The 553,493-nt window shown below is 42.3% G+C and overlaps 14 protein-coding genes, 1 long non-coding RNA gene and 2 pseudogenes across 69 annotated transcripts; 7 read left to right on the forward strand and 10 right to left on the reverse strand.

Moving 5' to 3' along the window:
- The first annotated feature begins 9,064 nt into the window (after window positions 1-9,064).
- LOC124022290 (chemokine-like protein TAFA-1) lies at window positions 9,065-53,274 on the forward strand. 7 transcript variants are annotated; one of them, XR_006836362.1, is made up of 7 exons: window positions 9,425-9,876; window positions 11,800-11,947; window positions 44,159-44,299; window positions 49,651-49,775; window positions 49,943-50,001; window positions 50,146-50,552; window positions 52,724-53,274. XR_006836362.1 is itself a non-coding variant. In XM_046337223.1 (6 exons), exons 2-5 carry the CDS (start codon window positions 11,800-11,802, stop codon window positions 49,976-49,978), a joined length of 450 nt encoding a protein of 149 aa, XP_046193179.1. In that variant the 5' UTR covers window positions 9,065-9,198; the 3' UTR covers window positions 49,979-50,001; window positions 50,146-52,024. The 7 variants fall into 7 exon arrangements, 6 of the variants coding, with proteins under 6 accessions (XP_046193179.1, XP_046193191.1, XP_046193184.1 ...); XM_046337223.1 differs by lacking the exons at window positions 9,425-9,876; window positions 52,724-53,274 and adding an exon at window positions 9,065-9,198 and having other exon boundaries at window positions 50,146-52,024; XM_046337235.1 differs by lacking the exons at window positions 9,425-9,876; window positions 52,724-53,274 and adding an exon at window positions 9,083-9,180 and having other exon boundaries at window positions 50,146-52,024.
- A 3,695-nt stretch (window positions 53,275-56,969) lies between these two features.
- LOC124022334 lies at window positions 56,970-64,808 on the reverse strand. 2 transcript variants are annotated; one of them, XR_006836363.1, is made up of 5 exons: window positions 62,932-64,808; window positions 59,689-59,818; window positions 58,870-59,014; window positions 58,536-58,661; window positions 56,970-57,274 (listed from the first exon to the last, which is right to left on the reverse strand). It is a non-coding gene; the product is annotated as an uncharacterized LOC124022334 (long non-coding RNA). The 2 variants fall into 2 exon arrangements; XR_006836365.1 differs by lacking the exon at window positions 56,970-57,274 and adding an exon at window positions 57,767-58,192.
- Window positions 64,809-65,841: 1,033 nt separating this feature from the next.
- Window positions 65,842-76,685, reverse strand: LOC124032034 (NEDD8-activating enzyme E1 catalytic subunit-like). 9 transcript variants are annotated; one of them, XM_046344010.1, is made up of 15 exons: window positions 75,530-75,845; window positions 74,773-74,855; window positions 74,491-74,606; window positions 74,346-74,347; window positions 72,806-72,870; window positions 70,829-70,984; window positions 70,537-70,639; window positions 68,072-68,122; window positions 67,833-67,946; window positions 67,540-67,593; window positions 67,412-67,448; window positions 67,240-67,321; window positions 66,964-67,064; window positions 66,706-66,824; window positions 65,842-66,613 (listed from the first exon to the last, which is right to left on the reverse strand). In XM_046344010.1, the coding sequence occupies exons 5-15, from the start codon at window positions 72,818-72,820 to the stop codon at window positions 66,525-66,527; spliced, it is 921 nt and encodes a 306-aa protein (XP_046199966.1). In that variant the 5' UTR covers window positions 72,821-72,870; window positions 74,346-74,347; window positions 74,491-74,606; window positions 74,773-74,855; window positions 75,530-75,845; the 3' UTR covers window positions 65,842-66,524. The 9 variants fall into 9 exon arrangements, with proteins under 9 accessions (XP_046199966.1, XP_046199962.1, XP_046199968.1 ...); XM_046344006.1 differs by having other exon boundaries at window positions 74,526-74,606; window positions 75,530-75,843; XM_046344012.1 differs by lacking the exons at window positions 74,773-74,855; window positions 75,530-75,845 and adding an exon at window positions 76,540-76,685 and having other exon boundaries at window positions 74,526-74,606.
- Window positions 76,686-76,741: 56 nt separating this feature from the next.
- On the forward strand, window positions 76,742-82,113 carry LOC124032036 (PRA1 family protein 3-like). Its single transcript, XM_046344015.1, has 3 exons — window positions 76,742-76,980; window positions 77,882-78,099; window positions 79,937-82,113. The coding sequence occupies exons 1-3, from the start codon at window positions 76,802-76,804 to the stop codon at window positions 80,113-80,115; spliced, it is 576 nt and encodes a 191-aa protein (XP_046199971.1). The 5' UTR covers window positions 76,742-76,801; the 3' UTR covers window positions 80,116-82,113.
- Window positions 82,114-85,177: 3,064 nt separating this feature from the next.
- LOC124022342 lies at window positions 85,178-87,036 on the reverse strand (annotated as a pseudogene).
- Window positions 87,037-87,536: 500 nt separating this feature from the next.
- LOC124032037 (FERM domain-containing protein 4B-like) lies at window positions 87,537-123,602 on the reverse strand. 3 transcript variants are annotated; one of them, XM_046344019.1, is made up of 23 exons: window positions 123,395-123,602; window positions 102,937-103,002; window positions 102,700-102,794; window positions 100,565-100,660; window positions 100,279-100,363; window positions 99,931-99,987; window positions 99,815-99,837; window positions 98,657-98,740; window positions 98,388-98,453; window positions 97,873-97,930; window positions 97,644-97,730; window positions 95,856-95,932; window positions 95,619-95,757; window positions 95,302-95,443; window positions 94,990-95,123; window positions 94,539-94,655; window positions 93,317-93,545; window positions 93,150-93,206; window positions 92,777-93,047; window positions 90,821-91,590; window positions 90,438-90,576; window positions 89,311-89,435; window positions 87,537-88,267 (listed from the first exon to the last, which is right to left on the reverse strand). In XM_046344019.1, the coding sequence occupies exons 2-22, from the start codon at window positions 103,000-103,002 to the stop codon at window positions 89,333-89,335; spliced, it is 2,895 nt and encodes a 964-aa protein (XP_046199975.1). In that variant the 5' UTR covers window positions 123,395-123,602; the 3' UTR covers window positions 87,537-88,267; window positions 89,311-89,332. The 3 variants fall into 3 exon arrangements, with proteins under 3 accessions (XP_046199975.1, XP_046199973.1, XP_046199974.1); XM_046344017.1 differs by lacking the exon at window positions 123,395-123,602 and adding an exon at window positions 105,781-105,974; XM_046344018.1 differs by lacking the exons at window positions 89,311-89,435; window positions 123,395-123,602 and adding an exon at window positions 105,781-105,972.
- Window positions 123,603-130,308: 6,706 nt separating this feature from the next.
- Window positions 130,309-169,008, forward strand: LOC124032038 (microphthalmia-associated transcription factor-like). Of its 7 annotated transcripts, none has more exons than XM_046344020.1 (10): window positions 130,309-130,544; window positions 145,351-145,615; window positions 161,914-162,117; window positions 162,392-162,487; window positions 162,862-162,976; window positions 163,178-163,270; window positions 163,740-163,796; window positions 163,940-164,015; window positions 165,690-165,837; window positions 166,052-169,008. In XM_046344020.1, the coding sequence occupies exons 1-10, from the start codon at window positions 130,438-130,440 to the stop codon at window positions 166,472-166,474; spliced, it is 1,584 nt and encodes a 527-aa protein (XP_046199976.1). In that variant the 5' UTR covers window positions 130,309-130,437; the 3' UTR covers window positions 166,475-169,008. The 7 variants fall into 7 exon arrangements, with proteins under 7 accessions (XP_046199976.1, XP_046199977.1, XP_046199979.1 ...); XM_046344021.1 differs by having other exon boundaries at window positions 163,743-163,796; XM_046344022.1 differs by lacking the exon at window positions 130,309-130,544 and adding an exon at window positions 142,963-143,114.
- Window positions 169,009-178,036: 9,028 nt separating this feature from the next.
- Window positions 178,037-183,299, reverse strand: LOC124017680 (annotated as a pseudogene).
- Window positions 183,300-183,703: 404 nt separating this feature from the next.
- Window positions 183,704-200,230, reverse strand: LOC124032039 (forkhead box protein P1-B-like). 6 transcript variants are annotated; one of them, XM_046344030.1, is made up of 17 exons: window positions 200,159-200,230; window positions 193,750-193,910; window positions 193,406-193,432; window positions 189,957-190,082; window positions 189,643-189,732; window positions 189,379-189,505; window positions 189,052-189,193; window positions 188,847-188,954; window positions 188,623-188,710; window positions 188,426-188,509; window positions 188,035-188,254; window positions 187,843-187,901; window positions 187,629-187,730; window positions 187,349-187,476; window positions 187,092-187,149; window positions 184,666-184,748; window positions 183,704-184,566 (listed from the first exon to the last, which is right to left on the reverse strand). In XM_046344030.1, exons 2-17 carry the CDS (start codon window positions 193,894-193,896, stop codon window positions 184,410-184,412), a joined length of 1,746 nt encoding a protein of 581 aa, XP_046199986.1. In that variant the 5' UTR covers window positions 193,897-193,910; window positions 200,159-200,230; the 3' UTR covers window positions 183,704-184,409. The 6 variants fall into 6 exon arrangements, with proteins under 6 accessions (XP_046199986.1, XP_046199987.1, XP_046199988.1 ...); XM_046344031.1 differs by having other exon boundaries at window positions 189,379-189,502; window positions 200,072-200,208; XM_046344032.1 differs by having other exon boundaries at window positions 184,666-184,745; window positions 200,072-200,208.
- Window positions 200,231-200,274: 44 nt separating this feature from the next.
- LOC124032041 (eukaryotic translation initiation factor 4E type 3-like) lies at window positions 200,275-209,384 on the reverse strand. Of its 2 annotated transcripts, none has more exons than XM_046344035.1 (7): window positions 209,218-209,384; window positions 206,265-206,337; window positions 206,000-206,094; window positions 205,862-205,922; window positions 205,674-205,740; window positions 201,758-201,913; window positions 200,275-201,612 (listed from the first exon to the last, which is right to left on the reverse strand). In XM_046344035.1, the coding sequence occupies exons 1-7, from the start codon at window positions 209,241-209,243 to the stop codon at window positions 201,566-201,568; spliced, it is 525 nt and encodes a 174-aa protein (XP_046199991.1). In that variant the 5' UTR covers window positions 209,244-209,384; the 3' UTR covers window positions 200,275-201,565. The 2 variants fall into 2 exon arrangements, with proteins under 2 accessions (XP_046199991.1, XP_046199990.1); XM_046344034.1 differs by lacking the exon at window positions 209,218-209,384 and adding an exon at window positions 208,018-208,321.
- A 3,661-nt stretch (window positions 209,385-213,045) lies between these two features.
- Window positions 213,046-220,881, forward strand: LOC124032042 (serine/threonine-protein phosphatase 4 regulatory subunit 2-A-like). Of its 2 annotated transcripts, none has more exons than XM_046344038.1 (9): window positions 213,046-213,301; window positions 213,711-213,820; window positions 214,101-214,271; window positions 214,416-214,509; window positions 214,726-214,763; window positions 216,505-216,579; window positions 216,897-217,037; window positions 217,173-217,438; window positions 217,588-220,881. In XM_046344038.1, the coding sequence occupies exons 2-9, from the start codon at window positions 213,723-213,725 to the stop codon at window positions 217,917-217,919; spliced, it is 1,215 nt and encodes a 404-aa protein (XP_046199994.1). In that variant the 5' UTR covers window positions 213,046-213,301; window positions 213,711-213,722; the 3' UTR covers window positions 217,920-220,881. The 2 variants fall into 2 exon arrangements, with proteins under 2 accessions (XP_046199994.1, XP_046199993.1); XM_046344037.1 differs by having other exon boundaries at window positions 213,048-213,301; window positions 213,739-213,820.
- Window positions 220,882-223,843: 2,962 nt separating this feature from the next.
- LOC124017689 (guanylyl cyclase-activating protein 2-like) lies at window positions 223,844-224,955 on the forward strand (the record flags this gene model as incomplete). The annotated part of the gene is made up of 5 exons (XM_046332961.1): window positions 223,844-223,861; window positions 224,020-224,086; window positions 224,256-224,338; window positions 224,443-224,557; window positions 224,813-224,955. Coding segments are annotated over 5 exons (426 nt in total), but the record flags the coding sequence as incomplete, so codon positions are not given.
- A 2,828-nt stretch (window positions 224,956-227,783) lies between these two features.
- On the forward strand, window positions 227,784-229,853 carry LOC124022349 (ADP-ribose glycohydrolase OARD1-like). Of its 4 annotated transcripts, none has more exons than XM_046337284.1 (6): window positions 227,784-228,035; window positions 228,296-228,359; window positions 228,599-228,764; window positions 228,938-228,996; window positions 229,089-229,201; window positions 229,310-229,853. In XM_046337284.1, the coding sequence occupies exons 2-6, from the start codon at window positions 228,312-228,314 to the stop codon at window positions 229,488-229,490; spliced, it is 567 nt and encodes a 188-aa protein (XP_046193240.1). In that variant the 5' UTR covers window positions 227,784-228,035; window positions 228,296-228,311; the 3' UTR covers window positions 229,491-229,853. The 4 variants fall into 4 exon arrangements, with proteins under 4 accessions (XP_046193240.1, XP_046193233.1, XP_046193247.1 ...); XM_046337291.1 differs by having other exon boundaries at window positions 227,788-227,859; XM_046337300.1 differs by having other exon boundaries at window positions 227,796-227,814.
- A 1,472-nt stretch (window positions 229,854-231,325) lies between these two features.
- On the forward strand, window positions 231,326-339,206 carry LOC124032043 (synaptotagmin-2-like). Of its 5 annotated transcripts, XM_046344040.1 has the most exons (11): window positions 231,326-231,474; window positions 231,605-231,660; window positions 317,408-317,508; window positions 320,413-320,630; window positions 321,955-322,115; window positions 325,723-325,860; window positions 326,739-326,906; window positions 328,243-328,410; window positions 330,940-331,057; window positions 331,713-331,846; window positions 333,226-339,206. In XM_046344040.1, exons 4-11 carry the CDS (start codon window positions 320,441-320,443, stop codon window positions 333,439-333,441), a joined length of 1,293 nt encoding a protein of 430 aa, XP_046199996.1. In that variant the 5' UTR covers window positions 231,326-231,474; window positions 231,605-231,660; window positions 317,408-317,508; window positions 320,413-320,440; the 3' UTR covers window positions 333,442-339,206. The 5 variants fall into 5 exon arrangements, with proteins under 5 accessions (XP_046199996.1, XP_046199995.1, XP_046199999.1 ...); XM_046344039.1 differs by lacking the exons at window positions 231,326-231,474; window positions 231,605-231,660 and adding an exon at window positions 288,761-288,969; XM_046344043.1 differs by lacking the exons at window positions 231,326-231,474; window positions 231,605-231,660 and adding an exon at window positions 288,761-288,969 and having other exon boundaries at window positions 325,729-325,860.
- Window positions 339,207-339,436: 230 nt separating this feature from the next.
- LOC124032044 (protein phosphatase 1 regulatory subunit 12B) lies at window positions 339,437-378,218 on the reverse strand. Its single transcript, XM_046344044.1, has 12 exons — window positions 378,054-378,218; window positions 375,010-375,100; window positions 374,594-374,812; window positions 374,305-374,401; window positions 373,859-373,983; window positions 366,374-366,484; window positions 350,787-350,803; window positions 350,180-350,309; window positions 347,479-347,583; window positions 347,113-347,163; window positions 346,750-346,800; window positions 339,437-340,780 (listed from the first exon to the last, which is right to left on the reverse strand). Exons 1-12 carry the CDS (start codon window positions 378,071-378,073, stop codon window positions 340,694-340,696), a joined length of 1,104 nt encoding a protein of 367 aa, XP_046200000.1. The 5' UTR covers window positions 378,074-378,218; the 3' UTR covers window positions 339,437-340,693.
- A 4,768-nt stretch (window positions 378,219-382,986) lies between these two features.
- Window positions 382,987-389,707, reverse strand: LOC124022372 (neurofilament light polypeptide-like). Of its 3 annotated transcripts, XM_046337312.1 has the most exons (6): window positions 388,952-389,707; window positions 388,738-388,761; window positions 385,786-386,252; window positions 385,522-385,681; window positions 384,455-384,767; window positions 382,987-383,852 (listed from the first exon to the last, which is right to left on the reverse strand). In XM_046337312.1, exons 1-6 carry the CDS (start codon window positions 389,228-389,230, stop codon window positions 383,848-383,850), a joined length of 1,248 nt encoding a protein of 415 aa, XP_046193268.1. In that variant the 5' UTR covers window positions 389,231-389,707; the 3' UTR covers window positions 382,987-383,847. The 3 variants fall into 3 exon arrangements, with proteins under 3 accessions (XP_046193268.1, XP_046193284.1, XP_046193277.1); XM_046337328.1 differs by lacking the exon at window positions 388,738-388,761 and having other exon boundaries at window positions 385,786-386,249; window positions 388,952-389,705; XM_046337321.1 differs by lacking the exon at window positions 388,738-388,761 and having other exon boundaries at window positions 388,952-389,701.
- Window positions 389,708-393,427: 3,720 nt separating this feature from the next.
- Window positions 393,428-438,711, reverse strand: LOC124032046 (immunoglobulin-like and fibronectin type III domain-containing protein 1). Of its 16 annotated transcripts, XM_046344045.1 has the most exons (33): window positions 438,546-438,711; window positions 433,821-433,919; window positions 430,231-430,266; window positions 426,127-426,249; window positions 425,551-425,690; window positions 425,367-425,466; window positions 425,227-425,271; window positions 424,699-424,758; window positions 420,785-420,827; window positions 419,589-419,778; window positions 419,162-419,275; window positions 418,559-418,721; window positions 418,178-418,450; window positions 417,505-417,909; window positions 417,201-417,305; window positions 416,526-416,588; window positions 416,193-416,297; window positions 411,753-411,857; window positions 410,516-410,623; window positions 406,885-406,992; window positions 402,395-402,502; window positions 398,147-398,271; window positions 397,910-398,051; window positions 397,402-397,695; window positions 396,897-397,193; window positions 396,528-396,707; window positions 396,292-396,420; window positions 395,822-396,130; window positions 395,584-395,669; window positions 395,276-395,468; window positions 394,745-395,041; window positions 394,151-394,477; window positions 393,428-394,031 (listed from the first exon to the last, which is right to left on the reverse strand). In XM_046344045.1, exons 2-33 carry the CDS (start codon window positions 433,867-433,869, stop codon window positions 394,027-394,029), a joined length of 4,827 nt encoding a protein of 1,608 aa, XP_046200001.1. In that variant the 5' UTR covers window positions 433,870-433,919; window positions 438,546-438,711; the 3' UTR covers window positions 393,428-394,026. The 16 variants fall into 16 exon arrangements, with proteins under 16 accessions (XP_046200001.1, XP_046200002.1, XP_046200003.1 ...); XM_046344046.1 differs by lacking the exon at window positions 430,231-430,266; XM_046344047.1 differs by lacking the exon at window positions 424,699-424,758.
- Between the last annotated feature and the right edge of the window lie 114,782 nt (window positions 438,712-553,493).

The following is a 553,493-nucleotide window of genomic DNA, read 5'->3' on the forward strand; positions in this document are numbered from 1 at the left end:
ACTTTGTCCCTGACCTGTTTGGAGAGCTTCTTGGTCTTCATGGTGCTGCTTGCATGGTGGTGCCCCTTTCTTAGTGGTGCTGCAGACTCTGGGGCCTTTCAGAACAGGTGTATATATATATACTGAGATCATGTGACACTTAGATGTCACATACAGTGGGGCAAAAAAGTATTTAGTCAGCCACCAATTGTGCAAGTTCTCCCACTTTAAAAGATGAGAGGCCTGTCATTTTCATCATAGGTACACTTCAACTATGACAGACAAAATTAGGGAAAACAATCCAGAAAATCACATTATTTTCCACCATAATTTGCATGTAAATTCATTAAAAATCCTTCAATGTGATTTCCTCATTTTGTCTGTCATAGTTGAAGTGTACATATGATGAAAATTACAGGCCTCTCTCATCTTTTAAAGTGGGAGAACTTGCACAATTGGTGGCTGACTAAATACTTTTTAGCCCCACTCTAGGTGGAATTTATTTAAATAATTATGTGAATTCTGAAGGTAATTGGTTTCACTGGATCTTATTTAGGGGCTTCATAGCAAAGGCGGTGAATACATATGCACGCACCACTTTTTCATTGAATATTTATTTTATTTCCCTTCACCAATTTGGACTATTTTGTGTATGTCCATTACATGAAATCCAAATAAAAATCCATTCAGATTACAGGTTGTAATGCAACAAAATAGGAAGAAAGCCCAGGGGGATGAATACTTTTGCAAGGCACTGTACCATATTATACATTTCACACATATTATCCAGATACTCACTGTTAGCACTTGGTGGTCTATAGCAGCTTCGGTCAAGAATGGCCTTTAGGTGTGGCAAGTGAACCTGTTGCCATATTACAGCATTTGACAGAGGAAGACATGACAGTGATATTTATGTTCGAGCTGACAGTGCAGGGTGAGCTGCACTCAGTGGACTTCCTAGTAGGGCCAACTGCCCAGTGGAACAGCCACTTTACAATAGTGCATCTAAATCTTTTAAGGGGGGGGGTGAGAAGGATTACTTTATCCTATCCTAGGTATTCCTTAAAGAGGTGAGGTTTCAGGTGTCTCCGGAAGGTGGTGATTGACTCCGCTGTCCTGGCATCGTGAGGGAGTTTGTTCCACCATTGGGGGGCCAGAGCAGCGAACAGTTTTGACTGGGCTGAGCGGGAACTGTACTTCCTCAGTGGTAGGGAGGCGAGCAGGCCAGAGGTGGATGAACGCAGTGCCCTTGTTTGGGTGTAGGGCCTGATCAGAGCCTGGAGGTACTGAGGTGCCGTTCCCCTCACAGCTCCGTAGGCAAGCACCATGGTCTTGTAGCGGATGCGAGCTTCAACTGGAAGCCAGTGGAGAGAGCGGAGGAGCGGGGTGACGTGAGAGAACTTGGGAAGGTTGAACAGCAGACGGGCTGCGGCGTTCTGGATGAGTTGTAGGGGTTTAATGGCACAGGCAGGGAGCCCAGCCAACAGCGAGTTGCAGTAATCCAGACGGGAGATGACAAGTGCCTGGATTAGGACCTGCGCCGCTTCCTGTGTGACGCAGGGTCGTACTCTGCGGATGTTGTAGAGCATGAACCTACAGGAACCTCTACCCCCCTCCAGGTGTCGCTCATTTGCCCCATTATCCCCTATGTATTTATACCTGTGTTCTCTGTTTGTTGCTAGTTCGTCTTGTCTCGTCTATCAGTGTTTTTCCCATACTCCTGTTTTTTTTGTCTAGTCCCTGTTTCCCCAGTTTTGATCATTCTGCCTGCACTGAGCTTTCCTACCGTTCTGTACCTTGTGACACTGCCCTGGATTATTGACCTCTGCCTGTCCTGAGTCTGCCTACCGTTCTGTACCATTCGGACTTTGCTTTGGATTACTGACCTTGATCTGTCATTTGCCTGCCCCCTGTTTTGTAATACATGTTTGTTACCTCGAACTGTCTGCATCTGGGTCTTATCCTGAGGTCTGATACATGCAATAGCTGTAGGATCGACAGAGGCAGTTAGAGGGACATAAATTAGGTTACTTACATTGTGACTGCCAACGCCCCTAGGGCAATGTACATTTGCAGCAGCACTACGACAACTCAGCAACACAATGGTAGAGATTTACTGAGCAGGGCTTGGGTCACTGATAAGCCATTGTCTCAATGCAGCCTTGAAATGCAGGACATGGTCCAGGAGTCAAGATGATTTTGATGTACTTTGCATTCCTGTAGAGCATCTTCTGTTTATTAAAGGTGTCAAAGTTATCTATAAAAAAATTAGGCCAACAAAGCTACTGTTAAAAGCAAGAAAATAATATACTGTATAATTGAATATTTTCCGCACCTGGTTGCAGGAAGAGAATAATAGAGAGTTGTTATAGCAGATCTGGGGAGATGCAGAGGCACTTACTGAGATGGAACGTTGAGGCCCTGGGCCAGAAGGCAAAGCATCTGCTCTCCCAAGAGACTGTCATCAGCAGTTTGGGATAAAAGAATGGTGAGTTATGAACAAATGCATCTGTATGTCCTTTATTTTCTGCCTAAGATTGCACTACTGTATTAATCCCTTTCAAAATTGCATGTGCATGCATTGATGTAACTACTTAGGTGTAAAAGGGTAAAGGTGTAAAAATGGGGGATATTGACCCGCAATGATCTCAAAAAGATGACTTATACAGAGAGGCTTTGCATATTGCTCAGTCTTTTTATAGACCTGGGCCCTACTAGAAACCAAAAACCAGAGCGTATATTATGTAAACATCTTAAAGAGCGACTCCCCCTATAAAACAACTAATCCCTTTGAAAATGGCATCGATATGAGTCAGAAACATTTAAGATGAGGGAATACGTTATTTATAAGGATTGCCTGCTGCAGTTGTTTGAGAGATGTCCAGTTTGCAGCCAAACATGCAACATAGAGAAGACCAGCAAGAAGACCCTCTGCATCACACAGACATGCCCTCGCTGTGAGCAGTCCTATATATTGAGCAGGGAGGACACTTTAATCAGGTTGGTGACATTTAACCTAGTCAAAGATCAAAAAAGTTTTGACTTTTGTCCCAATTCACCTTCATAACCTAGCCTGGAGGAACCAGCCTGATTTCTGCGTTTACCATTTTATTTCACTTCACATATCACGATATCTGAACTGAACTAGAAAGGTGAATACAGCGATCAGATTGGTTCCACCATGCTAATCATAACCATCATTGATAATGTAATCAGTGCTCTGTGTGTGTGATCTACCAGTATCTTTGATGAGGGGCCATGAGCTGATCTATGCTGTCCTGCCCATAAATGGGGCACTGGCAAAGACCTTACCTTCAGCCTCACCTCTTGCCTTCTCACCAAGGTCGTCGATAGGGAGACCGGAATTAGGTAGGTTTAGTCTGACTTGTTCAAACTTAAACCTAGTATATGATTGTTTGTCAGATATCACCTATCCTAACTTCCATTGGTAATTAAACATTGACTGTGTATGTGTTCACAGATGCATCTATGGAGCCAGCATTTGGAGACTTGCAAGATGCTGTGATGAACTCCAGACTGACAGGCTTGACATTGATATCTCTAAATGTGTGAGCGACCTAGCACGTGGCATTCCAATTTTACTTGACAGAACTTTTACTTAAATTGTATTTTTTTATTATTGAATTCAATGGTGCCAGTCAATATGGGGAGTGGGAAACCCTGTGTATTCTGCACCAGAATCAGGGAACTCCTTCCTACTACACAGGAAGGTATGACCACTCTAACATGTTTGCCAGTGTAGCCCCATTACCACCAGACAAAATATTGATATGCACAGTATCTGTATCGGCTAGGAATGACAATGAATGGTGAAAGGTGCACATTGTTACATTAGCAGAACACTGATGCTATGGTATTATGTAAAGGGTTGTTTATTCTACATGTGTCACGCCCTGACCTTAGAGAGCTTTTTATGTCTCTATTTTGGTTTGGTCAGGGTGTGATTTGGGTGGGCATTCTACGTTCATTTTTCTACATTTTGTATTTCTTTGTTTTGGCCGGGTGTGGTTCTCAATCAGGGACAGCTGTCTATCGTTGTCTCTGATTGGGAACCATACTTACGTAGCCTTTTCCCACTGTTGTTTTCTGGTGTGTGTCTCCACCAGGCAGAACTGTTTTGTTTTGTTCAACTTTGTTATTTTTGTTCTAGTGTTCAGATTTTAATAAACATCATGAACACATACCACGCTGCGCTTTGGTCCACTCCTTCTTCATTCAACAGCCGTTACAATAAGGATCTGTTACTACATTTGACATTTATCAAAACACTTAGTTTCGAATATCTAAATAAATTCAGCAATCTCATATTACTCTGTAGGCTACTGACCTATTCAAAGCTTCCTCCGGCATCTCACCATACATCTATCTGCCTGTAGCGATTGAACTCAACCTGCAGGAGGTTTGTTTGTTGTGATTGAGTGCGGAAAAACAGCTGCGGGCAAAGTTCTGACAGATGGGTGTGTCTTGCTGGTGGCAAGGACACACCCAAGAAACACCCACATCATATCACCTCCAAGCCAACTCACGTTTGGTTTCTGTCATGGCCACGAGCATTTCTTGAGGAGCAAGCCAAAAAAACAAGGCCAAATCAGCAGGTGTAGTTCCCCTTTAAACTTCTGTGTCTCAGTTTTCAACTGAAATCACGTCGGGGTAAGAATAGTGAAGTTTGTGCCTGGTAAGTTAATGAAGTGTTTGCTGGGGGAAAGATTACATCTGTGTCTCACTGTCATCCATAACAAAAATCTATTAAATGTTAAGATCATCAGGTGTAAAATGTGGCCACACTCAATTTCCATTAAACACGAGAAGGCAATACAATTAAAAATACCCAGCTTCCTCAGATCGAGACCAACATTATTCTAATAGTGGTTTGATGGGATCCTACCCAACATTAGCACACCACAATATAAGATACAAGGCCTTGGCTTTCAGACTAGGTCTCCCTTTAAAGATAATCATATTTCTTACTTGGCTGAACCCGCAAGAGGGCTCATGTAGATGGACCAGCCCCTAACTGTTTGCCATTGACCTAAGAAACAAGCCACGATTGCTGCTTAAAACAGAATCACTCAATGAAAATGCTAATGATTGGAAGTTGAAAAGAATCACTCATCGTCTCATGCTATCTTGTGGTTTATTGGCACTGGTGATTGATATGCCTCTGAGAAAATGCATTTAGATCAAACAATAAAGGAAAGGCTTTTCCCCCTCTTTAAAAAGTATTGTGTTTTCTCAACATTAAAACAGCTTTTAAATGATACTCTTTATTAATGTCAGTTGAGGAAATGATAATTAGATTATGAATAGCAGAGCCTGGTAAGGTGGCCGGCACATTCACAGCTCAAGACTGCAAACATGTCTGTGTCTGTCTCGGTGTCTGTCACCATCTCTGTTTTCATCTCTGAATCCGTATCTGTCTGTCTCCATGGGCAGATTTGATTATGCTAAGCCGCGGGGAACCGGCCTATGGCCCGTTACATCATCGGGCGAAAGCAGGGAGGGTGGAGCTCCCTTCTCAAATGGAACAGCAATCTGACATTTTGTCTACAAGGCAGTATGGTGCATCGTCCAGAAACATCTCTTTTCCATAAAATAAATGTTAAAATGTTCTAACTATATTTTACATTGGGAAGGCAGAGCATTTTGCATGGGAAAACATTGAATCCTAACCGTACTTAATTGCATCATTTCTGTTTTGAGCGGACTTCACCTTGGGCACCTGTTTCACACACGGGAGCCAGCCCGGTTCCAAATCGAATGCAATCAACTTTCAGCTGATGCAAACGCGCCTACACGGGTACCCGGGGCAGGGTTAATCGAACCCCCTCCATCTGTCTTGGGAAAGACAGAGAAATGAATGCCCATTCCTGTTGCAAAAACAAAACACACACCATGAGGTTGGGAAAAGTTGGGTGTGCCCGAATACACAGGTGACAATGAGTAAAGCACACAGCCAAGACTAAAAAAAACAAGTTCACAGAGCCCTCAGGCAAGTGGTGGTTGAAGATCCTACCCGTTTGGCTTGCCTTACTAAGGCAGCGTCTTGGCTTCTCCGGAAGTGTTAAAATAAGTTATCCTTCTGAGGAACCTACAGAGAGGGACCTAAAACACAATTAGTGGTTCTGCTGTGGTTGTGTCCTTCCAACTGCACCACTGGTGTGGAACATTCATGCCACTGTGTTGATTAGAGAATGCCTTGCAGGTGTGTTGATTATTAATGCTATACAGGTATGTTGAGTGACAAAGCCCTGTCCTTTGCCAGCATGGTGCTGTAGTGATTGGGGCTGTAGCTGTCCAGGTTGCTGAAATTGGGTTTCTTCACTGTGATGCAGTGAACAGAGCTGTCCATGGAACTAAACTAGAGCATCTTGATAATGCTGTAGTGAGTAGACCTGTCTATGGTGCTGAAACTGGAGCTGTTCAGTCACGGCTATACCCCTCACTGAGCTACACATGTGGAATAGCAATACATTTAATGGTGAGAAGATTTGCAATCGTGAAAGTGTTTATTTCAGTGTGAAGATATCAAGCTTTCCTACTATGAACTCTTTGTAGCAGGTTCGACAGGTTGTATTGTTCTGAATGAACAACAATACTGGTATAATTAAGAATTTTGACACACTCCATGAAGTCTTTAAACAATGAGCCTTCAGGAGTAAATGTCAATGTCAGCATTAATATAATTTCTAAATGTCATGTGCGGTTTTTGGAACACCAAAACCTTTGAGAATTTTGGTCACTCACGACAGCAGTAGACATTCCTGCAGCTCACAATTGCATCACTGTATATGCACTGTTCACTTTAGACCCACGTGCATTACTGCCACCATCTCATGGAGAGGTTTTGAGATAGAGGTAACTGCCAAAATAATGGAAACACTTGAGTAAATGAGGGACACAAAGTATAATTAAAGCAGGTGCTTCCACACAGGTGTGGTTCCTGAGTTAATTAAGCAATAACATCCCATAATGCTTAAGGGCATGTATAAAAATGTCCAGTTTCACATTATTTTGGCTATCATGGCTAGAAGAAGAGATCTCAGTGACTTTGCAAGAGGGGTCTCATAGGCGCATAGGGGTTTAAAATGTGTGTGTGTGTGTCTCAGTCACCAGATCTCAACCCAATTCAACACTTATGAGAAATTCTGCAGTGGCGCCTGAGACTGTTTACCACCCCCAAATTATGGAAGAGGGGTGTCACATCCCTCCAATAGAGTTCCAGACCCTTGTCAAATCTATGCCAAGATGCATTTAAGCTGTTCTGGCATTTTATGTTGGTGTTTCCTTTATTTTGGAAGTTACCTGTGTGTCATAAAGATATAGTCATATAAGTCATATAGTCACAATAAAGAAAAATAATAGCCCCTCGGAGACTAGAGAATTTACTAGCCTGGAGACTGAGCATTCAGATCTGCAGAAACTTAACGTGTGCTTGGTTGATGCCAGGACTTATTGTTTTTCAATGAGATCCTTGCATTTTGCACTGCTTTGACAAAGTATCTTAATCCAACGGAGCTTTGAAGCATATCGCTCGCTCCTAACGCTGTCAAAGACAAATCTCATTCATTCAATGTTAAAACAGCCCTGTTGTGGGCTGCATGCTGAAGATGTCTGAGGCTGGGAATGATTGTCTAACTCTGATTCTGCTCCAAGATATTTAAGTTGTCTCTGTTTGTTTCTCTGTTATCCTCTTCTTCACATCGTGTCTCCTCCATCCCCATCAGAGTGTTGATTATTACATAGCCTCGCAGCAGAGACGCTCATTCAAAGTGACATTATGCCCATAACCCCTGAGAGGAGTGTGTCACACTTTCTCCTCTTGCTCCATGTTTTTATTCACTCCTTGGCCTCCATGGGAATGAACCTCACCTTTCCAATCAAGCCGAAAATGTTTTCACCACTTTTAGAGCAGTGTGATTTCAGGGCCGGGGGCGTGTTCTGTATACCAGTGATAAAGATTCGAAACAATGCAGTGGAGGAGTGGAGCTGGCTTTCAGTCATACCGTGGGTATAGAGGAGGGAGGACAGGCTCTCTCAGCCTTATTGTCTTCCACACATACTGATCAGGGCTGAATTACTCCTTGTAATGGCACTTACCTCTCCCTTATTTCCTATGGTAGCCATTAAACCATCACTTGACTGATGAACTTGACTATTTGAATATCCCTCTCCGCCGTCCAGTTTATGAACAGCCTAGGGTGAATGATCCTTCACCAGAAGGTTGATTTCAGCTCTCTTCTTTAAACCTCTTGTTACTAATGAGTGGCGATTTGGTTATGAATATATATTATCTGCAGTCACCATGAAGAGGATCAAGCGTATGAAATGTACAGGGCAATTAGATGGTAACAGAGTGATACTGAGATTTAGATTTTTCACAAAATGAATGCTAAACAAAAACCAATGATTACAAAGTTAAACAAAACAGCCAACTATGCAGATGCAAAGTTTGGTGACAAATTAACGGCACAACAACAGCACAACCTTGCATCTGCACCGTTCTTCAAGTAAATGTGTTTTGGTAAAATATTCAGTGGAAATGGTCAAAAGTAGCACATGTGCATAGAGTTTTATTGTTTGTTTAACTTTTCAATCATTGTTTTACTTTTTTTTTAACATACATTTTAAAGTGAACATCTGAGTCTCAGCAACACTCTCTTTGCATGGAATTGCCCTACATGAAATGTAGCCTGGTTTGTTTGCACCCACTTGCGTGTCATATTACCATGTTATTGTAATGAACTTCGTCTGTAGTTTGGAGAGTCAGACCGAAATGCAGCGTGTAGGTTACTCATGACTTTTAATGAAGAAAATACGGTACATGAAATAACTGAAAATACGAAAACAACAAACGAGTGAAACTAATTACAGCCTATCTGGTGACTAACACAGAGACAGGTACAATCACCCACGAAATACAACGCGCACTCAGGCTGCCTAAATACGGTTCCCAATCCGAGACAACGAGAATCAGCTGACTCCAATAAAGGAATCGCCTCAGGCAGCCAAGCCTAACTAGACACACCCCTAATATACACACTCCCAATTAATACAACCCCAATACGAAATACAACATATAAACCCATGTCACACCCTGGCCTACCCAAACATACAACAAAACACAAGATACAATGACCAAGGCGTGACAGTTATGCTGTGGGGAGAAGTGCTTCAAAAAATGTGTGTAAGATGTACTAGGTAAATATAATCTATGTAAGTGTCTATAGGTGTTCTTAAGTGGATGTTCCTATGTGAGACCACCTGTGTTGATTTCCAATGGTAAGAGGCTGATAATCAGGACTGACCATAAGGTACCTTGCCGTTTCAGTGTGATACTGGGGAAATCTTGCTTTAAGACCTGATAGTCTTTACACTCAGGCAGGCTGTAGAGGAACAGTCATTACTTAGTGCTCGCTGAGGGGGACAGAGCTAGAACGTGTGCTCAGAGACTGCCTGTCAATGGGAGGAGGACGCAGACGGACAGAGCGAGAGAGAAAGCGAAAGAGAGAAAGAGAGAGTGAGAGGGGAGATTCTACAGCAGTTAATTAAGGATCACTCTGTATGTGCCTGTAAACGCAAAGAGGCAAATCTATTCTGTGTCAGTGCCAGGGTCTCCTCGAGGGAATACAGTGATATTTCAAAGGAGGAAATGGCAAGGCTCTAAATCTGTTTCAGTCTCTGTGCTCATTGTTGGTCGTCCTCAGACAAAGTGAAGGAGGGCAAGCCGTGAAGTGTCAGAGGAGTTTGGGAGTCTCGACACCTAAATCAAGGATAAAGTTGTGGGGGGGATTCACATCAGCTTCGGGATGGATGGATTTAAGATAATGTGATAGAATAATAATTTACTCTACCAGGATTACGAGGATCTTTACTCAGGTAGGAGATTTACTGTATAAAGGAGGAGAGATGTTTAGTGTTTCGATGGAAGTATAAATAAAACTGTACCCAAGGGACTTTACATGAACAAATATGGAGACCGTTTCATAAAATCTGCATCACTTAGATTTAAGTGAGTTTGTACGTAGTTATGCATTAAGAAAATTCCTTAAAAGTACTGTGCTCTGTTTTTATGACATACATTTGCTTGCAATTTGTAGTAACATTACTTTTACAATATTTACTGTTTGCATAATCTTGTGGATTTCATGTTCCTCTTTTATTCCAAGGCTGATTTATTCCAAAGGTTACATCCAGTCTGTTGAAATACATAATGTTTGAATTATCAAATGTACTGACAGTTTTTGGAAATGTTCTGGGCCAATTATGTTATCTACAGTACTTTACTGTACATGAACACATATGAGAAGATCGATAGTGCATTAGAAAGAAAATACATGTCATGTGTTTTGCAGACTATGCCACCTTTTTACAGATGTAAGGTCCTTTAAACAGGGAAAACAGAGACTTTAATATCTAGGCTGAACTACGATTGGATCTTAATGTGATCACCCTGTTGTTTCTCCTGCAATGTAAGGAAATGTAACACTTGTAATGTATTTAAGCTTTAAAAAGGCTTATGAAGTTTTTTATTTGGATTTAGACATTTCAGTCAGTTGATTTTCACTTACGGAAAATGTATCAACCCCAACAAAAATGTTAATTAATTATAATCCACATAATAATTCAATTTCCTGTTACTGCTGGAAGGTTTTATTGCTGTAGCAAACTGGCTCAAATGAAGATCCTATATCTATACTGTAGGATATGTGGAATGAATAGCAAAAGGCCAGCAACATTTTTTTCTCTGAAGCACTATCATTGAAAGCCAATCCAAGGCGGAAGCACAGACACAGTAGGCTACATTCAAAATAATATCTAAAACCTAATCCAATACAAAATCTCATTACCTATTAAAGACACCTGCATAAAAGCAGATTTTACTTTGATATGCTCCCCGAAAAAAAATCTCATTTTGTAATGTGTTGAACCGAAACACTGCTTGCAGGCAACACCTCTAGTTTGTTGATGTAAAGATATGTTGACAGTGGTAATTATTTAGATTATAACTGAGAAAAAAAACAACACTGAAACTGAATCTAATAAAAAATCGTACTACATGACAAAGGCACCTGCCCAAAAGCTATTTTCTCTTTCACAAGCTTCACTAAAAATGAACATTTTTGTAATCTGTTGAATACAATCACAATGTAATGCTATCACCACGTTTGTTGATGCCAATATCTTTTTAGAGGCAATTATTTACAAAGTTGAATCATTCTCAACCCAACCCTAACCTTAACCCGGGATCTGTATGTGTCTTGAAGACCCCTTATCTAAACAGCTTTGTGAGATACATTACATGACTGTTGATTCCCATTATGGTTCTATCACTTTCACAGCCTTGTGACATCCAAAAGACACCCATAGAAAAGAGATGGCAGCTAACTGCCTGCGAACCAGGAGAGAAATCTTCTTTTTTATTTCAAATTTTGGTTTAAAGGCAAGCAAGAAGAGATAGTCAGGTTGAAGAGGGGGATTCAGCCTGTCAGGGGAAATCTCAGCTGCATGGAATAAGTCTCCAGGGACCATTCCACATTTGCTGCTGCACTGTGGCTCAGGGACAAAATAGGGCAGGAATAAAAAGATCACAAACGAGCAGTTGATTATCACGTTGAATGATACACTGTTTATTATGAGGTTTATGTGGAAGTTCATTGGGTCAATGTGCCAGGACATGGTTTTGTGTGCTTCTGTGTGTGTGCATGCGCACGTGTGTGCTTTCATTTGGTCATGAAGGCATCTGTGCTTGCGTGTGTGACATGATGACCTTTGACTGTGCCCCCCCCCCTGCTATAGCAGATGTGTGCTGTCATGTCCTGGCTGCTTTGCCTGGTCCTCTGGGTCAGTGGGACAGCCATCCAGCTCTGCCAGGCCACCTTCTATGAGACCATACAGCTACAGCCGCACCATGTGACACGGCCTGGAAGGACTTCCATTCACATGATTGGTGAGTCATCAACAACACCCTCCTCCACTTCTACCTCTGCTTTGTTCCACTTTTGAGTTGTTTAAATGTAGGTCCAATGGAACATTGCAAAAGGTTTTGTCCCTTTTTATAGCCTTTGTATGGATAATTGCGGTACAGAGTAATGGTTGTTTACTGGAACAAAACAAGATAGGGAGGAGGGCGTGGTTCATATACGTATATTCTACGTAGAACTTTGTTCTTTGTAAATAGTCACTGAAAAAATGACCAACTTTCCCTAACCTCTTGCAGGTTAATGTATTTCAGGTTAATGTAATCTTGTTCTAGAGGCAGCTCTTGTAATGCCCGGAGTGGAGTGGAGGAAGAAGTCAGGCGCAGGAAACAGAGAATTCAGTGTAGCAGTACTTTTAATTCACTACAAAGGTGAAACCGACGCCAACCCAAACAAATGCCCCAAAACACGGGGAACTAAACAGTCCAGAAAATAACACATCCACGGACAACCGTGACCTACAGTCGTGCACAATAGTACACAGAGAATAATCCCGCACACCCAGCAGGCGGGCCGGCTGGATAATAAAGCCCCACCAATAAACCTAATTAAACACAGGTGTAACTAATAAACAGACAAGGAGGAAAAAAGGATCAGTGGCAGCTAGTAGGCCGGTGACGGCGACTGCCGAGCTCCACCCGAACAGGAGGGGGAGCCACCTTTGGTAGGAGTCGTGACAGCTCTGCAGAGTGGTCACTCGCTAGCATAGGCACTAAGTCATACAATCTGATTTTAAACCTAACTTTAACCCTAACCTTAACCCTAACCTTAAACACATTGCTAATACCTAACCCTGACCTTAAATTAAGGTCAAAAAGTGAACTTCTGTTGTCATACATTCTTACAATTTAGCCAATTTTCACTTTGCAGCTGGCCCATCTAGCTGAAGTCGCTAAGTTCTGCCTCCAGGACAAGACATCCCAATAAACTTCAACCTGTTAACCACTTTAGAAAAGGTGTGTTGTGTGTGGTGTCACAGGGGGCTTCTTTTGACAAAGCCATTATTTTCTAATGGATGACAGGCTAATTAGCTAGGACTAATCACCCATTAGCTATCTAGCATACACATTGCACTGTGTTACATTTGTCTTTTGTGTACAGAGGGTTTGCTTCAAAATTCCAAACCAACATGGCAAGACTGTGTTTATTCATTTTGAGCTACAGTTTGCAGGATCTGGCGGAAATATTTACTCTTGGGTCCACCTCAGCCACAATAACTCTCATGCTGATATATGAGTTAATTTACCAACAAACGATTCTCCTCCTTTTGGTTCGGGTGATTACAATCTCTATGAAATTGTGCTGAATTGAAATTGGACCAGCGGTACTTTTGTTTTCAGGAAGCCTAAGTTATGGATATTGTGAATGGAAGTATACATAGGAGAGAATCATTCAAAAGCTGCATAGTGAATCTTGTCAAGGCTTTGCAAAGAGAGCTGTGCCAGTGCTTTTAACTGAGCGTGCAGCACTCCTCAGTGGCTGTTCTATTTCCAACGCCTGAGTAGTGGTAAAGCAGGTCAACTGCTTCTTGTATTCAACATTTCATGTCAGTGTCAGGACAGTAATTCTCGCTACAGCACCTTTGTTTCATCGCTCAGTCACACGCGAGTATAATATAGTATGTGCTATCATATTTGGACAACTGCAGCCCAACCAAAACCCAGGGTATAATAACATGTGGACAAATGCAGCCCATCCAAATGCCAGGGTATAATAACATGTGGACAAATGCAGTCCAACCAAAACCCAGGGTATAATAACATGTGGACAAATGCAGTCCAACCAAAACCCAGGGAATAATAACATGTGGACAAATGCAGCCCAACCAAAACCCAGGGTATAATAACATGTGGACAAATGCAGCCCAACCAAATGCCAGGGTATAATAACATGTGGACAAATGCAGCCCAACCAAATGGGCCAGGGTATAATAACATGTGGACAAATGCAGCCCAACCAAATGCCAGGGCCTTATAACATGTGGACAAATGCAGCCCAACCAAATGCCAGGGTATAATAACATGTGGACAAATGCAGCCCAACCAAATGCCAGGGCCTTATAACATGTGGACAAATGCAGCCTAACCAAATGCCAGGGTATTATAACATGTGGACAAATGCAGCCCAACCAAATGCCAGGGCGGCCTTATAACATGTGGACAAATGCAGCCCAACCAAATGCCAGGGCCTTATAACATGTGGACAAATGCAGCCCAACCAAATGCCAGGGTATTATAACATGTGGACAAATGCAGCCCAACCAAATGCCAGGGTATTATAACATGTGGACAAATGCAGCCCAACCAAATGCCAGGGCCTTATAACATGTGGACAAATGCAGCCCAACCAAAACCCAGGGTATAATAACATGTGGACAAATGCAGCCCAACCAAATGCCAGGGTATAATAACATGTGGACAAATGCAGCCCAACCAAATGCCAGGGCCTTATAACATGTGGACAAATGCAGCCCAACCAAATGCCAGGGTATTATAACATGTGGACAAATGCAGCCCAACCAAATGCCAGGGTATAATAACATGTGGACAAATGCAGCCCAACCAAATGCCAGGGCCTTATAACATGTGGACAAATGCAGCCCAACCAAATGCCAGGGTATTATAACATGTGGACAAATGCAGCCCAACCAAATGCCAGGGCGGCCTTATAACATGTGGACAAATGCAGCCCAACCAAATGCCAGGGCCTTATAACATGTGGACAAATGCAGCCCAACCAAATGCCAGGGTATTATAACATGTGGACAAATGCAGCCCAACCAAATGCCAGGGTATTATAACATGTGGACAAATGCAGCCCAACCAAATGCCAGGGTATTATAACATGTGGACAAATGCAGCCCAACCAAATGCCAGGGTATTATAACATGTGGACAAATGCAGCCCAACCAAATGCCAGGGTATTATAACATGTGGACAAATGCAGCCCAACCAAAACCCAGGGTATAATAACATGTGGACAAATGCAGCCCAACCAAATGCCAGGGTATAATAACATGTGGACAAATGCAGCCCAACCAAATGCCAGGGTATAATAACATGTGGACAAATGCAGCCCAACCAAATGCCAGGGTATAATAACATGTGGACAAATGCAGCCCAACCAAATGCCAGGGTATAATAACATGTGGACAAATGCAGCCCAACCAAATGCCAGGGTATAATAACATGTGGACAAATGCAGCCCAACCAAATGCCAGGGTATAATAACATGTGGACAAATGCAGCCCAACCAAATGCCAGGGTATTATAACATGTGGACAAATGCAGCCCAACCAAATGCCAGGGTATAATAACATGCGGACAAATGCAGCCCAACCAAATGCCAGGGTATAATAACATGCGGACAAATGCAGCCCAACCAAATGCCAGGGTATAATAACATGCGGACAAATGCAGCCCAACCAAATGCCAGGGTATAATAACATGCGGACAAATGCAGCCCAACCAAATGCCAGGGTATAATAACATGTGGACAAATGCAGCCCAACCAAATGCCAGGGTATAATAACATGCGGACAAATGCAGCCCAACCAAATGCCAGGGTATAATAACATGTGGACAAATGCAGCCCAACCAAATGCCAGGGTATAATAACATGTGGACAAATGCAGCCCAACCAAATGCCAGGGTATAATAACATGTGGACAAATGCAGCCCAACCAAATGCCAGGGTATAATAACATGCGGACAAATGCAGCCCAACCAAATGCCAGGGTATAATAACATGTGGACAAATGCAGCCCAACCAAATGCCAGGGTATAATAACATGTGGACAAATGCAGCCCAACCAAAACCCAGGGTATAATAACATGTGGACAAATGCAGCCCAACCAAATGCCAGGGTATAATAACATGTGGACAAATGCAGCCCAACCAAAACCCAGGGTATAATAACATGCGGACAAATGCAGCCCAACCAAATGCCAGGGTATAATAACATGTGGACAAATGCAGCCCAACCAAATGCCAGGGTATAATAACATGTGGACAAATGCAGCCCAACCAAATGCCAGGGCCTTATAACATGTGGACAAATGCAGTCCAACCAAATGCCAGGGTATTATAACATGTGGACAAATGCAGCCCAACCAAATGCCAGGGTATAATAACATGTGGACAAATGCAGCCCAACCAAATGCCAGGGCCTTATAACATGTGGACAAATGCAGCCCAACCAAATGCCAGGGTATAATAACATGTGGACAAATGCAGCCCAACCAAATGCCAGGGTATTATAACATGTGGACAAATGCAGCCCAACCAAATGCCAGGGTATAATAACATGTGGACAAATGCAGCCCAACCAAATGCCAGGGTATTATAACATGTGGACAAATGCAGCCCAACCAAATGCCAGGGCCTTATAACATGTGGACAAATGCAGCCCAACCAAATGCCAGGGTATTAGAAGATTCCATGTTTGTGTCCTGATGTCTACAGAGGCTATTGAGGCAGCAATAATGACAGGTTCAAAAAACACTGTCACAATATAGCCTCGAATGCACAATTTCAAAGGTTTTATACAGTACATCCTCCTACTGTATATTTAGACTACTAAAAGTACATTTTGTGTGTTAATTATATGTTTTTCTTTGGTGAATGAAATGTCAGCACAACATACAGTAGACTAAATGCTTATTGGGTTCTGTTCTTTTCCATGTCAAATCTCCACTTTAGTGAGATTTATTTGGAGAAAGCTGTGAGCCTGATTGGAGTTACTGCTCTCTCGTGAGTCTTTGTTGTTTAGACGTCCCTGATCATAGGCTTTCCTGAAAAGATTGATTGCACCGGTACTGAAAGCAGCTAACTGGCCTAGCTGGTCCAATCATAAAGCAATGACGGAGGAGTAACCCAACATGGATGTCATGTTAGTACAGTTGCTTGCGAAGGTATTCATCCCCTTTGGTATTTTTCCTAATTTGTTGCCTTACAACCTGGAATTAAAATGCATTTTTTGGAGGTTTGTATCATTTGATTTACACAACATGCCTACCACTTTGAAGATGCAAAATATTTTTTCTTGTGAAACAAGCAAGAAATAAGACAAAAAAACTGAAAACTTGAATGTGCATAACTATTCACCACTCCAAAGTCAATACTTTGTCGAGCTGTCTTTTGCAGCAATTACAGCTGCAAGTCTCTTGGGGTATGTCTCTATAAGCTTGGCACATCCAGCCACTGGGATTTTTGCCCATTCTTCAAGGCAAAACTGCTCCAGCTCCTTCTAGTTGGATGGGTTCCGCTGGTGTACAGCAATCTTTAAGTCATACCACAGATTCTTAATTGGATTACGGTCTGGGCTTTGACTAGGCCATTACAAGACATTTAAATGTTTCCCCTTAAACCACTCGAGTGTTGCTTTAGCAGTATGCTTAGGGTCATTGTCCTGCTGGAAGGTGAACCTCCGTCCCAGTCTCAAATCTCTGGAAGACTCAATTCTGACCAGTTTCCCAGTCCCTGCTGATGAGAAACATCCCCACAGCATGATGCTGCCACCACCATGCTTCACTGTGGGGATGGTGTTCTCGTGTTGATGGGTGGTGTTGGGTTTGCGCCAGTGTTTTCCTTGACGGCCAAAAAGTGAAATTTTAATCTCATCTGACCAGAGTACCTTCTTCCATACGTTTGGGGAGTCTCCCACATGCCTTTTGGCTAACACCAAACGTGTTTGCTTATTTTTTCTCTAATCAATGTTTTTTTCTGGCCACTCTTCCGTAAAGTCTAGCCCTGTGGAGTGTACTGCTTAAAACGGTCCTATGGACAGATACTCAAATCTCCGCTACGGAGCTTTGCAGCGCCTTCAGGATTATCTTTGGTCTCTTTGTTGCCTCTCTGATTAATGCCCTCCTTGCCTGGTCCATGAGTTTTGGTGGCTGGCCCTCTCTTGGGAGGTTTGTTGTGGTGCCATATTCTTTCGATTATTTTATAATGGATTTAATGGTGCTCCATAGGATGTTCAAAGTTCCTGATCTTTTTTATAACCCAACCCTGATCTGTAACTCTCTACAACTTTGTCCCTGACCTGTTTGGAGAGCTCCTTGGTCTTCATGGTGCCGCTTGCTTGATGGTGCCCCTTGCTTAGTGGTGTTGCAGATTCTGGGGCCTTTCAGAACAGGGGGTGAATACATATGCACGCACCACTTTTCAGCTTTTAATTTTTTTTTTTTTAAGTTATTGTTTTTCATTTCACTTCACCAATTTTGACTATTTTGTGTATGTCCATTACATGCAATCCAAATAAAAATCCATTTAAATTACAGGTTGTAATGCAACAAAATAGGAAGAACGCCAAGGGGGATGAATACTTTTGCAAGGCACTGTAGCTCTAGTCCTTGAGAGTAAAAACTAAACAGAACGCCACTTAAAACTACACAGGGTGCCATATAAAACTAATCACTGCACCATTTAAAACAAATACAGAGCACCATTTAAACCTACACAGAGCACCATTTAAACCTACACAGAGCGCCATTTAAACCTACACAGAGCGCCATTTAAACCTACACAGAGCACCATTTAAAACTACACAGAGTGCCATTTAAAACTAAACACGGCACCATTTAAAACTACACCGAGCACCATTTAAAACTAAACATGGCACCATTTAAAACTACACCGAGCACCATTTAAAACTAAACAGGGCATCATTAAAAACTACACAGAGCACCATTTAAAACTAAACAGGGCACCATTTAAACCTACACAGAGCGCCATTTAAACCTACACAGAGCACCATTTAAACCTACACAGAGCACCATTTAGACCTACACAGAGTGCCATTTAGACCTACACAGAGTGCCATTTAGACCTACACAGAGTGCCATTTAGACCTACACAGAGTGCCATTTAAAACTAAACAGGGCACCATTAAAAACTACACAGAGCACCATTTAAAACTAAACAGGGCACCATTTAAACCTACACAGGGCACCATTTAAAACTAAACAGGGCACCATTAAAAACTATACAGAAGCCATTTAAAACTACAGAGTGTTATTTAAAACTACACAAACCCCAATTTAATGTGATGGCCTTGTACACAGATACACAATGCATATACTTCTTTTTCTACTGTATTATTGACTGTATGTTTGTTTTACTCCATGTGTAACTCTGTGTTGTTGTATGTGTCGAACTGCTTTGCTTTATCTTGGCCAGGTCGCAATTGTAAATGAGAACTTGTTCTCAACTTGCCTACCTGGTTAAATAAAGGTGAAATAAGAAATTGTTTAAAAATAGATACACACATTAGATGGGACTAATATAGGACTGTAATGCTGAATGTTTCAGTTGTGTGTCTGTCCCATAAACATTTCTAAACAACAATGAAGGGGAACATGTTTTCTGAGCTTGAGATTCCCAGCTATCGAGTAATGGCCTTATGAAATCTCCTCTGAGACATCAGTGCTGCTGTTCTATGAGCTTTGTGATGGTACAGACCATAATTACATTCTCCCTCTGAAGAATCAATCACTTGGGATGTTGGCATACAGCTGTAAAGACAATACACTCGACAAACACACATTTCCGACAAGGATTTGAGAGAGATTTCAAATTCAACCAAAAATATGAATAGTGGTTAGTTAATCTTGTAGGAAGCATACCATCATTAATTTTCTGGATCAGGGGAAAGAGTAAAAACCTTGTTATTCCTGAATACCATAATTTGTCTTGTCCTCATGCCAGGATAAATGGGATGCCAGTGTTATGAGAGCAGAATGGGATGCCTGGATTGACAGTGACATCAGGGCATTTGTTCTGCGTTGTGTGTTGTGTGGCTGTTGGATTGGTAGCAGTATTGGGGTTGACGGGTCATGAATTGGTGGCAGGAAGGACATTGGCTGTGGACCGTTGGGCCAATCATTGAAGCCGGTGACATGTCTTAAATTCTCAGTGACTGGTACTACCACAGGAAATTGAGATCACAAGGGGCTGGAGATAATTTTTTTCCTTGCCAATGATAAGTGTTGGGCTGTAGAGGTAAACAGGTTCTCTAAGCAGGATAAATGGTAGGCATAGTGCAATGAAAGGTTTTAATATGCTGATTACGGCTAAATGCAACTCACATGGTCCAATATGAACACGAACAACGCCTTATTCCAAACAACAGACATTGATTTTGAAAGCCTTGAACAAAGGTAGGTCTATGTGTATAATTGCCTTGAGCCAATTTGAAATGTATTGCAAAAACAACACAAAGCATCCCAAGGGTTCCAGTGTCCCAGGCCCAGCACGCACTAACTCTAGCTGGAGGTAGGATTCCTGAATAGATGATTATTTATGTCCAGTGAATCAGGAGGAGGTAGTGTACTCCTCTCCACCCTTCAGCTGTACTTATAGGATGCAGCAGCAGCCGGAGCTTCACTCTCAGACGTGCGAGCCACGGGTTGCATGATTCACAAGGTGCCGTATTTATTCCGTGCAATGAGCGTGAACAGCAGCAGGAACAGATTGTGGTTGTCGTGCATGCAAAAGGGGCGTCGGCTTTGTTTTTAGGGTCCTGAGTTGACATGCCACCATCCACCCCCAACAGGGATCACAGGAAACACACTAGAGCACTCAAACGTAAAGCACTCTTGCCACTGTTACAAAGTTGTATTGTGTTTTTCTGATCACACATTATCTCTAGAACTCATACACTTTAACTCATACATAAGGCTTTGTCCCATGGTTTGAACTTACTTTACAAACTGAACCATATTGCTCAAAACAAACAAGCAATGCCACCTACAATTAATCTGTAGTGATATGGTTATATAAATGATAAGGTTATATAGTATTTAAGTGTATGAAAGGGGTGTGTTGACAGGGACTTTTAAATGCTTAATGCTATCTGTTAGACAGTCCATTTTCCCATGTGGTGTGTGTGTGCACTTAAGAGTAATGTATATAGAGAAGAGGGAAACATAATGCTATCTTAAAAGAATCTGCAGTGATTTTATTGTAATGTTGTACTATCTTCAAATAGGAGGAAATAAGTGTTTTTAAATGGTAAGAATTCTATTGAGTGGTTGGCCTGAATCTCAGTTCCATCTGAAGGTGTCAACAGAGCTGCCTCTTCCTATAAGCAGACTAGGCGCTGCGTGTAGGGCCCCACACACTCTAAGGGGGCCCAACCCCCCACACAAAAAAAAACAACTCAGTCAAGGTCTCAACTTACTGTTGAGAGTTAGAAAAGTAGAATACACGAGGTGAAATTTCGAAATTTGGTAGTGCATCAGCAGTTTTCCACTTGTTATGTCAGTCCCTCAATTAGCCCATGGCAGCTACATTTTGTGGGGATTGCTAGGTAATTGCTAGCCCCGGCCAAATCTCGCTTGGGGCCCCCAAAAGGCTTGAAGCGGCACTGGGTGTCCACAGAGAGACAACAAATAAGAATTAGGAGGACACAGAAGCCTGAGGTGGTCTCACTCATCTAGTCCCTCTCATCTAATGTATGCACACATGACTGTAAGTCGCTTTGGATAAAAGCGTCTGCTAAATGGCATTTATTATTATTATTATTATCTACACTACGACTGGCAGGGTTTGAACTCAGACAATACTGGATTGAACTTCACTCGGCTGAATGTTTTTTTCCCAATTGCCCTGAAAAAACATCAACATTGGGTTTGTGTTCTCGACTCCCAGTATGTTCATTTGAATTCTCAGTGCAAATAAGTACTTAAATTGACAGACACCCAAACATTACACCCCAAATGATATAGAAATCAGACAGACACAATATATAGGTAAGGGGCAGTGGTTATACGTAGGCTATTCCATTTTAATGTTGCTTGCAAGCTACATGTTTTTCATTGTGTATCTTTCTGTAAAAGAGAGCGAGAGAAAAAAAGGAGCAAAAACATTTCCCCATGCTCTCTAACAAAGGAGAGACATAGTACAGTGCTACTTCCTCGCCAGAAACAAACATGAAAAATTGATTTTCAGCGGTCGCAAACAAAGGTTGCATCCTTCTAGACAGTGACAGTTTAATAGCCTTATATAATGCCTCTTGCAGGCACATTCTTTTGACTTACATGTCGCTCACCCTCCCCTCAGACCTCCTCTAAAGGAGGCTTGGGTTCAAATACTATTTGAAATCTGTCATATACTTTGAGCGTTTGATTCAGTCTGCATGGAGCGCCAGGTGTTATAGGTTTGCACTTTTGAGACTGTGCATTCCAACAGGAAAGGTTAATCAAGCACAGGTACAATATTTGAAAAAGAAAATCCAATATTTTTGAACCCAGGTCTGCCTCTGAGCCAGGAAGCCATGCCTTCACTAGGTCTCATCCCAGCCTACCTGCAGTGTCTATGGGAAGTGGCATGCAGGCTGAGCCTACTACATCTGGTGCCTGCCAGGCCCACTTTGTCCCAATATTCTCCATACATGCCAGTGTGACCCCAGGGGACCAACACTCCATACAATTCCATTATGCAGTGGTGGAAAAAGTACTCAATTGTCATACTGGAGTAAAATTAAAGATATCTTCATAGAAAATGACTGAAGTCAATCAATCAATAAATCAATCAAATGTATTTATAGCCTGGTTCCTCTCTAGGTTTCTTCCTAGGTTTTGGCCTTTCTAGGGAGTTTTTCATAGCCACCGTGCTTCTACACCTGCATTGCTTGCTGTTTGGGGTTTTAGGCTGGGTTTCTGTACAGCACTTTGAGATATCAACTGATGTACGAAGAGCTATATAAATACATTTGATTTGATTGGATATTTATAAAGCCCTTTTGTACATCAGCCGATGTCACAAAGTGCTATACAGAAACCCAGCCTAAAACCCCAAACAGCAAGCAATGCAGATGTAGAAGCACGGTGGCTAGGAAAAACTCCCTAGAAAGTCAGGAACCTAGGAAGAAACCTAGAGAGGAACCAGGCTCTGAGGGGTGGAGATTATAACAGTACATTGCCAAGATGTTCAAACGTTCATAGATGACCAGCAGGGTCAAAAAATAATAATCACAGTGGTTGTAGAGGGTGCAACAGGTCAGCATGTCAGGAGTAAATGTCAGTTGGCTTTTCATAGCCGATCATTCAGAGTTAGAGACAGCAGGTGCGGTAGAGAGAGAGAGTCGAAAGTAGCAGGTCGGGGACAAGGTAACACGTCCGGTGAACAGGTCAGGGTTCCATATCCGCAGGCAGAACAGTTGAAACTGGAGCAGCAGCATGACCAGGTGGACTGGGGACAGCAAGGAGACTTCAGGCCAGGTAGTCCTGAGGCATGGTCCTAGGACTCAGGTCCTCCGAGAGAAGAAAGAGAAAAAGAGAGAATTAGAGGGAGCATACAGACATCAGATAAGACAGGAGAAATACTCCAGATATAACAGCCCCACGACACATAAACTATTGCAGCATAAATACTGGAGGCTGAGAAAAGTGAAAGTCACCCAGTAAAATACTACTTGAGTAAAAGTATTTGGTTTTAAATATACTTAAGTATCAAACGTAAATCAAAGGGAGGCTTGGGCAAGTTGCTGTGGGGGGTACAGGGCTGTTGACCGGGGTAGGGGTACCCAGCTGGAAAGCATGGCCAGCCATAGAAAATGCTTATTGAAATTCTCAATTATCACGGATTTATCGGTGGTGACAGTGTTTCCTAGACTCAGTGCAGTGGGCAGCTGGGAGGAGGTGCTAATATTCTCCATGGACTTTACAGTGTCCCATAACTTTTTGGAGTTTGTGCTACAGGATGCAAATTTCTGTTTGAAAAAGCTGGCCTTTGCTTTCCTAACTGCCTGTGTATATTGGTTCTTAACTTCCCTGAAAAGTTGCATATCGCGGGGGCTATTCGATGCTAATGCAGTACGCCACAGGATGTTTTTGTGCTGGTCAAGGGCAGTCAGGTCTGGAGTGAACCAAGGGCTATATCTGTTCCTGGTTCTAAATGTTTTTAATGGGGCATGCTCATTTAACATGGTGAGGAAAGCACTTTTAAAGAATAATGGGTTTCTGACAAGACATCGAGGTCTCTTTCAGGGGAGAACTAATGTGCCAGTTTTGGATTTTGGATCTGGGCCACATTTTGTCAGTTATTTTGTGTGAGCAGTAATCATATTTTGATACAACACCTTGCACATGCCTGATTATGTTCAGAATTGGTGTGATATTGGATTTTGCAACACGACATACTACATGTTCTCTCTTGGACTCCATTGATAATTCCATTCACGAGACCCACATGTACTTAGTGCTTGTAGATATTGGTTTATACAGCATGTTTATAGAAAACGTACATGCAGCAGCATTGTGCAATGGGCTATGGTTTTGTGTGTGCAAAATGAAGGAGGCCTAAAGCTGAATTAATTACACAGCACTGACTCTCCTCTGACTCTGCCAGCTGTTATCAGCCTTAGATACTCTGTATTAGGATCCTCGTGCATTAATAACCATGCTACATCACTCCCACCAGGCTCAGTGGCTGCTGGCACAGGGGTTCTCCAAGAACATACACACACACTTGCACACATACACAATCACACACATACATTCACAAACACACACATAAATAGTGTAGAGTGGAGGGGAATTGTTTTGTTTTGCATGTTGGAGTCAAGGCCACCAGCCGCAGAGAATAGCAATCCATCAACAATGTGTCAAACAGCCCCCACATTCAATTTGATCATTTTCTATTCACTTTTCACAATTTCTTCTCCACAACATACTGTGAGGATGTCGGGCAGAAGAATACTGTTCATCCTAACCTTGGATAAGATCTGATTCTGAAACAGAGTAAAGTGATAATCCTTCCGTTGAATTGATCATGCCTCAATGACTGATCCATTAGCCACAACATCCACATGACATGTCAACAACAACAACAAGCTATAGCAAATTCAGTACACAGTGGTTGATGTGATTGGATAAAAAAGAATGCAGCCCTTGCACCAACAAAAAAATCACAAAAAAACACATGTGACCTTATATCAAACATATTTACATTTTCACAAGTCAGATGTGGTTTTCAGACACGTGTGAAGTTTCACGTTATATCATTTTTTACGTTTTTCCCTTCACATGTTTTTCCCTCACTTCCAGCTACATCTAGTCTCCCATCCAGGGATTGACCAGGGCCAACCATGCACTCAGGCTCCTGAGTGGCGCAGCGGTCTAAGGCACTGCATCTCAGTGCTAGACGTGTCACTACAGAGACCCTGGTTCGAATACAGGCTGTATTACATTTACATTTAAGTCATTTAGCAGACGCTCTTATCAGAGCGACTTACAAATTGGTGCATTCACCTTATGACATCAGTGTTCGAATACAGGCTGTATCACAACCGCCCGTGATTGGAAGTCCCATAGGGTGGCGCACAATTGGCCCAGTGTGATCTGGGTTTGGCCGGTGTAGGCCATCATTGTAAATAACATTTAGTTCTTAACTGACATCCCTAGTTAAATAAATGTTCAATTAAAAATAAATAAAATGGAGGCAATCCAGCAGAAGAACTGTAAACTCCTATGTTTCTCAGAGGCGGAACAAGAACATGGATAACATACATCTAGGTGTTTTTTCTATGCATTGGCAGAACAGAACGTCTGCGTTGGGTAATCTCAAGGGGGAGGTGTGTGTCTCTTGTTAACAACAGCTGTTGTGCGATCTCTGATATTAAGGAAGTCTTGGGTTTCTGCTCGCCTGAGTTAGAATACCTAATGATAAGCTATAGACCAAACTATTTTACAAAGAGACTTTTCAGCTATATTTTTTTTTTATAGTTGTCTATTTACCATCACAAACCGATACTAGCACTAAGACAGCACTCAATGAGCTGTATAGGGCCATAAGCAGACAAGAAAATGAAATGCTCATGCAGAGGCGTCACTCCTAGTTGTAGGTGATTTTAATGCAGGGAAATTCAAATCAGTTTGCCTCATTTCTACCAGCATGTCTCCTGTGCAACTAGAGGCGAAAATATCACATTTACTCCACACACAGAAGGGCATATAAAGCTCTCCCTTGTCCTCCATTTGGGAAATCTGACTACAACTCTATCCTCCTGATTCCAGTACCAGTGACGCGCTCAATATGGAAGTAGTCCAATGAAGCAGATGCTAAAAGCTACAGGACTGTTTCGCTAGAACAGACTGAAATATGCTCTGGGATTCATCCGATAGCATTGAGGAGTCACTGGCTCCAAGTGCATCGATGACGTTGTCACCACATTGACCGTACGTCCGTACATATCCAAACCAGAAGCCATGGATTACAGGCAACAATCGTACTGAGTTAAAGGCTTAAGCTGCCGCTTTCAAGGATGAGACACTAATCCGAACGCGTATAAGAAATCTCGCTACGCCCTCCGACGAACCATCAAACGGACAAAGCGTCAATACAGGACTAAGATCGACTCCTACTAAACCGGCTCCATTGGGAGAAAAACCTTTAAACAGGTTAACATTCACAAGGACACAGGGCCAGATGGATTACCAAGACGCATACTCGGAAAATATGTTGACCAGCTGACATTTTCAACCTCTCCCTGACCCAGTCTGTAATACCTTCATGTACATGTTTCAAGCAGACCACCATAGTCCCTGTATCCAAGAACACCAAGGTTACCTGTCTAAATGACTATTTCCCCATAGCACTCACATCTGTAGCCATGAAAGGCTGGTCATGGCTCACATCAACACCATCATCCCAGACACCCTGGACTCACTCCAACTCGCACACCGCCCCAACAGATTCACAGATGACGTACTCTCAATTGGACTCCACACTGCCCTCTCCCACCTGGACAAGAGGGACACCTACAGTAAGCTCCAAAAGTATTGGTACTGAGGCACATTTGGTTTAGGTTAAAGTGCAGATTATCCATATCGGATGAACCGTTTAGAAATTACAGCACTTTTTGTACTTAGTCACCCCTATTTTAAGGGACCAAGAGTATTAGGACAAATTCATTTATTTGTTTTAAATTAGTCATAAGTTTAGTATTTGGTCCCATATTCCTAGCACACAATGATTAGATCAAGCTTGTTACTCTACAAACTTGGTTGATGCATTTGCTGTTTGTTTTTGGTTGTGTTTGAGATTATTTTGTGCCCAATAGAACTTCATGGAAAATAACGTATTGTGTCATTTGAGTCACTTTTATTGTAAATAAGAATAGAATGTGTTTGTAAAGAGTTCTACATTAATGTGGATGTTATCATGATTACGGATAATCCTGAATGAATCGTGTATAATGATGATAGAGAAAGTTACAGAAGTATAAATACATTACCCCAAAACAAATGCTAACCTCCCCCATTTCTATAATGGTGAGAGGTTAGCATGTCTGTAACATTTGTGTGTCTGTCACCTTCTCACCATGGAAAGGCGAGACTCTCACGAACACCATGGTGTTCTCCATTTTGCTCGATGGCCCCCACAAGAGACGAGTCCCATGACACAAGTAACCCATACAAATGAATGGAAGTATATAGGTAGTTTTTTGCCAACAAAAATAAGGGAACATGGACAAGTGCAAACAGTCCAGCTATATCCTCCATAAGGCAATCAAACAGGCAAAACGTAAGTACAGAAACAAAGCCGCAATTCAACGGCTCAGACACTAGACGTATGTGGCAGGGACTCCAGACAATCACGGATTACAGAGGGAAAACCAGCCACGTCACAGACACCGATGCTTTGCTCCCGGACAAGTTTAAAACCTTCTTTGCCTGCTTCAAGGAAAACAGTGCCTTCCGATGCGGTTCGCTGCCACTCACAAGGATTCTGAGCTCTTGTTTTCCATGGCCGCTATGAGTATGACATTTAAGCGTATTAACCCTCGCAAGGCTGCTGGACCAGACATCCCTAGGCATCCCTTATTTTCAATGACGGGCGGTGTTGTGTCTCTGACTTATCATTAAATGTGAAGACTGTTATTTTATCAAATCAAATATCTGTAATTATTATTACGTGATAAACTAATCATGTAAATTGAATTAGCTAGAATACATAATAACATTATACAGTAAATACCATCCGTAGTAGACTAAACAAAAACAGCTTTGTTATAACACTATAGATTCAGAGAGAAGAGAAAGGGGTTTTGGAAGGAAGACTAAGGAACATGGGTCTCTATTGGACCTGGGAAGCTATTCTCACGTAAATACATATGCCACTAACGATCGCTCATTCAGAAAATAATGTATCGTATTTACGTGACGCTGGCTTCAATAGTTGAGCTGGGGATGTGAGGCGCTGGTTTGCCCAGTCGATGTCGCCATTTTCCTTTGTAGATTCTTCCGCGTTGTCATGTGAGAGCATGAGCTCTGCAGCTCGAAGATGAGGGAGCATTGGGAGAGAAACGCCAGGCAGGTTCCTGGATCTCCAACGTAGCGTTCCGGAGGAGTTAAGCAGGGTTCTCTGGAAGCGGGGGTAGGCTAGGGAGAAGCGCCGCAGGTAGCAAGATTACTGAGAGTCTGGGGGGTTACCGTAGTGACTTGCTGCCTATTAGATAATCTGCGGAATTGCTCCAGCAATGTATTGAATGTGTGATCTTGGCATTCCGCCAAGGTCTGGAGTCCTATCATAAGGTTTTGAAGTAGCCCCTCATGTCTTCCAATGCTGGCTCATTGGGAGTTATGAAGCTGGTCTAAGTCTGCTGGGTCTGTCATGGCCAGTTTGTTTAATCACACCCCAGGATAATACTCAGATGCAGACACAAGAGGTGGATAGTTTGATTCTCAGAATATTTAAAATAACAAAAGTGGCAGGAAGAATGGTTATAACCAGGAAGACTAGAAAACAAAAAAATGAGAACAGGAGAAACAGGAAACATGCCGGTCGATTTCTCAGCCAAACGTGAAGAACAAACAGAGCTATTTCGCCTACAAAAATAATATTTTTGGGAAAAAAGGAACATTTGCTATCTAACTGGGAGCCTCATGAGTGAAAACATCTGAAGCTCATCAAAGGTAAATGATTTAATTTGATTGCTTTTCTGATTTTCGTGACCAAGTTACCTGCTGCTAGCTGGACATAATGCTATGCTAGGCTATCGATAAACTTACACAAATGCTTGTCTTGCTTTGGCTGTAAAGCATATTTTGAAAATCTGAGATGACAGGGTGATTAACAAAAGGCTAACCTGTGTTTCAATATATTTCACTTGCGATTTTTATGAATAGGAATATTTTCTAGTAATATTTATGTCCGTTGCGTTATGCTAATTAGTGTCAGTCAATGATTACGCTCCCGGATCCGGGATGGGTAGTATCGGATCCGTCCCTTTTTTCAATTTTCACCTAAATGTCATATGTCATACCCAAATCTAACTGCCTGTAGCTCAGGACCTGAAGCAAGGATATGCATATTCTTGATACCAATTGAAAGGAAACACTTTGAAGTTTGTGGAAATGGTAAATTAATGTAGGATAATATAACACATTAAATCTAAAAAAGATAATACAAAGAAAAAAACATGCGTTTAAAAAAGATTGTACCATCATCTTTGAAATGCAAAAGAAAGGCCCTAATGTATTATGCCAAGTTCATAACTGTGCACTCTCCTCAAACAATAGCATGGTATTATTTTACTGTAATAGCTACTGTAAAGTGGACAGTGCAGTTTGATTAACAAGAATTTCAGCTTTCTGCCAATATCAGATATGTCTATGTCCTGAAATCTTTTTTTGTTACTTACAACCTCATGCTAATCACATTAGCTCAACCGTCCCGTTAGCTAACGTAGCTATCAAGTCTCTGTCCACCATTTTTTCCCACATGGAAAAGGAGGTCATTAGTTGGCTATATCTCTTCAGTTTTGGCAAATGGTCCTTTACGACATCCAAACAAAGTTGTCCTGTGGCTGTTGTATTTTGGAGTTTGTGAGGAGTATATCTTCTGATGTGATCAAAGCCACAATATTGTTTCTTATTGAGGTAATTTACAATTGAAGTGTCATTGCTGCATATCAGTTCAAAATAGAGATGAATCCAGGGGGTACTGTATTGTAACGACCTCTGCACCAATGGGGGGCTTCAAAGACCTCTGCATTTGGGTGGGAGAGGCTGTGAAACTCTCCTGCCATTGTTGGGCTCAAGGGCTTTGACATCTCTCACTTCACACCTCAGTGCTAATCAAAGTTGCAGCCAGATCTGTCCTGTCCTTAACTTAGCATTCTGTCCTTATCAAGTAATATATATATCATTGCTATTTTTTCTTCTTGACTTTAAAACTAGCTTCAGACTAACATTACTCACTCAGTTCTAGGTTGGATGGTATTTTCAGGGTTCTTGTGCTTCTTTTAGTGGTTGTTTGTTTGCCGGAGCATTTGCTGTATAGACCTTGGAAATAAGAATCTTTGGTAGTAGGAATCCTTCAAAGTAATTTTGTCCAAAATCAGGTTGTGGGTTTAGAGGTTTGATTTGGAGTGAAGGTTATGTTGTACCCTAACCCTAGCTTCATGTCCACATCCTGGTTCAACCCTAACCCTAGAAATATATATTTTTATTTATTTAACCAGGCAAGTCAGTTAAGGACAAATTGTAATTTACAATGAAGGCCTACCCCGGCCAAACCCGGATGGCGCTGGGCCACTTGGGCGCCCAATAACACTAACCCGTACATAAAAAGGAATGACTTGTCAATAAGGGAAACTATATGTCCAGTACACCTACAGTATTTCTGCAGGATGATCCCTTACCGAGTTGTTACCCTTCATTCTTACTCATTTCAAATGCCAGACAGGGATTTTCAATTCATTATCATGACTTAAACCTCATTAGCTATTAAAATAGCATCTTGAATTCCTAATTGGGTCCAAGGGGGAGAGTTGGTATTATAAATAAGCAAGGTAATTAATACTGTGAGTATCAGGCTCTATTGCAGATTTCAGCTTCTTATGCCTCTAATACCTCCTTGGTTTGCCACAAATCACTTTGCATATTTAAACAACAGATCCAATTACAGCAGGTTCAGAGTTGGTGTTAAGCATGCAGCATGCCGATGTCATGACGTTGGCCTCTTTGGGTATAGCAACCCCCCCCCCTTTCGTCCTTCAACTAGGCTGCTGTGGTCAGAGGTCGTAAATTCCTGAGAAGACCCTGCCTCATAGTAGAGAGAGGGTAAACTTTCATAGAGGACAAAGAACTTGAGGTACGAACAAATTTCATGTTCCAGAGAAAGTGTAAAAGATCGTTGAAGAATCCAGCTACGAACTGGTCCGTTTGTCACAACTTGGGAAGCTCATGGGAGACGGTGTGGCCACATTACCATAACGCTGTTTATATAATAGCACCAGATATAAGGTTTACATCTAATTGTTGTATAAGATGAATGAGTGAGTATGATACTGTTTACACAATTTTACAATGTGATTTTGGACTGTTTAATGAAGGAAAAGTCAAAAAGGGAATTGGATTTGAACTAAATCAGAGGACCGCCCCTGAGCCCAGTGAGGGTCAGACATCCTGGGACAGCCCTTTTCTGCAATTCTGAATAAAACCCAATTTTGAGAAATTATCACCAGACCATGTTTCTCTCAATCACGGGAGTACAAAGGTTGTAGACCATTGCTGAATATTTTAACCATACCACGTGGTTAAACTCGTAGACTATCAATACCGACAGAATGAGAACAAGTCTTTGATATGAATTACTAGTCTGCAGCTAGGAATTCGGTATCATTGAACGCGAAGAACGACAACCACCGAAACATCCATTCTATAACGAATGTTTACTCTGAACAATCCCCTCCAACCACAACATTTACATTACATTTACATTTAAGTCATTTAGCAGACGCTCTTATCCAGAGCGACTTACAAATTGGTGCATTCACCTTATGACATCCAGTGGAACAGTCACTTTACAATAGTGCATCTAAATCTTAAAGGGGGGGGGATACTTATCCTATCCTAGGTATTCCTTAAAGAGGTGGGGTTTCAGGTGTCTCCGGAAGGTGGTGATTGACTCCGCTGTCCTGGCGTCGTGAGGGAGTTTGTTCCACCATTGGGGGGCCAGAGCAGCGAACAGTTTTGACTGGGCTGAGCGGGAGCTGTACTTCCTCAGTGGTAGGGAGGCGAGCAGGCCAGAGGTGGATGAACACAGTGCCCTTGTTTGGGTGTAGGGCCTGATCAAGAGCCTGGAGGTACTGAGGTGCAGTTCCCCTCACAGCTCCGTAGGCAAGCACCATGGTCTTGTAGCGGATGCGAGCTTCAACTGGAAGCCAGTGGAGAGAACGGAGGAGCGGGGTGACGTGAGAGAACTTGGGAAGGTTGAACACCAGACGGGCTGCGGCGTTCTGGATGAGTTGAAGGGGTTTAATGGCACAGGCAGGGAGCCCAGCCAACAGCGAGTTGCAGTAATCCAGACGGGAGATGACAAGTGCCTGGATTAGGACCTGCGCCGCTTCCTGTGTGAGGCAGGGTCGTACTCTGCGGATGTTGTAGAGCATGAACCTACAGGAACGGGCCACCGCCTTGATGTTGGTTGAGAACGACAGGGTGTTGTCCAGGATCACACCAAGGTTCTTAGCGCTCTGGGAGGAGGACACAATGGAGTTGTCAACCGTGATGGCGAGATCATGGAACGGGCAGTCCTTCCCCGGAAGGAAGAGCAGCTCCGTCTTGCCGAGGTTCAGCTTGAGGTGGTGATCCGTCATCCACACTGATATGTCTGCCAGACATGCAGAGATGCGATTCGCCACCTGGTCATCAGAAGGGGGAAAGGAGAAGATTAGTTGTGTGTCGTCTGCATAGCAATGATAGGAGAGACCATGTGAGGTTATGACAGAGCCAAGTGACTTGGTGTATAGCGAGAATAGGAGAGGGCCTAGAACAGAGCCCTGGGGACACCAGTGGTGAGAGCGCGTGGTGAGGAGACAGATTCTCGCCACGCCACCTGGTAGGAGCGACCTGTCAGGTAGGACGCAATCCAAGCGTGGGCCGCGCCGGAGATGCCCAACTCGGAGAGGGTGGAGAGGAGGATCTGATGGTTCACAGTATCGAAGGCAGCCGATAGATCTAGAAGGATGAGAGCAGAGGAGAGAGAGTTAGCTTTAGCAGTGCGGAGCGCCTCCGTGATACAGAGGAGAGCAGTCTCAGTTGAATGACTAGTCTTGAAACCTGACTGATTTGGATCAAGAAGGTCATTCAGAGAGAGATAGCGGGAGAGCTGGCCAAGGACGGCACGTTCAAGAGTTTTGGAGAGAAAAGAACGAAGGGATACTGGTCTGTAATTGTTGACATCGGAGGGATCGAGTGTAGGTTTTTTCAGAAGGGGTGCAACTCTCGCTCTCTTGAAGATGGAAGGGACGTAGCCAGCGGTCAGTGATGAGTTGATGAGCGAGGTGAGGTAAGGGAGAAGGTCTCCGGAAATGGTCTGGAGAAGAGGGGAGGGGATAGGGTCAAGCGGGCAGGTTGTTGGGCGGCCGGCCGTCACAAGACGCGAGATTTCATCTGGAGAGAGAGGGGAGAAAGAGGTCAGAGCACAGGGTAGGGCAGTGTGAGCAGAACCAGCGGTGTCGTTTGACTTAGCAAACGAGGATCGGATGTCGTCGACCTTCTTTTCAAAATGGTTGACGAAGTCGTCTGCAGAGAGGGAGGAGGGAGGGGGAGGAGGATTCAGGAGGGAGGAGAAGGTGGCAAAGAGCTTCCTAGGGTTAGAGGCAGATGCTTGGAATTTAGCGTGGTAGAAAGTGGCTTTAGCAGCAGAGACAGAGGAGGAAAATGTAGAGAGGAGGGAGTGAAAGGATGCCAGGTCCGCAGGGAGGCGAGTTTTCCTCCATTTCCGCTCGGCTGCCCAGAGCCCTGTTCTGTGAGCTCGCAATGAGTCATCGAGCCACGGAGCGGGAGGGGAGGACCGAGCCGGCCTGGAGGATAGGGGACATAGAGAGTCAAAGGATGCAGAGAGGGAGGAGAGGAGGGTTGAGGAGGCAGAATCAGGAGATAGGTTGGAGAAGGTTTGAGCGGAGGGAAGAGATGATAGGATGGAAGAGGAGAGAGTAGCGGGGGAGAGAGAGCGAAGGTTGGGACGGCGCGATACCATCCGAGTAGGGGCAGTGTGGGAGGTGTTGGATGAGAGCGAGAGGGAAAAGGATACAAGGTAGTGGTCGGAGACTTGGAGGGGAGTTGAAAGGAGGTTAGTGGAAGAACAGCATCTAGTAAAAATGAGGTCGAGCGTATTGCCTGCCTTGTGAGTAGGGGGGAAGGTGAGAGGGTGAGGTCAAAAGAGGAGAGGAGTGGAAAGAAGGGGGCAGAGAGGAATGAGTCAAAGGTAGACGTGGGGAGGTTAAAGTCGTCCAGAACTGTGAGAGGTGAGCCGTCCTCAGGAAAGGAGCTTATCAAGGCATCAAGCTCATTGATGAACTCTCCGAGGGAACCTGGAGGGCGATAAATGATAAGGATGTTAAGCTTGAAAGGGCTGGTAACTGTGACAGCATGGAATTCAAAGGAGGCGATAGACAGATGGGTAAGGGGAGAAAGAGAGAATGACCACTTGGGAGAGATGAGGATCCCGGTGCCACCACCCCGCTGACCAGAAGCTCTCGGGGTGTGCGAGAACACGTGGGCGGACAAAGAGAGAGCAGTAGGAGTAGCAGTGTTGTCTGTGGTGATCCATGTTTCCGTTAGTGCCAAGAAGTCGAGGGACTGGAGGGAGGCATAGGCTGAGATGAACTCTGCCTTGTTGACCGCAGATCGGCAATTCCAGAGGCTACCGGAGACCTGGAACTCCACGTGGGTCGTGCACACTGGGACCACCAGATTAGGGTGGCCGCGGCCACGTGGTGTGGAGCGTTTGTATGGTCTGTGCAGAGAGGAGAGAACAGGGATAAACAGACACATAGTTAACAGGCTACAGAAGAGGCTACGCTAATGCAAAGGAGATTGGAATGACAAGTGGACTACACGTCTCGAATGTTCAGAAAGTTAAGCTACGTAGCAAGAATCTTATTGACTAAAATGATTAAGATGATACAGTACTGCTGAAGTAGGCTAGCTGGCAGTGGGTGCGTTGTTGACACTACACTAATCAAGTCGTTCCGTTGAGTGTAATAGTTTCTACAGTGCTGCTATTCGGGGGCTAGCTGGCTAGCTAGTAGTGTTGTTTACGTTACGTTGCGTTAAAAGAACGACAATAGCTGGCTAGCTAACCTAGAAAATCGCTCTAGACTACACAATTATCTTTGATACAAAGACGGCTATGTAGCTAGCTATGTAGCTAGCTGCGATCAAACAAATCAAACCGTTGTACTGTAATGAAATGAAATGAAAATGTGATACTACCTGTGAATGCGACCGGGTTGTTGAGTTCTATTCAGAAGACGTTGGCTAGCTGTTGGCTAGCTAGCAGAGTCTCCTACGTTAAGGACGACAAATAGCTGGCTAGCTAACCTCGGTAAATTAAGATAATCACTCTAAGACTACACACTCTAAACCTAAACAACACAATTATCTTGAACGAAGATACGAAGACAGCAAAGACAGCTATGTAGCTAGCTAACACTACACTAATCAAGTCGTTCAGTTGAGTGTAATAGTTTTCCCAGTGCAGCTAATCAGTGGACGTTAGCTAGCTGGCTAGTGAAGACTACGTTAGGACGGCGAAATACGATAATTACGCAATTATCTTTGATACAAAGACTGCTATGTAGCTAGCTGAGAAGAAATTGCTAAGATTAGACAAATCAAACCGTTGTGCTATAATGAAATATAATGAAATGTAAAAAGTTATACTACCTGCGGGAGCGAAGCGCCGATGCGACCACAGACTTTTGAATGGTTATATATTTCAACACTTTGATGGCTTTGTTTATGTGCATGGCTCAGTTCAAAATTGCATTAACACACTCATCCCTCTCTCCCCACTCTCCCAGAGAGAGAGAGAGGGAGAGAGACGGACAATTGTACAAAAGACACTAACATTTCACCAGCGATCAAGACGACACACTGAGCGTAAATATATATATTGATTGCAATTGTTCCAGAATGAGTGAGCGTTCATGTGTAAAGGATTAGCATTTCAATTGTTATAATTATTAACTCTGTAGTGACTTCTTAGTTGACCCCCACTCCCCTTTTGTCTAACAAGCCGCCATGCCGGTTTAGCCCACTAGAGCACATCCTCCTATCACCACATTTACCTTGTTTGTTTGTTTGTTTATGCATTTCTGTGAATTACTTAGTTGGTAATAAATACATTATTTAAGACAATTGATGTATGGATGACTCATAGTGAAGACTGGGTTCGTGCAGATAACCAACCATTTACGACATTTGGAATGAGACTAACATGAGGTAAAGTAAATAATTCATTAATTCGAAGACGAATTGATCAAATAAAATATCTGAAAAGTTATTTTAGGAAATGATAACTTTATAATCTGAATATTTTTCCTTGGTGCCCTGACTTCCTAGTTAATTAGCTACGTGATTAATCAGTTGATCGCATAGTAACTAATTACAGATAATCTTTGATAAAAACTACCAGCCTTCAGTTAATGACAGTAAAGACACGACACCGAGGTAGAGTGGTGTGGTATGATAGAAATGACTGCTCTGTTGCAATAATGAGAACCCTCCCATAGGATGAGTGATGGAGTTAGGCTGGAGAGCATCAATTGGGGCAGAGAATGAGTAGTGTGTGTTGTTCTTACATGGGACATGTGATAAGAAAACACCTACACAATGTTAATAAAGATGATAACTGCTGTACTGTCCCCTCACAGTAACCAAGTGGTATACTAATAGCAAGCATAAAGAGTGCAATTATTGTACTTTCATACAATAGGCTGCATACGTCACCAACACCCACACATCTAGTCTATTCAAAATGCACAATAAAGATAATTGAAAGTGATTATTACCTAAGACATCTCTGCACAACACCAGCATATTGGATTAGTAATTAACCATGTCCTTCAACTCCCATTACCAGCCCTGTCACCCTGCAAAACTTAGGTAAATCCTTACTACCCAACCCAGGAGAGTACATGTCTTATTGTATGACAGGTCATTTAAGCATTCTATTGTGCTGTACATTATTTATACAGAGCAAATGTTGCAGAAGAGTGCATTTACAGGGCAGCCAGACACACTCGTACCCTGTACCAGACTACTGCAGCGTCCGTCCGTTCAACCCTGAGAGGAGAGGACCGACACTCAAACTAGAAAAGTGATATCTAGAACCTAAAATGGTTCTTTGACTGTGCCTATATGAGAACCCTTTGAAGAACTTGTTTGCGTTCAATGTAGAACCCTTTCCATAGAGGGTTCTACATGGAACCCAAAAGGATTTCCCTGCAACCAAAAAGGGGAACAGAAGAAGAACCCTTTTGGGACCTTTTTTTCTAAGATTGTAGCCACAGATACAAGCTCAGCAGCTTTCCACTGACAACTCTTTGAATAGTGCCCACCTTTCATCTTCCCTCTTTTTTTAAATGTCTTTTTTTAAATGCAGACTGGAAGTGTTTCATCTGGGAAGGCTATATACTGATATTGAATACCTGGAAATGGAGAAGGCAGCGAGAGCTAGGGAAAGATGGATAGATAGGCAGACAAAGCATTGACATTACATTTTTGGAAAAAGAATCAAGAAGAATAGAGACTCATGTTCCATGTTTTTTTGTCCTATTTTGACCAAATGGAACGTTTTTTGTTTCATTGCATGATTTCTGCTGTAGTTTGTTGTCACACCCAACAACACATATAGTATATCCATAGCAAAATGAAATCACCATGGGCATTTTGTCACATAAGGATCCTCCTCCTCAAGACTGAGAATATGATTTTATGCCCTTGATCAATACCAGTTTTACAGCAGCCTTTGCGTCCCTGTGTGACAGCTGTGGAGACAGGTTTTGAGGCTCTCTCTCTGGTTCCTCTCCTCCCTTTCTCTCTTTGGTTCCCCTCCTCACTTCCTCTCTGGTTCCTCTCCTCCCTTTCTCTCTCTGGTTCCTCTCCTCCCTTTCTCTATCTGGTTCCTCTCCTCCCTTTCTCTCTCTGGTTCCTCTCCTCCCTTTCTCTCCCTGGTTCCTCTCCTCCCTTCCTCTCTGGTTCCCCTCCTCCCTTCCTCTCTGGTTCCTCTCCTCCATTTCTCGCTGGTTCCCCCTCCTCCCTTCCTCTCATCCCTTCCTCTCTGGTTCCTCACCTCCCTTTCTCTCTGGTTCCTCTCCACCCTTTCTCTCCGGTTCCTCTCCTCCCTTTCTCTCCGGTTCCTCTCCTCCCTTTCTCTCCGGTTCCTCTCCCTTCCCTTTCTCTCTCCCTTCCTCTCTGGTTCCTCTCCTCCTGGTTCCTTCCCATCTCTCCTGGTTCCTCTTCTCCCTTCCTCTCCGGTTCCTCTTCTCCCTTCCTCTCCGGTTCCTCTTCTCCCTTCCTCTCTGGTTCCACTCCTCCCTTTTTCTCTGGTTCCTATACTCCCTTTCTCTGGTTCCTCCCCTCCCATTCTCTCTCTGGTTCCTCTCCTTCCTTCCTTTCTGGTTCCTCTCCTCCATTTCTCCCTGGTTCCTCTCCTCCCTTCCTCTCCAGTTCCTCTTCTCCCTTCCTCTCCGGTTCCTCTTCTCCCTTCCTCTCTGGTTCCACTCCTCCCTTTTTCTCTGGTTCCTATCCTCCCTTTCTCTGGTTCCTCTCCTCCCATTCTCTCGCTAGTTCCTCTCCTTCCTTCCTTTCTGGTTCCTCTCCTTCATTTCTCCCTGGTTCCTCTTCTCCCTTCCTATCTGGTTCCTCTCCTCCCTACCTCTCTGGTTCCTCTCCTCCCTACCTCTCTGGTTCCTCTCCTCCCTACCTCTCTGGTTCCACTCCTCCCTTCCTCTCTGGTTCCACTCCTCCCTTCCTCTCTGGTTCCACTCCTCCCTTCCTCTCTGGTTCCACTCCTCCCTTCCTTCCTATCTGGTTCCTCTCCTCCCTTTCTCTCTGGTTCTTCTCCTCCCTTCCTCTCTGGTTCCTCTCCTCCCGTCTACTCTGGTTCCTCTCCTGCCTTCCTCTCTGGTTCCTCTCCTGCCTTCCTCTCTGGTTCCTCTCCTCCCTTCCTCTCTAGTTCCTCTCCTCCCTTCCTTCCTTTCTGGTTCATCTCCTCCATTTCTCTCTGGTTCTTCTCCTCCCTTCCTCTCTGGTTCTTCTCCTCCCTTCCTCTCTGGTGCCTCTCCTCCCTACCTCACTGGTTCCTCTGTTCCATGCATCTTTAACACATTGGGGTTAAAGATATGGTCAGGTGCAACGGGCCTCTGAGAATGGACAATACTTTATTGAAATGCAAAATAACTACTAAGAGGAGGGAGATGCTACTGCTGTTAAGTGACAGTGCTGCCAGTCATATATTTCATAAATGTCCTGGCTTATATTAATTTTCTCATGGGCCGTACTTTTTCTGAGTAGCAATTTATTTTTTTCTACAGCCATGTGTAAATTGTGCTTGCTATGAAAAAGTACTTTGCTGAATCCAATTCAGAGGGGGAGAGTAATTATTTCTGGTCTGGGAGGGTAAATGTAAACACACACACACACATGCACTTACACACCACACACACTCAAGAAGGGACTGTCAAATCCCGATTTAGCTTTCTTGATCAGTGCATTATTAGGACTTCTTAGTGCTTTTCAAAGCCATGTTATTTGCTCTAAGAGAGAAAAGAAAACATTGATCTTACATTGTTCATAACATTCAGCTATTCCGTTTTTGTTTTCTCTCCCATGACTCAATTCATCTAGATGTAATTTTGTCTTTTGAATTGCAAAAGACAAACTTATGATTGGCATCATATCATGTTATCATCCGTTTTTCTTTTTTGCAGAAACAAATTTGTCATGATTGGCACACAATTTATCATGCAATAGTTCTCTCCATGATTTTCCCAAGCATTTGAGACCAGAATAACAACGGCCCTGCAAGGACTTTACTGTGTGGGAAAACCTAGTCTTTCAATTTGACACCATGCCGGCTTGTGTTTTGTGACTCTCACTGTTTTCCATCTGCATTAATTTGACATTCTCTAATCTGGTTGTCTCATTTCCTGCCAGTGACAGGGCTGTGATAGCCTGCTGGCATGGACACAGAGAATGAACTGTGAGCGCGGCCTATTACAGGTCACCTTGAGCGAATCTTCTATTTAATGGTGAGAGGCTGGCTACTTCCATTCCAAACATGGGCTATGATTTGCCAGAACTTGTGGAGATGTGTGTGTATATGGGAAAGAACCATTCACAACGTAGTATGTGTGCATCCACAGAACCTCGGAAAAGAGCCATGTTACCTGTTAAATTGAGCGTCTAAGGCTTTCCAAGTGGATGGCAGTGTGAAACACAGCAAAGAGAACACAGTACATTCAATTGCAGTTTCATATTTTGTTTTAGACTAGCACAGCGCACGCACACACACATTGCTTGAGAGGGAAAGAGTGTACCCACTACCCATTGAGATAGAATACATGCGGTCAGATCCTCTGGAGACTACTTCACACGTGTTTATTACAGTAGACAGCAAGTCTTGGCATGCTTACGGCACATTTCTAGTGAGATGTAGAGAACATTTGCGTCTGAGCAATAGCAGCTTCATCACTGGTGAATAGCCATTTATTGGTCCCATATGGCCCCTGTTCACATCCATTAGGCACAGAGAATCTTAGATCCATGCAATTGTAGAATGTCAATGTTGTGTGTAATTGTCATACATGGGTTGACACTACAGTAGGAACCTCTATTGCGGGGGTAATAAGTCCTAATTCCTCATTTCTCCTGGCTTTCATCGCTTTCCAGACTCCAAAGAAACTGATTTACTCCTCTGTTACTCCTCAGAAACTGATTTACTCCTCTGTTACCCCTCAGAAACTGATTTACTCCTCTGTTACCCCTCAGAAACTGATTTACTCCTCTGTTACCCCTCAGAAACTGATTTACTCCTCTGTTACCCCTCAGAAACTGACTTACTCCTCTGTTACCCCTCAGAAACTGACTTACTCCTCTGTTACCCCTCAGAAACTGATTTACTCCTCTGTTACCCCTCAGAAACTGATTTACTCCTCTGTTACCCCTCAGAAACTGATTTACTCCTCTGTTACCCCTCAGAAACTGATTTACTCCTCTGTTACCCCTCAGAAACTGATTTACTCCTCTGTTACCCCTCAGAAACGGATTTACTCCTCTGTTACACCTCAGAAACGGATTTACTCCTCTGTTACCCCTCAGAAACTGATTTACTCCTGTTACCCCTCAGAAACTGATTTACTCCTCTTTTACTCCTTAGAAACCGATTTATTGTGGACACCAGGTGTTGTGACCTGTCCAAATCATGAGTTCCTAAAATATTAAGAGCTCACACAAATGTCTTTCTCTGCAGGCCCCACGAACCAGGCCTCCCAAGCACGTTTTACTCTGGTTTGAAGTGTTACAACCATCTCCCCTGAATACCACAGAAAGTACATTGTCAAATATCAGGACAGTACCTTATCTTTCCTCAAAATGCAATGAAAAATAGTTTATAACCTCAGCAAACTTGCAGGCGCTTTCAAAAGGTCAATGTCTCTAGCTAAATAAATAAATGTGACCCAGACCTATCGGGTTGCAGGTTGTGTGGCACCTGTGTTCTGACAAACCCAATGTTTAGATTACTGTACAAGACAGGAAGAGGGCACTGGCAGAAACATGGCATGGTATGGCAACTAAAATAGTGCGTTACTAACAGAGCCCCTCCTGTTCCTGCCTGCATTACCCCTCTACCCCCTGGAACGACTGTCTCAGCAGGATTCCTGTTCTCTGCCAGTCAACACAATAGTGGGAGAAACAATAAAGAAAGAGATCAGGAACTGGCTCATGACCTGCTTAACATAATGTGCTTTTCAGGGAGAGATGGGATATTTTGTGCTTTTCAGAAAGCACACCATCCCACCCAACATTTATACAATATCACAGCTTCCATGAGACACATAACTACACAAACACGCACACACAAGTTCTGAAGCCATTTGTCATTAGGGCAGCTGACTTTGTTCTCAGTGATTGATAATGGAAGAGGGAATGGAAATACAGAAAACAATTATATCCTGGCATGGCTCCAGCAGCCATCACCTGATGAGACACTATTCATCTCCAGCCATGTTATTCTCCATCTCCCCCTGATATATTCATGATGCAGAGATGTGGTCTCTGAGCATGCAGCGTGTGTGCGTAGAGATGGAGTCTCGGAGCATTATGAGTGTGGCAGTCACAAACTGAGCCACACCGACTGAGCTTAAAGATCGCTCATCAGTTTCACATTACTTTTGTTTAAAGCCACCGAAAACACCTACCAGCTGGAAATAAACAAGCCTATTTGCATTTTTATTTGATTTTAATATATTCTTCAGAGGTGACGATTTCCAAATATAGAGTATATCCAGACTCAAACTTCTCCTGTTCACGTTGCTGCTCCTCTCAACAAGCAACGTAAGCAACGAACAAAGTGGATTCTGTTGAGTAGTGTGGTTTTTAATGGATCAAAGGATTAATCTGGGTCTTGTCTTACGCAATTAAGAAGATGCATTAAAGAGAACAAACCCCTGTGGGCTGTTGTTGTTTTAGCTGATGGCCTACTGCTTCCACTGCTAAATAAAATCAGGATTATCATTGTGCAAACATGCCCCGTTGTCATACAGGTTCAGAGATAAAGTTTATGTCTCTCCTCAACTCCTGCCAAAGGCTGTTCTCAACCACCAGCCTTGAGTCACGAAAATCCCACTGAAACCACACGGTATTATTGAGAAATCTGGTCAGACAGAGAGATTTGGAAAGCGAAGGTCTTTCATTTGTTTCCTCCCATTCAATTAAACTTAGTCAATTACCATTGTTTAATTATTCTATTACAATTATTTCTGCCAATTAAACCTCTAGGCTGTCTCCAACGGAGCTTCCAATCTCTATTGCTGTTATTTGCAGTCACTTCTCAGTCAAGCTAGGCTGAAACAACACTTCAGATAGCTGACAGGGTGATGTACAATGCACACTCTGAAAAACACAATGTTATGCAAAAAGGCTGTGTGTGGGTGAAGTATATGAAACATCCTAATTAAAACCTAACACATAATGGTAACATTTGGCAGTCTCCACAATTCTTTCCATGTTGTATTGAAAATGTTTAAACTAAATCCTCTTGCTATTGAGATGAGGTGGTGGAATGATTGAGTCAGTCATTGGTAGAGGAGAATGGGCTGTGTGGTCTCCTTTCAATCAGGGGTCAGGAGGTCATCCAGGGTTCAGGAGAGGTCGTGTTAGATCATCTCTCCAGGCTTTAACATGATCGCTGAATTATAGCATGAAGCTGACACCGACCTGTTCTCCAACCTGAATTTAAACTCTTTTAAATGTCTATCTGGGTTTTGCCTCTGAATATGGGTCTCACTTGAAATCTTATATGTTAGAAGACAAATCTACATTTCTATCTAGTTGGGAAAAAGTCCATTGGCTGCATTTGACTAATCTTCGGATATTGCACAGGGTAAGGTGATAGCAGTATTATTCAACCCAGTCTCATGGGTTATCTGTTCCATGGTATTACTTTCATCAGCTGGTGATATCCCCTGCTGCTCTGCAATTACATTCTCTAGTCGTAACACATTTTGAAAACGTAATGGCATATACATTTCTCTCTAAAAACACCACCAAATGGGGAACATTTCATATTTGCCTCCTGATTCACATATAAACCTTCCTTGTCTTTGGTCGACAGACAGACCTAATTATTGGATTGGTCATACTTGTTGTGTTGTTATTGTTAGTTGTAGGGGGGGGGCATCCTGATAGGGAGAAGTTCCGTAGGCAGAATAAGACAGCCAGCCTGATGAGGGGGATGGCGGGGGACGGTGTCCTGTAGGCAAAGTGAACCAACCTCCTGATAATTACTTGAAAGGACATTATTCAGACTAAGACGGAGGAGGGCCCCTGGAGGCCTTCTCATCCTGATGATGTCTTTATCTAGTCTCTCACACAAGCTAGGGACCTCTGGGGCCTCACTCAATCAATGCAAAACGCCCGACAGACATTACTCACATGTAATACACTTGTGATATCTTGCATAAAGAGATACCATCTACAGTATGTTGAGATAAAGCCTAGAACATACACAGGAATTTAACAGGCCAACAACGGGCCTACCAACATACAGTAGCTACATAAATCATTGTTGATTGTGCCAACTTTGCCATTGACTAACCTAAGAAGTTATTTTGAACAGTTTTTACTTGTTTGCTTTTGTTGATCTTTTCCTAGAAGGAGGAACGTGTGAAGTGATTGCGGCTCACAGATGTTGTAATAAGAACAAGATTGAGGAGCGGTCCCAGACGGTCAAGTGTTCCTGCCTACCAGGGAAGGTGGCAGGGACCACCAGGAACAGACCCTCCTGTGTTGATGGTGAGTAGAGTAAGACTAGCATCCCAACCCCCATTGGTATTGCAGGTGCAAGGGAAGTGTGTGCCCTATCACTGATTGGACTCACACACACACACACAGATGCTTCTTATAGAACCAGTTCTTGAATAATTTATCAGGGTTGCATTAAAGCAGTACAATATACAACTCGGATGGTATATAATGCTTCAGCCTTTCCCAATAGATCTGGGATGGCATTTCTCACAGCAGGTGGCCAGTAGAGACGGAGACGCACCATCCCTTTCTTTTGATTAGCTCACTGCAGAAGTATTAACCTGAGAAAATGTCTAGAATGTATATAGAACACACGCATTCATCAATGGCATACAGTACATTCCCTAGAGAAGTTGCAATGGTTCTTTGTGTATTATGCATCCTGTATTGATTCGTGCCAGGTCTAAGACAGAGCAGCCTAAGGAGTTGTTGTTTAATAGATGCACCATAAACTTGGTTCGATCAGACTCTTGGCAAAAAACCACGGTGAAACTTTTCACCGTAAGGAACAGGTCCAAGTGGAAAACCACTGAGACTAGGACAGCCAAGAACACTCAGACAACTTTTACTGAAGTTGTGGTCATACTCAACTACCTAATTTTGTACTGTGGAAATGTACTGTTGCTTTATGAATTGTATGTATTGTTTTTTTGACATGAGACACAATTTTAGCATCTCTAGTAAAGATCCAATAGAAGACAGTAGTAGCCTATATTACTGCCTATATACTGTATTTTTTCCTATGCTGTGGGGCAGAGAGAAAATGCAAAATTGTATACTCATTTTGCCATGTAGTGAAGCTAGATTTTTGCAGTTTTAAAGCTAATCTCCTGCAATTCTGCACATTTTGCAATGACTTATACCATGTTAATGATCTCTGAGTGAAAGTGACTAACAAAATAGTACCCAGTCGGTTACCGGCTGTAATTACTATAGTTAAGTGATAACGCCCGAGAAGCCGGTTTTGGAGGATATATTGGCAGGGGTGTTGTTTCATGTCAGGCTGGCAAACAATGCCAATATATCCTCCAAACACCACCTTCAAGGGCATTATCACTTTTATACAACAGGTTACCAACATATTCAAATAATGATTGACATATTTTAATTAAAAACGTTATTTGGATACCATTTCAGATATAGTCCCGACACAAATCTAAGGTTTCTACCCAGATTCTTCACACTCAACAGTTTCCCATGTGTATCAAGAATTGTCCACCGCCTAAGGGACATGTAGCCAATTTGACACAACTGTGGGAAGCATTTGGGGTCAACATGGGCCAGCATTCCTGCGGAAAACTTTAGACACCTTGTAGACTCCATGCCCCAACATAGAGTCTGTTCCGAGTGCAAAGGAGGGGGGGGGGGCAAGTCAATATTAGGAAGGTGTCCTTAATGTTTTGACCACTGTTTTACATTTTTTGGGGTCACATATGTCGCATATGCCTGGGGCCGGGCCTGACAGCAAGCATCACTTCTCACCTGCTTCTTTAGATTCTAACCATTAGGAAATGTTTCCACAATTACCGAGCAGAGGGAATTTGAGGTCTCTTTTGTCTGTCAGGACTGACAGGGTATTTTTCTCTGTCAGACGTCCAAGATGTGTTGGACATTTACCCTGTATTTAAGGCAATTTTCTCTTTCCAGAGCAAGAATATGTCCTGCATTAGTTACAGCTATGCCCCCTCTTTCAATTAACATGTCTAGACGTCTGGCTTTCTCTTTGATTTGAAATGCATGTAAGAAATGCTTTACAGTGCCTTGCAAAAGTATTCATCCCCCTTGGCGTTTTTCCTATTTTGTTGCATTACAACCTGTAATTTAAATGGATTTCATGTAATGGACATACACAAAATAGTCCAAATTGGTGAAGTGAAATGAAAAGAAAAAAGTGAAACGGAAAAGTGGTTTGTACATACAGTGCCTTGCGAAAGTATTTGGCCCCCTTGAACTTTGCGACCTTTTGCCACATTTCAGGCTTCAAACATAAAGATATAAAACTGTATATTTTGTGAAGAATCAACAACAAGTGGGACACAATCGTGAAGTGGAACGACATTTATTGGATATTTCAAACTTTTTTAAACAAATCAAAAGCTGAAAAATTGGGCGTGCAAAATTATTCAGCCCCTTTACTTTCAGTGCAGCAAACTCTCTCCAGAAGTTCAGTGAGGATCTCTGAATGATCCAATGTTGACCTAAATGACTAATGATAAATACAATCCACCTGTGTGTAATCAAGTCTCTGAAAATCTACCAAGACCTGGCCGTCCCTCTAAACTTTCAGCTCATACAAGGAGAAGACTGATCAGAGATGCAGCCAAGAGGCCCATGATCACTCTGGATGAACTGCAGAGATCTACAGCTGAGGTGGGAGACTCTGTCCATAGGACAAGAATCAGTCGTATGCTGCACAAATCTGGCCTTTATGGAAGAGTGGCAAGAAAAAAGCCATTTCTTAAAGATATCCATAAAAAGTGTTGTTTAAAGTCTGCCACAAGCCACCTGGGAGACACACCAAACATGTGGAAGAAGGTGCTCTGGTCAGATGAAACCAAAATTGAACTTTTTGGCAACAATGCAAAATGTTATGTTTGGCGTAAAAGCAACATAGCTCATCACCCTGAACACCCCATCCCCACTGTCAAACATGGTGGTGGCAGCATCATGGTTTGGGCCTGCTTTTCTTCAGCAGGGACAGGGAAGATGGTTCAAATTGATGGGAAGATGGATGGAGCCAAATACAGGACCATTCTGGAAGAAAACCTGATGGAGTCTGCAAAAGACCTGAGACTGGGACGGAGATTTGTCTTCCAACAAGACAATGATCCAAAACATAAAGCAAAATCTACAATGGAACGGTTCAAAAATAAACATATCCAGGTGTTAGAATGGCCAAGTCAAAGTCCAGACCTGAATCCAATCGAGAATCTGTGGAAAGAACTGAAAACTGCTGTTCACAAATGCTCTCCATCCAACCTCAATGAGCTCGAGCTGTTTTGCAAGGAGGAATGGGGAAAAATGTCAGTCTCTCGATGTGCAAAACTGATAGAGACATACCCCAAGCGACTTACAGCTGTAATCGCAGCAAAAGGTGGCGCTACAAAGTATTAACTTAAGGGGGCTGAATAATTTTGCACGCCCAATTTCTCAGTTTTTGATTTGTTAAAAAAGTTTGAAATATCCAATAAATGTCATTCCACTTCATGATTGTGTCCCACTTGTTGTTGATTCTTCACAAAAAAACAGTTTTATATCTTTATGTTTGAACCCTGAAATGTGGCAAAAGGTCGCAAAGTTCAAGGGGGCCGAATACTTTCGCAAGGCACTGTATGTATTCACCCCCTTTGCTATGAAGCCCCTAAATAAGATCTGGTGCAGCCAATTACCTTATAAAGTCACATAATTAGTTAAATAAAGGCCACCTGTGTGCAATCTAAGTGTCACATGATCTGACACATAATCTCAGTATATATATATATATATACACATACACATACACATACACATACACATACACATACACATACACATACACATACACATACACACACACACACCTGTTCTGAAAGGCCCCAGAGTCTGCAACATAACTAAGCAAGGGGCACCACCAAACAAGCGTCACCATGAAGACCAAGGAGCCCGCCAAACAGGTCCGGGACAAAGTTGTGGAGAAATACAGCTCAGGTTTGGGTTATAAGAAAATATCAGAAACCTTGAACATCCCACAGAGCACCATTAAATCCATTATTTAAAAAATTGAAAGAATATGGCACCACAACAAACCTGCCAAGAGAGGGCCACCCACCAAAACTCACAGACCAGGCAAAAAGAGCATTAATCGGAGAGGCAACAGAGACCAACGATAACCCTGAAGGAGCTAAAAAGCTCCACAGCAGAGATTGTAGTATCTGTCCATAGGACCACTTTAAGCCGTACACTCCACAGAGCTGCGCTTTACGGAAGAGTGGACAGAAAAAAAGCCCATGCTTAAAGAAAATAATAAGCAAAAATGTTTGGTGTTCGCCAAAAGGCATGTGGGAGACTCCCCAAACATATGGAAAAAGGTACTCTGGGCAGATGAGACTAAAATTGAGCTTTTTGGCCATCAAGAAAAACGAAATGTCTGGCGCAAACCCAACACCTCTCATCACCCTGAGAACACCAACCAGCATGGTGGTGGCAGCATCATGCTGTGGGGATGTTTTTCATCGGCAGGGACTGGAAACTGGTCAGAATTGAAGGAATGATGGATGGCACTAAATACAGGGAACTTCTTGAGGGAAACCTGTTTCAGTCTTCCAGAGATTTGAGACTGGGATGGAGGTTTACCTTCCAGCAGAGCAATGACCCTAAGCATAGGGCAATGACCCTGCTAAAGCAACACTTGAGTGGTTTAAGGGGAAACATTTAAATGTCTTGGAATGGCCTAGTCAAAGCCCAGATCTCAATCCAATTGAGAATCTGTGGTGACTTAAAGATTGCTGTACACCAGCGGGACACATCCAACTTGAAGAGGCTGGAGAAGTTTTGCCTTGAAGAATGGGCAAAAATCCCAGTGGCTAGATGTGCCAAGCTTATAGAGACATACCACAAGAGACTTACAGCTGTAATTGCTTGTCATGATCGTCGTTGGAAGCATACTCGGACCAAAGCGCAGCGGGATCTGGGTTCCACATGTTTATTGACGTGAAACTTTGAACAAGACCAAATAAAGAAACAACGAAACGTCATGTCAAATGAAGTGCTCAAAGGCAACAACACAAAAACAAGATCCCACAAAACACAGTGGGGAAAAGGCTGCCTAAATATGATCCCCAATCAGAGACAACGATAAACAGCTGCCTCTGATTGGAAACCATACCAGGCCAACACAGAAATAAAACAACCTAGATTATCCACCCTAGTCACACCTCGACCTAACCAAAATAGAGAATAAAAAGGCTCTCTGTGGTCAGGGTGTGACATTGCGGCAAAAGGTGGCTCTATAAAGTATTGACTTTGCAGGGGTGAATAGTTATGCATGCTCAAGTTCCTTTTATTGTCTTTTTTTGTGTGTTTACAAAAATATTTTGCATCTTCAAAGTGGTAGGCATGTTGTGTAAATCAATTGATACAACCCCCCCCAAAAATATTTTTTTATTCCAGGTTGTAAGGCAATAAAATAGGAAAAATGCCAAAGGGGGGTGAATACTTTCGCAAGTCACTGTAAATACACCTAAGGTTGCTTCAGTGCTAGCCACCAATCCATCTTCAAGTCATATACTGCTCTCTCATATTGCCTCCGTTTCCACTGGGTAAGACATACTCAGGTCACCTTATGGTTTTGTTGCCTGCAGCATCCATAGTGATTGGTAAGTGGTGGTGCGAGATGGAGCCCTGCCTGGAGGATGAAGAGTGCAAGACGCTGCCTGACAACTCAGGCTGGATGTGTTACACTGGGAACAAGATCAAAACCACCCGGGTAAGATAACCTCTCATTACAATTTGAATCAGAGTTATATTGGAGGAGGGATAGGTACAGTCATGGGAGATTTGTACCAACAGACCAATACAGAGTTTTATATTGACAGACAAAGGCACAAGGTATTGACTCAAGAATATGAGAAAATGGTCTCTTTTCTTTTTTAGAACACCCAACAACCTGCAAGCAAAGAATTCCTCTAACTTTAGATGGGCCAACTGCAAAGGTCAGCTTTGACATGTTCCATCTTCCATGGAGCTGTTAATGTATACCATCTTACCATAAACCATCTAATAATCAATACAATTATATCTGCACTGTAATACACTGTATCACAATATCTGAGTGCACTCCCTTTTGTTTGTTTCAGATCAATCCAAGGACCCAGACATTCAGCTTACCTTACAGTTATACGTGTGAACATCCCTGTATAGAAAGGTGTGAATTCTCAAAGAAACTGCTGCTCAAGGGCACTGAGGAATGATGCAGCTAAAGCATAGCAATGGGGAACCCAGTGATTTCACAATGTTGTTTGATGGAACACTGCATTTGGATGTACAGCACATCTGAACTGTGTCTGATATTCGTCTGAGTATCTACTGCCGCCACTGTCCCAGCTCTTCGTTCTCTGGTATCAGCAAACTCAGGCAGACTCGGCGAAAGAGAGACATTTCTGGGTTACTTTGAGGAAAACTTGCCGTGGGGCCTCAGGATTCTGTATATACCATGTTTCAGTATCTTCATGTGAACAAGAACATTGTCTACAGTATGATGGTGGTAAGATGTAAATGATTCCAAACTCTGATCTGTTCTTGTCCATGTGTTCCAGATTCCAGACCACAGCCAAAGGTCTAGTGTTTCTTAAACATACAATAACCTATAGGTGTAGATCATGTGAGGATGCAACTGTACATTGGAATCATTTGGCCAATAACAAGACGTTTCTTTTATCAAAACCGTTTTTGTACTTGAATTCCTTAGGTCATCTCTGTTGCTTCCTTTTATAGTTCATTTATCCATCAAACGTTTACCAAAAAACACAGTAGGCCTATTTTGTTGTTTTTTTACTTCTTTAGATGCCTTGTGTGTCAAATTCTTCAACAACATATTAAAAGTCTACCATTGCTTTGTGCATAAATATTAAATTAAACTATGGTGTGTTATGAAATTAAATATCTATTTAGCATTGGCTGCTTGAAGTATCAACAAAATCAGCTTATCATAAGTGATGAAATCTGGATAATAATTGCCTCCACAGTGCACAGATGTCAGAAATCACAACGATCACAATCAACTAGCCTGCTAATTGGGTTAAGTAAGTATAGGAAATCACATGACCAGAATGCCAATGTTTAATTTGTACATTCAGACGTGAAAGTATATTTATTTTCTTACCGCCCAAGTAGCAGTAAAATAAATGACACCACCTATACTTTCAATGCATTTTTCTGCAAAAGGTGGGTAAACTGTCCAGCCCCCTAAAAATGTGGGTAAGCTGCATTGTTTATCCTCCACTACACCACTGTGGTAATGTTAAATAATGGTTTAATAGCCTATAGTTTTATTGGCATTTTGTGTAAATTATTGTGATAGACTCAAGTTTTACCGGTATAGTGTACCCCCATCATTTATTTTGCCGGAACGCTTTAATGGACCGTACCGGCCTACTTTCACCTGTGTACATGCATCTTTTTTATTGGGTAGCCTACTTGACCAGTTGAATCCATAAAACAGTAGCTACAGAACTGCAGCACTCTGGGAATTCTACCCTAACAGACTGGGGTTTTGAAGTGTTCTGCTCACATTGTAAAGAAGAAATTAACTTGACGAATAAGGACAGTCAATAAAAAACAGATTTACTCTGAAGTCTTCCGCTCAACAAAGGATGCCCAATGGAGCACGAAGCGGATTATAGAAAATATTTTTATATTACAAAGCACCAGCAACCAAGCAGTCAGCAGGCAGATGTAAAACTACCAGACACCCTGAAGGGATCTTCTGAGTGTTGCTCTCTGGCACATGTTGTCTGGAATCTCCATCTGTGCTTGTGGGTCAAACGCAGCATATAAACACACAGTGAAATCACATCGCACCAGTGGCAGGCAAGGCTAGTGATAGCAGAAAGCAACATGCAAGTAAAGGCACTGTATCCTAACTGTATTCTGAAATGTGTTCTAAAGTGTATTCCAATCTGAACAACTATTGATGAACTGCTAGTGGGCATACAGTACCAGTGTAAGCACACAGCCTAAGAAAGCAAATTAGTGACTAAAACACTGTTTAATGGAGGTGGTGCTTCCTTTAAAGGCTCCCTTTACAATCATGCTGCAGATGAAATGATTAAGCTGGTGGGACTGGGCTACTGGGATTCTGTGAAAAATATAAATGAGACAGAGGTGAACAGTAGTTGAAGGTGAAACCACAGTATGCAGCATTGTGCCTCATGGAGGGAATCGTCGGCTAAATTGAAGCACTCTGAAAAGTTATCATCTTCAATTATCTGTGGAGGAGCTGTTGAAACTGAGGTCTTGACTCAGTGGTCGTTAAAAATCTTGTGGCTAGAACAGGGGTGATAACCTCGGTGCCCTGGCCTGGATAGATTCCCAACATGGCTGCTCATCCTACCAATGGCTACTCAACCGCAGCTTGCAATTGTCTCATTCAGCTCTCCTCTCCCTCTTACCCAGAATCTGACATTCAGCCATATTCTGTTTCTAACTAAAGTCGTTTGTTTGACAGTAAAACAGATCCTCCATCACACTACCAAACACTATGACACTAATGATAATTTAATGTTAGCTAACTGCAGGAGATTCTGAAGAAGCACCAGCTCCATAAAATCAGACACACTCCAGGCTGCTCCCGCGGGGCCTGATGGCTCACATTGTGGTGCAGAACTGTGACAAATACGTGACAACTGACGTTGATCCACCTTGACTTTCTTTCAGGACGTAAGTGAGGCATCAGGGGACAACAGTGAGGTACCCATAGGACCCCTTCTCTGCTGGATCCCAAGGGGCCAGGGTTCTGGTCTGGAAGCAGTTTTGACTACTCCTACAGTTTTGCTTCGGTACTGCAGTTTAACTGATGCCCGCCCCAGAAAGACAATTTCCATAAACAGCCACATAGAAAAGTCAGATTTGAAAATTCCTAATAAGACACTTCAGTCATCACCTTCGTGCACAAATGCAGATTTTTTTTCACATCACTCACAGCCAATGATATTAACAAATTATATTCATCCAATGTCTGCCTTGTTTTTGGATGATGTGATGATGTCGTCGCTACTCACGCTGCTCCATGTGCGCTAGTGCACATGTGATGTTGGTCGGTATAAACCGGATGCAACCCGGATGTAGACGGTCCATGAATCGACGTCGACGAGCGTGAGTAGATTACCTTGAAAACAATAGTTCAACATCTTGGATGCAGTCACCAGTTCTTATTACACCTCAGTGCTGGATCCCCATGGGATATTCTAGATATAAACATATTCAAACTGGGTGGCACTGACAGTGCTCACACTCAACACCTGCACCAACCCATTTACACATTTTGTAAGTCAGTCAAACTCAATATCATGATGAGTAGTGTCAGATATTAAGTCAATGATTGTACCAAGATCGAGTCAATTAATAAGTGTGTACCACCACTTCAGCCACCACTACATTGGGTGGTTGTGCAATGTACAGTAGTTTATATGGACAACTGGCAAGAAAATTAAGCATGGACCCGTACATAGCCTACAGTAGAGTAAAACAAACTGCTCTAGTGTTTGCCATTCTCCCCAAGTACAACAGGCAGCAGCCAGCCACCAAGATATTACCAAGTCTAATCACATCCTCTCAAACCAGGCACTGTCTCCCTGTGGGATGCAGGGATTTCAAAGTCAAGGTAATGCGGACCAAACTCGATTCTAATTAAAGTTGACATCAGGTTCCTCTCCAGGCTCCTCCAGCGTTCATCTAAATCATTCATGCTGAGAACGCCGGTGCCGCCAAACCATTTGGGCTCCATCAATGATTAAAGACTTGATCAGGCAAACAAAAACAATAACACATTTACAAACAGTGATAAATCTACAGGGTTAGTAGTGTGTCAGTGGTGACCTGCTTTGACATGTGTTGAAACTGACTGACTATAACCTCATTTATACCTAGTTCTAACATGAGTCATTTGTCCTGATCTTATCCACATTCTGATTGTACCCACATTGTAGCTGTTGCATCTACACATGGTATTAAAATGTGTCTCTTGGCCTCCCGAGTGACACAGTGGTCTATGGCACTGCATCGCAGTGTTGCGGCATCACTACAGCCTGAGGTTCGATCCCAGGCTATGTCACAATTGGCCCAGCGTCGTCCGGACTAGGGGAGGGTTTGGCCGGGGGGCTTTACATTGCTCATCACGCTTTAGTGACTCCTTGTGGCAGGCCAGGCACCTGCAGGCTGACTTCGGTCATCAATCAAACAGTGTTTCCTCTGACACATTGGTGCAGCTGGCTTCCGGGTTAAGCGAGTGGGTGTTAAGAAACGCCGCTTGGCGAGTCATGTTTCAGGGGATGCATGACTCGACCTTCATCTCCCTAGCCCGTTGGGGAGTTGCAGCAATGAGACAAGATCGTAATCACGAAAAAGGGGTTAAAAGATATCATTTAAAAAATGGTCTCTTATCCGTCCACTGTATCCGCATTTTGACCAGATTTCCTGGGGCCACACTGTATGCAGATTATTTAACACATATCCTTCCAAAATAATATGCATTTATTTACTTTAAGACAATTATTGATGCCATAAGTCAATGGTGCTACCTGTCAAAGATTTTAGAGACCAGTATACAGTAATTATTTTAAATGGTTAGATCATCCAGATCTGTTTAAAATGGATTGATATCCAGATACAAATGGTCCCTGACAACCTCTGGAGGTGGTCGTCTACACTTGTCTAAAAATGTGGGCACATTCAGAATGTGGATAAAATCAAGACAAAGGATGCATGTTAGATCCAGGTATTAACGGGGCTAATATGTTGTGGGCCTGTCTTATTTACCTTGTAAACTCAGTATACTTTACATCAACATTACCCCGCTGATGTTCAGGAGGTAAAACGTTTAAACGCACAGTTTTCCCCTTGTAAAGTAAACCCACAGAAGACAAAGGTTAATAATTGATTAACTGTAAAATGCATGTTGAGGGATTTTCTGGAGAAGATACATTTTTCTGTGGATAGCATGCTCATGTTTAGGACATAACAACGTTACACCAACATTACTCATGAAAACAGGCAGTGCCTGAGTCTTTGTGTGCTCACCATATCTGTTGTGTCTTGCTGTGAGGTTATTTTATTTCCTCTGTTGTGAGCTCAACATGTTTACTTTAAAAGAGTGTGACAGTAAATTACAATATTCCACATGCAAGATACTTTGAAAATAGTTCAGGAAATTAGGCTGTACTAATAGGACGGTTGCTATATAAGTCCAAGTGTATTTTACATCATGCATTTTAAATATTAAATCATTTATACCCTTGTTAACTGCAGAGAATGTCATAGTTAACATATGATACCATTAACATCACAGCACAATGAAAACAAGGAGATACTAAACTATGGTTTCATGTATTTGATTACAAGTAGCTACAGTATGCATCAATCTGCCTACAGTACAACTATGACACATGGCTATGCACGCACTATATATTAATTAAATACAGGCAGATGAACCAACATTGTTATTCCAATTAATATTATATTCATTAATATAATTGTTCAACTCTCTAATTCTGTTAAATGCAATTTCAATTCTAGACATCAAGCACATGAAGACACATGGAACATATCTTTGAGCCATAACCAAATTACACTCAGTCTATCGCACTGAGTAAGTTGAAGGCATTTTAAAACCAGTTGGATTTTAATTCTTGTCTCCCCAGGCAAAACACGCACACCCATATGCATGCACACACACAGCTTAATAATTGTTTGTATTTATCATGTTCACACTTTATTAATTAGCTGTGTCCTCTCTAGGTCATTAAGAGAAACTTGTGCTGAATAAATTAGGAAGATAAATATTTGTGTTGAGTAAAACTGTAGGTTAGGCATCATGTGCACTAGCATTACTTATGTCATAAACACAACATTACATCTGATCCTTTGTGACAGCTCAGAAGATATAATTGCCAAATCATTTTACAGGGTAATAATTTTGCCGGAGGTGAGCAAACACCTCTTATGTTAGGTTTGACAAGCTGAATTTGAATGGCTGTTTGGCATGTTCTGATGGGATGTTGTTTTGGGAATAAGTAGGTTTTTATCAGTGAAGATCTGTAACATTTCTGCATTGTCATGTTAAACTGTAAAAACTCTTCTGCTTTCTCAAACTACTTTAAAAGAATGAACAAAAGAATGGCAATTATTATGAGTAAGCATAGATGTACAAAATGTGTTGAGAGGACAGAAACTGAGGAAAGTAAATGACAGTAGAGTGAATGTTCTATTTTGCTTGTAGCCACAATTTGCTTGAAGGCACGGGCAATTCTGCACCATTTCACATCATTACTATAACAGAAGTCCTCTCAACAGGAGACAGCAGTTAGAAAGACAAACAAATGCGTGATGTAAATACTGTCGCCATTGAAGAAGCCCCTTTTCTCTCTCCTCCTCTCCTAGTGATTAGCATTTCAAACAGCCGTTGTTTTGCATCCGAGTTCCATGTTCATTTCCATGCCATCACATCCTTGCATGTGTGTGTGTGTGTGTGTGTGTGTGTGTGTGTGTGTGTGTGTGTGTGTGTGTGTGTGTGTGTGTGTGTGTGTGTGTGTGTGTGTGTGTGTGTGTGGCTGAATCTGGAGTAGCTCGAGGAATAGCCCAGGTATATCCAACCCTTTCCTCCAAAACGCTGGACAGGACAAATCAAATGACAGTGTCTCTACACAAAAAGTATCGATAAGAATGCCCAAATTAAAATGTGCTTCCATTCATCAATAGCAGGGTACATTGCTTCACTGAGACTTTCAAGACAAGAGCCTCTGTTCATACAGTCATTGGTCCAAGTTCACAATCTATTTCAAATGTCCAGTTGTCTCTCTGGGTGTGACTCATCCAAACAGACAATACATACAGCAAACACCAGCTCAGCATTTATCTCTCACTGAAAGACAATGTCCCTCTGACAGAACACAATATGGAATCCAACTGAGAGATGTGCGAAGCAATATTTATTTTTTTATCTGCCCCCCCCCATCTCTGTCTCTCAGAGTAGGGATACATAGTTTATTGCACAGGCTCCTTGAATTCCTCGAGTTCTCCTTTTCATTCACACCAGTCACTTTATTTATCTGGTAGAGCTGCTCATTTCCATGTGTATTCCTAATTGTATCCCAGGAACTGAACAAGATCTTCACTTTGTTCAAAGAAAAAAACTAGTGAGATTTACTGTAGGCCAGGGCACATTCAGGGTCTCAGTCGATTGGCTGAGATGGGTTTTTGCTACCGTGCTACCTGGAAAAGGTAGAAGTAGTACAGATGTAGAATCTTAATTAGAGCCAGTTTGCTACAGCATGAAAATAATCCTGCAGCAACAGGAAAAGTTAATTGTGTGGATTGTAATTAGTGGACATTTTTGCAAGGGTTGATACATTTTTCATAAGAAAAATTAAAGACTTACATTTTTAATTGGAATTTACAAACTGCAGAAGCCTTTTTAAACCTCAAATACACTTAAAGCAACAACAACAACACATCCTGCAACAGGGTGCAATCCAAGAACTTCTGAAAGGTCTATTAAATGCTGGGTGACCCTGTACCAACAGCCTTCACTAGAAATCATTATTTCTACTGCCTGATCCAAATCTTAGACATACTGACAGGGAAATGGCAGAACAGAGTTTCTTCCTGAGGCAACTATAACAGATGGGTATAGTATACCTATCCAGAAAGATTCATGTTGGAATGTTTATTTCGGTTTTTATTAATTAATTACTTTATGCAGTATATGTTCAGCTGTTATTCTATTCTCTTCAAGTTGACTCATGATAGGTTTCCCTACTGCATATATATTTCAAGCTGATAAAAGGCAAGACATCATAGATTTGCACATTCCTAAAGGCAGCAGTTTGTCCACTGGCATGAAAGGCTGTCAGATTGAATTACATCCCATTTAGATCTCTGTATCAGCTGGTTTACATGTATAAAAAGGTCTCATTTCATGTTTGTCCTTTTGGCCCCATCTTCCACAGAATTACCAAATGAAGCTTGCTTAGCCCTCTGTGACTGACTGGGAGCAGTAATCATGTCAGATTGTGGGATATTTTATAATTAAAGCAAGGCTTATTGCAAGTACTGTAAACACGTGTGATGATTCTGCACAAATGCGGTCATTCAAACTTTGCATTAGCTAGATGTGCAAACATAATTAAGCTTCATGGGGAGGGGTGAGGGGGAGAGAGAGAGAGAGAGAGAGAGAGAGAGAGAGAGAGAGAGAGAGAGAGAGAGCTTAGATTCCTTCTTACTTTTATCAAAACAATCAATCATTTCATTAGGTTATTTATCATCATCTTTACACAGGGACCACTTTGAAGCATGTATCATTGGTGCCATTTCCTTGATGTAATACTAGTTGAAACAGATGTATCGTCTGCTTGTCATTTAATGATTGTTTTCTGAATAGGTTGGTTTCATTGCCTTCCAACTGTACTGTAATAATGCATGAATTCAAGGTCCTTAATTTAATTTCCTTTGCTGTCCCTTCACATAAACTCACCTTGGTGGTCTTGACTTTGTTTCCAGAGCTACAGGACCAGCCATTGAGATCCGGCAGTACTTTACACTCCTCTCCCTTTAAGACAGGTCTGCATCTGGTACCACCACTTCTGAAGCATGATGGATGCTGAAAAGAACAGGAGAGAACACAGCACAGTGGGCAGTCAGTCACTTGAAATGAGATGAGTTGCAGCGTGTTGTTTGGAGAGCACTTCAATAAACACTGATTTCCGCCTGGAAAAAACGGGCGAGATAACTGTAACATTGACAATATGTTGGTGTAATAAAAACCCTTGAAGTACTGAAACGCTACCATCTTATATGAAGCATCCTACCTTCAACACAAGAGGGCATTGCTCTTGTTTTCCCAGTGACCTGGCCAGGGAAGCAGGAACACTTGACAGTTTGAGAGCGCTCCTCAATCTTGTTCTTATTGCAGCAGTGATGGGCATCCACCACTTCACAGGTACCTGTCTTTACCTGTGAGGAACATGAGACAAAGGGTTTCGGAAAGGTGGTAACCTGACTAGCATGCATAGACATGGATGAAAAAAATGAAATCTGCCAAAAAGAGGTGAAGTTTTTTTGTGCACATCCCTGCCTTCACATACAGATGTAGGATCTTCATTTGATCACTCTTTTGTCGTTGAGCATTTTCTTGTAGTGTATTTGAACTCTTGGTCATTAAAGGGAAGATAATAAATTACTGACAATGACCTGTTTGTTATTTATGAATGTGTAGCTGATTATTGTAGTATTTTGAAGTCTTTTCCCACAGTCGCTGTATGAGAACCATGAGTTTTGGCCTTTCTAGGGAGTTTTTCCTAGCCACCGTGCTTCCACACCTGCATTGCTTGCTGTTTGGGGTTTTAGGCTGGGTTTCTGTACAGCACTTTGAGATATCAGCTGATGTACGAAGGGCTATATAAATACATTTGATTTGATGAGTCTGGCAAGAGACTACATTAATTGTAGCATCAGCATATGCTGTGTTCAAATTCTACCATGCAGACCAGACCAAACACCTCTTTTCACCTCATTAGTATTGGCCGTGCTCAGTTCCCAGTAGAGCTAGGCATACTGGTGGCTAGGAGCCATAATGAGTCTTTTGGGGGCCAGGGGAGGGGCTGTTGTGGGCTGGCTCTGGTACATACCCGACTGCCCCAAGGGGCTGTGGTTGCCGGTGGACACTGGTTGGCAGTAGAGGATCACTATGCAGAGCAGGAGGCCGCTCCAGTGTACCGGCCACGCCATCTCCCAGCTAATAACCTTCATCCCGTCAGCCTAGCAACAACAGAGAAATACGTAGTTAGTGGGAAGATATGATACATCAGCCATCGCACAGTATGGGGGATGAGGTCTGAAACCTCTGTTAGAATATTCAGTATTAGTTCAAATACTTTGCGTACAGCTACTTCAAATATGTAATTTCTTAAAATAGAAAAATGTGGGTTTAACACTTTTATATCTACATATTGTGTCTACATTCCATCATGAAGTTTTATGAAAGCTTGATGAAAGACATACAATACGACATACAATTACTGCCACCCAGTGGTTAAAAAAACATTTCTTGGGACAAAAGTTGAGAAGGGCTAAACTCATGAGGGGCATGGACCAAACATTTGTATTCAATCAACAGTTAGCCTGTGGATGAAAATGGTGTCATACCCTCCTACTATCTGACTACACCCATGAGTGGTGTTAGACCCAGCTTGCTGAGACCACCAACGGTCAGACTGAGCCACCAATTGGTATAGTGTTTACAGTGCTGCCATAGTATAGGCCCATTCGGCGCTGCAGGTCCTTGAACTTTTGATGTCTGATGGCCTGCTCTGTAGCCAATTCCGTTGTCTCTCTCGTTGATATATAGGGTATTTTAAAGTGATTCCACATTCAAACACCCTATGTTACACAAGTTTTAAACTTTAATATATATCTCTATACAGTATGTAAGGATTTCCTGACCCAATAACCTAGGCCATACCACCCTTTCACAACTCTCTGAGAACGTTTACCTCACAAAACCCCTCACCCAGTCCACAACAATACCCCAGATGACCGCAAGTATTCCAACACAACCAAGTCGTCCCAGAAAAACTAGGACAAGGATTTCTTCTTTTACATTTAATTACAGTGATAAATAATGCAGACCATTGGGAGAAAAACGTACCGCTGTTGCTCAGAGATTCTCCCAGAAGAAGGATATCAGGAGTATTAACTACTGTATTTTTAACCAGCAACTGTTCTTCAACAAGGTCTTAAACCCATCACTGTGTCTGTATGCAGTAGGTAGCCTACCTCAATGATGCAAACTACTAAGGTGATCACATTCTGTAAAAACACCACAGTGATCAGGCAGGTTATCACATTACCACTCTGTGACCAGATGGACAAGACTAGTATTAGATAGACAAGAATGTGTTTGAATTCATGTGGATTAATGGCAACCAAAACAAATAATTATTTCCCCCTTGGTCCATAGTGTATCTGCTACCGTTGTATAAAAAAACAGTCTCGGCCACCTGTCAAACTCAATATTAAAGAGAAAATCTGCTTTGATATTAGGCCTACAGAATCTAAAAGAGTGTGTTCTTCAACACTGGTGGAAATAGAGTTATGCTACATGACCAAAAGTATGTGGACATATTCTCATCAAACATCTGATTCCAAAATCATGGGCATTAATATGGAGTTGGAAGGGGAAGGCTTTCCCCTAGATGTTGGAACATTGCTGCTGGGACCTGCTTCCATTCAGCCACAAAAGCATTAGTGAGGTTGAGCACTAATGTTGGCGGATTAGGCCTGGTTCGCAGTCGGCATTCCAATTCATCCCAAAAGTGTCCAATGGGGTTGAGGTCAGGGCTTTGTGTAGGCCCGTCAAGTTCTTCCACATCAATCTTGACAAATCATTTCTATTTGGACTTTGCTTTGTGCACGGGGACATTGTCATTACGAAACAGGAAAGGGCCTTCCCCAAACTGTTGCCACAAAGTTGGACGCACAGAATCATATAGAATTTCAATCTTTCCGATTGTTTGGGGCATCCGGAAAAAAGCTTGTCCGGAGAAGACAAGGTGAGCCCTACCATCAGTCCTGTGTCATGCCAACAGTAAAGCATCCTGAGACCATTCATGTGTGGGTTGCTTCTCAGCCAAAGGAGTGGGCTCACTCACAATTTTGCCTAAGAACATAGCCATGAATAAAGAATGGTACCAACACATCCTCCGAGAGCAACTTCTCCCAACCATCCAGGAACAGTTTGGTGACGAACAATTCATTTTCCAGCATGATGGAGCACCTTGCCATAAGGCAAAAGTGATAACTATGTGGCCCGGGGAACAAAACATCGATATTTTGGGTCCATGGCCAGGAAACTCCCCAGACCTTAATCCCATTGAGAATTTGTGCTCAATCCTCAAGAGGCTCTGACAAACTCCAAGCATTGATTATGCAAGAATGGGCTGCCATCAGTCAGGATGTGGCACAGAAGTTAATTGACAGCATGCCAGGGCGTATTGCAGAGGTCTTGAAAAAGAAGGGTCAACACTTCAAATATTGACTCTTTGCATCAACTTCATGTAATAGTCAATAAAATCCTTTGACACTTGTTATTATACTTCAGTATTCCATAGTAACATGTGACAAAAAAATCTAAAGACACTGAGGCAGCAGAATGTGAAAATTAATATTTGTGTCATTCTCAAACTTTTGGCCACGACTGTAGATATCCCTGTCACACCCTGACCTTAGAGATCCTTATTATTCTCTATGTTTGGTTTAGTTAGGTCAGGGTGTGACAATCTATGTTCTCTATTTCTTTGTTTTGGCCGAGTGTGTTCCCAATCAGAGGCAGCTGTCTATCGCTGTTTCTGAATGGGGATCACATATAAGTTGTTATTTTCCTTTTGGGTTTTGTGGGATCTTGTTTTCTGTTTCGTGTCTGTACCTGACAGAACTGTGCGCGTTCGTTTTCACTTTGGTTATTTTGAAAATAAAAATCATGAACACTTTCCACGCTGCGCTTTGGTCCACTCCTTTCGTCTAGAGCCGTTATAATTCCATTACAAATCTGCCGTTTCCAGCTACAATAGTAATTTCTAACATTAACAATGTCTACACTGTATTTCTGAACAATCTGATCTTTTTTAATGGACAAAAAAAAAACATTTTCTTTCAAAAACAAGGACATTTCTAAGTGACCCCAAACTTTTGAACTGTAGGGTGTATAAAACCATATACTTTCCAAGGTGTTTAGAATTTAATGAACAATGCTGCAGCTTCAGATGATTTGACTGACACTTGTTTGCAGATAAAGCAGTCTGTCATTTTCTGATCATGATAGTATTTAATCACATTCATGAAACAATAGATTCAATTTAGATATACTCACTTACCTATAGAGCCATATATCATTGTGGTGACAGCTAGCACCTAGGCTACTTTCCTGATTGTTTCTTGAAGTTGCCGTCCATCAACCAGACAGTTTATCGGTCCAAGAATGCACTCACTATTGAGAGGAAAACATTCTCATGCATGATAAAGTATGCCTACACTTCACTCTGTTCGTATCTTTATCTGCCTTTTACGGAGCTAATTTCGTATTAACTCCTAAAAACCGTGGTTCCTACGTGAAAAAATGTTGTCCACACCAATGCGCAATCGGCTAGAAATAATGCTGGAAAATAATGGTTGAAACAGTCCCCTCCTCAATAATGATTGATTTCCTTGAGTTTGTTTGTTCAGTAGCCGCCTCACATTTGATCTGAAAACTGAGACGGAACCGCGTGATAAATCACTCCAATTCAGATTATTAACGTTGAACAAGATACAGTCCGAGGCAGAAAAATATAAGGGTTAGAGAGAAATATCTCTCACAGCTGTTGAAATATATTCTGGCCCATGCTTCAGAGCTATCCTCTCATCATTGATGGACTAATTTGGAAACTTACAGGTATCATATCTTCATGCAGTCGCTACTGGGGCAAAACGTGTGAATGGGTATGATGTACTTCCCCAGAGCTAAATGACTACATGAGGGCACAACACACCAGTTTTCACATGAGAATACTGACTGTTTAGCATGCCATGAGGCTTTCTCATCATTAAATAATTTTATCAAGAAAACCAAATGTCTCCATACCACACCAAACCTCATTCAATAAGATAGTACGGACTAAGGAGCTTATGCTGATTGAACACAGTGATAGTGTGTGGGTACATTTGATCAGCTCACTCACTGCAGGGTATGAATCCTGTACCAGGGCTGCATTCAGTAATTGAACGGAAATGGTGCTGTCCTGAAAGACAAGTTGAAAACGGGGATGGGTTGGGGAATGACCACATGACCACTGTCCTTTAAATACATCACTCATTGCTTCAAGCCAACCCACACCATCAAATGGGAGCAAACCAGTGGCGGTCAGTGCATTTAAGATAGGGGAGGATGATATTTTTCATGAACATGGCCTTATTTCTATTACAGCATATTGGAAGACTGTCATTCATATTCCATTCACCTAGCTCAAAGTAACAGTGATAGGTTTAGGCTACTACCTGATACTAAAATCATAGCAGCCACATACACAGCAGGATCCCTTTGATCGTTGGATAATTCTTTCTCGCATCTACGCACTCTACGCACACTCAACGTCAACAAAACTAAGGAGATGATTGTGGACTTCAGGAAACAGCAGAGGGAACACCCCCCTATCCACACAGTACCATGGTCTGCACATGAGGTTAGTGGCTGTAAAATACTTCAATGGTGCATTCAGGTTTGCTACATACAGAGTTTGGTTCCCAAGTTTCTAAATCATACTAAACTATCTTTGGTATAGTGTCACCATAATATTTGAATTGAGGAAGTGTGATATTTCATGTCCTAAATGTCCGCATTCTTCAGATGTAAGATAAATGGTTATACTTGAGAACAGTGGGTTAAGTGCCTTGTTCAGGGGCAGAACGACAGGTTTTTGCCTTGTCAGCTAGGGGATTCGATCTTGCAACCTTTCCGTTATTAGTCCAACGTTCTAACCACTAGGTGGTTAGATTAAATCGGCACAATATGTTTTACTGATACATTTCACAATATTAAATTAATTCGCACAAAACATATGAACAAAAGTATTCACTGTGAAAGTTGCTACATGTAGAGATTCTTCAAAGTAGCCACCCTTTGCCTTGATGAAATCTTTGCACACTCTTGGCATTCTCTCAACCAGCTTCATGAGGTAGTCATCTGGAATGCATTTCAATTAACAGGTGTGCCTTGTTAAATGTTAATTTGTGTAATTTCTTTCCTTCTTGATGTGTTTGAGGCAATCAGTTGTGTTGTGACAAGGTAGGGGTGATATACAGAAGACAGCCCTATTTGGTAAAAGACCAAGTCCATATTATGGCAAGAACAGCTCAAATGAGCAAAGAGAAATGACAGTCCATCATTAGATTAAGACATGTAGGTCAGTGATCTGAAAAATGTCAAGAACTTTAAAAGTTTCTTCAAGTACAGATGAAACTGGCTCTCATGAGGACCACCACAGGAATGGAAGACCCAGTTACCTCTGCTGCAGAGGATAAGTTTATTAGAGTTACCAGCCTCAGAAATTGCAGCCCAAATAAATGCTTCAGAGTTCACACATCTCAACATCAACTGTTAAAAGGAGACTGTGTGAATCCGGCCTTCATGGTCAAATTGCTGCAAAGAATCCACTACTAAAGGACACCAATAAGAAGAGACTAGCTTGGGCCAAGAAACCAGCAAGGCTAGCAAGGCTACCAAAGCATTCTACAGCGATACACCATCCCATCTGGTTTGCGCTTAGTCAGACTATCATTTGTTTTTCAACAGGACAATGACCCAAACACACTTTGACCAAGAAGGAAAGTGATGGGGTGCTGCATCAGATGACATAGCCTCCACAATCACCCAACCTCAACCCAACAGATGGTTTGTGATGAGTTGGACCGCAGCATGAAGGAAAAGCAGCCAACAAGGGCTCAGCATATGTTGGAACTCCTTCAAGACTGTTGGAAAAGCATTCCAGGTGAAGCTGGTTGCAAAACTGTCATCAAGGCAAAGGGTGGCTACTTTGAAGAACCTAAAATATATTTTGATGTGTTTAACACTTTTTTGGTTATTACATGATTCCATGTGTATTATTTCATAGTTTTGATGTATTCACTGTTATTCTACAATGAAGAAAAGAAAGAGGAAAAAAAACCTGGAATGAATAGGTGTGTCCAAACTTTTGACTGGTACCCTATATAAACTACTGCTCTTTTGAGTGAGGGAAAGAAGACAGACGTTTGGAGCAAACATTTAGCAGTAAAACATGAAGAAACAATTTCACAGACTGATTCCACATATAGTGATATAGAAGGTTGATGGCCATCAGCTACCTCCCACAATGGGCCAATACGACAGAGAAAATGATCTTATATACATTATCAGACTAAAATATATTAAAACCATGCCACCCTGTATCACTTGCTACTTTCTCCCCAAAGGTTGTCAAATGTCGACAGATTCTGCATTTTTTTAAAAGGTCCAATGCAGTTGTGTTTTATCTCAATATCAAATTATTTCTGGGTAACAATTAAATTCAATTAAGTACCTTACTGTGATTTTAATTGAAAACAATGGTAAAAAAAAAGAAACAAAAATAGCTTCATTTCATTAGGACTGTCTCGGAGTGGTAGCTAATTGGAGAAGATTAATGGAAGGGATATGTAACCTGAAAACTAGCTGTTATTGGCAGAAGTTTGGAACTCTCTGTTATTGGTCTATTAACACCGCCCGGTAATGTCGCCAGGCAGGCCAAAACTCCACCCATGCAAAATTACCTGAATTTTCAGGCGTTCTTTTCAAACAACGCTTACACTAAAAGGGTATTATCATCATTTTCACAATTTCACAGAATTATTCCAAACTCAGTGTGGAAAAATAGATAAAACATAAGAAAATCACATTTATGACTGCACTAGCCCTTTAAGAGGTGAGTTTCAACTTGAAGAGGACAGTCTGAGGTGTGGTGACATCCGCCACTGCTAGTTCCTGTCCATCGGACAATCCCAGTTCTGCAACAACACAACATTACATTTACAAGATGGCAGAAAAAAACACATAGCTTCATATGATCTACCACACACACGCAATGCACGCATCTTACCTTTCAAGGTTTTGCAAAGGTTTGGTCTAGTTCTTTCTTCAATTGAAGCTATAGTCTGTAAATACAGTGTCTTATTTTTCCCGTCCAGGGTTGCTGTGATGGCTGGGGACTTCATTTGTCTGGAAAACAATAACTTTCTAAAGTTAACAATGACAACTTCAAATTTACACTTCAGTAACCATAAAAAACAGCCTCTTCTGTGTGAAGACATGGCAGACATCAATATCAGTCGATCTGGTTACTAGGAGATGTACTCACAGGGAGGCGTTCTCTGTCAAGTACTCCAGGACCTCCTGTCGCTTGGCAGAGGGTGGGAACTGTAGATCCTGGGGCACCTGGCTACAAGCTGAGCAGTTCTCCTGTCAGACCAAACAAGAGCATGAAGGCACAAGTAGCCTGAAACCACGCCACACCCTTATAGCCTTGTGTGTCAATAGCACAGTCAGTTACATTAATACAGTTCTCCTAAATAAAAATGGGCAAATATATATCCATTAAGGACACTCATCTGGTTACATCAAAAACAGTACTAACCTTTCGCTCTGCCTCAAAGGTGTAGGTGTACAGTCCGTCCACAATATTAAATACCAGATAATTATTCAGTGGAATATAAGTGCTGCAAAGTCAAAGAAAGGTAATATTAATGATACCTAGTATGGAATTGACCTACTCTCCAGTGTGTCCATCATGTGACAAAGGTACTAACCTTGAAGCTATTTTAAAAACTTCAGTGGAGCAGGCAGCTACAAAGCAACACAAATGTTGAAATATGTTACACTTTACTTTAGGATTCTTCAAGATAAAACCCAATGACAGTCATTAAAGGTTTCCTACCAGCTATTACAGCATTAGTTGACGCCACAGCAGGGATGATCCTTTTCACGACACCTGAGGCAAAACAATGTCAAAATAAATCTTTAACTCCACTGTTCAGATTTCAGCAACCAATACTTGTAAGCAGGGGAGTTGGTGTCAATACAACTTCAATTTTTTAAAAATTACAAATTCTAATTGAAAATGGAATTGATAGCAAATTGTTTGTCCTATACAGAATGTATGGCTGAAAGCTGGTAAACCATGAGTTTTATCATCTCCAGGACAGGGTGTTACAGTATGGTTCTCCTCACCTTGTGTGAGTCTGTATGTGACTCCTGTGATGCTGTAGTCAACAGCTCTCTCCTGGGCCCTCTGAAACACCCAATGGATGTGCTCAGGGTTATCCCCATCCAAACCAACACCATCTGAGGGACAGACAAGAGCCGGACTGTCATTAGCTGCCATTATCTGTTATAAATGGGTATTATGTTGATCTTTATGATAGTGTTATAAAGGAATTATGACCACCAGATGGCACATTGTGCAATACCAGTTTGGGGAGGGGTGGGTGGGAGAGGTTGAGGGTAGCTGAAGGCTGGGACTAAAAACAAACAAAAATATAACTCATGTAAAACATACTGTCCAGCAAACGTACATAGCATGTATAAGCTGTATTGTTGTCCATTAATTTACTCTAATTAGGGGAGGGTGGTAGGTTTACGGGAAAATAACAATATAACAAATATATATTTAGTTTACTCCAATGAGGTAGGGTTATAGATATATACACACACACACAAAAGTCACTTAGAAATGTCCTTGTTTTTGAAAGAAAAGCAAATTTTTGTTGTCTATTTAAATAACATTAAATTGATCAGAAATACAGTGTAGACATTGTTAATGTTGTGAATGACTGTAGCTGGAAACGGCTGTTTTTTTAATGGAACATCTACATAGGCCCATTATCAGCTTCATTAAATAGTACCCTCAAAACACCAGTCTCAACGTCAACAGTGAAGAGAAGACTCCGGGATGCTGGCCTTCTAGGCAGTTCCTCTGTCCAGTGTCTGTGTTCTTTTGCCCATCTTAATTTTTTATTGGCCAGTCTGAAATATGGCTTCTTGTTTTTGCAACTCTGCCTAGAAGGCCAGAATCGCAGAGTCGCCTCTTCACTGTTGACATTGAGACTGATGTTTTACGGGTGGGTGGGTGTGAGACTGATGTTTTACGGATGGGTGGGTGGGTGTGTATGTGTATGTTTACACACACAAAATATAATTATAAATTGTGTAATTTGAGCCCTGAATGCTGATTCGCTGACAGCCGTGGTATATCAGTATACCACGGGTATGACAAAACATGTATTTCTACTGCTCTAATTATGTTGGTAACCAGGTTATATTAGCAATAAGGCACCTCAGGTGTTTGTGGTATATGGCCAACATACCATGGCTAAGGGCTGTATCCAGGCACACTGCGTTGCGCACATGAACAGAGCCATGGTATATTGGCCATATACCACACCTCCTTGTGCCTTATTACTTAAACGCAACATGCAACAATTAACGATTTTACTGAGTTACAGTTCATATAAGGAAATCAGTCAATTAAAACACATGAATTAGGACCTAATCTATGGTTAAGGGCCTAAGGGGACATAGGTCCACCCACTTGGGAGCCAGGACCACCCACTAGGGAGCCAGGACCACCCAATCAGAATGAGTGTTTCCCCACATAAGGGCTTTATTACAGAAGTAAATACTCCTCAGTTTCATCAGCTATCTGGGTGGCTGGTCTCAGACAATCCCGCAGGTGAAGAAGCCAGATGAGGTCATGGAATGGTTACACGTGGTCAGTGGTTGTGAGAAATGAACAAGAAATTCTCTGGCAACAGCTCTGGTGGACATTCCTGCAGTCAGCATGCCAATTGCACACTCCCTCAACTTGAGACATGTGGCATTGTGTCGTGTGACAAAACTGAACATTTTAAAGTGGCCTTTTATTGTCCCCCAGCACAAGGTACACCTGTGTAATGATCATGCTGTTTAAATCAGCTTCTTGAGATATTATCTTGGCAAAGGAGAAATGCTCACGAACAGGGATGTAACTAAATTTGTGCACAGAATTTGAGAGAAATAAGCTTTTTGTGCATATGGATAATTTCTGGGATCTTTTATTTGTTTAGTATATATGGGGGATTGGAAATGATGCAGATAATTACATTGGTAGAAGCCACAATATATCTGCCATATTAAAGCTGATCTACTCCCTTGGGAAAAAAATATAATTCCTGGCTGTTACTGCTCTTTCCTAATGCAATCAGCAAGGGCAGAAACGGCCAAAAAACAATGCTGTATTGCAAACTGTACCGTCAGATAGTCATATTACAGGGTCTCTCGAGTGGCACAGTGGTCTAAGGCACTGCATCGCAGTGCTAGCAGTGCCACTACAGATTCTGGGATCGAGTCCAGCCGGCCATGACGTCGCAGACGGCCGTGACCGGGAGACCCATAAGGCGGAGCACAATTGGCCCAGCATCGTCCGGGTTAGGGGAGTGTTTGGCCGGCAGGGATGTCCTTGTCACATCGCGCAGTAGCGACTCCTGTGGCGGGTTGGGCGCAGTGCACGCTGACACAATCACCAGGTGTATGGTGTTTCTTCCAACACATTGGTGCGGCTGGCTTCTGGGTTAACTGGGCATTGTGTCAAGAGGCTGGGTTGTGTTTCGGAAGATGCACGGCTCTCAGCCTTCGCCTCTCCCGAGTTCGTACGGGAGTTGCAGCGATGAGACAGGACTGTAACTACCAATTGGACACCACGAAATTGGGGTGATAAAAGGGTCAAAAAAGAAAAAAGATTATACCAGCTGTGGAGGTATTATGACTATGACAATCTTTATGATAGTGTTATGGAGGTTTTATATTGGGCGATACAGCATAATTATTTTCTGACCTTTTTGATTGCAATCAAGAGGTGATGTGACAATGAATAGAGTAGTGTTATTCGTGGTTGTACCTCCAAAAGGCTTGTCTTTGGGCCACTGTAGCATTCTGACATATTCAACACAGTGCTCTGGCAACCGCGGCATAGACGCAATGGTGCACATGGGGAAATTAATCTATGGACCAAAAGAATACATCAAATTAGGCTATACAACACACATACAATTTAACACACACAAGTTAATTTTGCATCACTGATAACACAAAATGGCTGCAGAAGACAAATCAAAGTCCAACTTAACATAGAAGTGGGCTACTAAAGTAGTACACAAAAAAATTGGCAGGTCTGAGAGAACTTGGAGCACCTGTGGTGGGTAGAGCTCCAGGCTGCAGTCGATGCATGCGGTCATGCCAGGCAGAATGACCCGAGCATTGTCTTTGAAACCCTCCGTCCCTCCGTCATTGAGGGGGATGATGGAACTGGGGTCCAGAACACCATACTCATAGTTCAGGAGAGATATCTGTAAATGGGGTCTTCAATTAGTTAGAACTGACATTTTACATACAGGGATTTTTCTGCCATTGAAATCCTTGGGCGGACTGCCTAAGCGTTTTTTCGGGACGTCTAAATCCAAACAGTTTTTAAAATTAATATATTAAAATCTGGATGGAAAAACACTGAACTTAAATGAATAAAACCAGATAAATCGGGTCTAAAAGATAAATGGACCTACAGTAGCGGTCGACCGATTAGGATTTTTCAACGCCGATACCGATTATTGGAGGACCAAAAAAGCCAATACCGATTAATCTGACTATTTTTTTAATGTATTTGTAATAATCACAATTACAAAATACTGAATGAACACTTATTTTAACTTAATATAATACATCAATAAAATCAATTTAGCCTCAAATAATGAAACATGTTCAATTTGGTTTAAATAATGTAAAAACAAAGTGTTGGAGAAAGTAAAAGTGCAATATTTGCCATGTAAGAAAGCTAACGTTTAAGTTCTTTGCTCAGAACATGAGAACATATGAAAGCTGGTGGTTCCTTTTAACATGAGTCTTCAATATTCCCAGGTAAGAAGTTTTAGGTTGTAGTTATTATAGGAATTATAGGGCTATTTCTCTCTATACCATTTGTATTATATTAACCTTTGACTATTGGATGTTCTTATAGGCACTTTAGTATTGACAGTGTAACAGTATAGCTTCCGTCCCTCTCCTCGCTCCTCCCTGGGCTTGAACCAGGAACACATCGACAACAGCCACCCTCGAAGCAGCGTTACCCATGCAGAGCAAGGGAAACAACCACGCCAAGGCTCAGAGCGAGTGATTGACATTTGAAACATAATTAGCGCGTTATAACTTGCCAGCCATTTCACTTCGTTTACACCAGCCTCATCTCGGGAGTTGATATGCTTGAAGTCGCAATGATTGACGCACAACGAAGAGCTGCTGGCAAAACGCACAAAAGTGCTGTTTGAATGAATGTTTACGCGCCTGCTTCTGCCTACCACCACTCAGTCAGATACTTAAATACTTGTATGCTCAGTCAGATGATACAAAATACGTTTAATGCTAGCTAGCAATTTACCTTGGCTTACTGCGTTTGCGTAATAGGTGGTCTCCCTGTGGAGTGCAACGAGAGAGGCAGGTCGTTATTGCGTTGGACTAGTTAACTGTAAGGTTGCGAGATTGGATCCCCCGAGCTGACAAGGTGAAAATCTGTCGTTCTGCCCCTGAACGAGGCAGTTAACCCACCGTTTCTAGGCCGTCATTGAAAATAAGAATGTGTTCTTAACTGACTTGCCTAGTTAAATAAAAGATTCACAAAGGTGTAAAAACAAATAATAATAATAAAATTAAAATCGGTGTCCAAAAATACCGATTCCGGATTGTTATGAAAACTTGAAATTGGCCCTAATTAAATCGGCCATTCCGATTAATTGGTCGACCTCTAACCTACAGTATATATATTCTGTTATCACCAAAATAAAATCTTGACAGTCAGCAAAATATGTAGAATTGCAGAAATTTGCCTTAAAACAATTTCTCCCAGCTCCATGGAGAAATTTGAAGAATTGCGGGAAATGTGCTTACACCGCAAAGCTGGGGGCCTCTAACAAATGTCTCAAATCCAGCTGTGCCGACCGTGCCCAATTCCACGCCACCTGCCATGCATTTACATTTACATTTACATTTAAGTCATTTAGCAGACGCTCTTATCCAGAGCGACTTACAAATTGGCCACCCCCTAAACCCCTTTTAAATCCAGAAAAAACCCTGACATATACACACAGTCCAAATAGCATATCGTTTATATTAAGACATACCAGCATGCCATTCATCCAACGCCTGGCGATGATGGAATCTAATCCACAAACAATAATATGGAATTCTACAAATAAGAGAAGAAAATGTGTGTCAGAACAATTATTTTACAGTGTCTTCAGAAAGCATTCAGACCCCTTGACTTTTTCCACATTTTGTTATGTTACAACCTTATTCTAAAATGGATTAAATGTTTGTTTTTTCATTAATCTACACACAATACCACATAATGACAAAGCAAAAACAATGTCATTTTTGCTAAGTTATTCAAAATAAAAAGCAGAAATATCACAATAACATAAGTATTCAGACCCATTACTCAGTACCTTTGCCAGCGATTACAGCCTCAAGTCTTATTGGGTATGACGTTACAAGCTTGGCACAACTGTATTTGAGGAGTTTCTCCCATTCTTCGCTGCAGATCCTCTCAAGCTCTGTCATGTTGGGTGGGGAGCGTCGCTGCACAGCCATTTTCAGGTCTCTCCGGAGATGTTTGATCAAAGTCCAGGCTGGGCCACTCAAGAACATTCAGAGACTTGTCCCGAAGCAACTCCTACGTTAACTTGGCTGTGTGCTTAGTATCATTGTCCTGTTGGAAGGTAAACCTTCGCCCCAATCAGAAGTCTTGAGGGCTCTCAAAAAGGTTTTGGTTTCATCAGACCAGAGAATCTTGTTTATTCTGGTCTGAGAGTCTTTAGGTGCCTTTTGGCAAACTCTAAGCGGGCTGTCATGTGCCTTTTACTGAGGAGTGGCATCCATCTGGCTACTATACCAGAAAAAGCCTGATTGGTGGAGTGCTGCAGAGATGGTTGTCCTTCTGGAAGATTATCCCATCTCCACAGAGGAATTCTGGAGCTCCTTCAGAGTGACCATCGGGTTCTTGGTCACCTTCCTGAGCAAGGCCCTTCTCCCCCAATTGCTCAGTTTGGCCAGGAAGCCAGCTCTAGGACAGGTCTTGGTGGTTCCAAACTTCTTCCATTTAAGAATGAATGCACTGTGTTCTTTGGGACCTTCAATCCTGTAGACATGTTTTTGTGTCCTTCCCCATATCTGTGCCTTGACACAATCCTATCGCGGAGCACTACAGACAAGTCCTTTGACCTCATGGCTTGGTTTTTACTCTGACATGCAATGTTAAGTGCGGGAGCTTACATAGACAGGTGTGTGCCTTTTCAAATCATGTCCAATCAATTGAATTTACCACAGTTGTACCCCAATCAAGTTGTAGAAACATCTACATCTCAAGGATGATCAATGGCAACAGGATGTAGCTGAGCTCAATTCCGAGTCTCATAGCAAAGCGTCTGAATACTATTTAAACAAGGTATTTCCGTTTACTAATTTTGCAAACATTTCTAAAAAACAGTTTTCACTTTGTCATTATGAAGTATTGTGTGTAGATTGAGGGAAAGTATTTATTGAATCAATTTTAGAATAGGGCTGTAAAGTAACAAAATGTGGAAACTGAATACTTTCCGAATGCACCGTAGGTACAAAAGATTTTTTTGAAAACTCCATAATGTACACAAAGCTTGCACTTACATCTGTAGAAAGAATCAAAGTTTTGGATTTTGTTGAAATGTATGAGCAGGATACTATTTAAGAAAAATAAATCATAGAAGATACTTCTACAAATGTTCACATGCTCAAGCTTAGTAATGCAATCATTTGTATGGGGTAATCCTACATGCCGGTATTCATCACGTCAGTTGCAAAGGATACGGGACGACTTGACATCCAGGGATGCGACCATTGACAAAGTCAGCAGCCACATCTGCTTTTGGCCGCCCAACATCTTTGGTCCTAAACAGGGTATAAAGATGAGATGTGTGTGTTTAACAGTAAACTCTTAAGACTCTTTCATTCAGTAGATTTTTTTCTATCAACCGTGAACACACTAAGGTTGGTATCCATCATAAAGTAATAGATTAATGGACATAGGAGAAGGTGGGAAAATGGCAAGCCAAACCGGAAAAGGAACTGCCTGTTGAGATTGGAGATATCAATGGTATCCATGTCAACAACATGAATGTGACGAAAACCTGACAGGGCCTAGAACAAGGCAAAACCAAACATTAAAGTGGAACTGACAGCATTTAGCAACCTGAAATTGTATACATATACACCCCCAGGAATAATATGAGGCCTTTTACTTTTTTCTGACAAGCTATGATTTTTTCATAAGTGCATAGAATGTTTGGGAATGACGTATAGTAAGGGACATGTGAGAATTCAATAGCAATATAGAGTGGGAAAGCCACCATGCTTTCGGGACAATTAATAGACACGGCAGTCAATAAAACCTAATAAAATCATGTCTTGTCCAGACCAGTGCGCCATAGCCAATCAGAGCTACTGTAGGTCTATTTTCAAATATGCCATTTGCCACATGGGCCTGCCATTATTCACTTTGAACTGGACTGTGTGTTAACAGGCAGTAGGTCATTAGAAAGCATTCGCCAAAAATCCATCTGAATGGATTTCTGCAAATACGTAAAAACCACAGGAGTCCTCTTAACATTTGAGAACTTGACAGTCCTATTGATCAAATAACCATGAAACGGTAGACTCCCTCAGTTGCCTATGCACATCAACAACTAATGCTAGCCAGGGCGAGGAATATTAACGTTAGATAAACACTCTCAAACTTTTCCAGCAATTTGCCAGTCAAAATTGCACTGATAAACGATGGGGAATAGTAGCCTGCTCGTCCTTCTGCAGCTTACCTGCTAATGCATGCTTGTCACAACCCATGTTTTGCAAACTGAATAGGAACTTCCCTGCCTACCCGCCCATTTGATCAATGCCAAATACATTTGATCACAACTAAGAGATATTAACAGTCGTTCAAGTTCAGCATAGCGAGCTAGCAAAGCAATTCACATTTCTTGCTAGCTAACCAAATGACAGCTGCATCTCTAGCTGTAGCCACAGAAAAACGACCAGGGGAAAAAGTCGGTCACTGACACACTCGTTCAATGACATGATATCCTCCTAGCAGCTAGCTCGCTAAACTAACGATGGGCCCTGTGTTTTTAGCTTGCTAAATAAATACGGTAGCCCAAGGGTGTCAAACTCAATCAGTGCACGGGACATATTGAAATAAACTACGAATTTGCGGGTCAGATATAGCCTACTTATTTTTACAACACATTTTTTTAAACGTTAAACTGGGACGCAAACTGGCCATTGTTTTATCAGGAAAAAATGTCCCTTTATAAAATGTCCACTTATGTACATATAATTCTGTATACAGAATTGTTACATATTAAAACAAAAAAATATAAATCATATTTGTACAGCCTTTGCTGCTATGCATAATATGCTGCGACCCTAATCAAAAAAGTACTTAACTCTAAATAACAAAAACGTAGCAATAAATTGTAACATTTAAACTTAAAACATGTTTTTGTTTTTTGCACTGCATGGATCACGGGTGCAGTTGAATACAGCATTGCTGTATGTTGACATACACATGTATTGTAGTCTGTAGCCAACCTAGCCTACTGCGATTATTGTGGATAGTCACGGCAATATAATAGTTTGTTTAAAAGTTGACATGCTTTGCAAGAAGAATGATTTCCCTAATTATCCTTTTTACATGGACACATCTGAAATCAAGCTACTGAAGGAACTTTCGATAAATACAGAAATCCGCAAATAAAAAAGTAACGTTCTACCACAGTGACAATGTTATTTATGCGAATACTTCTTGATTCTGATTTTGAACATATACCTTTTGTATGTAAAAACTATTTCGTTTTTACCGAGTTCGTTAATGCTTGGAAGTCGGAGATTTCTGAGTTCCCATTTGTTTTAAACGCGGCATAAGGTGAAGCCATAGACTGTTTAAAAAAATAGGGTGAAACGCAACCTAATTTTGATTCACGTCAACATTACTGCGCGTGTCCTACTCTCGCGAGAAGCTGAACTGCTAAGAACGAGAACTGATTTGATTAGCTGATCAGTCAAAATACTCGCGCAGTGAAACTCAAGAGATGGCGAGTATGGAGCTTGCACCACTTAGACCATGGGATGACTTCTTTCCAGGAGCTGATCGATTTGCAAAACCCGACTTCGGAGATTTAGCTAAATGGAACAACAGGGTGATCAGCAACTTGTTATACTATCAGACCAATTATTTCGCCGTGGCCATAGTGGTTTTCCTGATCGTGGGGTAAGTCATCATAACAGCGCGAGCTTCCTAGCATTATCTACCCAGCTGCTATAGCTAGCTAGATAGATAACTAGTTTCTTTGATTAGCCTGCCATCCGATCCACGCGCCAGTCGTGGGCATTTATTCATAGCAATGCGCAGTCCCTATATACCTTTTCATAATACTGCAACGACAAAATAAGAGATCCAGTCATGTCATGGAATTGGAATGGAGTCTGGCATTAGCTACTTTAGTTGGCCTGCTAAAACAAATGTAATTGCACCACTTTTCCCGAATCAGCTGCCAGCAACTGTGTGACATTTTTTTAAATCATGGGAGCCATGATGAACATAGTAATTACAAGGTAGTGTAGGCCTTAGGCTAATAGTAACCAATTTCTCTATAGTCTAATTTGAGTACTTGAGTACCTTTTTTCTCTTTTGAAATTAACATATGGTACTCAAAATATAAAAAGGTACTCAAGTACGAAACTGAACTCTGTCAAATTTGACAGAGATGAGTTTCCTGTCACATTTCTTTTCTATTAATAGTCTCTTGAGTCGACCTGACAATGACAACACGTGGATGCTGCAAGTTGTCCCAGCTGTTGGGTCCTTATCTCAGCCACACACTGGTCCATGTCAAAGTATGCTATTAATACAATTGATAAGATACCTGAGGAACAGATTTGTATGCGTCCTAATTACTAAATAGTAGCTTGAAAGTTATATTATTTTAGAAAATGACTCAGATAAAAACAAATAAATCATGTAAAGGTGTTAATCTTATTCCAGCCACCAGGTTGTGCTCATCATTACATGTATTGTGTTTTAGAGCCCCAATTGTTGTTTCGCATTGCCATGTATAGCATTTGAGTGGATTTAGAGGTTGTGTAATCTGTGTTTCCCTTCTGTTGTGTAGGTTTCTGAACCCTCTTGGCATGTTTCTGGGCGGTGCGGTGGTCTCTCTGGTCTTCATGTGCTCGGTGTGGGCAGGAGAGAACAAGAATTTCATCAAGAACTTCAAGAAGAAGAACCCCACTTTGTTTGTCATCGCTGTTATGGGAACGAGCTACTTCCTGCTGTCACTGTGTGGTGGAGTGATGGTCTTCATTTTCGGAATTACTTTTCCCTTGCTGTGTGAGTCTCAAATTCTACACTCATAGGGCCAGCTTTTTGGACACAGATTAAGATCTTTGTACAAGACTAGGCTTTATCTGTGTCTGGGAATTCAGCCCATAGGGTCAGAATCCTGATAATCACACAATGCACAAGTATGCACACAGTAACTAGCATGCAGATTTATCCTAGCTTCCAGGCCTTTTCCAATGGTAACTCAATTGGAATATGGTGCAAACTAGCTACATATTGTATGCAAGATAATGTGATATAACCAAAGATTTTTGGTGTCCATTACTGGCTGTTACAGGAAAGCCCCATACAAACTGCCACCATAGATTTTTCAACTAACCTGTCCTTGATGATACTTTCTTAATTTTCGATTTGGTGTAAGAAGTATCTTAGACATGTCAGTTCCCAGTTGCAGGTGGTTCTACAAAAATCAACGGAACCCCCTCAAAAATATGAAATCCATGTTTTGTTCCTCACCATCTTAGCTGCCGCACATCTAGCACTTCCCAGCATCTTTGCAGGAACTATTCATTTCAATGCAACACGCCCACACAGATGCAAGAGGCATATCTCATACAAAACATGGAGTTAATATACACTGGACAAAAATATGAATGCAACAAGCATACTCATCAGATATGTCAACCATTGAGCATGCTTGGGATGCTCTGGATCCAAGTGTACGATAGCGTTTTCCAGTTCCCATCAATATTCAGCAACTTCGCACAGCCATTGAAAAGAAGTGGGACAACATTCCACAGTCCACAATCAACAGCCTGATCAACTCTATGAGAAGGAAATGTGTCGCGCTGCATGAGGCAAATGGTCGCACCAGATCCACGCCCCTACCTTTTTGTTTGTTTTTGTGTAGTAATTTAACCATTTTTTTTTTTTGTAAGAAATGTTCTGGCTGATATGAAAGATGCGTGTTAATGTTTAGAGCAAGACTCTGGGCTCTTAACATAAGTCCCCTGGTCACTAGATACTATCGTCAATAGAGTCTAAAGCAGTTAGCGTCTATGAATGGGGTAGGTGCAAACATGGGGGATGAGTCCCAGAAGATGGAGCAAACAGATTGTATTTTTTTTTTTTTTATTGAACCTTTATTTAACTACACTCTCTAATTGTATGGGTTTAATATGGAGAATGCTTGTGCCACTGTTTTGAAAAGAAATAGCCTAAACCAGTGTTTCCCAATTCCAGTCCTCGAGTACCCCAAACAGTACACATTTTATTTGTAGCCCTGGAGGAGCACACCTTATTCAACTTATCAACTAATCATCAAGACCTTGTTAAGTTGAATCAGGTGAGTTTGTCCAGAGCTACAACAAAAGTGTATGGTGTTGGAGTAGACTGGAGATGTGAAGTGCTGGCCTAGACAAACTGCTACATTCTGAAATACACATTACAGAACACAATGTTTAGGGCAATTGGTGGTTCTGAGAAAATTACAGGCAACAACTGTAACATTGTGGTGGAAAAACAGGAGGCAGTCAGTATGTAACACAGGCTAACCCAAGAGGGCTGTCATGTGGCTGCCGACGTGGTTGCTCTGTACTGTCTGTACTATAGACTCCACTACATTTACTGGCTTACATCATGCAGACAGCATCTGGCGAGGGAAGTAAAGATGCCTCTCCTTAACCCGTTAGTCAATTGTTTTTCATAACATACCTGGAAAATAATGAACCTTCTCAGTTGAAGCTGCATAAGAGTAAGGCACACGTGTGCACTTTTACAACATGTTTCCAGCTGACAGAATGGGAACATGTTACCATGGGAATCTCCATTGAGGATAGCATATCCTGAATGGGTAGGAAACTAATCCTGCCTTTCTTCCCTATAGTGATCCTGGTTCATGCGTCTCTGAGGCTGCGCAACATGAAGAACAGACTGGAGAATAAGATGGAGGGAGTGGGCATGAAAAAGTCCCCGATGGGCATCATCCTGGATCTGTTAGACCAACAGGAGGAGAAGATCAACAAGATCCAGGACTTCCTGGAGTCAAAGCTAAACAAGGATTGAGGGGAGAGAGCCAAAATGGCACCCGCAACCTCATTCTGATTAAATTCAACATGGTTTGCTTTTTGCTTTAACACAAAAATCAAGTGTGTTGATTTGTACCCCATATAATATCAGTGTTGTCACATTCCCCCTATTTATCATTCTCACTCCATTTGTTTTGTTATATTGAAACACCTTTGTACATTTTGTGTCACACAGTCCCTGATTTTCTTTGGAGCATTTCAGAAAGATTTGTACTGTCGTGTATGGATCAGATGTTGGGGGGAAGGCACTTGGCACAATGAAATGAGGCATGAGCATTCCTGTGTATGTTGTGTGCACATTCAAATAAACAAACAATACACATGTCGTTATGTAATTGCAATATGTATCCAGGCACATTTGACTTTTGAGCGTGCGTGTACAATGTCAACAAAAAAAGCTGCATGCCAGAATGCAACTATTGCATGTTAAACCAATTGTGTTCAGTAGCGTAGCATTTTTAATTATCTTTTTTCATTTTTTAGATCAAAGAATTTAATCAATCAGAACCAATTTATTTGCTACCTCAGAAGAATAGTCATCGCTGTATTTTCTCTTAAGCTGAACTGGTGTCACTGGGCTCCCCCTTATATTCACTGGACCAGTGACTGCTTATTGACAAGTAGCAATAATGTCCCTCTTGTTACTTCAGACCCTGTGGGTTGGGCTTGAGATGAACATTATCAGATCATAGTTATGCAATATGGGAAAATGAATGGCAAATGCAGCTTTATTAATTGAAGTCATGTTGTATATGTTAAAGTTGTGCTTTCATGTATCGCCAAATCTTCTGTACTTGTGTATTCAGCATAAAGCATGCAGAACACAAATGTTTGCATTACAAAAAGGACAGGGTATGGCACCAAAGTATTGATAGAAAAAAATATTAGTGCAAGAATGTTACCTCTGTACTATTAAATATTACACACATTATGAATGTTTGGTGTATTTCTGTTGTGTATTTGAAAATAGGGATTCTGATTGTATTTCCCTGTATTTCCCAGATGTTTGGATATTTTTTTAGTCATATTAAAATGCCAATCCAATTTATCCAATTCCAGGGATCACCATTGGTAATTCATATAAAACGATTAACGATTTAAGACGCTGTTCAGATCCCAGAATGAAAGGCCCAGTGCAGTTAAAAACATGATTTCCTGTGTTTTATACATAACCTCAGCAAAAAAAGAAACGTCCTCTCACTGTCAACTATGTTTATTTTCAGCAAACTTAACGTGTGTAAATATGTGTGTTTCAGGGATGCCCTCATGCCCCTCCCCCCAACTGTTGCTTTCAGATCTCGCTATGCGTTTTGGATGGGATTCAGATCTGTACTCTTAGCTGGCCACTCCAGAACAGTCCAGCATCTCTTATTGAATCATTCCTGGGTGCTTTTTGACGTGTGTTTGGGGTTGTTGTCCTGCTGTGGGGTTGCTTTGCTGCCTCCTGTACTGGGGGCCTTGAATGTGTGCAAGACATCATGAAATCACCAGGCTATCAAAGTGTTTTGTAGTCCAATGTTCAACCCAGTGTCCAAAAACTGTTTCTGTTGAAGGTTGTGGGTCTTCCAGAAAAACAACGACCCAAAACACACATCAAAAGAGTGGTTTAAGAAGAAACACTGGACTGTTCTGGGGTGGCCAGCGAAGAGACTAGATCTGAATCACATCCATAACCAATGGCAAGATCTGAAAACAGCCGTTGGTGGAGGGAACCCGTCTAACATTGAAGAATTAGAACAGTTTGCTGCTGAAGAGTGGGACAAATTGCCAGTAGAAAGGTGCAGCAAGCTCATCGATGGCTACAAGATGCATTTGTTGGCAGTTATCTTGGCCAAAGGCGGTGCAACCAAGTACTAGCTCTGGGTTGCCAATAAATGTGTCCATGCCATTTGTCTTTATTTTTTGAATTAAAATTTTTTTTTTAAAAACATTTTACAAAAATAAAATTGGTTCTGAAATGTTGAAAATCCAATAACAAGGTGTGGAGAGTTATTTTCTATTTCAACTTAGAAGAAATAGGGAATGACACAACCCGAAGATCATACAAATGTATGTTAATGAAGGAAAGATTGACATCTGAAACATTTTGTATGTACACAGATTTTTTATGTCAATACAGTTATTATTCCAGTCCCTGAACGACTGATCCACAGTGTTTTACACAGTAAAGGACTGGCTGGATTCAATCCGTATCGCTAAAGTATCACGGAAGATCCACATTATAGCTCATTGAAATTTAGGGGTTGATTCAATCTGTATTGCTAAAGCGTTACAGATTGCGCAATCAAAATGTTAAGGTAATTTACTATTGAGCTGACACATGCAGCGTTTACCGTGAATGCAGTCTCTGCTAACGCGGGAACATTGCCTTTAAATTTCAATCATGCTGTAATGCTGAACTTCAGCAATACAGATTGAGGAGAGCCCAGAAAGGCAATGTTCTTGTGAGACTGCATTCACAATGAAGGCTGCATATGTCGGCTCAATCGGAAATTACCTTAACATTTTGACGTAGATCTTTTGTAATACAGATTGAATCCATGGTGCGTATCCGTATACTGTATATTCTGTATATGGTGTTCAGCTGTATCTATATTGAAAAGTTGGCAGTTAAGACACCATAGTGGTTTTAAAAACCCATATATGAAAGATCCAAGTCATCAGTAGAGGATGTACTATGGTTTTGGGGCTGTACAAAGTCATGGAATTTTACACAAACAAATATAATAATTTTTTTCTTAGACAGTCTTCATTGAGTCTACTTATACCTATGATGCACATTCTATGGTGCATTTTCCAGCTGTAGACTCATATCCAAATACCATAAAAGTTCTTCCAAACCTCAAAGAACAAAACTTGTTCTGCCTGACCATGAGAACTGAGGCGGACTATTGTTACAAGTGGAAGACATTAAACACATCATGTTGAACAAACACAGCCTGATGTTGTAAATTCCTCAGAGATTGAAGAGACAGGTTTCTCTTGATTCCAATTCTTTGGGGAGCGGCACCTGTAGGAGTAATACATTACGCAAAGAAACAGCTGTGAGAAAGCTTTGATTGACAGTGGAGGATACACAGATATATCACATCATTTGAATTTCACACTATAAATCTGGTGTACATATTTGCTAGCGTGTGTCTAATATGGGTTAAAGCTAACAAGTTTGATTGGACTAAGTTTCTCCAGTTCAAGAGTGTTCCACAATACATAAACTCAGTAAAAAAATAAACATCCTCTCACTGTCAACTGTGTTTAGTTTCAGCAAACGTAACGTGTAAATATTTGTATGAACATAAGATTCAACAGCTGAGACATAAACTGAACAAGTTCCACAGACATGTGATGAACAGAAATGGAATAATGTGTCCCTGAACAAAGGGTGTGTCAAAATCAAAAGCGACAGTCAGTATCTGGTGTGGCCACCAGCTGCATTAAGTACTGCAGTGCATCTCCTCCTCATGGACTGCACCAGATTTGCCAATTCTTGCTGTGAGATGTTACCCCACTCTTCCACCAAGGCACCTGCAAGATCCCAGACATTTCTGTGGGGAATGGCCATAGCCCTCACCCTCTGATCCAACAGGTCCCAGACGTGCTCAATGGGATTGAGATCCGGGCTCTTTGCTGGCCATGGCAGAACTCTGACATTCCTGTCTTGCAGGAAATAACCCACAGAACGAGCAGTGTGGCTGGTGCCATTGTCATGCTGGAGGGTCATGTCAGGATGAGCCTGCAGGAAGGGTACCACATGAGGGAGGAGGATGTCTTCCCTGTAAAGCACAGCATTGAGATTGCCTGCAATGACAACAAGCTCAGTCCGATGATATCACACCGCCCCCAGACCATGACGGACCCTCCACCTCAAAATCGATCCCGCTCCAGAGTACAGGCCTCGGTGTAACGCTCATTCCTTCGACGATAAACGCGAATCCGACCATCACCCCGGTGATACAAAACCACGACTCATCAGTGAAGAGCACTGTGATGTCTGGTGAGGATCTGCCTTACAACAGGCCTACAAGCCCTCAGTCCAGCCTCTCTCAGCCTACTGCGGACAGTCTGAGCACTGATGGAGGGATTGTGCGTTCCTGGTGTAACAAGGGCAGTTGGTGTTGCCATCCTGTACCTATCCCGCAGGTGTGATGTTCGGATGTACCGATCCTGTGCAGGTGTTGTTACACTTGGTCTGCCACTGAGAGGACGATCAGCTGTCCGTCCTGTCTCCCTGTAGCGCTGTCTTAGGCATCTCACAGTACGGACATTGCAATTTATTGATTTTTTTAAACGAATTATCTTTGAAATACAGGGTCCTGAAAAAGGGACGTTTCTTTTTTTGCTGAGTTTATATTACAAAAAAATGTTTTAAGCAGTAATCAGACAACTTCTGACGTCTGACTAAACACTGTGAAGGCTGGGCAGATCAAGTTCGATAACAATGTGTCTGTTAGTGACCCTGTGCTAATCTGAGAATCATCAGTTGAACTCACGGCTTTGAGATAGGTCACATTGCTCTTTTTGATCTCGTTAAGCAGTTCATCGCGGGGTGTCACATCCACCTTGAGTGGCTGCCGCCTTCGAGGAACAGGCTTTAATGTCTTCATCACATCTTCTGGAGTGGCCTTCAGTTCTACCATCTCATCAACGCTGGTACCCCTCTGTTTTCCTGTTGTCTTCCTGAGCTGGACATTCAGCCTCTCTGCTCTCCTGTCGTCCCTTGGGTCCAGATCCAGAAAAGGGTCAAGCTTTTTGGGGGTCCTCTTCAGCTGGATGTCTCTTAGAGATTTACCAGACGAGTCCATGCTGGGGGGTTGTTGTGGAATGGGGTTGCGCTGTGGAGTGTGGTAAATCTGCTTGTGTTGATACTGTGGAGAAGTGTTGGACTGCTTGACTCGGGAGGAGGGCTCTGGTTTGGGTACTATGGGACCCTGTGGACCCTTGGGCAGCTGCGGCATGAGGGCGGGATTTCGGGAGGGACGTAGCCAAGCATCGCCAGCAGCCCTGGGGGCAGGTTCAGAGTCCGTTCATACATTTACATTTACATTTAAGTCATTTAGCAGACGTTCTTATCCAGAGCGACTTCTCAAACACCTCCTTATGCTCCTGCTTCTGCTGCTTGCTCTGCTCCCCGTTCCTCTGTTTTCTCTGGCGGTCCAGGTTCCTGGTCAGTAGGTTAGTCACCACCATCCTAGGCCCTGCCTGCTCAAAGTGGTAGCCCATCTTCAGGCGCATTGTTGGCCTTGAGCAGGCGCGACACCTCCATCTCCGCGTGGTGGCCCAGCATGTGTCTCTGGTTGTGGAAGCGGAGCTCAGTGAGCGTCTGTTGAACTGTAGGCAGCGGATAATGGCGATGATGCCCTTCCCTGTTACGAAGTTAGACTATGTTCAGTGTGGTGATGAAACGGTTCTCTCTCAGCATGTTGGCAGGGTGAAGGCAATGTTTTCGTCTGCACCGGTGTTGGCTATGCTAAAGGTTTTTACGTGTTTGTTCTTCTTCAAGGCATTGACGTATTCTATAAGCATTTCTTTGGGAATGTTTTCTATGTTGTTCAGGTTTACATCTGTGATAGTGGGGTTGTTGTTGCAGATCTTACCCAAGGTGGTGTCCAGGTTTGTCTCATTCCTTGAGGGTCTTGATGTCTTCTTGGCCCCATCAAGATCACCTAGGCCCTCGCCAAGGGCCAGCGATGGAATTTTTTGCTTGTTTATTACTCTCACCTCTTTCTCCAGCACAAAACAGGCCCTCTTCTCCTCTGGAGTCATCTCTGTTACTTCAGGAGTCTGTGGTGTTCATTTCTACTTTCTCAGATATTTGTGATGTGCTCTTTTTTTGCTCTCTGCTCTCAGTCTCTTTCTCCTCTTTCTTGTTGGTGAACTCTGGAGGGGTCTGCAAGGGACTGGTAGTGTATACAGGGTTTGTGCTATTGTCATCCAATGACTCATTTAAATGTTTATTCACTGGATGTTCATGTTTTCCTATGACCCTTTCATAGTTTATGTCCTTTTTATCCTCATCCTCTTCCTCCACTATAATTTCCTCTCCTTCAACACCATCTGTGGCTTCCACCTCAATGACTTCTTCTTGCACCTCATACACAATTTCCATGTGTTCGGCATTTTCTTTCTTTTCAGCATCCTCTTCCATGGTTTTCTGATGAAGACAAGTAGTACAATCATTTAATAAACTTAGCCTTGTAGAACATACAGTCAGTCAGTTAATTGTTTGTTTATAATGTTATAATAATTAAAGCGGTATACAGTATGATATATTAAGATGTTTCACCAGATAGGTGCAGTGAAATGTATTGTTTTACAGGGTCAGCCATAGTAGTACGGCACCCCTGAAGCAAATTAGGTTTAAGTGCCTTGCTCAAGGGCACATCAACAGATTCTTCACCTTGTCGACTCAGATATTCAAACCAGCAATCTTTTGATTTCTGGCCCAATGCTCTAACCACTAGGCTACCAGCCACCCTACTTGAAGGCTATATCTACGGTATATTGACCATTGATTATGTAGTCCCTTACCTTATTGGGCAGTAGTGACGGGGATCCTCTCCTCCTCCCGCATGCGTTTGGACTCCATCTCCCAGTACAGATAATCTACCAGGCCACTGTGGTCAAACGAACCTTCTCTGTCTGGCTTTTCTGCCTCTGACCCACAGGTACCCTCTCATCTGGGGCTATAACGTCCACCTCTTTCTGGAGCTCTTTCAGCTCCTCAGGAGACAAGCTAGCCAGGATATCGTCTTCATCAATGTCTTCCTCATTTATGTCCTCCATGTCCCAGGTCCCTTCGGTTGGACATATCCATCTAGAAGTCGTTTGACAAAATAATCTGTTTGTCAATCAACCTAAAGGGTAAAAAGTATATCCACAATGACTGAACAGTTCTAGAGCTGAGTGGACAGTGCTACTGGCTCTAGCTGGTAAATGGCCTGCTCACGCCTCAGACAAAGTCTATAATTAACACATAGGATCACATGGAAAATATGTTTGGTGCAAGAGGGTCAGGGGTCATACTAACATATTCCTTTTTCAGCAGCTTGAGTCAACAGACTTCATGATCATGCAGCATGGCAGTTGATTGTGAGACAGGAAGAGGGGGAGATAGACAGTAACAGGTGGATTGTTTTTTTACAAGCCTGGGGAGGAATCCTAGGGTCCACTGCGTAGAGGGCTCCGCCCAATCCCCCAGAGTTCCCTGAAAAATGTAATAAGATCTCCCTAAAGTGATGCACAACAATGAACAGCTGATATAAATGAGAATATCTGATATGTAGTGGGTTGCTATACTCAATGGGAATGTCCTGTTATCAGTATGACACCCTGTAGCATGTAATTGAGAAAGTCTTGTTTATCACACACAGGGCTAAAGAAGTCACACTACAAATCAAGTCTCACACTGTTTTTTATTAATGTCCCAAATCCAAATGGGAGATATTCACTCAGAGTATGAGAAGACAAACAATACATGGACAATGTAGAAATATGTAGAGAAACAAATAAAGGAATATTATTTGAGGGTTATCCAGTCATATCTTTTTACATCATACAAAAAACCTACTTATCAAAAGTTTATGTTCTCCACATGCAAGCAATTTACATCACAATAACACAGTCACAAATAATAATAATCTATAAACATGTACATTCAGATTCATACTTGGGAGAGGAGAGAATGTCAGTCCATGGACTGACAACCTGGGACTAAAGAAGGGTTAGTTTATTATTTTGTTATCACATTTTGTGAATAATAACTCCAAAATGTTTTACAAAGATATTAAAGTTGATTTACAATATGTATAATGGCATAATACAATTGGTTCAATATATTTGGGTCAAAGATATCCCAAGGTTTGAAATTCACAATGATGAAGCTGCTTTTCCAGATCAGCAAAACTTTTGTGCCATCACCACATCCATGTCTTCCTGAATAATATCGATCTCCATCCAATCCAAGGCACATGGGAGAGTCATTCTCAAGCTTCATAGTATGTATACAGATTGGATAGTTGGCATCCATCCAGAGGTCTGTGCTTCTAGTGTCAGGGTCATTGTGACAGATTTCCTTCCAGTCCTCTTACCTTCAGTGGATTCTCATGTAATTTCCAGCCATGAATATTCTCCTGTAATAAAGAGATGAAAACATACACATTTGAGTCAAGGTCACTACTAAAGACTCCCATACTTTAGGATAGCATATTACTGCATGAAACCTCCTGCATGCTGCAACAGCTGAGATTATAATCTACTGTACAGGCATGGAAATGGAACAGAACAAACCAGGGATAAACACCATGAAAAAATATGTTATTAGAAAGAAGGATGTTTAACAAAAGCAAATGACCTACTGTCTTGTCAAGCACGCCATGCAATAATATAAGGAATGTAAAATTAGAATTTTCCACTTAATATAGATCACAATTTACACTAATGAGAGGCAAGCAAAAGTAGGTACATTCTACTACTGGTGCTATGAGGTACAGTATGTGCAGGATGTGGTGTGTAAACTGTGCATGTGAAGGTAGACAATGTGAAAGTGGGGTTTCTAGCTACAGGATGTAATGTACCATTTGCTTCACATTTCACTGGGCACAGACGTCGTTAGTTCAACGTCTAGTTTTGATTTAAATTGTTGAGTTGTCCACTAATGTGAATTCAATGTGAAATCAACAAACCATTTCATCATGTCATTGGATTTAGGTTAAAAGTTGGGTTAAAAATGCTAAATTCCCTTACATTGATGACATTTTGAAAATCCAATCAGTTTTCCATGATGATTCAACATCATCACATTTAATTATTTTGTTGAAATGACATAGAAAGAACGTTGATTCAAACTGTTTTATCCCAGTGGGATGCAGCCATACTGAATTTGTGAGCCTGCTAATAGACCAAGATAATTTGCCAAAATCTTTGATCGAGTGGGTAAGGCATGGTCATCCAAGAGATAGAAGTATCTGGATTGGGCCGTGGCAGAATGTGTTACCACTGCTCTGGCTGTACATTTAATGGATGGTCTACATATTGATTTCACCTTGATTTTCACGGCACTAAATGAGCTACACTATATTGATCAATATGGCAAATGATGAGACGCAGATGGAAACTGAAAACAGTGGCACTGATGGAAATGGATTAGCACTACCACAGCCTATTTGCATCTCACCCTTGTGTGTTTGAATGGCTGCCTAATGGTCTTCCTCAGCGCTATTGGCCACAGCACCAAACATCTTTACTGAATCTACCGGCATCGTATCAGACCTCTTCAACACATTGCATTCTGGGGGAAATCTATGTACATGAGGATTGAGGATGGACAGATTGTGAAAGGAGAGAAAGAAAGGAAGAAAGTGAAAAGATCACCAGTTCACAAAGAACACACCCACACTCATTAGAGACTGCTTCGTTATTGGGGTTTACTTTCACACCAACAGGCCAAACACACTGATGTCACTTACTATCAAAGACTGTTCATAGATAAGGATAACATTTTAAAGTCTATCTGACAGCCAAAATGACCTGTCCAATCATGAGGAACGGGATGAAGGTGGAGAAGAGGAGAGGATGCAGGAGTATTAAGAGCAGGTGGAAGGATAGCAGTAAGTGGTGACAACGAACGCTAGGATGGTCCTGAGGTTCAATGTCATTACAGGCAAACACAGAGAGTCAACAGAGATGACATCCACAAGAATACCTGCTATTGTGCATAGGGAGGAGAAAAATATGAGCATGTTTTTACCTGGTAAGTTGACTGAGAACACATTCTCATTTACAGCTTCAATCTTGGGCATAGTTATAGGGGAGATGAATGAGTCAATTGGAAACTGGGGATGATTAGGTGGCCATGATGGTATGAGGACCAGATTGGGAATTTATCCAAGACACCCCTACTCTTATGATAGGTGCCATGAGATCTTTAGGGACCACAGAGAGTCAGGAACCCTGTTTAACATCCCACCCCTACACAGGGCAATGTCTCCAATCACTGCCCTTGGGAATTGAGATGTTTTATTTTGACCAGGGGAAAGAGTGCCTCCTACGGGCACTCTAACACCACTTCCAGCAGCATCTGGTCTCCTATCCAGGGACCAACCCTGCTTAGCTTTATATTTAAGCCAGCAGTGGCTGCAAGATGGTATGCTACTGGCTAAATAACCCTCATAAGACTGGTCTTGATTGAAACAATTTATTTCCCTTAGTTTAGGTCACACGATTAATGCTACTATTTCCTCTAAAATCATGTGGGATATATAGTTGACTACATGTAGGTGTGGGGCTGTGGTAGGTACTCACCTGATATGGGTGGGGCTCCGGTTGTAGGTGCCATGGGCTCCTGGGTGATGGTGCTGTGGTGACTCTGCCATGTTATCATTGTCTGTAAGACCCACAGTTAGCTGGCTGCGCCTGTTTCCTGTGCTGGTGGATGAGGAAACTAGAAAGAGAACACTTTTTAGTTGCACTAAAGAGACAGAAAAATAAAGGTGAGTCTCATTGAATGACACCCTAATCCTAACAATTAATACAGAATAATATTTTCCTACAGTATGTTAGGAATGTATGAATTGTATTAATAAAAAATAAAAACATGTCCCTCTGTGTTACTGAGGGTGAACAGACAGAGTATGGTTTCTGAGGTGACCTGTTCCAGTATGATGAGAAGCAGGATCAACTACTACCTGAGGAGTAGGAGGTGGTTCGGCTGGAGTGGCTGAAGGGGGCTGGCATGGTCTGGTATCCAAGGCTGAGCTGAGAGCCGTTATCGTAGTCATACCCAGCCAGACCTCTACCTGCCTCTATGTGGCCCCCGCTGCGGTGGTACCAGCCTCTCAGGTGCTCAGCCACCATGGCCTTTTGCATGTTCTTCTCTAAGGGCTCATTGCGGGGCCCATGTCTGGTCCGGGGCAATCTCATGGTAGCGTAGGGGTTCTGAGCAAGACTGTCCGCCCGATCACTACTGTAGGTCCTGTATCGCTCGTGTCCGTAATTGTGGACTTGGTAGGAGGGGTTGACATTGTAGTGGCCCTCCATCTCGTTCTCATAGACGTAAGCACCGTTGGAGTAGGGCTCCATGTCTGGACAGGGGTAGCCTGCCACGTAGTAAGCAGTTGGCGCGTAGTGTGCCTGGGGCTCGTAAGTATCACTAAAGCCGATATGGTTCTGGACCAAATTGGGCATACTGCCTGTATTACCGTAGACCTCCACCCTCCTGTGCAGCTGATGGTTGCGGGTCCGAGAGTCCAGGGTGCAGTAGTGGGGGTTGCCTGCGTAGTCCAAGCTGGACTGGCTGGTGTAGGAGCAGCAATCCTCCAGGGCTTCTGTGCTGTTGTTCCTGCGGGCAGGGGACTGGGTAAACACTGGCTTCTCTGAGTCAGTATCCTTTAATAGCCGTTGCTGTGACTCCAGACTCCCACTGCGGTGCCTGAAGGACTGAGAGTTCCCATCCGACCTGCAAAAGTCACACACACAAAAGAAGCAAATAGTATGGTTAAGAAATCCAGATGTACAGCACACTAAATTACAATTGTTTTCTGCATCCTGCATTCCACCCTGCCTTGCTTCTGAAGCTAAGCAGGGTTGGTCCTGGTTGGTCCCTGGATAGGAGACCAGATGCTGCTGGAAGTGGTTGGAGGGCCAGTAGGACGCATTCTTTCCTCTGGTCTAAAAAAATTTTTATTCCAATGCCCCAGGGCAGTGATTGGGGACACTGCTCTGTGTAGGGTGCTGTCTTTCGGATGGGACGTTAAACGGGTGTCCTGACTCTCTGAGGTCATTAAAGATCCCATGGCACTTATCGTAAGAGTAATGTTGTTAACCCCGGTGTCCTGGCTAAATTCCCAAGCTGTCCCGCTTACCATCATGGTCACCTAATCATCCCCAGCTTAGAATTAGCTCATTCATCCCCCTGTAACTATTCCCCAGGTCGTTGCTGTAAATGAGAATGTGTTCTCAGTTAACTTACCTGGTAAAATAACGGCAAAATAAAATAAACAATTGTTTTCTGTTAAACGGTGGGATGCTGTCATGTTTTGTCTTAGATTGTCTTGTCATTTTGCTTTTCCCTCTGTTCGTTTTCCCCCTGCTGGTCTTTTTAGGTTCGTTCCCCTTTTTCTCTCTCCCTTCCTCTCTCTCTTCTCTCTATCGTTCCGTTCCTGCTCCCAGCTGTTCCTATTCCCCTAATCAATCATTTAGTCTTCCCACACCTGTTCCCTATCTTTTTCCCTGATTAGAGTCCCTATTTCTCCCCTTGTTTTCCGTTTCTGCCCTGTCGGATCCTTGTCTATTGTTCACCGTGCTGTGTCTGTGTATCGCCCTGTCGTGTCGTGTTTCCCTCAGATGCTGCGTGGTGAGCAGGTGTCTGAGTCTGCTACGTTCAAGTGCCTTCCCGAGGCAACCTGCAGTTCATGATCGAGTCTCCAGTCTGTTCTCGTCATTACGAGTGGAATTATGCTTTATGATTGTAGATTTACTTTACTGGATTAAAGACTCTGTTTTCGCCAAGTCGCTTTTGGGTCCTCATTCACCTGCATAACAGATGCAGGTAAGGTAGGAGAGTATAGGATAAATGTTCAGGGTCGTGGTGAGAGGGTAAGAGTTTGGTTAGGCATGGTCTGAGGGGTGGTGGAGGGTCTCACCTGAGCTGGCTGCTGCTGTAGGCGTTGCGGGTCATAACGGGGGTGGAGGGCATGCTGCGTGCGTCCCGTGAAGGTCTGGGTAAGGTTTTGTAGGGGCTGCTGTGTGCGGATGACACCTCTCTGGAGTGGTAGTGGTGTGAAGCATCCTGGCCGTCAAACGCTAACCTGTTGAGACTCTTGTTGTTGTGGTGATCTAGGGAGTGCGCGGGGCTGAGCTGAGGGGAGCACTGGACAGACCGTGACAGGGGCCTCTGAGCACGATCAGAGTCATCTGGACCAAAATACAAAACTAATGATCAGATGGGATTGGTAAAGCAGCTGTGCGACAAAGGTCAGGGAGCTACTGTATGACTGAAATCTGTGTCCCACTCACCGTCATCCAGAATCTGACTATCTGACAGGGAGCTGGTCTCTAAACGGATAAATTCATCTGGGGAAGAAGAAGGAAAGTATATTATAGGCTACAGATTAAAGTACAAATGTATAAAGTCATATTGTGGAATGTGAGTGCATGTGTTTGTCGATCTTTATCCCCAGTACCTGTGATAATCACAGAGGCTCTTTGGGTAGGCTTCTTGCCTTTCTTGATTCTGTACTGGTTCATCTCGTCTTCAACGTGCTGCAGTTTCCTCATGGCATCCTGACAGTTCCTCCTCCTCTTCCTCTTCACAGTCTTACAGAGCTCTGCCTCTGAGGCCAGCTTCTTAGCTGCTTCTACGATCTTCTGCTGCAGAGCAAACATGCTCTCCAGGTTCCTCAGATAAGGGTCCTAAAGATCAGAGTACAGACATTATTATAGACATTATTACATCAGAGAATGGCAGATCCATTTCAATATCCACTGAGCACTTTAAATGCAATATCCAATTGTAAATTACAGTAGAATGTAGTCATATCAACAACATAATATTTTGCAGTTTGTGCCTGTATTGGGAAAAGCATCAGGCAACTCATCAACACGTGATCCATATGAAACAGGACAGGACATGATCCTAACTTCATCACATTCCATTCATGACACAATTTTTTTATTTTCTTCAGTGTACAGTATATGTGTTTCTCTGCTTACAGTAATATCCTAAAACCCCAAGTTCAAATCCCTGAGGAATTCATGTTATGTCATATTCTGCAAAATATTAGTCCTGTTACAAACTTAACAAGGCCAACATGTACAACGGACATCACACTGCTTGCTTAGCAGGTACAGCTTCCTGATTGGGCTCCTACAAAGACTGGAACACAGGACCTCTGCCTTGCAAGCACGCATGACCGCCCTCCTGAAGCGTATATTACCAGTTCGGCACCACCGAAAAGTTAATAATTTGGCAGCGCAAATGACGGCACTTCAGGCTGAGGAGTAAATTTCACACATCCTGTCATGACTTCCGCCGAAGTCGGTCCCTCTCCTTATTCGGGCGGTGTTCGACGGTCGGCGATCTACCTTTCATTTTCCATTTGTTTTGTCTTGACCCTCTGTTTCCCCCCATGTCCTTGTCCGGAATTGTTCATTGTGAGTGCTTGTGCACGTTATGTCTGGGGGTTTTGTCCCATTGTATATATTGTTTTGTCACAGTGATTTTTATCATTAAACTGCGCCGTTGTAACACAGTCTTTGCTCTCCTGTGCCTGACTTCTCTACCGCCAGTACGCACGGCTTAAACATCCCCATGTGCTACACATGAACGTGAGATTTGGTTCTGGGTTCCTAGATTAGTTAGCTAAATATATGTCATATACTGAACAGTGCAGTTTCAATACAGACCTCATTGTATGGGAAGAGGTCATCCAGTTTGAAGGTCGTTCCAACGCGTCGTCTGACATGAGGAGGTCTCTCGCCTGCAAACAAGGGATACTCTTTTGGCAGTTTGCCCGTGAGCTCCTGGAAACACATAACAAAATATCCAGGTCAGTTAGCTTTACAGAAAACAATGTGAGAAAACACGAAACAGACACTCTCTGTGGCACACTGGCTCGTACAGTTACATTTACATTTACATTTAAGTCATTTAGCAGACGCTCTTATCCAGAGCGACTTTACACAGTGTTTCACTCCAATAGTCTCAACTGCCCAAACTAAAGCAATTTGTACAGTAGCTTGACTGATTTTTCACTGACTGACCCTGCCTGACTGAAATTAATTGCTGAAGTGTATCAGCCTAGCACCTCCAAAAATCAATGTAAGTAATTGTCCAAGAGAAAAATGGGCCTTTCACCGCCTCCAGCAAGCAGATTTTCTTCAGCTCCTTTGTTTTCTGGGTCAAGACGTCTTGGATCTCTTGTTCCTTCTTCTTTAGGTCAGAGATCTTCTCCTTTCTCTGCTCTTCGTCCAGTGCTGAATCGGCAGACCCTGTAGTGGTGACATTGTTTACACTATAAATGTACCGTAGGCCTATGTGTTAGTTTTGGTTGTACTTTTTCTAACACAGTGCATACAAATAAGGGTATATTTATTCCTAGCCCTTTATACAGGTATTTTAAAACACTTAGCTAAATATAGACTTTCAGCAACCAGAATGCTGACCTACCTGTTGACGCCAGGCTACCAGTGCTAGCCATAATGAGGTTGTGCTTTAGGTTATCTCCTAGTCTGGTTATCTTGGTTCCTCCTCCATGCTCTGTTAGATCGACGGCAATATCACCCAGACTTTTCGCTGCAGTTATTTTACCCTGTTGGATTAGGGTATTATGGGGTGAATACATACTACAAACCTACACTGTCTACATGTAAATATCAGCATTTAATCCAACATGAATACATGTATTAATTTAGGGACACGTGAAGGTACAGAACACAGGTACACTGATTAGGTCAGGACTAAAAAGAGATAATATGACATGGTACCTTGCTTTGCTTCCTGTCCAAGTAAAACTGGTGCTGACTGATGGCCATGACCCAGATGGTTTTGATCAGTGAATGGCTGGCGTACCATGTGTGGATGACCAAGCTGGTCTGGCCGAATGTACGCTTGGTCACTGCCCGCCTGTTTAGAGGAAATACATTAGGCTCAGGAAGAAGAGCTTCTTTAGCTGTCTAGGAAATGTAGTTGTGATAAATATTTATAGTTTGACTTGCCCTCACCTGTGAGGGTCATTCACCTCAACAGCAAATTTCTTCTCCCGAAAATACAAGTTCTCCAGTTGCTTCCACTGATACAGCTATGGAGGTAAACACAGAGAAACAACTGATTAATGATTGGTGAAACATTTACTTGAACTTTAACTCTCAAATCCTGCATATGACACCTTTATATGTACCCATATAAAGTATATGATTAAATAATAAGCATCTGTAATGATGAATCACAACAGATATATTACAATGACCTTATACTGACCTGGCTATGTCATAACACATGCCCACATAGTCAATCCCATGATCTAATAACTAGCAAACCGCAACCTTTAATCAAGTAAGTTAAATCACAACTATAACTTCAACTGCCATGAAACAGGCAAGGGCTGTCAGGTCTATGATCGCATTATATCATTATACAGGTGCTAGTCCAGAGTAAATAGCATTTTGCTACAAAGGGGCATACCACAAAGACAAATAACAATGTGTAACAGCTTCCATGGCTCATCGCATTGCTCAGTAACCCCTCCAGGTGCTGACTGTTTACAGTAAGATATGAAGAATCCACAGAGGTGCATGACTCATCACCATGTCTAGGTTCGCCACACGAGGCAGGCATTTACAGCCTTGTTACAGACCCAAAATAATGGTTGGATTTTATAATCCACCCCTCTCTCTCCTATTATAGCTAGTTCTGTAGCGTATCTGTAACATTTACCAACACTATTGTACCTATTACATAATATCAGGGACAGAAAAAAAACAATAACCCAAATTGTGCTACCATCAAAAATCACATCATAAAAAAGCATGATATCATCATATATGTAGTTGTTTTTCATTTAACAAAATGTTATTGTCAACATCCAATATGTAAAACTGTTGCTTTATCTCTTACCAGTAGAGGTCCAGTAATCCTGTTTCTATAGTAATGCTGTCTCTAATCCTTTTTTGTCAAGCTCAAACAACTCCTTTTCTCTGCTTCCAACATGTCTCCTCAGGTACTCTCAGCACTCTGAAGGGTAACGCCCAGTGCCCTGCCTTCCTGTCTTTGACATCACATACACACCCTCCTCCCAACACTAAATATGTCTGCCCAACCAGATCTCCTTCTCTCTCCGTGTTCAAATTCATACAGACATAGATCATTAACTTAACACCGTGATCATGTAGAGGCAGACCACAAAGCTTGGTGTTTGTCCAGGAGAACAGCAAGCTATAAAACATCCACTGAACCAGAAGAGTGGGTTACACACTTGACACTTTATGTAGGACTCTCAGAATGATGAATATATCTACATGTATCAACTGATCTGGTAGAAGTTGAGCAGGCATACCTCTGTTATAAGTGATAGACATAAATATTATAAATACAGGCCTCCAAAGTAATGTTTACCTTAAAGGGATTGACCACAGAGTTGTTATAAACTACATATTCAAGTCTGGCCTCCTTCAGCTGTATTGAGGGCCTAACCCCGATCAGATGAATAGGTGATGAATGTGTGTGAGAGGTTAGTGAATCATGATAGTGCTACGTGCTGGAGGTATCTTTATCACTGACATTTTCATCTTTCCTCAAACAGCCTGCTGATGCTCCTAGAGCTGTCAGGTATAATGCCACAGTAGCAGGCAGACATCTTATCTGCAAAATGAATCTCCTATTCACCTGTAAAGGCTATACTGCAAAACAACCACTGTATGCTGCCAATAAAATATCTCATGCAAAACTAATCCTGTACTCCTCCATACTGTAAGCAGAGAAGAACACAAATGGGAACAAACAAATAAATGTACCTTCCTTGGTTTCAATTTATCCTGCAAATCATATTGGCCAATTCCTTTGTAACTGATCCCAAGCCACCATGGGATACCTTGCTTGTCCTGTAATGCAAAAGCATAGTTTCATGACTGAACTGCATACATACATTCCCTTACAGAAATCTGATTTATAATTGTATTTATTAGGATGTATAAGTACAATGCACAGCTGTTGTGTGCATAATGCAATATACTGTATTATTACCTTTACTTCATAATAATGAACACCATACGTGGGTAAGGATTCCACTAGAGTCAAATACCTGAAATAAAATCATTTTCTTTTACAGTAACATCCCAGAATCACTCTTTAACTTCCAAAAGGTGGTTTCCAGGGATATTATAGATGGTACAGGACAATGAGAGCATGATATGTTAAAGGTGCCTACAGTGAATCACAATGATTCACTGGCCAGACAGTAACTGAACTGGGTTATTGATTTTTATCAGACCTTGGCTGCGAGAAAGGAGAGTGTGAGAAAGAGAGAGAGAGAGAGAGAGAGTAAGGGAGAGAAGAAAAAGAGAGGGAGAAGAGAGAGAAGAGAGTAACGAGTGAGTATTTGAGAGAGAAAACAGAGAGCAAGAAAGGGAGTAAGAGATAGAAAGAGAAAAAGAGAGAGGACTGAGAGATAGCCAGGGCCTGATGTTTTCAATCTTATGACTTGTGGTAAACAGGAGTGTGTGAGGGGAATGAGGGATCATTGTTTTTCCAATACTCACTGCACTATGGCATGTCCGCGGGAGACTCCTTTCAGCTGTTTGTAGTACTCTATCACTCGATCCTCACTATAATAAACATTGTAAAAATGCATGATGATGACACCTTCAACTTCGAAGTTATGGGCTGCATCCCTCCTCCCTCTCAGGAATGCATCATACATCCTAAATCATTGTCTGCTACAACATTTCTTTTGCAACAATTTTTATTTAGCAGTTTTGTAAACTAAAACGTTACTAAGGATGCACATTATATTCAAGGTTTATTTTACCAGTATGTAAGTGATGGGTGCTCCTTTAGCACCTTGTTGGGAAGAGTTGGGAGCTTCTTCAGATCCATTCTGGTGGTTTCATCACTGATAATAATGATAAAACAGAATGTGGATAGTGAAATACAATATACTGTCGGCCCAATGCAGCCGTTTTTATCTCAATATCAAATAGTATCTGTGTAACAGTTAAGTACCTTACTGTGATTGTTTTCCTAATTTTGTCTCTCCATAAGAGACAAAAATAGCCTCATAGCAAAGAACATTTCTCAAGCAAGACTTTTACTAGGACTGCCTGGGAGTGGTCTGTGGGGAGGGGAACACTGAAAACTAGCTTTCTAATGTATCACCTGGTGATTTCACCAGGTAGGCCAAAACTCCATCCCACCAAAATATCATAGTGTGGAAATGTATATAAAACACAGGATAATCACGTTTTTGCCTGCACCAGGCCTTTAAATAATATTCTGTACATAACAGTAAGCAAATTACCATACAGAAATGATGTAGAGAAACCAGTGCAATACGGTCTTCTAAAGTACAAACAACTTGGAATGAGCTGCTAAAGGATATCACCCCTATTTAGTCAGGCTGTCTGACCTGACCAACAGGTGCAGAAACCTCATTGGCAGACATGTTCCAGGTGCACGGTCACATGCAGAGGAAGGTTCTTCATAATGAACTAACTGAAGCTCCATTCTCTGGCCATCTAACCCCTGTAATTTATGTTCATTTGGAATGAGACAGGTTTGAATGCAGACAAAGATCCACAGTGTTCCATAATTCTCTGTCTACAGTATGGTTCCAACTGAATGGTCCCTGACAGTAAAGAGGATGCTGCTCCTGCAATAGACGCTTTATTAAAAGTGGTAGAGCTTTGATGTTAGAATGCAGCCCTGCAGACTGTAGTAGCCTTGGCCGAGCTGTCAGTGGTATGATACTCATTTGAAGGCCTGTGTGAGGTTTCAACACATCGTGGCAGGCCTCACAATACACAACATCTCTGCCTTCCCTCTTATAACTGCCTTCACTGTCATCGATTTTACTGTTTTGTCTGGAAAACCAGCTCCAATATATTTAAAGTCTTTGCTAAATGTGTGATGTTGTCTTGTTGCTTAGGTAGCTGTTGTGTTCGATACTCATTGGAATATATGTCCTTACCTTGAGTAATTCCCCTTTGCTTCCTGAATTGATATAAAAACAGCATGTCAGAAGATGTATGCTTTAGAGTGGCCAATTAATATACAGTACAAATTCCAAGCAAATAAGAAACTAACCTGCAAGGCGTTTGCTGCTAATTTGAATACATTCTCACTTTCCACCTCTATATCCCCCTGTAAGAAATAAAGCATCATCATAAATGTGTTAATGTACTTATGGGCTGCTGAGACTCTTTGCAGATGTCTGTGTCTGAGCTCTGTTCCTATGACTAACACATATTCATCAAAATAGAATTATTTTCGACTAAACAGCAATCTACTCTTTCTGACTGTCTCATCTCATTCCAACAAAACAGTGTCTCACGGCCACAGTCAGACTGAGGTTTGGTGGTTTATAAAGAGGGACAATGAGACGGTGAATCACCATTTATCTCAACACACAACAGAATAAGATAAGTAGCTTACATTGTAGACGGCAACTTTTGCATTTAGGAAGAATAATTCCACCGTTGTGTTGTCTTTCAGCAGTGTTATACTCTCGATGTAAAACCTGCAGGGATACGTACAAAGAAGTTTCAAAGACTATTTGTTCAATTTGATTCTAAAGTACATATTCCATTCATAATCAGTAAGACATCTCATCACCCACTACTAGATATTCCCTAATGTAATAAAACTACTGCCGTCATTATCATCTTAAACCAATAACAGGATATATGTGGTACAGATATGGACCTGGTGCAATAACTACCTGACCAGGAAGTTGAGGGCAATAGGCCCAGTAGCCCTCTTAGAAAAGTCATGTTCTAGAACTCTTCGGTCCAACTGCAAGTATTTACACTGGCCACTACAAGAGACAATGAAGAAAATTGTTAAGTAAACAAACAGCACTGGTAAGAAGCATACAAGCATACATTTATCAGTGGAGGATCCTCATGGGAGGAAGGGGAGGACCATCCTACTCAGTGAATTTCCCCAAAATGTAAATAGATAAAACATATACTAAATATATTCTCGGCAATATATTAACGTGTGATTAAAACACACTGTTTTTAATTAAAACACACTGTTTTTAATGAAGGTTACAGTAGCCTCAACAGCACTCTCTGGGGTAGCACAATGGTGTAGCCGGAGGACAGCTATTTTCTGTGTGCATTGACTTCAATACAAAACCTATGAGGCTCATAGTTCTCACCCCCTTCCACAGACTTGCACAATAATTATGACGACTTCCGGAGGTCATCCTCCAACCTATCAGAGCTCTTGCAGCATGAACTGACGTGTTTTCCACCCAATCAAAGATTCAGAGAATTAATCTAGTAATGAAAGCATAATCTACAGCTAGCTAGCACTGCAATGCTAAAATGTGGTTAGTAGTTGACGCAAAGAGAGAGAAAGACAATAGTTGAACTGTTTTTAACTAATTTATTTCTTTAAAAATTCAGGAGAAGCACCAGAGAGAGAGAGTGAGAGATTTCATTGTATTTTTAAAAACTTTTACTTTCACTTACTTAGCTAGCTAATGCAGCTAGCTAATTTAGCCTACTCAAACACCAGGCTCAAACAGAGAGGAATGCCATTTATTTTTGTTAGCTAGCTAAGGCTATCCAACAATAGAACTCAAGGTCAAGGTAAGCTCGGTTTTATTAATTGTATTAATTTATTGCCACCGGGGCCCGCCGGTGTAACTGCTAAACTGCTTGCTGTACACAGTACTGTGTGATCGTAATGAGTTAACTTAATGCTCTAGCTCTAGTGATCAGGGGTGTATTCATTCCACCGATTCATTCCATCGAAAAACTTTTCTTAAAAGGAAGCACACAGAACGAAACGGGGATAAACCTACCTGAATTTGTCCAATAGAAACTCTCGTTTGCAACTGTTGGTGTCACACCCTGGTCAGTTTCAGCTGTCTTTGTGCTTGTCTCCACCCCCCTCCAGGTGACGCCCATCTTCCCCATTATCCCCTGTGCATTTATACCTGTGTTCTATGTTTGTCTGTTGCCAGTTCGTCTTGTCAAGCCTACCAGGGTGTTTTTCTTACTCATTTTTTTTTTTAAGTAGTACCCTAGAGTAGTACCCTAGTTTCCTCGGGACGTTTTTATCGTTTTCTTACTCCTGTTTCCTTGAGCCCGTTTTCTAGTTTTCCATTTTTTATCATTCTGCCTGCCCTTACCGAGTCTGCCTGCCGCTCTTTACCTTTTGGACTCTGCCCTGGACTACCGAACCCTGCCTGCCCTTAACCTGTCCTTTGCCTGCCCCCTGTTTAAATAATAAATGTCCGTTATTCGAACACTCTGCAACTGGGTCTTTTCCTGAGCCGTGATAGTTGGACTAATGATTACACTCTAGATCAGCTAGATGACGGTATTTGGTGTGTCACTGTCTGTCACCTTGATTACTCAAATTTGTCTCTCGACCTGTGCACCTACGTTATAAACTTTCATTCATAGGCTAGTTTGTAGCAACCTCATGATGTGTATAGGGAAAATACGGTATCATGTAGTAGCCTAAACCTATCAATGTTACATTGTGAATGGAATATGAATGACAGTCATCCAATATGCTGTACTAGAAATATGCTCATAAAATATTTAATTGTCCTCCCTAATCTTAATAGGCTAGTTTGTAGCAACCTAAGTTATAAACAACCTCATGATGTGTATAGGGAAAATACCAAGACCACCACTGAGCGCTCGCACACACACACACACACACACACACACACACACACACACACACACACACACACACACACACACACACACACACACACACACACACACACACACACACACACACACACACACACACACACACACACACACACACACACACACAGTATGTTCTAACACCCATATACTTACAAAATAAGCAGTGTCTTACCTGTCATCAACAAATGTTAGGCCGAAATATTCCTTCTCTTTGAGGTTAAAATGGGAGGACACCAGATCTAGCAGTTCACGGGACAACAGCTTGGGCTGTGGAATAGGAAATTGTTTGAAGAGGGCATTAGGCCTATCTATTTGAGGGCATTATCATTTTTGGTCCAAATTATTTGAAATTCAATGGAAACTAAAGTACTGTTACAATAATCTCATAAAATGATTTAAGATATTGTACCTGAACCAGCAGATCAAGTTTCCTGTCGTCAAGGAGATGAACCTGGCAGAGTCTCCCCTCCGTCATCTACAATGGAGTACAGGAAGTAAATGCTGAGTATTGGATTTGTTCATACTGTCAATCAACACCAACCCTGCTTAGATGCAAATGCAATTAATGCCAATTGTAGGACATTTCAGTTGTGTAGAAATCTTGTCTCAGTCAATACAAATTGACCATAATCAAACATCAGCCAAGGCTTTCTTTCTTTTTGTAAAACCTTATATTTACCCCTTTTCTCCCCAATTTCATGATATCCAATTGGTAGTTACAGTCTTGTCCCATCGCTGCAACTCCCGTACGGACTCGGGAGAGGCGAAGGTTGAGAGCCATGCGTCCTCCGAAACATGACCCTGCCTAGCTGCACTCTTTCTTGACACACTGTTCACTTAACCCAGAAGCCAGCCGCACCAATGTGCGGCTACAAAGAAATTGGCCACAGTGCAGCTACAAAGGAATTGACCACAGTGCAGCTACAAAGCAATTGGCCACAGTGCATCTACAAAGGAATTGGCCACAGCTGGCAACTGAAGTCAGCGTGCGTGCACCCTGCCTGCCACAAGGAGTCTCTAGAGTGTGATGGGACAAGGACATCCCGGTCAGCCAAACCCTCCCCTAACCCGGACAGCGCTGGGCCAATTGTACGCCCCGCTTCATGGGTCTCCCAGTCGCGGCCACCTGCCAGTCGCGGCCAGCTGCCAGTCGTGGCCAGCTGCCAGTCGCGGCCAGCTGCGACACTGCCTGGGATCGAACATGGGTCTGTAGTGACGCCTCACGCACTGCGGTGCAATGCCTTAGACTGCTGCACCACTCAGGAGGCACAGGGCTTTCTTTTTAACAAAGTCAATGCACAGGATAGAGCTTAATCACGTTCAGGAAATAATAACTGATGTTGTTTTTAATTACAAGGACTCCATTGTCTCATGGATTTAGCACTAAAGTAATCCAAAGAGGATTTGTTGTTCTGAAGGTTTTTAAGTAATTCTGTAGGGGAGAGTGGGGTAAGTTGAGATGTTTTACATTCAGCATCACTCCATCAAGGGAAACATAGTATTCCTTCCAACAAAGATATGTACATGTATTTCAATATGTTGTGTATCCCTAAAACTAATCAGAATTCATGTACATTTCAGTTTTGAAAACATAGCTTATCTAAAAAAAGTGGTCTCTTGGCACAAATTACACCGGGTATTGGGTAAGTTGAGCCACAGGTCAAGGTAAGTTAAAACCTCTAGAGGATTGGTGGCTCCCCTGCGGAACGGTTGAGCTAACCTAGGCTGATGAGATTAGCATGAGGTTGTAATTAACAATAACATTTCCAAGGACATAGACATTTTTGATATTGGCAGAAAGCTTGAATTCTTGTTAATCTAACTTCACTATCCAATTTACAGTAGCTATTACAGTGAAATAATACCATGCCATTGTTTGAGGAGAGTGCACAGTTATGAACTTGAAAATGTATTAATAAACCAATTAGGCACATTTGGGCAGTCTTGGTATAAAATGTTGAACAGAAATACAATGGTTCATTGGATCAGTCTAAAATGTTGCACATACACTGCTGCTATCTAGTGGTCAAAATATAAATTGCGCCTGGGCTGAAATAATACATTATGGCCTTTCTGTTGCATTTCAAAGATGATGGTACAAAAATATGTTTGTATTATCTTTTACTCGATCTAATGTGTTATATTCTCCTACATTAATTTAACATTTCCAGAAACGTCAAAGTGTTTCCTTTCAAATGATATCAAGAATACCATATCCTTGCTTCAGGTCCTGAGCTATAGGCAGTTAGATTTGGGTATGTCATTTTAGGTGAAAATTGAAAAAAAGGGACGGATCCTTAAGCAGATTTCAGTACTGAATTAAATATTAGCACTACCTTTTAAAAAACATGTCTATCTTTATTTCCAAAACACAATTAAACTAAATCACTAAATCATCACTTTTTTGTCTTTTAATCATTTGAAGCATCTTTTAACATAGGCTTAACAACTATCAAACACTCTGTACTTTTTTTTACATAGGCCAGGCCCTGTTGTTGCCTCATATCCAATCGAAAAATGCCTTGCATTACACCTGTGAAGAAAACACACTCAACTTGCCATGGGCTCAACCGTTGGCTTAACTTACCCCATGGCTATTGTCTCAATTTATCCCTAAACGTTTTGACTATATTAGGCCACACAGCTACAAGGATGCACTTTCATGCTAGGTTTAGAACTTCATACTGAAGCTTATAGAAACCCCAACTGAGGTTTACAGCCATTTTAAAATGATCTACTTTGGTTTAGATATGAACCCTCTAACACAATAAATTCATTTGACTTGGTGAAAATCTATTTTTTGGACCTAACTTTCTACCACTTTTTTTCATGTGATTTCTTCCTTCACAGACTCCATGAAATGATGACATCTACCTAAATATTGAGCAAATTATACATTTTTTTGTATGGTTTCATAGAAATAAGGGTGGCTCAACTTACCCCTTTGGCTCACCTTACCCCACTCTTCCCCCAAAAGCCTTTTGTAGCACTTAAAAATGTAAAATACATACACATACTCCAAAAACAATCAACACCACACCTGACTCTAATCTGTGTCCAGCAAATTATGGCATGAAGTGCTAAAATATAAAATATACAACCTGCAATGGCTCACAAAACATTCTCAATATCACATATTACAGGTAACACTAAAGCAGGCAAAGACACACACCTCCACCAGCCCTGTCCTCTTAACAGCCCTATACTGTAAATGACAGATGAAGTCCTACTGATCTATAAAGTGCTGCTGTACCTGGTAGAGTTCCCCTGGGAGGACACACGTCTGAACACATCCCTGTCCAGAGCTCATCATCCCTAGCATGTAGCCCTTCTTCCTCAAGATCCACACACTGACAACCAGCACAAAGCGAGCACCTCTGACCAACAGCTTGTCCATACTGCACGCTAGCTAACAGCCAGCTGGGCTTTGGCTTGGCTGTCCCTGCTCTGCAACGCCTGATACCTACCAAACCCAAGTCTGGCTGGGTTGGTTTGCGTAACAATATCATTGATATGTGCTGCTAACCCATTGAGCTAAGGCACGTCTGGGTCAGATGCTAGACTACAGACTTTTCTTTCAGAGCACTGCTTCTGCTAAGCCTGAGGGAAAATGGGTCAGCCAGGAGACGTGGTGCAGGTGACTCCTATTGTAGCCAAATCATTTATGCTCTAGGAAACATAGAGCATGTGGAAACCAAGGTGTTGGATACCAGACAGTAATACCGCCTCTGTCTCAGACAAATCTAATAATACATTTTGTATAGCGCTTTTCATTACATAAAATAATCTCAAAGAGCCTAAAAAGCTAAACCAACAACCAACTAATTTAAATTGAGATGGTAGAGATGGAGATTGAATGTCTCTATTTGGCTTTGGACAAAAGGCTGGGAGTTGAAGCAGTTCGGATAGGAAAGTCATAATGAACAAATCACCCTCTGTTAATTATGTTAATTAACAATCATTCAATTAAGGGGTCTGATTTAAAGGCCCTGTAACACTGACAATGTGATCAATTAAAAAAATATGATATAATGTTCAATATCCACATTCAATGGATCCAATTAATTCTGCATGACAGCATGTCTCTCACAGAGACCTACAGTATTTGTCACAGTGCACTGACATTGTTATGCCAGTATTATAGCAGCAGGATGTCTAGAGTATTTGTGATGACAATGCCATCATGCTTTAATGTGTGCAGATTGCAGAACCAGCTGCCAGGAGCCGGACAGTTGTAGCTATTCCATCTAATTCTGAAAATGTGTCATGGTGATTTGTCACTACAGTGAGTATTCTATGTGGGGCAGAAAATGTCAAGAAAATGTTTCTTACTTAAGGCCCTCATGTGCATGAACATGTGAGGATTCATTTCCAATGTGTTCTTAGAGTATCAGCCAATTTAATTGAATGAGCGTTTTGTGATTGGTATTCCCACATTTAACATTTGGACAGTGGGAAATGTCAAATCCTCTCAACATGATCTATTTTTCTAAACTTCTAAATTCTATTTCACTTCTATTTCACTTTTCTTTAAGGATGTTTATAGCCAACCCATCCTCATATCAAGTCCCGTTGAGATTCAGCCTGTACATACTGTAGCAATAATATTTGCACGTATAACCACATAAAGTCCATTTATGCTAATGCATGAGATGATAATGATATTGATTTATTGACTGGAATACTGATTCCAGTTTTCCAGTGTTGTGTTTATCCAAGACCACTGACACTGCTTAGTCATCCAAACACATTACATTCAACAGCTCTCAAGAAAACACCACTTGCCTTCAGACATGCAATTAATCCCACGTGGCAGAGATGTAGCGGGACATGATGAAAGAAGTGTAAAGGCTTTCTGTGTGTTTTTGGACTGCTGTCTGAGAAGTGGGCCACAGGCAATGAGCATGGGACTATACGGAATAGGGCCTAGAGGCCTGGGTGATATGGAGAGCTTGTCATGGATGGCCTGTTACGGATTGGCACTGGCCCTCTGCACTAATACCAACTGTGTTAAGTGGATCTAAACATTACCCTCTTATAATGCTTGACTTGCATATATGTCATCATAAATGTCTTGCTTCACATAACGTTATCAACGATGGCACTTTCACATGGCAGTTTGTAATGATTATAGACTATGTGACAATGATGATGAGGTTTAATGACAGGCTAAGTATTCAGGCATATTGTTGCATGAACCAGTATCTGGGCAAAAGTGACGATGACTATGACGAGATCTCCTCTCTGCCCAGAAAGCTTCCATTCATCTTCCCATTAGACAGCTCTGCAAGCGTTATAATGTTAAAATAAGTTCTTTACACACCAAATATGCCTGCCCTGCCTGCAACTATTCTCATTTACTGCCGTCACACCCAGCATGTACTTCCAAGAAAGGTCTAAATAAAAATGTACAAGCAACCCCCCAAAAAAGGTATGGATTGTTTTTGACCGGAAGAGGTGTGTCTTCCAGTCAAAAACAATCCATTCATATTTTTCCGGTTGCTTGTACATTTTGATTTAGACCTGTTTTAGAAGTACATACCAGGTGTGACGGCAGTAAATCACATGAAACGGCTGGTTTTGTCATCGTGGCCTGGCTGCACCTCCTCTTATCTTGGTTTCTTGGCTTCATGCATTATTGATGAAACCTGGTCTCGCACGCCAGCCCACGTCTGCTCTTTAGACTTATATACTTGTCCTCTGCACATGGTTTAGACATGTACTGTGACGCAGGGCTAAATGATCTCTTGATTCCTTTATACACATTTCCATGATCAGGTTGACATTTCCTGGAGTCATACTGCAAAGCAATCTATAAGTCTTAGTCTATGTTTTTGTGGTAATTTGCCTTGATGTGTCAAGGGTGGATTTGACAACTTTAGTTCAGTAAAAACTCATTAGAAACTTTTTTTCCGGTTCCGGTTGGAGCGAGTGGTCGCATCTGCACTTCGCTCCCGCGGGTAGTATAACTTTTTCATTATATTTCATTATAGCACAACGGTTTGATTTGTCTAATCTTAGCAATTTCTTCTCAGCTAGCTACATAGCCGTCTTTGTATCAAAGATAATTGCGTAATTATCGTATTTCGCCGTCCTAACGTAGTCTTCACTAGCCAGCTAGCTAACGTCCACTGATTAGCTGCACTGGAGAAACTATTACACTCAACTGAACGACTTGATTAGTGTAGTGTTAGCTAGCTACATAGCTGTCTTTGCTGTCTTCGTATCATCGTATCCAAGATAATTGTGTTGTTTAGGTTTAGAGTGTGTAGTCTTAGAGTGATTATCTTAATTTACCGAGGTTAGCTAGCCAGCTATTTGTCGTCCTTAACGTAGGTGACTCTGCTAGCTAGCCAACAGCTAGCCAACGCTAGCCAACGTCTTCTGTATAGAACTCAACAACCCGGTCGCATTCATAGGTAGTATCACATTTTCACTTCATTTCATTACAGTACAACGGTTTGATTTGTTTGATCGTAGCTAGCTACATAGCTAGCTACATAGCCGTCTTTGTATCAAAGATAATTGTGTAGTCTAGAGCGATTTTCTAGGTTCGCTAGCCAGCTATTGTCGTTCTTTTAACGCAACGTAACGTAAACAACACTGCTAGCTAGCCAGCTAGCCCCCGAATAGCAACACTGCAGAAACTATTACACTCAACGGAACGACTTGATTAGTGTAGTGTCAACAACGCACCCACTGCCAGCTGGCCTACTTCAGCAGTACTGTATCATTTTAATCATTTTAGTCAATAAGATTCTTGCTACGTAGCTTAACTTTCTGAACATTCGAGACGTGTAGTCCACTTGTCATTCCAATCTCCTTTGCATTAGCGTAGCCTCTTCTGTAGCCTGTCAACTATGTGTCTGTTTATCCCTGTTCTCTCCTCTCTGCACAGACCATACAAACGCTCCACACCGCGTGGCCGCGGCCACCCTACTCTGGTGGTCCCAGCGCGCACGACCCACGTGGAGTTCCAGGTCTCCGGTAGCCTCTGGAACTGCCAATCTGCGGTCAACAAGGCAGAGTTCATCTCAGCCTATGCCTCCCTCCAGTCCCTCGACTTCTTGGCACTGACGGAAACATGGATCACCACAGACAACACTGCTACTCCTACTGCTCTCTCTTCGTCCGCCCACGTGTTCTCGCACACCCCGAGAACGTCTGGTCAGCGGGGTGGTGGCACCGGGATCCTCATCTCTCCCAAGTGGTCATTCTCTCTTTCTCCCCTTACCCATCTGTCTATCGCCTCCTTTGAATTCCATGCTGTCACAGTTACTAGCCCTTTCAAGCTTAACATCCTTATCATTTATCGCCCTCCAGGTTCCCTCGGAGAGTTCATCAATGAGCTTGATGCCTTGATAAGCTCCTTTCCTGAGGACGGCTCACCTCTCACAGTTCTGGGCGACTTTAACCTCCCCACGTCTACCTTTGACTCTTTCCTCTCTGCCTCCTTCTTTCCACTCCTCTCCTCTTTTGACCTCACCCTCTCACCTTCCCCCCCTACTCACAAGGCAGGCAATACGCTCAACCTCATCTTTACTAGATGCTGTTCTTCCACTAACCTCATTGCAACTCCCCTCCAAGTCTCCGACCACTGCCTTGTATCCTTTTCCCTCTCGCTCTCATCCAACACCTCCCACACTGCCCCTACTCGGATGGTATCGCGCCGTCCCAACCTTCGCTCTCTCTCCCCCGCTACTCTCTCCTCTTCCATCCTATCATCTCTTCCCTCCACTCAAACCTTCTCCCACCTATCTCCTGAAACTGCCTCCTCAACCCTCCTCTCCTCCCTCTCTGCATCCCTTGACTCTCTATGTCCCCTATCCTCCAGGCCGGCTCGGTCCTCCCCTCCCGCTCCGTGGCTCGATGACTCATTGCGAGCTCACAGAACAGGGCTCCGGGCAGCCGAGCGGAAATGGAGGAAAACTCGCCTCCCTGCGGACCTGGCATCCTTTCACTCCCTCCTCTCTACATTTTCCTCCTCTGTCTCTGCTGCTAAAGCCACTTTCTACCACGCTAAATTCCAAGCATCTGCCTCTAACCCTAGGAAGCTCTTTGCCACCTTCTCCTCTCTCCTGAATCCTCCTCCCCCTCCCCCTCCTCCCTCTCTCTGAATCCTCCTCCTCCTCCCCCTCCCCCCTCCTCCCTCTCTCGCGTCTTGTGACGGCCGGCCGCCCAACAACCTGCCCGCTTGACCCTATCCCCTCCTCTCTTCTCCAGACCATTTCCGGAGACCTTCTCCCTTACCTCACCTCGCTCATCAACTCATCCCTGACCGCTGGCTACGTCCCTTCCGTCTTCAAGAGAGCGAGAGTTGCACCCCTTCTGAAAAAACCTACACTCGATCCCTCCGATGTCAACAATTACAGACCAGTATCCCTTCTTTCTTTTCTCTCCAAAACTCTTGAACGTGCCGTCCTTGGCCAGCTCTCCCGCTATCTCTCTCTGAATGACCTTCTTGATTCAAATCAGTCAGGTTTCAAGACTAGTCATTCAACTGAGACTGCTCTCCTCTGTATCACGGAGGCGCTCCGCACTGCTAAAGCTAACTCTCTCTCCTCTGCTCTCATCCTTCTAGATCTATCGGCTGCCTTCGATACTGTGAACCATCAGATCCTCCTCTCCACCCTCTCCGAGTTGGGCATCTCCGGCGCGGCCCACGCTTGGATTGCGTCCTACCTGACAGGTCGCTCCTACCAGGTGGCGTGGCGAGAATCTGTCTCCTCACCACGCGCTCTCACCACTGGTGTCCCCCAGGGCTCTGTTCTTGGCCCTCTCCTATTCTCGCTATACACCAAGTCACTTGGCTCTGTCATAACCTCACATGGTCTCTCTTATCATTGCTATGCAGACGACACACAATTAATCTTCTCCTTTCCCCCTTCTGATGACCAGGTGGCGAATCGCATCTCTGCATGTCTGGCAGACATATCAGTGTGGATGACGGATCACCACCTCAAGCTGAACCTCGGCAAGACGGAGCTGCTCTTCCTCCCGGGGAAGGACTGCCCGTTCCATGATCTCGCCATCACGGTTGACAACTCCATTGTGTCCTCCTCCCAGAGCGCCAAGAACCTTGGCGTGATCCTGGACAACACCCTGTCGTTCTCAACCAACATCAAGGCGGTGGCCCGTTCCTGTAGGTTCATGCTCTACAACATCCGCAGAGTACGACCCTGCCTCACACAGGAAGCGGCGCAGGTCCTAATCCAGGCACTTGTCATCTCCCGTCTGGATTACTGCAACTCGCTGTTGGCTGGGCTCCCTGCCTGTGCCATTAAACCCCTTCAACTCATCCAGAACGCCGCAGCCCGTCTGGTGTTCAACCTTCCCAAGTTCTCTCACGTCACCCCGCTCCTCCGTTCTCTCCACTGGCTTCCAGTTGAAGCTCGCATCCGCTACAAGACCATGGTGCTTGCCTACGGAGCTGTGAGGGGAACGGCACCTCAGTACCTCCAGGCTCTGATCAGGCCCTACACCCAAACAAGGGCACTGCGTTCATCCACCTCTGGCCTGCTCGCCTCCCTACCACTGAGGAAGTACAGCTCCCGCTCAGCCCAGTCAAAACTGTTCGCTGCCCTGGCCCCCCAATGGTGGAACAAACTCCCTCACGACGCCAGGACAGCGGAGTCAATCACCACCTTCCGGAGACACCTGAAACCCCACCTCTTTAAGGAATACCTAGGATAGGATAAGTAATCCCTCTCACCCCCCCCTTAAGTTTTAGATGCACTATTGTAAAGTGACTGTTCCACTGGATGTCATAAGGTGAATGCACCAATTTGTAAGTCGCTCTGGATAAGAGCGTCTGCTAAATGACTTAAATGTAAATGTAAATGTGAACGGGTTAACATCAGGGTTCCCACTCCAAAAGAAAACCAAACACTCTTAAGCAGCCAAAACAATGTCTTCCTGTGATTTCAGGTGTCTGTAAACAGCCTACTAAACAGGATACCCAGCTCCAATTCTATCAAGCCAGGGTGACCTCAATGTAATCAAGTAGTTTTCCATTCAGTCACAACACTCTTGTCAGCTAGGGCACCACAAAACCTCTCCGGTGTTGTGACAAGAGACCACTTGTTGGTTGCTTGGGAAGGAAATTACCCAAAAGCAACTTGTAACTTGCATCTTTGACTTCTGCTGATGACTGGTCATGACCTCCAGCACCATAGCTAACCTCTAGGTAAGGCTACACAGAGCAGCAGTATTTGAGGGGAGGCTGGGACACCTGTTCCCCCAGGCTTAGCGCCTTCTGGGATCCTGAGGCAGTGAGTTGATAGGAGTGGTGTTTGGAATTCTACCATCATTCTACTATCTGATTTCTCCAAATTTAGTCATTGGTAAAATATAATGAACATGGCCTTCATCTAGCTGGAAACTGCTGATTTTTTAAATGAAATATCTACATAGGAGTTCAGAGGCCCATTATCAGCAACCATCACTCCTGTGTTCCAATGGCACATTGTGTTAACTAATCCAAGTTAATAATTTTAAAAGGCTAATTGATCATTAGAAAACCCTTTTGCAATTATGTTAGCGCAGCTGAAAATGTTGTACTGATTAAAGAAGCAATAAAACTGGCCTTCTTTAGTCTAGTTGAGTATCTGGAGCATCAGCATTTGTGGGTTTGATTACAGTTTCACAATCGTCATAAGAAGCGGACTGGCGGCTCTGGCGGATCCTGGCTGAATGGCGGCTCTGGAGGATCCTGGCTGACTGTCGGCTCTGGAGGATCCTGGCTGAATGGCAGAGACAACGACTAACACCTGCCTCTGATTGAGAACCATATCAGGCCAAACACAGAAAAGACAAACTAGACATCCAACATAGAATGCCCACCCAGCTCACATCCTGACCAACACTAAAATAAGGAAAACACAAAAGAACTATGGTCAGAACGTGACATACAAGCTCAAAATGGCTAGAAACATAGCACTTTCTTCTGAAACTCTGCAAAGGGACCAAAATGGCTATTTACAGATGGGCTATGTACAGGCAGTGGCTCGGGTGGTTGCTGTCCTTGATGATCTTTATGGCCTTCCTGTGACATCGGGTGGTGTAGGTGTCCCGGAGGGCAGGTAGTTTGCCCCCGGTGATGCGTTTTGCAGACCTCACTACCCTCTGGAGAGCCTTACTGTTGTGGGCGGAGCAGTTGCCATACCAGGAGGTGATACAGCCCGACAGGATGCTCTCGATTGTGCATCTATAGAAGTTTGTGAGTGCTTTTGGTGACAAGCCAAATTTCTTCAGCCTCCTGAGGTTGAAGAGGCGCTGCTGCGCCTTCTTCACGATGCTGTCTGTGTGGGTGGACCAATTCAGTTTGTCTGTGATGTGTACGCCGAGGAACTTAAAACTTACTACCCTCTCCACTACTGTTCCATCGATGTGGATAGGGAGGTGTTCCCTCTGTTGTTTCCTGAAGTCCACAATCATCTCCTTAGTTTTGTTGACGTTGAGTGTGAGGTTATTTTCCTGACACCACACTCCGAGGGCCCTCACCTCCTCCCTGTAGGCCGTCTCGTCGTCTCGTCGTTGTTGGTAATCAAGCCTACCACTGTTGTGTCGTCCACAAACTTGATGATTGAGTTGGAGGCGTAATTACAATTTAGCAATTAAACACTGGAGTGATAGATGTGCAGAAGATGCATGTGAAAGTAGAGATACTGGGGTGCAAAGAAGCAAAATATAAATAACAATATGGGGATGAGGTAGTTGGATGGGCTATTTACAGATGGGCTATGTACAGATGCAGTGGTCTGTGAGCTGCTCTGACAGCTTAAAGTTAGTGAGGGAGATATGAGTCTCCAGCTTCGGTGATTTTTGCAGTTCGTTCCAGTCATTGTCAGTAGAGACCTGGAAGGAAAGGCGGCCAAAGGAGGAATAGGCTTTGGGGGTGACCAGTGAAATACAGTGGGGCAAAAAAGTATGTAGTCAGCCACCAATTGTGCAAGTTCTCCCACTTAAAAAGATGAGAGAGGCCTGTAATTTTCATCATAGGTAGACTTCAACTATGACAGACAAAATGAGAAAAACAATCCAGAAAATCACATTGTATGATTTTTAGTGAATTTATTTGCAAATTATGGTGGAAAATAAGTATTTGGTCAAAAACAAAAGTTTATCTCAATACTTTGTCATATACCCTTTGTTAGCAATGACAGAGGTCAAACGTTTTCTGTAAGTCTTCACAAGGTTTTCACACACTGTTGCTGGTATTTGGGCCCAATCCTCCATGCAAATCTCCTCTAGAGCAGTGATGTTTTGGGGCTGTTGCTGGGCAACACGGACTTTCAACTCCCTCCAAAGATTTTCTATGGGGTTGAGATCTGGAGACTGGCTAGGTCACTCCAGGACCTTGAAATGCTTTGTCCGGGCGGGTGTTTGGGATCATTGTCATGCTGAAAGACAGCCACGTTTCATCTTCAATGCCCTTGCTGATGGAAGGAGGTTTTCACTCAAAATCCCACGATACATGGCCCCATTCATTCTTTCCTTTACACAAATCAGTCGTCCTGGTCCCTTTGCAGAAAAACAGCCCCAAAGCATGATGTTTCCACCCCCATGCTTCACAGTAGGTATGGTGTTCTTTGGATGCAACTCAGCATTCTTTGTCCTCCAAACACGACAAGTTGAGTTTTTACCAAAAAGTTATATTTTGGTTTCATCTGACCATATGACATTCTCCCAATCTTCTTCTGGATCATCCAAATGCTCTCTAGCAAACTTCAGACGGGCCTGGACATGTACTGACTTAAGCAGGGGGACACGTCTGGCACTGCAGGATTTGAGTCCCCGGCGGCGTAGTGTGTTACTGATGGTAGGCTTTATTACTTCGGTCCCAGCTCTCTGCAGGTCATTCACTAGGTCCCCCCGTGTGGTTCTGGGATTTTTGCTCACTGTTCTTGTGATCATTTTGACCCCACGGGGTGAGATCTTGCATGGAGCCCCAGATCGAGGGAGATTATCAGTGGTCTTGTATGTCTTCCATTTCCTAATAATTGCTCCCCCAGTTGATTTCTTCAAACCAAGCTGCTTACCTATTGCAGATTCAGTCTTCCCAGCCTGGTGCAGGTCTACAATTTTGTTTCTGGTGTCCTTTGACAGCTCTTTGGTCTTGGCCATAGTGAAGTTTGGAGTGTGACTGTTTGAGGTTGTGGACAGGTGTCTTTTATATTTATAACAAGTTCAAACAGGTGCCATTAATATAGGTAACGAGTGAAGGACAGAGGAGCCTCTTAAAGAAGAAGTTACAGGTCTGTGAGAGCCAGAAATCTTGCATGTTTGTAGGTGACCAAATACTTATTTTCCACGATAATTTGCAAATAAACTCTTTAAAAATCCTTCAATGTGATTTTCTGGATTTTTTTCCCCTCATTTTGTCTGTCATAGTTGAAGTGTACATATGATGAAAATTACAGGCCTCTCCCATCTTTTTAAGTGGGAGAACTTGCACAATTGGTGGCTGACTAAATACTTTTTTGCCCCACTGTTTACCTGTGGGAGCACGTGCTACGAGTGGGTGCTGCTATAGTGACCAGTGAGCTGAGATAAGGCGGCACTTTACTTAGCAAAGACTTATAGATGACCTGGAGCCAATGGGTTTGGCAACGAATATGAAGTGAGGGCCAGCCAACGAGAGCATACAAGTCGCAGTGGTGGGTAGTATATGGGGCTTTGGTGACAAAACGGATGGCACTGTGATAGACTGCATCCAATTTGCTGTGTAGAGTGCTGGATGCTATTTTATAAATGACATCGCCGATGTCAAGGATCGGTAGGATAGTCAGTTTTACGAGGGTATGTTTGGCAGCATGAGTGAAGGATGCTTTTTTGCGAAATAGGAAGCCGATTCTAGATTTGATTTTGGATTGGAGATTCTTAATGTGAGTCTGGAAGTAGAGTTTACAGTCTAACCAGACACCTAGGCATTTGTAATTGTCCACAAATTATGTCAGAACCATCCAGAGTAGTGATGCTGGACGGGCAGGCAGGTGTGGGCAGCGATCGGTTGAAGAGCATGCATTTAGTTTTACTTGTATTTAAGAGCAGTTGGAGGCCACTGAATGAGAGTTGTATGACATTGAAGCTTGTCTGGAGGTTAGTTCACACAGTGTCCAAAGAAGGGCCATAAGTATACAGAATGGTGTCGTCTGCGTAGAGGTGGATCAGAGAATCACCAGCAGCAAAAGCAACATCATTGATGTATACAGAGAAAAGAGTCGGCCTGAGAATTTAACCCTGTGGTACCCCCATACAGACTGTCAGAGGTCCTGACAACAGGCCCTCCGATTTGACACACTGATCTCTGTCTGAGAAGTAGTTGGTGAACCAGGCGAGGCAGTCGTTTGAGAAACGAAGGCTGTTGAGTCTGCCGATAAGAATGTGGTGATTGACAGAGTCGAAAACGGCCAGAGCCGCGGCCACCCTAATCTGGTGGTCCCAGCGAGCACGACCCACGTGGAGTTCCAGGTCTCCGGTAGCCTCTGGAACTGCCGATCTGCGGTCAACAAGGCAGAGTTCATCTCAGCCTATGCCTCCCTCCAGTCCCTCGACTTCTTGGCACTGACGGAAACATGGATCACCACAGACAACACTGCTACTCCTACTGCTCTCTCTTCGTCCGCCCACGTGTTCTCGCACACCCCGAGAGCTTCTTGTCAGCGGGGTGGTGGCACCGGGATTCTCATCTCTCCCAAGTGGTCATTCTCTCTTTCTCCCCTTACCCATCTGTCTATCGCCTCCTTTGAATTCCATGCTGTCACAGTTACCAGCCCTTTCAAGCTTAACATCCTTATAATTTATCGCCCTCCAGGTTCCCTCGGAGAGTTCATCAATGAGCTTGATGCCTTGATAAGCTCCTTTCCTGAGGACGGCTCACCTATCACAGTTCTGGGCGACTTTAACCTCTCCACGTCTACCTTTGACTCATTCCTCTCTGCCTCCTTCTTTCCACTCCTCTCCTCTTTTGACCTCACCCTCTCACCTTCCCCCCCCCTACTCACAAGGCAGGCAATACGCTCAACCTCATCTTTACTAGATGCTGTTCTTCCACTAACCTCATTGCAACTCCCCTCCAAGTCTCCGACCACTACCTTGTATCCTTTTCCCTCTCGCTCTCATCCAACACCTCCCACACTGCCCCTACTCGGATGGTATCGCGCCGTCCCAACCTTCGCTCTCTCTCCCCCGCTACTCTCTCCTCTTCCATCCTATCATCTCTTCCCTCCGCTCAAACCTTCTCCAACCTATCTCCTGATTCTGCCTCCTCAACCCTCCTCTCCTCCCTCTCTGCATCCTTTGACTCTCTATGTCCCCTATCCTCCAGGCCGGCTCGGTCCTCCCCCTCCCGCTCCGTGGCTCGATGACTCATTGCGAGCTCACAGAACAGGGCTCCGGGCAGCCGAGCGGAAATGGAGGAAAACTTAATGGTTGTACAGTCGTCTCAAATAAAACTGTGAAGGACCTCGGCGTTACTCTGGACCCTGATCTCTCTTTTGAAGAACATATCAAGACCATTTCGAGGACAGCTTTTTTCCATCTACGTAACATTGCAAAAATCAGAAACTTTCTGTCCAAAAATGATGCAGAAAAATTAATCCATGCTTTTGTCACTTCTAGGTTAGACTACTGCAATGCTCTATTTTCCGGCTACCCGGATAAAGCACTAAATAAACTTCAGTTAGTGCTAAATACGGCTGCTAGAATCCTGACTAGAACCAAAAAATTTGATCATATTACTCCAGTGCTAGCCTCTCTACACTGGCTTCCTGTCAAAGCAAGGGCTGATTTCAAGGTTTTACTGCTAACCTACAAAGCATTACATGGGCTTGCTCCTACCTACCTCTCTGATTTGGTCCTGCCGTACATACCTACACGTACGCTACGGTCACAAGACGCAGGCCTCCTAATTGTCCCTAGAATTTCTAAGCAAACAGCTGGAGGCAGGGCTTTCTCCTATAGAGCTCCATTTTTATGGAACGGTCTGCCAACCCATGTCAGAGACGCAAACTCGGTCTCAACCTTTAAGTCTTTACTGAAGACTCATCTCTTCAGTGGGTCATATGATTGAGTGTAGTCTGGCCCAGGAGTGGGAAGGTGAACGGAAAGGCTCTGGAGCAACGAACCGCCCTTGCTGTCTCTGCCTGGCCGGTTCCCCTCTTTTCACTGGGATTCTTTGCCTCTAACCCTGTTACGGGGGCTGAGTCACTGGCTTGCTGGGGCTCTCTCGTGCCGTCCCTGGGGGGGGGTGCGTCACCTGGGTGGGTTGATTCACTGTTGTGGTCGGCCTGTCTGGGTTCCCCCCCCTGGGTTGTACCGTGTCGGAGATCTTTGTGGGCTATACTCGGCCTTGTCTCAGGATGGTAAGTTGGTGGTTGAAGATTTCCCTCTAGTGGTGTGGGGGCTGTGCTTTGGCAAAGTGGGTGGGGTTATATCCTTCCTGTTTGGCCCTGTCCGGGGGCCACAGTGTGTCTCCTCTCAGGATGGGGCCACAGTTTGTTTATCTGGAGTCTCCCTGACCCTCCTGTCTCAGCCTCCAGTATTTATGCTGCAGTAGTTTATGTGTCGGGGGGCTAGGGTCAGTTTGTTTATCTGGAGTACTTCTCCTGTCCTATTCAGTTGTCCTGTGTGAATCTAAGTGTGCTGTTCTCAATTCTCTCCTTCTCTCTTTCTTTCTCTCTCTCTCGGAGGACCTGAGCCCTAGGACCATGTGCCTCCTTGCTGTCCCCAGGACTACCTGACATGATGACATGCTCCTTGCTGTCCCCAGTCCACCTGACTGTGCTGTTCTGCTCTATTATTCAGCTTTCATTTGAACATCTTGTTCTGCCTGGCCACCCCACATATTCTCTCTAATTCTCTCTTTCTTTCTCTCTCTCGGAGGACCTGAGCCCTTGAGGACTACCTGATGATGGCTGGTCCCCAGTCCACCTGACTGTGCTGCTGCTCCAGTTTCAACTGTTCTGCCTTATTAACCATGCTGGTCATTTATGAACATTTGAACATCTTGGTCATGTTCTGTTATAATATCTACCCGGCACAGCCAGAAGAGGACTGGCCACCCCACATAGCCCGGTTCCTCTCTAGGTTTCTTCCTAGGTTTTGGCCTTTCTAGGGAGTTTTTCCTAGCCACCGTGCTTTTACACCTGCATTGTTTGCTGTTTGGGGTTTTAGGCTGGGTTTCTGTACAGCACTTTGAGATATCAGCTGATGTACGAAGGGCTATATAAATAAATTTGATTTGATTTGATTTGATTAGTGTCTGTGTTCTTTTGCACATCTTAATATTTTATTTTTATTGGCCAGTCTGAGATTTGGCTTTTTCTTTGCAACTCTGCCTAGAATGCCAGCATTCCAGAGTCGCCTCTTCACTGTTGACGTGGTGTTTTGCAACTACTGCAATTAAAGAGCACTCAGCACTGCACACTAACCATGCTGTCTATGTTGTCTAATCAGGACAGCTGTAGTAGCAGTATTTTCAGAAGTAGTGGAAGTATTAGCACTAAGTAGTGGTTAAGGTAGCAGTAGAGGTAGTAGGCTAGTAGGAGTAGAAGTAAAGTAGTAGCAGCAGTAGTAGCAGTAGTAGTAGTAGTAGTAGTAGTAGTGGTAGTAGTAGTAGTAGTAGTAGTAGTAGTAGTAGTAGTAGTAGTAGTAGTAGTAGTAGGAGCGGTAGAAGCAGTAGTAGTAGGAGTGGTAGTAGTAATAGAAGTAATACTATTGGTATTAGTAGTTGTAGTGGTAGTAGTAGTTGTAGTATAAACAGTAGTAGTAGTAGTAATAGTAGTAGCAGTAGTAGCAGCAGTAGTAGCAGTTGTAGTAGTAGTAGAGGTGGTAGTGGTAGGAGTAGTTGTATTATAAGTAGTAGTGGTAGTAGTAGTAGTAGCAGTAGTAGTAGTGGTAGTAACAGTAGTAGCAGCAGTAGTAGCAGTAGTAGGAGTGGGAGTGGTATTAGTAGTAGTAGTGGTAGTGGTAGTAGTAGTTGTAGTAGTAGTAGTGGAAGTAGTAGTTGTAGTATAAGTACTAGTAGTAGTAATAGTAGTAGCAGTAATAGTTGTAGTACTAGTTGGAATTGTTGGAGTAACAGTAGTAGTGTCGTATTAGTAGTAGTAGTAGTGGTAGTAATAGTAGTAGTAGCAGTAGTAGTGGTAGTAGTAGTAGTAGTAGTAGTAGTAGTAGTAGTAGTAGTAGTGGTAGTAGTTAGTAGTAGTAGTAGTAGGTGGTAGTAATAGTAGTAGTAGTAGTAGTAGTAGTAGTAGTAGTAGTAGTAGTAGTAGTAGTAGTAGTAGTAGTAGTATTAGTAGTGGTAGTGTAGTATTAGTAGTGGTAGTAGTAGTAGTAGTGGTAGTAATAGTAGCAGCAGTAGTAGTAGTAGTAGTAGTAGTAGTTGTGGTACTAGTTGGGGTTGTTGGAGTAATAGTAGTAGTGTAGTATTAGTAGTAGAGTATTAGTAGTACCCGTAACTGTTGCTATCCCTTTACTACAGCTGTTTGTCTTTAGGGTGTCAGAAGCAGGTGCTGTAGTGAGGGGTGTGCATGCCTACTGAAAGGGACTGCAACGTTGTATTATCTGGAGCTGTTGTGACTTTCTGCAGAGCCCTGGGGAAGGAGCGAGGCACTCAGTCACTGAGGAGCAGAGTAGAGATTGGGATATTAATGATGTTGCAACGCTTGATGTGGGTAACAGAACTACGAATCACAAAGATTTTATAGATGCTATCATCAAAAGATAACATTGGCTGTCAAAACAATATTATCGTAACATGTAGCACTATTAATTTTATTGAAAATTAGCATTTACTATCATCAGTTATAATAGGTACTTGCAAGAGCCGATAATCTGGAGTATGTAGAGTTATGGAGTTGAACAGGTGTGTGATTACCAATGACTGCTTGAGGATGAAGACTGACATAATAACACTTATGCAGTTTCATAGAATGTGTATACTTCCCTACCTATGGACTTGTAACAGTATTTATGTAACGTAACAATATTTAATTCTTCCAGGTTATGAATAAATGCAGAATAACCAGCCTTTCCAAAAAGAATCCTCTCTTTAGACAGTGTTTCATGTAAATCCTCAGGAGACGTCAAGGTTCCTGAAAGGAAAACTGCCAACTGAGTGTCGTGGTGTGTTGCTCATCACCAGCATCAAACAGCCTCACAAACCATCTCTCATGTACTGAGGTACACTCACAAGAGGAAAATATGTAGAGGCAGTAAACTAGCAGAAGTATATGACTACATGGTGTATGTTTACTGTTAAAGGTACAATGTATTATTTCCGTTTACTGTATATTTAGTTACCCACTTAAACAACACTTGTTTGTTATAAACCCTGTTGCTTGTTTCAAGGGGTCAGTCATTGCTTTATGTCGTGGGTTTTAAACAATGACCCCCATCTCCAGTGGTGCTGCTTTGCATTAGTCACCATACTGTTTTCAACAGGATATCCTGACCAACAACGGCAGGGGCCATCACAACGGGATAAGTCTCAGGATAGTAAAGTTCACCCACTTCTATTTCTTAAAAAAAAAACAGCCATCAAACTAGAAATTCCTGTTTACCATGCAGGCTGCCTAAAACTACGTCAAAAGCCTTTCTTTTCCTGAATCTCACAGAGAACACGACAAATAGTGACAACTTGTAGACAAATAGTGACAACACTATCATCACTATCAGTGATGGTTTTGCTCTTCTTTCTTTGTTCTATTCACTGCAAGATCTGTACAGTGTAACAAAAAAAAGTTTTGAGAATTGAGTTTACTTTTTCAAATAGTTTTAACGAATTCACTACGTAGTCAATCGGTAACATCAGGCCAGAGCTGGCACTGCCACCTGTACCAGGACATTATACTGTATGCTGCTGTTTGCTTTGGCTGCTACTACACAGGTGACATGTTTCTCGTGAAAATTATGGAGTGAGCCTGCTAGCTGCCTTAGAGCAGTCACTGACAACATACAATGCAAAATAAAGGATGCAAATAATCCACAACTCTTTATGACTATCCACATGTAGCCTAAGTAGGCATACACAGCATGGACATACACCGCATGAACAAAAACAGATCGGTAAAACGGATAGAAAGTATACTTGCAGAGTAAAATTATGTTGCTAATTAATCAACTGGACTTCGTTGCTGATGCTTATATGTGAATTGAAATCGCTTACCGCTTACTGCCTAATCCTAAAGATATACTTTATGTAGATAAATAAAGCTACATAATCATTGCGTTAATATTAATGTACCCAATCCAATTTCTGTAAGGAAGCCTTCTTTCTGCACTGTATCCTTCCTCACTGACCAAACCCCGGTCCACATCGGTCCCTAACCGGTCCCTTCTATACACTGCTGTTTGGTGCAGACTAGACTGGATAGCAAGGTGTGTCAGGCAGAATGCAAATGTATTATGTGTCTTATCTCATCATCAAAAACATATTTTAGTTTATTCCAGAAAATGATTTACCAATTGTATACAGTAGGCTAATGACCCATTAAAACGTTGTATGCTAACAGGAACACGTATTTCACAATGGGGTAGGAACAATGACTAGGTTACTACTTACTGTACATTGGTGGTTATTTTCAGTCAAATGAGTCCCTGATTACAGAAAAAGCTAAATAAAAGTATATGAATTGGCATGATTCTTTTGTTGAAAGAAAAAACTCTGATGCCAATATTGATAATACAATTACAATAGGATAGCCAAGCCTACAGTGATATGATAAAGCCGGTTAATTAATTGATCCTTCGAGTGGGATCCCATTCCGATGCATGAATGACCTGGTATACTTTGTTCCCTGCACAGTTCAGAGAATACTTTCCCCATTATCGTTTATTGTCACGTTGTAATGGGACAATCTTACCTTCGTTTTGGGCGTTTCCTTTAATTTCAGCTGGTTGGTTTCTTGAATCTAACATAGGTCTCCCCCAGCATATTGGAAACGCATTCAATGCATCCCTGTTACGTTTTCAGCAAAAGGAGGAGAGAGTCAGTGAACTGTATCGCTGTCAACTATTAGTAGCCTTCTCTCGTAGGGCTACTCGCGCACGCTTTGCTTTCTTCCACGCTCACCACGCCTTCACCCCGCAGTTATTTACGTGAAAGGAGATTTTAGCGCTCGCTGTCCTCAGCTACGGCGGCTGTACTGAACTGTACACAATGGGTCACAATATGCTCATTGCTGGTAATAAAGGTTAATGTTTTAGAATTAGACATGATGCAGACCCATGCGGAATACCATTGTTTTCTACCCATGTATTATCGCAAACCTATCTACATGCCTATCAGGGTTTTAAAATAAGTATTATTATTGTAGCCAATTTTGGCCATTGTATAAATGAATGCAGGTCCAAAATACTGTGTGTTGGCTGTGACAAACCCTACCCATCCATTGCCTTCAAAAAAATCTATTCATCAACAATTAATAGGATTGAACTAAAGTGACATAAACTGCTCTATATTTCAGAAAATCTCAAATGTAAATCTCATGAAAGCAACCTGAGGCAATGTGTGGTTTATAACATGCTGCCAAGAAGAACCAGATCAAATAATCTCATTGTCGGGAGTGATCAGCCAATGATCATTGTCATCTTTTTGGGTTGCCTATGGTTTGTATCCAAAGACTAAAGATAATATCCAGGAGCCAAGACCAATATTTCTACCAGGACATTGGTCCCAAGATCCAGACACAGTGAGTTGAGACCATGACACTTTAAAAACCAAATGAATATGGTCTTGAGTGGTCTCAAGACCAAGACCATTAGGGACCCAGGGACCCTCCATTATATGTTAGCAAAAAAAGAAATCACATATTGTCATCACGTGAATGATAATGAGAGGCAAAGGGTTTCAACATTTTAAAATGAATATGTTTGCTCGACAGTTTCAATATATATACACTACCGTTCAAAAGTTTGGGGTCACTTAGAAATGTTCTGGTTTTTGAAAGACATCAAATTGATCAGAAATACAGTATAGACATTGTTAATGTTGTAAATGACTATTAATATCTACATAGGTGTACAGAGGCCCATCATTAGCAACCATCACTCCTGTGTTCTACTGGCACGTTGTGTTAGCTAACCCAAGTTTATCATTAGAAAAGGCTAACTGATCCTTAGAAAACCCTTTTGCAATTATGTTAGCACAGCTGAAAACTTTTGTTCAGATTAAAGAAGCAATAAAACTGGCCTTCTTTAGACTAGTTGAGTATCTGGAGCATCAGCATTTGTGGGTTCGATTACAGGTTCAAAATGGCCAGAAACATAGCACGTTCTTCGTAAACTCGTCAGTCTATTCTTGTTCTGAGAAATGAAGGCTATTCCATGCGAAAAATTGCCAAGAAACTGAAGATCTCATACAACGCTGTGTACTACTCCCTTCACAGAACAGCGCAAACTGCCTCTAACCAGAATAGAAAGAGGAGTGTGAGGCCCTGGTGCACAACTGAGCAAGAGGACAAGTACATTAGAGTGTCTAGTTTGAGAAACAGACACCATGCAAGTCCTCAACTGGCAGCTTCATTAAATAGCACCCGCATAACACCAGTCTCAACGTCAACAGTGAAGAGGCGACTCCGGGATGCTGGCCTTCTAGGCAGAGTTCCTCTGTCCAGTGTCTGTGTTCTTTTGCCCATCTTATTCTTTTCTTTTTATTGACCAGTCTGAGATATGGCTTTTTCTTTGCAACTCTGCCTCGAAGGCCAGCATCCTGGAGTAACCTCTTCACTGTTGACATTGAGACTAAGGTGTTTAGCAGAAGAAAAAAACTGTATTTAGTTGCAATGACTGTAATTTCCTCTATATTTAAGGGATAGTAAGAGATTTTGTCAATGAAGCCTTTTCTCTACTTCCCCAGATCCGGTTGAACAGGAACAGCTAGAACTGGTTATCATTGGCTTGTGAAACTACCTCTAACTTCTTTCATACTGGACACAGAGACATAAAAATGGTGGTATTATGTTGCAGCTAGCGATATTCATAAAATGTATATTTTTTCACATGACTAAATCCCATAAATATATTTTTTTAAATAGAGCACAATACAGTAGAGCACAGTACAGTAAAGTACAATACATTACAGTACTGTAGAGCACATTATAGACATTTATGTTTGGACCAAATAGATGTCAATGTTTGGGCTCTTGGAGGGTTGGAACCCCCCAGCTGGCTATGCATCTCTATACTCTACACTTTTTCCACGAAGTGTGGACTTGTCCACTACCCATATGGTGGTCCTCTGCAGCTCAGTTGGTAGAGCATGGCACGCATGCTACCAGTGGTGCCACAAACACCATAATGACACAGATACAAAGATGAGACCTCTATATAACTCTATGTAGTCAATTATTTTGGTTTTGACTATTGGTCAATTTGAACATATTTTGGACTTTAAAGAATCCCCATAGCTATCTTTCATTTTGACAGATGTACATCCCAGCAAACATATATTTTAGTCCCACAACCATACTTTACATATTTATGGATATATTAGATTGTTTGGTGGTGACACTTCTCAAAAATACATGATGACTTACCAACTTGCTCAGTCATTTTCTCCAAAATGTTTGCAGACCGGCTACTCACCATCTGGCCATGCTGGAGAGTGCATGTACAAAGGCTAAGGAGCATATGCACATCCAGGTACTTTCCATACTTTCCAGTTACCATGCTGGTGATATTTGTAGGGGTGTGGCTTAAAGTACATTCATTCTACAGTCTTTTAATGTGTGTGTTCAAGAGACCCTCCACAACCAGCACCACTCATTGTAGTAGGACAGAAAGTACCAGTGGTAACAAGTACCAAGTACTGTATCTTGGTTTTCATCGAGACTCTAAACTCAGTGGTGAAACCAGTCCAAATATCTCCGGGTCCTCATTGACTCTGGGGCCGATGAGAGCTTTTTGGACACCACACTGGCTTCCGAGCTGAACATCCCCACTCAGCCCATCTCCATTCCCATGGAGGTTAGAGCGCTGGACGGGCGCAAATCTGACCAACACCCCTTGTGAAACACAATCGTGACTCGTCAGTGAAGAGCACTTTTGGCCAGTCCTGTTTGGTCCAGCGACGGTGGGTTTGTGACTATAGGCAAATTTGTTGCCGGTGATGTCTGGTGAGGACCTGCCTTACAACAGGCCTACAAGCCCTCAGTCCAGCCTCTCTCAGCCTATTGCGGACAGTCTGAGCACTAATGGAGGGATTGTGCGTTCCTGGTGTAGCTCAGGCAGTTGTGTTGTCATCCTGTACCTGTCCCGCAGGTGTGTTGTTCTGATGTACCGATCTTGTGCAGATGTTGTTACACGTGGTCTGCCACTGCAAGGACAATCAGCTGTCCGTCCTGTCTCCCTATAGCGCTGTCTTTGGCGTCTCACAGTACGGGCATTGCAATTATTGCCCTGGCCACATTTGGAGTCCTCATGCCTCCTTGCAGCATGCCTAAGGCACGCTCACGCAGATGAGCAGGGACCCTGGGCTTTTTTCTTTTGGTGTTTTTCAGGGTCAGTAGAAAGGCCTTTTTAGTGTCCTAAGTTTTTATAACCGTGACCTTAATTGCCTCCAATCTGTAAACTGTTAGTGTCTTAACGACCGTTCCATAGGTGCTTGTTTATTAATTGTTTATGGTTCATTGAACAAGCATGGGAAGCAGTGTTTAATCCCTTTGCAATGAAGATCTGTGAAGTTATTTGGATTTTTACGAATTATCTTTGAAAGACAGGGTCCTGAAAAAGGGACATTTCTTTTTATGCTGAGTTTATATAGAACTTGTGAACATGTTGGCTGAGCAAACATTTAACAGAGGACAAAGTACTTATTTGTACTTTAATGCACTGTGCCTTTAAAGTATAGTGACTTCTGGGGCTCTACTTGGGGAGAGTTAAAAGACCGAAGTGAGATGAGTGAAGGCACCACACATACAGCACTTCAAGGAAGAGTCTGATGCCCTATCAGCCACCCCATCCCAATCCCTTGGAAAGAGCCCCTCTCCACTCTCGCCAATAACCACCATGGGATCTTACCTATAATGGCAGCAAACAAGGAATAATAATGACTCGACATCCTCTCCTAATCTTGCAAGAACTGTTATTCATTTTACAGCAGGTTTGCAAGTCACAAAAATAAATACAAGTATATTGTAACATAGATAAATCCTTCCTTCCCTCTCTCCCAAGCCAAACTTATCACTCTCCACCTTTCTGTTCCAGTTTCCTCCCCCTGTACCCCACCCAGCCCATGTACTATATACATTTAACAATATGTTTATAGCCATTCCATTGAATTAGAAAATATTATAATATAAATAAATGTCCTAAGATGGAGACTTAAACTTTTTTTTTAATTGTTTTTTTGGGGTGCAATTTGTACCACTTCTGTAGAAGCACCCATAAAGCGTTTTGGATTGAAACTCTTCAGTTGTCTTATTTTAAAAGGTTTAAAAGGTTAAAAACTAAATTTTCTGTAGCTGTCACACTCTGACCATTATTTGAGTTTTTTGTTTCTATGTTTTGTTTGGTCAGGGTGTGATATGAGTGGGCATTCTATGTTGCATGTCTAGTTAGTCTGTTTCTATGTGTTTTGGCCTGATATGGTTCTCAATCAGTGGCAGGTGTTTGTCGTTGTCTCTGATTGGGAACCATATTTAGGTAGCCTGTTGTGTATTGTGGTTTGTGGGTTATTGTCTATGTTATAGGTTAGCACAGTGTTTCTATAGCAGTCACGGTAGTTTGTTTGTTTAGTGTACTTTGTGTTTTTTTTTCATTCACACCACGCTGCGCTTTGGTCTACTCCATACGACGGTCGTGACAGTAGCCTATTAATTTGTCAAGCCTCCCAGCCTACTGTACACAATGTACCACCCCCTCATTCCCCCCATTCCAACCCCCCAACCCCCAGCTCGAGGGTTTCATCAGACATGAATGAATAAGGATCTCATTATGATTCCCCCAAACCATCTGTCCTCTGGATATCTCCTCCTCACAGCCAGGAACCAACCATCTGAGTGGTTTAGATATTTATGATGCATAAACTATACAACTGGATTGCTGTCATAATATTGTGTAAGTTAAATTGCTAACACGCAGTTTAGTTCAGGTTCTTTTTGGCATATCTGCTATGAACATTCTGTTAACATTGTGCACTGGTTTTATCCAGATAATTCCCTTCTTCAGTAACAATCTAGGCAAGACTACAGGAAAAATCAACACCATACTGTATTTACTTAAACCATTCCATCAATAGAGGTTGAATCAATAAAGGATGGGTACACTGAAATCATTGGAGCATGATGTTTTTATAGTAGCCTGCCACAGTCATTGAGAGCAGCTACTGCAAGTTGAAGAATGTTGTTGCCTTGACTGGTGTTCTCGGTGGATTCTTGCATTCCTAGAATTCATTTGCTTGTATGTTGATTTTTCACATGGTGAAATGTAGGTCTGTGAGCCAGTTGACCAGGATGACACAAACGCACATTTCGAACTTGCAAGTCTTGCATGCTCTGTCAAGGCAGGTTAATCAAATAGCTACCCGGAGTATCTGCATTGGCCCTTTTTACACAAACTTGTTTTGTCTCAACACATAAGCTGCTGCTACTGTTTATTATCGGTCACTCTATTCCTAGTTATATGTACATACAGTATCTACCTTACTTCATACCCCTGCAAATCAACTCAGTACTGTATATAACCAAGTTATCGTTACTCATTGTGTATTTATTATTACTTTTATTGTTATGTGTTTTACTTTTCGATTATTTATATATTTTCTTTCTGTATGCAATGTTGGGAAGGGCCCCTCAGTAAGCATGTCACTGTTCGTCTACACCTGTTGTTTATAAAGCATGTGACAAATAAAATAATATTTTATTTTATTTGTCACCTGCAGACTCAATGGTGATGATGATTGTCCGAGCTTTACACTGCCGCCCGGTGGAGAATAAGGGACATTTAAACGGGGACAGTGCAGATTGCAAGGCACAGGAGAGTCGCCTGTGGTGATCTGGCTTTTGCTTTTAACCTTTCCACGGTACAGCCTGTAATGTAATGTGAAACTATGCTATCGCAATACCTAACTGGTTGTAAATTAAACTTTATGTTCAGACTCCAGTACCATTGCTAGAGAGCAGTAGGGTACAAGCTCAGATAATAATAATAATAACCTACATTAATAAACATAATACATAACCTACCCACATTTTAAGATCACATTTTCTCAATGTTATTCTCCCATCATCAAAAAAAACATAAAACACGAGATTTCCTCAAATATTTTCAAACATAATCAATATTTGGGTCAATGCTATTAACACGGCTATGTAGTCTACGAAATGTAGAAATAGTCAACTCATCTGATGGTTTGCAATGTAACTTGTACATGGTAGTTGGATCGTAGTTACAATGTAATTACACTATAGGTATACAATGTTGCACAATAGGCTTATAGTTGTAGTTACACTGTAGCCTACCTTTCATAGAAAGAAAAGTAGGGTATGTGTGAAAATGAAGGAGATGTTAATAAGGTTATTCTTTTTAAGAACGAATACTGATATTTGTACATTGAAACAATGTATCCTGCTATTGTATTTTACCTCAGCAGATTTGAAGGTAAAATGTGGTAAAATCCCATCGGATGTTGCGACCAATGAAAAAGCTGCTGACATTGACCGATCAATACACCAAACGTGTGGCTTATGGTGCTTGTAGTTTTCCATACCACAAACTCCCATTTCTACGAGCGTCATTCCTTGTTCTACAGAACTTCATATGTTTTTGCGTTGTTTGCGCGCTGGGTCTTGGAGCAAGACGGGTTTGCGTTTTCAGTGGCTGTTACAGCGAGTGTTGTAGAGAGGTGGCCATAACATCGTTCGTTTCTTTATCATTTGAAATTGCCAAGAAGTTGACAGCCGCAAGTATGCAAGCGGAATCGGGTATAGTTCCCGACTTCGAGGTTGGAGAAGAGTTTCAAGAGGAACCAAAAACGTATTACGAATTGAAGAGTCAGCCCTTGAAAAAAAACAGGTCGGTGTTTTGACTGTGCACTGCTATTTTATGCCTTAAAGAGGAATTTGATATTCGAGGGATGTTTGCAAAAGTTTTAATTATTGTGGAAATGTTTTTGTGTGTGTGGGTATAATTATATTATTTCCAATGAAGGCGATTCCACAGGGATGTTATCCTATATCAAAATGTCCTATCCTATTGAGGACTTTCTAGGAGGGATTTGTTTGCTTCCCATTCCTTATGTCTCTTCTATATTGCACATTTAGTTATGCAACACTTGGGTGTTGTCTTGTTAACATGCAACCTCAAATATTAGCTTGTGAAGAATAGAGTTTGTTTGTGGATTTTGATCAGCCATACCAGGGAGTAAACTATGATGTCTTCTTCACTGTGATTACCATAGCGAGCTAAAATCTACTCCATGGTGAACGTCCTTCAGTTTATTCCGTTGCCATAGTTATTTTCCACATGTATAGTCTAAATGCAGTTTCTTTTGAAATAAATATATTTCATGCATTGTAAATGTCATTACAATGTCAAGAAACATTTCATGTTAAATGGTGTTGTAATGTATGTGTTCAATGTGATCAAATGTGTGTCACATTTCACTGGTGCATCAGTTTGTGCATCTGCTGTAGGGATATACCTAGTGCTCAGTGAATTCTTAATATTATTTATATCAATAGAGACCTAGTAAGAAAATGCGTTATACATTATAAAATTAAGTAAATAAATATTGTAGGAACCATGTTACTTTCCAAAATAGTTTATTTAACTACATAAAGGAAAATGTATAGATATTTTCCTAAACAGTTGACAAATGACTTAATAGAGAGCTATTTGCATCCATATTGTGTCCTCTGTCCCTAGTGCTGAATAAAGAGCAGGGAGCTGAGTCAGGTCTGTTCGCTGGACATGACCTTTTACCCCTCTGCCGCCTGGGGTCCAGGCCTCCCCTGAATTATTGTCACTTTGGTTATGTCTCTCTGTGTAAGATTAGAATGTACAAATAACTGGGACTTTTCTATTCTAAAGACTAATGCATCAGTGGGGGCTGCTGAGGGGAGGGCGGCTCATAATAATGTCTGGAATGGAGTCAATGGTGTGGTATCAAAAACATCAAAGATGGGCTTTCCATGTGTTTGATACCATTCCATTGACCATTCCAGTCATTATTATGAGCCGTCCTCCCCTCAGCAGCCTCCACTGTTATACATTTAAGTTATACCATAATATTGCCTTCTGTGTAATTGCGTATTTCATGGGGATGTCGACTGTGAAGCTTGATTGACTGGGACAAGCGTTACATTGAGCAATGGTCTAAAATGCCTGTCAATACTGTGTGCTTGGCTGCATGCCCATTGCCAGGAAGTAGTTCAAAGCAATATTGTCTCTTTTTGTCTGTTAATTATGTATGACTTCATTATTGTGCTTAGTGGTGGAGACATGTGACCTTTCTAAACATGACAGTGCTCTTCTGTGTCTAGATTTCCTATAGCATACTTGTGGTGGACCCAATCAGTCTTTCCTTTCTGGATCTTTTTTCCCTCTCTTTTTTTTAGGGGCTAGATCAGCTATGAAATGATCAGATAGAATTGAAGTATAACAAATAACATTACCTGCATCATTTCTAATCCCCTTTTTTAGTATATATATTTTATATACACTACCGTTCAAAAGTTTGGGGGCACTTAGAAATGTCCTTGTTTTTTTAAAGAAAAGCACATATTTTGTCCATTAAAATTACATCAAATTGATCAGAAATACAGTGTAGTCATTATTTATGTTGTAAATGACTATAGTAGCTGGAAATGGCTGATTTTTTAACTGAAGATAGGCGTACAGAGGCCCATCATCAGCATCCATCACACCTGTGTTCCAATGGCACGTTGTGTTAGCTAATCCAAGTATATAATTTTAAACGGATAATTGATTAGAAAACCCTTTTGCAATTATGTTAGTGTGGCCGATGTGAAATGGCTAGCTAGTTAGCGGTGGTGCGCTAATAGTGTTTCAGTCGGTGACGTCACTCTCTATGAGACCTAGAAGTAGTTGTTCCCCTTGCTCTGCAAGGGCTGCGGCTTTTGTGGCGCGATGGGTAACGATGCTTCATGAGTGACTGTGGCTGATGTGTGCAGAGGATCCCTGGTTCGAGCCCAGGTTGGGGCGAGGAGAGGGACAGAAGCTGTACTGTTACATTGGTGCCGTGACCCGGATCACTGGTTGCTGTGGAAAAGGAGGAGGTAAAAGGGGAAACTGAAGATCTCGTACAACGCTGTGTACTACTCCCTTTACAGAACAGCGCAAACTGGCTCTAACCAGAATAGAAATAGTACTTTATTAAATAGTACCCACAAAACACTCGTCTCAACGTCAACAATGAACCGGCGACTCCGGGATGCTGGCCTTCTAGGCAGAGTTGCATAGAGAAAGCCATATCTCAGACTGGCTAATAAAAAGAAAAAATTAAGATGGGCAAAAGAACACAGACACTGGACAGAGGATCGGTCCCATATATTGAGCATTCTTTTTGTGGCAAAAATGTTATATAATAGTTTAAATGGAAAAGAACGGATGGATCCATCAATTGTTATTTTGTGTATAGGTTCATTAATCCAATGCCATGTATTTCCTTTCCGGAACTTTGGATTTTGTCAGCAATTTGTTTTATATTTTTTGCAATGACACATTGCAGTTTCTTGCTTTTATTTTCCACAAAATTTCATCGAAATGTCAGAGAGAACGAGAAAGCAATCACCATCTTGTGCAGCCCTTTAACGTAATTCATCATTTAAAACGATTTTCTTCATTAGTACATTTCATTACATTGATACTAAATCAACACTATATGGGCTTGCTGTAGCAGATGCTTGAAGTTGTGATTTAATTACATTTTTTATTGTGACTTCTATGTGTCTCCAGAATTATCTGACATGCATGAATTAATACACTTTTCTGCTTTTCCTCTTGAACCTGAGAATGCCCTGCTAATAGCAGTGCATCCTAATGGCTTTGCAACCACGACAGAAAGCCAAACATTGAGTGCAGTCGTTTTAACCATGCTTATCCTTACATACCCTTGTGGTTATGACACTGTGGTTCATTTGTTTGATCAAAATAAAATAAAATTGTATTTTTTACATGCGCTGAATATAACAGGTGGAGTAGACCTTACAGTGAAATGCTTACTTAGAAGCGCTTAATCAACAATGCAGTTTTAAGAAAGAAAAAAAATAAGACAACATAATAAAAGTGTCAAATAATTCAAGAGCAGCAGTAAAATAACAATAGCGAAGCTATATACAGGGTGTACCGGTACCGAGTCAATGTGCGGGGGCACTGGTTCGTCGAGGTAATTGAGGTAATATGTACATGTAGGTAGCGTTATTAAAGTGACTATGCATAGATAATAACAGAGAGTAGCAGCAGCGTAAAAGAGGGGGGGTCAATACAAATAGTCTGGGTAGCCATTTGATTAAATGTTCAGGTGTCTTATTGCTTGGTGGTAGAAGCTGTTTAGAAGCCTCTTGGACGTAGACTTGATGCTCCGGTACCTCTTGCCGTGCGGTAGCAGAGAGAACAGTCTATGACTAGGGTGGCTGGAGTCTCTGACAATTTTTAGGGCATTCCTTTGACACCGCCTGGCATAGAGGTCTTGGATGTCAGGAAGCTTGGCCCCAGTGATGTACTGGGCCATATGCACTACCCTTTGTAGTGCCTTGCGGTCGGAGGCCAAGCAGTTGCCATACCAGGCAGTGATGCAACCTGTCAGGATGCTCTCGATGGTGCAGCTGTAAAACCTTTTGAGGATCTGAGGACCCATGACAAATCTTTTCAGTCTCCTAAAGGGGAATAGATTTTGTCGTGCCCTCTTCACGACTGTCTTGGTGTGCTTGGACCATGTTAGTTTGTTGTTGATGTGGACGCCAAGGAACTTGAAGCTCTCAACCTCAACCTCCACTACACCTCTGTCGATGAGAATGGGGGCGTTCTCGGCCCTCCTTTTCCTGTAGTCCACAATCATCTCCTTTGTCTTGATCACTTGTTGGCCTTGCACTGCACCACATGGTCAGGTTTCTGACCTCCTCTCTATAGACTGTCTCGTCGTTGTCAGTGATCAGGCCTACCACTGTTTTGTCATCTGCAAACTTAATGATGGTGTTGGAGTCGTGCCTGGCCGTGCAGTCATGAGTGAACAGGGAGTACAGGAGGGGACTGTGCACGCACCCCCGGGCTGAGGATCAGCGTGGCGGATGTGTTGTTACCTACCCTTACCACCTGGGGTGGCCCGTCAGGGAGTTCAGGATCCAGTTGCAGAAGGAGGTGTTTAGTCCCAGGGTCCTTAGCTTAGTGATGAGCTTTGAGGGCAATATGGTGTTGAACGCTGAGCTGTAGTCAATGAATAGCATTCTCACATTGTAACGGCCGTTGTTGGTGGAAGAAGGTGAGGACCAATGCGCAGCATGGTAAGTTTCCATATTTTTAATAAAGAAATTGAACACTGAGCAAAAAGAACAAAGTGAACGAACGAAACCGAAACAGTTCTGTCTGGTGCAGAATACAAACACTCAACAGAAAATAATCATCCACAACTCAAGGGTGAAAACAGGCTGCCTAAGTATGGTTCTCAATCAGGGACAACGATTGACAGCTGCCTCTGATTGAGAACCATACCAGGCTAAACACAGAAATACCAAATCATAGAAAAACAAACATAGACAACCCACCCGACTCACGCCCTGACCATACTAAAACAAAGACATAACAAAAGAACTAAGGTCAGAACGTCACACACATAAGTGTTCCTTTTGTCCAGGTGTGAAAGGGCAGTGTGGTGTGCAATAGAGATTGCATCATCTGTGGATCTGTTGGGGCGGTATGCAAATTGAGTGGGTCTTGGGTTTCTGCGATAATGGTGTTTATGTGAGCCATGACCAGCCTTTCAAAGCACTTCATGGTTCCGGACGTGAGTGTTACGGGTCGGTAGTTATTTAGGCAGGTTACCTTAGTCTTCATGGACACAGAGACTATGGTGGTCTGCTTGAAACATGTTGGTATTACAGACTCAGACAGGGTGAGATTGAAAATGTCAGTGAAGATACTTGCCAATTGGTCAGCGCATGCTCGGAGTACAAGTCCTGGTCATCCGTCTGGCCCTGCGGCCTTGTGAATGTTGACCTGTTTAAAGGTCTTACTCACATCGGCTGTGGAGAGCGTGATCATACAGTCGTCCAGAACAGCTGAGGCTCCCATGCATGTTTCAGGATGGCTTACCTAGAAGTGAGCATAGAAGTAATTTAGCTTGTCTGGTGGGCTTGTGTCACTGGGCAGCTCTCTGATGTGTTTCCCTTTGTACTCTGTAATAGTTTGCAAACCCTGCCATATAAGACGAGCGTCAGAACAGGTGTAGAATGATTCGATCTTAGTCCTGTATTGATGCTTTGCCTGTTTGATGGTTCTTATAAGCTTCTGGGTTAGAGTCCCGCTCGTTGAAAGTGACAGCTCTATCCTTTAGCTCAGTGCGGATGTTGCCTGTAATCCATGGCTTCTGGTTGGGGTATGCACATACAGTCACTGTGGGGACGACATCATCGATGCACTTATTGATGAAGCCAGTGACTGAAGTCCTCAATGCCATCAGAAGAATCATGGAACAGTCTGTGCTAGCAAAACAGTCCTGTAGCTTAGCATCTGCTCAGCATCTGCGTCTCTGTGTGTGGAGTAAAGGCGGTCTAGAGTTTTATCCTTCTGGTTGCACATTTAACATGCTGGTAGAAATGAGGTAAAATGGATGTAAGTTTTCCTTCATTAAAGTCCCCGGCCACTAGGAGCGCTACCTCTGAATAAACATTTTCCTGTTTGCTTATGGCCAGCATCGATTTGTGTTCTTAAATAGACAGCTACGAAGAATATAGATGAAAACTCTGTAGGTAGATAGTGTGGTCTACAGCTTATCAGCCGTTCTCTACAAATATACATAGATCATCACCCCTTGTCTTAGAAGCTGCTGTTCTATCCTGCCGATACAGTGTATAACCCGCCAGCTGTATGTTATTCATGTCGTTGTTCAGCCATGACTCGATAAAACATAAGATATTACAGTTTTTAATGTCCCGTTGGTAGGATATACATGCTTGTAGTTCGTCCACTTTATTATCAAGTGATTGTACGTTGGCCAATAGTACCGATGGCAAAGGCAGATTAGTCACTCATCACCGGATCCTCACAAGGCACCCCAATCTCCTTCCGCAAAACCTGTCTCTTTCTCCTGCGAATGACGAGGATGAGGGCCTGTTCGGGTGTCTGGAGTAAATCCTTCTCGTCCGACTCATTAAAGAAAAATGATTCTTCCAGCTCAAGCGGAGTAATTGCTGTTCTGATGTCCAGAAGCTCTTTTCGGTCATAAGAGACGGTATCAAGTTCCAAACAATGCAAAAAAACAAACAAATGCTACACACCTGGACTACTACAGTAACGCAAGGCCAAAGATAAGACATAGATTGACTAGCCTGATAGGTCTAAAATGCAGTTTTTCTTCATTTGAAATCATGATGTTGATAACATCATGAATTATCTTGTTTTTACTGATGGAGGTTACTTCGCTTTCGGGCTGTCTCAGAAAGCTTTTGGCACAGACAGCCGAACGAACCCCTGCAGAGTCAGAGCCTGAGCTGTGTGTTCTTAATATAGACGTGAGACAGACGGTGAAACTTGTCTTCTATGCGGTGTAAATTAGCTCTGTAAATTTAGCAATGGATATGTCACCTCCAATGCAAAGCAAGCCTGGCGTTGTTTGTTGCTGGGACTTTTTAGCAAGGTAACCCATGGAGTCAGCTTCACATTCTAATTAGACTGTCATTATTCTGCACGTCTCTTGACAGGATTTGTTCACGTCTCAGCTCATATATTTTACTTCTGGTAGGCCCAGAGTCTGGATTGGTCAAAATATGTGCTGCACCATTTGTAGGGCTACAGCACTAAATGGTGAAATTTACATGAAAATAGTGATGACATAGTTAAAAGCAAAAATGTAGATACAGTTTAGAGAGATATTCCATGTCATGACATTATGATTAAAAAAAGATGTAACGTCACTGCCCAATGGTCACATACCTGTCATACTGTATCTTTCATCTGTCACAGATGTGAATGAGAGGTGTCAATGTAGCATGAACCTTGTCAAAGCATGTGGCATGGGCTCCCGACTGGCGCTGCATCTCAGTGCTAGAGGCGTCACTACAGACACCCTGGTTCGAATCCAGGCTGTATCACAACCGGCCGTGTTTGTGAGTCCCATAGGGTGACCCACAATTGGCCCAGTGTCGTCCGAGTTTGGCCGGTGTAGGCCGTCATTGTAAATAATATTTTGTTCTTAATTGACTTTGCCTAGATAAATAAAGGTTAAATTAAAAAAATAACAAAGAAAATGTCTAAGTCAATGTTTGTTCCTTTTTCCACTATGGATCTTCCCGTTTATGTAATATGATGACTCATTGAGCGGTTAAGCATACACTATTCATGCAGTCAAACACTACGTAGAGTATGTGGCTATATGACGCTTTTAAGGAGCAGAGATGTCCCAGTTGTCCTCCAGTGACCATGCACTCCATGCCTCCGAACTGGTTTTATCGACTCCCTACAAGCCCCATTTGACCTAGAAGTTAAAGAATATCAAAGAGCAGAGGTTGTCTTTATTGTGTTCAATGCTCTTCCCAAGCCACATCTTGGCCTAGGCATTGAATTAGATATATGGTAAAAATGTATTCACAGAAAGTACATACTGCATTGCATTATGATATGTGTTTTTACATGAGCATCCAGTATCCAGTGCCGGTGTCAATGTGGCCTCTGTAAGGGACACTCAAAGTCTCAGGGAGCGCTCTGTCCTGTTCTGTTTCTGGGGGTCCATATCATATACCAAAGAGGGAGGTCAGGACCAGGGTGTTCCTCTCCCGATCCAGGATGGGGATCCGATGGGGTCTGAGTGACACATACAGGTGCTAGAGTTGAGTGAGACACTACACAACCCAATGGTTACGTAATCACTCTGACCGCATCCTTACTCCCACTTTGGCTCTAAACACATTCACTGGACAGTGGCCATGATGGTGTTCATTTCATTTCTCCATAATTCCAGTTAGATCTGACAGTCTGAGTAAACAGATGTGAGACTGACAAAGGATTTTCTTTATCAATCAATCAAATGTATTTATAAAGCCGTTTTTACTTTAGCCGATGTCACAAAGTGCTGTACAGAAACCCAGCCTAAAACCCCAAACAGCAAACAATGCTGGTGTTGAAGCACGGTGGCGAGGAAAAACTCCCTAGAAAGGCCAGAACCTAGGAAGAAACAACATTATGGTAGCCACTACATTACCAAGAGTATGTGGACACCTGCTTGTCGAACATCTCATTCCAAAATCATGGGTATTAATATGAAACTCCCTTTGCTGCTATAACAGCCTCCACTCATATAGGAAGGCTTTCTTCTAGATGTTGGAACATTGCTGTGGGGACTTGCTTCCATTCAGTAAAACTGTTGCCACAAAAATTGGAAGCACAGAATCGTCTAGAATGTCATTGTATGCTGTAGCGTTAAGATTTCCCTTCACTGAAAATAAGGGGTCTAGCCCAAACCATGAAAAACAGATCCAGACCATTATTCTTCTTCCATCTAACTCCACAGTTGTCCCTATGCACTGGGGCAGGTGGTGTTCTCCTGGCATCCGTCAAACCCAGATTCGTCCGTTCGACTGCCAGTTGGTAAAGTGTGATTCATCACTCCAGAGAACGCGTTTCCACTGCTTCAGAGTCAATGGCATCCAAGCTTTACACCACTCCAGCCGATGCTTGGCATTTTGCATGGTGATCTTAGGCTTGTGTGCGGCTGCTCGGCCATGGAAACCCATTTTATGAAGTTCCCGACAAACAGTTATTGTACTGACGATTACTTCCAGATGCAGTTTGGATCTCGGTAGTGGGTGTGGTGTGCTCAATTTGATACACCAGTCAGCAACGGCTGTGGCTGAAATAGTAGAATCCACTCATTTGAACGGGTGTCAACATACTTTTGTATATATAGTGTATTTTCAAATAGAGAACACGTTGATGCTGTCAATGATCATTTGAAGAGCATGCCTGTAGTAGGGCGCGACTTATCACACATTATAGCCACCCACCGTTCTGTATGCAGCAGCAGTAATATTACTGCAATACATTGATCATCTGTGTGGTTGTTTTTTGATGTGCTTCAGAGTGCTGTCCTAGTCATAGCATGCAGAGAGGGGAAGGCGAGCTGGACTGGAGTAGGCCATACTACTGTAAACAAGTGAAGAGACTCATGAAAGTCATAAAACCTAATTACAGAAATAGGACCCGGCAAGTTCAAATTATCCCAACCGGACCTTCTCTGCCCGTAACTACGACAACAAAGAACCCCATTATCTGTTATGGTAGTTGGCAACTTGCAGTTTTGTTTTCCTTGCATAACACACACTGAGTATACAAAACATTAAGAACACCTGCTCTTTCATGACATAGACTGACCAGTTGAATCCAGGTGAAAGATACGATCCCTTATTGACGCCACTTGTTAAATCCACTTCAATCAGTGTCGATTAAGGGTATGAGATAGGTTAAAGAAGCCTTGGGACAATTGAGACATGGATTGTGTCTGTGTGTCATTCAGTGGGTGAATGGGCAAGACAAAATATTTAAGTGCCTTTAAACAGGGTATGTTAGTAGGTGCCAGGTGCGCTGGTTTGTGTCACACTCAACAGTTTCCTGTGTGTATCAAGAATGGTCCACCACCCAAAGGACATCTAGCCAGCTTGACATAATTGTGGGAAGCATTGGTGTCAACATGGGCCAGCATCCCTGTGGATGCTTTCGATAACTTGTAGAGTCCATGCCCCAACGAATTGAGGCTGTTCTGAGGGAAAAAGGAGGGGTGCAACTCAATATTAGGAAGGTGTTCTTAATGTTTGGAGCACTCGGTGTATACATCAATTGTATTTATTTGTGACCATAGCGCTCTTAACTTGTCTTACTTAACCAGAGCACTGTATACAGAGCCATTCCTCACTATGAGTGTTCTTCACCGTTATGTCATGGTCTGTTTTATCTGTGTTAATGTGTCTCTTTCCTTACTGTAGTCAATGTTTTAGTTTACATGACCTTTTAACCAGTTTATACATTTGAACTGCTTGACCATAATGACCATTGTTATGTTTGCAGGAAAAAGGGGGAGACTTGCAAGCCATATAGGTGAACTTCACAAAATAGATGGCATCATGAGGATGGAAAATTAGGTGGATATATTGAAGCAACATCTCAAGGCATACAGTATGATGTCATGATGCCATCTATTTTGTGAAGTTCACCAGACCCACCTGCAGCAAAGCACCCCCAAAACATGATGCTGCCACGCCCGTGCTTCACGTTTGGGATGGAGTTCTTCGGCTTGCAAGTCTCCCCCTTTTTCCTGCAAACAAACAATGGTCATTATGGCCAAACAGTTCTATTTTTGTTTCATCAGACCAGAGGTCATTTCTCCAAAAAGTACGATCTTTGTCCCCATGTGCAGTTGCAAACTGTAGTCTGGCTTTTCTATGGCGGTTTTGAGCAGTGTCTTCTTCCTTGCTTAGTGGACTTTCAGGTTATGTCGATATAGGAATCATTTTACTGTGGATATAGATACTTGTTCACAAGGTCCTTTGCTGTTGTTCTGGGATTTATTTGCACTTTTCGCACCAAAGTACGTTCATCTCTAGGAGACCGAACGTGTCTCCTTCCTGAGCGGTATGACGGCTGTGTGGTCCCATAGTGTTTAAACTTGCGTACTATTGTTTGTACAGATGAATGTGGTACCTTCAGGCGTTTGGAAATTGCTCCCAAGGATGAACCATACTTGTGGAGGTCGACAATTCTTTTTCTGTCTTGGCTGATTTCTTTTGATTTTCCCATGATGTCAAGCAAAGAGGCGCTGAGTTTGAAGGTAGGCCTTGAAATACATCCACAGGTACACCTCCAATTGGGCTATCAGAAACTTGTAAAGCCATGACATCATTTTCTGGAATTTTACAAGAATTTTAGAGGCACAGTCAATTTAGTGTATGTAAACTTCCACTGGAATTGTGATACAGTGAATTATAAGTGAAATAATCTGTCTGTAAACAATTGTTGGAAAAATTATTTGTGTCATGCGCAAAGTAAATTTCTTGTTAACAAACTACAGGTTTGGCAAGTCGGTTAGACTTGCCAAAACTGTAGTTTGTTAACAAGAAATTTGTGGAGTGGTTGAAAAACAAGTTTTAATGACTCCAACCTAAGTACATTTCCGACTTCAACTGTATATGCTCTCGGCACCAGGCAGCAATGTTCTGAGCAGTGGGGGTTGGTTGTGTAGGTCAAGGTTCTGAGCAGAACAGATGCAGTTGTGCTGCTCAAACTCCACCTCCAGCAGGGAGACTGTGTAGTGCTGTCAGGAACACCTGATCCAACCAGGAACCAAGACACTTGCAAACTGCAGTCACTGGACTGGGCTCTGTGTGTCTCAGAAGGTGATTGTGAAGGTGAGCCCAGAGGAAGAAGTGTACCTTATGGTGGGGGAAAGGGGCGGGGCCAGGATAACTCCTTGTATTTACTTCTGTCCTTCTGCACACATGGCTACTCATTGTTTGACCAGGGTCAATCTTTCCGGTCTGAGGATCTTGATGTTGATGCAGTAAGGAATCTAAGTAGCTCAGTTAGTGTACAGCACCTCCTGTTTGATAGATCATGTCTTGAACAGACAACACAGCACTGCTCCCGTGCTCTAGCTTTCTCTCTCTCTCTCTCTCTCTCTCTCTCTCTCTCTCTCTCTCTCTCTCTCTCTCTCTCTCTCTCTCTCTCTCTCTCTCTCTCTCTCTCTCTCTCTCTCTCTCTCTCTCTCTCTCTCTCTCTCTCTCTCTCTCTCTCTCTCTCTCTCTCTCCCCCTCTCTCTATCTCTCTCTCTCTCTCTCTCTCTATCTCTCTCCCCCTCTCTCTATCTCTCTCTCTCTCTCTCTATCTCTCTCCCCTCTCTCTCTCTCTCTCTCACTCTCTATCTCTCTCTCTCTCTCTCTCTCTCTCTCTCTCTCCTCACCCCTCTCTATCTCTCTCTCTCTCTCTCTCTCTCTCTCTCTCTCTCTCTCTCTCTCTCTCTCTCTCTCTCTCTCTCTCTCTCCCCCTCTCTCTCTCTCTCTCTCTCTCTCTCTCTCTCTCTCTCTCTCTCTCTCTCTCTCTCTCTCTCTCTCTCTCTCTCTCTCTCTCTCTCTCTCTCTCTCTCTCTCTCTCTCTCTCTCTCTCTCTCTCTCGCTCTCTCTGTGTGTGGATTGGTGTTGACCGGACGGGGCTGTTCCTCCCTGGGTAGCTCTATGTAGGGATTGGAGTTCCCAAGTCTGGCCCTGGAGCCTCCCCCTTGTGACACACTTACAGGGCTGCATTGGCAACATGACTTTCACTGCTCTCCAAGGACAGCTGTCTGATGCACCTTCAGGAAAAACGAACAAACATGGAGGCCTTAGGAGCCCAAGTGCACAGACCCTGCTCCTTTTACACTAACCACATGTGAGTAGCTGCACCTCCATGCTGCTATGTGTGCATGCATGTGTGTTTATATTTGAGAGTTGAATGTGCGTGTGTTAGAAAGAGTGAGATAGAAGGTTTATGTGTGTGCAGAGTGAAACGTGCATTTGGACTATAAATACAATACATCTATATGGCTATTAATAGCACTCTCTCTAGGCAGTAAGTTTAGGTTGCAGTTTGTTTACTGCTCAGAGTTTTACTTGCCAATGCAGTGTTTTGATTTTGGACAGATAGGTCAGAAGCTTGTGCATTGGATTTCAAGAAATGTATGTGTAATTTGGTGCATTATCCTTTTGTCTGGAACTCATATGTAATTATACAGATATGTAGATGTTGAAATGTGAAAGAGATTCAGCCAAAATTAAGGAAAATTAAAAGTTGACTAGAGAAATACTTATTTAAATGTTTTGTCTAAAAGCATTGTTATTATGTTTGTAGACAGAATACAAAGCACATAGATATGATATAACATGTATTGTTTATTGTGTTGTCATTATCACTATTTGTTTTTTTATAGGTATTAGTATTGTTATTGAGCTGTTATTGTGCCATTGTTCATTGTGAAGCAAGATTGATGGCTCTCCCACTAGGCCAAGCCATTCTTTGTCCAGCAGGTCATTAAGGTGTGTGAGGGTGGGCTGCAGCCTCCTCTCCTAAGCCATTGAACCACCTTCAGTCCAGGAGCTCTCTCTCTACATTAAAAACCTCTCGGCCAGGGGGTGTGGCCATGCGAGACTGTGCAGCCATTGTGTTTCCTGATACATATGCACAGAGAGGAGGTGTGTGCACACACAATAGTGGAAAGTTGAACCAGACAAAAGGTCTTTTTATGGGTTTCAGTATTCTGCTTAGGAACAACTGGGCAAAAAGCCATCTGGCAGCCGGTCAATGTGTTAGTGAGGGCAGAACCTACACACACAGTGGTCAATGGTTGTAATCTTGAGTCTGCCTCAATACAGTTCTGCTTATTCTCCTATGTAAGATGATAAAGGTATACCATATACACAAGGGTATACTGGTTATGAAACTTTTTTCGGATGCATTTTGTAAATACCACAAGTGCAAGAGTTGAGAATCAACATTTGTGTCTCTTGAATGCATGTTGATGGAAGTCCTACAGATGAACTTAATGAAGGGCCACAGAAGCACGACAGATCGATATTATCTGGAGATTCCAAAATGTAAAGTGAAGATGAAAATGATTTTGGATCCACCACAGGAAGCATTTTGGTCTTGTGTAAGTCAGGTCTCCCAACCAATGTGTGTCAAAAGAGATGATTCACTTGCCCCAGACAAGCCATAATCAGTTTGCAAAAATGGGGAAAAGGCACCGACTGAATTTCGTCCATGTTCTAGACCTCAGAGATGTATATTAACCCCTCTCATTGTGGTTAAAGTGTGGAAAATGGCATTTGGTGTCAGGCTTCTTCAAGTTTATGAACATTTTTGGGCCTAAAATGTTGTGTTCGTATGATTACAATAAAAAACGTTACATAAAGTGTGTAGGTAGGCCTATCTTTAATGCATCTCAGTTGTCAGAAATGTGATGCGTAAGATCACTTTTTTATTTTATGAGAGGGTTGACATGAGCTTCTATAACATAAAGGGAAAGCTCAGTGCGGAGGGATGGCTGTAGACCAAGGTTGCGTTTGACCAGACTGGCTAATTAGTCCGATTACTGCACAGCTTGATTGGTAAGACGTTTTGCTGAGTTTTTTAAAATCAAATCACTCACTCAGGGAAGGCTTCATCTGCTCCAGCACACCCTGTATATTTTAGGCCTACAGCAGGATTCTGTCTGGGAAAACAGCAAGTGTCTACATTTGAGACCATAGGAAGAACTGAAACTGAGTGAAGAAAAGTTCCCCTATCTGAGTCATTGTTTTGATCCAAGTATGGGATGTTGGCTACATTTAAACACTATACAGACAAGACTAGAAGGAGATGTGTTAGGGTTAAGATTCCTCCTCAGTGATGGTGTTCAGTATTCTGCAGCAGACCAGCAGGAGACATTTAGAAGAAATCTTTAGGTTTTCTCACTGTGATGTGGCGTCTTCCTGATTCCAGTACTGTAGATCCTAATGCTCTAATGCCTCTCTCTTTTCCCTGACCTCTCGTTCACTCCTTAACGCTCACTCTCACCTCCCTAACCCCGCCCCCTCCCCTCCTCCTCTCTCCTGATGCCCTGCCTGGTGTTTGTCTCTCCGTTCTGCAGTAATCCGTTAGACCAGCAATGCTCGTCTTCCAAGCCCCCGTTGGGCTCTTCCGCCATGACATCACGAATCCTGCTGCGGCAGCAGTTGATGCGAGAGCAGCTCCAGGAGCAGGAGCGGCGGGAGCAGCAGAGACGTCAGGCCTCCTCCACCTCGCTGCACCACCAGACCACCGACGGCCACATCCACACCCAGACCCCGGCCATCAACGTCAGCGCGCCCCCCAGCCTCCCCCCCGCATCCCAGCTGCCAATGGAGGTGCTGAAGGTAGGCAATAAGTATTGTCCACAGTTCTCACACCTGATGACACAGGTGACACACCCCCTCTCTGGCTGCTTCACTGTGGTCTTCCAAACATGCCACTCCTCACACAATTCCAGAGGTCTCACTATCACCTCTAGATGCAGGCATTCGCACTCAGATGTTGTTTTAAGAAGTTACTGTGGGTTGGATGACTCTATATTGGCAACTTCTGGACAGTAGAGCAAGCACGGTTTACTATGATACGGTGTAAAACACGTGGAGGTGGGAAGTGTTTTAAAACGCCTACGAGAGAATTTCCTGAGAATTCCTCTGTAATGCATGCTGTGCTTCCATCCATTTGGATTTAGCCATCTTTAATCCTATTTGCTGAGCTACATTCATATCTTTTCATAGCTTTGATTCATTGTTAATCTGCTCTGGGTGACTAGAGACTGTTGCAAATTTTCTGAAAGCTAGGGGAGACAGATTGATAACTACCACAACACACTACTATACTATAGTACATCCAGAAAAACAAAGACCATTTGGTAAGTTTAAAAAAACTCCTTTACATTTGTTTGTCCTTTTTTAGAAAAAGTATAACTAAATATAAAAAATAATGTTTAAAAAAAGGTAAAGATTAAATGTTGAAGTGTATCCAAAACTTCATACAGTGAGGGAAAAAAGTATTTGATCCCCTGCTGATTTTGTACGTTTGCCCACTGACAAAAAAATTATCAGTCTATCATTTTAATGGTAGGTTTATTTGAACAGTGAGAGACAGAATAACAACAACAAAATCCAGAGAAACGCATGTCAAAAATGTTATAAATTGATTTACATTTTAATGAGGGAAATAAGTATTTGACCCCTCTGCAAAACAGGACTTAGTACTTGGTGGCAAAACCCTTGTTGGCATTCACAGAGGTCAGACGTTTCTTGTAGTTGGCCACCAGATTGCACACATCTTAGGAGGGATTTTGTCCCATTCCTCTTTTCAGATCTTCTCCAAGTCATTAAGGTTTTGAGGCTGACGTTTGGCAACTCGAACCTTCAGCTCCCTCCACAGATTTTCTATGGGATTAAGGTCTGGAGACTGGCTAGGTCATAACCATCCATGACCCATTTTCAATGCCCTGGCTGAGGGAAGGAAGTTCTCGCCCAAGATTTGACGGTACATGGCCCCGTCCATCATCCCTTTGATGCTGTGAAGTTGTCCTGTCCCCTTAGCAGAAAAACACTCCCAAAGCATAATGTTTCCACCTCCATGTTTGACAGTGCGGAGGGTGTTCTTGGGGTCATAGGCAGCATTCCTCCTCCTCCAAACACGGCGATATATCCAGGTGGCGTAGCGGGCAGCGGTGGTGAGTTGATGGGAGTAAATAAGTGGATCCAATGGGGTAGCGGAATCCACCGACGACCAGGCGGGAATGGGGTAAATGATCCTGGTGAGTAACTGAAGACAGAACAAACGGAGGTAAGTTTAAGGCAAGCAATACGTAAAAAACAACAAAACAAATTCTATCAAACTTGAGGCTGATACTATGGCACAACATACTGTTCATGGCTAACGATCCAGCAGGGAATGGATGTCAGGTCCGGGCTTATGAAGACGAGAGATGATGATCAGGACCAGGTGTGCAGATAGCTGATGGGATACAGGTGCGGGTAATCAGAACTCCCAACTGGCTACATTGCCCGGCAACCAGACAGGGTGCGTTCCAGGACGCCGGAAAAAAACACTCCAGGACAGAACACAGGCAAAAAACAGACTCAGGAAACGGGATTCGTGACACAGCTCCATTTTGGTCTCATCTGACAACAACACTTTCACCCAGTTGTCCTATGAATCATTCAGATGTTCATTGGCAAACTTCAGATGGGCATGTATATGTGCTTTCTTGAGCAGGGGGACCTTGCGGGCGCTGCAGGATTTCAGTGCTTCACGGCGTAGTGTGTTACCAATTGTTTTCTTGGTGACTATGGTCCCAGCTGCCTTGAGATCATTGACAAGATCCTCCCGTGTAGTTATGGGCTGATTCCTCACCGTTCTCATGATCATTGCAACTCCACAAGGTGAGATCGGCTCTTTTGTGTTTCTTCCATTTGCGAACAATAGCACCAACTGTTGTCACCTTTTCGCCAAGCTGCTTGGCGATGTTCTTGTAGCCCATGCCAGCCTTGTGTAGGTCTACAATCTTGTCCCTGACATCCTTGGAGAGCTCTTTGGTCTTGGCCATGGTGGAGAGTTTGGAATCTGATTGATTGATTGCTTTTAATCTCAGCTCATTACCTGTATAAAAGACACCTGGGAGCCAGAAATCTTTCTGATTGAGAGGGGGTCAAATACTTTACAAATCAAATACAAATCAATTGATAACATTTTTGACATGCGTTTTTCTGGATTTTTTTGTTGTTATTCTGTCTCTCACTGTTCAAATTAACCTACCATTACAATTATAGACTGATAATTTCTTTGTCAGTGGGCAAACGTACAAAATCAACAGGGGATCAAATACTTTTCCCCCCTCACTGTATCTAAAGCATGACTGGATAGATATTTCTCCTTTGCGTTTTCCTTTGAATAGGACAATTTTCCTGTTGTCTCCAACATTGTCACTGCAACATTCTAATTGATTGTTATCACTGGAAAAAAATGAATGTTTTCATTTCTTAAGAAAATTATGAGAATATGAATCATAACAATAAAGATAATAACACAATGATACCGTTTTCTGACACAATGATACAGGATGTGGTAGTTTCATAGCATGAACTGCCTGACAAGCATTTCTTAAGAGCATACTGCCACCCATTCAGAAAACAGCGAGGGTATGTTTTACAATGTATGCATTATTTTTTACATTTTCACACTTTTCTGGGGCACAACCTAATTTTAAGGAGATCAGGCGAGACTGAGTCATTTATAATTCTGATTATGACTGCTTTAGGACTTGTTTATTTCTGAACCCTCTGGACATATAGATTCACTGCAGATTTACTAGAAGTATTGTAGTAATTTAGCAGTAGAAAAGCCATAGTCCATGTTTTACTGCAATTTGTGTGATTGTTGTGATTGAAGTTTACGCTGGTAGGAATTTGCCATCTGGGTAGTCCAGATGGCAAAGTAGGTTGTATGTGTGCAAGTGTTCTATATCAATGTAATATTTCATTATAGCAAATATGTTTAATATTGTATTGATTGATAGCTTTTGTGGAAATATGACACAAATTATATATTTCCAGTGCATTCGGGAAATATTCAGACACCTTTACTTTTCCCACACTTTGATACAGTACATTACAGGCTTATTCTAAAAAAAACTTTGTTTTTAACCCCTTATCAATCTTATCCAATACCCCATAATGACAAAGCAAAAACACTTTTTTAGAAATTGTTGCAAATTTAATACAAATAATACACTGAAAATTTACATTTACATAAGTATAGAGACCCTTTACTCAGTACTTTATTGAAGCACCGTTGGCAGCGATGACAACCTCTAGTATTTTTGGGTATGAAGCTATAAGCTTGGCACACCTGTATTTGGGGAGTTTCTCCCATTTGTCTTTGCAGATCCTCTCAAGCTCTGTCAGGTGGATAGGGAGTATTGCTGCACAGCTATTTTCACGTCTCTCCAGAGATGTTCAATCGGCACACTCAAGGACATTAAGAGACTTGTCCCGAAGCCACTCCTGCATTCTCTCGGCTGTCTGCTTAGGGTCGTTGTCCTGTTGGAAGGCAAACCTTCGCCCCAGTCTGAGGTCCTGAGCGCTCTGGAGCAGGTTTTCATCAAGGATCTCTCTGTACTTTGCTCCATCATCTTTCCCTTGATCCTGACTAGTCTCCCAGTCCCTGCCACTGAAAATAATATAATCTCCACAGCATGATGAGGTTTCCTCCAGACGTGACGCTTGACATTCAGACCAAATAGTCTAATCTTGGTTTCATCAGACCAGAGAATCTTGTTTATCATGGTCTGAGAGTCTTTAGGTGCCTTTTGGCAAACTCCAAGCGGGCTGTCATGTGCCTTTTTCGGAGGAGTGGCTTCCGTCTGGCCACTCTACCAAAAAGGCCTGATTGGTGGAGTGTTGCAGAGATGGGATAAACTTCCAGAAGGACAACCATCTCCACAGAGGAACTCTGGAGCTCTGTCAGAGTGACCTTCGGGTTCATGGTCACCTTGCTGACCAAGGCCCTTCTCCCCCGATTGCTCAGTTTGGCGAGGCGGCCAGCTCTAGGAAAAGTCTTGGTGATTCCAAACTTCTTCCATTTAAGAATGATGGAGGCCACTGTGTTCTTGGGGACCTTCAATGCTGCAGAACATTTTTTATACCGTACCCCAGACCTGTGCCTTGACAAAATCCAGTCTCGGAGCTCTGTGGACAATTCCTTTGACCTCATGTCTTGGTTTTTGCTCTGACGTGCACTGTCAACTGTGGGACCTCATATAGACAGGTGTGTGCCTTTCCAAATCATGTCCAATCAATTAAATGTACCACAGGTGGACTTCAATCAAGTTGTAGAACCATCTCAAGGATAATTAATGGAAACAGGATGCACCTGTGCAAAAAAAAAATCATTATTGGTTATTGTGTGTAGATTCATGAGGAACATGTTTTATTTAATCAATTTTTGAATAAGGCTGTAACGTAACAAAATGTGGAAAAAATGTTTTAAGTTAAAGTCTTAATTACATTATGTAAAATTCCATTCCATGGTATAAAGTAGTAGGATAGTAGTATAAATAGTGCCCCCCTCTTGTCATCATACTGAACATGTGTGGCATGGGTCCAACCATTAAAACCATTGTCCTCCACATACAGCATAAACATTACTTATCCTATACTCTGTAAAATTGTTAGCTCTTTGAAAGGTTTAGGATAACCCCATAAAAGAGTACAATACGACAAGCTGGAAGACATTTCTGTGATTCAGGTTTGGAGCTTACGAGCATTCTTCATTGACTGAAATTCCCCCAAATGAAAGGCCTGTTCCTGTCTAGCACTAAGCACTGTAGAGCAGGGTTTACCTGCTAGCCTGTCTGTGACTAGATTAGCACAGTCCACACGCAAAGCTACACAAAATTAGCTTAGGGGTACCAGGCAGGGCTGCTGGACCTTAAAGGTGAAAACATTAAGCTCAGATGAGTTTGTCTAAAGACAGATTCTGTCCTTAATTAACCAAGTGACCACTGACCTTTGGAGGAATATGTACGGGATCAGTTTGGGGATCAGGACAAAGGCAAGCAGTCTTACCACACACCCTAACTCTAATTCAGCGAAGAATGCTCGTAATTAGCCCCACTGCTTTCATTCCATGGCATAAGGGGAAAACACTAGCTTTGAAATGTATTTAGGATCATTTCCTAAAAGGGTTCAACATGATTTCTAGATTTATTGAAAAGGAATTTAGCGTATTTGTCAGCGGTGGGTGTAGCTTGTGCATGGAAGTCAGGCGTAGGAGAGATGAATGGACAAAGTACTTTACTAAGGCAATAATAATACAGAACGCAACCGCGTCACAAAACAAATGCCCACAGAACAAGTGAGGCAGCAAAAGTACAGACCCAAGTGTAAAGTACCGGCTGCCACAAAGCACGGGTAAAACAAAACCCGGCGCAAACCAGCCGGAAGCGTGCCAACCCCGACAATAAACAATACCCCACACAGACATGGAGGGAACAGAGGGTTAAATACACATGTTAATTAGGAGGAGATGTGAACCAGGTGTGCTGGAAGACAAGACAAAACAAATGGAAAATGAAAGGTGGTTCGGCGATGGCTAGAAGACCGGCGACGTCGACCGCCGAACGCCGCCTGAACAAGGAGAGGAACCGACTTCGGCGGAAGTCGTGACAGTATTATGAGAAGAATAAAGCACTGTGCATAGTCATCAAAAAAAGGAGGACCAAGGCACTCTTCATATAATAGTGGAACACAAGTACGCCATATGGGTAGGTAATGAAGACTACCCCATGGCAAGGCACTACAAGTCCCTACACCATGGCAACCCTGCCTCCCTACAAGCTATGGGTATTGATCATATTACAGCCTCTATTAGAAAAGGGGACCATCTTAAACAGTTAAACCAAAGGGAAAGGTTTTGGATTTACAAACTACAGGCCACTAAATACCCTGGTTTAAATAAAGATATGGATTTCTCACTCTTCCTGTAGGGTCGTGATGGGTCCATTTGCTGTCATCTAGTGGACATTTTGCTCTCTTACCCTCAGCTATGTTTAGACTGTTGTTGTCCATGTTTTGCTGTGTTCTAGTGTACTATGGAATATTTAGCTTTCTTATTCTTGACACTTCTCCCAGTCATATTTAAGGTTAGAACTACCTTTTATTTATTTATTTATTTATTTATTTTATTTCACCTTTATTAGGTGGTAGGCAAGTTGAGAACAAGTTCTCATTTACAATTGCGACCTGGCCAAGATAAAGCAAAGCAGTTTGACACATACAACGACACAGAGTTACACATGGAGTAAAACAAACATACAGTCAATAATACAGTATAAACAAGTCTATATACGATGTGAGCAAATGAGGTGAGATAAGGGAGGTAAAGGCAAAAAAAGGCCATGGTGGCAAAGTAAATACAATATAGCAAGTAAAACACTAGAATGGTAGATTTGCAATGGAAGAATGTGGAAAGTAGAAATAAAAATAATGGGGTGCAAAGGAGCAAAATAAATCAATTAATTAAATACAGTAGGGAAAGGGGTAGTTGTTTGGGCTAAATTATAGGTGGGCTATGTACAGGTGCAGTAATATGTGAGCTGCTCTGACAGTTGGTGCTTAAAGCTAGTGAGGGAGATACATGTTTCCAGTTTCAGAGATTTTTGTAGTTCGTTCCAGTCATTGGCAGCAAAGAACTGGAAGGAGAGGCGGCCAAAGAAAGAATTGGTTTTGGGGGTGACTAGAGAGATATTGTCATGTTTTGTCATTGATTATCATGTCTTGTCCCTGTGCTTCCCCTTCTATTCGTTTCCCTCTGCTGGTCTTATTAGGTTCTTTCCCTCTTTCTATCCCTCTCTCTCCCCCTCCCTCTCTCACTCTCTCGCTCTCTCTTCTCTCTATCGTTCCGTTCCTGCTCCCAGCTGTTCCTATTCCCCTAATCAATCATTTAGTCTTCCCACACCTGTTCCCGATCCTTTTCCCTGATTAGAGTCCCTATTTCTCTCCTTGTTTTCCGTTCCTGCCCTGTCGGATCCTTATCTATTGTTCACCGTGCTGTGTCTATGTATTGCCCTGTCGTGTCGTGTTTCCCTCAGATGCTGCGTGGTGAGCAGGTGTCTGAGTCTGCTACGTTCAAGTGCCTTCCCGAGGCAACCTGCAGTTCTTGATCAAGTCTCCAGTCTGTTCTCGTCATTACGAGTAGTATTATGCCTTTTGTTTGTAAAGTAACTTTACTGGATTAAAAACTCTGTTTTCGCCAAGTCGCTTTTGGGTCCTCATTCACCTGCATAACAGAAGGATCCGACCAAGGAATGGACCCAGCGACTACAGATGCTCGTAACACTGCCGTCGAGATCCAAGGAGCCATGCTCGGCAGACACGAGCAGGAATTGTCTGCTGCTCGCCATGCCGTGGAGAACCTGGCCGCTCAGGTTTCCGACCTCTCTGGACAGTTCCAGAGTCTTCGTCTCGTGCCACCTGTTACTTCCTGGCCTGCCGAGCCTCCGGAACCTAGGGTTAATAACCCACCTTGCTACTCCGGGCAGCCCACGGAGTGCCGCTCCTTTCTCACCCAGTGTGATATTGTGTTCTCTCTCCAACCCAACACATACTCTAGCGAGAGAGCTCGGGTTGCTTACGTCATTTCACTCCTTACTGGCCAGGCTCGAGAGTGGGGCACAGCTATCTGGGAGGCAAGGGCTGATTGTTCTAACAATTACCAGAACTTTAAAGAGGAGATGATTCGGGTTTTTGACCGTTCAGTTTTTGGTAGGGAGGCTTTTAGGGCCCTGGCTTCCTTATGCCAAGGTGATCGATCCATAACGGATTACTCTATAGAGTTTCGCACTCTTGCTGCCTCTAGTGACTGGAACGAGCCGGCGCTGCTCGCTCGTTTTCTGGAGGGACTCCACGCAGTGGTCAAAGATGAGATTCTCTCTCGGGAGGTTCCTTCCAGTGTGGACTCTTTGATTGCTCTCGCCATCCGCATAGAACGACGGGTAGATCTTCGTCACCAAGCTCGTGGAAGAGAGCTCGCGTCAACGGTGTTTCCTGCTCCGCATCGCAACCATCTCCCTCCTCTGGCTCAGAGACTGAGCCCATGCAGCTGGGAGGTATTCGCATCTCGACCAAGGAGAGGGAACGGAGGATCACCAACCGCCTGTGCCTCTATTGCGGATTTGATGGACATTTTGTCAATTCATGTCCAGTAAAGGCCAGAGCTCATCAGTAAGCGGAGGGCTACTGGTGAGCGCTACTACTCAGGTCTCTTCATCTAGATCCTGTACTACTATGTCGGTCCATCTACGCTGGACCGGTTCGGGTGCTACATGCAGTGCCTTGATTGACTCTGGGGCTGAGGGTTGTTTCATGGACGAAGCATGGGCTCGGAAACATGACATTCCTTTCAGACAGTTAGACAAGCCTACGCCCATGTTTGCCTTAGATGGTAGTCATCTTCCCAGTATCAGATTTGAGACACTACCTTTAACTCTCACAGTATCTGGTAACCACAGTGAGACTATTTCTTTTTTGATTTTTCGTTCACCTTTTACACCTGTTGTTTTGGGTCATCCCTGGCTAGTATGTCATAATCCTTCTATTAATTGGTCTAGTAATTCTATCCTATCCTGGAACGTTTCTTGTCATGTGAAGTGTTTAATGTCTGCCATCCCTCCCATTTCTTCTGTCCCCACTTCTCAGGAGGAACCTGGCGATTTGACAGGAGTGCCGGAGGAATATCATGATCTGCGCACGGTCTTCAGTCGGTCCCGAGCCAACTCCCTTCCTCCTCACCGGTCGTATGATTGTAGTATTGATCTCCTTCCGGGGACCACTCCTCCTCGGGGTAGACTATACTCTCTGTCGGCTCCCGAACGTAAGGCTCTCGGGAATTATTTATCTGTGTCTCTTGACGCCGGTACCATAGTGCCTTCTTCCTCTCCGGCCGGGGCGGGGTTCTTTTTTGTTAAGAAGAAGGACGGTACTCTGCGCCCCTGCGTGGATTATCGAGGGCTGAATGACATAACGGTTAAGAATCGTTATCCGCTTCCCCTTATGTCATCAGCCTTCGAGATTCTGCAGGGAGCCAGGTGCTTTACTAAGTTGGACCATCGTAACGCTTACCATCTCGTGCGCATCAGAGAGGGGGACGAGTGGAAAACGGCGTTTAACACTTCGTTAGGGCATTTTGAGTACCGGGTTCTGCCGTTTGGTCTCGCCAATGCGCCAGCTGTTTTTCAGGCATTAGTTAATGATGTTCTGAGAGACATGCTGAACATCTTTGTTTTTGTCTATCTTGACGATATCCTGATTTTTTCACCGTCACTCGAGATTCATGTTCAGCACGTTCGACGTGTTCTACAGCGCCTTTTAGAGAATTGTCTCTACGTGAAGGCTGAGAAGTGCTCTTTTCATGTCTCCTCCGTTACTTTTCTCGGTTCCGTTATTTCCGCTGAAGGCATTCAGATGGATTCCGCTAAGGTCCAAGCTGTCAGTGATTGGCCCGTTCCAAGGTCACGTGTCGAGTTGCAGCGCTTTTTAGGTTTCGCTAATTTCTATCGGCGTTTCATTCGTAATTTCGGTCAAGTTGCTGCCCCTCTCACAGCTCTTACTTCTGTCAAGACGTGTTTTAAGTGGTCCGGTTCCGCCCAGGGAGCTTTTGATCTTCTAAAAGAACGTTTTACGTCCGCTCCTATCCTCGTTACTCCTGACGTCACTAGACAATTCATTGTCGAGGTTGACGCTTCAGAGGTAGGCGTGGGAGCCATTCTATCCCAGCGCTTCCAGTCTGACGATAAGGTTCATCCTTGCGCTTATTTTTCTCATCGCCTGTCGCCATCTGAGCGCAACTATGATGTGGGTAACCGCGAACTGCTCGCCATCCGCTTAGCCCTAGGCGAATGGCGACAGTGGTTGGAGGGGGCGACCGTTCCTTTTGTCGTTTGGACAGACCATAAGAACCTTGAGTACATCCGTTCTGCCAAACGACTTAATGCCCGTCAAGCTCGTTGGGCGTTGTTTTTCGCTCGTTTCGAGTTTGTGATTTCTTACCGTCCGGGTAGCAAAAACACCAAGCCTGATGCCTTATCCCGTCTGTTTAGTTCTTCTGTGGCTTCTACTGATCCCGAGGGGATTCTTCCTTATGGGCGTGTTGTCGGGTTGACAGTCTGGGGAATTGAAAGACAGGTTAAGCAAGCACTCACGCACACTGCGTCGCCGCGCTTGTCCTAGTAACCTCCTTTTTCGTTCCTGTTTCCACTCGTCTGGCTGTTCTTCAGTGGGCTCACTCTGCCAAGTTAGCTGGTCATCCCGGTGTTCGAGGCACTCTTGCGTCTATTCGCCAGCGCTTTTGGTGGCCGACTCAGGAGCGTGACACGCGCCGTTTCGTGGCTGCTTGTTCGGACTTCGCGCAGACTAAGTCGGGTAACTCTCCTCCTGCCGGTCGTCTCAGACCGCTCCCCATTCCTTCTCGACCATGGTCTCACATCGCCCTAGACTTCATTACCGGTCTGCCTTTGTCTGCGGGGAAGACTGTGATTCTTACGGTTGTCGATAGGTTCTCTAAGGCGGCACATTTCATTCCCCTCGCGAAACTTCCTTCCGCTAAGGAGACGGCACAAATCATCATCGAGAATGTGTTCAGAATTCATGGCCTCCCGTTAGACGCCGTTTCAGACAGAGGCCCGCAATTCACGTCACAGTTTTGGAGGGAGTTCTGTCGTTTGATTGGTGCGTCCGTCAGTCTCTCTTCCGGGTTTCATCCCCAGTCTAACGGTCAAGCAGAGAGGGCCAATCAGACGATTGGTCGCATACTACGCAGCCTTTCTTTCAGAAACCCTGCGTCTTGGGCAGAACAGCTCCCCTGGGCAGAATACGCTCACAACTCGCTTCCTTCGTCTGCTACCGGGTTATCTCCGTTTCAGAGTAGTCTGGGTTACCAGCCTCCTCTGTTCTCTTCCCAGCTTGCCGAGTCCAGCGTTCCCTCCGCTCAGCGTTTGTCCAACGTTGTGAGCGCACCTGGAGGAGGGTGAGGTCTGCACTTTGCCGTTACAGGGCACAGACTGTGAGAGCCGCCAATAAACGCAGGATTAAGAGTCCTAGGTATTGTTGCGGCCAGAGAGTGTGGCTTTCCACTCGCAACCTTCCTCTTACGACAGCTTCTCGTAAGTTGACTCCGCGGTTCATTGGTCCGTTCCGTGTCTCCCAGGTCGTCAATCCTGTCGCTGTGCGACTGCTTCTTCCGCGACATCTTCGTCGCGTCCATCCTGTCTTCCATGTCTCCTGTGTCAAGCCCTTTCTTCGCACCCCCGTTCGTCTTCCCTCCCCCTCCCGTCCTTGTCGAGAGCGCACCCATTTACAAGGTACGTAGGATCATGGACATGCGTTCTCGGGGACGGGGTCACCAATACTTAGTGGATTGGGAGGGTTACGGTCCTGAGGAGAGGAGTTGGGTTCCGTCTCGGGACGTGCTGGACCGTTCGCTTATTGATGATTTCCTCCGTTGCCGCCAGGGTTCCTCCTCGAGTGCGCCAGGAGGCGCTCGGTGAGTGGGGGGGTACTGTCATGTTTTGTCATTGATTATCATGTCTTGTCCCTGTGCTTCCCCTTCTATTCGTTTCCCTCTGCTGGTCTTATTAGGTTCTTTCCCTCTTTCTATCCCTCTCTCTCCCCCTCCCTCTCTCACTCTCTCGCTCTCTCTTCTCTCTATCGTTCCGTTCCTGCTCCCAGCTGTTCCTATTCCCCTAATCAATCATTTAGTCTTCCCACACCTGTTCCCGATCCTTTTCCCTGATTAGAGTCCCTATTTCTCTCCTTGTTTTCCGTTCCTGCCCTGTCGGATCCTTATCTATTGTTCACCGTGCTGTGTCTATGTATTGCCCTGTCGTGTCGTGTTTCCCTCAGATGCTGCGTGGTGAGCAGGTGTCTGAGTCTGCTACGTTCAAGTGCCTTCCCGAGGCAACCTGCAGTTCTTGATCAAGTCTCCAGTCTGTTCTCGTCATTACGAGTAGTATTATGCCTTTTGTTTGTAAAGTAACTTTACTGGATTAAAAACTCTGTTTTCGCCAAGTCGCTTTTGGGTCCTCATTCACCTGCATAACAGATATACCTGCTGGAGCGCGTGCTACAGTTGGGAGATGCTATGGTGACCAGCGAGCTGAGATAAGGGGGGACTTTACCTAGCAGGGTCTTGTAGATGACATGGAGCCAGTGGGTTTGGCGACGAGTATGAAGCGAGGGCCAGCCAACGAGAGCGTACAGGTCGCAATGGTGGGTAGTATATGGGGCTTTGGTGACAAAACGGATTGCACTGTGATAGACTGCATCCAATTTGTTGTGTAGTGTGTTGGAGGCTATTTTGTAAATGACATTGCCAAAGTCAAGGATTAGTGTTTAGTGTTCTGATACTTCTAATGGACATTTTTTGTAGGGATTGATACATTTTTCGTTAGGGCAAATCAAGTCTGACATTTTAAAGTGGAAACTACAAACTTTAGAAGCATTTTTAAACCTCAAACACAACAAGTTTGCATTTCCTGCTGTTCAGGAAAATGATCAGATACAAAGGAGTGATCAATTTAAGATCCTACATCTGTAATTATTCATGGGTGTCACATACTGTAATTTTCATATTTACTAGTTTACAGATGGTCGCTTTGGTTTAGCCACAAAGAAACAGTTTAGTTAAACTTGAGAAATTCATCAAATACAATTATTGAACCTTTGAGACATTAGACATTGTAAGATTTCATAATATATAATGAAATTAATAGATCAGGAAAAATTGCATTAGGTTTACTCTCATGGATTAGATCAGGGGTTCCCAAACTTTTTACTCAGCATTGGGTATTGTGTATCCATGTGATATTGGAGTGACTAAAACATTACAACAAAATCAATGGGCTAAAAAAACCTAGCTAAAACAATAGTAATTGACTTTATCAAGGAGGAGTTGCTTGTTGCCTCAGGACTGTGTTGGCCTGTCTTATTTTGGAAGTCAGATTATTTATAGTTTCAGCTAAGACTAAATTCAAGCCATGTATCTTCTGACTTCACACTAGTTACTTACGTTTCTCTCATGGAAGTTATAAACACCAAATGAGAACCGTAAGGCAAAGAACATGTAGTGTGGTTTGGAAGAACTTCTAGTTCAGTTACCAGAGGCATAAAGTTCAATCTGTATTGAGTGAAATCAATTCGACAAAGCCTGCATTCTGTATTCTGGCCAATTCTAATGCTTATTTTATATAATGTACAAGTAGTATAGATTTTTTGTGTGCTTCTTGGCTCACTATATTGAGTTAATCCAGTGTTATAATCCATGTTATTATTTCAATTTAAATGTCATTCAATCAATGTAAAAAATAACAAATAATTGCTGATCTTGTTCCGTTGTCTCAATAACACCCTGGTACATAGATGTCGCTATCGATTCAAAGCAATTCATCATAACAAAAGCAGTATTTACACACCTTCCATGTTCAATATTAGCAGAAGGAATTTGACCAGGTCAAGAAAATACTGAGGCAAATTGGCAGGAAGTATGCCTTGGTATTCACTGATGGAAATGGATGTCGGACTGGTGTGAGAAAGTAGACAGATGTACAACTCTGAAATATACAGAACGCATATTGTGTCAATGGATTCTAACTTGTGTTTTCAGCTTTGCAGCAACATTTGCCTTTCCACAGTACTGTACAATTATGAAATGTAGTATTACTGTCGGGGGTCGTGCATGTGGCCGTCATATTAGTAGTAATAGTAGCGTTAATTGCATATTAAGACGTTAAGAGACTTGTTATCAGATTGTTCAGCATGTGGCACTTTCTAAGAAAACATACAGGCTAATTATTTATATATATTTATGGATTGTTGGATGATTATTTGGTGTCCCATTTACAGCACATGAACACTATATAGATACAAATCAGGGATTGCTCACACCTCTCTGACATCTAGAAAATATTATTTGAACGGTTCGCTTTGTTTAGGATGCCTCTAATTCTACACAATTCCTCCACCTCTCATTGTTGACGAACAGTGCATGTAAAGGGCATTTAAAGCTGGCCCAGAGGGTTTTATTGCCTAATTGGTCAGGATGCATTCCCAACTTTGACCCCTTCAGTTATCACACATGCCTGAAATAACTTTCAACTCTCCCCAGGGGAATTCCCAAAATACCTCAGAGAGCTATTAATATACCTGCCAGTTAGGATACATTCCTTATGGAATGACTAGAAATAGGGAATGCCAATTTACATTGAGCAATACACATCTATTGAATTCCTTTTTAATTTTTGTTGCATAAAACAAATAGGCCTACCAGTAAATGCTTATTACCATGTTATAGTAGAACAGTGTATGATATTCTCTATTGATGCTAGTGTGGTGTCAGTTGTTACTGTAGATACTATTTGCAAGGTTAAATAACCTCAGCCAATAAGGGCCCGGGGGAGGGACCGTCTGGTTCTGTTGCTGCGTTGTTGAGCCAAGAGTTCAGGAGGTGAATGGGGTTGTGAGGAGCTCCATCTGCCTCAAGCCTTTCCAAATAACCAGACTCTGTCATCCACACTTGGTTATCCTGACCTCATTAACCACCTCACCAGTGAAATCAACTGTCATTCTGAGTTTGTCCAGGCTTGGCTACAGTCAATTTACACACGTGTTGGATAAACACATGCTTCAGTACAACCGATTCTAAACGGAATTCTCTCCCATTACTGGTTTATAATTGGTTATTTATCAGTTGGTTATCTTTGCTCTTGTTGGAACCCTTGAATGCAGTGATGTACTGTCCTGTTAGGATTCAGGAATAACTTCATATTAGAGATAATGTTACAGGTAGCTGAAATCTCATGTTTAGAAACATCTTACTACAATCTGCTTTCTCTCAGGTTTGAGTAAAGAATAAATAAAGTAGCCTCCCTTTAGCAACATAATCATTTTATGGATTTTTTGTTTCAATGAAGATGTTTAGACAAACAAAACAATACAGTATATATTTTACTATATTATGAAGCATGTAGTTTACAAGAATAGTTTTAGCTCAGTGAGCCTATCATCCAAAAATAGCAGAGTAACCAGCCAGTGTGCAACAGCCATGCATGTGGTTAAAGAGGAGATGAGAAGTTATCTGGCCTGGGGCAAGTGTCAGTAGACAGGGTGACCTGGTCTTGGTTGTAGAAAGAGCCTCTTTGTAAGACTCCCACTCTGACGTCAAACTAGCACCATAAAGGCATAAATTCATATTTTACATAAAGCATCACAATCTTTAAAAAGGTTCATTGTGTCTCACTTAGACTTATTAACATGTGTAACTAATGCCTTTTTTCTGCCTTTTATAAGCTGAACTAGAGGTGTTCCTCTCTGTATTATCAGTGTTGAAAGCAGCGGATGAAAGAGAGGAAGACAGCCTCTCTGGTCTTGCATAGACTTTGAAAGGGAATATAATTAGGTTTTAAGCATCTCATATTTGTAGTTGGAATATAAATTGTGCTGGAGATGTTGGAGATGCTTGAATACCACCATTATCAAGTAGGTCCAGGATTATGCTGATTGAAATATATTTTATTTTCCCCCCTTTTTCTTTTGGGGTATGGTAAGATAAACATAACATTTATTCAGATGGAACGTGTGACATGAATTGTGAATACATGTATTTATATCTAGGGATTATTTAGCTATCAAGAGATAGCACAGAAATAAATATAAATGAAAAGATAAGCTTACGGCGCACTGCTTTGGGATTTGCTAGTAATATCGATACTTTCTAACATTTCAATTCATACTTGACTTTCTCTGGTCAAGTCAAGGACTCTATCACTAGTTGAGCTGACGGGTATTTTATTTTCATATTAATTAGTAATCAGGTTCTCTTTATTATTATAAATGTATGGAAACATTTTCAAGGCTGTTTCTTGCTTATTTAGTGAGATTAATATTCAGTGAGATATGAGAGCTGTTGTTTGCTTATTTAGTGAGATTAATATTCAGTGAGATATGTGAGCTGTTTCTTGAGTGCACAGCACAATTACAACATGACCAATGATCATCAACCCATCATAACAGCGCTTGAGGATTCTGACTCTCACTTATGTCTCTCCCTCTTTCACTCCATCTCTCCCTACCTCCTCCAGGTGCAGACTCACCTGGAGAACCCCACCAAGTACCACATCCAGCAGGCCCAGCAGCAGCAGGTGAAGCGCTACCTGGGCAAGCTTGGCTCCCTGCCCTGCCCCAACCAGTCCTCTGACCACAAGGGCATGGTTCTGGGGCCGGGAAACAGTGCCCCCAACAGCCCCATGGCCTTACTCACCCTCAACATCAACTGTGAGAAAGAGGTAACGCAAAACGTAACATGGCCATAGATGCCGAGCTACAATGCAGTGTGTGTAAATTCAGTGTGCTTTTCACACCATAATATCTGCCAATTTTCGATTACTTATACTTCAAAGCAACGTGTATTTGAGTAATGAATGGTAGTAACACCATGGAGTTGGATAATACATATTAATTGATAAGGAAATGTGATCTTCTGTTGATTAACCCTCAACTGAATCACTGTCTGTTAGAAAATATGTTATCTCAAATTCAATTTTAGTTTTTTTATTATAGATGGATGATGTCATTGATGACATAATTAGTCTGGAATCGAGTTATAACGACGATATCCTTGGATTAATGGACCCAGGGCTTCAGATGGCCAATACGGTATGATTGCCTTAATTTACTGTCTGCTTGCATGAGGCCAGTAACAGAAAGGCTGCTGGTTTGAATACCTGAGCTGACAAGGGGAAATCTGTCTATGTGCCCTTGAGCAAGGCACTTAACCCTAATTTGCTCCAGGGGCACAGTACTACTATGGCTGACCCTGTAGAGCAACACATCTCACTGCACCTATCCGGTGGAGGCCTATGTGACAATTCATAGTAGATGTGTCTACGAATACAGCAAATGTTTGCTTCCAGATCATTGTGTAAACACATTTTTAAAGGGTTAACTACTCATGTGTCAAGCACCACATGTGCCAGGTATATTTGACCCTGCTAACATTACTATTGTCTGTGGTTATCTTTTCTCATCAGATCGCTGTCAACACTAACCTCTTGGACATTTATGGTAACCAGAGCATGCCCCATCCAGGCCTGGCCATCAACTCCTGCCCTGCCAACCTGCCCAACATCAAAAGGGAATACTCAGGTGAGCATGACCCCATTACATGGAAAACATCCAGATTCAAACATACTCTCCAGACCTTTGTGACTGAGCAATATGTTTGAAAGGTTCAGGGAAATGTTATGCATGTGCTTTGCATTGATATTGTTTTTGATTATTGTAAACTTTGTTATTTTGTCATTCAAAATAAAGTGAAATGCATTGAACATTTTATGTGCCAAATAGTTTCCCAATGTCCGGCCATCATGCACATGCTGGACAAGTCTGGGTCGTGTAGCAAGTTTGAGAACTATCACAGGCCTGAAGGGTTTCCTGTAGGTATGTCTGCATAGTCATATTTACTTTAGCTAACTGTGAGTTTGAGTTAGGTTACACGGGTGCATATTGCTTAGCCTATAATGTGCTCAGCACAGTTTCATTTATTTTCTTCCCGAAACTAACTAAACATTTCTGGCATAACTGTTTTGTTGTGTGTCAACATCAATGTTTTGCCATTGTCCTACAGATGAAGGATCTTAAACTGATCCAGTTTGAAAATAATCCTGCAGCAACAAGAAATGTGAATTATTATATGGATTATAATTAATGGGCGTTTTTGTAGGGGTTGATACATTTTTCGTAAGGTAAAATCAAATCTGAAATTTCAAAGTGGAAATGACACATTTTAAACCTCAAATACACTACAAGTTTTACATTTCCTGCATTGTTCTCCTGCAACAGGGTTATCAAATGAAGATCCCACATCTGTAGTCATTGTCCATTCCTAATGCTAACTGCTTTGTTTCAGAAGCAGAGGTCAGGGCAATGGCAAAGGAACGACAGAAGAAGGATAACCATAATTTGAGTGAGTTTTGCTATACGGTAATTATCAGCTATCTAGTAATATCATGTGGGTTGTTTAGATATGCAGTGATATTACCTTTTCATTATTACATTTTGCATGATTGATTGTTTCTTATTGTTCTCTTCTCGTCCTATTCCCTGTAGTTGAGAGAAGACGGAGGTTTAACATCAACGACCGGATCAAAGAATTGGGGACCATGATTCCAAAATCAAATGATCCGTAAGTTGCGTTATGTTTACTTGGATTGGAAGTCTTTCTACCAGATACAGCGCAGTCTGGAATTGTTGGATCCCATAATAAAGATGAGCAAAGAAATAACAGAAAATCAGTAATACAAATACTGAGCTATATTCTATACTCCAAAAATTAGAACATTTATATTATTTAATAATAGTACTATTGCTCAAAGACTGAGATTTTGTGTAACAAGTAATTAAAACAAATGTCAAAAAGATATGGGTCAAAATGATTGGATCCCCTGTTTTCAATCCTCCAGTTAAGGGAAAGGGATTCAGTTATACACCTGAATACATTCAACTGAAATGTGTCTTCCGCATTTAACCCAACCATTCTGAATCAGAGCTGTCATAATCGACATCCACGTCTTCAGTGACCGGAGAACAGTGGGTTAACTGCCTTGCTCAGGGGCAGAACAACAGATTTTTACCTTGTCAGCTCTGGGATTCAATCCAGCAACCTTTCGGTTAGTGGCTCTAACCACTAGGCTACCTGCCGACCCCTCCCCTTGTAAGGATATTGACAATGAGCCTTTTTCTAAAATGTTGTATGGGATTGGGGAACACATTAGGAGGGATCTTAGACCATTCCTCCATACAGAATCTTTCCAGATCCTTGATATATTTTGTCTGCGCTAATCGATTGCCCTCTTCAATTCAAACCACAGGTTTTCAATGCCCACTGAGATGGCCATTGCAAAATGTTGATTTTGTTTTTTTCTTTGTGGTTTTTGCTGGAATATTCACTTGCGGCCAAGTTTCAGCCTCCTGGCAGAGGCAACCAGGTTTTTGGCTAACATATCCTGGTACTTGACAAAGTTCATAATGCCGTTGACCTTAACACGGACCCCAAGACCAGTGGAAGCAAAATAGCCCCATAACATCATCAATCCACCACCATATTAAACAGTAGTGATGAGGTATTTTACTACATATGCATTGTTCTTTCTAAGGCCAAACCCACCGCTGGGTGGACCTCTATTTTTGTGTCATATGACTATAGCACTGGTTCCAAACCAAGTGCCAATGATGTTTAGCAAACTCCAGGCGGTGCTATCGTCAGATGACATGAAAATAGAGGTATTTGGTCACGGGTTTGACCTTCACCCATGGTGAAATGGTCTAAGATCTCTCCCAAAGTGTTCTCCAATCTCATAAAACATTTGATAAAAAGGCTCAGTATTGTTATCCTTCCAAAGGGAGGGTACTGGAGTATTGAAAACAGGGGATCCAATAATGCTGACCCCTATCTTTTAGCTTTTTTTTTATTACTTGTTAAATAATATCTCTTTCTCTGAGCAATTCTATTAGTATAAAATAATATAATTTTTCATTTTTTAAGCATACAACATAGCTCAGTATTTGTATTATTATTTGTATGTATTATTATTATTATTTTTTTTTTTTTACAGTCTTTTTTGCTCATCTTTAACAAAGGTTCCAATAATTCCGGACCCCACTGTATATATCATGGGTCAGACATTGACCCCAGGCTAGAGTTTACGATAATTATAGATCAATGGCTCAGGTTTTCTTTTCAGTGCATCCATACCCTTGAGAATTGTGTGAGTTAGAACGTTGTCAGTGTACTCTAGAATGCTACCAGTTCAGGCTGATAAAACCTTGCTGGCCTGCCGCGCCCCTCTCTGGTCCTCAGGGATATGCGATGGAACAAAGGCACCATTCTCAAGGCGTCGGTGGATTACATCAGGAAGCTACAGAGGGAGCAGCAGAGGGCCAAAGAGCTGGAGAACAGACAGAAGAAGCTGGAGCATGCCAATAGACACCTGATGCTGCGGATACAGGTACAGCATGGTAGGCCGTGGGGCACTGGGAGAGATAAGGAGCAACTAGCCATGCCTTCAAAATGTCACATACTGTATTAGCCAATCAAAGTAGGATTGAATTGAGATGAGGCTCTTCTATATTCTGGATGGTATCAGATATGCAGCATGCAGACAGACAATGTTGATAACACTCTCTTTCCTTTCTCTTTCTCCGTCCCTTGATGGGGTTCAGGAGTTGGAGATGCAAGCTCGTGCCCATGGTCTGACCACAGACACATCTGCCCTCTGCTCAGCTGAGCTCTCAGCCCGAGGCATCAAGCAGGAGCCAGCCCTGGGAGACTGCCACCAGGATCTGTACCATGTCCACCCCCGGCACCAACACCACCCAGCCTGCACTCCAGACCAGGTTCAGTACACCATCTTGGAGCTCAACGATGGAGCAGCTCCCTACACCAAGGGCCACAGGGGAGTCTCAGGTGACCAGGGGCCTTACGGCAGTCATCCTAAGGGGGCCTTGATGGACATCCTGATGGATGACAACTTGTCCCCTGTGGGAGGGGGAGACCCCCTGCTTTCCTCTGTCTCACCCGGAGCTTCTAAGGACAGCAGCTGCTCAGGCAGCAAAAGCATGGAAGAGAACGACCAGAGCTGTTAGCACTCACTGCTGCCCACTCCACTCACCTGCATTTTTATCTCCACCCCTTCAACCTGTTCTATGTTGTGTTGTGTTGAGGCCTCCTCAGACGTCTCCCGTCAGTAGCTAACTTCAGCCAACTGCTGGTTAGTTAGTTAGTTTGTTTTCAGGTGTTTACACATTTTACATTTTTCATTGTTTTTTGTTTGTTTTGTTTATTATATGGTATCATTGGGTTCTGAAAGCCGTCAAACTGAATTTAGTTCAGTTTCTCTTGTGTATTGATTATAAATTACTTTTTAATAGTTCGTTTTAATAGATCATGCTCTGATTTTATCAATACTTTTATGACAATGAGTCAGGGAGCGACATCTCACACATACTGTACCTGTGTAAGGTCATCATGGTATAGGGCAGGCTTATAAATAGTTATAGAATCCTGATTGATAAGGTGATTGCTTTAAATTTTAAAAAATGCAATTCCCTCGAAGTGAAAACTAAAAATTGTGGTTTAATATATTGTTGGTGTTACACAGTCACACTACTTCCTTTATAGCATGTCTATTCAGCGCAATATGACAGAAGCGATAATATATTATTTTGATTACTTTTGTTTGTGCATTACTTTTGTGCTTTTGAACTTGAATGAGATAACGTCTTAGTCAGGAGATTTGTAAACATTTCACATATAGCACAGAACATAATGTCAGTCTATCAATATTGGTAGAAATGCAACATTGATTTCCATACAGGCACATTTGGTTTATGAAGATATTTATGATAATAAGATTGAAATGTATTGCAGCAAATACTCACTAAGAAGTGGATCTCTAAGGAAGAAAAATACATTCTGTTTTTAACGTGTCCATTTTCTATTTTTATTTTATTTTTTGTACACTTATTAGGATTTGCCTGTCCATCCATTTCGTGTTTAAGAGATATTCAGGATATTTTTTGTCAATGATGTGAATGTTTATATTGCTAGGAATATAAGGAGATGTACGTGTAGAAAATTGTTTAAATACTGGAATGACGTCCATAAATTGATTTAAATATATATTTACTAACGATTATATTTAGGTTTTTCAAATGATTGATTGTAGTTAAAACTATAAGCTGTACTGTTAATGTATATTTCTACTGTTTAACAACTGTAGGAAAGTACTCAAATATGCCTTTGATAATAACTATCTACTGTACATTACACCACTGTATTGAGAACATGGTTACAGTGCACCCTCAAGTCTGTGGAACTATGCAATGATTACAGTTGTGCCTGTTTTACCCAGAAGACATTAGACACATTAGGCTGGTCATATAATATGTTGTAATGATTAGTAAGAAGCACCTAGCAGAATGATTTACATTGAAGTGCCTTACTGTTAGTTTTTTGTTTTCCACAGATCTCGGAGGACTACTAGACACTGGTTTGTTGTTGTTGTTTCTGGTGTTTGGTGCTTCATGTATGAAGTGTTGAGCTGCAAGGTCCCTACGGGAAGCAGTAGGGAAGGGCCTTTTGTCAGAGAGTAGAAAACCATGTTATGGGCCTCCAAATGTCTCTCTAGGCCATCCATTTTGTTTGGGATGTTTTTGATGCTAGAGTTCTGTTTTGAGGTCAGAATTCCACTCGGAGGGCAATAATCAAAACATTGCTTTTTACTGAATTCTCAGCTTCTTTTTTGAGACCAATTATTTTTCTGAATGTAATGTAAGTGTTGACTGCCAAAATGTGTTGCCAAAATCAAAGTGAAGTCTAAAATATGCAAAGAAGGAATTAACGTTGTTATTTTTTGATGTTGTACTTTTGTGTAAGGATGTTTCTTCTTTATTTCTAGAGCAATAATTTAAGAATAGGCTGCATGTAAAGCTTAAGCACAAAGTAGTCCATGTACTTAAAGGCGAATTCTCTGCAGTACAAATCCACTGCAGAATGGCCCTCATGGTCAAACTGCACCCAGGTCTGTCTGGTAATATCTAGACACAGGCCTGTCATTCACTCACTGTCCTTTGACTGAACCCAGATCAGCATATAATTTCCCTAGACGATGTCACCCTCTTGTGTTGATGAAACCACTATGCACCAAGATTGGTGTTTTCAACCATAGAACTAAAATGCATAGTACTAACATTTTCATTTAAAACAATGGTGACAGTTGATTGATGCCCATTATTTGTAAATAAACATATTAATCGATCCGCTTGTTACCATGGCACAGGTTGGGTATAATACCACTAACATTTCAAAGAGCCATGTTTGTTCACACATTGAACACCCCAGGCTGACAGGTCTATTAATTGTATTTACATGGTTTCAGATAGACGCCTCTGCCGAGATTGCCACTGTAATGTGATAATGACTCTGTTGCCAGGAGAGATGGAGGTAGTGATGGTCATACACTGGTTAGGGATGGATCAGTGATGTCAAGGCCATTCATTGGAACTGAGTGTGGAAAAGAGCTTTTGACAAACATTAAAGTCAATGAAATATTTTTACTTGTGTTATTGCAGGAGTATGTTTCGTTCTATGATTGATAAAAATAAAAGTATTTCACTAATTGTCTCTGAACACTAATGATGGGTAAATAATATGAGAATAGATCATGTTCAACAGACACTCCAATATAATGAATGATAATATTTTATTGGTAGACTTCCAGGGCTCTATTCAATCCGCATTGGGGAAGTTCAGCTGTACAGTGTGGTTGAAATTGAAAGGATATGTTCCCGCATTAGCAGAGACTGCATTCACAGTAAATGATGCATATGTCGGCTCAATCAAAAATGACCTTTACCTTTGTATCACAAGAATCTGTAACACTTCAGTTTAAAATATTAAATAAAGCCCCAAGTAAATGTGCGTTGACTGAAACATATTGAATATGAAACACAGCATTTCTTCTTCACCTGCTCATCAGGGCATGGATATTATCACCAGCCTTCAACAAGAACCAAGTTCATCACACAGACACCTACTAAAGCAGCACCGGCCTCTTAAGATTCTGAGCCTGCCTGGCAGGGTTGGTCCTGCAAAGTCAAAGCCCCCTGATGGGAGAGGATAATATGCAAGGAAATTCTCAAAGCTGCTAATTTGAACCTTGACAAACTTTTACCTAGCCGATGGGGATTCCGGTGGGGTGCCCCCACCCAGGTAGTGGCAGCGCTGGCATGAAGAGCTGCACTAACCCATGGGGAGGGGGCATATTATTGTGGCCCTGGTAGAACAAAATAATCAAAAGGTCTGACTGCACAGAGTTGCTTGGAAATTGGTCACAATGGGAGACCAGTGTGTGTGTGTGTTTCAGAGGAAGGGGGTGTATCTGATCTCCATGTGTATCTGATCTCCATCACCTAGGACTGAACAATAGTTAATGAAATCTCCTAATTTTTCAATTTTTTAGCTAAATGTTTCATGCCTTCTCAAACAGCTGCAACTGTATATGCATTCGTAAAACAAGTCCTTTCTTGAGTTGGGCTCAAGGATGGAACACCTGTTGAGCATCTGAGCTTATGGTAGTTTATGGGGAAAAGGGGTTCAGTGTGTGTGTATGAATGTGTGTGTGTATGTATGTATTCCACATCTGTTGCTAGGGGGTAATGATGTTAGGGATAATATAGGATGAATCACAATAAATGTGTGGTAAAATAATAATTGCTTACCAAAAATATAATTTTTGTAATGGCAATCCTGGTTATAGGTAATAATCATTTGCATGAACAGCCTACATTATTACGCATATTATTTGTTAATAATGGGAATTAAGATACACAGGATTTGTAATATGCAGTGCATTTTGGAAAGTATTCAGACCCCTTGACTTTTTCCACATTTTGTTACGTTACAGCCTTATTCAATTGCTTTGTTTCATCAAACAATACACAATACCCCATAATGACGAAGCAAAAACTCTTTAGACATTTTTGCAAATGTATAAAAAATCCAAAACTGAAATCTCACATTTGCATAAGTATTCAAACCCTTTACTCAGTACTTTGTTGAAGCACCGTTGGCAGTGATTAAAGCAAGTCTTTTTGGGTATGACGCTAAAAGCTTGGCACACTTGTATTTGGGTAGTTTCTCCCATTCTTCTCAAGTTCTGTCAGGTTAGATGGGGAGTGTCGCTGCACCACTATTTTCAGGCCTCTACAGAGATGTTCGACCGCATTCACGTCCGGGCTCTGGCTGGACCACTCAAGGGCATTCAGAGACTTGCTCTGAAGCCACTCCTGTGTTGTCTTGGCTGTGTGCTTAGGGTCGTTGTCCTATTGGAAGATAAACCTTCGCCCCAGTCTGAGGTCCTGAGCGCTCCAGAGCAGGTTTTCATCAAGGATCTCGATGTACTTTGCTCCGTTCATCTTTCCCCTCGATCCTGACTAGTCTCCCAGTCCCTGCCACTGAAAAACATCCCCACAGCATGATGCTGCCACCACCATGCTTTACCATAGGTATGGTGCCAGGTTTCCTCCAGACGTGACGCTTGGCATTCAGGCCAAAGAGTTTAATCTTGGTTTCATCAGACCAGATAATCTTGTTTCTCATGGTCTGAGAGTCCTTTAGATGCCTTTTGGCAAACTCCGAGCAGGCTGTCATGTGCCTTTTACTGAGGAGTGGCTTCCGTCTGGCCACTCTACGAAAAATAACTGATTGGTGGAGTGCTGCAGAGATGGTTGTCCTTCTGGAAGGTTCTCCCATCTCCACAGAGGAACTCCGCAGCTCTGTCAGAGTGACCATCAGGTTTTTGGTCAGCTCCCTGACCAAGGCCCTTCTCCCCCGATTGCTCAGTTTGGCCAGGCGGCCAGCTCTAGGAAGAGTCTTGGTGGTTCCAAACTTCTTCCATTTAAGATTTATGGAGGCCACATTGTTCTTGGAGACCTTCAATGCTGCAGACATTTTTTGATACCCTTCCCCAAATCTGTGCCTCGACACAATCCTGTCTCGGAGCTCTACGGACAATTCCTTTGACCTCATGTCTTGGTTTTTGCTCTGACATGCACTGTCAACTGTGGGACCTTATATAGACAGGCGTGTGCCTTTCCAAATCATGTCCAATCAATTTAATTTACCACAGGTGGACTCCAATCAAGTTCGAGTCTCATAGTGAAGGGTCTGTAAGCTTATGTAAATAAGGTATTTCTGTTTTTTACTTCTAATAAATTTGCTAACAATTCTACAAACCTGTTTTCGCTTTGTCATTATGGGGTGTTGTGTGTAGATTGATGAGGATTCTTTTTTTAAATCAATTTCAGAATAAGACTGTAACGTAACAAATTGTGGAAAAAGTCAAGGGTTCACAATACGTTTGAATCCACTGTATATACAGAACCAGTCAAAAGTTTGGACACACCTACTCATTCAAGGGTTTTACTTTATTTGTACTATTTTCTACAAATAATAGTGAAGACATCAAAACTATGAAATAACACATATGGAATCATGTAGTAACCCAAAAAAGTGTTAAACAAATCCAAATATATTTGAGATACTTCAACTTTGCACACGCTTGGCATTCACTCAACCAGCTTTATGAGGTATTCACCTGGAATGCATTTCAATTAACAGGTGTTCTTTGTTAAAAGTTCATTTGTGTTATTTATTTTTGTTTGAGCCAATCAGTTGTGTTGTGACAAGGTAGGGATGGTATACATAAGATGGCCCTATTTGGTAAAAAAACAGTTCATCATTACTTTAAGACATGAAGGTCAGACAATTAAGACATGAAGGTCAGACATTTTAAGAATTTCTTCAAGTGCAGCCACAAAAACAATCAAGCACTGAAACTGGCTGTCATGAGGACCACCACAGGAAAGGAAGACCCAGAATTACCTCTGCTGCAGAGAATAAGTTAATTAGAGTTACCAGCCTCAGAAAATGCAGCCCAAAGAAATGCTTCACAGAGACACATCTCGACATCAAATGTTCAGAAGAGAATGCGCGAATCAGGTCCTCATGGTCAAATTGCTGCAAAGAAACCATTACTAAAAGACACCAATAAGAAGAAGAGACTTGCTTGGGCAAAGAAACACGAGCAATGGACATTAGACCGGTGGAGATCTGTCCTTTGGTCTGATGAGTCCAAATTTGAGATTTTTGGTTCCAACCGCCGTGTCTTTGTGAGACACAGAGCAGGTGAACGGATGATCACCGCATGTGTGGTTCCTACCGTGAAGCATGGAAGAGGAGGTGTGATGGTGTGGGGTTGTGTTGCTGGTGACTCTGTCTGTGATTTATTTAGAATTCAAAAGCATTACATTTACATTTACATTTAAGTCATTTAGCAGACGCTCTTATCCAGAGCGACTTACAAATTGGTGCATTCACCTTATGACATCCAGTGGAACAGTCACTTTACAATAGTGCATCTAAATCTTAAAGGGGGGGGGTGAGAGGGATTACTTATCCTATCCTAGGTATTCCTTAAAGAGGTGGGGTTTCAGGTGTCTCCGGAAGGTGGTGATTGACTCCGCTGTCCTGGCGTCGTGAGGGAGTTTGTTCCACCATTGGGGGGCCAGAGCAGCGAACAGTTTTGACTGGGCTGAGCGGGAGCTGTACTTCCTCAGTGGTAGGGAGGCGAGCAGGCCAGAGGTGGATGAACGCAGTGCCCTTGTTTGGGTGTAGGGCCTGATCAGAGCCTGGAGGTACTGAGGTGCCGTTCCCCTCACAGCTCCGTAGGCAAGCACCATGGTCTTGTAGCGGATGCGAGCTTCAACTGGAAGCCAGTGGAGAGAGCGGAGGAGCGGGGTGACGTGAGAGAACTTGGGAAGGTTGAACACCAGACGGGCTTCGGCGTTCTGGATGAGTTGTAGGGGTTTAATGGCACAGGCAGGGAGCCCAGTCAACAGCGAGTTGCAGTAATCCAGACGGGAGATGACAAGTGCCTGGATTAGGACCTGCGCCGCTTCCTGTGTGAGGCAGGGTCGTACTCTGCGGATGTTGTAGAGCATGAACCTACAGGAACGGGCCACCGCCTTGATGTTAGTTGAGAACGACAGGGTGTTGTCCAGGATCACGCCAAGGTTCTTAGCGCTCTGGGAGGAGGACACAATGGAGTTGTCAACCGTGATGGCGAGATCATGGAACGGGCAGTCCTTCCCCGGGAGGAAGAGCAGCTCCGTCTTGCCGAGGTTCAGCTTGAGGTGGTGATCCGTCATCCACACTGATATGTCTGCCAGACATGCAGAGATGCGATTCGCCACCTGGTCATCAGAAGGGGGAAAGGAGAAGATTAATTGTGTGTCGTCTGCATAGCAATGATAGGAGGGACCATGTGAGGTTATGACAGAGCCAAGTGACTTGGTGTATAGCGAGAATAGGAGAGGGCCTAGAACAGAGCCCTGGGGGACACCAGTGGTGAGAGCGCGTGGTGAGGAGACAGATTCTCGCCACGCCACCTGGTAGGAGCGACCTGTCAGGTAGGACGCAATCCAAGCGTGGGCAGCGCCGGAGATGCCCAACTCGGAGAGGGTGGAGAGGAGGATCTGATGGTTCACAAAGCACACTTGGCTACCACCAGCATGCCTACCACAGCATTCTGCAGCGATACACCATCCCATCTGGTTTGCACTTAGTGGGACTATCATTTGTATTTCAACAGGACAATGACCCAACACACCTCAAGGCTGTATAAGGGCTATTTGACCAAGACGGAGATGGATGGAGTGATGCACCAGATGACCTGGCCTCCACAAGAATCTAAAATCTAAAATATATTTGGATTTGTTTAACACCTCCTTGGTTACAACATAGTTTTGATGTCTTCACTATTATTGTACAATGTAGAAAATAGCACAAATAAAGAAAAACCATTGAATGAGTATGTGTGTCCAAACCTTTGATTGGTACTGTATATGTAAATATATACAGTGGTACACTTTAACTATGACAGACAAAATGAGAAAAAAATCCAGGAAATCACATTGTAGGATTTTGAATGAATTTATTTGCAAATTATGGTGGGAAATAAGTATTTGGTCACCTACAAGCTTCTCTGTCTCCTCTGTCCCCCACTCGTTACCTGTATTAATGGCACCTGTTTGAACTTGTTATCAGTATAAAAGACACCTGTCCACAACCTCAAACAGTCACACTCCAAACTCCACTATGGCCAAGACCAAAGAGCTGTCAAAGGACACCAGAAACAAAATTGTAGACCTGCACCAGGCTGGGAAGACTGAATCTGCAATAGGTAAGCAGCTTGGTTTGAAGAAATCAACTGTGGGAGCAATTATTAGGAAATGGAAGACATACAAGACCACTGATAATCTCCCTCGATCTGGGGCTCCATGCAAGATCTCACCCCGTGGGGTCAAAATGATCACAAGAACGGTGAGAAAAAAATCCCAGAACCACACGGGGGGACCTAGTGAATGACCTGCAGAGAGCTGGGACCAAAGTAACAAAGCCTATCATCAGTAACACACTACGCCGCCAGGGACTCAAATCCTGCAGTGCCAGACATGTCCCTCTGCTTAAGCCAGTACATGTCCAGGCCCGTCTGAAGTTTGCTAGAGAGCATTTGGATGATCCAGAAGAAGATTGGGAGAATGGTCAGATTAAACCAAAATATAACTTTTTGGTAAAAACTCAACTCGTCATGTTTTGAGGACAAAGAATGCTGAGTTGCATCCAAAGAACACCATACCTACTGTGAAGCATGGGGGTGGAAACATCATGCTTTGAGGCTGTTTTTCTTCAAGGGACCAGGACGACTGATCCGTGTAAAGGAAAGAATGAATGGGGCCATGTATCGTGAGATTTTAAGTGAAAACCTCCTTCCATCAGCAAGGTCATTGAAGATGAAACGTGGCTGGGTCTTTCAGCATGACAATGATCCCAAACACACCGCCCGGGCAACGAAGGAGTGGGTTCGTAAGAAGCATTTTAAGGTCCTGGAGTGGCCTAGCCAGTCTCCAGCTCTCAACCCCATAGAATATCTTTGGAGGTTGAAAGTCCGTCTTGCCCAGCAACAGCCCCAAAACATCACTGCTCTAGAGGAGATCTGTTATTTTGTTATTGACCAAATACTTACTTCATTGCAAATAAATTCATTAGGAATTCTACAATGTTATTTTCTGATTTTTTTTCTCATTTTGTCTGTCATAGTTGAAGTGTACCTATGATGAAAATTACAGGCCTCTCTCATATTTTTAAGTGGGAGAACGTGTACAATTGGTGGCTGATTACATACTTTTTTGCCTCACTGTATATATATATTACACACACACACACACACGTTGAAGTCGGAAGTTAACATACACATGAGCCAAATACATTTAAACTCAACTTTTCACAATTCCTGACATTTAATCCTTGTAAACATTCCCTGTTTTAGGTCAGTTAGGATCACCACTTTATTTTAAGAATGTGAAATGTCAGAATAATGGTAGAGGGAATGTTTTATTTCAGCTTTTATTTCTTTCATTACATTCCCAATGGGCAGAAGTTTACATACACTCAATTATTATTTGATAGCATTGCCTTTAAATTGTTGAACTTGGGTCAAACGTTTCGGGTAGTCATCCACAAGCTTTCCACAATAAGTTGGGTGAATTGTGGCCCATTCCTCCTGACAGAGCTGGTGTAACTGAGTCAGGTTTGTAGGCGTCCTTGCTCGCACACGCTTTTTCAGTTCTGCCCACAAATTATTCACAGGATTGAGGTCAAGCTTTAACTTCCTGACTGATGTCTTGAGATGTTGCTTCAATATATCCACGTCATTTTCCTTCCTCATGATGCCATCTATTTTGTGAAGTTCACCAGTCCCTCCTACAGCAAAGCACCCCCACAGCATGATGCTGCCCCCGTGCTTCACGGTTGGGATGGTGTTGTCCGGCTTGCAAGCATCTGCCTTTTTCCTCCAAACTTAATGATGGTCAATATGGTCAAACAGTTCTATTTTTGTTTCATCAGACCAGAGGTCATTTCTCCAAAAATTACGATCTTTGTCCCCATGTGCAGTTGCAAACTGTAGTCTGGATTTTTTTTGATGGCGGTTTTGGAGCAGTGTCTTCTTCCTTGCTTAGTGGACTTTCAGGTTATGTCGATATCGGACTCGTTTTTACTGTGGATATAGATACTTTTGTAACTATTTCCTCCAGTTTTGCACCAAAGTACGTTCATATCTAGGAGACAGAACACATCTCCTTCCTGAGCGGTATGTCGGCTGCGTGGACCCATGGTGTTTAAACTTGCGTAGTATTGTTTGTACAGATGAACGTGATACCTTCAGGCATTTGGAAATTGCTCCCAAGGATGAACCAGACTTGTGAAGGTCTACATTTATTTTCTGAGGTCTTGGCAGATTTCTTTTGATTTTCCCATGATGTCAAGCAAAGAGGCACTGAGTTTGAAGGTAGGCCTTGAAATACATCCACAGGTACACCTCCAATTCACTCAAATGATGTCAATTAGCCTAACAGAAGCTTCTAAAGCCATGACATCTGTAAACAATTGTTGGAAAAATTACCTATAGTTTGTTAACAAGAAATTTGTGGAGTGGTTGAAAAACAAGTTTTAATGACTCCAACCTAAGTGTACGTAAACTTCCGACTTCAACTGTATATATATATATAGTTACAAAACAATATATGAGATATTGGAATTGATGCAGACAATTACATTGATGGAAGCTACAATCTATCTGCAATATTAAAGCTGATCAATATCAAAAGGTAATCACAGCTGCTCTTGAAAGCCTGACACAGAATGTCATCACCGATGTCATGGAAGATTTCTGTAGAGATGAGACTGTACAGTAAATGTGCTTGTGTAGCGGACATACTGTAACATTGCTTGCTTAGCGAGAACCACTTCCTCCTAATTTGCTCAAACACAGGACCTCTGCCTTTTAACTGCCCCACTGAAGCGTAATACCAGTCATGCGACAGGGAAAGCTAGGGAAAGCAAGCTATTCTGGGACACAAGTGGGGACACTTCAGACCGAAGAGTAAGTTTCACACATTCCCATGTGCTACATTCACCCCTCAAACTTACTCCACAGAGACCCCAGTGTTGAGCTGAGCGCAACTGCAGATCCAGGTCGCGGCACCATCTGCAACGGATGTCACGTTGCTTGCTTAGCGATTACCACTTCCTACTGATTCAGCTCACACAGAGGCTCGAACCCAGGACCCCTGTCTTGCTAGCACACTGGACTGTACTCCCGAAGTGTCTTACCAGTCCGGCCACGCAAAAAGCTAGCTATTCTGTGACAAAAGTAGGAACACTTCAGGCTGAGGATTGAGTTTCACACATCCCCATCGGATACATTTACTTGTTCTGGAAACTCCATACTCATACTGTATGGAATGTCTAGGAATGTTCTGATTTAAAAAGGCAGTTTGATGGTGTTCTTAAAGCGTCAATCAGCAGTTGAGACAATAACAAAGTGGGCTCCCCACCCCTATTTTGGTAAAAACCTGAGGGATGGCGTGGGAGAAATGTAACCACTCTCAAATTCTAAGAGGAACCTAGTGTTGCAAGGACAGACCATCGATGACATTACAATTGCTGTTATAACCATGTTTTGAGGCTGTTTGTTTACATTTATTTTGTTTACAAAAAGTAGTAAAACAAGCTTATATCTTGGGTTCTGATGGGGTAAGACAGTTAAACTTAGCTCATGAGGCATTTATAAATTATATTCTTCAATAATCAATGGGTACATATCTTTCCCCTTTAAAGGAAAGATGTCCAGACCTGCACAGCACAGTCCTGTATGAAGAGGCATCCTCAGGGACCCTGCAGAGTGTTTAAAGACTCCTGCACCAGGGCCAGAGTGCAGTCCTGGTGCCACACAGGCAGCTCCAGCTCCATCATGCAGCGGCTGATCCGGGCCTCCTCCTCTTCCGTCTGGAGCCCTTTCTGGTGGGCCACGTACACCATGAAGGACATGTCGATGTTCACGCCTCCCCGTGGAGCAGCACAGTCAGCACTTTCTGCAAAGAAGGTCAAGTTATACTGCATGCATATTTGCCAAATTGTCTCTTCACTTGTCAAAAATATATCTGAGCATTCATACCTTCCCTGATGCCGTTTTCTCCATCCTTTCATATCCCTTCCATATTAACTCAGTGATAAACGTTTTACCATTCGTAGCTCAGGGCTGACTAGGTGGCCAAAGTCCACCAGTCTGTCCAGGTCATCTTCCCACAGGTTGGGAGCCAACTCCTCTAGCATGGTTTCTATGGCAATCTGTGGGGATGTAGTGGCAGCATCCTCCATGTCACAGCAGCCACTGGTCTTCTGGTCACAGGACTGGAAGCTGGAGTCCAGCAAGTCCCCACCTTCAGTCTCTAGGAGTTCAAACAGACCCCTGTGTATCATCAGGGCCACCTAGAACACAAAGGATGATGGACATAGCTGATTTATTAGCTCCATACAGAGTTTGGAAACACAATGTAGGTAAGACACTACCAATGGGGTGGTTTAGGCTTGTAAAAAGTGTTTGTTCATTAGCAATGGTGATTAGTAAAGAGTGTAATAGAAATGTAATAGAGAGCAGACAAATACAACCACATTTTGCTGTTAAGTGATGCTTGTCCCGTTGTCCAGATAGGTCTCGAAATGCACAGAACAGTGTTCAGTCGTTTTAGAAAGATGATATGCTCAGTTTGTAATGCTGACACATATTCAAACCACATACATATTGTGAGGAGTACCTTTAACATTTCTGCCATCCCAATAGAAACCTGCCTGCGAGGAACAGTCTAAAAACATATCGACCGGTGATGTAACTCCCCAGCTTGTTCATTCCATTGACAAAGTTGACTCCAGTTTTAGCCCCTACACTGGCATCAATGTAGAAGAGCAGGGTGGTCGGGACACGGATATAGGGGGTTGTTCTCCGGAAAAAAGAAACAGCTAGGCCCACCACATCCAGGCACACCCCTGCTCCAATAGCAATGAGGGGCTCAGAGCGCCTGTCTATGCCAAACTTGTGGACCTCCTCCAGAATCCTGGTCACGTGCTCCATGGACTTGTTCTCCTCTGTAGTGGGCAGTGGGAGGATCCTATAGAGAACATTTAATGGACCTGTTCTCCTCTGTAGTGGGCAGTGGGAGGAACCTATAGAGAACATTTAATGGACCTGTTCTCCTCTGTAGTGGGCAGTGGGAGGATACTATAGAGAACATTTCTGGCATCAAAGTACCTGGTGACCTGGGAGCCATAGAGCTGATGGACTGCCTCATCAATGACAATGAAGCCGTTGATGTGCTTGGTGTTGCTTCTGATGGCCTTGAGCTCCTCCTGGTCCTCTATATGACCACACAGCAGTGGGTCGTTCCCATCATCCAGCAGGTTGTGGCATTGGATCACTCTGTAGGTGAACACATTGGAGCTGACCACTGTCCAGGACATATTGAGATGCTCTGGATGCTGAGGAGCCAGCAGAAATGGTAAGTGATCACAACAACAGTCAGAGAGTGGCACGTCTGAATGGTAACAGAATTGCCATCAGTTACAACCCATGTATTTATAAAGCTTTACTATTTTTGCCAGGCTTGTCTATAAATACTTAACATCTCAAATCTGTAATAATGAAAACAATATTATGAAAATTACACCATCAACAAGAACAGTAGTTGGGATGCAAAGTGTACAGACAAAATTGAAAGTGTTAAACAGCGTTTCCAGTATCCTGGTCTACTGTACACCGACAGAACCACAAGCTGAAATGGCTGCTGCACCCAAAATAGAAAGAGATTCTGTCTTCCAGTAAATAAGTCACCGCTCTACAAAAAACACTGCTGACCCACATTTAGTCAACAGAAAATGATGCATCTCATAAGATTAAAATAGGCCCTGTTCTAAAATAACAAATGTAGTTTAAATGAACACTAATCAAATGTATTAAATAATTTATTGTTTCCTAAGATTTGGAAACAGAGGTATACTGCCCTTTTTTACACTGCTGTTCAGCAAGATCATCATTTTGACATGCTTATGACTAGATGTGATAAATCCTTCAATTTGTTTCACAAGAAAAAGACAACATGTAAATGATACTCACATTTTAGCAGCTGACAACCATCCCTCCTGAGACTGTGCACCAGTCTGTCTGTTCCATGCCCAGTTCACTTGCAACAGACTGAACTCTGTTTGTTGGCTCGTACCACTATCAGACTCGTCGTGTCAATGCAAGCCCTCATTTACTGAATGGGACACAGTTGGCTCTGTCATTTTAGAAGGATATGTACTGCGTCTCAATTCTCCACTTTTCTCCTGTAGTGTGCACTCAGTTACTCCTCCATCTGTATTTGTATTTTATTGCCAAGGCAACTACTACTCTTGTTGGGGTCCAGCAATACTAAGGCAATTTACATACAGTTAAAACATGCTCAATGGGTGACATGTCTGGTGAGTATGTAGGTCATGGAAGAACTGGGACACTTTCAGCTTCCAGAAATTGTGTAAAGATCCTTGTGACATGGGGCCGTGCATTGTCATGTGGAAACGTGAGGTGATGGCGGCAGATTGATGGTTTGACAATGGGCCTCAGGATCTCGTCACAGTATCTCTGTGCATTGAAAATGCCATCAATAAAATGCAATTGTGTTCGTCGCCCGTAGCTTACGCCTGCCCATACCATATCCCCACCGCCAGAGTGTGGCACTCAGTTCATAACAATGACATCAGCAAACCGCTCGCCCTGTGGTCACAAGGCTGGTTGGACATACTGCCAAATTCTCTAAAACGACGGCTTATGGTAGAGAAATGAACATTAAATTATGTGGCAACAGCTCTGGTGGACATTCCTGCAGTCAGCATGCCAATTGCATGCGTCGTCAAAACTTGAGACATCCGTGGCATTGTGGCCTGCTCGCCTCCCTACCACTGAGGAAGTACAGTTCCCGCTCAGCTCAGTCAAAACTGTTCGCTGCTCTGGCTCCCCAATGGTGGAACAAACTCCCTCACGACGCCAGGACAGCGGAGTCAATCACCACCTTCCGGAGACACCTGAAACCCCACCTCTTTAAGGAATACCTAGGATAGGATAAAGTAATCCTTCTCACCCCCCCTCCCCCCCTTAAAATATTTAGATGCACTATTGTAAAGTGGTTGTTCCACTGGATGTCATAAGGTGAATGCACCAATTTGTAAGTCGCTCTGGATAAGAGCGTCTGCTAAATGACTTAAATGTAAATGTAAATGTAAATGTGTTGTGTGACAAAACTGCATATTTTAATGGCCTGTCATTGTCCCCAGCACAAGGTGCACCTGTGTAATGATCAAACCTTTTAATCAGCTTCTTGATATGCCACACCTGTCAGGTGGATAGATTATCTTGGCAAAGGAGAAATGCTCACTAACAGGGAGCTAAATACATTTGTACACACAATTTGAGATAAATAAGCTTTTTGTGCGCATGGAACATTCTGGGATCTTTTATTTCAGCTCATGAAACAAGGGACCAACACTTTACATGTTGCGTTTATATTTTTGTTCAGGGTCATTTGTATGGGGCATGGTGGCCATTGGGCTCAACTTACCCCAAGGTAAACATTTTTAAAACAGTGTCTGGTGCTCTCTAATGTGTGGATAGGCCACTAGGAGTAAACGAATAACGGACTGCACTCTGGTAAAAGGGTGATGACAGACACAGAAGCCCAGTCTAGGAGTTTAATGATGAAACAAAGCGTGCATGTGCTATTTGGTCAAAAACTGACAAATATCCTTGCAAATGGAAATGTTCCGATCTCCACGAAAGCCAACCAAACTGAGAAATACATTTAGTTTTTATACTAACAAGTGGTTGCCATGGTGAATAATTCAATAATAAATGGTAGAACACATGAAAGGAAACAAAGAGTTTACCAGAATCTCTAAATTAAAATTCTGGTAGATCAATAAAATGTAATTGTAGATCTAATTACATTTAAAGGACACTAAATTAATATCTAAGGGGGTTTTATACAATTTTGACTACATTAGTCCACACCGGTACAAGGATGCACTTTCATGCTAGCTTTAGGACCTTATATTGTAGCTTAGAGACCCCAAATGATGTATAAAACAATCTTAAAATGATCTACTTTAGTTTAGATACTATACAAGCATCATGAAACCTAGAATACAAATTAATTTGCCTTTGTGAAAAATATATTTTTTTAACCCAAATTACTTACCACTTTTTCCATGTAGTTTCTTCCTTCAGACTCCAGGAAATGATGAACTCTTCCTAAATATTTGGTGACACGATTAATTTCATGTATGGATGAAACAGGGGGTGGCTCAACTAACCTTTTGGCTCAACTTACCCCACTATCCCCTACAGAATACAAGTCTGCAGCAGTCAAGGTAGAATGGGACCACATTTGCTGAAGCACTCTTGCAATGGAGATAAATTCCCCACTATGATACTTGGCTCGACCATTAACCAGTAAATACAAAGATGACCCTAACCACAAAAATAGAAGATAACCCATTTTTAAAAACAAAGCTTTTTCTCTCAAGATTCAGTTATTAAAAATGTTTGATAAGATTACCACATGCCCATGCAACCTAATAATATAACCCATGCGCCTATATAATATTTGCAGATCATATTCCATTCTTTTCACGTATGCATATTTATGGTAAGATACTTATTCTTAATGATAAATCAAATTGACTTTCCCTGAAACAAAACTTCACAAAGGCTAACAAAAAAATGATTTATTGTCCACAATGGGACAGAACCATCCAATCCTTGTAAAGCTGCTGGATCCTGGTGTGGATGAAGTGCAGCTTGGATCGCAGTGCTCTGTAAACGGGCAGGACAGGACACACCCCCATCTGGATCCTGGTGTGGATGAAGTGCAGCTTGGATCGCAGTGCTCTGTAAATGGGCAGGACAGGACACACCCCCATCGGGTTCCGAGCCATAGCCAACCAGACAGCGCAAAATGTTTGGGCAGGATGAGTTTTGGTCAAATGTAAGTATATTTTATCACTCTGACGACCTCAGTCAGATAGGCTATCACGGTATGAGCCTATATAGATGCCACTATAGGTTACCTACTCATCTCTATGCAGTGTGCACACATCCAGGCTGGTTGATGTTGATGATGTGGTCTGAACTGAATGAAGGGAGTATATTTACAGTAGAACCTTCTCCTTCCAAACAACATCTTCAACCCCATTGCCTGCCATCCATTAGATAGCCACATTATATTGACCACTGAAGTATGGCCATTACCACACTGGTAAAACAAACTCCGGTCATAACTCAAAACCTGCACATAAACACAATAATGAATGCTTCAAACCAGACATTCGCCACTCACTTTTTATACGGAATGTATTAGAGACAGCATTTAGTGCACAACTATGGCAATGTATGATACAACACTAAATAAGTCCAAAAAGTGGGGGGAAAATACGATTATTAGGCTACATAAATAATAATATCCCAACAGATTGGTTACACATAAATCATATTTTTGGCAGTGTACAGCTCCCTTTTAAAAGTAACCAATTCTCAAGGATATCATGTCAAACAAAACAACTTGTTACAATCTGGTACTCTCATATACAAATTAATTAGGGGGAGAAAACAAAGATTCATCTTCATGAAGTGCTGTCCATAAATATTGCCAATGCTCTGGTTATTGATATACACATTCTTGAAAGAAAATGTAAAAATATGTCTGCATCACTGAGCCAGCTCCCCATAGGGCTTCGTCATTGGTTGTACAGCCTCACAATAAGCCGATAGGGATGCATTATTTGAGGACAAGGGGTGTTACAAAGGTTCCGCCATCAGCTCTTGTCTTCAACGTGAGCTCTAGGTGGATAAAACCCAATACAACAGCGAGGACAAAATATCCTCAATAAATAAAATAGTAATTTATTTCCTCAACAGAAAATGTGTGTTTTTCCACTTGATACGAAGCAGTTCTATATTAATTTGGTATATTTCATAGTTGTCCAATGTGGGAGTCTTGCAGTGGAGAGTGACATGTTTGAAAACAGTTCCTTTCACTGTGAAGGCACATGGGCCAGCTGCAGGTTGGGTCTCTCTGGGCTACCGCCGTCTTGGTCCACATCTGAGCTGTGCTCATCAGAGCTCTCAGTCTCTGAACAGTCATGGGGCACATTCTCATATGCCTCCTCATCCATTAGCTCTTCTTTCACGCTGAGAAGAAAAGTAATGATAAGGAAGAAATGTACTTATAATGAATTATGAAACATTTCTCCTCTATCAAATCTAGTTTTGAATGGTGATAGAACTCACAGAGGGTGAATTGGGTACTGCTCTTCACTGCTGTCACTGTAGGATCCATTCCCATACCAGAGAGCTGCATTCATCTCCTCCTGCTGGAACAGAGAACATAAAGGGAGCTCCTATAAAGGCTGGGTTGAATGGAGGTATACTACTCTCTAGCCATTCAGCCTGAAAAGACACGCCATAGGTTTATCAAGGGCCGGTACCAGAACAAATAAGTTGGATGGGCATTTGATCTCCATAGGCGGGGCACCTTAAAAAAAATATATATATTTAGGGGACCTCCCATGTGTGCACGCACACGCTTGCAAATTATTGTTTTCATGGGTGTTAAAGACCATGGGCAGCTCGTGAGTTTCAAGTTTGGGGAAGCTAACAATTTATCATACCATTTCTAAACTATCTGCATGCTAGTTATGACTATTTGTATATACGGTATGCGCATTTTCATGAAACAGTTTAATTTCGATAACGTTTTTGTTTCTCAAAATCATTGTTATGTGGTTAATCATAAAAATCTTAATTAAAATGATAAAAATCTAAAAGTTAAAATTCAACTAATGCAAGAACACCAGCCTCTGCCATATGGACACATTGATACACCATGGCCCATTGGCGGCTAAAGAAATTAGTGCATGGAACTAGCCTATAGGCCAATGCAGTAGTAAGGCTACAATTTCCATCGTCAACCAAGTAAAATGGATAGACCTAAAGCCGACAACTAAAAACATCCTGATGAATGCGATTGAAAGAACTTGAATTTTCATCTCTACTCCACCTGTATGCCTCCCTTTCTATTTAATTTGCCTATTCCGGGGCCCTCAGTGTTTCCGGTACCAGTGAGCACCGTACAGACAGCAGTTTTCTTTTAATGACGTTTCCACTGAATATATGGGGTCACCAGATCATGATATATTTGCTCTTTCACACCGAGGCTTGATGATTATCGAGGCCAGGAGTGTTGGAAAGATTTTTCAAATACTGTGAGGAACTACTATCATTTGCAATGGCTGTAGGCTTCGTTGCCTTACTGTGTGAGGTAAAAAAAAAGGTTTACTGAGAGGCTCAGTTTATTATTAGTAGTGGACGTGGTGAGTTAAGACAATCAGAAATCAAATGGGCACTTTCCTACATTTGCACACAGAAGGCCTACTACTAGCGTGCTCAGGCGCGTGCTCCCTCACCGTTATCAGGACAGAGAAACCAGACATGCTCATTGCTCACATGAAGCACTCCAAATAAAAGACAATGAATACATTTACAAAACTCTTAAATTATGGTTATGAAATAAACCTAAACTTGTGTTGCAGGGTTCACAACCTGCTAATAAGGTTACCACTCAGAATTAGAATAGTAAACAACAAATTATTACATGCATTAACAGAAATGTATGTCACCAAATGACAGGGATTGCCGGTATATTCACTAGACCTACTGGTGACATACAGTTGAAGTCAGAAGTTACACCTTAGCCAAATACATTTAAACTCAGTTTTTCACAATTCCTGACATTTAATCCTAGTAATAATTCCCTGTTTTAGGTCAGTTAGGATCACCACTTATTTTAAGAATGTGAAATGTCAGAATAATAGTCACCTACAATTGACTCAAATTATGTCAATTACCCTATCAGAAGCCATGACATAATTTTGCGATTTTCCAAGCTGTTTAAAGGTACTTAGTGTATGTCAACTTCTGACCCACTGGAATTGTGATACAGTGAATTATAAGTGAAATAATCTGTCTGTAAACAATTGTTGGAAAAATGACTTGTTTCATGCACAAAGTAGATGTTCTAACCGACTTGCCAAAACTATAGTTTGTTAACAAGAAATTTGTGGTGGTTGAAAAACTAGTTTTAATGACTCCTAAGTGTATGTAAACTTCCGACTTCAACTGTATATATGGGCGATTGGAAATGATGCAGACAATTACATTGATGGAAGCTACAATCTGCAATATTAAAGCTGATCAATATTAAAGGTAATCACAGCTGCTCTTGAAAGCCTGACACAGAATATCATTGGGCTTATTCTGGACAGAGTTTGTGGCGAGAGTGAGCCCTCGTGTCACCTCTTCCTTTCTGCTGAAACTCTCACAGGAGAAAGCATCTGAGCAAGCGAAACAGCACTCCTCTCTCTTACTATGTGTAGACCATCTATCTGACGCTGTCTGGACAGAAATAGTATGACATGCCATATTGGTTTTGTCCAGACAGCATCAGATACACAGTCTACACATACTGAGACAGAGGAACTGTTTCACTCGGATGCTTATCTGAGATGAATGAGTCTTTCTGTCGGCATGCTTCTCGGCCCAATAAATTATCAAGATTTCAATATTTTATTTGGACGGGAAAGGAGGTACAGTATGTGGCCAGCCCCCCTAACGCCGGTCCTGGGTTTAGCACTCAAAGTTGTCAAAAGAGCATTTACCTTAGGAGTGAGGAAAGCTGAGCAGTGACCATGGTCAGTGTTCTCCCTCTTGAGAGACCTGCAGTCACAAATAAACTCAATTTGTGAACTCAATTTGCACATTGCTCTGTAGTTTTTCGAGAGAAAAATCAGATCATGCCCAAACTTAGTTACATGGTTTGTATTAGTATAATACCAACAAAAATGCAGGTTTAACATGTTGAGAAACAGAGACATACATGGAGCTTTACTGGAGATACCGAGCATGTTAAACATACCCTTCACCAGCAGGCTTCTGGGGTCTTCTCCTCTGGAACTCCATCTCATCAACTGTCCACACAGCTCCTTTTACATTCTCCACTCGCACAAAACACTTGTGGAGGCTGAGGTTGTGTCTCACTGCATTCTGCAGTCAGAAAGAAGAACATTATTCCATACAAGTTGATCTAATACCATGTAACATTCCTAAAAAACGTAATGAATATGGCATAGCAACTAAACATAGGACAAGGGTATTCATATACATGTAAATTACCCTTTAAATAGACAACGAAATACCTTCCATGTTGCGGCGTTGCGTCTAAAATAAGCAAATGTTCGCGTGAACCAATTGTAGATTTCATTTAGTGTCAGCTGCTTATAGGGGGATTCAAATATTGCCTGGAAAAATGCAAACATTCAATTAGCAAACAATAGACTCACTCCTTACGAATAGCTAACATTTAGTCATCGGAGGGTAAACCAGGGTGAAATAAAAGAAAAGACTCCTTACCTGTCTTATTAGGGCTGCATATGTAAATGGCGGTCTAGCTTCCTTATTCTGAACAATATCTGTTAAGGAATTAACAAAATGTCTTTTATTAAAATCAATGATTGAAGCCATTCAAGTAGATAAACTACCACAGGCATCAAAAAAATGTACCCTACTACCCTCATTAGGTTCAGCATCACTCTGCTAACTCACCTTGATTCATGGTCTTGCTGTATTTCATGGTCTTGCTGTCTGAGTACCATCTCCTTCCAGGGCTCACAGTGAGCAGGGTGTGGGGAGGGAGGATAGAGGAGGAGGTTGGGGGTGGTGTCAGGGGTGTAGAAGGAGCAGTGGCATTTTGAGACAAGCTCATGGAAGGAAGCACCTTGGGAAATGTCACCTGGGAGAAGGAGACATTGGGCACAAGATTCCCCTAGAAAATAAAAAGTAAAGATTAATTTAAAACGCAATACAGAGAACACAGCTGTAGGAAATGCAAACTTGAAGGGTGATTATTTTACCATTGTGGCTAATTCTAGTCTTACTCTGTTAGTAACATGATCTGAATTTAAGACATGCCCACTTTAATACTCCAGAGACTTACCGTTGGGGTTGCTGGTTTGGACTTTTGATCAGAGGATTTGAGGTGAGACATCATGGCTTGCAGACGCTCTTTGTCTTTTTTCAACTTCATTGAGGAGAAGATAAAACAACAAAGATGTCATGTGAAGTTGATTACAGTGAGAAGGTACTGTACAATGAATGGGCTTTATTTAAGCAAATGTCTTGTCTACTGTGTACCTGCAGTTCTAGCTGCTGAACAACCTGCATCTGCACTCGACACTGTGCTGTACTCTTGTCATCCAGTGTATGTTCACTGTTCAGATGCCTGGGGGGAAAACACATTCTATTATAAAACAAGAAAACACTGAAGAAGCCACTAGAACCCAGTGTTACTATTATAGTAAGAGAGATTGACCTTAATTTGTCTCTCTGAGAGATTGAATAGATGAGGAGAAACTCACTTGAGAAAAACTTGAAAGTCTCCAAAGACAGCCTCACAGCCAGACCATTTGCACATGCCGTGTCCATAGAGAGGGTGAGTGTTTTGTGTGTGATTATCCACAGGCCCACTGCAGAGAGACATACATATATATCATCAAAGTAACACTTCAGGAAGTGGTTGGACAGATGAGAATGAATAAACACGGTTCTGAAATGACTAATCACCTGTCTTTTTTCTTTAGGATCTGTGATGGATGATTCCCATTGGTGGTGGAATGCTGACTGTGGAGCAGGTTCTTCTGAAGAGTAGCTGGATTCTCACCACCAGAGAGCAGGCTGGTGCCATTCTCACACCCTTTCATTAAACCTAGGAGAAATACACAAATAATTCAGCCAAATAACTATAATATTCTTGCCCAACAACAACCAAAACAAATGTAGCTGCCTTGCAGCCATGGAGGAGGACAGCAACAACAAACAAAGCATGGGGCAGATACTGAATGGGAGAAGGTATGTTAGATTAGGGTTGGGGCTGAGGGGGTAGACACTTACCCTGAGCTGCAGAGGGGCTCATGGAGGGCAGGACAGACAGGAGACCCTGTCTCTGGAGGCTAAGGAGGTGCTGCTGTTGGACCTGCAGGAGCTGCTGCTGGATGGCCATGTGCTGAGCAGCTAGCTGCTGTAGGGGAGTGGGGAAGAGGTACACATGAGGCCTCAGCAATACTATAATAATACATTGATTTTATATAGCGCTTTGGAACATTTAGATGACAGTAAACTACAGACGTATGACAAAAAATAAGTATGTCGGCCTACCTCTTCGTCTGACTTCCCAGCATGCTTCTGCTGTAGGAGCTGGGCGTTGAACTGGTCCTGCTGTTTCTGGCAGAGATCCTGTATGTGTTGCTGTAGAAAAAAAAAGAAGGAAAAAAAACACCTTGAGTTAATGGAAGGTCATGAGGAAATACAGTGGTCACGTTCAAGCCATCAGCATCTCACTGGAAGATCCACATGAAAAATAGGTGACGTACAGAGAAATTAACAAAAATTCCTGCTAATATTACAATTGTGAAACAGAACACAATAAAGCATTTACATGTAGATTTGTGTGGTGAATATGATGTAGTTACCTGGTGTAACATGAGTGCTTTCTGCTGCTGGAGCAGGGCCTGGATCTGCTGTGGGTTGAGGACCTGCTGCTGTGTCTGCTGAGGAGTCTCCACCGGAGGGGTCATCATAGACACTGAAACTGTAACCTGCCAACACACAAATACAGATGAGCACAAATTAGACATAGCCATGCCGGAAAATAACAGAAAAAGAAAATGCCAACAACACCATTGAAGTGTTTTTTTTTTTACATTTTAAAACCAAAACATATGAACAACCTTTGCTAGGCATCCAGCAATTACCCCTCCCTTTCTGCCTAACACCCACAGCTCTGGGGATGTTTACAGTAAATATAATAATTAAAGCCAAATAAATTCAACGTGTAAAGTGTTGGTCCAATGCGCCATGAGCAGAAATATAAAAAAATCCCAAAAATGTTCCATTCACACAAAAATATTATTTCTCTCAAATTTGGTGCACAAATGTGGTTACATCCCGGTTAGTGAGCATTTATCCTTTGCCAAGATAATCCATCCACCTGACAGGTGAGGGATATCAAGAAGCTGATTAAAACAGCATGATCATTACACATTGGGTGAGCCTATGCCCTCCCAGGCCCACCCATGGCTGCACCCCTGCCCAGTCATGTGAAATCCATAGATTAAGGCCCAATTTATTTATTTCAATTGACTGATTTCTGTATATGAAATGTAACTCAGTAAAATCTTTGAAATTGTTGCATGTTTCGTTTATATTTTTGTTTAGTATAGATAAAAAATGAATACAAAGCCATGGATGCATGGCAAGTTTAGCAAAAACAGAACTGCATTGCATTTTATAGCCTCACACTTACAATACTTCTTGTAAAAATATCGTCGGATACACATAATATTCAAATGTAAACTTGCGTACTTGCAGGAACTTGGGGGTTCCTGGGGCCCAGAGTTATTCTTGAACTGATAGTAGACTAATCTAACCAACTCTGGACCCTAGTTGTAGTGTATGACATAAATCAGCTAGAAAAAAATATTTAAAAAACATTCATAAACTGTTTTATATGGGCTATGATGGGACCAGATTTATTAAGTCATATGGTTTAAAATTTGACAAAAACGATCAGGGCTGAGCTCTCTGTATGGCTGGTTGCATCGTGTAGATACTCATATAGCATGTCATCACTATTTTATTGATTGATTCATTCCAGTCAATCATTTTGGATTAAAAAGACCTACACTACATAACCAAAAGTATGTGGACACCTGCTCGTCGAACATCTATTTCCAAAATCATGGGCACTCGGAGATCCTGTTCTATGAGCTTGTGTGGCCTACCACTTTGTGACTGAGCCGTTGTTGCTCCTAGACGTTTCCACTTCACAATAACAGCACTTAAAGGTGACATCCTATGAAAGTTGAAAGTCACTGAGCTCTTCAGTAAGGCCATTCTACAGTCAATGTTGGACTATGGAGATTGCATAGCTGTGTGCTCGATTTTATACACCTGTCAGCAACGGGTGTGGCTGAAATAGCCGAATCCACTATTTTGAAGGGATGTCCATATACTTTTGTATATATATTGTGTAGGTTGCCTTGCCACCCGAAGTGTGAATATAAAATCACTTTCTCAGAACACAAATAAATGGGCCTATTTTAGGCTATAAAAACATGACATTACGTTTCCCCTGGCCAAGCCCAGATGGGATCAGAGTGCATAGGCTTCTCTGGCTACCTGCAGCTGTGGTTGTCGTCAGTAGGCTGTAGTTGGTCAGACTGAAGCACAGACTAATTGTGCACGTTGACAAATCATCAGTCTTTTTATTAAACAAATTTGGTGGCGGGTATAGACTTCCATATAAAACAGCTTGTCGTGGTGAATTCAGTTATACTCACGTTTCCTGTCACAATTCGCTTTTACCACATTCAATTGTTTTCATGATATTGTTAAAAATGAGGCCTGGTTTGTTGTGATGTTGTAATGTAGTTTACTGTACTTTATAATAATATGAGAGGGTTAAATCATTCATTTTTGATATGCTAACGTTACTTGATGAAGACATTTTTTGCGCTTTTGTCTTGAAGCTAAAAATGTATTGAGTGTAGCCTACAGACGAGAAAATAAACCATTTAAATTGACTGCACATACATGCTTGTGAATTGTTGCAGTGTAATATGGTTTGGGTGCATTATTCAACAGTGTAATATGTTTTAGAATAAACTTTTGTCAATGTTGAATAGTTTGTGCTTTCTGGCCGGCTAGTGGCTGTGATATTTACGGTCAATTTGACCTACGGACCAAGATTGTCATGTGGCCAGCCACAACGAAAAGGTAAGGCAAGGATGTAATGTGAATTGAAAAGTTGAATTCTCTTTCGCCACCCGCTCCTTAGAGTCTTCTTCATATGTCCTAGTGGGAATAGGGCCTTAATTAAGGTCTGAACCACAAACAAACAATTCCCACTAAGGCTGGCTCTGTTTGGGATCCAGTAAACAAACTGCTGGAGGATGTCACATACACTCTAGGCTAACAATAACAGTGGATTGCCAAGGAGATGGCCCATTCCCACACGGACTAAACATGCTCTGATGCTCATCAAGATCCTTATAGACCTATACCCTGGAGCAGATACTGAGGATAAACTCATGGCTTACATGACTTAAAGCAGAAGGTAAAATAATTGCATCAGCTGGACTTAAAGTCTGCAGTACAGAAGAAAAAAAACTTCAGAGAGCCAGATAGGGCCAGTTAGTCACTGTATATGGTATGGGAAAGGCTCGTCTTTTGTATGCACAACATCAGCAAAACCTAATCCTGCACCTAATCCTTGTTTCCATGACGTCAGGGCAGACCAGCCCAAACATCTTTTGTTATTATTATTGTTGATGTGACAGAAACCCACATACCCATGAAGGACAATGTAAACACTGGGCTAGTCCTCAAAGAGAGGTATGTGCTCTATGACTAATGTTGCCAAAAACAAGTTACATCCCTTTTCTGAAACCCAGAAAATATAATCCCTTTTCATATAACAGACCCTTATACTTAATCTCTCCCTGAACTGAGATTTAACAAACCGTATGTAACCAAACTCAACTGAGACATGCACAAACCATCAATGCACAAAGGAATATAATCTACAAGACCAGAGTAAGAAAAATGCTTGGAAGAGGCAATAAAGAGCTAAGGACATTTTCATATGATTTAAGTAAATTACCTTTGATTATACAGTACAATAACATTATAAATATGTTAGGTAGTAGTGACACATGCACATTCACTTTAACTAACACAGTCACAATTACTATCTTGGTTGTTAGTTTACACAGATATGCGATGACCAGTGTTTCACTTTAACGTAGTCCTTTTCATCCAGGAAATTCTACTAATATATATACCAGTAAACATAGAGCGTTATCTATCTACATGTAGAAATAGGCTAGTTGACTAAAATACAATAATAAAGCTGACAAACCTGACCAACTCCATTTACAGTGGTCGTCTTTGGCAGTTAGAGACGCAGGGTGGAGAAAGAAAGAGCAGTAAGCCGAGCACAACATTACACTGTCTGGCAGTCTGACAAAGTGCTTGTGTGCATAAACAAAACTAACCAATAACACAGATCTATCCTTCTCCACCAATCACAAAGTGTCTCAGCAGTCTCTGTCTGCAGCGCTACAGTTGGCTCAAAGTTCAGTGAGAGATATCCTACCTATCATACAAACAAAGAAAGATGCTAAATGTGACAATTTGCGAACCCATGTGCTTTAGTTGTGGAAAGTAAGCATATGGCACAGTTTATAAAATACGATTGGTAACCTGGTTTTGCTGCTGACTGTCAGCCCCAGAACCCTCTGGAGTTAGTGGCTTAGCACTCAGATAATCATCCTTCTCAACACTGTCCCCATTCTCCGTCTGATTGGCTGGACTGGTGCAGGCTGTCTGTTCTGACCCAGACTCATGCATCTGGACTCACTGACCTGAGAACAGAACAAGAACAAGAGAGCTGCTGTAAACCTCATGTAAATCCACAGTGACTTTCCACAATACTGATTTTAGGCTACATTTTTTTGTTGTTGGAACAATTACATACACATGGGCAATTCCACGATAACGGAATTAAGCTTGAATTCAGATTGCCCATATAACTACATGCACATGGACTACTTTGAACAATTTACACAGAAATTTCACAAAAACACATTTACTGAACAAACTGTGTAGATGCAAAGTTTGGTAACAGAATTACGTTAAAATCTCCCTCCGTTTTTTTTGTTCAACCACATTCTCCAAAAAAGCTGAAATATCAGCTCTGAAATAAGATTCAAAGAGGTCTGCAGAAAGAATGGAGTGTCAGCTACATGACACCTTGAGTTTGAAAATATATTTTGGTTACTGAACTACAGTAGGGGAAGTGGATTTACATCCAGTAATGGAATTACATCCTGATCTGTACTATACAGAAATGCACAATTATGGACATGAATATCATTCTCTTCATGGTGATGTATCCTGAATAGGTACATAAAAGTAGAAATATGCAATATCTAGCTGTTATTGTAATGAGCGCCGCCCCCAAACAAGACCACATCTGAAACAATCAGACGTCTTTGTTTTACAAGTTTAGACGTCACAGTACAGCACAGTAGAGTGCGGTAGGTATGTTCAGTACGTTATATTGTACTCCACTCTAGTGTGCTCTACTTTTCTGTACTGTTTTGTCCAAACTTGTGAAATATAGAAGCTTATGAAAGGTTCAGATTTGGTCCGGCCAGGGCGGTCTGACCAAATTTCAACTTCCATTGATCTTTGGTATCGGTCGATGGTCAGTGGGTGAGGATGCTTGTTACACTAAATGGAAAGTGGGTGGTTGGTAGAAAGAGTCAGAAGAAGTGACATTAACTGAAAGACAAGACAAGACCAGACCAGACCAGACCAGAGACCAGACCAGACCGACAGACCAGACAGACAGACCAGACAGGAAAGAAAGAACCACCAGACAAAAAGGTATGAGCTGAACAGTATGCCAGTTGAAGGAAGGACAGTAGCAGGTGACCCAGCTGGTGTTTGTGAATAGGATTTCCAATTGTAGCCTATTCAATTGTAGTAATTACGTGACTGAGTTGGTTACAGAATTACGTGTTTTAATCACTTAATAATTCATAAACAAATAAAAACTAACTAATTGGTAGGTCTACCTTTACTTGTTATTTCTGTGAATGTTCATTATCCTCTCTCATAAGGGAGAGAAATTAGAAAATAACTTAAAAGATATGGATTTTTGGCAACAGAATTACAAGGCACAAGGCAATGTTTCTTACATTTAAAGAAGGCAAATAATGTCTAACTATAATTTATAGAAGGCTTTCATTTAACATTAGTGCTCATGGTTCCTTTTACATGGAAATGCCCACATGCGGTTTCTTACTGAAGACAATCTTAGAAACATCTTCAATATTGTTGCAGATCAGAGAAAGACAAGATGTTACTCTGTTTTAACTAATCAAGGCAACAGTTTCCCTCTTGCCAACATAAACCGGAGATATTTGTTGAGTAGCTGATTGCTGCCATGGCTACGGTAAACAAAGGGACCCTGGTTCGGTGTTTATGAGTAAACATGTCGTCCTTCTGGAGCAATTTAACATTAACCAGGTGGTGCGATAAACAGATCTGGCAGGAAACACAATACGCATTAAAGGGAGGGTCGTGTGTACAGTTGGGGAAGCGTTCGACTCAAATGCAACACAGCTAAAATAAACAGCAAATGTCCCCTCAGCTGAAAACGTAGATTCATCAAATGTATGTATTTATGACTTATCGACTTCTGGAGAAAGCTGAAACATAGGCTAACCTACTGTTAGATACAATATTGCATTGCCTATCAAGTCTGACTTCAGTACCTACTGGCCTTTTCATTCCACAGAAAAACTGATTCCTGTTTATTTTAGGCTACAGCAGCCAAGGGTGTATTTGCACACAAAACAGTGTTTCATCCTAATGCCCTTCAACATTTCCAATGTCGGATCCAGTGCTGCTAGCAAAGCAGACAAGCAACACAAACATTAGGTTTTTAGGGTAGAGGGGAATCTTCTGAATACCTACTTCAACAGTCAGGACCGAAAATATAGGCCTAGTCTATACCACAATGCAACAATGCATTTCAATCCTGACTCTTAGATAAAGCCTAGCCTACCATAGATCTGTAAGACAGATCAATGAGAAAGAAAAATCACATTAAGAATTATAACAAAGCAAACTATAGAAAGGTCAAATTAGTAGAACAATCATCAACGAGAGTTTGGGGTTCTAGCCAAAATATCAAATCAACTGTTATGCACATCTTTACAATAGTACACCATCCTTACCTTGGCAGAAAAGGCACAGCACTGTAGGTGTTCAACTGAGTTCAAAGCAGTAGCGTAAGAAGTGTGTAGCCTATGTGGACTGTGAACACATGAACAGGTGCTGTGGTTTAAAATGCAGGAGTACGCCTGTTTGCATAAACACGAACACTCTGCAAATAGAACAAGGGCAAACCATATGCCCACTGCAATTCCTGTCTGTCCAGGCATACACAATGAATACCTACATTCTGTTCATTTTATTGAAAGCACATTGCATTGTCTAATATTCAGCTCCTTGCTACTTTTTGGGGATCAACATTTCCCCTGTGTTTCCATTGGGAGTTGTCACTCTTTTTAGTCAAAACTATAATTCAGAGCCACAAACAAAAGGCATTGTATGCCTGCACCAAAGCATTCGTAGGGCACTATAAAATCATAGGCGTGGGAAAAACACCATTGGATGTTTTAAGTCCACAACAATGTTTAAACCACATCAGGTGACCACTTTGGAAGTCTGGGAAAAATAGAAGACATTTTTATTTTGGGGTGTAGTTAACCAAGTGTGCACCAGCAAGAGACCTTTGGTTAGCGATGTTTCTGTAGTGCTCATGTGATTGCAGAGTTTGTTAAGCAAATGGCCTGTGGATTGATGCATATAATCATGGTATCATTCTAACATGCTAATTGAGAAGGTTATCAGGAAAGCCTTTCAATCTTTACCAGAAGGTAATCATTAGCATAATTGCTAACAGTTACACAAAGTGTAGACATGCGCACTCCCCCACACATGTTTCAGAAAGTTGCAGTAAAATAAAAATCACTGACGCATTTTGTTCATGACATGATTAATTTGGGCAAATTAATGAATTGTCAAATAAGTTCAATACATTTAGTTGATTTCCTACAAAGTTCAAAACCTTTTTGAATATTGTTGAATTTCATTTTAATGTCTGGATTCCGTGATTCTGTCCGCATTCTCTGCAACGTGGATATTATAGGGCCCTACATACTGTAAGGCTATCCTTTATAAGTGAATATGTGTTAATCAATCACTTGCATGCTAAGTTTACCACTCTGGGGAACAATTACCGGATAATGCAAATAGAAATAAGCAAATGTGAAATTCAATCAAATGTTTTCATTGAATATTTGCATAGCTGACCCGCAGGAAGTTTAGCTTTATTGCCATTTTCATAAACAAGGTGGATGATGCTAGACTAGGCCTATATCATCATCTTCTTTGTTGCTGTGGGAGAGACACCACAGGATAGTGATTCTGAAAAGAATATCCACTCAAAGCCATCAAACTCTATCATGGATCAGCTTGAGCAGCAGTATAACATTCAGCATCTGTTCTGTCAGCCAGGTTGACATGATCATAATATGTTGTATGCCAGGGATCATCAATTAGATTCAGTCGTGGGACGATTTCTTCTTGAGTGGATGGTTGGGGGGACGGAACATAATTACAAATCATTTGTAGACAGCAAATTGACCGCAAGAAGCACAAACAGATTTAAAAAAAAAAAAAGTTGGACTAAAACATAATCATTTCAAACCTTGCTTACATCCGTGGGAATACTTGGGAACAGATTTTTTTAATTAAAATCACTTGATGTTTTATGTCCAACATTGAAAATGAAAAATACAACAAGTTCCTGTAAAGATGTTGGGAAATGCAAGATGTCTGGAATTAAAATGACAAGGGAACTCATCACTAGGTGCAAAATGTGGATTTAATATCTTTGAGTTTTTGCTGGGTTTTTTTGTAGAACCACCTGCAACTGGACATGAACATTTCTAAGATATATATTTTTCTCCATAGAATTGAGAATTAAGAAAATATCATCAATAACAGGTTAGTTAAAATTCCTTGTACGAGGCTTTCCATTAGCAAACCTGTAAAGGGTATGGAGAATCACATATCCTGTAGCAACTTCTAGCCTAAATAACTAAATTGGAAACCATGCAAAAATATACAAAACAGCATGGGGTGATAACATTTCAGCGCATTACATCTAATGTGAATGCTTTAATGACAGCACACCTGCCAGACATACACCTGCCCAACTGAAAACTCTTTGCAGTTGTTATAAGTAAACTCCGGTTTTGGCACAAGACGCTATGGGTATAGTATGTGTGGGGGCCACATTCATCCAGTTTATGGGGGCCACATCCATCCATGAATCAGATTGCCAGACACATGGGAACAGAAGAGGGACGGTCAATTGGTCTTAAGAGGCTACAAGTTCTTAGCTGGTGTTGTTGAAATGGGGCATTTCACAGCGAGAAAAAAGGAAATGCCAGTGGTGTAATGTACTTAAGTAAAAATTATTTCAAGTAGTACTCAAGTTGTTTTTGGGGATAGCTGTACTTTACTATTTATATTGACAACTTTTACTTTTGGTACCTTTATTAAACTAGGCAACTTCACTACATTCGTAAATAATTGTATTCTACTTTTTACTCCATACATTTTCCATGACACCCAAAAGTACTCTTAACATTTTGAATGAATAGTAGGATAGGAAAATGGTCCAATTCACACACTTATCAAGATAACATCCCTGGTTATCCCTACTGCCTATGATCTGGTAGACTCACTAAACACAAATGCTGTTTCTAAATTATGTCTGAGTGTTAGTGTGCCCTTGGCTATCCGTAAATTTAAAAATAATATTATTGTGCCGTCTGGTTTGCGTAATATAAGGAATTTGAAATAATTTATACTTTTGATACTTAAGTATATGTAAAACCAAATAATTTTAGACTTTTACTCAATTTGTAATTTACTGGGTAAATTTCACTTTTACTTGAGTCAATTTCTATTAAGGTATCTTCACTTTTACTCAAGTATGACAATTGTAGTACTTTTTCCACCACTGGGAAATGCATTGTTTTAGCTAACGTTATCTAGCTAAAGACGGCAAAATATCTACAACATAACTACGGACCATGGAAATGTACTTTTCTAGCTAACGTTAGCTAGCTAGTATTAACACAGAACAACGAACAGGATAAAACACCGGATGTATTAATGTGAAGCGTCCGCTTGGCGGTTCCACTTACTACCAAATTTGGTAGTGAGAGGAAGCTTAGTGGCCAGCAGTGATAGAAGAGGGAACAAGATGGATTTTGGCCTAAATTCTGCACATTTTTTCATTGAAACTTTTGAACTCAATAGTTTTCTGTTGCCAAAACTATAATGTTACAAACAGTATATAAACTTTACCCTTTGCGAAAGTAAAAAAAATAAACAAATGCGTTGCTGAGGAATGCAAAGGCGAATTGAGTTATTGCACACGCGCACTTCAGAGTAGGCGTTCCCTAACGGAAATAGGCAAATATATGCTAGAACGCGCCAATAGGAACTCAATAATAGTTGCTTGACTCTGCCCAACTCCTTTAATGTTCTGTCCACTATGACTAATTTCTTCCCATTTTTAACGTATGGCTGTGGCCTATCTTGGTTTATTTATAAATACATATTTGCTATTAAAGCTAACGTTAGCTAGCAAGTAAATGTAGCGAACAGCTAGCAGTCGTAGATAGGCAAGTTACCGAACAACATTGGAATTCGTTAACCTTAGCTAGCTATCCAAGAGATCAAACATATTGGTTAGTTAACTCGCTGTTAAAAGCCATTTCGTCGTTGTTGTATAACGTGAATGTTATTTAGCTAAACAACGGGTTGGTGTGGTTGTTTACCGCCTGTTGGCTAGTAGCTGGCTAGGCTAGCTAACGAGATGAATAAATGGCATCAACTATCCAATAACAGCATTCTACCATTTACTTACCGGGGCATCAATGTGTAGCCTGAGCTACTAGCTAGCTATTTGGCACGTCTTGTTGAGCAAGATAAGAAGCGATTGAAATACACTCACTCAGCAACCACCGTTAGCAAACACAGATAAACAGTTGACACTGGACTGTGCATTTGATGACATCACAGCCACCTGATTAAAAAACAAACAAAAAACAGCACCAGAGACCATAGATAAACAAGGCATGATTGTTTAGCATTTCATTTTTCCAACATTTCAAAATCAGCAAAAATATTGATTTTACATTTTGACTGGTTCAATGTTAAAAATAAAACAACTTTCAAGACTGAAACCCGTGGAAAACACAAGGCACCATTCCAAAGATGAACAATCAGCTGAGATCTCACCTTGACTGGGCACTATAGTAAAAACTGCCAGAAAGTCCAGCAACATTATGTGCGATTATTTGTTTCTTTCAACAAAAACGTCCCTAATTAATGTGCTTAGTGTTTGAACATGGATGACCTGAGTCACAGGGAAGCTCAATCAATCAACTACAGAGACCACATCTGATGACAATTACAACCAACAGGTTACAAAACTTAAAAAGCTTGGCAGGGAGCATGCACACACACATGCATGCTTGTGCACACACACACGACAGAGAGAGAGTTAGAAAGGTCTTTGGTAAAGATAAGTATTCATACATCATATCGGTTTTTTTGAATTTCAAAATGGTTCTTTTAGTTTAAATGAGAACAATATTCATGATAGAAATGTAATAAACACAAAAGTGAAGAAAAAAATGAGAATGAACCAATTGACATGTGCAATTGATATTCTTCAGAAAACTGATACCCATCTAGGCGTAGTCTAGATTCCTTGCTTAGTAATCCTGTTCATTACAGTAAAAAAATAAAAAGGCCTGTTGTGCATTTCGGAAACAACAATTGAGTGTGTTTGTACAATGACCCACTGGTGATTACCATAACACTCAGGGTAAACTAAACTATAGCATTTATCTGGTAACACGCAGAGTGGTGATTTAGTTTTTGTAAAAAAAGTTGGTGTTATTTAACAAATCTAACAACCAGTAACAGTTAAGATCCCCCCCCCACCAAAAATAAACTACAAACCCCAAAAAACAAATAAATAAAACATTTGAATGTGCAACAATTTTCACATAAAACTGTATGAATAATACTGGCTTGAGGAAAATACTCTCCATTCATTCTAGAATCAGGGAACAATGTAAATTCAATGTAAGATCAGGAAACTGTGAAAACTAAAAGGCTCTGGTAAAAGTGCACTGTTGAGATAAAGTGTGGTTTAGCTAAATATCTTTGTATAAAAAAAAAATAACACTAAGGAACATGTATCATTCATCCTAAAATGAAGCCCAGCTATGACATTTGTCTGCCCAAATTTAAGTAATTGTATAACACATTCATGAAAGACAGTAGAGCTCAGAAGATTCAGTCAATTTCCAAGACCAAAAACAACAAAGTGTCAACTGTGCAAAGCTTGCTAATGTCTTGGGCGACCTCCTTCGAAGGCATGGTGCTCCTCATGTGCTGAAATGGAAACAAACACATTAATCTCATGAGTTATCAATAGGCTCATTTATTGTAAGGGAAGAGCAACGTTGTTTTGATGGAGTGAACTAGCACGTACTCTACTCTTGTTTTTATCATGTCATACAAGATTGAAAGTACTCACGCTTATAAAATACTGCTTTAAAAGTTATCTGTGGAAGAAGTTCATAGATCCTTCCTAGGATGTTTGCTTCATTAGCAAAAAAGGCATTTCCATTCCAGACTTGTACAACATCTTCTCTGTCTCGAACGCTGACACTAACACCAACCACCTCATCCTCTGAAACATAACCAGAGATTTATTTTTCTTCAGATAAACACATCAATACCCTTCAGTATTTTGAAGTACAATTTTACAATGGAATATTGTAAAGCTCTAATACCTTTTACATTTAGTCATTTAGCAGAACCTTAATTTCTCCTGTAAGTCACTCCGGATAAGAATAAATGTCTTTCTCAAGGGCACATCAGTAGATTTTTCACCTAGTCAGCTCAGGCATTCGAACCAGCAACCTTTTAGTTACTGGCCCAATGCGCTTAACCAATAGCCGACATTATATTACAAACACACTGTAATACATATAGGGTATTTCATCTTATACATCCAAGTAAAATAATTATTAATAACATATCCATTCAGAACAAAAATACATACCATCTAATATAAAATGATAGACAGATGTAAGATTACTTCTCTTTACAAACAATCAAGTAAAGCATCTTCATAAAGCCTGCAAGTTGATATACAGCATAACAGCAGGGTTTCTAAAGTGCAACTCACAGCAATCTCATTTGTTGTTGTCACACATTAAGATGATAACATCTAGCATAACAGAGGAGTGTAGTTGTCATTTAATACTACCCTTCTGTTTGTGCCAAGGTTTAGAGAAATTGCTTTTGGGGTCACCACTACCACCAAATCAAACTTTATTTGTAACATGCGCAGAATACAACAGGTGTTACAGTTGAAATGCTTACTTTACAAGCCCTTCCCCAACAATGCAGTTCAAGAAAGATTTAACGAAAATATTTACCAAATAAACTAAAGTAAAAATAATAAAAAGTAACAATAACTAGGCTATATACAGGGCGTAACAGTACTGAATCAATGTGTGGGGGTACAGGTTAGTCATGGTAATTTTTACATGTAGGTAGGGGTAAAGTGACTATGCATAGATAATAAACAGCAAGTAGCAGCAGTGTAAAGACACTAAATCAAATAGTCCGGGTGGCCATTTGATTAATTGTTCAGCAGTCATGTCTTGGGGGGGTAGAAGCTGTTAAGGAGCCTTTTGGTCCTAGACTTAGCACTCCGGTACCACTTGCCGTGCAGTAGCAGAGAGAACAGGGTATGACTTGGGTGACTGGAGTCTGACTATTCTTTGGGACTTCCTCTGACACCGCCTAGTACAGAGGTCCTGGATGGCAGAAAGCTTGGCCCCAGTGATGTACTGGGCCGTACAGACTACCCTCTGTAGCGCCTTATGGTCAAATGTCGAGCAGTTGCCATACCTGGCGGTGATGCAACCATTCATACTAAAAGCAAATCCAGGAGATTGAAGTACAGGGTTGAAGGCAAATTAAATATTTCTTTGTGCAGAAAGAATGTCTCCAAACAGAATCACACACCTTTTTAAAAACCACTACTAAATCCATACAAGACATTACTACTAGAAGGTCTGGTTGTGAGACATGCAGAGTTAGAAGGTTAGTAGGTAAACAAAACACTGGTTTATTCTGAACTGGACCCAAGTACATTGGAGCAGCTACACACACAGTATGTGATTGACTCAAGACAGATGTCACTAGCGCCACCATTAGAAATGTCCCGAGAGAAGATCTACTCATCGCTTTTGACTACTGGACACACACTTAGTATGTGATTGCGTCAATACATTGTTGACCGTGAGATTTTCTGATTGTATTAGAGTTCAGTTTGATAGAGGTTGTGTGATTGGTCCGTGTGATTTCTCTAGTAGAACAGCTCTTGATCAGGGTCCAATTAGGTGGGTGAAATACAACGATCTATAAAGTGCACAAGTTGCTGGATAGTCAGCAAGCTGAGGATAATTACTTTGTATATAGGACATCCTCTGACTTTACAGACAGTCTAATGCAGAGGTTACTGCATATATAGAGAATATGGACTCCTATCAGACAGGTCTCAGGTCTTCAGTATGTGATAATACTGCAGCAGGTCATTAGTATGGGATCTGGTAATACTGAAGCATATCGTAGGTCTTGCTCCTGCTGCTGAGGAAGCAAATCTGGATGACCTTGAAAGCAGCAACCTCATGAGGTTGAGTTGCTGCTTGGGCAGTTTGATAGTCTGTCCTCTGAAGCATGGTAGTCCAGTGTCCAGCATCAGAGTGACTAGAGACACCACTGCATCCATGTAGGACCTGACAGCCAGGTACCCCCTGACACACCTCCATAAACCATTTGAAAAGGTATGACCCCCATCTTGCCGCCCATGATCACCACCATCTCATCAGTCAAGCTTGATGTCTGGCTCCCAGCCCAGGTTACCACCAGGAGAACTCTCAAACATGAGCCAAAGTTGATGTGGATAAGCCGTCCCTTGCTGTCCTGCATGATGTTCCTGTTGTGTCCATCTTTGATTTGTAGCAGAAAGAGCAGCAGGGTGTAAGCAGCCATATTACGGATGAAGTTATGCCGAGAGTGGACTCGTCTTCATACTGGTTTCTGAAGTACTCATACATCCCAAAGTCTGTCTGCCCATCTGGTGACGGGATTTACAGTCTGGGATACACTCGATCACACCACACCCAGGGTCGGTAGCCACCACTCTGTAGGGAAACAAAAACAGGTCCAGTCCCACCAGTTGGAAGATGTTCTTAGACAAATGATCTGTGGTCCTTCTGTAGCTCAGTTGGTAGAGCTTGGCGCTTGTAATGCCAGGGTAGTGGGTTCGATTCCCGGGACCACCCATACGTAGAATGTATGCACACATGACTAAGTCGCTTTGGATAAAAGCGTCTGCTAAATGGCATATATTATATTATTATTATTATCTGGAGAGCCAGCACATCCTGTCTGCAGTCATCTTACTTTAAAGATGGCGACCTGCCAGACGATCCTGCAAGTTACGTCTTCGCCCAGCGCCATGTCCTGGGAGTCAGTCTGACAACGCAGATCTTTCCTCTCCAGCTCACTGACCCCACAACACTTCACTTTAAACTTAGCCAGGTACAGGCTTTGGCAGCACTCTGTATGGGTGTTCTAGACTCATAGTCGATGTCCAGTACAATGACCTCTGAGTTACTGGGCAGGTAGCAGCATTGCTAGACCTTGTCAAACAGCTTTGAGACATGCCCTCTTCCTCTCATCTCCCTTTGGGGTGAGCTGGATGGCGGATGCATTGGTGATTTTGTACAAGTCAAACTCTCTGGTAGTATTTAACTGCACCAGACAGAGCCTATTATCTCCTCAATCACCTCCCCCAAAATATCCCTGATGCTAGGGTCTTTGTGGTGTGCCTCCTCATTCAGGTAGATGTTAGTCTTCATGGTCCAGATGAACTAGCAGGCCAAGAGCTGAGACTTCTGGGCCACCCACTGGATGTACTCTCTCATAGCCCATCTTGTCATAGCGCAGGACCTGAACAATCTGAGGAATGTAGAACAGGATGGCATCCGAAGGCCCAGAAACCATTGGATGAGCATGGCATTTCACAGAGTTATTCTGTATGGTTGACGGACTCATTAGACATGACTGTACAAGTTGACAACAGACCGTGGGGCGGCAGCGTAGCCTAGTGGTTAGAGCGTTGGACTAGTAACCGGAAGGTTGTGAGTTCAAACCCCCGAGCTGACAAATCTGTCGTTCTGCCCCTGAACAGGCAGTTAACCCACTGTTCCCAGGCCGTCATTGAAAATAAGAATATGTTCTTAACTGACTTGCCTGGTTAAATAAAGGTTAAAAAAATTAAAAAATATATTTAAAAAAGTAAACCAAAACCCACAGCTGGAGTCTGAAAAACACTGCACACGATGTACTCTCTCCCTTCACACTCTTACCTGAAGCACAGTAATCAGTAAATTGCTCCCCAATAGTGGCCAGCAGTAACTCCTTCCATACAGCAGGCTGGGGAAATGAAGACACATTGAGTATGTAACCAACACTACACACATTTACTCAACATGATAAATGACATTTGTATGAATTATTAAAAAATAAAATAACAGATTACTTGTATTGTACTTACAGTGCTTTCTTTGGGTACTTTCATTTTCCAAACTCCCCCCTTTGCATTACTCTCTTCTTCCCTGGATTTAAAAAAAAGATAGTAAATGAAAGGTCATATAATTATACTTGTGTTTATGTACGAATTAGGTAGGCTCACCAGAGTGGTCTTCTCTCCCCTCTCATTAGGTGATAGCTACATCTCAGTGGTAGGCTGGACACTCCAGGTATATTGTTGTACACACTCCAAAAGCTCTATTCAAAAAGATGCAAGGGAAAATAGGTTCTTTACCATGATTATCAAATTCATATTATTGCTGCATTATTGTTGAAAAACACAAAGCCATAACAGAGTACAGTACATGTGTATGTATAATAATAATGTGATGGCAGATCTTAAAACTAAACTAACACGCAAACCTTACCTGAACTGTTTGCACAGTGTAGATTTTTTTCAGACCTGATTCACATTCTGCTGCAGTTGTTCCTGGTAAAGATCTGGAGGAAAGATAAAACTGAAATGTTTTTCGATGACCGATGGCGTTTCTCTAGAGAGATCTCTGAGACATGTTATGATCTACAATGATCATAACATGATCAGAATACATTGCGCATGCAGCTGCTTGTTGTCGTTGGTTCTTGCCAAGCAAGCCTGTGGGGCCCAAGCACCGTGGAATAATAAAAACTGGAGACTCATGTTATACTACGTCGATTCATGAACCGTCTATATCCGGGTTGCATCCGATTTGTACAGACCATCACCTGCGCACTAGCACTCCGTGCGCACAAGGAGCAGTGCGAGCAGCGACGACGCGATCACGTATTCCAAAAACATGACAGACATTGGATGAATCTAACAAGTTAGATGCAGTGCCTTAGACGGCTGCGCCACTCAGGAGCCCAATAAGTCAAAGTAAATGGACAGTCATTACCATTACCATCACTTTGTTTATTCTGTGTTGTTACAGCATTTAACCCACATAATGCATTTTAATTTTTTTTTTTTTAATTTATCGAAACCGAAAACTGACTATTTTTTTCCAAAACGACCTAGTAGTCACTCAGCACAACATCAATATTTAAACAAATGTATAACTCCGCATCTGGCATGATCTATCTAGCAGTCCTAAAAAGATCCCAAAACGAAACCGAACTCGGAATCGCTCAGCACTACAAAATATCAATATTTAAACGAATGTATCTAGCAATCAGACCTAAAATAACCGGTTTAGTTTTGTACCTATAGCAAGCCTTCCTCCCACTCTGTAAACAGGCCTTACTAGATAACTCAGCCAAAAGAGGTTGTGCTCAAAGCAGCCAGGTCGGAGATCAGGTGTCAATCCCCTTTCCACTGGACTCTAGTCCAGCAGTAAACAAGAATGACCCCCTTTAAATAGTCTGCGTTCTCTTGGCCAGAGACGTACATTGACGGATATACAATTTCAATAAAAACACAAGGAAATATCTGTATATGCAAAATGATAATCTATGGCCATTATTGTGAAATCCATCACAATGCACATGTTTTTATTACAAAAAAATCTAAATTGAAACCAAGACAGAAAAATTGCCCACATAAAAGTGTCAATGGATGGCAATAGCCTAAACAAAAACAGACCAGCCTATGATTTGACTTTTAGTCTTGAGATTGGAAATAAACACTTTCACCACTAGGCCGATGTTTAAAAAAAATGTTTACAACAAATCAAAGGGCCAAGTGCTTTCTCCAACCCAAGGTCTTAACAGACTATGCCCCAATACAAGCACTCAGTGTTCATGAAAATAGACAAAGTCCAATTTCTGCAGGTCATGTGTACACCTCCCATAATTCAATACTATTTACAAATGCAGTGATCTGAAGTTTTAAAATAAATCAAAGACTGAGTTTGAGAACATGTTAATGGTGCGCATGGTATCAAATCACCAGAGAAATAAGAAACAATGTATCGTGATTGCGAAAACAGACTTATAGGCAAGTGTAATAATCATATAATGAATATGGTAGTCATCTTGCCTTTCTGCGGCGTTATACGCATAACTGATTGCAAGGCCTACTCCTTTGTTTTGGCAAGAAGGCTTTCTAGCTATCGCAAACGCAATTTTGTTGACAAACTCATCCCATGAAAGCATAGAAAGAATCGCCATTAAGTCCACGTAATGATAAAATGGTGAGCTTACCTATCAAGCCAAAAAGTCCACGGAGAATGTAATGGGAGAGTGCCGTTTCCATCGTTGTTCGTGATGTTCTCCAATTCTCTTTCGTCGATATGGATGTTACTTTCGGGGGAGTTTTGACTTACTGTTTTGTTCAATTGCAGATTCGGAACAGCAGGAACTGCCATTTCCTTACTCGTAAAATATTATCGATTTGATTGTTTTTTTTAAATATCTCGTTTTCACTTTTGATTGTATAGGAAGTGCCTACTCTGCTGACTCATTCGTCGCTTCACTGTTCTGCCGCCACAACAGTAAAATGACGTATTGCTGTCTGCAGACCAAACGTTCTTGCCAAAAGCGGCAGGCGCGATACTGTAGAATATAATATATCTGTTCTCTGCTTTTCACAGTCCATTACACAAACATCAATAAAGTAAATGTCTAAATCATCCAGAATTATCATAATATTCAATCAGTATCATGACCTTAAACATCTATGGCCAGCATGGGTACCAGTCTGTTAATCTAACATTCCACACCTTGAACTCCATGTCATTATGCTAAAGTTTATCATGACAGGAGTGGCAAAGAGTAGAATAAACTAAACAAACTGGTACTCAGACTAAAACATCTAAGCATGACAGTGATATTTTCAGTGACAATTGCATCTGCCAATATAAAATAGATTGATGAATTGATGAATTGAATGTGTAAATGAACATTATAAATGCCCTTTATAATCAAATACATTTCCATAGTCTACACCTTTTTAGGAAGCATGTGACAAAGAGTTACAATGCTTACTTACTGTCCTTTCCCAACAATGCAGAATACAAAAAAATAAAAATAAAAACAATAAAAACTAACATAAGGAATAAATACACAATGAGCAATGATAGCTACCAGTACCAAGTCGATGTGTAGGGGTACGAGGAAATGGAAGTTGATATGTACATATATAGTGCAAATTGTGTCCCCCCCCTCAATCTACACAATACACATAATGTCGCGAGATATTGCTCCCCTGAGGTAGAGTACCTCAAGATCCGCTGTAGACCACACTATCTACCGAGAGAGTTGTCATCTATATTTTTTCATAGCAGTCTACTTACCACTGTTGCTGGATCAAAGACCACGCTCAATGAGCTGTATTCCACCATAAGCAAAAAGGAAAACTAGTGGCTGGGGACTTTAATGCAGGGAAACTTAAATCAGTTTTAACTCATTTCTATCAGCATGTTTGTCATGTGAGTCGTCGTCTGAAGAAGAGGAATCGAACCAAAGCGCAGTGTGGTAGGTGATCATGCCTTCTTATTGAACCGACCACTGAAGCAAACCGACAACGTGACTCAGCGTGACCGAAACAGCCATGTCATGTCATGTACTAAACAGAAAACAACTACCCCCCAAAAACATGTGTGAAAAAGCTACCTAATTATGGTTCCCAATCAGAGACAACGATAGACAGCTGTCCCTGATTGAGAACCCTACCCTGCCAAAACAAAGAAATACAAAAACATAGAAAAAAGAACATAGAATGCCCACCCAAATCACACCCTGACCAAGCCAAAATAGAGACATAAAAAGCTCTCTAAGGTCAGGGCGTAACAATGTTAAATGTGTGGGGGGAAAAAATAATTATAGACCACCTTTACTCCACACACAGAGATACATACAAAGCTCTCCCTCGCCTTCCATTTGGCAAATCTGACCATAACTCTATTCTCCTGATTCCTGCTTCCAAGCAAAGATTAAACAGGAAGCACAAGTGACTTGGTCAATAAAAAAGTGGTCAGATGAAGCAGATGTTAAACTACAGGACTGTTTTGCTAACACAGACTGGAAATGTTCTGGGATTCTTCCGATGGCATTGAGGAGTACACTACATCCGTCACTGGCTTTATCAATTAGTGCATTGAGGACGTTGTCCCCACAATGACTGTACGTACATACCCCAACCAGAAGCCATGGATTACAGGCAACATTTGCACTGAGCTAAAGGGTAGAGCTGCCGCTTATAAGAAATCCTGCTATGCCCTCCGACGAACCATTAAACAGGCAAATAATCAATACAGGACTCAGATCGAATTGTACCACACAGGCTCCGATGCTTGTCGGATATGGCAGGGCTTGCAAACTATTACAGACTCCAAAGGGAAGCACAGCCGAGAGCTGCCCAGTGACACGAGCCTACCAGACGAACTAAATAACTTCTATGCTCGCTTCGAGGCAATTAACACTGAAACATGCATGAGAGCATCAGCTTTTCCAGACGACTGTGTGATCACGCTCTCCGCAGCCGATGTGAGTAAGACCTTTAAACAGGTTAACATTCACAGGGCTGCTGGGCCAGATGGATTATCAGGATGTGTACTCCGAGCATGCGCTGACCAACTGGCAAATGTCTTCACTGGCATTTTCAACTTCCCCCTGTCTGAGTCTGTAATAGCAACATGTTTCAAGCAAACCACCATAGTCCCTGTGTCCAAGAACACGAAGTTAACCTGCCTAAATGGCTACAGACCCATAGCACTCACATCTGTAGCCATGAAATGCGTTGAAAAACTGGTCATGGCTCACATCAACACAATTATCCCAGAAACCCTAGACCCACTCAATTTGCATACTGCACCAACAGATCCACAGATGACGCAATCTCTATTGCACTCCTCACTGCCCTTTCCCTCCTGGACAAAAGGAACACCTATAAGAATGCAATTCATTGACTACAGCTCAGCGTTCAACAACATAGTGCCCTCAAAGCTCATCACTAAGCTAAGGACCCTTGGACTAAACACCTCCCTCTGCAACTGGACCCTGGACTTCCTGATGGGCTGCCTCCAAGTGGTAAGGGTAGGTAACAACACATCCGCTACGATGATCCTCAACACGGGGGCCCCGCAAGGGTGCGTGCTCAGTCCCCTCCTGTACTCCATGTTCACTCATGACTGCATGGCCAGGCACTTCTCCAACACTATCATTTGCTGATGACACAACAGTGGTAGGCCTGATCATCGACAAAGATCAGACAGCCTATAGGGAGGAGGTCAGAGACCTGACTGTGAGGTGCAAGGACAACAACCTCTCACTCAACGTGATCAAGACAAAGGAGATGGTTGTGGACTACAGGAAAAGGAGGACCGTGCACGTCCCCATTCTCATCAACAGGGCTGTAGTGGAGTAGGTTGAGAGCTTCAAGTTCCTTGGCATCCACATCACCAACAAACTAACATGGTCCAAGCACAGTTCATGCTTGGACCAAGTCGTGAAGAGTGAATGACAAAACCTATTCCCCGCTAGGAGGCTGAAAAGACTTGGTATGGGTCCTCAGATCCTCAAAGGTTTTACAGCTGCACCTTCGAGAGAATCCTGCTGGGTTGCATCACTGCCTGGTATGGTCACTGCTCGGCCTTCGACCGCAAGGCACTACAGAGGTAGTGCGTACGTCCCAGTACATCACTGGGGCTAAGCTTGCTGCCATCCAGGACCTCTATACCAGGCGGTGTCAGAGGAAGGCCCTAAAAATGGTCAAAAACTCCAGCCACAGACTTTTCATTCTGTTACAGCACGGTAAATGGTACCGGAGCATCAAGTTGAGGTACAAGAGGCCTCTAAACAGCTTCTACCCCCAAGCTATAAGACTCCTGAACAGCTAATCAAATGGCTACCCAGACAATTTGCATTGCCCCCCCCCCCCCCACCCCCACGCTGCTGCTAGAGTAACGGATGTGAAACGGCTAGCTTAGTTAGCGTTGTGCGCTAAATAGCGTTTCAATCGGTTACGTCACTTGCTGTGAGACCTTGAAGTAGTAGTTCCCCTTGCTCTGCAAGGGCCACGGCTTTTGTGGAGCGATGGGTAACGATGCTTCGTGGGTGACTGTTGTTGATGTGTGCAGAAGGTCCCTGGTTCGCGCCCGGGTATGGGCGAGGGGACGGACGTAAAGTTGGACTGTTACATTGATGCTGTTGACCCGGATTACTGGTTGCTGCGGAAAAAGGAGGAAGGTCAAAAGGGGGGTGAGTGTAACGGATGTGAAACGGCTAGCTTAGTTAGCGGTGTGCGCTAAATAGCGTTTCAATTGGTTACGTCACTTGCTCTGAGACCTTGAAGTAGTAGTTCCCCTTGCTCTGCAAGGGCCGCGGCTATTGTGGAGCGATGGGTAACGATGCTTCGTGGGTGACTGTTGTTGATGTGTGCAGAAGGTCCCTGGTTCGGGCGAGGGGACGGTTTAAAATTATACTGTTACACTAGCCTCTGTTATTATCTATGCATATAGTCACTTTAATAACTCTACCTACATAATTACATAAGTACATAATTACCTCGACACCGGTGCCCCCGCTCATTGACATATTGACTCTGTACCGGTACCCCCTGTATATAGCCCCACTTTTGTTATTTGCTGTTGCTCTTTAATGATTTGTTATTCTTGTCTCTTACTTCTTTTGTGGTATTTTCCTAAAACTGCATAAATGGTTAAGGGCTTGTAAGTAAGCATTTCACTGTAAAGTCTACACCTGTTGTATTCGGCGCATTTGACAATTTTCTGAAATGGTATTTTATTTCATTGGAGAGGATGGGAGTGGTGGTAGTGAGGAGAGAGGGGGTAGATATTCAGGTCCCACTGGTCCACAGGGAAGATAAGTTCTTGATCCGGGCAAAATGCCTCGATCTTTAGCAAAAAGGGAGTGGGATGCTAGTAGTAAGGGGAGGCAATCCCTTACAAAAAATGTGCAGTCAGCGTGCAGTATAACTGCAGTACACTGTAGTATAACTGTAGTTAAAATGCAGTATAACTGCAGTATGCTAATAATACTGTGTCCAAAAGAACACCATTATTTTTACTGCAGTAACTTTGAAGTGTAACTGCTATTACAGTGCAGTATAACTGCAGTACATTGCAGTACATTTGGGTGTTTAGGGCTCTATTTCACTTTCTTAGAGGAACAGGACTATCGAATATAATTGAATGTGGGTAGGCTGTGACTGGCCTCACACTCCAGTTCAGTAGGTGGCGGGGAACGCACCTTAAAAGTTGGATGCGATCCGTCAAACCAATCCCAAAGAAGAAGGCCGGTTTGCCAGACATACTCTGACTGGACATGCCCAGTTGTGTGGGTAGCTAACGTTAGCTAGCAAGTGTGAATCAAACGGCGCCATAAACTCACTGGGATGCATTGTTGCTAGCTAGCGGTAGCTAGCTTTTTCTGATTTCCTGTCGCTGGTGTGTAGGGGACTTCGGTTGCCATAAAATAGCTTACGTTACAACCATGGAAATCGACACAATTTTGGAGGGTTTTACGGGTAAGTCAACACGCGTTTACTGATTTTCCGTATATGTACATGCTTAACTAGCTACATTTGAATTTACAAGTGTAACGTTAAGTAGCTGCATATATTATACTCGTTGGACGGCTAACTTGGCTAGCTAGCTTGTTGTTAGCTAGCTAACTCGCGCTAGGCCTATTTTATTTAGATAACGTTACTGTACTTGAATAATTCAAAACGTATGTGAATAGGTGTATTGTGTTGAAGCTATTTTACCCACATTGTAGTTACATAGTTATCCGGTCGCTGTAACCTAGTTTGTTGGCCATGGATGGTTAATTAGTTTTCTAGCTAGGTACTGTTAGATCGCTAACGCTGTGGTTGCCGTGCAGTTAATTAATGGTGCCTGCAAACGTTACCCAACACTGCACATAACTTGAAATAGTTTCCTATTTTCATGCATCTACGTTCAGACTTCGAGAAGAAAGGGAAGAAAGATGCCTGCCCTGCCCTGGATCAATTTCTGTGTCATGTCGCCAAAACGGGAGAAACGATGTGAGTGTCTGATAAATGATCCCAACGGTGCCAGCCACTTTTCTAATGAGAAGACAATGTGTCAATACAGGATGTAAATAAAACTACTGGTAAATTACAACTCGTGGATAGTCATATTCCAGAAATCTCGATATGCTACCAAATCCAACGTTGTTTGAGGAGACATGATTGTGTGGTCCCAAGACTGGTAGTTATCACAGCATCAAGGCTGCATCTCTGTTGGATAGGTTACAAGGTGTCTGATCTAGAGAGGATAACTTTTTGGTCTCATCTTTTCCAGGATTTCATGGTCACAGTTCAAAAGTTATTTCCTGTTTAAACTTGAGAAGGTAATGGATGACTTCAGAGCCTCGACACCAGACCAGCGAGGGCCAGCCAATCCTAATGTGGAGTACATTCCATTTGAAGAGATGAAGGAGAGGATTCTCAAAATCGTAGAAGGATACAACGGGTGCGTATCCTCTACTAACCAGTGCTGAAACGTCTAATAAAATGACCCTTTTCCTTGTTTTTACCAGTAGGTCTTTGTGTAGCCCTATAGTATACAGCCACGGTGAGGAAAGTAGACCTTCTTGACAAATCCATATTTTTCTAGGATTCCGTTCACCATCCAGCGTCTGTGTGAGTTACTGACTGAGCCAAAGAGGAACTACACAGGAACAGACAAGTTCCTCAGGGGAGTGGAGAAGGTAAGTATCATCACTTCTACTGACATCATTACTTGTAATGGGTGTTTGAATGAGGGTATTAAGCCTAGTAAGAATACCTATGTCACATATACATGTCCTTGTGTTGAGTAATGTATTCTCGCATGGCCCAGTTGAATTTTTTTATAAACAAGTTAGAATTGCTTGTATTAATATACAATATAAATGCTTGGGATTGATGGTGTTTATGTTTTGCAGAATGTGATGGTGGTCAGCTGTGTGTGTCCTACGTCAGAGTAAGTATTATGTCATGTTTCTCTACCTACCCCTTTAGCTTATACCTACGTTTTTTAAAATATTTTTTATATAGCAAAACATACTTAAAAGGTGCTAATGTACACAGGATTTTTTTGCATTGTAATTACAGAAAATATCGGTGGAATGATAGTGTTTCAAAGTATTACAGTGTTGCATTTTGATTCACTGTGATATTCACTTGTTGATTTCTTCCGCCAGTGCGGCATCTTTTGTCAAACTGGGAAAGCTGTTCAGACTTTGGCTGTGTTATCTAGTGGAAATTGCTAATTTTCTGGTTGCTAAAATTCTACAGTGTTCACTCAATTACCAATTATGTGAGAAAACAAGCACTCAATATTGTAGGGAATCATTGTACCATCTAAATTGCTGTGAAACGTATTTTCAGCAACAACGAAAATCATATTTACAGCTGTTTGAAGCTGGTGGACCAAAAAACTAAAGTAACTTTTTTTGTTTTGGTTCACCCTCTTCAAACCGCTGAAAATAAGAATTTTGTTTTTATTGATTTAGATGGTACAATGATTCCCTACAATATTGTGCTTGTTTTCTCACAGAAATTGAGCGAATGTAACATTTACATTTAAGTCATTTAGCAGACGCTCTTATCCAGAGCGACTTACAAATTGGTGCATTCACCTTATGACATCCAGTAGAACAGTCACTTTACAATAGTGCATCTAAATCTTAAAGGGGGGGGGTGAGAAGGATTACTTATCCTATCCTAGGTATTCCTTAAAGAGGTGGGGTTTCAGGTGTCTCCGGAAGGTGGTGATTGACTCCGCTGTCCTGGCGTCGTGAGGGAGTTTGTTCCACCATTGGGGGGCCAGAGCAGCGAACAGTTTTGACTGGGCTGAGCGGGAACTGTACTTCCTCAGTGGTAGGGAGGCGAGCAGGCCAGAGGTGGATGAACGCAGTGCCCTTGTTTGGGTGTAGGGCCTGATCAGTACCTCCAGGCTCTGATGAGGTGCCGTTCCCCTCACAGCTCCGTAGGCAAGCACCATGGTCTTGTAGCGGATGCGAGCTTCAACTGGAAGCCAGTGGAGAGAGCGGAGGAGCGGGGTGACGTGAGAGAACTTGGGAAGGTTGAACACCAGACGGGCTGCGGCGTTCTGGATGAGTTGTAGGGGTTTAATGGCACAGGCAGGGAGCCCAGCCAACAGCGAGTTGCAGTAATCCAGACGGGAGATGACAAGTGCCTGGATTAGGACCTGCTTCCGTCCCTCTCCTCGCCCCTACCTTGGCTCGAACCAGGGACCCCCTGCACACATCAACAACAGTCACTCTTGAAGCAACGTTTACCCAGTGCTCCACAAAAGCCCAGGGAAACAACTACTTCAAGGTCTCAGAGCGAGTGACGTCACTGATTGAAACGCTATTAGCGCGCACCCCGCTAACTAGCTAGCCATTTCACACGTTTACAAGAACAGTGTAGAATTTTAGCAACCAAGAAATTACTTTCCACTAGATAACACAGCCACAAAGTCAGAACAGCTATCCTATCCCAGATGCCGCACCGGCAGGCAAAATCAATAGGCGAATATCATAGCCAATCACAACACTGTGGGTAAGCAATACTGTGAAACACTATCCTTCCACCATTAGCGCCAGATATATTATGGCAATGTACTGAAATTACAATGCAAAAAGAAAATGCTATGTATAGCACTTTAAAGCTAACAATCATTTGGATTTGTTGACTTGCTGTGCCTCTTTTTAAAGGAAAAATGGGGCAACCAGTGTAAATAGAATGAATGGAGTGATGTTCCCTGGCAATACCGCTATTTATTCAGAAAGGTGAGAGATACCTACTTGTCAATGGTTAACTTTCAGTTATGCTATTAAAAAAAATAAAAACATAAAAAAGGGACAAGGAACCAAAATTAAACCCAGCAGTCTTTCTTTCCAGGGATCCCTGAACATAGGGGGAGAAGGTTTACTAATTTACTCATACCAAATATGATTGTCAGACAGTGGGTGGCACTGTAGTGTTGCTTGAATTAATCTCCTTGTTATTAATTAAATGAAATTGCAACATGGATTCAGTTGCAACAACATTTGATTGCATGAAAGTATTAGATGATGCAGAGATTTATTTCCTCTCCTTACGGTAGGAATGTAAATGGACCAGGCACCCCAAGGCCACTGAACAGACCAAAGCTATCACTATCCACCTCTCTGGCTACAAACGGTCTCCCTGACAGCACAGACGATAAGGAGCCACTCACAGAACAAGAGGAGGAGCATGTTGTCAGGTAAATAGCATTGTGTGAAAAGCCAGGTGACTGTCAGCAGAAATATAATACACTGATACCACATGTAAATGTTTTATAAGATGTATGTGTATATATATAATTGGAGCAACTGGTTCTGATGTTTTGACCCTTTAGTGATTCCTCGGTATCGGAAAGTGATGCCACACAGAGCAGTCCGATGAAGACCAAGCATCCGGAAGAGGATGCAACGGAGGCAGAGAGCCACGAAGTCAAGAGGCTGAAGTTTGACAAAGACATGGATGAAGAGGAGGATGAGGTAGACAAGGTGATGTCATGTCCTGCACCTGCCCAAAGTTCATCAGACATGCCAGAATCGTCAACAGATGTTGTTGAGGAAGAAAAAGATAAGTCTGCTGATATGCTCACCACAGACGATCATGGTATGTATTTTGTACAATGGGGAATTTTCAAATCACATTACGTGATTTGTGAAAGGGAAAATGACATGAATCTAAAAATAACATTGTTAAAATGGATTGATTTATGGAAGGATGTAATGGTATTATTGTTCTTGCCTTCTGTCCCCCAGAGCCCTCCAGTACTCAGACAGAAGATCCCTTTGATGACGAGGAAGAGACATCAGAGAGGGAGGCTGAGTATGGCCCCACCCACAGACGAAAGAGTGACAACACCATGGACCAGTCAGAGGAGCAGCTTGCTCAGTCAGGGAATGATCTGAGTTTAGAGGAACAGGAGGAAGGCGATTGCAGTGACCCAGTAAGTAGCAGCAGTAGCAGCAATGGGGAGGGAGCACCCAGTGAAGAGCCTATCCCCTCTGCCTCTCCCAGCAGTACAGCTGAGTCGTTGGCAGAGGGGCGCTGCTGCAGAAAACTGTTCGGAAAGCTCAGAGACTGCAGATGAGCCCATGGAACAGGACTAACCTGAGGCCGAGCCCCCCCCCCCCCCAACATTACTTTACACTGTATATTGACACTGTACCAAACCCAGGAGATCTCTGTACCACTATGGACCTGTAATCTCCCAGCACAGGGAGGCTTTTTGTGTGAGGCCTCTGGGATTTTCACCCTCCGGTCTCTTCACGCCTTGTAAGACCCACCCACCTCCTGACGGCCACGCATCAGTCCGTTTTTAAAAACTGGAACTTATCATTTAAAGTTCCCCTCCGGCTAGATTTTTTAAAAGCCTGTGGCATTCAAAAAAATGACTCGGCTGTACTTTTTTTTAATCACCTTGATAGTTTTTATTTCTCTCATGGATCACTGTCATTTTAATATTTACTGCTATTTTAGACACCAGTTCTAAAGCTGCTTGGTTAACATTGTCATAAGGAATGAATCGGCCACTTCTGTGTGTTTGTTGTGATCTCAATCTGTGGTGAAAGTATCATGTTGGCCGGCCCAGTTAGGGTCTCCTCTGGATATGTGGGATGCCTTGGGTTTTCCCTTGGTAAAGCTACCGTTCACATCTATGTTTAAATTTCTAGTGTAGTTGTCCATACTTTGGAATGTAAAGTATGAAGGATTGTCCATGACACACATCTGTTCCATAAAACCACTGGAAGCCCTTGCCCTGCAAGTTTTGGTAATCTTGCAAAGTAAACATACCGAAACCATGGATTGCAACCAATCCTCATGTACTATTGCACTCTGATTGAACAAAACAGTGCTTTCAGAAAGTATTCATACCCCTCGGCTTATTCCAACAACAACAAAAATGACAGCTTGAATTTAAAATAGCTTAAATGTTAACACACAATAACCCAGAATGAAAACACATTTTTAGAAGTCTTTGCAAATTTATTGAAAATGAAATAAATATCTAACATAAAGGTATACACACCCCTTTGTTATGTCACACCAAACTGAGCTCAGGAGTAGCCAACTTCCTTTGATCATCCTTGAGCTGTCACTACAACTTGATTGGAGTCCACCTGTGGCTGATTAATTTGTTTGGACATGATTTAGAAAAACACCTGTCTATACACAGTTGACAGTTCATGTCAAAGCAGAAACTATTAACATGAAGTCCAAGGAACTGTCTGTAGAGTGCCGAGACACGATTGTGATGAGGCATATATCTGGGGGAAGGGTATAAAACAATTTTAGATTTTTTGCGAGCACAGTGGTCTCTATCATTGGGACATTGAAAAAATATAGAATTGCCTAGCTCTAGCTAGCTGTCCGACCAAGGCAAGGAAGACCTTTGGTAAGGGAGGTGACCAAGAACCCAATGACTATTCTGACAGAACTAGAGTTCCTTGGTTGAGATGGGAGAACCTGCCAGGAGGTTTTGATTTTTTAAAAACCTTTATTTAACTAGGCAAGTCAGTTAAGAACAAATTCTTATTTTCAATGACGGCCTAGGAACAGTGGGTTAACTGCCTGTTCAGGGGCAGAACGACAGATTTATACTTTGTCAGCTCAGGGATTAGAACTTGCAACCTTCCGGTTACTAGTCCAACACCAAACCACTAGGCTATCCTGCTGTTCTCAGAAGCCAGAAGTCTTTGCGCACTTCACCAATCTGAGCTTTATGGGAGAGTGGCCAGACGGAAGCCGCTCCTAACAAAAAGGGACATGATGGAAGGCCTGGAGTTTGCAAAAAGGCATATGAAAGATGGAGCATAAGGCAAAAGATTCTGTTGTCTGATGAGAAACAAATTGGCCTGAATTCAAAGCGCTATGTCTAGAGAGAAACAGGCTAAGCTAATCACCCATCTAACACCATCCCTACTGTATAGCGGTGGTGGCAGCATCTTGCTATAGGGATGCTTTTCAGTGGCAGGGATTGAGAGACTGGTAAGGATACCGCGAACAATGAATGGTGTCAAATCCCTGATGAGAACCTGCTTCAGAGTGCAAACGACCTTGGACTGGGGTGAAGATTTACATTCCAACAGGACAATGACCCCAAGCATATAGCCAAAGCAATGCTGGAATGACTTCAGAACAAGAGTTTGAAAGTCCTTGAGTGGCTCAACCAAAGCCCATTGAAAGACTTGAAGATTGCTGTTCACCGCCACATTCCATTTACTTTAACAGAGCTTGAGAAAATCTGCAGGGAAGAATGGGAGGAAATCCCCAAATCCAGATGTGCAAAGCTGATGCAGACGTACCCAAGACAACACAAAGCTGTAATCGCCACCAAAGGTGTTTTTGACTCGGGTGTGAATACTTATGGAAATTATATGTATTTATGATTCAATACATTTGCAAAAATAAATGTTTTCACTTTGACATTATGGGGTATTTTGTGTAGGAAAATTGATTTTGGGCTTTAACCCAACAAATTGTGGAATAGGTTGAGGGGAATGAATACTTTCTGACAGCACTGTATAGCTGTGAACACATTGCTCTAAACATTCCAGGAGCACTCTCATCGTTCTCTACCTTCTCACCTGTTGCTAAGTCTTCCAAAACATCAGAAGACAATAATATTGGCAATTTCCTGATTTCTGTCTGACAGTAATTGAGTAAATGCTTTTTGTTTGTTGACCACAGTTACTGTCAGTTTTTGTGTCCGATTTACTCAAATGGTAAGAAAACATGGTTTACTTTAGTTCTCACAATCTTTTCAATTTAATAAAATTACATTTGTCAAATTGAAATGTCAATATCAGCACTAAATGTCATTGATCACAAGAATCTTGTTTGATTTTATTTTGAGAGTTTACTGGCTGCCATATCTTTACCAGTGTCTGCAACTGTCTTTTTATATATTAGGATAAACATTTCTGTAAAGTAGATTTTGTAGATTGTAATATGTGTTCACTGCCTTTGTGAAACCGATTGACATCTCTGTAAATTGAATGATTGGCTTTCAGCACAGTATTCATATGAAGCAATAAATGCTAACATTTTAAGTGTGGGGTTTGCTTAATTTGTATCAGTACGTTTTTCAAGTAAATTTTGCCAACTGAATACATCCTTTGAATATATTATGTCCTTATCTGTACATTTTCAGAGAAAGTTATGAGAGTATCTCCAGATGGCCTTGACACTCAGGCTAATGATACTTATCTGTGTCCCTATGAAACACCTACTCAGCAGATTACATGAGCCAAGATGTGCTCTACTGGGGTGTTCAGTCAACACACTGGGAATATCTCAATTGCATATTCCTCGCGTCCTCAAAATCCAATGGCGGAGATCAGAGGGGAGGGACCTCTGGCTTTCTGATCCGATTGGTTTTGAGAAGGAGCTGAAGAGAGAGGACACAAGGAGTATGCAATTGAGATCTTCACACTGTTCAACTATAGGAAACAAGGACAGTCAGTCCCACAAGTGTGTTTTTCCAACCTCTGCAACCTGTCTCTTTAGTGTATCTAAATTTGATAAATGTTTCTCATGTAACACGGGGTATTTGGAGACACAGTCAACTGGTAAAATGTTAGGCCTACTACTGAGCCATGGACTACAATAAATGTTTATCATAAGTTGATGTATTTATGACTTATAATATGCTGCAACAGAGACAATGTATATTCTGTCACACAGGTTATCAAGGAAGGTCCTAAGAAATAGCATCACCTTAAAGAGGGATTACCAAATGCCTGGCTTTTATGAGTCATCAGATTTGCAAACAAAAAGGAGGATCCCATGTAAGGGACATTGTGTAACTAACCTTTGGCAAGACATGGACTTCATATTTCACCATGGGAATATACTGGGTCCTGCCTGTATATGGCTCAATGTAATTCTCTGTAGAGATGACATGGGACAGTTTCCTGGACCCTGATTAAACCTAGTCCTGGATGGATGAAAAAATATTTTTCATAGTTTCCATTGAAAGTGCATTTTAGTCCAGGACTAAACTGGGTCTGGGTCTGAGAAACTGGCCTTGTACCTTTTCTACAATGACTTGTATGCTGATTTCAATTTCCTCATGTCACACTATTACCATGATCAAAGAAAAATGTCAAGTCAAGGGCTCTTCCTTTTAGGTTTAGTAGTCTAAATTAGCAGTTCAGTTAGCAGTTTAACATCTTTATACCTACTATTTTGTTCACCGCCTGCCTGTCTGTTGCAGGAGTTCTAGCAGGTTCACTTGCCTTGGACTGACTGGACTTCTTACACTGATGATGGGGCAATAGAAGATGGACAATAGCAAATCTTCTCAAGAACTCACTATGAACTAATTGATCCAGACAGTAGGCATATATTCCTAATCCCTTGTGTCATGTGATCTACATCAGTCCTTGCCCAGTCTCTACCATCAGTGGAGAATTGTCAGACAAGGGGTAATATAGTAACTCACTGTTTCTGTCCGCAGTGTTTTTGTTTATGTGTGGTACCTTTATGGAAATATATATATATTTTCAGTAATAGTACAGACACAGTGGACTGATTAAAAAGTTGCAGTTGTGATGGAAATTAATAGTTGGAAGAGCAAAATCATTTGTGGAATGTCCAAAGAGTAGAGCTACACCCCTGACTGAGACAACTTTCAACCATGAGAGACAACTTCTTCAACTAAGGAGTCCAATCAAACATGAGCGACAACACCTTCAACTAAAGAGGCTCATCACAGTATTTGAGAACTATTTCCGTGATACCATATCACCTCCACCCTACCTGACACCCTAGACCCACTCCAATTTGCTTACCGCCCCAATAGGTCCACAGACGACGCAATCGCAACCACACTGCCCTAACCCATCTGGACAAGAGGAATTTAACACCATAGTACCCTCCAAACTCATCATCAAGCTTGAGACCCTGGGTCTCGACCCCACCCTGTGCAACTGGATACTGGATTTCCTGACGGGCCGCCCCCAGGTGGTGAGGGTAGGTAACATCTCCACCCCGCTGATCCTCAACACTGGGGCCCCACAAGGGTGCGTTCTGAGCCCTCTCCTGTACTCCCTGTTCACCCACGACTGCGTGGCCATACACGCCTCCAACTCAATCATCAAGTTTGCAGACGACACTACAGTGGTAGGCTTGATTACCAACAACGACGAGACGGCCTACAGGGAGGTGGTGAGGGCCCTCGGAGTGTGGTGTCAGGAAGATAAGCTCACACTCAACGTCAACAAAACAAAGGAGATGATCATGGACTTCAGCAGCGCCTATTCAACCTCAGGAGGCTGAAGAAATTTGGCTTGTCACCAAAAGCCCTCGCAAACTTTTACAGATGCACAATCGAGAGCATCCTGTCGGGCTGTATCACCGCCTGGTACGGCAACTGCTCCACCCACATACCGTAAGGCTCTCCAGAGGGTAGTGAGGTCTGCACAACGCCTCACCGGGGGCAAACTACCTGCCCTCCAGGACACCTACACCACCCAATGTCACGGGAAGGACTTAAAGATCATCAAGGACAACAACCACCCGAGCCACTGCCTGTTCACCCCGCTATCATCCAGAAGGCGAGGTCAGTACAGGTGCATCAAAGCAGGGACCGAAAGACTGAAAAACAGCTTCTATCTCAAGGCCATCAGACTGTTAAACAGCCATCACTAACATTGAGTGGCTGCTACCAACATACTGACCCAACTCCAGTCACTTTAATAATGAAAAAAATTGATGTAATAATGTATCACTAGCCACTTTAAACAATGCCACTTAATATGATGTTTACATACCCTACATTACTCATCTCATACGTATATACTGTACTCTATACCATCTACTGCATCTTGCCTATGCCGTTCTGTACCATCACTCATTCATATATTTTTATGTACATAGTCTTCATCCCTTTACACTTGTGTGTATAAGGTAGTTGTTGTGGAATTGTTAGGTTAGATTAGCACAAGCATTTTGCTAAACTCGCATTAACATCTGCTAACCATGTGTATGTGAAATACAATTTGATTTCGCACATTTGACAAGAACGGAGTGAGTAGCCTACAAATTACAGTCATCTGATGGGGGCCTTTGAGGGCCACAGTGTCCACATGTCCTTCAAGTGATAACTGTTGAACATCACTTTCTCTTCATTTCTGTATTTCTTGATGAGTATCATAAAACTATTTTATAATTTCTTTCCTTTGCAGGACAATACAATTGATTTTCTAGAGTATGTTGCAGCCTTGAACCTGGTCTTGAGGAGCAAGTTGGAACATAATATAATATAATAATAATATATGCTATTTAGCAGACGCTTTTATCCAAAGCGACTTACAGTCATGTGTGCATACATTCTATGTATGGGTGGTCCCGGGGATCGAACCCACTACCCTGGCTTTACAAGCGCCATGCTCTACCAACTGAGCTACAGAAGGACCACAACATAAACTGAAATGGAATTTCAAAATGTACGACAAAGATGGAAGTGGCTGCATTGACAAGACAGAGCTGCGGGAGATTGTAGAGGTAACAGACGTTCAAAGATTAGTGTAGGATTACATAAAATACAGTTATGATATCCCATACATTTATGGGATATCATTGCAAAATCTGCTTGTCTTCTCTCTCAGTCCATCTACAGACTGAAGAAAGCCTGCCATGGAGAATTGGATGCAGAGTGTAACCTCCTGACCCCAGATCAAGTGGTCAACAGAATATTTGAACTGGTTGATGAAAACAGAGATGGTGTGGATGCTTTCTTTACCCTCTTACTGTTCTCTGACAGCTTGATCTGTGGTTTTAATAATGTAATGATTTAGCAGGTTCTCACTGTGATGACATATCATTATTACTGTATGCAACATATTATTGTGTGTAACATTCTAAAATATTTGGAAAATTGGACCATTGGACAATGGGTGTTAGTAATGTTTTTCCCTCATTGTAAACAGTGTTTGGTTTCAGTAGTTAGTGAGTAATGCTAACTGTGTCTTCCCTCAGGGGAGTTGTCTCTGGATGAGTTCATCGACGGGGCCAGGAAGGACAAGTGGGTGATGAAGATGCTGCAGATGGACGTCAACCCTGGGGACTGGATCAGTGTACGCAAGAGCTCTGGAGCGAGCTCTGAAGCTGAACCTCTGTAATAAGTTTATAGATTTCTTTCAATCAAAATTTGAATCCATCTACCAGCAGCTTCAGCTATCCTGTGCCCTGCCCCTGTGCGCAGGTGGTGGCTGACACTACCACCATACCCATGGGGACTATGGACTCTTGTGCAGAGGGGGCAACCGTTGCTGTAATACCCTCTCTCCCCATAACCTGCACACCACACACCATCACTTGTTGCTTCTTTCATAGCTTTCTTTGTTTTCTCTTTTGAAATCCCTAATGTGTACATATCTGTGTGTTTCTGTTCCCACTGATGGTTATGTGTGTGTTCTACTGCCCATGATTTCATTTTGTATGTGCAGTGTAAAGTAAAAGTGACCAGTTTTCTCCATCTCTATATGGTTGATAGACAACATGCAGTGGCAGATCGTAAAGTTTATTTTTCAATTATGTTTTGATTGGGAAAAATATCAATGGTTAGAGCTGACAATGATATAGTATTCCGCTAGCAGACTTGGTTGTTACATACAGTATCTGGCACAATATTTGCATTTGTAGAACAACTCATTTTCAATTCAAATCAAATTTGATTTGTCACATACACATGGTTAGCAGATGTTAATGCGAGTGTAGCGAAATGCTTGTGCTTCTAGTTCCGACAATGCAGTAATAACCAACAAGTAATCTAACTAACAATTCCAAAACTACTGTCTTATACACACAAGTGTAGGGGGATAAAGAATATGTACATAAAGATATATGAATGAGTGATGGTACAGAGCGGCATAGGCAAGATACAGTAGATGGTATTGAGTGCAGTATATACATATGAGATGAGTATGTAAACAAAGTGGCATAGTTAAAGTGGCTAGTGATACATGTATTACATAAAGATGCAGTAGATGATATAGAGTACAGTATATACGTATACATATGAGATGAATAATGTAGCGTATGTAAACATTATATTAGGTAGCATTGTTTAAAGTGGCTAGTGATATATTTTACATCATTTCCCATCAATTCCCATTATTAAAGTGGCTGGAGTTGAGTCAGTGTGTTGTATATGTTGAACAGTAAATGTGTATGAAGATGTATAATAAACACACCAATGTTGACCTATTTTATGGAATGAAAGTCTATTATATAACCCTGAATAAATGCACTATCAATTTCAGAGTATATGAGGGTAGCTCGTGCATCACAATATCATAAATAACCTGACAATATGGAAATCATACTGCCCATCTTTGACAGTATTCACTTCATCACATTCCAGAATGGATGGTGGAGGTAGGTAATGGAGCAGGAGCAGAATCAACCTTCAGCTCCTCCTACCTCTAGGTACTTGTAGATATTAAATGATTGGATATGTTTAAGCAGCTTCACCTTGGGTAATGGCCGTAGGGGGCAGATAATTGCGGCAGGTAGAGCTTTATGAGTCGACGAGACATGGCGGCAAATTCAAGATACAAGAACCATTTGCTACTACAGCTGATGAAGGAGTGGAAAGTGCGTGGAGGTTTGTGGAAATGGACATCAAGGAAGAAGGAAAGGAGCTAAGTGTAGAGGGAAGCAGTGTGGTGAGGAAGATATAAGTCAAGTACAAAGAGAAAAAATGTAACCTGACAAGAGTGAGGATGAATTACCTGTGGTGCCATGTGCGGGTTTGAGCCTTTTTTTGAGAGAATGGATCCTTTCCTTCTTGTGGATCCATATGTGATGTCAGGTTGGGTGGAGAAGAGGTTGGGGACTGTTGAATCGGTGAAAGTAACTCGAAGTGGACTCGTGATGATATTTGTGTGTCTTCCGCCAAGAGGGAGCGGGCACTCTGCACCACGCACCTTGGGACAAGACCTGTGACATTCTTTGCTCCCTGGATCAGGGTGCCATTGAAAGGAGTGATAACTGGTGTGGTGTGAATGTTGAGAAGGATCAACTGAAATGGAAGATTCCCGGTGTTTGCGACGCACAGTGTTTGGTGCGACGTAGACCCGGTGGAGAGTGTGATTGTCGACACTGTCTTTACCCAACAAAGTCAGTTAGGATGTTTACAGTATTTTAGGTGTCAAACGTATGGTCATGTTGCAGCAGTGTGTAAGAGGGAGATTCCTAGATGTGAGAAGTGTGCAGGAGGGCATGAGACAAAGTAATGTGTGGTATGGGTGGGTAAAGCTGTGTGTATTAACTGTAGGGGTACCCATGTTGTTGGAGATCAGAAGTGTCCGGTGAGAGAAAGGCAGGTCGAGGTTGTCCGGGTCAGAGTAGTACAGAAGGTGTCATATGATGAGGCAGTTAAGAGAGTAGTAGAGGAAGATGGGTCCAGGGTGAGGGATCCTAAGACGACCCCTGTGAGTAGCCCGAGGCCAATAGAGAGTGATAGGAATAACATGTTCTTCAGTAAGGTTAGCTTCTTAGCATTATTAGCTATGGTTATCAACTGTACCGCAGAAATTTAATGTAAATCACATAAAATACATGTTGTGGTGGCAGCTGCAGAGAAGTACTTGGGTGTACAAAATGTTACTGCAAAAGAGTTACAGCACGATGTGTTGAACAATGCCCTCTCAGGCTGACGGCCGGGCATAAGATCAGATAGAGCCAAAGTAGTGGAATAGTGGTGAGGTTTTAATGGGTGTAGGGTTAGTTGGTAGGGCAATTTTTATTCGTTCTTATTTTCCTCCTCTTTGTGTGCCACAGTGTAATTAATACACAAGCCAGAACAGTAGGCTGACACAACAGGGGGCAGCATGCACCTCTAACGTTAATATTTGCCAACCACGATAATACCATCGAAGAAGAACAAGAAACAGCGTCAACATCACTTTGCCTTCTGATAGGCTTACTTATACCATGTGGCAAAGAGGAAGTAGATGCTAACTCCATAATAGAGGGTATTTGCTCGAAGGGATACAGTTTTTGTCGAATTAACGTCAAAAGTTGGTTATTTTTTTCATTTGATCTAACTCTAACCTAATCATCCCAACCTGCTGCGTAAATTCTAACCTACGAAAAGTCAAATCTGACAAAAACTGGATCCCATCTAGTTCTAACCCTTATAATACCTACGTTGGTGAAATTGAAAGAGAAATTTAACGACTTCGACACTAGCTAAGTAAATTGATATATTTGGTCAAATGCACCATAGCTAGCTAGTTGCCGTGTGCAATTTTCAGACAAATGTGCCGGCTCTGTAGATGCTAAAGCTAGGGTCAGGGAGGCACTGCATAGCCAGCTGTGACTGGAACGTTAGTGATATAACTAGCTAATGCAATTTTAAATGATCAATGCACTTTCATTTGCTCGCAGTAGCATTGCTTTCCCTCGCATATTAACAAAACATATTGCCTATCCGTCCCACCTGGTTGACTACAGATCACCTGCCAAAGTAATGTCAACTGTATCTGTGGAGCCAGTGCGCTCTATTGACAAATCGAAGGTAAGTGGCCAGCATGAAAACGCCTTAGTTAGCTAGTAGGTAATGCTGCCATACCGTTGAATGGCATGTAACCAATGGCTATAATATGTTGTTAATTACTGTAAACAGTCCTATTTAGAAAGCTAGCCACTTACCTGGAGCTGAAGAGGACGGGAAAACTCTTAAAAATAAATAATGTATCTCAGGTTTTGGGTAGTGGTGACTGGTTCTGTGGTGTAATGCTGCTCTCTCCTGGCCAGCCTGCAGAAGGCATCTGGCGCCTACGTCATGTGAAGGGGGACCTGTTCTCCGGTCCTGAAGATGAGGCCCTGGCCCACTGTATCAGCAAAGACTGCCACATGGGGGCTGGCATCGCAGTTATGTTCAAGAAGAAGTTTGGTGGAGTGGCTGAGCTAAAGGAACAGAGTGAGTTCTGTATAATGTATTATTTGTTATTATGCACTGCATGCTATGGAAGTCTGCTGTGATGTGCCCTTCTCATTTTAAAATGGGCCCTGAATTTGGAAAAGCATGGCTTATATCTTAAGCCCATGTCATTGATCAAGATCACTGTTGACTGGTTTTGCTTTACTTCACAGAGAAGGTGCCAGGACAATGCGCTGTACTGAAAAGACACAAGCGTTTTGTGTACTACCTGGTAAGACCGTTGCCTTGTTAGTTTCATTCAACCAACAAACATTTTAAAGCATTTTTTGTTGTTGTCTCTGGTTGTGTCTTACTCTATTACAGATAACAAAGGAAAAGTACAGCAACAAGCCCACCTATGACAGCCTGAGGCAGAGCCTTGAGGACATGAGGTCTCATTGCTTGAAAAACGGAGTAACTGCAATATCAATGCCTCGGTTTGTATGAATACATTCTACACATAAAAAGGTTTCATTAAATGATTTTAACATGTCAATCATTTCCATTTGATGTATGACTAAATGTTCTATCCCTCTATTGTACAGCATTGGCTGTGGCCTTGATCGACTGAGCTGGGACAAAGTGGAAAAGATGCTTGAGAAGGTATTCCAGCCCACAAGTATCAGTATCACTGTGTACACCCTCCCTGTAAAACCCACAGGGAAACCAAGTCCACTGGGAAACCAAGTTTCCAATAATGTTTTCTGTAAAACAAAATTAAGTTAAACTCATAGACAATATATCAGCATACTGGTATGCACATGTACAACATTTGCCCAAGGCTGTACTTTTGAAAGAGAATAAACACATGAAATTACATGTTCATTTTCATGTTCAATTACATGTTCATATTTTACACTTTAATTACTGTCCTATATAATAGCAATATCATATTCATAGGAATTCTCTCCACCAGAAGGGGGCACCAATGATTGTTTTCTCCACATCACTTCAGTGGCTTGTTCTGTACTGCTTTTTTGTGTGTCATATTCTGATTTTAAATACCCTGTAAGTACCTTGCATGAATAATAAAAAGTAAATTGTGATTTTTAATTTCACAATATAATAAAATCTGTTTTACACCTTTCACTAGACCTGTGGTTCTTGTGTAATATACAGAAATGGACTGCTTAGTGTAAATGGTGTTGTCATCATTGGATCATATTCACCTTATATTCACTAAATGTAGCTATATCACCCATCATACAATACAGGAGGGCATATGATCTTCACAAATGCATCTAGTCGCTCCTACCGATCTCTTCATTTACTGACTGCTTAATTCACTGTGCTGTGATTCAGGCATTGCTCATGAGTCTTGGGGCGGCAGGTATCCTAGTGGTTAGAGCATTGGACTAGTAACCGAAAGGTTGCAAGATCGAATCTCCTGAACACGGCAGTTAACCCACTGTTCCTAGACTGCCATTGAAAATAAGAATTTGTTCTTAACTTACTTGCCTAGTTAAATAAAGGTAACTAAAAATGCTGTTGACTGAATGCTGTTGAATGTGATTCTAATTCTATGACCAACACAGCAGGGTGCAGATATGGTATTGTATGATGTAATATTGATCTTGAGTATATTGCACTCTAAACGCAGCTGAAAGACAATGTAGGCACCAGATGTAATGGAGAGTGGGGGTGGGGAATCTGCCACCACAATTTCAAACCCACAGATATGGGAAAGCCCTCCTGTACATCCTGAAACTTGACTTGAATCTACACCAAACCAGCTATCCTTTCGATGGATTGCCTGTAGTAACGTTACTTGAAATGAAGAGCATATTAAGTTAACAATTATATACATTTGGTTGTGATAACACAAGCTTACATTGTTAGCTAGACATTGTACAGTCTCAGTCTTTGCCCCTTGGCACCCACTCCCTATACCTCCTTCTTTGGTGCACCAATAATTCATGAGGAAAATGCATTAACCGCTGTGTACACTGCGGCTTCCTCCTTCTGTATTCCTGGCTGGAAGACTGTGCTTCAGCATCACTGCATCCGACCCCCTCCTCCTCCCATCCCCCTTTGCCCAGCAATTAGACTGCACACTGCAGCAGAGCCACCTAGTCGCTCTGCTAGCCCCGGAAAATATTCCTTTTATCTGGCCTCAGACTCCTCTGACACCCCACTGTATTGCAGAGGTTCATCACAGACTGCAGACATGCAGAGATGGTCCTTGCTTATGTCTCAAAAATCCTCCTAACCCTGGCAAAATGCTGCATCCTATCTCGGTGTGCCTGTGTTTGTCCTATGGCATTGATTTCTTCCTTAGCTCTCCCTCCCTCCTAACACTCAATCTCAGTTTTTTTCTCATGTCCTCCCTCCTTCCATCCTCCCTTCCCCTTCCTTTTTTTACGCTCTGCGTATGAATTTGCAGAGCTCAGCACTCTTCTACACGGGCGCTTCAGAGAAAAAAAAAAGAAGAGCTAGGCGGGAGGGGTCCTGATGCACCATGAAACTGCCTCCTCCCAATTAAAACAGAGAGCTTATGTTATTGAAGAGCATCTTAGCCAATGAGGTGGCAGCGCAGGCAGATACAGCAGTAAAAAAAATAGAAGAACGAGTGGACAAGAAATAAATTGCAGTGAGTGTGTAGTTTTTATCCCTCCCAAGAGCTGATTTTTATCAATTTACTGTAGTACTCCAGTCTTAGGGTGATTGTGTGTGGATGTGAGGCAAGAGTTCACAGAAGGACTGAGGAAAGGTGTGTTCTAGGACTATATTGTAGTTGTCCAGGCTTATTCATTCTAACTCTGTAAATAAGAGAAAGTCATTATTGAAGGAATATTTATTCTCTTTTCTTCATTGTCGTTTGTGTTCTGTCTATGTCAAAGTGCCCTGAAGCCGGTAGAGAAGGTTTTCCTGAGGAGGAAGAGACCCAGCACCCAAGGTATGCTGCTTTTCACATCTACTGTTGGGCTGGTGGGATGCTTTTGAATCTTTTTTCTTCAAAATCTAATTGATATAATTGAGGGTATGTTTCTCACACTGGGTTATGACATGAAGTGATATGGGATCTAAATCATTGGTAATTCATTTTTAGAGTTTTTTCTTTTTTCATTTGAACATAATGGAGACTTGACAGGGAAGGAGAGAGAGGGTGGGGGAAGGCTAGAGCGGGACTCTCTAATGCTTCCAGGCAAGTTACTCTCTGTGCACATGGCTGTCAAGCGCTGCAGTATCCCATTTCAGTCCATAGCGGAGCTTCCCCAGACCTCAGCATCTTGCTGGTGTGTGGCAGGGGGACTGAATATAACCATGTAGTTTTGGTGAATTCAGAGCACACTTGAAGTTTCATGGGACATCTGAAGCTTTTGACAGAATGTACTAAAAACATTTTAGAACAGTTTGATGTTGATGGTTCAAATTTGAGGTCAGGTGGGGGACAGGACAGGGGCATAATTTCACTGTGATATATATGTAATGTAAAAAATGATTGTCCCGAAATGGGATGGTGTGTGCACTCGTATGTGTGGACTCTCATTTTGTGTGCAGCCGTATGTGAGTACTCTGTGATGTGATGCATTCATTTGGGTTACTTAGATAACACATGCATTAGGAATAGTGTGTAGAGCTTGATTAGTCTTAATCGGGTTCACTGCTGTTCAGGGACTTTCCTTAGTCTGTGCCTGCAGACACAGTGAACTATCTGACAGGGAGGGTAAGCTGGGCTGTAGGAGTCTCCTTCCAGGTAAAGAGGAGGGCTTCGCTCTCACCCCTCGGTGGTCACACAGTAGGATCCGCAGAGGAAAGGCCAAGGGAATTTAAAAGATTTTATGAAGGGTTACTGGATACATTCTGTAACAGATGGATGAAGTGTTTAAAAATATATAAAATAGATTTTCATTATACTAACATCTTTCATGAAGTGTATTTACACTTCTTTTGGTCATTGTAGGGTAATTTTATGCTTTTATGACCTTCAAATGTTTTGGTGTGAATAATTTACACCTGCCAGCAGTGGGCGCTGTTACTTTCATCTGTCAGCCTTTTTACATATTTGAGATGTGTCTGAATGAGTGAAGATTATATTTGAATGATTTGCTGTTTATTTTGAAGGGGCAGCTCTGCTATCCACAGTTGTAGGCTATTTATTTGGAAACCAGGTTCTGTGTTAGTTTGGGAGAGTAGTGTGAAGAATCTGTGTTTTAAAATGATTCACAGACCTCATGTCCTCATTCTGTCATTGAAAAGCAGCTGCAAAAAGTGTCTGTGGAAAGGCACTCTTCTTATACTACTAAAATGATTTGGGGGGGATGTTTTATAACCATAGATGGAGACAGGCTCCAGCACTTAAAACAAGCCCAAGTCCTCATAAGTGGAAGGTACCAGTGGTAAGGACAGTAGGCAGGAAGGGAGGAAAGCTAGGGAGGGTAAGGGACCCATTCTCTCCTGACCAGAGCTGTTAACCCCTAGATCCTGGCTCTATAGTAGTCAGACCCAATCTCCCATCGACTCCATAGGAGCTTTGTGAGCTTATCCACTCTAATATGGCAGTTGTGGACCAGGCAGGGAGAAAACACAGTTTATTATCCATATATCTTTGCCTTTCTAGAGCATGGTGGCTCTTACAGCGAATGACTTTTGCTTTGAGAGACAGCAGAACTATTTTAGTGTGTCCCGTCCTCAGCATTTTGTTTTACACTACCACTGCCCGCCCAGTACCATAATGATAGACGATTGTACCTGACGAGTAGTACCTAGCCAATTCTGTGAGCAACTTCAACAATCATCACATCCCTTCCTGTGCTTGCCAGTGGCCACAATGAATCACACATGAAAACACAGTCAGAGCAATAATCTTCAAATGGACAAAAACATCATAACCATGCAGTTTGTGAGGTAGGCCTACTACTGTAGGCCTACTACTACATTCATTTAACAAAAATGACCAAATTATTAATAAAAAACTCAGATTTAGCATTCTGAAAATTGAATAATGTATGAGCTGATGTATATTTTGTAGATGAGGTGAATTACTATGCCAACAACACTTTAATGACATTGCCACCCATGGCATTATGGAAAACTGTTCCTCTTCACATTATTCTGGGGATGAGGTGGAGATACTCCCAGCAGGGTAGAGACATCATGCTGAGGAAGACACTCAAATAGCACAGGCGCCTAATGGCAACACTGCAATGATACCCCTCACTGTGCCACAGTATAAGCTGCTGTCTTCTAAGACTGAAACTGTGAGAAGTTGAGAACCACTGAAATTTGAAGGAGCCTAAAAGTACTTATCGTAAATTAGCATAGTTGGATTTGAAACATCTGATATCTCGCTGTTGGCCAAAATCTTAAGAATATTGTAATCAGGGTAAAACAGCTGGTGGAATCAAGGAGGTATTCAGTCTTCAGTCAGAGGACCAATCACAACAGCAGCTAGAGAAAAACTGTTTGCAGAGTGAAATAGTATGCCACCAACTATCCAATCACTCTTATGGAAGAGACAGGTAATGGATAATCAAATCATGCATGTCGGAATATCAGTAGATTCAATATTCACGAGTAGTTTCTACTTAAATACCTAATGAGAATTAGGTAATTTAAGGGTAATGAAAACAAACATTGAATTTTGTTGTTTGTCATTGAGGCATTATGCTACTCTTCCTGGGGTCTAAACAGGAATAAAATAATACATCATAATAAAACATTACATCATATAATACATTGTGCATAATACAAATGTAATATAAATATAAAATGTACAATATTACAATGTGTGTGTGTCTCTTCATAGTCCGTGATGCTCCGTGAGGTGTTGTTTTATCATTTTTTAAAAATAAGACTTTACTGCCAGCTTGAGTTACCTGAGGTGGAAGAGAGTTCCATATAGTCATCATGGCTCTACATAGTATTGTGTGTTTCCTAGCCTCTGTTCTGGACATAGAGACTGTGAAGAGAGCCCTGGTGGCTTGTCTTGTCGGGTATGTATGGGTGTCTGAGCTGGAAAATTATGTAGATATATTGAAGCAACATCTCAAGACATCATTCAGGAAGTTAAAGCATGGTCGCAAATGTGTCTTCCAAATGGACATTGACCCCAAGCATACTTCCAAAGTTGTGGCAAAATGGCTTAAGGACAACAAAGTCAAGGTACTGGAGTAGCCATCACAAAGCCCTGACCTCAATCCTATAGAAAATGTGTGGGCAGAACTTAAAAAGCGTGTGCGAGCAAGGACTACAAACCTGACTCAGTTTCACCAGCTCTGTCAGGAGGAATGGGCCAAAATTCTCCAAACTTATTGTGGGAAGCTTGTGGAAGGCTACCTGAAACATTTGACCCAAGTTAAGCAATTTAAAGGCAATGCTACCAAATACTAATTTAGTGTATGTAAGCTTCTGACCCACTGGGAATGTGATGAAAGAAATAAAAGCTGAAATAAATCATTCTCTCTACTATTATTCTGACATTTCACATTCTTAAAATAAAGTGTTGATCCTAACTGACCTAAGACAGGAATTGTTAAAAACTGAGTTTAAATGTATTTGGTTAAGGTGTATGTAAACTTCCGACTTCAACTGTATATGTGCGCTTCAAGGCAAGCAACACTGAAACATGCATGAGACCCCCAGCCGTTCCGGACCACTGTGTGATCACGCTTGCCATAGCCAATGTGAGTAAGACCTTTAAACAGGTCAACATTCACAAGGCCTCAGGGCCAGACGGATTACCAGGACTTGTCTTCAGAGCATGCACTGACCAACTGACCAGTGTCTTCACTGACATTTTCAACCTGTCCCTGGCCGAGTCTGTAATACCTACATGTTTCAAGCAGACCACCATAGTCCCCAAGAACACTAAGGTAACCTGCCTAATTGACTACCGACCCGTAGCACTCACGTTGGTAGCCATGAAGTGCTTTGAAAGGCTGGTCATAGCTCACATCAACACCATAATTCCAGAAACCCTACACCCACTCCAATTTGCATTACCGCCCCAACAGATCCGCAGATGACACAATCTTTATTGCACTCAACACTGCCCTTTCCCACCTACGTGAGGATGCTGTTCAATGACTACAGCTCAGCGTTCAAAACCAAAGTGCCCTCAAAGCTCATCACTAAGATAAGGACCCTGGGACTAAACACCTCCCTCTGCAACTGGATCCTGGACTTCCTGATTGGCCGCCCCCAGGTGGTGAGGGTAGGCAACAACACATCTGCTATGCTGATCCTCGGGGGCCCCTCAGGGGTGCGTGCTTTGATTTTAATTGATTTACAAGATTTAGTTGAGGTTTAGTGTTTAGCTAATAATTTGTCCCAAATGCAATGCTTTTAGTGTCCATTAGGAGCACCTCCTCAAGTAAATAATCATCAGGGACTGAGAAGCACCTCAGGAAGGGGTAGATTTGGTATAAAGCACCTTACAAAAGGGGTAGATCTGGTATAAAGCACCTCATAAAGGAGTAGATCTGGTATAAAGCACCTCATGAAGGAGTAGATCTGGTATAAAGCACCTCATAAAGGAGTAGATCTGGTATAAAGCACCTCATGAAGGAGTAGATCTGGTATAAAGCACCTCATAAAGGAGTAGATCTGGTATAAAGCACCTCAGGAAGGAGTAGATCTGGTATAAAGCACCTCAGGAAGGGGTAGATTTGGTATAAAGCACCTTACAAAAGGGGATCTGGTATAAAGCACCTCATGAAGGGGTAGATAAAAGCACCCCATGAAGGGGTAGATCTGGTATAAAGCACCTCATGAAGGGGTAGATCTGGTATAAAGCATCTCATGAAGGGGTAGATCTGGTATAAAGCACCTCAGGAAGGGGTAGATCTGGTATAAAGCACCTCAGGAAGGGGTAGATCTGGTATAAAGCACCTCAGGAAGGGGTAGATTTGGTGTCAAACACCTTAGTAATGGGCAGATTTTGACTGGAGTCTTGTCCTCGCTCATCTTCTCAGTGTGACATCCCATGTCCCAGATTGTGTGATACGGGGCATTTAGTGCGCCCCTGGTACTGATGGCGTAGGCAATATAGCGGAGCCAACACTGCTGTCACCCTGACACCACAGTTAGCAGAGTGCTTAGTTCTGCATGTCAGCCATAGAGATGCACTGTGAGCCATTTGTCAAACAAACTCAAAACTCTATTAGATATGGATCACAATGATAAGACTACATTAGAGAGAGGAATCTGAGTGACTGAATGGATCCAGAGCCATTGAGAAAATATCAGGCTCTTAATGGATAAAAGTGAATGCAAAAGGACACAAGGAATGTTCAGGACAGTGATGTTCTCCAGCCATTCTGTACTGCTGCCAGTCTCTGAGAAAGAGTACAGGAGACAATAGAGGAAAATAGAGGACATAACAAATTATTAAGGTGAACATTCTTCCCTGGATGAAGTGTCAGCCTGATAAACACACTGGCGAGGAGAGAACAGTAGAGACCAGGAGAGAACAGTAGAGAAAAGGAGAGAACAGGTGAGAATAGGAGAGAATAGTAGAGAACAGGAGGGAACAGTAGAGAACAAGAGAGAACAGGAGAGAACAGTAGAGAACAGGAGAGAACAGCAGAGAACACTGCAGTTGTACCGTGCTAGCAACCAGGACCAGGGTACCTCCTCACACACCACAGGGAAATGTGTGTGTAGGATATTGTATGTATGTGTGTAAGAAAAGGAGGGGGAGGAGGACGAAAGACAGTCAAAGAGTGAGCACGAGAATAGGATAGAAAGTGGGTGGTGGAGGAAATGCAAAAATAGAGGGGATTATTAGGAAGAAGAGAACAAAAAGGGAGAGGATGGGGACAAGAAAAAATTCAACAGAATAAGGGAGAAAGATGATGCAAGTATGACAGGGAGAGGATAGAGTGGGAGAGAGAGAGAGAGAGAGGAGAGAGGGAGAGAGAGAGGAGATAGAGTGAGAGAGAGAGAGAGAGGAGAGAGAGAGAGGAGAGAGGAGATAGAGTGAGAGAGAGAGGAGAGAGAGAGAGGAGAGAGGAGAGAGGGAGAGAGAGAGGAGATAGAGTAAGAGAGAGAGAGAGAGAGAGAGAGAGAGAGGAGAGAGAGAGAGTAAGAGAGAGAGAGGGAGTGTGCTGTACAAAGCTCAGAGCACTGCAGCACATTGCAGTGCCTAGCCCCTGCTGTGTTCTAGCCATCCGGTTCCATGCACTGAAAAGACCCCTATAGCAGAGCGACATAGAGGGTTGCCTACCTGACTGCTTGCTGGCGAACAATACATCGACCAAAAAAATCAGCAACCCAATGTTCCTCCATTCCACTTGAGCTGATAGATGTTTTCTGGTGTGCTGTTTTTTGGGTGCTTGAAGTGTGCTATTGAATGTTCAGAGTTGAATGGACAAGACAATACATCTCATGTGAAGGCTTTTCTGGATTATATGAGCCAATCATGACTACACATTCAGTTCTACCCAATGTTACCTGTTGTATTCAGTCATAGGATTTTGTCATTTTTCGCTGTACACGCATACTTTAGCCATATCATAGCAAGCCAAACGTAGCTGATAACCCCAGTACTGCTGTATGGTACGGCAAATCATCTTTCAGATCCCCCTCTATGTTTCTCCTATTAGGAACATTTGCACACATCACATGCTTTTGTCCCTGGATAGGATAGCCTAATGTCCTTGAAATAATGCCAGCTCCCTTACGGGACATGTTGAAATGACTACAATAGAGGGATAAACACATGGCTAGAAAGGACTTGCGTTTGTCTACTATCTGTCTGTCGCTTTGTTGACATGCACTGTTCTTTTGGCTTTTCAGTTAAGTATACACTGAGCCCAGTGGTCAACTTTCTACTCTACACATGAATGCATGTTGAATTAAAACGGATGTAGGCTAGTTATGGGATACCTTGTCCAGGCAACCGCTTCACACAGTTGCATACACAACTGCTATTCTAGGAAATGAAAGATCCAAGTTATTTCTGCATGAGAGGTTTATCTGCTGTATTTGATCTTAGTTACTATCATGTTGGTGTAACACTTATCATGTCACTGACTGTGTATTTGGTGGTGTTTAGAGTTATTAGTTCCACTGAGGGGTTTGATGTTCAGTCAGTGTTCCTCTATTTGAGGAGGGCTTGAGTCCGCTATGCCTAGCTGGGTGAGTGTTTGGACTGTGAAGTTTGTTTCCCTACAGCACACCACACACTAAGCTTCTCATTTCTGTTGAATCTGTTACCTCAGATTTACATTGCAAAGAGCAAACAGGCAGGTCTGAACTCATCCTAGGTCGGAAATGTATGTCTGGAAAAGCATATCCGATGCTGGAAATGAATTATTTAACTTGGTGAAGTCTTGAGGGCAAAGTAGTGTAGTTTGTAAAACATGTTTCTACCCACTGTATATCAAAGGGCTTTCTTTTTTTAGAGTGGACTCTCCCCAGTCAGTCCTCAAATAAATTGGAGATCAAAGCATTAGAATACACATGGTTCTCTTGGTCCAATTATGTTTAGGCTATTCAGGTGTGTAATTGCTGCTTTGCTAAGCTTTGTGTGTTTTAGAGCATCCTGGTCTCTCATAAATTCAAATGAGGGCTTTATTTTAACAAACCTACCACAATGGTTAATCTAAGCGCAGGCGGTAGCCTATAGGTTTAGGGGTGTGTCATATTTGAGCTATTTTCACTATCACAATTATTGGGTGTTGATGAATAAACAAGTTTGTGGGTGTGTCGAGGCTTAGCCCCCCCCAGTGGCCAATCAGAACGTGCTCCATGATGAAATATGTGGATGCCTCATGTTGTGTATTTATGTTTTTTTAAATGTATTTACTTGAGATCAACTCCAAAGCCAATGTTAGTCCTTTATAGTTTGTTAAATGGCTTATAGAAACTAAATAACAAAATGTTATTCTTTGCTAAATACGTTAACTTGATTCCATTTGCAGTCCACATTGTCATTGCATGTCTTCAATAGTATTCACACTGATATAGGGGCTAGGCCTACTGTACATTAAATTATAGCTGAGCATGAACATACCAAACATGGTCAATTATTTATTGATAAGGCCAAAAATAATAATTTGAATCAAATTCTAAGCAAAACGAAACAACAACTTGTTCTAAATAGGCTCTGCCACACTTACAGGCACCATCATTTCCCCCCGTGGGCATATCATATTAAAACAACGCAGACTATGGAGGGTTTTTACACACATCCAAATGTTTCACAGTAGCTGGACAAAGACCCAATATAAATAGAAAGGGGAGAATGTCCACTCACCATTATGCTGCTCCCAAATAGGCCTATGTTTTATGAACATAATCGGAACCATTTTACAGTTCAGATTGCATTCACACACGACACATCTCTAGATGTTGAATTGCAAGCGTGCCACGGACATTCTCACCATGAAACCATAAAGGTGAATAATTTGAATATGTTTCGTTGTAATCAAATGAAATGAAAAACAATGTAAAGTGTAATGTCATAAAACCGTCAGGATAAAAAAGACACACATTGCTGTTAAACCAGCCTTCACTATAGTAGCCATAAGGGAGGGCTTGGGTTTTGAACATATGAAACGGAAAACAAGCAATTTTTACAGGTTACGGATAACTTCTAAATACGAGGTTCGCTGGTATTCACCAAGATTCTAATCTCTCATTTCATGATGGGCATGGACACCTAGCTGACATCACGGAGGGGGTTTTATGCACGTCCAAAATGGGACCCGCATGGCTAAAATAATGTGGCCACCTACAAGGCATAGATAAAAAGGAAATGTCAGTACACTGTTTTACTCCTCTCAAACTTGATATTTTGATAAAGCTTTGGTGATTAAGATTTATTTCCAAGGGGCCTCAGGAGCCAAACCATTTATCGACAGTCTTTTTTTAATGTAATTTTTTTATTTCACCTTTATTTAACCAGGTAGGCTAGTTGAGAAAAAGTTCTCATTTGCAACTGCGACCTGGCCAAGATAAAGGATAGCAGTGTGAACAGACAACACAGAGTTACACATGGAGTAAACAATTAACAAGTCAATAACACAGTAGAAAAAAAGGGGAGTCTATATACAATGTGTGCAAAAGGCATGAGGAGGTAGGCGAATAATTACAATATTGCAGATTAACACTGGAGTGATAAATGATCAGATGATCATGTACAGGTATAGATATTGGTGTGCAAAAGAGCAGAAAAGTAAATAAATAAAAACTGTGGGGATGAGGTAGGTGAAAATGGGTGGGCTATTTACCAATAGATTATGTACAGCTGCAGCAATCGGTTAGCTGTTCAGATAGCTGATGTTTGAAGTTGGTGAGGGAGATAAAAGTCTCCAACTTCAGCGATTTTTGCAATTCGTTCCAGTCACAGGCAGCAGAGTACTGGAACGAAAGGCGGCCGAATGAGGTGTTGGCTTTAGGGATGATCAGTGAGATACACCTGCTGGAGCGCGTGCTACGGATGGGTGTTGCCATCGTGACCAGTGAACTGAGATAAGGCGGAGCTTTACCTAGCATGGCCTTGTAGATGACCTGGAGCCAGTGGGTCTGGCGACGAATATGTAGCGAGGGCCAGCCGACTAGAGCATACAAGTCGCAGTGATGGGTAGTATAAGGTGCTTTAGTGACTGAGTAGAGTGTTGGAAGCAATTTTGTAGATGACATCGCCGAAGTCAAGGATCGGTAGGATAGTCAGTTTTACTAGGGTAAGCTTGGCAGCGTTAGTGAAGGAGGCTTTGTTGCGGAATAGAAAGTCGACTCTTGATTTGATTTTCGATTGGAGATGTTTGATATGGGTCTGGAAGGAGAGTTTGCAGTCTAGCCAGACACCTAGGTACTTATAGGTGTCCACATATTCAAGGTCGGAACCATCCAGTGTGGTGATGCTAGTCGGGCATGCGGGTGCAGGCAGCGATCGGTTGAAAAGCATGCATTTGGTTTTACTAGCATTTAAGAGCAGTTGGAGGCCACGGAAGGAGTGTTGTATGGCATTGAAGCTTGTTTGGAGGTTAGATAGCACAGTGTCCAATGACGGGCCGAAAGTATATAGAATGGTGTCGTCTGCGTAGAGGTGGATCAGGGAATCGCCCGCAGCAAGAGCAACATCATTGATATATACAGAGAAAAGAGTCGGCCCGAGAATTGAACCCTGTGGCACCCCCATAGAGACTGCCAGAGGACCGGACAGCATGCCCTCCGATTTGACACACTGAACTCTGTCTGCAAAGTAATTGGTGAACCAGGCAAGGCAGTCATCCGAAAAACCGAGGCTACTGAGTCTGCCGATAAGAATATGGTGATTGACAGAGTCGAAAGCCTTGGCAAGGTTGAGGAAGATGGCTGCACAGTACTGTATTTTATCGATGGCGGTTATGATGTTGTTTAGTACCTTGAGTGTGGCTGAGGTGCACCCGTGACCGGCTCGGAAACCAGATTGCATAGCGGAGAAGGTACGGTGGGATTCGAGATGGTCAGTGACCTGTTTGTTGACTTGGCTTTCGAAGACCTTAGATAGGCAGGGCAGAATGGATATAGGTCTGTAACAGTTTGGGTCCAGGGTGTCTCCCCCCTAGAAGAGGGGGATGACTGCGGCAGCTTTCCAATCCTTGGGGATCTCAGACGATATGAAAGAGAGGTTGAACAGGCTGGTAATAGGGGTTGCGACAATGGCGGCGGATAGTTTCAGAAATAGAGGGTCCAGATTGTCAAGCCCAGCTGATTTATACGGGTCCAGGTTTTGCAGCTCTTTCAGAACATCTGCTATCTGGATTTGGGTAAAGGAGAACCTGGAGAGGCTTGGGCGAGGAGCTGCGGGGGGGCGGAGCTGTTGGCCGAGGTAGGAGTAGCCAGGCGGAAGGCATGGCCAGCCGTTGAGAAATGCTTGTTGAAGTTTTCGATAATCATGGATTTGTCGGTGGTGACCGTGTTCCCTAGCCTCAGTGCAGTGGGCAGCTGGGAGGAGGTGCTCTTGTTCTCCATGGACTTCACAGTGTCCCAGAACTTTTTGGAGTTGGAGCTACAGGATGCAAACTTCTGCCTGAAGAAGCTGGCCTTAGCTTTCCTGACTGACTGCGTCTGCCCACAGTAGTCTTGACTACTGTGGGCAGACAAAAAAAGCCTTATTTGAGAGGAGGTGAGGCTATGCTTGGTTTTTAATCAAATTAATCAACTCAATCAAATTAAACGAAATGGGGAAAAAAACATTAGTTTTAAATGTTTCTAAATGCAAAGTATACATGCACCAAAAGCACATTAGGCTACTCTTGTTCCATGCACATATGGGCAGTTGGATAGGCTATGTTTCCGCTGTCAAAATTCACGCCATAACCAACTGCTTTACCGCTAAAACCACCTTTTGGTTGGTCTTAAATATCCCTACCAGTGCTGCCTGAAATTAGCACCTTGGATCGTGTTTTTAAGGATACACCTCAAATATTACCACCCCCCTCATCTGAGTGCAAGCGAGTTGATATAAGACAGGTAAATAGCCAAACCTTGTATTAGGGCTGGAAAATGGCAGTGCGCCAGTTTTTAAATGACAAAATTGCAAACTAACGTTCGTTTGACACTAGCCCCGCCTTAACAACATACAGAAATAGAGGCAATAGGATTAATATGATAAATGAATGCCATATGGCAGTATCAACATTTTTCTTTTTGCTTGACAAATGAGAGCGATAGAGATAGCATCAATCTTAGCATGAGTCTTATGTGGCATGTCAGGCTACCCGCACACTGTCGTGCGAAGCAAGCACTGTCATGTGCATGTGTGTGTGAGTAAGGGTGTGTTGTGTGTATTGGCACTCTTCCAGCGAAGAATGTTTCAGCCTTGGTCACGACACAAGGGAAGAATTAAAGAAAAAAAGAAAGGAAGAGTGAGATAAAAGGAGAGAGTGACAGTTTGAGATAGAAAGGGGGAGACGAGAGGATGTAGTGTATTGTAGTAGTGGTGTAAGGGGTGAATCAGGTGAGCAGAGCTGCACCCGGGACTCTGAGTGCTGCATTGAGCTGCATAATTAATCTAGAGGGGGAGGAGAAAGGGGAGGGGCTAAAGGAAGAGCTCCAGCATGAAGAATATAGTGAGCGGTAGAGACAGTAATGCTACTGGAACGGAGCCAGCCTATTCTTGTGTGAAATATCTCTTAAGGAGGCGTGCTGAGCTCTGAGTAGATTGTAAGGAGGACATATTTTCCTGTAAAATCAAAGAAGGCCCAGGGCCCATTGTGTTTATGTTTCTATCAGATATATTCAATCAGAGAGATGCAAAACTGCTTGGAGAAGGAAGCAGGGCCAGGGATGGAGAGAGGGAAGGGAAGAGGGGATGAATATTCAGAGGAAGGACACTCAGCTATTTGGTCCAGCTCTGCTCTGTTATGCTCTGTGTTCCTGTCCCATCTGTTCTCTCGCCCTCAAAGCCAATCACCTTCCACTATACTGCATCCCAGAACACACTGCTTCTTCTATGCAGTGCCCCCTTTCTCTGACTCAGTCTGTTAATAATCAGCCAACTGACTGTAAAATGCTTCCTTATTTGACCCATCTGGTGATAACACACAGATCCATTCTCTGAATGGGGGCATGATACCGTGGGTGTTTCTCTGATGTGTTGGGACCTTTGTCTAGGCTAATCCTCCCCTTTTTAGAAGGTTGTTCTTGACATGGTGACAGGACCTTGAGTCTTACGTAAGATCCCGTCTTTCTATTTCTGTGAGGAGTGTGTAAGAAAAGCTTCCAAGGCTTCCTCTTCTCTCTTTGATGTATAACCGCTGTTTCCCTGCAGAGGAGACTTTCTGCCAGATAAGCCATGCGCTCTGCAGCTCTGCAGTATCACACAAGCAATATGAACAGCGTGTGTGTTTATTTGCGTGGTTGCGTTTGTGTGTGAGAGTGTGTGTGTGTGTCTGTCTGTCTTTCAGTCTGTGTGGCAGGTCTTGGTCAAAATGGTCAAGAAGGTGGTGGCGTGGTTTTGGAATATAGGTCCATACCCCTGTCAGAGCTTGCTCCCCCCTAAGCCTCTGCTGTCACTGGGAATTGTATAATCTGGCCCGAGCCTTCACCCATATCATACCACATGGCTGCACCTCTGTCACCTCACCTACCCATCACCGTGGCTCTCCCCATCTCATCCATTTTAAAGTGCAGTAACATGCTACATTCTCAGTGAGTCTTTATTGCTCTGAGATATGTGGATGTGTAGGTGTGGCGTGACAGTGACACTATAATTTAAGACACCCTAAAACCCGATTTAGGTTGTTTTTGTTTAATCTTTACCTGTTATTCTGTTGCTCTTTGAAAAAACACAATTAAAGAGCCCTTTCATGTCAGTCCAGTATTATAATCTCAGGTAACATTTTGATTGAAAATGCTAAGAATCATTCTAGCTTCCTTAAGATCCGCCTGCCAACGTCTGTCGGTATTGGTCGGGCTCTATTTCTTTACCTGGGAGCTGAGGGGGAGCATAGAGGCATTTGAAATGCACCCTGTGTCAGCCCTGAACCTCCCAAAGCACAGCTGGAGAGTTTGTAATGTTTGCAATCTCATTTCCATCTCCTGAGAGCCACCAGACCAGACTTAAATTACAACAGTGACATTACCCCGAATACCCACTGCAGCAGTGCAAAGCTGAAACCAAGAATGGAGGTGAGGTCCCTCCCTACCTACAGTATGGGAGCTCACAGGTGATGGGGGTCATAGGCCTGTCCTGTAGCTCAGTTGGTAGAGCATGGCGCTTGTAACGCCAGGGTAGTGGGTTCGATCCCCGGGACCACCCATTTATTTTCTGCCTTGATGATTCTGCAAAGGGCATTTGGCATACATTAAGCTCCCTATATACACTCCCAAAACAAGTGGCAAAGCATTTCTGTTTAAAAACAATGCCTATTTACATTTTCTGTCAACCAAAATATGAAAAATGAAGAGAAATATTCTGGCCCAGTTTTTATTCGATTCCCGGGGCTTTGCAGTGTAAAAACAAAGTTGCCATTTCCCAACATTTCTGAGTTATAAAACCGCCCATCTGACATTAAGAATGCCGGGAGTGATGTTTTTCCCAGTTCCAAGAATCTATAATTCAATATCTCCCCCGAAATGTTGTTACTGTATACTCCCACACATCATGACCAGATTTTATGGTACACCTCACACTAAAAAGCAATGAACCTTTCTATTCTGTCTTTCTATTCAGCTAGCTCTTGTACTCTGGTGAAGTACGCCTTGAGGTCCTCTGGGATATCTATTTGAATGGCCAAACAGCCAGACTTAAGAGATCACTGAAGGAACACACACAGGTGCCAGAGCTGGGAAGAAAGTTTGCCAGAGAGAGCGGAATTGCACCTTTAATGACTAATTCTAACTCCTTTAATGACCCACTCGAGTGGGTGCTTGACTACAAGGTTGTTTCAATTAATTGAGTTTTGGAGACCAGTGACCAGGGAAAGGACAAGGCATACAGAGCAGATTCTGTAGGCGGCATCAGTGCTGCCGCCTGTCTGTCACCTTCCTCTTAATAACCTAACGTAGCAGGCGTAAAAGAAATGCCTGAAACTAAATGCCCCACATTTTGGTCAGGACAAGAGATTTAAAAAACTGTCAGGGGAGGTTCTCTTCTGCACTGTTCAACCAATCCAGCAATTGGGGAGGAGGAATTAATGTTGAGAGATTTGCCTTGTTAATATTCCGGATAGAACAATTTCAGAGAGCAAGCTAGCAAACATGCCGTAGTTCATCCACTATATGTTTCACTGGGGACAGTAAACAGCAAGGCCACATCCCAAAGCGGAAGTCGGTCACAGGCTCTTTTCCCCTGAAAACCGTATGTCTCCCGATTTTTGCCAGTGGCGCTGAGGGTGCCATTCTTTTGGTGTTCGAACTCACAGAGAGACAGAACAATAACAGCAAGGAAACCTCAAACAGACACAATAACATATCACTCCTGTTCTGCAGAAGGAAAAAAACTGTCTTTTTATGGAATTACTTTTCTTGTATCGTGGCATAGAATATATTTTGGCATATTATTTTTTTTTAAATGTATGATATTTTGCTGAGGTAAAACAACCAACACATTTTCCATTTAATGACACAAATTTGTGTTTGAACATATTTGAAGAGTATAAACCTGTATGGATATAGTAAATTAAAGGATATTACTCATGCGGATGCTGTAACATCTTACGAGCTGCCTTACCTACAATAGGTGCTACATTCAACCTTGATTTGGAGTTCCCCAATCAAAGTGTTTGAGTGGCAGGTCACTTAAGATGGTTTAGATTAGAAGAATTCAGTATAGTGTGATCTTCTCCTCTCTGGTCATTGTGCAGATGCCACCCCTAAAAACAAGCCTTTTATGAGATAAGGGGGTGAAGTTATTTATTCTCAGTGCAACTTTAATTATGAGTCACACCATATTGTTAAGAAGTATTTCTCTGCAAGCAGGGCAATCAATTGTGCGATTCTGTCAAATTGTGGTACGCTCAAGTCCCATTTAGGATACATATTTTGTTGTTCAGTTAGTTAACCTTGAAGTGCTTAGGGAACGTATAAAGGATAATATAATAGAATGTATTATATTTCTGTTGTGTGTCTGTGTGATTGTGTGTCCTGCTCCATGGGCTTCTCAATTAAAGTCAAAGCAGTTTGCAGAAGCGTTTAGATTTCTCCATCTCTTCCAGTAGGGCCTAAGTAGTGGCAAAAGGTGAATCACTCAAGAAGAGCTTAACTTGACAACATTGGCCACTGTTCTTGAAATTTCCAAATTTTCAAACAGCAACCTTGATTGACTGTCATAAACGGTTCATCCACAGTCTCCAGGCCTGTCATTTGTAGAGGAAGAGGGTGTTAGGGCTTCTTGCCCCACTATTACATATCTCTAACAAGGCCTTTGAAGTCAGGTTTGATCTTTCCCTCTCATCCCTCTGTGGTTTGTGAAGGAAACCCTAGACATGGTGGTGGACATTAGTTAGAGAGCAAGGTGAATTATTCATTAGGGCTGTCTCACTCCTTTATGAAATTATGGTGATTCAAGCAGTGAGCTGCTTCATACTACTCAGTATCTGTGTGATATTGCTGTGCATGACACTGTGTTGTAGACTATGTGTGTGATTGGATTGATTTGACTGTCGGGGTAGGTGTGTATGCGCCTGCACCACTCGTAAGGTAGCGGGCAAACAACTCTTCCCCTTCCACGTAATAGATGTCCCTCTTTCTTTATATCACATATTTTCTTTCTCTGCTCATTTGTCCTCTGCTTAGATCACTAAGCATTGCATTGTTTTCTATGATTCTATAAAGCAGGAATAGCCAGTGAGATGAATATTCTGCACCAAGGCAACAGAGTGTAACATGGTGGAGATAGGGCTGTTGTGGTATTACCGCTACACTAGCAGTCATAACTGTAGTACAATTCCACGTAACTGGTAATCTCCTTTTATGCAGTCTAGACATGCTTTGGTAGTACCCAACTTGCTAACTACCATCAGTTCCTAATGGCCTGGTATTCAGGGCTTTATTGTCCCTCTAACCACTCTCACATCAATGCAAATGAAATGGTAAATCATATCCAACACTTAGCATCAAAACAGCAGGCCTATCTTACTTTTAAACCTCACCTTACTGTTATGATTATTCTGAAGAAAGAAGTTCAACAGCCGGTTGAAACTGTACAACATGGCTGCCGTTTTACGGGCTCCTAACCAATTGTGCTATTTTGTGTTTTTTTGCTTGGACTGTAACTTCTTTTGTACATAGTGTTTTTGCCACCGTCTCTTATGACCGAAAAGAGCTTCTGGATATCAGATCAGCGATTACTCACCTCGAACTGGACTAAGATTTTTTCTTTAACAAGTCACACACAAAGGATTTACTGCTGATACCGGACCAGGCCCAAATCCCCCTCATTCACATGAAGAAGAGACACAGATACAGGTGTCAGCAGATACAGAGTGGGTAAGCCGCCTCTACCACCCGTTCTATTGTTCAATATGTAATAATTGGATAATACACTGGATGAGCACCATTCAAGACTATCCTACCAACGGGACATTAAAAACTGTAATATCTTATGTTTCACTGAATCATGGCTGAACGACGACATGGATAATATACAGTTGGCTGGGTTTTCTGCGCATTGGCAAGACAGAACAGCTGCCTCCGGTGAGACAAGGGGTGGTAGTCTGTGTCTATTTGTCAATAACAGATGGTGCGCTATTTACCACCACAAACCAATGCTGGCACTAAGACCGCACTCAACAATCTGTATAGGGCCATAAGCAAACAAGAAAATGCTCATCCAGAGGCGGTGCTCCTAGTGGCCGGGGACTTTAATGCAGGGAAACTTAAATCTGTTTTACCTCATTTCTACCAGCATGTCACATGAGCAACCAGAGGGAAACACATCTCTAGACTACCTTTACTCCACACACAGAGACACGTACAAAGCTCTCCCTCATCCTTCATTTGGCAAATCTGACCATAATTCTATCCCTGTGATTCCTGCTTACAAGTGAATACAAAAGCAGGAAGTACCAGGGACTCACTCAATACGGAAGTATTCAGATGATCAAGATGATAAGCTACAGGATTGTTTAGCTAGCACAGACCGGAATATGTGGAATATGTTCTGGGATTCATCCGATGGCAATGAGGAGTATACCACATCAGTCACCGACTTCATCAATAAATGCATCGATGACATCATCCCCACAGTGACCGTATGTACATACCCCAAGCAGAAGCCATGGATAACAGGAAACATCCTCACTGAGCTAAAAGGTAGAGCTGCCGCTTTCAAGGAGCAGGACTCTAACCCGGACACTTATAAGAAGCCCCGCTATGCTCTCAGATGAACCATCAAACAGACAAAACGTCAATACAGGACTAAGATTTAATCCTACTACACCAGCTCCGAATGCTCGTTGGATGTGGCAGGGCTGGCAAACTATTACGGACTACAAAGGGTATCCCAGGCACAAGCTGCACAGTGACACGAGCCTACCAGACGAGCTAAATTACTTCTATGTGTGCTTCGAGGCAAGCATCACTGAAGCATGCATGCAAGCAACACCGAAGCATGCATGAAAGCACCAGCTGTTCCGGATGACTGTGTGATGACACTCTCCATAGCCGATGTAAGACCTTTAAACAGGTCAACATTCACAAGGCCACAGGGCCAGACGGATTACCTGGACATGTACTCAGAGCATGCGCTGACCAACTGGCAAGTGTCTTGTCTTCACTGACATTTTCAACCTGTCCCTAACTGAGTCTATAATACCTACATGTTTCAAGCAGACCACCATAGTCCCTGTGCCCAAGAACACCAAGAGAAACTGTCTAAATGACTACCGACCCGTAGCACTCACGTCTGTAGCCATGAAGTGCTTTGAAAGGCTGGTCATGGCTCACATCAACACCATCATTCCAGAAACCCTAGACCCACTCCAATTTACATACCGTCCCAACAGATCCACAGATGACACATCTCTATTGTACTCCACACTGCACTTTCCCATCTGGACAAAAGGAACAACTACATGAGAATACTGTTCATTGAATACAGCTCAGCGTTAAACACCATAATGCCCTCAAGCTCATCACAAAGTTAAAGAAATTTTTTTTTTTGTCCATTAAAATAACATCAAATTGATCCAAAATACAGTGTAGGCATTGTTAAAATGTTGTAAATGACTATTTTAGCTGGAAACAGCAGATTTTTCATGGAATGTCAGCTAATCCAAGTTTATAATTTTAAAAGGCTAATTGATCATTAGAAAACCCTTTTGCAATTATGTTAGTACAGCTGAAAACTGTTGTCCTGATTAAAGAAGCAATAAAACTGGCCTTCTTTAGACTAGTTGAGTATCTGGAGCATCAGCATTTGTGGGTTCGATTACAGGCTCAAAATGGCCAGAAACAAAGACCTTTCTTCTGAAACTCGTCAGTCTATTCTTGTTCTGAGAAATTGTCAAGAAACTGAAGATCTCATACAACACTGTGTACTCCTCCCTTCAGAGAACAGCGCAAATGGTCTCTAACTAAAATAGAAAGAGGAGTGGGAGGCCCCGGTGCACAACTGAGCAAAAGGACAAGTACATTAGAGTGTCTAGTTTGAGAAACAGACGCCTAGAAGGCCAGCACACTGGAGTCGCCTCTTCTCTGTTGACGTTGAGACTGGTGTTTTGCGGGTACTATTTAATGAAGCTGCCAGTTGAGGACTTGTGAGGCATTTGTTTCTCAAACTAGACACTTGATTGTACTTGTCTTCGTGCTCAGTGTGCAGGGTATCTTACCAGTACCTCCGCACATTGACTCGGTACTGGTACCCTCAGTATATAGCCTTATTGTTATTTTATTGTTACTCTTATTTTTTTACTACAGTTTATTTAGTAAATATTTTCTTAACTCTTTCTTGAACTGCACTGTTGGTTAAGTGCTTGTAAGTAAGCATTTCACGGTAAGGTCTACACTTGTTGTATTCGGGCATGTGATAAATAACATTTGATTGTTGTGGATGTTGTACCACAGCCGAAATGGACAGCGCTTTCTAAGGTGATGAGGATGAATTCAAAACACCCTTTTTTAGAGTTTATGCATATAAAATTGTGCCATTATACAATACATAGACTACGGCATATTACATTACATTTAGCAGAACAAAACAAAACTGATTTGAGATGTCTTAGGTACATAATTGGTCTAGCCTTTACTAAAAAATGTAACCAATTTGAGTAATTGCCTTTGAGTGTGGAATATATTATTAACGATGTACTGGTTACCTTATGGTCCAAAATGTATATCCATGAGTCCATGAGAATGTATAGCCCTAGGCCATGCTGTTGGTTTGTTGATTGTGCAAGGCGGCTCAGATTTAGCCTACAATTAGTGAATTTGTATTTGATTTTGAAGAGCCTAGTAATAGGGAATTTTTTACATTTTCGTAATGAATTGAGTGACATTACATTCAGCTATACATAACATCTCAACACCATGAATTTCCATCTCCTCCTCTCTCTCCTTTATTCCTTTCTTGAGCAGGCAGAGGGGCTGTCAAAAAAGATGTTTCTTTGCGAAAACAGATTTCAGTTGATTTCCCAAATGAAGCACTGGGTAGCTGCAGCAACAAGGTTTGAGAGCCCATGACATACAGAGTTTGGGGGGAATATCACCTGTCCAGCAGCGAGAGCATGCTCCTCAAACAGTGGTTATTCGTGGAGTGAAATAAGTGTTCTTATATTTATTTCTCAGCTGCTCATATGAAGCACATGCTCCACTATAAAACGGGAAGTAGCCTACAAAACGGATCGGCGGGAATGTGCGCTGGCTCCATTCGCTATTTGAGTGCATTCAGATGACGTGTATTTTCCCCCCCTGCCACTGTTCCTGCACATCTGATAATGAGCCATTTTAAGTTGAAACTCATTTGACACATTAGTAAAGACAAGATTAAATTGGACCATTCTAAATCAAAACTCATTGTACATATTAGCAAAGACAAGATTCAATTGAGAATAGTCTGATAGGGAAAATGTGATCACTTGATGAGAGAACAGCTGTGCAGCCTGAGGTGGGGAACAGAGCCCAAGCTTTTTTTGTGTCACGTTCGTTTGTAGAGATGGACCAAGGCGCAGCGAATGTAGAGTTCCACATGCTTTAATAATAGTTCAACTTAACAAAACAAAACAATAAACTAACAAACCGTGACTACAGCGGTACAAAGTGCACTAACTCCAAACACAGTAACATAAACAATATCCCATAACCCACAGGTGGGAAAAAATTCTACTTCAGTATGATCCCCAATTAGAGACAATGATTACCAGTTGCCTTTAATTGGGAATCATACAAATCACCAACATAGAAAATAAACCTAGTACGCCCTGACCTACTCTACCATAGAAAATAAATGCTCTCTATGGTCAGGACATGACATTTTGCTACTTCTTTCAAAACATCAATAGTCTATAGTCGCGCTATACAGCCCATAGGCCTATATGTTTTGATTTCTAAGACATTCTAAGGTTTGTATCATTCACAACTAAAGTTGCCAAAAAACTCTAAATCTAGCTTATAGGACCTGTTTCAAATAATCACTTTTACGCTCAACATAGCCACTCGTTCTGTAATGGGAAAAATATCCTTTCTATTTCATTCAGCTAAATTCAATTATATTCTTCTTACTATAAAATCAGATAAAATAAAACAAGGGCACGGTACTTATAAGCATATATTGTCTGCTAAATGAACAAGCCTACAGCCTATGGCATTGAACATAGCCAGATAACATAGGCCTACAGTGGGCCAACTCATATTCTGATCTTCTGAAATATGTTTTCTTCATATGATAACGTTTCTTTAGATCTGACTAAAATAAATAATGGATTTGTTGTGATAGTGTATATTAAGTTGATTTATTATACTTTTTTAAAAATGAAGATGTTCCAAAGGCAGGCATCAGCTGTATGCATGAAGGCCTGGAGATGTTAAACATGTTTATGTTAATTAACTGTCAATTACTGTGAGACCAGCAGTCTTCAACATGACAATAACCAGCGAACAAAATGTTACGACTGCCACAGTCCTAGGTAGAGATTCCTGAATTCACTTGGGTAACATTAAGAACAACCCATTGGTGTGTATTTCATATTCTTATTATAAGAATTAGTTGAAAAACGGGTATATTAAAGGTGAAACAAGAGAGGATAATACATTCAAATTAGATGATATGCATGGTCCCTCTAATTTGGAATACATGTATTTTAGTGTATTTGAACTTGTTCTTTTTTAATCTACATTGCTCTCCATTTTGATCACATTCCCCCATTAAATTACATAGCCATGAATTCTTCATTGCTCTCAACCTTTTAAAAATGCAGCGCTGCTTTAATTTCTTATCAAAGAGGCTGGAAATAGTATGACAAAGCAAGCAGGAGGACAGTGGAGAGGAGATACAGACTCATTTGATTAGGCAACAAAGCCTCTCTCACCTCCCCATTGGCCTTTTGGAAAAGCTGGTTGTCTCTATCCCAGAGTGTTCAGTCTAGTTAACTGAGATTTATAGGACGGTTATATTTGGTGCTTCCAGCCTAGAATCCACCTATTTTTTGTTAGCCAGCTGCCTCACTAATTCACTGGGGTCTGAGACAATATTTTGGTGATTTAGCTGTATGCATGGGTTTCAATGGGTTTGTTATTGCCTGCGTATCTGTTTCTGAGTGTGTGTGTGTGTGTGTGTGTGTGTGTGTGTGTGTGTGTGTGTGTGTGTGTGTGTGTGTGTGTGTGTGTGTGTGTGTGTGTGTGTGTGTGTGTGTGTGTGTGTGTGTGTGTGTGTGTGTGTGTGTGTGTGTGTGTGTGTGTGTGTGTGTGTGTGTGTGTGTGTGTGTGTGTGTGATGCATCTATAATGGTGATTGTTTTCCGCCACGCTTACAACAAGCCCCCATTTGCCTGCACAATACACTGAGTATACAAAACATTAAGAACACCTGCTCTTTCCATGACATAGACTGAAGAGGTGAATCCAGGTGAAATCTATGATCCCTTATTGATGTCACTGGTTAAATCCACTTCAATCAGTGTAGATGAAAGGGAGGCGACAAGGTAAGGATTTTTAAGCCTTGAGACAATTGACACATGGATTGTATGTGTGCCATTTAGAAGGTGAATGGGGAGGACAACATATTTATATGCCTTCAAACAGGCATGGTAGTAGGTGCCAGGCACACCAGTTTGTGTCAAGAACTTCATTGCTGCTGGGTTTCACGCTCAACAGTTTCCCGTGTGTATCAAGAATGGTTCGCCACCAAAGGACATCCAGCCAACTTGAGACAATGGGAAGCGTTGGAGTCAACATGGGCCAGCATTCCTGTGGAAAGCGTTTTACACCTTGTAGAGTCCATGCCCTGATGATTTGAGTCTGTTCTGAAGCAAAATGGGGGGTGCAACGCAATATTAAACAGGTGTTCCTAATGTTTGGTGTACTTCGTGTACACCTACATGTATATTGGATTTCAAGTCCCTGAAGACTAGGAGAATAAAGCTGCATAGCTGCACAATTGCATCTTACTTATGCCCATGGGAATTTACATTTTCTCCTTATCTATTCACTCAGTGTGCTGCTGAAAGGTTATGGAAACTCTTATCCAGTATCTCCTCCTCACTTCAGCAGCTACGCCTATAAAGAATACTAATGGGGAAAAAACGTTAGGGTTTATTATGCGTCGGTTTGAAAGACTCCATACTGGAATACTGAGCAGTACAAGTTAGCTGTTCTGTATCTATTGAACTACCATGTATTAGGTCTACATCTATTCTAATGCAGAGGTAGAAAAGTCATGAAATGCAATCAGTGTTGTATACCAATAATTAGATCAGTCATTAGATCAGTCATTCTCCTGCCCCCGTGAATAACAGACAGCCTAGAGGATGGCAGTCTCAATTGCACATTATCCACAACATAATGAAAGCAATCTGATTGTTCTTGTGACATAGCTATCATGACACAAGGCGGTACCCAGATGAAGACACAGAAGGAAGATGGTTGGAGTCTTACAATGTTTATTAATCCAAAAGGAGTAGGCAAGAGAATGGTCGTGGACAGGCAGAAGGTCAAAACCAGATCAGAGTCCAGGAGGTACAGAGTGGCAGACAGGCTCGTGGTCATGGCAGGCAGAATGGTCAGAGTCCAGAAACAGGCAAGGGTCAAAACCAGGAGGACAAGAAAAAGGAGAATAGCAAAAAGCAGGCGAATGGGAAAAACGCTATTTGACTTGAAAAACATACAAGACGAACTGGCACAGAGCGACAGGAAACAGGGATAAATACACTGGGGAAAATCAGCAACGCATGGAGGGGGTGGAGACAATCACAAGGACAGGTGAAACAGATCAGGGCGTGACAATATCTGTAATTTCAGGACATATTAATACTCACTAAATGAGCCCTACCAGATAAACAGTGGTTAACAGTGGTCCCCCACTTAAAAAACAACCACTGAATGTTAATGTCATTCACAAGGCAGAGGTGTGTTTGAAATAACTGTTGAACCCAGCCAAACTTCTGAAGGCAAATCATTAGCGAAATTGAGTGAGCTATAAAAACAGCGATTTCATCATAGCTATCACCAATTTAAGACCCTTTAGAAGTCATGTTTAATTTTTTAGAGGTTCAGTCAGTATTGAGAGTGAGTCTCAGGGGTTGCTCTTATCTAAATACATTATAATTATTCAACCTCAGGAGTACTAGGTAATTGCAGACCGTTGACTAAGGATGTTTTAACCAACGCAAAGGGCTGAAACCCCCATCAATGATTGCATGAACATTCAGTTCTACCCAGCATCCCAATTCACCTTGATTATAACCTGGGTAGACAGTAGTGGTCAGTCCGCAAAGTGCTGCTCTCCTCTCTTTGTATCAGCTGCAGTGAAACGATACCTCCTCATATTATATATTTTTTAAATAACATCCTGAACTTAATCCATTGTTTGTCTGCCTTTAGGCATAGCATAAAAGGATCTCAACATTACGGACCTTGAGGTGACGTACAAGTAACTGCAAAAATAATGGAAACACTTATGTTGGTTTATTTAGTCAGTTACGTGTATTATTTAATGGTCCTGCACAGTCATCTTATTTCACAAGTAAAAATAGTCTTTAAAAGACCAAAACATCACCCATAATCACCCATAATAGTTTTACACTATTAAAATGCTCAGAATGTAAGAAAGTGTACCTTTTCTCTCCTCTCTAACTATCAGGAAGCCTGAAAGAACAGTCTGAGTGGGCAGGGAGCTTATATTCATGAGCCTGCCTGGACTGACAGCTCTTTGAAACTCCCTTGTGGTTCATTGCCAGGTAACAAGGTAAACAATGGGCCACATGGCATTGATGACCAGGTAAACAATGGGCCATATGCCTAAATAGTATACCTCATCCAATTTTCTCTGTAAAATGTTGTCATGGTCAACAGAGCTGACTGTTGGATGTCAGACAAACAGCAGCAATACACAATTAACTTTCTATTGTTTTGTAACTAATTACAGAACTCAGTTCACTGATACACTTCTTCTTAAGATTTAGCAAAGCCTGAGTCGCCTTAGAAGCTTAGACGTAAGGGAATGTACATGAAACAGCATACAGTAAGTGTACTGGACAATTTATTGGTGCCTCTTCATTAGCATTATAAATGACAATATGTTCAGAATTGCATGTATTTATCAGACATTTATTTGATCATTCACAATAGGCCAGCATAGCCAAAACATTGATCAACATGAACACTCATGAGAAATAAAGGTTGAGTAATAAAGGTGGGACATCATTTGATAGAAAAAAATATTTTAGAGCCATAAGCCTGATATAGGCACCTGGCCACCCTACAGTGTGCAGGGACCCCATTGATTCTTTCAATTTCTAACACTGATCTCCAGTCCAAATGATTGAAAAAAAACTATACAAAGTAACAATGTGACATCATATCACGTAAAAGTTAATTACTTAAGCGTTAGGAAATGCAACCAACTACAGAGATTGATGGGGATGGGAGCGGGAGAGGAGGGGGACCCATGTACCCCGCTTCAATCAAGCAGGCTTCAGACCCGCCTGGCTACAGTCACCCCCAAGATTGAAATGGGAGACAAATCCAGCTATGGCCTCCTCCTTGTCAGGCCTCTCACCCTAGGCAGACAGGGATCATTGGATGGACAGCTGCTCACACAGCTTCCCCACCTATGGTGCTGGATCAAGGGTGACCACATTGAAGAGGAGATCCAGGAGCCGGTACGTACACTCTTAGAACAGAAGGTGATATCTTGAACCTAAAGAGTTATTCGGGCTGTCTCTATAGGAGTACCCTTTGAAGAACCCTTTTTGGTTCTAGGTAGATCCCTTTTGAGTTCCATATAGAACCCTTTCTACCTGGAACCAAAAAGGGTTCTACCTGGAACCAAAAAGGGTTCTACCTGGAACCAAAAAGGTTTCTCTATGGGTACAGCTGAAGAACCCCTTTGGAACCCTTTTTCTAAGAGTGTAGCCTGTAATGTTTTTGAAAAGGGAAATATTTGTTAAATTTGTAGTGAATTTAATTTAATTGTATTTAATGTTCTGAGTTATGATGCTATCAATTAGTTTATCAAGTGATCTACTCATTCTACAATGTGTTTTGTGGTATTTTTTGAAGTACTCAATTGAAATATGCAATATTTGGTCATATACTTTTTGGTGAAGCTTTTCATTGTTTGTATTTGGAATGTGTGTTCCTGAAATGCTCAATTGAGTTGAAATGAATAACTTTACAGCATATCCCCCCTTCTTTGCTTTGGGAAAGCTGATTTTGTGTCACAGCATTCCTGCTGCAGTGGTTGCCTGGGAAGCTGTACAGACAGAATAGATGTTACATTTTCTAATGCCTACCATTACAGCTTGATGATAGTAGAAAGACAAAAGGAGATGGAAAGTGAAAAAATACCCCCCCCCCCCCAATCATAATGATTAGCCCCAATGACACAAGCTACATCAACTGTAAGACAACAACCTACACAATGGAATGGCAAAATATAATTTTCAGGGGTAAATTACAAATACTATACACATCGCAACTCTTTTTGTGGACATCATTCCTTCGTGTCAGCTGTGTGCTGGAAGTTATCAGACTCAATACAGGGGGGATGGAAGAACCAAAACCATATAGTGACTATCAGGTGTGTTACAGAAAAGAAACCATTCACAAGTAAAAGCAGGCACAGTTACAGCCACCGTGTCAGACTTATCAAACTCTGATACTTACACTTGCTAGATTTACTGTTAAGGATGGTACTGTATCCGTTTTCAGGATTAGCTTCCTGGAAAGACCCATCCAATGTTCTCCCCAATTGATAAAGCAACTTAGCTTGAAATGTGCACTGCATACTCGTGACATGATCGTTTTCATTGCAGCCTTTCCACACGAAATGAAGAGTAGCCACTGCTGTCAGATGTCTCCATTCTTCGGCAAATAGTGTAACATTAAATTAACACTATGGCATCCAGTCACAACACAGTGTGCTTTTTCCAGCATGCTGGTAAGTAGCTTGCTAGCTAAAAGTCACAACACAGAGGGGTTAGTTACCAGTACAGTTCTTCCACGTTCTGCTTGAGCTATCTTACGGTTTGTAAAAAAAGCCGTATGATGCGTACATGTGATGACAGTTTTTAAGGCGTTACAAATTTAAATTAGTTAAGATTATAAGATGCTACCATTGGTGTATAAAATGTCCGGAATTATGTGACGTTGCATAATGCCAGAAGTAATGCCTGCCTTCTGAATCCAAGCATTTGACATAGGGAGAGAGGACCAGTAACTTTATGATCAATTTTGTCAATGTACCAGCTACTGTAATTTTTCATACTTGGGTCAACCTACTATGAACAGGTTTCATCCAAATATCATCCAATTTTATGGAAAACATGATTTTCACTTTGGGACCTTTAAGCCTGAAAGCAGGACATTCTGCTTCTTCCCTCCCCAAAATGGACAGAGGAGGCTTGGGGCTAAGCTCAGGATAATAACTCAGTAACCCTACATGATAGATACAGGATTTGTAGACCAGAGAAACTTAGCTTTGCCTATTAAGTCTGAATATTTTATGAGTTTTGTGGCAGGTGGGTTTTGATTCACCGCCAAGACAAATGTTTCCTGTGGGTGGCTAGTTGACCATATTTCTACATGAGTTAAGGCAAAGAAGGATGGAGATATTTTTACAAACCTAATATATAAACACAAAGTATATACTACGCTGCTCTGGGATTCAGTATGTACAAAACTATCCTATGCCTTGAAGTCTCAGGAGGTTAATGTCACTGCAGCTGTGTGGTGCTAAATAACCTATCCTAATACCTGAAGACTTGCATTAGCTTTCTGGAATATATGTTTTAGCTTAGAAGGCTATAGTGGCCTTTAGGTGTGCACCCAGGACTTGTCACCCATGCTCATATGGATATTTACACCTCCAAACAAACAAGTCTGAATCAACTGAATTGCATAGTACTCATTTTGACTTCCTGTCAAGATAGACTTGCTTTTCCGACACAAGTATTTTTTGAGGTACTTGTGCTCCTCTCTGCATTCTGATTTAAACAGTGTATCAGTGATCAATGTTTCACCAGTGCTGCTGTGCACACAGTGACCGTTAGCTTTGACAGGTAGCAGATGGTGGGCTGTACACAGATTTATCACAGCATAGCCTTGGGTTCTGTGTTTTTTCTAGTTTTTCACAATAGCTTTTCGTCCTGTATAATTGATAACATACTGTCAGTTGTATGTATGGATTTTCCTGTATTGTCAAAGCAGAGGATAGTTATTTGCTCATATTCTGTGATGTTTAATGGCTCTCACATCATTCTGAATAGATCACTGTGGTTCATGGTTAGCCCTAGTAACGTGTTGACATGGTATTTTTGATCGGAAAAGGGAGCTGAGAAACGTTGGCTGCACAGGAGGTTGTTGGCACCTTAATTGGGAGGATGAGCTCATGGTAAAGGCTGGAGTGGAAAAGGTGGAATGGTATCAAATACATCAAACACATGGTTTCCATGTGTTTGATGCTATTCCAGTTGCTCAATTCCAGACATTATTATGAGCCGTCCTCCCCTCAGCAGCCTCCACTGGTTGGCTGAATGGTGCACTTCTCTCCTGAGATACAGGTAACTGGCAAAATAAAGGAAACACTAGTAAATAAGGGATACAAACTATATATTGAAAGCAGGTGCTTCCACACAGGTGTGGTTCCTGAGTTAATTAAGCAATTAACATCCCATTATGCTTAGGGTCATGTATAAAAATACACCAGTTACCCATTATTTTGGCTATCATGGTCAGAGGAAGAGATCTCAGTGACTGAAAGAGGGGTCTCAAAGGAGCATGGGGGGTTTAAAGTGTGTGTGTGTGTGTGTGTGTCTCTCTCTCTCGCAGTCACCAGATCTCAACCCAATGGCAAAGGTGCATAAAGATGGAGGAATTCAGATATGTAAAAATGTGGTTAACAGCTCACATAATATGTTGCATGGATTCACTCTGTGTGCAATAATAGTGTTTATCATGATTTTTGAATGACACTCATCTCTATACCCCATACATACAATTATCTGTAAGGTTTTCCAAGTGGCAGACATTGAATATCCCTTTGAGCATGGTGAAGTTATTAATTATACTTTAAATGGTGTATCAATACATCCAGTCACTGCAAGAATACAGGAATCCTTCCTAAATTGGTTGCCGGTGAGGAAGGAAACCGCTCAGGGATTTCACCATGAGGCCAATAGTGACTTTAAAACAGTTAGAGTTTAATGACTGCGATAGGAGAAAACTGAGGATGCATCAACAACATTGTAGTTACTCCACAATATTAACCTAATTGACAGAGTGAAAAGAAGGAAACCTGTACAGAATATAAATATTCCAAAACATGCATCCTGTTTGCAACAAGGTACAAAAATAATACTGAAAAAAAGCTTGGCATAGCAAGTAACTTTTTGTTGTGAATACAAAGTGTTATTTTTGGGGATAATCCAATGCAACACATTACTAAGTACACCCCTCATATTTCCAAGCATGGTGGTGACTGCATCATGTTATGGGAATGTTTGTAATCGTTAAGTGCTTGGGAGTTTTTCCGGTTAAAAAATATAAATTGGAGCTAAACATAGGCAAAATCCTAGAGGAAAACCTGATTCAGATTAATTCACCTTTCAGCAGGACAATAGCCTAAAACACAAGGCCAAATCTATACTGGAGTTGCTTAACAAGAAGACAGTGAACGTTTCTGAGTAGTCAGGTTAAAGTTTTGACTTAAATCTGCTTGAAAATCTATAGCAAGACCTGAAAATGTTTGTCTAGCAGTGATCAAGCAATTTGACGGAGCTTGAATCATTTTGAAAAGAACAATGTGCAAATATTGCACAATCCAGGTGTGAAAAGCTCTTAGAGACTCAGATGTAATCGCTGCCAAAGGTGATTCTAACATGTATTGGCTCAGGGCCTTGAATACCTATCTAATCAGGATATATTAGCGTTTTATTTTTCATACATTGTTTGTAACTGTTATAATTGTTCTTCTACTTTGACATTACAGAGTATTTTGTGTAGACCGTTGATGTCAATGGTCTATTGGAGGCGATGTCAGGTGCAGGAGAGCAGAGTATAATGAACAGGCGCACTTTTATTATAGTTCCAAAAACGAGAGCACGACATAAATCTAACACGCTCAAAAAACAGAACATAAAAGTAAAGCGCGTAAACTAACACCACATAACATGAAACAATTACACACACAACATGATGGGAAACAGAGGGTTAAATACAAGTAGATTGATTGGGGAAATGAAAACCAGGTGTGTATGGAAACAAGACAAGACTAATGGATATGTGAAAAATGGAGCGGCGATGGCTAGAAAGCCGGTGACGTCGATCGCCGAACGCCGCCCGAACTAGGAGAGGAGCCGACTTCGGCGGAACTCGTGACAGTTGACAACAAAAGACAATTAAATCCATTTTAATCACATTTTGTAACACAACAAAATGTGGAAAAAGTCAATGGGTGTGGATCATTTTTGAAGGCCTTATCACCAGCCACTGTTATCACCTCTATTCTATAGGTGCAATTAATATACTATGTTATATCCCATGCAGAGACATTAAGAAGTCCGGAATACCCTTGATACTGTTTAAACTGTTCATGGACATTACAATAAAGATAAAGTGACCAAATTTAGATGCTGATGCTGTTTGGGATCTAATCACTGTACAATTCTCAAAATATGCAGTTTTGATACTGTTTAAACTGTTCATGGACATTACAATAAAGATAAAGTGACAACGGATGCTGTTTAGATTCTAATCACTACAACACGCAAAGATACAGTTTTGAAAATGACAAAACTGAATAGAAAAAAATTTATGGCAGGAGAGGCCCTTGAAAGATAACAATGACTGTTCTCATTTTAATAATACATGTGTGTTAAAGTACTTGTCCTTGTCTTTCCTCCAGTCTTCCCTGTGCTGGTATGCTTGAAAGGTCAGTGATTCATTTGGTTTGTAATGAAAGATAAATTGAAAACGACTCCCTTCTACTTTACAGTTGATCTCGCAGTTAATTATCACTAGGCTCTCAGGTCAAAGCAGTCGCATCACAGCAGGAGACACTGAGCCTTAAGGCGTGTGCATGCTTAGCATCCGAAACAGTTCGGAACAGTTTGTACAAAATGTTGTGACGTTTTGTTCGTTTTTGGCAAGGATTTGTTTGGCTGTTTGTGCACACAAAGGCAAACTGAAGTTCGGAGCCGATGTCATTCAACGATTGACGACTCATTTTCATGCACATTTTGTCACTTGAGAAATACTGCACCAAACATCTTAGTTAGATGTAAAATTGGCCGACTAAGATCTCTGCGGCAAAATCATCAAAATGAATGACAGATTTCTTGAGTTATCTTAAATGAATTCAAACTATTTTTGAGGAAGTATATATTGGCTATGGTGTCTCAAGATGGACAAACTGTACTATTGCCGCTTTTTCTCGTTTTCAAGCGATGGTCTTTTAAGGGAGTATGCGAGCAATCTTGTTCGGTTTGCCTAGGCGAGTTCAGAAGCCAAAAGCAGACACCATAGAAGACACCGATGAGTCCTGCGAAATGGCAGTTAGCTATTTTCAAAGGTACCTTTTAGAAAATACAATGCCTTCTCTTTGCACGGACTCTTCATAATAAGTGCTTTATTATAACCAATTCTGATATTTTTTCCACTAATTGGTCTTTTGATCAATCACATCAGATCTTTTTCAGGGCTGCTCTTATTGCGATCTCTCACTTGATAAGGCTGCGTTTACAGAGGCAACCCAATTCTGATATTTTCTTCCATTAATTAGTCTTTTGACAAATCACATCAGATCTTTTTCAGAGCTGATCTGATTAATCAAAAGGTCAATTAGTGAAACAAGGTCCGAATTGGGCTGCCTGTGTAAACACAGCCTTAGAAAAGTAATTTGTCCAAGAGTCAAAGACTGTTCTTGTAATATTAGGAGACAGATGTTTTTGCAGTATTTTGCGCCCACATAAGGACACTCAGATGTCAGCATAGATCAGATCAGCTCTGAAAAATATCTGATGTGAAAAGATCTAATGTGATTGGTCAAAAAAAACAATTAGTGGAAAAAATATCAGAATTGGGCTGCCTGTCTAAACGCAGCCTAATAGGCTCCAAACATTGGCAGTCTGTGCCGTTTTAGATGAGGGATGCTGATCATTCTTTATGCGCATGGCCCTATTTGTATTACAGCATATTGGATGACTGTCATTAACATTCCATTCACCCAGCTTAATGTAATGTTGATAGGTTTAGGTTACAACAAGATACACAAATTTGCCCTATACCCATCATGAGGTTGCTACAACCGAGCCTATGAATGAAAGTTTATAATGTAGATGCACACAGGTCGAGAGAAACATTTGAGTTATCAAGGTGACACATTCAATATCGCCTTGCACACTCTTGCCTGCATCTAGCTTATCTAGAGTGTAGTCATTAGTCCAACAGTTGCAAACGAGAGTTTCTATTGGACAAATTCAGGTATGTTTATCTCTTTTTTGTTCCGTTTGCTTCCGTTTAAAAAAACTATTTTCAACAGAATCAGCAGAATGACCACACCCCTGATCACACGGGAACACAGTTCACTTTCATAGCAGCCACATACAAACAGCATAATCCCTCTCTGTTTGAGTCAGGTGTTTGAGTGGGCTAAATTAGCTAGCTGCATTCGCTAGTTAAGTAAGTGAAAGTGAAATAAAAAAAATAAAAAATACAATGAAATATAGCTATCTCTCTCTCTCTTGCTTCTCCTTAATTTTTGAAGAAATGAATTTGTTCAAAACTGTTCAACTTTTGTCTTTCTCTCTTTGAATCAACTACTCACCACATTTTATGCACTGTAGTGCAATCTAGATGTAGTTTATGCTTTCAGTACTAGATTGATTCTTTGATCCTTTGATTGGGTGGACAACATTTCATTTAATGCTGCTAGAGCTCTGATAGGTTGCAGGACATCCTCCGGAAGGTGTCATAATTACAGTGTATGGAAGGGGGGTGAGAACCATGAGCCTCCTACAGAGTGTTGTTGAGGCTACTGTAGACCTTTGTTGCAAAACAGTGTGTTTTAGTCAATTATTTGGTCACGTGAGTATTTTTCATGTTTCACTATTTTTATTTTTATGGAATTCACTGAGGAGGATGGTCCTCCCCTTCCTCCCCTGGGGAGCCTCAACTGGCTCCAAATGAGACGCCATTACTGTGGGCTGATACAAACATAAGTACAAACAACCTTTCAACCCTGTTGACTCACTGGTGGCAGTCATCCTCCAAGTTGCATATTCATTGTCTCAAACCCTTTTTTGGAATTCAAGGGGATGCACCAGTTGCCTGGTGTGTTTTGTCTGAGGACTGTAGTCAATCTGAAAGAGACTAAATTAGTCAGTTTTCCATGTCATGGCAAAATCATCTGATCCCCCTTTAGGTTGCGTGACCCTTTAGGTTGCGTGACCAAGTAAACCACTTGGTTTGGTTCACAGAGAGTGTGAAGGTGATTGTCTGCTCACGGGACCAGTCTGTTCACCGCAGACAGCTTGTCTGTCTCATGACCTACACTAACAGCTACTGACCACTCAACAATAGGTTCAGGCAGAAACAGAAACCCCCCTTCGTGGGTAATGCCAGGATACAGACCAACAGTCTCTTGAAGTAAGCATTTCGTTGGACGGTCCTGCACATACGACTAATAAAACGTGAAGGTGGGTTTCATTCCATCATCCTCTGACTATAGAAGGACTTGGTACTTGTAATGGGGGTAATATTTCTGGCAGGGTTGTATAGCTGCTCACATAGTACAATATGACTAAAACTTACTGGACATTTATGAGACTTTATAAGTCCCCTGGTGAGTTGTTGTTACTTTCTATGCTTAGGTTGCCTCTGACGCTTGATGACATTGGAGTCTGGAGGGTGTCAGTTCCTCTTGTTATAGACATATGCTGCAGCTTAAAAGAAAGCAGATGAACTACAGTGATCTATGAATCATTATGCAAAACAACAACATTTATCATCCTCATTTTCTTTTTTTCTCTATTTAGTGCATATTTGGGGTGTTCTGGTACATTAGCTGGCAGCCACCACAGAGTGAAGTAATTCATCTTAAACTGCGTGCTCATTTATCCCAGTCTGCAGGTGACCGTTTGTTTCTGTGGCACTGGGTGATGGATGGCCTTATTTCTGTCCATAAACACAGATTTGTCTCCCAGGGAAGCAGCCAGATAGCTAGACTAGAGGAAGGTCTAAAAGGCTACCCTCCATCCACCAAGGATTTATGGCCTGCTGCTTGGTGAAAAACTGCATTTTGTTCAAAGAAGTGAACTGTGATGATCGGTTTATTTTGAACTTGACCAAAAAAGTGAATGAATAAAAACATAACAAAAGGGTGTTAGAGGGTGCAGTGTAGTCGCCAAATGTTTCAGGAATTGAAGACTTGATGTAAAAGCCATATTCAGTCAATGAACCTTTGTTTTTGAACATAAGATCCCCATAATTTCTATTTATAATACACTATATTTCTACTCTACCATGTCGCTGAGGCCAACTGGAAAGACAGATGTGGAATAATGTAAAAGGAGAGATCAGCTTAACCAGCCACCGTCAATATAATTTGTATTTATATCTCTCTTGTTTCTTTTTATTCGCTCTCTCACACCCTCTTTTTTGTTTACAACTCTTTTGTCAGCTGTTATCTCAGCGGTTGACTCTCTCCGCATAGCACTGCAAGCTTCAATTCCCTGGCCTATCTGCCTTCTCGCTAACAATTTATCTGGAGAAGACTGCTCTATAAAAGTGGCCTGCGCCTGCACATCGGGGTATGATGCTGTGGTCTTATAGAGGATATAAACCTGGACAAACACTTACCTCTGATGTGAATGAACTTAGCTTGGCCCAAATGGATTTTCTTTAATATGTAGGGAGGGACAATGAGACCGTATTGAATATTTATGTAAAGCATGAACCTGATATAGGAATTGCTGTGTGAAACATTGAAGCACAGTGCAGAGACCCTGCGAGGCTTCCAGTTCATACGAGTTAGTATAGGTGTGTATCTATTATCTAGTGTATATGTGTGTAGGCATGTTATAGTAATGTGTTCATATCTCCATGTTAAACCCCTGCATTGCAGTAGTGCAAGTAGGATTTGAGCAGACAGCCTCGGCCCTTTCTTCTCCAACCCTCTCCACCTCACAATAGAGGGATTACATTTGGGCCAGATCTCTCCAGTGTGCAAAGCTCCACTAGACACACACTCTCTCTCACACACATACTGTACACACACATCTCCCCGTGTTCATACACTAGCTATGCTCCAGAGAGCTCGAGGGCAGCTGAGAGCCCTAAAAGTCTCCTGTAATCCGTCACTGCCCCATATGAATTCACCCTCCTGGTTTGTGTGGAAACTGTAGAGTCATGGAGAGCCACGTGTCTGTGTCTGTGTCTGTGTGTGTGTGTGTGTGTGTGTGTGTGTGTGTGTGTGTGTGTGTGTGTGTGTGTGTGTGTGTGTGTGTGTGTGTGTGTGTGTGTGTGTGTGTGTGTGTGTGTGTGTGTGAGAGAGAGGGCTAGTTAGGAAGAGCATTGGGGGATCCTGAGGGGTTAGTGATTCAAGGGGCTGTCTCAGCTGCTGCACAGTAACCTTTAAAAATAATAAAAAGGCTACCTATACTTTGATGGTGAATGACATTTTCAGCTGTGGTGCTTGTATGTTCCCCTTCCCCTTCTCCAACACAAGGAAAAATAACATGATGTAGCATTGGAGGGATCTTGCTGATTCAGTGATGTTCTGTATGACGTATTACAGATCCATGTATACTGAACAAAAATATAAACGCAACATGCAACAATTTCAATGATTTACAGTGTTACAGTTAATAAAGCAAATCAGTCAATTAAAATAAATGAATTGTACCCTAATCTATGGATTTCACATGACTGGGCAGGGAGCTAGGAAGGTATAGGCCCACCCACTTTGGACCCAGGCCCAGACAATTAGAATGAGTTTCCCCCCCCAAAAAGCCTTTATTACAGACAGAAATACTCCTCAGTTTCATCAGCTTTCTGGTTGGCAGGTCTCAGACGATCCCACAGGTAAAGAAGCCGGACTTGGAGGTTCTGGGCTGGCGTGGTTACATGTGGTCTGCAGTTGTGAGGCCTGTTGGACGTACTGCCAATGTTTCTAAAATGACGTTGGAGGCAGCTTATGGTAGAGAAATGAAAATTAAATTCAGCTCTGGTGGACATTCCTGCAGTTAGCATGCCAATTGCATGCTCCCTCAAAACTTGAGACATCTGTGGCATTGTGTTGTGTTACAAAACTGCATATCTTAGAGTGGCCTTTTATTGTTCCCAGCACAAGGTGCACCTGTGTAATCTCACACTTGTCAGGTGGCTGGATTATCTTGGCAAAGGAGAAATGCTCACTAATAGGGATGTAAACAAATTTGTGCACAAAATCTTAGAGAAATAAGCTTTTTGTGCATGTGGAACATTTCTGGGATCTTTTATTTAATCTCATGAAAGATGGGACCATCTTATAAACCACCAAACACATGTTGTGTTGATATTTTTGTTCAATATAGTAATGTCATGTTTGTCATTTATTATCATGTCTTGTCCCTGTGCTCCCCATTCTATTCGTTTCCCTCTGCTGGTCTTATTTGGTTCTTTCCCTCTTTCTATCCCTTTCTCTCCCCCTCCCTCTCTCACTCTCTCGCTCTCTCTTCTCTCTATCGTTCCGTTCCTGCTCCCAGCTGTTCCTATTCCCCTAATCATCATTTAGTCTTCCCACACCTGTTCCCGATCCTTTCCCCTGATTAGAGTCCCTATTTATTCCTTTGTGTTCCGTTCCTGTCCCGTCGGTTCCTTGTTTAGTATTCACCATGCTGTGATTGCGTATCGCCCTGTCCTGTCGTGTTTTTGCTGTGATTGTGTATCGCCCTGTCCTGTCGTGTTTTTTGCCTTCATCAGATGCTGCGTGTGAGCAGGTGTCTCTGTCAACTACGGCCTGCGCCTACCCGGCGACCTGCAGTCTGTGGCCGCTTCTCCTGTTATTCCCCTCTACAGACTAGAGGATTTCTGTTATTCCCTGTTTGGACTTGAATAAACTCTGTTTCTGTTAAGTCGCTTTTGGGTCCTCTTTCACCTGCATGACAGAAGGAACCGACCAAGGAATGGACCCAGCGACTTCAGACGCTCGTTACACTGCCGTCGAGATCCAAGGAGCCATGCTCGGCAGACACGAGCAGGAATTGTCTGCTGCTCGCCATGCCGTGGAGAACCTGGCCGCTCAGGTTTCCGACCTCTCTGGACAGTTCCAGAGTCTACGTCTCGTGCCACCTGTTACTTCCTGGCCTGCCGAGCCTCCAGAACCTAGGGTTAATAACCCACCTTGCTACTCCGGGCAGCCCACTGAGTGCCGCTCCTTTCTCACGCAGTGTGAGATTGTGTTCTCTCTCCAACCCAACACATACTCTAGAGAGAGAGCTCGGGTTGCTTACGTCATTTCACTCCTTACTGGCCGGGCTCGAGAATGGGGCACAGCTATCTGGGAGGCAAGGGCTGATTGCTCTAACAAGTTCCAGAACTTTAAAGAGGAGATGATTCGGGTTTTTGACCGTTCAGTTTTTGGTGGGGAGGCTTCTAGGGCCCTGGCTTCCTTATGCCAAGGTGAACGGTCCATAACGGATTATTCTATTGAGTTTCGCACTCTTGCTGCCTCTAGTGAGTGGAACGAGCCGGCGCTGCTCGCTCGTTTTCTGGAGGGACTCCACGCAGTGGTTAAGGATGAGATTCTCTCCCGGGAGGTTCCTTCAGATGTGGACTCTTTGATTGCTCTCGCCATCCGCATAGAACGACGGGTAGATCTTCGTCACCGGGCTCGTGGAAGAGAGCTCGCATCAACGGTGTTTCCCTGCTCCGCATCGCAACCATCTCCCTCCTCTGGCTTTGAGACTGAGCCCATGCAGCTGGGAGGGATTCGCATCTCGACTAAGGAGAGGGAACGGAGGATCACCAACCGCCTGTGCCTCTATTGCGGAGTTGCTGGACATTTTGTTAATTCATGTCCAGTAAAAGCCAGAGCTCATCTGTAAGCGGAGGGCTACAGGTGAGCGCAACTACTCAAGTCTCTCCATCAAAATCCTGTACTACTTTGTCGGTCCATCTACGCTGGACCGGTTCGGTGCTACATGTAGTGCCTTGATAGACTCTGGGGCTGAGGGTTGTTTCATGGACGAAGCATGGGTTCGGAAACATGACATTCCTTTCAGAGAGTTAGAGAAGCCTACGCCCATGTTCGCCTTAGATGGTAGTCATCTTCCCAGTATCAGATTTGAGACACTACCTTTAACCCTCACAGTATCTGGTAACCACAGTGAGACTATTTCTTTTTTGATTTTCCGTTCACCGTTTACACCTGTTGTTTTGGGTCATCCCTGGCTAGTATGTCATAATCCTTCTATTAATTGGTCTAGTAATTCTATCCTATCCTGGAACGTTTCTTGTCATGTGAAGTGTTTAATGTCTGCCATCCCTCCCGTTTCTTCTGTCCCTACTTCTCAGGAGGAACCTGGCGATTTGACAGGAGTGCCGGAGGAATATCATGATCTGCGCACGGTCTTCAGTCGGTCCCGAGCCAACTCCCTTCCTCCTCACCGGTCGTATGATTGTAGTATTGATCTCCTTCCGGGGACCACTCCTCCTCGAGGTAGACTATACTCTCTGTCGGCTCCCGAACGTAAGGCTCTCGAGGATTATTTGTCTGTCTCTTGACGCCGGTACCATAGTGCCTTCTTCTTCGGCCGGGGCGGGGTTCTTTTTTGTTAAGAAGAAGGACGGTACTCTGCGCCCCTGCGTGGATTATCGAGGGCTGAATGACATAACGGTTAAGAATCGTTATCCGCTTCCCCTTATGTCATCAGCCTTCGAGATTCTGCAGGGAGCCAGGTGCTTTACTAAGTTGGACCTTCGTAACGCTTACCATCTCGTGCGCATCAGAGAGGGGGACGAGTGGAAAACGGCGTTTAACACTCCGTTAGGGCATTTTGAGTACCGGGTTCTGCCGTTCGGTCTCGCCAATGCGCCAGCTGTTTTTCAGGCATTAGTTAATGATGTTCTGAGAGACATGCTGAACATTTTTGTTTTTGTCTATCTTGACGATATCCTGATTTTTTCTCCGTCACTCGAGATTCATGTTCAGCACGTTCGACGTGTTCTACAGCGCCTTTTAGAGAATTGTCTCTACGTAAAGGCTGAGAAGTGCTCTTTTCATGTCTCCTCCGTTACTTTTCTCGGTTCCGTTATTTCCGCTGAAGGCATTCAGATGGATTCCGCTAAGGTCCAAGCTGTCAGTGATTGGCCCGTTCCAAGGTCACGTGTCGAGTTGCAGCGCTTTTTAGGTTTCGCTAATTTCTATCGGCGTTTCATTCGTAATTTCGGTCAAGTTGCTGCCCCTCTCACAGCTCTTACTTCTGTCAAGACGTGTTTTAAGTGGTCCGGTTCCGCCCAGGGAGCTTTTGATCTTCTAAAAGAACGTTTTACGTCCGCTCCTATCCTCGTTACTCCTGACGTCACTAGACAATTCATTGTCGAGGTTGACGCTTCAGAGGTAGGCGTGGGAGCCATTCTATCCCAGCGCTTCCAGTCTGACGATAAGGTTCATCCTTGCGCTTATTTTTCTCATCGCCTGTCGCCATCTGAGCGCAACTATGATGTGGGTAACCGTGAACTGCTCGCCATCCGCTTAGCCCTAGGCGAATGGCGACAGTGGTTGGAGGGGCGACCGTTCCTTTTGTCGTTTGGACAGACCATAAGAACCTTGAGTACATCCGTTCTGCCAAACGACTTAATGCCCGTCAAGCTCGTTGGGCGTTGTTTTTCGCTCGTTTCGAGTTTGTGATTTCTTACCGTCCGGGTAGCAAGAACACCAAGCCTGATGCCTTATCCCGTCTGTTTAGTTCTTCTGTGGCTTCTACTGATCCCGAGGGGATTCTTCCTTATGGGCGTGTTGTCGGGTTAACAGTCTGGGGAATTGAAAGACAGGTTAAGCAAGCACTCACGCACACTGCGTCGCGCGCGCTTGTCCTAGTAACCTCCTTTTCGTTCCTGTTTCCACTCGTCTGGCTGTTCTTCAGTGGGCTCACTCTGCCAAGTTAGCTGGTCATCCCGGTGTTCGAGGCACTCTTGCGTCTATTCGCCAGCGCTTTTGGTGGCCGACTCAGGAGCGTGACACGCGCCGTTTCGTGGCTGCTTGTTCGGACTGCGCGCAGACTAAGTCGGGTAACTCTCCTCCTGCCGGTCGTCTCAGACCGCTCCCCATTCCTTCTCGACCATGGTCTCACATTGCCTTAGACTTCATTACCGGTCTGCCTTTGTCTGCGGGGAAGACTGTGATTCTGACGGTTGTCGATAGGTTCTCTAAGGCGGCACATTTCATTCCCCTCGCTAAACTTCCTTCCGCTAAGGAGACGGCACAAATCATTATTGAGAATGTATTCAGAATTCATGGCCTCCCGTTAGACGCCGTTTCAGACAGAGGCCCGCAATTCACGTCACAGTTTTGGAGGGAGTTCTGTCGTTTGATTGGTGCGTCCGTCAGTCTCTCTTCCGGGTTTCATCCCCAGTCTAACGGTCAAGCAGAGAGGGCCAATCAGACGATTGGTCGCATACTACGCAGCCTTTCTTTCAGAAACCCTGCGTCTTGGGCAGAACAGCTCCCCTGGGCAGAATACGCTCACAATTCGCTTCCTTCGTCTGCTACCGGGTTATCTCCGTTTCAGAGTAGTCTGGGTTACCAGCCTCCTCTGTTCTCATCCCAGCTTGCCGAGTCCAGCGTTCCCTCCGCTCAAGCGTTTGTCCAACGTTGTGAGCGCACCTGGAGGAGGGTGAGGTCTGCACTTTGCCGTTACAGGGCACAGACGGTGAGAGCCGCCAATAAACGCAGGATTAAGAGTCCAAGGTATTGTTGCGGCCAGAGAGTGTGGCTTTCCACTCGCAACCTTCCTCTTACGACAGCTTCTCGTAAGTTGACTCCGCGGTTCATTGGTCCGTTCCGTGTCTCCCAGGTCGTCAATCCTGTCGCTGTGCGACTGCTTCTTCCGCGACATCTTCGTCGCGTCCATCCTGTCTTCCATGTCTCCTGTGTTAAGCCCTTTCTTCGCACCCCCGTTCGTCTTCCCTCCCCCTCCCGTCCTTGTCGAGAGCGCACCTATTTACAAGGTACATAAGATCATGGACATGCGTTCTCGGGGACGGGGTCACCAATACTTAGTGGATTGGGAGGGTTCCGGTCCTGAGGAGAGGAGTTGGGTTCCGTCTCGGGACGTGCTGGACCGTTCACTCATCGATGATTTCCTCCGTTGCCGCCAGGATTCCTCCTCGAGTGCGCCAGGAGGCGCTCGGTGAGTGGGGGGGTACTGTCATGTTTGTCATTTATTATCATGTCTTGTCCCTGTGCTCCCCATTCTATTCGTTTCCCTCTGCTGGTCTTATTTGGTTCTTTCCCTCTTTCTATCCCTTTCTCTCCCCCTCCCTCTCTCACTCTCTCGCTCTCTCTTCTCTCTATCGTTCCGTTCCTGCTCCCAGCTGTTCCTATTCCCCTAATCATCATTTAGTCTTCCCACACCTGTTCCCGATCCTTTCCCCTGATTAGAGTCCCTATTTATTCCTTTGTGTTCCGTTCCTGTCCCGTCGGTTCCTTGTTTAGTATTCACCATGCTGTGATTGCGTATCGCCCTGTCCTGTCGTGTTTTTGCTGTGATTGTGTATCGCCCTGTCCTGTCGTGTTTTTTGCCTTCATCAGATGCTGCGTGTGAGCAGGTGTCTCTGTCAACTACGGCCTGCGCCTACCCGAAGCGACCTGCAGTCTGTGGCCGCTTCTCCTGTTATTCCCCTCTACAGACTAGAGGATTTCTGTTATTCCCTGTTTGGACTTGAATAAACTCTGTTTCTGTTAAGTCGCTTTTGGGTCCTCTTTCACCTGCATGACAAGTAATCACAATAATACCACTTTCACCATACAGCAAATAAATTAGAATGCTATGGCACTTTATTTCACTTATAACGCTTTAATAAAAAATAAATGGCAATCTTGTTTGCCGATGGAATTGTACACATATGATTCATTCAGTTTCCTGGCTTAACTGGCTTAGTATTGACCATTTATTATTTTCGACATTGAAAAACTATGTTGTCTGAATCAAAAGATCAAAGAGAAGTATTACTCCTATGTTGACAGTTCATTAAGACTAAATCATTCCTTCGCTTTGCCTTGGGCTCTGGGAGTCGACCTCTAAATGGTTGTTAAACCCTCTGGAGGATTGGTATCCAGCAACCAAGCAAAGTGAACTTGTTCTTGTTACCAATAACCAATTAAAGACAGTCTCAGTCTCATGCTGATCCTTGCTTGCTTTTCTCTGAGTTGTTGTCTTCCCCGAGGCTACAAATAGGAGAGTGTTAGATGAATTTAGTTACTATGTGTTCATTGACCAATTCAACTAAAACACTCTGTCCATGTCTAAGATTTTGAAAGGTTCCTATTTGCATAAAGCCACCAAGATTAGCCAATAGTGTTCATTCTCAAGAGCTCTGATCATAATCACATGTACATTAGTTTATATATCACACATAGCGTCATAGCGTACGAAATGTTCCTCCTCCTCTTGGACAATGACGAAACCCCTCCCTGGTTGGGGACCAGACATCTTTCCTGTTGTTAGTTTCACTGTGGTCACAAGTTGTCTGTTAACACTTCCTCTTTGCCTATGTACAAACATATTCTTCATCAGACAGGATAGAATTCTGTTAGTTATAATTCTACTTTAAATGTATACATCATTTAGTCATTATTCATAAAAATCGCATAACATAGAGAAAGATACAATTATACTCAGTGGCAGAGAATGATGGAACAATTCCGCTTTAAAGAGATTGTCTCACAGATCTGCCACATTAGGATTGGTTTTTGCCAAGATCTGTTGTGGACCAACTAACGTAATGTCATCAAGGTGATTCTAGCTGGAGGCACTTGTGATAATATTGGCCATATTGGCTATTGGGTAATATTGTGATTTTGGCTCTGTGTGGGCGGAATACTTGTGTGTGTGTGTGTGTGTGTGTGTGTGTGTGTGTGTGTGTGTGTGTGCGCGAGAGAGAGAACACATCAATCATCTCCCCTCTTTACTTTGCTCTACTGTAGCCCATCTTTTTTGTGAAATAATGAATGTGGCCCTTTAGTAGTGATGGGGGACAAATCCATACAGTTACCATATTGCAATATTATTTTCGGATGATATTATATTGATATTTGACTCTAAGTATTGATTTATAATAAAAAATAAAATAAATATATATATAGGCCTATATTGTACAAAACATTAGGAATACCTGATGTTTGCATGACACACTGACCAGGTGAAAGCTATGATCCCTTATTGATTTCAGCTGTGAAATCCACTTCAATCAGTGTAGATTATTATTATTATTTTTTTAACCTTTATTTTACTAGGCAAGTCAGTTAAGAACAAATTCTTATTTTCAATGACAGCCTAGGAACAGTGGGTTAACTGCCTGTTCAAGGGCAGAACGGCAGATTTGTACCTTGTCAGCTCAGGGATTCAAACTTGCAACCTTTTGGTTACTAGTCCAACGATCTAACCACTAGGCTACCCTGCTGTGGAGGAAACTGGTTAAAGAAGGATTTTTAAGCATTGAAACTATTGAGACATGGATTGTGTATGTGTGCTATTCTGAGGGTGAACGGGCATTTAAAAGGATTGAAGTGCCTTTGATCGGGGTATAGTAGTAGGTGCCACGTGCACCGGTTTGAGTGTTTTAAGAACTGCAACGCTGCTGGGTTTTTCACGCTCAACAGTTTCCCGTGTGTATCAAGAATGGTCCACCAACCAAAGGACATCCAGCCAAATTGACACAACTGTAGAAAGCATTGGAGTCAACATGGGCCAGCATCCCTGTGGAATTGAAGGTGTACCTAATGTTTATATACACTCAAGTGTATATATTTTTGCTACTGTAGGTAGCGTTAGCTAGTGCTAGTCGGCTGTACCTGCACCGAAACACCAGTTTTTTTTATCATATAGCTTGTTTGACTGATCAAAACTCGTTTTCTTATTGCTCTCTCTTGTCCCTCTGCAGCGGACATAGGTGAGCAATATGTTTGGAACATCGAATTGCAGTATGGAATAGCAATAAATATAGAATTGTGAGAATCGTGATTCATATCGTATCGGATCCTACCGTGATAATATTGCATCATCAGGTCCCTGGCAATTCCCAGCCCTACCCTTTAGCCAACGGAGGTCTGAATCTGGTCTGTGCTGAGCTTTAAGCTATTGGTATGCATTTTTTTTCTCGCTTTGCTGTCACTCAGCACCTCTAGCTAGCCAGAAATAACTAGGACAGTTTCACAGGGGGCTGGGGCACCACCATGGGCCTGTAGCAGAAGGAGGACACTGGCTCAATCATAACTCACTGTACAGGAACCTGGAGTCTACGGCCCATAAACTCTCTGTCACCTGCAGCACACCACAGACTGACCCTGGCTGCTGTTCCTCACCACCATAAAATTACTCCTCATGAAAGCATTCATTTCTCTCATACATTTGTGACATCATATTTAGAAAAGTTTGTTGATTTGGGTGTATTAGGCTAGAGTTCGCGAATTCATACTATCTTGTTCTTGATGCTTTCCTAACTAGCGGAAACAAACACAAGCTGTTTGCTCTCTTGCTGCAATGACAGGTAGAGAGAGACACTGGAGTGATGACTACGCAAATATTCAACACAAATTGCACACAATAAGACGGGATAATATGTCCTTGTGGATGTCTTTATGATACACTTACGGCAATTCAAGCCTACAAATCATGGAATGAAATGTTTAGTGAAATAGTGGAGGAAAATAGACTCTCCAAGGTCTGTAAAATGCTAATTTGGCTAATTAACTGTTCATTCAGACAGATCTTTTTTCCAGCAGCATACCACCCTGCATACCACTGCTGGCTTGCTTCTGAAGCTAAGCAGGGTTGGGCCTGGTCAGTCCCTGGATGAATAATGAATAAATAACATTTTGGTGGCTGAAAATGTACAGCTGCAACCATTGAGAAACCTTACAAAGGGCCTGGGCTATGGACAAACTAATGTTGTAACGGTTTTCGTAGGTGGAAGAAGGAGAGGATCAAGGTGCAGCATGGTAAGTGTTCATGTTGTAAATTTAATCAAAACTGAACACTAAACAAAATAATAACGAGGAATAACGAGATGGAAACACTTCTGTCAGGTGATACACACAAAACAGAAAACAAAACATAGAATACCCACTCACACCACACCCTGACCAAACTAAAAACAGAAACATACAAAGCAATCTACGGTCAGGGCGTGACAGTACCCCCCCCCAAAGGTGCGGACTCTGGCCCCCAAACCTAAACCCATAGGGGATGGTCTGGGCGGGCATCTGTCCGCAATGGCTGCTCTGGCGCGGGACGTGGACCCCACTCCACCATAGCCTTGGGCCACTTAAGTTGCTACTTTGGAGCGGCGACCCTCGCCACCGACCTTGGACTGGGGACTCTTGCAGCTGGCCCCAAATAGACGGGAGACTCCGGCGGCGCCGGAGGCTCTGGCAGCGCCAGCGTGAAGGGCGGCTCCGGTAGCACCAGCGTGAAGGGTGGCTCCGGCAGCGCCTGACTGACGGGTGGCTCTGGCAGCTCCGGACAGGAGGGAGGCTCTGGAAGCACTGGACAGGAGGGAGACTCTGGAAGCGCTGGACAGGAGGGAGACTGGAAGCGCTGGACAGGAGGGAGACTCTGGAAGCGCTGGACAGGAGGGAGACTGGAAGCACTGGACAGGAGGGAGGCTCTGGAAGCGCTGGACAGGAGGGAGACTGGAAGCACTGGACAGGAGGGAGGCTCTGGAAGCGCTGGACAGGAGGGAGACTCTGGAAGCGCTGGACAGGCGGGAGCACCTGGAGGGAGGAGACGGAGAGACAGCCTGGTGCGTGGAGCTGCCACAGGAGGCCTGGTGCGTGGAGGAGGCACTGGATGGACCAGATCGTGGAGGCACACTGGAGGTCTCGAGCACCAAGCGTGCACAACCTGTCCTGGCTGGATACTCCCTGTAGCCCGGCAAGTGCGGCGGGGTGGAACAGACCGCACTGGGCTGTGCTGGTGAACCGGGGACACCGTGCATAGGGCTGGTGCCATATAACCCGGGCCGAGGAGACGCACTGGAGACCAGATGCGCTGAGCCGGCTTTATTACTCCTGGCTCGATGCCCACTCTAGCCCGGCCGATACGAGGACCTGCGATGTAGCGCACCAGGCTATGCCTGCGCACTGGGGAGACCGTGCGCCTCACGGCATAACACGGTGCCTGCCTGGTCAACCTCTCGCCACGGTAAGCACAGGGAGTTAGTTGGCTCAGTTCTCCTACCTAACTTAGCCACACTCCCCGTGTGCCCCCCAATAAATGTTTGGGGCTGCCTCTCTCTGCCCCTCTCTCTCCCTGTTGTACTGCCGTGCTAACTCCTCATATTGCCACCGCTCGGCTTTAGCTGCCTCCAGCTCTTCCCTGGGGCGGCGATATTTCCCAGCCTGTGCCCAGGGTCCCTTACCGTCCAAAATCTCCTCCCATGTCCAGGAGTCCAGATGTAGGCCTAAAATTAAGCAATAAGGCCCAAGGAGGTGTGGTATATAGCCAATATGCCATGGCTAAGGACTGTTCTTATGCATGACACAACCCTTAGCTGTGGTATATTGGCCATATATCACAAACCCGCGAGGTGCCTTATTGCTATTATAAACTGGATACCAATGTAATTAGAACAGTAAAAATACATTTTCAGGGCTCGAACCACCCAGTTTATAATACACAGTATATCTCTTATACTGCATTCAGATGGTTTACACATAATTCATAACCTTTTTTCCTTTTACAATGCATGGAACCCACATAAACAAAGTGTGTATGACAGGGCTGCTTGTGCTTCTTAGGAACTAATCAATCATTCCAAGTGTCCATGGAATATCGCATTGACAGTTCCCACAAGTCGTAAGAAATGTGTGTCTGTGTGAATAGCTCTGGGGTACGGATTATTGTGTTTATAATTAAACCCAGGCCAGGAAAACATGCCCATTCAGATTTACATTCAATGCCAAATATCTATTCCTGTACAACCCTGTACATGACGCTTGAGGGGTATTGGAGAACCCATTAGTTAAAGACCCAGTGCAGTCAAAAACTTGATTTCCTATCTTTTATATATATTTCCACAGTATGAGGTTGGAATAATACTGTGAAATTGTAAAAAAAAAAAAATGATAATGCCCTTTTAGTGTAAGAGCTGTTTCAAAAGACAGAATGACATTTCAGACTGTTTTGGCTGGAGGGAGATTTGGCCTTTAAATTATTTAATAAACCAATAAGAAAGAGAGTTCCAAACCTCTCTGCCAATAACAGTAACTTTTCCATTTCCCCCTCCCCACTCCAACCACTCCCAGAGACAGCCCTAGCAAAATTCTTGCTTGAGAAATTGTTTTTTGAAAAGAAGGTATTTATGTTTCTTTTTGACTATTTGAATTGAAAACAATCACAGTAAGGTACTTAATTGTTACCCAGAAATGACTTGATATTGAGATAAAAATGCAGAGGCTTTGTGCGATTCTTCACACCGCCCTGTGGTCTCAACTAGATGTAGATTAATGGAACAATCACTTACTGTACCTGTATCCAAACACCACATAAACATTGAACATACGTACATGCAGCAGAAATAATGTGTGTGCATGCAGATGTAGGATCTTAATTTGATCACCCTGTTACAGGAAAACTTTAATGCCAAACGTGTAGCGAATTTGAAGTTTAAAAAGGCTTTTGAACTTTTTAATTTCCATTTTGACATTTCAGACTTGATTTCCCCTTACAGAAAATGTATCAACCCATATGAAAATGTAATCCACATTATTTTCATGCTGTAGCAAACTGGCTCAAATTAAGATCGTACACCTGTATGAGTGTAACTGTGCATGCTTGCTTCCGTGCATACTTGCGTCAATGCATGTATTACTGTAAGTACGTCATCAGCCAACTAAATTATTTATGCATGACTAATGTAGTTAATTATACAGTGGACAGAAAAGTGTTTCTCTCATCAGAATGTGTGATCGAGTAGTGCATAGTAACTTGAAGCATATTTTCTGCAGGGTGTGTTGTAAACCTGGATCGTGTTCGTTAGGGCAGGCAATGAAAAACAAAACTGAGTGTTTCTTAGTGGAGAACTCCAGGTAGACCCTTTCAGTCCGTTTTCTTCTGTCTGGTGCTTAATGAAATCAACTCTGTGCCCTCCTCCATTAGGTGTGCAAGCTTTTGTTCTGGGCCAGGTTGGGTTGTATTGGGCTGTTTTTACTGGGTCTGTGGTATAGGAGATGTGGGAGAGAAAACAAGCCTATCTGGGCCCTAACCTTCAGCCAGTCACAGGCCTCCTCATATCGGCATTAATTAAATAAATTCAGAGAGCTGTAATCAGAGGAAGGAGTAGCTTCCAGCAACAGCAAGCACTCATTAGTCCACCTCGTTGTGGCCTCCAAGCATACATCAGCATGTCCTATGTGGGAGTGAGACAACTGTCAGAACCTCTTAGAGTTAATTTAGGTTGCTTAACTGTGCCAGAGTGTATGCAGCAGTCCAAATAATTAACAAAGAAGGGGAGCAATATGTCATATACACATGTTTTCAGGTAACCCTCAATTGCTATTAAACCTGTGTAGTTATACTGTCATTAATAAAGTAACACTATTTTATTAACATATTGCCATGGTAATTTTTTTGTGATAAACAGTTGGCCAGTTTTGGGGGAATCTCAATTATACAGTAGAATATGGTGAGGGTGAAGTAGACAGATAGCCACACTGGATGTCCTGCCATTTAGCTTGCCACGCACTCAGTTACTTCAAATAGTGTTTCATTATTGTTCTTCTGATTATTTACCTAGTGCTAAAATGGAGCTGTCCAGGGCTGAAGAAGACTGTATTTTACGTTGTTTCACTGTGATTTCACTGTGATTTTCAGTCTATCCATACGGTCATAAAAAAATTCAATTTTTTTTTTCCTTCTAGATCACCCTGATATTGACAACACTCTCACTGTGATCGCGAGGGCCACCTATCAATATTTGGCTGTGAGTATCATGGCTTACAAGGCCAATTAAGATAATTGTATTTGCACATGAGCTGTAATCTTCGATAAGGTGATATCTGTTGGAATGAACTCGCCAGAAGGGTTGCTTAGAGAAGAAGAGAGAGAGAGAGAGGAAAGAGAGAGTGGGATACAGAAAGAGCAAGAGAGAGATAGGATTTGTTGAGTGAAGTCCTTGCTTTTTTCCACATCAAGAGGTAGCTGTCACTTTCATTGCTGTGATTGGTCCTGACCTCTTTAACCAGAGACTGTTCACTTGAAACACATCGTCACATGCTGCCTTTCCCTCCGCTCCAACCTCGCTCAGAAAGATCATCATCCCTGTAAAGAAACACATTCTCATGTTTCTTTAATTCACATTGTAGTTGTTGTGTTTTTATTTGATTTGATTAAATGTTGAATTATTATCTATATTATTATTATCTACATGTTTATTCTTATTATTATCACTGCATTGTTGGAAAGAGCTCTCAAGGGTAGAATTTCACTGTACTGTTTTTAACCTGTTGTATCCTGTGCACGTGGTGAATCAACATTGAAACTTAATCAATAGGAAGCTGCCTCTAGCCTCCCATCTCTGCTGTAGGCTACGCCGTGGGTACAGACAGTGGCCTGTCTTTGACTGGTAACAGTATGTCAATAGTGACTGCCAATGTCACAGGGTACCCACTGTTACCTGGCATAGTGCTCTGACCAAGTCTGGGGCGAACCACTGTTAACCAATCAACGTAATTTATTCATTAATCTACTAGAGAGTGACTGATCAATTTGTCTTTTCTACAGTCTACATCAGTGTGGGGATAGCAGGGTTTTCTTGTGTCAATGCACGTTTTTATTCCCTTTTAAAAGCAACCATATGTTATCCCTGGCATGTTACATGGCTACATAATGTCACTGAAAAAATATTACCTTCAAGGAAATATGCATGATCTAATGCATTAGCCGGATATAGAGTAGATGGTTTTCACCACAAGATACTCTAATGTATTCTACAGATCATCATCGATCCTAATTGATGAATGGCTCTAAATCAAATCAAATTTATTCATATAGCCCTTCGTACATCAGCTGATATCTCAAAGTGCTGTACAGAAACCCAGCCTAAAACCCCAAACAGCAAGCAATGCAGGTGTAGAAGCACGGTGGCTAGGAAAAAGTCCCTAGAAAGGCCAAAACCTAGGAAGAAACCTAAGAGAGGAACCAGGCTATGAGGGGTGGCCATATGAGGTGTGGCTCTACAACACTACCAATAGAAAATATATTCTACAGTGCGACAGACAGGCGTGGTCAAACCAAGCCATGAATGTGTTGGACTCCATTAGACTATCTTTCAGCATGATAAACCCAGAGAGGCTGGGCTTCCCCAGAGTGCCATCTGCTCTGACATAATGTCCCAGTTGATCACTGAGGCACAGAGAGGAGCCACACTGTGGTGTTGTGAAGAAGGGGAATAGGCGTGGAGATGCAGGGCAGGCCACTGTGTGTGTGTCTGTCTGTCTGTGTGTGTGTGTGTGTGTGTGTGTGTGTGTGTGTGTGTGTGTGTGTGTGTGTGTGTGTGTGTGTGTGTGTGTGTGTGTGTGTGTGTGTGTGTGTGTGTGTGTGTGTGTGTGTGTGTGTGCGCACGCATGCCTGGGTGTGTGCTTGTAGAGAGAGAGAGAGATAGGAGCCATGATTTACTATAGGATGGGGCTTTTGTGGGCTAGTCTCATCTCCAGCAGGCACACACTGCCCTGATTGCCTCTCCCCGTCTCAAGCACTCACCTGATTAATCAGCCACTTCCTTGTGTGATGACAGCCTGGAACCACAGGGGCCCAGCAAGGGTTAATAAAGCCAAGAGAAGAGCACCTCCTGGGAGAACAGATACTGCCCTCTGCCCACCCCTCTGTCCTTTATACCAGATGAAACACAGGTGGCCCTGTGTGCAGCCTAATCAACATTAACATTGATCAGTTTAACATTTATTGAATGGAAATTGATACCGCAGGGAATAGATATTCATATGTAGGTGGACGCCAGAACGGCTATTGAATATTGTGTTGTAAGTTTGCTTTGTGAATCTGCAATATTATTGACGAGAAGGGTATGCTCAGAACAGACGTTATTTGGAACGGAATAGAAACCCTGGACTTACATACAATGTGTAGGCCTATTAGGTAATCTATAATATCTTTAATGTTATTGATTTTCTGTTGCTATGGCTCAGGCCAGGCATGTGTACTACCAATTAGATCGTGTTCTACTCTCTCTCTCTCTCTCTCTCTCTCTCTCTCTCTCTCTCTCTCTCTCTCTCTCCACCGCACAAAGATTATGCTGATTCAGCATCTGTTCATGTCTCAGTCTTTAAACAAGAGAAGATTCGACATTACTTAGACATTGTATGTGGCTTTAGCTGTTCCTCCCCACATTGTGAAATAACAGTGCTCTAGGTGAAAGGGTTCCCTTCCCTTTCACCGAGCCAGATTCAAAGTGGGCCAACCACAGCTGGAAGGCACCTCGTTTCGTTTGGCAGCTCAGTGCTGTATGAGAGAGAGAGAGATTCTGCAGTCACAGCCCAGTGGCGTCTCCTCAACCCCCCCACTTCCCATCCAACACCAACCCCTCTCCGTTTCCCCTCTGTTCTGTCTGCCCACTCCCTTCCCTTCCCCTACAAGCTGTTGGCTTGATGAACACTTATTGGGTATTCCTTTAAGAGACTGGGGAGAGATTGTCAAACTGCAGAATTGAGACACTGCTTGGCAGACATCTTGGAGGCCATCACAGACATAGTAGTATTATTAAGGGAGGGAAACCACTGGTGCTTCACTTGATTAATGTCGGGCATACAAATCAAATCAAATCAAATTTTATTTGTCACATACACATGGTTAGCAGATGTTAATGCAAGTGTAGCGAAATGCTTGTGCTTCTAGTTCTGACAATGCAGTAATAACCAACAAGTAATCCAGCTAACAATTCCAAAACTACTACCTTATAGACACAAGTGTAAGGGGATAAAGAATATGTACATAAGGATATATGAATGAGTGATGGTACAGAGTGGCATAGGCAAGATACAGTAGATGGTATTGAGTACAGTATATACATATGAGATGAGTATGTAAACAAAGTGGCATAGTTAAAGTGGCTAGTGATATCTGTGCATGCGTGCATGTGTGTGTGTGCACTGTGCATGCACGTGTGTAGGTATCAACTTGTTTATGTGTATAGTCCATGATATAGCTGCACAAGCTGCTTATCTTTGTTTTTAATTATCCAGCATTGTTGTTCAATGAGGATTTGTTCCTCTCCTGTGCTCTTTTTTTGTCTCACTGTTCAGCAGTTTATTGAGAACTATTACTGCTACTATCTCTATGAATGTCTCTCAGTATCATCACTGTGTATAATAATTAGGAGTAGTAGTAGCAGTAGTAGTAGTAGTAGCAGTAGTAATTGTAGTAGCAGTAGTAGTAGTAGTAGTAGTAGTAGTAGCATTAGCAGTAGTAGCAGCAGCAGTAGTAGTAGCAGCAGGAGTAGTAGTATCAGTAACAGTAGTAGTAGTAGTAGTAGTAGTAGTAGTAGTAGTAGTAGTAGTAGTAGTAGTAGTAGCAGTAGTAGTAGCAGTAGCAGTAGTAGTAGTAGTAGTAGTAGTAGTAGTAGCAGTAGTAGCAGCAGCAGTAGTAGTAGCAGCAGGAGTAGTAGTATCAGTAGCAGTAGTAGTAGTAATAGTAGTAGTAGCAGTAGTATCAGTAGCAGTAGTAGTAGTAGTAGTAGTAGTAGTAGTATCAGCAGCATTAGTAGTAGTAGCAGCAGGAGTAGTAGTATCAGTAGCAGCAGCAGTAGTAGTAGTAGCAGCAGGAGTAGTAGTATCAGTAGCAGTAGTAGTAGTAATAGCAGCAGCAACAACAGTATAAGTTATATTCAACTAATCTAAAGAAGGACAGTTTTATTGCTTCTTTAATCAGAACAGTAGTTTTCAGCTGTGCTAACATAATTGCAAAAGGGTTTTCTAATGATCAATTAGCATTTTAAAATGATAAACTTGGATTAGCTAACACAACGTGCCATTGGAACACAGGAGTGATGGTTGCTGATAATGGGCCTCTGTACGCCTATGTAGATATTCCATTAAAGGTCAGCCGTTTCCAGCAACAATAGTAAGTTACAACATTAATAATGTCTACACTGTATTTCGGATCAATTTGATGTTATTTTAATGGAAAAAAATGTGCTTTTCTTTCAAAAACAGGGACATTGCTAAGTGACCCCAAACTTTTGAACGGTAGTGTACATGGATAAACACTTCACGGCAGACTGGAACCATTGAACTCTGTTTTGTTTGTAGCTACAATTTGTTTGGTCAGCGTTGTGCCAAGTCACTCCGGTTCACACTGACCGTGGCGTGTGCAGAAAGTAGCCAATCACTTTTTCTATGTTGATAGTGCCCTGCTAAATTCAGGGCATCAATGTTGTTGAGAAAAGTAGCAAAACTTTTGTAGTTCTTGATGGCTGACATTATATCTTTCAAAAACAGCATGGTAGAAAGGCCTGTCAACACATAGTGAACAGCTCATGTTATAGACAGAAGCATGCTACATGGCAGACCAATCCAAACTCATCTCCCGGCATGTCCAGCCCATCCATTATCTCAGCCGACTTTTTCCGTGGCTAAACCAACCAGGCTTGTAATTTAACAATTTTCTTCGTATTTATGGATGGAATACACGTTTGTTATTAAGGCACATGAAAGTTCCTGTTCCAGAAGGTATTTCTGCCCAAAAAACACATTTTGATAGAAAATAAAAGTTCACGTTCAAATGCTGCTCCTGTGAAGTAGTGACGTGTGACATATGCCTAGTTTTTTTAAACAAGTCACAAATGTGCCACGAATCAATACAGTGTTGATACTGAGACACTGAGTCAGCCCTGCATTTTAGGCCACTGTGTCATAAGATCTGTAGTGGCTGTTGTCGGGAGAGAGAGAAGACCAAGGTGTAGCGTGGTAAGTATTCATAATACTTTTAATAAATACGAATACTTGAACCAAAAACACGACAAACTAACAGTTCTGCAAGGTGCAATAGACACAACAGAAAACAACTACCCACAAACACAGGTGGGAACAGGCTACCTAAGTATGGTTCTCAATCAGAGACAATGATAGACAGCTGCCTCTGATTGGGAACCATACCAGGCCAAACACAGAAATACAAAACATAGAACAAAACATAGAATGCCCACCCCAACTCACGCCCTGACCAAACCAAAATATAGACATAAAAAAGGAACTAGGGTCAGGACGTGACAGGATCACTTTCAGGTAAGTTTAGAGCCATTGCTTTAGAACTTTAGACTTACTAGACTGTCATTTGAAGTACCATTTGTGACAACCAGTAAGAGATAGTTAAGAAAAAACAAACATTGTAAAATGCATACAGTACTTTTGCTTCTGAACCAATAAAAATATCTTCAGAGTAGGATATATCTGTTCCATTTCAGTCATTCTAGTACATGGCAAATGCTGTGACAGAGTCAGTGAATTGACTTTTAAAATGATTGGATATTTTCCAAGCTCCAGCCGGGTCACCTGTGATACGAGTCAGTATTTGACGTCTATCCATGTCTGGGGACATCGGAAGATGACGTGGAAACCGGCGACTAGGGGCAACAGTGCTCACTGCCACCTTTAAGTAGGTTTTGGTTTTGCTAGGATGTTGTGGACGGGGATGGCGGATGGGTTTTAACATCTGCCTCTGATTCCAAAGATTGCAAGTTAAAATCCATCGATAGAAAGCCATTTTTAAACGTTTTATTTGAAGCCTCTTCCAAACCTTACCTTACCATTCTGCATTGATGCCTAATCCTATGATTTTGGAGTTAAGGCCTAAACTGAACCTTAAACACAATTTTCAACAACTTCAACATTTGACGTTTGAGAAACATGGATGAACATCTGATTCTGACGTGAGACTGTGAGAGCTAGTTGCCAAACCAGGCACAGTAATCATCTCTTAAACATGTAATCAATTGAAACTACAATTGACAGGTATGGCAGGAGCAAAAAACAAATAACACTTGCTCTTGTTTCTCCAGGCCTGGATTGTGAAATTGCTAAAGGCCATCCCTCTTTCTTTCATTCCTACTAATTGAGGCCTTATTGATTTCATTTAGGAGTGCTCATCGCTGTCCGCTAGGAGGCAGCTTCACTAACGGGAAGATGATCATTTTCTGCAACACCATAAAAAGCTCAGAGGACTCTCAATTGTCTGGCTCAGCAAAGGTCCCAATAGTACAGAAAGAGCATCATAGAAACATGCTGCAGTACAGACAAATACATTTATTGTGTCAATTCCATGACAACCCAAATTAAGATCTGAAAGGGTAAGCTAAGAAAATAAATCCATGAGAAAGCTATAGTGTGCTTGCAATGTTTTCTCATTTAATTTCAGCACTACCTCCATCTTTAATGTCCTGTAGGTTTTTCTGCATCTATAAAATTACTTCTGCTGTTGTGATTGTTGTTATGACTACATCAACTATTACTTCTACTTTACAGTGGAGGCTGCTGAGGGGAGGGCGGCTCATAATAATGTCTGGAATGGAGTCAATGGCGTGGTATCAACCACATCAAAGACGTGGTTTACATGTGTTTGATACCATTCCATTGACACCATTCCAGCCATTAGTACAAGCCGTCCTCCCCTCAGCAGCCTCCACTGTGACATCATTACATCAATGATCTTGTAGAGCCTCTCTACTGCTGCTGCCACGGTGATTTCCGTGATCCATCTTGGCTGTTGCCACAGCGGTCAGAAGCGGTGTTGGAAAGAAAGGTTTGCTTAGTAAGACCAACTGCGGATTCACAGTTTCTGTCAATCTCCTTATAGCTACTTGTGAGATGCCAGTTGGATTTGAGCCCTTACAGCAATTGTTCCATGTAACGTTATTCATGACCATAATATTTCTGCTGCAAAGACATTAGTGAGTGTTTATGTGCGTGCGTGTGCCTTCGTGTGTGTGTGTGTATGTGTTTGTGTGTGCTTATTTTTATGCACACGTGTGTGTGCATGTGAGCCTAGTGAGCATTTGAAAGAGAATCTCTCAGCAGTCACTCCTTCAGTGTCAAACTACCTCTTCTGGCTACAGTGTGTGTGCCACACAATGGGGTCTCTCCTCTCTCATTTCTCTATTTTTTCCTAAGCTCTATCACTCTACTCTACATCCCTTTCTACTTCCTTTTCCTCTACCCATCTGCTGTTCTACTCTCATCCTGTTCTAATGTTGACTCTTTCCTCCTCTCCTTTTCCTTCCCTGACACATATTTTACAGCTGAACTCTCTATCGTTCCCTGAGATGCTAGACTCTGTACAGTTCCCAGAGGTGCTAGTCTTCGGTGAGGTTTGTTTGAAGTACTGCTAGGTTCTTGATGTGGGATTGACAGTATTGGATATGAATTCTCTCGGGTTGCCCTTCAGTGTTGGAGCAGGGCGGCAGAGAGGAGTGCTGCATACAGCACAGTGTGAGCAGCATCACAAATCAGGAGGCTGAGAGAGTGAGGGCGCTGGAGTGGGGGGAGGATGGAGGGAGGGGATGGATAGAGGGAGGGGGAGGATGGAGGGATGGATGGGGAGGATGAAGGGGAGGATAGAGGGAGGGGGTGGAAGATGCGGGGGAGAGAAGAGATGGAAAGGGGAGGGGGATCCATTCTGGGGGGAGTGAAAAAGGGAGAGAGTGGAAAGAGGGAGAGGAGGAGGGGACTGAGAGAATGAAGGGTCATGTGAGAGAGAATGTGTGTGTTTGTATGTTCATGTGTGTGTGGGTAAAGGAGAGTGAGTACTGCTGCAGTGGGAACAGTGAGAGGAGGACTGCAGTTTCTTGGGCTTATGGGCGAGCGAATCGAGGGACGTTATTAAGGCACTGTTACCTTAACCCTTAAGTGCCTCTCTGGTGAATGGGTTGGCCCGTCCATTGTGGATAATAGGATCAAGGAGATTGCTCTGGTAAGGGTGTATTCCAACTATTTTTGCCTCCCTGGCTTTAACTCCTTATGGAATATAGGGGGAGACTTTATGCATAGATAGGAGGAGCTAAATGTTGCTGTCCGATGCTGAAGTGCAGAAACTACGCTGTAGGCTGGGGGAACTGAGTTGGTGCTGGATAAGGCTGCACTGTGACTTGATTGATCTCATCTCTACTTGTATTGCACAGATGGATAATCTTAAGTGGGACAGGTAATGTGTATGCTTCGCTTTGCATGTTATTTTCGAGTGCATACTGTGCAAACTTTTGTGACAAGCTTGATCATTTATGTTGAGATTAATCATCTTGGGACATTTGTAGATTTTGAAAGATTGTTTTCTTGATTTTGAAAGATTGTTTCATGATAAGCTGTGAGATGTGCCTTTGTACTGTGTCTGGGACCTGAGAACACAGTCATTTGCTTTTGGGGTCTTTGCAGGAGCACTATGGTGAGTATACAATAGGTCACTCTCATTGATAATGTCTAATTTAGCCTAGGTGGCTCGGTTTGTAGTGTAGTGGAGTAGCTACCTTTATTTTCCTGGAGTACGTCCAGGAGGCAGCCCTTCTGACAGCTGCTCTGTTTACCCCACCAGCTTCTATTAACACCTCACCCTGTCCTGCACTGTCAGGAACCACGACGTGGTGCAGCCACAAACACATGGCACCCCACCTAACAAACACCAGCCTGTACCTGCTCAATATCAATCAAATCAATCACATTTATTTATAAAGCCCTTTTTACATCAGCAGATGTCACAAAGTAGTTATACAGAAAACCAGCCTAAAACCCCAACCAGCAAGCAATGTAGATGCAACTTAGCGTGATGGCTAGGAAAAACTCCCTATGAAGGCAGGAACCTAGGGAGGGACTTAGAGAGGAACCAGGCTCTGAGGCGGCCAGTCCCCTTCTGATGTTCAAACGTTCATAGATGACCAGCAGGGTGAAATAATAATCACAGTGGTTATAGAGGGTGCAACAGGTCAGTACCCCAGGAGTAAATGTCAGTTGGCTTTTCATAGCCAAGCATTCAGATGTTGAGACAGCAGGTGCGGTCAGTCAGGAGTCGTCCGGTCAGGTAGTCCTGAGGCATGGTCCTCGGGCTCAGGTCTTCCGAGAGGGGAGCGAGAGAGGGAGAGAGAGAGAATTAGAGAGAGCATACTTAAATTCACACAGGACACCAGATAAGACAGGAGAATTACACTAGCCCCCCGGCTCATAGACCATTGCAGCATAGATACTGGAGGCTGAGACAGGGGGTGTCGGGGGACCCAACCAGACAGGACATAACCCCACCCACTTTGCCAAAGCACAGCCAACACACCATTAGAGGGATATCAACCGACCATTAACTTACTACACTGAGACAAGGCTGAGTATAGCCCACAAAGATCTCCTCCACTGCACAAGCCCGAGGGTGCACAAGACCGGACAGGAAGAACAAGTTAGTCAGGCATGCCAAGACGCACCCCTCCTAGTTACAGCATGGAAGAGCACTATTAAGTCAGTGATTCAACCCCTGCAACAGGGTCAGAGGCAGAGAATTCCAGTGGATAGAGGGGAACCGACCAGGCAAAGTCAGCAGGGTGGTTCATCATTCCAGTGCCTTGCCGTTCACCTTGGGCCAGACTATGCTCAATCATAGAACTTACTGAAGAGATGAGTCTTCAGTAAAGAGTTAAAGGTTGAGACCGAGCCTGCGTCTCTCACATGCAGACGATTCCATAAAAAGTTAGCTATGTAGGAGAAAGCCCTGCCACCAGCTGTTTGCTTAGAAATTCTGGGGACAATACGGAGGGCTGCGTCTTGTGACTGTAGCGTACATGTAGGTATGTACGGCAGGACCAAATCGGAGAGATAGGTAGGAGCAAGTCCATGTAATGCTTTGTAGGTCAGCAGTAAAACTTTGAAATCAGCCCTAGCCTTAACAGGAAGTTGGTGTAGAGAGGCTAACACTGGAGTAAATTGATCAAATTCTATGGGTTCTTGTCAATATTCTAGCAGCCGTATTTAGCACTGAAGTTTATTTAGTGTTTTATCCTTCACAGTTTTATTTGAGACAACTTTACAACCATCAATATTAATTGTCAAATCAAACAGCAGATCTCTTTGTTTCTTGGGATCTAGAACTAGCATCTCTGTTTTGTCCGAGTTTAAAAGTAAAACATGCTGCCATCCTCTTCTTTATGTCTGAAACACAGGCTTCTATGGTTGGCCATTTTGGGGCTTCACCATGTATAATCACCATGTTAAATGTACAGCTGTGTGTCATCCACATAGCAGTGAAAGTTGACATTGTGAAAGACATCACCAAGAGATAGAATATATAGTGAAAACTATAATGGTCCTAAAACAGAGCCTTGAGGAACACCGAAACTTGTCAGAAGACAAACCATCCACAGAGACAAACTGATATCTTTCCGACAGATAAGATCTAAACCAGGCAATACTGGGGTAGGAGCCTAGGGGGGTACCCTGTAGTCTTCCCTCAGGTCTGTGTAAGCTAGGACAGGACAAAGAAGGAGCAGATAAGACAGAGGCTGACAGATACGCTGAGGAGTATGGAGAAGGGAACCTGGAGAGAGGCCATGGGGGTTTTATGAAGAGCTACAGGATGCACTTTTTTACGATGTGTCTTGTGTGTAGCTAGAGCAGGCAGGCTGGCAGGCAGAGCTGTGAGGGGACAGTTCCAAGGACATAGCTGGCTATCTCGGGCTGGTCACTTCCCACATCGACAGTGCTGCTGGGTCTCATTGTTGGGCTCTGCTCCAGGACAGTACACTGATGCAGTTCTGCACCAGAACAAAGGATATTGATGATTTCATACAGCTTTCTCAAATGAAAATAAAAACGCCTTGGAATCAGGATACATGTTTTTACCGGTAGCTTTATATCTCATTGAGATGAGAGCCATAAATGCACATTTTTATTGTATGGAATTTAAATAAAGCAACAAGTGTAAGCATTTCCGCCATTCCATCGGAAGTAGAAGTGAAGTGTCTTAGATTAGTCTTTGCCCCTCAACAGACTATGTGTCCTGAAATGACTTCCTAAAATGCAAACCAACCAACTACGTTGATCCTGTCCCTGGAGACATTGGCCATGTTCAAGAAGATGAAAACTGTAATGAATCATAGATAAATTGTGACTGACTGATCAAAAAAATAATAATGAGTAGTTATTTATGATACAAGGTTCTTTGTAGATCAGTCAGGAGGCAGTCACCTACACTGTTGACTGCAATGTTGTACAAGTCCAGAGTCTCTGTCAATGCTTTTCAACCGCTCACTCCCAGCCAATACATTTCGGGAGTGGGGGTGGAGTGGTCACATGACTATCAGTCTTGTACTCAGATGAAAACAAATGAGCATGTCTGTGTTTGGGGGGGAAAGCACCCTCATGGACTGAAACCAATCATTGACGGAAATCTTTCCCATCAGTAAAACAACACCCACCGCATTCTTATTGTGGTTAACAACTGCTTTAAAATGACCTACATTGCTGACTGTTGGATGTTAGAAGAAAACTCTCAAAACTGTGTCATTTTTCAGCCTCCAAAACATTCAGGCAGGCTCATTCGGGCCTTTTTACTCCCATAGCTCAGCCTGCCAAATCCCTTAGTGACTACATCCAGATAGTTTGTCTCGGTGTCTGCTCATGTCCAGCAGCTGGTGAATTGACAGCTGGTGTCCCACTAAAAGAAATGTAGAAAAAAGTCTCATTTGAACTATTCTGTGTCCTGTCCCCCTATCTCACAGTAGACACACCATGTACACTGCGCTCCTGCCATTTCTATTTGCTGATGTTTTGCCATATTGATGTTTGTAAAGAGACAGTCCAATACTGTGAAATCCCTTTCACACACAGATAAAAATCCCACATTTTTAATATCCCACTTTCTTTTACGTTTTTATGTATCTGAAAGGTGTAGGGGTAAAAAAACGTGGCATATTAAATCCCACCTCAAGACCTAGTCATATAACCTGCATTTTCACAGATCCTGTAACAAAAATACAGGTATCGGGTCTGTGTGAATGGTTCTTCAGTGACAGTTGTCAGATACACTACATGACCACACCTGCTCGTCGACCATCTCATTCCAAAATCATGGGCATTAATATGGAGTTGGTCTCCCCTTTGCAGCTATAACAGCCTCCAATCTTCTGGGTAGACTTACCACTAGATGTTGGAGCATTGCTGTGGGGACTTGCTTCCATTCAGCCGCAACAGCATTAGTGAGGCCAGGCACTGATGTTGGGCGATTAGGCCTGGCTCGCAGTCGGTGTTCCAATTCATCCCAAAGGTGTTTGATGGGGTTGAAGTCAGGGCTCTGTGCAGGCCAGTCAAGTTCTTCCACACCGATCTCGACAAACCATTTCTGTATGGACCTCGCTTTGTGCACGGTGGCATTGTCATGCTAATACAGGAAAGGGCCTTCCCCAAACTGTTGCCACAATGTTAGACGCAGAGAATTGTCTAGAATGTAATTGTATGCTTTAGAGTTAAGATTTCTCTTCACTGGGAAATCCTAAGGGGCCTAGCCCGAACCATGAAAAACAGTCCTAGAACATTATTCCACCTCCACCAAACTTTACAGTTGGCACTATGCATTCGGGCAGGTATCACTCTCCAGGCATCCCTCAAACCTAAATTCATCCGTCCGACTGGCAGATGGTGAAGCGTGATTCATCACTCCAGAGAACGTTTCCACTGCTCTAGAGTTCAATGGTAGCGAGCTTTACACCACTCCAGCCGACGCTTGGCATTGCGCATTGTGATCTTAGGTTTGTATCCGGCTGCTCGGTCATGGAAATCAATTTCATGAAGCTCCTGACGAACAGTTATTGTGCTGATGTTGCTTCCAGAGGCAGTTTGTATCTTGGGAGTGAGTGTTGCAACTGAGAACAGACAATTTTTATGAACTACGCTCTTCAGCACTTGGCGGTACCGTTCTGTGAGCTTGTTTGGCCTACCACTTCATGGCTGAGCCGTTGTTGCTCCAATACGTTTCCACTTCACAATAACAACACTTACAGTTGACCGGGGCAGCTCCAGCTGGGAAGACATTTGACAAACTGACTGTTGGAAAGATGGCATCCTGTAATGGTGCCACGTTGAAAGTCACTGAGCTAGAATCCACTCATTTGAAGGGGTATCCACATACTTTTGTATATATATATATAAATCGAGTGCATTCTGAAAGTATTCAAACCCCTTCCCCTTCCCCTTTTCCACATTTTATGTTACAGCTTTATTCTAAAATGGATTAAATAAAACATGTTCCTCATCAATCTACACATAATACCCCATAATGACAAAGAAAAAATTGGTTTTTAGAAATGTTAGCAAATGTATGAAAATATAAGTATTCAGACCCTTTGTTATGGGACTCGAAATAGAGCTCTGGTCCATCCTGTTTCCATGGAACATCCTTGAGATGTTTCTACAACTTGATTGGAGTCCACCTGTGGTACATTCAATTGATTGGACATGATTTGGAAAGGCACACACCTCTCTATATAGTTTCCCACAGTTCGCAGTGCATGTCATTGCAAAAACCAAGCCATGACAAAAACCAAGCCATGAGGTCAAAGGAATTGTCCGTAGAGCTCCGGGACAGGATTGTGTCGAGGCACAGATCTGGGGAAGGGCACCAAAAAATGTCTGCAGCATTGAAGGTCCTCAAGAACAGAGTGTCCTCCATCATTCTTAAATGGAAGAAGTTTGGAACCATCAAGACTCTTCCTAGAGCTGGCCGTCTGGCCAAACTGAGCAATCAGGGGAGAAGGGCCTTGGTCAGGGAGGTGACCAAGAACCTGATGTTCCCTCTGACAGAGCTCCAGAGTTCCTCTGTGGAGATGGGAGAACCTTCAAGAAGGGCAACCATCTCTGCAGCACTCCACTAATCAGACCTTTATGGTAGAGTGGCCAGACGGAAGCCACTCCTCAGTAAAAGGCACATGACAGCCCGCTTGGAGTTTGCCAAAAGGCACATAAAAGACTCTCAGACCATGAGAAACAAGATTCTCTGGTCTGATGAAACCAAGATTGAGCGTCACACATCTGGAGGAAACCTGGCACCATCTTTGCGGTGAAACGTGGTGTGGCAGCATCATGCTGTGGGGATGCTTTTCAGCTTCAGGGACTGAGAGACTAGTCAGGTTCCAGGAAAAGAGGAAAAGAGCAAAGTACAGAGAGATCCTTGATGATAACCTGCTCCAGAGCGCTCAGGACCTTGGACTGGACTGTTTTTTAATTGGCAAACATTTCTAAAAATTGTTTTGCTTTGTCATTATGGGGTATTGTGTGTAGATTAATGAGGGGAATTTATTTTAAAAATCCATTTTAGAATACGGCTGTAATATAACGAAATGTGGAAAAAGTCAAGGGGTCTGAATACTTTCCGAATTCACTGTAGAGGACTTGCTGCTTCCTTAATAGTTTCCTGGGTGGAATTAATCATTATTTTCATATGTTTTGGTGAGTGATTGCCTATTTTGTATGTTGGTTACTGTGTGTAATTGAGTTTTAATGCATACTTCCTCATTCTTCATGTTTCCAGTGCATTCTTTCAGTCTTCAGGCCAATGTGCAGTCGGTTCATTAGGTATAGACCTGTTTTTTTATGAGAAACAAGGGATAATACCATCCTCCCGTCACCACAGCTCTAATACTGCATGAATGACTAGCTACAGTAAGCATATCATGGGAACAAAAATCAAAGCCACAAAGCAGGCTGAATTATAACCCTCCCAATTTAGTTTTCTCTTTGAACTTGGAATATTTTAGTTGATTTGAGACTAAATCATGTTTTTCAAAGGCTGAACCCAGAGCATGCATTTTAATTTTGTTCTCAACTATGCTGATTACAAAGCAACTATGGGCCCATGATTAGCTGTTATGCTATGATTACTGTCACTCTTTCCTCTGATACATCAACCCAACAACACTAACAAATATCATTTCTCAGCTGGCAACTGTGTCACTCAGGCCAGGTGAGAGTGGGAGTGAGAGTGAGAGTGAGAGTGAGAGTGAGAGTGAGAGTGAGAGAGAGAGAGAGAGAGAGAGAGAGAGAGAGAGAGAGAGAGAGAGAGAGAGAGAGAGAGAGAGAGAGAGAGAGAGAGAGAGAGCTGTCCTTGTGGTGTTGCGCTGAATGCCAGGCAGACGTTTGGAGAGAATGGCAGGTCCAGGCCCTGCCATCCGTCCCAGCCTTCCTCAACCACCCTGCTGCTGATAAGGCATTTTCAACAGTTTTTTTTTTATCTGCAAAGGTGAAAGATAAGCCCCATGCCACTTTTAGATGCTGTTTGCTCCACCGCTTGGTAGCAGATAGCTCTGGGTTGTCCTCCAGAAGTAACTTGGATTGAAAGTAAGTCGTAGAAGTACTAAAGGGAACTGAGTATATGTTAATAAGATTGTTAGAGTTTTCCAAATGTAGTTTCAAATCATAATATCTCCTCATAGCAAGCAATATGTTCACATAAAATGGCTTTCATGTCAGGGCCTCATCAGATATCCTTCAGTAAACGTGAGACTACATCTGATACAGAAATCTTTAGTTATCATTGCAGGAGCCTCCATTGTATTTGTCCTCCATTTTGAAACGAGAGGCTGTTGGGATCCCGATAGATGTCGTCCTATCTGCATTGCTGCAGAAACCCGTCTCTTTCTCTGTTTTCACTACAGCTTCACATGCAGATTGGCTCACTATCTCTGTGGCAGTATGATTAATCGGCCTATCTAGGGACAGGCTGGGGTATGAGGTTGGGTAGGGTGGAGAGAGAGAGAGCCTAGCTGTAAATGATCCCAGGCCTCATTGGACATTCAAACAGCAACCCTGTCGCCAAGCCTTCTGAAGGATCCCTAATATAACAGCTGAGTCACAATCAGCTGCAGGTAGGAGTTAGCTACCATTGTTTTATCCATGGTTCATCCACCCGGTTTGTAAATCTTCCCTTTAGGACTGTCAGGGCACAATGTTACACGTTAGAGAAATACTTTTCTTTGGTTCAGTTCACCCAGATCCTCCACGAGGCTTTTCCTTTCCTTTGACATCCTTATCCTGAGCTCTTAGGACAGAATCCATTCCTTTATTGGGTTTTCCAATATTCTTGAAATGATTTTGTGACAATTAAAATTGAAGTGACACGAGGGAATTAAATTATACAAGCTATCCACTGTGACAAGACTTGACATGAAGTAGATTGCACTGTATTGCAAGTTGATTGATCTCTAGTTGGACTGTCAGGTGTCTACAATACATTTCATAGCAGAGGTTTGCATAAGTGTGTGGGTGTGTGTGCAATTAACTGTACATGTATGTGTAGTGTGTGTGTGTGTGTGTGTGTGTGTGTGTGTGTGTGTGTGTATCTGTTTGTATGTGTATGCTGTGCATGTGTGACTCACTCCATTATCACTGTAAATGTCCTCTCCTGGGGAACTACTCAAGCAGTACTGATGACAAAGTAATGGCAATCAATTTCTGTGTGAATGTGCAACTGTCACCCTCCCTTGCTATATGTCATTAAGCAGGAGAGACCCCTGTCTGTACAGGAATGGGAGAGTTGTCGATGGGGAAGAATATTCTTACCTACTGTAGGCATTGGTGTGGACACCTGATAAGCTGAAACCTTTCCAGAACACTCCTGGTGCATTACTGTACATCTTCTTGCTATCGAATGTTTGGCAAATGTCCAGCGATTAGATTCTTCATTTCATATCTTTCAGAGTTAAGATCACAACCCAATGACATGTTGTAATTCCTGATTCTTAAACCACTCTTGAATCCTTGGAATCTGAGGTGGTCTTGGGTTTGATGACACAGGGCTTGTACCCCGATGAGTCAGCTGGATACTGCCGCTCAATGACTATTCATATAATTACTTCAATTAATTAAAGGATATTACAGTTCCCTGACTGCAGAATTAGACACTACTAGACTATTGGGGGCATTCAGTGTGGCACAAGCCCAGAAAGCTCCAGGTCAGAGTCAAACTGCAGTACACCAGTTTTATCTTATCTTGATTATTACCCAGTCATATGGTCAGGTGCTGCAAAGAAGGACCTAGAAAAACTGCAGCTGGCCCAGAAGAGAGCAGCACGTCTTGCACTTGACTGGAATCAGAGGGCTAATATCAATACTATGCTGCCAGTCTCTCTTGGCTAAAAGTAGAGGAGACACTGACTGCATCACTAAATGTGTTGAAAATTCCAAATTGTTTGCAAAGTCAACATACACACAGCTCTGACACACATACTTACCCCACCAGACAAGCCAGTCCCCAAATCCAGAACAAATTCAAGAAAAAACGGTACAGTGTTGTATACAGCCGTTACTGCAAGGAACTCCCTTCCATCTCAGATTGCTCAAGTGAAGAGCAACCTAGTTAAAAACAAATAAAGCAACAATTCACGGCACAACGCCTCTCCCCTATTTGACCTAAATATTTGGTGTATATGTACTGATATGCAGAGGCTTTGTGTGACGTTTTGAATGTCTACCGTTCTCTCCTTGAGGTGTTCTTGTCTATTAATGTTCTGTATTATGTCATGCTTCATTTTTTTTTTTGTGGACCCCGGGAAGAGTAGCTGCTGTTTTCGCAACAGCTAATGGGGATCCTAATAAAATACCACCTAAAATATAGATTGAGCTAAAACCTGCTGTGACAGTGACTGTTGTTTTCTGCATGATGGTTGTTGGCTGTGTTAGTAAAAAAGCTACTGTCTGAAGTTCCCAGCTTTATTTAGATCACATTCGCTTAAAATATTGATTATTGGAGACTGAGAAATTGATGCTGCAGATTAACTGACTTCAGATACTGTGTAGGAGGTAGCAGCTAAAAATACTGTCAAAGAAAATAGGGCATGTGAGATGTGAGATGATTGCCTGTGAGGATGTCTCTCTGGCAGATAACACTTCAAATACAACCTTTAGACATCATCCACCAAACATACAGTATTCAGCAGTCAACAGTCTTTGAAAGATACTCCAATCGGGATTAAGTACCACAGTGTAGTTTTCCACGGTCTATTTTACTGATATCAGGAATGACTACACTCAACAACAACCAAATGATGTCATTTTCGAAGCCAGTCAGTCAGTCCAGATCAGCCTCTCCGTTTCTTACCACCCTCAGATGGTAAATAAGCAGAAAAGCAGCAGCCGTTCTTGTAGTTTCATAGTAATCCTATTAAAACGTGTGCAATAACGAGGCCATTAAGGTTTTGGGAGTCCCCAGTCCATTCCAGGAGGGGTAGATTGCCTTGCCAAGAGAAGTAAAGAGTTTAGGAAACACATCTGCACATTATCTCTACTTGAAACGGCATCCAAAGCCTTGTTTTCAGCTCAACAGTTGATTGTGTGGAAAATCAAGTTGGCCCGTTCAGCGAGCATTCTAATGCAACAAAACATTGTCACGGAAACAAATCACCCAAAGTAGGCCTATAAAGCTAGTAAGTATAAGAGTTGTTCTGAAGGAGGAGGGACTTAATATGTTTAAAGTGAAGGCTTGCATACTCAATCGACTAAAGAACAACCACAATAGGCTATATCCAATAAGAGTGTTCTGTTCAACCTAACAATGTCTGTCTGGCTCTGTCATGTTTTGTCATTTATTATCTTGTCTTGTCCCTGTGCTTCCCATTCTATTCGTTTCCCTCTGCTGGTCTTATTAGGTTCTTTCCCTCTTTCTATCCCTCTCTCTCCCCCTCCCTCTCTCACTCTCCCGCTCTCTCTTCTCTCTATCGTTCCGTTCCTGCTCCCAGCTGTTCCTATTCCCCTAATCAATCATTTAGTCTTCCCACACCTGTTCCCGATCCTTTTCCCTGATTAGAGTCCCTATTTCTCTCCTTGTTATTCGTTTCTGCCCTGTCGGTTCCTTGTCTAGAATTCACCGTGCTGTGTTTGTGTATCGCCCTGTCGTGTCGTGTTTTCCTCAGATGCTGCGTGGTGAGCAGGTGTCTGAGTCTGTCTGGTTCAAGTGCCTTCCCGAGGCAACCTGCTGTTCACCTGCTGTTCAAGATCGAGTCTCCAGTTTGTCCTCGTCATTTCGAGTGAAAGTTGTGTTTTTTGATTGTATTTACTTTACTGGATTAAAGACTCTGTTTTCGCCAAGTCGCTTTTGGGTCCTCTTTCACCTGCATGACAGAAGGAACCGACCAAGGAATGGACCCAGCGACTTCAGACGCTTGTTACACTGCCGTCGAGATCCAAGGAGCCATGCTCGGCAGACACGAGCAGGAATTGTCTGCTGCTCGCCATGCCGTGGAGAACCTGGCCGCTCAGGTTTCCGACCTCTCTGGACAGTTCCAGAGTCTACGTCTCGTGCCACCTGTTACTTCCTGGCCTGCGGAGCCTCCAGAACCTAGGGTTAATAACCCACCTTGCTACTCCGGGCAGCCCACTGAGTGCCGCTCCTTTCTCACGCAGTGTGAGATTGTGTTCTCTCTCCAACCCAACACATACTCTAGAGAGAGAGCTCGGGTTGCTTACGTCATTTCACTCCTTACTGGCCGGGCTCGAGAATGGGGCACAGCTATCTGGGAGGCAAGGGCTGATTGCTCTAACAAGTTCCAGAACTTTAAAGAGGAGATGATTCGGGTTTTTGACCGTTCAGTTTTTGGTAGGGAGGCTTCTAGGGCCCTGGCTTCCTTATGCCAAGGTGAACGGTCCATAACGGATTATTCTATTGAGTTTCGCACTCTTGCTGCCTCTAGTGAGTGGAACGAGCCGGCGCTGCTCGCTCGTTTTCTGGAGGGACTCCACGCAGTGGTTAAGGATGAGATTCTCTCCCGGGAGGTTCCTTCAGATGTGGACTCTTTGATTGCTCTCGCCATCCGCATAGAACGACGGGTAGATCTTCGTCACCGGGCTCGTGGAAGAGAGCTCGCATCAACGGTGTTTCCCTGCTCCGCATCGCAACCATCTCCCTCCTCTGGCTCAGAGACTGAGCCCATGCAGCTGGGAGGGATTCGCATCTCGACTAAGGAGAGGGAACGGAGGATCACCAACCGCCTGTGCCTCTATTGCGGAGTTGCTGGACATTTTGTTAATTCATGTCCAGTAAAGCCAGAGCTCATCTGTAAGCGGAGGGCTACAGGTGAGCGCAACTACTCAAGTCTCTCCATCAAAATCCTGTACTACTTTGTCGGTCCATCTACGCTGGACCGGTTCGGGTGCTACATGTAGTGCCTTGATAGACTCTGGGGCTGAGGGTTGTTTCATGGACGAAGCATGGGTTCGGAAACATGACATTCCTTTCAGAGAGTTAGAGAAGCCTACGCCCATGTTCGCCTTAGATGGTAGTCATCTTCCCAGTATCAGATTTGAGACACTACCTTTAACCCTCACAGTATCTGGTAACCACAGTGAGACTATTTCATTTTTGATTTTTCGTTCACCGTTTACACCTGTTGTTTTGGGTCATCCCTGGCTAGTATGTCATAATCCTTCTATTAATTGGTCTAGTAATTCTATCCTATCCTGGAACGTTTCTTGTCATGTGAAGTGTTTAATGTCTGCCATCCCTCCCGTTTCTTCTGTCCCTACTTCTCAGGAGGAACCTGGCGATTTGACAGGAGTGCCGGAGGAATATCATGATCTGCGCACGGTCTTTAGTCGGTCCCGAGCCAACTCCCTTCCTCCTCACCGGTCGTATGATTGTAGTATTGATCTCCTTCCGGGGACCACTCCTCCTCGGGGTAGACTATACTCTCTGTCGGCTCCCGAACGTAAGGCTCTCGAGGATTATTTGTCTGTGTCTCTTGACGCCGGTACCATAGTGCCTTCTTCCTCTCCGGCCGGGGCGGGGTTCTTTTTTGTTAAAAAGAAGGACGGTACTCTGCGCCCCTGCGTGGATTATCGAGGGCTGAATGACATAACGGTTAAGAATCGTTATCCGCTTCCCCTTATGTCATCAGCCTTCGAGATTCTGCAGGGAGCCAGGTGCTTTACTAAGTTGGACCTTCGTAACGCTTACCATCTCGTGCGCATCAGAGAGGGGGACGAGTGGAAAACGGCGTTTAACACTCCGTTAGGGCATTTTGAGTACCGGGTTCTGCCGTTTGGTCTCGCCAATGCGCCAGCTGTTTTTCAGGCATTAGTTAATGATGTTCTGAGAGACATGCTGAACATCTTTGTTTTTGTCTATCTTGACGATATCCTGATTTTTTCTCCGTCACTCGAGATTCATGTTCAGCACGTTCGACGTGTTCTACAGCGCCTTTTAGAGAATTGTCTCTACGTAAAGGCTGAGAAGTGCTCTTTTCATGTCTCCTCCGTTACTTTTCTCGGTTCCGTTATTTCCGCTGAAGGCATTCAGATGGATTCCGCTAAGGTCCAAGCTGTCAGTGATTGGCCCGTTCCAAGGTCACGTGTCGAGTTGCAGCGCTTTTTAGGTTTCGCTAATTTCTATCGGCGTTTCATTCGTAATTTCGGTCAAGTTGCTGCCCCTCTCACAGCTCTTACTTCTGTCAAGACGTGTTTTAAGTGGTCCGGTTCCGCCCAGGGAGCTTTTGATCTTCTAAAAGAACGTTTTACGTCCGCTCCTATCCTCGTTACTCCTGACGTCACTAGACAATTCATTGTCGAGGTTGACGCTTCAGAGGTAGGCGTGGGAGCCATTCTATCCCAGCGCTTCCAGTCTGACGATAAGGTTCATCCTTGCGCTTATTTTTCTCATCGCCTGTCGCCATCTGAGCGCAACTATGATGTGGGTAACCGTGAACTGCTCGCCATCCGCTTAGCCCTAGGCGAATGGCGACAGTGGTTGGAGGGGGCGACCGTTCCTTTTGTCGTTTGGACAGACCATAAGAACCTTGAGTACATCCGTTCTGCCAAACGACTTAATGCCCGTCAAGCTCGTTGGGCGTTGTTTTTCGCTCGTTTCGAGTTTGTGATTTCTTACCGTCCGGGTAGCAAGAACACCAAGCCTGATGCCTTATCCCGTCTGTTTAGTTCTTCTGTGGCTTCTACTGATCCCGAGGGGATTCTTCCTTATGGGCGTGTTGTCGGGTTAACAGTCTGGGGAATTGAAAGACAGGTTAAGCAAGCACTCACGCACACTGCGTCGCCGCGCGCTTGTCCTAGTAACCTCCTTTTCGTTCCTGTTTCCACTCGTCTGGCTGTTCTTCAGTGGGCTCACTCTGCCAAGTTAGCTGGTCATCCCGGTGTTCGAGGCACTCTTGCGTCTATTCGCCAGCGCTTTTGGTGGCCGACTCAGGAGCGTGACACGCGCCGTTTCGTGGCTGCTTGTTCGGACTGCGCGCAGACTAAGTCGGGTAACTCTCCTCCTGCCGGTCGTCTCAGACCGCTCCCCATTCCTTCTCGACCATGGTCTCACATCGCCCTAGACTTCATTACCGGTCTGCCTTTGTCTGCGGGGAAGACTGTGATTCTTACGGTTGTCGATAGGTTCTCTAAGGCGGCACATTTCATTCCCCTCGCTAAACTTCCTTCCGCTAAGGAGACGGCACAAATCATTATCGAGAATGTATTCAGAATTCATGGCCTCCCGTTAGACGCCGTTTCAGACAGAGGCCCGCAATTCACGTCACAGTTTTGGAGGGAGTTCTGTCGTTTGATTGGTGCGTCCGTCAGTCTCTCTTCCGGGTTTCATCCCCAGTCTAACGGTCAAGCAGAGAGGGCCAATCAGACGATTGGTCGCATACTACGCAGCCTTTCTTTCAGAAACCCTGCGTCTTGGGCAGAACAGCTCCCCTGGGCAGAATACGCTCACAATTCGCTTCCTTCGTCTGCTACCGGGTTATCTCCGTTTCAGAGTAGTCTGGGTTACCAGCCTCCTCTGTTCTCATCCCAGCTTGCCGAGTCCAGCGTTCCCTCCGCTCAAGCGTTTGTCCAACGTTGTGAGCGCACCTGGAGGAGGGTGAGGTCTGCACTTTGCCGTTACAGGGCACAGACTGTGAGAGCCGCCAATAAACGCAGGATTAAGAGTCCAAGGTATTGTTGCGGCCAGAGAGTGTGGCTTTCCACTCGCAACCTTCCTCTTACGACAGCTTCTCGTAAGTTGACTCCGCGGTTCATTGGTCCGTTCCGTGTCTCCCAGGTCGTCAATCCTGTCGCTGTGCGACTGCTTCTTCCGCGACATCTTCGTCGCATCCATCCTGTCTTCCATGTCTCCTGTGTCAAGCCCTTTCTTCGCACCCCCGTTCGTCTTCCCTCCCCCTCCCGTCCTTGTCGAGAGCGCACCTATTTACAAGGTACATAAGATCATGGACATGCGTTCTCGGGGACGGGGTCACCAATACTTAGTGGATTGGGAGGGTTACGGTCCTGAGGAGAGGAGTTGGGTTCCGTCTCGGGACGTGCTGGACCGTTCACTCATTGATGATTTCCTCCGTTGCCGCCAGGATTCCTCCTCGAGTGCGCCAGGAGGCGCTCGGTGAGTGGGGGGGTACTGTCATGTTTTGTCATTTATTATCTTGTCTTGTCCCTGTGCTTCCCATTCTATTCGTTTCCCTCTGCTGGTCTTATTAGGTTCTTTCCCTCTTTCTATCCCTCTCTCTCCCCCTCCCTCTCTCACTCTCCCGCTCTCTCTTCTCTCTATCGTTCCGTTCCTGCTCCCAGCTGTTCCTATTCCCCTAATCAATCATTTAGTCTTCCCACACCTGTTCCCGATCCTTTTCCCTGATTAGAGTCCCTATTTCTCTCCTTGTTATTCGTTTCTGCCCTGTCGGTTCCTTGTCTAGAATTCACCGTGCTGTGTTTGTGTATCGCCCTGTCGTGTCGTGTTTTCCTCAGATGCTGCGTGGTGAGCAGGTGTCTGAGTCTGTCTGGTTCAAGTGCCTTCCCGAGGCAACCTGCTGTTCACCTGCTGTTCAAGATCGAGTCTCCAGTTTGTCCTCGTCATTTCGAGTGAAAGTTGTGTTTTTTGATTGTATTTACTTTACTGGATTAAAGACTCTGTTTTCGCCAAGTCGCTTTTGGGTCCTCTTTCACCTGCATGACAGGCTCCTAATATGTTTTATTTGACCCTTATTTTACTCATTTACAGCAATGACCTGGGGAATAGTTACAGGGGATGAAGGAGCCAATTGGTAGCTGGGGAGGATTAGGTGGCAAGATTTGGAATTTATCCAGGACACCGGGGTTAACACGCCTACTCTTACGATAAGTGCCATGGGATCTTTAGTGACCACAGAGAGTCAGGACACCTGTTAAAGTCCCATCCAAAAGACAGCACCTTAAACAGGGCAATGTCCCCAGGAAACAACACTTCCAACAGCATCTGGTCTCCCATTCAGGGACTGACCCAGACCAACCCTGCTTAGCCTCAGAGGCAAGCCAGCAGTGGGATGCAGTGTGTTGTTATACGGCTGGGATGATCAGCTCAAATAGACTAGGGGGAGGGCATCGGTCAGGAGTGACTCACCGTTATTACAGACAATATTTTTTTCTATTTCCATTAGCGTAACTAAGACATTCATGTTCGTTTATGATAAGTGTCTCCGTGCTTGGTCGTGTCATGTCTCGGAGCAATTATTTAAAAATTCATTTATTTGACAACTTATTGCAATTAATTTATGCCTAGAGTCGCTCTGTGCAATTTGGATGGATATAATTGCTTGGTGTTAAAATGGAAAGGGCAAATCTGTACAACATTTATATATTAAGAAAATACCTCAAATTAAGGACTATCTAAGTAAAGGTTGCCTTGAAAAACAGACAGACTGCATTTGGTTTACTTTTTCTCTGCTCAGTACTATTTCACTGCTCAGTCAAGCATAACCTAACTGACAAACAACGAACCAACCAACCATGGATTTCCTTGGCTAAGCTAACGTTCCTTGTGAATATAACAACATTTACAAAGAGGAGTATAATCAGAATGTTAGCTCATGTCCCGGACACAGACTGGGCACTGGCTAACAGCTGTGTAGAAGTGGAATGGAGGTGAGGTTGTCAGGGACCAGCGTAAAACAGGAGGACGTGTCTTTCTGTCTGGCTGTAGGAGTGTGTTAATTAATTATAGTCAGGGAACTTGATGTTGTGAAGGTAATGAAACAGCTGCACTGCTACTGCACAGTACTCACTCTCCTCAGGTTATTTGCTACTAGAACTGACCGGCGTGCTAATCAGCCCTCTGAGATACAACAGAGTTCTATGATGCATGGAGATGGAGCTACATGGATAATGTTGTTGTCACACTGCCAGTACTGTCCACTTCCCCCATACCTCATCAGCATACTGTACATGTAGGTCGCGGCAGGTAGCCTAGTGGTTAAAAGCATTGGGGCAGTAACCGAATGGTTGCCGAATCCCTGAGCCAACTAGGTGAAAAATCTGTGTGCCCTTTGAGCAAGGCACGTACAGTATGTCACGCCCTGATCTGTTTCACCTGCTTTGTGCTTGTCTACAACCTCCTCCAGGTATCACCCATCTTCCCCATTATCCCCTGTGCATTTATACCTGTGTTTTCTGTCTGTCTGTTGCCAGTTCATCTTGTTTGATCAAGCCTACCCGTGGTTTGTCTCAGCACCTGGTTTTCTCTAGTCTCTCTTTTTCTCGCCCTCCTGGTTTTTGACCTTTGCCTGTCTTGACCCTACCGTTCTGTACCTTTGCTCCACGTTTGAATTACCGACCTCTGCCTGCCGTCCTGTACCTTGGCCTCTGCTCTGGATTATCGACACCTGCCTGCCTTGACCTATCTTTTGCCTGCCGCTGTGGTTACAATAAACATTGTTACTTCACACAGTCTGCACTTGGGTCTTACCTTGATTCCTGATAACGTAACCTTAATTGGTCCTGTAAGTTTATCTGGATAAGAGTGTCTGCTTAAATGTAATGTCTAAAGTACACATCATCCACAGATGACAAAGAATGATCTCTGTAGCTATGTGAATACAGTATGTTTCGGTTTGTCTATGCAATGCTTGACTGTGGTAGGGTAAAACGTTAAGCAGTTTGGATTTCTTTGCCATTGACCAGTCTGGCCCATAATTAGAAGGAAGTACAAATTTCACTTTTGTTTAAGCTGGGTAATATGCTAGTCAAGACAACACCAGAACACACAGGAGAAGCACACTTTCTAGTCCACATTGAGGTGTGACTAGAATCTGCTTTATCATGACTCATTTAGCATGACTCAAGAGCTTAAAACCCGAACAGAAAATCTATGCTAAAACAAAAGTAATTGCGATTAGATTTAGTATTTATTATGATCCAAAATTAGCTCCCGCCTAGGCTACTCTTCCTGGGGTCCAAACAGGAAACAACACAAATATATACTTAATATACAGTACCAGTCAAAAATGTTGAGACGCCTACTCATTCCAGGGTTTGTCTTTATTTAAACTTTTTTTCTACATTGTAGAATAATAGTGAAGACATCAAAACCATTAAATAACACATATGCAATCATGTAGTAACCAAAAAAAGTGTAAAACAAATACATAGATTTTAGATTCTTAAAAGTAGCCAGCTTTGCACACTCATGGCCTCTCAACCAGCTTGATGAGGTAGACATCTGGAATGCATTTCAATTAACAGATGTGCCTTGTTAATTTGTGTCATTTATTTTTTCTTCTTTTTTTCTTTAAACGTTAACTAGGCAACTAGGCAAAAAAATATATTATTTACAATGATGGCCTACCTTTGCCACTATTAAAGCATTTGAGCTAATCAGTGTTGTGAGGTAGGGGTGGTAGGTATGGGTGGTATACAGAAGGTAGCCCTATTTGGTAAAAGACCAAGTCCATATTATGGCAAGAACAGCTCAAATAAGCAAAGAGAAAAGACAGACCGTCATTACTTTAAGACATGAAGGTCAGTCAATATGGAACATTTCAAGAACTTTGAACTTTTCTTCAAGTGCGGTCCAGAAAATCATTAAGCGCTATGATGAAACTGGCTCTCACAGGAAAGAAAGACCAAGAGTTACCTCTGCTGCAGGCGATAAGTTCATTAGAGTTACCAGCCTCATAAATTGCAACCCAAATAAATGCTTCATAGAGTTCAAGTAACAGACACATCTCAACAGCAACTGTTCAGAGGAGACTGAATGAATCAGGCCATCATGGTCGAATTGCTGCAAACAAAGGACACAAATAAGAACACAAGCAAATGGACCGGTGGAAATCTGTCCTTTGGTCAAAATTTGTCTGTGTCTGCTGTGTCTTTGTGAGATGTGGAGCAGGTGAACGGTTGATCTCCGCATGTGTGATTCCCACCATGATTCATGGAGGACCTCAAACCAATTGAGATGGTTTGGGATGAGTTGGACTGCAGAGTGAAGGAAAAGTAGCCAACAAGTGCTCAGCATATGTGGGAACTCCTTCAAGACTGTTGGAAAAGCATTCCTCAGGAACCTGGTAGAGAGAATACCATGAGTGTGCTAAGCTGTCATCAAGGCAAAGGCTGGCTACTTTGAAGAATCTAAAATATATTTTGATTTAAAAAAATGGTTACTACATGATTCCTATGTGTTATTTCATAGTTTTGATGTCTTTCCTATTATTCTAAAATGTAGAACATAGTAATATAAAGAAAAGCCCTTGAATGAGTACGTGTGTGTCACACCCTGGTCGAAGTATTTTGTGTTTATCTTCATTTATTTGGTCAGGCCAGGTTGTGACATGGGTTTTTGTATGTGGTGTGTATGTAGTGGGATTGTAGCTTAGTGGGGTGTTCTAGGTAAGTCTATGGCTGTCTGAAGTGGTTCTCAATCAGAGGCAGGTGTTTATCGTTGTCTCTGATTGGGAACCATATTTAGGCAGCCATATTCTTTGGTTGTGTTGTGGGTGATTGTCCTTAGTGTCCTGATGTCCTTGTTCTGTGTTAGTTTACACAAAGTATAGGCTGTTTCGGTTTTCGTTACGTTTATTGTTTTGTAGTGTTTGTGTTTATTCGTGTCTACGTTGTTTATTAAACATGGATCGCAATCTACAAGCTGCAGTTTGGTCCGACTCTCCACCACATGAAAACCGTTACAGAATCACCCACCACAGGACCAAGCAGCGTGTCAACAGGCAGGAGCCGCAATGAGGAATGGACATGGGACGATATATTGGATGGCAAGGGTTGCTACACATGGGAGGAGATCCTGGCGGGATGGGATCGTCTTCCATGGGAACAGGTGGAGGCAGCGAGGAGAGCAGTTGCAGCTGGAGAGAGGAGCCGGCGATATGAGGGAACACGGTTGGCAAGGAAGCCCGGGAGTCAGCCCCAAAAATTTATTGAGTATGGCTACGCCAGGTAGGAGACCTGCGCAAACTCCCTGTGCTTACCGGGGGGCTAGAAAGACCAGGCAGGCACCGTGTTATGCTGTGGTGCGCACGGTGTCTCCAGTGCGGGTGCATAGCCCGGTGCGGTATATTCCAGCTCCGCTTATCGGCCCGGGCTAGATTGAGCGTCGAGCCAAATGCCATGAAGCCGGCTCTACGCATCTGGTCCCCAGTGCGTCTCCTTGGGCCGGCTTACATGGCACCAGCCTTGCGCTCGGTGTCCCCGGTTCGCCTGCATAGCCCAGTGCGGGCTATTCCACCTCGCCGCACTGGCAGGGCGACCGAGAGTATTCAACCAGGTAAGGTTGGGCAGGCTCGGTGCTCAAGAGCTCCAGTGCGCCTGCACGGTCCGGTCTATCCAGTACCACCTCCCCAGCCCTCCGGTAGCAGCTCCCCGCACCAGGCTTCCTGTGCGTGTCCTCGGTTCAATACCACCAGTGCCAGCACCACGCATCAGGCCTACAGTGCGCCTCGCCTCTCCTGCGCTGTCGGAGTCTCCCGCCTCTACAGCACTGCTGGAGTCTCCTGTCTGTTCAGCGCAGCCAGAGCTGTCAGCCTGCATGGAGCAGCCAGAGCTGCCAGTCTACATGGAGCAGCCAGAGCTGCCAGTCTACATGGAGCAGCCAGAGCTGCCAGTCTACATGGAGCAGCCAGAGCTGTCAGTCTGCATGGAGCAGCCAGAGCTGTCAGTCTGCAAGGAGCTGCCAGCCTGCATGGAGCAGCCAGAGCTGCCAGCTTGCATGAAGCAGCCAGAGCTGTCAGTCTGCAAGGAGCTGCCAGTCTGCAAGGAGCTGCCAGTCTGCAAGGAGCTGTCAGTCTGCATGAAGCAGCCAGAGCTGTCAGTCTGCAAGGAGCTGCCAGTCTGCAAGGAGCTGCCAGTCTGCAAGGAGCTGCCAGTCTGCAAGGAGCTGCCAGTCTGCAAGGAGCTGTCAGTCTGCATGAAGCAGCCAGAGCTGTCAGTCTGCAAGGAGCTGTCAGTCTGCAAGGAGCTGTCAGTCTGCAAGGAGCTGTCAGTCTGCAAGGAGCTGCCAGTCTGCAAGGAGCTGTCAGTCTGCAAGGAGCTGCCAGAGCTGCTAGTCTGTAAGAAGCCGCCAGAGCTGTCAGCCTACATGGAGCAGCCAGAGCCACCAGTCAGCATGGAGCAGCCAGATCTTCCAGATCTGCCAGTCAGACAGATTCTTCCAGATATGCTAGTCAGCCAGAATATTCCAGATCTGCCAGTCAACCAGGCTCTTCCAGATCTGCCAGTCAACCAGACTCTTCCAGATCTGCCAGTCAACCAGACTCTTCCAGATCTGCCAGTCAACCAGACTCTTCCAGATCTGCCAGTCAACCAGACTCTTCCAGATCTGCCAGTCAACCAGACTCTTCCAGATCTGCCAGTCAACCAGAATCTTCCAGATCTGCCAGTCAACCAGACTCTTCCAAATCTGCCAGAACTGCCAGTCGGCCAGGATCTGCCAGTCGGCCAGGATCTGCCAGTCGGCCAGGATCTGCCAGTCGGCCAGGATCTGCCAGTCGGCCAGGATCTGCTGAGACCACCAGCCAGCCAGGATCTGGTAGATCTATCTACCTGCCTGAGCTTCCTCTCACTCCTGAGCTTCCTCTCACTCCTGAGCTTCCTCTCACTCCTGAGCTTCCTTTCACTCCTGAGCTTCCTTTCACTCCTGAGCTTCCTTTCACTCCTGAGCTTCCTTTCACTCCTGAGCTTCCTTTCACTCCTGAGCTTCCCCTCAGTCCCGAGCTGCCTCAGTCCCGAGCTGCCCCTCAGTCCCGATCTGCTCCTCAGTCCAGTGGGGTTCTGGGTGAGGACTACTAGGCCATGGTCGGCGGCGAGGGTGGACTATCCAAGGACGCGAGGAGGAGGGACTAAGACAAGTTTTGAGTGGAGTCCACGTCCCGCGCCGGAGCCGCCACCATGGATAGACGCCCACCCGAACCCTCCCTATTGTTTTGAGGTGCGTTCGGGAGTCCGCACCTTAGGGGGGTTCTGTCACGCTCTGGTCGAAGTATTTTGTGTTTATCTTCATTTATTTGGTCAGGCCAGGGTGTGACATGGGTTTTTGTATGTGGTGTGTATGTAGTGGGATTGTAGCTTAGTGGGGTGTTCTAGGTAAGTCTATGGCTGTCTGAAGTGGTTCTCAATCAGATTTAGGCAGCCATATTCTTTGGTTGTGTTGTGGGTGATTGTCCTTAGTGTCCTGATGTCCTTGTTCTGTGTTAGTTTACACAAAGTATAGGCTGTTTCTGTTTTCGTTACGTTTATTGTTTTGTAGTGTTTGTGTTTATTCGTGTCTACGTTGTGTATTAAACATGGATCGCAATCTACATGCTGCAGTTTGGTCCGACTCTCCTTCACCGTTAAAACCGTTACAGTGTGTCCAAACTTTTGAATGGTATTGTACATATATACATCGCGTTCGCAAAGTATTCAGACCCCTTGACTTTTTCCACATTTTGTTAGGTTACCGCATTATTCTAAAATTAATTAAATTGTTTTTTCTCCCATCATCAATCTACACACAATACTCCATAATGACAAAGCTGTCACGCCCTAACCATAGAGAGCTGTTTATTCTCTATTCTCTGCTTCATGTTTCGTTTGGTATTTTGTTGCCTTTGTTCGGTGTTCATTTAATAAAGTATAATGTACGCCTATCACGCCGCACCTTGGTCCAATCAGTAAGATGAACGTGACAGAAGCAAAAACAGTTTTTTATAAGTGTTTGCTAATTTATTTAAAAAATATTTATAATAATATGACATTTACATAAGTATTCAGACTTTTACTCAGTACTTTGCCTTGAGTCTTCTTGGGTATGCCGCTTTAAGCTTGGCACACCTGTATTTAGGGAATTTCACCCACTCTTCTCTGCAGATCCTCTCAATGGGGAGCAATGCTGCAAGGCTATTCATGTCACTTCAGAGATATTTTATCGTGTTCAAGTCCGGGCTCTGGCTGGGCCATTCAAGGACATTCAGAAACTCCCGAAGCCCTCCTGTGTTGTCTTGGCTGTGTGCTTAGGGTTGTTGTCTTGTTGGAAGGTGAACCTTCGCCCCAGTCTGAGGTCATAAGCGCTCTTGAGCAGGATCTCTCTGTACTTTGGTCCGTTCATCTTTCGCTTGATCCTGAATAATCTCCCAGTCCCTGCTGCTGAAAAACATGCGCCCCAGCATGATGCTGCCACCACCATGCTTCACCGCAGAGATGGTGCCAGGTTTCCTTCAGATGAAAAGCTTGGCATTCAGGCCAAAGTGTTCAATCTTGGTATCATCAGACCAGAGAATCTTGTTTCTCATGGTCTGAGAATCTTTAGGTATCGTTTGGCAAACTCCAAGCGGGCTGTCATGTGACTTTTACTGAGGACTGGCTTCCGTCTGGCCACTCTACCATAAAGGCCTGATTAATGGAGTGCTGCAGAGATGGTTGTCCTTCTGGAAGGTTCTCCCATCTCCACAGAGGAGCTCTAGAGCTCTGTCAGAGTGACCATCGAGTTCTTGTTCACCTCCCTGACCAAGGCCCTTCTACCCCGATTGCTCAGTTTGGTCGGGCGGCCAGCTCTAGAAAGAGTCTTGGTGGTTCCAAACTTCTTCCATTTGGAGGCCACTGTGTTCTTGAGAACCTTCAATGCTGCAGAAATGTTTTGGTACCCTACCCCAGATCTGTTCCTCTACATAATCCTGTCTCGGAGCTCTACGGACAATTCCTTTGACCTCATGGCTTGGTTTTTGCTCTGACATGCACTGTCAACTGTGAGACCTTACATAGACAGGTGTGTGCCTTTCCAAATGATGTCCAATTAATTGAATTTACCACAGGTGGACTCCATTTGAGTTGTAGAAACATCTCAAAGATGATCAATGGATATAGGATGCACCTGAGCTCAATTTTGAGTCTCATAGCAAAGGGTCTGAATCCTTATGTAAATAAGGTATTTCAGTGAATTTGTTATACATTTGCTAAATTTCTAAAAACCTGTTTTCACTTTGCCATTATGGGGTATTGTGTGTAGATAACTTTTATTTATCTAATTCAATTTTAGAATAATGCTGTAAGGTACCAAAATGTGGAAAAAGTCAAGGTCTGAATACTTTCCCAATTAACCGAATATATACACTACATGACCAAAGTGTGTGGAAACCTGCTGGTCAAATATCTCATTCCAAAATCATGGGCATTGATACAGAGTTGGTCCCCCTTTTCTGCTGTAACAGCCTCCACTCTTCTGGGACGTCTTTCCCCTAGATTTTGGAACATTGCTGCGGGGACTTGCTTCTATTCAGCCACAAGAGCATTAGTGAGGTCGGGTGCTGATGTTGGGCGATTAGGCCTGGCTCGTAGTCGTCATTCCAATTCATCCCAAAGGTGTTAGGTGGGGTTGAAGACAGGACTCTGTGCAGGCCATTTGTTCTTCCACACTGATCTCTACAAAACAGTTATGTAGGGACTACGCGTTGTGCACAGGGGCATTGTCATGCTGAAACAGTACAAGGGCCTTTCCCAAACTGTTGCCACAAAGTTGGTTGCACCGAATCTTCTAGAATGTAATTGTATGCTGTATAGATACGATTTCCCTTCACTGGGAAATCCTAAGGGGCTTAGCCCGAACCATGAAAAACAGCCCTAGACTTTTATTCCTCCTCTACTAACCTTTACAGTTGGCACTACACCTTGGGGCAGGTAGCATCCTCCTGGCTTCTGCCAAATCCCTATTCGTCCGTCGGACAGGCAGAGGGTGACTCCAGAGAATGCGTTTACCACTCCTTCAGAGTCCAATGGCGGCGAGCTTTACATCACTCCAACTGCGCTTGTCATTACTCATGGTGATATTAGGCTTGTGTGTGGCTGCTCGGCCATGAAAACCCATTTCATGAAACTCTCGACGAACAGTTCCTGTGGTGACATTGCTTCCAGAGACAGTTTGGAACTCTGTAGTGAGTGTTGCAACTAAGGACAAATGATCTTTACACGCTACGCGTTTCAGCACTCAGTGGTCCTGTTCTATGAGTTTGTGTGGCCTTCCACTTCACGGCTGAGCCATTGTTGCTCCTAGACATTTCCACTTCACAATAACAACACTTACAGTTCACCTGGGCAGTTCTAGCAGGGCAGGAATTTGACGAACGGACTTGTTTGAAATGTAGGATCCTATGACGGAGCCATGTTGAAAGTCACATAGTTATTCATGGAGATTGCATGGCTGTCTATGGAGATTGCATGGCTGTGGGCTCGATTTATACACCTGTTAGCAACGGATGTGGCTGAAGTTGTCTACATACTACTTATATATATAGCAATACATTTTCTTGACAATTTAGCCATTCAGCAAACTCTCCCAACCAGTGACCCACAGCTAGTGCATTCATCTTAAGATAGCCAGGTGAGACAACCACATATCACAGTCGTATCTTAACCACATATCATATACATAATACAATACATAATACAATGCAAAATACAATGCAAAATACAAAACAAAATGCATACAAATGTCTGTCTCTTCATAGTCCCAGATTTACCATAAGGTGTTATTTTTTCTGTTTTTGTTATAATCTGCTTAAATTATTATTATTTTTAAAATATTTTATTTGATAATGGATCAACAATACAAAACATACAACATACAAACAACGACATCATACAAACATTACACGTGCACAGACCACTAGCCTTCACCACTATCTCCAGCGCTCTAATCACTTTCCGCCACAAGGCCTCATTTTGTTTGTATCTGGTTTTATTGCTAGCTTGAGTTACATGTGTTTCCCAGCATCTGTTCTGGACTTGGGTTCTAATTACTATAATGCCTTCTCTCTACCATTGCAAGATACACACCTCCATTACTAATGTACATGGTAATGACAATTGAACAGAGTGCTTGTGTAACACATTTACTGGAGTTTTCTGCCTAAAATAGCTTTGCCATGATTCGTTAGGCAAACGGAGCAAATTTTGAACTTTAGATAGATAATACAACTCTCCAACATTATGAAACTACCAAAGCATTGTTGATTTCTAACAGTAATCCCTTAGCATCCCCATCTCAGCTGGTAGTCAGGAAAAATCCTGCAAACCAGAAGTAAGACGTATTATCTCTTACCTTTTGTGGTGAGATTATTTGAAGTCAACAAAACAGTGTCAGTGAGCAGCGCTTTTTTCCAGTGTGTTTATATGCAGATGAAGAATACAGACTAAAAGCCCTTGATACCCGTTCAAGTCTGAGCCAATGTGCTTAGTGATAAGCGCCAAATCATACCAGGAGCCATGTTGCTCAGGGATGTGGAGCACAGCCATTTTGTTTGAAGTTATGAGGAGAAGTAGAGGAGTCCCTAACTAACGAAGTGAGAAGCACACTGAGAGATGGGGCTCTAAAGCGGATACTGTTTCTTGTCACGGATTTGTAGCTTGTTGTTAAGTTGATAAATTTGTCATTTAAGCAGGTAAAGTAAGTATTTGCTAATGTTTTGCTTATCTGTTATTCTGCCTCTAAGGACATGTCTAGACAGAGTCAGTTTACTTTAGGATTGTAAGGGTTAGAAAAGCGCAGACTAGTTGTGTAGGCAAACAAGGTTATTCATGGCAGATTGCATTTCATTTAGGGATATGATATCGACCAGACTATTGTACAAATAGTTAGGGTATTAAGGCAGAATAAACACTTCAGACATTCTAAATATTGATATGTTTCTTTGACTGTGTACTGGCTTGTGTTGAAGAGGTGGTATTTCGTGTTCAATTTAAGGCTTCCTTCAAAGGGAAAACACCATGTATAATTAATTTCCCAGGAGTGAGTGGTGAGAACTGATCATAAAGCAGGGGTAATGGCTGCCATAAAGCAGTAGACTAACCCTGGTCCTCCGAACCCCTCCAGGACCCACTACCCCGCTGCCCTTCAAGAGGAGAGGAGATAAAACGCTCCTCCACGCCATCTCTGCCAATGTTAATTCAATTCTGCCTGGCTTAGTCTGCCGTGAGGGTCAAACAGAGGGATAAATCTACCCGCCTTAGAGCCTGGCTGGCTGGTGATTATCACTGGGTTGTTGTTAATACAACCCAAACACCCCATACTAAGGCTGCTCAGCCAAGAAATGGACAATGATGACTGTTGCTATACACATACCTCATGTTTAACAACGTCTCCCCCCTGATATAGTCCATCACACTTTTGGCATGTTTTGTAACAGACATGGTTTGAAACAGACATGCCCCACACCCAATCAGTGGAAGCAGGCCATCATTTGCAAGAATTTGAATGGTTTGCCTAGACAGATGGATAATCCACACTGTGTTATTCACCCAGTGTCTGGATGTCGTTAATTACTATACATTTTGGGAAGAGCAAGTACAGACAGCTCATCCCTCCAGCATTCCTGGTTTACAGGCCGGCGGAACATTCAAGGTCTTTCCGGTTATCTTGTCTAAAGATTGAATATGTTTACATGCAAAAGCAATGAAATTTAAACAGTTTCTGCCTCAACACTCTTGAGACAAAGCATCAAAGATGAACAAGATCGGAAGGAATCGATTAGGCGAGATCGATTAGGAAAACACTGTGACATGGATGGCATGATGGAACAGCATAGCGCCTGTCAGTAGACTGAACACCTTCACCAGAGAGAAAATATACATGTAATGTGATCTCTCCCCAAACCAAGTTATTTATCCAAACTTTCTTAAAAAACTAACACACTAGAGTGTTTAAATATTACTATAGTGTATGTGAAAAATGTCCCTCTTCACTAACCTTTATTTTTTAAACTGAAATGTTCCAGAAATAGTTTAAAAAAATACACAATTAACTATGTCTGATGACTCACTGCAAAGAGAACACATTATTTCAACGTTCATCATTTGTTATCCCCTTATGGTGTTCTTTCACTTTAGTAGTTGCGGTCTTTCCACAAGCCATTTGTCTTACGCAATATTAACTTGCATAACGTCGCCATACTACATTTATAACTAGTCTTAGTCCATTTGAATAATATAAAGCTTATCCTTTCTGTTGTCAGCTTCATTCAATTATTCACATGCAGCAATAGAGACAGACAGGATCTCCGTCAGTGGACAAGACAATTGGCGTTTGAGAAATGAAAAATCCTTTTTGTTTGCCTATATCCTTATGGCTTTAATGAAATCAGAAATAATTTTAATGAACTCATTATGTTTTTCTACCTTCAAAGCCCCTCTTCGAAGCCCCTTCATCACTAAGCTAAGGACCCTGGGACTAAACATCTCCCTTTGCAACTGGATCCTGGTCTTCCTGACGGTACACCCCCAGGTGGTAAGTCTAGGCAACAACACATCTGCCACGCTGATCCTCAACACTGGGGCCCCTAAGGGGTGTGTGCTTAGTCCCCTCCTGTACTCCCTGTTCACCCATGACTGTGTGGCCAGGCATGACTCCAACACCTTCATTAAGTTAGCTGACAACACAACAGCCTGATCAATGACAAGACAGCCTATAGGGAGGTCAGAGATCTGGCAGTGGGTTGCCAGGACAATAACCTCTCGCTCAATGTGAGCAAGTCAAAGGAGCCGATTGTGGACTATAGGAAAAGGCGAGCCGAAAGGCCCCCAATAACATTAACAGAGCTGTAGTGGAGCAGGTCAAGAGTTTTGAGTTCCTTGGTGTCCACATCACCACATCACCAACAAACTAACATGGTCCAAACACACCAAGACAGTCATGAAGAGGGCACGACAATACCTTTTCCCCCTCAGGAGACTGAAAAGATTTGGCATAGGTCCCCAGATCCTCAAAAAGTTCACCATCGAGAGCATCCTGACCGGTTGCATCACTACCTGGTATGGCAACTGCGCGGCATCTGACCGTAAGGCGCCACAGATGGTAATGCGTACGGCCCAGTATATCATTGGAGCCAAGCTTTCTGCCATTCAGGACCTATATTCTAGGCGGTGTCAGAGAAAGGCCCAAAAAAGGCCCAAATGACTCTAGTCAACCAATTCGTAGACTATACTCTCTGCTCCCGCAAGGTAAGTGATACCGGAGCACCAAGTCTAGGACCAAAAGGTTCCTTAACAGCTTCTACCCCGAAGCCATAAGACTGCTGAACAATTAATAAAATGGCCACCCGGACTATTTACATTGCCCCCCCCCCTTCCCCTGCTACTCGCTGTTTATTATCTATGCATAGTCACTTTAACCCTACCTATATGTACAAACCCGGTAAATAGCCTCGTTATTGTTATTTTGTGTTCCTATTTACTAAATATTTTCTTAACTCTATTTCTTGAACTGCACAACTAAGCATTTCACCCCCTGTTATGTGACAGGTTAAAGGAAATATTAATAGCCTGTTATACATTAAAAAGTATTAGTAAGTTCATAGTATGTGAGGATCTTAAAACATCTAAGGTTAAAAAGATGCATTCAGTATTAGTGGATAGAGATTGATAACATTCATATAATTGTGTTAAAGTTCAAATCCGTCAAGCGTACAAAGGGCACGAATTGTGAGTAATGTGTAAACGTTATATTGATTACTTTATTTTGTGGTGCCAAAAAGTGTTAATCTGTGATCTACTAAATCCTCTTAATCTATGAGCCAGAGATCGATTGTTCTGGTCTCCACCCATATTCCTGGGGAAATCGCAGTCCTTTCTCATTGAACTAAAAGTTGAATTGAGAATACAACACCGTATCACTCTCGTGATTATTTCTCCCCTGTTTTCAGGGGCGTAACAGTTACACCTGTATCCGGCGCATGTGACAAATAAAGTTTGATTTGAATCCGGCTCTTGCTCTGTCTAACATTATTTTGACACATGGAGGATCACACTCAGCTGCTGTTTGTCGCAGTTTGATTCCTTGCCCTGGTGACAGCTTTGTTATTGAAATGTGGGTGGACATATGTGCATGGGATGCGTGAACACAGAGTAAGTTGTTGTTGTTGTTTAGCTTGGCTTTGTATATCACTACGTATCTCATACAATGTTATATGCTGAAGTTGATATTGGTATTGGCTATTATTACCTTTAGTGTCATTTCCATGTGTATGTTGCCCATTTGTATAGTTGGCGTTAACTGCTGTTGTTATTATTGTACGTTTATGTAATACCTGGTTATTAAATACAGTCCTTACCTATTGTGCTATTGCAGTTCTGTTCCATTTTTATTCTCTGTTGTAGTCCATTTAATATGCCTACATTAATCCTGCTCTATTCATTGCATTCCATGTGTATATTCATTATCTGTCTGGTTCTGTAACTTTACAGAACCATCTCCATGTTCATCCCCATGTTCGCCCCCATTTACATCTCCATGTTCATCCCCATGTTCACCCCCATTTACATCTCCATGTTCATCCCCATGTTCACCCCCATCTCCATGTTCATCCCCATCTCATCTCCATGTTCATCCCCATGTTCACCCCCATTTACATCTCCATGTTCATCCCCATGTTCACCCCCATTTACATCTCCATGTTCATCCCCATGTTCACCCCCATTTACATCTCCATGTTCATCCCCATGTTCACCCCCATTGACATCTCCATGTTCATCCCCATGTTCACCCCCATTTACATCTCCATGTTCATCCCCATGTTCACCCCCATTTACATCTCCATGTTCATCCCCATGTTCACCCCCATTTACATCTCCATGTTCATCCCCATGTTCACCCCCATCACCCCCATTTACATCTCCATGTTCATCCCCATGTTCACCCCCATTGACATCTCCATGTTCATCCCCATGTTCACCCCCATTTACATCTCCATGTTCATCCCCATGTTCATCCCCATTTACATCCCCATGTTCACCCCCATTTACATCCCAATGTTCACCCCATTTACATCTCCATGTTCACCCCCATGTTCATCTCCATGTTCACCCCCATGTTCATCCCCATGTTCACCCCCATGTTCACCCCCATGTTCATCTCCATGTTCACCCCCATTTACATCTCCAGGTTCCTGCCCATTTACATCTCCATGTTAATCTCCATGTTCCTCTCCGTGTTAACTTTTGGGATGCTTTATTCCCCTCTAACCCGGGGCAGTGTCAGTGAGTCACAAATCAGTCAAATACTTAGATCCAGGTCACTCTCTTTCACTAGATATGACCTTACTATACTTATAATCAAGACTTTTGGAGTCCAGAATGCTATGTACATGTAGGACTCATTTACAACTGTGTTAACAGCCCTCTCTCTATTCACAAGGACTGTGTGTGTGGCCTAGCCGTCTAGGATGAAGTGGAACCTGTTCAAGAAGAAGCCTGAAGCCATGGTCGGACCGGAGCCCACTGGGGCCGCAGTCTTAACTGTTGCCCCTGGCCCCGTGGCCTCCACCGCAGCTGACAACTCCACAGAGGCCGTCAAAAACGGCGATTTTGACGACATCAAGAATAAGTTCCTCAATGAGATTGACAAGATCCCATGTGAGTGCCTGTCTGGATGTTGCACAGTACCTAACACCCACACCTATCCAGATGAGTTTGCATGACTTTTATTGATAATTACACTGAACAAAAATATAAACTTAACATGTAAAGTGTTAGGCCCACATTTCACGAGCTGAAATATAAGATCATATAAATTTTACATTGTGTTGTGTGTAACAGTATAATTTTTAAACCGTCCCCTCGCCCATACCCGGGCGCAAACCAGGGACCTTCTGCACACATCAACAACAGTCACCCACGAAGCATCGTTACCCATCGCTCCACAAAAGCCGCGGCCCTTGCAGAGCAAGGGGAACTACTACTTCAAGGTCTCAGCGCAAGTGACGTAACCGATTGAAACGCTATTTAGCGCACACCGCTAACTAAGCTAGCCGTTTCACATCCGTTACATGTGCACAAATTTGTTTACTTCCCTGTTAGTGAGCATTTATCCTTTGTCAAGATAGATAATCCATCCACCTGACAGATGTTGCATATCAAGAAGCTGATTAAACACATGATCATTGCACTGGTGCACTTTATGCTGGGGACAATAAAAGGCCACTCTAAAACATGCAGTTTGCCATACAACACAATGTTGCAATTGGTATACTGACTGCGGGAATGTCCACCAGAGCTGTGCCAGATAATTTAATGTTAATTTCTCTACCATAAGCCGCCTGCAACGTTGTTTTCGAGAATTTGGCAGTAGATCCAACCGGCCTCACAACCGCAGACCATCGTAGGGGCGAGCGGTTTGGGATGCTCTGGATTGACGTGTACGACAGTGTGTTCCAGTTCCCTCCAATATCTGGTAACTTCGCACAGCCATTGAAGAAGAGTGGGACAACATTCCACAGGCCACAATCAACAACCTGTTAACTCTATGCGAAGGAGATGTGTCGCACTGCATAAGGCAAATGGTGGTCACACCAGATACTGACTGGTTTTCTTATCCACACCCCTACCTTTTTTTAAAGGTATCTGTTTTCCCAGTCATGTGAAATCCATAGATTTGAGCCTAATGAATTATTTTCAACTGACTGATTTCCTTATTTGAACTGTAACTCAGTAAAGTCTTTGACATTGTTGCATGTTACGTTTATATTTTTGTTCACTATAGATCTGTTCTCCCCCTGAAGGCAGTGACATCCACTTTAGGCCCTTATTATGTATTGATCAGGCGGTATCGTTGCGAATGGCATTCTCTGAAAATCTCATTTGCACCAAATCTAATTGTTACCTAATTGTGTTTTGTTTGTGTGTGTTTGTGTATGTTTCTGTGTGTGTGTTTGTGTGTGTGTGTGTGTGTGTATCTTAGTGCCATCATGGGCCATCATCGCCATTGCAGTTGTAGCTGCTACCCTGATTCTCACCTGCTGCTTCTGCATCGTTAAGAAGTGCTGTTGCAAGAAAAAGAAGAACAAGAAGGGCAAGAAAGGGAAGGGGGAAATGGGCATGACGAACATGAAAGGAGGAGAGGTATGTTCAAGCCAGAGGGGGGGGGGTAATTGTATAGTTATAAATCAGAATAAATACATTGGGAACTAACACCAAACTTAAAGCTGTTCTTTATATAATTGACAACCACATCACTCAGTGGATGGCATAGTGAAAATAGAGCCCTGTCTAGCCATTTTAGAATTCATAACATTGTATATATTTAGTAAGTCATTTAGCCCATTATTGAACTGTCAAAATCTCTAGAAAATACCCCCCCTTCCTTCTTCATTTCTTGTTGTTATATATTGTATTTGTCAGACATGTTAGTGGTGCTTTCTGTTGTGCTTTGGGACCAGGGTGAAAAATGACACAGCTGGGCTCTTTTGCATGGGGGAATTATACTATTGTTGATGGAATATATAATGCTTACCAATTAGCACAGAATAGCCATGCCAAAATTCTAATTCTAAACAGCCCGTAGCGACATTGTGGGGCTAAATGTTCTAGTCTAGTGCATAATCGATCATTTTACAGATTACATTTTGGTTCTTCAACAACAGCAAGATCCCCAAACTGATGGTTAAATAAAACACACGGCCTCTAGTTTAGAGCTGGCCTTAGTGGGGTTCTAGCACTGTGTCATTTTTCCTGTCCTATAGTGTAGTCGTTGACTCTGCCTCTGCTCTCATTTCCCTCTATGGTGTCTGCTGTGAGTTCAATCTCTTCCTTTCTCCCTGCTCTCCTCCTTCCTGCTTTGTGTCTTATGTGTGCTCCATGTATCTTGACTGTGGTGGACTTCTCTGTATACGGTAGGTCTGACGGCATGAGGCACACCTCTCTGGCCTCTGTTTAAGCGTAGGGCAGGGGAAAGATGGGGGTGGGCTGGGCTTGTGGAAGGGGATTGGGGATTATTACAATGGGTGCTATGGCTTTTTATGTCTTGCAAGCTTAGGTGCTGTGGGTGCTTGAGGGTGTAGCTATGGGAAAGATTAAGCTGCTTTGCAAGTCTATTGATTTGATATGCTACCGCACCGACTGCCATGATGATGTCTTGAGTATCCATGGAGAGGTTGCAATTTTGGGCAAAAGATAAAACAAACAAACTATAAGACCTCTGAAAGTGGAATTGTTTTAAATGTTTTTGAAATGAACTTGCAACTCATCCTATGGTTGAGCCTCTGAATGATGACGAGTGCACTGAGGCAACCCACTAGAGATCACTAACATGCATGTGCAAAGGGTGAGGTTGGCTATTGTCAAATAATGGGGGAAACATTACCCGCTGAGATTTATGAACATGTTTCCACAATCAAATGACCTAATGAAGCACATTATTGTTCATAGTCTCTTACAGTAACTATAATACTAGTCTTTTCCATGCTTTCAGTGTGAAATTCATACATAATTTCTACATCATAAATTCAGCTGTGCAAACATGCTCAGAGATCAAGGTGAGACAAAGTGGTTTGTATCTCTTGACAAAGACCAACCTTTTCAGAAGGTATCATTGAATGGCCACAACTTGACTTGAGAGTAACTATCCTGGATGACCCAAGATGATGCTGACCAATTAGGTTATAATCAACATTTCCCTTTCTCCCTGGAGCAGTGGTGTTAGTGGAAAAGAATGGGGGTCAGAAAGTTTGCCTACTGGTAATAATGTGAGCCACATTTGAATTCTCTTTAGACAGCATGATTCAAATCTAAACCCTGGTACTTCAATTGGCTGCCTACAGTTTGATTTCTGAATTCCTTGCAGAATGTGAGCTCACAAATGAAAAGTTATCGTAGTTATGATGATGGGGACATACTTTTGGACATACCTTTCTGTAATCTTTGAATCCCACTGCATGTATGGTATGATTTAGACTGGAGCTCTCCAATATAGCATTACTTCTCATGGATGTGCAATTTTCACGAACACTCTAAGGAAAAAGGGTTCCAAAAGGGTTCTTTGGCTGTTCCCATAGGAGAACCCATTTTGGTTCCAGGTAGAGCCTACGTGGAATCCCAAAAAGTTATTCAAAGGGTCCTCCTATGGGGACAGCCGAAGAACCCTTTAAGGTTCTAGATAGCACTTTTTTTCCTAAGAGTGTACACAGAGTTTTTCAGGATTGCAAAGCACGCCAATCTTGACTAACAAAAATATTACTGACATTGATACATTACTTTAATGCACATCAGGAGTCATTATTGAGACTAAAGGAGACTGAAAAAGGCTGAGTCATTTCATTCACATTATTTAAAGACTACTGTATTCTCCTGCATTGATTGACATGGCATGCTCGAATGTAAAGCATTTACCTCAACAAATGTACAGAATGCCACTATAAGGAGATGGTGTGTGTGTGTGTGTGTGTGTGTGTGTGTGTTGTGTTTGTGTGTGTGTGTGTGTGTGTGTGTGTGTGTGTGTGTGTGTGTGTGTGTGTGTGTGTGTGTGTGTGTGTGTGTGTGTGTGTGTGTGTGTGTGTGTGTGTGTGTGTGTGTGTTTGCACGTGTGTTTGAAGAGTGGGTGAGTTTTTCTGCAAGCCTGCATGCGAGAGCCTTTGCATGAGAGTGTGTGCTTATGTGTGCTTGTTGTTGGTTAAATGTTTGCTCAGTAGATGTGAGGTATATTAAGTATGTAAGGCTGTGTATGCAAGGGTGAATATAATATGTAGAATACAGTGTGTTTGTGTGAATGGGTTAGTAATTGGGTCTGTGTTTGTGTGTGAATGGAATACAACAGAATGAGCTGCAGTCTGCCCCAGTTCCACTTCCAGGGTAAGCTCTGCGATAAATAGCATGGCTCTACTAATTGACATTATTAAGTAATGTACAGTATGTGTTGAGGACAATATAAAATAAATGCATTAGAAGTTAGGCAAAAAATCCCTTAAGGGTCAGTAATTATACGATGATGTCATGGTTAGCTATTTGGCTAATTATATTATCACATGAGCTGACACTGGGATTTGTAAATGTTCCTTATAACTAGAGATACTGTACAATACATCTGTAACACGCAATGTGTATTAGCAGGAGTTATGAGCTCATATCTGCTGTAGATTAGTGTCGATTTTTCAGTAATTAAAGTAATTACGATGATTATGTCAGTGGAGGTGTAATCTGAGACAGTAATAGTGCAAACAGATTTCTGGGAGGTTGGAGTGCAGTTCCCGGCAACAAGGAGAAAACAGAATACAAGCATTGTATTGTTTCTGTGGACTTTGACACAAACCTTTATCAATGTCAAAATGCCAGGATTTGCAGCAAGAACATAAAACATTTGTCCTGTCTGGGGCTACCCCTGTAGCAAACCTCGACTGTTTTACTGCCCTTTTTTGTCCTTTTGACATTCAGTATATCGATATCTTTCTATGTTATGTCAATGAATGTATACAGTAAAGAATTAATTATGAATATATTTTGCAAAAGCAAAATGGTGTCACTCAAGGAATGGTGAAATCAAGTCATGTTGCAACCAAGGTCATCGATGAAAAGATGCACTAGTAACATCTGGGTAAGCAAGCAGGGGGTAAGTGGCAGGTAGATAGATGGCTGCTGTGACTAACTGGACCACTGAAAAAGAATCTATAGGTGTTTTTGACTATTTGTTCAAATGTCTGACGCCCACTCTGCCCCCTCCTCCCCCTTGTCATTCCAGAAACAGGACGATGATGATTATGATGAAGATGATGCTGAGACTGGTATGACTGGAGATGAGAAAGAGGAAGAGGTGAAGGAGAAAGAAAAGCTTGGGAAGCTTCAGTATTCCATAGATTACGACTTCCAGGACAACAAGGTGGGTGTTTTGACTTGAGCAGATGGCTTTTTGACGACCCCAGAGCTTAAAAAATAGACAATTTTACTGTGCTGTAAAAAGGAAAAAACAAAGCTAACTGCCTAAGCATCTAGTCCAAGGTAGTTTTTTTTCCACATGACGGCTTTCAAAGGCAATGGACTTTTGCCATTTGCTGAGAGTTTTTTATCCTTTGGAAATGCAGCTTTGCGTTGGTCCAAAAGCCAAGGACAGCTGTAAATGTGAATTTGCTGACACTAAAGGATTGATTCAATCCATTGTTCTACGGTTATGCTTTCGAGATCAAATCAGTCAAACTTTTACAAAGATTCCATTCCTTGTTTGTGTTATATATGCAGCGTATGAATGGATTTCCTTGACCTGTTATGCAGCATTTGCTCCATCATCATACTCTTCTGTGGAGAATGTCTTTGTTCACTGATACTTTGAGGAGCACAGACAGACAGACAGACAGACAGACAGACAGACAGACAGACAGACAGACAGACAGACAGACAGACAGACAGACAGACAGACAGACAGACAGACAGACAGACAGACAGACAGACAGACAGACAGACAGACAGACAGACAGACAGACAGACAGACAGACAGACAGACAGACAGACAGACAGACAGACAGACAGACAGACAGACAGACAGACCTCACCACACCAAAGCGTCTTTATCATGTTCATCGTAGTGTTACACAAGCATAAAGTAAGGGCTTTCTTTGATCTGTTCAAAGAAACATATGTTCAAAGAACTGTGGGTTGTCTCTGTGGAACTGTGAGAGGACACTGTCTGGGTACATTGAGACTGATTAATCATGCATAGAGCAAATTGACTGACCCCTTTTACCCTTCACCTCTGATCCCTAGCTCACAGTAGGCCTCCTCCAAGCAGCTGATCTCCTCTCCATGGACAGTGGCGGCACCTCTGACCCCTATGTCAAGGTCTATGTCCTCCCAGACAAGAAGAAGCATTTTACCACCAAGGTGCACAAGAAGACGCTGAACCCTACCTTCAATGAGACCTTTGTTTTCAAGGTAGGCTACTGTATTTTGATTTTTCTCTCTCTCTCTCTCTTCTCTTTCTCTCTCTCTCTCTCTCTCTCTCTCTCTCTCTCTCTTTCTCTTTCTTTCTCTCTCTCTTATATATATAACGTGTATCAGAATTATAAAGGTAAATCTAATATACCTAAACTGTGATGGTTGGCCAGACCATAACTCCTGCCAGACAGCCAGTTGCCCAAAGCCTGATGCATCAGCTATGCTCTCTTTCTTCTGATCCATCCGCTGGGCTGGTATTTCAGATAACACCTCATAAGAGATTCCCCAGTCCACTGACTCCCTGCATCTGATACCAACTTGTTACGATCAACTAGGAGTGGTGGGTGGAATCAGGCGCAGAGAGCAGGGTTCAGTCTTTCTTTCAAATTTATTCCCCAGCGCAACAAAACAGTCACGCCAACACACAGGGCTTGTTGCCAGTCCAAACAACAGGACAAAATAGTCCGGAGAATAAATATACGAATAACTCACACCATCAAACACAGAGTAACACAAACAAGCCCGCACAAATACCCAGCGGGCCTAGTGCCCTTAAATACCCTACAAACAAACCCTAATACAAAACAGGTGTACCCAATTACCCAATAACCCAAAACAAACGGAAAGGGAATCGATGGTAGCTAATAGACTGGCGACGACGAGCATCCCCCGAACAGGAAGAGGCACCATCTTCGGCAAGGTTCGTGACACAACTAGCCTCCCCCACTGAATCTCCTCCGCTGATAATAGAGGCAGAGCCTAGACTTGCATTAGTAGATGCACAGATGCATTTCCTTCAAACAATCTCTAATTTGTTTAATTTAATTTTGGACAAAATGTACTTTAGAAAGTGCCTATTAAGTGCAAATTAAAGAAACAGGGTTGACGATTTCACCTTAAATCAGCCATAAATCCCTTGTGATGACGGGAATGGAAGCTTGTTGTGTGCAACAGGGAGTTGCAATTCAAGGAAACCTTTAAAAAAGGTTAGTTGTTAAAAAATGTCTAACCTGTCTATCTATGGGTAACAAGGTTGACGTGATATACTCGACCCGCTCAGTTTTCCACCACAAAACCCCAGAAAATAGCCAAAGAGGAGTAGAACCAGCTCATCTGCTTTTACACTGTGATTTTACTATTATATGTTTCTTTTGGAAACATATTTAAAAAGGAATAGTATTTAAAAAGGAATAGTTTCACCATGTTACAATTGAGAGTTCAGTTCACGTAAATGAGGGACAGACTAAATTCATCACTAATCACATTAGAGAGACTTCAGAGGCTAACATTTACAAAAGAAAGTGATATTGATGGGGGTTTTGATGTTTTTCAGATTCCATTCCAAGAGATGGGTGGCAAGACTTTGGTCATGCAGGTCTTTGACTTTGACCGCTTCTCGAAGCATGACGTCATTGGAGAGGTGAAACTACCCTTGCACAAACTGGACCTGGCCCAGCCACTGGAGGAGTGGAGGGACCTGGACAGTGCAGAGAAAGAAGAGGTAAAATGTTGAAGACCATCTCCCACTTTTATTCAGTCCTTTGAAATACATATCATGTTGTACAGTTCAGAATTATGTTCATCCTCGTCGTATGAATGGTTCCCTATATTTAGGTGTTGCTTAGTGTGAATGGTTCCCTATATTTAGTGTTGCTTAGTGTGAATGGTTACCTATATTTGGTGTTCCTTAGAGTGAATGGTTCCCTATATTTAGGTGTTGCTTAGTGGGAATGGTTCCCTATATTTAGTGTTGCATAGTGTGAATGGTTCCCTATATTTGGTGTTGCTTAGAGTGAATGGTTCCCTATATGTGGTGTTGCTTAGTGTGAATGGTTCCCTATATTTAGTGTTGCTTAGTGTGAATGGTTACCTATATTTGGTGTTCCTTAAATGGTTCCCTATATTTAGGTGTTGCTTAGTGTTTCCCTATATTTAGTGTTGCATAGTGTGAATGGTTCCCTATATTTGATGTTGTTGCCCTATATTTGTGTTGAAATGGTTCCCTATATTTAATGTTGCATATGAATTTCCCTATATTTATTGTTGTTGCTTCCCTATATTTAGTGTTGCAATGTGAATTTCCCTATATTTAGTGTTGCATTGCCCTATATTTAGTGTTGAATGGTTTCCCTATATTTAGTGTTGCATAGTGTGAATGGTTCCCTATATTTAGTGTTGCTTCGTGCGAATGGTTCCCTATATTTAGTGTTGCTTCGTGTGAATGGTTCCCTATATTAAGTGTTGCATAGTGTGAATGGTTCCCTATATTTATTGTTGCATAGTGTGAATGGTTCCCTATATTTAGTGTTGCATAGTGTGAATGGTTCCCTATATTTAGTGTTGCATAGTGTGAATGGTTCCCTATATTTGGTGTTGCTTAGTGTGAATGGTTCCCTATATTTAGTGTTGCATAGTGTGAATGGTTCCCTATATTTAGTGTTGCATAGTGTGAATGGTTCCCTATATTTAGTGTTGCATAGTGTGAATGGTTCCCTATATTTAGTGTTGCATAGTGTGAATGGTTCCCTATATTTAGTGTTGCATAGTGTGAATGGTTCCCTATATTTAGTGTTGCTTCGTGCGAATGGTTCCCTATATTTAGTGTTGCTTCGTGTGAATGGTTCCCTATATTAAGTGTTGCATAGTGTGAATGGTTCCCTATATTTAGTGTTGCATAGTGTGAATGGTTCCCTATATTTAGTGTTGCATAGTGTGAATGGTTCCCTATATTTAGTTTTGCTTCGTGTGAATGGTTCCCTATATTAAGTGTTGCATAGTGTGAATGGTTCCCTATATTTAGTGTTGCATATTGTGAATGGTTCCCTATATTTAGTGTTGCTTAGTGTGAATGGTTCCCTATATTTAGTGTTGCATAGTGTGAATTGTTCCCTATATTTAGTGTTGCTTAGGGTGAATGGTTCCCTATATTTAGGTGTTGCTTAGTGTGAAAGGTTCCCTATATTTAGCGTTTCATAGTGTGAATTGTTCCCTATATTAGGTGTTGCTTAGTGTGAATGGTTCCCTATAGTTAGGTGTTGCTTAGTGTGAATGGTTCCCTATATTAGGTGTTGCTTAGTGTGAATGGTTCCCTATAGTTATTGTTGCATAGTGTGAATGGTTCCCTATATTTAGTGTTGCATAGTGTGAATGGTTCCCTATATTTAGTGTTGCATAGTGTGAATGGTTCCCTATATTTAGTGTTGCATAGTGTGAATGGTTCCCTATATTTAGTGTTGCTTAGTGTGAATGGTTCCCTATATTTAGGTGTTGCTTAGTGTGAATGGTTCCCTATATTTAGTGTTGCATAGTGTGAATGGTTCCCTATATTTAGGTGTTGCTTAGTGTGAATGGTTCCCTATATTAGTGTTGCATAGTGTGAATGGTTCCCTATATTTAGTGTTGCATAATGGTTGGTTCCCTATATTTAAGTGTTGCATAGTGTTGCATAGTGAATGGTTCCCTATATTTAGTGTTGCTTAGTGTGAATGGTTTCCTATATTAAGTGTTGCATAGTGTGAATGGTTCCCTATATTTAGTGTTGCATAGTGCAAATGGTTCCCTATAGTTAGTGTTGCATAGTGTGAATGGTTCCCTATATTAAGTGTTGCATAGTGTGAATACTTCCCTATATTTAGTGTTGCATAGTGTGAATGGTTCCCTATATTTAGTGTTGCTTAGTGTGAATGGTTCCCTATATTTAGCGTTGCAAAGTGTGAATTGTTCCCTATAGTGTGAAATGGTTCCCTATATTTAGGTTCCCCTATATTAGGTGTTGTTCCCTATAGTGTTGAAATGGTTCCCTATAGTTAGGTGTTGCTTAGTGTGAATGGTTCCCTATATTAGGTGTTGCTTAGTGTGAATGGTTCCCTATAGTTAGGTGTTGCTTAGTGTGAATGGTTCCCTATATTTAGGAGTTGCTTAGTGCGAATGGAAGACATGCACACAATGAGGATGAACATTGAGGAGGAATATTATTAGATTGAATAGGTTTTGTTCTCCTCTTTACCTTCTTCTCCCATCCCACACGCAGCAAGAGAAGCTGGGAGATATCTGCATCTCTCTGCGCTATGTGCCCACTGCTGGGAAACTTACCATCTGTATCCTGGAGGCCAAGAACCTCAAGAAGATGGACGTGGGAGGACTGTCAGGTAAAATATGGAAACATAATGATCACTGTGAATAAAACAATTGAACGGAAGAACAGTGAAGTTTAAGCCGCCCATACAGTATCTCCCATATCCTGGTTCAATGTCCCCTTGGTCAAGGTCGAGGCAATCCCTCTATTCACACAGTACGACACCCAAATCTATATTCCCAAATCTATATTAATACAGCTATTTCAGAGTGTTTCTTTGTGCATTATTCTGTGATAAAGGCTAGATTATATAACATGAAATAGGATCCAGTAAAACCTTGTGAACCGACCGTATGATTTTGATCTGTATGGCGAGCTGCTGTAGGCTACATTGCAAGCAGCCAATCTCCGGGGCCATTCAGTTTGCGCTCATGTGCTGACACTGATGTTCCCACGACTCTTCACTCCCTTCAGCTAAACTGCACTGCAACCATCTGCTGGCAGTTTACTGCATTGCAACCACTGCTGGGTTCCTTTTGTTACTGTAGCCCCGATGGTAATGAAGTATTGTGTTTTAATGATTGAACTCTGCTGAAACAATGTGACAGAGGCAATAAGATACATCTATTAAACGACATAAAGCCATGTTTGTTAATAATCCCAATAGTGAGTCTGATACCAGGCTTGTTTTAATACCTGGCTGTGTGTATCAATCCCTCTGTGTGTAGATCCCTATGTGAAGATCAACTTGATGCAGAACGGCAAGCGTCTGAAGAAGAAGAAGACCACGGTGAAGAAGAACACTCTGAATCCATACTACAACGAGTCCTTCAGCTTTGAGATTCCTATTGAGCAGATGCAGGTAGTGTACAGCTGTGAACAAAGCACTCAAAAAGACCCACCCACCTACCCACCCACCTACCTACCTACCTACCTACCTACCTACCTACCTACCTACCTACCTACCTACCTACCTACCTACCTACCTACCTACCTACCCACGCACCACCTACCTACCTACCTACCTACCTACCTACCTACCTACCTACCTACCTACCTACCTACCTACCTACCTACCTACCTACCTACCTACCTACCTACCCAGCTACCTACCCAGCTACCTACCTACCTACCTACCTACCTACCTACCTACCTACCTACCTACCTACCTACCTACCTACCTACCTACCTACCTCCTACCCACCCACCCACCCCACCCACCCACCCACGCACCTACCTACCCACCTACCTACCTTCCCACCTACCTACCTACCTACCTACCTACCTACCTACCTACCTACCTACCTACCTACCTACCTACCTACCTACCTACCTACCCACCCACCCACCCACCCACCCACCCACCCACCCACCCACCCACCCACCTACCTACCTACCTACCTATCTATCTACCTACCTACCCACCCACCCTCCCACCCACCCACCCACCCACCCACCCACCCACCCACCCACCCACCCACCCCTACCTACCTACCTACCTACCTACCTATCTACCTACCTACCTACCTACCCACCCCCTCCCACCCTCCCACCCACCCACCCACCCACCCACCCACCCACCCACCCACCCACCCACCCACCCACCCACCTACCTACCTACCTACCTATCTATCTACCTACCCACCCACCCACCCACCCACCCACCCACCCACCCACCCACCCACCCACCCACCCACCCACCCACCCACCCACCCACCCACCCACCTACCTACCTACCTACCTATCTATCTATCTACCCCACCCACCCACCCTCCCACCCCCACCCACCCACCCACCCACCCACCCACCCACCTACCTACCTACCTACCTACCTATCTATCTACCTACCTACCCACCTACCCACCCACCCACCCTCCCCCCACCCACCCACCCACCCACCCACCCACCCACCCACCCCCACCCACCCACCCACCCACCCACCTACCTACCTACCTACCTACCTACCTACCTACCTACCTACCTACCTACCTACCTACCTACCTACCTACCTAACTACCTACCTGACCGCAGCACAGCCATTCTAAAACCAGAATGAATTATGCCCCCTTGTGTATCATTGAATTAGATGACAGTAATGCAAGAGTGTATAACTGAAAGGGGACAAAGTACCAAAGGCATACATACTGTACACCATGGAATTAAAATTCAATTGGGCAATTATATTCTGTAATATCTTTCTAATTGTCAATAATATAACACTTGCTTTTTCTCATTCCCTAGAAAATCCAAGCTGTGGTCACAGTGCTGGATTATGACAAGATCGGTAAAAACGACGCAATCGGGAAGATCTGGGTGGGCAGCAAGGCGACTGGCACCCAGCTGAAGCACTGGTCCGACATGCTGGCTAACCCTCGCCGCCCCATCGCCCAGTGGCATCCACTGCAGCCCGAGGAGGAGATTGATGCTTCGCTGGCAGCCCTGAACGCCAAGAAGTAAACCTCCTCTACCCACTAACACCCATACCCAAACCTACCCATCCTCCTCACTCCTGGTCCTACACATCTCCCAATAATACATTCCAAACCAACACACCAACCAATTCTACACCCTATACCACAAAAGATACCTACCTATATCCCAATAGACATGATCAAAAAAAAAAAAAAAAAAAAACATTCATTCCACAAGGAGACAGTCACAATATCACTCAATTGATGTTTGTATTGGGGTTGCAGTTAGTTACATTGTGTCATGAGGATAGGAGCCTAGAGTGTGAAAACAGCGGTCCAATGTGATGGAGGATTAGGGAAGTAAAACCACACATTCACTCATTTTGTACCTTTTCATCTCCTCCCCTTAGAAACACCGTTGCTTCAATTCTGCTTAATACTTAAAATGCTTTATACTGCCATGTAATAGAGGAAAAACACAAGCAGGTTCATTCCTTGGGTGTATTGTTGCACCATGCTCCACACCTGCCAGTTACTTACTTACTACATACTAGATACGATTAGTTTGAACTACATTCCTAGAGTTGGGTAAAGAGTAGAGATAGACAATATCCAGTTACCCCACACTGTTAACACACTGCCTTTTTGATCATTAGCTCATTTGCTCACCCATATTCTCAGGTACACTGAGAGAACTGAAACTTCATGCCTTTTTTTCTAAACGGGTTGTTATTCAAAATGCTCCGCAACATGATCAGAGAATAATGTTTTTGATGATTTTAACATCTCAGTCTGGTGCTGGATTGGTTTATTTTTCCATAATCTAAGACTAGCCTAAATTTATCACTGAAATGGCAACAGGAGAGTCTCTCGAGTGTCTCTCAATAACACCGTTTGTGGCTGTCAGTCAACAGAGTAGAGATGTGAAATATGTTTAGGATAAAGGGACTATGAGCCACTGTAAGTGTCTACCATGGCCTATGTTGGGAAAGCATGCAAGAGAAAGAATATCTGTGTGGAAACTCCAAGGACTGAATGGAAGGGCCCATTCAGTCCTTGGAGTTTCCACACAGATATTTCTCTCTTCCATGCTTTCCCAACATGGGCCATGATAGACACTTACATGCATGCAAGAGAGAGCATATCTGTGAGAATATCTGTGTGGAGACTCCAAGGACTGAATTAGACCCTGGTTGACACAATGTTGTTTGTCAGGTGTCTATTCTACTATTCTACTGCCTGCAATCTACCACCTTCCCCTCCAATGCCTCTACTATTTAGGATCTATCTCCCTGTTCAGTGCTACTGCCATTAGTCATGGACTCACAACAAGGATTTCACTTATTCAAAGGAATCCCTGTATCCGTCTTACAGTCATAAAGGAGACAAGCCTTCCGAGTAATGAAATAAGCAATTCTCAACTACCAGGGACGCCTTCCAATTAGCTGTGTTGTTTTTTACTCACTCTTTTCTTTTCAACGTCAAACACTTTTATTCCTCAAGCACTTTAAATCAAAATGTTCTGTTCTAATTCTACTCTCCAAAAACCAGAGATTTAACAATTTATTTTATGATTAATCATTTCTGGTAAAAAAAAACGAGAGTGAATCATTATTTTTGTAGTTTTTCTTTGATCATTTTAACCTTGTTTTTCTTGTGAATGCACTTTGATTGCTCTGAGACAATTGTTGTTGTTAAGTTTGATTGAAAGGATAAGATCTGGAAGGTTGCCGTTATGTGTATGTTATACACAGATGGCCAAACTGCTGAATCTAATTGCACTATACTGGGTATCTCTATGTTATGTGGTTGTACATTGTTCTTTGATCTATGGAGTTTTTGTGATGAGATGTCGTGAGTTTGAGTCAGGTCACATATTCAAAAGTCTTCTGATTGGGAATAAGACACATTTCAATTAAATGCTGTTCCTCAGTTCCTTCGCTGAATAAGTGATTTTACATTTTGAATTTCTCTTGAGATAAATTTGAGTATAAAACTGATCATCTGACTGAATTAAATTGACATTTAAAAAATGTAAAAGTCGTAGAAAAATGCCATTAGACTGTCGAGCCACACTAGTAATGTAATGGGACATGAACTGTCTCTGTGCACCATCTCGTTCCAAACAACAAAATAGTTCAAAGCAATGTATTTCAAGGACGGTAAAAAGTACTTGATTGTGTTTAAGAACAAGCAAAGCAGTTTAATGTTTTAAGTTTGACAACTTTTATACTTTTGGGAATAACAGTGGTGAATGTTGGTTAATGTATTACTTTTCTCTATAGGACAACCATCTCTTTATGTATATGTCCAGTAGGGGTCAGATTAGTTATGTTTTATATTTCATTTGATTTAGTTTCTTTATGTTCAAAAAGCAACACTAAAGAAAAGACTAAATGCAAGCAATCAAACGACCCATCGGTGAGTAGTTTTGCCTATATACATAGTTCATACAGGTTGATACTGCATGTTTCTACAAAATACTGTACAAAATAGCATGTTTTAGAGATAAAGCAAAAATAATTTGTGTACCTGGGTGTCATTTGTCATTTTAATACTGTAACACAATGCAGGAAAAAAGATACACTGTATATTTTCTAAATGAAACAAATACGGTATGTATGTATTTTCCATGAATGGATTATTGGAGACAATGTCATAATATATTAGAATAATATGATTCTGTCCATGCCTAAACTTTTAAGCAAGTTTGTCGTCAAGTACTGTGTGTGAGTTCATGTAGGATAAAAATGTAGCCGCATGCTTGCTATCTAAATCCTTGTGATTTCATTTGGATGAATTATAATTGATTTCAAATGTATTTATTTAAGTATTGTTTCCTTTGAGATGATTTAAGTCTGTTGGTCTTCTTGCCAAACATCAGTGATTGTAGGGGGTCTCCAAGTTCAAGAAATACAACTATTCCAAAGTGGAACTCTTCAATGATCAGTGACATTGCTGAAACATATCCACCATTTGGTTAAAAAGACTGTAAAAAAGATCAACCCGATTTCTGGACAAACATGTATTACAAGCCTACTATTTAGGATGCTAATGAGCCCACCAGAACTGAATCCACACATCTCCACACTAGACATAAAGCTTGGAGTCCCCTACTGTACATTAAACCTTTTTGGGGGAGTTTTACTTTGCGTTGGTTTAATGACCTGACACCCTTTGCAATTATATATATTTTACAGTGCTAATTACACACATATATGTGAATGTGTATACAGATAGTTGAATTAGATAAAAACTAAAGCCATAATACTCAAGCACTAGCTCTTTAGAGCTCTGCTGTATAACTAGTTATTGATTTGTAAAAAAAACAAAAAAACACTTCTTAATCTTCCTAGGTCAGTGTTTGTCATGTACATTCTGTTCAGAACTCTGTACTCATCTAGATTCTAGAAGGCAAAATATTGAGCACTGAGAGCAGTTGTGAGTTTAGTATAGTGGATGTGATTTTGTTCTCTACTTTGAAGATGTTAAAGCTGTCTTTATTTGAGCTAATATATTCCAGTGATGTCATTTGTATATGCCTTGTTTTGATAGTATGAATCATGGTTCTTCTTATCTCATAAGATGTTATCGAAAATACCTGAAGAAGTCATCTGGAACATTTACATTATTGAAATGTGAGTGTCAGGCTGGTCTGTTGGTGATCCTTGGGCTGAGTGCAATTCATTTAGGACCCTGACTGCGATGTATGGATCCCTCTATTTTCATCCACAGAGGCTTTACAGACATGACATAACATTGTGATCAAAGATATGGCAGAAATATCTATCTATCTTGTAACAGTGCCAAGTCTCAGCATTATTGTCTGATCAACATATGTTGCATTCATGGTAAACAGTAAAGTTAAGATAAATCATCTACAGTCTAATCTTAGACACTTTGATGGAAACCAGCTGTTTCAAGTCAACAATTCCTCTAATAGCAAAACTATTGAAATAATAATCATAGTGTTGTTTGATGTTTGCAACTATTTTATAATGGGATCATTGATGTTGCTTCTCAATGTCACAATCAATCCTTTTGAACTGTGACCAAACCAATGCACATGGAACTTCAATCCAGTTGACGATTTCAGTGTCTTTCCAAAATACTGCCAGTATATCCATTTATATTTACAATTCCATGAAATCGTCATCAGTAATCTGTTTGAATCTCTTTCAGAGCCCAAATATTTCCACTGATGCGGATGCAGGTTAGATTATAAAATAACTGTGATTAAAGGTTCAAATATAGCACATTTTTATTAAAAAGATTTGATTGTTTCAATGCTTTTTACACTGCCACGGTCATTGGACAGTTCCCTATATGGGGAAAACGACTGACAACTGTGTGTTTGTGTGTATGTATGTATGTATGTATGTATGTATGTATGTATGTATGTATGTATGTATGTATGTATGTATGTATGTATGTATGTATGTATGTATGTATGTATGTATGTATGTATGTATGTATGTATGTATGTATGTATGTTTCAAGAACAAAAAGCATAGGCCCTTTATAAAGTTAGAGGTTGCAGTGATAAAACACAGTACTACTGCAACTTACCAGACGTATATATCTGCATGCCCAGAATACATAAACCATTCTTAAGTGTACATTTAAGTTGTGATAAAAATGATTAACAAAGATGTTTTTATTTACAATGGTTTAAAATGTTTATATTATAGGATTACCTATTTTTTGAAAGCCTAAATTGATAGATCTACTTTATGCACAACTGCTTTAGAAACTAACTGCAGGCTATATCTCAGCGGTGAAGGAACAATGGATTGAGAACACGATGATTCACACACTACATTCTACTGTTCTTTTGTCCTACTAGCTGTTTTATTTCTATCAAGCTTTTTAAATGAATTTATTCAAGTACTTTATGAAAAAGCATGTGATTTTCAAAGGGATACCCTCCAAACTAGAGCATCATATCAAATCAAATTGGATTTGTCACATGCTTCGTGAACAAAAGGTGTGGACTTACAGGGGAATGTTTTCTTACAGACCCTTCCCAACAATGCAGAGAGAAAGTAGAGAAATAACAAAAAAGTCATACAACTTCCATGTCAATAATGTGTTCAGTAGTGTCTCAGTTGGCCTAGGTCACTCACCACCTTACAGTGTGTTCTCCCATCTCTGTTTGTGTTTCCTCTTTCTACTGTAATAATCACTAGGTTGGTGTTGTGTTTCTATTCTATTCTATTTAGAATGCAAAACTGCATTAGGACCAATGGAAAAGACAATGATTGAACTTTCCCACCATGAATTCACTGTTTTTCTGTCTTAGCATTAATGTGCTGTTGTTGTGGAAATGGACTCGCTGGGGGCTCCTTTGGATCCAGAATGATACTGATTTTCAGAGGAACGTCGTCCTTCGCGTTTACAACATGGATATATATACTACCAAAACATGCAGAATAGTACCAACCCTCTCTCTTGAACTCTTCCTTCACTTCTAATTTTCCATACTACAATTGCATTCCAAAATACTTTCTCTTCATCCTCTTTTTAAGCCTCAGAGGACCATGAGATTACGTGTCCTCTGGCTGTGTTTCTTCGTGTCTTAGTGTTGTGGTGTATGTGTTCATGTCAGTACTTGTGCCTACTGTGGATCGCATGCTTTAGCCCTTGACTGGACACAAAAAGTTGCTCCTATACAAACTGCCCACGGCCCGTCAGTGGATGAGCATCGAGGATCCTTGTAAAGTTATCGAGGGAACCAAATAACTCAATACAGATCTATCATAAGTGTTACCAGCTCTGTAAGAAACAAATAGGAAATAAAGGCCTTTTAATAAGCTTGGACTCATGTATTGTCTGTGCATCATGGCTCTATTCTTTATTCTGTAACCTCTCTACAAGGGGATATTAACTTCAGCATCAGTGTGTTCATTGGTTTTATACCAGTTTTTATCGCATGATATCTGGAATTTAGCGCTCAGCACTCAACAATTCCTTTGAGAAGCACTTAATGCCAAGTGATAAAGATTTTGGTAGAGTGAGAACACACATAATGACAGTTATCACATATTTAACCATCTACAGTTTATTGAGCAAGTGATCAAACCACAGACATGTACAAGTAGCATTTCAGTTTTTTTCGGTCTACATGGTAAAGTTGTTTCAACGTAAGATACTGTCTTTAAATATACTTACAGTACATGTGTAGACAGATAGCTGTATTGTTCTTTCAGGAAAGGCACATGTAGTACACAAAGTGTCTCACGTTATAGCACAGGGCACAACACAGGGCCTCGTTATCACAGGACGTCGGTGGCACCTTAATTGGGGAGGACGGTCTCGTGGCTGGAATGGAGTGTATGTGTTTGATTTGATAACATTCCTACTGATTCTGCTCCAGCCATTACCACAAGACCGTCCTCCCCAATTAAGGTGCCATGACGTCCTGTGATAAAGAGGCCCTGTGTTGTGCCCTGTGTTGTGCCCTGTGCTATCTGCATTACGAATCATGTACAGGTTTCACCTGGGGGAAAAAAACAAATGCTGTCCATCTCATAACGTGAGGCACTATGTAGACTAATGGTAGTGTTTCCTAAAATGCTTAAAGAGGATACATATTAATAATATATTGGTAAAAATATGGTTGAGTATAAGTATAAATATTTGAGTGAAAAAATGCATAAATTATATAAAAATATCCAACAAATGTGACATCTGTCTCGCCAGAGACCATGGTACCGTACACCACACTAAAATCAAAGCAGGAAAAGGTTCATGATCAGCTCAGAGAAAATGGTCTGTGATGGAAATGTGGACTTCAATTGAACTATAAACCATAAAGACTAATGATATAAACACAACTGACAATGTGTAATGTTATCAATGTCATAACAGTTATACCTATGATTGTTTTTTCAGTGTTTTTTTTTTCTGCAGTGCACACTGAAGCACAAAATCAACATATGTTTGTGATGTATAGGTAAAATATGTGGATGTGATATTGGTTAGAGATTTCTGGCCTGGAGCTTCGGAGTTTACTGTACCCCAGATCAACACCCTCTTTGAGTGAACGCTGTGTGTTCTCCTCCCCACTTTGACCTCCTGGTATGAAGTGAGCCAATGAACATGGAGTCATAGTAGGCCAGGGGTCATCAGGAATTTGACGGTTCCTCACCATGCCTCTGAGAACAGTTGGCAGGTAAGTGTCACTGAGCACCATGGTACAGTCTCAGGGTGGGAGGGTGCCGAAGGCCAATGATAGTGACACACATTGCAAGCTTGAAGGAAGTATACTATGACTTTGGACAGAGGCTTCCAACCTCTTACTTGGACAGCTTGCTGATGACACGGATCAGAGCCCCATTCTCGTCCTTCAGTCTCTGGTTGTCTGATTTAAGCTCTGTCAAGACCTACAGGAACAGAGAGAGCAGCATTAGATTGTCATGGCAGCTAATTCGCAACAGGGAACAGCGGTGACACATAATGGCCTGTAGACAGAAATATGTACAAGTTACACTGCCTTGTCGTTTGTCTATGTTCCTTCTTATTTAAGGGACATTGACAGACATTTAATTTTCAGGCAAAGTAAGAATGATATGCAATATTTAATCACCAGGAACTCGTTGCTAAATGATTGAACACTACAATCTCTACAGTCACAACATGCGAAGAGTGGAGAAAAGGCAGGCTTTCAGCAAAATATGATGTAAAGCAATGAGAGCATGCGGATACAGTATGATCGTGGAAAAGGTTGGGACATGATTTGGCTTATGGTTCTATGTGCAAACTACAAACCGAGAGAGAATCGAAACAGAGAGAGAGAGAGATATGCAAGGCGGTCAGCTTCCGCAATCTAGGTCACCTCCCACAGCATGAATAATGACTAAAAATAACCACAATCTTTGTAAAAATCTCCCCCATCCCCCACAGACAGTGCAGTGAACAATAACGTTGTGTGCTCGCCTGAAAAGTCTACCTTCACAGACAATGATGAACTCATCACCCCCTCCGGCCTATTCCAGTCACCGCAATTAAATAGCAGCATATTGTTATGTATTATATTTGACGATGCATACTGCACATTTTTGGTCCAACTGTTTGTCCAGTTCTGCTTCTGCCTCAGACAGAGCTGTGTGTAGTACACACACACACACACACACACACACACACACACACACACACACACACACACACACACACACACACACACACACACACACACACACACACACACACACACACACACACACACACACACACACACACACACACACACACACACACACTACATTATTGTGCACGTCTTTTGGCCAGTGGAAAAGGGTTTAGTGAGTCGACGGATGCCAATGAGATCACACATTCCACTCCCACATGATTGAGACAAACGTAATAGTTTAAAATGTCAGATTCCCTATCAGCCACTTTGCATTGGACACTGTGGCAAAAAATGAGCAAACAATGAAAATGTCAGGTTTGTGAAATGGAAAATTGCAATCATGTTAATCCTTACAAGGTCTACTTGGCGACTTCAGCACTCTGCCTTCCATAAGTCTCTCAAGCAGCGTCCAGACTCTTTCTGAGTTCGTTCAAGCTAAGGATTGAGTGACTTGCCTGACTATACTGTAATAATAACCACTGGAGAAACGTCAGGCTGCCACCAGTACTGTACCAGCCTAGTAAATAATATCACCCATGCAGCATGGGTGTAGCTAAAATAGATGAGGGAGTTTAAGGGGGCTGCCCTTAATTGGCTTTATGGGAGAGTGAGTCAGAGAGAGGCATGCCACACAAGTGAGAGAGGCCTTAAGGTGGAGGAGTGAGAGTGGAAGGTGGGGGGTGCAGCAGCAGGACCTGCCTGAGAAGAGCACAGCAGAGAGGAGGGAAGGAGGTGCAGCATCAGGAGAACCAGGAGGACAGATGAGAGGAGGAGTGGCTGAAGACTCAGGGAGGGGAGAGCAAGGAGGGGTAGAGAGGTGGTGGCATGTGGGACAGGGGGGTTAGAGGTCCTCTGTCTCAGGCAGGAAGGCCATCTGGGAGAGGTGGGTGAGGACACGCAGCATGGCCCTGTTCTCGGCCAGCAGACACTCCTTGCCGCTCCGCAGTGCCTGCAGCTGAGCCAGAACAGGGAGGGCCTGCAGTAAACACAGGAATATAGAGAGAGCGATAGAAAGAAAGAGAGCAGGAGGACAGGCCAGTGGAAAGGAGGAAGCAGAGCCACACACACACACACACACACACACACACACACACACACACACACACACACACACACACACACACACACACACACACACACACACACACACACACACACACACACACACACACACACACACACACACACACACACACACACACACACACACTTACTTAGGAGCTACTTAATGACATTCACACACAAAGAGATACTGTAAAAGGAAGCAAGCAAGAAATCGGCAAAAGAGACAGCTATGCAAAAGAAAAGAAAAGCACTGCAGGGAGCTATCCTTAAGTTTGCTCTCCACAAACCTGGGCAGTTTTAAAAGGCGGTGGGTGGGGAGATGCTGTATGGTTTACATAGCTTGTCAGTCATGCTGGGGAAAGATGGGGGTGGGGACTTTCAATATAACCTTCAATTTCAGCCTCATTCAGAGAGCCCAATATGTTATAGGTCATAGAAAATGGAAATTATTAATTTCCCTGGGTTCCCTGGCAGGCTTTAGAGGTAAACCTCAGTGCGGTTTAGTGGAGATGTCTGTGGTTTGACAACGTTCCTGGGGGAAACCACAGGCAGGCAAGGAGGCAACACACACATAGACAGAGGAAAGCAGAGAGTGGCCTCAGAGGCTTTCCCCCAGATGCTCAGAGAGGAGAGGAAGGCTGGATAGAAAGGGAAGAAATTAAGGTGAGCCTGGAGGAAAGGAATAGCCGGGGAGAAAGAGAAGAGAGAAGCCCAGTGAGGAGAAGAAGGCTACAGAGAAAGAGAGAAGAGAAGAGAGGAAGGCCAGGAAGAAAAGACATGGAGGAGATCCAGCTGCTAACATCCCAAGAAACTATTTGAAGTCTGCCTTTACTCGGACTGAAGAATCCATGGATATGTCAGACTGTTTCTCTGTGCTGTCTCAGTAAGCCTTTCACAGCACACTGTTCTGAAGAACAAATATTGACAAATTTATCTTGGAGTAGAGAGAGACACAGTGGAGAGGAGAGAGAAAGGAGAGAGAGGAAATGAGAGAGAGCGTGGAGAGGAGAGAGGAAAGGAGAGAAAGAGAGTGGAGAGGAGAGAGAGAGAGAGAGTGGAGAGGAGAGAGAGAGAGGAGATAGAGGGAGTGAGATGAGTGAGAGAGAGGAGAGAGTAGAGAGTGGAGAGTAGAGAGAGACTGGAGAGTAGAGAGAGGGAGACGAGAGGAGAGGAGAGAGAGAGGAGAGAGGAAAGGTGAGAGAAAGTGGAGTGGAGAGAGAGAGTAAGTGGAGGAGAGAGAGAGAGAGAGAGAGAGAGAGAGAGAGAGAGAGAGAGAGAGAGAGAGAGAGAGAGAGAGAGAGAGAGAGGAGAGGATGGAAAGTGGAGAGGAGAGAGAGTGGATAATAGAGATGGTGGAGAATAGAGAGAGTGAAGAGTAGAGCAAGAGAGAGTTGAGTAGAGAGGAGAGAGACTGGAGAGTAGAGAGAGGGTGTGGAGAGTAAAGAGTAGAAAGAGAGTGGAGAAGAGAGAGAGTGGAGAGGAGAAAGAGAGAGAGTGAGTGCAGGAGAAAGAGAGAGTGAGTGCAGAGGAGAGAGAGAGTGGAGAAGAGAGACTGGAGAGGAGAAAGAGAGAGTGAGTGCAGAGGAGAGAGAGAGGAGGATGTAGCCAGAGGGGTGAGCTTGAGAGAGAATGCTTAATTATTTATTCCTCATGATGTTTTAATGCTCTTGAACTCGTTGATATTTAACCAGAGCTGAGTCCTATAGATAAATTCCCACATTTTGCCAGTGCTGGAGTTTCAGAGGCTGCCAGGAATAATCCAAGCCCATTATCCCAGAGAGACCCATCCCAATGGGCACACCCTGGTTTTAATCAACTTTGTTTCCACATCATTTCAATGGAATTACGTTGAACCATAGTGGAATAAACGTTGAACTGACATCTGTGCCCAGTGGGATATCAGAGAGCCATAAAGTAACCAGAATTGTAAAGCATTGGACAGACACTGTGGCAGAAGAAACATGTAGAATCACATCAGACCTGTGTGAAAAGAGTAAAAGCATGTCTGTATAATGTTGTATGTGCATATCTCTATCCCAGTGGGCAAAACCGGTTGCAATGACATCAAAGCAACCTAGTTTCTGGTTGTAATGATATTGCAGCCCGCCTGCTGGGATATGGCTTTACAGACAGTTGAAGTCAGAAGTTTACATACACCTTAGCCAAATACATTTAAACTCAGTTTTTCACAATTCTTCAATTTAATCCAAGTAAGAATTCCCTCGCTTAGGCCAGTTAGGATCACCACTTTATTTTAAGAATGTGAAATGTCAGAATAATAGTACACATAATTATTTATTTCAGCTTTTATTTCTTTCATCACATTTTCAGTGGGTCAGAAGTTTACATATACTCAATTCGTATTTGGTAGCATTGCCTATAAATTGTTTAACTTGGGTCAAACATTTTGGGTAGCCTTCGACAAGCTTCCCACAATAAGTTGGGTGAATTTTGGCCCATTCCTCCTGACAGAGCTGGTGTAAGTAAGTCAGGTTTGTAAGCCTCTTTGCTCGCACACGCTTTTTCAGTTCTACCCACAAATATTCTATAGGATTGAGATCAGGGCTTTGTGATGGCCACTCCAATACCTTGACTTTGTTGTCCTTAAGCCATTTTGCCACAAGTTTGGAAGTATGCTTGGGGTCATTGTCCATTTGGAAGACACATTTGCGACCAAGCTTTAACTTCCTGACTGATGTCTTGAGATGTTTCTTCAATATATCCACAAAATGTTCCTACCTCATGATGCCATCTATTTTGTGAAGTGCACCAGTCCCTCCTGTAGCAAAGCACCCCCACAACATGATGCTGTCACTCCCATGCTTCACGGTTGGGATGGTGTTCTTCGGCTTGCAAGCATCCCCTTTTTTCCTCCAAAAATAACGATGGTCATCATGGCCAAACAGTTCTATTTTTGTTTCATCAGACCAGAGGACATTTCTCCAAAAAGTAAAATCTTTGTGCCCATGTGCAGTGGCAAACCGTAGTCTGACTTTTTAGTGGCGGTTTTGGAGCAGTGGTTTCTTCCTTGCTGAGCGGCCTTTCAGGTTATGTGAATATAGAACTCGTTTTACTGTGTATATGCATAGATACATTTGTACCTGTTTCCTCCAGAATCTTCACAAGGAAAAATTACTTGTGTCATGCACACACAAAGTAGATGTCCTAACTGACTTGCCAAAACTACTGTTTGTTAACAAGAAATTTGTGGAGTGGTGGAAAACAAGATTTAATGACTCCAACCTAAGTGTATGTAAACTTCCGACTTCAACTGTACGTGCACATCTAGTGTGTATGTGTTCTAATGTGTGCAAATGTGTGTGTATGTGTGTGTTTGTGTGCACAGGCATGTGTTCATGCCCAGGTCTCTAAAGAGGTGAGGTGACAAGCGGGTGTCAATCACTTCTCACTCACATACAGGACCACTCACCGTCACCCCCCTCCCTCCCTGGCCCTGAGCCAGTCTGCCCCGTGGTCAGCGTTCAGGGCTGGTACCCACAACGGAAATTTCTCACTCGGGCAGCTTCCTGCTGAGGCAACATGGGGTCACAACATGGTGTCAAACACACTGTTCTCATCTTCCATCTCACATCTCTGTGTCACATACTGAGTTGTCATCATAACCTTTGGCTATTGCTAGAAGTGGTTTGCACTTGTATGAGGTTCACATCTATTCAGCCCTGAATGATATTCTGCTGCTGTTTTTCTCTCGCCCCTTGCTCTCTCGAAATGCTAAATATGCACAATTAGTGCAGGAATGCTTAACATAAGCAGGTCCTTTGCTCTTTGACGGAGCTTGGTATTCAGCTGGATCTAGGTCAGTCAGTGTGTTGCCAACAAAAGCAACAGTCTGCTTGGTGTGGGACAGATCTCTCTCTCTCTCTCTCTCTCTCTCTCTCTCTCTCTCTCTCTCTCTCTCTCTCTCTCTCTCTCTCTCTCTCTCTCTCTCTCTCTCTCTCTCTCTCTCTCTCTCTCTCTCTCTCTCTCTCTCTCTCTCTCTCTCTCTCTCTCTCTCTCTCTCTCTCTCTCTCTCTCTCTCTCTCTCTCTCTCTCTCTCTCTCTCTCTCTCTCTCTCTCTCTCTCTCTCTCTCTCTCTCTCTCTCTCAACCAAGCAGGGCCATGTAGTGACTTCCCTCCTTGTTGCAGTGAAGACCTTACCTTGAGCTCTTCCTCCATGTCCGTTACCCTCTTCTCCAGAGCCTGTTTTTCCTGAGGAGAGCAGGTAGTTCAGGTCAGAATCACAACCCCACTTTAAGATTTCTACTTTTAAATTAGGAGTTATTTTTCATTCCCACACATGATGATGAGCCCATAGAGGAATGAACAGACAGACAGATGACATGGAACAGATCTGAAACAATGGACTGAGATCAGAAAAAAAGCAGAGAGTGGTAGACATGTAGATATCAAGCTGTCAGGATGGAAAGAGAATTGGAATGTTGATATCAAGAATATGAGGCATATGGCTTTGAGAAAACAAAGAAAGAGAAGCCCGCAAGATATTTAACAAGTTATAGATACCCTTTTCTCTGATTCAAGTACAGTGGATCTTTCAGATACTCTGTCCTGTTTCTGTAAGACAGAGTGCACAGTTGTCACAAAGTGGAAAAAAATATACAGTGGGTTGACTTAAAATGGGATAAAACAGAATTTGACAACTTTGATGGGGATACACTGGTTCGTTTTCTTATCACCTTGTGCTCACCTTGAACAATTTATTGTTCAAATGCAATATGCTGTTGAGACGTGTGAACTATACTGAACTTAATTAAGATGGTCAACAGAAGGCTATGCAGGACTGTCTCAGTGTTGTGCTCAGTATTGAGCTTGGGGAGGGACTCTACTGGACTCTATCAGCCAATCAGATGCACTCCTACTATACTGTACCTGGGTGACTTTGTCCAGCTGGGTGCGTATCTTGGTCAGCTCCTGTTTGCTATCATCCAGCCGGGACTTGAGCTTGTCATTCTCTGCCAAAGCATCTTCATACATCTGAAAGAGAACAAATTAAAAGGTTAATGCTTATGTCACTTGGAGATACAGTACCTTGTAATGTGACAACATTTTCCCCACAATAGGCCAGCTCTGATATCTCTGCATCAGGTGAATCAACAGGAAGTGGTATTGATCACTTTTTGCCCCATACACAACTCTCTCCTGATTAAAACATGGATGGCACTGTATGTGGGAGAAAGCAAACATACATATGGAATCTATTTATTTAGATTTATTTAGATTTATTCTTATCGGCAGACTCAGTAGCCTCGGTTTTTCGGATGACTGCCTTGCCTGGTTCACCAATTACTTTGCAGACAGAGTTCAGTGTGTCAAATCGGAGGGCATGTTGTCCTGTCCTCTGGCAGTCTCTATGGGGGTGCCACAGGGTTCAATTCTCGGGCCGACTCTTTTCTCTGTATATATCAATGATGTTGCTCTTGCTGCGGGCGATTCCCTGATCCACCTCTACGCAGACGACACCATTGTATACACTTTCGGCCCGTCATTGGACACTGTGCTATCTAACCTCCAATCGAGCTTCAATGCCATACAACACTCCTTCCGTGGCCTCCAACTGCTCTTAAACGCTAGTAAAACCAAATGCATGCTTTTCAACCGATCGCTGCCTGCACCCGCATGCCCGACTAGCATCACCACACTGGATGGTTCCGACCTTGAATATGTGGACACCTATAAGTACCTAGGTGTCTGGCTAGACTGCAAACTCTCCTTCCAGACCCATATCAAACATCTCCAATCGAAAATCAAATCAAGAATCGGCTTTCTATTCCGCAACAAAGCCTCCTTCACTCACGCTGCCAAGCTTACCCTAGTAAAACTGACTATCCTACCGATCCTCGACTTCGGCGACGTCATCTACAAAATTGCTTCCAACACTCTACTCAGCAAACTGGATGCAGTTTATCACAGTGCCATCCGTTTTGTCACTAAAGCACCTTATACTACCCACCACTGCGACTTGTATGCTCTAGTCGGCTGGCCCTCGTTACATATTCGTCGCCAGACCCACTGGCTTCAGGTCATCTACAAGGCCATGCTAGGCAAAGCTCCGCCTTATCTCAGCTCACTGGTCACGATGGCAACACCCATCCGTAGCACGCGCTCCAGCAGGTGTATCTCATTGATCATCACTAAAGCCAACACCTCATTCGGCCGCCTTTCGTTCCAGTACTCTGCTGCCTGTGACTGGAACGAATTGCAAAAATCGCTGAAGTTGGAGACTTTTATCTCCCTCACCAACTTCAAACATCAGCTAGCTGAGCAGCTAACCGATCGCTGCAGCTGTACATAATCTATTGGTAAATAGCACACCCATTTTCACCTACCTCATCCCCACAGTTTTTATTTATTTACTTTTCTGCTCTTTTGCACACCAATATCTCTACCTGTACATGATCATCTGATCATTTATCACTCCAGTGTTAATCTGCAATATTGTAATTATTCGCCTACCTCCTCATGCCTTTTGCACACATTGTATATAGACTCCCCTTTTTTCTCTGTGTTATTGACTTGTTAATTGTTTACTCCAAGTGTAACTCTGTGTTGTCTGTTCACACTGCTATGCTTTATCTTGGCCAGGTCGCAGTTGCAAATGAGAACCTGTTCTCAACTAGCCTACCTGGTTAAATAAAGGTGAAATAAAAAAATATATAAAAAAAATACTGAACAAAAATATAAACGCAGCATGTCAAGTGTTGTTGGTCCTATGTTTCATGAGCTGAAATAAAAGATCCCTAAAAAAAAGCTTATTTCGCTCACATTCTGTGTACAAATTTATTTACATCCATGTTAGTGAATATTTGTCCTTTGTCAAGATAATCCATGCACCTGACAGGTGCAGCATATCAAGAAGCTGATTAAACAGCATGATCATTACACAGGTGCACCTTGTGCTGGGGACAATAAAAGGCCACTCTAAAATATGTAGTTTTGTCATAAAACACAATGCCACAGATGTCTCAACTTTTGAGGGAGTGTGCAATTGGCATGCCGACTGCAGGAATGTCCACCAGAGCTGTGGCCAGAGAATTTAATGTTAATTTCTCTGCCATTAGCCGACCTCCAACGTCGTTTTAGAGAATTTGGCAGTACGTCCAACCGGCCTCTCAACCACAGACCACATCTATGGCATCGTGTGGGAAAGCGGTTTGCTGATGTCAACGTTGTGAACAGAGGGCCCCATGGTGGTGGTGGGGTTATGGTATGGGCAGGCGTACGCTACGGACAATGAACACAATTGAATTTTATTGATGTTAAATTGAATGCACAGAAATACTGTGACGAGATCCTGAGGCCCATTGTGAGGCCCATTTTTGTAAGGTATCTGTGACCAACAGATGCATATCTGTATTACCAGTCATGTGAAATCCATAGATTAGGACCTAATTAATTATTTAAATTTACTGATTTCCTTACATGAACTGTAACTCAGTAAATTCTTAGAAATTGTTGCATGTTGAGTTTATATTTTTGTTCAGTATATTTAACCTTTATTTAACCAGGCTAGTTACGTTTAGATTTAAAAAAAAATAGATATCTTCTGTTTCCCTTCTGGGTTCTACAGTACCTTCTTGTAATCCCTGGAGCTGGTGTCGTCCTCATGCTTGTTCAGCGCTGCCAATCTGGTTTCCCTGCGTGTGTAGGAGCTGGTTCTGCCCAGAGGTTCAGCCCTGCTGTCCCCACCACCAGAGTCCAACCTGGGAGGAAGGAGGAAGCACAGCTCCTTAAGTGGGTGATGTACAACATCTGGGTTTTTGGAACACTGACATAGTTTCTGTTGGAACAGCACTTTGACATTACAACAGTGTTGGAACACTGACATGATGACATTACAACAGTGTTGGAACACTATATAAATAAATTTGATTTGATTTGAACAGTTTGGAACACTGACCAACAACAGTGTTGGAACACTGACATAGATGACATTACAACAGTGTTGGAACACTGACATAGATGACATTACAACAGTGTTGGAACACTGACATAGATGACATTACAACAGTGTTGGAACACTGACATAGATGACATTACAACAGTGTTGGAACACTGACATAGATGACATACAAATATTTTTTTGGAGTGCTGTATGTGTTTCTCATGAAGCTAAAATACTAAAATAGTGGTCAGGTTGATAAGAAAGCAAGAGAAGGAAGATCAGAATCTGTACATACCTTGATGCCCTGTCGTGCTGAAAATGAACAGAGAAAAAACATGTTAGTTTAGTGTGAAAATGTATCACAAAAAGCTCTTTGTGCATATATGAAATCATTCTGACTTACTTTACAATACCATACTGGTTAGAACCAGCACAGTGGCTGAATCTGAGACATTTAATTTGTATGAAGTATCAACCAGAGACTTCAGACAGAGTAAAACATTTTCCATGAGGACACCATGAAGAAGAAAATAGAAACTTTATGTGACATCCAACCCACAATGTGTTCAGATGATTTGCATCAGGTATTGCATAGGCCAACACAAGTGATCTGCTTGTGATATATAATTCACTGGGACCTTGCATGCTCTTCTCTCCTGCTCTGACAGAGTTCACATAGGTAATCCTTCTCCTGTAAACCCTGTTCATCTTTTAGTGAGTGTTTGCCACACAGATGCCTGCAGCGCAGAGATGACATCATGCGGCGAAAGGCCCCAGTTTACTGGGTGAGAGACTCCAAGTGATGACCTCAGGGTACATCATGCTGCTGATATCATACTGGCTGTGTCTCAAATGGCACCCTATCCCCTATATTGAGCGCTACTGGGGACATAGGGAATAAGGTGCCATTCGGGACACATACTGGCTTGGCATCATCTGGTCCTGACTAGATGACTGCATGGCTGCAAAGGCCCAGTCTGAGATGTATACTGCCTTTCCATTGGGTAAATTGTGTACATATATGAGGCATTTACTTAAATAAAGTGTAAAGTCTAGACTATGTTAGGTCCAAAATGTTTATCTTCAGTTTCCATCTGTGCGCTCCGTTCTTAGTGAATCAGGCACCAAATATGGTTGTCTGCACTCAATAATGACTAGGCCTATCTGATAGCATGGAAAGAGCCCTCTATGACAATCTGTTACGTGATGGGAAGTTCCTTGCCAAGAGTTGATATACATGACCCAGGGTGGCTGATCATTGATCAGTGCACATTACGACATGATACGGTACAGAGAAAAAAGGGAAATTGTGAAAAAGAGAGCGAGAGAGAGAGATAGTGTTTGATCTCCTTGTGATCTCTGCTTAGATATCATGTTCTCTTGCATTCTTTGAGATTAGGAGCTGTTCTCCTGCCTGGGTGAGAGACTCCTTTAAACACATAAAACAACAGATCAGCTTATTCCCTGGCCACTAGATCGTATCCTGTTTGGAAACACTGGATGACACGCTGGTCTGTCAGTGTTGGGGAAGCTGCTCTGAAAATATAGTTTACCAAGCTACCAATTACTTCACACTGGAAGAAGTTGAGCTGCACTAAAGCTAAGGGGGGAAATAGTTTAGAAAACTAAAGCTACTTTGAAAAAGTAGTTCCTTACATCAAAACTACATTGTGAAAAACAATTATATTAGCTATAGACAAGCAGCAGAATACACATAAATCCTGACTCTGCCATCAGCATGACCGGGATTCGTCGGCAAAAGCCCATCTGTGACAAGGGTCAATGAGTTGTGTGTTCCGAGATTCCATTCTGCACACAACTGTTGTAATGCACCTTTATTTTCCAGTTTGTGGTCTGCCTGCTAGCTTGCACAATTCTTGCCATTCTCCTTTGACATCTCATCAACAAGCATTCTCCCTCACCCAAATCCAGATAGCTGAAGTTCTGAAAGAACTGCAAAATCTGGACCCTTACAAATCAGCCGGGCTAGACAATCTTGACCCTCTCTTTCTAAAATTATCCTCCCGGAATTGTTGCAACGTAGCCTGTTCTAGCCTGTTCAATCTCTCTTTCGTATCGTCTGAGATCCTCAAAGATTGGAATGCTGCCGCGGTCATCCCCCTATTCAGAGGGGGAGACACTCTGAACTCAAACTGTTACAGTACCTATATCTATTGTACCCTGCCTTTCGAAGGTCTTCAACACCATCACCCCAGACATCCTGACCCACTCCAATTTGCATACCGCTCAAACAGATCCACAGATGATGCAATCTCTATCGCACTCCACACTGCCCTTTCCCACCTGGACATCGACAGGACTGCAGTGGAGCAGGGCAAGTCCAGTGTTGAAGGTCAATTTCCCTCAACATGGGGCCCCTCAGGGATGCGTTTTAGTTCATTCCCCTGTACAGCACAGGGGCCAAGCTCCCTGTGTCAGAGGAAAGTCCCAAAAATGTACAAAGACTACAGCAACCCAAGTCAGTGGAGCAGGGCAAGAGCTTCATTTCCTCGGTAGTGTTTTCTCTGTCAGAGGAAAGTCCCAAAAATGTACAAAGACTACAGCAACCCAAGTCAATCAATCAATCAAATGTATTTATAAAGCCCTTTTATAGGGCTTTATACGTGTAGTGTTTTCTCTGCTACCTCACGGCAAGTGGTACCGATGCACCAAGTCTTGATCCGACAGGACGCGGAACAGCTTCTACCCCCAAGACATAAGACTGCTAAATATTTACTTAAATGGTTAAACAATAGCTATCCAAACTATCTGCATTGACCATTTTTGCACTCTCTTTTGACTCATCACATACGCTGCTGTTAATGTTCATTATCTATCCTGTTGCCTAGTCATTTTATCCCTACCTATATGTACATATCTAACTCAATTACCTCGTACCCCTGCACCTCGATTCGGTACTGGTACCCAGTGTATATAGCCAAGTTATCAGTCATTGTGTATTATCAGTCATTGTGTATTTATTCCTGGTATTTAATTTTTTTTTCTTATAGATCATTTTTTTATCTGCATTGTTCGGAAGGGCCTGTAAGTAAGCATTTTACTGTTATTCTACACCTGTTGTTTACGAAGCATGTGACAAATAAAATGTTATTTGATTTAACTGAAGGCCTCGATGCTGGTCAGCCTTGTAACGTTCGTCTGAAGAAGTAGAGCAAGGTGCAGCGTGGTAAGTGTTCATGATCTTTAATACTCAGAACACCAAACAAAAACGACAAAAGGAAAAACAAACAATGCCGGCTTCACAGAGCTAACAAAAAACAAGATCCCACAACATAGGTGGGAAAACAGGCTACCTAAGTATGACTCCCAATCAGAGACAACGATAGACAGCTGCCTCTGATTGGGAACCACACTCGGCCAAAACCAAATAAATACAAAACATAGAATGCCCCCCCCCACATCACACCCTGACCTCACCAAATAGAGAAATAAAACGTCTCTCTAAGGTCAGGGCGTGACAGGCCTGCTTTATATAGCAAGCCACGGCCACATGACTCACTGTCTGTAAAGAACTAACCATTTTTGTGAACTGGGTGGTGTACCTAATAATCTGGCCGCTGAGTGCATATACATATTCATATTCTTATATACTGTACAGTTAAATTAGATCTTTAGAAAGAGTACAGGCGCTGTGATACAAGATGTTGTTCATCTGTTTTTTAAAGCTAAGCTTTGTTGTGAGTCTATGCAGGACAAACCAAGAGCAGAAGCAGACCTAAAATGCCTGGTCTTTATTAGGAGGCTCATACACTGTAACAGCCACATGGATTTTAGAGGGGGAGTAAATTCTAGGCGCACCATGAGAGACGTTCCTCTCCTCTGTGAATGTTTATTCAGCACTGCTAAAGCTGCCTGGCCTTATGCGGTCATGTGTTAGTCTCCATCCAGCCCTGTCTCCATCCAGGGACAGAGAGCCAGTCAACTCTGATGAAGAAGGTCCAAGGATGGAAAAGGCAGGATGAGCGCTCTGATCAACTGTTCATACAACACTAACACTGGATGGCCTCATGTCTTTGACAACCTATACACAATTTCAGTGACAGGCTATTCTATTCTATCGGACCTGCAAGTCTCCATAATAATTCTTACACTGTGACAAATGGCTTGATAATCACTTAAAACACAGTAAGACATTACATGCAGTAGTCCTTTTACCACATGGAGCTGGCTTGGAGATTTTATTTATTGTTTTTTTTCTTCCTTTGAACCTTTAACTAGGCAAGTCGGTCAAGAATAAATTCTTATTTACAATGACGGCCTACCCCGGCCAAACCCTAACCTGGATGACACTGGGCCAATTGTGTGCCGCCCTATGGGACTCCCAATCACAGCCAGTTGTGATACAGCCTGGAATCGAACCAGGGTCTGTGGTGATGCCTCTAGCACTGAGATGCAGTGCCTTAGACCGCAGCACCACTTGGGAGCCAGGGGACCCGGGAGCTCGGGAGCTGGGGTACCCAAACATGTACCGTAGTTTGGAAACCACAGATCTAGGTCAAGCAGAAACATCCATTGCGACAATCCTAAATCTCCTTCCATTTTAGCTCCATTAGCCTTACACTGAGCCAGGCCAGGCTCAGACGCCAGACAAGTGGGATCTATTTCACAGAGCAGGATTGAATGAATTACAGAGAGGAATTTCTTAAATGTCTTTTGGACCGCTTTCCTTTGCGGGACTTGATTTCCACAGACGTTGATTTTTGGTCCAGTCCGGTCTGGATCAGCCTTGATTTGCCCAAAACATAGACGTCTATGTTTGGTTCAGATTTGGTTCAGTCTAGACCGGCCTTGATTTGGTCCAAACATTGATGTACTGTACCATTCAAAAGTTTAAACACATCTACTCATTCAAGGGTGTTTCTTTATTTCTACTATTTTCTACATTGTAGAATAATAGTGAAGACATCACAACTAAGAAATAACACATATGGAATCATGTAGTAACCAAAAAAAGTGTTAAACAAATCAGAATCTATTTTATATTTGAGATTCTTCAAAGTAGTCACGCTTTGCAAACTTTCAGCCAGAAATTAAAATGAATATGATTTCAATGTCCGGAAAATACATAATATTCAATGTCTGGAAAAGACGTCTTTTAACCTTTCATTTAGAAACTAAAAGGAACCTATATTTAACGTCCAGAAAATATGTATTTTAGAGCAGGACATGACAGGACTATTCTAGATTTGCGGGGTATACGGCCGCAGAACGACCACGACCAGGCCTCCAAGTTACCATAAGGATTAATACATTGATGAAAATGCTTCATAATCACTTAAAGGACAGCAAGACACTTAATGCAGTAGTCCTTTTCAAGTACCCCCTGTTGCTGGCTTTGGGGATAGCTGGGGTAACCAAACACAGTACCACAGATCTAGGTCATGCAGAAACATCCATTGTGACATTTCTAAATCTCCTTCCATTTTAGCTCCATTAGCCAAATCAAATCAAATTTTATTTGTCACATACACATGGTTAGCAGATGTTAATGCAAGTGTAGCGAAATGCTTGTGCTTCTAGTTCTGACAATGCAGTAATAACCAACAAGTAATCTAGCTAACAATTCCAAAACTACTACCTTAAAGACACAAGTGTAAGGGGATAATAATATGTACATAAAGATATATGAGTGAGTGATGGTACAGAGCGGCATAGGCAAGATACAGTAGATGGTATTGAGTGCAGTATATACATATGAGATGAGTATGCAAACAAAGTGGCATAGTTAAAGTGGCTAGTGATACATGTACTACATAAAGATGCAGTAGATGATATAGAGTACAGTATATACATATACATATGAGATGAATAATGTAGGGTATGTAAACATTATATTAGGTAGCATTGTTTAAAGTGGCTAGGGATATATTTTACATCATTTCCCATCAATTCCCATTATTAAAGTGGCTGGAGTTGAGTCAGTGTGTTGGCAGCAGCCACTCAATGTTAGTGGTGGCTGTTTAACAGTCTGATGGCCTTGAGATAGAAGCTGTTTTTCAGTCTCTCGGTCCCAGCTTTGATGCACCTGTACTGACCTCGCCTTCTGGATGATAGCGGGGTGAACAGGCAGTGGCTCGGGTGGTTGTTGTCCTTGATGATCTTTATGGCCTTCCTGTGACATTGGATGGTGTAGATGTCCTGGAGGGCAGGTAGTTTGCCCCCGGTTATGCGTTGTGCAGACCTCACTACCCTCTGGAGAGCCTTACGGTTGTGGGCGGAGCAGTTGCCATACCAGGCGGTGATACAGCCCGACAGGATGCTCTCGATTGTGCAGCTGTAGAAGTTTGTGAGTGCTTTTGGTGACAAGCCAAATTTCTTCAGCCTCCTGAGGTTGAAGAGGCGCTGCTGCGCCTTCTTCACGATGCTATCTGTGTGGGTGGACCAATTCAGTTTGTCTGTGATGTGTACGCCGAGGAACTTAAAACTTACTACCCTCTCCACTACTGTTCCATCAATGTGGATAGGGGGGTGTTCCCTCTGCTGTTTCCTGAAGTCCACAATCATCTACTTAGTTTTGTTGACGTTGAGTGTGAGGTTATTTTCCTGACACCACACCTCGAGGGCCCTCACCTCCTTCCTGTAGGCCGTCTCGTTGTTGTTGGTAATCAAGCCTACCACTGTTGTGTCGTCCGCAAACTTGATGATTGAGTTGGAGGCGTGCGTGGCCACACAGTCATGGGTGAACAGAGAGTACAGGAGAGGGCTCAGAACGCACCCTTGTGGGGCCCCAGTGTTGAGGATCAGCGGGGTGGAAATGTTGTTGCCTACCCTCACCACCTGGGGGCGGCCCGTCAGGAAGTCCAGTACCCAGTTGCAATACTACTACTTTGTCTCTATACTGACGCTTAGCTTGTTTGATTGCCTTGCGGAGGGAATAGTTACACTGTTTTTATTCGGTCATGTTTCCGGTCACCTTGCCCTGATTAAAAGCAGTGGTTCGGGCTTTCAGTTTCACGCGAATGCTGCCATCAATCCACGGTTTCTGGTTTGGGAATGTTTTAATCGTTGCTATGGGAACAACATCTTCAACGCACGTTCTAATGAACTCGCTCACCGAATCAGCGTATTCGTCAATGTTGTTGTCTGACGAAATACGAAACATATCCCAGTCCACATGATGGAAGCAGTCTTGGAGTGTGGAATCAGATTGGTCGGACCAGCGTTGAACAGACCTCAGCGCGGGAGCTTCTTGTTTTAGTTTCTGTCTGTAGGCAGGGATCAACAAAATGGAGTTGTGGTCAGCTTTTCCGAAAGGAGGGCGGGGCAGTGCCTTATATGCGTCGCGGAAGTTAGAATAGCAGTTATCCAAGGTTTTTCCAGCCCTGGTTGCGCTTATAAAATTTAGGGAGTCTTGTTTTCAGATTAGCCTTGTTAAAATCTCCAGCTTCGATGAATGCAGCCTCCGGATAAATGGATTTCAGTGTCTGCTTGGGGGGGAATATATACGGCTGTGATTATTATCGAAGAGAATTCCCTTCGTAGATAATGCGGTCAACATTTGATTGTGAGGAATTCTAAATCAGCTGAACAGAAGGGCTTGAGTACCTGTATGTTGTTATGATCACACCACGTCACGTTAACCATGAAGCATACGCCCCCGCCCCTCTTCTTACCAGACAGATGTTTGTTTCTGTCGGCGTGATGCGTGGAGAAACCAGCTGGCTGCACCGATTCTAATAGCGTCTCTCCAGTGAGCCATGTTTCCGTGAAGCAAAGAACGTTACAGTCTCTGATGTCCCTCTGGAAAGCTACCCTTGCTCGGATTTCATCAACCTTGTTGTCAAGAGATTGGACATTGGCGAGAAGAATGCTAGGGAGTGGTGCACGATGTGCCCGTCTCCGGAGTCTGACCAGAAGACCGCTCTGTTTCCCCCTTTTATGAAGTCGTTTTTTGGGGTCGCCGGCTGGGATCCATGTCCTGGGTGAATGGCAGAACACAGGATCCGCTTCGCGAAAGTCATATTCTTGGTCGTACTGATGGTGAGTTGACGCTGATCTTATGTTCAGTAGTTCTTCTCGACTGTATGTAATGAAACCTAAGATGACCTGGGGTACTAATGTCAGAAATAACACGTAAAAAAAAAAAAAAACTGCATAGTTTCCTAGGAACGCGAAGCGAGGCGGCCACCTTACAGTGAGCCAGGACAGGCTCGGACGTCAGACAAGTGGGATCTATTTCACAGAGCAGGATTTAACAAATTACAGAGAGGAATTACCTAAATGTTTTGTTTCAGTCTTGCCAAGTACATTTATTTCTAATTCATTTACAATGTGTATGCATCATGAAACATTGTAAACTTCCATAAACCTACTCTGTCTTCTGACTTACCAGGAGGCAATCCTGAAAGGGCAGCGGATAGAGATATGATGGGCACCTGCTGGCACTGCACCTGGTCTATGTAATCTCTCTATTTATTTACAAAGCACCAGAATCTACATTTGAGGCTCCATAAGGCCTAGCAGTTGACTGGGGAGACAATCCACCAGGGTAGAAATAACAGCAGAGCCATAGATTAATGGTACTGGCCTGTGCTGAACGGGTGCGATCCTGAACTGCACTGTGGGCTCTGTGTAAACACATGGCCAATTGGTTTACGACTGGTCACGACCAACCACCACACAGCAAGCCGGGGGTCTGCTGCTTTACTGGACAGTACATGCGCTGGAGGTTGACTGGGATCCTTAGTACACTCCCGATATAAACACTCCCCAGTTAACAGCACTCCCTTCTATGCAGCCTGTAAAACCATCAGCATCAATCCCTCCTACACACTACCTATGCTTTTTAATCCCAGCTTTTTAATCCCTATGCTTTTTTGAGTCCCAGCTCTGATGCAAAGCCTATCACAGAGAGACTGCGCTTGATCTTATTGCTCTGCAAAGTGTTTCATTTCTTGAAGGACCCCTTTAATGGTCAGCCCTCCTCTCTCTTCTTTCTCACCCTCTCATCCCATAGGCTGCCTGCCTGGACTACTGCCCATTCACCCCACTGGAAAATATGAGTTTGTTTCACCCCACCAGAATGACCATGGGCTACTGTACTGTACACACAACCATAAAAGCCTATATTGCTTCCCCAGATATTCACTGCAGATCTCTATCTTTTTTCACTCTCCCTTCCACCTCTTCATTCTCTCCAGCCATTTCTGGATATAATTATGGAATTACTAACAAGAGTAAACAACTAAAAGAACCTCCCCATTTTGGGTTATTATTCATCTCATTTGGAAGAGTTTTCCTAATCCAAGTACAGAGAGAAGGTAGGATTTCGGGCCAAATCTCTCGTCTTGTCCGAAGTGTGACATGAAGCATTGCCTCTGCGGAGGCAGATGTGCTTGCTTGTTTACAGTCAAGGCCTGTTGCTCAATGTCTGCAGCTGTGCTGCACACAACACTTTTGCAGAAAGAAATGCACCAGGATTTCATCATAAACAATGAGGAGAGTTCTAATATCACACCAACAGCAACGTGCCCTTCTGGAGATTTTTATTTCTCGCTTACATTTTTCTCCCAGGGAAATATTGCCAATATGGGCTTTTTGCTGTGCTGACATCATGGACACTTAATGCCTGAGCTCACTGTGGATATATATGAGAATGGAAAAGTACAGTTAATGAAAAGAAAAGAATGGACAAAACAGTGACTGTATTCTTTGGAGTTCTCCTGACAGCAGTGGAGGACTGTGATACTGTCAGTACTGTGGTAGTGGGTGGTCATAATACAGTATTGTAGTAGTGGGGGGTGGAGGGGTCATGATACGGTACTGTCAGTACAGTGGTAGTGGGGGGTCATGATACGGTACTGTCAGTACAGTGGTAGTGGGGGGTCATGAAACGGTACTGTCAGTACAGTGGTAGCAGTACTGACAGTACCGTCATGATACGGTACTATAGTAGTGGGGGCTGGAGGGGTCATGGAGGGGTCATGATACGGTACTGTCAGTACAGTGGTAGTGGGGGTCATGAAACGGTACTGTCAGTACAGTGTCATGAAACGTACAGTGGGTAGTGGGGGTCATGATACGGTACTATAGTAGTGGGGGTGGAGGGGTCATGATACGGTACTGTCAGTACAGTGGTAGTGGGGGTCATGATAAGGTACTGTCAGTACAGTGGTAGTGGGGGTCATGATACGGTACTATAGTAGTGGGGGTGGAGGGGTCATGATACGGTACTGTTAGTACAGTGGTAGTGGGGGTCATGATACGGTACTGTCAGTAGTGGTAGTGGAGGGGTCATGATACGGTACTGTCAGTACAGTGGTAGTGGGGGGTCATGATAAGGTACTGTCAGTACAGTGGTAGTGGGGGTCATGATAAGGTACTGTAGTAGTGGTAGTGGAGGGGTCATGATACGGTACTGTTAGTACAGTGGTAGTGGCTCCCTGCCTGTGCCATTAAACCCCTTCAACTCATGAGAACGCCTGCAGCCCGTCTGGTGTTCAACCTTCCCAAGTTCTCTCACGTCACCCCGCTCCTCCGTTCTCTCCACTGGCTTCCAGTTGACATCCGTGGTGCTTGCCTACGGGTGTGGGGGTCACCTCAGACCTCCAGGCTCTGACTATACACAAACAAGTGGTAGTGGGGGGCCTGCTGATACCACTGGGAAGTACTGTCAAAACTGTTCGCTGCAGTGGCCCCCCAGTGGTGGAACAAACTCCCTCACATCAATCACCACCTTCCGGAGACACCTGAAACCCCACTGTTTAAGGAATACCTAGGATAGGTTAAGTAATCCCTCTCACCCCACCCCCTAAGTTTTAGATGCACTATTGTTAAGTGACTGTCCCACTGGATGTCATAAGGTGAATGCACCAATTTGTAGTGGGATAAGGCGTCAAATGACTTAAATGTAAATGTAAATGTAATGTAGTGGGGGTCATGATACGGTACTGTCAGTACAGTGGTCATGATACGGTACTGTCAGTACAGTGGTAGTGGGGGTCATGATACGGTACTGTCAGTACAGTGGTAGTGGGGGGTCATGATACGGTACTATCAGTACAGTGGTAGTGGGGGTCATGATAAGGTACTGTCAGTACAGTGGTAGTGGGGGTCATGATAAGGTACTGTCAGTACAGTGGTAGTGGGGGTCATGATACGGTACTATAGTAGTGGGGGTGGAGGGGTCATGATGCGGTACTGTTAGTACAGTGGTAGTGAGGGGTCATGATACGGTACTGTTAGTACAGTGGTAGTGGGGGGTCATGATACGGTACTATAGTAGTGGGGGTGGAGGGGTCATGATACGGTACTGTTAGTACAGTGGTAGTGGGGGGTCATGATACGGTACTGTCAGTACAGTGGTAGTGGGGGTCATGATACGGTACTGTCAGTACAGTGGTAGTGGAGGGGTCATGATACGGTACTGTCAGTACAGTGGTAGTGGGGGTCATGATACGGTACTGTTAGTACAGTGGTAGTGGGGGGTCATAATACAGTACTGTAGTAGTGGGGGTGGAGGGGTCATGATACGGTACTGTCAGTACAGTGGTAGTGGGGGTCATGATACGGTACTGTCAGTACAGTGGTAGTGGGGGTCATGATACGGTACTGTTAGTAGTGTGGGGGAGTGGGGGGTCATGATACAGTACTGTCAGTAGTGGGGGTGGGGGGTCATGATACGGTACTGTTAGTACAGTGGTAGTGGGGGTCATGATACGGTACTGTCAGTACAGTGGTAGTGGGGGTCATGATACGGTACTGTCAGTACAGTGGTAGTGGGGGGTCATGATACGGTACTATAGTAGTGGGGGCTGGAGGGGTCATGATACGGTACTGTCAGTACAGTGGTAGTGGGGGGTCATGATACGGTACTGTAGTAGTGTCGGGGGTGGGGGTCATGATACGGTACTGTCAGTACAGTGGTAGTGGGGGTCATAATACAGTACTGTAGTAGTGGGGGTGGGGGGGTCATGATACGGTACTGTCAGTACAGTGGTAGTGGGGGTCATGATACGGTACTGTTAGTACACTGGTAGTGGGGGTCATAATACAGTACTGTAGTAGTGGGGGTGGAGGGGTCATGATACGGTACTGTCAGTACAGTGGTAGTGGGGGTCATGATACGGTACTGTTAGTACAGTGGTAGTGGGGGTCATGATACGGTACTGTTAGTACAGTGGTAGTGAGGGGTCATGATACGGTACTGTTAGTACAGTGGTAGTGGGGGGTCATGATACGGTACTGTCAGTACAGTGGTAGTGGGGGGTCATGATACGGTACTGTTAGTACAGTGGTAGTGGGGGTCATGATACGGTACTGTAGTAGTGGGGGTGGAGGGGTCATGATACGGTACTGTCAGTTCAGTGGTAGTGGGGGTCATAATACAGTACTGTAGTAGTGGGGGTGGAGGGGTCATGATACGGTACTGTTAGTACAGTGGTAGTGGGGGGTCATGATACGATACTGTCAGTACAGTGGTAGTGGGGGTCATAATACAGTACTGTAGTAGTGGGGGTGGAGGGGTCATGATACGGTACTGTCAGTACAGTGGTAGTGGGGGTCATGATACGGTACTGTTAGTACAGTGGTAGTGGGGGGTCATAATACAGTACTGTAGTAGTGGGGGTGGAGGGGTCATGATACGGTACTGTCAGTACAGTGGTAGTGGGGGTCATGATACGGTACTGTTAGTAGTGTCGGGGGGGGGGAGGGGGGGGTCATGATACAGTACTGTCAGTAGTGTCGGGGGAGGGGGGTCATGATACGGTACTGTTAGTACAGTGGTAGTGGGGGTCATGATACGGTACTGTTAGTACAGTGGTAGTGGGGGTCATGATACGGTACTGTTAGTACAGTGGTAGTGGGGGGTCATGATACGGTACTGTAGTAGTGGGGGTGGAGGGGTCATGATACGATACTGTCAGTACAGTGGTAGTGAGGGGTCATGATACGGTACTATAGTAGTGGGGGCTGGAGGGGTCATGATACGGTACTGTCAGTACAGTGGTAGTGGGGGTCATGATACGGTACTGTAGTAGTGTCGGGGGTGGGGGGAGGTCATGATACGGTACTATCAGTACAGTGGTAGTGGGGGTCATGATACAGTACTGTAGTAGTGGGGGGGGGGGTCATGATACGGTACTGTCAGTACAGTGGTAGTGGGGGGTCATGATACGGTACTGTTAGTAGTGGTAGGGGGGTCATGATACAGTACTGTCAGTAGTGTTGGGGGTCATGATACGGTACTGTCAGTAGTGTTGGGGGTCATGATACGGTACTGTCAGTACAGTGGTAGTGGGGGTCATGATATGGTAATGTAGTCATGGGGGGTGGGGGGTCATGATACGGTACTGTTAGTACAGTGGTAGTGGGTGGTCATGATACGGTACTGTCAGTACTGAGGTAGTGGGTGGTCATGATATGGTACTGTCAGTACTGCGGTAGTGGGTGGTCATGATACGGTACTGTCAGTACTGAGGTAGTGGGTGGTTATGATACGGTACTGTCAGTACTGCGGTGGGGGGTCATGATCTTTTAGCACCTGATTCTGTGCCTCTCTAATATAGAATCCCATTACTTCCATTTGAAAACCCATTTCTTCTTGTTTTTAAATTATTTAAACGAGCATATATTGCTACTAAAGGAAAGGCAACACCATGAAATAATGCAGTAATAAATAACTCATCAGTAAATGTAAATGTAAATCATATCTGATACTGTGAACCATCAGATCCATCAGATCCTCCTCTCCACCCTCTCCGAGTTGGGCATCTCCGGCGCGGCCCACGCTTGGATTGCGTCCTACCTGACAGGTCGCTCCTACCAGGTGGCGTGGCGAGAATCTGTCTCCTCACCACGCGCTCTCACCACTGGTGTCCCCCAGGGCTCTGTTCTTGGCCCTCTCCTATTCTCGCTATACACCAAGTCACTTGGCTCTGTCATAACCTCACATGGTCTCTCCTATCATTGCTATGCAGACGACACACAATTAATCTTCTCCTTTCCCCCATCTGATGACCAGGTGGCGAATCGCATCTCTGCATGTCTGGCAGACATATCAGTGTGGATGACGGATCACCACCTCAAGCTGAATCTCGGCAAGACGGAGCTGCTCTTCCTCCCGGGGAAGGACTGCCCATTCCATGATCTCGCCATCACGGTTGACAACTCCATTGTGTCCTCCTCCCAGAGCGCCAAGAACCTTGGCGTGATCCTGAACAACACCCTGTCGTTCTCAACCAACATCAAGGCGGTGGCCCGTTCCTGTAGGTTCATGCTCTACAACATCCGCAGAGTACGACCCTGCCTCACACAGGAAGCGGCGCAGGTCCTAATCCAGGCACTTGTCATCTCCCGTTAGGATTACTGCAACTCGCTGTTGGCTGGGCTCCCTGCCTGTGCCATTAAACCCCTTCAACTCATCCAGAACGCCGCAGCCCGTCTGGTGTTCAACCTTCCCAAGTTCTCTCACGTCACCCCGCTCCTCCGTTCTCTCCACTGGCTTCCAGTTGAAGCTCGCATCCGCTACAAGGCCATGGTGCTTGCCTACGGAGCTGTGAGGGGAATGGCACCTCAGTACCTCCAGGCTCTGATCAGGCCCTACACCCAAACAAGGGCACTGCGTTCATCCACCTCTGGCCTGCTCGCCTCCCTACCACTGAGGAAGTACAGCTCCCGTTCAGCCCAGTCAAAACTGTTCGCTGCTCTGGCCCCCCCAATGGTGGAACAAACTCCCTCACGACGCCAGGACAGCGGAGTCAATCACCACCTTCCGGAGACACCTGAAACCCCACCTCTTTAAGGAATACCTAGGATAGGATAAGTAATCCCTCTCACCCCCCCTTAAGATTTAGATGCACTATTGTAAAGTGACTGTTCCACTGGATGTCATAAGGTGAATGCACCAATTTGTAAGTCGCTCTGGATAAGAGCGTCTGCTAAATGACTTAAATGTAAAATGTAAATGTAATATCAATAAATAAAACATGAGAATAAGACATTCTGAAAAACAACAACAGGAAATGGCAGATGGAATGTTACAATCCTAAAGTATTTTCCAGAATAAGTGGCCATGTGCACAGCACTACACAACAGATACTCCCTCCTTCCCTCTCTCTCTTTCAAGGGTTGTGAAACACTCAAGTGGTTGGAACAATGACCCATCCAATCATGTGTTAAGGAGCCTTCAGAGCACACATCTAAATACATACAGTACCAGTCAAAAGTTTGGACACACCTACTCATTCAAGTTTTTTATGTTTTACTATTTTCTACATTGTAGTATAATAGTGAAGACATCAAAACTATTAAATAACACATATGGAATCATGTAGTAACCAAAAAAAAGTGTTAAACAAATCAAAATATATTTTATATTTTAGCTTCTTCAAGGTAACCACCCTTTGCCTTGCCTTTGCCTTGCTTTACATCATTTAGGCTGGGTTTCTGTACAGCACTTTGAGATATCAGCTGATGTACGAAGGGCTATATAAATAAATTTGATTTGATTTGATCATGCCTAAGAACAGCCCTTAGCCATGGTATATTGGCCATATACCACACCCTCTCATGCCTTATTGCTTAATTAACACCCATGTACTGTAAGGTGTTTAGTTTAGGTTGAATGAAAATGGATATTGGATTAGCACACTACAGATGTCACAATTCCAATAGGAGCTGGGAGTAAACCGGCCAAAACTTAATCAGCATTTAAGAGCCTTTGATAGCTACAAGTCACTTTAGAGTCACACACCCACACACAGTTAATTAGGGATTATCAGTGATACTCTGAGACAGATGCAAAATCTTAGGAATTCATACGAACATAAAGCGCTTGTTTCTACAGTTTAAATAAGTTTAAAGCGGAAAAACCATGACTACTCTGAGGTTCCGACAGTGAGAAAAAAGTTGGGGTCTTACTCTGAAGTTCTTGGCGGTAGGAGAGGGTGAAGAGGGTGGTGAGTCAGACAGAGACTTCCTAGTCCTGGACAGCTCCTTGGTGCGGGGGTACATAGATGACATCTCCACACTCTACCCAGGACACAGAGGCAGGTCTGATCAAGCCTCTACAGTAACATCCACAGACAGAGACTTCCAATCCAGAACAGACAACAGCTGCACAGATCCACAGATCTCCTCTTAGGCTACAACTGTGCAGACACCTATGGCTGTTGTTGCTGCTGCACTCACCCTGACTGGGGATCCTGACAAACAGGTGTGTGTGAGGAGCCCGCTCCACAGTCCAGAGGGCTGGAGAGAGAGACCGCTGCTGACTTTAGAAATATTGCTGCTGATCTGACCTACCTTCCCTTCTTCCTCCACAAAGTAAAGACAGCAAAGTGATCATTGGACAAGAATGAAAACAACCAAAATAACTATTTCTCCTCTTGGCTAGTACAACTCCTACAAAGACATGCACCTCTGTTTTTCTTAAAAAGTAGACAAATCAACTTAGTTGAGGATTGTTAGACCACAGCTTCATTACTCCGAGACCCTTTCGCACATCAAAATCGACACAACACACTAAGTCCTCACATCCAAAGATAAACCCAACCACAGTGAAAGGTTTGTTCCAGATGATCTCTTATCCCATGTTTCTCTAAATATCCACTCGCTCTCCTTTTACATCCCCCTCTTTCTCTCCTCCCCAACTCTCCTCTCTCCTGTCCCAACTCTCTCTCACCCTCCTCCCCTCTCTCTCTCGCCTTTCCCTGCTCACTCTAGCTCTGGCAGAACTCTCTGGCAGGCTGCCAGAGGCTCTGCTGTGTACAAGCTCTGGGCTAAAGCTGTCCGTTGATGTGGATGAGGATAAGTAGAGGAGGAAGTAGACAGACAGAAGTAGGGGGCTGATACTGAGGTTCCAGAGGTTCAGCTTTAACACTTGGGGGGAGTCAAGATCAACAGTGACCCGTCAAGTAACCCTGTCCTCCCATGATGCTCTGGGAAGAAGTAATGTTAGTATGAGTGTTGACATTTGGATGTCGAGCCACTGTGTCCGAGCCCTTTCTCCTTTTCACCATCTGTTTCATAGTACTTGCCATGCTGCACTGTAAAGTGAGCTAAGCTCACATGCTAATTTTAAGGCAACACTCCACTCCATAGTGGTTTTGATTTCTTCCTGCAATATCGGTTACCTCACACACACAGAGGCCTGTCAACAATGACTCAATCTGTGGCAACTGCATTGGTTTCTAGAGCACTGAAGTATTAAGTTGCTGCTACGTTTCTCTTTCTATCATACACAATCCCCCATCCTCACATCCCTCTTTCCCTTCCTCTCAGATTCTGCTCACACAGGCCAGAGGCTCACTGCTACATTCTTTTTAAAGAGGTTTGCAGTGCTGTGGCTCTTCCTGAACTCTTATCCTCTTCGCTCATCTACTGAAAGAGACCGAGAGAGAGACAGAGAGAGAGAGACAGAGAAAGAGAGAGAGACAGAGAAAGAGACAGAGACAGAGAAAGAGACAGAGAGAGAGAAAGAGACAGAGAGAGAGAAAGAGACAGAGAGAGAGAAAGAGACAGAGAGAGAGAGAGAGAGAGAGAGAGAGAGAGAGAGAGAGAGAGAGAGAGAGAGAGAGAGAGACAGAGAGAGGGACAGAGAGAGGGACAGAGAGAGGGACAGAGAGAGGGACAGAGAGAGGGACAGAGAGAGGGACAGAGAGAGAGAGAGAGTGCATGAGAGAGTGCATGAGAGAGAATGAATGCTGGCCTGGCGGTCTTGTGTTGAGCCCTGGCCTGGCATGCTCCCATCCCCTTGCTTTGAGTCATACTGAGGACAGAGGTCTGTCTCTCCTGTTTCTCTCCTTTTTAACGAGTGGACCCAGTGACCATTGCACATGGCAAATACAACCATTCAACTGCAGAAAAGAAACGAGACACAATAAGAGAAAAATAAATATTAAAACTGAGATTATTCTTTTCTTTATGTACATTGATTTTTCACATGAAATCTCTCTGTGATTTTAAACTTTGGTGTGCAGGCAGAATACTTATTTTTCCTGGAGTTTTGACTTGTCATGGCATATCAATTATACATTACATGTGCTTTATGGCCCATAGTTTAAGATAAGCACCACTGAAGTTTCACGTAATATAAATCCTGATATATGTGATTCCAATCTGTTCATATGGATTGTTCCAATACATATTCAACCAGCTTCACAGACCATCTGTGCGAGTCTGAGTTCCTACTAGCTCATCAGGTAGTCAAATGGCTTCCCTGTGGCAGTGAACTGCACTGGCCCTGGCTGTGGAGAAATGCCTGCTGAGACCTATATAAAGAGTTGATTTCAGCTGAAGTTCCACACACTGGATCTGGGGCTTAGGTTGAGTAGACTGGCTCTCTCCTTTATGACTTTCAATATGGAACATTCTCATACATCACTTGGCGAGGGTCCCCTCCTCTCCTCTCTCTCCACTTCCAACTCAGAATAACTCTGGTCCTTAAACACTTACTTTGGAGTAAAGTAATTTGTGTTTTGTCATATGTTACTCTGACAGGTGTAAAAGAAAGAGTTTTCAAGAAGTGGATAGTGGCTGCTCCACTAGTGTAGGTGTTCCTGGCAGAGACAGGTCCCTGGTGTGTGGTCATTCTGCAAGTCACATAGAGGCCAAAACCCAAACAGTCACAGAGAGACAAAAACACACATACATGCACAGAGACACATACAATAAAACATACAGATACCTGCAGACAGACATACCCTTTCTCCATCTGTTTTCCTGCCTTCACCGGTCTAGTGATCTTTAGCATCTTTATGGGGGTTGAGCTGTGCCTTGGCCTAAGTCACAGCTGAGAGATTATGAGTTCTGAGAGAGGTCACAGATACTCTGGGGTTCTAATGCTACCCTCAACCCCCCCTAAGCTAACCTGCTAACTGCAGCAGCAGAACTGCTGAACCTCTGTAGCGCACACAGCTAAGCTCCATGCCGTGATGGGCTATCCAGAACTATCTCTCCTTACATTGAGAGTCTATCAAACAGTCCTGTGTTTAGCTCTCAGAGATGTCATGAATTCTGAATAAGTGAATAATCAGGTCTGTGACGATAGAGGGAGAACAGAAGGCTCTCCCTGATAACTTAATCTAAACATCAGGAGCAGGAGAAAGTAGTAATTATGCCTGGCAGCAAAGTCTCTCACTCTATTTCTCTCTCTTTCTCTCCCTCGTTCTTTCCCTCAGCCTCCCCGTTAATAATCCCCTTACAGAGCAGTGAAAGCCGTGAGTTCTTCAGCTGAGATCTACTGCACCTGTCTCTGGGCTCTCTTCTTGAAAAGCAGAGAGAGAGAGGAGAGAGTCTGCTCAGATCATTATAGAGGCAGGCAGAGGTCATCGTTGGTAATGGGGCCTGCGGGCACCCTTCCATCCTTTCCAGATGAAACCATGCTCACTGGATGGGGAGGGGAGGGGGGAGGCATTATCACAGTCAGATTTAGGTCCTTGGTTAACGCTGAGGAACGCTCATGTTACTGACCGTCCATGTCTGGGATTCCACCTTAGGACAGCAGGACGGTGAGAGAGATGGTGAGCTCAAAAAGCTATCACTATCCCTTTTACACTATAGTATACAGTATACCCTCCTCATGTTAATCTACATTCTTCTCTGACTCCTCTCCACACCCAGGCATCCACCAAATTGCCTCAGCCCACTCCCATTGGCAGCAGTTTTACAAGCGCCCAACCAATTGTGCTATTATGTGTTTTTTCCCCCACATTATTTGTAACTTATTTTGTACATAATGTTTCTGCCACCATATCTTACGGCAAAAAAAGCTTCTGGATATCAGGACAGCGATTAATCACCTCAGATGGAACAAAGATTTTTGTCTTCAAACAGCAGGATGCACAGGATATTCTGTGAACACCTGACAAGACCAACATCCCCGTAATTGGCAAGAGAAAGAGACGCAGGTACAGAGGACACAGACCGGGGTGCCTCGTAAGGATCCGCAGAATGTGAGTGGGAAAGCTGCCGTTACAGTCAATATTACTCGCAAACGTACAATCACTGGGCAATAAATTAGATGAGGTACGATCACGAATATCCTACCAACTGGACATCAAAAACTGTAACATCTTATGTTTCACGGAATCGTGGCTGAATGATGACATGGATATTCAGCTAGCAGGATATACGCTGCAGCGGCTAGATAGAACAGCACACTCCAAAAAGACGAGGGGGGCAGTCTATGCATATTTGTAAACAACAGCTGGTGCACAAAATCTAAGGAAGTCTCTAGATTTTGCTCGCCTGAAGTAGAGTATCTTATGATAAACTGTAGACCACACTATTTGCCAAGAGAGTTTTCATCTCAACTTTTCGTGGCTGTTTATTTACCACCACAGACGGATGCTGGCACTAAGACTGCACTCAGCCAGCTATATAAGGAAATAAGCAAACAGGAAACCGAGCACCCAAAGGCAGTGCTCCTAGTGGTCGGAGACTTTAATGCAAGGAAACTTAAATCAGTTTTAACTAATCTCTATCAACATGTTATATTCGCAACCAGAGGGAAAACACATTCTAGATCACCTGTACTCCAGACACAGAGATGCATACAAATCTCTCCCTCGCCCTCCATTTGGTAAATCTGACCACAATTCTGTTCTCCTGATTCCTGCTTACAAGGAAAAATTAAAGCAGGAAGCACCAGTGACCTGGTCTATAAAAAAGTGGTCAGATGAAGCAGATGCTAAACTACAGGACTGTTTTGCTATCACAGACTGGAACATGTTCTGGGATTCTTCCGATGACATTGAGGAATACACCACATCACTCACTGGCTTTGTCAATAAGTGCATCGAGGATGTCGTCCCCACAGTGACTGTACATACATACCCCAACCAGAAACCATGGATTGCAGGCAAGATTCACACTGAGCTAAAGGGTAGAGCTGCCGCTTTCAAGGTGCGTGACTATAACCGTATAAGCGTATAAGAAATCCTGCTATGCTCTGCGACAAACCATCAAACAGGCAAAGCGCCAATACAGGGCTAAGATATAATCCTACTACACCGGCTCTGACGCTCATCTTATGTGGCAGGGCTTGCGAACTATTACAGAAAACAAAGGGAAGCACAGCTGCCAGCTGCCCAGTGACACGAGCCTACCAGATGAGCTAAATCACTTCTATGCTCGCTTCGAGGCAAGCAACACTGAGGCATGCATGAGAGCATCAGCTGATCCAGATGACTGTGTGATCACTCCCTCCGTAGCCGACGTGAGTAAGACCTTTAAACAGGTCAACATTCACAAGGCTGCGGGGCCAGATGGATTACCAGGACGTGTGCTCCGAGCATTTCACTGTAAGGTCTACACCTGTTGTATCAGCGCACGTGACAAATAAACTTTGAAAGGATTTGTGCTCACCAACTGGCAGGTGTCTTCACTGACATTTTCAACATGTCCCTGATTGAGTCTGTAATACCAACATGTTTCAAGAAGACTACCATAGTCCCTGTGCCCAAGAACACTAAGGCAACCTGCCTAAATGACTACAGACCCGTAGCACTCACGTCCGTAGCCATGAAGTGCTTTGAAAGGCTGGTCATGGCTCACATACCGCCCAAACAGATCCACAGATGGTGCAATCTCTGTTGCACTCCACACTGCCCTTTCCCACCTGGACAAAAGAAACACCTATGTGAGAATGCTATTCATTGACTACAGCTCGGCGTTCAACACCATAGTAACCTCAAAGCTCATCACTAAGCTATGGATCCTGTACTTCCTGACGGGCCGCCCCAAGGTGATGAGGGTAGGTAGCAACACATCTGCCATGCTGATCCTCAAAACTGGAGCTCCCCAGCGGTGCGTGATCAGTCCCCTCCTGTACTCCCTGTTCATCCATGACTGCATGTCCAGGCACGACTCCAAAACCATCATTAAGTTTGCAAATGACACAACAGTGGTAGGCCTGATCTCCGACAACGACAAGACAGCCTATAGAGAGGAGGTCAGAGACATGGCCTGGTGGTGCCAGAATAACAACCTCTCCCTCAACGTAACCAAGACTAAGGAGATGATTGTGGACTACACCTCCATTTCACTGTAAGCCCATTCAAGTTGGAATTCCTAATGGTGAAACTGCCACGACCGTTTGCAATATTACAACAACAAAGAACTTACTGCAAACAACTAACACTGTTATTTCCTCTCTGACATAATTGCACACACGATAGAAGAGCACTATATGTACTGCAATTTGTTTACCGTGCTCCTCAGTTCGGCAATAAAAACAATAACAATGGTGGTGGGGCGGCCAGTGGCGCTGTTTCCCCCCTACTGAGGATTCCATCTTTAAGGGAAATTAACAGAATTAGAAACTGTGAGCTTTTAGCTGAAACATATTGTTTTGAAAGGGATTTCCAGCCTCATAGGGTCATTCTGCCCTGGGAGGAATGTACACCTTTGGCTGCATGGAGACAGTCTGTGCAGATACCTAACCTACAGGTGGAAGGAACACACCATCATAGAGAGAGACAGACAGAGACAGAGAGAGAGACAGAGAGAGAGACAAAGAGAGAGACAGAGAGAGAGACAAAGAGAGAGACAAAGAGAGAGACAGAGAGAGAGACAAAGAGAGAGACAGAGAGAGAGACAGAGACAGAGACAGAGAGAGAGACAGAGACAGAGACAGAGAGAGTTGAATTGACTACAGTATAATTATGGCTGTAGAATTCAACGCTGAGAAGCAGAAGAGGAGCTCCCTATTTTGCCCAATATGGTATGGAATGTCAAGATACCTCGAGCATGTATGATGTGGTAGGAGAGGGAGAGAGAAGGGAAGAGAAGGAGAGGGGGTATGTGGGTACTGCAGCCTGCCCTGGACTCTCTCCCACTGTGATAGCAAAACAGCCCTATCACAAACACTCCCAAAGCAAACTACACTAACATTGCAGTACATCTGTAATCATTGCATCACAGATCCTCTTTAATGGTCTCTGTGTACAAGGCTATTGTTATAATGTGAATCAAAGAAATGCAGCTTTGAACACACACAACTAATCACACACACACAATCACACGCACGCATGCACACAAACACTTAATTGCAATACAATATGATATTTCAAGAATCATAGGAATCCCCAGCTATGACAATAGAATCAGTGAGGTGTGTAATATAATATAATAATAAAATTGCCCATTGTAAAAGCATGTAATGTTCATCAACAAATGCCCCATCATCTGGGAGGAAAATGGTACTGTGCTGAAATCTTAGTGTTTTGTATCACCACCTACTGGTAGCTGAAAATGTCACAGACATTTCTCGAAGAAGTTTGCTCACTATTTGGATTTCGTTTTTATTCACCTTTAATTCTGAAAAATGTCAAATCTATAAGATCCTATCTTTGACACTGTTTGTAAATGTGCTGCTTTTAGTAGACTCCATACACCACATACCTCCAAATTCTGGTAGGCTTCATCTGACTCTTGGTCACAGAATCGAACTTGTTTCTCTCTTGTGGAGAGGACATGTTTGGAGGGATCCTCAATTGGGTTCTGGTTTTCATCTTTCCATTCAACAACTACAGTATTCACATGATAAGAAACAATCACTAAACAGTTACTGCACCTTACCATGACAAGTTATTTATCCTATAGAGAGGTCTTGCAGTAAAAAAACAAAAAAAACAACTGATCCACTGACTGTATAAAGTCTTACATAAACTGGGTGTCAGGTATAACTTGTTCTTCCTATGGTACAGTATGTCACATGACAAGGATATTTGGGAAGAGTAACATTTCTGTAACAAAGCAACTTCCTGAACATGGTTGAGCAGAAAAATGTAAACACATCTGTATTCAGTCATAACTGTGTGACTGTGTACAATGGTTGGGTTTCTGACCTCTGGAGGATGTGCGGTTGGCCAGGCTGGTATAGTTCCCACTGGCAGAGGAATATTCTGCCTCCATGGTCCCCAGCCTTGATCTATGATTTCCGAGCTTGAAATTAGAAAAAAAACTGCACTTCAATGCTTGGCTCATCTGAACCTCAAACTACGCAGCTACTATAGTACAAGATGATCTCTCACAAAATTACATTATCATAGATTATCTACTGTAACAATAACTAATGACAACAATACGATCCTGAGGGGAAAGGCTAACACAAAAATATTAAATGTTTATCCGCACCTCATCTATCTCCCTGCTCCATGTGGGACTGTGATCCTCTGTCTCCATAGACTGAGCCAGTTTGGTCCTGGTCTCTCCTCTGTCCTCTGCAGCCCATTTCCCCCGCAGACAGGACCTGTCAGTCAGTCTGCTATGTCCATCTGCTGTCTGTCTGTCTCTGTCCAGGGGAGACAGGCTGTTGGTCCTCTGAGCTTCCTTCAGTTCAGCCAGGGTCACACCCTGAGGAAGACACAGACAGTACATCCTAAGATCAACAAGATACTACAGATAAATAGTCCAACAAAATCACATTGATACCAAAGAATATCTTGGGACCAGTTTTCCTATCTTGGGGCATAGTCTTGGATTTGTAATGAAGAATTTCCATTTAACATGCATTTTCATTCCTGGCCTGTGGAGTGCGTTTTGTTTAGTACCTGTGTGGATCTGCGGGTTTGCCTGGCTTGGCGGGATCTGGCCTTCCTCTGAGACTCTGCCTCCTCATCTCTCACTGGGGTTAGATAGGCCCTGCACAGGTTGGAAACAAGGCAGCAGCACTTTGCAGGACATACAGTGCATTCAGGAAGTATTCAAACCCCTTGACTTTTTCCAAATTTTGTTACATTAGACTTATTCTAAAATTGATTCAATTATTTATTTTCCTCATCAATATTCACACAATAACGCATAACGACAAAGTGAAAACAGGTTTGATTTTTTTTGCACATTTATAAAAAAAACAGTACATACCTTATTTACATAGGTATTCAGACCCTTTTTCTACAACTTGATTGGAGTCCACTTGTGGTAAATTCAATTGATTGGACATGTTTTGGAAAGGCAGACACCTGTCTATATAAGGTCCCACAGTTGACCGTGCATGTCAGAGCAAAAACCAAGTCATGAGGTTGAAGGAATTGTCTGTAGAGCTCAGAGACAGGATTGTGTTGAAGCGCAGATCTGGGGAAGGGTAGCAAAAAAGGAAGCATTGAAGGTCCCCAAGAACACAGTGGCCTCCATCATTCTTAAATGGAAGAAGTTAGGTACCACTAAGACTCTTCCTACAGCTGGCCGCCCGGCCAAACTGAGCAATCGGGGGAGAAGGGCCTTGGTCAGGGAGGTGACCAAGAATCTGATAGTCACTCTGACAGAGCTCAAGAGTTCCTCTGTGGAGATGGGACAACCTTCCAGAAAGACAACCATCTCTGCAGCACTCCACCAATCAGGCCTTTATGGTAGAGTGGCCAGACGGAAGCCACTCCTTAGTAAAAGGCACATGACAGCCCACTTGGAGTTTGCCAAAAGGCACCTAAAGGACTCAGACCATGAGAAACAAGATTATCTGGTCTGATGAAACCAAGAGTTACGTCTGGAGTAAACCTGGCACCATCCCTATGGTGAAGCATGGTGGTGGCAGTATCATGCTGTGGGAACGTTTTTCAGTGACAGGGACTGGGAGACTAGTCAGGACTGAGGGAAAGATGAACGGAGCAAAGAACATAGAGATCCTTGATGAAAACCTGTTCCAAAGCCTTCAGGAATTCTGATTGGGGACGAAGGTTCACCTTCCAACGGGACAATGACCCTAAGCACACAGCCAAGACAACTTAGGAGTGGCTTCAGAACAGGTCTCTGAATATCCTTGAGTGGCCCAGCCAAAGCCCGAACTTGAACCCGATCGAACATCTCTGCAGAGACCTGAAAATAGCTGTGCAGCGACGCTCCCCATCCAACCTGACACGGCTTGAGAGGATCTGCAGGGAAGTTTGTAGCGTCATACCCAAGAAGACTCAAAGCTGTAAATCGCTGCCAAAGGTGCTTCAACAAAGTACTGAGTAAAGAGTCTGAATACTTATGTAAATGTACTATTTCAGTTAATTTTATGTTGTTTTTATAAATTAGCAAACATTTCTAAAAAACAGTTTTTGCTTTGTTATTATGGGGTAATGTGTGTAGATTGATCATTTAAACAAATATATTTTAGAATAAGGCTGTAACGTAACAAAATGTGGAAAAAGTCAAGGGTCTGAATAATTTCCAAATCCATTGTAGCTGTCATGCCCTACAAATAGCTTCAATGAACTCTGGCCATGCTCTGGTCACACACTTGTCACCTTGTACTGGAGCACAGCACGAGGTGACGACACATCAGGGTGAGGTGACATTATGCTCAAATTATCAACAAAACCTTTCAAGATAAGAGGGTGGCAGTGCAATCAAGTGATCGTTTTGAAAGGTACTGCACCAAAACAAATATTCACAGGAGGTTACATATAATAACTATGTGTTTCATGCAATGACTTGGGTGAAGCTGCTTTAACTTCATACTATTTCTCACAAGTAAATGTATGCAGAATGTGTTCAGTTGTGCATACAGTGCCTGATGTAATCACAAAACAACTATGTATTGTACAAAGCACACAATACGTTCACAGTAAATAACCCCCCTCAATCAATGCTACAATGCTCTTAGGACGTTATGTGGTATTCCTTTCATGATCATGTTTAATGCTTCTAGCTTGGACAGTAGCCAATCAATGACCTCTAAGAGACAGCCATGTTAGCAGCCATTGGGCTCCACAGAGAGGGGAAGAGTAAGCAGCATTCAATCTAATGGCTCGTTGTCCCCACTAGTACCGGCTGCCGGCTGCACTCCCTCCCTCTTTCTGTACTGAGTGCCGATTAATCAACTTCTGCTGTGCCGGAGAGGCACCATCCACACCCTCCATCGTGAGAGAAAGCTTAACTCGACCAACAGTCAGGACGTCAGCCTACTACATTATTTAACACTGACTACAGGGCTGTGGATGGCTACATTACTATCAACTGTGATGTAGCCAGGTAGCCTACCAGTTAAGCACACTGGGCCAGTAACCGAAAAGTCACTGGTTTGAATACCCAATAAAAATCTTTGGGTCGCTTTGAATAACAATGTCTGCTAAATAATTGTTATGTAAACTGTGATTCTACAGCAACATTACAAATCATATTTCTACACAGTGGAATGACTTGAGGCAAACGTGATACAGGAGACATCCTACAGTACATTTGTTTTTACGTTGCAGGATATAAAAAACACTTGTTTTAAGCATGTTCAATTTGATTTAAGCATCTCCAATTTCCATACCAAATGCATTATATAGGATACATTTGTTGGGGTTGTAATTTAAACATAGTGATGGGAGGTATTTGAATGCCAATGCATTTAGTTTACTAAATATGTACAGCACTATACACACACCCACACTCCTATAAATTCAGCTAACACAACCCAGGAGCACCAAATTCCCACACAGTACAATTCAAATACCAGGGAAGGGTATACCTTCCACTTGCAGGAAATGCCAAGCAACACCAGTGAGAGGCCACACCACGTTGACTCTCAGATCAAAGTAAAAGACATATATTCTCACATTCTGCACAGGGAAGTCATGCAGATAGGGGGATAGAATAGGGTTCAGGGTAGGAATTAGTTCCATACCTGGGCAGGCAGGCTTGCATGGTCCCAGGCTGCTGAAGGTCAGAGACCGGTGGAGAGAGACTGCAGTGGGAGAGGCCGGATACGATCCTGAGAGAGGGAGTGATTGGAAGAGAGAGAGGGAGCGATAACGGAGGACGGGGGAGGGACAGGAGTGGGACAGGGCGGAAGGGAGAGAGAGAAAGAGAGACTGTATCCTCCCCATCAGCTGGGCAAGGCGAGGCACAGTGTGTTCAATACAGACTCATAGGCGGGCTGCGGGGCACTATGAGCCAATTGCGTCTCCAAGAGCCTGATGCAAGCAATGCAGTTTATACGCCACACAGAACACAACAAGCATGTTCAATGGGATCGACATTAGCAAGTGCTGCGCAGATTTGCCAAACTTGATCACATTATGAGGGTAGAAGATGATTTGTAGATCAGTGATTCTGTGCTGGTCTTCAGCCCGATCTTCTCTAACATGCTGAAAATGTTCACATACAGCAGTATTACATACACACAATGGTTGCAGTCTTTACAAATGTAGAAATAATTCTATGACATGATACTAATCCATTGTGAATTATCACGTTAACTTCCTGGGGCCTTACCCTTTAACGTGTAACAATGGAATAAAACATCATGGATGGGTGTGAACAAGTTAGACATTATTTCTGGTCAGATTGAATGATTTTCAAGTATGCAGTAGCTCATCAACCTAGCTTAATAGATAAAATAATAGCAAACCATAGTGTTTGGCAGTACCAAACCAGCAAATGCAGAAACAGGCGTTTGCAACTATACACACACACGTCTTATCTGTGTTTTTCAGGATTTCATCATGAGTCATTACTTACATTAGTCCAAGGGCCACAGAACAAAAAAGGCCTTCGAAAAGGTGAGGTAATTTTATTAAGCTGAAGAATTTCTGATCTACAACTTGTAGAAGTTGCACATGAATTAAATATTATAAATAAAGTAGGTACAATTTTGAAATCAAAAACACATTTTGGGTCATTTCCATGTTACATCTTGGTTACAATTGTTACACACTTGTTTTTAACCTAACCGGCGCCAGATGGCATATTATTCCTTTGACATTTTGTGTCATATTGTGCGTCCAAATTTAACCCAGCCGCCTATACACTCCCCGGCGACCGCCTCGTACATTACAAATCCTTCATTCAGGAAGCAGCATTAGCCACTCTAGCATGGTGGTGGAAAATTGGGTTTTATTAAGACAGTACATATATTTTCCATGTGGGCCATTAAATCCCATTAAGGATGAAATGATGCCTTTGAAGCCTGAACGAAGGATGTATCATGTATGACCCGGTCACCGGGGGTCACAAGTGTATAGCCTGCTGGGCACATTAAAGTCGGATGCAGATGACAAACGATGTAAAAGGACTAATAGTCCCATCTTTTGAGAGCTGTGTTAGCTAGCAAACGTTGTACTGTCTTTAGTTTGGCTAGCAGGCAAGAGCAATGATGGCCCTTGTAGGCTAAATACAGCTGCCAAAACATCTTATATTAAATGAGAAAACCATTGCTCATTTCAAGGGTCATCTTGATCAGTGATGATGCTTTAGCTGATGCAAGGATACTGAACGCACAACGTTATATGTGCCAGTGTGCAACAAAATTAACCAAGGTGAAACATAGCAACGTCGGAACGTTCCTATGGAAATTACCCAAGATGCATGATTTCTTTGATTCATGAAAAAACATTTGCAAGTTTTGAATCACACAGTATTCATGTTTATAGAATTATCTCCATAGGGTTGTTGAGATTCAACAGGTCTATTTTCTAGATTATGGAACTACACATTTTTGGTGTGTGGCCCTTGGACTACATGGCATGCACTGACATGTGGAAAACATATTACAGACACTCACTTTTCCACAATATACAGTGGGGAGAACAAGTATTTGATAACCTGCATAATCGGCAGTGTTTCCTACTTACAAAGCATGTAGAGGTCTGTCATTTTTATCATATGTACACTTCAACTGTGAGAGACGGAATATAAAACAAAAATCCAGAAAATCACATTGTATGATTTTCATTTGCATAAGGGATTTTCATTTGCATTTCATTGCATGACATAAGTATTTGATACATCAGAAAAGCAGATCTTAATATTTGGTACAGAAACCTTTGTTTGCAATTACAGAGATCATACGTTTCCTGTAGTTCTTGACCAGGTTTGCACATACTGCAGCAGGGATTTTGGCCCACTCCTTCATACAGACCTTCTCCAGATCCTTCAGGTTTCGGGGTGTCGCTGGGCAATATGACCTTCTCCCATTCCTCCCCTGGATCATCCAGATGGTCATTGGCAAACTTCAGACGGGCCTGGACATGCGCTGGCTTGGGCAGGGGGACCTTGTGTGCGCCGCAGGATTTTAATCCATGACGGCGTAGTGTGTTACTAATGGTTTTCTTTGAGACTGTGGTCCCAGCTCTCTTCAGGTCATTGACCAGGTCCTGACATGTAGATCTGGGCTGATCCCTCACCTTCCTCATGATCATTGATGCCCCACGAGGTGAGATCTTGCATGGAGCCCAGACTGAGGGTGATTGACCGTCATCTTGAACTTCTTTCATTTTCTAATAATTGCGCCAACAGTTGTTGCCTTCTCACCAATCTGCTTGCCTATTGTCCTGTAGCCCATCCCAGCCTCTTGCAGGTCTACAATTGAATCCCTTATGTCCTTACACAGCTTTCTGGTCTTGGCCATTGTGGAGAGGTTGGAGTCTGTTTGATTGAGTTTGTGGACAGGTGTCTTTTATACAAGTAACGAGTTCAAACAGGTGCAGTTAATACAGGTAATGAGTGGAGAACAGGAGGGCTTCTTTATAGAAAAACTAACAGGTCTGCGAGAGCCGGAATTCTTACTGGTTGGTAGGTGATCAAATACTTATGTCATGCAATAAAATGCAAATGAATTACTTAAAAATAATACAATGTGATTTTCTGGATTTTTGTTTTAGATTCTGTCTCTCACAGTTGAAGTGTACATATGATAACAATTACAGACCTCTACATGCTTTGTAAGTAGGAAAACCTGCAAAATCGGCAGTGTATCAAATACTTGTTCTCCCCACTGTACAGTGGGTAAAAAAGTATTTAGTCAGCCACCAATTGTGCAAGTTCTCCCACTTAAAAAGATGAAAGGCCTGTAATTTTCATCATAGGTACACTTCAACCATGAGAGACAAAATGAGAAAAAAAATCCAGAAAATCACATTGTAGGATTTTTAATGAATTTATTTGCAAATTATGGTGGAAAATAAGTATTTGGTCACTTACAACAAAGCAAGATTTCTGGCTCTCACAGACCTGTAACTTCTTCTTTAAGAGGCTCCTCTGTCCTACACTCGTTACCTGTATTAATGGCACTTGTTAAAAGACACCTGTCCACAACCTCAAACAGTCACACTCCAAACTCCACTATGGACAAGACCAAAGAGCTGTCAAAGGACACCAGAAACAAAATTGTAGACCTGCACCAGGCTGGGAAGACTGAATCTGCAAAATGCTTACAATGGTTTTCTGGCCTTCTCAGTCTGTCATTTGAAGTAGAAATCAACTGTGGGAGGAATTATTAGGAAATGGGAGACATACAAGACCACTGATAATCTCCCCCGAAAGAGTCGATCTGGGGAGAACTCCATGCAAGATCTCACCAAAACAAGCTACCTAAATATGGTGCCCAATCAGTGACTAACACCTGCCTCTGATTGAGAACCATATCAGGGAAACGGACAAACCAGACAAAATGATCACAAGAACGGTGAGCAAAAATCCCAGAACCACACGGGGGGCCCCTGGACCTAGTGAATGACCTGCAGACTGGGACCAAAGTAACAAAGCATACCATCAGTAACACACTACGCTCTGAAAAGGGACTCAAATCCTGCAGTGCCAGACTTGTCCCCCTGCTTAAGCCAGTACATGTCCAGGCCCATCTGAAGTTTGCTAGAGAGCATTTGGATGATCCAGAAGAAGATTGGGAGAATGTCATATGGTCAGATGAAACTAAAATATAACTTTTTGGTAAAAACTCAACTCGGGGACACCATACGTGTTTGGTGCCATGTACGACAAAGAATGCTGAGTTGCATCCAAAGAACACCATACCTACTGTGAAGCATGGGGGTGGAAACATCATGCCCTGGGGCTGTTTTTCTGCAAAGGGACCAGGCCGACTGATCCGTGTAAAGGAAAGAATGAATGGGGCCATGTATCGTGAGATTTTAGGTGAAAACCTCCTTCCATCAGCAACGGCATTGAAGATGAAACGTGGCTGGGTCTTTCAGCATGAAAATGATCCCAAACACACAACCCGGGAAACAAAGGAGTGGCTTACAAAATAACAAACGTGGCAAAACCCGACACAGTCCTATCTGGTGCAGCGAAGACAATGAAGATACCTGCCTCTGATTGAGAACCATATCAGGCCATACATAGAAACGGACAAACTAGACACACAACATAGAATGCCCACCCAGCTCACGTCCTGACCAACACTAAAACAAGGAAAACACAAAAGAACTATGGTCAGAACGTGACAATTACAGGCCTCTCTCATTTTTTAAGTGGGAGAACTTGCACAATCGGTGGCTGACTAAATACTTTTTGCCCCACTGTATATATGCTGCTAAGTAGCACTAAGTGGGACCACCATTCACAGCAGTAAATGAATAGGAATGTAAAAATGTCAACGCAACAGGGGACTCAGATGCAGTACAGGCTACAGAGTTGATTGTACACAGAGAATACGTGTGTCACTGCCACCACATGTTCACTCCATGTCCCTGGAATGAAGGCATTTTCTGCAACTGTATAATTACAAGACTGTATCCAACACATACACTTCAGTTCATATGAGATACTACTCAATCAATCATTAAAAAATATTTTAAAAACATGGAGACAGAGTTCAGTTTAAAAATAACGGAGGAACCAGGGTTTATTTGATTAAAGATGCATCACAGAGATCTGAGATGAGCAGTACGTTGTGAGAGACAGAAGACGAACCCATGCCTTGGCAGTAACAGTGCACTTTGCGTACAGACAAAAGTCAAAAGAAAAGTGAAACAAAAATACAACTACTAGACTAATATAATCTTTAGTGAAGCTGCATGAACATTTGAGAATTTCATAGATATGGCCCTTGCTACCCCCCCCATACTATTCCTGTAGTAAGCGGTTTTGACAGTATAAACAAATAGGATACAGTAACTTACGTTCAGTAACTTTAGTTCCGTATCCCTTATTCCAATCAAAATCCCAAGACACATTTCAGACAATGACAAAAGGAAAGCCCATCTCATGTCAACAAGACAGGCACATTTTGTCTTTGTTTGATTGTGTGTGACAGTGTGTGAGTGAATGAGTGTTTTTTCTGTTGGCTTTTCATTTTCTCCCTGTCACATTGAACTCTGACGGCTAGAACTGAGCTTGCAGAAAAAGTGTGACAGTTTGGTGTACAGAAAATAATCTATAGAAATACAGGTGTGTTCTTAAAATAGATGAAGGCTTCTTGAGGTTGGTATTGGCAGGTGAGTCCTGAATAGTATTAACCATTGCCTGACCAGGTAGCTTTCTCAAACACACATTCATTGAGGTATCAATACTGATTCCAGAGAGTTGTGTGGATTCTATTGACCAGCCATTTCCCTTGGAGAGACAAACAAAATGTTTATTGCACCTCAACATCAGCAATGCCTTCCCATTTGTCACGATGCAGACTGAACATGTTCATTATCCTCTGTGAGTGTGGTGGCTGTCATTGCTGCTTACATTCACACTGTAATATAGAATAACATTACAGTTAACATTACAGTTATTAGACAGATCAATGGCAATGTTCTTCACTAAAGGCCTTAGAGCCGACCAGGCAAATCAGAAAAACATTTCATATACTATTGCCCACAACAACCTTTAGTGAGGAACATTGCTCTACCAATGAGAGAAGATATTGATACCCTAAATGGTCTGTTGTCATCCTTTGTAAGTGGAGTCAATAACACTTCACATTATATGGAGTACAGGTTACATTAATTGCATTTTGCTCCTATACCTGTGTAATAACACTGCAATTAGACTAGTAACAACATTGTATTACCACATTAGTGCTCCTCACTTGAAACAACAATTTCTGTAAGGTTAGGCCAAAAGAGGTCACAGATAAATTGTAAAAGCCTTGAAATAAAGATGAATAACCTGTGCACATAACATCAGCCTGGCGAAGGGCTGATGAGGACTTTGAGTTGAAACGTTGCACAATAACAATGTGGGAGCATTCATCGGTGTGCAGGGATCCATCTTTATTTCTTCATTTGTGCCCTGCACCTTGCAGTAACTGGAGATTTGTACTCTAGTTTGAAATAGATTTTAAGACAGACTTACATTCCTCCTCAGTAGAGGCCTCATCTTCTTCCAGTTGTTCCTCCTCTTCCTCCACGGCCTGCTCCTGCTCTTGCTCATCTTCTACTTCAGAATCCTCTTCTTCTGCCTGCTCCTCCTCCACCCCCTCCTCCTCTGCAGAAGCAGTCTGTTCCTCTGTGACAGCCGAATCCTCCTGTACAACAGACTTCCCATCTAAGTGAGCCGCCTCCTTCTCTCCCACATCCTCAGCAGGAGCAGCCTGCTCCTCTTTCGCAGAAGCAGCCTCTTCCTCCACCTCCTCTGAGGGCTCATCTGCTTGACCCCCTCCTTCCAGCTAAAACAGACATAATTATAGTTAGTCTTAGGGGAAGTACAGGGCCTATGGTTACTTTGTAATCACATTGATGTCATTTATTTGGCCTACATTACAGTATATGAATGGGAATACAACATTTACCCAGAATTCATCAGAGAATCCACAGCAGGCAATTAGCCTCTACACACTAATGGGTTAGCAGCAATGTCATAAAAGTTCCCCATGGGCACATACTAGGCAAAAATAGTTATGAGAATGTGCATGCTCCTCTGTACAAAATACACCTCTGTACAAATACACGTTAGGAACACTAATGCTTAGATGAGAAACTGTGATGAAAAGGTTTTAAAAGGCATTATAAACTGGGTGGTTCAAGCTCTGAATGTTGATTGGCTGACAGCTGTGGTATATCAGACCGTATACCACAGGTATGACAAAACATTTATTTTTACTGCTCTAATTATGTTGGTAACCAGTTTATAATAGCAATAAGGCACCTCGGGGAGTTTGTGGTATATGGCCAATATACCACGGCTAAGGGCTGTATCCAGGCACTCCGCGTTGCGTCGTGCATAAGAACAGCCCTTAGTCGTGGTATATTGGCCATATACCACACCCCCTCGGGCCTTACTGCTTAAATAACCTGTGACCGGTCCTAACATACCACTATATAAGACAATTCATAAACGGAAGTATATTTGAGGGTGACCCAGTCCCCTTCTACCACAATATTCTAAACCCTGGCATGTGTGAGACTTCCTGTAGTCATTACCCGGGCGACCTGTTTCTGCACGACCTCCAGCTGAGCGTGGAGCTCAGAGTGCAGACTGTGAGCCACTGAGTTCTGCTCCTGCAGACATTGTTGTACTGTCACCAGCTGCCCCTTTCTGGCCTGCTGGGCACTCTGAGACTGCACTGTCCCGATCAGTTCTCTGAAACACAGGTATGCATACACAGTGAAACCAACCAATACAATGGAAGATACAACAACACCAAACATTTCAAACCTCTTTCCAATTCCCAGTACACTACATACCTGACACTTGTGATCTCCGCTGTACTGGCCTCCAGTTGAGCCTTGTTGGCAGACAGCTGTTCCTTCACCCCCAGGAGGTCTGATGCCTGGCCCTCCATGGTGGCACTCAGGGTGCCCAGCAGCCCTGCCCTCTCGGCCAGGCTCCCTGTCAGGCCCTCCACGCTCTGGGCCAGCTCTGTGCTCAACCCCGCCAGGCCCTCCACCTGCAGCCGGACAGCCTCAAACTCCTCGCTCTTCCCCTTCAGCATGGCCTGCAGCTGAGTCAGCTGCTCCGTGGACACAGTGGCCTGCTGTATCTCAGCTAGCTGGGCATTCATCTCTGTGTGGAGGGAGAGGACCTGGGCGGGCAGGTCTAAAGTCTTTAGCTGCTCAGCCATGGCCAGGGCCATGACTACTTGCTTCTGGGCCAGCGTGTAAGACTCTTCCAGGGTGTTGAGGCGAAGCTCGAAGTCACTGGTACTGTGCTGCTGCAAGGACATAAAACAGAAATAGCTCAGAGTCCGCGCATAGTGCAGCCAATACCAAGTAAGTGAGCAATCTTTATCAAGTATTTTACCTCTCATGCTATTCATCCTGACAGAAAATGATCTATTGGTTGAGACAGTTACAGTAAGTGGGTGTAAAGAAATGATAACAAGATATTGACCAGGTTGACCTGTAGAATAATCCTATGATTTAAGTAGGCCAATTTAATTCTGTCAGCAGTTAAGTGGATCCACATCCTGGCCCCATCAGTGACAATGTCCCACTGTGTGAAGGCTAACCTGTGATCTTATAAGTTAAGGATGGTCTCCCTTCCTGTGCCGGGGGAATACCACTTTAATGACTCTCCCCACAGTATGAGGACAGAACACTGTGGCTGCTTTCTCGCAATACTGATACTATTCATAGGATACCAGCTCAAGCATTTACATTTTACACATTAGTAATTTAGCAGATGCACTTATCCAGAGCAATTTACAGTTAATGCATTCATCTTAAGATAGACAACCACATATCACAGTCTAGTAAATACATTTTTACTCAATAAAGTAGCTATCATAAAAGTCAGAGTTAGTAAGGGGGGAAAGAGTGAAGTACGAGTGTTAGTTCACCAAACGCTTACTTCTTCTGAATTCCTGCCTCTCAACAATAGGGGTTCACCTTACTCTGCATGCAGAAAGTCTCTGACTCTGGCCCCTCAAGTGTTGCACAATCCCTAGCCTCAAATGGAATTTCCTGAACTGGGGGCAAACAAACCTTCACTCAGCTACATAGGTTACTCACTTTTTATATTTTCTGTGACCCACAAGGTGAAATTGTGGCATAGTGTGTGTATGGTGAGGTCAATGTGCAAACATGTTAACATGTTAAGGATTTTTATGGGGAAAATCACATGCCTGTATTTAGCCCTGCAACCAGGTGTTGACAGCCAACTTTTTGCCTTGTAAAAGAACTTCAACAAACTTGTGAATGCTGGTTTCCTATCTCTCAACAGTGTGTATGAAGTACCTGTAATACCTGTATGTGGGGCCATGGTTTAATACTACATAATGACTTCTCATTGACGCAGGGTATTTTGGTATGTATAACACATGTTCCAAAGTAACTTAGAACATGCATTAAGCATGTGCAGATACTAGTGCATATACCTCCTCATCCTCCTCAATTAGTCTACAAATTCCCCTCTGCACTTATTGTTTTGGAAACACTCACCCGGGTGGCCACATCTGAATCGGTATAATCTTTAGAACATGTTTCTATGTATGATAAAAGACCAGCCAGGGAACCAGTGCAATGAAGCTGGAAAACTAATAGGAGTGCATGTTACAGGGACTCACCACAAGTAAGGTCAATATCGAGTGTTGTAGCAGGCTATTTTTATCCCCATATAGACAACTGGCTTCTTTATTTGAGCCACTGCACAGTGCACACTGAAATCAGTACCATGACTATGTGAAGCATGGTTTCAAGCAGGGTCAACTACTGTAAGACTGGAGTCGAATTGGAAGTAGAATGTGTTTATTTCAAAACGCTTATACAGTTAATCTTTTATTGAAATATGTCTATATTCTAGGGACATTCAGTGGCTTATGGTATGTACCCTAACAAACTATTGGTGCAGTCAGTGTTCCCACATTGTAGGTCAAATTGAATCCCCATTACAAATGGTGACAGCTGCATGATGTGCACCTCAACCTAGTCTCAGAGCATTTCGTCTTATTCTGTACATAAAATTGAGACACTCCATTTAGTATGATGTTACATTTCATATGGTACAGTATGTATTAATTTGTGGATGTCCACCACCATTTTCCTATAATATGTTACGAATTACAATTAGTATCATATGTTATGAATCTGCAAAACGTACATGTTTCGAATTTGCAGAACATATATGTTATGAATTGTAGCAAGGTGGCTAGTTGGCTAACATTAGCTAAGCTAGGGGTTAGGGTTCAAGGTTAGGGTTAAGTTTAGGAGTTAGGGTAAATGGTTAAGGTTAGGAAAAGGGTTAGCTAAAAGGGTTAAGGTTAGAGTTGGGGGAAAGGTTTGCTAACATGCCAGGTCGTTGCAAAGTAGCTAAAAAGTAAGAATTAGTTTAAAAGTTGCTAATTAGCTACAATGCTAAATTTATTCGAACTCACAAGCTTTGGGTTGCTAGACGTTCGTGTTATAAGTGTTATACGTACAACCAACCACACTCATATTTTTTTTGCCATAAGTAACTATCTGTGTTATGTAAACATTGCAAATTTAACATATCATACTAAATGGTGTGTCTCTGATTTACGTACAGAATAAAACGATATGCTCTGAGACCAGGTTGCGCACCTTGACAGTGGTTAGAAATAGAATAATTTGCGACTCACTTCGGTTCAGTGTCTTGGCAGTATTACATCAGAACTATCATATCCTATCCTGAAATGTTGCTGAAAACTGCAGGCATGTTATAGGATGGCATATACATACCGACTGCAAGAGATTTCCATAGTACTGAATGCAAAATAAATTAGGACGGTCAGAATAGTATTGCAATGGGTCTAAACACAGAAGGATTTTGATCACAAAAAACGTTGCACAGAATGTTATTTTGACAATTTGCTGACGCATGGAAACTTCAGAGCCTTTGTAATGCGCCTATTATTTTTGCCCATGGTCTTATTACGCATGGTTAACTATTTACCTTTTCATTTGTCTGTCGAATTTCTTCCTGGAAGGACTGAAGCGTCACCATCTTCATCTGCATGCCCATGAAGTTGTCTGCTAAGTAGGTTATACTTTGGTGCTGCTGGAAACAGAACCATGTCCCGGTGGCACCTCCGATCACAATCATAAGGAATGAAATTAACAATATCACATTCTGGTTTCCACCTCGCGCTTCCGGTTCTGAATATTCATTAATCAAATGGTTAAAGTCTTCGTGTTTGTGTTTGTTCTTCTTCCCTCGGTGCTTTGCTGTCATTTTAACACAGTAGCGTAGTAGTTCCAACAGTATAATGGCCAGAGGTGGTGAAGGAGCGGCGGTGGAAAGATGGATGTTTGCTCCGGTGCTGCGGTGACTTCTCCAGACACGTTTCTTGTATTAATTAATTGATATTACAACGCGTAAATTGGTCCTCATTCAATACCAGTAAACAAAGTAGCAAAAAGAGAGAGTTCTTAGTAAAGGGGCGGTTTGGGCTGCAAATAAGAAAATAAAGAAGCGTGTGGTACCCCGTTCCAGAAAGAGAAGAGTGAGCGAGAGGCGTTTAGTGTCGGAGAGTGGCTCGTCGCCCTGTAACGTGTGCTGCTCAGTCTTACCTATTCAGTCCCTCCAGGATTCCACGATTATTGTGTTCAAATTAGTCGCAAAATGCGAAATACAGTGACGAGAGAAAAAGTTTGTTGACTTCTGGCTTCATTTAACGATATTATGCTGTACATGTGCGTTGATTGGTTGAAATTGCCAGCCCTCTTTTTGTAATGCGGCGTTGGGTCAGTTTTGTGAGAAAATGTTGCTACGAATTGACTGTTTAATGCCGAAATAGTGCAGTGATTGGTCAAATTTGCAAGTCTTTGCTTGCATAATATGCGGGGAATCGTTGATTTTGCAACTAAAACATTTTGATAGCAGAATCCTGAAGGGACTGAATAATACAACGTCCAAACTTGTGGTAATGATGTACAGTGCACTCGGAAAGTATTCAGACACCTTGACTTTTTCCACATTTTGGTTAAGTCACAGGCTTGTTCTAAAATAAATGCATTTTTTTCCCTCATCAATCTACACATACCCCATACTGACAAAGTGAAAACAGGTTTTTAGAAATGTTATTACAAATAAAATGTATTACAAATAAAAAACTGAAATACCTTATTTACATAAGTATTCAGACCCTTTGCTATGAGACTCGAAATTGAGCTCAGGTGCATCCTGTTTCCATTGATCATCTTTGAGATGTTTCTACAACTTGATTGGAGTCCACCTGTGGTAAATTCAATTAATTGGACATCATTTGGAAAGGCACACACCTGTCTATGTAAGGTCCCACAGTTGACAGTGGATGTCAGAATAAAAACCAAGCCATGAGGTTGAAGGAATTGTCTGATCTGGGGAAGGATACAAAAACATTTCTGCAGCATTGAAGGTCTCCAAGAACAGTGGCCTCCGTCATTCTTAAATGGAGGAAGTTTGGAACCACCAAGACTCTTCCTAGAGCTGGACTCCCGGCCAAACTGAGCAATTGGGAGAGAAGGGCTTTGGTCAGGGAGGTGACCAACACCCCGATGGTCTGACCGAGCTTCAGAGTTCCTCTGTGGAGATGGAAGAACCTTCCAGAAAGACATTCATCTCTGCAGAACTCCACCAATCAGGCCTTTATGGTAGCATGACCAGACGGAAGCCACTCCTCAGTAAAAGGCACATGACAGCCCACTTGGAGTTTGCAAAAAAAGCACCTAAAGGACTCTGATGAGAAACAAGATTCTCTGTTCTGATGAAACCAAGATTGAACTCTTTGGCCTGAATGCAAGTGTCGCGTCTGGAGAAAACCTGGCACCATCTCTACAGTGAAGCACAGTGGTGGCAGCATCATGCTGTGGGGATGTTTTTCAGCGGCAGGGACTGGGAGACTGGTCAGGATCGAGGGAAAGATCAACGGACGGAGCAAAGTACAGAGAAATCCTTGATGAAAACCTGCTCCTGAGTGCTCAGGACCTCAGACTGAGGCCAAGGTTCACCTTCTAACAGGACAACAACCCTAAGCACACAGCCCAGACAAGGCAGGAGTGGATTCGGGACATGTCTCTGAAGGTCCTTAAGTGGCCCAACCAGTGCCCGGACTTGAACCCGATCAAACATCTCTGGGGATACCTGAAAATAGCTGTGCAGCGACATTCCCATCCAACCTGGCACAGCTTGAGAGGATCTGCAGAGAAGAATGAGAGAAACTCCCCAAATACAGGTGTGCCAAGTTTGTAGCGTCATACCCAAAAGACTCGAGGCTGTAATCGCAGCCAAAGGCGCTTCAACAAAGTACTGAGTAAAGGGTCTGAATACTTATGTAAATTTGATATGACTGTTTTTATGTTTAATATGTTTGCAAAAATGTCTAAAAACCAGTTTTTGCTTTTCAATTATGGGGTATTGTGTGTAGATTGATGAGTATCACGACTCAGGATATGACCCAAATGCAGACACAGAAGGCGGATAGTACAGTTCTCAATATTTTATTATAACACAGGGCAAAGGGCAGTTTAAGGACTGGCAGAGGTTCGTAATCATGTCAGATTCAGACAGGATCAGGACGGAAGGCAGGCTCGGGGTCAGAGCAGGCAGAAAGGTCAGAACTGGGAAAACTAGGAAACAAACACTTGAGAAACAGGAAAACGGGAAAGAATGCTGGTAAGACCTGACAAGACAAGACGAACTGGAAAACAGACAAACAGAGAACACAGGTATAAATGCTCAGGGGATAATGGGGAAGATGGATGATACCTGGAGTGGGTGGAGACAAGCACAAAGACAGGTGAAACCGATCAGGCAGAAAAAAAACAATTTATATCAAGTTTAGAATAAGGCTGTAACCTAACAATATGTGGAAAAAGTTAAGGGGTATATGAATACTTTCCGAATGCACTGTATATAATTTTCTATGCATGCCTAAGTTCAGCACCACCATGTTGTCGTGTCTTTGGCTATGCCAGATTAAGTGATATGACATGCTATTCTATAAAATAATTTCTCCGTAATTAATATTACCTGATTGAGCTAATCATGTAAATGTAACTCACTAGAGAGTCGGGGCACAACAAAATAATATTTATAGAGCTGTTATCTTCCGAATAAACTCTTAAAGACCTAGTAATATTTTACATCAATAGCAGTCAATATTAATCGTCACCTTAATTCAGTCTCATCTGAAAGTTGGCTAACATGTTGAATCAGTAATACAAAATTGGGTTTAATTATTTATTTACTAAATACCTAACTAATCACACAGAATTACACAAACACATAATTAATCATTACGTCATAAAGGAAAATGTCCCTAGCTGGCGGAACAGATATGACAGCTGGTTACACAAAAGAAAAGGGACTGGGTTTGAGTGAACGAGTGGGAAGACTGAGGGACATAGGGAGAAGCTGTGCTATCGTAAATAGAGTATCTTATGCATTCTAAATTACCGCCCATTTGGAAAAGGAAAATGCAATAAATATTTACTCTGAGTTGCGCTTCAGTAGGTTGGTGGTAGATGGAAGGCCGTGTTGCCCAACCGAGTCCTTTGTCCTTTGAAGAATGTCTCTGCTGGTAAATTGAATATGTTGTAGTAACATCGTTGTGTGGTAGACGGGATACTCTGTCTGTTCCTTCCTAACCTGCGTTTGCAGCTGCTGTTGCTAACTCAATAGCTAGGGGGTATCAATTCTTAAGTGAATAAGTGTTCAAAGTTCTTACCATTCGCAAACAAAGCTCATGCTGATGTTGGCTTCGTTCTGTAGTTATTATCTGACCGTCGTCCTCACATCCTCGGAACAGGAGGTTACATTGTCGTCAAGGCTTTACATAGGAAGGGAGAGGAGGGAGGGTTTGAAAAGTTTTATAGCCCATGTCCCTTCACAGGGGCGGGCCACTGATTGAGCATAGCCCTAACCTTATGAAATCCCAAATCTCACATTTTAGAAGCTAAAATCACATTTCATCCCATCACGAATAATTTCACATTCAAACATTTAAATTGAACAACAATTCCATGTGAATCCGATAACTCTGATGTGTAGACTTTCCACTGTAGAGTTTATGTCATCTTATCATTGATGAGAATGTCTCAGATGACAACCGATTGCTCAATTGGTCGGATTACCAGAATATAGTTAATTTCCCCCCTTCTGATGTTTCCAGAATCTCTATGTTAACCAAAGGGGTTTGCAAATGTAACATCAGTAGGGTAGAGAGGAAAAAGGGGGAAGAGGTATTTATGACCTTCATAAACCTACCCCCAGGCCAACGTCATGACAATGTCATGTAGCTTCTTAGTGACTGAGTACGCAATTATCAGTATGTAGCCTAAATTATGAATAGGCTCTATAGAGGTGGGGGGAAATGTGTTGTAAATCTTAATTTTGTGTCTTTCAAAAATCCTTAAAAAACATTTCACAATTACAACAACTTTGCCAAACCCTTTATTTGCATTGCATGTTACAAGTGACATAGTTGAGTTCTCAAAAGAATTGACAGCACAGCTCAGTTATCTTCTGTGGTCATATTCTGTATTTCATGGGACCTACAGTAATCTGTCCACTGCATTCATGTCTATTGCCATCCCTTCCATAGGCTTTACACAACACTTGCTGTATGTGTGTGTGTGTGTGTACACTTTCGGTCACTTTCTAGTATGTTTTTATTCGGAATGTCAACATTATTCAGCATGAAATTAGTATGTTTAACATTGCAACAAAATTGGAGAGGGTTTTGGTAATAAAGTGATTTAGGATCAGAATTAATTTAAGTCTAGGAAGCCCCAACTCCCAGGATGGGTCAATGCCATCTCGATTCGGGTCCTTTTAGGTCGTGAAATATCCACATCAAACATAATGATCAAAAACGATCACCCTTGTCATTTTTACTTACTAGCCTTAACAAACACAGTGCACGTCTTACAAGCAGTATAGTCATGCATTTTGGAAAATAACTTAATTCAATCATATAACAAAATGGACATTTTCCACCTTGATACATAATAACGCCTCTACATACTGAAGCACTGTAAAATGTTTCTTCATTCTGTGAGCAAGAGAGAGAGAGAAACAATATTACCCTATTTTATAATTACATTAAATAATATTCTAACTCACACTGAGGTACTAGACATGTTTATCAGAGGAGGTCAGTGGAGTTCTCACCTCTGACTGTGAGTTTGGTGGAGGACTCGGCCCTCCCCAGGGCACTTTCTATTTGGATGTTGTACTCGCCCCAGTCTTTGGGGGTCACACGGAGTATCAGCAAGGAGCAGACACCACAGATGTTCGTGATCAAGTAGTTGGTGTTAGTGTTGAGGCTGATGTTGTTGCGGTACCAAGTGACGCGAGGCTTGGGATTTCCCTTTATGGCACAGCTCATATAGCACTCGTAGCCTTTGGGTGCTGTGTGCTGTCTCAGTGGCACAAGGAAGGCTGGAGCGGTCCGCAAATCACACGTTTTGTAGGCTGGCATGTTTACCACAAATGTGTCTAGAGAAAAACATGGCAGAAAGGTAAAATGCTCATCTTACATGTCATGTGATGCTTAAGTTAAAATAGCAGCATTTTATAAAGGGTTCTTAGATTGTTCATACATTTGTAATAAACCGTTATAATAGCACAATAGTACTTGTCAAATGTTGAGCTTAATGACTGCTATTGATTATACTGTTATTAGTACCTGTCTATCCATAAAAGCTGATTTATATGACTTATTTATATGGCAAAGTATCTCTCTCTAAGCCTGGCTTCTAATACCTTTCCTCCTCTCGCTTCCCCAAGTGGGAGACTCAGACGGAGCAGACATGCCCATGTCATTCTTGGCGTAGACCCTGAAGTGGTACTCCCTGCCAGGCATAATGTTACAAGCCGTGAACTTGTTGTTGAAGAGCCGATCGGCCACCGTGCTCCATGAGCCTTTGGTGGAGTCCCGTTTAGACACAGAGTAGTGAAGGTGGTCGTCACGCTTCTCATCAGGGGATGGCTCCCAAATCACAGTCACAGTGCCTGGGACGTTCTCCTCAAGTTCTACTGGTCCTGGAGGCTTGGGATCATCTACAGCCAGAGTCAGAGATGATAGTCAGTATGATGTTACACTTCGCGAGGACATTCTATCATTAGGTGGTAATTGTTGTTGATTCACTTATGGCCGATGTTCATTGTGACTGCTGATATTGAAAATACTTTCTTTGTGAGTGCGGGCCTTGGCTGTCTTTTTCATCTTGTGCAAGTTCCAATCCCTTCTCAGTCTGAAACACACTAGGAGAGCTTTACTGTATGTTACTGTACCTGTAACCCTGACCTCCACGCTGAAGCTCTCCTGGCCCACTAGATTTTTGACCACTATGGTGTAGATCCCTGAATCAGAGCGCTCAGAGGAAGTGATCAGAAGTTGAGATGACGATTCAGAGTTGGAGATATTGACCCGCTTCAGCAAAGGAACATCATCCTTCAGCCACGTGACTTCTGGCCATGGGGATGCCTGTTAATAACAAGATGATTAAAACATAATCAGGATTTAAAACATCAAGATAGCATGCATTGCACATGGTCTTAAAGCATATGCCAATTACCAGTTTCACCTCTTACCCTCTTACCTCAAAGTTTAAGAGGATCCTGACAGAATTTCCAGCTCTCACCACCATGAAACTCTTCATCTTATTATCGGTGAAGCATGGTCTCACTGAAAAACAGTGACAAAAATAAATTAGGACATTTGAAACTCATCTTATGTAACTCTTACTCACGTAGGCTTCTTGGGTGATTATCCCCAATGTAGGCTAAAATAGACAAACAATACAACATATTCCCAATGAACACATCATCGTCACCCACCAGGTGGAGGCATGGCCAGGATGTAGTTGTCCAGATCCTGGGCCACTCCTTCTCCTCCGTCATTGATAGCGATCACCCTGATCCAGTACATGGCCATGGCCTTCAGGCTTTTCACAGTGAAGGTGGTCAAGATGATGGGGGTGACGTTACAGCGGGTCCAGTCTATGCACTCAGCCTGCCTGACCTCTATAAAATACCCTTTGGCCTCATCCTGGACCCCCACTTCCTCTGTGGGTTTGTTCCAGGACAGGGAGATGGCGGTGTAGGATGTGTCTGCCACCTTCAGATCTTCCACTTTCCCTGGGGGATCTAAAACAAACACAAAGTCATAAATCTAATGGCCATACATCATTGACTTCAAACAAATTAACAGTATAAACAAGCATCTAGATAAACAATTATTTCAGAAAATATGGTGTTTTATTATAGTTGTACATGTTGTTCGCACTTTGAAAGGATGTATGACTTACTCTTTGGGTCTTTTGCGAAAATAAACTCTGAAGGGGAACTGGGCTCGCTGAGTCCAGAGACATTGATAGCATAAACTCTGAACTCGTATTCGTTCCCTGCTACAACATCTGTCACTGCACGTTTCTTTTCTAGTAGTGAGGAGAAACAGAATCAGTCATAGAAAGTCCAAAACAATTGAATTGAAACCAAAGAAGCTGTGGTATACTAACGCCCCTAATTCACTAAAAGAAGAGACCTTGGATAGGCTCATCTGTAGGGTTAACAGGACTCCAAAGATTACTCCCCTTCTTGCGTTTTTCCAAGTTGTAGCCCAGGATGCGAGACTCGCCAGTGTCGGTCGGGGTAGACCATGTCAGGTTGATGCAGTTGTTAAAAGCACTAGCCACTTTTGGTGGGGCAGGGCTGCTAGGAAAGGCTGAGATATTTCAGAGAAATTACATAACATTTCGTGTTTGGGTAACACTTTTCAAAATGTTCTGTTATAATACCCAAATAAGGTTATCGTAAGCACAACTTTTGAAGTAGATTCTAATGACAACATATAACCACTTACGTGACATTGTTGACATCCACTATAAACCTACTAAACCTACAACTAGCTCACCCAAGGTGCCAGCCGTGAGGTCATCAGTCTCCATCATCTCACTGACGCCCTCCTCTGTGACCACCCTGATACGATAGCAATACTTCCTGCCGTGTTCCACGTCGTTATCCTTGTATTCGGGCACGCCAGGGATGTCCCCCAGCTTCTTCCAAGTGTTGCGGCCAACTTGCTGGCGCTCCAGGTTGTAGTTTATTACTGGGCAGCCACCGTCATCCTTTGGAGCTCTCCATTTGATATGAATACAAGAGGCTGTGCTTTCGAGGACCTCCACAGGGCCCTGGGGCGCAGTGGGTTTGTCTACCAGATCAGACAGAGAGAGAGGTCACATTACCCTAGCCAAAACAGTCTGCAGTCATGTCTCTGCATTGGAATTTAAGAGAGAGAACTGACTGTCCACAGCACAGATACACCTGAATATCACTGAACAATGATTGAACTGAGACAGTTCTTACCTTGAATTCTTGAATTGAACTAATTCAAACATTGGTTCCATCTCTCAACTCACCGAGGACAATGAGTCTTGAGATAGCCTCCATGGTACCATGTTCGTTCTTGAGCTTGATCTTGATCTCTCCAGTGTCTTTGCGCTGGCACTTGCTGAGGAGCAGGCGGCTTTGGGTGAAGGACTTCTCTATCTTGGTGGTGTTATCGTCCAGGAGCTCCTCTCCTTTTCTGTACCACTGGATCTTCATGGGCTCGCGGCCCACAAAGGGCAGTTTGAAAGTGGTGCTATTCCCCACTTTGACTATGACCGGCTGAGAGAACGCAGACAGATCATCAGGGTCAAACCTGGGAGGGTCTGAATAGGACACAGATCATGCAATGTAACTGACATTTGACTCAACTGCATTTTTTTAATTTTTTTATCTGAATACTAAAAGTGGCTAACTTTTTTTTAAGTGCATAATGATTTTATAATTTGTGTATTGTGAAATGGCTACTCAAATTATGTTGAGACAGTGTAGACATAGTATTGTACATATAACCAAAATGAATGCCTTTCGTTTTCAAACCTTTCACATTCAGCATTGCCTCAGTTTTACGCCCGTCTGCCTCAAAGCGGTATTTTCCAGAGTCTTCCTCCTGACAACGGTTGATGACCAGCTTGTGGTTTGCACCATCTCTGGACATTATGTGTCCATCATCTGCTGTCAACTGTCAGGAAAGATATATATTATAATTTATCTTAAGATATTATCAAATAAAAATATATTGGGGGGGTGAGAATGACAAAGATTATCCAGTCTAACCTTCTTGCTATCTCTGTACCAGGTCCCTTCACAATTATCATTGCTCAGCTTACACATCAGCTCTGCAGGCTGGCCAATGAGGGCATGGACATTTGACAACCCGCTTACGAACTGAACTCCTGGATCTGGCATACACAACAGCAAACCATTAGGGACTTAAGACTGGTTTTATTACATTTGGATCAGACATACTTACCAGATGTGATGTTAACATCTAATGGTCCTTCTGTAGCTCAGTTGGTAGAGCATGGCGCTGGTAACGCCAGGGTAGTGGGTTCGATCCCCGGGACCACCCATACGTAGAATGTATGCACACATGACTGTAAGTCGCTTTGGATAAAAGCGTCTGCTAAATGGCATGGCATATATAATGCCATTTTGTAGTGCTCTGAATAAATTATTATTTGGGCTGTGGAGAGACCTGAAAATAGTTCTGCAGCAATGCTCCACATCCAACCAGAGTTTGAGAGGATCTGCAGAGAAGAATGGGGGGAAACTCCACAAAAATACAGATGTGCCAAGCTTGTAGCTTCATACCCAACAACCCTTTAATTACTCACAAAGCAGCTTCAACTAACTACTGAGTAAAAGGTATGAAGAGTTATGTAAATGTGTTTTCAGTTTTTATTTTTAATTAAGATCAAGGGGTCTGAATACTTTCTAAATGCACTGTGATATATATATATATACAGTATATACACTGAACAAAAATATAAACGCAACATGCACAATTTTCAACGATTTTAATGAGTTATAGTTCATATAAGTAAATCAGTCAAATTAAATCAATTCATTATGCCAGAATCTATGGATTTCAAATGACTGGGCAGTGGTGCAGCCATAGGCCCACCCACTAGGCAGCCAGGGCCATCCACTGGGGAGCCAATCAGAATTAGTTTTTCCCTACAAAAGTGCTTTATTACAGACAGAAATACTCCTCAGTTTCATCAGCTGTCTGGATGGCTGGTCTCAGACGATGCCCCCGGTGAAGAAGCCGGGTGTGGAGGTCCTGGGCTGGTGTGGTTACAAGTGATCTGACTGACATAAAATTGTGGCTAGTAGTATTACAGAGAAACAACGACAAAAAAGATTATACGGTGCATTCTGAAAGTATTCAGACCATTTGACTTCTCCACATTTTGATACTTTTGTTACAGCCTTATCCTAAAATAGATTAAATACATTTTTTCCCTCATTAATCGACACACAATACCCCATAATCACAAAGCAAAAACAGTTTTTTTTTTTTTTTTTTGCAAAAATATAAGATCCTATTGTTGACAGTGCATGTCAGAGCAAAAACCAAGCCATGATGTCGAAGGAATATCCGTACATCTCCAAGACATGATTGTGTCGAGGCACAGATGTGGAGAAGGTTACCAAAAAAAATCTGCAGCATTAAAGGGCCCCAAGAACACAGTGGCCTCCATCATTCTTAAATGGAAGAAGTTTGGAACCTTCCTAGAGATGTCCGCCTGTCCAAGCTTAGCAATCGCGTGAAAAGTGCCTTGGTCAGAGACATTACCAAAAACCCATTGGTCACTCTGACAGAGCTCCAGAGTTCCTCTGTAGGGATGAGAGACCCTTCCAGAAGGACAACCATCTCTGCAACACTCCACCAATCAGGCCTTTATGGTAGAGTGGCCAGACGGAAGCCACTCCTCAGTAAAAGGCACATAACAGCTCGTTTGGAGTTTGTCAAAAGGCACCTAAAGGACTCTGACCATGAGAAAGAAGATTCTCTGACCTGATGAAACCAAGATCAAACTCTTTGGCCTGAATACCAAGTGTCACGTCTGGAGGAAACCTGGCACCATCCCTACGGTGAAGCATGGTGGTGGTAGCATCATGTTGTGGGGATGTTTTTGAGCGGCAAGGACTGGGAGACTAGTCAGGATTGAGGCAAAGATGAGCAGAGTAAAGTACAGAGAGATCCTTGATGAGAACCTGCTCCAGAGCGCTCAGGACCTCAGACTGGGGAAAAGGTTCACCTTCCAACAATGACAATGACAATGACCCTAAGCACACAGCAAAGACAACACAGGAGTGGCTTCGGGACAAGTCTCTGAATGTCCTTGAGTGGCCCAGCCAGAGCCCGGAATTTAACCCGGAGCCCGGAATTTAACCCGGAGCCCGGAATTTAACCTGATCAAGTAGGATAATGGTTAGACCAGAAAATGTACAGTTGAAGTCGGAAGTTTACATACACTTAGGTTGGAGTCATTAAAACTCATTTTTCAACCACTCCACACATTTCTTGTTAACAAACTATAGTTTTGGCAAGTCGGTTAGGATATTTACTATGTGCATGACACAAGTAACTTTTCCAACAATTGTTTACAGACAGATTAATTCACTGTATCACAATTCCAGCGGGTCAGAAGTTTACATACACTAAGTTGACTGTGCCTTTTAACAGCTCGGAAAATTACAGAAAATGATGTCATGGCTTTAGAAGCTTCTGATAGGCTAATTGACATCATTTCAGTCAACTGGAGGTGTACCTGTGGGCAGAACTGAAAAAGCGTGCGAAAGGAAGGCCTTTAAATAGTTTAACATGGGTCAAGCATTTCGGGTAGCCTTCCACAAGCTTCCCACATTAAGTTGGGTGAATTTTGGCCGATTCATCCTGACAGAGCTGGTGTAACGGAGTCAGGTTTGTAGGCCTCCTTGCTCGCATACGCTTTTGCAGTTCTGCCCACAAATTTTCTATAGGATTGAGGTCAGGGAATTGTTTTGGCCCTCCAATACCTTGACTTTGTTGTTCTTAAGCTATTTTGCCACAACTTCGGAAGTATGCTTGGGGTCATTGTCCATTTGGAAGACACATTTGCAACCAAGCTTTAACTTCCTGACTGATGTCTTGAGATGTTGCTTCAATATAGCCACATCATTTTCCTTCCTCTTGAGCCATCTATTTTGTGAAGTGCACCAGTCCCTCCTGCAGCAACGTACCCCCACAACATGATGTTGCCACCCCCGTGCTTTCCTCAAAACATAATGATGGTCTTGTCCTTCATGGACATTTCTCCAAAAAGTACGATCTTTGTCCCCATGTGCAGGTTCAAACCGTAGTCTGTCTTTTTTATGGTGGTTTTGGAGCAGTGGCTTCTTCCTTGCTGAGCAGCCTTTCAGGTTATGTCGATATAGGACTCATTTTACTGTGGATATAGATACCTTTGTACCTGTTTCCTCCAGCATCTTCACAAGGTCCTTTGTTCTGGGATTAATTTGCACATTTCGAAACCAATGTACATTCATCTCTAGGAGACAGAATGTGTCTCCTTCCTGAGCAGTACTATTGTTTGTACTCATGAATGTGGTACCTTCAGGAGGTTGGAAATTGCTCCCAATGATGAATCAGGTCTACAATTTTTTTCTGAGGTATTGGCTGATTTCTTTGGATTTTCCCATGATGTCAAGCAAAGAGGCACTGAGTTTTAAGGTAGGCCTTGAAATACATCCACAGGTACACCTCCAATTGACTCAAATTATGTTAATGGGCCTTTCAGATGCTTGTAAAGCCATGACATAATTTTCTGGAATTTTCCGAGCTGTTTAAAGGCACAGTCAACTTAGTGTATGTTTACTTCTGACCCGCTGGAATTGTGATACAGTGAATTATAAGTGAAATAATCTGTCTGTAAACAATTGTTGGAAACTTGTGTCATGCACAAAGTAGATGTCCTAACCAACTTGCAAAAACTACAGTTTGTTAACAAGATTTTTGTGGTTGAAAAACGAGTTTTAATGACTCCAGCCTAAGTGTATGTAAACTTCCGACTTCATCTGTAAAGCATTACAATAATGCACACAAACGCACAACACAACAAGCATTTCTATGGCATCAGATCTTATTTTTTTAAGATAACAGTAATTAGAAGTACATTTCTTTAGCTCCATCTATAGAATAGTTAGAATAGTTCTATGGAACATAGAAGAGTTTCATAGAACATCCACCCAGAAGAACACATTGCGTAGAAAATTATATTGATGTTATTATAGGACTACATAAATCATTCTTTTGTTTACTTTGAGATTTGCACATTCAGTATGGTAAGAGATGAGATTCAACAATCCCTTTTAAGGTACATGAATATTCTCAGTATCATCTCTTGTCAGTGTAACAGATGACCCTGTTACAACAGTGTCATATTTCTCCAATTATTTCCCAAACTTGAGTGATACTCATGTGAATGCCATCTCCTCCATGCAGTCAGTACATGACGTCACGGTGTGGTCTCTTACCAATCACTGTGTCCTTCAGCAGTGGGCCTTGCCTTGTGCGCTCTGAACGCTTGCCAGACACATCAGTGTACTGCTCAGTTTCTCCTGTACCACTTTGAGCATTGGGATCTGTGATTTGGCCGTAAAATAATAACCTTGCAAGCAATTTCCAAAATTACTTAGCATTTTGTTAAATTATGAAATGAAACCATCAGCAACCATTCATTGTAAATAGAACACAAAAAGCATGACAGAGATACAGGAACACACAACACAAAAAGCCACTCTATGAGATTAGGGATTTTATATACTGTATAAATATACAGTACCAGTAAAAGGTTTGGACACACCTACTCATTCAAGGGTTTTTCTTTATTTTTGACCAAATAGGGCTATCTCCTGTATACCACCCATACCTTTTCACAACACAACTGATGGCTCAAACGCATTAAGAAGGAAATAAATTCCACAAATTAACTTTTAACAATGCACACCTGTTAATTGGAATGAATTCCAGATGACTGAGAGAATGCCAAGAGTGTGCAAAGCTGTCATCAAAATAAAGGTTGGCTACTTTGAAGAATCTAAAATATATTTCGATTTTTTCAACACTTTATTGGTTACTGAATGATTCCATGTGTGTTATGTCATAGTTGTGATGTCTTCACTATTATTCTACAATGTAGAAAATAGTAAAAATAAAGAAAAACCCTTGAATGAGTAGGTGTGTCCAAACTTTTGATTGGTACTGTACATATACCCTTGATAAAGATGAGCAAAAATGACTATTTAAAATAAATAACACAAATACTGATCAATATTGTATGCTGCAAAAAATGGGGACATTATATTATTTTATACTAATACAATTGCTCAGAGAAACAGATTTTATCACACTTTATTTAGATTATACTGTCAACAAACTACCTGTTGATAAGCAACTTCTTGCTAAGGTTAGAGTGAGGTTAAGTTTAGAATAAGGGTTAAGCTTAGAGTTAGGGTTAGGGAGGTTAAGGGTTCAAGTTTTGGCTAGGGTTAGGGTAAATTGAAATGTTATTGATAGTCTGTAGATAATCTGTAGAGCAGGGATCATCAACTAGATTCAGCCATGGGGCACAGACAGCAGGAACATAATTACAAATCATTTGAAGACTGCAAATTGACCTCAAGAAGCCCAAACAGATATAATATTTGACTAAAACATAATATTTTCAAACCTTACATTTGTATAAGATCACATATACAGTGCCTTCGGAAAGTATTCAGACCCCATGACATGTTTTACATTTTGTTAGGTTACAGCCTTATTCTAAAATTGATTAAATAGATGTTTTTGTCCTCATAAATCTACACACAACACTCCATAATGACAAAGCAAAAACTGTTTTTTAGAAATGTTTGTTAATATATATTTAAAAAACTCCTGAAATATCACATTTACATAAGTATTCAGACCCTTTACTCAGTACTTCGTTGTAGCACCTTTGGCTGTAATTTCAGCCTCGAGTCTTCTAGGGTATAACGCTACAAACGTGGCACAACTGTATTTAGGGAGTTTCTCCCATTCTTCTCTGAAGATCCTCTCAAGCTCTGTCAGGTTGGATGGGATTGATTGGGGAGTGTTGCTGCAGAGCTATTTTCAGGTCTCTCCAGAGATGTTCGATCGGGTTCAAGTCCGGGCTCTGGCCGGCCACTCAAGGACATTCAGAAACTTGTGCCAAAGCTACTCCTGCTTTGTCTTGGCTGTGTGCTTAGGATTGTTGTACTGTTGGTAGGTGAACCTTCTCCCTAGTCTGAGATCCTGAGCGCTCTGGAGCAGGTTTTCATCAAGGATTTCTCTGTACTTTGCTCCGTTCATCCTTCACTCGATCCTGACTAGTCTCCCAGTCCCTGCCGCTGAAAACATCCCACAGCATGATACTGCCACAGCAATGCTTCATCGTAGGGATGGTGCCAGGTTTTCTCCAGAAGTGACAAATCTTGATTCTCATGGCCTCAAGAGTCTTTAGGTGCATTTTGGCAAACTCCAAGCGGGCTGTCATGTCCCTTTTACTGAGGAGTGGCTTCTTTCTGGCCACTCTACTATAAAGGCCTGATTGGTGGAGTGCTGCAGAGATGGTTGTCCTTCTGGAACGTTCTCCCATCTCCACAAAGGAACTCTGAAGCTCGGTCAGACCACCTCCCTGACCAAAGCCCCGATTGATTAGTTTGGCCGGGTGGCCAGTTCTAGGAAGAGTCTTGGTGGTTCCAAACGTCTTCCACTTAAGATTGATGGAGGCCACTGTGTTCTTGGGGACCTTCAATGGTACAGACATTTTTTTGGTACCCTTTCCCAGATCTGTGCCTCGACACAATCCTGTTTCTGAGCTCTACAGACAATTCCTTTGACCTCATGGCTTGATTTTTGCTCTGACATGCCATGCACTGTCAATTTTGTGACCTTATATAGACAAGTATGCCTTTCCAAATAATGTACAATCAATTCAATTTACCACAGGTGGACTCCAATCATGTTGTGGAAACATCTCAAAGATTTTCAATGGAAACATAATGCACCTGAGCTCAATTTCTATTCTTACAGAAAAGGGTTTGAATACTTATATAAATTGTATTTATTTTTTACATTTATTTAACTAGGGAAGTCATTTAAGAACAAATTCTTATTTTAAATGACGGCCTAGGAACAGTGAGGCCTTATTCATGGGCAGGACAGGGGATTCAATCTTGCAATCTTTTGGTTACTAGACCAACACTCTAACCACTAGGCTACCTGCCACCCCAGGTAAATAAGGTATTTAACTTTTATAGTTTTAATCCATTTGCAAAAATAAATAAAAACAGTTTATGCTTTGTCATTATGGGGTAACGTGTGTAGATTAATGAGGGGAATTTTTGAGTAAAAAAAAAAAGTAATATATTTTCGATGAAGGCTGTAATGTAACAAAATGCGGAAAAAGTCAAGGGGTCTGAATACTTTTAGAAGGCACCGTGTCTCTCTATTATGCATGGGAATACTTTCAAACAGATCTTCCGAATTATAATCACTTCATAAAGATGATTTGCTGGTGTTTTTACTCTTATGTCCAACAATAAAAAAATACAAATATATATTTTTTCAGCACTTGGGGGGCCAAATAAAATCACCCACTGGCCAAATTCGGCTCGCGGGCCTCATGTTGAGGAACCCTGCTGTAGAGCATCTACATACAAACTATCCAAATAAAGTGTTACCCAATACTCTAGCACCCTCCCCTTGCGAGGACAATGACACTGAACTTTTTTCTAAATTGTTTCATGAGATTGGAGAACATGTTGGGCGGGATCTTAGACCATACTTCCATACAGAATCTTTCCAGATCCTTGATATCCTTTGTGTCCTCTTATGGACTGCTCTCTTCAATTCAAACCACAGGTTTTCAATGGGGTTCGAGTCTGGAGACTGATATATCCATTGCAAAATGTTTAATTTGTGGTCAATTAAACATTTCTTTGTGGATTTTGATTAGTACTTGGGGTTATTGTCTTGCTGGAAGATCTACTTGCAGCAAAATATCAGCCTCCTGGCAGAGGCAACAAGGTTTTTGGCTAAAATGTCCTGGTACTTGGCAAAGTTCATGATGCCGTTGCCCCAGGACCAGTGGATGAAAAATAGCCCCATAACATCAAAGTTTGACCACCATATTTTAACGTAAGTATGAGGTACTCTTCTGCATATGCTTTTGTTTTTCAATGCCAAACCCACCACTGGTGTGCATGGCCAAGGAGCTCTAGTTTCATGTCATCTGACCATAGCACCGCCTGGAGTTTGATAAATGGCATTGGCATTTGGATTGGATCCAGTGCTATGGTCAGATGACATGAAAATCGAGCTCTTAGGCCACATACACCAGCTGTGGATTTTGTCATAGATAAAGACTCAGTATCATTATCCTTGCAAGGGGAGGGTGCTGGAGTATTGAAAACAGAAGATCCTATTATTACTTGATCAACAAAATAATTATCTGAGCAATTGGTTTAGTATAAAAATATAAAATGTCCTTTTTTTGCATGCAATATAGCTCATTATTTGTATTCTTTATAACAGTCTTTTTTTTGCTCATCTTTATCAAGTGTGCCAATAAGTATGGACCTGACTGTACATATACTGTATAAATAAGCCCCATCATGTACAATTTAGTTAGAAGTGTTCTATGGAACATAGAAGAGTTTCATAGAACATCCACCCAGAAGAACACATTGCATGGAAAATTATATTGATGTTATTATAGGACAACATAAATCCACTCTCAAAAATGAACATACTTTTGGTTACTTTGAGATGTGCACATACAGTATGGTAAGAGATGAGATTCAAAATTCCCCTTTAAGGTACATGTATCTTCTCAGTGTAACAGATTATCCTGTTACAACAGTACCATATTTCTCCAATTATTTCCCAAACTTGAGTGATACTCATGTGAATGCCATCTCCTCCATGCAGTCAGTACATGACGTCACGTGTGGTCTCTTACCAATCACTGTGTCCTTCAGCAGTGGGCCTTGCCTTGTGCACTCTGATCGCTTGCCAGATGCATCAGTGTACTCCTTAGTTTCTCCTGTACCACTTTGCCCATTGGGATCTGTGATTTGGCCATAAAATAATACAAATATTGCAAGAAATTTCCAAAATGTTATTTTGTTAAATCTGAAATTAACCCATCAGCTGTAGGCTTGGAGTTCTTAAAATGGTCTTGACATGGAGATACTGTTTCCATGATTTGTTTTACAATGATTTGTTAAATATTTGGAAATCAAGGAAGCTTTCAATGTCTTTTGAATAGAACACAAAAAGCATGGCAGCGATAACCAAACACACAACACAACAAGCCTCTCTATGTGATCAGGGATTATATACACTGAGTGTACAACACATTAGGATCACCTTCCTAAATATTAAGTTGCACTCCCCTCCCTCTTTTGCTTTGCCCATTCACCCTCTGAATGGCACATATACAATCCATTTCTCAATTGTCTCAAAGCTTAAAATTCCTTCTTTAACCTGTCTCCTTCCATTCATCTACACTGACTTAAGAGGATTTAACAAGTGACATCAATAAGGGATCTTAGCTTTCCATCTGGATTCGCCTCGTCAGTCTGTTGTGGAAAGAGCAGCTGTTCCTAATGTTTTGTACACTCAGTGTATATACACTACATGACCAAAAGTATGCGGACACCTGCTCTTCGAACATCTCATTCCAAAATCATGGAGTTGGTCCCCCCTTTGTTGCTATAACATCCTCCACTCTTCTAGGAAGGCTTTCCACTAGATGTTGAAACATTTCTGTGGGGACTTGCTTCCATTCAGCCAACAAGAGCATTAGTGAGGTCGGGCACTGATGTTGGGCAATTAGGCATGGCTCGCAGCCGGCATTCCAATTCATCCCAAAGGTGTTTGATGGGGTTGAGGTCAGGGCTCTGTGCAGGCCAGTCAAGTTCTTCCACCCCGATCTCGACAAACTATTTCTGTATGGACCTCGCTTTGTGCACGGGGGCATTGTAATGTTGAAACAGGAAAGGGCCTTCCCCAAACTGTTGCCACAAATTTGGAAGCACAGAATTGTCTAGAATGTCATTATATGCTGTAGTGTTAAGATTACCCTTCACTGGAAATGAGGGGCCTCGCCTGAACCACGAAAAACAGCCCCAGACCATTATTCCTCCACCACCTTTACAGTTGGTACTATGCATTGAGGCAAGTAGCGTTCTCCTGGCATCTGCCAAACTTAGATTCTTCCGATGGACTGCAAGATGGTGAATCGTGATTCATCACTCCAGAGAACGTGTTTCCAGGCTTGTGTGTGGCTGCTCGGCCATGGAAACCCATTTTATGAAGCCCTCAATGAACAGTTTTTGTGCTGAAGTTGCTTCCAGAGGCAGTTTGGAACTCAGTAGTGAGTGTTGCAATCAAGGACAGACAATTTTTACTCGCTACACGCTTCAGCAATCGGCAGTCCCATTCCGTGAGCTTGTGTGGCCTACTACTTCGCGGGTGAGCTGTTTCCACTTCACAATAATTGCACTTACAGTTGACCAGGGAAGCTCTAGCAGGGCAAGAATTTGACGAACTGACTTGTTGGAAAGGTGACATCCATGACGGTGCCTGGTTGAAAGTCACTGACCTGTTCAGTAAGGCCATTCTATTTCCAATGATTGTCTATGGAGATTGCATGGCTGTGTGCTCGATTTTATACACCTGTAAGCAACAGGTGTGGCTGAAATAGCCAAATCTACTAATTTGAAGGGGTGTCCACATACTTTTGTATATATATATATATATATATATATATATATATATATATATATATATATATATATATATACATACAGTACCAGTCAAAAGTTTGGACACACAAACTCATTCCAGGGATTTTCTTTATATTGACTATTTTCTACATTGTAGAATAATAGGGAAGAAATCAAAACTATGAAATAACACATATGGAATCATGTAGTAACCAAAATAAAATATGTTATTAGAAATGTTACAAATCAAAATATATTTTAAGTAGCCACCCTTTGCCTTGATGACAGCTTTGCACACTTGGCATTCTCTCAACCAACTTCATGCCTTGTTAAAAGTTCATTGGTGGAATTTCTTTCCTTCTTAATGCGTTTGAGCCAATCAGTTGTGTTGTGACAAGGTAGGGGTAGTATACAGAAGATAGCGCTATCTGGTAAAAGACCAAGTCCATATTATGGCAAGAACAGCTCAACTAAGCAAAGAGAGACGACAGTCCATCATTACTTTAAGACATGAAGGTCAGTCAATGCGAAAATGTTCAAGAACTTCGAAAGTTTCTTCAAGTGCAGTCGCAAAAACCATCATATGATGAAACTGGCTCTCATCAGGACCACCACAGGAAAGGAAGACCTAGAGTTACCTCTGCTGCAGAGGATAAGTTCATTAGTGTTAACTGCATCTCAGATTCCAGCCCAAATAAATGTATCACAGAGTTCAAGTAACAGACACATCTCAACATCAACTGTTCAAAGGAGACGTGAATCAGGCCTTCGTGGTCGAATTGCTGCAAAGCAAACCACTACTACAATAAGAAGAGAGACTTGCTTGGGCAAAGAAACACAATCGACGGACATTAGACCGGTGGAAATCTGTCCTTTGGTCTGATGAATCCAAATTTGAGATTTTTGGTTCCAACCACCATGTCTTTGTGAGAAGCAGAGTAGGTGAACGGATGATCTCCGCTTGTGTAATTCGTACCGTGAAGCATGGAGGTGTGATGGTGCTTTGCTGGTGACACTGTCTGTGATTTATTTAGAATTCAAGGCACACTTAACCAGCATGGTTACCACAGCATTCTGCAGAGATATGCCATCCCATCTTGTTTTCGCTTAGTGGGACTCTCACTTGTTTTTCAACAGGACAATGACCCAACACACCTCCAGGCTGTGTTAGGGCTATTTGACCAAGAACGAGAGTGATGGAGTGCTGCATCAGATGACCTGGCCTGCACAATCACCTGACCTCAAACCAATTGAGATGGTTTGGGATGACTGGAACCGTAGAGTGAAGGAAAAACAGCCAACAAGTGCTCAGCATATGTGGGAACTCAAGACTGTTGGAAAAGCATTCCAGGTGAAGCTGGTTGAGAGAATGCCAAGCGTATGCAAAGCTGTCATCAAGGCAAAGGGTGGCTACTTTGGTTACTACATGATTCCATGTGTTATTTCATAGTTTTGATGTCTTCACTATTGTTCTATAATGTAGAAAATAGTAAAAAATAAAGAAACACTCTTAAATGAGTAGGTGTGTCCAAACATTTGACTGGTACTGTACATAGATATATAGCTATATACATATATATTTAAGCCCCATCTAGTAACATTTTGTCAGAAGAGTTCTATGGAACATAGAAGTTTCATAGAACATCTCCCCAGAAGAACACATCACAAGGAAGTGGATGTTATCATAGGACTATGGAAATCTATTCCAGAAAAGTATCATACTATTGGCTATTCTTAAATCTTCTCCTAGTCATTTCCCAAACTTGAATGACATTTGTCCCTCATGTTAAAGCCATCGCCATCTCCTCCATTCAGTCAGTGCATGACGTCACGTGTATGACATCACGCATGGTCTCTTACCAATCACTGTGTCTTTCAGCAGTGGGCCTTGCCTTGTGCGCACTGAATGCATGCCAGCTGCATCAATGTACTCTTCAGTTTGTCCTGTCCCACTTTTCACATTGGGATCTGTTGTTTGGCCGTAAAATAATAAAAACCTTGATGGCACTTTCCACAATTACTTTTCATTTGATTGAATATGAAAATAAACCATCCGCTTTATGATTGTAATGGAAACAGTGACTTGACATAGCAACAATGAACAATACATGACAAAATAACCATATATATACACAGATTAATAGAACAAAAACACACTAAGACATATTATTGTGAACAAAACATACATTGGGACATACAAGCAAACCAGTAATACTTTACATTAAGGCATACTTAAAGGGATTTCTGAAGGGGTTTATAAGTAGTTTATAAAGAGTAAATTATATATTTAATGTTTATGTTTTTACAAACCACTTATAAACCCCTTTTAAATCCTTTTAGGTAAGTATTTGTTAATGTGAAGTGTTACCAACAAACACTGTTCTACACATATGAACAAACTTGAACATGTCACAAAGATATAAAGCAGAAAGTTGTGGACAGACAAACATGTTTGACCAATTGTTTTCAAGAGAGGTCATTCTAAGTAATACTTTGTCTTCTAATCTGAACTTGGATAAGATCAGATGTTGTGTTGGTGTCTATTGACGTCTTTTCACGATGAACAGATCCTCAACCATGCTGTTGGCATGGAGATTCTGGTATCAGAGTTATTGGAATGGTCTTTCCATGCAGATACTGTTTCCATGGTTTGTATCACAAATATTTGTTGAATATTTGAAAATCAAGGACGCTTTCAAAGTCTTATGAGTAGAACACAAAAAGCATGACGGAAATACACAAACACACAACACAACAAGACTCTACAGGATTCAGGGATTAGATATATTTTCGTATTATTGTAGATATGTAAAGTTTAGTTTTATGGAACATAGAAAAGTTTAATAGATATTCCATTGAAGATACTACTGATGTTAGAGGACTGCATACTGTACATTCATTCTCAAAAATAAACAGACATGGATTATTTTGAGATACTGTATGTATGATTAGATTCAACATTCCCCTTGAATGAACATTTCAGTATCATCTCATCGGTATCATACTTCTCCAAGTTATTTCCCAAACTTGAGTTATATTTGTAGGAACGTCATGTCCTTCGTGCAGTCAGTACACAACGTCACATGTGATCTCTTACCAATCACACTGTCTTTCAGCAGAAGGCCTTGTCTTGTGCGCATTGAACACTTAGCAGACTCATCAGTGTACTCAGTTTCTCCTGTCCCCATTTTCGCATTGGGATCTGTGGTTTGGCCTTAAAGTTAGAATAATCCTGCCGACACTTTTCATAATTACTTTTTGTTTGGTTAAATATAAAACTAAACAATCCATTCATTCCTTGATTGTAATGGTAACAATGACAAGATAGATCTACAAATAAAAATATATGACAAATAACGAATTCTGTTATACAGTTATAACACAATGGTTATTTTGGTACTGGCCAAATAATGAGCTAATATATGACTGCAATGTTATTGATTATAAATGTGAGTAAAGCCAGTGCTGTCATATAAGCTCAGTATTTGTCTAGCAGATAAATGAGAAGCACAATTTCTACCAATGTATCATTACTGATTTATAAACTATCTACAACAGCTTATAAACTACCTATAAACCTTTTAAAATACCTTAAGATAAGTATTCCTTAATCTGTTCAACTTTAACACCCTCTGGTGGCATTTTCTAAACTACACAATATTGTATACTACATGCTTAGTACTGTTAGAAAGGTAAGAACTGTGGGATTCCAATTGTCAAATGTTGGAGAATAATACATTTGAAAGTCTAGGTTTTTTCATAAAATACTGTTCCAAAAGGATAAATAGGAACACAGCCGTTTCAAAAGTGCAGGGCTTGTGAAATGTCATTTTTCATCTTATAGGAATAATTAGTTGTCTTACTGGAATGATATATATATGAGGAGAAAGCTAAAGCCTCTACCTATCCATTGATGTAAATATATCCCCTGTCTGATTCCCAGTTCGTCCACTAGATGACACTAGTTGATCACAAGATGTCTCTTGGCCTCTTGAAACCAGTTGCGTCTGGTTTGGGTAATGTGTCACTGTGCCAAAATGGCCGAACGGATTTTCAAGCCTGACATATTAAAACGACCCTAGCAATCACGGCTTTCAGGAATAAGACATAAACAGGTGAGGAAACTGCAAAGTATTTTCCCATTCACTTTTCCTATTGTAAACGAGTGAGAGAGATCAACAGCACATGCGGAGGATGCATTTTAGATAATGTGGATGGAGAAGGAAATGCATTTCTTTACAACAGTGGTCACCAACCTTTTCTGAGTCAAGAACACTTTCTGAGTCAAAATGCATGCCAAGAACTACAGCTATGATTGTTTATTAACATGACTTAAAAAATGTAAGCCTATGCAACATTAACCAATTAAAAACAGTACTGTAGCAATGAGGTTTGTGCAGTAAGCTATAGGCCCAATACATTTTCACCGCATACTGGCTTTGCTTGAATTTACCTGCATTTACCTACAATGCATTGTTTTTCGGAAAAATAAATAAAAATACAGTATTTCAAAATTTGAGGTAGGCTATATGATCACACCGTTAATAGAGCCATTGCTGTATTACTTGTGAGGCACAGCTGAGTGAGCATACATTTAAATAATTTGCTTTTTATTTTACTGGGCTGATGGTGCCTGTATCTGATGGTCAGTCTCAGCAGAGGGAGAGAGCAGCAGACTAATAAAACACGGATCCCACGGAACCCAAACCTCTGCGTGCGTGCGCCATCGTGTGTAACCGATGTGAAATGGCTAGCTAGTTAGCGGTGTTGCGCGCTAATAGCATTTCAATCGGTGACATCACTCGCTTTGAGACCTTAAAGTAGTGGTTCCCCTTGCTCTGCAAGGGCCGTGGCTTTTGTGGAGCGATGGGTAACGATGTTTCGTGGGTGACTGTTATTGATGTGTGCAGAGGGTCCCTGGTTCGAGCCCGGCGAGGGGATGGACTAAAGTTATACTGTTACACGTGCATAAAAGCATTTTGTCCCCCCACACCAAACGCGATCACGACACGCAGGTTAAAATATCCAAACAAACTCTGAACCAATTACATTAATTTGGGGACAAGTCGAAAAGCATTAAACATTTATGTTGCTAGCTAATTTGTCCTGAGATATTAACATTGAGTTGTTATTTTAACTGAAATGCACATCCTCTACTCCGCCACTTAATCCACACATAAAACGGTCAACCGAATCGTTTCTAGTCATCTCTCCTCCTTCCAGGCTTTTTCTTCTCTTTATATTGAGATTGGCAACTTTCCTAAATTAGGTGCATTACCGCCACTGACTTCGGTCGTCTTTCAGTCACCCACGTGGTTATAACCAATGAGGAGATGGCACGTGGGTACCTACTTCTATCAACCAATAAGGAGATGGGAGAGGCAGGACTATTTGTGACACAGATCGTGCTGCAAGTCGTGCCTCTCCCATCTCCTCATTGGTTTATACAAGCAGGTACCCACGTGCAATCTCCTCATTGGTTATACCCCAAAAAATCAGTTTTATGTGTGGATTAATTGTCGGAGTAGAGGACCTTGTACATTTCAGGTAAAATAACAACTCAATGTTTATATCCCAGAACAAATTAGCTAGCAAGTGCAAGCTCGCTAGCTAAATTGCCATAAATGTTTCATGCTTTTCGACTTTTCCCCAAATTAATATAATTGGTTTAGAGTTTGTTTTGATATTTTAACCTGCATGCCGTGATTGCGTTTGGTGTGGGGGGACAAAATACACTTATGCATGATGGCGCAAGCGTGGGTTCCGTGTAGGGTCCGTCTCTCAACACACTCCGCTCTCCCTTTCCTCCACTGACACTGACCAAAAAGGGACACCCTTCCAGCTGATGGCGAAACTGGAGTCGCACCATATTATTTCTGCCTCATACACAAATTCATGTTGTTACTCATATGAACAGAGAAAGTGAAATATTCCTTGAAATTAAAAAAGACCCAAGCCGCTAATAATAATGTAATGAAACATCAGGGAGCAGGTCTCGCTTCTAGCCCAAGGTCCTGCACGCTACCGACTGTGCTGCAAAATCATGCTCGTGCAGCAGTCGATTTCAGCGCTTATAAACCTAGGGTCGTTACACTACTCCCTCCTTTCAAAGAGCGCGTCCTCGCGCAAACTTGCGACTCTACGTATTACAGGAACGCGCTCACCGGCACACGCACTGTCGTGGATGGAAGGTCCGATCACTTCTGACACCAATGTAATGAAACAGCAGGGAGCAGGTCTCGGACCCTCGACCTTCTAGCCCGAGGTCCGGCGCGCTATCGACTGTGCCGCAAAAGCATGCTCGTGCGGCAGAGTCGATTTCCGCGCTTATAAAACCAGGTTCGTTACAATAACAACAACGCAATAACAACAACAATACTTTCCTAATCATTCATTACTGCTGCACTGCTTGTTGTAGCGCTGAGTGGAAATAGGAAGAACGCGCATTTTATGGCTTATAAAAGTGTTGAACACAAAGTGTTAATAAACATGAACTCACTCAAAAAAACAGCAGTTCTTTGCTTTATTCGTTGACAGTCTCTCTCTAGCCATGTTTTTAAAAGTTTTGAAATCTCACAGTATCAATTTTGTCGTAGCTTTCTTTTATGCCTGCTACGTTACTGCAGACTCGGATATCTGAACAATCTGATTGGCCAGCGGTAGCATAATGTACTTGATTTCCTCTCCAGGCCCACCGGGAAGGCAGAGTTTGTACCTTCAGACACATGAAATTGCAACAGTTTGCTTACCCGGCGCGCAGGGCTTCTGAATTGGCTGCACCTACCCCCAACAGCTCGAGACTAATACAAAAAAATAGTAACACAAGGCTTTATCGTTGGGTTTTTACAGAAATGTTTGGCGATTGGCTAGAAAGGCCTTGGAGATCGCAATCGACCTGTTGGTGACCACTGCTTTACAATGACCATTAGGGTGTACCTTTTCCATACACACTAAAAGTTTGAGCTTTTTGTGACTTTACCTACAATGCATACTCTATGAATATGGCCAAAGCAAGGAGTGGGAGGTAACCAAACTGTCTGGACCCGGTACCAGGTCCAAAACAGCCCCTTAAGAGTTATTAAACGGGTTGTTAAAAGTGCTACTAATAAGAACAAACTGTTCTATACGAACAGACTTGAATAAGTCACAGAGAGATAACATACACATGTGAACAGAAGAACTTGTTAATAATGCATGAGATTCAATATTTTAACTATATACTATTTTTAGTTTTAATTTATTTATAAAATACATGTTGCTTGTTAAAACTATGGTTAAGTAAACTGCATACTGTTTAACCACTTGATGTCAAGTGGAATACAAATGATACTGTAACTGTATTACTGCATGTTACTCTAAGTTAAATTACTGTACGGTTAGTTCAAATGTTGACAAATTAAAAGAACATTTTCCGTTTTTCTCTCCATTTTTATCATTTAATGCAATCCCAAGGTGACTTGTTAATTCATTAAGATGCATCTGAGATTTTAGAGACTACCTCCATGCAGTAGCCAAGGTGTCTCAGTGTGTTTCTTACCAATGACTGTGTCTGGTATAAGTGGACCAGTTTGGCCCTTACGTCCCTTACTGTCTCCATCGCCTTCCCCGTTTGCATTTGGGTCAATGTCATTGTTTGATGCTCCTATCAGCAATTATTATATCAGTTTGAAATATTGTAAAAAATGCATAAACCATTATACAGTAGACCTGAATACATATTGTACATTCTTATTAATGTAGGATGTTGTGCCAATGTGTTATCCTTTTCATTATACATTATTTTTCTATGTCGTCTATATACATGATCTTTTCAAGTACAGTATATAACATGTGTCCAATGTGTTTATAATCGAGATATCATTTGTCTTACCTTTGCCTTTGTCCGAAACATCAGTGGATTTCTTGTACTTGTCATCTCTTTCCTTCTCAGCATCTTTGATTTTTACATACATAAACTTATTTTTAAAAAGGGGTTTACAAGTTGTTTATTAATGGTTAATTATTTGTTTATATAGATGATATAGTATAAACTACTTACACAACCTTTAAAATACTTTTAGGTAAGTCATTCCTTCATGTAAAGTGTTACTAACAAGAACAAATGTTCTACACAGACTTGAATAAGTCAACGAGACATAACATACCGTTGTGGACAGAAGAAACTGTTAAACAAATGTTTATAATTTCATGCATGAGATTCAATATTTCAAGTATTTACTATTTTTGACATTCGTGTACTATTTTAAGGTGGGTTTTATCAAATGTATTTTGCTTGTTAACTGTGGTTAAGTAAACTGCAATTCTGGTTAATCACTTGATGTCAAGTGGAATACAAATGATACTGTGAGTTTATTACTGCATGTTACTCTAAGTTAAATTACTGTAAGTTATGTTAAAATGTAGAAAATGTAAATAAAGTAAAATGTTTTTTTAGTGTTTATCATTTAATGCAATCCTAAGGTGACTTGTTAATTCATTAAGATGCATCTGAGATTTTAGAGACTACCTCCATGCAGTAGCCAAGGTGTCTCAGTGTGTTTCTTACCAATGACTGTGTCTGGTATAAGTGGACCAGTACGGCCCTTACGTCCCTTACTGTCTCCATCGCCTTCCCCGTTTGCATTTGGGTCAATGCCATTGTTTGATGATCCTATCAGTAATTATTGTATCAGTTGTCAATTTGAAATATCGTCAAAAATGCATAAACCATTATACACCTGAATACATATTGTACATTTCTATTAACATAGGATGTTGTGACAATGTGTTATCCTTTTCATTATACCATATTTTTCAAAGTCGACCCTATATGTCCAATGTGTTTATAATAGGGCTATCATTCGTCTTACCTTTGCCTTTGTCAGAATCATCAGTGGATTTCTTGTTCTTCTTGTCATCTCCTTCCTTTTCAGAGTCTTTCATTTCGCCAACTGATTTGCCACCATCTTTGGATTTGTTTGATCCACTTTCAGACTTGTTTTTTCCATCTCCGGTGTCTTTGCCTTCCCCACTGTCTCCGCCTTCCCCACTGTCTCCATCCCCAGTATCAGGAAGAGGGGGTGCCAGGAGTGCCTCTCGGGCAAGCCTCTCCTCTTCCGCTCTGGCCTTGTTTGCAGCATCGATCTGCTCCTGCCTTTCCTTCGCCAGTTTTTCCTGCTGCTCTTGAGCCAGTTTCCCCAGATCCAACCCTGTTCCACCAGCCTGGGTTGTTTTTCGCGTCTTCTTTTTACCATGGGAAGCAGGGTCGCTGTCAGCTGAGAGAGAAAGAGAGCGGGTGAGAGAAAGGGAGCGATAGGGGAATACTGTACAAGGTGCTCAGTGAGCATGGTTATTAAAATGATTATTGATATGGAACATTTCGATAAGTGTTGAGAAGACATAGTACCTCTCAAATCTGTCATGAGACCAGAACTGAGTTAGCGAGGTGAATAGTATCTGTTGTTCAACCAAAAATGAATCAATCTGCTGTTTCCTTCATCTGAAACATTACATATTGTGCAAGATATGAAGATGTAATGTTACCTTCCACTATCAGCCAGGCACTGCATGTCTTGATTCCTGCCGCAGCAGAGTAGATACCCTTGTCCAGCTGGCTACAGTCCTTTATTAGCAGTCTGTGGATCAGCTTGTCTTCGGATACAGTTATGGTGTATTTCTCTCCCTCCTCCAGAGTGGCATTCTTGCCCATCCATTTGATTCTGGGACAGGGTTGTGACAGGACACACTCAAACATAGCATCCTCTCTCTCCTTGGCCTTCACCTCCTGGATCTTGACAATGAAATCCACTGTGGGAACTGGGAGTAAAAGGGCAAATGGAACAAGCTCATGGGAATAAATAAGGACAGTTTATTATCTTCTATCAAAAAGGAATGCTATTCATAATCACTCTGTGGTCATCTTACTCTTGAAGTCTGTAGAGAACAGATTGACCTCCTCAACATCCACCTGATAGAGCCCAGCATCCTCTGCCTTAAGGTCCCGCACACTGAAGATTAACTTCTTCCCAACAGTCTTTAAGCTGTGTTTCATTTCTTCTTCATCACTATAGGGAATCATTACACCATCCTGCAAGATGACACACAGTGACAGCTACTATCAGATATGAGTTCAAATTCAGTTCATTTCAACATTTTAAAAAAAGACAAAACTAAAATCCTCATAGTTGATGGGATGTATGACAATTTACATGTTTTGACATGGATATCATGGAAAAATGATAACGGGATGAAGTTACTCTGGAACCATAGAAAATGTAATTATATGCCTGGAACTTTGGGTGAGAAATTTAAAGGAGATACTACTGCCTTACAAGAAAGAAGGTGACAAATTCTGTTTTAATTGTGCAATGTCAGTCTTTCCTTTAAGGCAGTTGTCATCCATTAAAATGCTGTACAATGTTGAATGACAAGTTTGTTGTGTAAGTTGAGATAAAAGCTAAATTATGTATAATGATACCTTTGCCTAATGTGGAATCTGAATCTGAGGTCAACTTCTAGATGTCTCACCTTGTAGAGGAAAATCCTACTGGAGAGGTCTTTGAGCTCAAGGTCAAACTCAAACGAAGCAATGCCTACTCCTTTAATATCAATATGTTTCAGGTTATTGATGGTCTCAATATACTGAGGAAGGGATGGCAGATGGTTTGGAAGATCACCATGAGGAAAAGGGTGGAGAGAAAATAATGGATGAGAGGGAGGGGAGTGGAGAGAAATGGAGTTTAAAATCACGAGGATGAAATGATAGGTTAAGGCTATTGCCACAATGACTTAATGTAGTTAACTAGTTACACTTAAATTAATTTCAGACACTATGAATCATGAGGTTCATAGTGGTCATGTAGGTTTTCACACTAGCCATGAGCTACATTATATGACCAAAAACAGTACACACAGAAGACGTTTTGCACATACTGAATGTGCCCAATTCTCAAACCTGGGCCTGTTCCTCCTGTCTCTCCTTTTTCTTCTCACTGAGTTTCTTCAGCATTACACGGAAGTCTTTGACACCAAACTCAGCGCAGATTCGTTCATAGTCCTTCCTGTCTGCACTCATGATGATTTCCCAGAACCTTTCATCGATTTCTCCAGGTTCTTTCACGGCTTCCTCTTTGTCCACTCCCTTCCTGGTTGAAACATGACAGAAGCATGGCTTGAGTATTGGTACAAAACCATATACCATATTCTGTAGGATCTTCGTCAATGGTGGTCGTTGACATTTAAAATGATTAGGATGATTTTTGCTTTATTAGCATGGCCTTTTTTCTAGTACAGCATATTGGATGACTGTCATTCATATTCCATTCACCTAGCTCAATGTAACATCGATAGGTTTAGGTTACTACATGATACTAGAATTGTCCCTGTACCCATCATGAGTTTGCTACAAACTAAACTGTGAATGAAAGTTTAAGAATGAAAACCTTTCCAAGTCAAACCTTCATATCCTGACCGCTAACTATTACACACAGCCTACATCATTGTCAGGTCATAGTCAACATAGCTACAAGAACTAACACGTTAGTAAAGTCGCTCAATCATGCAGTAAAGTGTACTCAGCAGCAATCAGTTTAGCAGTTACACTGGCGGGCTCCGGTGGCAATAAATGAATAAAACCAAAAGCTTATTTTGGTAGCATTCCAGTGTTGGATAGCCATAGCCAGCTAGCTAACATAGCATCCCTCTCTGTTAGCTAGCTACTATGGAATAAATTAATTTGTTCAAAACTGTTCAAATATTGACTTTCTCTGTCTTTGAGTCAACTACTCACCACATTTCATGCACTGCAGGGCTAGCTAGCTGTAGCATATGCTTTTAGTACTAGATTCATGCTCTGATCCTTTGATTGGGTGGAAAACATGTCAGTTCATGCTGCAAGAACTCTGATAGATTACTGTGGAAGTCTATGGAAGGGGCTGAGAACCATGAGCCTCATAGGTTTTGTATTGAAGTCAATACCCTACAGAATGCTGCTGAGGCTAGTATAGACCTTCATTGCAAAACCGTAAGCATTGTGGTCATCCCATCGCACTGTTTTGTCAGGCACAGAGGTCCCTGTTTACAAATACATGTAATGTAAATAGAAGGGTTTGGTTACTGATATCATGATATCATGATCGTCTCATATCTTACCTTTTTCTGAGCAATTTCCTGAACTCTGCTGGATCTACTGAACCTAAACAAAATAAAGGACGCTCAATGTTACCCAACTTAATGTAAAGTGAGAAGATATCATTGGAGTCTGGTGGGAGAACTATAGGAGGATGGGCTCATTGTATTGGCTGGAATGGAATAAATGGAACCGTATCAATCACCTCAAACATATGGAAACCACTTTCCATTTACTCCATTCCAGCCAATACAATGAGCAAGTCGTGCTATATCTCCTCATACTAGGCTCCACTGCAGAATACTCACTGGGCAAAAACTAGTTGAATCAACGTTGCTCCCACATTATTTTGACAAAATAAACAAATGTGATGATGTTGAATCAACATGGAAAACTGATTGGATTTGCAAAAAGTTATCAATGTAAGCAAATGTAATCTTTTGGGGGGAATTTCATGTTGAATTCACATTAGCTGACAACTCAAACAAATGTAAATCAAACTAAATGTTGAACTGATGTCTGTGCCCAGTGGGTAGTCACATTAAATATCTGGGTCTAGTAACACCTTATTTGGATAGACCCAAATAGATGTTCAACTAACTGTCAACAAACTATTCAACCAACTACTCACTACCCGGAGTTTGATAGTTTGAACATCTACAGTATGGATGATCTATTGGGGAGTATGTATCCAAATTTCTAAAAATGGTGCTATTGGTGGTGGAGGGTTCAGTAAGGAGGAAACTAGATGGTAACAGGGCAGCTAAACCAGATTCATGTTTGCAGAGCAGGATACATCATATTCATTTAAATGAAAACAGGTGTATGCCCATCGGCTTCGCAAGATTACGCTTTGGTTCTAGATTTCAACATGCAGCTCACACCCGAGAACAGGATAAAATGCGTCACTCTACTCACCTCAGCAAAAAGTATTGATTCCAATGTAGCAGATAAATAACATACTGTTTTCTCACTGCTCCAGTGTAGCTTTAGAGTAGTTGTGCAATGCCCATGGTGAGGTGGTTACTGTTTAATGTGATGTAGGTAAATAAGCAGTAGCAAAAGTATGTCAAATATGTACAAAGTAAATACAGTGCATTCGAAAAGTATTCAGACCCTTTGACTTTTTCTAGGTTTTGTTTAGTTACTGCCTTATTCTAAAATTAATTAAATCGTCCCCCCCCCATCAATCTACACACAATACCCCATAATGGCAAAGCAAAAATAGGTTTTTAGATTTTTTTGCGAATTTATAAAAAATAAACTGAAATATTACAATATTACATTTACATAAGCATTCAGACCATTTACTCAGTACTTGTTGAAGCACCTTTGGCAGCGATTACAGCCTAGAGTCTTCTTGGATATGACTCTACAAGCGTGGCACACCTGTATTCTCTTCAGAGATGTTCGATTGGATTCAAGTCTGGGCCCTGGCTGGGCCACTCAAGGACATTCAGAGACTTGTCCCGAAGCCACTACTGTGTTGTCTTGGCTGTGTGCTTAGGGTCGTTGTCCTGTTGAAAGGTGAAACGTCGCCCCAGTCTGAGGTCCTGAGCGCTCTGGAGCAGGTTTTCATCAAGGATCTCTCTGTACTTTGCTCCGTTAATCTATCCCTCAATTCTGTGTGATGACCCTCCCACTCTGTCTGCCAAATTCTTTCTCTTTGATCTTGTTTTCCTGAATAGGATGTCGGAGTGCGGAGCTGGGAGTGTCGTCAGTGAAATGGGAAGTGTGTCCCGGGGATAAATTCCCCCATACATTGAGGAGACTCTCTCCACGCAGACACACTGTTGTTTTTGGTTGTAGCATTTTGGGGCTTCTTTGTGTTCCTTTGTTTTGGCATCTCTCAACATCCCTCATTATCACCATCTACTCACTTACACTACTGACTACACACAATTGTTACTTGGATATAGTTTACTTTATTTAATAAACATGTTTGTAATTTCTTTATCTCCTTGTTGTCTCCCTCTTTGTTATGGGCTATGAGCTCATTCTTAACACCTCCCTGTCCCTGCCGCTGAAAAATATCCACACAGCACGATGCTACCACCACCATGCTTCACCATAGGGATGACGCCAGGTTCCAAAAGATGTGACGCTTTGCATTCAGGCCAAAGAGTTCAATCTTGGTTTCATCAGACCAGAGAATCTTGTCATGTGCCTTTAAGTGAGGAGTGGCTTCCGTCTGGTCTCTCTACAATAAAGGCCTGATTGGTGGAGTGCTGCAGAGATGGTTGTCCTTCTGGAAGTTTCTCCCATCTCCACAGAGGAACTCTGGAGCTCAGTCAGAGTGACCATCAGATTCTTGGTCACCGCTCTGACCAAGGCCCTTCTCCCCCGAGTGCTCAGTTTGGCCGGGCGGCCAGCTCTAGGAAGGGTGTTGATGGTTCCAAACTTCTTCCATTTAAGAATGATGGAGGCCACTGTGTAGTTATGGATCTTCAATGCTGCAGAAATGTTTTGGTACCCTTCCCCAGATGTGTACCTTGACACAATCCTGTGTCAGAGCTCTATGGACAATTCCTTCAATCTCATGGCTTGGATTTTGGCCTTACATGCACTGTCAAATGTGGGACATTATATAGACGTGTGTGCACCTTTCCAAATGATGTCCAATCAATTTAATTTACCACAAGTGGACTCCAATCAAGTTGCAGAAACATCTCAAGGATGTTCAATGGAAACAGGATGCACCTGAGCTCAATTTTCGAGTCTCATAAAAAAGGGTCTGAATACTTATGTAAATAAGGTATTTCTGTTTTTATTGTTAATACATTTGCAAAAATGTTTGAAACCTGTTCTTACTTTGTCATTATGGGGTATTGCGTGTAGATTGATGAGATTTTGCAAAAATGTAATACATTTTAGAATAAAGCTGTAACGTAACAAAATGTGTAAAAAGTCAAGGGGTCTGAATACTTTCCAAATGCACTATATACACAAAGAAAATAGGGTTCCTCAAGGGTTCTTTGGGAAAGATGTGGAATCATAATGACTCAAATAATATCCCTTTGAGCCCTGAAATGATTATTTGCAGTTCACAAAAGTGTTCTTTGCTCTATGAGTGATAATTCAAATGTTGGGGGCGGCGACTCATTAGAATATTTTTGGGTCCAGTTTGCGCACAGCTCTTTTTGTTTAACCAGGAGTGAGAGTAACATTCCAGTTAATGTAATCTATTGTGTTATGCCATTACACGTTATATATGACTATGGCTAATGTCAAGAGTCTTGTGAAAGAATCACACAAAATGGCCTTGTGAGAAGTGATGTCTAAATCAGTGGTACGCAAGCCGTTCCAGAGCTGGTGTATGAAATCTTTGTCTTCTTCTCTGTTTTTTAAATACAAAATCTGAAAATGTCATCCACAACCACAAAAATAATTTTAAAGAGCTAAAGCAAGTCTCACAATTTTACTTAATTTAAAATGACCATTTTAGTTCATATTGAACAATGGTTTGCATTTGTCAATGAGCCGGAAGTTGAAAGACAAATGTATTTGAATGGCTTTGGGTTACATGACGTTAATACAAAACAATAAACGTGACGATGAACAGACAGGAACATAAACTGGACAGAAATCAAATAATAAGTAAGCCTAAATCTAAACCAAGATTATAAGGACTTAATAATAGCCATGTAGCAACCTGTCCCCTGTCTGGCTGCAACAGGAATGACAGAGCTTACATATGTTTCCATCAAGGCTTCACGTTTGAATATAAGCCTACCATTGCAACAAATCAACAAATAATGGAATGAAAAAAATGGATTTTGTGGCCCATGAGAGGCCCACAAAAATACATTCAGGTAATACAAGCACACACAATTGCCATAAATACACACTTCAATTATTAGTGTAGAACCATGCCTAAGTATTGAATAAACAGGGTACACATTGCTCTCCCACTGGGATTTAGCCAACTGGGCATTACCCAACACAAAGGATGGACGAACACATGGACGAACGAAGTTCTGGTTGACACGCCCCCTTCCTGAGCACGACAAGGGAACAAATATTTCACCTCTTAAATTACGAGGAATCAAAGGTAAGTTCTAATCATTACTTTTAACATAGGAATAGCCATCCTAATAATAATATATGTGCACTTTGTAGGAGTAACATTAAAACACAAAAAGCATGATTAACAGAGTGAAACTAGTGGAGCAGCAAACCAATGTTTGGTGCCAAAACCTATTGAATGACTGCATCCTAAAAATGATACTTGTTGGCAAATGATCAACAGTACCACATGACATGGTAAGCAAACACATAAATGCAATTATTAAATGTGCTTTCAAAATTAAAAAATTGTTTCCATAAACAATGCTGTTTTTTTAGAGAACAGGTAAAAATATTAGGCCACGGATTGAAAAATCTCCTTCTCCAAATACTCTTTTGTAGTTTAAAAAAAACCTTTAATCATGGATGGATGGATGGATGAATGAATGAAAATACCCACCTATGTCTTCTAACTGCTCCATGGCCTTCTTCTTCTTGAATCCAACTAATAACAGACGTTTAGGGTTAGCACCAAAATACAAGGACTCAACTGATCATACAAGTAAGTTATATGAAGTGTAAAGAAACAAACATTCTCACCCTCAATCACATTCAATGCTGCAGTGCAAATAGCCTTGCCATATTCATTGATAGCATAGCATTTGTAAGTGTCTGCCTCCTCTCCAGACACTCTGTGAATCTGGTGAAATAAATGAACTGTTTAATCACAACTGAACAGATTCATAGGTTATATGCATACTCTTGTGCATAAGGTTAGACTCACCTCTAAAGTGTATTCACCAGTAGCTTCATCATATCTCTTTTGAAATGTTTCTGTGTCTGACATATCCCCCTTAGCTCTTCCCCAAGTCACCTCTGGTTTGGGATCCCCACACACATTGGCTTTGAAAATGGCTAATTTACCTGTAGGATGTGCAAAAACATTGATTCATTATAAAATACCCCAATCCCAACGTGAAAAAGGATTGAAAGGAATGTGAGTCTTATTTAGTTATTGCTTGCTTTTTTCAAGTCTACCAACAAGTCTACCAGCAGGCCTGCTAGCTAAGATAGTTAGACAAGCTAGCTACTCTAACTTGATTGATAGCATGAAAAGGCTTCTTGGTAGCTAGTTATGAGTTTGGGAGATTGGGAATCTTTCTGGACTAGCTAAAGCCAACTTAATAAAAGCTAAGTGTAGTATTACAAAGAAAAAAAACATGTATTTAAAAATGTTTGACAAATCTTAGGGGACACGTTCCCCTGTGCCCCCTATGGGCATGACACCTCTGAGCATATAGACCAACACTGAGAGGGCCTAGGCCTGATACAGAAAACCTAAAACATCCTGGGGGCTCACCCTCTTGAATGGTTAGAGCGATGGGTTTGCGAAGGAAGTCTGGGGTGCTCTTGCCCTCCGGTAGAACCTCTATAAACTGCGTGATCATGACCCCAGGGACCTTGGACCTCTTCTTGATGCCAGCTGGAGAAAATATGAGAAGTAAGAGGGAAATAAGTCTGATTAAGCCCCAACAAATGTTTTACAAAAACACAAATCCAATCAATGAATCAATACATGACCTGCACTTAAAAATGGCATGAATCAATTATCAATTATTCAATCATGACATATAAATACAATACATTCAGGATGTATTGGGACTCCTTGACCTTTTCCACATTTTGTTATGTTAAAGCCTTATTCTAAAATGGATTATATTGTTTCCCCCTCTTATTAATCTACACACAATACCCCATAATGACAAAGCAAAAGAGGGTTTTTAGATTTTTTAGCACATCTATATAAAATAAAATTTACATAAGTATTCAGACCATTTACTCAGTATTTTGTTAAAGCACTTTTGGCAGAGATTACAGCCAGCATTCTTCTTGGGTAAGACTCTACAAGCTTGGCACACCTGTATTTGGGGAGTTTCACCCATTCTTCTGTGCGGATAATATTCTTTAATCACTGCCAAGGGTGCTTGAACAAAGTACTGAGTAAATGGTCTGAATACTTATGTAAATGTGATATTTAAGTTTTTTATGTTTAATACATTTGAAAAAAATTCTAAAAACCTGTTTTTGCTTTGTCAATATGGGGTATTGTGTGTAGATTGATGAGGGGGAAAAACAATTTAATCAATTTTAGAATAAGGCTGTAATGTAACAAAATGTGGAAAAAGTCAAGGGGTCTGAGTACTTTCTGAATGCACTGTATATATACAGTACCAGTCAAAAGTTTGGCCACGCCTACATTACTCATTATAAACGCATGCTTTTCAACTGATTGCTGCCCGCACCTGCCCGCCCGGCCAGCATCACTACTCTGGACGGTTCTGACTTAGAATATGTGGACAACTACAAATACCTAGGTGACTGGCTGGACTGTAAACTCTCCTTCCAGACTCAAATTAAACATCTCCAATCCAAAATTAAATCTAGATTCAGCTTCCTATTTCGCAACAAAGCCTCCTTCACTCACGCTGCCAAACATACCCTCATAAAACTGACTATCCTACCGATCCTCGAACATCGGCGATGTAATTTACAAAATAGCCTCCAACACTCTACTTAGCAAACTGGATGAAGTCTATCACAGTGCCATCCGTTTTGTCACCAAAGCCCCATATACCACCCACCACTGCGACCTGTATGCTCTAGTCGGCTGGCCCTCGCTACATATTCGTCGCCAGACCCACTGGCTCCAGGTCATCGATAAGTCTTTGCTAGGTAAAGCTCCGCCTTATCTCAGCTCACTGGTCACCATAACAGCACCCACCGATAGCGCGCTCCAGCAGGTATATCTCACTGGTCATCTCCAAAGCCAACACCTCCTTTGGCCACCTTTCCTTACAGTTCTCTGCTGCCAATGACTGGAATAATTGCAAAAATCACTAAATTTGGAGACGTATATCTCCCTCACTAACTTTAAGCATCAGCTATCTGAGCAGCTTACCGATCGCTGCAGCTGTACACAGCCCATCTGTAACTAGCCCATCCAACTACCTACCTCATCCCCATATTGTTTTTATTAATTTTTTTGCTCTTTTGCACACCAGTATTTCTACTTGCAAATCATCATCTGCACATCTATCACTCCAGTGTTAATTTGCTAAATTGTAATTACTTTGCTACTATGGCGCATTTATTGCCTTACCTCCTGACGCCATTTGCACACCCTGTATATAGACTTCTTCTATTGTGTTATTGACTGCACATTTGTTTATTCCATGTGTAACTCTGTTGTTGTTTGTGTCGGATTCCTTTGCTTTATCTTGGCCAGGGTGCAGTTGTGAATGTGAACTTGTTCTTAACTGGCCTACCTGGCTATAAAAAGGTGAAATAAAAATGTTCTATATATTTTTCTCCAAAATGGCAGCTTTGCACACTTGGCACTCTTGGCTTTTCCAATAGTCTTGAAAGAATTCTCACATATGCTGAGCACTTCTTGGCTTTTGCTCCTCTGCGGTTCAACTCATCCCAAAACATTGGGTGATTGTGGAGGCCAGGTCATCTGATGCAGCATTCCATCACTCTCTTCTTGGTCAAATAGCCCTTACACAGCCTGGAGTTGTGTTGGGTCATTGTCCGTTTGAAATATAAATGATAGTCCCACTAAACGCAAACCAGATGGGATGGAGTATCACTGCTGAATGCTGTGGTAGCCATGCTGGTTAAGTGTGTCTTGAATTCTAAAGAAATCACAGACAGTGTCACCAGCAAAGCACCCCCACACCATCACACCACCTCCTCCATGCTTCATTGTGAGAACCACACATGCAGATATCATCCGTTCACCTACTCTGTGTCTCACAAAGACATGACGGGTGGAACCCAAAATCTCAAATTTGGACTCATCAGACCAAAGGACAGATTTCCACGGTCTAATGTCCATTGCTTGTGTTTCTTGGCCCAAGCAAGTCTCTTCCTCTAATTGGTGTCCTTTAGTAGTGATTTCTTTGCAGCAATTTGACCATGAAGGCCTGATTCCTGCAGTCTCCTCTGAACAGTTGATGTTGAGATGTGTCTGTTACTTGAACTCTGTGAAGCATTTATTTGGGATGTAATTTTGAAGGCTGGGCATTTTAGTGAACTCTGGTAAGTCTGTGTTTTCCTTTCCTGTGGCGGTCCTCATGAGAGCCAATTTCATCATAGCGCATTATGGTTTTTGTGACTGCACTTGAAGAAACTTTCAAAGTTGACATTTTCTGTATTGACTGACCTTCATGTCTTAAAGTAATCATGAACTGTCCTTTCTCTTTGCTTAGTTGAGCTGGTCTTGTCACAACATGGACTTGGTATTTTACCAAATAGGGCTATCTTCTGTATACCATCCCTACCTTGTCACAACAGAGCTGATTGCCTCAAATGCAAACAAATGAACTTTTAACAAGGCACACCTGTTAAATAAAATGCATTCCAGGTGACTAGCTCATGAAGCTGGTTGAGAAAATGGCAAGAATGTGCAAAGCTGTCATCAAGGCAAAAGGTGGCTACTTTGAATAATCTCAAATATAAAATATATTTTGATTACTGCATGATTCCATATGTGTTATTTCAAAGTTGATGTTTTCACTATTATTCTACAATGTAGAAAATATTAAAAATAAAGAAAAACCCTTGAATGTGTAGGTGTGTCCAAACTTTTGACTGGTACTGTATATATGTATGTATATTTACTTCTATTTTGTTTAAAATACTATGCACCTGCTGCATCTCTGGTCAGGTTGTTGATTTTGCATGACTGACATTTAGGTTGTTGCTTTATCTGACTTCTTATCCTCACCAGCAGATGTCAGTCATGATGTGCTTTTCCACATGTGAGGTACTGGAAATGTTTTGTCTGAATGCCTTTACTGTTCACATGACAGGACAATAAACATCCAAAGTGCACTGGGTAGTACATTTTTTCAAATTGTTCTTGTCCTTGAATGTGAATAGTATATTACAACTTCACACAGGAAAATGTTTGAGTTTTTGGAAGTGTTTTGTCGCGTGTTTTGTATTTTTTATATTTTCGTTACAGAATGTAGACATCAAAGGGAAATCAACCTCTTTATCCTGAAGTACATTGATTACAGTTTACCTTTATGTTTTACAATATCTTAAGAAAATAAACATTTATATTTCCTGTTATGTGCATTCCAGAAGAATGTGCATGAATACTACATACTACACAATCTTCTAAAACATGAATCCAACACAGATACTATACCACTGACGTTTGAATCCAAAATAGTTGAAAATGTTGTTTGTTTGTGTTTTTCATCTTCAAATACGTCCAGAGGTCACATCTGACCTGAAAGGCAGCATGAGGTTAACTGATTTAATTAATTGCCCAGAATATTTAGAATCTCAGGACAACCAATCAAAATCAATTTATCTCAATATATGGAATTTGAAAACCAAAACACCAGTGAGTGAAAAAGCAAAACTTGCTTTTTGATCATCACTGTCCTACCTTTTTTCTCTTCTTCCTGTTCAGCCTCTGAAGGGCCTGGGCGTGCAAAGACAAAAGGATGACATGGAAGCAGATGGGACAAGAAACATTAATCCTGGTAAGGACTTGGAGAGAGGGAGAGAGGGAGAGGAGAAGTACCTTTCTGGCAAAGACATGGTTTAGGCCTAGTACTTTGGCAGAATGGCAGAGAGACATTAGAATCCTCATACATATGGCAATATGTATGGTAAAGACAGGATATATTCCAACATAGGGACATACAATACATTTGTAACACATTACTTAAAGCCATAAGTTAACATTATGTAACATATTATGTAAGCTTTACAATACATCATCATAAAGGCTCATATATGCCTAAAACAAGTAATGAATGATTTTTGGCTTAAAGTAAAGTGTGACCAATTTATTAAATGGGGTGAAAGACAAATACAGGTACAAAGACATTTTGCTACATTTGGAATGTAGATTTGTATTGTACATTTAAGGACAATAGTTAAAGACATATCCCTAATGGGCTTAACTATGTTACTACAAGGACCATGTTAGTACGGCAATACAACTTCATTCATTTCTTGCAGAAAATGTCATGTTGTAGAGATTTTTCCTCTCTCCTGTGAGACATGGTACTGGACCCTAGAGCTTGATTTCATGGCCCTCCCTCCCCATCCTCAGGGCAATTCCAATGTCCTTGTGTTTATGTTCTACTCCACTCCGATTCAATGGCTATATTTCAAAGAGCTGCCATTGTGTATAAAGGAGACAAACCTCGGGCTCATCTGCAATGTTCAATATTCAATGACACTGAACATTAATTTTAAACCGAGTTCCATCTTGTCTTGTTCATTGTCTTCTGTCTTAGTCGCCTCTTCTGAAACTGCTGATTACTTGAAACAAAATGTTCTTATTTCCTTTGTTGTGGTTTTTCTTGGGGTGGTTCATCTCCCAAATGGTGCAGCGGTCTAAGGTACTGCATCTCAGTGCTAGAGGTATCACTACAGACCCTGGTTTGATTCCAGGCTGTATCACAACCAGCTGTGATTGGGAGTTCTATTGGGCGGTGCACAATTGGCCCAGCGTCGTCAGGGTTAGGGTTTGGCCGGGGTAGGCCATCATTGTAAATAAGAATTTGATATAAATTGACTTGCCTAGTAATAAAAAAATAATACAAAACATTTCATAATAGACTGATCAGGGACCTTAGTACATCCACAGTGCCTGAGAGTTAAGAGTTGGCAGGAGCCCTGATATTGCCATTCTGTGGTCCTCAGTAGTGTCTTTTTAGGCATTACCATAAAGCAAATATCTGAAATGTTTGTCTCATCAGTTCCTTTATTGTAATTCCACAAGGTACTATTAATCAATCACACTACGGCCCACTAGCCACAATGCATGAAAACATTGCCAAAGTACAATTTCTTCAATCCATTGAGTTCCCTAAGGACAGCCTTTTCGCAATATGAAAAAAGGTCAAACAAATTCTCCTGTTCATAATGGGAAAATAATTGGCCCCAGAGAAAAAATAGTTTAAATGATGAAAGCATTTTTGTAACCTGGCTAATATCAAAAAGAGTTTTACTTGGCCAATATAAGTAGCAATGCTAAAGCAGGCTTTCTGCCAACATACACAATACCATGTCGTGAAAAAGTATTTTCCCCTTTCTGATATTCTCTATTTTTGCAAATTTTTGACGCTGAATGTTATCAGATCTTCAATCAAAACCTAATATTACATAAACCTGAGTTGACAAATTACAATTAAAATGAATTGCCGCCGTACACTAAATAACTGGTTGAGACACCTTTAACTGAATTGACTGCAACCAAATGCTTCCTGTAGTTGTTGATCAGTCTCATTGCTGTGGAGGGATTTTGGCCCACTCTTCAATGCAGAACTGCTTTAATAACTCAGTGACATTTGTGTGTTTTCAAGCATGAGCTGCCAATTTCAAGTCTTGCCAGAACATCTCAATTGGGATTAGGTCTGGACTTTGACTAGGCTATTCCAAAAAGTCAAGTGTGTTGCTTTTTAACCAATTTTCATGTAGACTTGATTGTGTGTTTTGGATCATTGTCTTGCTGCATGACCCAGCTGTGCTCCAGCTTCAGCTCACAAACAGATGGCCTGACATTCTCCTGTAGAATTCTCTGATACAGAGTAGAATTCATGGTTCATTCTATTAAGGCAAGTCGTCCAGGTCCTGAGGGAGCAAAGCATCCCCAAATCATCACACTACCAACACCATGCTCAACTGGTCAACCTGGTCAAATAAAGGTGAAATAAAATCAAATAAAAAAACGTTGGTATGAGGTTCTTACTCAAGTTTGTCAAAAGGCACTTGGAAGCTCCTGGATGATCATCAAAACTCATGGAAGAATGTTCTACGGACAGATGAGTGAAAAGTCAAACTTTTTGGATGACATGGGTCCCATTATCCCATTAATATTCAGTATCAAATATATGCTAAAGTTAAGACATTTTTTGAAAGGGGGAAAATACTTTTTCACAGAACTGTATATAAAAGAGTATGTGGACACCCCTTCAAATGAGTGGATTCAGCTATTTTAGCCACAACCAGTGCTGACAGGTGTATAAAATCGAGAACACAGCAATGCAATCTCCATAGACAAACATTGTCCGTAGAATGGCCTTACTGAAGAGCTCAGTGACTTTCAACGTGGCACCATCATAGGATGCCACCTCCCAACAACGTCTAGGAGCAACAACGGCTCAGTTGCCAAGTGATAGGCCACCCAAGCTCACAGAACCGGACCGCAGAGTACTGAAGCGCGTAGCGTGTGGAAATCGTCTGTCTTCAGTTGTAACACTCACTACCAACTTCCAAACTGCCTCTGGAAGCAACTTCAGCACAATAACTGTTTGTCGGGAGCTTCAGGAAATGGGTTTCCATGGCCGAGCAGCAGCACACGAGTCTAAGATTCCAGTGAAGGGAAATCTTAACACTGTAGCATACAATTACAATCTAGATGATTCTGTGCTTCCAACTTTGTGGCAACAGTTTGGGCAAGGCCCTTTCGTATTTCAGCATGAAAATGCCCCTGTGCACAAAGCAAGGTACATACAGAAATGGTTTGTCGAGATGGAAGAACTTGATTGGCCTGCACAGAGCCCTGACCTCAAACCCATCGAACTCCTTTGGGATGAATTGGAACGCCGGCTGCGAGCCAGGCCTATTTGCCCAACATCAGTGCCCAACCTCACTAATGCTCTTGTAGCTGAATGGAAGCAAGTCCATGCATAATTGTTCCAACATCTAGTGGAAAGGCTTCCCAGAAGAGTCAAAGCTGTTATAGCAACAAAGGGGGACCAACTCCATATTAATAGCCATAATTTTGGAATCAGATGTTCGACAAACAGGTGTCCACATACATTTGGTCATGTAGTGTTTGCTGCCAATATAGGCTACTGCAATACCACAGTGCACCACAAGGTATCCCCATCTTTATTTTCTCTGGCAATCATTGGGGGCCTTGTGAAGATAACGCTTGATGTTTGATGTCTTCTCTGTCTTAGTATGTACTGTACTGGAATTAGGAAGGAGAGAAAGGAACACTCATGTATACAGTACCTCCTTGGCCAGTGGCCGTCTGGTCTGTGACCTTTGACTTCTTCCACATCTTGGCAGATATGTGTGTGTGATCCAAAAGCTCAGTCAATCAGGGGCTCTCTGTAAATGAAAACATCATGTAAACATCAACTGATTGATTACTTAGGAATTTGTATATTTTCAATCATTGTTCTCCATTATACTTTATCTATCATGAGAATGTCTTTCCAAAAGAGGTTGCAGAGTCCAAAGTTCCTGAACACAGCAGCTGTATGTCTGTCTCGAGAAGGCAATGTTAACATGTCATCTGTAAAGTCTTGCACTTGCTGAAGTGTCCATTAAATGTGGAGTGTGAAGGATGCATGTTGTGTATGAACTTTAGGCCGATGCCCTTTTCCTGTGTGACTGATAGTGACCACAGCTCATAACAGTGACAATGACACATGCTCAGGGTGCACAGTGTGCTGTACCGTAGACTGTATTTAATCTAAGAGATGAAAAGTTCCTTGTTGTTGGCTGACAATATTCATAATTTATGGGACGCATATGATTGTGTATCTTGAGCAAGGCAAAGTGTGTGTGTCTGTGTGTTTGTGTGTCTGTGTTTCTCATAATCTGGTAAAGATACAGCATACAGTACATTGCCTTTCATCTTTTTGTGTGGTGTTGTCATTTTAAACTGTCAGAAGCCAATTTAATTACATGGGATTCAGAAGATGTATTACCTTTCATTAAACAGCCAAGACTAACCCTGTGCATGTGATAGGGCACATACCTCATAAAACTACGATCATGCTATCACCAAGATTGTGCAAATGACTGGAGTGGTTATACTTGAATGGGTACGCAGATAGAAGTAACAAGGTCAACAAAGGTTTTTGATATAAAAATGCAAACAAGTATCTAGTTTGTTACAGTTTTTGGCAAACGGTCTGATCTGTTTGAGAGAAAAAAAAGAGAAAAAAAAGGCAAAATATCAGAATTAGAGTGACTGTGCCAAAAAGTGGCAGACTTAAGGTGATTGCAGTAGAAAAGCTTAAGGGGCTTGGTTAGGGTTGCAAAGGGAGGGTATAATACTGGAAACATTCATTTTCCACTAAACTACCAGAATATTGTTGTCTTTCAAAGATTTTATGTAATCTATTACTTAAGTACCCTTTTGAGTACTTCAGATTATCACAGGTGTGGGTAATAATCGCTGGCCTCCTGTGTTGCCTTGTCAAATAAATTAAATAATTGAATAAGATGATTTTAAAATAAAAATTATGTCAAAGCTGTAAAACATGATCCTAAATATAAACCATCAACCAATTGAATACCATAGATGTTTAATATGGGGGTTTCAGCATGAAATATCCTTTATATATAGTAAACATCCCCACAGCATGATGATGCCACCACCATGCTTCACAATTGGGATGGTGCCAGGTTTCCTCCACACACATTTAGGCCAAAGAGTTCAATCTTGGTTTAATCAGACCAAAAAAATATTGTTTCTCATAGTCTGAGAGTCTTCAGGTGCCTTTTGGCAAACACCAAGCGGGCTGTCATGTGCCTTTTACTGAGGAGTGGCTTCTGTCTGGCTTCTCTACAGTAAAGGCCTGATTGGTGGAGTGCTGCAGAGATAGTTGTCCTTCTGGAAGGTTCTCCCATCTCCACAGAGGAACTCTGGAGCTCTGTCAGAGTGACCAGGTTCTTGTTCACCTCCCTGACCAAGGCCCTTCTCCCCCGATTGCTCAGTTTGGCCGGGCGGCCAGCTTTAGGAAGAGTCTTGGTGGTTCCAAACTTCTTCCATTTAAGAATGATGGAGGCCACTGTTCTTGGGGACCTTCAAAGCTGCATACTTTTTTTGGTATCTTTTCCCAGATCTGTGCCTCGACACAACCCTGTCTCGGAGCTCTACAGATAATTCCTTCAACCTCATGGCTTGGTTTTTGCTATGACATGCACTGCCAACTGTGGGACATTATTTAGACAGGTGTGTGCCATTTCAAATCATGTCCAATCAATTGAATTTACCATCATGTCCAATCAAGTTGTAGAAACATCTCAAGGATGATCAATGGAAACAGCATGCACCTGAGCTCAATAGTCTAGTCTCACAGCAAAGGGTCTGAATACTTATGTAAATAAGGCATTTCTATTTTTTTATTGTTAATACATTTGCAAAAATGTCTGAAAACCTGTTTTTACTTTGTCATATTGGGGTATTGCTTGTAGATTGATGAGATTTTGTAAAAATGTAATCAATTTCATAATAAGGCTGTAACGTAACAAAATGTGTAAAAAGTCAAGGGGTTTGAATACTTTCCGAATGCACTATATACACAAAGAAAAGAGGGTTCCTCAAGGGTTCTTTCGGAAAGGTGTGGAATCGTAATGACTCAAATAATATCCCTTGAGCCCTGAAATTATTATTTGCAGTTCACAAAAGTGTTCTTTGCTCTATGAGTGATAATTCAAATGATGGGGGGGTGGGGCGACTCATTAGAATATTTTTAAAAACATTTTTCTTGTTTTGCCATTATAGGGTATTGTGTGTAGATTGATGAGAAAAAGGCTGGAACGTAACAAAATGTTGAAAAAGTCAAGGGGTCTAAATACCTTCCGAAGGCACTGTATATATTTTGAATACTTTTATTTGTTTCACTGTCAACATGTATTTGAAATAAATGTTTTGGCATCAAACTGGTAGCAGTGGTGAAAAAAGTCGATAGTTGAACAGGTTGCGGAAGTAGTTATAAATAACGCCATTGTTGATTAGATGCTTTTTTCACTATTTAGGCTATTTTCTCTTGAACCATATGATCTATCTACTAGAAACTCATGGACAATTTGAACACCGATATAAACAAGGAATACTATATAGGAATTCAATATAAATGACCAAAGTTACGATTGCCATAGATTTGATATTAACTACCAAAATGACGGAAGATTCCAATAATTTGGTAAATTACTGGTACTGTAGCTTTGCATCCCTAGTCTTGGTACGAGGCAATTCTCAAACGTTTAGAGCTGTGGATACTGTATGTCTTATCATAAAGCACTTTGATACAACTGCAGATGTAAAAAGGGTTAATAAAATAATAGTGATTGATTATCAAGATAGCATTCTTTGTCAATAACGCACATACCGTTCTAATTGAGCGTTCCATGCTCTAAGTCTAAACCGTTAGAACTTCACTTGCATGTGTACCTGCCAACTGATACATAGTGAGAGGCTAAGCCTGACGAAATATGGCACAGATAGTTGAGTTTTATAAATCAATCAGAGTGCTGGGCTAGTTTACCCTCACATGTCCTCACATTACGATCTGAGAGATCGTTGTTGAGTACAGTATTTTCTTTGAAACATTCCAAATAAAGAAGTATATGCTTAGCTGATGTGAGTATAATAAATCAAACCTGCTGAACAAAATGGCAAACTCTGAAACTTAAGGTTTTAGAAATTCCTAGAGCTACAGTAGTTTGAATTAAGGAATTATTGCTACATGGAAAGAGTCCCAAATGTATTTGAGGGTCATTACATCTTGGCAGTCAGAGCACCATACTAAATAAAAAGTATATGACTTCAATGAACATCAGGGTGCCAAGCATTCCCTTCTTGTCATGTTCTTTCCCGTCCCATGAGTCATAACACTAGCAGGACAAACACTGACAGTACACACTTCGAACTCTATAGTTAGCCGTGACCCTGCTGGTAACCTACTGCTAGACCTGGGTTCAAATGCTATTATAAATCATTGCAAATACTGTATATGTGCTTGATTGAGATTGTCTGTTGCAATGCAACCAATAGAAAAGTCTCAAAAGTGCTAACACTGACTACCTGTCTCTCCAGGCAGCCTAAAGCAAACACTCAAAGTATTTGAAAGATTCTAATTAGTATTTGAACCCAGGCCTGCCTACTGCAATGACTTCTTGTGTCTTTACCAGTGGAGGCTGCCGAGGGGAGGACAGCTCATAATAATGTCTGGAACGGAGTAAATGGAATGGCATCAAACACATGGAAACCATGGAAACCATGTGTTTGGTGTATTTGATACCATTTCACTGATTCCGCACCAGCCATTACCATGAGCCCGTCCTCCCCAATTAAGGTGCCACCAACCCCCTGTGGTCTTCACTACGGCTGACCTTACTACATGTGGTCCAACACACCATGGGTTCCATGGCCTGAAATGTAATCCATAGCATGTCTTTTTTTAATCAGATGAGGACATCATCAATCAAGAAAGAAATAAAAAAATCACATTCTCTTACAAAAATATAATTACATATGATTAAAGAGTGAAAGGCTGATATTTATTTTCTTAAATAGCGTACCAGAACTTAAACCCACATGTCATTAATGACATCACATTTTAAATTACATTTATTGTGTGCAGCATGAAATATTGCATTATAATACATTTACGACAAGAATCAAGTCATCACAGAGATAGTGTGCTGGGACCGAGCTCATTGGGGAAAAATACAGTATGGTCCAATGTAGAACAGTTAACCAAATATATTGCCCTTTAAATGGGCAAAAATATGGTAATTCCTCATACACGACTGATCTCCCTCTTAGTAGAACCCTCAGAGTGTTTGTTTTTCAAAATCCAGTATAACTTTAGGTACACTGTAGGTACATTTCAGGTACACCTGGGAATTAAATCTGTTTTATGGTCCCTGGAAATTACATTTCTCCAGTGACCTTATTCAGTATGATCTTGCAATAGTCAGTTAAAGGTAGCTTACCTGCCTGTCGCCTGTCTAATGCTCACGTACTGTTAGTCCAACTCAGACTGTATTTGAGGGCTTGGGTCTTTCCTTGGGTATTTCTTGGGGTATTTTCTCGCTGCCCTCAAGGTTTTGCTTTGTAGTAAATCCTTTGGGGGAAACGGGTTTGATTTCTCTGCCAGCCTGTTAGTAACCAGACACAGTGATTCTGATCAAGAGGAGGCTCTCCCTGTATTTAGGCAGACGGTTCCTCAAAAGGGGAGGAGGGTGGTCAGGGGGTAGGGGGCTATATGATGAAAAGGATGATGGATTGAGGGGTATCAACAGATACTGAGTTTCTCTACACCACATAATGACTGGTGACAGTCTAGCCATCTTCACAGAAACATTTGCTGAAAAGAACATGATTGGTGTGGTGGTCTCCATTTAAAGCTATGTAACCTAAGTTATTAGGTTGATATTCAAATCTTGTCACGCATACAGTCCTATATCATTCAATCAGAGAGTAGATTTATCTTATTCATTAGCTCCTTTAATTCAAACAGAAAATGGGGATTGTTTCAAATGCAAGATATGTACATGAAGTTATTCACATAATTTGTTTTCATTTCTTATATGCCTCTATTCAACTGTCAACTAGTGCTACTGCTAAAAAGCACTTCAAAGAATATTGTAGTAATTTCATCAAGGTGAAATGACGGAAACACCATATGCTTCCCATATACTGTAGCTTTTCAAACACAACGTGGGTTAATATTGAACTTACATAGCTGACCTCTCATAGCGCTAATGGTCATCAGCTGTGATGATACTACAACGTAGATTTCACAGGTTGAGGTTAAGAAGGAGTCACTTGTCCCATTCATCATGCTGAATGCATTATGTAACATGTTATGCGTAATGAAGAGTACCTTATTTTTATTGTGTCATATCTTTTTCTCATCCTGTTGGTGCTCCGAGACAGTTGTTGTTGGAGGACTCTTATGAGTCTTTTAAAAGACAAACCCATTGACCTAAACTAAAGTTAAAGGGCTTTGAATGATTTGGAAAACTTCTGTGAGAACTTAACCATCAATCAACACAAGGATCTCAGTTGAATCATTTCTCTAATATACAGTGATGTGTAAAAGTATTTGCCCCCTTCCTAATTTTCTCTACTTTTGCATATTTTTCATACGGAATATTATCAGATCTTCAACCAAAACCTAATATTAGATTAAGCAAACCAGAGTGAACAAATAATACAACAGTTTCATACTTATTTCATAAACAAAATTATGCAACACCAAATATACTTGTGTGAAAAAGTAATTTACCCCTTGCACTCAATAACTGGTTGTGCCACCTGCAATGACTTCAACCAAACGCTTCCCGTAGTTGTTGTTTCCTCACCGTTGCATAACTTAGTTTATTTGAAATAAATAAATATAAAATGTAAACTCAGGTATCTAATAGTAGGTTTTAATTGAAGATCTGAAAACATTCAGTGTCAAAAATATGCAAAAACAGAGAAAATCATAAATACTTCTGTATATACAGTGCTGTGAAAAAGTATTTGCCCCCTTTCGAATTTTCTTTTCTGTTGCACATTTTTGATAGTGAATATTAATGGGATAATGTATTATTTTGTATGTATCCTTTGAAAGGATACAGATAGCATAAAGAAGTCAGGAAACGAAGCATAAAAACATCGCCCTTGATGTTTGCGTCAAAACAGCCTAGTCAAAACCTTATCTCATCTGCCTGATAGTCGTGTCTAACAGTTTGTTTTTGCAGTTGTTCCTGCATTTCCAATGGCAGACACTTGCATGAGGAAGACTGCGTGTAATGCCTGTTTATACTCGGTCCTCTCCATGGGAACGTGTCTGTTTCTGATATCACTGAGATCTTAATCCTCCACACTCAGAGTGGCTTCTATGTAATTACTGCTGCTTTGACAGTCTGGTCATGATCCAAAGGACAATTCTGAATCCCGACTGGGGGATACAATATATTGTGCTTGTGCAATGTTGTTTGCATCATTACTGTTCGCACAGACACTCTACTAGTCTTTCTGTAGTTCTGTTTCTATGTCACCATCCTATATACTGTAGCGACATACATAATGAAGAATATGAGCTTGTTATGCTGAAGGTTGCATGTCCCCAAAACTTGATATGACAAATGCGGTCACTTGACCATGATTGATGAAAGGACAAGGAGGATATTTTAAACTGGGTAATAAAACATCTAGCATTGCGCTCCAAATGAAAACACAGGGAGCAAGAGGTTTGGACGCCTTGGTCCTGTTGTTGTAGTACGTGACAGCGATCTTTCAACTGATACACGACAATGCAGTACATGCTTTCCAAGTTGTTTGCTGCTAGTGAAATGCGTACAGACCACAGTCCCTTTTCCCAAGCATTGATATTTGTTTACATCAAAAAGTGAATACCCATGGCATCTAAACATGTTCGCTATCATTCAAATCTGTGTAGACATTTTTGATGTTTCTCATCTAAGCAACATTAATTTATTTGTAAGTTCAATGAGTTCACCTAGCTTCCTCTTCTAAAGTGAGCCATCCTAAAAGAATGAAATACTAATCGTCTGGAGGTACAAATATCATAACAAGCTGCAGCTGACCAGAACGCCGGATGTGTTTATTTCAATAAGACCAGCAAGTTTCATGTGCTGCCAGTCTCCTGCCATGTTCGTCCTTCCACATACAGTTCCCCAAGTGGAACTAAATAGCCTCCAGAGTAGACATAATCCCACATAAACCTACTGGATTAGTCCCTTCTTCGATCCTTTTCCATATTGATAAAATGTCATGGCACATAGTGATCATTCCAGCCATGGACAAGTACTGAGGTGAGCCGCCTGGGTGCTAACAAGACAGCAATGGCCGGCCCCTCATTGGAGCATGGCGGCCTTTGGCTTATGTCACCAGTGCCTGGTCATCCAAAATACAGCAAGAGACATAACCAGATCTCGATGAGGAAAACAGGAAGAAAAAACAAGTGAAGTTGACTTTTTTTCCATTTTAAACGTCAATATGTCAGCGATCTCTGATGTAGCTGGTGACGAACTCGGGAAAATAATTTTGATAAATGTATGCAATGATGGGTAATATCTTCTGAGAAAATAAAATAACACATTTCATATATCAAAATGTATATGGTAAGCATGGCCTCTTGCCTAGATGTGCAAGAGACAGGACTCTAAATGGACATAAAGGGTCTTCAACATGTGCCGGGTGGTCTGCCAATTGGTCACTCAAATTACCTGCCATTCATCAAACGACTTTTTCAAAAGTTCTACAAATAATTTTGTGAGGTTGTAAGCTTCTAGAAATGCTTGTAAAAGTCCTGAATCAGCCTCTGGAGAGTAATTACATGTTTTAGCTGACATGCCTGAGGTCAGTGGTGTAAAGTACTTAAGTAAAAATACTTTAAAGTACTAATTAAGTCATTTTTTTAGGTATCTTTACTTTACTATTTATATTTTTGACAACTTTTACTTTTACTCCACTGCATTCCTAAATAAAATAATGTACTTTTTACTCCCATACATTTTCCCTGACACCCAAAAGTATTTACATTTTTAATGCTTAGCAGAACAAGAAAATGGTCACAAATGCTTTGTTTGTTAATTATGTCTGAGTGTTGGAGTGTGCTCCAGGCTATCTGTAAATTAAAAAAATATATATCTTGCCATCTGGTTTGGAATTTGAAATGATTTATACTTTTACTTAAGTATATTAAAACCAAATACCTTTAGACTTTACTCAAGTAGTAGTTTACTGGGCGACTTTCACTTTTTACTTGAGTTATTTTCAATTAAGGTATCTTTAATTTTACTCAAGTATGACAATTGGGTAGGTTTCCGACCACTACCTGAGGTAATACAGTATATTGAGAAGTTGAGTAAACAAGTGATCCCATTCCACTGAAGAGGCATGGAGAGTGACAGGGGCATCTCTGGCAGAGACCAGATTTATCTCTCAACGTGGGTATGCTATGCACAGCCAACCTGTTCAGGTCACATATCAAGGCCACATAAATAAATCAAAAGCTATTCTAAAAGCATACATCATAAAATAATTGGCTGCAGAAAGGCCACAGTAAGGTGTTGTCTAGTCAGAATTATCATAATCCGATTAAACTAATGATGAGCTTGGCAGAATCTATCAATGTAATGTGAATGGGGTATATCCTTCATCTCTGCTAACATATACTACTGTACCTTCTGCCGTATGCCTCAACCAGGCAGCGATCGCATTGTTTTATACCTCTTGGGCCCACTTGTTCATTGTTGCCATTCAGTGCACGCTGACTAACTCACTGAGCTATGATATGCCCAGACAAATAGCATTTCCACATGGCTGATGACCTCCGAGACTTCGGAGACAATGATAAATCGCATGATCACATGATGAAACCAAAACTAGCCAGTGACAGTAATAAAGTACAGGATGGGGTTGGCTGTAATTCTAATACAGTGACATTTATTGTAATGCTATTCTCATCTCCCCTCACAAAGATTCACATTGCTGGGTTAAATGTTGCACCCTTGCCATTTTGATTCTCCCATGTTTGGATATATCTGGAGATACCTGAGAGATTATATTCTTGTAACTTAGGGTTATCTTATTGATAAATACACACACACACACACACACACACACACACACACACACACACACACACACACACACACACACACACACACACACACACACACACACACACACACACACACACACACACACACACACACACACACACACACACACACACACACACACACACACACACACACACACACACACACTTACTATATATACATACACATACATACTTATTTTCCACCATAATTTGCAAATAAATTCATTACAAATCCTACAATGTGATTTTCTGGATTTTTTTCTCATTTTGTCTGTCATAGTTGAAGTGTACCTATGATGAACATTACAGACCTCTCTCATCTTTTTAAGTGGGAGAACTTGCACAATTGGTGGCTGACTAAATACTTTTTTGCCCCACTGTACATACATTCAAAATCTTAGCTAGCAGTCATCATTATGAATCAAGTCGACAATCTACTGGCAAATCCTTTTTATTCCTTGTCATATTACGTAAGATAAATAGTGAAGAGAAATAGATAAAAACATATTGGTGCTCATCGGCTATTGGACATAAACATTACACAACAAGTTGGAAATCGCAAAATCAACAATGAGTGGTTTGGAAGGAATCAGTGACAGTGGCTAACTGCAACCATTGCAAAGCAATCACTAGCCTGATATTCAGTGGAGTGGCTGTGTGATCCCAAATCTGGGTTTAAGTGTCTCGTTTCCAGGTTTAAAATGATAAACATTCAACATTGGCCATGCTGTCAATGAAGCATGATTTGTGCCGCGCTCAAAACAACTGTTAACTTGGAACTGCAAAAACTTGACTTCGAGCTCCGACTTCGAGCGACGAGCTCCGACTGGGAAATACGCTTTGAACGGTCATCCAACTCAGAATTGTAAGTCGGGGAACTCGGGCCTCTTTTCTAGAGCTACGACATGAAGATCATTGACGTCATCATGATTCAACCTTGTTTTTTTTCAAGTTCCCAGTGAAATCAACATAAATGCCAGACTTTGCCCATGAAGGACCGCCATGCCACCTTCCTGTCCAAGTGAGCACAGCACAAAAAGGTGAGTCCAGAAATGTCTTGTATGCTGCTGCATAAACGATGTAATATGCCAGGGAGATACTGTATGTATACGGTAGCTAAGAAAGTAATACTAAGTGTATGTTGTGTAGTAAGCTGTTAGTAGCCCATGTGCCTCATCCTAATAATTTAGTCAACCTTTCTTAATTCCGCCTACTGTTCTGACTTGGTGGTGCACATGTAGCCTATAACCTGTTTTAGAGAAATGTAATCATCAAATTTTGCAAGAGCTTTCATTGTCTGCTTATATGATCCCTTTATTTATCCTACAGCTCTGACTTAGTGTACAGGGAGAACACTGTAAGAATGGCCCATGTTCTGATTTCTGATTTCTGTTGGTGTACATTTCAAAAGTGCCAAACAAATAACTATATTGACTATGTCTGTCCTAGCTCGCTCTGTCTTAATTTAAATTACGGATTGCCTTTCATCCACTTGTCATCCCCTTATGCCATAGTTTGAACATCTCAATTAGAAACCATATTGGTTTAGCAAGTCAGCCATATCAGCTATTTTCTTTGGGCCCCACCATGATTTACATGCTAAAATTGCCACTGGACTAGTATCAAATCTAATCTCTCAGCCTCTTCAGTATTATATTCCAGTTTATACTCACCGGTCTATGAAAAACCTTTGAATGCCAAAATTGCAATTCTAATGGGAAAATCAACGAGTCATCCTGATTTATACAAAAATGTAACCAATTTAGAAATCCACTAGACGTGGCTCTTCAAACTTGGAGGCTGCTATTGCTCTAAAGACGAGACCAATTGTCGAAGAATAGATGTGGTTCAAAAGCCATTAGTTGAGGGATTTACCAATGAAAGTACATCATTCACAGCTGCTGTACAGCTGAAATATATTGGCAGAGCAACTTGATTCCTCTATAAAGCCTCAGAGACTGAGATGATCACAGGACCATAAATTACCACTTTGGTGTCCAAATATTGTTGTCTTTTCCAAGAACACCATGAAGACTTTATAGTGGGTTTATACATCATAATCCAACTAGATATGATCTGGTCCACTGTCTGGCAACATTGTAACAAATGTCTGGTTTAATAATGCTTGGTACTTAACGGGTACACAACCATGAACAGCCTACCCAGCAAACCGGCAACATTAGCTAAGATTCCCATTAAGTTATAGATAGGGTTTAACTAACATTTGGATGACAACATCCAAAAACATAGAATGTTTTTGATAACAAAATATTGGTATTCTTCAAAAAATGTTTAAAATGAAATATCCTTGGAATAATCTAACATTCACTAGCATGTTGTGCACAACATCAATAACAAGATTCACAGAACATTCAAAAGTTCTCATCAGGTTTACAGTTAATGTAATAACACAATTAACCAGTAATGTTGATAGCAAACAGTGTCAACAGAAAGTTAAGGTTCCCACTCCATCCGTTTCCCAGATGTATGGTGCATTCAGAAAGTATTTATACCCATTCCACATTTAGTTGTGTTACAGTCTGAATTCAAAACGTATTAAATATAACATATTCTCACCCATCTACACACAATACCCGTAATGACACATTTTGTTGTGTTACAGTCTGAATTCAAAACGTATTAAATATAACATATTCTCACCCATCTACACACAAGACCCGTAATGACACATTTTTGCATTTTACAGTTGAAGTCAGAAGTTTACATACACCTTAGCCAAATACATTTAAACTCAGTTTTCACCATTCCTGACATTTAATCCTAATAAACAATTCCCTGTCTTAGGCCAGTTAGGATCACCACTTTATTTTAAGAATGTGAAATGTCAAAATAATAGTAGAGGGAATGATTTATTTGAGCTTTTATTTCTTTCATTAAAAAAAAATGTAATCTTGAAAAACTCCCCAGTCCTTAACGAATACAAGCATACCCATAACATGATGCAGCCACCACTATGCCTGAAAATATGGAGAGTGGTACTCAGTAATGTGTTCTATTGGATTTCCCCAAACATTAAACTTTTTTTATTCAGGACAAAGTTCATTTCCTTGCCACATTTTTTGCAGTATTACTTTGACCTTGTTTTGGAGGTCCTCAGAACATTTAAAACATGTTATATTTAAGTTTGACCTAATATTACCACAACATTCTCAGCATGCAAAATGAAGGCATAAGATAACAGACTAGCAATTCACATTTGAGGACTATATTGTAGGTGGAGCAACATTTTAATTTCACCAGCATTTAATCATACAAACCCATTTGTTCCACTTCATACTGTATGTCAATAGTCTGCACATTACTTTGTTTATTAGCTATTTGAACAGCATTTTAGTCATACAAACCGAATCATTCTTTTTACTTTTTACTTCATATGTTGACAATCTGCACATGTGGGGTTTGAACCTGCAATGTGTGGTTGCCAACCAGGTCTTTTGTCCTCTATGCCACCAGTGAAGCTCTTTTGCAGCTTCTTTTCTCTTGGTATGTAGCAATGGCACTAAGGTCAATCAGGAATTCCACGCTTCCATTTTAGCCTTCCTAGACATAACTAACCCAGGGAGATACTGGTAACTTTTCACCATCACTTCACCCATCTTCTTTATATGCTGCATACTTCTGGGCCCATATTCACAAGGTATCCAAAACGATGAATCATTGTAGAATCATCCACACAACTGGACAGTATTTGTGTTTTGGGAACATATATTTTGTGATGTCCCCACATTGTTCTCACCAGACTGTTCCCACAACCTAATGGAACATTCTGGGAACATTTAAAAACCAAATGAAATGTGTTCTAGGAACGTTCTTGCAACGTCAGGTGAATGTCATACAATCATTCTATAATCATCACCACGACTGGAGAGTTTTTGTGTTATGAGAACATTTGCTACGACTTTACGAATGTTCTGGGAACTTTCACATATTTTTGTTTACTGGGTAGAGTCTAATAAAGAACACAAACAACAATTCATGAAAACAATGATAAATGTAATTTAATTTCGGATTACACACACAGCTTGTTTAAACATGCCAAGCCTTCTCGCACCTGCTCCACATTAAGGTTAATCCCAGAATGGTGTAGATCATATCAACTCAAATATCAAGTCTCCTGACCGGGGCTTGGGATTTATCCCCGGCTGGAAGGATGATTTAGGGGAGGACCAGCTGACACTTGGCCTTTCTGGTATTTTCCTTACATCATATTGTCCCCAGCCCATCTGTTTAGGGTATTCGGGTAGAGAGAGATCATCTGGCTAAGATGTCTCTAGTAATGACTTTAGATGATCTGTTATTTCTCGTACCATGGAGAGCTGAGAACTCATTTTCTCTTTAGAAGGCCACTTTAGGCCCTCGTCACTTCATCTCCTTGCTGCCACCTCCATCCTACTCAACTCAAGTGGTCGCTGGCAGTGGTGTAAAGTACTACTTGAGTCATTTTTGGGGGTATCTGTACTTTACTATTTATATTTGACAACTTTTATTTTTCCTTCACTACATTCCTAAAGAAAAGAAATTGCATTTTTACTCCATACATTTTTCCTGACATCCAAAAGTACTCGTTACATTTTGAATGCTTATTAGCAGGGCAGGAAAATGGTCCAATCCGCGCACTTGTCAAGAGAATATCTCTGGTCATCCTTACTTTCTCAGATCTGGCAGACTCACTAAACTGCTTCGTTAGTTACTTACTTACTTACGTTAATTACTGTTTTATAATTTTTCTTTGATATTTTTGTAGTATATTTTTGCAAATACATTTACTTTTGACACTAAAGTATATTTAAAAACAAAAAACAGTAACTTTAAACTTTTACTCCAGTAGTATTTTACTGGGTGACTATTGAGGTATCTTTACTTTTACTCATGAAGCCCTAATCTATGGATTTCACATGACTGGGCAGGGGCTCAGCCATGGGTGAGCCTGGGAGGGCATAGGCCCATCCACTGTGATTGTAGCCCAGCTAATCAGAATGAGTTTTTCCCAACAAAATTGATTTACTACAAACAGAAATACTACTCAGTTTCATCTGCTGTACTGGTGGCTTGGTCTCAGATGATCCCGCAGGTGAAGAAGATGGATGTGGAGGTCCTAGGCTGGCGTGGTTACACGTGGTCTGCGGTTGTGAGGCCGGTTGGGCGTACTGCCAAATTCTCTAAAATTATGTTGAAGGCGGCTTATGGTAGAGAAATTATCATTAAATTCTCTGGCAAGGGTTCTGGTGGACATTCCTGCATCAGCATGCCAAATCCACTCTCCCTCAAAACTTAAGACATCTCTGGCATTGTGTTGTGTGACAAAACTGCACATTTTAGAGTGGACTTTTATTGTCCCCAGCACAATGTGCAACTATGTAATGATCATGGTGTTCAATCAGCTTCTTGATATGCCACACCTGTAAGATGGATGGATTATCTTGGCAAAGGAGAAATGCTCTTCAACAGAGATCTTAACAAATTTGTGCACAAAGTGTGAGTGAAATAAGCTTTTTGTGCATATGGAAAATGTCTGGGATATTTCATTTCAGCTCATGAAACATGGGATCAACACTTTACATGTTCCATTAATATTTTTGTTCAGTATAGCTAGAGTCTGAAAGAGTCTGAAAGGTACACCTAGCGATGGCTTGGCTCCTTGTCAGGCTGGGATCAACACCATGCCACAGTGATGTCAAAGAACCCCAGATTGATATAACCCTGGCACACTGCAGGGTCTGCATCTACCACCATTGGACTAGGCCTACATAGTGCAGGATTTCATAAGTCAAATTAAAATAACATGGATGAAAGTATTTTCCCTGTGCAATAAAAAATTATATGGGAAATAATAGTGTAGCATACACTGTAGTTGGAAGAAACATGGGAAAGTTATGCTGCTTTGAAAGTGGATGACTTGCAAACACACTCAGGTAACAAGTAGGAGAAAATGAGAGATTTTGCTGAGATGTTCACATTTGCTAGAGAACTCTTATTTTTTTACACCCACTCAGCATTGTTCACATCCTCTTAAGCCTTAGCCCCACCCATCTCTTTAAGAATTCACATCTAAACACATGTGAGTCAGCATGGCATTGGGTAACACTTAATTTGGATAGTTCCTCTACGGACTATTTACAGACTATCAGTAACATTTCAACTAACTATCTACTAACCCTAGCCCTAACCTAACCTTAACCCTTATCCTAACCCTTATCCTAACCCTTATTCTAAACCTTACCCTAATTGTAACCTTAGCAAGGAGTTGCTTATCAACAGATAGTTTGTTAATAGTATGAACACCTGTAGACCATCAAAAGTGTGACCTGGCATTGTCCTCCAGAAAGTAGTCTCTGTACTTAAACTTTCCCACAGTGAGCTTTGTCGATAGCACCAGCTAAATTCAGGCAGCAATGTTTTTGAGAGCCGCAACAACACTTTGGCAGTTGTCCATAGTTAAACATTTCCACCCAATGTTAGTTTTCCAAACGGCCCTATTGTGATATAGGAACTGGTGTCAAATGTCAAGGATCCTGTAACAAGTCACATCACATATACTATATACACTGTATGCTACCATTTAAGCCTATTATCTACTCCCACATAAACCCATTATCTACTCCTATGTAAACCCATTATATACTCCCATATAAACCCATTATCTACTCCCATATAAACCCATGATCTACTCCCATACTAGCCCATTATCTACTCCCATACAAGCCCATTTCTACTCCCATATAAACCCATTATCTACACCCATATAAACCAATTATCTACTCCCATATAAGCTCATTATCTACTCCTATATAAGCCCATTTTCTACTCCCATATAAGCCCATTGTCTATTCCCATTCAAACCCATTATCTACTCCCATACAAGCCCATTATCTACTCCCATAAAAGCCCATTGTCTACTCCCGTGTAGGTTATTGACAGACAATAATTTGACCCTAAGATCTTCATTAGGGGTCATACTGTACACTACCCCAATGTTTCCCATCTCCAGTCCTCGAGAAACCCTAATAGTACACATTTTTGTTGTAGCCCCAGACAAGCACACCTGACTAAACTTGTCAACTAATTATCAAGCCTTCAATGAGTTGAATCAGGTGAGCTTGTCTGGGGCTACGCCAAAAATGTGTGCTATTGAGGAATGGAGTTGGAAAACACTGCTCTCGACTACTGGAGAGTGTGTATAAATAGAGGAAGTATGGTTCTGTAACCAAGGTGTTGGTCATGTCCATGTGGTCTGTCAGCTGTAAATATGACGCACTCTGGACAGCTGGTGGGTGGCAGCACAATCAATCAAACTGTGTCATAATTACAATCTTCCTGGATATGGTCTTATTAATAGTTATTTTCTCTAAGAACATGAAGTCTTTCTCATAAAACTAGGAAATTAGGTAGATTATTTACTGAAAAATGCATTTACTAGCTTCCTACCACCATGGCACATGGAAAAGGACATGTACTATGTCTTCTCTCATTCATGGCGATGAAGTGACATTTAAATCTCCTGCAATGTAAAATGTAAATCACAGGTCTTGTGATATTTTGATGTTTGACCTATGGCCTCAGATCCTTTTCTTGTATCCGTCTCTTCAATAGGTCAATCACACACAAAGAACTGCTGTAACAGAGGTCTTCCTCAAATGTCATGTCATTATAGTCTGGGGCCCTCACTGAGGTGATTAAACTGCTTGTCAACAGGTTCGCTCTGCGTTTCTTAAGATGGATTGTATCCTGGTGACAGTCTGTTGACCCCATGGTAACTTGATGCTGTTGCCGTGGTAGTGATAGGCTACATTAGGCTATTCCCCATGACCAAAACTAGGAGAGATGCGTTTCTTTTCCCGTGGCTTCCACAAGGTGGTGGTATAACACTTTGATCTTGTTGCAGTTTGAAAAGAGACCAATTATGATTTTGGTTGGGAAAAATCATAATAAAAATAAAATCATATCCGCCTCCCAATCTGCAACAATGTCCTTCACAGCAACACACTAATTTCACCAGAATTATGTTTAATAACAGAAAACACATACTAATCAGAAATGTGCATGATTTCAGAACTTCCTGTAGAATAATGAGCTATTTATTCGTTATGTAATCTCCTTGTCTGATGCTGTATAGATCACATGAATCTCTAAGGTGTATTTGATTTTTGTTGCCAACAAACATAACCTGTTATTAAGTGTTTTGATACACTGCCAGTGTTTTGACTCACTGCCAGTGCAGACTATAGAAATGATTTACAGTGTGGTCATCAATGTCTGTAAATGGGAAATATCTAAGACTAAAGGGAAATTCCCAAGTCTCTTTGGTCCCTCAGATGGCCTTACAATGTGCTTTACACTTGACAATACCCTTGAACATATAGGGCATGCTATCCTATGTCACAAGAGTCCCTTTACCATATCACATTTTCCAGTTCTGTGGTATCGTTGAATAGCTGCAAAATGGCAAGATTTATTTTATAAAAATAAATTAAATTGGAGAGCTGTAAACACAAAACACCAAGGTAGACTTGGTGTTTGTAAAGCTGAAGAAAATAATTCCATGAAGGTTCTGCCCTGTATTGCACTTCTCCCATCCAATATTTCCATTCACTGGTTATTTCATTTGCAGGATATGAGTGGGGGACTTCACAATGAGATGACAAGGCTATCTCGTTGAAAGTAAATGAAAAAGCTTCTTTGGAAGGATGTGTGCCTGTCATCCGTTGATTGTCACCAAGCAACCGCAACAAGAAGCAAAAGCTTAAAACCATCTGACCTATTATCCCGCAGGCTTTCAGTGCTGCTGATTCAAACGCTGTCATACACTGCCTTTCCATCACTGACTATCTCTTCTCTCCCTGGCCTGCAAGACAATCCCCCTCCACCCACATTTATATACACACAAACACCACTCTGTTCTCTTATCTTGAGCAAACCAACATTTTTATTAATCTAAAGGCTCAGCTCGACATCCATTTTCTCTGAAAAGAATCTGTAAAGATATCTGATCCTAATTTAATATCATGGTTGCTTTTGGTGGAGGTCTGCAACCCTTCCTGGAAATGTGGACAATACAATTATAAACATTTCTTCTAACCATTAAAACAGTTGTTACCATGAGGAGAAAATGAATGTCTTTGCCCAGAAATTTGTTCTCTGAAACGTCTAAATTACTTTGGTTTGCATCTTAAGGGAAGTTGATTGTTTTGTAAGGTATTTGTCTGTTAATGAGGCAGGCCAAATTAAGAAACTCTGGTAGTTTCCTAAACTTAGTTTGTTCTCGATTCAGTCTGGCACATGATGGAAGTGTGCAGTAATGAGTCTCTAAGGAAAATGGCCGCCATTCTTTGAGATCCCCAACATCACTCAGAAGAACCACAACATAAGACAGAGAGCGAGGACCATACGTCTCTCAGTGGTAAGAGTTATCCCCCTCTGTACCAACACGCCTCAGACTCTGAGTCACTTTTTCCCAAGTTACAGTTTCAACATTTCAAAGTTTATTTGCCACATGGATACAACTGGTGTAAAACAGTACAGTGAAATGTTACCTTGAGAGCTCTTTCCAACAAACAATGCAGTGATAATAATGATTTAGATAATAATAGAAAATTACATTTAAAAAACACACAAGAATTACTTACATATTCATATATAATTCTTTGATCTACAAATCTCAACATGAATATTCTCTTGGTCCTTTCAACGTGAGCCAGCTGCATGGCATCCTATAAACAGCCCTTCGGGGTTCATTATCGTGCCTGCTAAGGCTCTGCTGTCTGTGACCTGTCTCAGACTTCTGCATTGCATTACTCCTTTACAAAATGTATCCTCAGACCACTTTAATAAATGGATCACTAAATAAAAGGCCTCTCGGGTGGTGCAGTGGTTAAGGGTGCTGTACTGCAGCGCCAGCTGTGCCACCAGAGACTCTGGGTTTGCGCCCAGGTTCTGTCGTAACCAGCTGCGACCGGGAGGTCCGTGGGGCGACGCACAATTGACCTAGCGTCGTCTGGGTTAGGGAGGGGTTGGCCGGTAGGGATATCCTTGTCTCATCGCGCACCAGCGACTCCTGTGGTGGGCCGGGCACAGTGCGTGCTAACCAAGGTTGCCAGGTGCACAGTGTTTCCTCCAACACATTGGTGCGGCTGGCTTCCAGGTTGGATGCGTGCTGTGTTAAGAAGCAGTGCGGCTTGGTTGGGTTGTGTATCGGAGGACGCATGACTTTCAACCTTCGTCTCTCCCGAGCCCGAACGGGAGTTGTAGCGATGAGACAAGATAGTAGCTACTAAAACAATTGGATACCACGAAATTGGGGATTTTTTTATATATATAATATGTATAAATAAATAAAATAAATAAATGGATCACTAGTCACTTTAACCCTCCTGCTGTGTTCCGGTCGAATTGGACCGATTTACAAGTTCTCTCTGAAAAATGTACTTTAATCTAATGACTTTGTCCACACAAAATACATTTGGATGATTTTCATTACATTTTGGGTGTTTTATTTAACTGTGATGTTCCCGGTCAAAAATGACTGGTCAAATTAATGGGTGAGACTACAATTAGTGTATAAAATTTAGTTCAGGCACATGCCCATTCATCAGATGGATACACTTCCTCTTCCAGACCCCCACATGCATGTATGTTTGAGCACCTCACTCGCCTTCTTGGCTTCCATGGCAACCACCACATGAACCTTTCCCCAATAGAATATTTCCCCCATGGGAACCAGACCTGTTGGCATTCTCATAATCAATCGCAACATTGTTTCAATAATAAGAACTTTTCTCGAAGCTCTAGTATATGAAGCTTTTTTGAGGCCTTGCTCACAATTCATTCCGTGCCTCTACACCTGCATTGCTTGCTGTTTGGGGATTTAGGCTGGGTTTCTGTACAGCACTTTGAGATATCAGCTGATGTAAGAAGGGCTATATAAATACATTTGATTTGATAGCATTATGACTAAACGATATACTGTATGTGAGGCTCTTGATCATATCTTTGATCATTACACTGGTGAGGAGGAGAGAGTCCTTGTTAAACTCTGTGATAAATAGCACAATATGTTTAATCTGAGTATTTGTTATTATCATGACACTAGGTGAGACCCAAATGCAGACACAGGAGGCAGATGGTTGGAGTTTAAGATGTTTAATAAATCCAAAGGGAATAGACAAGAGAATGGTCGTGGACAGGCAAAAGGTCAAAACCAGATCAGAGTCCAGGAGGTACAGAGTGGCAGACAGGCTAAAGGTCAAGGCAGGCAGAATGGTCAGGCAGGCAGGTACAGAGTCCAGAACAGGCAAGGGTCAAAACCAGGAGGACTAGAAAAAGGAGAAGAGGCAAAGCAGGAAAACGGGAAAAACCGCTGGTAGACTTGGACATACAAGACAAACTGGCATAGAGAGACAGGAAACAGGGATAAATACACTGAGGAAAACAAGTGACACCTGGAGGGTGTGGAGACAATAACGAGGACAGGTGAAACAGATCAGGATGTGACAGTTATAGCCAAAATAATCCATACATTGAGCTTTTTTCTACTCAAAAACAAGTTGTATGAGCTCATGTCAATGAGGCCTACAGGCCATAAATAGCAAATAGAAGTTCAAAACTTGTAATGTTCACAAGATCTTAAGTTGACTAAAAGATCTAAAACAGGTGATAATATATGTATTATTATGGATTTATAATTAGCTATAATGAGGCAGTCATTTTGGACTGGGAACACAGAATTCATTGACATGAAACGAACACAACAAGAGGGTTAAACAATGCCACTAATAACGTAAACATATCTTACATTACTCATCTCATATGTATATACTCTACCTTATACAGTACCATCTATTGTGCCTTGCCTATGCCGCACAGCCATCGCTCATCCATATATCTTTATGTACATATTCTTATTCCATCCCTTTAGATTTGCGTGTATTAGGTAGCTGTTGGGGAATTGTTAGATTACTTATTAGATATTACTGCACTGTCGGTGTAACGGGATTCTTCTGGTGAAGGAGAGGAGGACCAAAATGCAGCGTGGTTGAAATTCATGTTTGTTTTTAATAAGAAAACTATACATGAATAAACTACAAAAAACAACAACCATGTAAACCCGAAACAGTCCCGTGTGGAACAAACACTGACACAGGAGACAATCACTCACAAACCCCAACACCAAACAGGCTACCTAAATATGGTTCCCAATCAGAGACAATGACTAACACCTGCCTCTGATTGAGAACCATATCAGGCCAAATACAGAAACATACAAACTAGACATAAAAAATAGAATGCCCACTCAGATCACACCCTGACCAAACAAAACATAGAAACATACAAAGCAAACTATGGTCATGGTGTGAAATTCGGGAACTAGAAGCACAAGCATTTCACTACACTCACATTAACATCTGCTAATCATGTGTATGTGACCAATAAAATTTGATTTGATTTGATGATGCACGCTTGTATTCTTGCATTCATTTAATTTTTGGACATACCTGCTAGGTCCATGCAATGACTGCCATGATAACGATGGGCAAAGAGCCACTTCTATAATGAGTCCAAGTTCCATATCACATTTTAATTACCACTATGGCAATATCAATAAATCACAGAAATGCTATATTGATCCCCATGGTTGTCATAGTTATGAATATGCTGGTATTGTTGGTGTTGGTAATGATATTTGGCCCGTTACATTCTGTTCACTTGTCAAGAGTATAGTCTATATAGTATGGGGTAAAGACTGACAAGTGAATCAGCTCTGTTGGCAAGAGCCACTGTGTTCGTGAACATGATCCTTCAGAGAGATAGCAGCCAGAGCTGTAGCTTATTAGTGATAATCCACTCAGGAGTAGGCCTACACCAACAGACCTATCTGGGTTGTTCAAGGGCAATATGTATGTATGGCTCGAACCTCTGGGAAATCTGTACTCATTTGCTTTGTCAGTCAGTCTTCAGGGGGAGGAAGGGTGCTTTAGAATGGGTGTAGAACAAAAACATTCTAATAGATGCAACTCTGAAGCGAATAGAAATGTTCGTAAGTTTACATACTGCATATTCACTGAAGTAGATGTGAATGGAAATATATGGAGGACTTTAGAGAGGTATGCTGAAGTCAGTACTTCTGTCAGACACAACTAAGTTTATAGAGTAACTCTCAGGGATGATGCTCTCCAATTTGCATACAGTATTGCTCTCATTTACTATCCTACCAATTAATGTAGCTTATCATCTCAGACATAGACTCTGTTTGAAATATGATCCAACTGCATCAATGATAAGATGGTTATTCTGCCAGATACAATGTAGGTCACAGTGAACGATACAGCGTAAGTTTTTTAAGGCAGGGATGAGAGAAGGGGATGACAGCAGTGGTTGTGATTGTGACAGCTGGTTGAACAGCCAGTTTAATGGAACTATCTGTTAGCAGCCCTACAATTGATCGCCTGTCACTCTCATCAGGCCGCTGTGACACCATGATGCTGGTCACAGATTATAGTCATTCAAGCCATAGCCTGGTACCTTTTATTTATTTTTATTGAATTTTAAATCATACAATCTACTTGCAGTGAAGCCACTCAACATCTTCATCACATTCCGTCATTTAACCATCTCCCGTCCAGAGCTACCCACAGAAGCAAACAGGGACAACTCCTTGCTCAAGGGCACGTTGACAGATCTTCCACAAGGTCAAAAACAGGGACAAGCCACCGGCCCAAGCTCCCAACCACCAGCCCTCCAAGACCCCTCCCCCCAAGAAAAATAAATAAAAAATGGTTTGCTTAAATAAGGAATTTGAAAATATCATACTTTTCCTTTTGATACTTAAGTACATTTTAGCGATTACATTTACTTTTGATACTAAAGTATATTTAAAACCAAATACTTTTAGACTCCTACTAAAGTAGTATTTTACTGGGTGACTTTCACTTTTACTTGAGTCAGCATGGTCAAATAATAATAACCACAGGCAGAACAGTTGAAACTGGAGCAGCAGCATGGCCAGGTGGTCTGGGGACAGCAAGGAGTCATCATGCCAGGTAGTCCTGAGGCATGGTCATAGGGCTCAGGTCCTCCAAGAGAGAGAAAGAAAGAGAGAAAGAGAGAGAGAGAATTAGAGAGAGCATACTTAAATTCACACAGGACACCGGATAGGACAGGAGATGTACTCCAGATATAACAAACTGACCCTAGCCCCCCGACACATAAACTACTGCAGCATAAATACTGGAGGCTGAGACAGGAGGGGTCAGGAGACACTGTGGCCCCATCCGATGAGACCCCCGGACAGGGCCAAACAGGAAGGATATAACCCCACCCACTTTGCCAAAGCACAGCCCCCACACCACTAGAGGGATATCTTCAACCAACAACTTACCATCCTGAGACAAGGCCAAGTATAGCCCACAAAGATCTCCACCACGGCACAACCCAAGGGGGGGCGCCAACCCAGACAGGAAGATCACATCAGTGATTCAACTCACTCAAGTGACGCACCCTTCCTAGGGACGGTATGAAAGAGCCCTATTAAGCCAGTGACTCAGCCCCTGTAATAGGGTTAGAGGCAGAGAATCCCAGTGGAAAGAGGGGAACTGGCCAGGCAGAGACAGCAATGGCGGTTCGTTGTTCCAGAGCCTTTCCGTTCACCTTCACTCTCCTGGGCCAGACTACACTCAATCATATGACCCACTGAAGAGATGAGTCTTCAGTAAAGACTTAAAGGTTGAGACCGAGTTTGCGTCTCTGACATGGGTAGGCAGACCATTCCATAAAAATTTAGCTCTATAGGAGAAAGCCCTGCCTCCAGCTGTTTGCTTAGAAATTCTAGGGACAATTAGGAGACCTGCGTCTTGTGACCGTAGCGTACGTGTAGGTATGTACGGCAGGACCAAATCAGAGAGATAGGTAGGAGCAATCCCATGTAATGCTTTGTAGGTTAGCAGTAAAACCTTGAAATCAGCCCTTGCCTTGACAGGAAGCCAGTGTAGGGAGGCTAGCACTGGAGTAATATGATCAAATTGTTTGGTTCTAGTCAGGATTCTAGCAGCCGTATTTAGCACTAACTGAAGTTTATTTAGTGCTTTATCTGGTTAGATGGAAAGTAGAGCATTGCAGTAGTCTAACCTAGAAGTGACAAAAGCATGGATTAATTTTTCTGCATCATTTTTGTACAGAAAGTTTCTGATTTTTGCAATGTTACGTAGATGGAAAAAAGCTGTCCTTGAAACAGTCTTGATGTGTTCTTCAAAAGAGAGATCAGGGTCCAGAGTAACGCTGAGGTCCTTCACAGTTTTATTTGAGACGACTGTACAACCATTAAGATTGATTGTCAGATTCAACAGAAGATCTCTTTGTTTCTTGGGACCTAGAACAGGCATCTCTGTTTTGTCTGAGTTTAAAAGTAGAAAGTTTGCAGCCATCCATGCTTCTAGCGAGGGCAATTTTGGGGCTTCACCATGTTTCATTGAAATGTACAGCTGTGTGTCATCCGCATAGCAGTGACAGTTAACATTATGTTTTCGAATGACATCCCCAAGAGGTAAAATATATAGTGAAAACAATAGTGGTCCTAAAACGGAACCTTGAGGAACACCGGAATTTACAGTTGATTTGTCAGAGGACAAACCATTCACAGAGACAAACTTTCCGACAGATAAGATCTAAACCAGGCCAGAACTTGTCCGTGTAGACCTATTTGGGTTTCCAATCTCTCCAAAAGAATGTGGTGATCGATGGTATCAAAAGCAGCACTAAGGTCTAGGAGCACGAGGACAGATGCAGAGCCTCGGTCTGATGCCATTAAAAGGTCATTTACCACCTTCACAAGTGCAGTCTCAGTGCTATGATGGGGTCTAAAACCAGACTGAAGCATTTCGTAAACATTGTTTTTCTTCAGGAAGGCAGTGAGTTGCTACGCAACAGCCTTTCCAAAAAAAATTGAGAGGAATGGAAGATTCGATATAGGCCGATAGTTTTTTATATTTTCTGGATCAAGGTTTGGCTTTTACAAGAGAGGCTTTATTACTGCCATTTTTTGTGAGTTTGGTACACATCCGGTGGATAGAGAGCCGTTTGTTATGTTCAACATAGGAGGGCCAAGCACACGAAGCAGCTCTTTCAGTAGTTTAGTTGGAATAGGGTCCAGTATGCAGCTTGAAGGTTTAGAAGCCATGATTATTTTCATCATTGTGTCAAGAGATATAGTCCTAAAACACTTGAGTGTCTCTCTTGATCCTAGGTCCCTGCAGAGTTGTGCAGACTCAGGACAACTGAGCTTTGACGGAATACGCAGATTTAAAGAGGAGTCCGTAATTTGCTTTCTAATAATCATGATCTTTTCCTCAAAGAAGTTCATGAATTTATTACTGCTGAAGAGAAAGCCATCCTCTCTTGGGGAATGCTGCTTTTTAGTTAGCTTTGCGACAGTATCAAAAAGGAATTTCGGATTGTTCTTATTTTCCTAAATTAAGTTGGAAAAATAAGATGATCGAGCAGCAGTAAGGGCTCTTCGATACTGCACGGTACTGTCTTTCCAAGCTAGTCGGAAGACTTCCAGTTTGGTGTGGCGTTATTTCCGTTCCAATTTTGTGGAAGCTTGCTTCAGAGCTCATGTGTTTTCTGTATTTTAAAAAACATTTTTTTTATTTCACCTTTATTTAACCAGGTAGGCTAGTTGAGAACAAGTTCTCATTTGCAACTGCGACTTGGCCAAGATAAAGCATAGCAGTGTGAACAGACAACACAGAGTTACACATGGAGTAAACAATTAACAAGTCAATAACACAGTAGAAAAAAGGGGAGTCTATATACAATGTGTGCAAAAGGCATGAGGAGGTAGGCGAATAATGACAATATTGCAGATTAACACTGGAGTGATAAATGACCAGATGATCATGTACAGGTAGAGATATTGGTGTGCAAAAGAGCAGAAAAGTAAATAAATAAAACCTGTGGGGATGAGGTAGGTGAAAATGGGTGGGCTATTTACCAATAGATTATGTACAGCTGCAGCGATCGGTTAGCTGCTCAGATAGCTGATGTTTGAAGTTGGTGAGGGAGATAAAAGTCTCCAACTTCAGCGATTTTTGCAATTTGTTCCAGTCACAGGCAGCAGAGTACTGGAACGAAAGGCGGCCGAATGAGGTGTTGGCTTTAGGGATGATCAGTGAGATACACCTGCTGGAGCGCGTGCTACGGATGGGAGTTGCCATCGTGACCAGTGAACAGAGATAAGGCGGAGCTTTACCTAGCATGGCCTTGTAGATGACCTGGAGCCAGTGGGTCTGGCGCCGAATATGTAGCGAGGGCCAGCCGACTAGAGCATACAAGTCACAGTGGTGGGTAGTATAAGGTGCTTTAGTGACAAAACGGATGGCACTGTGATAATCTGCATCCAGTTTGCTGAGTAGAGTGTTTGAAGCAATTTTGTAGATGACATCGCCGAAGTCGAGGATCGGTAGGATAGTCAGTTTTACTAGGGTAAGCTTGGCAGCGTGAGTGAAGGAGGCTTCGTTGCGGAATAGAAAGCCGACTCTTGATTTGATTTTTGATTGGAGATGTTTGATATGGGTCTGGAAGGAGAGTTTGCAGTCTAGCCAGACACCTAGGTACTTATAGGTGTCCACATATTCAAGGTCGGAACCATCCAGTGTGGTGATGCTAGTCGGGCATGTGGGTGCAGGCAGCGATCGGTTGAAAAGCATGCATTTGGTTTTACTAGCGTTTAAGAGCAGTTGGAGGCCACGGAAGGAGTGTTGTATGGCATTGAAGCTCGTTTGGAGGTTAGATAGCACAGTGTCCAATGACGGGCCAAAAGTATATAGAATGGTGACATCTGCGTAGAGGTGGATCAATGAATCTGCCGCAGCAAGAGCAACATCATTGATATATACAGAGAAAAAAGTCGGCCCGAGAATTGAACCCTGTGGCACCCCCATAGAGACTGCCAGAGGACCGGACAGCATGCCCTCCGATTTGACACACTGAACTCTGTCTGCAAAGTAATTGGTGAACCAGGCAAGGCAGTCATCCGAAAAACTGAGGCTACTGAGTCTGCCGATAAGAATATGGTGATTGACAGAGTCAGCCTTGGCAAAGTCGATGAAGACCGCTGCACAGTACTGTCTTTTATTGATGGCGGTTATGATGTCGTTTAGTACCTTGAGTGTGGCTGAGGTGCACCCGTGACCGGCTCGGAAACCAGATTGCATAGCGGAGAAGGTACGGTGGGATTTGAGATGGTCAGTGACCTGTTTGTTGACTTGGCTTTCGAAGACCTTAGATAGGCAGGGCAGAATGGATATAGGTCTGTAACAGTTTGGGTCCAGGGTGTCTCCCCCTTTGAAGAGGGGGATGACTGCGGCAGCTTTCCAATCCTTGGGGATCTCAGACGATATGAAAGAGAGGTTGAACAGGCTGGTAATAGGGGTAGCGACAATGGCGGCGGATAGTTTCAGAAATAGAGGGTCCAGATTTGTCAAGCCCAGCTGATTTATACGGGTCCAGGTTTTGCAGCTCTTTCAGAACATCTGCTATCTGGATTTGGGTAAAGGAGAACCTGGAGAGGCTTGGACGAGGAGCTGCGGGGGGCGGAGCTGTTGGCCGAGGTAGGAGTAGCCAGGCGGAAGTCATGGCCAGCCGTTGAGAAATGCTTGTTGAAGTTTTCGATAATCAAGGATTTGTCGGTGGTGACCGTGTTCCCTAGCCTCAGTGCAGTGGGCAGCTGGGAGGAGGTGCTCTTGTTCTCCATGGACTTCACAGTGTCCCAGAACTTTTTGGAGTTGGAGCTACAGGATGCAAACTTCTGCCTGAAGAAGCTGGCCTTAGCTTTCCTGACTGACTGCGTGTATTGGTTCCTGACTTCCCTGAACAGTTGCATATCGCGGGGACTGTTCGATGCTATTGCAGTCTGCCACAGGATGTTTTTGTGCTGGTCGAGGGCAGTCAGGTCTGGAGTGAACCAAGGGCTGTATCTGTTCTTAGTTCTGCATTTTTTGAACGGAGCATGCTTATCTAAAATGGTGAGGAAGTTACTCTTAAAGAATGACCAGGCATCCTCAACTGACGGTATGAGGTCAATGTCCTTCCAGGATACCCGGGCCAGGTCGATTAGAAAGGCCTGCTCACAGGAGTGTTTTAGGGAGCGTTTGACAGTGATGAGGGGTGGTCGTTTGACTGCGGCACCGTAGCGGATACAGGCAATGAGGCAGTGGTCGCTGAGATCCTGGTTGAAGACAGCGGAGGTGTATTTGGAGGGCCAGTTGGTCAGGATGACGTCTATGAGGATGCCCTTGCTTACAGAGTTAGGTTTGTACCTGGTGGGTTCCTTGATGATTTGTGTGAGATTGAGGGCATCTAGCTTAGATTGTAGGACTGCCGGGGTGTTAAGCATATCCCAGTTTAGGTCACCTAACAGAACAAACTCTGAAGCTAGATGGGGGGCAATCAATTCACAAATGGTGTCCAGGGCACAGCTGGGAGCTGAGGGGGGGCCGGTAGCAGGCGGCAACAGTGAGAGACTTATTTCTGGTGAGAGTAATTTTCAGAATTAGTAGTTCGAACTGTTTGGGTATGGACCTGGAAAGTATGACATTACTTTGCAGGCTATCTCTGCAGTAGACTGCAACTCCTCCCCCTTTGGCAGTTCTATCTTGACGGAAGATGTTATAGTTGGGTATGGAAATCTCTGAATTTTTGGTGGCCTTCCTGAGCCAGGATTCAGACATGGCAAGGACATCAGGGTTAGCAGAGTGTGCTAAAGCAGTGAGTAAAACAAACTTAGGGAGGAGGCTTCTGATGTTGACATGCATGAAACCAAGGCTTTTTCGATCACAGAAGTCAACAAATGAGGGTGCCTGGGGACATGCAGGGCCTGGGTTTACCTCCACATCACCCGCGGAACAGAGAAGGAGTAGTATGAGGGTGCGGCTAAAGGCTATCAAAACTGGTCGCCTAGAGCGTTGGGGACAGAGAATAAGAGGAGCAGGTTTCTGGGCATGGTAGAATATATTCAGGGCATAATGCGCAGACAGGGGTATGGTGGGGTGCGGGTACGGTGGAGGTAAGCCCAGGCACTGGGTGATGATGAGAGAGGTTTTATCTCTGGACATGCTGGTTGTAATGTGTGAGGTCACCGCATATGTGGGAGGTGGGACAAAGGAGGTATCAGGGGTATGAGGAGTGGGACTAGGGGCTCCATTGTGAACTAAAACAATGATAACTAACCTGAGCAACAGTATACAAGGCATATTGACATTTGAGAGAGACATACAGCGAGGCATACAGTAATGTTGAATTGGGAAAGCTAGCTAAAACAGTGGGTGAGACAACAGCTAATCAGCTAGCACAACAACAGCAGGTAAAATGGCATTGACTAGGCAATGGGGACGACAGATAAAACAAACAAGCAGAATGGAGTACCGTGATTAATGGACAGTCCAGCGTGCATCAGCTATGTAGCCAAGTGATCAGAGTCCAGGGGGCAGCGGTGGATGGGGCAGGGAGGCTGGACTGGCAAGTGTTATCCAGGTTAAAAAACTAACAATGACTAAATAGCTTATAGCTAGTCAGCTGGTTAGCTTCTGGAGGATTCTTGAGTGTGTTCTAAAAATAAAAAATAATAGCGATTCCATATCACATTGGGTGAGGCAGGTTTCCGGAAGGTATAAACAAATGTTTTAAAATCGGGAAGAGATAGAAAGTACATATGAGCCACTGCGTGTTTGGGACGCGGCGATGCAGACGGTTAGCAGGCCTGTGCTAACAAGCTAACAGATTAGCAGGCCGGGGTAAACAAGGTAGTAGTTAGCGGAACTGGGCTAAACAAGCTAGCAGTTAGCATGCCGAATTAGCAAGCAAGGAGATAGCGAGGGCTAGAGAGTTAGCCTTTGGGGGACGTCGCGATGGGGTGAGTCTGTTTATTCCTCTTCATGTGGTGACATCGATAGACCGGTCGTGGGTCCGGGTATTGTAGCCCAGGAGTATGCTACGGTGGCAGCACAGGAGCTCTGGCCGGGCTAGCTTCAAGCTACGTGGGTGGAAACGCTAGCCAGGAGTAATCAACCAGGGTTGCGGTTTAGCTCGATAGCTATTTGTGAAGATCCAGCTGAAGAAATGTTCCGTTTGTGGTGGGAATCCGGGGATAAAAAAATAAATAGGTCCGTTATGCTCTGGTTAGCGTTCGCGTTGTTCAAACTGGCGAGAGCTTTCTGAGCTAAAGGTTAGCTGATGACCGGTTAGCTGAAGACCGCTAGCATAGCTGTTGGTTAGCTGGCTAGCTTCAGTTGAGGGGTTCCGGTTCCGAAGTAAATATAAATACTTTAGGAAAAGTGTAGTGTAGATTAGTGTAGTGTCAACAACGCACCCACTGCCAGCTAGCCACTGCCAGCTAGCCTACTTCAGCAGTACTGTATCATTTAGTCAATAAGATTCTTGCTACGTTCTTGCTACGTAGCTTAACTTTCTGAACATTCGAGACGTGTAGTCCACTTGTCATTCCAATCTCCTTTGCATTAGCGTAGCCTCTTCTGTAGCCTGTTAACTATGTGTCTGTTTATCCCTGTTCTCTCCTCTCTGCACAGACCATACAAACGCTCCACACCGCGTGGCCGCGGCCACCCTAATCTGGTGGTCCCAGCGCGCACGACCCACGTGGAGTTCCAGTTCTCCGGTAGCCTCTGGAATTGCCGATCTGCGGTCAACAAGGCAGAGTTCATCTCAGCCTATGCCTCCCTCCAGTCCCTCGACTTCTTGGCACTAACGGAAACATGGATCACCACAGACAACACTGCTACTCCTACTGCTCTCTCTTCGTCCGCCCACGTGTTCTCGCACACCCGAGAGCTTCTGGTCAGCAGGGTGGTGGCACCGGGATCCTCATCTCTCCCAAGTGGTCATTCTCTCTTTCTCCCCTTACCCATCTGTCTATCGCCTCCTTTGAATTCCATGCTGTCACAGTTACCAGCCCTTTCAAGCTTAACATCCTTATCATTTATCGCCCTCCAGGTTCCCTCGGAGAGTTAATCAATGAGCTTGATTGCTTGATAAGCTCCTTTCCTGAGGACGGCTCACCTCTCACAGTTCTGGGCGACTTTAACCTCCCCACGTCTACCTTTGACTCATTCCTCTCTGCCTCCTTCTTTCCACTCCTCTCCTCTTTTGACCTCACCCTCTCACCCTCCCCCCCTACTCACAAGGCAGGCAATACGCTCGACCTCATCTTTACTAGATGCTGTTCTTCCACTAACCTCATTGCAACTCCCCTCCAAGTCTCCGACCACTACCTTGTATCCTTTTCCCTCTCGCTCTCATCCAACACCTCCCACACTGCCCCTACTCGGATGGTATCGCGCCGTCCCAACCTTCGCTCTCTCTCCCCCGCTACTCTCTCCTCTTCCATCCTATCATCTCTTCCCTCCGCTCAAACCTTCTCCAACCTATCTCCTGATTCTGCCTCCTCAACCCTCCTCTCCTCCCTCTCTGCATCCTTTGACTCTCTATGTCCCCTATCCTCCAGGCCGGCTCGGTCCTCGCCTCCCGCTCCGTGGCTCGATGACTCATTGCGAGCTCACAGAACAGGGCTCCGGGCAGCCGAGCGGAAATGGAGGAAAACTCGCCTCCCTGCGGACCTGGCATTCTTTCACTCCCTCCTCTCTACATTTTCCTCCTCTGTCTCTGCTGCTAAAGCCACTTTCTACCACGCTAAATTCCAAGCATCTGCCTCTAACCCACCTTCTCCTCCCTCCTGAATCCTCCTCCCCCTCCCCCCCCTCCTCCCTCTCTGCAGACGACTTCGTCAACCTTTTTGAAAAGAAGGTCGACGACATCCGATCCTCGTTTGCTAAGTCAAACGACACTGCTGGTTCTGCTCACACTGCCCTACCCTGTGCTCTGACCTCTTTCTCCCCTCTCTCTCAGATGAAATCTCGCGTCTTGTGACGGCCGGCCGCCCAACAACCTGCCCGCTTTACCCTATCCCCTCCCCTCTTCTCCAGACCATTTCCGGAGACCTCCTCCCTTACCTCACCTCGCTCATCAACTCATCACTGACCGCTCCGTCTCCATCTTCAAGAGAGCGAGAGTTGCACCCCTTCTGAAAAAACCTACACTCGATCCCTCCGATGTCAACAATTACAGACCAGTATCCCTTCTTTCTTTTCTCTCCAAAACTCTTGAACGTGCCGTCCTTGGCCAGCTCTCCCGCTATCTCTCTCTGAATGACCTTCTTGATCCAAATCAGTCAGGTTTCAAGACTAGTCATTCAACTGAGACTGCTCTCCTCTGTATCACGGAGGCGCTCCGCACTGCTAAAGCTAACTCTCTCTCCTCTGCTCTCATCCTTCTAGATCTATCGGCTGCCTTCGATACTGTGAACCATCAGATCCTCCTCTCCACCCTCTCCGAGTTGGGCATCTCCGGCGCGGCTCACGCTTGGATTGCGTCTTACCTGACAGGTCGCTCCTACCAGGTGGCGTGGTGAGAATCTGTCTCCTCACCACGCGCTCTCACCACTGGTGTCCCCCAGGGCTCTGTTCTAGGCCCTCTCCTATTCTCGCTATACACCAAGTCACTTGGCTCTGTCATAACCTCACATGGTCTCTCCTATCATTGCTATGCAGACGACACACAACTAATCTTCTCCTTTCCCCCTTCTGACGACCAGGTGGCGAATTGCATCTCTGCATGTCTGGCAGACATATCAGTGTGGATGACGGATCACCACCTCAAGCTGAACCTCGGCAAGACGGAGCTGCTCTTCCTCCCGGGGAAGGACTGCCCGTTCCATGATCTCGCCATCACGGTTGACAACTCCATTGTGTCCTCCTCCCAGAGCGCTAAGAACCTTGGTGTGATCCTGGACAACACCCTGTCGTTCTCAACCAACATCAAGGCGGTGGCCTGTTCCTGTAGGTTCATGCTCTACAACATCCGCAGAGTACGACCCTGCCTCACACAGGAAGTGGCGCAGGTCCTAATCCAGGCACTTGTCATCTCCCGTCTGGATTACTGCAACTCGCTGTTGGCTGGGCTCCCTGCCTGTGCCATTAAACCCCTTCAACTCATCCAGAACGCCGCAGCCCGTCTGGTGTTCAACCTTCCCAAGTTCTCTCACGTCACCCCGCTCCTCCGTTCTCTCCACTGGCTTCCAGTTGAAGCCCGCATCCGCTACAAGACCATGGTGCTTGCCTACGGAGCTGTGAGGGGAACGGCACCTCAGTACCTCCAGGCTCTGATCAGGCCCTACACCCAAACAAGGGCACTGCGTTCATCCACCTCTGGCCTGCTCGCCTCCCTACCACTGAGGAAGTACAGCTCCCGCTCAGCCCAGTCAAAACTGTTCGCTGCTCTGGCCCCGCCAATGGTGGAACAAACTCCCTCACGACGCCAGGACAGCGGAGTCAATCACCACCTTCCGGAGACACCTGAAACCCCACCTCTTTAAGGAATACCTAGGATAGGATAAGTATTCCCTCTTCCCCCCTTTAAGATTTAGATGCACTATTGTAAAGTGACTGTTCCACTGGATGTCATAAGGTGAATGCACCAATTTGTAAGTCGCTCTGGATAAGAGCGTCTGCTAAATGACTTAAATCTAATGTAAATGAAAAGTAGCTACATTGGGTGAGGCGGGTTGCAGGAAAGTATTTGGAAGCTTAGGTTTAGCAAAATGTTTTTAAAGATATGCGAAGAAAAATATCTAAAACGAAAAAGAGACGATATATACAGAGAGACGATACGACAGGACGACTTACTGCTACGCCATCTTGGAACTATAGTGGGGAGCTAGTTTCTTATGAGAATTTTTTTTGTTTTTAGGGGTGCAACTGCATCTAGGGTATTGCGCAAGGTTAAATTGAGTTCCTCAGTTAGGTGGTTAACTGATTTTTGTCCTCTGGAGTCCTTGGGTAGACAGAGGGAGTCTGGAAGGACATCAAGGAATCTTTGTGTTGTCTGTGAATTTATAGCACAACTTTTGATGTTCCTTGGTTGGGGTCTGAGGAGATTATTTGTTGCAATTGCAAACGTAATAAAATGGTGGTCCGACCCACAACATTTATTCCATGGGACAAAACTAGGTCCAGTGTATGACTGTGACAGTGAGTAGGTCCAGAGACATGTTGGACAAAACCCACTGAGTCGATGATGGCTCCGAAAGCCTTTTGGAGTGGGTCTGTGGACTTTTCCATGTGAATATATTAAACTTACCAAAGATTAGAATATTATCTGCTATGACTACAAGGTTGGATAGGAATTCAGGGAACTCAATGAGGAACGCTGTATATGGCCCAGGAGGCCTGTAAATAGTAGCTATAAAAAGTGATTGATTAGGGCTGCATAGATTTCATGAATAGAAGCTCAAAAGATGAAAACGTCATTTTGTTTTTGTAAATTGAAATTTGCTATCGTAAATGTTAGCAACACCTCCGCCTTTGCAGGATGCACGGGGGATATGGTCACTAGTGTATCCAGGAGGTGAGGCCTCATTTAACACAGTAAATTCATCAGGTTTAAGCCATGTTTCATTCAGGCCAATCACATCAAGATTATGATCAGTGATTAGTTCATTGACTATAATTGCCCTATTTTGAGATGTGAGGTATCATGATCTCGTTCAATAATGACAGGAATGGAGGGGGTCTTTATCCTAGTGAGATTGCTAAGGCGAACACCGTCATGTTTAGTTTTGCCCAACCTAGGACGAGGCACAGACACGGTCTCAATGGGGACAGCTGAGCTGACTACACTGACTGTGCTAGTGGCAGACTCCACTATGCTGGCAGGCTGGCTAACAGCCTGCTGCCTGACCTGCACCCTATTTCATTGTGGAGCTAGAGGAGTTAGAGCCCTGTCTATGTTGGTAGATAAGATGAGAACACCCCTCCAGCTATTATGGAGTCCGTCACTCCTCAGCAGGTCAGGCTTGGTCCTGTTTGTGGGTGAGTCCCAGAAAGGGGGCCAATTATCTACAAATTCTATCTTTTGGGAGGGGCAAAAAACAGTTTTCAACCAGCGATTGAGTTGTGAGACTGCTGTAGAGCTCATCACTCCCCCTAACTGGGAGGGGGCCAGAGACAATTACTCGATGCCGACACATTTTTCTAGCTGATGTACACGCTGAAGCTATGTTGAGCTTGGTGACCTCTGACTGTTTCATCCTTACATCGTTGGTGCCGACGTGGATAACAATATCTCTATACTCTCTACACTCACCAGTTTTAGCTTTAGCCAGCACCATCTTCAGATTAGCCTTAACGTCGGTAGCCCTGCCCCCTGGTAAACAGTGTATGATCGCTGGATGATTCGTTTATAAGTCTAATACTGCGGGTAATGGAGTCGCCAATGACTAGAGCTTTTAATTTGTCAGAGCTAATGGTGGGAAGCTTCGGCGTCTCAGACTCCGTAACGGGGGAGTAGAGACCAGAGAAGGCTCGGCCTCTGGCTCCGACTCGTTGCTTAATGGGGAAAACCAGTTGAAAGTTTCTGTCTGCTGAATGAGCGACACCGGTTGAGCATTCCTACAGCATTTCCCTCCAGAAACCATGAGAAAGTTGTCCGGCTGCGGGGACCGTGCCAGGGGATTTATACTAACGTTACTATCTGTACTTACTGATGGCACAGACTCTGTTTCATCCTTTCCTACACTGAAATTTCCCTTGCCTAACGATTGCATCTGAAGCTGGGCTTCATTCTAAGGCGATCATTCTCCTGTATATTATGAGTACAGCGACTGCAATTAGAAGGCATCATGTTAATGTTACTACTTAGCTTCGGCTGTTGGAGGTCCTGACGAACCATGTCCAGATAATGCGTCCGGAGTAAAAAAGTTTCATGAAAAAAAAAAGTTGAGGGAAAACCCCAAAATATTAACGTTTATTAAAGAGTAAAAGACGTAAAGTTGTCAGGTAGCAAATTAAGATGCAAGTATTTTTTATGGTGTTTATACCAGCGTACTATTGTTTGTACAGATGAACGTGGCACCTTCAGGCGTTTGGAAATTGCTCCCATGGATGAACCAGACTTGTGGAGGTCTACAATTTTTGGCTGATTTCTTTTGATTTTCCCATGATGTCAAGCAAAGAGGCACTGAGTTTGAAGGTAGGCCTTAAAATACATCCACAGGTACACCTCCAATTTACTCAAATGATGTTAATTTATAATTAGCATATCAGAGGCTTCTAAAGCCATGACATAATTTTCTGAATTTTCCAAGCTGTTTAAAGGCACAGTCAACTTAGTGTATGTAAACTTCTGACCCACTGGAATTGTGATACAGTGAATTATAAGTGAAATAATCTGTCTGTAAACAATTGTTGGATATATTACTTGTGTCATACACAAAGTAGATGTCCTAACCGACTTGCAAAATCTATAGTTTGTTAACAAGACATTTTTGGAGTGGTTAAAAACTAGTTTTATTGACTCCAACCTAAGTGTATTTAAACTTCAGACTTCAACTGTCCCTCTCCATGATTGCAGGAGCTTGTCTATTTTTGCAAGTTTTTTAAAAATTGAAATTCATTGTCAAGAGCTCATTTATATATTTTGTGATATGTATACCAAGTATGTCTACTTCACCTTCAGCCTATTTTATAGGTAAACTGCAAGGTAATGTAAAAGTTGTATTTTTTTAAAGATCAAACACACAATATTGTATACTTATCATAATTAGGTATTAGTGCAGAAAGTCCAGAATGAGACATTGCAGGGATCTAGCTTGCGGACTTAATATAAAACTTGAGTCATCTGCATATGTTGTTTTTAAGCCTTGGATTTCTAATCCTCGAATGTTGTTATTTGATCTTATTTTAATAGCTAGCATTTCGATGGCCATAACGAATAGATATGACAATTCAAAACGCTCTGAGCAGTAGCCACTATTTCATATTTTACACCTGGGGTTGCTATACATTACTTTTACCCATTTTATAAGAGAATCACCAAAATTGAAAACATGTAAATCAAATCCAGTCTTACTTTATCAAAGGCCTTTTCAAAATCCACTATAAATACTTGGCCTGGCTTCTTAGATGTTCCATGTTGTTCTATTATTTCTGGTAGTTGTCAGTGTATCATCCATGTAAAAAAACCTGTCTGATTAGGTTGAACAATACCTGATAAAACCTTTTTAATTGGGAGTGCTATGCATTTTGCTAGTATTTTTCCATCACACAATGAAGGGTAAGGGGCCTACAGTTTTTTAGATAGACTGGATCTTTATATTTGATATCTTTTTTTAATAATAGTGAAATCAGAACTTCTTGCTGAGTACCTGACAGACTATAATTTCTATAGGAGTAGTTAAAACAAACTAATAATGGACATTTGAGTATATAAAAAAACAGCCCTGGCGTTTTTCCAGACTGAAAATATTTAATAGCCTCAAGTACTTCCTCTGTAATTTGGCCTTCGCACTGATCTTTTTGTACTTTTAGTTAATTTTCCATTTTTTGTATTAATTGGAAAGAATTCCTTACAGTAATCGTCGTTCAGAGAGGGAGGATGAGACGGAAAAGAAAATATCTGCTTAAAGTATTTATCTTTTAAAATATAATTTGGAGAATCATAGATGACTCTGTCTTTAGTAATGAGTTCCTGCAAGTTATTTTTGGGATCGTTCTTATGTTGGAGATTCAGGAAGAATTTGGTGCATTTTTCATCATATTCTATCCAGTTTGCTTTGGTTTTGAAATAGATTACATTAGAACCTTCTTGAAAAGTTCCTCCAGCTCTTTTTGTTTTTCCTCTAACTTATTTCGTATCTCTGTAGTATAGTTTTTATTGCTATCTACCTTTACTATCAGTTAATATATTCCCTTGTTAGTCTTGTCTCTAGACAGAATCTGCTTTTTATTATTGATGAATATTGAATTGAATGACCTCTTAAAGTACATTTAAAGGTATCCCAAACAATAAGTGGATTTGCTGAACCTATATTGTACTGGTACCTGCCAACTCCTATAGTCATTGGCACAACACAGCACAATCAGGCTACTCAAGTCAGGCCAGCTGCAAGTAGCAACTTGAAGACAACGAAGAACATTGCATTGGGGTGCCTATCAGTCTTATACCTTTGCTGCTTGCTACTGCAAATGCTGCAGAAATCAAACTTAATAGAGTAGATGTCAGATAAAGCTAATGAAATGCTTAGGCTGCAGTAAAGTTGAATATATTAGATTTATGAGTTCAGCAGAACTGGAGGCAAAGAGAGACAGAGAAATCTTTCTCACAATAAACTTGTGGTATAAATGTTCAGTGGTCCTTCACACTTCAAATAGTTTACAGAAAATAACTGAATGGTACATTTATCAGAATAAAATAAAAGCATCATCTTTGGTGTCTAGTGTTTGCATGGATGTCTCTAAAAATGGGATTTAAAAAAATAAAAAATACAATAGTGTATCAGTACAGGAGATGAAATCCCTACAAAATATTCTCTCTACATCTGCCAAATCATGTGCTCTCCACATGAAATGGACTGGTAAATGTCATATAATAATAATGAAGGTGATTGCAAATGGATTTTACCAATCAATTCCCTCACCTATTACCAAAGAGAGTCATACTTTATCCCACACCCACATTATGCTATTTTCTCTTGTTCGCCCTCCATAATCTCCAATTTAACTTTCCAATGAATCCAAAGATACCACAGCCTGCTCAATTCTCCCATTGATTCATCTAATTCAGGCCTAATGCAGGATTGACTGAATCAAACAACACGTAGCCAAAGCAGGCTAACTGGGCATGAGGGGCAACCATTGATGGCCACCAGATCATTGCCAGCTGATCTCTCGTTAAACCATCAATACGCGCTAAATTCACCTGATATCAATTACAACCATTATTAGTCACTTCATTACCGTTCCTTAAAAGCTGATGTTTGTGTTACCTTAGTCCTGCTTGCTACCAAAGTCTTTCAAGACATATAAACATATAAACACTAGTTTCATTTTTTTCTGTTAAGTTAAACGGCAGGTACATTACCAGCTGTATCAGTCAACTAAAGAGTAGCCAGTTTCTGTTCTGCTTTTTTTACAACTCGGTGAAAGAGCGCAACACGTACGCACTGAACAATGTTTAACTCTTCCGTGCTGGTCCAGCCAGCCTTCCAGAAGCTTCGCCTTCACACAACCTGTCAGCCCATTCTGTGGTGTCCGCATGGTCCTATATCCAATCAGATAAACACTCCAAACAGCCAATCCGACCACTCGGAGGTGTCCACATGGTCCTAAAGTACACCGTTGCTGCATTTTGTATCACATTCCAATGATAAGACTGTGGGAGACAAAAATGCAAATGTCCCCTCAAATGCCCTTGCATTTAGTAATGACAGGATGCATTTGAAACTTCACTGAAGCAAAACTTTTAAATTACTGAAGAAAATTATTTTATGGATAGATTGGGGATTAAGGTGCTCTTGCATTGGTAAGCACACCAAAGCACACCAAGGACAACATTATTGATACGAGTAGGCCTAACAAAAGAAAGATTGCACCTCTAGTAGCCTATTTCCCACCAAAGCCTACTTCCGGCGCCGACAGACATGGCCGCCTCGCTTCGCATTCCTAGGAAACTATGCAGTTTTTTGTTTTTTTCACGTGTTATTTCTTACATTGGTACCCCAGGTATTACATACAGTCGAGAAGAACTACTGAATATAAGAGCAGCGTCAACTCACCATCAGTACGACCAAGAATATGACTTTCGCGAAGCGGATCCTGTGTTCTGCCTTTCACCCAGGACAACGGAATGGATCCCAGCCGGCGACCCAAAAAAACAACTTCTTAAAAGGGGAAACGAAGCGGTCTTCTGGTAAGACTCCGGAGACTCTTGGCAAACTGGAATCCATATATCCTGAGGCTGCATTCATTGTAGCTGGGGATTTTAACAAGGCTAATCTGAAAACAAGACTCCCTAAATTGTATCAGCATATCGATTGCGCAACCAGGATTGGAAAGTCCTTGGATCATTGCTATTCTAACTTCCGCGACGCATATAAGGCCCTGCCCCACTCTCCTTTCGGAAAAGCTGACCACGACTCCATTTTGTTGATCCCTGCCTACAGACAGAAACTAAAACAAGAAGCTCCTGCGCTGAGGTCTGTTCAACGCTGGTCCGACCAATCTGATTCCACACTCCAAGACTGCTTCCATCACGTGGACTGGGATATGTTTTGTATTGCATCAAACAACATTGACGAATACGCTGATTCGGTGAGCGAGTTCATTAGAACGTGCGTTGAAGATGTCGTTCCCATAGCAACGATTAAAACATTCCCAAACCAGAAACCGTGGATTGATGGCAGCATTTGCTTGAAACTGAAAGCCCGAACCACTGCTTTTAATCAGGGCAAGGTGACCGGAAACATGACCGAATACAAACAGTGGAGCTATTCCCTCCGCAAGGCAATCAAACAAGCTAAGCGTCATATAGAGACAAAGTAGAATCTCAATTCAATGGTTCAGACACAAGAGGTATGTGGCAGGGTCTACAGTCAATCATGGATTACAAAAAGAAAACCAGCCCCGTCACCGACCAGGAGGTCTTGCTCCCAGGCAGACTAAATAACTTTTTTTGCCCGCTTTGAGGACAATACAGTGCCACTGACACGGCCCGCAACCAAAACATGCGGACTCTCCTTCACTGCAGCCAACGTGAGGAAAACATTTAAACGTGTCAACCCTCGTAAGGCTGCAGGCCCAGATGGCATCCCCAGCCGCGCCCTCAGAGCATGCGCAGACCAGCTGGCTGGTGTGTTTACGGACATATTCAATCAATCCCTATCCCAGTCTGTTGTTCCCACATGCTTCAAGAGGGCCACCATTTTTCCTCATCCCAAGAAAGCTAAGGTAACTGAGCTAAACGACTACCGCCCCGTAGCACTCACTACCGTCATCATGAAGTGCTCTGAGAGACTAGTCAAGGACCATATCACCTTCACCCTACCTGACACGCTAGACCCACTCCAATTTGCTTACCGCCCAAAAAGGTCCACAGACGATGCAATCTCAACCACACTGCACACTGCCCTAACCCATCTGGACAAGAGGAATACCTATGTGAGAATGCTGTTCATCGACTACAGCTCAGCATTTAACACCATAGACCCTGGGTCTCGACCCCGCCCTGTGCAACTGGGTACTGGACTTTCTGACGGGCCGCCCCCAGGTGGTGAGGATAGGCAACAACATCTCCACCCCGCTGATCCTCAACACTGGGGCCCCACAAGGGTGTGTTCTGAGCCCTCTCCTGTACTCCCTGTTCACCCACGACTGCGTGGCCACACACGCCTCCAACTCAATCATCAAGTTTGCGGACGACACAACAGTGGTAGGCTTGATTACCAACAACAACGAGACGGCCTACAGGGAGGAGGTGAGGGCCCTCGGAGTGTGGTGTCAGGAAAATAACCTCACACTCAACGTCAACAAAACTAAGGAGATGATTGTGGACTTCAGGAAACAGCAGAGGGAACACCTCCCTATAAACATCAATGGAACAGTAGTGGAGAGGGTAGTAAGTTTTAAGTTCCTCGGCGTACTCATCACAGACAAACTGAATTGGTCCACCCACACAGACAGCATCGCGAAGAAGGCGCGGCAGCGCCTCTTCAACCTCAGGAGGCTGAAGAAATTTGGCTTGTCACCAAAAGCACTCACAAACTTCTACAGATGCACAATCGAGAGCATCCTGTCGGGCTGTTTCACCGCCTGGTACGGCAACTGCTCCGCCCACAACCGTAAGGCTCTCCAGAGGGTAGTGAGCAAACTACATGCCCTCCAGGACACCTACACCACCCGATGTCACAGGAAGGCCATAAAGATCATCAAGGACAACAACCACCCGAGCCACTGCCTGTTCACCCCGTTATCATCCAGAAGGCGAGGTCAGTACAGGTGCATCAAAGCTGGGACCGAGAGACTGAAAAACAGCTTCTATCTCAAGGCCATCAGACTGTTAAACAGCCACCACTAACATTGAGTGGCTGCTGCTAACACACTGACTCAACTCCAGCCACTTTAATAATGGGAATTGATGGGAAATTATGTAAAATATATCACTAGCCACTTTAAACAATGCTACCTAATATAATGTTTACATACCCTACATTATTCATCTCATATGTATACGTATATACTTTACTCTATATCATCTACTGCATCTTTATGTAATACATGTATCACTAGCCACTTTAACTATGCCACGTTGTTTACATACTCATCTCATATGTATATACTGTACTCAATACCATCTACTGTATCTTGCCTATGCCGCTCTGTACCATCACTCATTCATATATCCTTATGTACATATTCTTTATCCCCTTACACTTGTGTCTATAAGGTAGTAGTTTTGGAATTGTTAGCTTGATTACTTGTTGGTTATTACTGCATTGTCGGAACTAGAAGCACAAGCATTTCGCTACACTCGCATTAACATCTGCTAACCATGTGCATGTGATAAATACAATTTGATTTGATTTGTCAGGCTACCTTTTTTCATTTTGTTCTCGGCAGAAATTAAAATGTGGCACTGATTCGCCCAAGGATTGATGGTTCAGCATTGTCTCACTGAAGAGTTTAGAGTTTAACAAGTTGGGGTGTCCATGTGCGGCATGGACACGCAGTTATAAGCGTGGCTCGAGTTCTGCTCGAGTTAGCAGCAGCTGCAAGATCATCCACCTTTGTCACATGGATGAAGCCTGAGCTGGAAAGTGAAGATAACTGAAGCTGACTAGATTTAGCTTGCATTGTAGTATATCCCTCTGGTGTTCCACTCTATGATTCCTAACTACCTATAAATACAGTTTCTTGTTTTGAAATAAGAATAGACAGATGTTTACCAAAAGTAATTCTAAAAATATATTAATTTAAAGAGGAAAATTGACAGCCTTTGAACCAGACCAGGCCTGGAACGAAGCTGGAATCTGTTCTACTAGCTAGCTCTTGGCCTGACAGGTAAACATATCACCCAGTCTACTGCACTATGTCACCTACTTTCCCCTGCTCAACTGTACCTTTATCAGACTGCTTACAGTGACTGGACCGATCCAACACTTTTCAATCAAGCGGTCACCCTCAATCATCTCCCAATGACAGCTTTAAGTAGCTATAAATAAGCTACAGGCCTGAGCTCCTCGTTTGTCATGCGAGACCCGGACTGCTGTAGACCTCCCCTTTTAGAGACCATAGCTCTTCTTTTACAGCTGCTTTCTTCATCAATGCAATGCTGCATGGGGAATGATGGCAACACATAACTCTGGGACAATAATGGGGCCTTGCTACTCGGTAATGATGGAAGAGCCCCACACGTTAAAAAAATAACATTTTTTAAGCTTTCATTTGATTTAAGAACAAAATCTTCAAAGTAGACACCCTTTGCCCTGATGACTGATTTGCACACTCTTGGCATTCTCTCAACCAGCTTCACTTTGAATGCTTTCCAAGGAGTTCCCACATATGCTGTGCACTTGTTGGCTGCTTCTCCTATACTCTGCGGCCAAACTCATCTCAAACTGTTTGAGGTCGCATGATTGTGGAGGCCAGGTCATTTGATGCAGCACTCCATCACTCTCCTTACTGGTCAAATAGCCCTTATACAACCTGGAGGTGTGTTGGGTCATTGTCCTGTTGAAAAATAAATGATAGTCCCACTAAGCGCAAACCAGATGGGATGGCGTATCGCTGCAGAATGCTGTGGTAGCCATGCTGGTTAAGTGTGCCTTGAATTCTAAACAAATCGCAGACAGTATCACCAGCACAGCACCCCCACACCATCACACCTCCTCCTCCATGCTTCATGATGGGAAACACACATGCGGAGATCATCCGTACACCATATACTCTGCGTCTCACAAAGACACGGCGGTTGGAACCAGAAATCTCAAATTTGGACTCATCAGACAAAAGGACAATTTTCCACCGGTCTAATGTCCATTGCTTGTGTTTCTTGGCCCAAGCAAGTCTGTTCATCTTATTGGTGTCCTTCAGTAGTGTTTTTTTGCAGCAATTTGACCATGAAGGCCTGATTCACGCAGTCTCCGCTGAACAGTTGATGTTGATGTGTCTGTTACTTGAACTCTGTGAAGCATTTATTTGGGCTGCAATTTCTGAGGCTGGGAACTCAAATTAACTTATCCTCTGCAGCAGAGGTAACTGAATCTTGCTTTCCTCTGGCGGTCCTCATGAGAACCATTTTCATCATAGCGCTTGATGGTTTTTGCGACTGCATTTGAAGAAACTTTCAAAGTTCTTTACATTTTCCGTTTTGACTGACCTTCATGTCTTAAAGTAATGATGAACTGTTGTTTCTCTTTGCTTATTTGTGCTCTTCTCGACAAAATATAGACTTGGTCTATATTTTATCAAATAGGGCTATGTTCTGTATACGACCCCTACCTTGTCACAACACAACTGATTGGCTCAAATTCCAGAAGTTAATCATTTCCAACAATTCACTTTTAACAAGGCACACCTGTTAATTGAAGTACATTCCAGGTGACTACCTCATGAAGCTGGTTGAAAGAATGCCAAGAGTGTGCAAAGTTGTCATCAAGGCAAAGCGTGGATACTTTGAAGAATCTCAAATATAAAATATATTTTCATTTTTTTAACACTATTTTGGTTATAACATTATTCCATATGTGTCATTTCATACTTTTGATGTCTTCACTATTATTCTACAATGTAGAAAATATAAAAAAATAAAGAAAACCCTTGAATGAGTAGGCGTGTCCAAACTTTTGACTGGTACTGTATATCTCCAGTTCCAAAGCCCTTCCATCATTATTATGCTTTGTGTTCCTGGTATCTGGAACAGGTGTGTGTTAGATCAGGGTTTCCAAAACTCAGTCCCCCCCCTAGCACTACACACCTGATTCAAATAATCAAAGCACGATGATGAGTTCGCTATTTGAATCGGCTGTGTAGTGCTAGGGCAAAAAACTAAAATTGTACCCTAGGAGGCCCCAGAACCAAGTTTGGGAAACCCTGTGTAAGATCATGATTCGTCTCTTGTCTTCTGTATCCGCAAGTCAATATTCAAATTAATTAAATTACCTAGTGAGTTTACCAACATGTAACTTGACCCCATACAATTTAATGAAAAATGTTGTTTTGTCATAAACTGTTATAGTTGAAATGATATTATATACAAGTTGAATATTCCTTCCATATGGTGTCCTATTTAAGTAGAATACTTGAGCAAAGAGTAGGCAATTCATGGAATCCATTGAATTCCCCAACTTACCGGAGTCCCACTCAAGCTATCACAATAAAATATCCTAACTGCTTCTCCTCATGGCTGGTGGTTGCAATTCAACCTACATTATCACAGTAGGTAGTAGACCATCTGAACCTATGGCTGTGGTATCAAATAGTTAATTGTTTTTTACCCACTCCTTCCCCTCCCCACAGGTCCTGATGGAGAGAAACGTAAAATGGGAATTATATTGACTGTTGCAAATGTGACCTTGTTAACCATCCCGGGTAATTGTGTTGCCGTTACAACAATTACGTTTTTGTAATTTAGCAGACGCTCTTATGCAGAGCCTTGCTCAAGGGCACATCGACAGATTTTCCACCTAGTCGGCTCAGGGAAGTGAACCAGCGATTTTTTGGTAACTGGCCCAATGCTGTTAACCTCTAGGCTAGCTGCTGCCCTATTCTCTTTAGTAAATTAGGGTTATTGTAACAAATTAGCACCTCAAGCTAGCATTGCCTACCATTGGATGCTTCTAAATGATACTGTACATTATGGAAATTAGCATTTTTAGGGAAGATATACTATAAACCAGAAATGAGACAATGCTGTGTGAAAAGTGATGAGAATGTTTCAGCAATAAAAAAAAATCCTCCCGTAGTTCACAACCTGGTAATACAGAAAGACTTCAAACACAAATTACAATGCACAGGAAAGAAAACAATAGATTTAGATTTTCTACAATGGCACATACATTAAGCCCAATCAATTCAATGGAAAACAAAACAAGTATTTAACCTGGTTATAGAGCCATTTTCAACCTGGAAGGGTGGGGAATAATAAGTACCATTAGTGGCAGATACTACAGTAAATCAAGGGTGTTTGTGTGGCAGCAGTTGTCTGACACTATGACTGTGATTTATAACAAGGTCACAGGTACACAAGTTCTCCTCTCCACACCTAGTGGATGACATTTCTCCAGACTGCCATCGAGGATCACTGGGAGAGGAGGATAAATTCTGATTGCACTCTGGCTGACCGGCAGATATATGCATAGGGGGTGGGTGGTGGGTCGAGGCGGGACTGGCTCTTCAAAATAAATGGAAATGATATACCACTGGTGGTCACTGTCACTGAGAGCACTTCAACAGCAGAGGAATGTGGTTTTGTGGCCTTCCATGTAGTCACTTTGAGTGGGCATCCGCTTCCACAACACATTTACCTCTCCAGTCACCTCTGCAGTTGGTGAGTTTATAATGCAGGCCTATTTTTAATGGCAACATATCAACCACCTGGAATAAATCAGAACAGCAATGATACTGTGCCTCATAGACTGAAAGGAAATGAATGGAGAGAATCTGTAAAATTAATAAAGCTATTGATGGGAAGTGCCCCCGCAATTCCCATGGTGGCATACACTGTACGTACATTTTCTGACAATGTCTCTAGCCCCTCCATGCCACACAACATGTCAGCAGCATACAAACCTACAGCCCACTACTGGTTTGACTCTACTATGTACAGGTGCAGTAATCTGTGAGTTGCTTTGACAGCTGGTGCTTAAAGCTAGTGAGGGAGATAAGTGTTTCCAGTTTCAGAGATTTTTGTAGTTCGTTCCAATCATTGGCAGCAGAGAACTGGAAGGAGAGGCGGCCAAAGAAAGAATTGGTATTGGGGGTGACCAGAGAGATATACCTGCTGGAGCGCATGCTACAGGTGGGTGCTGCTATATGGTGACCAGCGAGCTGAGATAAGGGGGGACTTTAGCTAGCAGGGTCTTGTAGATGACCTGGAGCCAGTGGGTTTGGAAACGAGTATGAAGCGAGGCAACGGGAGTATACAGGTCGCAGTGGTGGGTAGTAGATGGGGCTTTGGCAAAACGGATTGCACTGTGATAGATTGCATCCAATTTATTGAGTAGGGTATTGTAGGGTATGACATCGCCGAAGTCGAGGATTGGTAGGATGGTCAGTTTTACAAGGGTATGTTCGGCAGCATGCTTTGTTGCGAAATAGGAAGCCAATTCTAGATTTAACTTTGGATTGGAGATGTTTGATGTGAGTCTGGAAGGAGAGTTTACAGTCTAACCAGACACCTAGGTAATTGTAGTTGTCCACATATTCTAAGTCAGAACCGTCCTGAGTAGTGATGTTGGACGGGCGGGCAGGTGCAGGCAGCGATCGGTTGAAGAGCATGCATTTAGTTTTACTTGTATTTAAGAGCAATTGGAGGCCACGGAAGGAGAGTTGTATGGCATGGAAGCTCGTCTGGAGGGTTGTTAACACAGTGTCCAAAGAAGGGTCAGAAGTATACAGAATGGTGTTGTCTGCGTAGAGGTGGATCAGAGACTCACCAGCAGCAAGAGCGACATCATTGATGTATACAGAGAAGAGAGTTGGTCAAAGAATTGAACCCTGTGGGACCCCCATAGAGACTGCCAGAGGCCTGGACAACAGACCCTTCGATTTGACACACTGAACTCTATCAGAGAAGTAGTTGGTGAACCAGGCAAGGCAATCATTTGAGAAACCAAGGCTGTCGAGTCTGCCGATGAGGATGTGGTGATTGACAGAGTCGAAACCCTTGGTCAGGTCAATGAATACGGCTGCACATTATTGTTTCTTATCGATGGCGGTTAAGATATTGTTTAGGACCTTGAGCATGGCTGAGGTGCACCCATGACCAGCTCTGAAACCAGATTGCATAGTGGAGAAGGTATGGTGGGATTCAAAATGGTCTGTAATCTGTTTGGGTAGGTCCCTGGATGGTGGACCAGATACTGCTGGATATGTTGTTGGAGGGCCAGTAGGAGGCAATCTTTCCTCTGGTAAAAAAATAAAATAAACGATCCCAGGGCAGTGACATTGGGGAAATTGCCCCGTGTACAGTCGTGACCAAAGGTTTTGAGAATGACGCAAATATTAATTTCCACAAAGTTTGCTGCTTCAGTGTCTGTCACACCCTGACCATAGTTTGCTTTGTATGTTTCTATGTTTTGTTTGGTCAGGGTGTGATCTGAGTGGGCATTCTATGTTGTGTGTATAGTTTGTCTGTTTCTGTGTTTGGCCTGATATGGTTCTCAGTCAGAGGCAGGTGTTAGTCATTGTCTCTGATTGGGAACCATATTTAGGTAGCCTGTTTGTTGTTGGGTTTTGTTGGTGATTGTTCCTGTCTCTGTGTTTGCACCAGATAGGGCTGTTTTGGTTTTCCACGTTTGTTGTTTTGTATTATGTTCATGTTTAGTTGTCTTATTAAAAAACATGAATAGAAACCACGCTGCATTTTGGTCCGCCTCTCCTTCACCTCAAGAAAACCGTTACAGTGTCTTTAGATATTTTTGTCAGATGTTACTATGGAATACTGAAGTATAATTACAAGCATTTCATAAGTATCAAAGACTTTTAATGACAATTACATGAAGTTGATGCAAAGATTCAATATTTGCAGTGTCTGCCTTGGCATGCTGTCAATTAACTTCTGGGCCACATCCTGACTGATGGTAGACCATTCTTGCATAATCAATGCTTGGAGTTTGTCAGAATTTGTGGGTTTTTGTATGTCTACCTGCCTCTTGAGGATTGACCACAAGTTCTCAATGGGATTAACCTGTTTGGGAAAGCGGAGAGCATTTTCACATTCGGATGAAAACTGTTTGAATGATGTCTGTGAGTGTAACAGAACTCATATGACAGGCAAAGTTTGTAGTTTTTCAACTCATTGCCTATCGAATATACAGTGTCTATGGGGTCATATTGCATTACCTAAGGCTTCCACTAATGTCAACAGTCTTTAGAACGTTGTTTCAGGCTTCTACTATGAAGAGGGAGAGAATGAGAGCTGTTTCATCCAGAGGTCTGGCAGAAGGCCATGAGCTGATCAGGCGCGCACCCGTGAAAGCGACCTACGTTCCATTGCATTCCTTTTTTTTCAATTTAAAGTTTTATTAAGTTTTCTTGTTTTTCAATCAAACAACAAAACACATTCCACATTCACAAATGTGACATGCTTAAAATATATATATATATTACTAATAATAAATAAGTTGTTTAAAAAAAAATATATATATACATACATACACATACACACAAAGAACAATGAAAAAATAAACATATATATAAAACTTGCAGCAGCACTATCAATGTTCTTATTAGCTATTTCTAGCCTTAGCTAAGACAACGAGCAAATAATTCATTTTTAGATTTTACAGCACCTTACACAACATGTATCTGCTCATTTCCCTAATCACCCCATTCACTCTGTCCAATTTGAAATATAGTTGAGTAGTGGAGACCAGAGTCTATCAAATTTGGGCTGTCTCTTGTGGAGGTCATAAGTGAGCTTTTCATGAGGGAGAAAGTCAACAATCTGGTCAATCCACATTTTAAATGTAGGAGAGGTATTAGAGGCCCACAATAGAACATTTAGAAGAATACATTTCTTAGCAAAGTATGTAATAGTCATAATCAGAATCAGCCAGAATCTGGCAATCTCTCTACAGCTCCAAAATACATGCATATAGGTTCCACTTTCAGAGGTACATATTTTACAGTTAGGAGATATGTCTGTTTTCATTCTATGGAGTCTCAAAGGAGTGTAATAACATTTGTACAAAAATTTGTAATTCGATTCTTTCATTTTTACATTTAGTAGAGGAGCAGTATACCCTGTCGCAAACCTCCACCCATAACTCATCACTGATAGTCAGACCTAGGTCCTTTTCCCAAATTATTTTCAAAGGAGTAAAGGAGGAGCCTCCTTTCTCAGAAAGGAGTCTATAGATATAAGATATTTTGCCTTTAATGGATTGTGCTGTTTGCCTTTAATGGATTGTGCTAAATCTGCTCTTGGAAGTAAATGAGGAAATGACATGTCTAATTTGAAGATATTTTTAAAAATGGGATCTTGGCACATTGAATTCACTGCAGAGCTCTTGAAAGGATTTCAGTGTAGTGGTTATCGGATGAAATTGGTCTGAAAATGTCCTGATTTCTAGAGCATGCCAAAGATTAAAGTTGGCATTCCTCAGGGCTTTTGGCAAGTCTGGGTTGCCTACTATAGGCGAGTGAGAACATAGTTGGGAGGAAATGCCCAGGTATTTCTTACAGTCTCTCCACGCTAGTAGGGTGCTGTAAATCACAAAGGTTTTGGCTATGTTGCCCACTTCACTAAAGTCATTAATGAATATAATTGAGCTTAGGGGCAATGGACCACAGGATTGGGCTTCTATCTGAATCCATGTTGACTCTTGTCTGTTTATGATCCATGTTAGCATGTTGTGGATTTGGGCAGACCAGTAGTACAATTGAAGGGAGGGAAGGGCAAGACCACCTTTAGATTCAGGTTTCGATAGAGTGGAGAACTTGATCCTAGGTTTTTTATTGCCCCATATATATTTGGTGCTGCTTTGGTTAGTTGTTTGAAAAAGGAAACTGGATGTTCATACGGATGACATGAATTCTTCCTACTAAGCTAATTGGGAGGGAGATCCAGGTTTGGAGATCGTTCTTGATTCGATCCAGGAGTGGAAGATACTTTTCCTTGAAAAGGCTATTCAGATCTGGTGTTATGAAGATCCCAAAGTATTGAAACCCCTGTGTCTTCCATTGGAAAGGACATAGTGTCTGCTTACCTATTGCAGATTCAGTCTTCCCAGCCTGGTGCAGGTCTACAATTTGGTTTCTGGTGTCCTTTGACAGCTCTTTGGTCTTGGCCATAGTGGAGTTTGGAGTGTGACTGTTTGAGGTTGTGGACTTTTATACTGATAACAAGTTCAAACAGGTGCCATTAATACAGGTAACGAGTGGAGAACAGAGGAGCCTTTTAAAGAAGAAGTTACAGGTCTGTGAGAGCCAGAAATCTTGCTTGTTTGTAGGTTGCCAAATACTTATTTTCCACCATAATTTGCAAATAAATTCATAAAAAAATCCTACAATATGATTTTCTGGATTTCTTTTCTCATTTTGTCTGTCATAGTTGTAGTGTACATATGATGGAAATTACAGGCCTTTCTCATCTTTTTAAGTGGGAGAAGTTGCACAATTGGTGGCTGACTAAATACTTTTTTTACCCCACTGTACCTCCCCCAAGGGACATAGGGAACCACAAGTAATAATAACAACAAAAAAAGATTGGTCCATTACTCATTGACCAGAATTGTCTTTAAAAAATGTTTTGCCTCTTCGGGAGTTTTGAAGTGTCGCAGGGCTCCTTGGTGAAGAATCCTCAGCTGGTTTGGGTATTTGAATTCCCTGAAGATGCCTCGGTCAATTAAGTATTTCTACACCTCGTCAATCTCTCGTCGCTTACAGCATATTCGAGCTGACAGGTCCTGGTGTAAAGTGAGTTTGGCGTTTCCCACTGTGATGTTGTAGATATTTGTCGCCTGTAGGACTCGTACCTTGTCGGTGAATCTCAGGAAACATATGGTGATTGGGCATGGTGCTGGTGGGGGCCTCAGTGCTCGGTGAGCTCTCTCGAGTTCTGTGGTGCTGTCGGTGGACAGGTGGAGCCACTCGGGAAGTTTGTCTTGCAGGTAGGGGATCAGTGGCATGTTTCCCTCTTCTTTTTCGCCCAGATTTAATAGAACACAATTATTCCTTCGCCCCCTGTTTTCCAGGTCCTCTGTTTTCTCTTCCAGATGCTCTATTTTCTTTTTAGCATATGCTTTTGTTTCCATGGCATCTGTCAATAAGTTTTCCATGGATAGGATTCGCCCCTCTGCCTCATCCAGGCGCCCGGCGTTTATGGTTATCTTGTTGTCGATGTCAGGCAAAGCGTTTTCCAGGATTGTCACCTTGCCCCCTATCGCACTGAGCTGAGAGTTGATGGCATCTAATTTAATGTTGAGTTGTGTACGTTGGGATCTCAACTCAGAAAGGATGTCTTCGACAGAGTGTGGGGTTGGCATTCGTTGGGCCTCGGGAGGGAACGGGTCGTCTTGCTCCTGGCTAATAGCGCTAGCTTGTTCTGAAGCTAGCTGCTTCTTGGAGGCTTTTTCCGTCGCTAATGCTCGAGTCTGGGTAAAAATGTCACCTGTAATGTCGCCTTTTGTAGCCGCCATGACTTTTTTACTAAATCTAAAGGAGTTTAATTAAAACCTCTTAGAGCTACCCCCTCATTTTTTCAATTTCCACCTGAAGACATACCAAATCTAACTGACTGTAGCTCAAGCACAGAACCAAGGATATGCATATTCTTGGTACCATTTGAAAGAAAACACTCTGAAGTTTGTGTAAATGTGAATTGAATGTAGGAGAATATAACACAATAGATCTGGTTTAGATAATACAATGAACAAGATAAAACAAACATTCAGATAGGATGATGGGGACAAATTAAGTGAAAAACATAAGAGGGCAAAAGTACTTGTGCAAAGTTTCAGAATGATGACTTCCAAAATGATTGTGCTACATGACATTTATCATGAAGTCTCCCAGGTGTCCCACACAAGTAGCCCAAATGTACCCAAGTGGCCAAATTGGTGAAGGTATACATTTTGAAACAAATAACAATATACAAAATGCCAAAATGGTATTCTAACACACCCCCCCAAAAAATGGAGAAAAAAATATGAAGAAAAAAAGATATACATTTACAAAATAACACGGGTAACAATTTACACACTTTCAATATTTGGAAGACCCTCAGTCCTCTATCAATTCAAATTTATTTATATAGCCCTTCGTACATCAGCTAATATCTCAAAGTGCTGTACAGAAACCCAGCCTAAAACCCCAAACAGCAAGCAATGCAGATGTAGAAGCACGGTGGCTAGGAAAAACTCCCTAGAAAGGCCAAACGTAGGAAGAAACCTAGAGAGGAACCAGGCTATGAGTGGTGGCCAAGCCTCTTCTGGCTGTGCCGGGTGGAGATTATAACAGAACATGGCCGAGATTTTCAAACGTTCATAGATGACCAGCAGGGTCAAATAATAATAATCACAGTAGTTGTAGAGGATGCAACAGGATAGCACCTCAATAGTAAATATGTTAGGGTTCCATAGCCGCAGGCAGAACAGTTGAAACTGGAACAGCAGCAAGGCCAGGTGGACTGGGGACAGCAAGGAGTCATCATGCCAGGTAGTCATGACGCATTGTCACGTCTTGGTCTTAGTATTTTGTGTTTTCTTTAATTATTTGATCAGGCCAGGGTGTGACATGGGTTTATGTTATATTTTATGTTCGTATTGGGGTTTGTAGTATTTGGGATCGCGGCTGATTAGGGGTGTTGTATAGGCTTGGCTGCCTGAGGCGGTTCTCAATCAGAGTCAGGTGATTCTCGTTGTCTCTGATTGGGAACCGTATTTAGGTAGCCTGGTTTCACTTTGTATTTCGTGGGTGATTGTTCCTGTCTCTGTGTAGTTTCACCAGATAGGCTGTAATAGGTTTCACGTTCCGTTTGTTGTTTTGTTATTTTGTATCGTTATTTCATGTGTCACTTTTTCTATTAAAGTCATGAGTAACCACTACGCTGCATTTCGGTCCGACTCTCTTTCCACAAATGAAGAACGCCGTTACAGAATCACCCACCACACTCGGACCGAGCAGCGTGTTAACAGGCAGCAGGGAAGAGAGGACGTTATGGACAGCAGAGGCTTGGAGTATACGACGTGGGAAGAAATAGACAGATGGGCGGCCGACCCAGAGAGAATGCCGGAGCCCGCCTGGGATTCGCTGGAGCAATGCGAAGAGGGCTATAGGCGAATGGAGTCGGAAAAAAAAACACGGCGGCTCAGAGCGAAAAAACGAAAGTAACCCCCAAATATTTATTGGGGGAGGGCGCAGAGAGAGAGTGGCTGAGTCAGGAGTCAGACCTGAGCCTACTCTCCCTGTTAATTGTGAGGAGCAGCGATATAGGGACTTCTGGTCTTGGGAGATGATATTAGACGGAAAAGGACCCTGGGCTCAGCCTGGAGAATATCGCCGTCCCAAGGAAGAAATAGAGGGGGCTAAAGCGGAGAGGCGCTGGTATGAGGAGGCAGCACGGTGACGCGGTTGTAAGCCCGAAAAGCAGCCCCCAAAAAATATTGGGCGGGGGCTTAAAGGGAGTATGGCTATGCTAGGTAAGAGACCTGCGCAAACCTGTGCTTACCGGGTGGGCTAGAGAGACCGGGCAGACACCGCACCAGGCTTCCTGTGCGTGTCCTCAATCCTGTAGCACCAGTTCCAGCAACACGCACCAGGCCTTCTGTGCGCCTTGCCTGTTCAGCACAGCCAGAGCCTTCCTACCCTCCTGCGCTTTCGGAATCTCCCGCCTGTTCAGTGCTATCAGAGCCTTCCTCCTCTACAGCGCTGCCGGAGCCTCCTGCCTGTTCGGAGCAGCCTGAGCTGTCAGTCTGCATGGAGCAGCCTGAGCTGCCAGTCTGCAGGGAGCTGTCAGCCTGCAAGGTGCTGTCAGTCTGCATGAAGCAGCCAGACCTGTCAGTCTGTATGAAGCAGCCAGAGCTGTCAGTCTGCATAAAGCAGCCAGAGCTGCCAGTCTGCAAGGAGCTGCTAGTCTGCAAGGAGCAGTCAGAGTTGTCAGCCTGCATGGAGCAGTCAGAGCTGTCAGCCTGCATGGAGCAGTCAGAGCTGTCAGCCTGTATGAAGCAGCCAGAGCTGTCAGTCTGTATGAAGCAGCCAGAGCTGCCAGTCTGTATGAAGCAACCAGAGCTGTCAGTCTGCATGAAGCAGCCAGAGCTGCCAGTCTGCAAGGAGCTGCTAGTCTGCAAGGAGCTGCCAGTCTGCAATGTGCTGCCAGCCTGCATGGAGCAGTCAGAGCTGTCAGTCTGCAAGGAGCTGTCAGTCTGCATAGAGCAGCTAAATCCGCCAGTCAGCCATGATCTTCTAGATCTGCCAGTCAACCAGATTCTTCCAGATTTTCCAGTCAACCAGTCTCTTCCAGATCTGCCAGTCAACCAGTCTCTTCCAGATTTCCAGTCAACCAGTCTCTTCCAGATCTGCCAGTCAACCAGTCTCTTCCAGATCTGCCAGTCAACCAGTCTCTTCCAGATCTGCCAGTCAATCAGTCTCTTCCAGATCTGCCAGTCAACCAGTCTCTTCCAGATCTGCCAGTCAACCAGTCTCTTCCAGATCTGCTAGTCAACCAGAATCTTCCAGATCCGCCAGCCAGCCAGGATCTACCGGAGCCTACTACTGTGGGTGTGTTTGTCAGGGATGTGACAAATGGAAACACGTTCTTGACCTTTAAGTGGTCCTTCTGTAGCTCAGTTGGTAGAGCATGGCGCTTGTAACGCCAGGGTAGTGGGTTCGATCCCCGGGACCACCCATACGTAGAATGTATGCACACATGACTGTAAGTCGCTTTGGATAAAAGCGTCTGCTAAATGGCATATATTATTATTTATATATTACTACCTGCCTGAGCTTCATCTCAGTACTGGGCTTCCTCTCAGTACTGGGCTTCCTCTCAGTACTGGGCTTTCTCTCAGTTCCGGGCTACCCCTCAGTTCTGGGCTGCCCCTCAGTTCCGAGCTGCCCCTCAGCCCCGAGCTGCCCATCAGCCCCGAGCTTCCCCTCAGTCCCGAGCTGCCCCTCAGTCCCGAGCTGTCCCTCAGTCCCGAGATGCCCCTCAGTCCCGAGATGCCCCTCAGTCACGAGCTGCTCCTCAGTTCTGTGGGGTTCTGGGTGAGGACTATTAGGCCATGGTCGGCGGCGAGGGTGGATTATCCCAGGACGCGAAGGGGAGGAACTAGGACATTAATGGAGTGGGGTCCACGTCCCGAGCCGGAACCGCCACCATGGACAGACGCCCACCCGGACCCTCCCTATGGTTTTGAGGTGCGTCCGGGAGTCCGCACCTTAGGGGGGTGGTTCTGTCACGCCTTGGTCTTAGTATTTTGTGTTTTCTTTAATTATTTGATCAGGCCAGGGTGTGACATGGGTTTATGTTATATTTTATGTTCGTATTGGGGTTTGTAGTATTTGGGATCGCGGCTGATTAGGGGTGTTGTATAGGCTTGGCTGCCTGAGGCGGTTCTCAATCAGAGTCAGGTGATTCTCGTTGACCAGAGCACCTTCTTCCACATGTTTGGTGTGTCTCCCAGGTGGCTTGTGGCAAACTTTAAACGACACTTTTTATGGATATCTTTAAGAAATGGCTTTCTTCTTGCCACTCTTCCATAAAGGCCAGATTTGTGCAATATACGACTGATTGTTGTCCTATGGACAGAGTCTCCCACCTCAGCTGTAGATCTCTGCCATTCATCCAGAGTGATCATGGGCCTCTTGGCTGCATCTCTGATCAGTCTTCTCCTTGTATGAGCTGAAAGATTTGCAGTGGTCTGATACTCCTTCCATTTCAATATTATCGCTTGCACAGTGCTCCTTGGGATGTTTAAAGCTTGGGAAATCTTTTTGTATCCAAATCCGGCTTTAAACTTCTTCACAACAGTATCTCGGACCTGCCTGGTGTGTTACTTGTTCTTCATGATGCTCTCTGCGCTTTTAACGAACCTCTGAGACTATCACAGTGCAGGTGCATTTATACGGAGACTTGATTACACACAGGTGGATTGTATTTATCATCATTAGTCATTTAGGTCAACATTGGATCATTCAGAGATCCTCACTGAACTTCTGGAGAGAGTTTGCTGCACTGAAAGTAAAGGGGCTGAATAATTTTGCACGCCCAATTTTTCAGTTTTTGATTTGTTAAAAAAGTTTGAAATATCCAATAAATTCTCGTTCCACTTCATGATTGTGTCCCACTTGTTGTTGATTCTTCACAAAAATATACAGTTTTATATCTTTATGTTTGAAGCCTGAAATGTGGCAAAAGGTCGCAAAGTTCAAGGGGGCCGAATACTTTCGCAAGGCACTGTAGCTTTCCCTGACTTAGTCACCATAATGATTGATATATAAACAGCTGAATCTGTCCGTTTACCAAACAATGCTGTGTGTAATATGCATAGCTCTTTCCGGTATAAAACTTCAATAGCGAATGACTCTCTTTACGCCGGAGTTTACTACATGGGTTGGTCTTCCAACACATAACCATTGCATATTGCCGTTTACCTTAGCTCATTGGCTATCTACCCAGCTAGATTTAAAGACGATCAATGACCCATTGGTCATTGGGTCAAAATACAGTCAATCAACGAAACAGTGGTCATATCATTGGTGCACAGTGATGTCATTACTTGTTGTCTTCAAATCGGTTTATTTCAGTCAATACGTCCCGCGAAATGGCCCATCAGGTTTGGTTGTGTTACAAACAAACAGTTGATTGCAATGAAACCAAACATGACTGGATAAGTCACGTTTTGTGTGGGTATTTACCTCGAATGTGTCGTCGAAAATGGAATGAGACGGAATTCACGACACAAGCGGTTCACAAAATGTTTCATGTTAGGCTATAAAAACGGATTTTATTAAACAATAGATCATTCATTGTGTAACAATGAGCATTGGGATTGCAAACAGACAAAGATCGTCAAAGGTAAATTATTTATTTTAATGCAGTTTGTGATTTTGTTAGCCTGTGCTGGTTGAAATCGTTTTTTATGGGGCTCTATCCTCAGATAATCGCATCGTATTCTTTCGCAGTAAATCCTTTTTAAAATCAGACAACGCAGTTGGATTAGGAAGATTCTAGGCTTTCGATACATGTGAGACACTTGTATTTTCATGAATGTTTAATATGACTTTATGTAGCGATCACCGTATGTTGTGGAATTTCAGGCTGCTACCGGGTTTCGTGCACAGAGAGGTTAAACTTGAAGTGGAGGTAAGATTATGAATTGGAAACTACTTGTGCGGAGCTCTTAGTTCATGCGGCCATCTCGTTCAAGGGTCACGTGATCCCCCCATTGCATTTCTAAAGACAAAGGAATTCTCCAGTTGGTACATTATTGAAGATTCCTGGGAGTACATTCTGATGAAGATCATCAAAGGTAAGTGACTATTTATAACGCTATTTCTGACTTTTACTGACTCCACAACATGGCGGGTATGTGTATGGCTTGTTTTTGTGTCTGAGCGCCGTACTCAGATTATTGCATGGTTTGCTTTTTCCCTAAAGCTTTTTTTGAAATCTGACACAGTGGTTGCATTAACCTCTCTAGGGTATGTGGGAAGCTAGCGTCCCATCTGGCCAACATCCAATGAGGTTGCAGAGTGCCAAATTTAATAACAGAAATGCTCATTATAAAAATTCAGAAAACAAAACCTATTTTACATAGGTTTAAAGATTAACTTCTTGTTAAACCAACCACAGTGTCATATTTATAAAATGCTTTTCGGCGAAAGAATACCTAGCCCAGAACATAGCCCAGTTGACAAATTATTACAAGCAGTAACCAGCCAAGCAGAAGCGTTACAAAACTCAGAAATAGAGATAAAATTAATCCCTTACCTTTGATGATCTTCATATGGTGGCAATCTGAAGACATTAATTTACTCAATAAATATCCTTTTGTTCGATGAAGTCTCTTAATATACAAAAACCTCAGTTTTGTTAGCGTGTTTACTTCAGTAATCCACAGGCTCAAACTCAGTCAAAACAATCAGACAAAAAAATCCAAATTGTATCCGTAAAGTTCATAGCAACATGTCAAACTATGTTTATATTCAGTCCTCAGGTTGTTTTTAACATAAATTATCTATAATATTTCAACCGGACAATAACGTTGTCAATAATAACGTTGTCAATATAAAAGGTAAACAAGAAATGCACCTGAAAAAAACTCTACGTCACGTTAGGGTCCACTCGTTCAGACTGGTCTTACTCACTCATTTATAATAATACAAACCTGAAACGATTTCTAAAGACTTTTGACATCTAGTGGAATGCATATGAATGGCAAATGGAGTCCTAAGTCAATGGATACTGTAATGGCATTGAATAGAAAACTACAAAACCAACAAAAAATATACTTCCTGAATGGATTTTCTCTGGTTTTCTTCTGGGCCCGAGTAGCAGGCTGTTAATTTTGGGCACGCTTTTCATCCAAAATTCCGAATGCTGCCCCCTACCCTAGAGAGGTTAAGGAGAAGTATATAATTAATTATGTGCATAATACTTGTATCTTTTATCAATTTTATGATGAGTATTTCTGTAAATTGATGTGGCTCTCTGCAAATTTGGCAGATGTTTTCGAGGGACAACATTACTGAACATAACGCGCCAATGTAAACTGAGATTTTTGGATATAAATATGAACTTTATCGAACAAAACATACATGTATTGTGTAACATAAAGTCCTATGAGTGCCATCTGATGAAGATCATCAAAGGTTAGTGATTAATTTTATCCATATTTCTGCTTTTTGTGACTCCTCTTGTTGGCTTGAAAATGACTGTATGTATTTTTGTGACTAGGCTCTGACCTAACATAATCGATTGGTGTGCTTTTACCGTAAGGCCTTTTTGACATCGGACACAATGGGAAAATTAACAAGACGTTAAGCTTTAATTTAGTGTATTGCACTTGTGAATGTATGAAAGTAAAATATTTCTAAAAAATATTTTGGAATTTCGCGCTCTCCCTTTTCAGAGGATGTTGTCCGCAAGCGGGACCCCTAGCCCTAACAAGTTGAGGTCTGGGGAGTTTCCTGGCCATGGACCCAAAATATTGATGCTTTGTTCCCTGAGCCACTTAGTTATCACTTTTGCCTTATGACAGGGTGCTCTATGATGCTGGAAAAGGCATTGTTCGCCACCAAACTGTTCCTGGATGGTTGGGAGAAGTTGCTCTCAGGAGTTGTGTTGGTACCATTCTTTATTCATGGCTGTGTTCTTGGGCAAAATTGTGAGTGAGCCCACTCCCTTGGCTGAGAAGCAACCCCACACATGAATGGTCTCAGGATGCTTTACTGTTGGCATGACACAGGACTGGTGGTAGTGCTCACCTTGTCTTCACCAGACAAGCTTTTTTTCCAGATGCCCCAAACAATTGAAAGGGGATTCATTAGAGAAAATGACTTTCCCTCAGTCCTCAGCAGTCCAATCCCTGTACCTTTTGCAGAATATCAGTCTGTCCCTGATGTTTTTCCTGGAGAGAAGTGGTTTCATTGCTGCCCTTCTTGACACCAGGCCATCCTCCAAAAGTCTTCACCTCACTGTGTGTGCAGGTGCACTCACACCTGCCTGCTGCCATTCCTGAGCAAGCTCTGTACTGGTGGTGCACCAATCCCGCAGCTGAATCAACTTTAGAAGATGGTCCTGCCTCTTGCTGGACTTTGTTGGGCGCCCTGAAGCCTTCTTCACAACAATTGAACCACTCTCCTTGAAGTTCTTGATGATCTGATAAATGGTTGATTTAGGTACAATCTTACTGGCAGCAATATCCTTGCCTGTGAAGCCCTTTTTGTGCAAAGCAATGATGACGTCACGTGTTTCCTTGCAGGTAACCATGGTTCACAGAGGAAGAACAATGATTCCAAGCACCACCCTCCTTTTGAAGCTTCCAGTCTGTTATTCAAACTCAGCATGACAGAGGGATCTCCATCATTGTCCTCGCCAACACTCACACCTGTGTTAACGAGATAATCACTGACATGATGTCAGCTGGTCCTTTTGTGGCAGGGCTGAAATGCAGTGGAAATGTTTTTTGGGGGATTCATTTCATTTGCATGGCAAAGAGGGACTTTGCAATTAATTGCAATTCATCTGATCACTCTTCATAACATTCTGGAGTATATGCAAATTGCCATCATTCAAACTGAGGCAGCAGACTTTGTGAAAATTAATATTTGTGTCTTTCTCAAAACTTTTGGCCACAACAAAGGTGCTGTCTTTCAGATGGGACGTTGAACGCGTGTGCTGACTCTCTGTGGTCAGTAAAGATCCCATGGTGTTTATCTATCGTAAGGGTATGGGCGTTAACGCCGGTGTCCTGGCAATATTTCCAATCTGGCCCTCATACCATCATGGCCACCTAATCACCCCCAGCTTCATTCATTCCCCCTCTTCTCCCCTGTAACTATTCGCAGGTCAATGCTGAGATTGTGTTCTCAGTGAACTTAACTGGTAAAGTAAGACAAAACATTTTTGTGGTCTTCTATATTTACTTTCATGCCATCATATTTCTGCAAGTTATCTTAGAGGTTAAAATGGATGTTGAGTTGTTCATTATGTTATTTATATACATTCAATTACACAACAGTAGTGATTGACCACCCTGTTGTTAGCTGTTTTATAAAGCAAAAGCAAGTTCACTTCATTTGTTAGCATAATGCCTCATCAGGTGTCACCTTTATAAGCCTAGAATACACAGCCAGTGGGTAAACTTATATCACCAGATGAATCAGTTTTTTTAAAACCTTTATTTAACTAGGCAAGTCAGTTAAGAACACATTCTTATTTAAAATAACAGCCTATGAACAGTGGGTTAACTGCCTTGTTCAGGGGCAGAACAACAGATTTTTACCTTGTCAGCTTGGGGATTTGATCTAGCAACCTTTCAGTTACTGACCGAACACGCTAACCACTAGGCTACCTTTCGCCCCAAATGATTGAGTGAGCATTGGTAATTATCTATTGGATATTAAGGATTGCATCTGCCAATGTATGGCCATTCATTTTTGGCTATTGTCTCAGGGCCTGCTTTAATTGTCTATCTGCTGTCCAAATGTTTCCCCCGAAGTCTCATCCTCAGCAATTAGTGGATCCTACTCAGTTTATGTGCCTAATGCCCTCTAGTAAACCACTATGGATTAATCCACACTGATCGAACTAACACTCTTTCAAAGGAGCAGGAGATCAGAACGATAAATGCTTTGGAATTGATTTTAGGGGACAACATTCACTGTCCTGAAGAGTGGCTGTGTCTGAAATCTCTTGCCTACTATTAACTTAAACTGCATGTGTTCTATTTGGCATGTACTGTTCAGTAAAAAGTATGCCATACTAAAACTTACTGAAACATGACCCCAAAAAAACAACAGGGTCAGATGGTTTAGACCCTTTCTTCTTTAAGGTTGCCAAGCCTATCTCCAACCTTTTTAACCTGTCTCTCCTTTCTAGGGAGGTTCCCATTGCTTGGAAGGCAGCCACAATTTGTCCTTTATTTAAAGGGGGAGATCAAGCTGATCTTAACTGTTATAGGCATATTTCTATTTTGCCCTGTTTTTCAAAAGTGTTGGAAAAACTTGTCAATAATCAACTCACTGACTTTCTTGATGTCTATAGTATTCTCTCTGGTATGCAATCTGGTTTCTACTCAAATTATGGATGTGACACTGTAACCTTAAAGGTCCTAATGATGTCACCATTGCCCTTGAATCTAAGCAACGTTGTGCTGATATTTTTGTTTACTTGGCCAAAGCTTTTGATACGGTAGACCATTCCATTCTTCTGGGCAAGCTAAGGAGTATTGGTGTCTCTGAGGGTTCTTTGGCCTGGTTTGCTAACTACCTCTCTCAAAGAGTGCAGTGTATAAAGTCAGAAAATCTGCTGTCTCATGCACTGCCTGTCACCAAGGGAGTACCCCAAGACTCGATCCTAGGCCTCACGCTCTTCTCAATTTACATCAACAACATAGCTCAGGCAGTAGGAAGCTCTCTCATCCATTTATATGAAGATGATACAGTCTTATACTCAGCTGGCTTCTCCCCGGATTTTGTGTTAACTTCTTGCGGACAGCCTCAAGCCCATTACGATAACACAATGTTAACTATTCATGAAAATCGCAAATGAAATGAAATCAATATGCTAGCTCTCAAGCGTAGCCTTTTGTTAACAACACTGTCATCTCAGATTTTCAAAATATCCTTCTCAACCATAGCAAAACAAGAATTTGTGTAACAGTATTGATAGCTAGTGTAGCATTTAGCGTAGCATTCAGCAGGCAACATTTTCACAAAAACCAGAAAAGCATTCAAATAAAATAATTTACCTTTGAAGAACTTCGGATGTTTTCAATGAGGAGACTCTCAGTTAGATAGCAAATGTTCAGTTTTTCCTGAAAGATTATTTGTTTAGGACAAATCGCTCCGTTTTCTGCGTCACGTTTAGCTACGAAAAAAACCTGTATCCAGGATTGTGTAAATCTATCCGCAAGCTCATTAGCATAACGCAACATTAACTATTCATGAAAATCGCAAATGAAATGAAATAAATCTATTTGCTCTCAAGCTTAGCCTTTTGTTAACAACACTGTCATCTCAGATTTTAAAAATATGCTTCTCAACCATAGCAAAACAAGCATTTGTGTAACAGTATTGATAGCCTAGCATGCCTGGCATTCAGCATGCAACATTTTCACAAAAACCAGAAAAGCATTCAAATAAAATAATTTACCTTTGAAGAACTTCAGATGTTTTCAATGAGGAGACTCTCAGTTAGATAGAAAATGTTCAGTTTTTACAAAAAGATTATTTGTGTTGACAAATCGCTGATAAATCCTTCGTGGCAGTTGACTTTCTCTTCTGAAGAAATGGAACGCGCATGGACCTAGAGATTACGCAATAATTTCGACACAGGACACCGGGCGGATACCTGGTAAATGTAGTCTCTTATGGTGAATCTTCCAATGATATGCCTACAAATGAGTCACAATGCTGCAGACACCTTGAGGAAACGACAGACAGGGCAGGCTCATTCCTGGCGCATTCACAGCCATATAAGGAGACATTGGAACACAGCGCCTTCAGAATCTGGGGCATTTCCTGTATGAAACTTCATCTTGGTTTCGCCTGTAGCATTAGTTCTGGGGCACTCACAGGTAATATCTTTGCAGTTTTGGAAACGTCAGAGTTTTTTCTTTCCAAAGCTGTCAATTACATGCATAGTCGAGCATCTTTTCGTGACAAAATATCTTGTTTAAAACGAAAACGCTTTTTATCCAAAAATTAAAAGAGCACCCCCTATCTCGATGAAGTTAAACATTCTACAACAAAGCTTTCATAGTGTCCAACAAGCTTTCTCTACCCGAAACCTTGTTCTGAACACCTCCAAAACAAAGGCCATGTGGTTTGGTAAAAAGAATACCCCTCTCCCCATAGGTGTGATTACTACCTCTGAGGGTGTGGAAGTGTGACTAGACGGTACACTGTCCTTCTCTCAGCACAAATCAAATCTGCAGGCTAAAGTTAAATCTAGACTTGGTTTCCTTTATCGTAATCGTTCCTCTTTCACCCCAGCTGCCAAACTAACCCTGATTCAGATGGCCATTCTAAACATGCTAGATTACGGAGACATCATTTATAGATTGGCAGTTAAGGGTGCTCTCGAGCGTTAGATGTTCTTTACCATTCGGCCATCAGATTTGCCACCAAGGATCCTTATAGGACACATCACTGCACTCTATACTTCTCTGTAAACTGGTCATCTCTGTATACCTGTCACAAGACCCACTGGTTGGTGCTTATTTATAAAACCCTCTTAGACCTCACTCCCCCATATCTGAGATAACGACTGCAGCCCTTATCCTCCATATACAACACCCGTTCTGCCAGTCACATTCTGTTAAAGGTACCCAATGCGCACACATCCCTAGGTCGCTCATATTTTCAGTTTGCTGCAGCTAGTGACTGGAACGAGCTGCAACAAACACTCAAGCTGGACAGTTTTATCTCTATCTCTTCATTGAAAGACTCAATCATGGACCCTCTTACTGACAGTTGTGGCTGCTTTGCGTGACATATTGTTGTCTCTACCTTCTTTCCCTTTGTCCTGTTGTCTGTGCCCAGTAATGTTTGTACAATGTTTTGTGCTACCATGTTGTGTTGCTACCATGTTGTTGTCATGTTTTGTTGCTACCTATGCTGTGTTGTCATGTGTTGCTGCCTTGCTATGTTGTTATTTTAGGTCTCTCTTTATGTAGTGTTATCTCTCTTGTCGTGATGTGTGTTTTGTCCTACATTTATAAAAAAATATATATAATTTTAATCCCAGCCCCTGTCCCCGCAGGAGGCCTTTAGCCTTTTGGTAGGCTGTCATTGTAAATAAGAATTTATTCTTAACTGACTTGCCTAGTTAAATAAAGGTTAAATAGGATATATATTTTTAAATGTCCCTTTCCATCTTTGGAGGATGCATGCACTCAAAGACTTGGTCTCTGCTGATTGACCTAGCCAACTATCGCTAGTTTACTCATGATGGTATATTGCTCATTTTTTTTTGCTTTTGTTGCGCTTTGAGATTGTTATGGAAAGTGGGATAGAAATAAAATAGATTATCATTATACCAACGATGGTTTATTTAGTTTAGTAGAGCAAAAAGCTCTGACGAAGGCCAAGAGCAGGTTTTTTTTCTTTCAACTTATAGAATTGTTACCATGCACCTGCAACAAGATAGCTCAGATGTGCGAGTTATTTTTTTTTACATGTTGAAATGTTAAAAGTAAACACAACAATAGACACATATGAGAACAGAAATGTACTTTGGGTTTAAAAGAAAGGACAAAAACAGTACAAAATAAGTAAATAATTGCTACAAATAAAATGCATACAAAATACATACATCTATTTCTTAATCATGGCCTTTAAAATGGCCATAAGGCGTGCCTCCCTGGCGATCACCTTCTCCAGCCTCCACATCTGGAACCTTCTGGAAGAGAGAGGAGCCCACAGTTGCACCTAGGGAGGATAAGGAAATAATGACCGGTGGGGTGATGAAAGTGGCAGCCCCCCAGCACCTCATCCATCACCGTATACCACTTGCAGGTTGCGGCTGTGGCCTCCCCTCCCTCCGTGTTGACTCTGTGGGTGGAGCTTTCAACTCTGTAAAAATATGGAAAAGGATAGCTTTCAGCATCAAACATACTACATGTAAAGCCCTGTACAAGGTATTATGCCAATTGCAGTACATTTCTCTGGAACACCTTTTTAACATGTATATGTATCTTCACACTTACATAAATGTGCCGGTGAAGCACAGGAAATAGATGGGAAAGTGTTGTTGCTCGCAGAGAAAAAGGAAACTTTATTAGCCAAGTACCGCACAGCAATAAATGTCAAGATAACATGCAGTAGCGTACCGTGTATTTTTGCTTATTGTTCTCCCACTTCTTTTTCTCCCATGCCCATCCAGCTCACACTCCTTCATGAAGATCCTGAAAAGGATGTCATCATAAGATGAAGTACAACTAGGGTTGAAAGTAACCAGGGTGAAAGTCTTTTGCATCCCGGCAAAATAAATAGTGGGGGTACTCTGTACCGGTAAACGTGAATCTATCACAATTAATACAACATGCCCAAAAACGATAGGCTACTACAGCATTATTTAACATTACTGCATGTCAGCTGTGTGAAACATGAGCTAATTGACTGGAAACCGGGTGATATAAGCTCCAAAATGCATTGTGGTTTGAGGAGAACACTTACATTTTTCCAAGGCAGAGATGAGTGGCCGTGACGCTCGTGAACAAGGCGGAGATGAGTTGCTGAGACCAAGGTGCTTGTGGACAACAGTGGATGCATCAATTCAGGCTACAAGTGTAGGCCTAATGACAATCGCAGGATCGCATTACAATACATGTAGGTGTTTTGTAACAGGTTGTGTTTATGCCATATTAAAAGGCATAGGCGGCATGTCCATAAGGCTAGGGGAAGCTAAACTCACTAAAGTAAATTGAATTAAATTACCCAAATTGTATAGCCTAATTAGCTTAGTCCTATCTTAACAGAAATAAATGAAATAATTCAAAATAGGCTACACACCAGAAAGCATGATTTCGGGAAGGGCCCTCTCAGCAAATACTAAAAAGATGATAGTTGAGATACAGCTTTCAGTGAAAAGCTGAGAGACCCAGCCAGGCATATCAACAATATTTCAAAATACAATCGCTGAAAAAACTGTTTGGAAAGCAAATGGCTATTGCAGTAAATAGATCAAAATTCTTAACTTAATTGAGCGAACAGCAGTTTATTGGCACTAGCGGAGGTGAGCGTTCAAATTCACTGTCTTTGTCAATGAGTCAGTGCCACATTTGTTTGTTTTTGGACAATAATTTCATATTGTATTTGTGTCTCCCCTTTTTATGGGCCAACTTATATGGATCAGACAACATTATATGTTATTGATCTGTTTGTCAGCAGAGTAGGCTACCCTGTAATATTTGTAATAAAAAAAATGTGTGTGTGCTCTTGGGTGTTCCGTAAGAAATTAAATCTACTTTCACCCATGAGTACAACATTAACCAAAACATGAGCAAGGTAGATACTGTAGCTAGACTGCCATATACCTTATCAAATTGGAGTGTCAAGGTGAAACAGTAACGAGTGCAGCTTACCATTACTTTCACCATAACAAGTTATGTGCAATGAAACTTGCTAGACTAAACCCATTCAGGCTGTGACCATTCAGGTAGAAATTAATATTGCATATCACAATCAGCTCAACACAGATTTACCGACGTGACAAATCAGGAGAACTTGAACGAAAATAGAAGTGTTGGGACCAGCACCGCTGTGGTTAATAGGAAGGTAAGCTACCGCAGTGCATAGTGCAATTGCAAGAAGGCTAACTACGGCCACATGGCTTACTTAAAACCTTTTTTTGCTTTTGCCGTGTTCACCACTGAATTAACTGCCTTCTATTGTCATCAGAGCCTGCAACAGTTTGCCCTGATATTTACAACAAGTAGCTAGCTAGCTAGGTAACTAGGCTAATGTTAGATGTAACATTACGATGAAATAGTCATGATAATTTTATGGAGAAGAAAACTACTTCCATTTGAACACCACTGCAGAAGCTTCTCTATCTTCCAAGTTGTTTCGTTGCTTACTTGACGAGGTCTAGCTATCAAACATTGCTGAAACCAGCCCTCTGTCTCCCATCGTGTTCATTACACTGCCATTTAAATCATACTAGAAAAACATTCTGACTATAAAACGTCCTATTTTTGCATACTGAGAATGCATCATGCGCGATTGTTTTGTTTCCCGCCATTCGTTGATTTCGGTAGTGGATCCCCATATCTAATTGATCAGCTGTTGTCAAAGCTGAAATGAGTATTTAAAGTATACTTGATTTTTGAAAATGTCACATACTTTAACATTACTTTTTTTTCGCATACTCAAATGGCCTACTATTTAGGACGTAAGTATGGATATTCGGACATGGCCAGTGTTTGTTTGGTAGGGATCATACTGAAAATGGATACTGGATACCAAGGGAAACTTGTTTTGCATCATTGTTATTATTGATGTTGCAGGGTATGAATTTAGTAGCAGCCCACCACCCAAATGCAGGGAAAAATCACCTCTTGTAAATGTCAACCTCAGACGCCACTTTTGAGGTTAGGCTAACAGTCTAAATAGAGTCATGGTATGGTATCTGGGGCCTCATTTATAAAAATGTTCTTAGATTTATACTTGAATTTAGTTTGTTGATCATTTCTGACGGTGTGCTTACGTTCGATTCATAAAAGATACTGAGCATAAAAGACCTTGCTTACACAGGTTCTAATAAGCCCATTTGTAACTTACGCACTTGTGATCTATACATATCAAATTGACTTAAAATTGACGGCACGATTGGAGAGGAGATTGAAGACAGACAACAGGGCAGCAAGACAGAACTGTGGCTGATGTGAAAAAGAAATTGCCTGACCTTAAACTGCAAGGGGAAAAAGAAAAGCCATATATAACCAGCAGGACAATCACCTACATCAAGTCTAGACTTTGCGTAGAGAAAAGATAATTTCCACGTCAAAGTAAGGTTTCATAAATAGCTACTTATACATGGTTTTCTGTGTAAGTCATACGTAAGATCAACATTGATCGTAAGTCTGTTTTATAAATGAGGCCCCGGGTGTAGACAGCAGTGAAAATAGGGCAGTGACGCACTACAGTCATACTTGACATCCCCTCTGACACTATCACATGGAAACATAAACATTCTCTCTTATCTATTACATTGCTTCCACTGCCAAATAATAAATACTCCAGCTTGCAGAGAATACTGCAACGAGATGGTGGGAAATGGTCGAATATGTCTAACTTGGCTTACAGTAGTTGGGAACCAATGGCTTACAGTATGTAGAGGAAAATGGAACTCAATGCTTCACTCTGATTGGGACTGTAGTCTTGTTAACATTATGGGGGCAAACCTGGGGATAAGGTGACCATTCAAAGCTGACAGGCTACCTTACAAATGCCAGAGGAAGTGCCTTCCAATCTTATACTAGTCCTGAACATAATTTGCTCCTCAGCAAATGTCCCACTGCCTGTACAGCTTTTGACCTTGGAGGCAACAGTAGACTCAGCTAACTAAACAAAGGTCTGTACTGTCCATCACTTTCTATTGCGTGGCTCATTTGTTTACTCACACAATCTCCAATGGGCACTTTCATTATTACTGCCTGAAAACTCAAGACGAGGGATTATGACAAATTCAAGTAGCATGTCACAAAGTACAGCCAAGCCATTTCTCAAAACTCAGATCAACACCATCGCTACACACCAGGAGAAACACTCAAGGCATTTTCAATCCTGTTGAAAAGATTCCACTTTTACGGGTCAGACACCCAGCTGAGTTTCCTAGTATGTCTGCACAGAAGAGTAAACCTGCAGCACTGGTAACAAATGAATCTAACCCAAATTACAAGCTCAAATTTAAAAAGACTCTTCTACTGTTCAGTGTCTCATTTGCATTTTGTTTTTTTCTTTTCCTTTAGTTTGTCTGATATCAGGCACATCTAGTGGGTGTCCATGGTGGGTGTTAAGGTAAGAATTGAATTGTACTGTTTTACACCTATTGTGTCCTGTGCACGTGGCTACAAAACTTTGAGAACTTTCCTGCAGTTCAGGAAACTTTAAACTAGGTTTTAAAGGGCATCTGAAGTGTGTAACTTCTACTTTGAAATGTCAGACCTGATCTTCCCTTACGAAAAATGTATCATCCCCTTCCAAAAATGTCCAATAATTATAATTCACATTTCCATTTGCTGCAGGACTATTTTCCTGCTATAGCAAACTGGCTGAAATTAAGATCTTACATCTGTATGAATTTTCTGATTGGGTCCTGATGCAAAATGAATTGCTGGTGTTCCTACTCCACACAGTGGACCTTTCTGGTAATAACGTCACACGAACCATTACGCCAGAAGAGATTACATTTGTTTGGTCAGAGGAGATAAGATGATATCAGACAACTGTTTTACAAGGTTCACCCAGAGTGAGAAGCACAGAGTTGCTGGGCACTCCTCCCATAGCAAAGCAGGGTACCCGCCAAACCATTCGATTTAATAACGCTGGTATATTGACGCTTAGGGAAATGTTTTCAGCTGCCTGGGAAAAACTGTACATTGAATGGCAAAATATTTGTAGTGATATGACATTTTTAATTGGAAATATGTATCAAACACAAACAAATCTGAACTCTATGAATTGGTGCACTAACAAAGTCTGTAATTTACATCTATACAATATCCCCACATTTCACATGGTAATTGAGTATGATTCATTGTCTAGAGAAATCAAAATCCACGATGACATTATTCCTTTAGCCACAGAGGTCATTCGACTCCCTAACTTAAAACCTAATTAAGTTAATTTATCAGAGTGCTAATAACACTTCATTCCAGTCTGGCCTGGACCCTGAAAGACACGCTACATTAATCTGCATTCAAATCTCTAGGCTCACCCCAATTCACCTGTCTCATGTGAATAATACCAGTAATATAAAGCATTTTCACTTCTTAATTTGCTTTAAGGCTTTCTGATTAGCTCCAGTTGATTAATGAAATGTGCACATGTTGTTTGAAACTTTTATCACGTCCTATTTTAGTGCAGACCCTTTCCCTTTCCACATTAATAAAGCTGCATGTGTCGGAGTCCGCTGAAATTGCAAGAACTCATTAACTCAATGCTTGGCATATCATGCTCTGCAAATGCCCCCTGAATGGTGATGGTCCCTGGGATTTTGCCACACTGTGTTGTGTCATCCACTGACTTCCACCACTTTAACCATGTAAGATATCCTTCAATTTATGGTTAGTTTGTTTTTCACATGCAAATGCAGTACAACATACAGTGCACTCAGACCACTTTAATTTTTCTACATTTTGTTACAGTACAGCCTTATTCTAAAATTAAATCGTTTTTTTTATTCATCAATCTACACACAATACCCCATAATGACAAATCAAAAACAGGTTTTTAGATTTTTTTGGGAAAGCGTATTCAAAATAATAACTGAAATATCACATTTACATAAGTGTTCAGACACTTTACTCAGTACTTTGTTGAAGCACATTTTGACAGTGATTGCAGCCTAGAGTCTTCTTGGGTATAGCGCTTGGCACAACTGTATTTGGGGATTTTCTCCCAAGCTTGGCACACCTGTATTTGGGGAGTTTCTCCCATTCCTCTCTGCAGATCCTCTCAAGTTCTGTCAGGTCGGATGGGGATCGTTGCTGCACAGCTATTTTCAGGTCTCTCCAGAGATGTTCGATCGGGATCAAGTCCGGGCTCTGGCTAGGCCACTCAAGGACATTCAGAGACTTGTCCCGAAGCCACTCCTGCATTGTCTTGGCTGTGTGCTTAGGGTCATTGTCCTGTTGGTGGTGAACCTTCGCCCCAGTCGGAGGTTCTGAGCGCTCTGGAGCAGGTTTTCATCAACAATCTCTGAATAATCTCCCAGTCCCTGCCCACAGTATGATGCTGCCACCACCATGCTTCACAGTAGGTATAGTGCCAGGTTTCCTTCCAACGTGATGCTTGCCATTCAGGCCAAAGAGTTCAATCTTGGTTTCATCAGACCAGAGATCTTTAGGTGTGTTTTTGCAAACTCCAAGTGGGCTGTCATGTGCATTTTACTGAGGAGTGGCTTCCGTCTGGCCACTCTACCATAAAGGCCTGATTTGTAGAGTGCTGCAGAGATGATTGTCTTTCTGGACATCTCCACAGAGGAACTCTAGAGCTCTGTCAGAGTGACCATCTGGTTCTTGATCACCTCCCGGAACAATGCACTTCTCCCCTGATTGCTCAGTTTGGCCAGGCGGCAGCTCTAGGAGGAGTCTTGATGATTCCAAACGTATTCCATTTAAGAACGATGGAGTCCACCAATTGTTTAGGTACCCGTCCCTAAATCTGTGCCTCTACAAAATCCTGTATCGGAGCTCTAAGTACAATTCCTTTGACCTCATGGTTTTTGCTCTGACATGCACTGTCAACTGTGGGACCTTATACAGACAGGTGTGTGCCTTTCCAAATCATGTCCAATCAATTTAATTTACCACAGGTGGACTCCAATCAAGTTGTTGAAACATTTCAAGGATGACCAATGTAACTAGGATGCACCTGAGCTCAATTGAGTCTCATAGCAAAGGGTCTGAATACTTACTTTTAATAAATGTGTCATTTTGCATTTGCAACAGTCAGCAGACAGATTCAGTAAAAAGGCTAATCTTGTTTTGAAGATATAATTATTTAATTAATTGATTGATGGTTAGTAGTGCACTGATAGCTTAATATATAATTTAATCACCAAGAGGACACCAGCTCCATGACACACACTCCATCAGACAGTGTGTGTTGAGTTGTGCCGCATGTCTTAGTTACTTGGTGGCATCACTTCGTTCCTGTTGACATGTGGCTATATGAGGGCTCTCCTCTCTTTCCTGTCTTTGCACTAAGGTCTACTCCATTCAGGTAAGTGGATACTCTCTCATGCCTGGACTAGACTGACTGGATATGGCCTTTCTATGATGTGGTTATCTAGTGAGTGTGGCTTATTGTGCCCTTCTGGCCTCCCCTGTCTTATGGCGGTTAATCCGTCTGGCCACTCTACCATAAAGGCCTGACTGAGCAGTCAGCTCTCTGAGCTCCACCATGTTTATTCACTCAGACATGATGGATAGAAACACTTCTGTCCTGTCTGTCCACTACTCCTGAGAGTGAAGGGAGTTCTTGTTGTTTATGCTCTCAAACACAGTCCATCTCTCCAGCTCTAGCAGTGGATGCAGATAAGCATTGTTATCCTCTGCCTTGGAACAAAAAGGGAAGTGTTCTACAATTATGTTTGGTTCACAGCAGCATGCAAATGTTCCGCAGCAGCTAACACAAAACTGTACATTGTCATTACTCAACAGTAAAATAGAACACATTTACAATAGGTTTAATTGGTCTATATAACCACGTGTTGAAGAACCCCCTCAGCTCACCTCCTGTTGCAGTGAGTCACCTCTAGCCAGTGATGCTTAGACTGAAGGTAATCACATAAGGCTATATCCTTGACCCTACACCTAAACTGTCCATGCACAATAAGTACTGAATACAAACTGTTTTGCAGTAGCTACTGACCGTCTTCTTCTGTGCTGCTCTTTACATTTGAGTCAGTTTGAGGAGGCTAGTGTGAGCACAGTCAAACAATACTGCATATTGAATCAAATACAGAGACAATGCACAGACAGGATGGCAGGCATAAAGGGTTTTTACTAATCTCTTTTAGCTTGGGCTTTATTCTGTGAGGTTTATGTTATGAAAAGCTACAGTAGGCTTAGTTACATTAACATGTTTGGTGGCATATCCAATAAATACTGTATCTTCTTTATCACCATAGTACTGCACTAAACTTCAGTTGTGCTGTAGTAAACAACACTTTTTGAGTATCTGGCCCTAACCAAGGTTTCAACATAAAAACCTCATGACTGACCAAAATCATAATATCATGTACCCAATTATACCACATTGCATTTTTAACAAGGCACTCTGTTTTCCCAATAAGACATTTTTGGACAAACAAAACTACTCAACCATGTCTAGCTTCTTAGTAATCATGTGCCAATGGGGAAAAAGAGCGAGGTGTTAGGATGGTGCTTACACTTAATCAAACAACTGCAGATGCAACTTCCTCCTGTCGTGCTCATTCGAGACTGACTGTTTGTAAGCCCCTTAAATGGAGCAGTGGGATTGAACAGACCATCAGGTTGAGAATGTTGGCTTTGCTTGGACTGAGAAAGCAATGGCTGGGCACTACTCTGATCCTGATTAGTTTTAACACCCGAGCTAAGGTTCCTCATGGGATCGCTTACTCTGCAAGGTGTTTCCTAGTGGCTGTATGCCTGGATGCCCCACCAACATAGAAACTGCAAGTACCTCTGGTTAAGGGCTAACATCATACGCTATACTGTATCTATTGAATATAAATATTATGTCTTTACTTTATTGTGAATCACAGCACTAGGAATAGTCTTTTGAAAAAACATTGTATGCTTTTGAAGAGTGGTTAAAAAATATTGAAAATAATCTTTGAAAATATTTGAATGAAATTGAGAACTAGGAACAGCCTTGAGTACAGTATGAGACAATTCATTGTACAGTAATTATGAGAATAATATAACTAAATTAAAAAATACATTGTACAAGGGTGCATTTAGATACATTTTCTGCTATGTTGATTTGACTGTTCTTGCTTTGTAGAGTTTAAAATTGTTATGCAGGTGAATGAGGACCCAAAAGCGACTTGGCGAAAACAGAGTCTTTAATCCAGTAAAGTAACTTTACAATCAAAAGGCATAATTCTACTCGTAATGACGAGAACAGACTGGAGACTTGATCAAGAACTGCAGGTTGCCTCGGGAAGGCACTTGAACGTAGCAGACTCAGACACCTGCTCACCACGCAGCATCTGAGGGAAACACGACACGACAGGGCGATACATAGACACAGCACGGTGAACAATAGACAAGGATCCGACAGGGCAGGAACGGAAAACAAGGAGAGAAATAGGGACTCTAATCAGGGAAAAGGATCGGGAACAGGTGTGGGAAGACTAAATGATTGATTAGGGGAATAGGAACAGCTGGGAGCAGGAACGGAACGATAGAGAGAAGAGAGAGAGGAAGGGAGAGAGAAAAAGGGGAACGAACCTAAAAAGACTAGCAGGGGGAAAATGAACAGAGGGAAAAGCAAAATGACAAGACAATCTAAGACAAAACATGACAAAAATGTTCTCTAATAGCATTCTCAATTATAACACAACTCCTAGATAAAAATCAGTGCATCAATCATAATTTTTATGATTGATAATAGGAATAATTTAGAAATCATATAGTTTTGCAAGAGTCTGGGAAGTTGGCTGACAGAGAATCAAAACTTAAAGTAAGAGATGTGGGAAGGTTATTACTGACACAAAAGTATTGGTATAAATACAATACTACATCCAACCCTGTTCATTCTCAAAGTCTCAAGGGAAATTGATATGAATGTAAACATAAAATATTTATGCTCCATGGGAGATATTCAAATGGTTAACGGTGTGCTGGGCGTACCTTGTTGACTTTTATCAAAAATGATTTCCAGAATGCTGTTTATAACAGGTTCCTCTAGTCTAGATGACCTTCAGTTGCTTCTTGTGAAATATTTCTCATTTGAATTAGAGGTATCTATCCTGCTGTGTGACCTTATGCTAGATCAGGAGTGGGTGTTGCGCCCTGCACAAATAGCTAGCAGTAAAGCATGTTAAGGTTCACTTTCAAACAGTAATTACACCATGGTGGAGGGCTGTGTCCTTTTCCTCCCACTCCTCCCACTGCTGTTCTCACAAGGGCAGAACCTAAGCCGGTTGTTGGATTATGAAAATGTTCTCCATCAATTGTCAACTTTTTATGACAAATGTCTTCTTCTAGCTATTCTTGTAACATCTAACAGTAATGGGTTATAGTGCCTAGAAAAATGTGTATATTGTGACAAAATGTCCTCTCTGGGCATCTGTAGGTATGTCACGTTCCCCAATAAGACACTAAAAATCATCTCTCAACAGAAAAAGGGAACTACCAAATGAGCCACTGACAACAACCACAACAAACCCCACACCACAAAGGTGAGGTTTTAAAATGGGTTCTGAAAGCCATCCATAGGGGGCCTACTCACTGTGTGCTGGTCAAGCAAACTCGAGTAGGGTCCTCCCCCCCTGCAATTTCCACCTGGAGACATACCCAAATCTAACAGCCTGTAGCTCAGGCACAGAACCAAGGATATGCATATTCTTGGTACCATTTCAAAGAAAACACTCTGCAGTTTGTGAAAATGTAAATTGAATGTAGGAGAATAACACACAATAGATCTGGTTAAGATAAAACAATGAAAAAAAACATACGTTTTTTTTTATATCATCATCTTTAAAATGAACAAGATAAAAACAAACATTCAGATAGGATGATGGGGACAATTTCAGTGAAAATATAAGAGGGCAGCAGTACTTGTGCAAAGTTTCAGAATGATAACTTCCAAAAGGACTCCAATTAGGAATCGCCTCAGGCAGCCAAGCCTAACTAGACACACCCCTAATAATACACACTCCCAAGTAATACAAACCCTAATACGAAATACAACATATAAACCCATGTCACACCCTGGCCTACCCAAACATATAACAAAAACACAAGATACAATGACCAAGGCGTGACAGCCATATTGGGTAGTTAACATTACTTGAAATAGCATTTTAAATATTCACTTACCTTTGATGATCTTCATCAAAATGCACTCCCAGGAATCCTAGTTCCACCATAAATGTTTGATTTGTTCGATAATGTCCATCAGTAATGTCCAAATATCTTCTTTTGTTAGGGCGTTTGGTAAACAAATCCAAAAGCTTGTTCAGGTCGCTCCGAACGTCAGACGAAAAGTTCAAAAAGTTTCGTTACAGCCCGTAGAAACATGCCAAACTAAGTATGGAATCAATCTTTTCAATCTGTTTTTAACATAAAACTTAATTTATGTTCCAACCGGACAATTCCTTTGTCTGTACAAGTGAAGAGGAACCTTTCACGTGAGCGCGCCAGGCCGAGGCTGTGGCACTCTGCCAGACCACTCACTCAAAGAGCCCTTATGAGCCCCTCCTTTAGAGTATAATCCTCAAAACAGGTTCTAAATACTGTTGACATCTAGTGGAAGCCTTGGGAAGTGAAACATAACTAATATCACCCTGTAAGACAAGTACTGGAAACAATAGAAAACTATGAAATATCGGGGACACCAGGCCTGGTTTTCATAGCTGATTTTGAAAAGGCTTTTTGATAAAGTACAACTGGAGTTTATATACACTGCTCAACAAAAATAAATCTAACACATCCTAGATCTGAATGAATGAAATATTCTTATTAAATATTTTTTTCTTTACATAGTTCAATGTGATGACAACAAAATCACACAAAAATGTTCAATGGAAATCAAATTGATCAACCCATGGAGGTCTGGATTTGGAGTCACGCTCAAAATTAAAGTGGAAAACCACACTACAGGCTGATCCAACTTTGATGTAATGTCCTTAAAACAAGTCAAAATGAGGCTCAGTAGTGTGTGTGGCCTCCACGTGCCTGTATGACCTCCCTACAACGCCTGGGCATGCTGCTGATGAGGTGGCGGATGGTCTCCTGAGGGACCATGACCTGGACTAAAGCATCCGCCAACTCCTGGACAGTCTGTGGTGCAACGTGGCGTTGGTGGATGGAGCGAGACATGACGTCCCAGATGTGCTCAATTGGATTTAGGTCTGGGGAACGGGCGGGCCAGTCCATAGCATCAATGCCTTCCTCTTGCAGAAACTGCTGACACACTCCAGCCACATGAGATCTAGCATTGTCTTGCATTAAGAGGAACCCAGGGCCAGCATATGGTCTCACAGGGGGTCTGAGGATCTCATCTCGGTACCTAATGGCAGTCAGGCTACCTCTGGCGAGCACATGGAGGTCTGTGCGGCCCCCCAAAGAAATGCCACCCCAGACCATGACTGACCCACCACCAAACCGGTCATGCTGGAGGATGTTGCAGGCAGCAGAACGTTCTCCACGGCATCTCCAGACTGTCACGTCTGTCACATGTGCTCAGTGTTAACCTGCTTTCATCTGTGAAGAGCACAGGGTGCCAGTGGCGAATTTGCCAATCTTGGTGTTCTCTGGCAAATACCAAACGTCCTGCACGGTGTTGGGCTGCAAGCACAACCCCCACCTGTGGACGTCGGGCCCTCATACCACCCTCCTGGAGTCTGTTTCTGACCGTTTGAGCAGACACATGCACATTTGTGGCCTGCTGGAGGTCATTTTCCAGGGCTCTGGCAGTGCTCCTCTTGCTCCTCCTTGCACAAAGGCGGAGGTAGCGGTCCTGCTGCTAGGTTGTTGCCCTCCTACGGCCTCCTCCACGTCTCCTGATGCACTGGCCTGTCTCCTGGTAGCGCCTCCATGCACTGGACACTGACAGACACAGCAAACCTTCTTGCCACAGCTCGCATTGATGTGCCATCCTGAATGAACTGCACTACCACTAGAGTGGGTTGTAGACTCTGTCTCATGCTACCATACTACCATGCTATCATGCTACCACTAGAGTGAAAGCACCACCAGCATTCAAAAGTGACCAAAACATCAGCCAGGAAGCATAGGAACTGAGAAGTGGTCTGTGGTTATCACCTGCAGAACCACTCCTTTATTGGGGGTGTATTGCTAATTGCCTATAATTTCCACCTGTTTTCTATTCCATTTGCACAACAGCATGTGAAATGTATTGTCAATCAGTGTTGCTTCCTAAGTGGACAGTTTGATTTCACAGAAGTGTGATTGACTTGGAGTTACATTGAGTTGTTTAAGTGTTCCCTTTATTTTTTGAGCAGTGTATAAATGCCTCGAATATTTCAATTTCGGGCGAATCTCTTATAAATTGGGTTAAAGTTATGTATAGTAACCCTAGATGTAAAATAGTAAATAAAAAAGTTTTAAGGCACATGACAGTTAATATGTTCCAGAAGGAATTTCTGCCAGACTGTCAGACTGTAAAAATAATAATAATAATATGATTAAAAAATACATGTTCACGTTCAAATGCTGCTCCTGCGAAGTAGTGACGTGCAACATACATGTAGTTTCCTGAAATGAGTCACATATGACATAGAAATCTCAAACCAACTGTAATATATTCAGGGAACTCACTAATCCACAGCAATTACTTTTTTTTTTTTACTTTCAATAAATTACATTTTGTAATAAAAATAAATAAAATAAACAAACATTCACTTGCATGAGTACAACCAACTGTTATTTGTTCAGGGACCTTGTATGTACACTCTACGGCAATTACATTTGTATTTTTTGGCTTTGGCTATTTTCTATACATTTTATTTCACCATATTGTCCAAGTCCCTAAACAAATAACAGTTGGTTGAGTTCATGCAATTGATATGGAGTTGAAGCTATTTAAGTTTTAAACAAGTATTTTTAATTTTAAGAAAGTAAATTATTTCAAAACAGTTATTGTCAGCTGATTTAGAATATGTCATTTATATCATCCAGACATGTTCCGTTGAAGAGGTATTAACGAGCAAAGTCTGAATCTTTAATACAGTATAAAGCTAACTTCACCACCATGCTTGCAAATGTATGCGTTTTCCAACCCACGTTTTGACAACTGAATGGTAACTTGCCTGCCTGCCCGCCCACCCATTTGATCAAAGCTGTTGAAGTTTTTTGGAAGTATTTCACTGTAAAGTGATTTAAAATAAATAGATTTTTTAAAGCTAAACCAATAGCTGTGGATTCGAGGGAAGCTTAGTTGCGATTTTAGCATGTAAATCTAGGTGGGGCAAACTCCCCAATTGTTTTAATGCGTGCCAGCAAAGCCACTACACAATACAACACTAAACTATATGTTAATTGCACTATAGCAGTTACTAACGGTGCCCACAAACTGTTAGGGCCTAAATTAACCTGTCAGAACAGCAGAGTCCCAACAGCAGTCCCAAGACCTTACCAATGCGACACCTGGTTATCAGCGGAGCCTTATCTGGCAGTGAAACAGTTCATTCAACCTCATTTATTGCCTTTAAAAAAGCATAGCTGATATGGCTGACTTGCTTAAACAAATGTGGTTTCTACTGACAATTGAGATGTACAAACTATGACATAAGGGGATGACGAGTGGATAAGAGTCAATCCATAATTTTGATTAAAACATTAATGAGTGACCTAGGACAAACATAGTCAATAACTATTTGTTCAGCACTTTTGAAATTTACAGCAACAGAATTCAGAACATGGGCCATTCTTACAGTATTGTCCCTCTAAACCAAGTAAAACTGTAGGATAAACAAAGGGGGCATTTAAGCAGACAATGAAAGCTCTTACAATATTTTGACGATGACATTTCTCTAAAACAGGCTATAGGCTACATGTGCACCACCAAGTCAGATACGTAGGCTAAGTTATGAGGGGAAAAGGGACCATATTATTATGGTGAGGCACATGGGCTACTAACAGCTTACTACACAACACTGGCATATTACACAATGTATGCAGCAGCATACAATACATTTTTGGACTCACCACTTGAACAGGAAGGTGGCACGGCAGTCCTTCATGGGCAAATTTTGTCATCAAAGTCTGGTATTCTCTGGATGTATGGTGCTTTCAAGACAACTGTGTCATTACTCTCTCCTTCGTGAGGATCAAAAGGACCCATCAGCTAGGCAAATGTTTGAGGATAGCCAGAACCCCCCTCTCCCACAGGTGAGGAGAGGTTGGGAGTTTGGCCAGTTTTATTACCTTGCAGAAACTCTCCCTTTGGCTCTGCAGAAATGCTATGCTGAAAATCCTTTGTTACATAGAGACTTTGCCGCCAAAACTCCAACATCCAAAAGTGGATAATGGAACAATATTTCTAACATAAAGAATGTGGGAAATGGTCATGGGGATTTAAAGAACAATCCTGTCAAAGTGTTTATTATTTTGTGATATCATTAAGGATAGTATAACTAAATGACTATCTGAGGATGTACACATTCTAGTTGTCAGGTTTGTATCTAAATGTTGTAAAAATATATGACTAAGTATGACAATACTTTTGTGAAGATGGCAATGTGATTTTAGCCCTCTAAATGAGATAACGGCTTTCATATAAACCTGGGCCCAGTCAGCAACCACACCCACGTGAGCACAGACATTTACATTAGACCAAAACATGCCGGGTTGAATTTGGCGTTTAAAATGGTCCTAGCTGTATCCTGAATAATCAACCATTGAGACAAGAGAACGTGAGCCCGTTGAAATGGTTAGAAACTTTGTAAACCAGACCAAAACATACACAGTCTCCAGCTGTGCATGTAAAGTTGTCTAGGATATTTGACCAAAAATGATAAGGAAGAACAGATCCATCTGAACACTGTGTGGTACATCTGAAGTATCTATCTAATGAACACTCCAGAACAAAGGAAGCCTACAACTAAGAAGGACATTGTGACTTCTGGTGGACAACCAGAGACTTACATCGAACCACTTCCCATAGACGATTGAGTAGTTTCAACAGAGAGACGACAGAGAAAGACATCTACGCGTAAATATATATTGCATTTCTAATCCAAATGAGCGCTTGTTAGGGTGTTAAGTATTCTGGTTATGGTGAGCGTAGTTTCCAAATGTCTGTATTTTAAGTTGACTCTCTTTGTCTCTCCCTCCCTTACATACCCTTTTCCTTCCATTGCGTAACCAAACGGTCATGCTTTAGTTAGTCCACTAGCAACCCATTTTCATTGTATTATGTATGTAATTGATAACCTATGCTGTGTGTGTTTACGTAATCTGTGTGATGATTTAGTTAGTTGTTAAGCCAATTTGTGTATAGCTGATTATCACTTAGCCCTCTATGGCATGGTGTTGCACTCAGGCAACAAGGAACTTTTTTGGACCTCACACCGCCCCTTTTATTTAAAAAAAAGAAAGAAATATATATATAATATCATCTGAAATGTCTGTGTCCAATGAAATGAGGGGCTGAAGTGGGTGTGACCTTAAGTCTGGGGGGTGGAGCAGTCCTTTCAGGAACCAAAGCCACATGGGATACAGTGCCACCAATTGGTAAGATAAAATCACTTTTAAACGTTTAAATTGAAATAACTTAATATAAAAAAATGGATGCATTGTATACATCAGTATGTAATGAAGTATGTTTGATTGTTGAAATATTTATTTCGTTTTTATTTATATACTAAAACTGATTTTTGGTTCATTGCCTCAGGGCAACATTGTGCAGTTAGACCAATTTTGTTAGGGTCATTCCCTCTGACAGTGAGGACAGTAAGCTTGAGGAGAGTGACAATGAGGACAGTGAGCTTGAAGAGAGTCAGGAAGAGTGGATCCCCATATCAGGTTTGAGCGACAGATCTGATGATATCATGTCCTCCCTCCAGTAAATTTTATTTTACCTTTATTTAAGCAGGCAAGTCAGTTAAGAACATATTCTTATTTTCAATGACAGCCTGTGAACAGTGGGTTAACTGCCTGTTCAGGGGCAGAACAACAGACTTGATACCTTGTCAGCTCGGGGGGATTGAACTCACAACCTTCCGGTTACTAGTCCAACACTCTAACCACTAGTCCAACGCTCTAACCACTAGGCTACTTCAAGCAGTTTTTCTCTGAAGACATTCTGGAAGTTATTGTAGGGCAGTCAAGTCTATATGCGATACAATGTAACGCAAATGAGCCCCTTAACCTCACTTCAAAAGAATTGGAGCTGTTCCTGGGTATTGTGATATACATGTCATTGTTTGGTTTACCAGGCACCCGCATGTTTTGGAACAAAGCCTGCCAAGTGTCCCAAGTTGCTGATACCATGATACTGAATCGATGGGAGGCCATCAAAAAAAATACAGCACTTCAGTAACAATGAAGAGAGACAGAAGGAAAATGATGAGCCACTCCACAAGATCTGACCACTGGTCACTCATCTAACCTCAAAACTAATGTCAATCCCAATGGGTGAGAAGCTGGCTGTTGATGAGCAGATGGTCCCATTCAAGGGAGGAAATAGATTGAAGCAATAACTGCCATCAAAACCAAAGAAACAGGGCTACAAGATACTCATCTTGGCTTGCTCTGATGGTGTCCCGCACAACTTAGAAATCTACACAGTGAAGTTGTACAACCCCCTGAGCTAGCAGATGTGGGAGCAAGTGGCAACGTTGTCCTCCGCCTGGCTCAGCCTGTACCTAAGCAAGAGAACTACAAGACCTTCTTTGACAACTGGTTTACGAGTGTCCCTCTTGTGCTCACACTGGCTCAGCAGGGAATTCACTGCACTGGTACTGTTCGTGGCAACAGGCTACCAGGCATCAACTTGATGTGCGATGCTAAGCTGAAGAGAACAGGATGTGGATATTTTGAACAGAAGATGGCCATGGTTGGAGAAACCACCTTGCACGTTGTGAAGTGGTACGATAACCGCTCAGTGACCCTTCTGAGTGATTATACTGGACCCCACCCTGTCACCAAGGTTGACAGGTGGGATCGCAAGCGAAAGATGATCACCAAAGTCCCCTGCCCTGCTGTGGTGAAAGAATACTACCAGAATATGGGTGTGGTGGATCTGCTTGACTCACTGATTGCACTGTAACAGAACAAAATCAGATCAAAGAAGTGGTACCACCGGCTGGTGTTCCACGTCACGATATGATCATTGTGACCACCTGGCTGCTCTACTGAAGAGATTGTGAAGGCACTGGCATGAGAAACAAGGAACAAATGAACCTGCATACCTTCAAGTCATACATCGCTGAAGGCCTATGCAAAAGTGGAAAGAGTCTGGAGTGCAAGAAAGGTTGTCCCAGTTCCACAATTGCTGGTGAGTATGAGAAGAGGAGAAAAGGACCCGCTGCTCCAATTCCAGTCCCTGATGTGCGCCTGGATGCAACAGCCCAATGGATGATTATGGCTGAAAAGAAGGGTAGATGCAAGGTACCAGCATGCACAGGTACACCAAAATATTTTGCGTTGATGTAGTGACAAAATTATTATTAAGTCAAGGGTTTTTGGGGGGACATTGTAAACGGATATGTGACATGTATTAATGCCAAAATAACATGCAAAACAGGCACCTGCCCTGAATGACAGGTCATCACTGGAGAAGAGGACTCTGAACAATGTAAAATTAATTTGAGAGCTATATGTCATGTGGTTGAGAAGCTGTTGACATTTTTCTTTAAAATTCAAAAGTAGGCGTTGCAGTTTTAAGACGGTCCCTTAACCCTGAGCAGAGGAGAGCAACATTTTGCCAGCGAATTGCAAAAACAAGGGGTGTAAACTTGTTCGCTACAGTCATGTAATTTATATCATTATTTCAGCTAGCTAACGTTAGGTTACCCCTAATGGAGAATCTTCCGCTTGGTTGGTTAGGAAAAAAATAGATGGTATTGTATCACTTCTCCGCTGTCGTCGATAACCTTTGGTCACTGCATCATTCTTGATAGCCACAAACCACTGGCAGAATCGATATATAAATCTCTGGTAGGTAGAATGGTGAATGATATCTCATTGTAATTAGCACAACCAGGCACAAAACACCACACGAGCATGATGACAAACAGTGAAAACCAAACATTTAAGGCCTCCAGAGTGGCGCAGCAGTCTAACGTACGGCGTCCCTACAGCCTGGCGTTACAACCGGCCGTGACTGGGAGTCCCATATGGTGGCACACAATTGGCCCAGTGTCGTCCGGGTTAGGGGAGGGTTTGCCCGGGGGGGGGTGGCTTTACTTGGCTCATCGTGCTCTAGCGACTTCTTGTGGTAGTCTGGGCGCCTGCAGGATGACTTCGGTCATCAGACGGAGTTTCCTCAGACCTTGGCGAGTCATGTTTTGGAGGACGCATGACTCGACATTCGCCTCTTCCGAGCCCATGGGGAGTTGCAGTAATGAGACAAGATCGTAATCACGAAATTGGGGAGAAATAGGCAGTAAAAAAATTAAAACATTTAAAAACAAATCTTGTCTATAGAAATTTTGAGATTACTGTGTGTTGGTCGTTTGAAGTAAACAACTCCATTATTCAAGTTTGTGGGCACGCGCCTTCTACCTAGCGGGCAGTATCAGCATTCACTATGAATGCCGGACTTTGTTGTTCACTATGAGCAGACAAGTGCACAGGGTATCGAAACTTCCCGATTCTACCAGTGAAATGAAAATATGCTAGTTCTAATTGTGATGTTTATGATAACTTAATGTTGTTAACATAGTAATGAATATATGCTGTGGAAGAGCCAGGGTGAAATTCCCCTTTAATAAGATTTCGTGTTGCTAAATGCTGCCAGTTCCACTTTGTGAGGCATGGGTCTTTTTTGGGTCTTCCAAAGAACCCCACCATTGATTATGTTGTTATTAATTTGCTTACGTGTCATTGTACTTATGCTCACTGTATAGCTGAATATTGAGACCTCTGTCTGTGTCTAGCATTCTGCCAAAAACTGCAGCCCCGCGTCTGTTAGAAAAGGTGAGAAAAGGGAATGTGGGTGATAGCGAGACACAGAAAGACAGCGTGTGTTTTTCTCTGAAACAAGGGCAGATTTGCATACCGCTGAGACAGGTTCTCAGAAAACTTGTGTTAAGAATAACTTGTTCTTTTAGCTGCAGATGCAGGTTTTGACATAGGAGAAGGTGTGATCTCGGGTATATAAGATAATTTATTTTGTTCAGGGCAGAACTCAGGAGAGACATCAGTTGTATGTTTGATGTTTGATCTTTGACTTCTGTCTAAAGCTGTATTTTGATTAAAATTGTTATAAGTGCACATTTTGAGCATTCCTTATTAATTAAGTAAATAATGGAGCCCAGAAAAGCGGAACCAACAAAGACAAAATCTGAAATCTTATGTTAAAATATAACTTCAAAATACATGGTTCTCCTGTTGTCACCGCTGATGAAAAACAGTATGCTAAATGTTAGATAGGACATCTAATAGAAAAGATGCCCTCCTTTTTACACCATCAAAATATGTTGGAAAATTGGTTTAATTTGCTTTGTTTAGCATTCCCTGAAGATATTGACTACTTAAAAAGTAGCCACTCAACAGCTTGCTTCAGTGTCTTTATCATTGACTCTGGTTATTTGTCTCCCGGGAGGAACTCCTCTTGTGTGGTGTGATTCTCTTAGGTCATGGGTTGTGTTTGACGTTGTAAAGACAGCGTGTGTCAGAGTGTGTCTCCTTGTTCTTTCCTGGAGGCTGTGGGACAGAACGTCCACCACGCAATGCCCCCGACTGAGGAGCAATACTGCACTGGTAAGATATAGTCTCTCTCCCATTCTGGTTCAGGGTGATCACAGCTAGCTCCACAGCATTGCTGTGTGCCTCCCACAAGCCACAACAAATATTATTTTTCACTTTCAACAGAATCAAAGATGATGCTGTATTTCAAAGGCCAATTCAGACGTGAGTGCCATTCTGGTGTGTCTTCCTGTTGTTTACATTTGTTGTAAAAAATGCTTTCTCATTTATAAATATGTAGTTGATTGCATATCACTGCTTTTATGACTCATTGTTTTTCATTCTGTGTTCAGGAGATTAAAAACACCCTGCACCACATTTGCTAGCCATCCAAAGCTGGATATTACAAGTGCAAAATATGCGCTGTATTGTTGGTTTTGATACAATGCTCCAGAGTTTTCAAATAAATAAAGAACCTCACTGCCTGAATGAGTAGGTGGTTTGTTATAGGGTCATATTCTTACCACACCCTCAGGTAATTTAATTAGTTAAATAAACAGTCTGACCAGTTCCTGACACCACAGATCATCTGTAGTCCCCCCCCCCCCCCCCCCCGCAGTCCAAATAAGTCATACATCTCTGTAACCGTGTCTCATAAATTGTTCAAGATTTTCAAGGCCGTCATCTTTGAGACTGCTTTTACAATCAGTTCCATTTAATTTAGCTTCTGCTAGGGGCACTTTAATTGTATCCTGTCCCTGACGGCTAGCCGTCATTCATTTACTCTCATCATCCCCTGAGTTAGTGGCGTTGGTCCCAAGATGTTCGGAGTAAGGGTTGTGACTTTTCTGATAATGTAGACATCAGATCTTTTTCTTTTTGGTAAGATTTTTTGTTGTTGTTGTGCAAAGAACTATTGTATTGGTGCCTCAACACCAGGCCTACTCCCCCAGTGCTAATTATTTAATTTGTTCATGTTTTTGGTTATAGTACAATAGTTGAATGCCAAATTTCTCCCTGTAATTTGCTTTTCAGGGTGTTCCAGAAACTGGTTATGGATTTTTATTGAATGTGTATCAGTATTTATATTCACTTGAATAAACATAGTTCCTCTAAACCCACATGTCCAAGAATGAAGGATTTTAGGTTGGTATGGCATTACATTTTTACAAAATGTGCTTATTTTTCAGGAGTTGGATGTTATTACTGCTGCGTCTTTCTGAGACATTTTACAGTAACATCAATTGCTTAGTGACAGCTTGTCTCCTGCAGTTTGGGAAGCATCAGAAGATGATCATTTATCCAGCCTTCCTTTACCTCCTGCTGCTAAAGCTTGCCTGAGGACAGGCTTACTATTTACAGATGCCTTTAATGAAGAGGGATATAATTGTTTAAGGGGCCTTCCTGTCAGTCAAATCATGTCTCCCAGAAACTCCAAACAACAGAATGGATCCTTCTGAAAGCACTGATGCTATGCCGCCACCCCCTAGCGATAATTGTCCAATTTGCTGATCTTTTTGGTAATGCTCGTGATAGAATAATTGAATGGCAAATTCCTTCCGGGAGGTTGCTGAATTATTTGTTAATGCCTAGGGAGTTTTAAGGAGTAATTAATCCAATCTATCGTGATGAAAGGCAACTTGCCATTACAGGTTCCATAGGGTGGGACAATAGCAAAACTATTAAACCGACAAGATTAAAATAAACAAAAAACATAGGGGCAGAAATTACATAATGGCTGTACAAAAATACATGTAAGCAAGTTAAATGAACATTTATCATGAAATTGCCACCTGGTAGTTGCAATATCTGAGTGTAAGGGCTTGGATTAAATGCTATATCTCAATAATAGTCCTTCAGAAACTGCAAATATGTACTAATAAATATACAAAAAATATTGCTATTCAAAACAGGAACATCCAGTAATAGAGCAGTTCGACTGAAAAGAAGCAATCAGTAAAATGAAGAATTATTTTGATGGACAGTGCACATTTAAACAGTGCATGTAGCCAGTGGTGTAAAGTACTTCAGTAAAAAATACTTTCAAGTACTACTTAAGTAATTTTGGGGGGTATCTGTACTTTACTATACATGTTTTTGACTACTTTTACTTCACTACATTCCTAAAGAAAATAATGCACTTTTTACTCCATACAGTTTCCCTGACACCCAGAAGTAATCGTTACATATTGAATGCTTGTCAGGAAAGGAAAATAGTCCTCTAGATAAGTGTGTTTATTGAACATCCCTGGTCTTCCCTACTGCCTCTGGTCTGGCTGACTCAATAAACACAAATGCTTCGTTTGTACAGTGCCTTTTGACTTTTTCCACATTTTGTTGCATTACAGCCTTATTCTAAAATTGATTAAATTGTATTCCCCCTCAATCTACACACAATACCCTATAATGATAAAGCAAAAACAGTTTAAATTTTTTTTTAAATAATTTATTAAACATAAAAAACTGAAATATGACATTTACATAAGAATTCAGACCCTTTACTCAGTACTGTGTTGGAGCACCTTTGGTAGCTATTACAGCATTGAGTCTTGGGTATGATGCTACAATCTTGGCACACCCATTGTTCTCTACAGATTCTCTCAAGCGCTGAGGTTGGATGGGGAGCGTCGCTGTCACAGCTGTTTTCAGGTCTCTCCAGAGATGTTTAATCGGGTTCAAGTCCGGGCTCTGACTCGGCCACTCATGGACATTCAGAGACTTGTCCCAAAGCCACTCCTGCTTTGTCTTGGCTTTATGCTAAGGGTTGTTGTCCTGTTGGAAGGTGAACCTTCGCCCCAGTCTGAGGTCTTGAGCACTCCGGAGTAGGTTTTCATCAACGATCTCTCTGTACTTGCTCCATTCATCTTTGCCTCGATCCTAACAAGACTCCTAGTCCCTGCCGATGAAAAACATCCCCACAGCATGATGCTGCCATCACCATGCTTCAACGCAGGGATGGTGCCAGGTTTCCTCTAGGCGTGACGCTTGGCATTCAGGCCAGTGTTCAATCTTGGTTTCATCAGACCAGAGAATCTTGAGTCTTTATTTGGCAAATCCAAGTGAGCTGTCATGTGCCATTTACTGAGGAGTGGCTTTGCCTAGCCACTCTACCATAAAGGCCTGATTGGTGGAGAGCTGCAGAGATGGTAGTCCTTCTGGACGGTACAGCCATCTCCACAGAGGAACTCTAGAGCTCTGTCAGCGTTACCATCGGGTTCTTGGTCATGTCCCTGATCAAGGCCCTTCTCTCCTTCTTGCTCAGTTTGGCCGAGCGGACAGCTCTAGGAAGAGTCTTGGTGGTTCTAAACTTCTTCCATTTAAGAATGGAGGCCACTATGTTCTTGGGGATCTTCAATTCTACAACATTTTTTGCTACCCGTCGCCAGATTTTTGCTCGACACAATACTGTCTCTTAACTCTAAGGACATTTCTTCAACCTCCTGGCTTGGTTTTTGCTCTGACATGGGCTGTCAACTGTGGGACCTTATATAGACAGGTGTGTGCCTTTCCAAATAATTTCTAATTAATTGAATTTACCACAGGTGGACTCCAGTCAAGTTGTAGAAATATCTCAAGGATGGTCATTGGAAACAGGATGCACCTGATCTCATTTCAATGTCTCATAGCAAAGTGTCTGAATACTTGTGTAAATATATTATTTTAAATACATTTTGCTTTGCCATTATGGGGTATTGCATGTAGATTGCTGAAAATTTTGTTTTATTTAATACATTTTAGAATAATTCTGTAACATAACAAAATGTGGAAAGAGTCGATGGGTCTGAATACTTTCTGAAGGCACTGCAAATTATGTCTGAGTGTGGGAGTGTGCCTCTGGCTATCTGTAGTGTACAGATTTATTTTTAAATGATGCCGTCTGGTTTGCTTAATATGAGGAAGTTGATGTTATTCATACTTTTACTTTTAATACTTAAGTATATTTTAGCAATTACATTTACCTTTGATAGTAAAGTATATTTAAAACCAAATAATCTTAGACTTTTACTGCAGTAGTATGTTACTGGGTGACTAACTTTTACGTGACTCATTTTCTATTAAGGTATCTTTATTGTACTCAAGTATGACAATTGGGTCCTTTTTCCATCACTGCCTGTAGCTTGCCAGTAAGGACAGGAAATTCATTCCTGTCTTCGTCTGCATTTCTGATCCCTGTCTGTGCAGCAAACCTGAGAGGCAATAGTCTATTAGTACACATCCGGCAGACACTACAGGCTGATATATTGCACATAAAGAACACCTCCATGTAATATAGAACAGTCTAATTAAGGAATCATGCCTTAGAACCTTTGTGTGACAACTCGCGACAAAGGCTGTTCTGGGGCCCGAGGCAAAGCAATTAAGGTTGAACTCGTCCATATTTTGGTTTTGTTTGTAGGCTGGAAGCTGCAATTCTTAGTTTCACATTCATTTTTGAGCTAGCTAGCTTACCGGCACCGGAGAGATGCATTTGTAAAATGATACATTGTTTCACAGGTCGTAGAGGCAGACAGGGAGGTTTACTCAACCCCCAAAGGTTGCAAACCAAATAGTAACATGGGGAAAATAATGTGTAGACGCTTTTTTTCCAGAGGGATTTCCTGCCTGGGCTGTGGGACATTGGAATTATGACATTAACATGTTATGGTATTTTGCATATCAACCAATCAGCATCCAGGATCCAAAATACCCATTTAATAAAGGGCCTTGCACACCAACCTACTTGGAGTGGCAGTATTTTTAGTTGTCCGTATAAAACACAGTCAAAATCAAGCCATTTCCTTCTGTTGGGATTTCCACAGGTTTGTCCTTCAAGAGAAGCTGAGGGTATGCCCTTCAGAGCACATCAAGTGACTGGGCTTACCTTTAGATAAATATCAACCCTGATCACCCATAATAACCAAAGCCTACAGTATACCACCATGATACTAGATAACAACCCTCTCCCACTGACAAACTGCATAAGAGCAGATTTGTCCTGTTCTTCCAAATTCAACATTGGGTTGGTTAAAACAATGATGCAAGCCTATGATGCAAAAATGGGCATCCGTTTTCTGTTCCACCTGAGAAATCCCTGCACATCCACTGCCCCATCAGCCTAGCAAGACAATGAATGACCTTTGTCTCCACTGTAAAAAGCATCTAGACAAAATTTCTTCTTGCTACTAGCTTAACATTTGGTTTGCAACAACAGGGTTTGTACAAACGTTGCTGTCTTTTGCAACATTGTTTAAATATTGAAATTTAATCTCCACTGTCCTATTGAGAATTAATTAACGTTTCAGGACAAGTTGGAAATCTTTTCTCAGCCAGTCGAAATCATGCATCAGCATAATTGTTATGGATATGTAGAAAGAAAAGTCAATAGAAAAACTGTCCAAACAACATGAAATGCAGCTAGCTTGCTGGCTTCAGCTTGAAGTGATTGCGTCAGCTGGGTTGTTGGCTAGCTCCTCTTAACAGTGTCCTGATGAGACAGCACATTTTCTATGCCAGGCGAAATCGCTCATCATTAGCTCATTTTTTTAATATTTTACCTTTATTTTACTAGGCAAGTCAGTTAAGAACAAATTCTTATTTTCAATGACGGCCTAGGAACTGTGGGTTAACTGCCTGTTCAGGGGCAGAACGACAGATTTGAACTTGCAACCTTCCGGTTACTAGTCCAATGCTCTAACCACTAGGCTACCCTGCCGCCCAAAACAGTTCAAACAGCAAATGCAAATACTTTGCTGTTAATCTAGCTGCACTGTTTGACCTGATTGTGTTAGCCATAGTTGGCTAGCTAGCAAGCAAGGTATAGGATGTGTTGCCAGCCAGCATGGCAATGGAACATTTAGAACGAATGACTGGGTCGTGTCCATAGATCTAGAAAAAAAGACTTAATGACTGGGTCGCGTCTTTGGCAACATAAACAGAATGAATGGCCAGCTGGCCTGGCTAGCAACCATCGATGTGTCGGGACTAGGCCTATATTTCCATTGAGAGATGAAAAGGTAGACTATTAATATCAAAATCATGCTTTTTATTTAATTGGTAACCCACTGTATAAAGCAATAATACACTTGAGGTTGTGCAAAACAACTTTTTTAGCACAGCTGTCCTGATCTACGTTACTCGCCTCCACCTCGTACCTTGGCCACAGCACAGCTGTGCTAAAAAAGTAGTTTAGCACGCCCTCGTGTACAATTGCTTAAATGTTTTGTCTTTCGTGTAATGTAAATGCCTTAATGTGTTTGTACCCCCAGGAAGAGTAGCAACTAATGGGGATCCCTAATAAATACAAATACAAAAACTGGCTTTAATAACATCCCATGCAGGTCATGTCACCTCATTGGTAATCATACCCAGTGTTTTAGTCCTGCCTGTCACTCTCCCCTCCACGCTGAGTGATTAATGGCGAAGGTGCCATATTATCTCAAGGTCTTTCAAATTGCATTCATTTTTACATTAGCAAAACGTCTATCTTTTCTTTACGCCACAAAAAAATCTATTTCACTTCTTTATTATCAGGAAGGAAATGAATACGTAATTACCACATGATCAATTAAGTGCTAAAACAAATTACAATATCCAAATATATAAATGCCTTTTAAGTGCTATACACAATCTTTTTACCTGAGATTATGATTATATGTGAGCTCTCCTTCACAGGAGAGCTGTTAGAAAATATATATTTTCGGGAGAAATGCCTCAAACATGTTAACTTTCATGTGCCTTAATATCAAACTTGTATGCATCTGTAAATACGAATAAAATTGTTACATTACGAGACTAGTTAGTTTAGCCACAGAAAAAGTGAGCAACCTTCCCGCTAGCCATGAATGGCTGAGATAATGAGTGGGCTGGACATGCCAAGAGATGAGTTTGGATTCGTCTACCATATAGCATGTGTCTGTCTATTGGAGCTGGTCAGTATGTTTAGGTAATCGTGTCGAACGTGGCTTTAAAAAAAAAGTGTTGCGTAGTAAAACTGCATAAACCTAATGTCAAGTTAAAGTGTACTGTTAGCTAGCTAACGTTAGCTGGCTGGGTCGCTAGCTAACGTTATGTGTATGATCTTATTCTTTGTATCTCAGACACATTTTCTAGATGAGTTATAGCCTTAGAACCTGGTGGTTAGCTACCTGCAGATTCATGCAGGGTAGTAACGTCATGAGTTGTGATTATGGTTCATTGTTTAGCTAGCTAGCTAGCTAGCTACATGTCTTAACAAAAGACTCCAAAATATGACAAAATATTGACAAAATATTTTCATTTCAAGTTAAGTGTACTGTTAGTTAGCGAGCTAACGTTAGCTGGCTGGCTCGCTAATTAAAGTTACGTCATGCGTTCGGATTCATTGTTTACCTAGCTAGCTATCTAGATACATTTCATAACAAAAGACTCTCATCCTAGTGTGCCATAGTGCAGAATAGCTGATATATTTTTGAATGCTCAACACCCATTGAATATGTCCGGTGTCAGTAAACGTCTGCAACAAAGCGTAATTCAATTGTTGCCGGCAGCACAGGTACAGTCACCAATGCTCTGGATAACGTGAAAAAAAGCCTAACCAGCTCTGCTAGGGCGAGTAAAATGATCAGAGTGGGGTGTTCTCTCATTATGTGTCTGTAAGTAGCAAGCCAATGTTTGCCAGTTAGCTTGGGTGCTTGACTCTAGTTGTGAGATCAGAGCTTTCGGAACATCCCTACTCATTGGCCAGAATGAATGTTCTATTCCCAGTTCATTGTTCTACGTCACAATGCCTGCTTTACTATTGTTGGCGATTAGACCTGCCCGCATTGTTTGTAGTTCAAATGTAAACAACAACATAAAATTACTCACGGAACTCTGAGGTGGTCCCATTGTTTCCGATAGGGAAGTATAGGTAGGTCTGTCTATTTCGCCAAATATCTCACATACTGTATATATATATTTTTAAATTGGACACCATTTCAATCATGAGAATAATCTCCTCTTTCTAATTATGTAAGTCTGGGCAGTGTATTCCGTTGTCATCAAACTTTAGCCACGGAATACCTTTTTTATCGATTTTTTATTTTTAAGGCGTGGATCAGCTTAATTTATTTTTATTTATTTTATTTCACCTTTATTTAACCAGGTAGGCAAGTTGAGAACAAGTTCTCATTTACAATTGCGACCTGGCCAACATAAAGCAAAGCAGTTCAACATATACAACGACACAGAGTTACACACGGAGTAAAACAAACATACAGTCAATAATACAGTATAAACAAGTGTGAGCAAATGTGTACAATGTGAGCAAATGAGGTGAGAAGGGAGGTAAAGGCAAAAAAGGCCATGGTTGCAAAGTAAATACAATATAGCAAGTAAAACAATGGAATGGTAGTTTTGCAATGTGCAAAGTAAAAATAAAAATAATGGGGTGCAAAGGAGCAAAATAAATAAATACATTAAATACAGTTGGGAAAGAGGTAGTTGTTTGGGCTAAATTATAGGTGGGCTATGTACAGGTGCAGTAATCTGTGAGCTGCTCTGACAGTTGGTGCTTAAAGCTAGTGAGGGAGATAAATGTTTCCAGTTTCAGAGATTTTTGTAGTTCGTTCCAGTCATTGGCAGCAGAGAACTGGAAGGAGAGGCGACCAAAGAAAGAATTGGTTTTGGGGGTGACTAGAGAGATATACCTGCTGGAGCGTGTGCTACAGGTGGGAGATGCTATGGTGACCAGCGAGCTGAGATAAGGGGGAACTTTACCTAGCAGGGTCTTGTAGATGACATGGAGCCAGTGGGTTTGGTGACGAATATAATAATATAATATATGCCATTTAGCAGACGCTTTTATCCAAAGCGACTTACAGTCATGTGTGCATACATTCTACGTATGGGTGGTCCCGGGGATCGAACCCACTACCCTGGCGTTACAAGCGCCATGCTCTACGAACTGAGCTACACAGGACCAGCCAACGAGAGCGTACAGGTCGCAATGGTGGGTAGTATATGGGGCTTTGGTGACAAAACGGATTGCACTGTGATAGACTGCATCCAATTTGTTGAGTAGGGTATTGGAGGCTATTTTGTAAATGATATCGCCGAAGTCGAGGATTGGTAGGATGGTCAGTTTTACAAGGGTATGTTTGGCAGCATGAGTGAAGGATGCTTTGTTGCGAAATAGGAAGCCAATTCTAGATTTAACTTTGGATTGGAGATGTTTGATATGGGTCTGGAAGGATAGTTTACAGTCTAACCAGACACCTAAGTATTTGTAGTTGTCCACATATTTGTCCACACATAGTTGTCCACATATATAAGTCAGAGCCGTCCAGAGTAGTGATAGTAGTTAATATTGCGGAAAGAATGTTGCTTCCATCAATGTAATTGTCTGCATCATTTCCATTCCCCCATATATTTCTGGGGTAAATATATATATAAATCCATATATGCACGCATACATATACATACACACACCTATATAGACAAACATACTTTTTTAAAGAATATACCTTTATTATTATTCCCCGCAAACCCTACCACCGATCCCCCAATTGGAGTAAACTAATAAACACTTCTGCTTCTGTGATCCTGGACAACAAACTGTCGTTCTCAACTAACATCAAGGCGGTGGCCCGTTCCTGTAGGTTCATGCTCTACAACATCCGCAGAGTACGACCCTGCCTCACACAGGAAGCGGCGCAGGTCCTAATCCAGGCACTTGTCATCTCCCGTCTGGATTACTGCAACTCGCTGTTGGCTGGGCTCCCTGCCTGTGCCATTAAACCCCTACAACTCATCCAGAACGCCGCAGCCCGTCTAGTGTTCAACCTTCCCAAGTTCTCTCACGTCACCCCGCTCCTCCGCTCTCTCCACTGGCTTCCAGTTGAAGCTCGCATCCGCTACAAGACCATGGTGCTTGCCTACGGAGCTGTGAGGGGAACGGCACCTCAGTACCTCCAGGCTCTGATCAGGCCCTACACCCAAATAAGGGCACTGCGTTCATCCACCTCTGGCCTGCTCGCCTCCCTACCACTGAGGAAGTAAAGTTCCCGCTCAGCCCAGTCAAAACTGTTCGCTGCTCTGGCTCCCCAATGGTGGAACAAACTCCCTCACGACGCCAGGACAGCGGAGTCAATCACCACCTTCCGGAGACACCTGAAACCCCACCTCTTTAAGGAATACCTAGGATAGGATAAAGTAATCCTTCTCACCCCCTCCCCCCCCTAAAATATTTAGATGCACTATTGTAAAGTGGTTGTTCCACTGGATGTCATAAGGTGAATGCACCAATTTGTAAGTCGCTCTGGATAAGAGCGTCTGCTAAATGACTTAAATGTAATGTAAAATGCTTTTACCTTCAATTTATACATCTTATACACATTTTACAGACACAATATATTTTACAATAGTTATTGTTTGTTTGTTTTTAGTCCTTCCTCTATTTCTAATGTCCATCCAGTTTAATTTCTATTTGTAACTGTGCTATTTCACAAAAGTTCTGAACCTATATACATTTTACAGATCCTGTATATTTTACATTGTTCATCCTGCTATTAGTCCCTTCAGCTCCATTCAACCTCTCCCATCTGTCTCTCAACATCATCCATTTCAGATTTCTAATTGCCATATATTTTTCAACTGTGCTGTGATGCTTCACAAAATAATTGAACCTTCCTATTCTCATAACTTCTACAGATTGTAAATTAAAAATAAACATTTTTGCTAAAATAATTATTATATTATTGAATGATTGACTATGGCTTTTCAAATCACCCAGTATTGCTATCTGTAGCGTTAGTTCAAGGCAAATGTTGCAATTCTTCAGCCATTTCTGGACCTGTGACCAAAAATGAGCTACATACGGACAATACCAAAATAAATTATCTAATGACTCTGCCTCCTCACAGCAGAATCTGCAGAGGTGGGAAGATTGTATCCCCCATATATATAACATTCTATTAGTTGCAAGAATTTTGTATAGCAATTTAAAATTCTAAGTTTTGAATCCGGCGTTGTTTTGCGTATCAATTCATAAACCATGTGCCATGGAATGGGTATATTAAAAATCTCTTCCCAACTATTTTGCAATTGATATGGCACAGCTGTCAGTTTGTTGGTCCTTAAATGAAATTGGTATGTTTTTATTTATTACAATTTTCTTGAACCATTTATGTTCTTTAATACAGGGCCGACATACAAGTTCCTTACTTTTTTCCCCTTCTACTTGCCTCTTCCATTTTTGTGGTAATGCCTCTTCCATTTTTGTTGTAATGCTGCAATTAGTTGGTTGTAATTTTGGGTAGAGCAGACATATGTGTCCACCAGTCCTATTTATGATATAATTCACTAAAATGATACATTTTAAAAAAATTCTTAGTTTTTTAAAATCTATTAGTATATTTGAATTTAACCACAATATTTGTTGTATTATTTGTTCTGTCTTTTCTGGTGGATTAAACTGAAATTGCAACCAACTTTCTAAGGCTTGTTAAAAAAATTAAGATAATTTGGAGATTATTTTCTTTTTAAACATCCGAAAGTGAGCAGGTGTAATCTGAATAAAGGGGAAAAGGCCCTTCTTGAACATAGGATGAGACATTCTTACCAATATACTAGAGAATCAGTTTGGATTTAAGTAGAACTTTTGTATGACTGATTCCTTTAGTGAGAGGTCTAATGCTTTAATATTTAATCATTTCTGCCCTCCAAATTCATATTCGTTATATAAATAGGCCCTTTTAATTTTATCTGGCTTGCCGTTCCAAATAAAATTGAATATTTTGTGTTCATATAATTTAAAAAGCAGGTCACTAGGTGTAGGCAAAACAATAAGCAAATAGGTAAACTGTGATATAACTAAGGAGTTAATCAGGGTGATTTTTCCACAAATAGACAGGTATTTTCCTTTCCACGGTAGCAAAATCTTATCTATTTTTGCTAACTTTCTATAAAAATGTATTGGAATGAGATCATTTCTTTCTTTTGGGATTTGTATACCGAGTATGTCCACATCTCCGTCAGACCATTTAATTGGTAAACTACATGGTAATGTAAAATGTGCATTTTTTTTGTGATCCAATACGTAATATGGTACATTTATCATAATTTGTTTTTAATCCAGAGAGGATAGCAAAAGTATCTAGAACCTCTAAGAGGCCGGGGAGAGACTCTAATTGTGGTTTTAAAAGAAAACATGAATCATCAGTGTACAATGACACCTTAGTTTTTAAGCCACCGACTTCTAATCCCTTAATATTATTGTTTGATCTAATTTTAACAGCTAACATTTCGATGGCAATAATAAATAGATATGCCGATAGAGGAGTAAAACAAGGTTGTCCACTAGATAGCCTAAAACCTGAGATGTAGCCATTATTTACTATTTTACACCTAGGGTTACTATACATAACCTTAATCCATTTTATAAGAGATTCCCCAAAATTGAAATATTCTAGGCATTTACATATAAACTCCAGTCGTACTTTATCAAAAGCCTTTTCAAAATTTAGCTATGAAAACCAGGCCTGGTGTCCCCGATATTTCATAGTATTATATTGTTTCCAGTACTTGTCTTATATTATCTCCAATGTATCGGCCCTGTAAAAAAACCTGTCTGATTAGGATGAATAATATCTGTCAATACCCATTTAATTCTATTCACCAAGCAGTTAGCTAGACTTTTTGCACCACAACACTGAAGTTTAAGATGCCTCCAATTTTTTAAATGGACTGGATCATTATATATACCACTTGGGTCCTGTTTCAGTAATAATGATATCAGAACTTCTTGTTGCATGTCTGATAATCTACATTTATATAGGAGTGGTTAAAACATGCTAATAATGGTCCTTTGAGTATATCAAAAAATGTTTTGTATACTTCCACTGGTATGCCATCCAGCCCTGCATCAAGCAGTTCCTCCTCTATAATTTGGCCTTCACATGAGTCTTTCTGTGCAGATGTTAATTTTACATTATTATTAGGGGAAAACATCCATACAATTAGTTTCAGTTAGTGGAGATGGAGGAACCTGAAATGAAAACATATTCTTAAAGTACTTTACTTCTGTCACGGCCGTCGTTCAAGGAAGACCAAGGTGCAGAGTGGTGAGCGTACATATCTTTATTTGTAATGACGCCAACAAAAACAAGAAATAACAAAAACGTCCGTGACGCTTACAAGTGCTATAGTACCCCTAACAAAGACAACTTCCCACAATGACAGAAGGGAAAAAGGCTGCCTAAGTATGATTCCCAATCAGAGACAACGACAGCTGTCCTTGATTGAGAACCATACCCGGCCAAAACATAGAAATACAAAAACATTGAAAACAGAAAATAGAATGCCCACCCAAATCACACCCTGACCAAACCAAATAGAGACATAAAAAGGCTCTCTAAGGTCAGGGCGTGACAACTTCCTCTTTCAAAATATAATTTGGTGAATCATGTGTGACTCCATGATTTGTAACAAGTTATAATAAAAAAAATTGGTAGCATTTCTATATTGAAGATTGAAAAATAATTTAGTGCATTTTTCCCCATATTCCATCCAGTTTGCTTTATTTTTATAATATATTACACTGGATATTTCTTGAATAAGTTCCTCCATTTCTTTTTGTTTTTCCTATAACTTATTCTGTGCCTCTATGGTACGGTTTTTATTGCTATCTAACTGTACTGTTAGTCCTTCAATTTCCTTTGTTAATGTGGACTGTTTTGATTTAAATAGTTTTTGTTTTATAGATGAGTACTGACTTGTATGGCCTCTAAAGCCACACTTAAAAGTGTCCCATAGAGTAAGGGGATCTGATGTACCTTAGTTATGTCTGAAAAAGTCTGTTATAAATTATTCCGTCCTAGTTCTAAACAATTTATTATCTAGTAGACTGATGAAATTTCCAATATTCTCACCCATGTGGAAATTATGTAAGAGTAATATATATGCCAATTATGTGATGATCTGACCGCATTCAGTCCCATATCAACACTTTTTAAACTTTTGGTGCCAGAGAAAATGGCACAAGAAAGTCGTCAAGGCGACTAGCTTGATTAAGCCTCCGCCATGTATATCTCACTAGGTCAGGGTATTTAAGTCTCCATATATACATTTACATTTAAGTCATTTAGCAGACGCTCTTATCCAGAGCGACTTACAAATTGGTGCATTCACCTTATGACATCCAGTGGAACAGCCACTTTACAATAGTGCATCTAAATATTTTAAGGGGGGGGGGGTGAGAAGGATTACTTTATCCTATCCTAGGTATTCCTTAAAGAGGTGGGGTTTCAGGTGTCTCCGGAAGGTGGTGATTGACTCCGCTGTCCTGGCGTCGTGAGGGAGTTTGTTCCACCATTGGGGAGCCAGAGCAGCGAACAGTTTTGACTGGGCTGAGCGGGAACTTTACTTCCTCAGTGGTAGGGAGGCGAGCAGGCCAGAGGTGGATGAACGCAGTGCCCTTATTTGGGTGTAGGGCCTGATCAGAGCCTGGAGGTACTGAGGTGCCGTTCCCCTCACAGCTCCGTAGGCAAGCACCATGGTCTTGTAGCGGATGCGAGCTTAAACTGGAAGCCAGTGGAGAGAGCGGAGGAGCGGGGTGACGTGAGAGAACTTGGGAAGGTTGAACACTAGACGGGCTGCGGCGTTCTGGATGAGTTGTAGGGGTTTAATGGCACAGGCAGGGAGCCCAGCCAACAGCGAGTTACAGTAATCCAGATGGGAGATGACAAGTGCCTGGATTAGGACCTGCGCCGCTTCCTGTGTGAGGCAGGGTCGTACTCTGCGGATGTTGTAGAGAATGAACCTACAGGAACGGGCCACCGCCTTGATGTTAGTTGAGAACGACAGGGTGTTGTCCAGGATCACGCCAAGGTTCTTAGCGCTCTGGGAGGAGGACACAATGGAATTGTCAACCGTGATGGCGAGATCATGGAACGGGCAGTCCTTCCCCGGGAGGAAGAGCAGCTCCGTCTTGCCGAAGTTCAGCTTGAGGTGGTGATCCGTCATCCACACTGATATGTCTGCCAGACATGCAGAGATGCGATTCGCCACCTGGTCATCAGAAGGGGGAAAGGAGAAGATTAATTGTGTGTCGTCTGCATAGCAATGATAGGAGAGACCATGTGAGGTTATGACAGAGCCAAGTGACTTGGTGTATAGCGAGAATAGGAGAGGGCCTAGAACAGAGCCCTGGGGACACCAGTGGTGAGAGCGCGTGGTGAGGAGACAGATTCTCGCCACGCCACCTGGTAGGAGCGACCTGTCAGGTAGGACGCAATCCAAGCGTGGGCCGCGCCGGAGATGCCCAACTCGGAGAGGGTGGAGAGGAGGATCTGATGGTTCACAGTATCGAAGGCAGCCGATAGGTCTAGAAGGATGAGAGCAGAGGAGAGAGAGTTAGCTTTAGCGGTGCAGAGCGCCTCCGTGATACAGAGAAGAGCAGTCTCAGTTGAATGACTAGTCTTGAAACCTGATTGATTTGGATCAAGAAGGTCATTCTGAGAGAGATAGCGGGAGAGCTGACCAAGGACGGCACGTTCAAGAGTTTTGGAGAGAAAAGAAAGAAGGGATACTGGTCTGTATATATATCCACTAATATATCCATGATATTCATGATTTCCTTAAGTGTCTGAGGGGGATAGTTTGTAGTGTGATTTCCTTTCCGGTCCATAGAGGTATTTAAGACCGTATTAAAATCTCCCACCATAATAATAGAGTCTAGTGTTGCTTGTAGAGTTGATAAATTCTTATATATATTTTCAAAGAAGCTTGCATCATCATTATTCGGACCGTATAGGTTAATAAGCGATATATGTTTATTGTACAATAATATTTTTAAAATAATCCATCTACCTTGATAAAATCTGTTTGGACAATTTGCACATTTGGATCAAAATGACTGTTAATTAAAACCATCACCCCTTTTGAATTTCTTTGCCAAGGGGAGAAATATATTTCGCCCCCCCAGTTCTTTTCCACAAAACTTCCTCTAAAATTGTTGAATGGGTTTCCTGTGAACAATAGATATTATATTCCTTCTCTTTTAGCCAGGTAAATACTGATCGTCTTTTCTTATTATCTGCTAGGCCATTACAATTGTAACTAGCTATACTTATTTCATCACTTACCATAATGAGACACAACTTCAAATTATTTTATGTTTGTAAACGTACCATTAAAAAGCAGAATTGAATTGAAGTAGATCAACTGCCAAATGCATTTCCATCGCCTTCACCTCAATTTGTATTATATACAGTAGCGAGTGGAGTAGCGAGTGGAGAGAGTGGAGGACAGAGGAGCCTCTTAAAGAAGAAGTTACAGGTCTGTGAGAGCCAGAAATCTTGCTTGTTTGTAGGTGACCAAATACTTATTTTCCACCATAATTTGCAAATAAATTCATTAAAAATCCTACAATCTGATTTTCTGGATTTCTTTTCTCATTTTGTCTGTCATAGTTGAAGTGTACCTAAGATGAAAATTACAGGCCTCTCATCTTTTTAAGTGGGAGAACTTGCACAATTGGTGGCTGACTAAATACTTTTTTGCCCCACTGTATAGCTGTGGATCATCCTCTATTGTCCCTAACATCTTTTACTCCTTCGCAACAGTTGTGGGATACACACATACACCCACACACACTCAACCCTTTCCCCCCCACATGACCATAAGCTCACATTCTCAACAATTGCACAATCCCAGAGCCCAACTCAAGACAGGTCTTGATTTACAAATGCACTTACAGTTGCAGCTGCATGAGAAGGCCTGCAAGACCGCGCAAAAAATGGGCAGAAATTGAGAGATTTTATTAACCATTGTCACATCCTATATGGTGGAGGTCAAATGTACACCTTTTCCCTGAAACACCCACAATACGGTCACCTGTATTGACCATATTCCCAAGCATCTCCATGCAGTCAGACTTTTGATTTTGTGCCACCAGAGTCACAATAATATACCCCCTCTCTGAATGTCCGAGTGTGACCCCCTCCACATGGGTTACTGCAGCTAGTGTTGCCAGCACTGCCACTGCCTAGGTGGGGGCACCCCACTGGAATCCCCACCGGCTAGGTACAAGGTCGTCAAGGTTCTCATTAGCATCTTTTAGAATGTCCTTGTATATTATGCTCTCCCTTCAGGGGGCTTTGGCTTTGCAGGACCAACCCTGCCAAGCAGGCTCACAATCTTGAGGGGGCAGTGCTGCTCTTGGTCTCTGACCGCATACAGAATGCTTACAGCAGGCACATAAAACAGTTAGATACTTCTCCTTAGTATGTGGGTCATTCAGGTGGGTGTCTAGGGTATGGGGTCGTGGTCCGTACCATTAAAATAGGATCATAAATAAATAATTAGATATAATTTATTTAAAAAATGTAGTTTCCCATGATAGGACAATAAATAAATTAAATGTATAATTTATTTTAAAACTGTTCCACCATGATAGGGCAATAAATAAATAAGACGCATAATTCATGATAAAAGTATATCCATCATCTGAACAACATTGAAAGCTCTCTCATACCCCTGCTCACAGCAATACATTGGTTCTGGGATATGCAACCATTTTATTACTCACTCACTCAACTTTCCCAAACATAACAAATAAAATTAAAATAAACACACATCACACTATCCACACATACTGTGCCTTCTGTTTACTTCGATTTTATCTTCACTATGTTGAATTAGTGCTTATGTGTTCCAATTAGTTATATGCGAAGATATATAGAAATGCTATATTTTAATTATATTGTTACAATCAATAACCGGGCTAGAATTGTGTTTCATTATTTTCCTCATCTATGAGAACTTTGTAATTTTTTAAATAACCATGGAGTAGTCTTTGTGTCTCTGAACAACTGGTTATCAATATATAGTTTATCAACCTTTTAATCTATTTCCTTTGAAAATTGGATACAGAACTTTACGCCATTCTGCAATTTCCTTTGGAAACTGATCATTCATGCCAATTTTGGTCCCAGCAAGTCTTATACTCAGGCTTTTAACCATGATTTTATCTTTAAATGAAGCCCATTTAGCAACGATTGGGCGGTCATACCTTTGGCCTCTCTGTCCGATGAGGTGTATATGTTCAAGTTGGATTTTATCGATAGCTTCGCGTGGGATCTGTAAGGAGGAACTCTCTAACCACAGAACTTCCCCTTCTTTCTCCTGGATACCTGTAAGTACCAGATTCTCTGTCATGGATCTAGTTTGTATGTCTAGTAAGGCTTCCCTCAGAACGGTGTTCTCTTTTTTAATTTCATTCACTTGGGTTTCAATCTTATTGACTGTCCCTTGTGCATTTCCTTCTCCAATGTCGCAGCTTTTTCATCACTCATCTCGAGGCTTGCCTTCAACTCTTTTATATCCTTACTGACAAGTTCAAATATATCCAGTTGATCATTTATTGATTTTAACAGATCGGTTTCAACCTTTACCATTCCCGGTGGTGAAAATATTAAATCGTCTGTGTCTGTAGAAGAGTCACGTTTTCGTTTTAAAATCAGTTCCCCTGTCTTACTCTCCGTCATGTTTGGGTGTTGCTTGTTTTCGTAATATTTGTCAATAAATGTCTCTAGTCTTAAGATTTGTTTTGTGTTATTATCCAGATTGAAGGTATTCACCCACCAGATTGTGTAGTGCCAATATTTTATTCTAACTTGCCGATATTGAATATTGCGCTACATAACTTTGTTTAGTCCGCCATTACCTTGTCGCCATTACCGCCGCCCAGGACCTCATACATGCAAAGCAAGCCCCAGAATACCTTTTGTCCTTGGAACTCTGAGCTCCCCCCCTTGTTTCCCTATGGAGAGGCATGCTGGTATATTTCACCAAATATACTTTCTACACAAGTTGTTATTTTTCAGTTTCGTCTTAAGAACAGATTGTTGTGGTAAAATAAAAAGGAATACATTTTTTGGTGCCATTTAGGCAAAATGGAATTCTAAGCGTCGCTCCAGACAAAACAGGCTCTGCGAACGTTTGATTCCATTCATTTGCTATGGGCTCACGTGTTCCAGCTTAACCAACATACTTTTGCCATTTTTTAGCCTTTGGGGAAGTTTGACTCGTTCTGTTCTCCAGCCTAGTTCAGTGAGCTGTTCTCTCTCTCTTAGATTTCTGGAAGTAGCTGGCAAGTTAGTACAGAACGGTTGGATCAACCCTTAACCTGTTGAGTGTAGGGGGCAGTATTTTGATGTTTGGATGAAAAACGTACCCAAATGAAACGGCCTATGTCTCAGGCCCAGAATCTAGAATATGCATATAATTTTCAGATTAGGATAGAAAACACTCTAACGTTTCCAAAACTGTCAAAATATTGTCTGTGAGTATAACAGAAATGATATAGCAGGCGTAAACCTGAGGAAAATCCAACCCAGAAGTGTTGTTTTTCCTGAAAGCTCTCTGTTCCATTGCCTGCCTTCGCTCCATTTAAAGGGATATCAACTAGATTCCTTTTCCTATGGCTTCCACATGTTGTGAACAGTCTTTAGACATAGTTTCAGGCTTTTTAAAAAAGTTAGCGAGAAAGATCACATCGCGTCATTGGATGGCTGGGTGCCAGCAACGTTTTGCATGCTCCACAGCTTGGAGCAGACATTTTCTCTTTCTCTCCTGTTGAAGAAGCTACAGTCCGGTTGAAATATTATCGATTATATATTGTAAAAACAACCTGAGGATTGATTATAAAAAACATTTGACATGTTTCTACGAACTTTACGGATACTATTTGGAATTTTCATCTACTCGGTCGTGACCGCTCGAGCCTGTGGATTTCTGAACATAACGCGCCAAACAAATGGAGGTATTTTGGATATAAAAATAATCTTTATGGAACAAAAGTAACATTTATTGTGTAACTGGGAGTCTCGTGAGTGCAAACATCCGAAGATCAAAGGTAAGCGATTCATTTTATTGCTTTTCTGACTTTCGTGACCAAACAACTTGGCTGCTAGCTGTTTGTAATGTTTTGTCTGCTGAGAGAGATGTCCTTACATAAACGTTTGGTATGCGTTTGCCGAAAAGCTTTTTTCAAATCTGACACGCCAGGTGGATTAACAACAAGCTAAATTGTGTTTTGTTATATTGCACTTGTGATTTCATGAAAATTAAATATTTTTAGTGATTTATTTTGAACTTGGCGCTCTGCAATTCAGCGGTGGTTGACGAAAATAATCCCGCTAACGGGAAGGGTGCATCAATTAAGAATGTGAAGTTGGGTGAATTTTTATAGGATTGAGGCCAGGGCTGTCATGTTTTGTCTTATATTGTCTTGTCATTTTGCTTTCCCTTCTGTTCGTTTTCCCCCTGCTGGTCTTATTAGGTTCGTTCCCTTTTTTCTCTCTCCCTCCCTCTCTCTCTTCTCTCTATCGTTCCGTTCCTGCTCCCAGCTGTTCCTATTCCCCTACTCAATCATCTAGTCTTTTCACACCTGTTCCGTATCTTGCCCTCTGATTAGAGTCCCTATTTCTCCCCTTGTTTTCCGTTTCTGTCCTGTCGGATCCTTGTATATTGTTCGCCGTGCTGTGTCTTTGTCTCGCCCTGTCGTGTCTTGTTTCCCTCAGATGCTGCGTGTGAGCAGGTGTCTGAGTCTGCTACGGTCGGTGCCTTCCCGAGGCAACCTACAGTTAATGGTCGAGTCTCCAGTCTGTCCTCGTCACTACGAGTGGAATTAAGTTTTTTATGTTTTGTTTTCTGCTCTGATTGTCCAGGAGTATTGCCTATTTCCTTTACTGGAATAAAGACTCTGTTTTCGCCAAGTCGCTTTTGGGTCCTCATTCACCTGCATAACAAGGGCTATGCTTGGAGTCATTGTCCATTTGGAAGTCCCATTTGTGACTAAGCTTTGTGACTAAGCTTTGTCTTCCTGACTGATGTCTTGAGATGTTGCTTCAATATATCCACATAATTGTCCTTCCTCAGTCCCTCCTGCAGCAAAGCACCCCCACAACATGATGCTGCCACCCCCGTGCTTCACGGTTGGAATGGTGTTTTTCGGCTTGCCTCCCCATTTTTCCTCCAAACATATCGTTGGTCATTATGGCCAAACAGTTCTATTTTTGTTTCATCAGATCAGAGGACATTTCACCAAAAAGTACGATCTTTGTCCCCATATGCAGTTGCAAACCATAGTCTGGCTTTTTTATAGCGGTTTTGGAGCTTCATCCTTGCTGAGCAACCTTTCAGGTGATGTTGATATCGGACTAATGACATCATTTTCTGGAATATTCCAAGCTGTTTAAAGGCACAGTCAACTTGGTGATATAGTGAATTATAAGTGAAATAATCTGTCTGTAAACAATTGTTGGAAATTTTACTTGTGTCATGTACAAAGTAGATGTCCTAACTGACTTGCCAAAACTATAGTTTGTTAACATGAAATCTGTGGAGTGGTTGAAAAACGAGTTTTAATGACTCCATCCTAAGTGTATGTAAACTTCCGACTTCAACTGTACGTGTGTCTAAACCCTGCTGTGTACTCTGGCCCTGCAGACATTTCCCACCTGTTCTGCCCTCCCCTCGCTGCCACTCAGAATCCATGCTGTCATTTGCACAATAAGGTAGGCAGAGTGCAAAGGAAGAACTAGAAATGGAAACCATTTCAGAACCATTTCACCATTAGCAGATATATGATCTGACAAAGCTGTCTTCGGGACCCCTGGAATTCACCAAAGCAGTCAGACTGAATCATAATTACTGTGATTCAAGAATGTATCTAAATGTGTCTACTCACACCTGACTCAAACCTTTGTTTTACACTGCACCTTTAGTATATAGGGCAAGCTTTGAGATACAACAGAATCAAGTGAAGGCAGATCCCTACAGCTGACAACAATAGATGCTCTTTAGCACAGGAAATTCACATCAGTGTATAATGTCCGATTTGGGAAAGACCAATGCCTGTGCATTCAATATAGACACACACAGACTGCTGATTGCAGCAGCTCTGGTTTGGCTGAAGTCAGATGCCAAACAGCAACTGGGGAATAATTTCCTGGGTGAACTCATATTCTTCTAATAAATATGTCAGCCAGGCTCACACAGGGCAGAAGGTAGACAGGGAGGAAAAGCCTTCCAGGACCCAAGCTATTCACATTTGCAAGCTGTCACAGATTGGCATTGAATAACTGTTTGTTGTTTCCAAACACTAACACTGCATAACCAAAACAGGCCAAACCAAACGGATTACAGATTTGTTTACTCCTATACTGGTCCTGAAATTTCAGGGTCTACCTGGGTCCCGGTTGTAAGTAAATCACTGCCCATGATGACAACTGGGGAGCCATTACAGCAGATGTTGAGCTGAGGAACAGGTTCATTGACTGTTTATTGCAATGAGAGAGAGAGAGAGAGAGAGAGAGAGAGAGAGAGAGAGAGAGAGAGAGAGAGAGAGAGAGAGAGAGAGAGAGAGAGAGAGAGAGAGAGAGAGAGAGAGAGAGAGAGAGAGAGAGAGAGAGAGAGAGAGAGAGAGAGAATGAAAGTGAGAGAGAGTTTGGAAGGTGAGACTTATGGCAGGCCTCTCATTTAATCTTCATTTGGAGGCAGTAGTTGATCAATAGCAGATTTTCCCCCTCAAACGGTTTCATGCCAAAACCCTGTTTAAGACTGCAGCACCATAAAGCCATCAATGGGGGAGTCCATCGATCCTGGAGCAGCACTTTCATGCCAAATAATAAATAGCATTGAATGCTACGCATTAAGATAAACGAGTTACAACCCCAGAAGAGTGAGAAATGCTGATGGTCATGCATTAGAAGGAGTGCAGAGTGATGTTGTCGTAAACAAAATATATGGAAAGATTTTAATGGCCGCCAAGGTACAGTAACTTGTTTGAAATAATTGGTGAAGTGATCAACAAACAAACTTTATTCACTGCTAGCCAGTCTATCAGTCTACCAAGTGTGTGGTTGCCCAGTGGGTGGATGGTACAAAACCCTTTTCATAATGCTTGTGCTTGTTGAATACCCACTGTGCTTGTTGAATAGCAATGGCCACGTTATGACAGCTCTTACCTTAGAGATCGAGACATCAGAATGCTGAGCAACAATGACACATGGAGGGGCCAAGGTTATTTCTTCACGTAGATAAGGGGGGAATGAATGTGTCTGCATACAGGCTCATTTTCGTGTTGGTATGCATCCAGCTCTCTCCTCTGCTGCCATCTGACTTCTTGAGAAAGCAATCTTATTTACAGATTCCAACGTTTGTATTACTCATCCATTTTTTGGACATACACTGTTGTCGTACGATTTAAATTCATCTCATCTCAATAGCTTAGATATAACAGAAACAGTTAAACACACAGCAGCTCTCGAGATAGGGCCCTGCAGTAGAGAGAGAGGTATGATTCAAAGACCTCCGTAACAGGAATTCCTGTCCTGGAATTAAACCGATCTCTGAATAGGGTTGACCTGCTGTATAATTGACCATGGCCCCTACAGGCTAATGAAGACCAAATATTTCCTCTGCTTCTGAGGTGATTGAACGGTTACTGACTTTACCCTCGGTCGGTTACACAATACACACTGTCTTTTGATGATGATGATGATGATGATGTGGAGGGCAGCTACATGAATACAGCATGCCAGGAGTTAAGCTTAACTGGCTGTATATCTGTCTGACGGGAGCAGTAGACATGCTGTAGGTGGCATTTTAAACTGACAGGAGATAAGGTGGGTGGGGGTGATCCATGTCTGTAGCTCGGTTTCCATCCAATTAGCAACAGATTTTCTTGCAACTATTCTAAAAAATAATATACTCATATTCCCACCAAAGGTGTCTTTCCATCAAACGGACTTGTTGCAGATAAAATGTTCTGCATGATGACGTAGTGCACAGCATGTCTGCACCTAATTCTCATGTACAGCATTTAGAAAATTAAGTTCAATATGTTTCCGTTGCATTTTTAACTCTTCCGATGGTTTTGTCACAAAAACGTTGCCTTAAATAACAAACTTGCCCACTCAGGTTTTGGCACAGGCTTTCTCTAGACAAGAGTTTGCTGATAGTGGACGGGGTAGGTTAAATGAGGAGATATAAATGACAAAAAAACGATTTTGATTTAATGATTGGCAGCCGAGCACCTATCATCATGTCATCAGCATTAAAATAATAGCCTACCCTCAATAGTTACTGCAAATATGCATGATCACTGTGCACTTAATTAGCACCTTGTTAAATTAATCATAACTTAATGAATTGGCTAATAATCTCAACATGCTTTTCCACCTCATGGTGGTAGGCCTACAACGTAACATATCATCGCTTGACTCCAAGTTTAATTTGATATGATGGTTGTTATATGAATATTTGCGCATGAAGGTGTTTTCACTGCAATTGTCTCATAATCAATTTCACAGATCAAACATTGATCCACCCTTGTCTAGCATATTTTGTTTTGTCGACATTTTACCGACAAAAGTTTCCATCAGGTCTGTTGTGAGTTCTTCTTATGTGTCATGTAATTCATAAGCATGAAATGGTTGGATGGAAACCTTGTTTGTGTCTGGGATGACTCCACAGCAGGAGCATACGTTTGCTGTTATTTTCTCACAATATGTTTGTTCGTCCAACTATAAAGGATGAATGTGTCTGTGAATGAGAAACGATTGGTTTATGGTGTAATGGTATTCATGGTCTACAGGATGCACTGCACAATGTACCAGGCATACAGTCTGCTAAACCCACTTTTCCTCTGATCTGTTTGCCAGTAGCATTGTTTCAGTGCTCGGTAGTGTATTTTTTATTTTATTTGTATACAGCAAAATACTTGTATAAACTCCTTTGATTACCTCTCGGTCTGAAAAACACACTCTCTCTCTGTTATCAAATCACCATATATCCATTACTAGAATTGCATGGTTTTGCAAACAGATCAAAAACCATCAGATGGAAGAATGGTGGATTTTTAATGTTCACAGGCCTCCTCTCGACCTCTGACCTACGGTATTGACCACGAGCTGAAACCACACGGTTTCCCTGCTGTGCCTACACCTGCTTAGACACCTCCACGATGATGGAGCGACAAGCACATTCATGCAGTGATCTGAGTTCTCGGAGGCGACTTATTAATATAGATGGGTTTTTTATAAGAATGGCTGTTGGGATAAATTATTCCGACGGTTCAGAGAGACATGTGGGCCGTCCCCTCTGGTAGCATAGCCAAGTGAACATGTAAATACTACACTGGGGTGGCTGGAGCGGAGATAAAGGGAGAGGGAGTCGACAAGCTGAAGAGCCTCCTCCCTCCTGACTGAAACACGCATAGACATGCACACACAAGTGTTTTACTCATACTCCTTACATTCCTATATTCTCAGATATACAGTACCAGTCAAAAGTTTGGACACACCTACTCATTCAACATTGTAGAATAATAATGAAGACATCAAATCTATGAAACAACACATATGGAATCATGAAGTAACCATGATTCTATAGTTAACATTAATTAACTTATCCTCTGCAGCAGATGTAACTCTTGGTCTTCCTTTCCTGTGGCGGTCCTCTTGAGAGCAAATTTACTCATAGCACTTGATGGATTTTGTGACTGCACATTGACCGACTTTCATGTCTTAAAGTAATGATTATCTGTCATTTCTCTTTGCTTATTTTGGCTGTTCTTGTCAAAATATGGACGTGATCTTTTATCAAATAGTGCTATGTTCTCTATACGACCCCTACCTTGTCGCAACACAACTGATTGGCTCAAATAAATACCACAAATTCACTTTTAACAAGGCACACCTGTTAATTGAAACGCATTCCAGGTGACTACCCCATGAAGCTGGTTGAGAGAATTCCAAGGGTGTGCAAAGCTGTCATCAAGGCAAAGGGTGGCTACTTTGCAGAATCTCAAAAATAAAATATATTTTGATTTGTCTAACAATTTTTTGGTTACTACATGATTCTATGTGTGTTATTTCATGTTTTGATGTCTTCACTATTATTATACAATGTAGAAAATAGTACAAATAAATAAAAAAAACTTGAATGAGTAGGTGTGTCCAAACTTTTGACTGGTACTGTACCTAAACATGATAATTTGCTGAATGGGCTTTTGTTGTACCAAAGGATGTTACAATATGTTTACAATGATAATGTCAACTGGGAGTTGTGTTACAAACTCATACATAACACATTTTGAGACTATCCACACTCTGAGAATGAGTTAGTAAAAGTACCTTTTTTGTCATTTCAGACAATCTTTCTAATGTTTGATGTCATTTCAACCTTGAAAGACAGGTAAGGGGCTCTTGATTGCCTTCCTGAACAGCTCATACTGACTCCTAAAGAGGGGGCCTGGAGCTATGGCCAGGGAATATTCATCTCTCATATAGCTACTGTATCAGCTCTTATTATGCTGCCTTGAGGTTTGTTAAGTTTATTTGAGGTCCAGAAAATGCTGTTATTATCCATAATGAATTTCTGCCTGTGTGATTTAGATTGCTTGTGGTCGGGATGTGCCGCTTGAATTTCAATCATTGCATTCCGGTTCAGTGAAAATGTTAATGTCTATGAATATTTGATGGACGGCGATCATGTACTGCATGGTGTGTAAGACATAATCAACACTGAGCAAAAGATCCAATATTATACGTGTTATATACACATGCATGATATGTTGAGACATTGACGTGATAAGTGGATTCTAGCTTAGCTGTCCATCTAACACGGATACCTCTCTCCCAGATGAGCTAAATACTTTCTATATTTGCTTCGACGTAATCAACACCATCCTCATACAAGGGCCCACGCTGCTGTAGAGGACTGTGAGCTTTCAATCTCTGTGGCCGATGTAAGACCCTCAAGCATGTGAATACTCACAAAGCAGCCGGCCCAGACGGTATCCCTGTCCCAGTCTGGGATCCCCACATGATTCAACATGTCCACCATTGCCCCTGTACCCAAACAAATGTAGGTAACTTGCCTAAATTACTCGCCCTGTAGCACTCACTTCTATCATAATGAAGTGACACCCTGGACCCACTCCAATTTGCATACAGCTCCAGCAGATCCAAAGGGTGGTCAGGGGGGCTTTATCATCGCCTGGTATGGCAACCTCACTGCCCTCAACCAGTAGGCTCTACAGAGGGTGGTCTAGATGGCCCAATACATCACTGGAACAAGCTCCATGCCCTTCAGAACATCTACCCCAGGCGGGGTCTCAGGAAGGCCCGTAAAGATCATCAAGGACCCCAGTCATCCGAGCCACGGACTATTCACTCTGTTACCATCTGGCAAGTGGTATTAAAGCATTGGGTCTTGGACCAACAGGCTCTGAGACAGCTACTAACACCAGGCAATCAAACTGCTGAACAGCTAACTCTAGCTGTCTCCCTGCACCTTAGAGACTATTTGCACCTCATAAACACACACACACACACACACACACACACACACACACACACACACACACACACACACACACACACACACACACACACACACACACACACACACACACACACACACACACACACACACACACACACACACACACACACACACACACACACACACACACACACACCTAGTCAACACTGCTGTTCTATTAAATACTGTTTATTCCACTGCATGACCAAGTCACTACTCAGTTTATATTTGTAAATACAGTCCATTATTACTATGCATACTACCTCTCCAATTACTTGTTATTTTGGACTTGACTCTTTTTATTGTTATTATTGATATTATTGATATTGACTAATGTACTGCATTGTAGAGGGAGCTAGCACCCAAGCATTTCACTTTTATACCTGCTGTAAACTGTGTATTTGTATGATCCTTGTGAAAACATTCTCGTAAAAATCATACTTAATCATGTTTATTTCAATTTGCAATCAAATTAGTGCTGAAATTGAACAACATTGAAGTCAACCTTCAGGGCAAAAATGGGATGTGTTGTCCATTGGTTTGCAAGTTATTTCAAATTCCTTTATTCATTCATGTAATCATGTTTCATCAATGTTTGTCATTTGGTTGAATTAGCAAAAAGTTATCAATGTATATATTTTTTGGGACTCATTTTAAAGTTTGTTTTATCTCAAATTGAGAACAGTTTTTGACAACTCAATCCAATATCAAACTAAATTGAATGTTCATTTGACTTTGTCAAGCCTTTGCCTGGTGGAGACCAAAGACTAAATAACAAAGACTAAATAACTCTATGACTGACAGCACCAGACATTTATTCCCACTTTATTTATGTATTCCCACGTTTCATAACGTCTCAGTCCCCATCATCAGAATGTATTTATGTTGCCTTTCTGTAAGGTAAAGCAAAAACAAGAAGTAATAAAGAGTACGACTCATTCCTCGAGAGAAACACTTGAGAGGAGATAGAGATATTCTGTTAATGGCTAACTGTCATGTTCTGACCATTATTTCCTTTGTTTTGTCGTTATCTAGTATGGTCAGGGCGTGAGCTGGGGTGGGCAGTCTATGTTTGTTTTTCTATGATTTTGGGATTTCTATGTTTCGGCCTAGTATGGTTCTCAATCAGAGACAGGTGTCATTAGTTGTCTCTGATTGAGAATCATACTTAGGTAGCCTGGGTTTCACTGTTGGTTTGTGGGTGTTTGTTTCCATGTCTGTGTTTGTTCACCACACGGTACGGTTTTCTGTTTTGGTTATTCACGTTACGTTTATTGTTTTTGTATTTTAGTGTTCAGTGTGTCATTAACATAAACATCATGAACACTTACCACGCCGCATCTTGGTCCTCTGATCCTTCTCGCTTCTCCTCCTCAAGTGAAGAGGAGGAGGAAAACCGTTGCACTAACTCTTTTCATCTCTGGGTAATAAAAAGAGGTATCTTGGAATGATTCAACCTGTGATTATAAGCTATCATATGGAATTATTTTAATAAGATGGTAAAACAGTACCAAGGATCATTTAGCTATTTCATTTGTAATTTTAGGGCCCCTTTATACACACCACAGTTTTAAAGTTTGGGGTCACTTAGAAATGTCCTTGTTTTTTAAAGAAAAGCCATTTCTGTCCATTCATTTTGTCCATTAAAAAACATAAAATTGATCAGAAATACAGTGTAGACATTGTTAATGTTGTAAATTACTATTGTAGATGGAAACGGCTGATTTTTTAAATGAATATCTACATAGGCGAGTTTGCGAATAAAGTTACTTGTTCTGGCCATTTTGAGCCTGTCTAACCCACAAACGCTGATGCTCCAGATACTCAACTAGTCTAAATAAGGCCCGTTTTATTGCTTCTTTAAATAGCACAACAGTTTTCAGCTGTGCTAACATAATTGCAAAAGGGTTTTCTATTGATCTAATGATTAGCCTTTTAAAATGATCAACTTGGATTAGCTAACACAACATGCCATTGGAACACAGGAGTGATGGTTGCTGATAATGGGCCTCTGTACGCCTATGTAGATATTCCATAAAAAATCGTCTGTTTCCAGCTACAATAGTCATTTACAACATTAACAATGTCTACACTGTATTTCTGATCAATTTGATATTATTTTAATGGTAAAAAAAATGTGCTTTTCGTTCAGAAACAAGGACATTTCTAAGTGACCCCAAACTTTTGAACGGTAGTGTGTATAAAAAATATATATTTGATGAAACATTGATCTTGGCCTTACTACTATTATCCCTTTGAATAACAGATTCATACATGGAAAGTTAAAACATTTTAATAAAAAGTTTAGTTTGAAGTGTTTGTTCTATATCTGAGAGAAAGATCAGGAAACTATACATATATATTTTTTAAATCTTTTTCTTTTTTTTACACATTATGCACTAAACTACTTCCATATGTAGTTAGTTAGTTAGTAGACCAGGACTACTATGGTAACAGGAACTACGCTTACGATAGTTACCGTTACCAGGGTTACTGTTAAACATCTAAAGAGATCAGCAAATTCTGCAGGTGGTTTTATAAAGATTTACTATACAGGTTATATCTTACATTATCTTACAGCATTTGTATGCAAAGTTGGGAAATATTGTGCCTAAGTGTCAAACATCAAGCAACGTTTGTATGGAGTTTGTAAGTCGCTCTGGATAAGAGCGTCTGCTAAATGACTTAAATGTAAATGTAATATGTACCTCCATATGTTTGTTACCTGGTACAAAGGCTGCCTTCAGGCAATTCTTGTGAAGCTTGTGGGCATCCTAGAGCGAAACAACAGTATGTGTTTCTAAAAGACTCACCTTTCCACAGAGAGGTCATATTAATATGTAGTCCAAACTGTTTGCACGCAACAGACAGAAGTCCAGTGATGCTTGTGGGGGTCATAGAGCAAAACCAATGACATCCACAGTGCATTCGGAAAGTATTCAGAACCCTCAACTTTTCCCACATTTTGCTACTTTACAGCCTTACCCTAAAATTGATGACATTTTTTGTTTCCCTCATCAGTCTACACATAATTCCACATAATGACAAAGTAAAAACAGGGTGTTAGACATTTTTGCAAATAAGTCAAAGGTATAAATACTGAGATATTACATTTACATAAGTATTCAGACCCTTTAATCAGTACTTTGTTGAATCACCTTTCTCAGCGACTACAGCCTCGACTGTTCTTGGGTATGACGCTACAAGCTTGGCACACCAGTATTTGGGAAATATTTCCCATTTTTCTCTGCAGTTCCTCTCAAGTTCTGTCAGGTTGGAGGGGGAACATAACTTCACAGCTATTTCCAGGTCTCTCCAGAGATATTCGATTGGGTTCAAGTTCGTGCTCAGGCTGGGCCACTCAAGGATATTTTGAGGCTTGTCCCGAAGCTACTCCTGCGTTGTCTTGGCTCGACAAGGGCCGTTGTCCTGTTGAAAGGTAAACATTCGCCCCAGTCTGATGTTCTGAGTGCTCTGGAGCAGGTTTTCATCAAAGATGTCTCTGTACTTTGCTCCGTTCATCTTTCCCTCGATTCTGACTAGTCTCCCAGTCCCTGCCTCTGAAAAACATCTCCACAGCATAACACTGCCACCACCATGCTTCACCGTAGGTATGGTGCCAGGTTTCTTCCAGACACGACACTTGGCATTCAGGTCAAAGAGTTCAATCTTGATTTCATCAGACCAGGGAATCTTATTTCTCATGGTCTGAGAGTGCTTTAGGTGCTTTTTGGAAAACTTCAAGTGGGCTGTCATGTTCCTTTTACTGAGGAGTGGCTTCCGTCTGGCCACTCTAACATAAGGGCCTGATTGGTGGAGTGCTGCAGAGATGGTTGTCACTCTGGAAGGTTCCACATGGGAACACTGGAGCTCTGTCCAATGGGTGACCAGTGGGTTCTTGGTCACCTCCCTGAACAAGGTCTGATTGCTCAGTTTTGCCGGGCGACCAGCTCTAGGAAGAGTCTTGATGGTTACAAACTAATTCCATTTAAGAATGATGGAGGCCACTGTGTTCTTGGGGACGTTCAATGCTGCAGAATTATTTTGGTACTCTTCCCCAAATCTGTGCCTTAACACAATCCTGCCTCGGAGCTCTACAGACAATTCCTTCAACCTCATAGCTTGGTTTTTGCTCTGACATGTATTGTCAACTCTGGGACCTTATATAGACAGGTGTTTGCCTTGCCAAATCATGTCCAATCAATTGAATTTACCACAGGTGGACTCTATAATCAAGTTGTAGAAACATCTCCAAGGATGATCATTGGAAACAGGATGCACCTAGGCTCAATTTAAAGTCTCATGGCAAAGGGTCTGAATACTTACGTAAATAAGGTATTTCTGTTTTTATTTTTATACATTTGCAAACATTTATGAAAACCTGTTTTCACTTTGTCATTATGGGGTATTGTGTGTAGATTGATGAGGGACATTTTGTATTTAATCTATTTTAAAATAAGGCTGTAACATAACAAAATGTGGAAAAAGTCAAGGGGTCTGAATATTTTCTGAATGCAATTTACATGTTATTTCCTTAGAGTGGTCATATTAGAATGTAGACATGAGCAGACCAGTTTTCGGGATGTCTCATGGTCTGACAAACACCGCTGTAGCTCAGGTCACCTTCCACTGCAGAGATGGAGGTCATGCTTAAAGAGACAGATTTTGATGGTGATTATTTATTGAGCTAATTAGATTTCTTCAGGGATGCAGAAATTGCCTCGACGGTTAAAACCTTTTTGCAATTCGTAAAATATCATATGAAATGGAAGATGGACTACAAATGAATACGTACCATACAAAACATAACATATCATACAAAATGGGGGGAGACAGATTTATGTTTACTATTTTAGGTCTACCTTCGAGTCCAGGTTGATTTGATTCATAATATGAATATGAATACTGTCTGTCCTTTCATTTCCAAATGCAGTACCTTTCATGTTTTTATTGACTCCATATCATGCAACATCCCGTGTCCTTTATATTTATATTTTCCAGACACAGTAAAGCCAGTAGCAGAATATCTCTACACTTTATTATTCTTCTTCTTTGTGCATGCAGGCTGTCCTCCCGTATGAGCTGAGTTCATGTATACTCTTCGAAAAAGGTGCCCTCTAGAACCTAAAAGGTTTATTTGACTGTCCCCACAGGAAAACCCTTTGAAGAACCATTTTGGTTCCATGAAGGACCCTTTCCACAGAGGGTTCTACATGGAACCCAAAAGGGTTCTCTTGTGGGGATAGTCAAAGAACCCTTTTTTTATACGAGGGTAAAGGCATATGCACCTGGGGATTACAGGTCATCAGTGACTATAGAGGAGTGAACTAACACCTATCCTGTTACAGGATCATCATTAGCCTCTTAAGGTTACTGGTCACGCTTTTATTCCTTTGGACTGACATGGATTAAAACAAATAGATATCCTTTCAATGTTATCAAATAATACGTAATTGTGAGCACTTTATATGGAATAGGCATAGTTTACATTGTAAACGTTTGATAACATTTGCATATTACACATGTCTCAGACAGCACCATACTGTGAAACGCCTGCTGTTTGTGAATGTGTTTTGCTGTATGACTCATCGTTTCGTGCAGACCAAATACATCAATCTCTTTTGAATTGTCAACCATGAAGTGCATATTAAGTCACTTGTGCAGCCTACTGGGCTGTCTGTGTCAAGGATAGACAGGTGGGAAAAGGGGGAAAGGTTTGATTCATTTAGCTTATAATCCTATTGGAAAAATACATGGTACCATAGATACAGTATCAACATGAATATCATAAATAATACTAGAATAGACAGCCACATTTTACGCCATTGTGTTCATGCACTCTTCGAGAAAAAGGTGTGAAATAGAACTCGAAAGGGATTTTCAGCTGTCCCCACAGGATAATCCTTTGAAGAACCCGTTTTGCTT

The sequence above is a fragment of the Oncorhynchus gorbuscha genome, linkage group LG03, assembly GCF_021184085.1.
Source record: "Oncorhynchus gorbuscha isolate QuinsamMale2020 ecotype Even-year linkage group LG03, OgorEven_v1.0, whole genome shotgun sequence".
NCBI classification, from domain to species: domain Eukaryota; kingdom Metazoa; phylum Chordata; class Actinopteri; order Salmoniformes; family Salmonidae; genus Oncorhynchus; species Oncorhynchus gorbuscha.

Coding starts and splice junctions, on each gene's coding strand:
- LOC124022290 (XM_046337223.1), top strand. CDS start 11,800: ATGTGTGCTGTCATGTCCTGGCTGCTTTGCCTGGTCCTCTGGGTCAGT. Junction 11,948..44,158: donor GACTTCCATTCACATGATTG/GTGAGTCATCAA, acceptor ATCTTTTCCTAG/AAGGAGGAACGTGTGAAGTG. Junction 44,300..49,650: donor CAGACCCTCCTGTGTTGATG/GTGAGTAGAGTA, acceptor TGTTGCCTGCAG/CATCCATAGTGATTGGTAAG.
- LOC124032041 (XM_046344034.1), bottom strand. CDS start 208,181: ATGGCAGTTCCTGCTGTTCCGAATCTGCAATTGAACAAAACAGTAAGT. Junction 206,338..208,017: donor TGGACTTTTTGGCTTGATAG/GTAAGCTCACCA, acceptor TCTTTCCTCCAG/ATCTTTACCAGGAACAACTG. Junction 206,095..206,264: donor ACACTGTGCAAACAGTTCAG/GTAAGGTTTGCG, acceptor CTTTTTGAATAG/AGCTTTTGGAGTGTGTACAA.
- LOC124032037 (XM_046344017.1), bottom strand. CDS start 105,924: ATGGACAAGCTGTTGGTCAGAGGTGCTCGCTTTGTGCTGGTTGTCAGT. Junction 98,454..98,656: donor CACCCATCACTTACATACTG/GTAAAATAAACC, acceptor TGTTTATTATAG/TGAGGATCGAGTGATAGAGT. Junction 97,931..98,387: donor CGCGGACATGCCATAGTGCA/GTGAGTATTGGA, acceptor ATTTTATTTCAG/GTATTTGACTCTAGTGGAAT.
- LOC124032038 (XM_046344020.1), top strand. CDS start 130,438: ATGCAAGCGGAATCGGGTATAGTTCCCGACTTCGAGGTTGGAGAAGAG. Junction 163,271..163,739: donor GCCTGAAGGGTTTCCTGTAG/GTATGTCTGCAT, acceptor GCTTTGTTTCAG/AAGCAGAGGTCAGGGCAATG. Junction 163,797..163,939: donor GAAGGATAACCATAATTTGA/GTGAGTTTTGCT, acceptor TATTCCCTGTAG/TTGAGAGAAGACGGAGGTTT.
- LOC124022349 (XM_046337277.1), top strand. CDS start 228,201: ATGATCAATGCACTTTCATTTGCTCGCAGTAGCATTGCTTTCCCTCGC. Junction 228,360..228,598: donor GCTCTATTGACAAATCGAAG/GTAAGTGGCCAG, acceptor TCTCCTGGCCAG/CCTGCAGAAGGCATCTGGCG. Junction 229,202..229,309: donor ACTGCAATATCAATGCCTCG/GTTTGTATGAAT, acceptor TCTATTGTACAG/CATTGGCTGTGGCCTTGATC.
- LOC124032036 (XM_046344015.1), top strand. CDS start 76,802: ATGGCGAGTATGGAGCTTGCACCACTTAGACCATGGGATGACTTCTTT. Junction 76,981..77,881: donor GTGGTTTTCCTGATCGTGGG/GTAAGTCATCAT, acceptor TCTGTTGTGTAG/GTTTCTGAACCCTCTTGGCA. Junction 78,100..79,936: donor AATTACTTTTCCCTTGCTGT/GTGAGTCTCAAA, acceptor TCTTCCCTATAG/TGATCCTGGTTCATGCGTCT.
- LOC124032042 (XM_046344037.1), top strand. CDS start 213,268: ATGGAAATCGACACAATTTTGGAGGGTTTTACGG. Junction 213,821..214,100: donor GCCAAAACGGGAGAAACGAT/GTGAGTGTCTGA, acceptor CATCTTTTCCAG/GATTTCATGGTCACAGTTCA. Junction 214,510..214,725: donor TCCTCAGGGGAGTGGAGAAG/GTAAGTATCATC, acceptor TATGTTTTGCAG/AATGTGATGGTGGTCAGCTG.
- LOC124032043 (XM_046344040.1), top strand. CDS start 320,441: ATGAAGTGGAACCTGTTCAAGAAGAAGCCTGAAGCCATGGTCGGACCG. Junction 322,116..325,722: donor CGAACATGAAAGGAGGAGAG/GTATGTTCAAGC, acceptor TTGTCATTCCAG/AAACAGGACGATGATGATTA. Junction 325,861..326,738: donor ACGACTTCCAGGACAACAAG/GTGGGTGTTTTG, acceptor TCTGATCCCTAG/CTCACAGTAGGCCTCCTCCA.
- LOC124032034 (XM_046344012.1), bottom strand. Junction 70,640..70,828: donor TGGAGCTCTACCCACCACAG/GTGCTCCAAGTT, acceptor TTTGGTCCATAG/ATTAATTTCCCCATGTGCAC. Junction 67,594..67,832: donor CACATACAGACTCACACAAG/GTGAGGAGAACC, acceptor GTTTTGCCTCAG/GTGTCGTGAAAAGGATCATC.
- LOC124022372 (XM_046337312.1), bottom strand. CDS start 389,230: ATGACAGCAAAGCACCGAGGGAAGAAGAACAAACACAAACACGAAGAC. Junction 388,762..388,951: donor TTCGACAGACAAATGAAAAG/GTAAATAGTTAA, acceptor TTTTGCATTCAG/TACTATGGAAATCTCTTGCA. Junction 384,768..385,521: donor TGCAGAAACAGGTCGCCCGG/GTAATGACTACA, acceptor TGTCTGTTTTAG/CTGGAAGGAGGGGGTCAAGC.
- LOC124032039 (XM_046344030.1), bottom strand. CDS start 193,896: ATGCATGAGTCTGGGTCAGAACAGACAGCCTGCACCAGTCCAGCCAAT. Junction 189,506..189,642: donor CTGGGAAGTCAGACGAAGAG/GTAGGCCGACAT, acceptor ACTCCCCTACAG/CAGCTAGCTGCTCAGCACAT. Junction 187,477..187,628: donor GCAACGCCGCAACATGGAAG/GTATTTCGTTGT, acceptor TTCTGACTGCAG/AATGCAGTGAGACACAACCT.
- LOC124032044 (XM_046344044.1), bottom strand. CDS start 378,073: ATGCAAGCCTGCCTGCCCAG. Junction 374,813..375,009: donor AAACCCGCAGATCCACACAG/GTACTAAACAAA, acceptor TGTCTTCCTCAG/GGTGTGACCCTGGCTGAACT. Junction 347,584..350,179: donor GCTCCAGGGATTACAAGAAG/GTACTGTAGAAC, acceptor GTTCTCTTTCAG/ATGTATGAAGATGCTTTGGC.
- LOC124032046 (XM_046344045.1), bottom strand. CDS start 433,869: ATGTGGAAGAAGTCAAAGGTCACAGACCAGACGGCCACTGGCCAAGGA. Junction 425,272..425,366: donor AGCATTGAATGTGATTGAGG/GTGAGAATGTTT, acceptor GTCTGTTATTAG/TTGGATTCAAGAAGAAGAAG. Junction 395,469..395,583: donor GGATCCTCTTAAACTTTGAG/GTAAGAGGGTAA, acceptor TGTTATTAACAG/GCATCCCCATGGCCAGAAGT.